This window comes from Lutra lutra, chromosome 18 (genome assembly GCF_902655055.1).
Source record: "Lutra lutra chromosome 18, mLutLut1.2, whole genome shotgun sequence".
NCBI classification, from domain to species: Eukaryota; Metazoa; Chordata; class Mammalia; order Carnivora; family Mustelidae; genus Lutra; species Lutra lutra.
The window spans coordinates 31772265-32337246 of record NC_062295.1 but is presented as its reverse complement, the minus strand read 5'-3'; the positions used below and the strand labels follow the sequence as shown (position 1 = coordinate 32337246).

Below are 564982 nucleotides of genomic sequence, written 5' to 3'. Positions count from 1 at the left end.
TTCAGAAGTCTTTCCTGGATGTGTGCACAGCTATGCCCGTATGTGTGGCCTTCTAGAGTCCCAGGGACGTGCTGGAGCCTTCAAAGCCCCCTGTGGACATCTCCAGTTTTTATTTAGTCTCTCTTTAACCCCAATGGATCCTGCCACTTCAGGCAGCTACAGTGTTAAACACTTGCACCTAATTATTTTTGGCAAATGCTCTGGAGCTAGAGCTGTTCGCACAGAGCAATCTTTAAGGCAGGTCGAATAAAGACAGTCCTGGGAATGGAGCTTTTCAGCGAATTGCCAGACAAGTCAATTAGTGACAATTCCCTGGGTATGGCTTTTTTTTTTTGGATGCTCCAAACCTGTTTACCTTCTAGTGGCTGCAGGGCTGCTGGCTGTTCTGGCCACCACAGTTATGAGACTATCATTTTTCAAGCGTACAGTGGAGGTGGGGAGAAGGAAATGGAAATAGGGCAAGCCAAAACGTCACAAAACTTGCTGTTCTCACTGTGATTCTGCCATGTTTTTTAAAAGGTACACACTCCCAGGGCATCTGGGTGGCACAGTTGGTTAAGCTGCTGACTCTTGGTTTCCGCTCAGGTCATGATCTCAGGGTCTTGGGATCAAGCCTGGTGTGCGGCTCTGCACTCAGGGTGGAGTCTGCTTGGGACCCTCTCTCCTTCTCCCTCTGCCACCCCCCTGCACCCACCCGCTCTCTCTCTCTAAAAATAAATAAATACATCTTTTTAAATAAATTGATTAAAAATAAACACTCACCATGTTTTTGCAAGCCTTTGGTTAATTTCCAAAGTCATGAAAAAGTTGATTCTGACAACTTTTGCCAGCATGCTCATTGCTTTTACAAAGGAGAATATTTTTGGAAGTCCTTACTCTGTCATTCTGGAAGTGCTTAGCCCCACCTGTTTGTGTACAGACAATTTTATTGGAACACAGCCATGCCCATTCATTTATATATTGTCTATAGCTGCTTTCATGCTACAATCGAAGAGCTGAGTAGTTGGAACAGAAACCATATGGTCTGCAAAGTCTAGAATAAGAACTATCTGGCCTTTACAGAAGAAGTTTGCCAACCTCTACAGTAAGGCAAGAAAATGATACAGAGATTGGAGGAAGTAAATTGCCATTATTCACAGATGAAATTATTTTGCATTTTGGGGCCCCTGGGTGGCTCAGTTGTTAAGCGTCTGCCTTCGGCTCAGTTCATGATCTCGGGGTCCTGGGATGGAGCCCTGCATCGGGCTCCCTACTCAGCGGGGAGTCTGCCTCTCTCCCTCCCTCCTCCCCTGCTTGTGTTTCCTCTCTCACTGTCTCTGTCAAATAAATAAACAAAATCTTAAAAAATAAAAAATTATTTTGCATTTAGACGTTTTTAAAATTTGTAAGCAACTTATTAGAATTAATGAGTGCTTAACAAGATCGCTCTACAGAACCCAACTTTTGGACTTTGGGAACCCACAAAGATAGTTTAAGGCACATTCCGTCCTACTTTCCCACTGATTACAACTAAAACACCTGGACACGATACCTAGAGCAACGATTGAGGACTCTGAGAAGTAAATCGGAGAAAGTGGATTGGGGAGGGAAATCAAAGAGTGAAATAACTGAGTTTCCTGGTTGGTTGGTCAGCTGGTTTTTCTCCATATTTCTCCATTAAACTCTAGCACATCTCAAATCCTGGCACCATGAAGGAGGTGAAAACAGAAGAAGCTCTAAGGAAAAAAACCCTGTCTTTCTGATCAGAGAATCAAGAATGTATTTTGCAGGACAGAGAACATAGCAGGAAAGCCCAATTTGTTTTCCCCTTTGTTCATGATGGCCTCTGCCATCCCACAGGCACCTAAACATTTCTCTCTGGCCAGAGAGTGACACCTGTCATTGAGGAGGGCAAGGAACCCCCATATTCCTCTTTTTTCTGTTGCCCCTTCTTGCCGAGATGGACCCATCTGTAGGGAGTGCCCGATATCACAGAGAGACTAAGACCCTGGCTTTCTAGTGAGAGAACCAGGAAAGTGGGGGGGGGGGGGGAAGGGTCTTGGAGATTTAGACAGTGGTTGTGGGGGGGTGTCATGGGGAGAACGGAGCTGGGAAAAAGGATTCTTTAAATGTGTGCACAAAGTCCCAAGGCTTGAGTTGTGTGTGCGTTGAACAGCCTAGCAAAGGCTTTGAGAATGGAAATCAGAATGGAGATCAGAATGGACCTTTCCTCTGTAAAGGGCCAGACAGTACACATTTCAGGCTTCGTGGGTAACATACGCTCTGTGTCACATACTCCAACTTTCCTTTCTTCCTTCTCTCTTCCTTCCTCTCTCTCTCTCCTACAAATATAAAAACCAGTTTTATCTCCTAGGGGATCACAAAAACAATCCACAGGCTGTAGTTTACCAGCCCCCAGTGCAGACCACGACTAAGATCCCAAACTGGCCTCTGGGTAGTGCGTACACATGGATCAAAACAGTACTGCAAAGGTTCTTAAAAAGGAACTTGTTTTAGAATCGTTGCTCAAAGGAGGCGGATTACAACTTCGGGTCTGAAACTAGCCACAGACCCAGAGTTTCATAACATAATACTCAGAATTCCAGGATAAAAATCCAAAGTTACTCAACATAGAAAGAATGAGGAAATTTTTAATATTTCTTAAGGGAAATGATAATCAATGGATGTTGTATTAGGGTTCTCCAGGGGAAAAGAGGCAGTAGGATACATAGATCTAGATCAGATACAGACATATGGATTAGTATAGACAGACATGAAGAGGAGATTTATTACAGGAATTGGCTTATGCAGCCATGAAGACCCAGGAGTCCCACAGTCTGTCATCTGCAAGCTGGAGACCCAGGCAGACTGGTGGTATGATTCAGTCCAAAGATCAACTGAGATGATCATGTGTGTTTTTTGTTTGTTTGTTTTTCATTTTGCTCATGTGAGATATTATACAGGTTAATGTTGCTATGTTGAAACATCTTTGCATCCCAGGAATAAATCCCCCTGGGTCATGGCTTATAATTCTCTAAACAGGCTGCTCAATTTGGTTGGCTAGTGTTTTGATGAAGATTTTTGCACTAATGCTCATAAGAGTTATGTAGATTTCAATACACCACTTGCAACCATGGAAGGAGCGCTGTGGATAGTTTTCCTGTAGTGCCTTTGTCGGGCTTTAGTATAGGGTAATTAATGCTGGCCTGATAGCACGAGTTAGGAAGTGTTTCCTCTTCTTCCCTCCTCTCCTCTTAAACTTTGAGAAGGACTGGTATTGATTCTTTGAATGTTTGGTAGAATTGACTGGTGATGCCATCGGGTCCAGACTTTTCTTTGTTGGGAGATTTTTAATTACTGATTTAATCTCCTCGGTAGTTACGGATCCACTGACATTTTCTATATCTCACATTTCAGTGCTGTTAGATTTTGTGTTTCCAGGAATTGCCCATTTTATCATTTTATTTAGGTTATTGTTGGGGAAGGTCATCCAGAAGACATGACCCCTGGTTGGCCCGTGGGCTGGACCCCAGCAATTGGAGACTCCTCAGCACCTCCCCTGTACTTGAATTATGGGTTCTACTTGCCTTCTCTGCTCCCAGTGGCTGCTCCAAGGACAGAGCCTTGAGATAATGATGTGGCTTTCAGACCGACAGATGTGACTGAATGCAGTTAAGGCTTCTATAGAAACTTGTAAAATGTGGGGGCGCCTGGGTGGCTCAGTGGTTTAAGCCGCTGCCTTCGGCTCAGGTCATGATCTCAGGGTCCTGGGATCGAGTCCCACATCGGGCTCTCTGCTCAGCAGGGAGCCTGCTTCCCTACCTCTCTCTGCCTACCTCTCTGTATACTTGTGATCTCTCTCTGTCAAATAAATAAAATCTTAAAAAAAAAAAAAAAGAAACTTGTAAAATGTGGCCGGTAGGTGTGGAGATCTACTCATCTCACAGTTGCCCAAGACAGTAAGTCCCCAGTAAGTATGTAAGTTCCCTGGCTTATTACACCTGTTACCTGTCAGACTGCAGTGGCCTCTTTCTCAGGCCTCTCCCTGCCCTCTGAAAATGGGGCCAATTTTAGAAACTTCCTAAGAGCTTGTGAACCAACAGTTTTTCAAGTTGTTGGTATATTCCTTGTTCATATTCAATTTGCTGTGCATAGCGGTCTCTTATGATCTTCCTGGAGAATGAGTAGAAATATCTCAACTTTCATTCCTGATTTTAGTAATTTACATCTTCGCTCTTTCTTTGTCACTCTAGCTAAATATTTGTCGATTTAGGTGACCTTTTCAAAGCGACTCGGTTTCATTGATTTTCTTGATTGTTCTTCTGTTCTCTTACTGATCTCTGCTCTAATCTTTATTATTTCTTTCCCTCTACGAGCGGTGGGTTGTTTGTTCTTTTTAGAATTCTGTAAGTTGTGAAGTTATGTTGTTGATTTGAGATTTTTTTTTTTTATGTAAGTGTTTATGACTATAAATATCCCCCTGGGTCCTGCTTTTGCTGTCTCCCGTAACGTTGGATATGTTGTGTTTTTGTTTTCATTTGTCTCTAAGTATTTTCTCATTTCCCTTGTGATTTCTTCTTTGATCCACTGGTTGCTTAAACGTCTGTTGTATAATTCCCACAATTTTGTGACTGTTCCAGTTTTCCTTCTGTTGTAGATTTCTAACTTCATCTCTCTGTGGTCAGAAAAGACATTTTGTAGGAGGTCCACCTTTTCAAATCCATGGAGACTGACTTTGTGGCCTAACCTCGAGTCTGTCCTGGAAAATGTCCCCTGTGCGCTTGAGAAGGATGTGTATTCTGGTTTGGGGTGGACCGTTCCATATGTGCCTGTTAGATCTAGTCTGTTTTATGTGTTGTTTCCTTATTTATATCTGTGTGGCTGCTCTGCCTGCCATTGCAAGTGGGGCATTGAAATCGGCAGCTAAGGTTGTGGAGATGTTTTCTCCTCGTAGTTCTGCCAGTTGTTGCTTCATATATTTCAGGGTCTGTCATTAGGTGCATAAGTGTTTATAATTTATATATTCTTGCTGCAGCAAGCCTTTTATTAACAGATCATGTCCTTCTTGGTCTTTCGTAAACTCTTTAAAAAGTTTTGTGTTGTTTTTTTTTTCCAATGGTGGCTATAATCAAAAGGACTTCTTAAATTATAAACACCTCTTTTTCTATTTAAAATCTATTTTGTCCAGTATAGCTACTCCTGGTCTCCTTCTGGTTCTATTTGCATGGAATACATTTATTCATCCTTTCACTTTCAAGCTATTTGTGCCTTTGGATTTGAAGCGAGTCTCTTACAGACTTGAGGATTCCCAGGAATTGATGAATCACTGTATTGTACCTCTGAAACTAACCTAAAACTGTATGTTACCTAGAATTTTTAAAGATTTTTTTTTTTTATTTGACAGAGAGAGATCACAAGTAGACAGAGAGGCAGGCAGAGAGAGAGAGAGGGAAGTAGGCTCTCCGCCGAGCAGAGAACCCGATGCGGGACTCGATCCCAGGACCCCGAGATCATGACCTGAGCCGAAGGCAGCGGCTTAACCCACTGAGCCACCCAGGCGCCCCTGTATGTTACCTAGAATTTAAATAAAACTTTAAAAAAAAAAGTGAGCCTCTTTTTTTTTTTTTTTAAGATTTTATCTATTTGCTTGACAGAGAGAGAGATCACAATTAGGCAGAGAGAAAGGGGGAAGCAGGCTCCCCGCCAAGCAGAGAGCCCGACTCGGGGCCTGATCCCAGGACCCTGGGATCATGACCTAAGCCAAAGGCAGAGTCTTAACCCACTGATCCACCCAGGTGCCCCAGAAAGTGAGCCTCCTACAGACAGTATATAGTTGGATTGTGTGTTTTTTATCAATTACACTTGTCTCTGTCTTTGGAGACTTTAATTCCTATACATTTAAAGTAATTACCAATGAGGAGAGACTTCTGTCATTTTGCTATTTGTTTTCTATATGCTTTTAAAAAATATTTTATTTATTTTTTTGACAGAGAAAGACACAGAGAGAGGGAACACAAGCAGGGGGGAGCAGGAGAGGGAGAAGCAGGCTTCCTACCGAGCAGGGAGCCCGATGTGGGCCTCAATCCCAGGACCCTGGGATCATGACCTGAGCCGAAGACAGCCGCTTAATGACTGAGCCACCCAGGTGCCCTGTTTTCTATATGCTTTATGGCTTTTTCTGTCCCTCGTTTCCCACATCACTGTCTTACTTTGGTGTTTAGATGAACTTTGTAGGGAAATGTAGAAATTTCTCATTTCTTTTTGTGTAAATTCTATAGCTGTCTTCTTTGTGGTTACTGTGGGGATTATGTGTAACATCCTAAAGTTATAACATTCAAATCTGAATTTATGCCAGTTTAATGTCAATAAAATGCAAAAACTCTCCTCCTTTACAGCTCTGTCCCCACCCCTTTCAGGTATTGGTGTCAGAAGATTACATCTTTATACTCTGTGTTGGAAAAAAACCCATAAACTTGTAGTTCCTTTAAATGCATTAGTCTCCTGCATTATGTAGAAAACAAGATTTGGAGTTATAAACCAAAGTTATCCTAGTTTTTACACTAATGTGTTTTTGGTAAATATATTAGTCTTTCTTTTTCTTAATTTCACTATAGTTAACACACAGTGTCGTATTAGTCTCAGGTACAATACAGCAACTCAACAATTCCATACTTTACACCAGAGTACTCATCATGTATTCTTTTTGAAAGACTTATTTATTTGAGAGAGAGTGAGAGAGCAGGCGGGGGGTGGGGACAGAGGGAGAAGGAAAGAGACTCTCAGGCAGACTCCCCACTGTGCATAGAGCCGGATACGTACTAGACTTTATCACTGCCAACATATCTACCTTTAATTATTGAAATCTTTATTTCTCCATACATCTGGAAGTTACTGTCTAGTGACCTTCGATTTCACCTTGCAGAACTCTCTTGAGCATTTCTTACAGAGTGGGTCTTATGGCCATGAACTCACTCAGCTTCTGTGCATCTGGGGATGTCTCCTCTTGTCCCTCACTTTTGAAGGACGGTTTTGCCAGACAAAGGGTTCTTAGTTAATAGTTTTATTCTTTTGGCTCTTTGAATATATTGGCCCATGGAATTCAAAGTCTCTGATGAGAAATCTGCTGATAATCTTACTGAGGAGTCCTCAAGGGTGAAGATTCACTTCTCTCTTGCTTCTTTCTAGGTTATCTTTGCCTCTGCCTTTTGAAATTTTGACTACGATGTGTCTCGGTGTGCGTGTTTTTTTGAGTTCATTTTACTTAAAGTTCATAGAACTTCTTGGAAATGTATATTCATGTCTTTCATCAAATTTGGGAGGTTTCTAGCTATTATTTCTTCAAATAGTCTCTGCCTCTTTTGCTCTCTTCTCCTTCTGGGATTCCCACGGTGTGTAGGTCGGTCCTTTTGATGGTGCCCTGTAGGTCTCTTGGCCTCTAGTTACTTCCGTTCAATCTGTTTTGTTTCTGTTCCTCCGCCTCAATCATTTCCATGGTCCTATCTTCAGGTTCACTCATTCTTTTCTCCTGCCTGCTCAAATCTGCCTTTTAATCCCTCGGTGAATTTTTCATTTCAGTTGTTGGGACTTTTTGGCTCCAGAATCTTTCTGGTTTCATCTCCTTGGGTTTTCTATCTCCTTAACAGCACTGCCATTTTGTTCACACATTGTTCTCTTGACTTCCTCCATACTGTCCTTTAGTTCTTTGCACATCATTAAGGCAGATGTTTTAAAGTCTTTGTCTGGTATATCTGCCTTAGGGCCATTTTCAGGGACAGTTTCTGGTGAATTATTTTTTCCCTCTGATTGGGCTGTATCTCCCTGTTACTTTGGTATGCCTTGAGATTTGCTGCTGTTGTTGGTAAGAACTGCACATCTGTGTCTAATTATGTGGTAAGTCTGGAAATCTATGCTCCCTCTTCTCAGAGATTTGCTGGGTTTTTAAAAATTATTATTGTTTATTGTCTTTGGTTTTTCTTTCTTTTTCTTTTTTTTTTTTTTTTTTTTTTTGATGGTTATAGGCTGTCTCTGTGCTGAAGATCAAGCTGAGGCGTAAACTTAAAGTCTTCTACAGATCTTTTCCGAGCCTTTCTTTGGGCACGCTGGTCTTTCTAAATTTCCCAATATGCAGTTGTTCTGAATGTCTGAGGGATTTTCCCCCCAACCCTGGCTCCCACCGTTTACGTACAGGCTGCTCCAGGAATATGTGCACAGCTGCCTGCCATGGATGGGGTGGGGATAGGTAGCTGCTACTGTGCTATGAGCTTAAAGTCACTGAAATTGACTGCAGTAACAACAATTTTTTAGAACTGCTTTACTGCCATATAATTCTCATGCCACACAATTCACCTGCCAAAAGTCTATTCTCGGCATTGTGCAACTATCAGGACAATTAACTTTAGAACTTCTTACGATCCCCCTCCTCAAAAACCATACCCTTTAGCCATCATCCTCAATCCCTCCATACCCTCTGGCTCCCCAGACTACTCATCTACTTTCTGGCTCTGGATTGGCCTGTTCTGGATTCTTCGCACAAATGGAATCACACACTCTGTGGCCTTTGTGTCTGGCTTCTCTCACTGGGCGTCACGTTCTCAAAGCTAATGCATGTTATGGCAGGTGTTGATGTTGCTTCTGTCCTATGGTTGAATCCTATTCCATTGTGTGGACGGACCACATTTGCCGTATCGTTCACCCCCCAGATCAACCGCAATTCACCATCTAAGCCTTCCCCTGCAAGCTGAAGCCTTCAATAGACTCCAGAGCCCCCCAAATACTTCTATCAGACAGATCCTGTCCAGTGTAACTGTTGTCTAGGTGGAGAGAGAGATTCCTGGTGCCTCTGACTCCACATCCTCCCAGAGTCCTGTATTCAATTTTTTAGAGATTATGCCTGTCTGCCACCTTGAAGACTCAGTGTCACAGTGGACTTCCTGTGGCTACAGATGGATCTGAATGTTGCAAGGGGTGGACTGCAGCAGATGCTTTTTGGTGTCCTCATGTCACCCCTCCTCAGCTTCCCTCTGATGGCACAGCAGCTGGGCGGACAGTTGTAGGCGAGCTCGGGCACATGGATAGTGTCCCATGTAAGCCTGTGACATGTGTCTTTTCCCACTCCAACTCAGGCTCCTCTCCAACAAGGGCCCGTTGATTCTGTGAGCAAACACTGCAGGCAGAATTATGGGAGAGAAAATACTCCCAAGGGAAACACTCAGCCACTGGGGCACAGGTGACAGTGGACGAATGTTCCATTCTCTTTCTTCCAGAAAGACAGTTCTGGAAGACATTCTGTACTCTTTGCAGGAGTCCCTATGGCTTCAAGCCCCCCCATTGCTGAGAGCAGTTATCTGCTGCTTTTCATCTTTTCCCCAAGATTCCCCTCGCTCCTTCTACTTATTTCCTGAGCTCTCAAATAAATTCCCAAGGCCTTGTCTTAGGCTCTGCTTTGTGGGCAATAAATTCAGACACCCCCTAATTGTGGGGTCCTGGGGGAGGGGCTAGGATGGCCAGGGCAGCAGGCAAGGCCCTTCCAGCATTTAGAGAGGCTGTCATTTACTGACACACGAGGAGGGCACAGGCCGTCAGGACACACCAGCAGAATACTGGCTCTCATTTTCAACTGTGACAAAGTTCCGAGCTTACCTACAGGCCTGAGCCCAAGCAAGTAAAGCCACTGACAATCAGTTCTTTCATGCATTTGTAAGGTTCCAAGAGAAAAAAATGATGGTTTAGGTGGTTATCTTGATTGGCTGAGCCTACCTCCCTGGTGTCCAATGTGTGCAAAGCAGGTAAGCGGTCATCCTTTTACTAAACGGGGCTTCCGCCAGAAATCTTATTTTGCTTGGTCTGATTGGTCAGGTTGTGCCAAACATGACATACGATGCTTAGAGTATCAACCACGACAGTAACAGAAAAATAACATCCGTTACCGAATGCCAGGCACTGTACTCAACACTTCACGTGCAGTATCTTGTTCGTTTAAATGCCCTCTGGGGTCACCATCAGCTTTAACTTCCATTTTCTGGATGAGGAAAACGAGGGGCTCAGAGAGGTTAAGTACCTTGCCCAGGGTCACTCAGCAGTCAGATGCCAGAGTGAGTATTCTCACCCTCCTTCTGCCCCTTAGTCGTCACTGTGAGTTCTTGTGGGGGTTTGAGGGCTGTAGGCAGGGCCCTGGGAGACGGGTTCATCTCTGCACACTGACTCCAGTGCAGGGCCCAGCTCCAAGCATCCACGGGCCTTTGTCCGCTTCTTGAACCTGTGCGTGCACAAGTGAGACCAGCCCCCAGCCTCCCTGGGTGACTCGCAACAGCCTTGAACTCCGCTCCAGATCAGGCGTTCTCAATGCAGATGAACTGCTGTTGATGTTCTCTGGACATAATTTCCAGCGAGACAGGATCATTTGGAAAGTCATAAATACACATTCAGATGCACGTGATGGATAATAAACTCGGCTCCAACGAGTCACTTGAGTCTCCATAAATCTTGGCTGCATTTTCTTCCCTGGTGCCTGTAAATCAGGCCCCTCTCCTCCTCCTTCTCTGTCTTCCTGGCCACCCCTACCTGCCATCCATTATGGCGCAGGTGGAGCATCTGACAGCCGGCCCCACATGCTGCTCTTATGCCCCGGTGCACATCCTGTCACCGTGCTGGGGGGCCCATGCGTCTCCCCACTTTAGGCCTCCTTTGTGCTTTCAGCCACATAGCATGGTTTACACCAGCCTGATGGGGTTTTAACAACATGCAATGTTTAAAAAGCAGGCTGTAGCTGTTCCTTGCCTCTCTCCCCTGGGCCTGGGCCGGCTCTTTCCAATATGCCAACTATGCAAAACGCAGGGAAAACCCCACGGGGGTGTGGAGCCAGACACGGTGGGCTGAAGGGGTTCTGATTTCAGCCCAGTCCCTTCTCTGGGCCTCAGTGCACTCATCTGCAGGATAGGGACAGTAAGCCCTACTGCCCAGGGCTGTTTTACTCTAGATAATTGTACTCGGGTAATCAAATCAGAGAAAACCTCAAAGCTCAGTTCCCTGGGGCGCCTGGGTGACTCAGCGCTGGGCGTCTGCCTTCCGCTCCGGGCATGATCCCTGGGTCCTGGGATCGAGCCCCGCACTGGGCTCCCTGCTCAGCAGGAAGCCTGCTTCTCCCACTCCCGCTCCCCTTGTCTGTTTCCCTCTCTCACTGTGTCTCTGTCAAATAAAGAAATAAAATTAGGGGCACCTGGGTTCCTCAGTGGTTAGGTGTCTGCCTTCAGCTGGGGTCGTGATTCTGGGGTCCTAGGATCGAGCCCCCAGAGGGGCTCTCTGGAGACGGGCGGAGAGCCCGCTTCTCCCTCTCCCACTCCCCCTGCTTGTGTGTCTCGCCGTGTCTCTGTCAAGTAAACAAAAAAATCTTAAAAATAAAAGCAATAAAATTAAAAAAAAAAAAAACCCTTCAGTTCCTTAACTGAACACAAAAGTTTAATTTTTTGACCTGCAGGGTCCCGCATGGAGTTTTTCCTCTACCTTAGAGCTTCATTATCTGGAACACGTGACCCTCCGCGACCGCGGCAGCGGGAGAGAGAGAGAAGAGCAGACAGCCTCAGCTCGGAACCGCCGCAAACCCGGAAGTGAGGGGGGCGGGTCCCCTTGCTCCCATCCTATTGGTCAGAACTAGTCACATGGTCCCGGGCAAATCACAAAGGATGCTGGGACATGGAGAAGCACATGGCTAATTGGGAAGCGTCTGCGTTTCTGCCGGAGAGTTTCAAATCACTGTATCAGAGAAGTTTCAGATCCCCTGTTGACCGCCTCCCCCGACCTGAACCCTAGGCGGCCCATGGATCCTTCCCAACCTTCTTAGTTTTCTTCTATGTAAATGGGACAAATCAGGGACACCCGGGTGGTTGTCGGTTAAGCATTTGCCTTCGTCTCAGGTTATGATCCCCGGGTCCTGGGATGGAGCCCCACAAAGGGGTCCCTGCTCAGTGGGGGCCTGCGTCTCCCCTTGCCTGCTCTGCCTGCTGCTCCCTTTCTCTCTGACAAAGAAACAAACAAAACAGACAAAAAAAGGAGGGGGGCAAATGAGGTCATTCTGAGAATTCCATGGTGGTTATAAAGGGTCCACAGCTGGGTCTCGAATAGGTACTCAGGAAGTGGGGTTCAGGGAGGCCACGCCATTTTCTGTCATGTAATGCACTCTCTGAAGGCCAAGCTCTCTCTCCTCCACACTCCCACCTCCCAGCGCTAGTTGGGGCTGGCACCTAATAGCATCCCTGGCCTTTCCATCCCCTGGGCCCTCTCAGCCTCTGTTTTGGGCTTCATTCAAGAGAAGGAGAGAAAGGCTCCTGCCCACAGGTGGCCCTGCCTGCAGGAAGCCCTCTGTGATTTCCCTGGCTCTCGTGAGTTTGGGGAGAGAGTAGGCTACTCTAGGTCCTCTGCACTGTGGATAGGGAGGAGGCAATCTGGCATAGGAGGATCTCCGTTGTCTGGGGCCTGCCCACTCCCTGAACAGCCTCCCACAGCTGAAACCCATGTGGTTTCAAGACTGGAACTCCTCATGCGTGGTCTACCCTCCTTGTTAAGCATAGAAGCAGTGGGGCATGGTAATGTTGCAAAGCTGGATACCTAAGAGGGCAGAGCCTGGTGTGGCTGGAGGAAACAGACTGATAGGATACCCTCTGATACCAGGGCAAACTATTGGAGACCCCTGGGGCCACCCCTCCCAGGGCTGGAGACAGCTGAGCTAAAATGAATCAGCCTAAACTGTAGGGACAGATGCCCTGAGTTCTAGTCTTTGCCTGGCTGCTAATTTAGCGTGTGGCCTTAAGCCAACCCTTTCATGCCTGGGCCTCAACTTGCACATCTGTAAAATGGGGATCATATTCATCCCGCCCACCTTACAAGGTTAGCTACAAAGCACTAGAGAAGGGGTTCTGTGTGGGGGTAGGAAGGTGGGGTGTGGGAGAGCCAGAGGGAACCCTCTGTTGGGATCTAAAATCCTTTCAGTGACCAGCTCTGGGCTGGGGTAGTAACTCTGGCTCCTCTGGAATCCAGACAGGGCCCAGAGGTCAGCAGTGGACAAGCGAGGGGCTGTTGTTTCTCTCTCTTTCCTCCCACCCCAAGGGTGAAGTCTGCTGCTTGTCACTAGTGGAACTCTCTTTTTCCATCTCCCATTCTCAAAAGCACCCGTAAAATGCCAAAAATAAACACTGTGCATGGCTTTCATTTGAGGAGGGTTTGTCTTTCCCCTTTTATTACTTCTTACCATGACATACCAGCCTTTCATCTTTACACACCCGGGTCAGTGACCCTGGGAGGCAGGCCAGAGGCAGTGTGTCTGGGCCCCTTCAGTCAAAGGAGGACTCACTTCTTGGAATGCGGGGGTAACCACAAGGGGCTGCCCGGGTGAGGCAGCAAATGCTGAACAGATGAGGGAACACTAGGCCTGGGTTTTGAAGGATGAGTAGAAGTTCATCAGGTGGAGAAAGTGACATGTGGAGAGCCCTCCCGCAGGTGGGGGCAGTGTGTGCAAAAGGGACAGACTGGCATTTTTCAGGACCAACAGGAAATTCAGCAAGGCTGGTTATCAGGGTGCCTGAGGTGGGGGGAGGGTGCCCAGAGAGGCCTAAAGGGCTGGCGTAGAGGCCTCGAATGCCAGGCTAAGGAGCCCAGACTTTATCCCGAGGACCATGGGGAGCCAAGGAGGAAGGGAAGTGAGGTGGGCACGACCACAGACACCTCCCCACCAGGGCCAGTCTTTGTCACATCGCTGTTTCTTCTTGTGTTGATGGGAAGTTGAAGGTGGCAGGGTGACCCATCTCCTCCCCAAACTTGAAGGTTTGAAAGAATCTAAAAGGAGCCTCCATATAAAATGACTCTTTAAAAAAAGTCAACATTTCCGTGATTTTGTAGAAATTAATCAGGAACACATGTGTTCTATTTTTCATAAATTGCATGAGATCAAAAGGGAAGGAAAAATCTCTTAGGGTAAAAGACAATGTGAGTCCCATCACCAGCTGAAAGGCCCTTCCTTTCACCCAGCATCCCCTGTGTCCCCCAGTGGATATGAGCCCCAGGCTGGGCGTGGGCCACAGAGGGGGCTCAGACACAGCCCATACCTGGGGTGCTCACAGGCAGGCGGGAGCACCAGCCATGAGGGGCGATGGCAGTCGTTGTGACCCGTGCTGGGAGGGAAAGCCCAGGGCTGGGGGAGGCCAGGGGAGCCCAGCCGAGTGAGGGAACAGGACAAGGGACAGTTGAAGACATGAGATGTGAGCTGGGAACAGACTAGGATTGCCTTGAATGCGCCGCTGAAGAATCTGGATTCCCAGGCACTTTCCCCCAGAGCGCTTGGAGGACCGGGGCTTAGGGCCAGAAGCTCCGGTCAACCTCCCTCTTCCTGTGAGGCTTCGCTCCAGCCTTGAACCTCAACAGGCCATCTGTAAAATGGGACGATAATGGAGCATACTTCCTCCAGGGGGGTGCTGTGAGGGGCTGGGAACAGGCGGGGACTTGCTTGGGCCTCCCTCACACGGCCTAATCTCTGCTGGCCTTGTCTGGCCTTGACCTCTGTGGGGGTCACAGCCAGGGCCAAGAGAGGGAAGAGAGCAGTCCCTCAGGCCTCCACCGTGCCGATGCCCAGCGCATCCAAAGGCCCGGGAATTCTGCAGCAAAGAAGAGAGGCCCGGGCCTCCCGGGATCCTGAGTCTCCTGCGTGGATCTGGGGTGGAGTGAGGTCAGGAGGCCTGCGCCAGATCCGGGGCTCTGGGGGCCCCTTTTAGGCTTCAGCCTCAGTGCACCAGATCCAGGGCTCCCTCCCTGCCTCCCAACCCCTACCTGCCCCCCCCCCACCCTGAGCTGCTCAGCACCCAGCCTGCCACCCCGCCCGCCCCCGAGGTGGGCGCGGAGCCAGCCCTGCGGGAGGCAGGGAAATGATCCGGCTAGACGGGCTGCCACCTTGGCACGTCCCGAGGCGCCCGGGGCCGCGGGGAGCTTCAAAAGGAAAATTAATGTCTCTTACCAGCAATTAGAGGAAATTATTTAGATAGAAATCTTGTTTTATATCTCCCCATTCTTGTTTTTCAATCCCCAGCCTTTGATTTCTTTCTTCGGCGGGGATTCTCAGAAAGACACCGAAGCCTGGGCCGCGCACCGGGGCCTAATGAGCGCCCGGGCGCACCTGGCGTGGCGGCCTCGCCCCTGGAGGCAGCTGCCGAGCTCCTAAACCCAGCCCTGGGGTCTTCCAGAGCGGCCAGCGGCAACTTTGGCAGCGAGGGCCCCGCTCCCGGGGTGGGCAGTCGTGGGTGGGCCTCTGCTCTGGCTGCCCGGCGTGTGGCCCTGGGGGTGGGGGGCGCCCCAGGTCGTGGAGTCTGGGGGCGGCGTGGTACCAAGGGCAGGCCTGAGGGCCAGGGGTCCAAGAGGCAGCCTGGCTAAGGGCCAGCACCCTTCTCCTGTCTGCAGGGGGACCCCCTCACAGCCCTGCCCTTCAGCATCTCCCCGCTGCGTCAGGTGAGGCCCAGAGCGCAGCAGATCCATCCCCCCCAGCTTCCCTGGCACAGCCCCGGCCCCGCCACCACTCACCCCAGCCCCGTTCAGCTGCCCACACTGCCTGGCTTGTCCCAGACCAGAGCTGCTGCTGTGGGCCTGGGTCCCATATGGCCTGGGCCTGAAATCAGCGGACTGATCTGCCTCTACCCAGCCACCTCCAGCCCCTCCTTCTGGGTCCGGCCCTGCCTCGCCTCCTCCGAACCCCTGAGTCACATCCTGTCCCCAGAAGAGTTGGTGCCGTCTGCACTTAGCCCAGGCCTCTGTCCCGATCCTGTCAAGCTGTTTATGGGCTCGGGAGCTCCTCAAAGCCGGGGAGATGATCTGCTGCATCTCTCAGTCCCCAGCCCTGGGTGGCCCCCCACAGGCTTCGGCAAGTGACAACGACTGCCTGAATAAATGAATGAATCAGGGGATGAATGGAGCTTATTGGGAAAGCCACCAGGAGTAGAGTGACAAGAGACTCATCTTGACATGTGTCTCAGTCACTTCCTCCCTGTGTGACACAGAGCAAGTCACTTTACTTTTCTGAGCCTCAATGTTCAATTCTGTAGAATGAGATCAGTGGTACTAGCTCTGCCTACACCACAGAGTTATGAGGATAAAGCAAAATAAAGAAGCTGAGATGCTTTATACAATTGTATTAAAACCATGCGCCATCCCTCCTTCCCTCCTTCCCACCCACCCGTCTGTCCACTGACCCACGCATTATCAATTCATCCGCCCGTCCATCCATCCATCCACCCGCCTATCCCATCACTCATCCATCCACCCATCCAACAACACTCATCTGTCCAACCGTCTGCCCATTCATCCATCCACACCGTCTGTCCATCCGTCTGTCCATCCATCCACACTCATCTGTCTAACCGTCTGTCCATCCATCCATCCATCCATCCACACCATCTGTCCATCCATCTGTCCATCCATCCATCCACACTCATCTGTCCAACCGTCTGTCCATCCATCCATCCACACTCATCTGTCCATCCATCCATCCACACTCATCTGTCCAACCGTCTGTCCGTCCATCCATCCATCCACACTCATCTGTCCAACCGTCTGTCCGTCCATCCATCCATCCACACTCATCTGTCCATCTGTCCATCCATCCACCCACACTCATCTGTCCAACCGTCTGTCCGTCCATCCATCCATCCACTCATCTGTCCATCTGTCCATCCATCCATCCATCTATCCATCCAGTTATCTGTCTATCCACCCATCCTTCCATCCATCCATCCACCCACACTCATCTGTCCATCTGTCCATCCCTCCATCCATTCCCATCCATCCATCCATCCACCCACACTCATCTGTCCATCTGTCCATCCATCCATCCATTCACGTATCCTTTCACATATTCACTTAACAACCACTCGCTGAGGCTTGTTATGTGCCAAGGCTATGTTAAGATCTGAGGGACCAAGGAGGCTCGGGAGTAAAGACCTGTCTCTGGGACCGCTTCCCAGGGAGAGGTGGGCAGCAGCAGAGAGGCGTAGGCAGGAGCTGAGGGAACGAGGGGGAGCGCGAGTCTTGGGATCCCAGCCCCAGGGCACCCCTGCTTCTTACCACCACTGATACACCTTCTGCTCTCAAACTCTGTGCTTTGGGAATCCTGGGACACAAGGAACCCTTCCACCAGGAGTGCACCTGGAGGGCATGGACATGGAGGTGGAGGCAGGGAGGCAGGACACCTAGGCACCGAGAGGCTAAGCCATGACTCCATGAGTAGGAAGCTGCTGAACGAGGATGTGGGCCCAGAGGCACATTCTTTTTTTTTTTTTTTTTTTAAGATTTTGTTTATTTATTTGACAGACAAAGATCACAAGTAGGCAGAGAGTCAGACAGAGGGAGGTGGGGAGCAGGTTCCCTGCTGAACGGAAAGCCCGATGTGGGGCTCGATCCCAGGACCCTGAGATCATGACCTGAGCCGAAGGCAAAGGCTTTAACCCACTGAGCCACCCAGGCGCCCCCAGAGGCACATTCTTAACTTCTGCCTTGTGCTGACTGGTCAACAGCCAGTCAACCTCAAGTCAAATGTCCAGAAAAGTGCCAGCCAGTGGCCGTTCAGCGCCTGCTTACATACTTGCCCTAACAGGAAACTCACTACCTTCCCAGGCAGCAAGGCTTCCTCCATGAACAACACGGACTGAGCTGCTCTTTCGTGGATGGACGTCTGTGTTGGCCCTGGTTCTGGCCCTGGACTCTGTATATCCCTGCTGTCCCAGAATGTCCCACAAGAACCCGAAGACAGAGGTGGTGTCACTGAGCCTTCTCTTCCCCTTCCTGCACAAAATCCTTGTCCATCCCTTTGCCCTCCCACTTTTTCTCTACCAGAAATCTACGTGGAGCTTTCGTCCCCCGCCACAAGCCTTCATTCATTCCCTTCTGCTCCCGAGGCTCTGCAGAAGTCCCTCTAAGAGCCCTCCCACCTGGTGTGTGGCTGAGGCCCACTTGTCTTTCTGCTCCCAGGGCTGGAAGCATCTTGAGGACAGGGATGGGGCCCCAGGGGAGGCATAGGAATCCCTGCACCCCTCGCTGAGTGTTTGGGTAACTGGAAACCCAAGGGTGCAGAGTGGGCCAATCATTGCACACTTCCATGCTAAGCGCCCCCCCCCCCACTTCCCCACACTCTGCTCCCCCATCCCGGGACCAGGGATGCAGAGAGATCAGGGCTTCCCGGACTGATGGGCGCATTCAGGGCCAAGCTGGAGCTGCCCCCACCTTTCCCCGGCCTCTGGCCGGGCAGGAGCGGCCAACAGAACCAGCTCCCATTACCAAGCAGGGTGCTGACAGCCGGATCCGGGAGAACAAGAGGCCCTTTCAGGGTACAGGGCCGGGCGGGCCTCACATTCAGGTGCATGATCTCACCTCGCAGAAAGCCAGCGGGCCTGCCAGAGGGCCTCATAAAGCCTTTGATGACCCAGCGTGGAGGACAAAAATCACAGGTCCCCAGGCCCCCCAGGCCTGGCCCACGCCCTGCTCCGTGGACAAAGGGTTGAGTCCTGAAAGCGGCGCAGACGGGTGGGACTGCAGGGTGCTCGGACAGACGCAGGGTGTCTACCCAGACCCTGCCAGCCGGGGCACCCTCTGCTCCCGCTGCCTGGGACATAGCAGCCCGCTGGCCCTGGCACCAACTGGGGCAGCAGCATCTCCATCTTGGATGGAATCTGCCAGAACTCCTTAGCCTGCCGCTCAGCCTGCTACTTTCTGTGATCTCGTAGGACATGGCCTGGAAGCCCGAAGTGACCCAGACGAAATGGAACTCAGATGAACCCAGAAGGGCTGCCCTCTGCCCTCTTGGCATGGCATCTTGGCTCTACCCGCGAAGAGGTGGGCAAATGTCTCTGGCTTCTCCGAGTCCTCCTGCAGCAGAAGGCCAGGACCAGGCGCACACCCCTCTCACTGTGCCCGGCCTCAACCTGTTCACCAGCGGCCTCTGCCATCACTCCGTGGCCAAAGCATGGGCCTTCGATCTGTTCCCCAGAGGAAGGCTATGCCACGGGGCGCATGTAGGTCCCCATTGAGAATGGCTTCTCCATGCCTTCGGGATAACGGCCCAGCTCTGGATGAAGGCCCAAGGCTCTGCCATCTGACCCCAAGGGCTCCTCCCAGCCTCAGGGCCTGCCTTCCCACCGCCAGCACTGTGCGGCCTCTGCTGCCTCCCAGAGCTTCTCCTGCTCAGGCCAGCCTGGCTCTTCCATGCTCAGGCTCCTCCCTCCACCCCCCTAAGGGAGAGCTCCTCTCTCTTCTAGGCCCCCGATTGCACAATGAACGTGCCAGGGACTTTGATGGCTTTGCCCACTGCTCTCCACACAAGTCTGGTTTTCGGAAGGCAGCCTGACCCACCCCAGGAGCAGAGAGATGGCAGACTTGGAGGACAAACGGCCCAGGACATCCTTGGCCTCAGTATCCTCATCTGTAGAATGGGGATCCTAGTACCCATTTTTTTTTCCTCCCAGGTGGTGACAGGCCTGAACCTCAGAACAGAGGTCCAAGGACTACTGAGTGTCACAGCCTACCTAGCAGGTGGCCCAGTCCCCTCAGCACCTGGTGACACAGAGCTCACCCCATCACCGGAAGGTTTGTGTAGAGATGAGATGGCTCCCATCCAGGACTGCCTCCTCGGATGGCAGTCCAGTGAGGGTCCTCAGCCCCCAGCCGGGGCTACTTGGGGCCCAGCTTGATCTGTGGTCTCATCCCAACGTTTCCCAAGCTGCATAGTGGGTTTCCGGGGGTGCCCACTTCCCTTTCCATTTTATTTGGGTGTGCACAAGCCGGCCCAGGCCTCCAGCTTTTACAGCAGGCTCCTGTCTGCCAGAAAAAACTTGACCGGGCTCGGGGGTGGGGCAGGAAGGAGAACCAGTAATTACCGAACTGATGAGGGCATTTCTGGGATGGGTACAGCACAGAGCGGGAGGCCCACGGGGAACGAGCCCAGGCTGGATCGGGATGGTTGTTCCCGGCTCCTGAGCATCGTGGCTCCATCCTTGGCCCTTCCACCCTCCAACCATACCCCTGGGAAGCTCGCTGCTATCGCTGGGGGGCCAGATGGCACAGGCAAGGCCCTCCCCACTGGAGGTGTCTGAAGGCCGAGAACAGTATCCTCGGCTAATCCAGCGCTCTGATGGGCACAGCAAGGGAGGCAAGGAAAGGGTGAGGGAGTTCTAGAGCCGGAAGTGGTGGGAGATACAAAGTAAGCCCATCTGCAGACCCAGAAACCGGGGATCACAGAGCAGATCACATGACGGATGGTGGCAAGCAGGAGGTAACCCCCGAAGAGATACCCCCCTAGACTTCTAGCTGAAGTCACCGGAGCTGCCCGCCTTGAGCCAAGGGTTTCAGCCCCTGACTGGGAGTCTTACCTGTGCCTGTCCAAGCTGCCTCTATCTGCTGCTTTATTGCCCTCGTGGTAAGAAGCAAAGACCGATGGAGGAAGACTGCCCGGTCCAAATCCCAGCTCTGCCACTTACTGGCTGTGCAGCCCGGGGGCAGTGTCTTGCCCTCTCTGGCCCCGGTTTTCTCATCTGTGAAGAGGATATAGTTGTAGGCTCTACTTCCCACGGTCATTGGGAGAGTTATACGTATGAGCGCCTAGAAAGTGTACCGTGTGGGGAACACGCACGCTCAGATTATGCTGCCGTCTTTAACAGGAAAGCAAGATTTGAAGAACTTAAAAAACTTGCCTTGCCCTTCATCCAGAAATCTGGCAGCCAGGACTCATACTCAGTCTTGTTTGCCTCCAGATTACATTTTTTAACCTTGTGCCCCTGGCCTGGGGGGAGCTGGAACGGGGCATGACTGCTCAGCTGTCGGTAGATGGCGCTGTGGAGCCATAAGGACCCACCTTCGAGCCTAGGGCGCACGTTGTTCCCTTATCAGTCCGGCGCGGCAGACTGGGGTCCTCTCAGCTGGGGTCCTCCCAGGCCCCAGGCCATACCCTAGACAAGGTGCTGCCCTAGAAGGGAGGTACCGCTCACCCTGTTTCTCTGATGAGGATTACAAGGACCCAGAGACATTAAGCCACTGGCCCGAGGTCACACAGCTATAAGGCACTCGGGATCCCACACCCCAAACGCACCCACTGAGATCTCCAGCCCCACCCTCACGGGCCCCGAGAGGCCACAGTTACTCTCTGGAGCTTGATGGGAACCAGGCATCCCCCTTCTGCCCCCACCATGGCTGGACATTCCAACAAAGCTGAAGCCGCCAGCTTTGAAGTCAGAGCTAAGCCCCAGATTAGGGTGGCTCCAGGCTGGCCTGTCCCTCCCAGCCCCGTCGCCAGGCCCACGCCCACGGTTCCCCCCAGTCCAGTGTCGTCTTGGCACAGAAAGATCTGGGGCCCAGAGAGGGAAAGAGTTGCTTAGCAAAACACAGCCCCTCTCCTGAAGCCCTCTCCTTGCTAAGGAGTCCCAGCCCCTCCCCCGACATGCCACAGGTCTCACAGCCCCCTACCAGCACCCAAAAGGTCTCGTGCTAACATGTTGTCCCCCTTCCCGGCCCCATGGACACACAGACATTAGCACCTATCACCCCAACAACGCATCTTGGACAGGAGAGTGATTCTGAATATATTCAGGGTTGTGGGGCAGACGGAAGGGGGATGACTGTAGACGGTCTGGAGCTGGGAAGGGCTACCCCTCTCTGGGTCTAGCTTCATCGTCTGTCCACGGGGCACTTTGCACCTCCGTGACCCTGGCGCATCCTTCCAGCTCAGCCTGTCACCAGCTCTGTGATTCTAGTTGGGTCATACCCCCACGGAAGCCAGGCAGGTGTGTCTGCGGGGCGGACACCCCCAGAATGCCAGACAACAGGCTAGGGGCTTTATGTACCCCTATCTTTCTGTCCTGAGGAGCGACTGGGCTTCTAAAAGCCAGCCAGCCCCATCCCTGTCGTGTGGTCGCCAATGGTCCCAACAGAACCACAACAGAAGACCTGATGTCCTATCAACTCCCCCTCACCGAACAGGCACAGGTTGAGCTGCGAGCATCGCTAAGCTGGGAGAGGCTGGGGCGGAGGGGGCAGGTAGGAGAGAGACAGATGCCAAGTGCCCCAGAACGCCATATCAGTGGGACCAAGCTGGCATCTGAATCACCCAGAGAGTCTGGCTTCAAGACTGTGAACTCGGAGCTTCTGTGCATGCCCAGCAACAAACTCCCATGTGGCTGAGCGCCCATCTGTCTGTCTGTCCACCAGCAAGCAGCCACACTCCCTTGGCCCCACCCTACTGGATGGAGCTTCTTCTGTTCAAGGGGATTTTGGACTCAAGACCGAAAGCTAATGTTTTTAGCACTGGGCTTCGAGAACACACGTTCCGGAGAGTTCGGGATTGTTTGCTTTCCAAAGAGTCTCTCACAGTCTCTCCTCTAGAATCCACCTCTTTCCCCCAAACCTCAGTGATTCCCACCCCCACATTTATTATTTCTGCTCTTAGGTATTGTCTGTCTTAGTTGTTTTCCTTAAATTGACTCACAGATATACATTCCTTCTGAAGAAAGTGCTTCTAAAAAACCTTGCTACCAAATGTGAAAAGCTAGTTCCACACGCCATCAACAGGAGATGACCACAGAAACAGAGAGGGTGTTGCTCGAGTCTAGCTGGGTGCTGGGTCTGAAGGAAGGCCCCTGGCCTAGGGTCTGCTTCCTGCTGGTTAAGAAGGGCAACGGGCTGGTCGGAGCCTCGCCAACATCCAACAGATCCTCTCTGCGTGATGTAATCAGGAGTGGACTTCTCCAGAAGACTCTCTTTTTCTATTTTCCACCTGGAAGCCTGTCATCATCCTCTTTGTCTGCATTCCCCAACTCATTCTTCAGGTTATCACCTCCTCCAGGAAGCCTTCCAGGCTGGATTGGGCTTCGTGCTTTCTCAGCTCCATGGGCCTTTTCTGACTTTGCCCTTGTCACCTTGGGTTATTAAATTACACTTGTGCTCATGTCATTCCCAATGACATGGAAGTGTCCCTACTCCTAGGACACAGCTTTACCAGGGCCTACACGGGTAGCCTACTGCCTCTCCACCTGCCCCTTGCCCATCTACCCCTCTATCACCTTGAGTCCTTCTTGTCTCATGATGTCATTACCGGCATCTGCCTTCCCCTGGACGTGGGCTCAGCAGGGGTCCAGATGAGATCTGTCTGTCCACCACTGGATCCCAAAACCTGGCCTGGATGAAGCAAGGAGCTATCCTGTGAGGTTAACACTGCCACGAGCTTCATTTTCTAAATAGGGAAACTGAGTCACAGCAAGGTTAATGACCTTGCCCAGAAGTGACAAAGTCGGAGGCAAACTCAGAGATCCAGGCTGTGTGGAGCCAGCCAAAGTCACGAAGACCTTCGCCCTGGGCAGGGTTCTTTGTCAGGTGAGACTTGAAGGTTTTATGTGTGAGACACACAGACGCTGACACTTAGGCGTCCCCAGAGGCCCAGCCTAACCCTCAGCCAGACTAAAGGACAGCCCGACTGAGCACATCGTGGGCTCTCCCCGCCCCCGCCCCCACCCCAGCCACTTCCTGGCTGTGAAAAAGGTCCAGAGTCACCCCCAGGGTTGCCACGAAGATGGCCAGCGGAGCCCAGCAGGGTCCCTCCAGCAGCCAGGGGCCAGCCGGAGGGGGCCCCCCCTCTCCCGTGGTCAGCTCCCGGGAGATTCCCCGCCCAGCCGGCTCCAAGCCCCTGGGGTCCGTCCTGGAAAGACCTTCAAAGGACTTGGCCATTCTTGAGCGAGCGCCAGGAGGGAATCTGCTCTCAGAGTCAACGGAGCCAGCCGCACGGGTGGAAGGAATTTGCCGTTTCTCTTAACAGCGACCCCCTCGTGATTTTACGGGGGCCACTGTCCGAAGGCCGAGGCTGACGGATCACAGTGGAAAATCAGATGCCAAGATCCAGGCGGCTCCCAGGGCTAATTACCCTCAATGAGACCCAGCTGGCTGGGGGAGCCAGAGTGGGGCCAGCATCCACCCCCCTGCCCCCTGCACCCAGCTCCCCGGGGACATGAAGCCTTACCACGCTGTGCTTGGGTTTGCTGCCTGTCACCTGCTGGGATCGGGTTGGGGCCACCAAGAATTCCCGGACAGCCAGTCTGGCCAGCTCTCGAGATGGGTCACCTTCTGTGCAACACAGTTAGGTGGACCCAGGGATGCCCACGGCCTTAGGGTTCTCTGCTGCCCTGGGGGCTAGAGTTCCTGAGACTCCACGGACCATGGGATCCCGTTCTGTCTGGGGGGGAGACTAAGTCGCAGACAGATAGGGCAGGCCCCATGCAGCCCTGGGGATGGATCTGGGGATGCTGTGGACCCTGGCTGTGACTTCTGGCCCATAGTGTCTTCTAGAAGGCCCAGAGCCCACAGCACTTACCACAGAAGCTGCCTCCAAAGGCCTCATGCAGTCTGGGTCAGCTCTCCAGGCCTGCTGGAGCTGGTTAAATGTTTCCCTAGAGTCTTTGCAGTGCCAGGCCCTGTGCAGGGTGCTAGGGGTACAGGAAGGGAGAGAATCCACCCTGATCCCAGACTTAAAGCCCTATGGGAAAGGAAAACCCCACTTATCCCCAGCAAAAGTGCTGGGTGCCATGATGAGGCGCTGGAGGGGGTGTGGCGCATTCCAGGCAACAGGAACTGGAGATGAGAGGTGGGACTGAGAAGAGAAAGCTGAGTGGGGCCAGTGGGCAGAGGAGGGGCTGGTACCAGGCAGGAGAGTGTGCCAGGCAGCAGGAGCAACATATGCAAAGGCCCTGTGGCAGGAAGAAGTATCTGGCACTCAAGGGGCCAAATGAGGCTGTGCAGCTTCAGCCCAGAGCCAAGAGGATGGAGGTACAGGGCGAGGTTAGGGAGGCCCCAAGGAGTTCTTGTACCTTAAAAAGCGATCCGAGATACAACTCAGGAGACATGATGAGTCCGTCAACACTCACGCACGCTGCTCCCAATTGCTCTCTGGCTTTCAGGAAACTCAACCCCCAACCCAGCTTCCTGGAGTAGGGGAAGATCCAGTGGGACCTATCTGGTGGTCCTGTGGGGTCATAACAAGTGTCCCTCAAGAACTGGGTGGAAAGTCAGAGAAACTAAAGGCCCCTGGTTGTGGGCTTGGGTCAGGGGCAGTCAAATCACCAATGAACCTCAGTGGAAGGAGAGGGGCCATGAGCCAGCTAAGCCGTGGAGACACCGAGAGAGGCAGAAGCCAGGGCCTTGGAGCCGCCACTGGCCCCCCACGCTGCCCCTGCCTTCTTCTCCCTAGGCCACCAGAGCCCATTCACTCCCATGCCTGTGGGGCCAGAGCCCACTGAGGACAGAGGTGGGTGTTCCTGGTGTTACCGATCCTCTCTGGGTTGTGGAACAGAGTGGGTGTAAGTGGTCAGATGTCTGAGGGAAGGAGGAGTGAATGGGCCCCCAGGGTCTTCTCCTGAGCTGCACGGAGCCCCTCTGGCCTTCCCAGCTGGCCGCCCCATGTCCTCGTGGGGCTGGGCCACTGCAGGGCGGGCAGAACTCGGTGTCATATGGAGCCAGCCCTCCCGGAGCTGTGAGGCGGGCCAGCAGGTGCCCATGGCGTCTGTTCCCTCCAGCTTGGCTCTGGCCTGGTTCCTCAGGGCGTAAACAGGTCTGACGAGTTCCTCAGCACCAGAGACCTTGATTTCCAGGAAAGCCAAAGTCTTAGAGAGCAGAAGGAGCAAGGCCTGGGCGGAGAGAGAGGGCTCTTTTGGAGTACTGCTCCTCCTCGGCCTTGGGCTGTCCCCAGCCCCTGCTCGCAGACTTTGCCCTTGTGCTGGGGAGCTCCGGGCTGATGGGCACACATCTCTCCCCACCTCCCCCAGAGGCAACAAGGAGCTTAGGAGGGTGAGGGACAAGGAAAGGAACCTTCTTGTTGTGGCCCTAAACTCTGATCCTAAACTCTGTCCCTACCCCCACACTATGCTGCATCAGCTGGTAGTGTGGGGTAGAGCTTATGGGGGCATAGCCGGGCTGCCTGGGTCCCCGTCCCAGCTCCACCAAGTGACCTTGGGCAAGCTCCGTGCTTCCCTTTCCTGTCCTGCATTCACAGGGCTGAGATGTCTAAGAGCATGTGCACACCTCAGCCTGGGGTCCGGCCCTTCAGATCCCACATTGTTGGCATTTTTTCCACCTGATCGTCTCCCCCAGGTCTTGCCTCCCAGCCTGCTGACTGCCCGTCTCTGCTTGGTCCTCCTCCTGCTCTAAGGGTTCAGGGTTACTCCGTGGTCTCTTCTGGTCCCACTGCTGGCGATCCCTTCACAGGCTAGGCCAGGCCCTGGCTCCCAGAGCCCTAGACATGGCATCCAAGGGCATAGTGCCATCAGTCGCCAAAGCCATGTCCCCACGGCTCCACCTGATGCCCATCATCTCCACCCTATCTCCTGACCATCCTGTCTTCTCTTTCCCTCCCCGCTCAACTTTTTCTCTTTCCTATTTCTCATTCCTTCTTTTCTTTCTCTTTCCTTTCTGTTGGGATAACATAAATATAGGAAAGGGCATTAACTGCTCAACTCTTAATGGTACCGTCTGATCACCTTTCATGTCTACGCCTGAGTACCGGCCACCAGATCAAGACATAGAGCATTTTCATCTCCCATAAGTCTCTCTCATGGCCCTTCCCCACCCCCAGAAATAGCCATTATCCTGCCTTCTGCCTCCATAAATTAGTTTCACTTGGTTCGGAACGCCGCGTAAGTGGAATCAAAAGGTATGCACTGAGACATGGAGGTGGATGGATTGGAAATGAGAGTCTACATATAAACCCACCACTCTGATCAGTTCATCCTTTCACAAGGGGGAACATAGTCTCACTCCTCCAAATTCTGGAAGAATGGATATCTATAGGCAAAAAAATGAAGCTGGATCCCTACCTCACACCATAGACAACAACAACTCCATAACCCTCAAGATGTCCTAATGTCCTAAATGCAGAAGCTGAAACTATGAAACTCTTGGAAGAAAGAATAAACATTAAACAACCCTATCAGGGGTGCCTGGGTGGCTCAGTGGGTTAAAGCCTCTGCCTTCGGCTCGGGTCATGATCCCGGGGTCCTGGGATCAAGCCCCACGTCAGGCTCTCTGCTCAGCGGGGGGGTCTGCTTCCTCCTCCTCTCTCTCTGCCTGCCTCTCTGCCTACTTGTGATCTCTATCTGTCAAATAAATAAATAAAATCTTAAAAAAAAAATAAACAACCCTGTCAAGGAAGTGAAAAGACAACCCACAGAACGGGAGAACATTTTTTTGAAAATCATGTATCTAAAGAGCCTAGTATCAAAATATATAAAGAACTCTTACAGCTCAGCAACAGAAAAGATAAATAACCCAATTTAAAAATGAGCCAAGAAGCTGAAAAGACATTTAAAAAAAAAAGAGATAAAAATGGTCAATAAGAACATGATAAGATGCTCAGCTTCATCAATTGTTAGAGAAATGTGAATCAAAAACAAAATGAGATGCAACTTTACATCCACTAAGAGGGCTATTTAAAAAATAAAAACAAAAACAGTGGGGCACCTGGCTGGCTCCGTTGGTGGAGCATGCCACTCTTGATCTTGGGTTGTGAGTTCAAGTCCCACATTGGATGTAGAGCTTACTTAAAAAAAAAAAATTAAAAATATAAAAAAGGGAAAAAACCAAAAATAACAGTGCTGGTGAGGATGTGAAGAAAGTAGAAGAACCTTGAACATTACCACTGGGCATATAAAATGGGGCTGTCCCTTTGAAAAAGTGCTTTGAAAAGCAGTTTAGCAATTCCCAGAAAAGTTAAATATAGAATTACTATATGAACCATCAATTTCATCTTTAGAAGAGAATAAAAAAAAATGTTCACACAAAAACTTGCACATGAATTTTCACAGCAGTGTTACTCATAATAGCCCCAAAGTGGGAACGTCCCTATTATCCATCAAGAGATGAGTGGATCAACAAAACATGGCCCAGCCACATACAACGAAATGTTATCCAGCTATAAAGAGGAAAAGTACCACAACACAGACGAACCATGGAAACGTTATTCGAAGAAGCCAGACACAAAAGGCCATATACTGTATGACTCCATTTATATAAAATGTATAGAATAGGCAGATTCGTAGAAAAATAAAGTAGATTGGTGGTTGCTGGGGATTGGGTACAGAAAGGGGTGAGGAGGGACTGCTAACAGATTTCTTTATTCCTTTTTTTAAGATTTTATTTATTTGTCAGAGAGAGACAGAGAGACAGAGAGAAAGCAGGCAGAGGCAGAGAGAGAAGCAGGCTCCCCACTGAGCAAGGAGCCCAATGTGGGACTCGATCTTAGGACCCTAGGATCATGACCCGAGCCGAAGGCAGCAGTTTAACCAACTAACAGGTTTCTTTTGAGGGGTGATGAAAATGTCCTGGATATAGACAGTGGAGATAGCCACCCAGACCTGGGAGGATACTAAAAGCCACTGAATTATATACTTTAAAAGGATGGATTTTATGGCATGTGAATTATATCTTAATAAAAAAGTTATTTTTGGGGCACCTGGGTGGCTCAGTGGGTTAAAGCCTCTGCTTTCGGCTCAGGTCATGATCCCAGGGTCTTGGGATCGAGCCCCACATCAGGTTCTTTGCTCGGCGGGGAGCCTGCTTCCTCCTCTCTCTCTGCCTGACTCTTTGCCTACTTGTATCTCTGTCAAGTAGATAAATAAAATATTAAAAAAAAGTTATTTTTAAGCATGCTATCATTTAAAAAAGTTACAGAAAGAAGTATGCTCTCTTTTGTGTATCTCTCTCTCTCTCTCTTTTTAAGATTTTATTTTTAAGGAATCTCTCCCCTCAGCGTGGGGCTGGAACTCACAAGCCTGAGATCAAGAGTCGCACGCTCTACTGACTGAGCCAGCCAGGCGCCCACTGTGCGTGTGTGTATGTGTGTGTGTGTGTGTGTATCCGTGATTGTTAACTTTCCATTAAGGATGGGTAGGATTTTTAAAAAATATTTCTCCATGAAGTTTTGTGGGTTTTTTTAAAGATTTTATTTATTTATTTTTGAGAGCGAGAGGGAGAGTGTGTGAACACCAGCAAGGGGAGGGACAGAGGGAGAGGCAGACTCCCCGCTGAGCAGGGAGCCCAACATGGGGCTCGATCCCAGGACCCTGGGACCATGACCCGAGCCGAAGGCAGAGGCTTAACCCACTGAGCCACCAAGGTGCCTCAGTATTTTATTTTATTTTTTAAATAAATAATAAATAAAAATAAATAAATAAATGATAATAAATAAATAAATAATAAATAATAAATGATGCAGGATTTTTTTAGAAGTATATTTGGGACATGAGATCTTTGTCAAAATCTATTCCCAATACTGGGCTTTGCCTTTTCATATTCTTCCAATATGTCTTCTGCTGGGGGCAAGTGTTTATTTACTTTTGGTGAAGTCCAACATATGCCCTTTCATTTTGTGGTTGGTGCTACACGGGTCCTGTTGAAGGAGTCCCCAACTGCTCCTTGATCGTCCCTTGGATCTGCCCCCTCGTCTCCACCTTCTTGCCCTCTGTCCAGCTCCCAGATGCCAGTCTCCTGGACACTGCTCTGACCACCCCCCACCCCCGTGCCCCCCACCCCACATCTTGTCCTGTTCACTGCATGACCTTACGGCCCAGGGACAGGGTTGGCTCCTCTGTGTGTCCCCCACCAGACCGGCACCGGGTTTGGCACGCCCCAGGTGCTCAGTAAAAGCTTCCTAAATGAAGGCATGTCCTGTGGCCCAGCTGGGGATCATTAAAACTGTCAATTAGTTCTAAACACCAGCTCATCAGGAACATTTGAGCAAAGCCGGGGAAGTAAAAAAAAAGTTTTGGAAAAACCAACAACACAGGAATGTTTCGCTTTCTTCCCAACCGGAGCATTAATCACGAAAACGCAGGCCTTGTTAGCATTCTTTATTCTTGCTTTGCCTCTGAGCTGGGGACAGGGGGATGTGGGGAGACATTCCTTTGCACACGTTGGCTGTAGGGGGCTCACCAGGGGTCGCCCCCAAAACACCATGGGCGTTTGCTACCTCCAAATGTTGGTGGGGGGGTCCCTGGCCTGCTAGTCCTTCTCCTCTCCATGCGTGATGACGTAACACAGGTTCTGGTAGTCCAGGTTACCGCACACATCTGGCGGGAAAGCCGCAAACATCTGCTTGACCTGGGGAAGGAGTAGGGAATCAGCCTGGACTCCGGTCGAAAGGGGAGTGGGGTGGGGGGCGGGGGGAGTCACCCGAGGGCGTCAGGCAGAATGGGGCTCCCCTCTATGCAGGTCGAGGTGGGGATGCCCAGGGGCCTGCAGCCAGCCCCACTCACCCTTGTCCTCCTCCGAGGAGTCAGGGGGGGAGTCATCAAGTCACCGTCTAAAGAAGAAGGGCCATCTCCCAGGAAGGGGGCTGCTGAGAAGGGCCTGGGCCGGCTGGGACCTTCCCCAGGAAGATTCTAGGCTGTGCCCTGGAAAGCCCGCACTCACCTCGTCCTCACTGAACCGGTCGGCCTGGGTCATGAGCTTCTCTTTGATGCTGCTCAGGGGAGAGGAAGGGTCAGATTGAGGGGAAGGGCGACCCCGGGCATGCACATGCGGATCCGGGCCAGATGTCTGTGTGGCCTCAGGTGGACCCTCGGTCTCTTCTGGGGGCTGTTAGTTTGGCCAGAGAGCGACTCGCGCTGACACTTCCCCCTGCCTCCGAGAACACAAGGGCTGGCCCTCTGCCATGGCAGGAGACAGCCTTGCCCAGGTCTCTTTTGCTCCTCATAGCCCTGGGAAGTGAGTGCTATGAGCCCCTTTTATAGAGGGAACAACCAAGGTGCCAAAAGGTCAGGACTAGCAGTGTCAGGATGGGGTCTGAGCGGCCCCAGGGCCTGGGGGAGCAGCAGGAGGTGAAGCCCCACAGGACTGATGCCCTGGGAGCTTGGAGGGCCCCCTCCGGGCCCCTTGGCAGGGCACAGCGGGCGGGGAAGGGATCAGAGGGGCTGAGCCAGGCCTGAGCGCCAAGTGTCCCGCGGCGCCGCAGGGGCCAGCCCGCTAAGGACCGACGCACATTTTCCATTATTTATGTTACTGTGGGACAGTCACAGTTTCCGACTCTCCGGGCTGGGGACTGTTCACAGACTCCCTTTCAGCCAGAGCCTCCTCTGTGGCCTGCCTGGCAGGCAGCCACGTCTTCCAGGTCCGATAGCCCTGGGGGTGGGGCTTTCGATTCCCAAACTGGGTCCCAGAAGTGTTCCTGGCCCAGCCCTGGTGGGAGTGAAGGTGCGTGCCGGGAGAGGGGTTGCCCTCAGTGCCTCGCGGGGGTCCCCAAGATGGGTGTGTGAACCGTGGATCCTGAGTGAGGGGCGAAGGAGAGGGCCCCAGCCCGCAGGAGCCCTGAACAACCCCTCTCTTAGCCCTGGGGAAAATGTGGCTCACAACTTTGGGGGGTGGAGGTGGTGAGAAGGTGTGAGGGACAAGAGGGAACTTTGCTGGTTTCCCCCCAGCTCCCCTTTCCTGCCCTCTCCTGCCCACCTCCCCCACCCCATATGGGATGATTCTAGTGGGCAGCAAATCTGGCCTCAAGGCCAAGGCCACAAGCATCACAGTAATCAGTCAGGAAGTCTGTGCCTGGGGAGGAAATTTTGCCTGCTCCAGGCCACCCACAGGCCTGGTGAGACCTCTGAAGCTCTGAAGGGACTTCCCTGGGGATAGTTCCATGTCCTAGCCACTGGGCAGGCTGCCCCTGCCACCACGCTCAGCTCTGCTCAGTGCTCTCACTGGGCTGAGGCAGAGCGGGCATTGGGGCCCCCACCTCCACATGCCAGCCCAGTGGCCCCCAGTGCAGACCTGCAGCCCAGGGCCTGTCGCAGGACCTACCCCACATAGACCCTCTCTGTGCTCAGCATCCCCCACCCGACCTCCAGCCGCCCCCTCACCAACCCCGCAAACGCCAAGCCCTGTTCCTTCACAGTTGTGTTGTGGCATCTAGAATGTTCCCTGCCCCAGCCTAAGTAGCCCTTTGTTTCCCTTCAAGGCCCACCTCTACCACTGGGAAAACCGCCCCTGGTGACCCCACACTCCCCATACACTTCCGCACAGAAATGGGGGACACCAGGTCCCAGAGAAGGGAAGGGACACCAAGTGATGGCTAAGCTGGGCAGGGCAGTGCCCTCCTGGCTCCTGGCCAGACACTGCCCGAGCTGGCTAAGCACTGGGAGGGGTAGGAGACTGGGCGGCAACCCGCCCTGACCTCACCCAGCTCACTGATCACCTGAACCTTTGGGGAGAGAAAAACCAAAACAAAGGGCAGAGGGGACTTACAAATCAGCCTTAACGAAACCTTTCCCTTCAGTGTCAAACACCTTGAAGGCATGGAGTATGGTCTCCTCGGGGTCCGTACCTAGAAACAGCACATACAGGCAGGAAGAAAGCCAGGGTGAAGAGGACAGGCCAGGGCTGGGGGTAGAGGGGGGCCTGTGGGGGCTTCCTCAGTTGGAGCAAGAGAAGGGAGATTTCTGAGAAACAAGGAATAGGAGTAATGACCAAGGGTGCTGCGTGTACTTATGAACAGCCTGTGCAACTGTACATGGAGACCCCACTGAGCACTTATTATGGTCTTAACCCTCCTGATGATTGGCCTGATTTTACAGAGGAAGAAACTAAAACTCAGAGGTCATGAGTAGTGAGGTGGGGTTGGCGTGGGGGCATCGCTGGGGCTCTCTCGTCACCCAAGATGTGCATGAGAACTGGCAGGCCAAAAAGACAGTGCTGTACTTGGGGGCTAAAGACTGGGCTCGGGCAGAGCCTGGAGATCAGAGGGCGGGCATCGGACCCATCGGTGTCGGTGGGGAGGAGCGTCACCTCCCAGGACAGCCCCTGCCCACGCTGGCCTCCTCCCTCTGTCCAGGGAAGCCTCGAGCCCAGGAAAACTCTACTAAGGGTCAGAGGGTAGCTCCCTAGGGCCCAGAGAGAAAGGGACAGAGCTGCCTGGACCGCTGCCCTGACCCCACACCCCCGGCCCGGGAGCTGCCGTGGTTAGAACCGGGAGTCATGGTTAGGGGTCTATCCCTGCTGAGCCCCTCCAGCTCCTGCTGAGCCCCTCGAGGTGGGAGGAGGGTCTTCACACAAATTGTCCCCTCCCAGCCCCGGATGCCCTCCTCCTACTCTGGCCTAGAGATGGAAACAGGGGTAGGGCCCAGGGGGCTGGCAGCTGGGGCTGCCCTATGTTCCCAGCGGTCTGCACATGGAGCCAGACTGCCCTCCCCACCCGGGCGACGTGGGCTTTCCCTCACCCTTCAGCTTCTCCCCAAACATGGTCAGGAAGACAGTGAAGTTGATGGGTCCAGGCGCCTCCTTCACCATGGCTTCCAGCTCCTCGTTCTTCACATTGATACGGCCTGGGGCGGGAGAGGGGGGACACCCAGGAGTACAGTGAGGGACAGAGGGGACCCTGCCCGCAGGCGGTCCAGGAGAACAGCGCTCAGCTCTATCCTCCCCCGCCTCAGCCCTCAGGCCCTGCCCACCTGCTGGGGGACCTTAAGAGGGGGACACATTTGGCCACAGCTCTGGGCTGCTCCTAGCCTCACTGCCCAACCCCCCCGCTAACACCTCAGCCTCCGTGGAAAAGAGAGCGAGTTGGTGATTATCTCCATTTCACGGATGAGGAAACTGAGGTCCAAAGAAGCTGAAATGGAGGTGCGTAGGGGCCAGAAGACCGGGAGCTCAGAGCTCATATGCCATAGGAGGAGGTCACCTGGGGGTGGGTGGACTCTGGGGTTCCTCATGGTCCCAAGGGACAATTGCATCTCCGGGAGCTCAAAGCGTAGTTCAGGCATGACTCGGTTATGCCCCCTTCCCGCGAGCTGAACCCCCCACCCCATTCATACCTTAAGGCCTCTCCCTGGGCAGCTTCCCCTGGTAGCTGAAACCTGGTTGCCTTGAACCCTGTGGATGTGTCCAGACACCTCCCCCAGCATCGCCCACTGCTTTCTTGGTCCCCTTCCCCACCCCGGGCCCCTAGGCCAGGCCATTCGTGCACCTGCTGTCTTCCCTGTGTCCTTGGCCCAGACCATACCTTCCAGGCACAGGCCACCCACGGCACCCAAGCCCCTCATATGGTCTCCTCGGGCCTGCCCTGGCTATCCTGCTGCCCTGGCCTGTCCCCAGGTACCCACTCCTTCCAGAAGGCCTGGGCTCAGTGCTGCCCCAAGCCCCGAGCCCCCCGCAGCTGCTGGTCACCCACCCAAGGCGGCAAACGTGTCCCTCAGGTCCTCCTTGTCGATGAAGCCGTCCCGGTTCTGGTCCATGATGGTGAAGGCCTGGTGGAGACAGGGGTACTGAGCAGCCACTGACCCACTCATCCAAGCCCATGCCCTCCCCCCTCCAATGGGCTGTCGTCCTCCGGCCAGCGGGTTTCCTGGCTCAGCATGGCACCTGCTCGAGAGTATTGGCGGACCCACTCCATTCCCACTGCACGCCAACACACAGCGGGGGCGCCATGCCCACCCCTCACGTCATGCTGCGGCAACCCCATTTTACAGAGAGGGAAACTGAGGCTCAGAGAGCAGAAGCCTGAGGTCATGCAGCAAGCAAAGGCTCAGGTAGAGAGGGGTGGGGGTTGCCCAAAGACAGCAGGTCACGTCTCCGGGCTCAGAGGCACAACGTGGTGGGCTTTAAGGATAGTGACGTCATTATCGCCCCCAGGGACCAAGGGCAACCTGGGTCTTGCCAGCCCCTTGGATGCTTTCCATGCATTGCGCTAACACTCCCGGTGGCCCAGAGGGCACACTGACCGACCTCTTTAAACTCCTGGATCTGGGACTGATCAAACATGGAGAAGACATTGGAGCTAGCACCACCTTCTGCTCTCTTGCGGGCTCTTCTGGGTGCCTGGGAAGTGCCAGGTGGGAGGCAGTGAGAGGGCCTTCCTCGGAGGTCAGCCGCGCATCCCACCTGCCACCCACCCCCCGTGCCGTGCTGCCCCTCCCAGCCTGTCCCAGTCCCGAGTGACAGGGCCGCCCTGGGCCGGGGGCACCGCAGACAGACAGGGCGCTAAGGAAACCTGGCGGATAAGCGGGGTTGTCCTGCCTGAGGCCAGAAGCCTGGGGACCCCCACCCCATGGGCCAGTCAGCAGCTTCTTGACCTGGTGGGGGGAACCCAGGGGGTATAGCAGAGAGGACCCAGTCCGGCCACATCTCCCTCTGTCCGTCCCACCTCGGGGCTCCCCAGCACCCACCCAGGGCCCAGCTCCGAGTGCGGATCCATCGGGAAACGGCTGGTCAGAGCCCGTCTCCACACGCGGAAGGTCTCTGGCCAGCCTTCCTGACTCCACGTGCTGCTCGCGGGATATCAGGGACCTGTGAGCACCCCCTTGAGCATTCCCTGAAAGCTCTGGATCCCCAAGACCCCCCCAGGGGATGTCGCCCCCAGCAGCTCTCTGTGGGCGAGGAGTCTCAGCCGTGGCTTGTGAGGCCACAAAGAACAGCCCAGTCTTCACAGAGCCGGAGAGGCAAGGGGTGTCCCCCCACACCCCCAGACCTCCTGCCTCCATGTCAGTGGTGCCAAGCCTCTGCCCACCCCTCCCCGGAGCGTGGGCTCCCCCTGCTTTCCCCACACTGCCCCGGCCCCTGTGTGGTCTCCCCTCCCCGAGCTCACTCCTGTCCCCCAGACCGCGCTCACCCCCATTTCCCCTCCGGCTCCTGGGCTCAGGAGCTGTACCGCCGGCTGACTTCTAATTAGCTTTTACTGGGTGCTTTGTCTCCACTAATCCTTTGAAAGGGGGCAGGCAGGACGCTATGTGCAGTAAAGCCTCTGTAATATTTATAAATCCCTTCAGACATCATAAAGAAAGGAACCTCCCTGCGGGGCTCATCTCACATAATTACATACACATTTCCCTCTGATTAATAAAAAACAATCACTTCCGTCTGTGGGATAGTCTGCCCTCTCTCTCCTCAGACCTGCCCTCGGCCTGGGTGTCCCCCACCCCGTCTCAGGCAGCCTTCTGTGTCCCTGTTGTGGGCCATTGCCCCACTGTGTGCCAGGCCCCCCCTGCCAGAGCTCCCTGAGGGAGGCCGGGATTGTTCTCGAAGGGCCTGGGCTGCCTCCCGCTCTCCCAGCTGGGACCGTTTCCAGCCCAGCCGTCTTGGAAATTTGCCTTTTACAATGTGCCCTCAAAAAAAAAAAAAAATCAAAATCTTCCGAAAGGAGCACCTCGGGGCAGAAGGGGGTCACCCAGACCTGAATTCTAATCCTGCCTTTGCGGCTCACAACCCTGTGATGCTGAGAACACCAGTTGCCTGCTCTGATCCTCAGCGTCCCCATTTATAAAACCAAGATGATGTCTACCTCAGAACATCGGGACACTGATTAGGTGCCTGCTGGGCTCCAGCCAGGCCCTGTGCCCAATCCCGGGGACCCAGCACTGAATCAGGCCCTGCCTTGTCCCCAGGGATCCCCCGGAGACAGAGGATCAGTGGGGAGTGATGGAAGGACAGACAGACACTAAGAGCACAGAGCAGCCCTTATGCTGTTGGGGCAATCAGGGCAGACCTCTCAGAGGAGGTGGCTTCTGAACTGAGACTTGATAGCCAGGTCAGAGTTCTCAGGCCAGGAGGGAAAGTGAAGGTGTGAGACAGAGACTTGAAAGGGCTGTGCCTTTGAGAGCCTGTAGGGACACCCAAGAGGCTGGGGACAGAGGCAAAGAGAGGGCAGCAGGGCAGGTCCCATGCCAGTCTGTGTAGGTCCCAGGCTATCCTGGAATATCAACCCTGGACCCCCAGGAACCATGTCCTCTCAATGGGACCAGGGTCCTGCTTCTGCTATGAAACCTCTAAGCATAGCCCACCCTGTCTACTTCTACCCCCTTCTTCTTTGTTCCTATCCCCCCCACCCCCCACCGCTTCACCTCAGCAGCCCCCACCGAGTCCAGGAAGCAGAGACGCAAATCGGGATGTACATGGATGGACTGACCACCCGTTAAGGACAGTCCAGGGTAAGCCAGGTGCAGGGGTAACATCAAGGGTGAAGAAAAAGGTCAGGACTAGGGACATCAGGTCAAGTTCAAGGATGTCAGAGGAGCAAGGTCAAGGTCAGGGTGAGTTCAGGCATGAGATGAAGGTCAGAATCACACAAGAAGTCAAGATCACAGGATGAGGTCAGAGTTGAGGAATGAGGTCAGGGTCAGGAGACAGGGCACCCCCAGCATACCATGGTCTGGAGAGCTCCCTCTCGTTGCAGCAGGGCTAGAGGTTCTCAGGGAGGGCTCTTTAAATAGCGCTCCGGGTCCAGACAATAGCTGGGAGGGTGACAAAGGACAGGATAGCGCCCTCCCTGCCAGGCACCTGTTTGGGGCCATTCAGAGTGGGTGGGGTCCAGATACCGTCCAAACCGCAGGATCTCCGCCCGTACTGGGCCAACCGGATCTCTGCACCCAAGGGACAAAGGCCCAGGAAGGGGCACTTGGCTGAGAACACACAGTATGTTGAGGCCTGGAACCCGCCAGGAGGACTTGGCCTTGGGCCATTTGAGGTCAGGAGAGCTTCCAAGGCAGGGCCACCCACCCTGGTGGGGAGCATTCAAGGCTGCAACATGGCCCGATCCCTTGAGCTCTGTGACTCTGAGTGGGCCACCGTCCTCCCGTGAGAAGTGCAAGCACATGTCACCCCCACTCAGCTCAGGGAGAGGGTTTCTGCACCAGCCTGACCCACAAGACCCCTCAGGCAATTCGACTACTGCCTTGTGGTTGGTTACTGGGGCGACCATGACCCCCTCCAGCCCTCGGGCCATTGACGATGTCTGAGGAGCTGAAAAGGCAAAGAGGCAGACCAAAGAAACATGAACATGACCCCAAAGAGGGAGAATTGGACAATCAGATCCCTTATTCCACGCTGGCTGCACGTACCCCTGGCTGGGGCCCGTCCCTACCAGGCCTGACACGGCCCAAGAATTCTCCAGGAGATGTGCCAAGCCAAGTCCGCACCTGCCCCTGGCAGGCCCCATGGGTCTGTCGCGGCCCCCCCAAGGCCGTCTGGTCAAATGGGCTCCCATGTGAGGCCCCCTATGTCTGATCAGCCGCCAGCGCCGGTAGCACAGGGCTCAGGCAGTAAGCCCACCCGTCTCTAGGCCCTGCATAGCTTAACTGTCCCTGGAGCTGGTCTCCAGGCCTCCGGGCCCCAGGACGGCTGATCCCAGCCTGGGGACAGGGAATGTGATGATGACGATAAGCGGAGTAGCTAACTTTCATACAACACAGAAGGTCAGGCCATGTTCTAAAACGTGTGACCTCACAGCGAATCCTCACCCCATTTTCCTGGGGATAAAACTGAGGCTCACATGGGTGACATCACTCATCCAAGGCTGATGAGTGCAGGTTCCAGGATGAGTCTTTCTAGTGATTCCAGAAGGGAGTTTCTGGAAGGTTCTGCCCATCCCGATGCTCACCTTCCTGACCTTGCTGGGACCTGTGATGGAACCTTCCACCCTGAGCAGGTGGCCACTGTCCACATTGGCTTCGGAGAGCCGCCTTTCCTGGCCTGGTCCATGAGCCTGGCCCTGGGGCCTCCTGGCTCCGGTCTTGCTGAATGGGGAGACATTTGCCATCTGGGGCTTTAACACCTGCTTCCTGCTGGCCGGAGGGCCCTCACGATCAGCTCTTGTCTCTGGGGATCACCACCAGGGCCTCTCACCCACGGAGGGGCTCCGGAGAGCTCAGGACAGTCCCAAATAAGCGGAGAGCCCCCCAGCCTGCCGGATGGAAGGAAATCCAAAAGTGAATGCTGGTGAGAGGCAGGGACCAAGTGCTTAGCCAACCAGTCCTGATGCTTTCGTTCCCTGGCCTCCTTCTACAAGCGGGGGAGAGCTACAGGAGCAGGGAGAGCTGATCCAAAAATTCAACAGAGACTGTGAAAACTCACAGGAGAGACGGAGAACATTTGTCCCTGGGGTGAACAGGGGTGAGGCAGGGGGAGCCTGCAGCTGACCCGAGTAGGGGAAGCGCCAGGAAAAGAAGGTGGCCTCTGAGGTCAAGGGCTTTGGAAGGCTGATCTGCCACACTGACAAAACTCGAAGCCCCCATCAGCCAGGTGCGGCTGGGGAGAGTCTGTTGTCATTACTGGGTCACACTGTTTGGCTCTGCGGACCATGGGGTGGCGGCCAGTTCCAGGGTCACAGAGAACCCTGATGGGTCTGTGCTCTCAGCCAGGGGCCTCCTGGGAATAAGTAGCTTCCCAGCTGGAATTCCAAGCTGGTCTGAGGAACTCAGAGGAGTACTAAGCCCCTTGTGGAGAGCACCCCATTTTCTAGAGGGCAATGTGAGCTCCCAGGGGTCACCAGACCTGGAAGAGAGCTTGAAAGACATCAGCTGCCTTTGGACATGGCTTTCCCCCTTGCAGGGTGACAGCTGTCACCCACACCACAAGAAGGCAAGGTTGTCCAGGTGACCTCACCTGTTCCTCCTCACCCCTAACTCTCCCTTCTAACTCTCCTCTGTCAGCAGGCTGTCCTCTGCCTCCCCGTCCCCCATCCCAGCCAGCCACCTCCTTGACCTTCACAATTTTCCCAGTGATTTGCAAAATCTCCTTCCTCCAAACCTTTGACCATGGAGCACGTTCCCCCACCCCAACCACGCCTCCATCCTCCCACTTTCTATCACCTCTCACCTGCTCCCAGAAGCCTTCCCTGGTTTCTCTAGCCTCTCTTCTCCCACTGGAATCTCTGCTTCTCTCTCACCTCCATTCTGTAGACCAGCTACTACCTGCCTTTCCCTTGGCCTTGGGGCCTTACCATCATTGCTGCTTGGCCTCTAGCCACCTGGCCACTAGGAGCAGAGGAGCCTCAGTAAATCAGGCCCCCAGGGGATTTTTCATAAATAACTTTCCATGCGGGGAATCACTGTCATAGACTTTCTGGCTAGAAGGATCTCAGAGCCCCAGCGGAATCCATTGGCCCCCTGAGTGCAGCCCACCTCGCCCTACTAGAGCCTGAGTGTCCTTTGCAGACTCCCTCAAGTGGTTCTTGCTTGCACACCACCTGTGATGGGGAGCTTACCACATCCCCCAAGCAAAGGCAACTCAAAATTGGCAAATGTTCATCCATTACCTACTGTGGCCCCACCCTGGTGTTCTGGGGGACTAAAAACTCATCCTTGACAAATCCCTGGGTTTGAATTATTTTAGTAACACAGTCAGACAAGGTAGGTTGGGTTTATTCACTCATTCATCAAATATTTATGGAATACTTATGAGTGCTGAGCATTGAGGGGAAAAAAAACAGGTATGGTTTCAAGAGCGAGGGGACAGAGCGCCATTACCCATTCAGAGAAGTCACGAGGGGCCGGAGTCCATTAAGCTGGGACTCGAGGATGGGGACAAAATGGAAGCTGTCACTGCTCTGTGCAAGGAGATGGCGGATGTATGGCACGTCCCAGAGCACACACAGAGCTGCCCGGATATGTGAGGGGCCAGGTTCAGGCAGGAGAGGGGAGCAGAGGGGCCAGGACGGCTCAAATGGTGGCTGAACCATCCAGAGGTGACCCAAGAAGGTCCAGGCAAAGAGTTCCCAGACCTGGCTTGGAGGCTCCCTCTTCTGGTTTAGGGTGTCTCCTGGCCCGCTAGGCAGAGGGATCCTAGCTCCTTTGTCCCTCTTCAACCATCATACACCACAGCTCTTTTTACAGCAGGATGCTGTGGCCACAGGCCCCTTGAACAGGACTCAGCATTCATGCTTCAGCAGAGCGAGCGTGTTTGCCAGCACCCCCCTCTCCCCTCTCCGCCTGGCTACAGCTATAAACCAGCAGGAGGCATTCCGGAGACATTCTTCCTCACTTTAAAGGTTTCCCTGTCTTTTCTAAGTGGCTCCAAATTAGAGAAAGGCTCCCAGCCTGGGGAGGAGGGGACACCAGGGAGTTTGGGAAAAGACAGACCTCCCCTTAATTGTCTTCAAAATCTCGGTCATCCCATCTGGTAATTAGGGAGTTGACAATGCAAAAGGCAATTTCCTTTGGGGTAAGAGAGGGGAAACAACTAATTGGCTCTAAGCCTGGGTTTTGCCTGCGATATTAACTACAGGGTGGTGGGCTGCTCTGGCTTGAGCCGGGCTCTGGCCCTGGTCACCCAGGGGTAGGGATGGGGAAGCCCATGGAACCCCGCTGCCTTGGACAGGCCAGAAGGGGCACGCAGTGGCCCCTTCCGGATTCTGAGTGGAGAGGATCAGCCTCCAGAAGCATGGGCTTCTCTGGTACTGGGGGCCCTGCCTCTTAGAGCTTATTCAGAGAGTCTCTGACGGTGGGGGTGGGAGAAGCACCCCTCTGCCCACTCTCTGATTTCATTACTGAGCATGTGATGGGGGTGTGGGGGATGGTGAGAAGCGAGTATCAGAACCCAGACCTCCTGACCCCCTGCTTGCAGAAGACTCTTCCCATGCACTCACAACTCCTTTCTCAGATGCAAGTGCCCCCCGAGGTGGACAGGGCTGGTATGGTGACCTTCTACAACGGAGAGAGCTCAGGATTCCAGCCATGGGACCATGGAGCTCTCAGTGCAGTATTACGTACCCAGAGAAGGATGGTGTTAACATCTTCCCAGCCAAAGTAGCCACAAGGCAGGTGGGATAGAGCACCCGCTTGGGCTGCATTGTTGCAGGGTCTCAACAGCCCAGGAGCAAGCTAGGGATTATGGTTCATAGTCAGCTCAACCAAGACATGTGGTTATAAAAGTGACCAATCCTTGGGCTGCATTAATAGAGGTCTAAGTCTTCAATCCAGGGAGGTGACTGTGCTACCTTCCACTGACTTCCACAAACAATAGAAGATCTACGCTTGTTCCTAGCCCTGTGCTTCAGGAAGGGTGCTTTTTGGAGGACAGCAGCATGTAGTCACGGGAATCACGGCTGAGGGGCTCGGGGCTCTCAGCTGGAGAGAAGCAGCCTTACTGGGGAGCATCGCTGTGGCAGCTTTGTCAGTTTACCAGCTGGGCCAAGGCCTCTACATGCACCAGGCCAGGACCAGCCCTCAGTTCTACAGCCTCCATCTTCCCTCCTCCCAGCGTCTGCAGTGAGGCTTACCGCCCTTCTCCAACCTTGGCCCATTGGGAAGAACTTTCCCTCTGTGACCCCACTTAAATCCCATCCTTGGGGCTATTAGTATGTAAAGAATCACCCCAAATTACAGTGGTGCATTCCCAGGTTCTGTGGGTCAGAAATTCGGGAAAGACATAGGGAGGATAGCTTATGACTGCTTCGTAACGTCTGAGGCCACAGCTGGGATGATGTCAAGGCTGGGGATGGCTGGCGGCTAGTGCCAGAACCATACAAGGCTTGACTGCTCATGTGTTTGGTGTCTGGGCTTGCCAAGACTCAGAGTCACAGCCATCAGATTTCTGCATGGTGGCTCAGGACGCCAGTGCCGCTGTTCCCACAAATAAGGTAGAAGTCCTTGGCTTCTAGCAATCTAAGCTTAGAAGTCCCAGAATGACACTTCTATGATACCCTCTTGGGCAAAGCAGTCACCAAAGCCCACCCAATGGCAAGGAGACCCACATAGGCCCTGCCTCTTGATGGAATGAGCCAAAGAATTTGTAGGCACAGTCTGTGACTGTCACTCCCAGCCAGCCCAGGCTTGGGGGAGCGCAGAACATGGCCCAAGGTCACTGAGCTGGTAGGTAGAGGAGCCGGAATTCAGAGCCAGTCTGGAGGGACTCTATCCCTCAGAAAGTATGTGAGCCCAGAAAGGCTTTCCAGAAAGTTCACCTGGGGCCATACAGTGTGGCAGGTGGTCACTCACTGTCTTTCCACAGCTCAGTGGCCTGAGTTTAGAAAGGGACCAGAGCAGGGATGAGAAGCCAGGCCCCCTGGTTCACAGAGAGGTGGGCAGCCCTTATTCCACTGGACAGATCAGGAAACTGAGGCCTGGAGCAGGGAAGGGCTGGGTCAGGGTGCCACTGTGAAGCTTACACCCCCTCCGCAGAGCAGGCGGATGTGAACAGACCCCCCACTGAGACATGGGGCATTCCGGCAGCCAATGGCGACTCCGACAGTCCTGGGGCTCTGGGCCCTCCCAGGGGCCCAGAGGCTGCCAAACAGGCCCAATTTGCTGTACTAATGTGTGCTTTCTGCTGCTTGGAGCTTCCTCACGCCCTCTCCTGTGAGCCGGGCCAGCGGCAACAGAGCAAACTGTAATTATGGCAAGCCACACCCTGCGGCCCTAGCTTAGCAATTAGCTGGGTTGCCTGGCATCCAGCAGCTTCCACCCCAGCCTGGCTCAGGGTGGGGTCAATCAGAAGCTGGGGGGCAGGGGTGGCCCGCTTTTTAAAGCCCCCACATGCCCTCTCCCAGATATGAACATGCAAACAGGCCTTCCTTCCCTAGCTGGCCGCCTATGGCTCCAGCCAGACCTCAGTCACCCTCTGAGGGAGATCACAAAGCCAGGAACCAATCCCCACCCCATACACACACACACACACACACACACACACACACAGGCCGGGCCCCCCACGGTGGACGGAACAGTGGAGAGCAGAGCCCTCCCTGGAAGACATCCCTCCCTGGTGGCCAGGCTTATGGGCTGATCTGTACAGGGACTGGCAGAACAGCCACAGTCTGACAATGACTTTGAAATCAGATAGACCTGGGGTCAAGTCCTGCCAGGTGCACCTGCTCTGTGACCTCACACGTCGCTCAAATTCCCCAGGGTCACTGTGTCTTCACCCAGAACACAGAGCGAGTGGTGTCCCCTTTGCAAGTTTGTCACGAGGCTTAAGAGCATTATGCCTGGAACGTGATTGGTGCTTATCCATTATGGCTACAGACCCTGGTCACTGGCAGAGGATGTCGCTGTCAGTGATGAGGTCCCTAACTCCCCCCAATTTTAAGACTGCGCCGCCCAACTCTCCCCTGTCCCAGTGGATAGGCAGATCATGGTCACTGAGCCTCCAGAAGGCAAATTCCTGGGGAACGCTGGGTCTGACTCACCCCAAGTGGGCCCCCCAGTCCTGCAAGGAGCCAGGTTCTTTATGCCTTATTCTCTGCCTCTCTCGCTGCCACTTTCAAAGGACATGGGGTGTTCGGCTTGTGCAGAGCTCCGGCTTCAGGGAGGAATGGCAGGAGGGGAGGCTGAGGGGATCATCAGAACCTTGTTTTAGCCAGGATTTAGCCCGTTGTCTCTCCCCTGTCTTTGCCCGAGCCCTGGGTTCCCCTCTTGGCCACTGTCTGATTCCATGCCTCAATTTGACCAATCCTTTTTGATCTAGAATCCCAGGTGTCCAGTGATTCTGAATGTTGCCTCTGCTGCAGGAGATCAAGGCTCCTCGGACATAGCCCACAGTGACCCTCGTGTTTCAGTCTTTAATCCCACATCACTAGACCCAGTCACTGAGGCAAGGACACCATGCACAGGTCCAGGGGGATACTCACATATATCGCATCTACCTAGAACCTAGACTACAATGGAAATGGTGACCTCTGCAGTTGAGCAGTGCACAACCCACATGGCCACCCCTCTCCAAGGTGCACATTCCCAACTCCTTCTCTCAACCATGTATGATACATGTTCTAGGGGCACAGGTCCAGCCATCCAACTGACCTCTCCTATGGGACTTCTATCCCAGCAGGATGATGTTCTCTGTGAAGCAGAGGAAAGACTCCCTCTTCACTCTCTTCTGGATTGGCGCTCTCCTAGAGTTCTGAATACAGTTCTGGCCTACTTTGTGGGAGAAACAGATACACTGAAGGAGAGATTGCTGGGACTTGGGAGATGGTAAGAACCCAGACTCACATTGTCCAGATCTGGCTAGGGCCATGAGTCAGCAGATGGCCCAGCAGAACCTCTCAGACCTCAGGTTTACAGAACTGGGATGATCATGATTGTTACTCATGGGATACCCTCATCATTGGCTTATGCTTGGCCTTTTCTTTTTCTTAATTGAACTGATTGATTGATTGATATAATGAATACCCATGAACCCACCATCTGACCCAGGAACTAGAACATCACCAAAAACTTATATCCTAGTCATCTGTCAAAAGCCATCCTGAATTTTGTGTTTATCACTCTCTTGCTTATTTTTGTTTTATTACATATTCATGTGTGCTTACTTAATATATTATTTAGCTTTGTTTGTATTTATTTTTATTTTTAATTTTTTAAAGAGGCTCCACACCCAATGTGGGGCTTGAACTCATAACCCTGAGATCAAGAGTCACACGCTCTACCGGCTGAGCCAGCCCGGCGCCCCTTGTTTTGCTTATTTTTAAACTTTAATGTACAAATACAGCAGAAGTCTTCTGGGATTTGCTTTTTCACTCAATGTTCTATTACTAAGTATGGAAAATTGAATGACTGGCTCCAGTCTTTCTCACCTCCCAGATCAGCACCGTGGGTAAACTATTTCTCTGCCCCAAGCCTTTAGGCTTGGCCATGTCATGCTGTAAGATCTAAAAATTCAAGTCCTGCCTTGACCTCTTTGAGCAAAATGGTGCTCACCAACCCACAGACCTTTGGCTGAGGCAGGGCTGCTGGCCAAGTTCAATCTAGATCAGCCGAGACCAATCAAGCCCCAGCCAAGCTAGAGATCCATGAGAATGAAGGATGACTTTCACCATTGGAGACTTGGGGCCATTTGTTACGCAGCATTATCGTGTCCATGGCTAACCATTACACCGAAGTTCATCTGTGTGGTCATAAGAAGCTATATGTGGCTTATTCTTATAAGCCATGGTCATGACCATAACACCAAGGTCACCCTTTTGCTGTCATGAACAACGCCACCTTGGACACTCTTACAAAGGTCTCTTGGTGCACGTGAGCAAGAGTTTCTCTCAGAAATATAGTGAGAAGTAGAAATGCACATTTTCAATTCACAAGGTAGTGTCACACTGTTTTTCAAAGTGGCTGTAAGGCTTTTCAGTCTCACTAGCTGGGTATGAGACTCTGGTGTATGAGCCCCATCCTCTCCAACACCTGTTGTCAGACTCATGAACTCTGGTCCATTCAAGGGGTCTACCTGGTGTCTCACAGCATATGGGAGGAATTGTGTTTCCCTGAATATCTGATATGTTAGGATTCTTCCCCCCCAGCACTCCACCCAACCAGACCTCAGATCATGGTCCTATGTGGCGGTAATCTTTATAGAAGTCATCATGTTAAAATGAGGTGATTAGAGCTGGCCTTGGTCCAACATGATGGTGTCCTTATACAAAAGGTCAGTCTGCTTACGGACACAGGCATAGAGGAAAGAGAGTGGGAAGACACAGGGAGAGAGCCATCTGCAAGCCAAGGAACACCTGAGGCTAGCCCAAGCCTAGATCAGATTCTCCCTCCCAGCCCTTAGGAAAAGCCACCCTGGCCTACACGGTGACCTTGGACTTCAAGCCTCCGGGGCTGAGAGACGATGACATTGTCTTGTTGAAGTCCCACAGTTTACAGCACTTGTTACAGCAGCTCCTGGAAGCTAATACTCACAGCAATCTTAATCGGCTCCTGCCTGATTACTTCTTGAGGTTGAAGCTATCCTCTTGTGTTTATTGGTCTTTTCTTAAACTCGTATATGAAATGCCTGTTCTGGTCATTTGGTGATTTTTCTATTGGGTCTTTTCCTTCCCGACTTACAGGAATTCCCTATTGATTCCTGATACCAGTCTCTGCTGGCATTTTCTCCATTTACGGATTGTGTTTTTACTTTCTTTAAAATTTCTTTTTATGGGGGTGCCCTGAGTGGCTCGGTTGGTCGAGAGTCTGGCTTTTGATCTCAGCTCAGGCCATGATCTCAGGGTCGAGGGATGGAGCCCCGCGTCAGGCTCTGTGCTCAGTGGGGAGTCTGCTTGTCCCTCTCCCTCTGCTCTTCCCCCCCACCCCCTCTCTCAAATAATAAAATAAAATCTAAAAACAATTAGCATGTCTTTTTATGAATAGAAGTTCTCCATTTTAATGTAACTAAATCTCCCCATCTTTTCTTTGGAGGCCGGTGTTTCCTGTGCCTTCTTTACTAGCAGCAGCTAACACCAACAATAGCTAGTACTACATTTTCTATAATGGGGATAATAAGTAAAAATAGCAAGTGACAAAATACCACACAGGATTCTATTTTGGTGTGTGGCCAGATGCACTGAAACCTGCCTATCTTTCAATAGGCCCGGGCTTGGAATAAAAAGCAAACGATTTGAGTTGGGTCCGTCCCTGCAGGGAGGAGAAGAGAGCCCTTTCCTGCTGGGGCAGGTTCATTGTGACCGATCCGGGCTCCCGCCAGCAGATCCACCCTTCCCAAGGCAGCAAGGCCAAAGCCGCACTGCCAAGGGAAGTACAGTGACCTTGATTTGAAATTGGCCTGTGTTCTTCTGAGAAAGAAATCATGAAAACAGTGCTCGCTTTGGCAAGATGTGCATCACTCTTGTCCTTCTGGGGACAACCGCATTGCTCCCTCCAGCAGGGTCCTGAGCCAGGCTGGGGTGCCCAGCTTCATCCCAAAGAAGGCCCCAGAATGGGGTGGGTTGGGGCAGATGGGGAGGGTCCCAAGGTCTCTATCAGAGAAGCTTAGTGGCAACATTCTGTTGGAAGGAAGGACTTGAATTAAAGTTGGTTGGCTCAGTTGGTTGAGCATGGGATTCTTGACCTCAGGGTCCTGAGTTCAAGCCCCACATTGAGCATGGAGTCTACTTTAAAAAAAAATTAAATTCATATAACGAACGCCCTGATTATCTACACTGTTTGTTTCAGGGAGTGGAGGCGGGCCCAGGGGGCCCTTGAGGGGACTGGTGGGAGAGCTAACAATCCCCTAAGCCATCACTTGTGCTTTGTCTGGTCTAGAACCAGAGGGTGGGAATTTCTTTCTCTAGAGGGGAGTGAAGGCATATCCAGGAGAGGAAGGCATGGTCCGGGATGGTCAGATGGAGGGATCGCATGGGGAGTGGGGAAGAGGGAGAGCGTGGAAGGAGGGCCCTCCCCTTAAGGAGGACGCCTCCCTACTGATGATGTCATGTCTTCCAACTTTTCTTCCTCCACACTGTCCTGCCATCCAGAATCCCAGCCTCGGGGAAAAGGGAGAACGCATTCTCCTCTGCCTGTCCCATCTCCCCATCCACTTACTTGGGGTAAGTAATTTACTGTGATAATTAATTTTATGTGTCATCTGGACTAAGTCATGGTGCCCAGATACTTCATGAAATATTATTCTGGATGTCTCTGTAAATGTATATTTTAGATAAGATCAGATTGGTGGACTTTGGGTAAATCAGATGTCCTCCATAATGTGGGTGGGCCTCATACAATCAGTTGAAGGCCTTAATAGAACAAAAACTTAGCAGGAAAGAATTCTGCCTTTGGAATCAGACTGTAACTTTCCCCTAGGTCTCCAGTTGCCAGCCTACTCCGCGGATTTGGGACTTAACAACATCCATAATTACATGGGTCCATTCCTTAAAATAAATCTCAGTCTCTCTGTCTCTGTCTCCCTCTCTGTAGGAGGAACAGCTGCAGGAATCCGGTGATCGTGGACTGGCTTGGGGCAGAGAGAGAAGTTAGGTTTTACCCCACCTAGGGAGAGATACAAGGTAGTGAACTCCCCCATTGCTTCCAGAATCAACCAGGGGAAGAAATGTCAAACCTGGCACATAGAGAGCTCTCAGTTAATATCATCAGAGGAAGGGTGAGTGCATGAAGGTTGTGGAGGGGTCCCCAGCCCTGGGGCATCAGAGCGGGGGTGCGTACAAGACTGAACTCTCAAAGAGAAGGGCCTTCCCTCTCTCCTAGCCCCACCTCAGACCCTGGCACAGGACTGGGCACACTGGGGTTTATATAGCCTCCCAAGGTCATGATCCTGCTCCCACCCAACCCTGGAGCACAGAGGTGCAACCAATGCTTTATGTTGACTTCGGGCTGCTCACACTGTGGGGAGCCTGCAAGGCGCCCCAAAGAACCAGGGACACTGTTTGAAGTCCCGGCACCTTCTAAGCATGAAGTTTAATAAGCTGGGTGCTACGGGCACCTGGATGAAAGACGCTATATAAAAACAGGAGATAATTACCAATTAAAGCCATTTTCTTAGAAACAGGAAGATCCCATGTGCCAAGAGTAAACAGTGGGGGCAGGCCCTGCCAGGGCAGAGGACCTGACGGCTGGGAGAGTCATTCTGGGTGGGCTCAGAAGCGGCTGTGAGTCAGAGCGTGGGGTCAATTGAGGCCAGAGCTCCCTCCCACTGAACCCCGCAGCTAAGAAGTCAGCAGAGAGGCAGCAGCAGGGGCCCCCAGGGCCCTGACCCCGCTGCCCTCCCCTGAGCCTGGCAAGAGTGAAGGAAGGATTGCACCAAGCCCAGATGGTGGGGCTACTTCCTCTCACTTGGGGGCACCCTGACATCCTCTGCAGGACATGACAGATGGGGGAAGCTGGCTCTGTGGCTCCCGTTTCACTCATGTCACAAATATCTTTTGAGCCTGTCCCATGTGATGCTAAGTGCTTGGGCTGTAGCAGTAGACAAGAGACGAATGTGCATGCCGTTCCAGGGCTAACCGTCCAGCAGCCAAGCCTCACGGGTGGTTATGATGGAGCAGGTGCTGTGTCCAGGACTTTAGTTGGGCTGGCTCATCTAACCTTCACCCCAACACTAGAAAGTTAGGGTCCCCATTTACAAAGGAGACTAAGTGATGTATGTAGGACACCTCACTATTAAACTAGATGCTCCAGGCTGGGAGCTTATAACCTGAGTTCCTGCCCTGCCTGCAGCTGGAGGTTTCTGCAGACCCCCAGCCTCCAGGTGGACCCGAACCCCTTCCCAGTCCACACTTCTCTCCCGGAAGCCCCTCAAAGCCAGATTGGGAAGCCAAGTTCTTCCTCCATAAGCCCAGACTGGCCATATCCCCATTACCGAGAACTATCCACTCCACCTCCCAGCTCCTGCCCCTCCCACTCCCTGCTTTCTGTGTTCCCTTCACACACAGAGGGTACAGGCTGTGTGTTTCTCTCTTTTCTTCAAATTTTTATTTAAATTCTAGTTAGTTACCATACACTGCAGTGTTGGTTTTAGGAGTGGAATTCGGTGATTCATCACTTACATTCAACACCCAGGGCTTATCGCAGCAAGTGCCCTCCTTCATCCCCATCCCTCATCCAGCCCACCTCACCTCCCCACCACTTCCCTCCATCAACCCTCAGTTTATTATCTAGCGTTAAGAGTCTCCTATGGCTTCCCCCCTCTCTCTTTATCCCCCTTCCCATATGTTCATCTGTTTTGTTCCTTAAATTTCACATATGAGTGAAATCATATGGTATTTATCTCTCTCTGGCTTATTTTGCTTAGCAAAATAAGCAAAATATTTGCTCCTTCCACAAAGAGCAAGATTTCATTCTTTTTGATGGCTGAGTAATATTCCATTATACATACATCTTCTTCAGAGGCTCTACATCTCAGAAGGGCCAGCTGGAACCTAGAGCCAGGACCTGCTGCCCAGAGCAGATCCAAGAAGAGCCTCAGCTCTGTTTACCACCTGCCATGGTGACCCAGTAACTCGCTTACCACTAGCTGCTGGTTAATTCCTGCTTCCCTGCCCAGTGGGTAAGTTCTTTGCAAACTATAAAGTCCCTAACAATGGACGTGGGTATTAAAACACTCAAGGCAGGGACGCCTGGGTGACAGTCCGGGAAGCATCTGCCTTCGGCTCAGGTCATGATCCCAGGGTCCTGGGATCGAGCTCAACATCAGGCTCCCCGCTCAGCTGCTTCTCCCTCTCCTTCTGCTGCTCCCCACTGCACACACGCACTCTCTCTCTCAAATAAATAAAATATTAAAAAGAAAACCCACACATGGGGGTCAAATGTACAGGCATAGTCCAGTTTCCTAAAATCACCTGGCTGCAGTCAACGTTTCACAAAGGAAGTGACCCTACTGCGTCTGGCGCCTTTTCATGTGCCGGCCACCATGCTGAGGTGACCTCAGCCCTTAGCTGGGATCATCCCCACCTTATGGGTGAGGGACTTGACCCTCGGGCAATGGGAGTGCTGCAGTGGTGAGAGACAGCTACATCAGAGATCAGCTCTTTCTTTGATGCCTCCCAAATTAGTTTTTCCATCACTGCATAAAACATAACCACAGATTTCATGACTTGGTACACACATTTGCCTGTGATGACGGTCTGGACAGCTGAGTTCCCTGCTCAGCGGCTCGCAGTCGAGCTATGGGCTGGGCTGCGCTCTCATCTGAAGGTTTGATTGGGGAAGAATCTGTTCCCGAGCTTACTAAGGTGTCTGCAGAATTCATCCCAGTTCTCTGTGACTGTGTGACCGAGGGCTTCCGCTGGCTGACTGCTGGGGTTGTATGTAACACATTATAATCATGGGAGTGGCATCTGAACCCTCTGGCCATATTTTCTTGCTTAGAAGCAAGTCGCAGGTCTGCCCACACTCAAAGGGTACGGATTACACAGAAGCATAAACAACACAAGGCAGAAGTTATTGGACGTCACCTTAGGGTCTGTGACTGATACGCCCCAGGAGGGGCGAAGGGCACATCCAAGACCAGTGGGGTCGCTACAGGCCAGGCTTCCAGAAGCAGACACTGAGGATGAGTTTGTAATGCAAGAAGCTTATTAAGGATCATGCTTATGAATGGTGGGGGGACAAAGCAGGATGGGGCGGGTCTGACAAATCCTCAGCCGTTCCGACAGGATGTGCTCTAACAAGGAGGAGGCCAGACTTTAGTCCCTTGCCTCGCTTGGTCTCCAGATGTGGATTGCCCCAGGAGACCGTGAGCTCCGGCGGGCAGAGCCTGATGGCAGCACATTCTCCCTGGTGCCGGGAGGCACCGCTCTAGCTGGGCCCCAGGAACCTTCCAGAAAGATTGTCTATCCGCTAAAGGCAGAGCTGCTTTTGCTTTTGGAGCTCATCTCTTACTAAGAAACGCTGCTCTTCTTGGAAAAGCACTAGGTAACATTCAGGCTCCTGGCTCTCACCCCAATATACACACACCCCCACCCCCAGCAACTTCTCCCAGTGAGACGATATTCGGATCTGGAGCTTTTAAAGAGGCAGAGAGGGTTAAATAGGGTCATAAGGGTGGGGCCCTGATCCAGTGGGACTGGTGTCCTTAAGAGAGGCACAGGCTCATGGCTCAGAGGAAGCTCCTCAGATAAGAATCCAAGAAAGTGAGAGCTTGTTGTCAGGCCTTGGGTGTGCACTGTGGTGGGAAGTGACCCGGGGGTGTGCACATTGGGCTGCGGGACGGGAACTTGGGCTCATCTCATGTGCCAATCTCAAGCTATATTCCAAAGCTGTAGTCATCAAAACGGGATGGTACGGCATAAAAACAGACACATAGACCCCTGGGACAGAATCGTGAGCCCCCAAAATAAATAATCAACAACATACAAAGACAACCTATGGAACAAAAAACAAAACTACTTGCAAATCATATCTCCGACAAGGGGTTAATATCCAAGATATATAAAGAACTCCTACCACTCAATTAAAAAAAAAAAAAGAAGACAAACGATCCGGTTAATAAGTGCGCACAGGACACAGACGGACAGACATATTTCCTAAGATCTCTAAAAGGCCAGTAGGTCCGTGAGAAGGCGCTTGGCAGCCCTAATCATCAGGAAACGCAAACCAAACCCACAAGGAGATCTCACCTCGCCCCTGTTGGAATGGCTAGCCTCCAAAAGACAAGGAATTAGAAGCGCCCGCCAGGAGGTGGGGGAAACAGGGCCTTGCTCGCTGCTGGTGGGAGTGTAAGTTGGTGCAGCCACTGTGGAAAACAGTACGGAAGTTCCTCCGAAAATTAAACATAGAAATACCATATGATCCAGCAATCCCACTTCTGGGAATATATCCGAAGGCAATGAAAACACGGTGCCAGAGAGATATCTGTGCCCATATGTTCGTAGCAACATTATTTATAATAACCAAGACACGGCAATGCCCGAAGTGTCCACCGACAGATGAGTTAAGAAAACGTGGCGTGTATAAATCCATAGGCGGTGGAATATTATTCAGCAACTTGAAAAAAAAAAAAAAGGAAAGAAAGAAGAAAAGGAAGGGATATCCTGCTGTTTGCGACCACATAGATGGACCCCGAGGGCATCACGTTAAGCGAAGTAAGTCAGACAGAGCAAGATATTTATTTATTTGACAGACAGAGATTACAGAGAGAGAAAGAGAGGAGGAAGCAGGCTCCCTGCTGAGCAGAGAGCCCGATGTGGGGCTCGATCCCAGGACCCTGGGATCATGACCTGAGCTGAAGGCAGAGGCTTAACTCACTGAGCTACCCAGACGCCCCCAGACAGAGCAAGATAAACACCGTATGATATCTCTTGTATCTAGAATTTGAAATAAAAACAAAATTCCCCCAAAACCAAACTCATATTAAAAGAGATCAGGAAAAAAAAAAAAGAAAAAAGAAAAAGAAACAGACACTTTGTTATAAGCCAGTTATAGGTCAATAAAGTTGGTTTGGAAAAAAAAAAAAATCCTGGGGGAGGGAAGGGTGGTCTCACCTGGGCTCTGGGTCCCGCCCCTCCTGCCCCACCCAGAGCCTGGGCCTAGAAGTTTTCTCCAGTAGCTGGCTTTTTCCGTTCCATTCTCTGGCTAGCATGTCTGCTTTCAGGAAACCGCTGTGGCCTCCCAGGGCTGCCAGGAAGGCAGCAGAAGGAAGCGTGAGGGGGGCCAGCAAGCAGCCTAGCTCTGCCAGACCAAGGGGTTTCCCAGGATGGGCTTAATGAGCTGGTGGCCCGTTGTGGCCGGTTGGGCTGGCTTATGGGTGTTGATGGCCAAGGTCCACAGGGTGGGCACAGGGAGGTCACAGGAGTTCCTGCCACAGCTAGAGGTGGGCACACTTTGGGGGGCGCCCCCCACAGGAAGTCTCCTAAACACTTCGAAGAAGCTCTCTCCCCTCCCTTTGCTGGAACCCTCTTCCTCCTCCTGTTCCCTGACAGGACCCGAGTCTTGGGAACACCAAAGGGACCCCACTGGGAAATGGCAGGGTTGGGAGTCCCGCCCAGGCAGTCTCACTCTGCAGGCACACTGGCAGGCCCTGCCCACCTTGCCTATCTGACCCGGACCACAACCAGGAAATAGACAGCATCATCAGTAACCCCCACAGTCACCTGCCACTCCTCTGGGGACCAGTGTTTGCCCTCAGAGCTGGGGACTCGAAGAACCCCACACGCCTCTTGGCTCAGGAAGCCCACTCCAATGGGCACCCAAGCCTCCCAGCCGCTGTGAGAGAGGCCAGGCCGGGGGCTTTGCAACAGCCTCAGCTTAGGGAGGGTGGGCCACGACCTGCCAGTGGGCTACCCCATGCCCATTCTGCTCTCCTTCTCTCCTGCAGAGCCCTGACTCCATGCCTAGCCAAGATGCCATGTTTCAGTCTCTCTTGAAGATAGAGATAATCATGTGACCAAATTCTTGCCCAAGACAGGTGAAAGGCATTGAGTGCTGTTTCTAGGAACGCACCTACAGAAGGAGGCACAGGTTCAGACGCACTCCCCCTTCCCTCTTTGTGCCACCGAGGATATAGACATGATGGCTGGAGCGGTAGCAGCTATCTCAAGGCCAGAAGGGGACACTCTTATAAAGGATGGTGAAAAGGACAGAGGGAAACTGGTACATTAAGAACATCATGGAGTTCCAGCACCAGCCATAAACGTCCCGTTCGTCACACACTAAACCCCTTGTGTAAGCCACATTTGGAGGACAGGATCTGTTATTCTCTTAGTGCAAACACGGTCCCTAACTGGTACAAAATGCTTCTTGCGAAAGGTAATGCCAGTGATTCATGTTGAAGGAAGCAGGTCAGGGACAGACTGAGCTCAGGTAACACCAGCACCTTTCCTGCCGCAAAACAGCTTTCGGCTGGTTGTCCCTGGACGTCCTTATGAGATCCCCTGAGTGGGAGACAGGGCTGGGCTTCCCATCCCTTCGTGGGCCTGAGGAACCCAGGCCTCCTGCCTCCACCCAGCTCTCCCGCCACCCCAAGACTCCAGGCCCAACCTCGCCCCAGCACCCCTGTCCCTGCCCTGCAGGGACCCATCAGCAGCTTCAAGCCAATGCCCGCTCTGAACCGGGAGTCGCCGGACCCTGCTTCCCGGCACGTGTGTTCCCACAGCCTGTTTACAGTTGCTGAACTACTTTCGTCAAATTAATTAAATACATGCTAAATCCCCTCCAATTTGTTGTGCGATAAATTAAAGATGCTGAGATTGTGAAATGCACAACAAAACCTGTTTATTCTGATAAGAGCCCACATGACAGCCCCAGTTAAACGTCAGACGGGCCGGAGGCTGCTTCTGCCGTGGCTTCATCGGAGAGGGGCTCCTCGGTGACCAGTGTCCCCTTAGCCCCTTGCGGCTATCTGAAATGGCGACTCGAGGCACAGAGGGAGGGGACAGGCCCCAGGTCACTGGAGAAGGTGATGCACAGTGGCCAGGACTGCAAAATATAGAGTCCTTCCCCAGCATCTCCTGCTCCCCAGGGGCCCACGCACGTGGGAATAGTGACAGCTCCCATCGGTGCCTCTATGCACACCTCTTCTAGCTCTAGCTTCCTGTCCCAAGGAACAGCTTTGGCAGAACCAGTCACCACAGGCCGGACCCACACCCAGAAACTCTCTGGGGTCCAGGACACACACCGCCACCCTACAACTAGAATTCTAGAGTCTGCCTCACTCTTTCCCTGCTCTGGGCCAAGTGTGCCCCGTGGGTCCATGTCAACATGGCAGGTCACCTGTGAGAGTCCTTTTCATCCATCCCCTTCCCTGTACCTGTCTGGGAGAAAGAGGGCAGGGGCATTCCGTCTGGAGAAACTGAGGCACAGAGGGTTCATGTCCATCAGCCGGTGGCCCAAACCCCCACTTTCCCAAGCACACGTGGGTCACTCAGCACACCCCCAGCTATGTTTTGTTATTCCCATTTTGTGGATGAGGAAACAGGCCAGGAGAAGAAAGGACACTTGCCCGGCTCCCAATGAGGAAAGACGGAGAGATAAGTTCAGACCCAGAAAAGCCTGAGCTCCTGGTGCCTAAAGCCCCGCTCCCTGTGCCAGTGCACCCTGGTCACCACCCTCACACAGCCCAACCCTGTGCTCTGGGCATCTTGGAGCTGCTGTCAGTGGGGAAGAAGATGAGGACACACTGGGTGAACTCCAGGCTGGCCCCTCCTGCCAGGGAGGGTGTTGCCAAGGGAACATGTGAGCAGAGGGGGCACTGAAGCTGAGGTTTTGAGGGATGAGTAGAAGTTTTCCAGACAGAGATGGGAGGCTGGTGGGGCGGAGTGGTGAGGGGGATTCAGATGGCCTGTTGGCAGGATACTCACTGCCTTTGCTTCTCATTTTTTCTAGAAAGATCCCTGGTGGAGGGGAGTGAGGAGAGCATGGCGGGGAAAGATCTAGTGTGATTGGTATAGGACCCAGGACAAGGAAATGGCAGGGACTTGTCTGTGAAGGTGGTGAGTGCCGGACCCCGCACCAGAGAAGGGTCTTGGTCCCTGTGCATGGCTGAGAGCCCCAGATGGGAAACCATCACTGGGTACAGCCGCAAGAGCTAGACCAGAGCTAGAAAACCAGAAGTCTCAGATAAAATCGTGCAGATAAGAGGTGAGAGAGGACCGGATGGGGTGAGCCTTAGTAGGAAGGGCATGACTGAGGGTCAGTAATGAGCTAGGGCCAACAGGATGTGGCCTGTGGCTGAGCAGAGGAGGGAGGGAGGCAGACAGGCATCGGGACACCCCCACTTGCTCTGATGTGGGTAACAGGGTGTCTACCGTTTGGGCTCAATCCGGGAAGCAGAACCACCGTGAGCTTTATAGCACAGGCATTATTGGCCTTAACACCCCTGGGGAGGGGCTGGGAAGTAAAGGTCCAAAGAGAGGAGTTTTATGGGGACTGGAGGGAACGTCTCCAGCCAGCCCTCTTGAGGCAGAGGTACAGGTGGGAAAACGCAGAGAAATCTAGAAGTCAGGCAAGTGGGGCTGTTGGAGTGGGAGCCCAGGGCGGGAGCGGACATTGACAGGAGTCTAGGGGAAGGCCTTCGTCACCTCCCTGCTGGGCGATCTTATCAAGCATCTGGTGGAAGTACTGGGTCCCCGTGAGTCAGTGGGGCCAGCAGTCTGGAGGAGAGCCGGCCGTGGATCAGGAAGAGGACACACAGAGGGAGCAGCGAGGACAGAGTAGCACATGCTGACACTTCCATGTCTGTGCCCGCCCCGCAGCACAGATTTGCTTTTTGGCTAATGTTAACTCAGACCCATCTAGGGGAGGGGATTCTAGGAAGGAAGTTTCCTGCCTGGCCACTTGGCTCAGCACAAACCACCAGGGAGGGGAGGTAGGGCCACTTGCTGAGACAGGACACCCAGGGCATGGCGGAGTGGGGGAGGGGGGCGGGGGAGGGGTGGGTCCAAGGTCATGGGGGTGGTTTGTGTATGTGCATGGCTCGGGTGCACTTGGCAAAGGCATTGGTGGGAGCCGCACCCCTGAACTGGGCAGGAAGCTGCTGCTACCCGGAGGAGGGGGCTCCACCCCGGAGGGCAGGGCGAGGCCAAGCCAGGGGTGCTGAAAAGCACAGACGCCAGCTTCCTGCTGGAGGCAGAGCTCCTTCCCAGAGCACAAGCTGCCGTGGGAGGTGAGGAGCTCCCGATGGCCAGAGAAGGGAGATCAGGGTTGGACGGATGCTTGGGGGGGTCTGGCCCAGGCGGTGTTATGAGCACTGGGCGGTCGTTCATCTACCTGCCCCCCCCTCCCGGGGCTCTGAGCCAACAAGAAGAGAGGGCCTCCGAGCAGGCAGCGGGGCTCCCCCCAGCGCCCCCCCCAACCCTTCTCCTTGCTCACTTCTTTTTGGAACCAGCTTGGGTATTTAGAAGATTAATTTCATGTTTGTGCAAAGCAGGGGATTAGGAGGGGAGGAGAGTGAAGTTCTCTGTAGGTTGTTAAGGAAACATCATCTAAAAAAAGATTCTGGCAAAATTACTGTGGATACCATTTAGAGTCGAGTGCGCTGCTCACCTCCAACAACCCAGGGCTTTTAGCGCTTAACTTGCTGCCATTGCCTGCAGCCTCAAAACCCTTGCATTCTGGGACATTTAAAGACAGAGGGTGGTGGGGGTGCCTCCTCCTCCAGAGCAAGAAGGTGGGGGGGGGACGCCCCACTACCACCCTGTCCAGCCAGGGTCCGGGCTCCAGACCTCACACAGAACTGGGTGCATGGGGATTCCTGGCTCGTCTCCTGCATTACTGTTCAGCACTCCTGGGGGGCTCAGAGAGGGCACAGGCTCACCCCAGCACACACAGCAAGCTGCTGATCCCAGTCCAAAGCTCAAGAGCTCCTCCTCTGAGCTACCACTTGCACAAGAGGTGGGCACAGCCCCTGCCACCTGCATCCAATGCTTTTTTTTTTTTCCCTGACAACAGCTTTTTTGAGATTTAATTCACACACCACACAACCCACCCGCTCCCAGCGTACAACTCAAGGGCTTTACGTACATTCACAGAGGTGTGCAGCCGTCACCACGTTCAACTGGAGGACATGTCCATGTCCCCAAAAGGAAACCGTGGACTTTGCAGTAGGCACCCCCAACCTCGCCTTCCCACGGCCCCCGGCAGTCGCGAACTGGCTGTCTCTGGGGATGCGCTTTTTCCGAGCACTCCATAAATGGGATCCTACGCTCTGGGCTGCTCTCAGCTGGCACGGCGTCTGGAGGTGCCTCCACGCAGCATGTGTCAGTCTGTCCCTCCTTTCTACGGCTGACTAATATCCCGTCATATGCATCTGCCATATTTTGTTTGTCCCTTCAGCCACAGTTGGACATTTGGGTTATTTTGCCTTTTTGACTACTGTGGAAAGTACTGTGGCAGACATAGGTATGCAAGGTTTTGAGTAGGCAATATGTTTCCACACCCCTCAGGGGCTTTTGAAGAGAAGAAATGAGCAGATGGCAAAGCGTTCGAAAGGAGACTGAGGCTGGGTGAGACGATGGGGCAGGAAAGATCACAAAGGGTAAGGTGGTCTTGGCAGACTTCCTGGAGGAGGCAGCTCTGCACTGGGGGCTTGAAGGGCAGATAGGAAGGGAAGAGACAGAGGGGCTGGGAGAAGCGTTCCTGGTGGGAGAAGCAGCCTGAACAGAAGCATGGCGGGGAGGCCATGGGGGCCCCATCCTGGCACCTTGGCGTCTTCTGAAACAGCCGTGGACCCAGAACTATGGGAAGTGGGAGGTGGGAGGCCCTCTCCGCTCTGTGGATCAGAGGCATCAGCACTTGGGACTTGTTAGAAATGCACGTTCTTGGGCACGGCCCCGATCTGCGGAATCAGAAGTGCTGGGGAATCAGCCACCCGTGTTTATGGAGCCCGGGGCGGTGGGGGAACAGGGGGACAGGGGGACAGGATGGATGCGCTCTCAGTGTGACAGTCATTGGCACTGCTGTAGATGCCCTGGGCTGAAGGCAGACACCAGTGGGAACAGCATGAAGGGAGAAGAGAAGGAGAAGCAAGAACCCAGCCCTCAGGCTCTGATTCTACCCTCCCCTATCCAAACAGCTCCCGAGCTTGGTGATCTCCATACAAGTAGGAACAGGGGAGGCTTCAGGCCGCTGTTCCACCTCCCCCCAGGGCCCCCAGCATCGCCAGCCCCCTTGCAGCCACCCCTCCCCTCCCTCCCTTTCCCTGCAATGCAGGGAGGAAGCTGGAGGGATGTGGCCAAAGGCAGGAGAGGCCAGTGCTTGGACTCGGGTGGTGACAGTAGATATCACAGAGACGGCTGGTGTTCACCAAAGCCACTCCCTTGTGTTCCAGGGCACACGACTAAGTTTCCCAGTGTTCCTTGCCATTAGGTGCCACCCTCTGATGGGAGTTCTGGCCAACCCATGTGACAGGTGGTCATGGGCACACTTCAAATCACCACCGTGCCATTCACTACGCTCTTTCTCTTTCTGTGGGCTGAAGGTCAACACCCAGGCTGACCTTGGGGGTGTCCAGCGGAAGATAGCGGAGCTGCCATGAACCCATGAATGAGGTGTTGGGAGAACCCGGGAATGTGGGGCTTTTCAGGGTTTGAAAAACCCACTATTTCTGTCTTTCGACTTTACATGTGTTATAGAAATGTACCCCAAAATGAAAGGTCTCCAAGAAGGCCTAATTCAGGGGTTAGAGGATCATCTTCACAAAGACTCCAATTAACAGCCCCAAGGGAGTTCAATAAGAAAACAAAAAAGAACTGTAGGAAACTTACAATGTGTTTGCTAGAATTTCAAAAATATAATGAAAGTTACTGATTAAAGTTGTGGGAGAAAGTAGGGGGAAACGAGAGAGAGATGAGAAAAGAAAAGATGAGATGATGGGGGTCAATGAAGGACAGTCCATGGTTTAATACTGGGAATTCCAGAAGGAGAACACAGAATACGGAGGGAATGAATTATCAAAGACCCCCCAGGAGAGAAGTTTCCAGAACAGAAAGGCCACAAGGCTTTAGCTCGGACGGGGCTGAGCGCCCAGTACAGTGAATGATTCTAAACCGAAGACACAGAGACACATCACAGTGACACCTCGGTAGGGACAACCCGTGGTCAACAGAGGGTCCTTAACATTTCTGATGGGCAGAGGCGGAAATGAATCTCATACAGAGAAACTATGAACCAACCAGCCATGGAACTCTCATTCACAGCACCGTCTACCATAAGACCTTAATGGAGCAACACCTTCCTTTCTGAAAGGAAATGATTTTTTTTTTTAAGATTTTTATTTTATTTTTATTTGACAGACAGAGATCACAAGTAGGCAGAGAGGCAGGCAGAGAGAGAGGAGGAAGCAGGCTCCCCGCTGAGCAGAAAGCCCGATGTGGGGCTTGAACCCAGGACCTGGGATCATGACCTGAGCCGAAGGCAGCGGCTTAATCCACTGAGCCACCCAGGCGCCCCATGAAAGGAAATGATTTTTACCCTAAAATTCTAGACCCAGTCAAACCAGCAATCAAACCAGAGGACCAGATCATTTTTTTACTGGACATGCGAAGTCTCAGCTAGCTTATCACTTATCCACTCTCCCTCCCCTCCCACTCCTCCCACCAAGAGGAAAAAAGCAAACCAAGAAAGAGGAAGAAATGGATTATAGGGCAACAGTGGTTCCAGCCCTAGGGGACAATGAATGAAAGTTCTAGAAGGACAGTGTCCTAGTCTGCAGAGAAGTTTACATAATCATAACAGTGGAAGTGCTTTATTTGTGGCATTCATAACTAGCCTTGAGACAAAGCAGAGAAGAATTAATTCGGGTTGAAGAGTGCAAATATTTTCAGCCACGAGTGTAGAAAGTGGAAATGGACACATGGGGGCTATAGGGAGGGGAGAGGGAGGAAGGGAGCGGGCACAAATGGGGGAGGGGTCCACAGCCTTATTGTGGGCAGCGGGTTGTCAGTGATTGAGGAAGCAAAGTCCTGAAGATAATTAATAATTATAAGTGGGATAAATAACTGGGAGGAGAGGTGGGGCTGAGGGGGGTAGACATAAGGTCTCAGATCTTGGAACAAGGAGTCATCTGATAGCTACAATTGATAAAGCAAGAAATCCCAGCATGGGAGACACCTGCCATCCTTACTGGCCGCTGGGCATCTGGGCTCCTCTTCCATGTTTGGGGAATCCTCCTCCCACCCAAAGAAACGGGGAAATGCCAAATCCTCTTTCCCAGCCTCCCTCAGGGTCAGGGTCAGGTTTGGCCCCGGCTGGGCTCAGCCAATCGGATGCACTCTGTCGAACTGTGATTCAAAAGCCAGGGATGGACAAGCAGATGCCTCGAAGGTTCTGTTCTGGGATGCTAGTTGTGGGGCGGGGGAGGGGGGCTCCCCTCAGCTTCTAGAAGTGGCAAGGAGCACAGAGCAGGGCCCAGCATTGGGGGTGCTGGATGCACAGGCTGCCGCCTCCGGGGTCCTGTGGGCGTCTTTACCAGGATAACGCTAAGGCGTGAACTGGGGGTCCCTCCACCCCCAGGGATCTCCAGCCTCCTATTGATTTGATGGACCTCCCAATATGTTTCTAATAAGCGCTCTTTCTACTTAAATTACCCAGGATTTGTTTCTAGTGCCTACAACTCAACATGCTGACGATACAAGTGGTTATGAGCTTGTACTCAGAGATGGGAAGGTAATCTCCAGGTGGAAGGAAGGACAAAGTAGTTGCAGGAGCAGGATAACTGAGGGGGGGGCGCCTGGGCGGGGAGTGGGGGAGGGACAGGGCTCCCCTGCTTTTCCTTTTCTAAGCCTTTCTTTGTGATTTTTTCTTTAACCCATATGCATTCATTAATATGATTTATACATATATATGTACATATATATATTTTTAATTTTACGGGTCAAGTTCTAGGTGCTGATAAGACTTAGGTTGTGACAGTGGGGGGAAGTGGCTGAAGGGTGCAGACAGGAAGCGCTGGCTAGGTGTAGCACAGGTGACTCACAGGCATGCAGGAGGTCAGCCTGGTGGCACCAGAGAAAGCCGAAGTGGGGGGGGGGTGCTGATGTCTTCACTGCCTGCCGGGTGATGGGGGTAGATAAACTGGGCCTCCAGGGGTCCTCAGAGCAGCTGCTGCTGCAGGCTGGGGAGACCCGGCTCTGAACTTGGTCCACTGCCCCAGCTCATCGCCCTGCCTACCTGCCGGTCTATCTCATCTCACGTCTACACCCACCCTAACTCTGACCGAAGCCCATAAGCAACACTCCCCTGGCCTCATAATGCCCCACACTGGTATGTGCTTAGGTGGGAGCGAGTTTGCTGTTCAGACAGGTCAGCAGCGATGGAGGGAATGAATGGAGAAACTAAATACATTTCCCCAGAAGGAGAAGACTTGGCATGGGAGGAGAGAGAGCAGGGCTGCTGCTGGTGACAAACAGCATATCCAAAGAAGAGAGGTAGACTGTCTGTGGTCAGGGACTCCCCGTGGCTGAGCCATCGGCAATGGGTGGATGCCAAAGGTGGTCGGACTTGGGATCAGCTAAGTCCACTTGGAGGAGTGAGTTCCCTGTCAAGGGAGGTGTGTAAGCAAGCAGAGACCACAGCTTCACCCAGGACTCCTGCATGGGATGAGCATCTCCCCCATTGCTGAAACTCTACGAGGACAAGCAGAAGAAGAGCAAGGGGAGGGAGGGGAGAGCAAAACGGGCCCCAAAGCAGGAGAGGAGATGGGACCACAGCAGCTCAAGATGGAAACATGCCTTTATTTGCGAGGAATCTGTTTCAGCAAATGAGAGACAGTGATGATGCTCAGACTGTCTCCTGAAATGAATACCATCTGTGAAAAAAAAAAAAAAAAAGTCCAAATTCAACAGGACCAAAAAAAATTTTTTTTTCCCACTAATGAACTAAGCCAAGTTTTGTGCCTGTCCTGATGGCATCTTTTCAGAAAGCAGCTCTTTATGGCCATGAGTTGGACCACCCTTCTGGAGGGATGAAGGAGAGGTTCCCCGATGGAGGCTCTTTGTAAAATGATGATTATGAAATACATTGTTCCAAATTTCAGGTTAATTACTCCCTTGCTTTTCCTTCAAGCCACCCACATTCGTATCCCTAAATGACACATTGTTTCCTCTGTTTGTCTGTGACCTTAAGATAAATGGACGCAAACTGCATACATTCCTCTGCGACTTTCTTCTTTTTGCTAAGTATCTTTTGGAGGTTCATTTACATTGATGAGTGTAGCTGTATTTAATTTGTTTTTATTCTCAGTGGTATTCTACCCAGTGAATATGGATATTTTTCGATTGACTTGGGGATTGAGAAGTTTTTCTGTTTAAATTTCCAAATGTAGACTGTCTTTTCAGTTATCGATTTACCATCGATTTCTAAATTAATTTCACTGTGATCCTAAAATACGGTCTTTGGATACACCTCCTTTGAAAGTTGCGGAGGCTAGCTTTATGAACGAGCGTGATCATTTTTCATAAATGTTTCTGGCCCTTGGAAAAAAAATAAATTTTTTCCTGTTGCTGAGTACAATGTTCTCTGTATATCTGCTTGATCAAGTTTGTGATATTTACTATTAAATCTTTTAAGTACTGTTTTATTTTTATCCACTTGATTTATAAGTTATTGTAATCCGTCCCATTCTAACATTGGACTTTCACATTTTCTTTTATATCTGTCAATTCTTGTTTTAAACGTTTTAGGCTGTGTGATTAATATATAAAAGATGCGAATTGTCTATCTTCCTGTTGAAGTAAATCTTTTTTATTTCTTCTTCGCTCTCTTAATCTCTGGTAATGCTTTTGGCCTGAATTGAAGCCTTTTTTTTCCCCCCTGACATTAATACAGCTATCCCATTTTTCTTTTTTTCATTTTCCTAGAACATATCATTCTATCCTTTGATTTTCAATCTTTCCGTGTCCTTATGTTTTTTTTTTCTGTATCCCTTATAAATAGCATATGGTTGGATTCTATTTTAATGTTCTTTGACACTCTTTGTTTTGTAACTAAAGAGTTTAAGTCCATTTATGTTTTAGTGATTGGTGATCAATTTGAAAGGTTGTTGTTTTTTGTTTTTGTTTTTGTTTTTTTAGGTTTTATTTGGGGCACCTGGGTGGCTCAATCATTAGGTGTCTGCCTTCAGCTGAAGTCATGATCCCAGGGTCCTGGCATCGAGCCCCGCATCAGGCTCCTGGCTCTACAGGAAGCCTGCTTCTCTCTCCCTGACTCTCCCTGCTTGTGTTTCCTCTCTGGCTGTTTCTCTCTCTGTCAAATAAATAAAATCTTTAAAAAAAAAAGATTTTATTTATTTGAGTATTTATTTGAGAGAGAGAGAGAGAGAGCATGAGCAGGGTGGGAGGGGCAGAAGGGGAAGGAGAAGCAGACTCCTGACTGAGCAGGGAGCCAAAGGCAGACGCTTAACTGACTGAGCCACCCAGGTGCCCCAGAAGGTTCTATTTTTTATTTTCAAAAAGATGAAGTGAGGGATGCCTGGGTGGTGTAGTCAGCTGGACGACCGACTCTTGGTTTCGGCTCAGGTTGTGATCTCAGGGTCGTGAGACTGAGCCCCACATGGGGCTCTGGGCTCAGCACAGAGTCTGCTTAAGACGCTCTCCTTCTCCTCTCCCACCACATAAACAAATTAATTTTTTTAAAAAAGGATGAAATTAAGTCCAGAAGTGTTCAGTGGCTTGCCTGGGGTTCCCCAGCTGGCAGGTGCCAGACTTGAGACTCAAACCCAAGCAATCAGTCCCAGGGCTGGAGCATGGGCTACCCTGCATGGCCCCCGAGGTCTCCAGTCCCCAGGGCTCTCAGGAAACAAGAAAGCAAACAAGGCCTTGCTCGACCTTTGCGGGGAACAGGTGCGCTGGGCAAATAAAATTTTCCACCACGGTGCAAATATCCACTGATGGCAGGGAAAGCACCATGAGCATGGGTTACAGATCCATTTCAGCGAGCTGAATTCATAAATATGGCATCCACAGATAAGGAAGCCTGACAGTATAGAATCTTCTTTTATTTTCTGCCACAAAATGGACTCAATCATTATTTGCCTGGTTCTTTAAGTGCCTATTGGGGAGTGACCGTGCTTGAGCAAAACGGTGTCCATCTCTGTGTTTCAGGATCTTCATCTAGAAGATAGAATAATGCGAATTCAAAGAACCACATGGGACCATGGACAAGTGCTCTGCAAACAAGGAAGGGGTTGCTGCTTCTTGCCTCCTTGTAACGGTCCTGAGCCCACAGGGCAGGGACAGCCTGGTTCCACGTGCCATTTCCAGTTACTCCCACAGAACAGAAGTTTGTGTCACCAGTCAATGTCCCAGGGACCGTGTGACCCCGTTCCACTTCTCTCGTTGGTCATTTCTTAAACTCCGACGGAACATTGATGATGAGTCCAACACAGAGGGGATGCCTGGCGGCAGGATGGTCAGAGCTGAGCTAAAGAGACAATCCAATGTAAGATCCAGACCTCCAAAGATTGTGCAAAGGTTAAGACTTGGCCACAGAAACGAAGGGAGTCATCTGTCCACCCCAGTTACCCAGGAGGAGCTCAAAGAATAGGCTGTCCACCCACACAGCACCGAGGCGCCCAGGGAGAGCCTGTCTGTGCTGCCCCATCGGGAGCCGCTGAGGAGGGTACAGGGTCCCGGGGGACAAGCAGAGAACGTGCTTCTAGGCAGAGAGAGGTCAGTTGTCACAAAAGCTGATGGGAAGACCAGATGATGCAGAGGGGGATGGCCCGTGAGATCTAGCACGTGTCGTCTCATCTCATCCCTCCGGAAGTGGGTTCAGAGGAGCAAGTGCCTTGCTGGAGGTCACGTGGTGGGAGGTGTCAGAGACAAGACTGAAATGCCAGTGGCTACCTCCAGCTGGGGGCTCCTCTCTGGGCCCACCAGCAGCCTCTGGCCAAGAGGTCTGTGTGTTCTGTGAAATGAGCCTGAGCGGGTCTGTCCTGGGCAGTCCCAGGACATTTCCTATCCAGTTACTACCAACAAGACCCGTTCTAAGGGCCTGGCCCATGTGAATTCTTGCTCCACACAGGAATTCCAGAACATTCCATACGGTGACATTGGGTAGGGGGTTGTTGCACTGCCTTTTGAAGAGAGTCCCAGAGTCCTGCCTCACACCCATTTCACAGCTGAGGAGACTGAGGCACACCAAGTATAACTTGCCCAACATTCCATGGTATGAATCCACCACAGAACTGGGTCTAGGCGGTCTGGCTCCAGAGCCCGCCCTCGTTATCCCAGGTATCAACCACAGAACTCTCTTCAGCCTGTCCTTCCTGCATCCAAATCTTCAGGAACTCAGCTCCTGCCTTGCCCAGTCCAGTCCCGAAGGCCTCAGATCACCCTCTGAACTGTCCGGGGGGTGCTAGAGAAGGGGAAGGTGCTGGAGACCGAGAAGAAATTGCATTTGTCTCTGGGGCCCTGGGTGGCTCAGTCAAGCAAGCGGCTGCCTTTGGCTCAGGTCATGATCCCAAGATCCCCTGATAGAGCCCCACATCCTGCTCCCTGCTCTGTGGGGGGTCTGCTTCTCCCTCTGCTCCTCCCCCCACTTGTGCACGCACACGCTCTTTTGAAAAATAAATTAAAAATTTAAAAAAAATTACATTTGTCTGAAGCAGCCCTAGAGACTGTTTGGGAAAGGGGGGGTTCAGACCCCCCCCCCCCAGCCCTGGCCTTGACAGAGCCCTCTGTTGGGTTCGTGTGCTTTCCTGGTAAGATTCCCTTTGAAACAAGGGTCGCTGAGGCAGGAAACGAACAAACCAAAAGCTTTGAAAACCAAAGGGCTCAAATTCACTGGTTTTGAAACTTGAATGTGCTGAGAATCTCCAGGTCTGCGTTAACTCTTATATGCACAGGACTTGGGTACGGGCTACATAGGAGGCCCCGGAGATGGTGGGGAGCTAGTCGCAGACCCAAGTGGGGAGAACAGTTTCCTTCTTAATAGACCTTGTGGCTGGTGGTCCCTGGATTCTGAGGGGCTCCCCATCCTGGCCCTCCCTGCAAATACCCCATCAGAGCCCATCATCTCCCCACACTCGGGTCTTGGAGCCCTGGGGCAGACACTATCCCCTAGGAGCTCTCCGTTGCCCCGTTGCCCGTTTCGATCAGCCCGGCTCTGAGCTCTCTGCAAATACTCCTCATTAACGACCAGAAAGCCTAGGGGTGGGGGGCGGCGGGGGGAGGCCCCACCAGTTCCCCAGGGCCTAGCAGGGGCCAAGAGAGTCTGTAACGGCAGCCAGCCCCAACTGCCTTCCAGCAATCCATCATTATCCCTTCCCTGGCCCGGTAATTCCATTGTTAATTAAAATCCTACAGCCTTTAATAACACAGCTCATAATTGCTGTTTTTACCAGTCCTGGATTGGCTGTGCAGGCTTTGGGGGGACCTGGGGCTGGGTTTCCCGGGCTTTGCCTTGATGAAGCTCATGGCTCTATATTCACGCACTTGCGCTCAGCCACGAGCCCCGCAGTGGGCTTCACAGTGGGGTGAAGGGGCCCAGCGTCCCCCAGCCTGGGGGCCACCCCCCGCACCCCTGCAACGTCTCCAAGGAAGGAGGCAGGCTCTCCACCCCCACCCCCCACAAAGGTGCAACCCTCGGCAACACAGGCTGGATGAATGAAGGAGGTCTGGCTCCTGCACACACCACTGGCTGGTGGAGGCCTCCTGCTGCCCTTGTCTGCAGGAGGCCATGCTCTTTTACACCCACATCTCCCCCGATGCTCCCCAGCGCCTGAGCCACCGCTGTGCAAGTGAGGAAGCTGGAGATCAGAGTGGGCGGAAGAGTTCCCAAGGCCACACAGCAGGCAGGCAGCAGAGCCAGCAAGAGAGCTCCCCCACTACCCAGGCCAGACCCCTTCCCGGGGCATAAGGGCTGAGTATGGGTCTCTGAAGGCTCAGCCCCCGCCCTGAGGTTGGTGGAGGTCTGGCTGTGAGGCCAGCTCTCCCTCTGACCCCCACTGCTGTCCTTCCCTCCCAGGTACTGATCCCAGGAGCATCCCGTCAACCATCCTGCACACAAGTCTCCATCCAGAGCCTGCTTTTTGGGGACCTGACCTTCTAGAGCCGCCCTGTCCTTTGGGATTCCGGCTCCTGCTCCCTTCACTCCCCATCCCCCCATCCACCCCAGAGACCCCAGATCCTCCCCACACTGCTACCCACACCCAAGCTCTTTAACCAGCCCGTGTGTCTGGTTCTCTCCTCCTTTGGAATGGACAATACAGTCCACTCCGGCTAAAAATAACCTCAGGTACCCCCAGCTGAACTCGGGAGGCCAAGGACTCCTTCAGTGTCCTTTTCGCCTCTGAGGCTGGCTGTGTCAAGCTCATTTCGAGGGCTCAGCTCATAGCTGCCTCGGCCAGCCTCCTAAAAGTACCCCCCACCCCCCACACTCGCGCAGGCTTTGTGAGAAAATCAGTCCCCGAAGTCTCTGGGCCTCGGTGATGCCTCACAGGGAGAATCATGTTCAGAGAAGCCACTCATGCCATCACTCACTCCCTCAACAAATGTGCTTTGAGGACCCTCCTTGTGCCAGGACTGTGTTTGGTGCCAGGGCCACCTCGATGAAGGAGATTCACCAAGTCCCTATCCTCACGGAACGAAAATGCTAGGGTGGGGAGGCACAAAATAGGCAAGATACAGAAGTAAAATAAATACGCAATAGGTTAGACGGCGGTAGGTGCTAAGCAGGGAAAAGGACATGAGGTGTCTGGGGTGGACGGGGGTGAACGTTGAGGCAGGATGATGGCCAGGGAAGGGCTCCCCTCCTCCCCAGGAAGGTGACGATGACAAACACGTGCAGGTCCCAGCCACGAACCCTAGGGCGGGGAAAGAGCTCTTGTCCTGGGCTCCTGGGCCCCACCCGCCCTGGGAGGTAGCCAAATCCATAAGAAAGATTCGGTGGGAGTCAGAAAGGAGCATTCTGCCCGGGGCTGGCGAGCAGCCGGGATGAGGTTAAGCAGTACTGGGCAGTGGTTACAAATTCACGAGGAAGAAAACGGCACACATGGGGCAGCAGGATCCCGTTCCAAGATCCCGAAGTCAGGCGGACGTGATCACCCCCTTTTTCCTCCATAAGGAAGGTGAAATTCAAGAAGTACATTGCCCAAGTGGCGCAGTGGGGGTTCAAACCTGCATCTTACCCACTCCCAAGGAGCATCTTCTGCCCAAGAGACAGCCCTGCCCTACCCTACCCCCCTCCCCGGGAGGTATGCACCTGACCCAGGGCTCCGCCAGGGGCCCAGCAAATCAACCTGCCTTGCCTGGTGCCAATGGGCGAGGGATCCGAAGACCCAAGCAGAATTTTGCTCAGAGTTATGGCCAGCAGGGTCCCTGGTCCCTCCCCGCTTTGTGTCTCTCTCACCGCGCCCTCCCCCCTCCCGCCCCCATACTGAGGCCACCAGGCGCCCGCGGGGGGCAGTGTGGAGCAGAGAGGAGCAAGGGCTCTGGAATGAGGCTGATCTGGGAAAGCCCTTAATACTGTGCCCTCTTGGGCAAGTTACCAAGTCTCTCTGAGCCCCACTGGATTGGTTTTCTATGGCTACTGTAACAAGTTACTACAATTGTGGTGGCTTCAAACAACACGTATCGATTATCTCTGGAATCAGAGACCTGACACGGGTCTCACTGCACTAAACTCAAGGAGTCAGTCAGCACGGCTGCGTTTCCCCTCCGGAGGCTTTAGGGGAGAATCTGGTCCACGTCCACTTACCTCTTCCTCCGTCTGTGACTTCCGCCTCCCTCCGTGGTCCTCCTCCATCTCCAAAGCCAGCCGGTAGCATCTTCTAATCAGTAACTCCGACCTCCTCTTCTGCCTTAAAGGCCCCTGTGACGACATTGGGTCCACCTGGAAAATGTCAGGTAATTCTTATCTTTACATCTGATCTGTGATCTTAATTTCCTCCGTGATCTCGAGTCTCTCTTGCCACGTTCGGTAACCTAGTCACCCGATATAGGGCTCTGAGAGTAGACAGCTTTGGGCGGGGGGTGTGCAGTTTGGGAGTGGAAGGGGCATTCTTCTGCCCTCCTTACTGACTGGTAACGGTTTAGAATAACAAGAGCCCCAAACATGTAGCTATCATAGACAGATGCTTCGTAAATGGTCCCGGTGAGTGTTTTTACGCTAATTGATTTAAATAAAATACACATGTAAAAATGTAACCCTCACCAAGGGATCCAAAGCCTTCAAGGAGCCAGGGGCAGGTCCTCCCTGCGGGTCCCCATGCCTGACAATGAGGGGATCCCTCCAGGAAGTGCTCCCTCCAGACCAAGACTTGGACCCTGGCTATTAGGGTATCCCCTGGGGAGATGGGCTGGCCTGAGCTCTGTCCCAGGATTTAATTAATTCTGACATAACCACACCTCCAAAGCCAGACTCCAGAGCTATACTGTGGATAACCAGGTACTGAAATGACCCACCCCAGACCTGGTATTTCCTCCCAAACGGCCCCCAGGGGCAACTAGCTAGCTCCTGGGTCTGGAAATGTTAGTACTTGGGGTCCACAGAGTTTTCTGACTCTTCCTCAGGTGTTTCAAAAAACCTTGGCCCAAGTGAATTTGCTACTTGAGGTCTTAGGCATTTAAGTGAAAATCAAGGCATTGATCCCAGAGCCTCATGTCACCAGCTTGTCTTACAAAAAGATATGCAAAGTCCTTGGATCCTTCAGCTCCTTTCCTTGTGAGACAGGAAGTCAAGTTTCTCTTGTAAGACAAGCCCCAAGCCTCCAAAGGTCTGGCTTCAAATAAAAACAGGTCAGGCTGCTCAAGCCTTTAGTATGAGGGCAAGCTTTCACTCTTATTTACCATGGACAGTTGTATACTCTGTACACTGCACAAATACAGCCAGCTGAGGTACCAGGGGAGTGAGCACGGGGCCTGAGAACCAGCCTCCACTGCACTTACCAAGGGCATGTATTTCCCTCAGGGTTGTGTCCTCACAAAGGGGATGCATGAGGGTACATACTCCACTTCTCAAGCTAGATGTCCATCATCGTATGTGGTCCCTCTGCACATGACTGGAATGCTGCTCAAGTCAAAGGTGACACACCGCACAAGTTGGCAAGTGTACTGTGTACCATCTAGTTCCCATTCAAAGAGACAAGTGCACAGATCAAAGCTTGGCTGTCATGACAATGTCAAAGTTTGATGCCAGTGTCTAGACTTGCTCTATTTTTGTGCTCATCTTGTACTGACCAGTTAGCTGTTCCCACAGCCCTGCTCCTTCCCATGGCAGGCCCCCCAGGGACACTATGGGGCCTCCTGGCCACACATTTTGGGTGATGGCCAGAAACCAAGGGCAGGGGTGAGGTATAAGCCTGATTCCAGGTGAGGGAGGGCTGTCCAGAGGGAAGGGTAGCGAGACTCTCCTTTTACAGGCCCTGGCTTTCCACCGTATCTGCATAAGCTCTCAGTGGAGGCTTCTTAGGTGGTGTGGGGGGCTCATTTCAGAGAAGGATCTTCTGACGTGGCCTTGGAAGTCACTCGTTCGTGTCCAGTACATTCTATTACAGGGCCAGCCCGTATTCAGGGGAGAGGGTTGTAGGAGGGCATGAACACCAGGAGGGGGCGCACTGTGGGGGCCGTCTTTGAAGACTAGCTACCATAGCGGGGTTTCCAATGACAGGGGCAGCATGGGAGAACCAGGCCAAAGGCAGAAAAGCCCAACAGTTCCCTGTGGCTCAGGCCGAGCTGGACTTTCTCAGAAATGTTATCCTTGATTGATTTCACGACTAGGCTCTGTTGCCTGCCCCAGTTATGACAGAGCGCCCGCCCTGCCCTCGGGGTGCCTAGAGTCACCCACTATCAGGAAAAAAGTGTCTTTTTCCTACAGGAAATTGTCCTTCCAGGTAGAGAAACAGTGTGAGATCTTCCTGGCCTCACTACTCAGTCCAATCACTGATTAAATATCTACAATGTATTAACTACAGCCCACTCCATGGTCCAACTGGTTGAGAAACTCCCTGGAATTTTTTTTTTTCCCTCAAGCACAGTCTCAAAATTATTTAACTTACTTGAGGATTTTCAACCAGAGCCAGGACGTACACAGCTCTATATTCATCTGCTGCGTGAGGCTGATCAAGCTTCTCCCCCTCCAAGTGTCAGTTTTCCCCGTGGAAGAAGAAGGGTAACGGGAGCGAGACGAGGCTGACCAGATGACTGGACTCCAAGAGTCACCATTGTGACCCATGGACTCCAATGGTCTCTGTGGCCTTGGGCAGATCCCTACTCTCGCCAGGCTCTTCATTGCCCACCTGAAACATGGGAAATCGGACGAGATGACTTTATGGGTCTTTCCAGCACCATCTACCCCACTTTAGCACATGCAAGAATGCATCCATTGCCTTAGGATTGGGATTCAAGCCCGGATGCTCAGTATATTGCTATTCCCAGATCCAAGGCCCACCCCTAGCATTTCAAACCATTGCAGACAGACATGCGCAGTCGCAGAAAGTGATCTGCAGTCCATCCACCGGCCCCCGAGCTGCCGCTGAGCTGTGAGCCCGGGCTGCAGCTTGCTATAAGTGGAAAAGATTGAGATAAGAAGTCGGCCAGGCTGGGTGAAAATCCAGGCTCCTTCTTGAGGATGGCATGGACCTTGAGAAAGCCCTTAACCTGGATGAGCCTCAGTTTCCCCACCTGTAAAATGAGGGCGAGAGGGCACACCTCCCAGCAGAGGCCCCAGGACTCAAGAGCATATCCAGATAAGCCAGATGTAGTATCTGTTATAATTCAAACCGCACGCTGGAAAGCAACGTCTGTTTCCAAGGCAGTGGCGCGGACTCTTGTCACCGGAGCGGAGCCTTCCCTGAGATAATTTAGGAGGTCTGGGCTCGGGAGCGCTCCGGGGCCAAGCTGCCACCTCCCCTGTCGGCCCCAGGATAGATAGGCCCCGCAGCCCCTCTGGAAGGGCCATCCACGCCCCCGCCCCCTGAAGATGTCCTGGGCTGTCGCGCTTTCTGGCACGCCATGCTAAAAAAAATGACTCCGAAGAAAAGTAAGCAGACACTCCAGGCCATAAATATTTCAGAGCCGTATGAACGTCCTCTCCCCAGCACCGACTTGCCATATATATTATTTATAAAACCATAACTTGCGTTGAAAGGTAGTCGTCGAAAGAATAGAGAGAGACTCACTCAGATTCACTTGGTGATTGGAAAAACAATCTAGAAAGGGAGAAAATAGTGTTGGCCAGATGAGGTCCCAGGAGGTCCTATGGTCCCCCGGCTCCAGCCCGGCCCCTCCGGAGCGTGGCCTGAGTGAGCGGAGGGCACATCTGGGGGAGGCCCCAGACACTGGCAGACTGCTGGGTCCGCACAGCCCAGGGCCTCGCTGGCTTTTCGGGAAGTTTCCATGACATGACAAAAGTCAACGTGTAAGACATCTTTCATTCCCCCTTTGTAATAGGGAGCAGGGCTTGTCATGAGAAAACAGGCCGAGGAGGAGGGTGGCCACAGGCCGTTGAGGAAACAGGAAGAGCCCCGGACCTGCAGGGAGACCCGCATTCCAGTTCTGTCCGGCTCATTCCTTAGGCCGCAGCCAGCAAGTCACGGGGCCTTCCTGGACTCAGTTTCCCCATCCATGAAATGGAGGAGTCAGGATTTCTGCCCCATAACAGATGCTTGCCGGTCCCTCCCTCTCTCTCCAGAAATGACGTGAACTGACAATACGACCTATTCACAGATATAATTTTGAAAATCGATATAACGATGTCGTCACCTGTGATATCAAAGAGAAATGAAAGGAACGTGATATATCATCAAACCACATTTTGCGTTAAATGTTTCGGCATGTGTTCCCTGGAGGTCCAAGCGAAGGTTTGGAACTGGGGATGGTGACCCCTGGTTATCTACTCACCATGAATGTGACATGTCCAAACACAGCCTAGCGCCAGGCCGCGACACCAGACCCTCAAATACCTCGAGCAGCCCTGCGTCTGGGGAAAGACGTTTCTGGAACCATGGACGCTCTTGGTAAGACTGAGATAGAACAAAAGACAGTCTCTCCTCACTGTTTGCTGGAGCTGCCCGCCTCGGAGATTCCGTTTTTGTTAAGACTGTGCCCCCCCCCCAAAAAAAAAAAAAATGCTGTTTATTAATATGTAAAACAGAGTGTAGTTCTGGGCTCAGACCATTTTAAAAAATTTTTTTAAATTTTGGGGTTATATTTTCTTTTTTGTTTTGTTTTATTTTATTTTGCGGAGGAGGCTCAGGCCATTTTAAACAAGTTTTTCACCCATAGGAACGTTTGGTGGGACATCGGCAGCGTGTGTGGGATGTGGGAACCGTTGCTCACAGAGCAGGGCTGTGGGACCTACGAGACGTTAGAGAGCTCCGGGCATCCCTGCCTGCCAAGTGCCGGTCCTCCCTCCCAGCACTGTGACCGCTGACAAGTGTCCCCCCACACACGTCTGAGACACCCCCAGGGAGCCCTCGGACAAGGTGCTCCCAAGGTCATTCTGCACTGCTTGGGCCATCGGATGCCACCCACAAATGGCTTGGTGACAAACAAGGCGAGACTGGCCCCCACAGCGGGCACCTCAGTTCCTCCCCCACTGTCGCACCCTGGTGACAGCAGCGGCCAGATTTCCAGACACACCCAACACTGCTTGAATGGAGCCTGGACCACAGCTTGCGGCAGGGATCCCCGCTCCTTCCCCTTCCCCAGTCCGCCTGCTCAGGAAGTTGGGGCACCTCCTGGGCACAGAGGGAGCCCAGCACCCCACCAAGCCACCCAAACAGCAGTGCCGTGAGCCCCCTTGGGACAGTGCGGGCTGTGAGGCCGTCTGCTGGGGCTGTGAATGCCCACACCGGCTGCCCCTCACTGCACCCCAGCTGTTGGCCTCCAGCACCCCGACAGAGAAGATCTAGGTCTCTATGGGCCACTTTGCAGCTGCCTGGCCTGTGTCATGGGACAAAAGGGTCCCAAAGATCTGAGTCTCGTGCCCAGCCCCAGGGCTCACAGCTGTATGAGGGGGTGGAGTCCCCCAGGAAGCCACCGAGGGACAAGGCACAGACGTGGGCTACCACAGGTGGTCTGTGTAGGGCCTCGGGGCGGCCTTGCTGCCCTGTAAGCCTCAGTTTGCTCAGCTTTACAATGGGCGTAGAAGCCGTACCCCACTGTAAGCTCATTGGGAGGACCGCTGAAATGCTGCACGCAGACAGCTCAAAGAACCCTTGGGGATCTTTTTTTTTTTTTTTAAGATTTTATTTATTTATTTGAGAGAGAGTGAGAGCGAGCAGGGGGAGCAGCAGAAGGCAGATGACTGAGCCCCCCCAGTGCCCCTCACCCTTGGGATTCTTATGTCCAGCGTTTCCTGGCCCTCCCCAGCTGGTTCCCTGCAGTAAGTCAATCTCCCTGACTCTCAAGCCTGCTAATCTAGGTCCTCCGTCTTCCTAATCTCTCCCAGAACCGGGAAGCACCCGGGAGCATCCCCTGGGAATCCCTGGCTTTCTCTGGTACTGATGGCCCCGCCACGATGCTTTCTCCAAGACCATGACCTGCACAAGAGCCCCTTCCTCGTGGCCAGAAAGTAGACCCCGCGTCCCAGGGCACCGCCATGCAGTCCCCAGCCAAGGCTGGGGCGGGGGGCTCCCCATTCTGAGCCGTGACTCTTTGTCACGCAGGCTCCAGGCAGAGGGACTCGTACTGCAAGATCCACGGCTCCTCTGGCCCGATGCCAGCCCTAGGTCTTGCCTGCGGCCACCTCCCCACAGACCAGACCCCAGGCCAAGGACCTGACTGGGCGCAGATGTCACCTTTACACCCTGCTCGGACTACCCACCCCACCCGACATCCCACGCATGCCGGGATGTTTTTCTGTGCCCACAGTGGACACCAATCTGGCGCTCGGGACAGCGTATCATGGTACTGGGCAATGGGAGGTGGGAAGCGGGGGGGGGGGGGAGTGTCCATGGGCTGGGAACAGTCCGGAAGCTCTGCGGAGACAGCAAGACCTAAGCTGGGAAGGCCTGGGCCAGGATGGGGGGCCCTTACGCTCCTCCAGTTGATGGGCCCAGAAAACGTGTCCGGGAAACATGCTCAGGGGTAGCAAAGTTCTTCCTCAAATAGGCATTTCCTCCCCCAGGAGCCGAGGCCGCGTCAGCCTCCAGGAGCAGCGGTCCCCGCGCCCCCCTGCTCGAGCTGGGACCCCACTTCTCTCGGAGTCTGCACTCAGCAGTGCCCGGGGCCTTGTCAGAGCAGCTGCTCGGCTCTGACCCTGGCCTCCGCCACCCCCTCTGTACCCACCCAACTGACACATTAAAAAAAAATAGAAATAAAAAACTGGACGAGTTAATTTGCTAAAATGGAACGGAGTGCAATAACTGATTACATTTTTCCCCAAAGGAAACTTGAGTTAATTTGGCTGGTGACTCACATGCCAGGCTGCCAGTTCCAACACACCACCCCAGACACAACTCCTCGCCGGGCCCAGCTGGCAGCCGCCCTCCCCGCTCGCTGCCGCTGGCCCCAGGGTCCCTCCTCGGAGAGGCGGGGCCGGGCGGCCATGGAGCCCGCCGTGTCCCAAGCTGCTGCTGGCCGTTCTGAACGTGCGGGGTGTGCGCGCACGTGTGTGTGCACAGAAACACGTGCCTCTGCGCTCACACCAGGCATGGACTAGTGTGCACACACACACACATACACACGCATGCCCACTTGGGACACCACAACGACACTCTGGCCTGGGCCATGCAGTAGATCATTCAATAGTAAGCTCTGCCAACCAATCCTGGGGAAAATCCAACTAGAGTACCTCATTCCTAAGACGTTCCTTTTTTTCCCAGCATCTTAAAGCTTCTGTGGAGCAGAGGAGGGACCGGTGGGGTGCTCATGTAAGCCCTGTGAGCTCTGGGTGGAAACTCCCAGCCCAGCATCCCATGGGTGGAGGCCCCAGATGGCCTTCTCCATCTCTTTGGGACCCCACTCTACGTCCAAGACTCCTCTCATGGTCACTGCCCTAATGATAAGTAGTAGCACCCACTTCAGGCATGGCCTTACAGTCAAAAGACCCACTTATACACTGTCTGACTTTGAGCAAGACACCCTCTCTGAGCCCCAATTTTTTTCCAGAAAATCCCTTCATCATCTGGTCGCACAGTAATATGAATGTACCTAGTAGCACTAAACTATACACTTCAAATGTTAAGATGGTAAATTTTATGAGTATTTTAACCCAATTTTAAATTTAAAAAAGAAGAGAAAATAAAGGTTTCAGCATTTCCCCTTCTTCTTTCCTCCTTGCCACACCGGCTGGGGGTGTAGAAATGATGGCAGGAGCTGTGGCAGCCTTTTTGGACTCAAAGATGGAAGTCACCCTTGAGCAAGGCAGTCCAGTGGGATGAAAGGACAACGTTCCTATGACACTGAAGAGCTTCCCGATAAGCCCTGGACTGCTTGTGTGCAAGAAGTAAACTTCTGTGTTGTTTTTAAAAATATATATGCTCACACTATTTGGAGGGGTTGATTGGGACAAGGAAGAGAGATATTTCCTAGGACCCCTCACCCAGTCATCCCCAGCAAGGGAAGGAACATGGCCCAGGGTTCTGGGTTCCTGCCCAACTCACCCGCCAACTTCTGTGCTACCTCAGGTAGATCAATTTCTTCCCTAAGCCTCAATCTCCCTACCTGTCTTTTGACAGTAATACTACTGGTCTCAGTTTTTCAAATCTGGTTAATGGGAGGCCCCAGCAAGAAATTCACTTGACCAAGGACTGGGAGCAGCAAGAATGGGGTTCAAGGGGGTCTGATGGAGAGCCAGAGCAGAGCGGGTGGAAGGAAGCTCCAGCACCCAGCACTCGTTCCTCTCTCTAAACCCGTCTTACTGGAGGGAAAGCTGAGAAAGAGCACGGAGGTCTGAGAGGCTGGCCAGAGCCCAGGGGCAGCCCAGAAGAACAGGAGGCCCAGGACAGGAGCTGTAGTCTCGCAGGCCAAGCCCCCACCACAAAGATACTGGTGGTCAGAGTTTTCTGGAGTTGGCGCCCTCCTCCCAGATAAGAAAGTAGAAGCAAAGTCCTCCCCTCTCCAACCAGTTCAGGACTCCGTGTGGCCTCTGTTAGGCCCGCACTGTGGGTCTCCCTGGGGCCCTGGGGGAGGAGCTAGCCAGTCTCTTAGGGGAAGACATCGAGGATCCTAGGAGCCAGTCCCAGCCTTTGGGGTGAGAAAGGAGGAGGAAGTTAGAGAGGGAATTGCTGGGAAGCAGGATGGCTGGGGGAAAAAAAAATTTGCTGATTTCCAGGGGGGCCTCTTGCCTCCCTGGGGGAAACTGGGAGCTGTAACCAGAGCAAAGGACAGAGATTCCTGTCCCTGGATAGGCTCCAAGAAAGTCTCTCCCTGTGGGCGGACACATCATGGCGGGTGGGAGAACTGGGCTCAGAGGGGCAAAACCCCACTTCCAGAATCCGGCCAAAACCAAGAGCCAAACGCCCAAGCACGAAATGGTTGTCCACACATGACACCACCGTCAGGGAGCAGCGGCCGGGTGCCTGGGCAGCAGACACCAGCTGGGGGCACTCTGAGGCACACCCAGGCCCCACCAGGCCCCACCATGCCCTTGATATCGGTTGGCCCTCCAGCTTTAGAATCTACTTGGCCCTGGGGTGGGTCAAGCCAGCTCGAATCCTCCCTCTGTCACTTAGAAGCAGGGGGACCTTGGGCAAGGAGTTTTCCTCCCCAAGGTTCAGTCCCTGCTTCTGTAAGGAGATACCCACACCGGGGGCTCAGCCAGTGGGAGCCCCACCCCCTCTGCCACGGACATCTGCGGCCTGATCACTCCTGGGAAGGGCATCGCATACAAAAGGACAAACGATGCTGGACTCATTCGTGGCCACCATCCTCCCGTTTCCTCCGCCACTCCCATTTCACATGCTGACGTGTCCCCTCCTCTCCAGCAAACAGAGACTCCCAGAGTGGAGTGCTCAGGGATCAACAGGTCCCCAGGCCTCCTCCTTCGGGGTCTGGAGCGTCAGGTTCTGGACTCTTCCAAGCCCCGGACACAGCAGAAGAAACACCCTCGTCCTTGTGCCCCTGGCTTTTTAAGGCACACACCAAACAGCTGCTGTATGGCTTCAGATTTTCTGCCTGAAGACCCTTAACCAGGGCTCTCAGACTGAGGCGGAAGCTGGGGGGCCCTGGGGTCCAGCTTTAAGGAGGGATTTCCCTCAGGGGCCACAAGCTGAGTCATGAGGACAGTGGAACTGTGGGCTGGGGCGGGGATGGGGACAGAAGGGGCCCCACCTGGGAGCAGTTTGCGGGGGACATAGGAGGGCTGGAGCTGCCCAAGGAAGGCGTGCAGGGGACGAAGGGCAGGCTCCTTCCCATACACACTCGCACAGATGCACAGATGCCACCACCACGCTAATGCCCCTAACATCATAGCGCAGGTGTGCACGGCCTTGCCTCCCACTGAGGTTCCAGGAGTAATGGGTTCCCGCGCAATCCTAGGCCCGTGGACCACGCCACAGACACCTCTGGCGTTTCTTCCTGCCTGCCTTATGGGCTTCTACCTTCTCTTGCTTCCTCCTTGGGCTGAGCTAGAGGCAAAGAGCAGGGACCAGCGTCAAGGTCAAAGCCGGCTTTGCTCTAGCCTCTGCCTCCACCCCTTCCGCCCCTTAAGTGTCACCGCCTGCTCCTCTGGGCGAGGTGGGGGTGGCTCCTCCCTTCTCTTCCCTGGGGACGCAGAGGAGGAACCAGAGGAACTTGGGACCCAACTTGCTGGCAGGGACGAGGTCGCGCTGCCGCTTCCCCCGAGAGCCGCTAGGTGGCACCACGCTAAAGAAGATACGGATGGCGCTGGGTGGAGGTGAGGCCGGACAGCCCAGGTGCCCAGCAGATCCCTCCCACGCGGATGCTCACACCCGCTCCCCATGTCCCCAGACCTCCGCCCACGCTCCCTGCCAGCCCCAGGCTCGGGCTAGGGCTCAGGACACAGCCCCTGGGCCCCCTCCACCCTGGCGCCGGACCCCTCTTGGCCCCTAGGCAGCTCCTTCCACCCTCCCCTGGCACAGACCCTACACCACCACCCTGCTCCCGGGGCCCAGAGCAGAGGTGGATACATTGAGAGCTTGGTGAGGGAGACGAGCCTGAGTCTGGTTGGGGCTTCCTCTCTCTGAGCCTCCGTTTCCTTATCTATAAAATGGGATTGCTCCCTGAGGTCAGAGTGAACAACTCAGTCACAGACTCTGCACTCGGCAAGGAATAGGCCTCAGTTTCCCTTTCACGTCTCCCTGGGATCACCTCACCGTTGCCTCTGGACCCTCCGTTGTCAAGTGTCTGTGTCCCTGGGCAACCTCAGAGCAGCACGCGCTACAGCTCAGAGCGTCCAACGGAGGACCACCAGCCTCCCTGCTGCAACCCCAAAACAGGAAGACCATGTCTCCTCCCTCGGCAGAATCGGCCCAATCCCTACCCCTTGTTAGCTCGATTCCTGTGAGGAAGACAGGACTCCAACAACACGTGGACCCCGCTCTAGGCCAGGCTCCGAGTAAGGGGCTTCTTTCCTGTATGCTCCCGAAGATTCTGCAAGGTTTCCAGACAACAAGGCAGTGTGGACTCATAGAGCCTGAGGTCACACATGGGGTCGATGGCAGCCAGGGCTGCCATGCTCCAGGGGGGGCCCCGGACCCTCGCTGTCTGGGATGAGCCCCTCTTTTCCTGCCTGAGACTAAGCCCCCAGGCGTGGATGACTGGGCCACTCTCGGACTTTGTGACTCTGCGCTCCACGCCGGTCCCTCTGACGCCAGCCTTTGCAGGAGCTGATCGTCCTGCCAGGAAAAATGTCTTTCCGAGGGTGCCTGGGTGGCTCAGTGGGTTAAAGCTTCTGCCTTCGGCTCAGGTCATGATCCCAGGGTCCTGGGATCGAGCCCGCGTTGGGCCCTCTGCTCAGCGGGGAGCCTGCTTCCTCCTCTCTCCTCTCTCTCTGCCTACTTGTGATCTGTCTGTCAAATAAATAAATAAAATAAAATAAAGTCTTTCCGGGCCTTGTCCCTGAGGGCCCACCCTGCATCACCTCCTGCAGGAAGCCTTCCATGATTCTTCCACCAGCGGAGGCTTCAGTGGGCCCTTCAGGGCAGGACATCCTTACCTGAGCCCCTCACTTGGCCCGTGGCTCAGACACACATGGACTCAGCCAGCTGTCAAGGACCAGGGCACCGGCAGGATGCTGTACAAGAGAGAACCCCCACCTCATGCTGAACCCAGTTTACAGAGAAGCTTTTAGAAGGGAAGTTGGGGGATGGCAGGGCCTGAACATGTCCCTCCAGCATCCCCAGTGTGGGGCTGGGGGGCGCTGAGAAGTGATTAGGTGCAGGAAAGGGCATGAAGGTGGGGCCCCCGCAGTGGAATCAGTGTCTTTAGGAGAAGAGGAAGAGAGACAGAGCACGTTCTCTGCTACGCGAAGACCCAGCTGGGAAGGGGCCGCCCACAAGCCCAGAGCAGCCTCCAGAACCGTGAGGAAGAGACTGCCTTGTGTTTAAGCTGCTTGGTCTGTGCTGTTGGGTCCAGCGGGCTGAGCTAAGACAGGGGAGAGGATAAGACCAGGCCGCAGAGGGGTCAGGCGACCAGCAGGGTCACAGGGCAAACCAGAACAGTGAAGAGACCTGAGCCAAGGTCTGTGGAGACACGCAGTGAGAGGAAACATATGTAAGGAGAGAGATGACCAAGAGGACCCCGAATTTAAGACACACGCACACTCGCTCAAGGGGCCGGGCACAGTGATAGCAGCTGGAGGGAGTGACTCACAGCCAGCAATGTCCCACGCTGGGCCCTGAGCTTTGTCACCCACCACGTGACATGTAGCCAGCTCTGCTTCTAGTCCCCAGGGCTGATGTCCAGGATCATCTGAGGGTATGCTGGGCGGGCTCAGGCCAGGCCAGCCCTGGCAGCCCCCAGGACCCCAGAAGCCCACTGGCACCCATCCTCTCTTTCTCTCGGGATCTCAGGCTGAGTCACTGGGCACCATGGACCATTCTGGAAAATGCCCCCAAGATGGCCTCCTGGAGCTGGGGGTGATGGTATTAGAAGTCTGGGCTCTGGCCCTGCTCTGGCCCTGCCCCTGGGTAGCTTTGGTCTCCTCTCTGGGCTTCATCAATACAAATATGGGCTCTGAGGAGCCTTGCGCCTGGGGCTGCTCGTACCGTTCTAGAGGGACTGTGGGCATCTCAGCCTTGGCAGGAGACTGTCCACCATGACAAGCAGCAAACACTGCTGCTTCCTCCTTCCTTTCTTCCCTTTTTCTCTTTCTCTGTCTCTTTTTAGAGCCAGCTGTCCACCATCTAGCCTCAGAGGCTGGGGGACAGCGTGGGGACAGGGCGGTGCAGGAAGCAAACTGGGACCTGCCGGCAGCTGACCTAACCCCGCTTCCCCACCCTGGTGACCCTGAGCCCCCCGGGCCACGCAGAGGAAGGCCACGACCTCTGTTCTTCCACATGCTTGCTTCCTTCTTTCCCTTAAACGAGCACCAAAATCTGTGCTGATTCTCTCCTCCCACCCCGCCCGTCCTCCCTGACAGGTGCTTCCAGCAAATCTGGCCTCAGAGTGTCCCTGCGGGAGACAATATTTGAAAAGTCACCTCTGGGCCCTCTGGGGACCATCGATAATGGGATGGGCTGGTTTCTGAGGTTCCATGCAGGGAGACGCAGTGGCAAACCCAAGCCACAGAGAATCCGTTCACATCGTCCCCGGTGATGGCAGAACTGTGACCCACCAGCAAGGTCGGGAAGGCAGGGCCCCTCCCGAATTCAGTCAGCACAAGCACGGAGCTGGCCTAATTGGGACAGGGGCTCAGCTAAAGGTGCCCTTTGAACACTCTAGGAAAAACAAAAAAGGTCTCGCGCAAGCTGTACCCAGCATCACAACAGAGATGCTTAACCTACTAAAGGAAGGTGATCCCCTTCGAACAGGTTCACTGCGTGCCTTCAGATGCACCAAAACCCATCCCCTGATCAGGGCTGGCCCTCTGTTGCTAGACACTGACCCCCTCCTTAGCCGTATGTAGAAGCTCAAATCGGTGCCCACGTTGAGCACTAATAAAACTCCCTTTTGAGAATAGCCAGCCAGTGAGCCAGCCAGCCAGCTTTCCTCTTTCGTTTAGAGATATTTGCTAAATGTGAAATGGGACCACAGCCTGCTGAGTCCACACACTCAGACACTGTCCATGTCCCATGGGCCCCGCTGCCCCCTTTGTGGGCTCTGACTGCAGAGGTCCTGGGAGGGGCAGGGCTGGGCCCCGGGTGCGGAGGCTGACTTCCCGCCAGAGCCTCGTGGTAGCTCAGTCACCGCGTGCTTGGAGAACGCTGACCGGTCCTGCGCACCACAAGCGAGTGTCTGGCAGGGTGGCCTCTGGGGGCAAGCCAGTAATCGCCCGCCCCAAACCAGATCAGTGGCTTTCCATGAGGCTCCAGCAGCCAAACCGGCTTCACCAGTGAAGTCACATGTGGAACCCCAGGACGCAAAGTGGAGGCGCACAGGGCGGTTCTGGCTGACGCGCGTCCCGCCGGCTCCTGGGCCCTCCCTGGACCTCCCGGCTCAGCCGGCTGTGGTTTCCACAGACGCTTGCTTCTCCCTGCACCTGCAAACCCGGCTTTAGAGGTCACTCCAGCCTGGGGAGTGTTAAAAAAAAAAAATACAAGAAACAAAACCAGAGGTTACAGAAATAATCCTAAAACATTGCTCCCTGGGCTCTAGCCTGTTCCCTCTGTGGATGCTCTGGCTTCCTGGAGCCTCCAGATGAAAAAACCTTCTCGTTCCTCACCTGCTGGGAGCCCTCTTCCCTCTACTGCTCCAGGTCGCTGTGGGGATGACATTTCTGGGGAAAGCCTTTCCCAGATCAGTGCCTGGAATGCTGAGGCCTACAGAAGAGCCCAGTGTCCCTGCCTGCAGCTGGGACAGACCAGGCCAGGGAGCCACATCCCGTGACCACACAACTGACAATACACCGTTCAGCCATTCAGCAACACCTATGTGCCAGGCCCTGTGCTGGGCACCAGGGACACAGTGTGGCCCGGACAAAGCTGCTGCCCTCACAGAATATGGCATAGGTACTGGAGAGGATACAGGGAGTTCTAGCCTGGAGCCATATGAGCACTTATGAGAGCAGAAGGTGGGGAGCTTCGGGGCACATGGAAGGAACCGGACTCAATCTGCGGATCAGGGAAGGCTTCCTAGAGGAAGTAACCTCTGAACTGATAACCTGAAACTGATAGCCAGAAAGAGAGGATGCAGGTGAAATGCATTTTGCCAACAGGAACAGCATGTGCAAAGGCCCGGGGCAGGCGAGAGTTGGAGAAACCGTGGGAGGAGCATGGGAGCTGGAGTCTGGTGTGTCTTGGAGTGAGAGGGCCAATCAAGGACCACGCCGGGGAAGCCTAGAGAGGGGCCGGCAGGAACATGCGCAGAGGCGCTGGGGAGGGTGGCAGCCAGCTTTCATAGGGAGCTAACCTTTTCAGTGAAGGTTGCACTGTGCGGAGCTCAAGACAGAGTGGCTGTGGGGAAGACAGTGGCTGCCCTGAGCCAGGTATGCCTTGAGGAAGGATAAAGAAAGAGTCACAAAACACCCTTTGTGTTTTGGTGCCTCAGAGCCCTTGGGAATCAGTTCTAAGTCTGTATCACCCTTCCCCTATGGCCCTCACCTGAGCCTTGGGCACTCCCGGGCTGGGCTTCCGGGCACCGCCAAACAACAGCCCCAGCCCACTTGCCCATAAACAAGGTCACTGTCTTGATTTCCCTCAATGCCCTGTGGATCAGATCCAGGGCCTGGGCCCTCCCAGAATGCCTTCTCCTGGGCTGCCTATGTGCCCCTGTGATGGGAAAGTGTGCAGAACGCTGCCTTCCACCTGCCCTGGTGCTGGCCTATGGGGATGTGCAGAAGGCCTTGCTCCAGGCCTCAGTCCCTGCAAAGAAAGTCTGTGCTCCTGTAGCTGCTTGGGTCCCTGGGCCACCGTGGATGTGATGGCTGATCAGTTTCCCTCTTTGCTTGGCCTACTAGGACCTTAGGGGTCCAATCATCAAGGCCAGCAAATAGCTCTCAGGCCGTGTAATAATCAGAGTGCCATTATCGATTATTTATTGACCAATCATTGGTCATGTTTTGAGCCTATCACTATGTTGCCTGCGTTCCAGGGTTCTTAGTCCATCCTTGGAACAACCCGAGGTTCCGTATTGCCCCATTTTAGAGATGAAGGAAGGAAGGTCAGAGGTTATGGCCCCGAGATCCCAACCAGACCTGCCACCAGCTTCCTTCCCCTCTGGGGGACTCTGTCCCTTCCCCTTTGGGTTCATTTTCTTTTTAGTTTTCATCCTCTTGCCTGCTTCCCTCCATACTTTGTGAACTTCCTTTCCAGACCAGGTTGATACACCTAACCAAACAACCAAATGTAAAATGAAAATGACCTCCCCACCCCCATCCCCAGCATTGAGCGGCTGTCCTCCACCCAAGATGTGGCTCTGAAGACCCCGGTGACTTTAGACTTTATTCCCAGGGAAGCTCAGTGCAGCTCCTATTAAAAAACAAAACAAAATAAAATAAAACAAAAAAACCACATGCCCCACACGGGGCAAGGCTTCAACCAAGCCGGAGTCTGGCCGCCCGCCACCTTCCATTCATTTGCTCGCTCGTTCATTCGTGCGGGGCACACGCACACAGCTGGTCCAAGTCTCCATCAGGACCCCCAGTCTCGCTCACACATGAGGGCAGGTGGGTCTTAGAGGTTGGGGGATGGGGCCAGTGGGGTGGGGACGACACAGCAGGTCCTGGAGGGGAGTTGCCCTGTGCCTCCATGGCTGGGATCTGTCCCCGGGCTGCACCCAGCAGCTGTTACCTGCCCCCGGGTCAGGTCCCAGCATCGCTACACATGCCCGGGGCAGGAGCTCCCTCACCTGCTCGGACAGACCCAGGCCTTCCTGCAGACAGCGCATCAGCTTCCTGAGCCCCACACTGAGGCTCCCTAAGGAGGACTGGCCACCCAGGCAGGCTTCCTCTCCAAGCCCCTTCCTCTCCAAGCTGCCCCAGGCCCACCCGGACCTGGGCTCAAGTCACCTGCATCTGGGAGAGGATTTGAGGAGACTCTGATTCCTCCCTCAGCCTGGCTGCCCCTCCCCAGGATGAGAGGCAGTAGCGGAAGGGAAGCCTCTGTTCCTCCTTTGTGCTGACAGACCAGCAGATGGACTGGCTTTTCAGCACTGCGGGGGCCCCCGGGCTGGCCAAGACTTTAACACGACAGGGTGGCGAGTTCCCACCATGGTGATGAGGGCAGGGAGTGGTCTCCAGAGGGGCAGCACAGAGGCAGGGCAAGTGGGCCACCTGTCCCCCTGCCCCCGGGGGCCACCCAGCCACTCCCCCACGGGACTCGTGAACTCTCCGTGGCTCCTGGAGAGCCCCTGCCCTCATCTTCCTGGAGGGCACCTCGCGGGCCGAGAGGTGGGGAAACAGCGGTGCATTATTGTGCACTTTTTCTTAAGTCTGTGATAAGCTCCTTCTATTAGACTATAGATCTCGTCACATAAAATAGATTTGTGGACTCACAGCCAGGAAGAGCCACGTTCCTGAGCCGTGGAAATGGCTCATTTTTCCCCTCTTCCTTGAGTAACTGATGGTCATGAATTTTTCACCCAAATGTCGCCACTAAAGATGTCACCAGCCTCCCTCCCCTGGAGATTTTATGATCTGGCTCTAATGGGGTAGAAGAGGTGGGGGGCTGTGGGCAGAAGGGGGCTGAGTCCCGGGCCCGGAAAGGGACCTGGGAGTGTAGTAGAACGGGGCCAAAGGCCGGAGGCTGACGACAGAGCCCGGCTTACTGAGCGGTGGCTGTGTGGCAGAGCCACTACGTTGTCTCAAGTTCCAACAGCCCGGGGAGGGAGGTGGCAGATGGGTTGGGATTCAGAGAGGCTGAGGAAATTGCCGAAGGTCACAAAGCTTGGGAAAGCCCCAGAACCACAGGCAGACCCAGCTCCAGAGGCCAGGCTGTTAATGGCTATGTTTGACTCACCGCCTCTGTCACAGACTCGGGCCCCTAGGCAGGGATCCCCTGCCCCATTCCGGCTAAGGACCTTGGCGAAGGAGCAGCAGGGCTGAGCGACAAGGCAGACACTTGCATTCCCGCCTGGATGGAGGCGTGAACTCTTTTGCAAGGGTCACAGTCAAAGTCACATCATAGAGAGAAATAGCCTTTTCTCCTGCAGGGCTCACGGTCTGAGAAATTGAGCTGCTCTTGGAGAAACAAGGTGTGTTTTCCTCTTGGGTGACATCCATAGCTGTTGTGGGAGAGGAGACAGATTTGGGGCCTGGAAGCCCCCACCGTCTCCCTCTTGCAGGTGGGGGCACAGGCAGAGCTCCCCACGCCAAGGCCCACAGACCAGGAGGGATGGGACAACAGTCCTCTGGGGAGGGCTGGGCTGCTGGATTGAGACAGAGGGGTCTGGGAAACAGAAGGAGGAGGGAGCCGAGTGTGGGGAGTGAGAATGTTCTAGGGTTACAGCCCCCCAGAAGTCAAGGTCAGTGGGGTCAGCCTCCCCTTTGATGGTGCAGGGTGAATAAAGGGGTCCGTTAAGGGTCCACTCCCCAGTCCTCCTCTGAGCCACAGGATCAGAGTTCAATGACAGTGGGGCCTTTGTCTCATCCCAGTGTCTGTCTGAACTCCAGAGACTGCTTCCCAGTGGGACAGACACGGGTAAGGGGTTTTACCTGGGGGAGCAGACAGGGGCCTCGCAGAGAAAGAGCTGGTTCCCCCTGTGTCTAAGCGGGTCCTTGCCCTCACTGGCCACGCTGAGCCAGGAGTGCCCTCAGACTGGCCGTGAGCACACGATGTGTCAGGCATCATGGGAGTACCTGGGTTCCCGGTCCCCAGCTCCGCTGTCCCCACCCCAGCTCTGCGCCGGCAGGAGGGGGCCCTGTGTGCCCAGAGGTGGGGAGCTGCTGAAGCCTGGGGTCAAGGAAAGAAGTCTCCTGCTCTTTTTCTTCTCTTTTTTTTTAAAGAGCTCAAGTCTGTTTTTTTGTGTGTACATGTCTGTTGATTTCTTCTCTTTCTCTTGGTTTATTTTATTTTTATCATTTGGTGAAATTGATTATTTTCTTATTAAAGTAGAGTTGACAGGCAATGTTGTGTTAGAAAGGAAATAAGTCTTCAAAGCAACCACCAGAGACTTTTCAGGCTAGAAAGGACAGAATAGCATCAAAAGCTTGCGTCTTTTTAGAGCCTCCCAGCCCGGGGATCCTCTAGCTATTGCTTTCACCCTACCAGTGACGGGGAACTCACCACCTCATAAGTTCAGTCCATCTGCTTATAGCTCTGACTGGAGAGTGAAATGGAATGGGCCAGCCCTGCTCCCCGGCTTCCTCACTGAGCCATTCTTCTGGGGACTCTTGGGAACCCTGCGGGGACCTGAAGACAACGCCACGTACCAGAGTCAGCTTCCTGGTTCCCAGAGCACCCTCCTTCCCACTGTCTACTCAACACAGCAGCCTTTGAAAGCAGGAAGAAGCCCAGGCCTGGGTTAGTGTCCCATCTTTCAGAAGAGGGTGTTGAGTCACACAGGAAGTGGTAGAAGATGCATCTAGAAGAGCAGGACTCTGTCCCCTGCACTGGGGGTTCTGTGCCCCATCCCTGCCCCCTTCTTCTGGCCCCAGCTTCATGGCCCTGGCTCAGAACTGGCTCTGGCTGGTCTCTGGCCCTGCTGTGGGGCCTGCCCCGCCCTGCTCTGAGCCCTCGGTCACACTCTGCCAGGACCCAGGGCACTGGCTGGTGAACCAGGGTCACCCGAGGAGACCCCATGGTGGGGATCCTTGCCAAAACCTCTCCATAGGTTACCCAGCCTGAGAAGCAGGGGGCCCTGGTTCTCGTCCCTTGTCTCTCCCACCCCACCTCAGCTTCCTCTGCTGGAAGATGAAGGAAGGGGCTTTTTCTCCAACAAGATGAGACCCCTCCCCATCCTTGTGGCTCAGCACTTGCCCATGAAAGTGCGGGGGGCCTGGTAGTGGGGGTGGGGACGTGCCAGCTGGGCCCATGGGAACCTAGGCAGGCCTGGTGAGCCATAGTGACGTGTCCAGGAAGACACGATGGCGGCCCTTCAGCTCTCCTGGACAAGGGTCCAGGACGAGTGGGGGTCTGGGCCCTCAGCCCTCAGCCTCCTCTCCCAAGGATGAGGATGGCCGGCAGGGAGCCTGCATGGAGGCCGCAGGAGGCAGCAGCAAGGCTGAGGGTCGGGGGCGATGGGAAGAGCCAAGAAATCCGGCACCGAGCCTCTAGAAGGAACTAGAAAATGCCCACAGACTGAATAACACTTTGCAAGAACCAAAGACTTTGCACGTGGCGCTCGGGCTGCAGCCAGATTATTGCCCTATAAATGAGTAAGGAACATGTTGACTGATTCATGACCAGGAGGACTTGAGCCTGAGACGAGTCAACAGGCGATCATAGATTATAGCGCTAATGGGCGCTGTGAGAGGAGGGCACTCAGGTGCAGACTGAGCAAGTTGCTAACTCTGCCCGGGGGCGAGGAGATAGCCAGGAAGACTTCCTGGAAGAGGCAACAGCTCGGCTTATAGCTATTAGCGGCGCTTAGACCGCAGTTCTCCTAATGGCGGAGAGTGGCTGACACCCTGAGTCAGGTCAGGGGTGTGTAGCAGAAAGCGGGTCCGTTGAAGAAGGAAGAGGGCTGGAGGCAAGCTCAGAATCACTTCGAAGCTTTCAAGGTTTATCTTGAAAATACATGCAAGTTTCGCATTCTGCTCCACAGTGTAGCCTTAGTGTTACAAGAAAAACACATGTTCAAATCACCACATTCACAAGGAGATAGGTCAAGGACACAGAAAGAAAGGCTAGAAATTCACCCTACCCCCTGAAACACTGGAAGTTCGTGAAGGATGAAGGTAAATTTCAGGGAGGTAGAGACGGGAGTTTCAATAAATGGTGTTGGCCCAACTGGGACCGATTGAGCTGGACCTATGCCTCACCAGAACACCACCAGGACAACCACCAAAGGGACCCAAGATTTAGAAGTAGAAATTAAATCCCTAAGAGGTGCCTGCATGGCTCAATGGGTTAAGTGTCTGACTTTAGCTCAGGTCATGATCCCAGGGTCCTGGGATCGAGCCCCACATGGGGCTCCCTGCTCAGTGGGGACTCTGCTTGTCCCTCTGCCTACTCTGCCTGTCGCTCTCGCTGCTCGTGCTCTTTCTCAAAAAAAAAAAAAAAAAAAAAAAAAAAAAATCTTTAAAAAAAATAAAAAGAAATTGAAACCCTAAGACAATCAGGCCGACTCCTCTATAACTGCGGCATGCGGAAACGCGTCCAACAGTGACTTGAAACGGAAAAGCCAGAAAATGTGATAAATTACATCAATAATAATAGGAAAAGAATTACAAGCAGCCCTTCAACCCAGGAGAAGATAGTCCACCTCATTCCTATGAAGAGAGATGTGAAGGAAGACTAACAAGGATACCATTTCTCACCAATCAGATAGGCAAAAATCCAAAAGTCTGACAACACAGCCGCTCGGGAAGGCTGTCGTGTTGGGAAACAGACACTCTCCCACGTCGCTGATGGGAATGCAAAATGATACAACCGCGACGAAAGATGATTTCGGCGTTCTTATCACAGTTACAGACGCGTGGACCCTGGTGACCTGACAATCCCGCTGCTGGGAAGTTACAGACACACGGGGGACACGTGAGAAAGGGAGCACGTGCACACGCACTCGCCCCAGCTGTGTGTGATGGCGAAAATCTGGCGACAACCAAGGGTCTGTGTGAGAGGGGTAGGGAATTGGAGCATGTTGGACCACACGGGGGTCCCCTGAGGAGCATGGGGACGAGGAGGATGGGGAGGGAGGAGGAGGAGAAGGCTCTCTATATGCCGAAGTCTCCTGTATACATTATTAAGCACAATGAGGCAATCAGGACATAGGTGTGCAAATACGTACCACGTTACGCATTTAGGTAAAGAAATACTGGAAGGACCCACAAGAAGCCTATGGTTTCTCTAGGAGGCAGGAGGTTGGGAGGCGGGGACATGGATGGAAATGCGACTTGCTTCTCCAGGGATCAATGACTTGCCAGATAAGTACACGTTGATGCTTATCAGGTATTTGTCTGGTGGGCTGTTAATCCCTAGATACCAAGCCCCAGAGCCACAGGACTCTGTCCCCCTCCATTTGGGGGGAAAGGGCTGTAGGCAGTGGGAGCCACTGCAGGTTCTAGGCAAGGAGGTGTTTGTGATTCAGAAAGCCTACAACCCTATGTCCGGGGTTGGGGGTCAACAGACCTACCTGTAGGGCTAGGGAACTCGTGGCCAGAGCCCTGGGGACTGCTCTAGATCAGGAAGGGACCTCTTCGGTGCCCGAACCCACAGAACCCCGTATGCCCGATGTCCCTGAAATCAGCTTCGCCCTGGCTCCAGCCTTCTGTGCGGTCTGCTTCCTGCTAAGGAGGAGGATTCTCTGATTCGGGGAGAGTGGCCACCTCGGTGAGCTCAAGCAAGCCCTTGGGAGCCAGTTTCCGAGCTTAGGGCCCATCAGCTGACAACGCTGGTTGGTGGCCAAGGCTCTGGTGCTCAGTGGGGACGGGGAGGGTGTCCCTTTCCTCCCTTTCAAAATGGCTTCCCTCAGGCACAGACAAGGCTTAGAAGGGGAAGAAGGGATTCCTAGATGGCTCTCCACACCCCACCTCCTTCAGGAAGCCTTCTTGGATTTGTCGAGATGGTGGGACACCCCTTCAGACATCCTCTGTTGGACCGCAACCTGTCCAGGGCTGGGACCCTTGATCCTGATGGACCCTGGGAGGGAATCAGCCCTGGCATGTTGGAGTCCTGACCCAGAGCACTCAGTCCCTCATGGTCAGGCCCCAGCATGGGTGCGGCTCTGTCCAGAAGGAGCACACCAGCTGGAGCAGTCTGTAAACTTTAAAGGGCTGTGCATCACCAGTGTCTCCCTGAGGGAGGGAGGCGGGGGGGTGGGGTGGGGGCGGTGGGGGCGTCTCCCTGTGCTCCCCCACCACAGGCCTAGGCTTTACTGCCCCACTAAATGCCGTGTTTGCTCGCACCCCACCCGGCGGCTTGTACACACCTGTACACGGAAGGCTGTAATTTCTCTCTGCATGATTCACAGGTAGGATCACACCCAAGTTACCGGCACTCCGCTCCTTAGGGCGGGCTGGCCAGCCAGTCGCCTTTGTCTTCCAATTATGCTGTGTTTTATTGCTCTTTTAACTGTAACAGAAACACCCAAAGAGGCAGGGTCTGGAGGGCAATAAATGACAACTGGATTGGGGACCCAAAAGAAGCTCTCTGTCTGGACACGGGGGTATAAGGAAGCTGTGCTGGGCAGTGGCTTGTGCCTGCGTTCAAATCTTGGCTCTGGTACCAACGAGCTGTGTGACCCCAGACAAGTAACTCCACCTCTCTGAGCCCACATTTCCTTTCCTACAGAATGATGCTGCTGGGAGTGGGGCGGATAACTGAGCTGACAGGAGACATTCCATCCATGCTGAGTCTTCCCAAGGCCCTCCTCCAGTTCAGGTTTACAGGCAGACTTCCTCTCCCTCCAATTTCCTGTCCATTTCTACAGTCCTTGGCACACTGCCGTGTACGCCGTAGATAAATAGGACTGCAGAATGAAAAATGGCTTCAGAGTCCATTTTACATCCATTCCATAAATGTTAACTGAATACCTTGATGTGCCGGGCGCTGGGGATCCCGAGACCCAGTCCCTGCCCTCGAGGGGCTCATGGTCCAACCAGAAAGAGGAGACCCAGAGCGGTAACTGGGGAGAAAAGGCAGGCAACGAGTGCCACTATCAAGGGAAGCCCAAGGGACACCATCGCTCCTGAGCAGGCCCCAGACAGGTATGAGGGTTCAGAAGGCATCTCTAGTGTGAGGCATACCTAACTCTGTGCCCTGGAGTAAGAGTCGGAGTGTACTAGGGAAGGAGTGGAGTGTCTCGGGCCGGAGAGCACGTGCAAAGGTCCTGGGGCAAAACACTGCTACAGCCTGAAAGGAAGGATGGGGAGAGACAAAACCTGAGGAAGCACCCGAGGTGACATCCAAAAGGGCCTTTTCACCCAGGCTAAGGAGTTTGATGTTTGAGCTCAAACTAGAGAGGAAACCTGTGAAGGATTCCAAGTATTCTGGTGCTCTAGAGTCAAGGGCGGGGACTAATGGGAATTACAAGGCCAAGGGTGGAGACAGGCTGTTCAGAGGCCACGGAAGTGATCCAGGCAAAAAGACAGATGGGGCTTGAATCTGGGGTAATTTTGATGCCCTCCTCAGCCACTTACCGGCTGTGAGAGCTCGGGTGAGTGATTCACAGACTCCTGACCACAGTTCCTTGTTCCTAAATCTCAGTGGTGACATCTAGTCCCCAAGGTGGCAAGATTTCACGGGGAGGAAGAGGGACTCATCCACACGGAGAAAAACAAGGGCATGGGGACAAAGGACAGCTCTTCTGCGCACTAGAATGCCAATTGTTACTGCAGAAGGAAAGAAGGAAACAGAAATTCGGCCCTCAAGCAAACAACTGGGTGATTATTGTTGCCAGGAGATGCCAAAATTAATGGACAACAGTTTGAAGAGAAACAGGAGTTGCCTCTTGTCGAAATATCACTCCCCAGATACTTACTCGCTAGTGACGGGAGAAGGACAGTAACTCTACAAGGAGACACAGGGCCCACACACGGCAGACAAGCGATTGAGGCTAACGTAACAAGACATCGAGCCACGATGCACCGAGGACAGGCCACTGTCTCTAAAATGCATAATGGGCAATTGTGCCCCAATCATGAGAAGACTCAGGACCCACCCAGACTGAGGGAGATTCAAAAAAATACCTGATAAGGACTCTTCCAAAGTGTCAAGTTTATAAAAGTGGCAGACCAAGGACCCGTTCACGAGTAGAGGAAAAATGACAGCTGAAGCCAAAGTGGGGTCACGGCTAGGGTCCTGGGCCCACAGCGGGGACGGTAGGGGACCATCAAATGACACTGGAGCAAGATCGGCCGTTGACTGCCTTAGGATTGTGCCAATGTTAATTTCCCGCTTTGGGGCTTTGCACCGTAGTTCTAGAAGATGCTAACTTTACAGGGGAAGCTGGGTGAGAGATACATAGGGATTCAGCAACCGTTTTTGCCAGTTTTCCCTGTGTCTGAAATTAGCTTAAAATAAACAGTTTTGTTGTTTTTTTGTGTTTTGTTTTGTTTGTTTTTCACAGGAGTACATCAGTGGTTCTTAAACTTGGAAACACATCTGATTTGCTTAGAGGACGCTCAGCTCCCTCTTCAGACCAGCTGCATCAGCGTCTCCAGGGGAGGAGCCCAGGCAGGAATAGTCTTCACAAGTCTCCAGGATGCCATTTACAGCCCGGGGTGGGGAGGGGTAGCCACTCGGCCCAGAGCAAGCCTTCAATAAATCATCCTCGGCTCACACTGATGTGTTAGCTCAACATTTGACACCTTTGTGCCTTCAACAACATTTTTGAATACCTACTGTGTGCAATACACAGCCAGGGTGCTGTGATGGGCAAGAGAGACAAGATCCTTATACTCTCATGGAAAAGACAATACATCAGGGAGATTATTACACCTGATAAGGACTCTAGAGGAAATAAATGGACACGAACAGAAAATAACTGGAGGGGTGGGAGCTCCATTAGATGGAGTTGTTCAGGAAGGCATCCCGGAGGAGGTGACATTTAATCTGGGATGATGGGAAGGATGGAGCCAGCAGAAGAGATGGCTGGATGGAGGATCACGTGGCTGCAAAAAGCACAGCAAGTGCCAAGGCCCTGAGGCAGCCTGAGGGAAGGAGGGGGCATTGGAGAGGGGTCATGATGAACAGCCTGGATTTCATTTTTGGCGCGATGGAAGGACTTCAGTAAGGGTTTGATCAGGGCCAATCAGGTGGGAGGATGATTTTCGATCTGGCTTAGGATTTTTAAAGATCTCTGCAAAGCAAAAAGATCACTCTGGCTGCCAGGCGGAGACTGACTTGTCAGGAGGCTCCTCACTCCATCTAGGAGTGAGATGATGGTGGCCTGGACCCAGAGAGGTGATGACAGAGGACATGAGATGCCAACCCATTGAAATAGGACTTTGTGTTGAGCTGAAGTTTGGGGTAAGCAGTCCCTTGGCCACCCCTATGCTGGGCAGCAGAACCACACCACCCTTCCACGTTCAGCCTCCTGTTTGAGCCCCATTGTCCCCCCAGCCACAGCCGTCCTGGCCACAAGGCCCCCTCTTGCAGAGGTACTACATGCCTTAACATATCACAACCCACACTGACCCCGGAAGTCACATGTTCTCTGCATCCCTAATACTGATGGGGAAACTGGAGCTCAGAGAGGGAAAGGCAATTGCTCAACATCACACAGCAAGTGACACCCAGGACCAGATGTCCCACTGCCCCAGGCTGGGTCCCTGATTGAGAGCCTACCACCTTCCTCTGAGCCAGGAGGATGAGGGGAGCCTTGGGCAGAAGGCTGCCCCAGTGCTCTTGAGGAACAGGGGCAGGACTGACAATCCAGGCTGGGCGGGGCCACACGGCCTGAAGATGGCAGCACTTTCATCTCTGGGGTGTGAGGCCAGGCTCCCAGGGAAGCCGTTCTCACTAAGGTGTGAATGACTGATAGTACGTGGAGACACGCAATGGGTCCCAGAAGCAAGAGAAACAGGAAGGCAAAAATGGGTCGCCCCTCCCCTTTGTACCCTCTTGGCAGCCGTAGCCCCTTTGGGGCTCCGTTATTAGCTGCAAACTCCTCCACTTAATTCCCCAAATCAGCAACAGATGTAGGAGCTCAGCCTCTCGTCCACCCCCACTAACGCTTTAGTCCCCTCCGCAGCCGCTGGCTGTCCCTCCCCGGGCTTGGATGTCGCCAGCGACAGGACCTTATGCTTAGCGAGGGATCTTAGGTCATCCAACAGAAAGGAGCAGAAAGTGCCTTCGTCTAGGTGTGCAACACGACGGTGTGTATAACGCAAACACAGGTAGATCCACTGGATGAAGACCCCGAGGCCCAGAGAGGCGGCGGGAATGGAGCCGGGATGCAAACCCACAGGGGAAGGCTGATTCTGGAAACTTCTCTAGCAGGTGATCAGCGGGTGCCAGGCCTGGCCAGCTGGCCCTGCCGTTAGTTCCCCCTCTGGCTAAAGTGCGGTCTCCCGAAGGCCACTGCAGGGCTGGGGGCGGGAGAGGTCACAGTGTGTGTGTGTGGGGGGGGGCACATGCCTGAGCCAGGAGGAGACTTCCTCTTCTTCTGGTGTGGGGCGGGGGTGGGGGTGGGTCGCGGGATGTCACTTCTGAGCTTGCCTCAGAGCAAAGTAGAGCCCATATGCCCGACTCCCCATGGGCCCCGACAGAGCCTCTCCCTCCCCAAACTGCCTCAGCAGGCGGAACATACGCAGGGCCACCCTGTGGCGATTCAGGGACCCTGGGACAGTGGAGGGCAGCCTCTCCTCCTCCTCCTCTTCCTCTAGCAGGAGCCCTCCCCCTCAACCTACCCTCTGCCCGTTCCCACATTCCTCCGAGGCTGAACCAGCCCCTGTCCCGCTGTCCCAGGACTCTAGGCCCCCAGCCCCGTCCTCCCCACCCAGGCCGCAGCCACCTCCCTCCCGGCCCCCTCCCTGCAAAAGGCTGCAAACGCTTCTGAGGGCTGGAACATCTGGCTAATGACGGAGAAAGTGCTGAGACGACAGGTTATTTCAACACTGCCATCATCCGTTGGGTATTTCAACACTCGGTGCTTGTGCAAGAGACATAATGGGACCTGTCATAAACTCGCACTGTCTCAAAGCTCAGGCACGTCGTGGCGGGGCTGATGGGGAGTTGTTGGGGTTTAGCAATCGGCGCTGTCTTGGGCCCCGCAGCCTCCTTAGGGTTATTTTGGCTCTGCCATGGAAGGCCCTGGAGAGAAATCTCAAGGTGTCAGAGAAAACCCAGAGCAATTACCTCTTGGGGTAATTAGATGGTGGCAGAGATAGCTAGCCCGCCTTCCTGCCTGCCAGGGAGAGGGAGGGGGAGAGGGGAGGACCAGGCTGCCCCATCCCCCTGGGCCGGCCCCCGCGGAGTCCAGCCCCCGTGCGGGAAGGAGGCCGCAGATGACCTCATGGAGGCAGCCGCGGTGACTCATGGCCCCGACCACGTTTCCACTTCCCTGGGGGTGGGCAAGCATGTGGGTTCTCAGAGGTGCAACTCAGCACCCATGGCTGGCCACCCTTCATCATGGCGGGGGAAGCTTTGGGAACCTGCCGGCCTCTCGTCGGTAGACCTAAGTTGGGACTTGGACTGGGATTCCTTGCTTCAGCTCAGCCCCGACCCAGGATTTTGCCGGAACCCCAATCACCCTGTTAGGAGGCTAAGTGGAGAGCTGGGAAGTGGAGTCCAATGGCGGAGGCAGCTGTCCACTCTCGTGGGGCCAGCCCGAGTCACTGCCCTGAGCTGGCGAAGCCGGAAGGATATGTGATCAGGGACCGCATCCCCCACCAAAGCCAACTAGAGCTTGGCCGAGCATGTCCAGGCTGAGAACCAGCCCCCACCTCCCCCCTGACCTCCCCTTCCCTCCATGCCCACCACCCCCAGCACACATCTGCAAAGTGTCCTGGGAGAGAGCGTTCTGGCCGGTGATCTGGCGAGAGCTCAGAGAGGAATGTGGGTCTGAGAGTAGGAGCCTATGGGGGGACAACACGACACAGGCCACATAGGAAACACACAGACCTGGTCAAGGTCGAGGCCTGAGGCAGGGGAGCCCCAGGAACATGGGCTCCCTTGAGTGGGCACTGGGGATCCATACAAGGTCTTTGTGGGAGTTCTAAGTGCACCACGGGCTTTGAGCCCTTTTTCTTGACTCCATCTAACAGCAAGAAGCGAGGAGAGTTGGGGGAGAGGGTACAGAAAGGCGGGAAGCCCTGAGTATACCAGGAAGCTGGCCAGGCAGCCAGAGGGGTCGATGGCCAGAAGGAGCGAGTGGAGGAAAAGGCAGAAGAGGTGTGGGCCCAGAGGACATTTGCGAGCAGACCCCAAAAGATTGGGTACCACGCTGGGAGAGCAGGAATGGGGAGCAGGCCCCTCTCGAAATGGGCCGCAGGTGTGAGGAGGGATTCGCAAAGACCTTGGGGTCTTTGTGGGAGTCAGCCCCTAAGGGGACCCCAGCTTGTCCCTCACCAGCAGAGACGCTAATCCTCCGCTCTGATCAGACCTTCTGGAGCCAGTCAGAGACTCTCTCGAGGGGATACATGAATCAAGAAAATGGTTTTGTGTGGTTCTTGGCCCCTGGTCCAGGACTCAAACTCCTTCCTGCCCAGAGAGGCTTCTCCCCGCGGATTCCACCTTCTGGCCTACCTCCTCTTTCTCCAGACTCACCCCCCCCCACCCTGCCCTGTGGCCTCTCGTGACCTTCATTGGGGTCCCCTGGAGGGTCACCACGGTGGCTGTTCCCAGCCCACCAGCCCCTTCAGCAGGCTCCCATGGAGCTCTCAACACAGCCCAGGCCTGTCCCTCCATTGTCCTGCCCAGGCTCACCCCCACTCCGGGCCCCACCTCCCTCCTGGGCTCCCGATGCAGGCTCCCTGCTCCCCCACCCACCGACCTCCGACCTGCTGGAACTGCAGGCAAGTCCCGTCCCCTTCCCTGCAGGCCCCAAGCCTCTGTCCCCACCCAGCTTCCCTGCAGGAAGACCACCCGTGGCCTCAGTCTGGTCTCCAGTGCCTGTCCAGAGACAGGGACCTGTCAGCAGGCCTGTCATATCCCCTCTGCCCGAGGCTGCTTTCCAAGTGCCACGTGTCACCACACTCAGACATACAGAGGCTGGGTGGAGGACAAGGATGGTTTCCTGTGATGGGCGCCTAGGTCTCAGTGGGTGCCCACACCTATCCCCATGGCACGCGGGTACCATCATCAACCCATTTTACAGAAGAGGGCAAACGCTGCTCCCATAGGGCAGGGCCAATGGCAGCCCTCCTCTGCCCCTGGCACGGACAGGAGCCACCCAGCCGCCGCCCTCCCCAGCAGCTCCCCAGGCTCCCTCCCAGGCACCTGCCTGCCCTCCCACATCCCAGACATCGTAACAGCTGTGAAGCCTTCAGGACCCCGGCCTTGGGCTTGGCCTGCACAGGGGCGGTCCCAGCTCTGCCCTTCACTTCACTCTGTCACCTTGGGGAGGTTTTTTTGGTGTTTGTTTTTTTTTTTTTAACCATCCCTGGGCTTCCGTTTCCACCCCTGCAAAAGGAAACAGTGGCCTCAGTTTCTCCAGATAAGAGACAGCCTCCTGGCACAATGGAGGACTGCCACTGAGGCAGGCAGGTCATCCCAGAAGCTTCTAGCTCGGGTGCCCTCATGGCTCTGGGCCATGTCTTCTCATCTGTAAGTGCGATGTAATTACATCGCGGTCACACACAGCCCGGGACAGGTGCAACAGGGGTCATGTGCGGTGATTTCAGTGTGACGGTCAAGGTTCCCTCTGGCTCTAGAACTCTCTACCATTCTTTGACAGACCATCTTCCCAGGGGACAGCTCTAAGGTTGGACCACCAATCCCTGGCCAAAAACAGGGCTGTGGTCTCAGTAAAGCCACAGGTGCCAACCCAGAAATGGGCCTATTCTCCAGAAGCCCTCGGGAGCTGTGGGAACCCAGCTGAGGGGTCTCTGTGGGGCTCCACACCCCCAAGGCACAAGCCCGTGTGCCCTGAGTGGAGGCAGACGGGCTGGAACACGCTTTCATACTCTCTCTCTCTCTCTCTCTCGCCCCATGGACAGACGCCTTGCCAGGGAGCCCTCTTGCCCTTGACCCATCCCTCCCGGGGTAAGGCCCACTTATGGGACCTGAGGCTGATTCACGACACAGGATAACCAACTCTGAAGCAAGCCGAGGTGCTGGGGACCCAAGATGGGGAGCAGAGAAGGGGAACCAGGCTCCACACGAGGGCTGGGGAACAGGGACCACAGTGCTCCCTCATGCGCGCTCCCTGCCAGGCCCATGCCAGGCCCGGGGCCCAGAGGCCCCTGCTCCCCTGACCCTGGGGGCTCCATCCAGCCTGAAGGGAGGCCCCGGCCCTGCCTGATGGGCCCCACTGGGAGCCTGAGCAGGGCGGCTGCGTGGGCACCTCCCGGCCTCCCGCCTCATGAGGGGCCGTGGGGACCGGGCCAGCCTCCCGCTGTCGCCTCCCCCACCGCTCTGCCGGATGGCACCGGCTCCTCGTGCATCTGCCTGTTTACATTCTCCCCAACGAAAAGCAGCTTTGTTTATGGAAAAGAGCTATTTCAGTCCCACGGTTTCTCTCAGCATCTCTGACTCGCCGGAATGGCTGCTGCTCTCTTGAGGAGCCGGGAGGAGGCCATCTCCACCTTACTGGGGGGGAGGCGACTCAGGGCTCCCACAGGTGGAGCGGGGCGCGGGGGGCCACCGCCTCTCGGACGGCTCTCAGGAAAGGAAGGTGCAAGGAGCAACATTCTTCACCAGCCTGGCAGGACTCGGCCAGGCGTGAGCCGGCGACTGGGGACACCGTTCCTCTCAGTGGACCCCACGCACCCCTGGGCTCATCACCCAGGCCCTTCTCCTCCCCCTGCCCCCAGTCAGGTGAGTGACAGCATTCCCATTATACAGACGAGAAACTGAGGCCCCAGAGGGGACGTGGTCTCTCCAAAGTCACACAGCCGGGGACACCCAGGGGTTTCACTGCGGATCCCAGGCCTGTCCGCCACCAGGCCACTGGAGGATGGAAGGGGCTACACGTGGCTACTGGGGGGTTTGGGGGGACGTCCGTGGTTATAGCTCTTTCTGTAAAAAGCATTGGTACACATTGCATTGCAGGCTCAAGAAACAATGAACAAAGTCGGAAAGGGAGAACGAACAAGTTCTACGATGTGGCAGCTTCTCCAGAGAGAAGCCACCATTTTCCAGACAGGCACCACCAAGCTTGGAAGGGATAGGAGGAGGAAACGAGTCATGGCAAAAGCCATGAGGGGGAAAAGCCAGAGGGGGGTTCCCGGGCCCTATGCACCTGCCTCGCCACCAAGTGGGAGAAGGCAGCGCACAGGACAGGCAGCAGAGGGCTCCCCCGGGAAGGCTCACAGTGGCTCTGGGTGGGGTGACCACACCCACCCCCAACCCTTCCCTCAGGACCCTGCGCACTTCCTCTGTGGGTCTGTGATTGCAGGTCAACCGCTGTCACCATGACAACAAAGAAAAAGAAAAAGGAACGCTGCTGGAGGTTGGACACCCCCTAGAGAGACGGCAAAACAACTTCAGGACTAATCCCCCTGCCCCGAGAAGGGGAGCATTCACAGGGGCGGGGACAGGGCCATGGGGGGGCCTCCCAGGCCGGGGCTGGCAATAAAGGCGTGTTTAGAGAAGACCATCAATGTTCCCCAGCAAGGAGGTAGACACGCTCAGAGCTTTGGGCACGGGTTCCCCTAGTCCTCTAGGACGCACAGCCCGCGGCCCCTGTGTCTGGAACCTCCCAGGTGGCCAGGGCAGGGATGCGGGCCTGGAGTCATCTGCTCTGGAGCAAAGCCATGGGCTCCAAGCCTTGGGGAGACCCAGCTTCCCTCGGGGGCCTTTTGCCCTACGGTCCTCCTGACCTGCCTTGCCCACCACCCCGTGCGCAAAGACACAGAGGAAAGTTCTGGACCCTTGGTGGGGGGACACACGGTACCAGGCGGCCTTGTTTCTTGGGCAGACAGTGTTAGTCCCTGGGGGGAGAGGGATCACAAAACAAGGTGACTCCACCCCCCCATCCCTCCCACTCATCTGCTCAGACAGAGGGAAAGCATGATGGGGAAGTGCTATGCTCATCTAAGGGGCAGGCAAGGGCTTTCCCGGATGGACCTCTCAAGGTCACGGTCACTAGTCAGTGCGCAGGCCCCTTCTCCCGCAGAGCCGTCCTCAAAAGAGGAAAATGTGGCCACTTGACCTAGTGACCTCCTGGCCTGGGGCATTCTCCCCAGCACTGATTTCTCCACATCTTGCTTGAACAAGGCCTCTCCTGCTCCCGTGGAAGGAGTAGGGACAGGTGATAAAATACAGTCTCAGTCTTGGCTGTCCCTGTCTCCCTCTTCAATGACCAGACTCGTGAGTTGGGGGGACCCTGTGACGGGGTCCAGCCATACCCCACGGGCCCAGGCCTGGAGCCCAAGAAGCCCTCCTAGTTGAGCACAGCCCTTCACAGTTTCCAGAGGGCTCTCCTTTGCCTCATCCCTACTCACCCTTCGAGGTGGGACCTCAAACACCTAGAAAACACAATGCCGGGACCCGGACCTCACTTTTTCCAGCTCAGCTCATAAGTGCTGCCCCAGAGCCCACTCTGTGCCCAGGGCTGGTGGTAGAGTCCTGAGGCGGGTGTAGCCTGGCCCTTCCATCCAGCCCTGAATGCAGTAAGGGGGATCCTGCTGACACCCACCGCCCCGACTCGTGCCCCCGGCCCACCCAGATCCTACAATTGCTCCCACCCCGTTGCCCGGATGGCCCAGGGGTTCCTCAGCCCCAGCTGGAGGCCCTCTGTGCCGTCTCCTATCCCATCCCGCTTCATCACTGCACGCTGTCTTTGCTTAGGCCAGAAAGACCCAACTCCTCCTTGATGAGAGCGGTGGACACGTGGCCAGCATGCCCTGTTTCCTGTCTGCCCCGACCGTCTCAAGCAGCCAGACTGGTCCCTGTACGCCCCATGTCTCCCTTCTAGACCCCAGGCCAGAGTTTCACATTCCTAAAGCCCACCAGCCAGCTACATCCAAGTCCATGGGTGCCTGCTGGAAATTCCACCCCCCACAGTCACCCCACAATAAAGGGGACTGACCACTCCCCGGAGGGCAGCCAATGCGGGTCACTCTGCCTGGCGTCCGAGGGGCAGGCCTCCTACCTTGGTCCCTCCCACCAGACGGTGAGCTCCCGGCCCCTGGGAGATGCCAGCTGGGGTTGGGGTGGGGGACAGGCAATGCCAGAAGTGACTCAGCCCAGGGGCCCTAATCCACAGCACAGCCCCCCCCCCAGAACATGAGAACTGTCATGGACCCCATGAATGAGCAAAAGGACAAATAAAATAAGAGGAAGTCAAGGCACCCATGGCCTGTCTTGGGGTGCCCTTAACAGCAGCGCTCAGTGGGCATGGCCCCCCCCACCAAGCATAGCCCTCCCCCTCGGCTTCAGAGAGCGCCCGCACACCATTCCTTGGCCTGCCCAGCGCCTCTGGACTGTCCTCCTCCCTCCGGGGAATTCCCCCCTTATGACCTAGCATCCTCCCTCTTCTCCCACGAAGCTGGCCGGGCCCCAGCAGCCTCCCTCACAGAAAAGGTTTCATCACGTGACCTGGGCTCCAATAGCTATACACCTGCTGGACTCGGGGTGGGCAGGGCTGGCCCAGGAGGCTACCCATTCTGGCTAGTGGGAGGCAGCTCTGTGACTGGGGTGGGAGCCTGAGTGTGCCCCCTGCGGTAGTTCTGCCGTGGGGTATGCCATGGGATTTGCCATGGGACTTGGGTCCCCACTCCTGGCTCTGGTGTGTTCTGGCTTTTCAGAGAGTCTGAGCAGAGGCTGCTTTGGATCCTGAGGTCAGCTCCATGGCTACGGGGCATGGCTATCCCCTCTGTGCCTCTGCCTATCCACATCCCCAACCACCTCTGTTAACTCTTTAGCATCCTTTCAGACTCAGCCTCTATGATCTTTTTCTGGAAGCTTCCAGCCCCACGGCCTCCGGGCTAGGTGTCTCCTCTGTGCTCCCAGAACCCCCAGGGCCACATCTGACAATGCCGTACCACGCTGTTCCATGTCTGTGTCCCTACTGGGTGGCGACCCCTGGAGGGCAGGAGTCACATCTGGTCCGCTCTGAGCGCTCAGTGCTCTGGGCATACAGGAGATTATCTGGGAATGTTTGCTGAGTGACTGAGTGCGGGGTGGGAAAGGCCAGAGGTCTCTGGGCTCTGTGAAAGCCGGGAGAGGGAAAAGCAGTTACAGCCTGGTCCTGGGGCATGGTGGGCACACCCACCCCTACCTGCACCCCCAAGACCAGCTCGCATCTGTGCAAGGGGAATAGGGAGGGCTGGTCAGGGGCTGCTGCTCCATCTACCGTGGGTTTCTTAGCAAATCCAATGGAAAACTACTTCCCAAGAAATAAATCTGGAGTTACCGACTGGCTTCAAGGCCTCTCTATCCCACACTGATTTGTATCCTGGAGATTTAATCCTCTCCCTTTGTTTGTCAGGGACGCATGCTGTGTGGATGTCCAGGCGTGTGGCAGCAAGAGGGGTTTCCTGAGGGGCACTGGGCAGAAATCAAGGGCATCCCTTTGGACACAGGACATTCCCGAGGAGCTGCTCAGAGGCCATGAGGCAACTCTACTGCACCACCCAGGCCACCACGGTCAGCATAAGCCTCAAAGGGCCAGGGGTCTCTGCCTCTCTGGGTCATGGTCAATGGAGACTCACATCCTAGTGTTACCAGCTGGTATCAGAATGATCCACAGCCTGCCCCAGCCTGTGGATGGTTGGAAAATAGGAACTCCTTCCTCAAGATACCTGCAGAATCTTGTGGCAGGGGCAAGACGGTTCACATCCCATGGTTGCCCATGACCCGGAGCCCTGCTTCTACTAAGGATCAGTTTGGATGGTCTAAGCTCCTCACTCAAAATTCCTCCAGCTACCCAGGTACAGAAGCCGTTTTCCCTAGTTTCCATCCCCAAACCCTCTCATACCAGGCATTTGTGTGGGTAGAAGGCTAACGGACATCTGGAGAGGCAGGAAGATCTGCTTTGCAATTATAGGAGCCTCATTAAAATCCTTCTCCCGAGATGTCTCTCTGCCGTCTCTGCCTTGGCCTCCCCCCTCTTTTCCCTCCTCCCCTTGTCTCTCAAATCCTGCCTACTGTCAAAGCAGAACAGTCCAGCCCCTGTCATCCCCTTTCCTCCCCTGGAGAGGCTGATAGATTTTCTTAAAAAAGGAGGATTTCCTTCTAAGGGGGAATTTGGTACCAGTTCTCAACACGATGGATTTTCAGCCCTTTGGACAGGCTCGCCTTCACACCCAACCCAGTTCCTGGTACCTCTTGCCTTCCAGAGACCCAGAACTGAATGTGGCACAGAAGCAGGGTCAGAGGGCAAGCCCTAAGGGTTCACCATGGCAGAACAGGTGGGGAGATACTGAGTGGAGGGGAGCACAACGCATATGGATGAGGATGGATGAAGGGCAGCTCCCTCCAGGTGGCAGAACCAGAGAAGGCTTCACCAAAGACATGATGGGAAAGATGGCCTTGGAGCAGTTCCATGATGGGGAGAGGCAGCTGGGGACCAGAGTCCTTATCAGCATGTCTCTAAGACGCCCTGCTCAGGCTTGTACTGTCATCATTGGTTGTTGGGTCTGCCTCCCCCACCAGACTGGGAGCTCTGGAAAGGGATCCCCCTTCCAGGGCCAAGCCAACCAACATCATCCCCGGGAGGAAGGAAGGGAGGAAGGTGAGTAGGGGTGGGAGCTATGGCGGCATCTAGAGTCCAGGGGTGCCCGAAGCCCAGGCCCCCTGATGCTGTAGCCAAGAGGAGAGGCAAGCCGGCCAGACCCGCCTCCAACATGCAGCAGAGCACGCTATCACATCACACTGAAAGTGGGCAGGCTGTGGGGCTGTGGGTCTTCGGGTCACTCCAAGAAGGGCCTTTTCCATCTAGTGCCATGACCCACCAACCGTGACCCTTGCAATGCCAAGGGCCATGAGCTCACGTGTGCCCAGCGATCTACAGCTAGGAAGTTGTCTGATAGCCCACGAGCTCGGTGCGATCAAGGTATGGGCCCCACACGTTAACCAGAAGCCCCGGAGGGTTGAGGGAGAAGACGGACCCCAAACACGTGGTAAGCCCGAGGCACAGTGCACCATGTGGGATTAGAGCGGGCTCTCCAGGCCCCTGGGTGGCCCTGTTCTAGGAGCTTCCAGAGCTCAGAGAGTGGGCAGCAGGGGGCATGGTGGTTAATTACAGACTACCTCGAATTGGTTCTCTGATTGCTGTTTCACTCCTTTCCTGCACTGGCTCCTCGAGCCCAGAGGATATATCCTCTGCATCTTCTCTGTGCCCACCGCCCCCTGGACCCCAGGTCCTCAGCACCCGTTCCAAAGCAGCAGGGGCAGGTGATTCCTCGACACACATTGGAATCACCCAGAAAGGTTGATAAACCGCTCATACCCGGACCCCACCGGCAAGGAGACTGATTTAACTGGAATGCGGCATCTGTACCTTATTAAACAAACACACGATTCAAGGGTGCCGGGAGGGCTGCGACCCTCGGCGGCAGCGTCTCGTGCAGCACAAGCCAGGGCTCACGGGAAGCGTGTACTCGCGAGGAAGACTGGCTCTCGGTCCTCAGTTTTGCTCGCCTGGCTTCGGTTCCCCACTGCGGCACACGACGCCCGGATCTCGGCATCCAGCCGGGAGAGGCTTTCGGCTCCAAAATACAAGCCCACGGGGACAGCTGCGCTCAGTACGGAGCTCCATCTGTCCTAGGACCCCACCGTCCCGCTGAACAGCTGGATCAGTCATATGCTTTAGACTATCAGCGACGGGCAGCCAACTTGAACGAGCCTAGTGTGTGGGAGGATTTGGGGGAATCATCTGTCGCCACCGAGCTTCACCAGTGGGTCCAGGGAGCAGTGGGCTCTAACACTCACAGGTCTCTCGGCACTGAAATCTCCCCGGAAGTGGGGGGGCCGGGGAAGACTCTGATTGGTCCGGTCAAGGGCCCACACTCCGCCCCTCGGCGGAAGCCGGAAGTACGGGCAGTGGCGCGTGCACGCGAGCTCAGAGACGCAGGAGCTTGGTGGGAGAAGGTGGAGCAGAGCCACGTCCCAACCATCCCTCTCCCCCCAGACACAGAGCATTTGTAGTGTTAAGAGGAATGACAGCGGCAGCGACAAACTCCCAAGAGGCATTATTAACTGAGGGTATTTGTAAGAAATAGATGTCGCACTCGAAGGGGTGATGGAAGAAACTGAACAAGGGGACTGGCTACAAGGGCGAGGGCTAAGAGGACCAAGGCGGGATCCGCTGCTAGTCTACCCCCCTCTCCAGACACGGAGGGCACCGGGAGGAAGCAGCATTGCACAGCGTTGCCCAGCCGATGCCTGCCTCCGTGGGATGGATCCAGCCACTGGCACACTTGGAAGAGTGGGCTTTGAGGGGAATACCCCAACCTCTCTCTCTGTCCTGTAATCTGCTGCTCTGCTCTCTCATTGGCTGAACATACCTGGAAGCCAGAGAGAGCCCGAGTGATGCAATCCAGCAGCAGTCAGCCTTCTAGGCACAAAGCAGGTGGAGAGCATGGAGAACACATTTGCAGGAATGAATATGAAACACTGGGTACCCTGGAGAGCTGCCCAGATGGAATCTACCCTCGGGCCTTACCTTTGCTTCCCCCATTGGATCCCCCCGCCCCCGTTCCCATCAGCAAGGCCTACCGAGGTCACCTCAGAAACGTCTCTGGAATCTGGTCTCTCTGTCTTCATTCTCTCTCCCCTGGACTTTGGCAAATTCTCTCCTTCCCTGGCTTCTCCGTGTCCAGTAGAATCCACCCACCAAGATGCCATTGACTTGACCCATGTCCCTTCCCCATTGGAAACCGTTCCAGGACACCGCCCCACCCCCACCTCTTGGCTGCCTTTGGGGTAACAGGCAGACCCACCGTGTGTTCCAGCTGGGTTGGAGTGAGACCAGCAAGGTTGGCGACAGTCTGGCTAAGAAACTGGAACTCTTCCTTCCGCCCTGAAGGAGTTCTGAAAACAAGATTTCGTTGTCCTTGTTGTTAACTTCTCATTTGAAATAATTTCATACTTTCCAAGAAGTTGCAAAAGTGGTACAAAGAATCCCCATCTACTCTATCCAGATCCACTAAATGTTGACACAGGCCACAGGCCAATGATAAAAATCAGAAAATACTAGTACCTGGTCAATAGACCTTATTTGCATTTCCTGGGTGGTTGCCCTAATGTCTTTTTTTCTGGTCCGGGATTCAACCTAGGGTCATCTTGCTTTCAGTCATCACAAGTGTCCTGTCTTCTCTCAGCCAGAACAGTCCTTCCCTTTGGCTTTCACGACCTTGACACTTTTGTGTCCGAGCTGGCCACTTTTTTCTAGAGCATCCCTCTATTTGGCTTTTCTGGATGTCTCCTCGCCATTCGATCCAGGGTATGCATTTGGGGTAAAAATGCCACAAAAGACAGGTTGTATCTTTCTGAGTGCTTTATATGAGGGGGCGCACAACATCAGCTCGCCCCAATATGGTTGATATTAACGTGGTCAGTTTGATGTAGATGCTGCCTGCCAAATTCCCCCATGTAAAGCTGTTATTGTCCCCTTACCAGTAAGTATCCTGTAGGGAGGGTACTTTAAAACTGGAAATGTCCCGTTTCTTATATACACTCTGCCCACCAATTTTAACACCTGCTTAGGATTCTCACCGGAAATTATCTCTACCCCGGCATTTGCCAAGTGGTGGTTCTCAAGCCAATCACTCCTTCCACATTTACTCATAGAATTCCGTTGTCAGGAAAAGAAAAGCAGGGTTCCACCCAACAGGGTCGCCAGGAATCACAGCAGCTCACCTGATATATTGCAAATCATATACTTGATAAGGAACTTCATCTGGAAAGAATATATATATGTGTGTGTTTTATATATAATATTATTATACATATATATGTATTATATGTGTATATATATATATATGTATAATACATAAAACCCTTACAACTCAATAATAAAAAGATGACCGAGCCGTAAAATACAAGGACAAGGGATCAGAATCAATGTTTCTCTAAAAGAAAGACTTACAAATGACCCATAAGCACACAAAAAGATGTTCCACATAATGACTAGGGGAACATAAATCAGAAGCCCTGTGAAATGTCACTTCACCCACTAGGATGGATGTATAATAAAGAAACAGACTTTTGGGGAGCCTAGGTGGCTCGGTCAGTTAAGTGTCTGCCTTCAGCTCAGGTTATGATCCCAGGGTCCTCGGATCAAGCCCTGCGTCTGGGCTCCCTGCTCAGCGGGGAGCCTGCTTCTCCCTCTCCCACTTCCCCCCTGCTTGTACTCACTCTTTCTTTCTCTCTCTGTCAAATAAATGGATAAAATCTTAAGGAAGGAAGGAGGGAAGGGGGGAGGGAGGAAGGGAGGGAGGAAGGAAGACAGAAAGGAAGAAAGAAAGAGACTCTAACGAGTGTTGGTGAGGCTGTGGACACCAGATCCCTCTCTTGACAATGGTAGGAATGGAAATTGGTGGAGCTGCTTTGGAAACCAGTCTGGCCTTTCCCAAAAAGGTAAATATAGAGTTACCATGGGACCTAGCTCTTCTCCAAGCAGGTGGATACCCCAAGAGAAAGGCAGTCTCCGTGCACATGAAAACTCGCACGCAAGCATCGTAGCAACATCATCCGTGCCCAGAAGTGGCCCAAATCCAGTGCCCAGCCAGTGACAAGTGCCTAAAAAGTGACGGAGCCACATGGTACGCTATTATCGGGGAACACAAAGGAATGATGTACGGATACACGTGACATCACTGGTGACCCTTGACAACACCATGCTAAGCAGAAGCAGCCTGACATGCTAGATGAAGAAGAACCACATGCTAGATGACCCCATCTACAAAATGTCCAGAATAAGCAAATTTACAGAGGCAGAAAGCAGACTAGTGGTTGCTACAGGGGAGGGGAGAGAATGTAGAAGGGACTGCTCATGGGCACAGGGTTTCTTTTGAGGGTGCTAAAAATGTCCTAAAATTGCGGTGATGACCACACGACCCCATGAATGTACTAAAAACCATTAAATTATACATCTCAAATGGGTGGATTTCATGGCATGTGAATGATATCTCAATAAAGCTGTTATCTCACACACACACACACACACACACACACACACACACACACACACACCAGCAATGACCTCCTCAGAGCTTCGTAGGAGTGGGAAGCCTCCACGTCCCCACCAAGCCCAGCGCCCTGCTTTCCTGCCCCCAGGGCTCTTTGTTTCTTTTTGTCATGGTTGTCGTTGTTGTTGTTGTTTTAAGATTTTATTTATTCATTTGAGACAGAGAGATACAGAGAGAGAGCATGAGCAGGGGGAGAGGAAGAAGGAAGGGAGAAGCAGACTCCCTACTGAACCGGGAGCCCAACGTGGACGTGGGCTGGATCCCAGGACCCAGAGATCACGACCTGAGCCGAAAACAGACCCTTAACCATCTGAGCCACCGGGTCCCCCCCTCAACCCCCGCACAGCTGCTCTTTGCAGGCAAAGGTGCTCCCACCCAAGGAGCCAGCAGAAAAACGACATTCTCTCTCGTGCCAGGCAAACCTGGCGCCCACTCGACAGGGTTTCCCGTGATTAAGACCCGGCAGGTTCTCAGCTGCATTTTGACCAGCTGTCTCTCTCTACTCCCCAGTGAACTATCCTGAGCCAGGCTGCGGTTTTGTGACTTGAGGCCCAAAGCCATGAATCAACGTGATCTACTTATCAAGACCAAAGGCTGCGGTCACTGTGCCCAGAGAAGAAACAACGTATATTTCTCGGTGCCTTTGAGCCAGAGGGCCGGGCCGCAGCCTGGTGCCCACTGGGGAGCCGTTCCCCGTGGGTCGCGCTGGACTCAGCACACCCCGCCCGGGGCATAACTTTCCAGCCACCATCACGGCTGTACCATTTGGAGCCTGACAGTCTGAGTCCCCACTTGTTGCTTTCTGTGACTTTGGTGGCTTTGGCAGGCCCGGCCAGGCCTAGGTTATGTCCCCTGTCTGTGGCTGTCTTGCTCTCCTTGACATTACGTTCTAAAACACAATCCTATGGCGGGGCGGAGGGGGGCGGGGAGTGGGACAAGGGGGTTAAAAGTAAAAGCTCCCAGCCGTAAAATAAATAAGTCCCCCATGTACAGCATGGGGCCTTTGGTTAACAATACCGTATTGTATATTTGAAAGACGCTAAGAGAGTAGAACTTATGAGAGAAAAACTTTTGTAACTATGCTTGCCAACTACACTGGCTCCGTTGCAACTTCTCCAAGTCCCCTTGTCCCCTCCAGCCTCCGGGCGCCTGGACAACCTTCCTGCTTGCTTTTCACACACCTACTTGGTTAGCTCACATCACCTTCTAGAACATCTTCCCTCGGTGCCCCAGGACGTTTGCGCCTTTCTTTCCAGCTCTGGTCGGCGTCGTCAAAGTTGGCATGATGGTTGGATTAATGCGTGTCTTCCCTCCGCAGCCCGGGCACCCCCTGAAGGCGGAGGCCTCTCTGGTTCACTCATGTTGACCCCCAACCCGGCCTCCTTCCCATGGCTGGCCTGGGGCCTGGCACGCGGCAGACATCCCAAAAGCCTTGTAGATGGAGAAAAAAAAAAAAAAAAGGAATGCTGTCCTGAAGACTCATTGGAACCCATTCCTGGGTTCGGCAGCCTGAATTATCCCATTCTCCCCAAATGTCAATCAGGTCACGGCCCTCCTCTGCCTAGAACCCTCCCGGAGCTTTCCACTGGGATTGTAACAAGATCTGAAGTCCCTGCCTCGGTCTACGAGGGCTTGCAGGGGCCTCCGAGCTTCAGCTTCTCTCTTCTATCATGAGGCCAAGCCCTGGAGGGTTCCAAGCAGAGAAGGGCTTTGCCTTCTAAACTGCCACTTTGACCTCTCTGGGACCCTTGACCCCTGCAAGCGCATTTCCGTCTCTGCATTGGAAGTGGGGGGGGGGGGCTGGGAGGGGTGCAGAAAGGAGGGCCAGCATTGGGCACAGAGCAAGAGCAGAAAGACCAGCTACAAGCCTCCTAGGGACTTGTGTCCTACCCCCCCCACCCCCCCACCCCATCCCAACCCCACCTCCCAGAGCTCAGCAAGAAGGGGAGGGGGCGCTGCCCTGCCCCGTGCGGAGAAGTATTCTATCACTGACCCCATGTCGCCCCAGCAGCACACAGTGATAATAGCGAGCCAAGCAAACTCTAGATCGATGTTATTATTGTTATGAAATCTACAGATGACGCATCCCCTTCCCGCCTGCAAGTGGGAAGGACCACAGACCACTTTCCGCCCTGCCCCCAGTCCTCCTTGGCACATCACTGTGCCTACCGTGGCATTCTATCCCGGTCAGGTGTAGGAAAAGGGAGGGCACAACCTCAAGTTCACACCTTAGGGGTTTCCTGATACAGGCGTGGGTTTTCTGTCCCTCCACATGGCCAGGCGGGTGCGGGGAGGAGAGGAGGAGCTTGGTCACCGGGTGGGTCATGCTGCAGGAATTTAGGCAGCTCTGACGCCACGGGCTTTCTGGATCGGAGCTCCGGGAGGGCAACGGCGTCCACTTCGGAGCTGCTGGCTTCCTCTGAGAGAAGCATGGGGATTCTAGATCCTTCCTTCGAGCCTGCATAGCGATGGGACTGCTGAGGGGGGGGTCCGCGGCCGTCACTGCTGCTGGTGGGGGCCGAGAGCAAAACAGGAAAGCCTCTGAATGTTCTTCCCAGTTCTTCCCTGTGCCGGCATTCCCCTTCCCTGATCCACACATATCTTACTCCCCTATCAGGGAGGCTGACTTCTCTGCATTTTTTGGATGAGTAAACCAGGGCAAAGTTACAGCCCCGGGGAGCCAGCTGGTCACACTCCAGTGGTGAGCACCCTTCTGTGCTTCTGTCCCCCCAGAAGCAGAGCGGAAATAAATGGGGAGAAGAGGCAGGATCGGGGCGCTGTTCTCAGAAAGGATCAGACAAGATCCTGCATCGTGATGGGTCAGGCAGTGGATTGTAAGGATTGTTGTGGATTGTAAAATTTCAGCAGCAGCACCAGGGAAGGAAACGCCGGCCAAGTGGGCAGAGGAACCCTAGCCAGGAAAACAGCCTTCTGTTCCAGGTTCTGCAGGGGGACTCAGACAGATTCGGCCGCTCAGATCCAGCCCTCATTAAGGGCCCGCCTCCCATCCCAGACTTGAGCACGCACACCATGATGCGTTCTGTCCTCGCCACCACTCTCGGGGGGAGCACTAAGGACACCCATTTCACAGAAGATGAAACGGAGTCTCCAAGCAAGGCAGGAACTTGTGTAAGAAAAACAGGAGCTCGGCCTTCTAGCCCAGGGCTGTTTTCAAGGAAATGGGAACCCTGATCTCCCCAGGCCACTCCCACCTCCCACCCTGCACAGGACCCCTGGGTCTTCCCCACTTCCCTGCTGGTGGCTGGTTCCTGCCAGAGGAGTCCCCGGACATTCCCCCTTCAACCTCGACCCTGAATATTTTGTAAGAGGGGAATGGTCTGCAACTTTGGGCCTAACATGAAGGACATTAGTAAGTGTTAGGAAAATAGTAGAGTGTATAATGAAGTCTTGGAATCTCCCGGGCCGGAGATCCTCATTTCACCCTCTGACATCCCCTAGCTAACAAATCAAAGAGGGTGGCCAGGGCTAGAAGGGCCAAGACAGAGCTGGGGCCACATGGAAATACCAATACTACAATGGCCCTTGGCCTCTCCTCTTTATCTCTGGCTTCCTGAACTTTCTGAGCGGGATAACTTGCTCTACCAGGCAGACCTAGAATCTGGGATAGCCCCAGGAGGGGAGAGTCAGGGTTCTGGATGGACAGATCAGTCTCGGGCTCTCCACCAGTGGATACACCCTCCCCTCAAAGCCTCCTCTCAAACCCTCATCGGCTCTGAACTATAGTCCCAGCTGACCGAACCTCGCCCTGTCCCTTTTCACCATAAGCCTGAGTCCTCGAGGCAGGGATTTGGGCCCAGAGAGCAGAAGAGACTTGTCTAGAAGCTCACCTTAAATTCTCTCTGTCTCCAAGCCCCAACATGTTTGGTCTGTGCCTCAAAGGTACACTTACAATCTGACTTCTCGTGTGGGCATATGAATTCCATCCCACTGGCCCACCCAGAATCCGAGCTCGGGGAAGGCCAGGCCTTTGGGCTGGGCCTAATTTTTGCATGCCAGAACACTAGCTCAGGGCCAGGCCACAGAAGGAAAGAAGAAAGTGGGGAGCAGAGGGGAGGTGGGAGATGAAACAAGGCAGGTGGCCTCATTCAGGCCCCGTGATCTTGACCTGATGGGGCCACCAGAACGATGGTAAGGGCCCACCAGCTGATGTTTATTTGAGCACCTCCCATAAGCTCCGCATGGTTATAGACACTGAAGTGACAGCAGAGAACAATGCAAAGTCCCCATTCTCATGGCGCTTACCTTCCAGAATATTCCAAGGCCACAGCAGGTGGGATTTGGGGATGCAAGTGACAGAACCCATATGGGACGAGCTTAACCAAAAACGGAAAACTTATCGATCAACTCCAGTGACCTAAGTGGAGGCCAAGCAGGGGAGGCGCTGGCCTCTCGGCCCTCCGGGGGCAGGGCCCAGCATGCCTCTGGCTCTGCTGCTTGTCCCTGCCTCCCTCTGCGGGCCAGCCCCGTTTGCTTTCACCGCGGACCTCTCTCTCCCCATGGCAGCTTCAGGCTCACTTCTGCAAACTCCAGCACCAGAACACAGAAGAAGTTTTGTTCTCCCCACTCTAGAGGGTAAAGCCCCAGGGAAGGGTTGTGATAGGCCTCATCTGTGTCCTGTGACTACCACTTGGCCCAGTCCTGATGGCCGGAGAATTAGGTCCATTAGAAGAAGCAAGGAAAACGGTGTAGGGCAGACAGACTGTCTAACACCCATAGATACAACTGAGTTTGTGGCTCACATGGGCTCTGCAGAGGAAGGTATCTTCGTCCATCCCGGCTGCTGCCACAAAAACACCAGAGACTAAAAGGCTGATACACCACAGAAACTCATTTCTCACAGTTCTGGAGGCTGGGAATGCCAAGGTCAAGGCTCCACCAGATTTGGTGTCCGGTGAGAGCTCTCTTCCTAGTTCATAGCCCCCGTCCTGATGACAGAAAGGGACAAGGGAGCTCCCTGGGGGCTCTTTTATGAGAACACTAGTCCCATTCAAAGGGCTTCCTGTTTGTGACCTAATCACCTCCCTAAGGCCCCACCTCCCAACACCATTATAAACCGGGCATTAGGATGTGACACACAAATTTAGGGGGGGACACAAACATTCAGATCACAGCAGAGGCCAAAAAGAAAGAGCAAGTACTAGGGAACCCCTCTTGCTCCCACTCGGATCAGTACCCCAGGGCTGTTCATGTTCACATAGGAAGGCTTAGAGGAATGGTATCATCCACCCAGATGGGTGCCCAAAGCACCCCTGAGAAGCTGGAAATAGGATAATCACAGTTCCTATTTACTGAGCGCTGGACATTCTCTAAATATCAGGGAGGAATTGCTTCCCCACCCCTGAAGTTTCCTTTGAGGGTGTGGGGTGCCCCCTATTGACTTCCTGCTCCCCATCCCACTTCTTCCCCGGGGAGGAGTGCCTGAATTGGTAGAGTTTGGAGAGGAAAGTGATCGTGCCCAGCTCTGTCCCTTCTGGGCATGTTCCTTTCCAATCGGCCACCCACAGAGAGGGTCCAACTCCAGCAAGAGTCGGTGTCAACTCAGTTCTGAACATGGGAGGAGAAGAGAATGTATTTATTGGCCTCCCCAGACCCCCAGTGACATGTTCATTGTCCTTACTCAACAATCCAGCAGGGTGAGTCTTATTACTGCTGTTCCCATGTTAAGGACAGGGACACAGAGACTAAGATACCCCTCCCACCCACCCACCAGTCAGGGACAGGGCCGGAGCTCAGAAGCTGGTGTCCCAGGCATATAGCCAATGTCTCGGGCCTCCCTAGAACTCAGGCTTGGTGACTCCAGGTCTAGTTCTCTCTCTGTGGCCCCAGGTCATCTCCGTTCACAGAACAGGCCTCAGAGAAGGCCCTCGGGGGTGTCACCACCTACTTCTGGAAGCTTGCAGTGAAAAACAGACAGATCGACGGAGCTCTCAGGAGAACGGACTGCAGGAGACGCCGTGTTCAGCCTTGTGTGAAAACGGGCTTCCGTTTTCATGACCCTCTGTACCTCCCAGGGTTAGTATGTGAGCCCCCCATGTGAAAGTTGACATAGAATGCTGAGAACCAGGCATGGAATGCAGAAAGTGCTCGATGACCGTCCGTGTGACCTTAGACCAGTCGCCTGCCCTGTGTGAGCCCCGGCTCCTTCACCTCTGTCACGGCCGCGGTGATGGCAAGCCAGTGCATGAGGCGGTCACACGAGGGTCTCTGGAGAAGGGCACGGAGAGCTTCTGCAATGTGTCCAGCTCGGGGCGACAGCAGAGGGCTGGGATTCTCTCTGCCACCCTCCAGGAGCGCCAGTGAGCGCTCCCCGATTCCTGACCCTAAGCCTGTACTGGCCTGACTCACGGAGGGCCAGATGGCCGCAGCCCGGCGTGAAAGGGTGATTCTGGAGGACAGAGCCCTGTGCCCTGGGCTTGGTACTTTGTGTCACCATTCCTCGGCCTGGGCACGCCAGCTCCCCACCCCACCCCACCCCTGTTTCCCCAAACCAGTGCAGGACATGGCGCAGGGGAGGGCCTGGGTGAACAGCTGTGGAGGGAGAGCACGAGCAAGCGTGTCAATGAGTTCGAACCACTAATATATACGGAGATCCCCCCCACCCAGGCGTTATGAATTGCGAAGGGAGTAGAAATTGTCCCCCTCCTGTCCTCATGGAGCCTCCCGTCCACAGAGACGCAGGACTGGTCATGAAGGCCCTGGGGGCCGTGGCACAGAGTTCGGGTTGTACCTTAAATGTCCCTGAAAGCTGTAAGGAGTTCTCTGCTGGGAGAGACGTAACCTGAAGGGCATTCCGGCTGCTCTGGCTGTGGCCTGGAGGGCGATGGAAGGCAGAGCCTACGCTGTGGCTGCTCCGGGTATCCAGATGCAGGGCTGTGGCAACTGAGACTGGGGTCATGGCTGTGCAGTTGAGGGGTGGGTGTGATGCTCCATCGGGGCCCGAAGGTGAGAAGAAGGAAGGCGTTTCTCCTGAGCAGTGGGGTGGATGGTGGCGGTGTTTCTGGAGAGGAGAAACAGGCAGAGCTGAGCAGGGGACATGGGGAGATGGGCTTCTCCTGGGGACGCACAGGCAGGGGTGTTGGGGGCAGTCCGGTACCCGGGTTGGTGCTCAGAGGTGAGTGCCGGAGGGAGAGGGAACAGAACGGGGGACAGATGGGGGAGTGGGTTGTTGCTACAGCTGCTTGGAAGCAGCTCTTTGGGGTTCCTAGGTGGTGGGACCCCACACCGGGAGACCCGGCTGGCCCCGCCCCCCACCTTCCTGCAGTTTGGGGGACCGAGGAAGCTTGGGCAGGAAGAGGGGATGGAGGCAGCGTGGGCCGACTCCAGAGAGGACAGAAGGAGATCAGAGAAGTGGGGGAGAGAGTGAGGCCTGGACGCCCCTTCCTCTGTCTGTTGTCATGGCTGCCCAGGCCGAACAGAGTCACTGGCCACCTCCACCTCCAGGGGAGGCCAACTTGCTGTCAGGGACAGATATGGAACTCGGTGACCAGGTCCTGGCCCCGGGGACCCTCCTCTCTGTCACCTTCCCTCCTACTGAATGCTCAGCCTTCCTCTGCTGTCCATGACCCCAAACAGCCTGTAATTTCCAGTCCCCCCCCCCACTAGACGGTGAGGAGTTGAGGACACACAGTGTCTAGGCAACTCCTCCATCTTTCAAGCTCTCGGCCATGCATACTGGGTGCTTAATCAACATACTAGGGGCATTGAATTAAAAGTGCTTGATTCAGGGGTGCCTGGGTGGCTCAGTTGGTTAAGCATCTCCCTTCCGCTCAGGTCATGATCCCAGGGTCCTAGGATCGAGCCCTCATCAGGCTCCCTGATCATTGGGAGGCCTGTTTCTCTCTCTCCTCTGCCCCTCCCCCTTGCTCGTGCTCCCTCTCTGGCAAATAAATAAAATCTTAAAAAAAAAAAAGTGCTTGATTCATATTTCTCAAGCTAGGATTGAGATCTCTCTGTCTCTGTCTCTGTGAGGAGATGCTCAGGGTAGAGGTAGGGGGGGTTTTCAGGAGACCTAACCCTGCTCTGGATGGGTGAGGGAGTGTTCTCTCCCCAGGTTCCAGACTGCAAAAGGCACCAGCCAGCCTGTCCCCAGCGGCCTCTCTCTGGATCAGTCAGCCACGGCTGGCAAGAACAGGGACCCTTCCCCGGGCACCCACGGTGTGGCCGGCACTGGGGGTGGGGCACGGGCGCGTCACCCGCATTAATCATGTCAGCCACTTCTCTCAGCATCCCCAGGACGTGGTTTGGGGGTACATCCAGAAGGTCTCAAGAAGGGCACTCAAGAGGGCCAAGTGATTTCCCAAGGACGTTCAGCAAGGTCAAGGTGGGCTTGCCTGCCCTCGGGGTCTCTGTTCCTGGTCACTGTGCCTCCAGGCTCTCAGAAGTGACTCTGCAGAGGAACCTTGGCAAAAGCCAGAGGCTCACAAGAGGAAGTGGCTTGACTCGGTGACTCTACTCCCTGGTACCCCCAGCCCTCACCCAGGTGCACAGAGCTCTCTCCTCTGTGATTCCCCACCGCCCCAGCCTGGGAGCCAAAGGCACAGGGTCTCTCGCCCAGAGACGGAGAGACACAACCCTCACAGCATTGCCAGTAACGGTTTACCCACTTGGCTTCCTGTTAGGTTTTTTTCTTCCTTCCCCGTAGGGGTGTCTCTTATCTTAAGCCTCTTAGAGGGGGCTGTGCTGGTCTGTTTACCATTTGGTGACAGTTGGTGCCAGAACCAGCCTCTTGGGGAAAATGAGGAGGGGGAAAAGCAAGCCCAGGAGGGCCCTGGGTCCAGACTGGACGGGACAAGCAGGCCCCATACAGTCAATGTCAAAGGTGTGTCCAGCTGTCCTGCCAGAGTCAGGCTCTATCTTCCAGACAGGGACAGTTGGGCAGGTGGAAGTGATTCGGTTCGCCCCAAGCTCCCTCCAGCTGTGGGGAAGAGGCTGGGGGGTTGCAAATAACCCCCCCAGATGGGTAACCGAGATGTGGTTGGGTCTGCTGGGCTGAGAGGTTTGCTTTGGCCCCTGAACTGGGAGCTCTGGGTTCTTCATGACAAATGCAAAGTAAGAGAATCCGTGACAGAAAATGACCCTTCCCCATTCTTTCACTTCCAGCAATCTTCCAGCAAAGAGGTCTTGATGCCCCTGGTGTGAGCTCTGTCTGACCTGGTGGTCCTGTTCTAAAGAGAATCTCGCATCCTCCTAGGGACCTCGAAGGTATAGCCCAGCCCTGGGCCTTGGGCCCCACACCACCCTGGGCCCCACCTTGCCCTTGTCAACCTGCCCAGAATGCTTGGCTGTCTGGGACCCTGTCCATACCTGCTCATCCCCACCCTGCCAGGCCCCAAAGCCCCAACCTCAGTTTCACCCAGGGTCCAGGTTCAAGGCTGACCCCAATCTGACTAATCCTGAACCTCTCTGTCGGTACCTCTCAACCTGTGCCATGTCTGGGCCACTTAAGGAACAGAGGCACAGAGTGAACAGAGAGGGAGAGCTCGCTTGGGTTCAATCGGGAGAAATGATCCTACAGCAGCCGGGCACAGAGGCATAGCCTGAGGCTGGACTGACCAAACTCTGACCGGTGATGGCAAAACAAACTCTCTTACCTGTTATCCAGAAACCGACTCCTACAGCCAGGTGAGGCTCAGAGAACCAGAGCCTTGGATCCCTGACTTAGAGTGAAGATGCCACAAAACACAGGCAAATGGTCTAAGTGGAATCCCACCCAGCCTACTCACCCACCAGACTGAGATATAGGAAGGAAGTCAGCGCTGAAGAGGGTCAAGCCATCTCTCAGACACTGCCTCCGGTCATGGTCACGTTAAAGGTCAGGTGTACAGGAAAAAGCAACACCTGAGGAGGAAGGAGAAATCGTGAGAACCCCAGCTGGCCGTCTTCATGGCCGTCCCCAGCGCCAGGCTGCCTCCCCTCCCCACAACCACGGTGGGCTGCACTGCCCCAAAGGTGCTCGAAGGAGGGCTGGGAAACCAGGGCAGGAAGGAGACAGCAGCAAGGGCAGGGAGATCACAGACCACCACGGTGAACACACATGGGGACCGCGTGTGTCCAGGGCTGTGGGTTACATGGAGACACCGAAGGGAAACTGACATGTGTGCAAGCCTCTGAAGTTATCCATTCCCCATTCATTCCTTCAACAAATATCTATCGAGCTGCTTCTAGGTATGTAGTCTAGGACAGAGATAAGAGTACAGACTCTTGGACCAAATGGCCCGAGTTCAGTCCCTGCTCTGTTTCTTTTTAAAATTGTTTTCTAATTGTGGTAAAACACACACAACACAGCACTTACCATCTTTACCGTGTTTAAGTGCACACTTGACCGTGATCTGTGCAGAGGGACTGTCTGAGCTTCTGGTTCCAACTAACAATATTTTTCCAGTGCTTTCTGTCTCCTTGTGGGCACAGGGACATAATGATATGGGCAGAAATCCTGGCCCTTGAGATTGTACCAGCTGTGTCTCTCCTGGGCAAAGTGAGGTCGTGTGTGTGTGTGTATAGGGGGTCCCCAGGGAAGAGAGTCCCTGCACTTCCCTCCTGTATCTTTCCCCTCAGTCTGCCTCCCTTTGAACATTGAGAAACTCAGGGACTCTTCGGGAAGCCTGAGTCAGCCTACAATGTGCTTTAACCCTGGAGTCAGGCGGGAATCCTGGGATGTGAGGGTGGGGAAGCTTGGGGGAGCCTCAAAGCGCCAGGGGCAGGGGGAGGCAGAGGGCTGGACCATTGGGGAAGGAAATCCCAGGGGAAAGGGGGACAGGTGGTGGGTATCGGGACAAAAGGGGCTCTACAGGGGATAGGAATGTTTGGGGCCTGTTTGGGGAGGGAGGGGCGTGTTGAAGACCCCAGAGATTAGAATGGCTGGGAAGGAGAAGGTTGCAGTGGGGGGGGCTCACCCCTAACCCTGAGGAGCAAAGGCCCCTTTCACTCCCCTGCCCCAGCCAAGCTGTGACTGCCCAGGAAAGTGGATCTGACCCAGCTCAGGAGACAAACGCTCACCCAGAAGACGTCATTGGCTCTGGAATGTAGAGACAGGGCTGGGAATGCAATGACAGCAGCCCAGGAACCCGCAGGACATCATGAGGGCTCCTCCTGTTCCCCACCCAGAGGCTGGTCCCTCTCCCTCCATCAGGGACGCACAGAGAACGACCAATGACAGGAAAAGACTCTTGGAATGTCCCCCCCCCCCCGGAAAAGCCCTGAAAATCCAGGCCCCTCGTTGTCCAGACTGGGAAACTGAGGCTCGGAGAGGGTGCCCCGCCCCCTCCCGTCCCCGCCCCCGCCCCGCGCTTGTCCCCGCTCCGCCCGCGCCGGGCAGGGGGCGCCCTTCCCCGCCGCCGAGCCCCGCGGCCGCCCGCGTCCGGCAGGTCCCCGAAGGAAAGCCCTCTTAAAGAGTTTTTCCTTTCGCGTGAACTCACCGCCTCCAACCAGCCGCGCGGTCTCAAAGGTGAACAGCACGTAAATGCGTTGCAGATGTGCTTCCTTCCATTTTTGGCTACCGCGGGGCGCCTGCTAGCGGCGGCGGCCGCCCCGGCGCGATCCAGGCCGCGTTTTCCGTCCCGCCCGCCAACTTTCTCAAGCTGTAGTTATTTGATAATGATTTTTTTTTTTCCCCAAACCTCTCCCAATAATTGTTATCCACCCCGCCCAGTGCAGTTCAGGTGATGGGCACAGACTGCAGACGCCTCCTCCTCCCGGTGCCCGGCGGGCGCCCAGGAGGGTGAGAAGGCACAGCCCAGGCACTTTCTGCAAAGCCAAGGTCAAGGGTCGGTGTCTAGGCTAGCCCAGCCTGGCAGGGAAGAACCCCCAGACGCCCCCATAACCCCCGGAGGCTTCCCTCCACTCCCACCCCATTACCAGGCCACCTCCCCAAAGCCCACTCTCCAGGGGTCCGGGCTGTCTGATGGATGACTGAACAGAGAGGGTATGCTGGGCGCAGAGCTCCACACTGCAAACATTTACTGGACACCTGCTGTATGCCCAGGCCCTGAGAAAAGCCCTGGTCTCAAGGACAAGCAGTAACAGCGCCTGCCTCCAGGGTTCCCAGTCCAGAGGAGACTGGGACCACACATCCCTTCCCTGGAAAGATGAGAAGGTTTCCAGGGCGGGATTCGGGGCGGAAGCTGCTCAGAGTGGCAGAGCTGGAAAGGTGGGCTTGGCACCCTCCCCCCCAACAAGGCCCCGAGGTAGAGGTTCCACACTCTCCTCCCTTAACCTTCCGTCACCACCAGTCTGGGTGGAGGTCTCTTCTAAGAAGCTATAGGGCTCAGAAAATCGGGTCACACAGGTCAGGGTAGACAGGCAGAGCCCCAGACCGTTAGGGGACTCTGAAGCCACCCAAGCAGATGGCTGAGAGGCAAGGCCAGGTGTCCCTTTGGGAGTTCAACCCCCAAGGGAGGAGCCAGGTGAGCTCTTGCTTCCCCATTTGAGGGCCACACGTGTTTCTGATGTTCAAGTACAGTGGTTTGATGGGGCCCTTTGCTGGGGGAAAGCCCAACATTCTTTGGTTAAACCTGAATGAACTTTGTTTTTACCTTGATACATTTGGGGTGGAATCCTGACAGCCAGCCGCGGGAGGGGCAGAAGGAAGAAGTGAAGGAAGGTGGAGAGGCAGCATTGGGGTGCTGAGAAGAAAGGGGTGCTGGCTTTAAGGCCAGAGGTCCGAGGGTTCTGCCCTTCCATTCCCCTCACTGCTGGCTCTTCCACAAGCCCTCTCCAGCCTCTGGAAACGTGGTGCCCAGCACGTCCCCTACCCGGTGGACGGGCTCAGAGGCACAATGTTCTCAAGGGTGACCGGTCAATCCCAGTGAATCCCAGGGTAGCTGAGGGGGGCAGCATGGGGGGCGTTGCACTTGCCTCTTTCACAGACCTGCCCCTCCCCCCACCAAGTGGTGGGACCCCCTCTTCGAACCCTGGAGAAATCCCCCTCTTCCTGTCTCCCTGGGTCCAGTGGGGGCCCTCACAGCCCTCCAGGAGGGGGGCTCCCAGAGCCACCTCCCCTCCCAGTCCAGCCTGGAGGAGCGGCGTCAGCTGCAGGGCCAGAGGCCCCCTGTCTGCAAAGAAGCAGGATTTATCTCAGGGTGGGGAGGTCCGGGGCCCCGGAGTCCTAGATCATCATTAGTTCCATCAAAGAGGCGGCTGTGATCTGAAGGGGCAAAGAGCCATGGCGTCCAAATTGGAAACAGGCTGGTGGGCTACGGGGCAGAGGCCGGGCTGAGAGAGGGCTCCGGCCTCCCCCGGGGAGCCCGGGACACCAGAGGAGTCCCACAGACAGTGCACAGGAAGAGGAGGAGGAGGGAAGAGAAAACATTCCACTCGGGCTCCAGGGAGGAGAGCAGAGTGAGATGGAACGGAGCCAAGTCTGCGAGTCAAGGCGACCTCCCTAAGGGGGCGGCCAGAGAAGGCGGCCAACCCCACGCGCGACCCGAGGGCCTGCTGTGGGTCTGGCCCCATGCCTCACGCCCGTGTGTGCATCCTGTCGAGCTGTCCACAGGAAGAGAAAGCGCTGCCTTTGCTTTACAGATGGGGAAACTGAGGCTAACAGGGGAGAGAACAGATGTGCCCAGGATCAGCCAGCCCAGGCGCCTTGCTCTCCCAGACCTCACACCTCCCAGAAAAGGCAGAGCAGAAGAGAGAGCGGCTCCCGAGGCTCCCCACCCTCCAGTCTCCCCGCCTGGGCCCAGCCTCGAGCAGCGGCCCAAGTTTAAACTCCAGGTGTAACACTAAGCTAGAGAAGACAGAAACAGCTGCTTCTTCTTCTTCTTCTTCTTCTTCTTCTTCTTCTTCTTCTTCTTCTTCTTTTTAAAGATTTATTTATTTATTTATTTGACAGATCACAAGTAAGCAGAGAGGCAGGCAGAGAGAGAGAGAGAAGAGGAAGCAGGCTCCCCACTGAGCAGAGAGCCTGATGCGGGGCTCGATCCCAGGACTCTGGGATCATGACCTGAGCCGAAGGCAGAGGCTTTAACCCACTGAGCCACCCAGGCGCCCCCAGAAACAGCTTCTAAATACTGGAAAGTGCTGATACACCAGACAGAAATGGAAAACAAATCGGAAAGATGTCTCCTCGATTCTAGGGCTCTTTGCTAATGAATACCTTCTTCCTAGAAGTACCCCCAGCCCCGATTCCAGAGCATGTCCTCTAAGCTCAGGCTTCCAGGGGCCTCCAGACCCCTGACCCCCATTCCTCCCACAAGCCCCTGTCCAGAGGATAGAGAGCACCTGGAGGTGCTCTCGGCTCTCGCAGGGCGCTGACCCCTGTGGGCCCCTGGATGGAGTTCCACCCGCCGTGGGCTCCAGGGCCCCACCTGGGAGTAAGGCCTCTGTCCCCAAAGGGGCCGCAAGACAGGAAGGACATCAAAATGCTATAAAGGGAGGGGCGCCTGGGTGGCTCAGTGGGTTAAAGCCTCTGCTTCAGGGTCCTGGGATCGAGCCTCATGTCGGGCTTTCTGCTCGGCGGGGAGTCTGCTTCCTTTCCTCTGTCTCTGCCTGCCTCTCTGCCTGCCTCTCTGCCTACGTGTGATCTCTGTCTGTCAAATAAATAAATAAAAATCTTTTTTTAAAAAATGCCATTAAGGGGAGCTAGAGCCAGAGAGTTGCTCAGGCTCCAAAGCCATCCCGAGGGAAGGGGGACAACAGATGAGCAACGAGACTTCAGCCCGCGGGCGTTCCAGAAATTGTACGGATAATGCTAAAAAAAAAAAATGGAACGTAGCCTAAACTTCCAAGAACAGGGAGCTAATTCTGTGTGACGGAATCCCCTGTCGCCGTTGCAAAAGACGCTCGTGGATGCAGTTCATCGACACAGGAGGTGCGTCACTATGACACGGGATTAAATGAGATAAGTCTGGGTAAGTGTCCGACCCACGAGAAATACAAACTCCTGACCGTGGGGGGTGTGTGATGAGAAGCAGGAAGGAAGTTATGTAGCTGGAATGTTCTCGATTCTGTAAGACAACGAAAGCACAGAAAAAGGAAGGGGGGGCATACAACGAAATACTGCCGAGTTGTGAGAGGAGAGATTTGTCTGTAATGAGCAGGGTTTTTATTTTTTTATTTTTTTTTAAAGATTTATTTATTTATTTATTTGACGGGGGGTGGGGGAGAGAGAGAGAGATCACAAGTAGGCAGAGAGGCAGGCAGAGAGAGAGGGGGATGCAGGCTCCCCGCTGAGCAGAGAGCCCGATATGGGGCTCGATCACAGGATCCTGAGATCATGACCCGAGCCGAAGGCAGTGGCTTAACCCACTGAGCCACCCAGGTGCCCCATGAGCAGGGTTTTTAAAATTCATTTTAATTTAATTATTCACAGCACTTTAATTTGAAAAACTTCAAACATACAGCAAAATCAATACCTCTTCCTAGGTTCTACATATATATGTATACATATATATATATATGTATATATATATGTAATTTTTTAAAGAGATTTTATGTGTTTACTTGAGAGAGAGAGCATGAGCAGTGGTGAGAGACAGAGAGGGGGGAAGCAGGTTTCCCACTGAACAGGGAGCCTGAAGCAGGGCTCCATTGCAGGACCCTGAGATCATGACCTGAGCCAAAGTCAGATGCCTAACCCACTGAGCCACCCAGATGCCCCCCACCACTAACTTTTTATTATGATTTATCATGTATCCATCTGCCTAATCTCTTCCTCTATCCATCCATAAATCGGTGTGTTTTTTTTTAACGCATTTTAAGTAAATTGCAGGCAACAGTACCTTCACCCTAAATACTTTAATAACGTGAATGTCAGGAGGAATGGTGTGTGAGAGCTACCGGGAGGATGGCGGCTGTCCTTGGCTCTCAGAGCAGGTTCGGGGTGAGGCCAGGCCCTACTGTCTTACTCTCTGCATGGCCTTGCATCCCTGGAGTCCTGTGGTTTCTCTCCACCTGAGGCAGGAATAATGAGATGGAAATAAATCTCTCTTCTGGTCCTCTAAGGGCATGGGGGAAGGTTACTTAAAATGGGGCCTGCCCTCACCTTGGGCTTTCTGCAGAGACAGAGATGTTGGATTTCACAAAGAAGCGCATCTGGTTAAATTTGAATTTCAGATAAACAACACATTTTTTCTCAAGATTTTATTTTTAAGTCATCTCTACACCCAACGTGGGGCTCAAACTTGCAACCCAAGAGATCAAGCGCTGTATGCTCTACTGATTGAGCCAGCCAAGTGCCCCACTCATTTTTTTTTTTCCTTTTAGTATAATGGTGTCCCAGGCAATGCTTAGGACATGCCTATATTAAGGAAGTATCTGGTCTATGTTTTTATCTGGCAGCTCTATGCAAGATGGGGAAACAGAACCCCGGGGAAGGAAGCATGTCAGGAGATGGGAACTGGGTTGGGATTCTCGATGCGGTGGAGTCTCATTGGTGCTATCCTTGGGAAGGTATTATTTTATTGCCATTTGAACTTGAAATTAAGGCTCGGTGAGTCCAGGGTCCTTACCCAGATGACAAGGTGCCCAGTTACAGGTTCAGCCTCAGTGTCTGGTCTGCAGGGGAGCCCTCCCCCGCCCAAGTTCATCTCTTGGAGGCCTCAGCAGATCACGTACATGGGCCCTGAAACCCACCAGTGGGGCTCTGGGATGGGATCTGCAAGCCCACAGCTCCAGTGGTCAGGGCCTGCCTCCCCTGTGGGGGTGACTTTTGTGGATCAGTTTAACCAGGAGATGGGGTGCCCAGATGTTTGGCTAAACTTCATTTCTGGGTGTGTCTGGGAGGGTGTTTCTAGATGAAATTAGTGTTTGAATCAGTAGGCTGAGTCAAGCCTGCGGAGCGCCCCAATATGGGTGGGTCCCGCCCAATCAGTTGATGGTGCGAACAGCTTCTCTGCCTGACTGTTGAGCTGGACCTAGGTCTTCTCCAGCATTGAGACTGGGATGTACATACAGCACTGGCTCTGCTAGTTCGCAGGCCTCCGGGCTTGCCCTAGAACTTCACCATCGGTTCTTTTCATTCTCAGGCTGAAACTCACCAGTTTTCCTGGGCTACCAGCTTGCCAAGGGCAGATCCTGGGACTTTGTTTGCAGACCCCCATAATCACAGGAGCTGATTTCTTTTTATCTATATGTATCCTGTCGGTGCTCTTTCTCCGGAGAATTCTGTTTCAGTATCCTCCCTCAGAGAAGTCACACAGATTGCCCTGGGGTGCTGGAAGGGATCATGTGAGTTAACGCCCTCCAGCAGAGGCCTTGACCAGTCACAAGTCACAGGCTGGGGCTGAGCCTCCCAGAGGTCATGGGGCAAGGTCCGTACAGCAGGACAGAGGGAGTGGGTGCCGCAGATGCAAAGTAGATACCCCCGAAACAGGAAACCCCGCCGAGTCCTCCTTCTGACTCCCCACACCTCCTTTCTCCCATAGCAGCCACCAGCTGGGGCCCAGGGCAGCATTCTGGAAGGAGGGGGACCCAAAATGGAAGTTTGCAGAAGGGACGCTGGGCCAGTCCAGCCCGGCCACCTCACTTTTCCTTCCAGGCTTCAGTTCATCTTTCGTCTGAACTCGATCCCAGTGTCTGACCATTGACTTGCTTGCACACGGCAATAACTGCCCCTTCCACCGGTGGACCTAAGACAAGTCTCCGATTAACTATTTTCCAAAAGGCTTATTTTTAAATCATCTGTGAGTGTTTTCACAAAGCAACGTGAGGATTGCTATTTTTGTCTTTCCCACAAGCACACCTCATTCCACAGAGACGGGGACAGCTAGTTTGGGGACCCATGATTTCAGGTTTCAAGGGAAAACTACGGAATCCGGGCCCACACACCTCAAAGGGCTTAGAAGATTCTCTGTCGCCCCATGGAGCATCTTCGTGCCCTTCATCTTGGTGCCAGGACCCGCCCAGCTGTTATCAGTGTCAGTCACCGGGACCAGCCCAGGGTCCAACACAAGCCTCCTCACTCGCCACAGGGCTTGGCGAAGCCAGGGCTGAGCAGAAAGCCCCGGTTTCCGCCCCACCAGTGATGGTGTGGAAGATCTGATCCACACCAGCCCTCACCGGGAGGCTGAGCCCCGGGCGACTCTGCAGACTCAAGCTCTAGGGTCTTTCCTACATCGGGTCTGCAAATGTATCCCATATGTCCGGCCATCGCTTCACTCACCGGTTCATTGCATTTCAACGGCTATTTAAAAACATAATTTGTTTTGCTGTGATTACGCACCGAAAAGTGTGCACGTAAGTTCAGTGATACAGTAACCAACATTTTGTGGGTCACCTGTTGTTCAAAGCTCTTCTGACAAAGGAGGGAAAAATTCACTCTGAATTTCCATGATCTCCGCCACCCCATCCCCCCCCAGCACGCTTGCGTGCACACACACACACACACACACACACACACACACACACTCTGCTCCATGCCAGAATTTTTCTTCTCTTTAGTAAAGGGTGGGTTGGCTCTTTTTTTTTTTTCTTTTTTTTTTTTTTTGGTTTTGTTTTGTTTTTACTTTGAACCCCCCGAGATTAGTTTTTGGCAAGTTTCCTTTGCTCTCTACCAAACGGTTTTGAAATAGTCATCATTTCTCTAAGATGATAAACAGTGAAAGATTGCTTTTACTTCTGAAGGCAACGAGAAAACATGTCTACGGTTTCACTTTGGAGCTCATCAGGAAAAGAAAAAAAAAGAACTATAACATTTAGCACGTGTAAAGGAATTCTCAATTCATCGGCCACCTGTGTGTCTGATAATCGTTTAATGCTGCCTCCAAAGTTTCAATAATCTTCTCGAGCGGCCCGATCACAGCAGATAAAGCCTGGCAACGTGTGGCCCCGTGTGACTCGAGCCAGCTATCTCGGTTCCCCCCCCCACACCCAGTGTGGCTTCGTCGCTCTGGTTACATGTGTTTTGGGTAATCGCCAGTTTTTTCACAGATGAATGGATGGCGTGGAACAGAGAACTGAACGCAGTGAACGCATGTCACTCTTTTTTTTTCTTTCATTTTTCTGCAAAGGCCTCGGCATTATAGGGTCCAACCGATGGGCGTGACAGGACTCTGGAATGGCTCAGGTTCTTAGTCCTCACGCCACGTGGAGGGGCCACCCAGCATCTCCCGAGCTGGTTGTTGTAGGTTTGATCACCCATGTTAGGAATCCCGCTTTGATGGTGCGCAGATGAGGTATAGGGCCCCACGTCAGTTGCCATGGGTCAGGTTTTTCAATACCTGCCACATCTATGCGTCTCTCTAATTGACATCGTGACTGAGATCTTTTCCTACCTGAGCCTCGTGTTGGTGGGGGGCTGGGGGGCTCTTTCTCCAACCGACCCATGATCTTGTCCCGTGTGTGGTATTGAATCAGGACACATTGATTTCATCTGCTGTGCCCTGTCATGTTTCAGGTTGTTTTGTTTGTTTGTTTGTTTTGTTTTGTTTTTGTTTTTTTTTTCCCCAGGCCATTTCCCTTTGAATTTGCTGACTTCTTTAGGCCTCGATGAATTCACGAGTTAGAAGCTGGCTTTCTCTCTCCTTCCAAATTGTCTTTACTCGTAGATGAAATACACTTGTCATGACTTCTTAACGGTAAACACTGTTTTCCACGGAATAAAATATGTTTAACTCTGAATTTCAGGTATGTTCTAGTTTCCTCAAGCTATTAGGAGTGAGCAGATAATAATTTGTTAGTGACAGTTTCACAGGGAAATCAATATTTGCTACCCCCACCCCTCGCCCCAACTGTAGTGATTTTCAGGTGCATTTTACATCCTCTGTGTTTTCAGATTTTTTCCAGAGATTTTTTTTTTCCTCCAAAACAGAAACCCCTTGTGCCATGAGAATGAGTCTTCTCTGCAGTTGTATTTTGTTGGCAAACCATGGGCACAGGTAATGAGGGGAATGTGTTTTATACACCTCCTTTCCCACCCTGTGCAAATCTGAGCTTTAGGAGTCTTCAGAATTTCCAGATTTGCCTTAAACTCCTCATATTATTTTTTTTAAGATTTTATTTATTTATTTGACAGAGAGAACGAGATCACAAGTAGGCAGAGAGACAGGCAGAGGGAGAAGGGGAAGCAGGCTCCCCGCTCAGCAGAGAGCCCAATGCAGGGCTCGATCCCAGGACCCTGAGATCACTACCTGAGCCGAAGGCAGAGGCTTAACCCACTGAGCCACCCAGATGCCCCTAAACTCCTCATATTATTAAAAAATAAATTTTAAGGGACACCTGGCTGGCTCAGTGGATAGAGCTTGCTTTGCTTGATCTCAGGGTTGTGAGTTCAAGCCCCACGCTGGGCATAGAGCCTACTAAAAAATTAAATAAGTAAGTAGGTAAATAAATATTTTAGCGTATCCGTCGCGCATCTCAAACTATGTGTGGCATCCTGACTTGAAACCATATTACTTTCTGTATCTATATCGGTGTCATCAGTATACAGTTTAATTATCGGCAATAAGGAACCACTTGAAGGGCTGGATTGCACCACGCTGAGTCCATTATTAAAGACTAAGAAATGGGGGCACCTGGGTGGCTCGGTTGGTTAAGCATCTGACTCTTGGTTTGGCTCAGGTCATGACCTCGATCTCATGAGATCAAGTCCCCTGTTGGAGTCTGGGCTGAATGTGGGGTCCGCTTGGGATTTTCCCTCTCCCTCTGTCCCTCCCCTGCTCTCTCTCATGCATGTGCATGCCCCCCTCCCGGGGTATTTCTAAACTTGGGGCCAGTACCCTCAGGGTCAGACTGTCCTACAGTCAAAATACTCATTGGAGCCCCATTTCGACTACCCACATGGTTTTTAGATTGGCTGAGCTAAACTCAGAAATATGAACACAGCCTCTGATTTTCACATCCTTTCCCAATAATCACACCCACCCAGAAAGAAACCATAGCTGACCATAAGCAGTATATCCAATAACTGGAGGAGAGCGAGACGTTTGTCTTCCCAGGGACATAAAGCTATGCGTTCGTCACCATGAACATGGGGCTTCCCCAGGTGAGCGGGCAGAGTGGCCGTCAAGAAAGAGGGCGTAGGGGTGCCTGGGTGGCTCAGTGGGTTAAAGCCTCTGCCTTTGGCTCAGGTGGTGATCCCAAAGTCCTGGGATCGGGCTCTCTGCTCAGCGGGGAGCCTGCTTCCCTCCCTCTCTTCACCTGCCTCTCTGCCTACTTGTGATCTCTGTCAAATAAATAAATAAAATCTTAAAAAGAAAGAAAGAAAGAGGGCGTAGCAGAAAGGTCCCACTCTTACACACGTGGTAGTGTCAGCTCTCAGTTTCTGTCGTGATGAGAAGACTATTATTACTTGTACTACTACAGCACAAACGCGAATGTGAACTGTGTTTCCTGCATTGGTAGCTCATTCCACAGCTTTTGAACTCTTCTCTGTCAGGTTTCCGGCATGTCCTTCTCCTTATCTCTTTGGGAGTTTGGGGTGCCTCCATTCATTCTCTGACCCCCTGGTCTTTCGCCAAGCCCTTCCATACCAGGCCTGCAGCTAGGCCCTGGGTGCACAGAGGAACCACCCAGCCCGTGTTCTAGCTGGGAAGCTCCTAGCTCGGAGGGTAGGACGGAGGTAGACCCTTCGAAACTGTTTTTGCCTACAACCCTCTGACACCAGTTGTGTAGGTTTCCTGCCCACACGCCAACCGATTCTCCAACTTTTTGGACACCAATGGGGTGTCCTACAATTCAAGTCAATTCTAACCCTAACTCCCTGGAGTTAGCACGGACCCCACTAACCCAGCTCAAGGGCTTGGTCCCACAGGACCCCCCCACCCCACTGCAGATGTCAGGCGTCAGGATATTGGGTGCCAGGGCACCCACACTTCCATCTAACTTGGCTACAAAGTCACGGGTTACTACGACCTCCTCCTTACACTTGGTGATGTGTTAGAATGCTCATAGGACTCGGGGAAACACTTTACTGATTGTTACCCCTTTACCCTAAAGAGTATTATAGGGTGCCTGGTGACTCAGGTGGTTAAGCGACTGCCTTCAGCTCAGGTCATGATCCTGGAGTCCTGGGATCGAGTCCCACATTGGGCTCCCAGCTCCATGGTGAGTCAGCTTCTCCTTCTGACCTTCTCCCCTTTCATGCTCTCTCTCAAATAAATAAATAAAATCTTTTTAAAAAAGAATATTATAAAGGTACGAATGAAGGTCCAAAAGAAGAGGTGCATCGAGCGAGAAGGCAGGGGTTAGGGGATGCACGGAGCCTCCCATCCCCTGCAGGTACAACCCCTCCCAGCACTGGTTACGGCCACCAAACGGGAAGATCTTGGAACACTCTGTGTAGGGATTATTTTTAAAAATTTTTATTTATTGGGGTGCCTGGGTGGCTCAGTGGGTTAAAGCCTTTGCCTTCGGCTCAGGTCGTGATCTCAGGGTCCCGGGATTGAGCCCCACATTGAGCTCTCTGCTCCGCAGGGAGCCTGCTTCCCTCTCTCTCTCTCTCTGCCTGCCTCCCTGCCTACTTGTGAACTCTGTCTGTCAAATAAATAAATAAAAATCTTTTTTAAAAATTTTATTTATTTATTTGACAGAGAGAGAATGTGCAAGCAGGGGTGCAGCAGGCAGAGGGAGAAGCAGACTCCCTGCGGAGCAAGGAGCCCGAAGCGGGACTCGATCCAGGGACGCTGGGATCATGACCTGAGCCGAAGGCAGATGCTTCACCAACTGAGCCCCCCAGGTGCCCCTGGAGATTCTTATTACAGAGGCACCATTGGGTAAGTCATCGGCCATTGGTGGTTAACTCAGTCTCCAGTCCCTCTCCCTTCCCAGGTCAGGGGGTGGGGAGGAGAGTTCCAACCCCCTAATCGAATAGCTGGCTCCCCTGGCAAGCAGCCATTCAGAAGCATCAAGGGGCACACCAAAGGTCATCTCGTGAGCAGAAGCTCAGGTTGTGGATGAAGGGGGCTTGTCACGAATAGCAGAAAATGTTCCTAACTCCCCTACCTCTCAGGAAGTTCCGAAGGTTTGAGGAGCCCTGTTACAGGAACTGGGGACAGGAGCCTAGTATCTACAGGTGCCCTTTGAACAACGCACGGGTTAGGGACACCCGGTCCCTGCAGTCAATTATCTGCATATAACTTTTGACTCCCCCAAAACATAACTAGCAGCCTCCTGTTGGATAAAAGGCTTACCTATAACATAACGGTCGATAGGCACATATTTTGTATTTATATGTATTCTGTCCTGTATTCTTACAATAAAGTAAGCGAGGGAAAAGGAAATGTTATCAAGAAAAATCATACGGAAGAGGGGCGCCTGGGGGGCTTGGTTGGTTGAGCAGCTGACTCTTGGTTTTGGCGCGGGGCATGATCTCAGTGTCGTGGGATCGAGCCCAAGTCCGGATCCCTGCTCGGTTTGGAGTCTGCTTGGGATTCCCAATCTCTCTCTGCCCCTCCCACCCACGCTCGCTCTCTCTCTGAAATTAATTAATTAATTAATTTTTTAAAAAGAAAGAAAAAAGAAAATCATATGGAAGAGAAAACACAGGTACAGTACTATCCTGATTTATCCCCCCAAAAATCCGCATGTAAGCGGACCCGAGCAGTTCAAACCCGTGTTGTTCAAAGGTCACCTGAACTCCTCGCCGCCTCACACGATACAAGGCGGTGCCTGCAAAAGACAGGTTTCTTCTGGCTCATCTCTTCTGGCTGCCACGAGGAAGGAAGAATGAGCCACAGCTTCCCAGAAATGACTGTGGCCACCCAAAATCTCCACCGACACCCTCAAAACCACACAACCCAAGTAGAAGCAATGTACAAACTCCGTTTCAGGGTAAGTTCCCAGTCCCTCCACCCAACCAGATTTTGGCATTCAAAGCTCTTCCAAAGAAAAGTGGGTCTGTGCAGCCGGTTGGGGGGGGCACTTTCTCAGGACCTCTGGCCATCTTTGGGGGGAGAGGCAGTCTCTCTGCCAGCACTGGGAGGCTCCTTCACATCCAAAGAGGCCCCCCCTTTCTGACCACCAGTCCCCAAGCCTGTTCTACCCATGATGGGTAACATGTCACGAACACGACTGGGGCCCCAGCTCAGAGGAGGGATAGCAGGCTCTCCGGGCAGGGGACCCAGGTGTCTGGACCTAGGTGAACTGCCTGATCACAGGTCCTACCTGCCCAAGTGTGACAAAAGGAGGGTGGCATTCCTGAGACGCCACATTCCCTGGACTGCCATTTAGGGTCGGTGAGGCTGACCTCGGTGAGGCAGGCAGCTGCCTGCTCCATTGTGACCTTGGGCCCTGCCCAGCGGCCTCGCCAGGGAGAGTGGGCCCTGTCAGGCCAGCCTGACCTCCACTTCAGTCACAGGGAGGGAGGAAAGCAGCCGTGTCTGGATCCTGCTGGTACCTCGCCCACTTCCTTATCCATCTACTGTGCTCCTAGCCTGGTCCTCCTCCCCGTCCCCCTCGACGCCGCTGGGGAGCAACCTCCCCATCCCTTCCTGGGCTCCTCTGCCTCGACCTTCTGGCCCTCGTCTTCCATACGCCAAGCGGCTGCCTGGGCAGTGGTCCATGACGCAAATTGCTCTCATTCCTCCCCTATCCAAATCCTTAAATGACCCCCATCCCCGTGGTCTATAGGGAGATGTCCAAACTCAGCAGCCCAGCATTTGGGGCCCTTTCAAATTTCTGAAAAGCTTCCCTTGTCTCTGAATAACCCCATTTCTCCCCCTACCCCCTACCTCCCGGACCCTCATCATGGCATGTTTTGGGCTTCACCCATGGAGGGTAGAAAAAGTGATTAGGAACTTGGCTCTGGAGTCCGGCTGCTCAGGTCTGGATGCTGGCAAGGCCAGGTCTAAGACTTTGGGCACGTGAATTTGAGCAAGTTGTTTAAATTCACTCTGCCTCAGCTCCCACAGCTGAAAAATGAGGATAATAAGGATCCTACCTTGCGGGGTTGCAGCGAGGATAAAGGATTGAGCCCGTACATTGAAAGCCCCTCGGAGTTTGCCTCGCACAAGGTGTGCATCGAACAAGAATTCACTATTTCTGTTGTGGTTTAGCTCACACTGGTCCTTCCACTCTCGTGCCCTTCCATACTTCTCATTGAACTCCTATTCATCCTTCAAAACAAAATGCAGCCTCGGAGTCCGGCTGGGACCCCTATGGGCTATCTACTCCCTCTTCTGTGTTTCCTCCACCTCTTGGGCACTCCTCTATCCCGTCAAATGTCCCGGTGAGCCCCGAGTCACTGTTTCTTTGCCTCCACAGTTAGACTGTGTCTTATCTACTCTTCCCCGAAGCCCATGGGGCCTGTTTGATGAGTGAATGCATAAAATTTCTGAAAGAGCGCCAGGAAGAGATTTCCACCAAGTATCATCTTTGAGAACAAACACAAGAGACCACAGTATATAAAGGAAAAACCTGTGTTCTATCTATGCAGTCTTTCTTAAAGCCATAGGAGACTGGAAATGTTCCACGCACTCCCCCAACCCACTGCAAAAAAAGAAAAAAGTGCGTTAACTAAAGAGAAGATAGGGAAGGTTATCTATCAGAGAGACAATAAAGGAGGGAAAAAAAGTTTTTTGTTTAATTAGTCATTATGATTAGGTATCTATGGAAACAGAAGGATTTTCACACTCAAGGTAGATGAACATCTATCCCTTTAGCAATGTATAAACGGATGTGGGAGTTGGAACCCAAAGCATCAATGTTGGTTCCTTCAACAAGTGTTTCGTGACCCTGAAGGAGATAATGAGAAAACAGGAGCCAGTCCCTGCCTTCAGAGGTGCCGCAGGCCAACAGGCAGCTCTAGCCCACCTTGTTCTGATAAGCAGGTACGTGGGGTCAAGGGAGGGCATGCCCGAGTGTGTTGGCACGCCAGTGGGGAAGACCTAGCAGCAAGGGAGATGGAGTGGACGAGATGGGAGAAGAATGTAGGAGCATAGCCCTTGAGAAGGTTGGCTGGGGATGGGGACTATCAACAGCCAAAGGGAACTTTGGAGGCTTGTGGAAAGTTCTAGAGTTCCATGGGTAAACGTTCTAGAATTTGATGGCTACATGAGTGTATCCAGTGATCAAAATGCACTTAAAAGGGATATATTGTATGGTATGGAACTTATACATGGTTTTTTTGTGTGTGTATTTTTTTTAAAGATTTTATTTATTTATTTGACAGACAGAGACCACATGTAGGCAGAGAGGCAGGCAGAGAGAGAGGGGGAAGCAGCCTCCCCGCTGAGCAGAGAGCCCGATGCGGGGCTCGATCTCAGGACTCTGGGAATCATGACCTGAGCCGAAGGCAGAGGCTTTAACCCACTGAGCCACCCAGGCGCCCCTGGAACTTAGACGTTTTTTAAAAAAGTCTTTGAGAAGAAGGGAATGATGGCGGTGCTTGTCAATGCTGTGGGGAATATAGGATTAGGGCAGGAGACGGTGTGGGAGGGGAGACACTGAACCCTGTCTTCCACACATGAAGGTTCAGGTATCTGTGGTTTCCTACTAAAAGGGAGGTCCCTACTCCTGTAGCGCATCACCCAGTGGCAAAGCTTCTCCCCTTGACCCAAGTTTACTCGCGCTCCCCTAAATCTTTTTCAGCGAGGCCCTCCCTTTTAGATTTCCATGCTTGTTTCAGCCTTGTCCAGTTTTAGCAAGAATCCTGCTAAGTCAGTTCAACCAGAATCCCCCATTCTCCATATCAGATCACCCTTGATGTCTGAGCAAATTCCACACCCTTTCTACCACCCCCCAGGGGATGCCGACGCGCCGGCCTGCTTTTGGCAAGAATCTTATTAGCTCGGTTTGGCCAGAATCCCCCTGACCCCTGGTGTTGCCTCCAACTAATTTTCTATCACTGAGCCCACCCTGCTCTCCTTGCCTCTGAGTCCCCACTTCTCGTCATTGGTCCTCGGAGCTGAGCCCAGTCTTCCCCAACTGCAAAACCCTAGGCTCTAGCATGACGGTCCCTACCATCTTTAACAAGTGTCATTGGATAATGTTTTCCTAAACCCTGGGAGCCTGTTAGAGACGCGGGATCTCTGGTGTCCCCCTCCCCCATTGCCGTACCTACTGAACCAGAGTACTCGTGTTAACGATATCCCCAAGTGAGTCATGCACACGTTAAGTCTGAAAAGCCCTGATTTACAGGGGATTTGGAGTAGCTCCTTAAGGTGAATGACACGGAACTGGGACAACTTAGGGCCACACGCAGGCAAAAGGGACATGCAGGGTGGCAGGACTCCATGGGACACCCCAGCCCTCAGGTGACAGGCTGGTCACAGGGAGAAGGCAGAGTAAGAGGTCCAGGGGCCCTGATTTGGGTCCTGGTCATTCTCCCAGTGTAAACCAACTTGGTCGTAAAGATCGTCACATTCACCAAGGATTTCCCACCCATAGGGTCGTCTCTGAGGCTGACCTAACCCTAGGAGAGCCTAGGGTTTTCCCAGCTTTATGGATGGGAAGCTTCAGCCCCGGGAGTAGGGGACTTAAAGGCCCAGTCCAGGTGACTTGGCTGCAAAAGGCCCCCTGGGTCAAGGTGAGAGGCTGGGCTCGGTGGTCTCCATGGGCAGGTACTAGAGCGCCCTGGGAGGAGGGGGCCAGCCCCGGCTTGGAGGGCCTCCCTAGAGTAGGTCCTAGCTTGCCCAGGCTCCTTGCTATAGGCTGGCTCATTTTCCAGGAATCCAGGCCAGCTCTCCATGACACCCACTCAGACCAAGAAGTCTTCCAGGTGTTGGAACTGCTCCAAGCAGAAGACACCACAAACAGCTGTGCCTGTCACCTGCACATGCGGAGGTGGAAGGGCACCACACAGGCCACCGGTGCCCACTGTGAGGCTTGTCCCTGCAGCCACTACCACCAGGCAGGGCGAGGGGGTTCGAGTGTAGGGGGCCACAGGGCATTTCTCTGCTGCCACCAAGCATCCTCCGTAAGGACCGTTTCCTGCCCTCTGCTCTACTCCACATCCCCACAGCACAGGCCCATTTTCTGGTCTCCAGATTTCAAGCTCACACATGTCAGAGCCCACCCTTGGAGCTCAGGCCAAGCCTTCCTTATGCAGAGAGAGACGGAGAGCCCAGAGAGGGAAAATGTGCTGTCTGTGTCACACAGTAGGCCGGGGGGTGGCCAGAGCTAGCTCAACATGGAAGCTTGCCCTTTTCAGGGTTTCGGTCTGCATGTGAGCCCCTAATCTGGGGCTAGCCAGAGCCATACTCAAAGGAGGCGTTTCATGGGCCATGGCTGTGATGACACTGCTGGCCCCGAATGCCTGCCCCAGGGCCCTTGCACCTGCTGTCCCTCTACCTAGGAGTCTCTTCCTCTCAACATCCTGTAAACAGGAACATTTCTGTTCCAGCAGAGGCCCTCTCCGCACAGCCCCTTGGTAAACCAGCACCTCTCACCCTGCTTTACTGCTCTTCAAAGCTCTGAACAGCCCCTGCTCTTATGCTATATGTTAATGGTTTTCTTTTGTTTAGTAGTCTTCCCCGCCAGAGCGGCAGTGACTTTGTTTTGTTAAATGCTGTATCCCCAGTGCCCAAACAGTACTTGGCATTTAAGAGGTGCCCACAAGGGGTGCCTGGGTGGCTCAGCTGGTTAAATGACTGACTCGGTCTCAGCTCAGGTCTTGATCTCAGGATCGTGAGTTCAAGCCCCGCACTGGGCCTCTATACTGGGCTTGGAGCCTACTTAAAGAAAAAAAAAAAGAGAGAGAGAGAAAGGGAGAGAGAGGTGCCCATGAAATATTTGTCAGATGAATGAACGAATTGAACCTGTAAACGCATTTTCCCTTTTTCCACCCTCCATCGCCTCCGTGGTTGGCCGATTCAGCTCCTTGCCCTTGGATGGCTAGTCTTTCCCCCTTTCCTCCTCCTCATGCTGCCCTGAGCCCCATCATTACCACTATCCCAAGTCCTTTTAATTACTCATCAGAGGATGGGCTCTCCCCCCTCCCAGGTGAAGTGGCAGACAGTCTGTAATCCCACCTCATTGCCTACTCAATCCTCATCCCCACCCAAGGAAGTGGACACCATTACCCCCAGAATCCAAGACTCAGAAAGGTTAAGCAATTTCCCTGAGGCCACATAGCGAGTGAAGGAACAGAGTGGAGACTCCAACCTGATAGCCCCGAGTCAGCCCTCTGTCTATCCTCCTCTGGGCCGGCTCCAGGGTCTGGCATGGAGGGAAGAATGCCGACACCGAATCGTCCCTCGGGGGTAGATGGAAAAGGCCTAGCAAGTAGTTGGCGCTCAGTGAGGACCTGAGAACCCAGACAGGGCTCTGCTCCTGGAGTCTGTTCTCTTGGAATGTTGTCTGACGGGTAAGGCAACCCTTCTCCTTCCTTTCTTTTAGAACACCCACCAGGAGCTTGCAGGATGCGGGGAAGCACCAGACAGGGGGGCTATGAGCTCCAATCTCAAGGATGCTGCGATCCTGGTTCTGTAGATGGTTCCAGGCAGCCGCAGCAGAGGGAGCTGGGTGGGTAACAGGGCAGCCCAGGCCAAGGGGTCCATGCTGCCATCCTGAGCAGCCTTTGTCCCTGGGTCCTGATGCCACAAAGAGCCGCTCCTGCCATACCTCTGTGACGAGCCTATCTTCCCTCGGCCTTGGTGGAGTGAACAGTGACAGGCAACTCAGTACCCCATCATGCTTCCCAACAGCTCTGGTGGGAATGAATGTTCTTCCCTACATTGAACTGAAATCCTGCTTCCCGGAAGCTCTGCCCATGGGCCCTTTGAGGCCTCCCACGACAATCTTTCCTTAGGGGAAGGAGAGTCTCTTGCCTCACCAAGTTTTCCCACGGTGACATGCTTGTGGGTTCCCTACCTGTTCCACACATGACAGAGCTCCTTCATCAGCCTGCTTCTTCTTTAAAAACACTTATTTCTAGAGAACAGACCAGTCACCTCCCTTTGCCTGGGATACTAGGCCTCTAGTAATGCAGCCCAAATTCACATTTGCTCTTCGGGCAGCCATCTCCTAAACCACGAAAGGTGTGAGCTGAGTTTGAAGAAAGACAGGATTGTCATCTAGTATCCAACACGGTGATGGGTAGTCGGCCTCAAAAGTATATAGAAAATGGTCAGACAAAATGGTATGGCCAAAGCCGTGAAGTCTAAACCAGTCATGGTTTATTTGGAGGAGAAGCAGGTCTGGCTGAGCCAAGGGTTCATGATGGGGAGTCCTGGGTTGAACAGGGGAGTTGGGACAGTTCATGCGAAGCCTTGAATGACAGGTTCAAGGGTTTGGACCCGTTGTAGGCCCACGGAAACGACTGAAGTTTTGTTGGCAAAGTGACATGGTGGTCCTTGATTCAGAAAGTTTGTGGGCTGGACTGCGGACAGGGAGGAGAGGAAGGGAGCCCACGTTAGGAGGCCACCATGCCCTCCAAGTGGGAGGTGAGAAATTATAGAATGTCACTGGGGAAGAATAATAAATGGCGATCTGCTTCTTCCTTCATGCATCAGTTAGAGAAATCAGGGCCCAGAGAGGGAAAGTGACTTGCCCACTGTCACATAGCTATCAAGGAACAGAGCCTGGACCAGACTTGATTTTGGTGTGTGTGTGTGTGTGTGTGTGTGTGTGTGTGTGTGTGTGTGTGTGTTTTAATTCCCAGCAAGATGTCTTTCTATTACATCAGGCCCTTGCAGGAGGAAACTCAGATCTTGGTAGCTAGCAGGAGTTCAAAAATAAATATGGGCTCGGTTTGATGTGCCACCTGGCCTGGGTTGGTGGTAACAAGGAGGCATTGCAGAATGTGTAGCAACAAGAAGAGGTCGGGACAGAGTTCCACTTGTCCCCTATAAGGGTAAGCTTGTTTCACGGATTCTCTTTCAAGGATCAAGCTCCTGGGAACCCCTGAGCTTATCCAAATAGACTCAGAGCCCTCCCTAGTCCCCAAGGCCAGAGTGTGGGCACACAAGAGACATCCACCTGACCTGCAGAGGGACCCCCGCCCCCCGCCCAGGATACCGGCAATCCTCCTGCCACCGTGGAGGTACCCACCCTGGGAGCACGGATGGACATCCTAGCCTCCTGCCAGCTGACCCAGTGGGCTCTCTGGGCCACCTTGAGCTAATCACTTACCCTCTTTGAGTCTTGGCTTTCTCATCTGTGAAATGGGGGTGATGATACTTACCTACCTCATCGCCAAGTTATGGGAATTAATTAATGTTTATAAAGGACTTGGAGATCCACAGATGAAAGGCGCTAGGGAACTACAAAGTATCATTACCATAATTACATTACACTATTATATCTCAGGCCAAGGGCTTTCTGCAGCTTCGCTTATTACTGAGAATGGGCGATGGGGTGCAGATAAAACCCAATCTCCCCCAACCATCGCTCCAAACTCCAACCAAACTCCATCCAGATCTAAATTCCGGGAGATTCCATCAGGCTTGGAAAACATGACAAGCGTCTCCAGCCCCAGAACTCCCCCAGGGGCAGGGAGACAATGAGAAAGACTGTCTTCTGAGTCTCCTTCTGGAAGCAACAGTTTTGCGGGGGGGGGGGGGGTGGATGGAGGTGGTCATAAGAGATCAAGGGCTCTTCTGAATTCATGCAGGCATGGCACCCCACGGCCCCGACCCTGGGGTCCTCGAGCCATGCTCTCTCTCTCTCTCTCGGGACACTTTTTGTGTTCAACTGGGACCACAGGGGCTCGTCCCACTATTTCCCTGGCCCCAAGTCAGAGCCTACTTCCAGACCAAAAAAAAAGGCGGCTGCCCACATGTATTGAACCTCCAGCGATTTCTGCGTTCACCCATCATCACCTATTTCTCAATTCTCCAGCCTGACCAGGTAGGCGAAAGCTGGATCAGAAAGAAATATAATTACCTTTTTACGAGCTTATGACATGGCTGCACCCTTCTCGGCTGCCAGCTCGTCCAGTCACTCACAAATGATGATATACATACTATAAATTATATCATTATCGACCTATAATTACAGGCAACATATATACGAATCCCCCTGAAGGAACTGGGGCTCCAAGATTATGTACCCTCGCCCCTCGATCCCCTGGGAAAAAAACCCCACTGCCAGGAGGGGAGTTAACCTATTTCCAAATCTCAGGGACGCACAGTTAAGACAACAGAGACACCCCCTGCCATGTTTATGCGCACACCCCCGGGCTTCCCCAGAACAGATCAGCTCTCCCCATAGAGGGCACAAAGCCTGAGATGTTGGCGTGGACAAATCTGGACATGTGAGGGCAAACTCTCAGGGGGAGACTGAGAGCAGAAACACCCTGGCACGGAGCTCCAGGGGGAAGGGCTGGCATCCAGACAGCGGGAGCAGACCCTAGGACACTCCAGCTGGGTGGCCAGGAGCCCTGAGGCTCCCCTCCGGCCTTGGAGGCCACCCTCAAGGACACCTCTGCCTCCCAGGACTAGCTGAGCACTGGTGCGCTCAGAGATGCCCTCACTACCCTGGGGTTATTCCCAGGACCTGGCACTGTTCTGCAGGGTGGGGGTGAGGCTAGGGGTAGAGGGCTGCACGTGCCCGATGGGGGCTGCGGACCCTCCCTGCCACTTGGCTGATGACAGAGCCCAGCTCAGTTCCTCCCGGGGACCTGTGGGCAGGAGGGAGGTGGTCGGCGGTGCCACACCCCAGTTCCACTCTGAGTCCCGGGGCCGGGCACCCGCTCCTCTCTTCCTCCCTTGCTTTCTTCTGTGGGCCTCCGGGGGCAGGACGTGGGGAGAGTCACAGCCATGTCCTGAGGGAGCAGCCCAAGGCCGAAGGAGCCCTACCCTGAGATACATGAGATAGCATCGCACGGGGACAGCACTCGGGGAGGGACAGGGAGGTGGGGCGGGACTGGTCAGGGAAAGCAGAAGCTGGAATTTAAGGGATCAGCAGAGACTTTCTAGGTGGCCAAGTGGGGGAAGGAGTTTGGAACAGAGACAGCACCCTGTAAAGGCACAGAGGGAAGGATGACAGGGGATGGTTCATCCGGGCAGAGAGCAGAGCCTTCTAGCAGGATGTCCAGGGCAAAGAGGGGCGTGTTGCCAGGCTGGGGGTGGGGCAGGATCCTCTGGCCAGGCCTGCCCCACGCCACCTAGTTCCCCTTGCTTTCTGCCCGTTGTTCCTCCTGCTGCCAACCACGCCTGGTGGCCCTAGCTCAGGGACCCCTGCCCCGTCCTCTGGGCCCCCCCAGCATGCCTGGTCACAAGGAGTCTGCGAGGCATGGATGGTTCTCTGCTCTGATTCCCAAATAGTCAGGTGCTGGTCAGCTCCAAGAACCGGCCAGCCCCCGGTGCCACCCACCCCCAGCGAGGAGCCGGGGACGGCAGGCTTCGCCCCGAGTCACAAGTGGCAGGCGCATAGCCTCCCAGAGCCTCCTCCATCTGGATGGCAGGCGACCCCAACTGTAGCTCGTCCTTGAATCACATCTTGTAAAAAATCATTTGCACATTTGAATTCAAAGCCCCTCAAAAGAGTATAAACACCACCATTCCGAGTACCATAAAAACCGCGTTGAGCATTTATGGAAACTAAAACATGTGTATTAACATATGGCAAAAATTTCACTTACTGCATCTTTTTAGCATTGGACTGATGCATGAGGCATCTGTGCTAAAAAGCGTTTGAATGGAGGCTTCAGAAAAGAGCAGAACGCAGAAAAGGCTGTCGCCAAGCCTGGGCTGTTGGCAGGGCTGCAGGGAAGCCCGAGGACCCGTTCCCCATCCCCCGGGGAGAGCTTCGGGCTCTGGCAGAGGGGCAGGGGGCCACCGGCCAGAAGGCAGGATGGGGGTGCCCACACGGCCCTGGCGCGCCCACCCCAGACGCAGCAGCGCAGGCTCCCTGGCTCCTGCCCTCTCGTCCCTCCTTCCCTCCCCTTGTTTTCCTCTCCCATCTCAGAGAGCAGATGGATCTCAGGGGAGAGGGTGGTCAGCGTTGGAAATAGGAGGGGAAAGCCCTCCCGGGTCTTTTCTCTTCCTTCGGTTCTAGGCAGGAGAGAGTTGAGCCCTTGGGCGCCCCAGGGCCCACAGTCCCAGCTCTTGACAGGGCTCCCGGAACAGGGGTTCCACCAGCTTTGACCTGGAGCGAGCTGTTCCTGGGGCTCTCCGTGGGTACCACGCCTCAAGGGCTGGTCAGGAACATTCCTCTTATTCTAGGGTTCTAGGCACCAGGGTTCCCGCTCCCCAGACTCAGGTCCAGATGCCAGCTTCTATTTCCAGCTGTGGGAGATGCCCAGGCCCTCACAAAACCCAGGCTGACTTAAGGCTTTGACGAGGCCGTTTTTTTACGTTTTTATATTTCTTTGACTTATTTTGCTACTGTGTGTTGCAGAAGAGCCCAGGTGGGCTTTCAAGGTCCCTAAGTGGGAGACCCATCCGGAAGGGGCACGCAGAGAGCCTGCCGGGCAGCTGTGGGACACATCTTTTGAGGGCTTTGCCACAGATTTGTGCTCCAGATTACGTGAAGGTCAAGCACAGAGGGATGGGAATCTTGACACCACAGCATCTTGCAGATTTAGGCCTGGGATGGCCTCTGCCATTTGATTGGAGGGAAGGGTGTAGAGTGACAAGCCACGTTCTCGGTAGCAAGCTGGAGCCCCATGACCATATCATGATCATGCTGACTGCCAAGCAAGGCCCTTGCAAGGTGGGTGCCAACGGGCCCTGGGGTTTTCTGTCCAGGGCTGAGCAAGTCTATCTCTCTTTCAGACAACAGGATGGCAGCCCAAGGTGGGCAGTATGGGGTAACCAAGCCTGCCTGGCACTGGGAGCCTCCGTTGATTTTCCCCCCTGTGGCCCCCCTGGTGATCTGTTCCACACTGGTGGCCAGTCTGTCAATTGATGGGATAGGTTGGGGGCTGCTGGCCAGATCCCCATACTGCCCGTCAGAACGCAGAGGTCCAGCCTTCCAGGTTAAGGAGGAAATTAATCGCCTGCCCTCCTCCCCACGAGGGAGCTCCTAGCTGCACCCAGACACGCCGTTTGCAAAGTGCCTTCAAACACACTGTCACAGTTGAGATACTGTGCCCAACCCTTGGCCCACGGGCTCCTCTCTCCCCCGATGACTCCCAGGCAGGAAAGCTTGACTCTCACCCTGGAAGCTCATCTCCAGAGAGCAGACCCCCCACCCTTTCTTGCTCAGTGGGTGCTAGCCGGGTGTTTGGTGACGCCTTACCAGAAAGTGGCCTCTCAGGGTCAAACTACTCACCTGGGGCTCCGTGTCTGTCACGATCAGAACCTGACATGGAGACACAATTATATCCCACGTTTCCTTCCTCACCTTGATAAAGATCAAAGCCCACGAGGTAATGTCAAAGATCACCAGCCCTTGCCCAGAGCCAGCATCCTGGGTTCAGAATTTATTCCTGCCTGACTTTCCCTTTCTCTCCGATTCAGAGAGGGTGAGAGTGAGAGCAAGAAGGAAAGCTCCCAACGCACAAACAAGCTAGAAGGAGATAAGATGATACCCTCTCGTGACCCCCCACCCCTGGTATTTTGACTTCCAGAGAAGGCAGACCAGTGTTTGCATTGGCAAAGAAAGTGGGGTAATTGATCTCCCTTACGACATCTCTGAGAATGCGCTCCTCCCTGCTTTCATTTCAGCCGCAAGGTGTGGAGAAGAAGGCTGCTCTCCGAAAAACAGGAAAAACACAATCCTCCCGTTAACCAGTGTGCAACATGGCTGCTGGCCTTTCTCACGCCTACAGCCCGAGCCACCACCATCCACCCCCCAGCCCCAGATGGTCCAGGGATCTGTCCCATCCCAGCTTCTTCCTTGCCGGATGACCTTCCAGAGTGTTCTGTCCTGAGTGGCCATGGGAAGCCATCCTGTGGCCTCTGGAATAAAGATCCTGAGACAATTGCAGGGAAAGGGAAAGGCGGTTATGACGTCTCTGGCATTCAATGTCCCCTCCTCCCCGTATGACAGGAGGATGAGGCCCCTCTCGATTTCTGAGGGGATCTTTGAGTGGCCAAGGGGGAAGGAGGCACGTGAGTGTCCAATGGGAGTTTGGCAAGAGAACTGTGTGAAACAGAGGCTGGGTCTGGGGGACAGAAAATGCTTCTTGGGACACTCCTGTTGGGAAGGGGACGCCGCATGACGACGGCTCGGAGGGCCCGAGGACCTACTGGGGGCGTTTAGCCCACACTGTCCCATTCCGCGGACACGAGCACGATAAAAACCTGACCCACTGCCTGGGGGAACTCATGCTGCCAATTCAGGGATCTGGCATCAGTGCCCATTGTGTAGTAAGAGGTGAAAACTGACCTTCCAGGGTCCCCAAAAGGCCCAAGGGTGGTGATGGGCATCCAGGAGACTCACGCACTGGAAAGCCCTCTTCAGAGGCCAGCAAGAAGGCAGGGTGTGTGGACGTGGGTCCAGGCTGGGGGACAATTCTGAGGTCCCCCTAAGAATTCACCACCATCAGCCTTCCTTTGGGAAGAGCCTGTCTTCGGACGGCCATGGAGACGTGGCCGGGAGTGGGTGCATTTCTCGTTTTCAGAGGAAGAAAAGGCATCGGCTGCCCTGGCTGGCTCACGGTGACACAGAATTTCTGGGTCCTTCCCAAGCAGGCAATGACATCTGGTAACCCCATTGTCTGCTATCTGCAGGGAAGAAAGTGTTAGACTCGAGGGGCAGATGGAGTTTGCCTAGCGTGTCTGTTCTCTTCTCTGCTGCCTTTTCAACTCTTCTTGGGAATGCGGCAAAATAGCAGCTGTTCATAATTTCATGAATAAAGAACTATGTAAATTTCAGCTATGAAAATGTGTTGCATCTCTTGTGGGCAAAGTGTGGTACAGGCTCCGGCTCAGTCTCTATTTCCATTTCATGTGCATCTTGGAGTTTATCTGAACGGTGTTCCGTCGGGCAAATGCTCAGTTTCGGCATCCGTCCCAGCTCACGGAGGACAAGGGTCATTGCTCCCCACCCCTATGGGCCAGAGCAAGAGGCTGGCGGGCCAGGTTCCCAGTTGCGGCCCCGGTAAGCGAGGTGCTAGTCTCCATGTGCTTTCTTTTATTGATCTGTAAAATGGGTACAGTGGTGTTTCTCTCTTTCGCAGAACACTTGCATGATAATTAGGTATTTGTGAACTAACTTCCAGCAGCCTTTGGATGAGGAGGCCAAGCCTGCTTACGGTTTTCTTCTAAATAACTGCACAAGGCCAGACTTGCCTGCGAAGGATTCTACCTTGACTGGGTCCAAGCAGGTACACGCAGCTCCGTCACTGCCTTCTGCCCCATTTCTTCTCCTCCTGGGAGCTTCCAGAAGGTGTGTTCACGTGGCTTCTGAGAAGCCTGTTGTACTCTTTACTCACAATCTTTACCAGCTCAGCTAAGTAGCAGGAGGGTCCGCCCTCTTTGATGGGTCTCATATGGGATACATCAAGCCTACTGTGAGGGGGTCCAAGGTGTGGAGCTAGAACCCGTGTGTGTTCAGCTCCTGAGACGGGGAAAACTTCTGGTGATGCCCCCAAGAGATGGACCAGGCTTACTCGGAAGGATGAGGGCAGAGGGCTGGTGGCCGATGGTCAGTGTCCTTTAAAGAGCCATCAGTCCCCTGGGGACCCTGTTAAAAGGCACATCTTGGTGTGCCTGTGTGGCTTAGTCAGTTGGGTGTCTGCCTTCGGCTTGGGTCATGGACTTGGGGTCCTGGGATCAAGCCCCACGTTGGGCTCTCTGCTCCTTGGGGAGGCTGCTTCTCCCTCTCCCTCTCCTTCTGTGAGATCTCTCGCTCATGCTCTCTCTCAAATAAAAATAAAATCTTTGAAAAATGCAGATCTTGACTCAGCCGGCCCAAGTAGGACCTGAGACCCTGCATTTCGACCCACCTTCCAGATGATGCCAATACTGCTGATCCCAGGACCACCCTTAAGTCTAGCCTCCCCTTGGCATGTGTTCCAGCACCATGAGCCTCACACTTCTGTGACCCTAGATCAGGTGAGTTAATTCCCCGGAGGTCCCGGTTGGCTTGGACCAGACAAGGCGGAAAAGGAGTCAGAGAGCCTCCCTCCACAGGGTGCCCCCCCAACACCTCCCCATCCCACTTGTTTCCTGATAGAACAGTGACTTTTGGTCTTGTGATGAACAGCGTGACACTGGTTGCTTCTGACCCTGTTCGCTGAGGCTGTTGGGGGCCTCTTGGAGTCGTGCTGCTTTGGAAAGCTCAGCCCCAAAAGGTTTCCATGGAGGCTGGGGCTAGTGTGATCAGTCGGCTTCAGAAAACACAGTGAAAGCTCCCTTCCACAGTCAAGGTGAACAAAAGAGAGCAAGTTACAGGAATGCTATTGTGCCCACAGGAAACTGGCTGGCCAGGGCCAAAGGAATTGTGAACAAGAACTTGTTTCTGCCCAGTTGTCCTTTGTTGCCTGAGGTTCCCTCCATTCTCCAAGCCCAGCACACTCCTGCACACTCCCCGTCACCATCTGAACTCCATCCACCGGGTCTACCTGCCATTTTCCAAAGGCTTCCCTTCTCTTGCCAGGTACCAGGTCTAATGCAGGGGAAACAGAGGTGGGCCAAGCACGGGGCCCTTCCCCATGTTGTACCACGAAGAGAAAGCAACCAGTACCCAGAGAGAAGGCTGAGGTAATCAGGGAGGGCTTCCTAGAGGAGGTGAGGTTTCAGGTGGGCCTTCAGGAAGATAAAGATGAAGATCATTGGAAATGGGTCAGCGGTGAGGATGGGAAGGAAGTAAAGAAAGCACGTCCCAGAAAGACCTGCACAGGAAATCCTATTCCAAAATCATGAGGGTTATAACGTTGGTAGCAATGTCCCAGGGTACGGCTGCTTTGGAAAAACAGTCTGCAGTTAATCAAAAAGTTAAACATGGAGTTAACCTATGACCCAGCAATCCCTCTCCTAGGTATGGACTCAAAAGAAGGGAAAGCGTGTGGTCCGACAGAAACGTGAACACGAACAGCAACATGACTGGCCACAGCCAGACAGCGGAAACAACCCACACGCCCGTCACTTAAGGAACAGAGAGACAAAACATGATGCGTCCACACACTGGGATATTATTTCAGCCCCAGAAAGGAAGGATACATGCTACAACAGTGCTGAGCCTTGAAAACACTACGCCGACCGAAGGGAGCCAGACGCAAAACACCACAGATCATAAGAGGCTATTTATAGGAAATGTCCAGAACAGGCAACTCTGTAGAGGTAGAAAGCAGTTAGAGCCGGGGCAGAGGACAGAAGGGTGGGAGAGGAATAGGGAGTGCTTGCTCATGGGCATAGGGTGGTGAGAATGTTCTAGAACATGGCTGTACAACTCAGCATACCACACACCATGCAAGGATACACTCTAAGTGGGTAGAGTGTGTGGTACATGAGTTTATCTCAATAAAGCTGTTAAGAAAGACAGAAGAAGTAGCATAAAGGTAGCTCTTGGCCCAAGAGTCATCCTCGTGATCTTAAAGCTTTACCCTTGAGAGGCAGCCCTGGAACCCTCAGCAGCCCGTTCCCCCTCCCTGCCCACGTTAGGTCAGGTTCTCCAGGAAGCAGGTTCTAGAGTAGGAACCAGGAAGCAGACTCATGGGTAGGAAGTCTACTGGGAATGGATCGATACTTCTGGATCCATATTTGTGAGGAAAGCAGGCTTCAGCAAGGGGAAGGGTTGACCGGAGATGCAGTCACAAAAAGGCCTCAGGCAGTCCTATGGCTGTGGGATGACCCATGAGAATTGTCACCCTTTGAGGCAAGGGCGCTGGCCTTCTTTAGTTGGGAACTGCCTCCCGGGGAGGGGTAAGACCTTGAGCAAGGAGGCTGTTTGGTGGGGTGGGGTGGGGTGGGGGGGACAGTCCTTGAGAAAGGAGTCAGCTGAGCACTGTGGGCCCTACGGCACTCCCAGAGGCAGGCAGCCTGACGGTGTCAGTCGTGGAGGGAGGGTCTGGGCAGTGGCCCCATCAGTTACCATGTTGCCCTCCCAAAAGGCTGGACATCCACTTTCCACCTGCTAAAAGCAAAGAGCTTTATCTTCAAGGAATGAGCCTGCCCTCCTGGCCTGCCAGAATGGATAAAACAGAAGGCAGACTGAAGGGGCCCCGGGCTGGCTCGGCTGGTAAAGCCGGCAACTCGTGAACTCAGAGTCATGAGTTCAAGCCCCACATTAGGGGTAGAGTTAATTAAAAAAGAAGGCAGACTTGTTTCCAAAGGACCATAATAGGGATAATCTTTAAAATAGCAACAACAGAGCACATTTCTGGCATAAGAAGGAGGAACCTGATCCCCGCTTTGTCTCCTGTTTTTTGCCCCTGTGGTGGTGGTGTTGTTTTTTAAGACAGTTTGAAAATGGAGATACGATCCACATAACATAAAATTGGTTCTTCCTTGCTTTTAAATATTTTTTTTCCTCCCCTTCCGTCATTGGAAGGCATTTGGGCACAAGGCTCACCCGTGAAGAAGCAGTGACTCTGACCGTGGAGAAATAAAGATCAGCGGGAGGATTTTAGGATGGAAATGGTAACAAGCGTCATTGGAGAATTGGCAAAGTCACTTTTTACTCCAAGAGATGGGAGGTCCCTTGTTGGTTATATCTGCCCCTGAAAAACTTGGATGTATATAGGATAGAAAGAGACTGGCTAACCCTTTAAATATTCTTTCATTGTAAAAGAAGGGAAATTGACTTTAGGGTGTTTGCTGAAGCTTTTTTTGGTGCGGGGGGGGGGCGGTCAGTGATACATGATGTCCTGTCCCACCAATGAAAGCAAATCGGATCATCGGATTTTCTGAGTCACCTGAGAAGCCACGATTTGAAGCCACCTTTTATTACTCAGAGTTCCTGTCTCCAAACCAAATTAAGCAGAAAAACAAGTTAAAAAAAAAAAAAAAGAACCACAAAAAAACCCTTAAATAATTATGGAAGTGGGCAGAAGTTTTTTTTTTTCTTTTTCTCTTTTTTTTTTTTGTGATCAAAATGGTTGATAACGCTTATCTAAGGAGTGAAAAACATCGCATATAAAAATTTAATCTGAGTGTTTTCGTTGTTAAAAATCTCCTGTGAATCATGAATTATGAAAAACATGACCGGGGAAGGCTGTGAACAAGTTGATTCAAGTATCTCAAACATCTGATGATCTCATGCCCCAGTCCAGCTTGGCTTCTGGAACTGTCAGGGTTTTATCAGGTTCAGAGCTCACTGATGGCCTCATGCAGGCTCCGGGCCTCGCCCGCCCGGCTCCTTTCACACCGGCGCCAGAATGCTTGGAAGGCACTTGGGACATCACGGAGAGCCGGCGCCCTGTGGGGGGCGGGAGGGGAGTGTCACTAGGGAATGGAGTGGCGGTGGCCGGTGTGGCTCCCCTGTTCTCAAACTCGAGGACAGACCCTAAAAAGGAGGAGCTTGGTGCGATTGACTTTGACCTCGTGATCTCTGACCTTGAACTCTTCCCTGAAGCACGAACCTGGAGCCTTCCTTCCTTCATTATGTGTTTACTAAGCACCTACTATGTGCCTGGCTTGTAGGTGACGGGAATGCAGAGAGTCCAGTGGCTGAAACTGAAAAAGTAACTGAAATAGTTTTTTTTTTTTTTTTTTAAGATTTTATTTATTTATTTGACAGACAGAGATCACACATAGGCAGAGAGACACAGGGAAGTAGGCTCCCTGCCAAGCAAAGAGCCCGATATGGGGCTCGATTCCAGAACTCTGGGAGTCATGACCCGAGCGGAAGGCAGAGGCTTTAACCCACTGAGCCACCCAGGTGCCCCAGTAACTGAAATAGGTTTAAACAAACAGATTGCAGGTGACTTTTCACTCTGGGTGGTAATCTGTCGTTGGGAATTCCAAAAGATGGCTTTGACCTTGAAAGTCGGGGGCGTCTGCCTGTCCCAGAGAATGGCTGGCTGAACTGTAGGCAAGAAAAATTGCCTGCCCCTTGCCTGGGGGGGTTAAGCTCTGGGCAAAGAAAGGAGTCAGTGGCAAAGCTGGTGTCCAGTGTTAGAAAATGTTAGCAAGCTAGTCCATCAGGATAGAAGGGCACTGACCTAGCAGAGTGGACGCTGGCCATGTCGGGGCTACACTCTGTGTGTGTGTGTGTGTGTGTGTGTGTGTGTGTGCATTGCCCAAGCAGGGAAGTGTCTGGAGCAGGACAAGAGGCTAAGAGTTTTAACTCAAGGGAAAACGAAGGAGAAACTAAAAAGTTAGCTGGAGACAGGCCAAGAAAGAGTATTTCCGGATGCTCGCCCAGGTGGCCCTGAGGACTGTGAGATGGGTGATTCAGTCCCTATGTCCTACACACTGGAGGAGACAGAAGCCAAGCTTAACGGCATGGAAGGGACATGAAAAACAGAGAGGTCTGGGCCCCTGTGCCCTGCTTCTGTTCTTTCTAAATGCAAAGCCAGCAACCAGCCACTTGATGTCCACTTCTAGTACGTCCTTGACAAGCAGGACCTAGGTCATGCAGACCTGATTGGGTTTTTTAAGATTTTATTTATTTATTAGACAGAGAGAGAGAGAGAGAACAGAAGCAGGGGGAGCAGCAGAAGGAGAGGGAGAAGCAGACTCCCCACTGACCAGGGAGCCCAACGTGGGGCTTGATCCCAGCACCCCAGGATCATGACCTGAGTTGAAGGCAGACGCTTAACTGACTGAACCACGCAGGCCTCCCCAGATCTGATTTCTTAATCACTTTCTCATCTCCTTTTTTCCAGTCCCACCTAAGACCCAGAGCAGCCCAGCCCAGCCATGCCCTCTCAGGGTGGGGGCCAGGGGGATGCTGCCTTCCCCAAGGCCTGTTCTGTCTCCTTTTAGCTTGGCCAGAGGGCTTGAGACGTCCCCATGAGCAGACTGAGAACGTCAAAGTGGAACCCCAGTGATGAGTCCGAGCTCCCAAGAATTTGAGCGTCTTCTATGTACCAGACACCATAGCCAGTAACTTACACATGTAATACCTCATGTATTCGCCATCACGCGTTTTCACTCCTCCTTGCTCCAAAGCACAGGGTCACCAAATACACTGTAGCATAGCTCTACGCCTCAAAATGGGTCCACAGTTGTGGGAGGAGCTCAGTGAGGATGCCGGACCAGCTGTTAGAGAACTCTCTGGCAGAATGACCCGCTCCCATGCCCTTGCCTGCTGGCTGCCTATGAACCTGCAAAATTAGCACCGATCACAGACCTTCAGGGTTGGGCTCAAGTCCTGGAACCTGCAAACGCTAAGCCTACTGTGGCCGAGGGTCTGTGGAATTATTGCCACTTTGCAGATCAGGAGCTCTCCACCTCCCCCTCTCCGCATTCAGTGTCTGTGACTGGCCCTCAGCTGTCTGGCAGGACAGTGGAGGGGACAGGTCTCACACCCAGACCTGCTCTGAAGTCTGTGTTGTATTCCCCTCCCTCCCCTGTCCTCTCGGTGATGACTGCTCCCAAGTGATCGTCACGTTCAGAACTTAAAATGTCAGAATTCTCACGGGAGCTGAGATGCTACTTTACCTTTGCCTCCAAGAGGGTCTGCTGGAGCTGGATCTGACCAAGTTCCTTCTGTGAACATAGCCTTATCTTCAAATCAGCCCTTCTGGGCTGAGTGTCATTACCCCCACTCTTTAGGTGGAGAAGGTGATTAGCCCAGTGGCCTCTGGGCTTCCTTCTCTCTGGCAGTCCCTGGTGGTAGGGGAAGGCCTTGCCTTCTGACCCAAGGACCTCAGCTACAGCCTTCCTGGGCAGAAATGCTTTTCTCCATCACCAGGCCGGCTTAGAAACCACAGGTGTCTCCGGGGAGCAGGGGGTGTCCTGTGCGACTTCCCAGCCATTTGCAAGAGAGTCTGTACTCCTTCACTGCCCTATTCTACGCCACGGGCTTCAGGGAACAGGGGTCCAAGCCCTTCTAGTAGCTTGCCTTAGTGCCTTCTCCCTTAATCCTCTGAGCTCAATGCCCTCAGATCAGAATGGCAAAGGACCACCGCCTCGGCCACAGCAAGAGATGGTCTTGATGAATAAAGATGGGTCGATGGCTTCATTCATTCAGCGTACCCTCACCGACAGAGCCAGGCCCTGGAGACAAAACAGCGACAGGGAGGACGACAGACAGGGTCCCAGCCTCGCTGCTGCTAAGGGTTAGCAGAAAAAAGACAAGCAAACCGGGGACACTTTAAAATCTTGGTATTCTGCATTCTGACAACAGAAAGAAAGAAATGAGCGAGACCCTAGCTGAATATCACTTGGCTGAGTGTAGATCATATTCCACGTCTGCCTTCTCGTTCATTTACATACAAGTTCAATACGTGTTTCCGAATTCCTGCCATATCGTTCAGGGACCTCCCAGAAAACAAGAATCAAACACAGATGATTCAAGAGACGTTAACCAGGGACTAGACACAAGGGGTGGACCAAATGGAAGGCTTCAACAAGAGGTGTTGGGCTCCCTGAGATTAGCAGCAGCGGGAAGCTGTTACTACCCCAGGCCGGGAGGGGCAGGAGGAGGGTTGTGATAGATGGAGTCAGGGCGGAGGGAGGGAGAGACGGATGGCCTGGTGAGGGGCTGGCCAGGTGGAGGCCACGGTTTTGGAAGACCCAGAGCAGCCCAGCCCAGCTGGGTTCCAGAGGCAAAGCAGGAGGGAGTTGGAAGCAAAGCCCCTGCTGAAATACATCGTTCCAGAGGCTCATTCTGCCGGGAAGCTATGGGAGAAGGAAGAGTGTTGGCACAGAAGAAAAAGTTAGGCTTGCTGGCTAAATCCGGGCTAGTTGGTTAATGGGAGAAATGGGAAAGCAGGTGCGGTGGTGGGGAAGGGTGGCTTCTGTCACCATCCTGTCCGTATCGATCAACTAAACCGATAACCACCAGCTGTCCCATTCCCTGCGCTGCGAATTCCCAGCCATAATGTGTGTGCATCTGGCCCTTAACAAGAGTTCACGGAGGCTGAGTAATGTTTGGACGGAGAAAAAAAAATGATTGCATTCAGCAATATGATCTTCAGAAATCGACAGCTGGTAATGGAGGAGCCTTCAATCTTTTATTTCGTCTTCAGCTGAGCAGCTAAGTCTGGTGTTTAACTGTCTGTTGTATTGATTTCCAAAACGACAAAGAAATTTCCCAAGCTGTCAAACAAACAGGAGGCGTTTATGAAATGAAGCTGCGTTTCCTTGCAATTTATGATTCCTCCCTCATCAATGATGGATATTTCATTAACGATTAGTCAGAAACTCGAAGCCAACTTTGGAGTTTGTCATTGAGAGCGTTCATATCCATTTCCGTAGAACTCAAGAAATAACATTCCTATAAATAAAACAAAAGCCTAGGTCCGTAGGCAGACAACGCATTGCAGAAAAATAAAACATAATTTCCAAACATAGGCAATTATGAAAAATAGAACAACAAAGCCGGCAATGTTTCGAATGAAATTCCTAAATGTACATTTCATTTAAGCTTAATAAAATATCACTTATATTGCAGTAATACCATTTAATTATTAAAAATCCTATCCAACCAGATTAATAACTATGTAAAAGATGCTTGTCTAAATTCTAAATTTTTCCTCCACTCAGCAGTCCCTCATTATGAAGACTATCCCTCATTTTAGAAAGGATTTTCTTCTGTCCTTCAAAGACCTGCTGTTAACTCATTTTTAACACTGTAAATTATTTACATCAAGAGCTTGGAAACAGCAAAGCAAAATAGAGGGGATATCACTGATGTATCATTTCATGTTTATTTTTCACCTACTCTGTCGTACTGGGCTCAGGCGAAATCTTAAAGAAACATCATTTGTAACGATCTACAACTGTTTTAAGGATGGAAACCAGACCGTGCTGGGACTTGAGCTAGGTAATTTCCCAGACACTGGACGTGTCTTATCCTAAATAATATCTGCAACAGGTCCCTGAGCTTGCCCCCATTTTGCAGACGGGCAAAGAGAGGCTCAAAGCAGCGATGGAGCCAGGAAGCAGCACGGCCTGATCTGACCCCACACGTCCCGCTTCACCATTTTGTGCTTTCTCCATTAAATCACGCTGCTAAGACAACTTGTGATAATTACCTCCTATAATTCCCAACCCCGCCGTTCACATCAAATGCCACTGCCTTATGATTTGGCTTCCGTTGGATCTTCGCAATCTTAACGCCTGATAACAGTAATGGTGCCAACCCTCTCCCATGACACACTGTGTGAATATATCTAAATTGATGGTTTTATTCATCGGTGACATGCCTTGAAAATTCAGTCTCACAGGGTAAGAGTTGGGGGACTTGGCAACCAGACAAGATATGCTGGGGGAAATTTCTGTCTGTATTTAAAATATGTTTGTGGCGTTTCTGCGTCCTTTCTGTGGTTGCTTTTAACTCCAGGGGCATTGTAATGTTGGCCTCAGGACACTAACCCATCAGACCTCAGTCCCTCAGTGGGATTTGTGTTGGGTAGGAAGCCTGTTTTTATTCCCTAAGATTTCACTGCCTTTTTTCACCGAGTTTGGGCCTTCGAGGTTTTGGACCAGAGAGAAGCCTCCGGGAGTCACTTGACCACCGAACCATGTCTTGGAAGTCAGTAGGAGGAAACCAGTAGCTCAAAAACCTGAAAGACAAGTCCATTACTGTGGTTACAGAAGAGCCCAGGACTCAGAAGGTAGGACGTGCCCGAGGGTTCCTCCTGCTCTGTGAACTCAGGACAAGGAGATAAAGGACTTCTGCTGACATCCCTGTCTCTTGCAGAACTTAGGAGACATTGAAGGGACTTAATCCTGAGACCTAAGAGAAAGCTTCCAGTCTGGTTCTCTACCTCCAGGGGCAGAGCTGGCTCACTGTAGGCCATTAGCACCGGAACTGCCGACCAGAAAAACAGTTGTTAATTTCAGGTCATCCATGGAGATCCCGATGCTGTCACTTCCTGGCTTCTGGTCATGATTCCTGGGTGTGTTAGGAAGGGGAAAATATACAACAGTAACTGCTTCACCTTTTTCTTTTTAAATTGAGCAGCTTTCGTTCTGAGAATAGTTTTAGATGCACAATGAAAGTGAGCAGATGGTATAGAGAATTTCCATATACCTCCCTCCCCTCCTCCACTCTCCCCCATCTTTAACATCCTGTGTCAGTATGGTACATTTGTTACAGCGAAGGACCCATCCCGATGCATTATTATGAACTGAAGTCCACAGTTTACATAAGGGTTCACTGATAGTCTATGAGTCTAGAGGTGTGCATAAGGTCATGTACGGACCATTGCAGTATTATACAGGGGAGATCTGCTGCCCCGAACCCCTGGTGCTATGGAGCCCTTCCCTGGGCAGTTTCATTATCCCGGAGTTAATCGAAAACCACACTCCAGGAATCAGAAAGTATGAACAAACATCACACTCCCGATGGGCTACGAACATTCTATGATGGATCTGGGCTGGTAGACAAAAATTGTAACAGCATAGAAAAGAATTATAGGCAGTGGAATGCGAAATAGGGTTGCTGTGGGAGAGTCCATCTTCACTGGGTGAGGTCCGAGCCCAAGTCTTAAAGAGGCTCTCTTTAATCCTGTAAGGTAGGTACCATAATTGTTCTATTTTACAGATGGGGAAGCGTAGGCACAGAGTTAGAGCATCTTGGGCCCAAGGACACAGAGAAAGAGCCTGCTACATCTAGGGTTTGAATCCAGGCTGCCAGGAATGAAGGAATGTTCTCTCAACTTCCATCACCAGGTGGGAGCTTGCTGCATCATTATTGCTCAGTTCACCACAGCCCTGTGGGTCCGGTTAGCTATGGTTCAGGTTACAGGGGAGGCCATGAATTCTCAGAGAGGTTAAGCCACCTGCTCAACGTCACCCAGCAGCCCCAGGGCCCCGAAGTCCTCTGAGAAGATGGGTGGGTGAGGATTTAGCTGGTCTCTCTGTTGGCCCAGTGGCCGTTCCAATTGTTCCCCGGGAAGCGCACGAGGCCGGCAGCTTTTAAGAGAAGCAGTGACAGGAAATTTGGTCTATTGTTTGAAACAAGAGGTGCAAACAAGTCTCCGCTTTGGAGCGCTGAATAGCCAATCCCGCCGGGAATGGAAAGGCGAGGAGCTACAAGATTCCTGAGCTGGTGTCAAAATGCACACAGGGCGGTGGCGGGAGGGCAGGAGGGGAAGAGGCGGCCCTCCGAGAAACTGGGGCAGGATTTGTTTGAAGAGAACGTGTCTTAAATAGATCAGGCTACAGAGGACAGCCCAAGGGCCACAGGGGTCATTTCTCTTTTTTTCTCCAGGGCAGCCTGTTTTTGAAGGAAAACACCACCATGTCCGAAGGGGAGGTGGGGGGTGGGTTGGGAGGCAAGTGGCTCAATGGCGAAATACAGAGAAGTTCCCAAAGAAAACCTCACCAAACCCTACCACCTGGTTTGCCTTGGTCGGTCATAAAATGCTATCGGATCAACGGAGCTTGTGTGAACTAATCCCACCTCCCACTCACAGGTCCGCGTTGCATTTAGGAATGAGAGAGGGTAGGATACGGGCTTGGAATGACTTGTCATCGCTTTTCGGAAGGGCTCGGCTTAGCCTCTGATAGCGAATGCGTGTCCCCACCCTCCCAGGCGCACTTGTAGCCAGAAGGGGATCTTTGATCAGATATTTGCCCCAGACAGTCCATTAGACCAGACTCCCCTAAGGTGAAGAAGTTAAGAACCCCATCAGCAAGGAGAGTCCCCGATGCTGGTTAGGAAAACACACCCCTCTCCCTTGCTGCTTGACTTGCCAAACACCCGGTCTTGGCTGTTGGACTGAAGGTGACTTTTGACTCTCCCGGTCGCCTCTCATTTGTAATCGATGTCTCATTCAAGACCAAGGTCAGGTTATCAATCTTTATTATAGATGCCCCAGACCAGGGTGTCTGGAGCCTTCACAGCAGCAGAGAAATGTCCGGAGACAAAAGCTCCACAGGGAAGGACTGCCGGCAAGCAGGTTGCTGTAAGGTAAGGTGGAAGGGATTCCCTCCTGGGCCAGCAATGCCCAGGACTTCCTGAAGGGGGGGGAAGAGAGAGGCCACCTGTCCCAAGTCCTAGGTGGGTTCCCTCCGACCAGGTTGGGGCCCCGGGGCTGGGTGGGCGGGTGACGGGGCAGCTGCAGGGAGGTCCAGGGCCAGACCATAAGACCAGACATTGGAGACGTCTCCTTACCTCTTTGATTCCCAGTTTTCTCATATATCAAATGCTCCGTGCCTCGCAAACCTGCTGCAAAGATCAGAGATAACATTGTGTATGTCCTGGGACCAACGGCAGGGGCTCCCTGGATAGTAATTGTTGTTATTTGGTGGTTTTATAGACAAAGGTGACTCTTCCAGGCTTGTGACTTTCAATCTGGCCTTTTCACCCTCAGGACACCCATAGATAACAGGATATCCTGCATGGCTCTATTCGTAACCTCTTCCAAGAGTTTCCATTAATCTGTTTTATATGGGGGTCCCCAAAGGGGGAAGAAGACCAAAGGAGGTGCATGGCTGAGAATGGGGCTGGGTGCCTTGGACCCTTGTGTCTCAAGAACAGGGTCTACCCTCTATGGCAATGGACCTGCATGCAGTCGGGGTTTCCTGGGGATCCCCCCCGCATCAGATATTATGTTCTCGTGCACATCAAATAATCTGTAGGACGAAACCAATGACATGTTTCCAGTGTCTTCTCAGCCAGATTCTCAACTCCCTCCAAGGGCAGAAGCTACTGGCTTTCATTTGGCTTTCTATACCCTCCCCCCTGCCTTGCCTTCCCGCCTGCCCCCAGTGCGCATGTCATACACACACACACACACACACACACACACACACGTACACTCCCCACCAGCCTGACCCAGTCTTCTGGAGCAGTCACAGAGCTGAGTGGACTCTAGCCCACATCCCACTTGGGAAAGCGGGAAACTTTGCCTCTCGGTCTGGTGTTGTGCTCTCAGCCCTGATTTCTGAAATAAAAGGTCTGGGGAGGGGGCGGTAAACAGAGATTGAGGCTGAATGTAAGAGTAGCCTTTGGCCAAGGTCGGACCTACCAAAGGTTTCATTCTGGTGATAAGCACTTACGTTGCCAAAGTAGAGAGGCTGAAGGGTTACAGTGCTCTGTGGCAGGAAGGGGGCATGTCAGGGAAGTCAAAGTCATTTACTGGTCAGTAATGATGTACGTGGGATGAGCAGGCCACGAGGGGAGGTTCTGTCTCCCTCTGCGATCTCTTCCCAGGGTGCTCAACCATCCTGCAGGGAAGGAGCAGAACACTCCCTCAGGCTTCAGATCTGGTACACAGGAGGCCCTTGATTAATATTTTTTGGAGGAATAAATCCATAACAGCCTCCGTAGCTTCAAAAAGGCATGTGGGAAGGGGCCGGCTGAGATCACGTCCTTAAAAGGTTGTCAGAAAATGGAGCAGGTGCTTGGCAACCTGGTTGAGAAATCCAGCCCCCTCCTCAAACAGCTTCCGGGTGCTCTGAACCTCAGTCTGCTTGTCTGTGAAATGGTATTCTAGGAGCGCAAAGGCGGAGAAGCGAAGTTAGGGTGGGTGGAAGTCATTGCCTTGAATGAAATTAAGCAGTGTTTCGCTTTCATGGGGTGTCCACTCCATACAGGTAAAACTCAAAGCATTTTATGGAAGTTTTCTGAGCTCTTCCTCACGGCACACCATGAGATGGGCACCTCTCTTGTGCACACCGAGGCCCCCTCAGAGATGCCACCAGCATTGGGTCATCCGGCAGCCTTTAAGATGCCAGCCTGCTCTCTACCTCCTGGGCTCCCAGCTGCACAGCCCTGCTCACTGTTTCCCATCTTTGCGTGGGTTTAGTCTATGTGACACTGTACGTGCTTTTCCTGGCCCCAGGCACCCTCCATCTTTCTTGCCACCTCTTCCCTCCCACCCTGTCCCACACCCCAGCCCAGTGCTTCTAAAGTCTTTGGCTCATTGAAACTGAGAAGGCATCTCAGTTCTTTGCTCTGATCAAAGCTAGTGCTATGGGGGCGCTTGGCTGACTCATTCCGTAGAGCGGGTGACTCTTGATCTTGGAGTTGTGAGTTCAAGCCCCACGTTGGGAATAGAACTTACTTAAAAAAAAATTTTTTTTTTTTAAAGTGAAACTTACAGCACATATTAGCGTTTTAGTTTGTTTCCTGGATATTGTTTGTCTTCTGGTTCAGTGGAATTGTTATTTTTTTTCCACATTGAAAAAAATGGTTATTTTTTTACTGTTATTATGGACCTGTTCCCAACAAAACTGTAAGCTTGGAAGGGCTGGGACCTTGTCCGCCGGGTCTGTGTTTCTTTCTAGTTTGGCTTAACAGATAGTGTTTGGTGATTAGACAGCGAATGTTCCAGCATTATTGGTGACATCCTTATCTGCCCCCAAAACAACTTTTGGAAAGAACACAAGGAGCCTACACGGCCACAGTTTGGCTCCTGGCACTGTATCCGTTGTGCCTTCCGCCACCGACCATAATGACTTCGGTTTTTCTCGAAGGCCTTTGTATTTTATATTCACTTCAATTAGTATTAATAGAACAACACTTTGTACCTTTATGGGATCTTTCGTTGGAGAGCTCAAAAGCATTTTACAAGAAAGTATTAATTATTCCTACTTTACAGGCAGGAAACCTGAGGCAAATTCAGTGACTCAGTGGCAAAATTAGGACATGATTTTCCCTCTGTTTTCAATTGTCTATTTTAATCACTAGGTCACGCTACCCCTTCTGGTTAGAGTTAAATTACTGTTTAAAAAAAAAAAAAATGCCCTATCAGCCTTTCTCGCTGTCCTTATTTTGAATAATATTCACTATTTTCCTGTGCTGTAAAGATAGCATAGGCTCATGTAGAAATTATACAAAACACAGGAATGTTAAGGAAGCTAACACTTACCCATCAAGTCCTTGTCCAGAGACCAGCACGGTTAACACTGAGGTGCTTTTTCTCACGGCATTTTGTATGAATACAGAATATGCTGTTCTTTGTAGCTGGGCTCACACTACGGCCTGTTTTCCTCTGAGAGAATAAACATTTTCTCATGTTGTTACCTATTTTACAAGCATAACTGTTAATGTTGCACATTATTTCAACCATTCTGGATGGACATTGGGCATTTTTTTTCTGTGTTGCAGGACACTTCGGTCCTTTCATTTTATTTTGTTTCTGTGTTTTTTGTTGTTGTTGGTGGTGGTGGTGGGTGGGTTTGCTTTGTCACCAGAAGTACTTCTGTGCTGAAAGTATTTTCATTTCATTCTTTTATTTGACATTTTTGCTTTTCAGATTAGATGTGTGTGTGCCTGAGAATATTTTAATTAGAAAAAATGGTTGCTAGATTAGAGACCCATTCTCCTGGCTTTTTTCTACCTCACACAAAAACAACATTTTGACATTCTATGAGATCCTGCTACCTGCTTAAACCTCTAAAGATATTATAATACAGAGTCTCAAAAACTGACATTAGATAAAATATTTAGCGTGAATGGAGCTTGAGGGAATGGGAAAAGTTTTTTACTCACTGCTAGAAATAGCAGCTTCCCTATTTTCCAGTGGAACAAGCTTTCAGGATCTTCCAAACCACAGTTACCCGGGGGGAAAAAAATAATATCCAATCCAACAGTGCTCACGACAAAAGAAAATCTAATTACCTTTCATGAAAACAAATCTTCATTCAACTCCAACGATATAACTGCAGAGACGTGTCATAAATGATCTGGTAGAGAACCAAAACAATACTTTGCTTCATGTTGCAGATGTGATTTTTTAAAAAAGCATGTCTCTACTCTATATGTCTTGGCACTGGGGACATAACTATATAGCTGTGTGTTTAAAATATTGGATAGCAAACTGATATCATACAAGCAATATTAATAATGAAAGGTCAGTATAAATATGATGCATATGGCTCATAGCTCCCAGGAGGAAAGAAAAAGAATTAATAAAAGGTCTTAGGGGCGCCTGGGTGGCTCAGTGGGTTAAGCTTCTGCCTTTGGCTCAGGCATGATCTCAGGGTCCTGGGACTGAGCCCCGCATCAGGCTCTCTGCTCATTGGGGAGCCTGCTTCCTCCTCTTTCTCTCTGCCTGCCTCTCCGCCTACTTGATCTCTGTCAAATAAATAAATAAAATCTTAAAAAAAAAAAGGTCTTAGCATAGCATGAACTTTACATTAAGCAAGGTAATAATAATATTTATACAGTACTTTACATATTTCAAGCCCTTTCAAACTACTGTCGATGTACACTATTAATTTCTAGTGATTCAGCAATGACATCAGTGAGACTCATACAGAAAGGTGTTTATTTCCATAGGGTACAGGAGATATGTAATATGTCATTAACACGAGCATCTCTCGATGAGGAAGAGGTAAAAAGGGGGGAAAAGAGATATGATATTCTAGTAAACTCAAAAGTTCAAGAAAATTTCTATTAGAATAGAAGTTTGGTGAAAAGAGACTCTGGCAGGAGAGGGGGTGTGGCTGGTGGGGTGGGGTTGGGGGAAATTGTTGGGTGATGAGAAGCCCCAGATTCCTCCTTGGGGCTTGGGAGTCCCCAAACAGCGAGCAGTTGAGTCCATGAAGCTAGATGTACTTTCCAAGTTTAAGGCTGAGCTCCGTCCGAAAGATCCAGCTACAAGTTTCTCCTGTACGAGCGAGGAGAGCAGAATGTAATCATTAGAGGTGCGGAAAGATACCTAGAGCTAGTGGTATCGACATATGCTGTCCAGAAGTGGAAGGCAAAGTTAAATGGTGGGGCTAGAAATTAAGTCTTTGAAGATTTCTAAAAGGGTCTTGGAGACTGAGAGATGCTGTCACCAGACAGAGGCTGATAGGGGTGGCGAAGAGGAGAGCCTACTGCTTAGAAATCATTACAGTTTTTTCTTACAAGTTTGGCAGGTTCTTGGTACAATTATATAACTACACATACATTTGGCGGATAGAGATGAATTATGTACTATGCATGTAATTACATGTAGCAAAATGTGTACTTTTATTTGGTGGGTATTTACATAGTAGAATGAATAGTGTACTTAGAAATAATTAACATAAAGTATTATTTAAAAAACAAAACAATTAAAAGTAGTTTGGTTTTCTTGAGCTCCCCCCCCTCCAAAAAAAAAAAGGATCTGGAATCTTCCTTTTATTTATTCCAGTAGTCCATGCCAAATTGTTCTGGAAGGCAGTGGCCAAAGACAAAAGGAAGACAAAGTAATTTCCTTCTGTTATTCATACTCTTTTGATTTAAGGAAAAGGCCTCTTCAAATTTAAAGTGTCTCGAAACTTCTGTCTGGCCTTAGATATTCCTAAATTTAAAACATTTACACATTCAGTCTACTTGAATGAATACCTTGATATAATTTTCAACTTCTATCTCTGTAAAACCGAGATTTTCTTATGACTTATGGTTCATTTTTGCCCACATACCACAAAGTAACCATGCGTTTATGTTTGTTTGTGAATAAATTATAATGTAAACATTTAGCATCATGTTTGTCCTCTGCTTATCTGAAATATTTCTTGTTGAACACCATTCAAAACCAGTTCTAATTTGGGTGCAAAATTATTCAGAAAGTGAATGAAAGTTTTGGAATGAATTTCTTTAGCTTTCATTTCACCTGGGATATCACACGGGATAGAGGATTTCTGAAAATTTTTCATTATTTGTGGAGTTTAGATCATTTTCTAATCTTTTCTGGAGATAAAGTTTCTAGGTGCAACTTTGTTTTGTGAGTCCATTATAAATAAGATCTTGGAACATGACTCTTTTGTGAGAGGTAAGAGTATGGTTCTGTTTTGTTTTGTTTTTTAATATAATACTCTATATTGTGAGACATTATTCACTTTGGAAGAATTTCTTGACAGTTAATTCCTTCAAAAAATTAGGTTAAGTGTATCAGAACAAGGACTAACCTAGAATCTTTAGAAAACAAGGCAATGTATTTTCCTTTCTTCGGGGCTGCGAACGAGGACGAGTTTAGTCATCATCAACCCATATGGTATTTTAGAGAATTTGCTGATTTTCACCTTAGCATTTAATCAGCTATGTGTAAATGACAGGAGATAGGAGGGTCCACTGATGCCAGGAGGGTAGGAGAATGTAAATTTCTGAAAGTACTTTACCATTTATTGTAATTTACATCCATCAGTATTATCACACCCCCAAGACGGCCACTGTATTTTTTTGAGGCAAAACAAAATGGGTCAGAAAAGAAATTTAGGAATTCTGGACTCAGAGCCTAGTTGTTAGTTGCCTTATTTGGTGCTAAGCTGTATTTCATTTAAAGGTGTCAAGAACAAACATAGTTTTGGTTACTCCCCGCCTCCTCTCCCCCCATCTGGTTACTTGGGGCTTGATTTTTTGAAAGCCGAGGATGGGGAATTAGTCACAAACTTGGGAACTGTGAGCTTTCTTTTCCTAAAGGGAGAGCCTGAACCTCAAAAAGTGAGCACAATGCCTCTGGATTATTTTCCTTGTGCTCCACTGTAAGAAAATGACTTTTAGTCAAGATGCTTCTCTGTGGTGGGCCAGTTATCTTGCTAACCAACCTTTGTTCTAAGGGGTTCTAGCCATCATCTTACTGTCTTTGTGGGTCCTAATGGAGGTCTAAGTCCTAAAGCCTTTCCATCTTCTGAATATTTTATACAGAATACAGTTTTGTAGATCCACTATGTTTGAATGTCAGCGAGTCCTAACCTACAGTGGTGAGATAAAGTCAAGCTGAAAAAAATAACAAAGAAAATAGTCTTTAGAAATAGCCATTATTTCTTCTGATCCTATGTCTACACTCAAGAATAAAATTGTACTTTCATAGATCCCTGCTGATTACTTCACTGTGCTAAGATAATTTTTGATCAGTGGTTTATTTTGAATATGCCATTTTAAAGTGGTAACATTTTGTGGTGCTGGCAAAGTCATTCCAACCCCTCCCTTCCCCCTCCCTCCCCCAAGAGAGCAAGACATCTAAATGTTATTTAGATAGAACTTGACCTCTGGGCCACTCAGTGTATTGTTTCTCCACTAAGTCAAGTTAGCATGCAAATAATATAAATATAACCAGAACTGTAACAAGGGTATCTAATACTCATCAAATTTATTTCTAAAATATTGCAGTGGATTCAGAACCCGGAATTCCAACCAGATGTACTTCTGGAGTATTACACAGGTCATATATATTTCAGGTTTTTTTTGGTTCAAACCCAGGGGATCGACACGATAATTAGATTGAGAACATCTGCACCAAATCCAAACCATTTCCCTGATCCTTCCTTGAGCCTTCCCCACGGGAGTTTTTTTTTTTTTTTTTTCTTTAAGCCCTTGCACATTTTATTTGTCTAGTCACCTTTAGGGCAATTCCAAGGTCTCGCCTGCCTGCCACCGCACAAATAGGAGGGGAACGCGGACGTACCCTCAAGAGTAGGGTACGGGGGTGGCGAGGGCATGGTTAGATGTAGCATCCCCTCAGGACAGGGGTCCGCAGAGGTGGCAGTGCAGTTTCCCGCCCAGGGCCTGGCTCCGGGACAGGGCGTGGCCAGGCGCTGGGCGCGCGGGTGGGCACGTGCGCGGGGACCCGAGGACGCGAGTGTCGGGGCGCCGCTGCCCTCTACCGGGCGGCGCGGTCGGAGCTGCAGCGCGGCCGCCTGCCGACTGCGCGCGCGGGATCGGGCGCCCCACACCGAGGCGGTCCTCGGCGTTCCCGAGGTCGCCACTGGCCTGCCCGGCGTCACAGCATCTGGGGCCGAGGCTCGCGGCGCCCCCGGCCCGCGCCCGCTCCCGCCCACCTGCTTGCTGCCGCTCCTGCTAGTCGAAGCCTAGACGGGGACGCCGAGGGAACCCCCCGGTGGACCTCGGGAGCTGCGCGTTGACGACACTGAGGCTCCTGGCCGGCCGCGCGAGACCTAGGGCACGTGTGTTCTCTAAATCTTGTGGCCTTTCATTTCCAAGCCCTTCGTTTAAAAACGCTGAATTCACCCCCATGGATCAGCGCTGAGCCCTCGAACTCTGTTGAAAGCAGTTCTATCCCACTTACATGTTGTATTTTTTTATTCCATACGAATTTTATTTACATGTAATTTTCAAGATCAAGGAATTTGGGGGTTTTAACTAATCACACGTCACATGAAGTGCGAGAGAGCGCGAGTACAGGAAAGTCCTGGAGAGTCAAACACGTGTGTATAATCAATTAAAGACGACGATCATAAAACGTGTGCTTTTGCCAGGTTTCTGCGAAAAAAAGAAATCAAAAGCGAATTGACTCTTGGGTTTAATTTTAGCATTTCTGTAAACCAGGGACCCGGCGCTCTGCTGTAAGTGCACCTACTCTTTCCAAGTTTCTGCACCAGAAGGAGTGAAAACCGAAGTGTCTGAACTACAGGAAGTTTCCAGGGCTGTTCCGCTGAGGCTTGCGGGGGGACACACAACGGTGCGCCAGGACTTTTCCTGTCCTGGCCTAAGCGGGAGCAGCTCGGGCGGGAGGGGGCCGCTCGGACCCCCGGCCGCGGGGATTGCGGCGCACCTCGGTGCGTCGCGGGGACCGCGCTGCCACCGTTCCGAGCGTTAACGTGTGCAGCGACAAGAGGGTCAGGGCTGGTTTCACCCCAACTCCACTCCCCCCAACTTGAAACGCCGCCACCGGCAGGCTCGGCCTGAATCCGGCCGGGGCCCAGGCTGGTGGGGGTGCGGCAGCCGCCGACCAGCGCGCCTCGCACACGCGCGGCCGCGGTGGGCCCAGCCCGTGCGGGGTCGGGGCTGGGGCAGGTGGTCGCGGCGGCTCCGCGCGCTCGGGGCCCGCAGGAGAGCGAGCTAAGTCGGCGCGGCTCCGGAGTCCGTCCGGACGCGGCCGAAAGCCCCCGACCGAGGGCCCGGGAGGGGCCGCGCTCGGCCGCCGCCGGGCCCTGCGACCCCCGGGGGCCCGAAGCACGCCCCAGGTGAGCCCGGCCCGGGGCCTCCCGCTGGGGCCCAGGCGCCCCTCCCGCCGCCCTCCAGCGCCCCCTCGGGGCCGGGCCGGCGGCCGCCGCCGCCCGCTGGGGCCGGGGGGCCCGGGAGGGGCGGGGGTCGCGGGCCGGACGCCGGGCGCCGGGGGAGGAGGGGGCAGGGGCCGCACGCGCCAGGCCCCGCGGCGGCCGCCGCGCCCTCGGGCTCCGACTCCGGCTCCGGCTCGGGCTCGCCATGGCTGCGGCGGCGCCGTGAGGAGGAGTCCGCGTCCTCCGTGGCGGCGGCAGCGGCCGGCTCCAGGCCGGGTTTTGGCGCCGCCCGCCTGCTGCCTCCTGGCGGCTCCTGAACTCCAGCCCCCTCTCTATCAGCCTCTCACTCCGTCTCAATATGTCTCAAGATGGCGGCCAATGTGGGATCGATGTTTCAATATTGGAAGCGCTTTGATTTACAGCAGCTGCAGGTCAGGCTTCTGCTCGCTCGGCCTCTCGCCCGGGGGTGGGGGCTGCGGGCGGTCGCGGCCTCCCCCGGGGCCCCGGGCTGCCCGTCCGCCGGGGGGCCGCGGCGGCGGGGAGGAGGGGGGTGCCGGGGAAAGCGGGGCCGAGTCGGGGACAAGTCCCTCTCGCTCCCCGGCCCCCATTGATAACTCGCTTGATCAGAAATTGATCCTCTTTGTTCAATTCATCGATCAGCCCAAGATGGCGCCGGGAGCCGCCGCCGCCACCGCTGCCCCCGGTGTCGGCCCCCACCCCGGGCGCCCCCCCGGCCCTGCGCCGCCGCCACCGCCGCCGCCGCCGCGGGACCGGGGAGGGGGCGGCCCCGGCGGCCCGCGGGGTGCGCGCGCGAGCGGGGAGCGGGCGGCGGCGGGCGGCGGCGGCGGCGGGCGCTGCGCCGGGAGGGGGCTGCGGCCCGGCGGCGGCGCCCGGCCGCGCGCCCCGCGCCCCCGGCCCGCCGTATTCCCGGGGAAAGTTTGTGGGGAGTTGCTGTGGGGGGTGAAGCGCCTGCCTCTCCAGGAGGAGCCGCCGCCGCCACTGCCGCCGGCGCGGCGGAGCTGGGGCTGGTGGCGCTGTGGTGCCGCCGGCTCGGGGGAGGGTCAGAGCGGCCACCGGCGGCGGCGCGGCCCGGCTCCGGCCAGGCGGGCGGGTGGCCGGCGGGGCGGGCGGCCGGGCGTCGCGCGCGTCCCGGTCCCGGCCGGCCGGCCGGCCCGGGCCCCGGCCGCCGCTCCGGGCTGTCAGCGGGCCGGGGCCGCGCCGCCGTTCCCGCACCCGGCGCTGGGCTCCCCGAGCGGACCCGGCGGTTTGTTTACGTCCGGGCGAGCGCCCCGGGGCCACCCGCAGCCGCCCCGCTCTTTTGTGTGCCTGCACGAGTGGTGCGGGCCGGCCCCTCCGCGGCCAGAGACCCGGGTAGGGGCGCTTAGGGGAAACTTGTGAGGGGCGCCGGCGCCTGGCGCGCGGAGACCGTGGGTCGGAGCGCCCCGCGGGAGCCGGTGCGGACCGAGGGCAGCAACTTTCCCCGAGCGCAGGCCCTGCGCTGCGCCCGGGCGCGCCATCTGCCCGGGTGGGGGACGCTTCCTTCGCGCCGCCTGTCCGGGCGGCTCTAGCTCCGAATCCAGAGGCTCCCGGGGGGCCCCCAGTGACCCGCCCGCTCCGCTCTGGCCCTCTCTTCGGGGGTCCTGCCCCCCTCACCCCCAGCAGGGTCCGCGGGCGCAATGGAGCGCGCTGCCGGTCCTCTCCGAAATGCCTTCTCTGGTCGGGTTCTCGAAAGCAAAGCCCCGGGGGCCCCCCTCGACTGTGGCGTGCCGGGCCATGGTCCGCGCGCCGAGCCCGGGGCGCCGTGGGGGGATCATGCGGGGGCTCCCCGTCCGGGGCCGGTGCCGCCGCGGTGCCCAGGGGGCGCGTTCCTGCCTGCCACCCCCCACCCGGAGGAGCGGCGCGCCCTCGGGGTTCGCCCCGAACCTGCCGGCTCCGCGCTCGCGGAGCTTGGACAGCCCCGGGACTCTGCCAGGTGGATGTTGTGCGTAGCCGGAGCCAAGTTGAAGGTGAGCGGCGTGTGGGCCAGAAGCCCGGGGAGCGCTGCCGGGGGCGAGGTGGGGGCTGACGGTGGAGGGGGGTAAAGGTTGGTCTGCGGCTCGCCGGGACCCTGGGCCATCCGGTGCTCCGGGGGTCGCCCAGCCTTCCTTAGGGACGGCCGCAGCGCCCAACTCTGAGGGGTGCGGGAAGGTAAACTTGACCGAACTTTCCTAACCCGGGGGACCGGTGATATTGACCTACGATACTTTTAGGAGGGAAGCAAATGAACTCCAGATGCAACCTCCTATGAAATGAAGCGGATTGGATTAAAACGTATATAAATGGAGTCTGACAACTTTCATTGTATGCGCTTTTCTCTTCCGGTCTACGTGAGAACGATAAAATAGACTCATAGTCGTTATGAAATTTCTTAAGATTTCTCGCTTAACTAGGATGAAGACTATGTGAAATATGTATTTCTGATAAGATTAAAACTTAAAGGAGTTTGAGTATTTATTGACTAAAATAGATTACTCCAAAGTGTCTATTGTGTAAATTAGATTCCTGAATGTAATGAACACAGCCGAATGGCATTTTTGATAAATTGGTCTACCCCGTTTTAGTAAAAATAGCTCCCTTTTACCATAATTTAATTCCTGTGCTTACTGTAAAACCCGTTGTGGAGTTTTGAAGAGAGAAACCTTAATTTTTTTTTCCTTGTCTTCCTAAATGGACATTTAGCTGAACCTCAGTGAGGTTTACTTTTTAAGCATCTTGGAAAACTCCATGGGAGATGGATTTGGTTTCCAGAGAGGTATTAGATTTTGTGAACCCTTTGACACCCTGAACCCGTGGCTGATTAGCTGCTTCAAGATAACATGAGGATGTTTAACTATGGGATTGGGTTGAAAGTTTCCTTGTCAGTTTCTGTGAATGAACTTTAAGGTGTTGATCTTGAAAAAGCAAATTATGGGAACGAGCATCACTATCGTTTTCTGTATGAAGCATCCATTGGCTTTGGGTGATAAAGATTTGGCCTTAGATGAGTGACTGTTGCTACTCCAACGAGGGTCTTAGAACCTGCGTTTGGCTATGGAATGCCAGAGTTCAAGTATAAGGCTAACCTGGTTCTTTCTCTGGGTCCTGAAGAGGCCTTTTGAGTTGGTGTCAAGTTTAACGTCATCTCTGTTCCCACAGACAGTAAGTGAGCCAATGAGACTGCAGTTTGAGAAGAGAATTCATTAGTTTCAGACTCTTCTCGTCTTTCCAGAGCCCCTGACCCAGAGATGGGGTGGCCCGTGCAGCCCAGTGCGGGCTATGGCCCTGCCACCAGAGGGTAAAGAGGCTGGGTCTCGACTAGACTCAGACCCAGGTTGGGGACAAGACAGTTGTGCCCCTCCCAGGCTTCTGCTACGTGGCAGGGCCCCGAGCCCTAGTTCTTGTCCCTCGGGTTGGTCTTAAAGCTGCTTTGGGGTGTGGACTGAGCGCCCAGGAAGAGAGCTTCTGAGATTGAGTTCTGTTTCGTTTCCTTTTGAGTCCCAAAGGCTTGTGGTATGGAAGAGTCAGTGCTTTGGTGCTGCTAAGACTAGTTGGACAAGTTTTTTATCCTACCCCAGACTTGTAAAAACCAGGCTTTTTTTTTTTTTTTTTTTTTGGTAACAAGAAAAACACCATTGTATAAATTTGCCTTTTAAATACATGTTTGAAAAGAGGACACTTTCTAAAATGAGCTCATGTAACTGTGTGTGTGAGCGAAGCTTTTGGGGACGGGGCCTGCCAGGGACTGGCTTCCCTTTGGGGAGTTATTCCGACCTGATGATTCGTGCTCCCCTTTAAGGAGTTTCTGCAAAAGTAACCTTGAAACATTTTCCTCTTTTTCAAAATCAGGAAATAATTCCAGTTTTGCCGAAAGTCCGTCTCTCTGATAGGTTTTATGTTGTGTTTTCCTGTTATGGCAGTATTCCCCAGAAGTATATTATTTTGATTACAATAAGTATCCCATTCAGTACCCTTTAGAAAATACTGAGGAAACAAATCAAGGAGTTCTACACAGCTGCTGTCTTTGTTTTCTTGGTTCTTTTAATATTGGTGTCTTTGAGATTGGGTGTGGGAGGGGGTCATTGTCAGTGGATTAAAGGTTTGTTGTTTTTTTTTTTTTCCCTTCTGTGTGAAACTATGTAGTTTTTCTTTCTTTCTTTCTTTTTTTTTTTTAAAGGTGCAAGGCAGTGAAGGGATGGGGTTATGCTAGAACTCCTGATACAGCTGGGTCTGTCGAGTCCCCCTCTGCCTCTTTCCCCCGTTTCACGTAGCTCTTGCCAGTAGTTAGCTACACGAGGAAGTTGGGAGAGCAGGGGGACAAATTGCCAATCCCCTCAGGAATTACTCTCTCCTAATTCACCGAGCTAACCTGAAAAATGCTGTCTGGGGAGCCGATGGAGCCCGAGACCTTTAGTGGTGTTTGAAAATGTCTCCAGCCCTAATTGTCTACAATTAAAACAGACCCCGCAAAAGGCACAGTAGTCAGTGCCTCTTGGCCAGCACCCCTCCGGGTCTGCCTGTAACAGTCAACAGTCACAACTGCTCCCGAGGCTGTGCTCCCTGAGGCTGTGCTCCCTGAGGCTGTGCTCCCGGTCCATCTTAGGACACAAAACTAGCCTCGAGGTAGAAGATCTGTATTGGTTTCAGCTCATTTCTGAAGCACAAGGAACATCCTCAGTGTAACGAAGGAAGAACAAATTTGTTAGAGGGAAGCGGGCACATTTTTAAAAAAGAGAAATTCGTCACGTGAAAAATCCCGACAGAGCTAGGCCAGATTCCTCCCGGTGCTCTTTGTTTTACACAGTTTGACAGGTTTATGCATTTGGTGTCATGTATATTTCGTGTACTTGAAAGACAGGTGTATCTGACGGCCAGCCCCACAAACCTGACCTTCAAATTACTTTACTGTATAGGATCTTGCCTTACTTTAGGAATTACTTAAAAACTGATATATAGTTCATTTAACATATAAGCATGTAGCTGTATAGTTGCTATTTCTGTGAAAGGTCTGATTTTTACAAGTTATTGTCAAAGATAAAGTGGTTATCTTGTTCTATTGTTTTGTCTGAAGCTCTGCATTATGGCTGCAGAGAGAGGGTTTTGGTTTCCACTAAAATTCCCCTGCCTCTGATTGTTTAAACCAGACCCTTAATCTTATTTTAACATACTTAAAACGTTCAAAAAACCCGGAAGAATTGTTTTGTATAAGTAGCAAGTGAATGTAGTTTAAACACTCAAGCAATTCTGGTATCTAATTGAAAACAGGTGGAATTCTTGGAATCCTGTGTTTGAATCTTATTATAGCAAAACACAGAGACACTTTTTACTTCTGGCCATTTGTTTTGTTGAAGCTATTTGAAGAGGGGCCCCGTGACCTCTCACTGTGCCCCACTACTGTTTACCTGGACGTTCCAGTCGTGCTGGGCATTTTAGGAACTAGATGACTGTGTCTGTCTGGACACCCAAGAGAATGGTACATGTGCCGATCATGGGGTGAAAAAGGAACCGTAATGTCATAATTAGAAGTGTGATTTAATATCTGTATTATATAGCGTTCATGACAAAGAAGTTGTGGATTCACCTGTGATTTCAGTTTTAATACACATTTATTGACATGAGCATTTGGATTAATTTTATTACACCCTGATAATGATTTAGAATTCAGAGAGAAATTACTTTTCCTAAAAACTCTACATTTAGGGATATAAACTCACATAGCCCACCCCCCCACCCCCCACCCCGCCCCGCAAAACAAAAACAAAAACCCAAACCAACCAACCACCAAACTGAGTTTCAACAGATGTCAGTGGTGGGACTCTCTGAGTTATCTCGGCCACCTTTCCTATTCTAGTTTTCAGAGCCGGCTAAACGGCCCTGGTTTTGCTGTAAGTTTAAGAAGCAGGCTTTGGTTGGTGTTTAGGTATTGATTTTATTGAAGAGGACGGCTAAGATCTGTATTGAGCTATTGTTCTGCCACAGTTTCGGATTTGCTGAGCTGTAATCAGTCCCCATTTCAGCTGTCTTCTGAGAAAGTGTGTAAAGGACAGTGGCCTTTGGTGTCCCTGCAGGAAGTTACCTGGGATTAATGGGTGGGGGGACCTTCATCGGCCCCATAGCAGAAACAGCTTTGAAGCACCTTTGGTTTTTAAAAAGTACACGTTCTACCTTATTCACATGATATGTCGCAGTTAAAAAAACATAATGAGGGCAAACAAGGGTTTTTGAAAGACATCTAATTTGTTGCAAAACCCATCAAGGACCTTTCCTTTGAAAAGTAAACAACTCTCTAATAAAAATAATTCTCATTCTTGCTGTAATTAAATTCTGAGAGGATGATGTTAGTGCACGAAATAAATCTTGTCATTTTCTTCATTTGAATCTGAAGGTTCTTCCTTGCTGCAGGATGCCAAGGGCAGTGGGCAGAGTTTTTGTGTTTATTTGTTTATTAGAGCCCTGGGCCATGGGCAGCCCAGGAAGTTCCTCAGTCGTGGTTGGTAGGATTCCCACCTAGAGAGGACCCCCCCCTCCCCCCGCCACCTCCCATCGGACAGGTGTCTGGAGAAGGAGGGAGGTTGGGAAGCGTTCATTCCTCCCAGCACCACAAAGCAACTGGGAAAAATAGCCAGGTAGGAAATTCACACGGAAATGAATAGATTCTCCTTCCTTTCACTGAACACTGTGAAAACGAGTTGGCCCACCCCTTTATAAAACCCAAGAGGCCACAGTGGGGCCCACTCAGCTGACAGTTGAAACCCTCAATGCTTCTGGCTGTGATTTATGAAGTTAATGTTGGAAGAAATTACCAGAACTTACTCGGAAGCTCCTTCTCTCTTAGCATTATCCTGAGCCTGCCAGCATGGGGCTTGTTTTCTTAACATCTTTGTGTTTGGCCGTGTTTATTCAATAAGTTAAATGAGTTAACGTTTTTTAAGAAGTTATGTATGGTTGCGAGGTGTTCCGAGTTTGGTGAAGGGAAAAACAAATTGACAAATGAACTCTTTCTTAAGTGAACATTGCGAAATTGCAAGAAACGGAATGCCATTCTGACTGTCATTAAGATTTTATTTGGGTGTTGACAGCTTTTTGCTAAAATGTAAGGCGTTCAGATCCCGTCCACTTAGCTGGAAAAAACAAAACAAAACAAAAAAAACCCCCACTAGCTTAAAAGCTTGTTCCCAGTTTCCTCCTAAAAGTCTCTCTTACCTTGGTTCTCTCCCCCCAGCACATTTTTAATATTTTATTTTCTCATATAGTTTTATGTTTTTAAGACCAAAAAGAATAGGAAGTCCTTTTAGGCATCTCGGTTCTGTTGATATTTTCGACCCGTGAGCGGGCGTCTCTGGTTGATCGCCAGCTTCCCTCCTGTTTTTCGGGGAGTGATCGCTGTTTAGGTCAGAATAGCTTGGCGAACGCTAATAAATGACGCCAAAGGTAAATCCTTGTCGTCAAGAGCCTGAAGCTGCGAGCGGGAGCCAGGCCCCTGGGCCGTGGGCCGTGGGGAGGGAAGGGCCTCAGAGGCGCCACTGCTCTCAGCCGGGGCGCCTGCTGTCACCGCTGCCTGCCATTTTTGCCCCCTCGTCTGAGCTCCGGCCCTGCCAAGCCTGTCCCCTCCTGTGTTGTGACAACTGTTGTTTTCGTATTTTTTTTTCTTTGTAAGTATTTGTGGAGCTCCATTATTTTGAGATTCTTGGAAGAAAGATACTATGTAAATGAAAATTAAAAATAAAATTCTTGCTGGAGGGAATTGTGCATTTAATTTTTCTGATTAGGTTTGGAAAAGACTTTTTTTTCCCTTACCCTGAAAATAGGAACATTCTGTTGCTCCTATCACCATTTTTGCTTCATTCTGAAAGGTGTGGCCGATAATGGTGAAACACGTCTTTTATTTTCTGTTTTTCACCATGGTAGTTGACCTAGAACTTGAACCCACGAGATTCTGTGTACAGTGAATTATTTCTGTTTCACATTGTTCTGCTCTGCCCTCGCTGAGCTTGTAGGTAGCAACTGCCCATAGAACACAGACCTTCTAAAGGGAGAAAGATTTTGAGTCTACGAACACCCAGAAGTTACGACTAAAATTATGGGTGACCCCGCGAATCAATTTCCAACTTCCCTTCTTATTCACAGGGCAGAGACGTTTTAAGTCGTATGATTTTGAAACAGAAAACTGCGACTTCAGGAGCATTCATGGAAGCGTTGATTCACTGGGATTGCTTCATTTCAGCTGTGCCTTGGTTCCCGGCTTACATAATAGCGTGTGCTGTCCCAGCATTAGCCGAGGTGGGGGGGCAAGGTCAGGTTTGGGGTCATGCTCCTGTTCCGTTGGCATGTTGGGGGGCCTGGGAGCCCGACAGGAAGCCCGGGCTGCTGCAAGGCGCCCATGCAGGAGACTTGGTCCTCTACGGACCCCACAGTGCCACGTGAGCTCAGGGGGCCAGTGAGCACCAAGGGCCTGGAGAGCAGTGCTAAGCGGTCAGAAAGGCGTCTCTCGGGAGCTGGTCACCTTGGCGGGATTGGGGTCGGGGCGGCGCTCCGTCGTCTCTCTTCTCCCCGCTCAAATTTGTCAGCGTTGACGTGGGATTGGGAGAGGAAGGGTATTGCCAGTTGTGGCTTAAATGTCACTGTCAGGGGAGCGAGAAGTGGTTTGCGATTGTTTTACTTTGCTCTGTGTTGGTATGTAATTATGCTGTCATTTTACAATGCACCAGTACTTTAATAAATCTTGTGTGTGTGTGTGTGTGTGTGTGTGTGTGTGTGTGTGTGCATGTGCAGTTGGTTCTGGGGGCTGCTTGTTGTATGCAAGAGCCAGATCTTTCTAGCACATGAGAGCTGAGCTGAGTGTGTAGCCTTTCCTTGTTTCAAAAGTGTCTTGGAAACAGGTCACAGTCCATTATAGACGTGGCTGCCGGATTAATCCTCCCACACCATTGATCCCATCACGCTGTTCTTTCTCCTTCAACTCCCATAGGGGCTCACTTGGGTGCCGAATGGAGACCACTTTCCTTAGGCGGGCACGCAGAGCTCCTGATGGCTGGCTCCACTTACCCAAACCTCTTGCTCCACTTAAAAGATCTAGGCTCGATGCTCACTTTGGGGAATGCTCTCACCCTCCCTGTGCACATCAGAATATCAAACCTCCTTTCACGCACCCCGTTCCTTCCATTCTGACCCAGTGCTGCGGGAGCCTCTGTGCACCAGACGTTGGTGATGCCAGGCAAGGTCGCAGCCCTCGCCACCTGGGGCAGCGGGCAGTGGGCGTTTGGTCTGTGACGGAGCCGTGTGCTGTGAGTCGTTGAGGGCTGCAGAAGAAGGGAGTCCTTGTTGGGGAAAGCCTCCCCGGGGCAGAGAGAAGGCCTCAGCTGAGATCTGTGCTCCTGGGGAAGGGTGGGAGAGAGGGCATCCCAGCAGAGCAGCTGGGGTGTGGCTGGTGGTCTCTGAGGTCTGGCTCCCCTCCCTGGACCCCATGTAGCATCCACCATGGCTTCCGGCTGTCCCTCACCATTCAGCGCTCCTGTTCTGTCTCTTATGTTGTCCTGTATCTGCTGTTTCATCCAACCCTGTACGGTAGTGCCCAGCGAGTCCCACAGCAGCAGCATCCCGGCCTTTAAGAGGGTTCAGTCCTGGATATTCTGGTTTCAGACTCATTCAGCTGGTTCACTTAACAGTGCAAACAGAGGGGCTCCTGGGTGGCTCAGTGGGTTAAGCCTCTGCCTTCGGCCCAGGTCATGATCTCAGGGTCCTGGGATCGAGCCCCGCATCGTACTCTCTGCTCAGCGGGGAGCCTGCTTCCCCCTCTCTCTCTGCCTGCCTCTCCGCCTACTTGTGGTCTCTCTCTCTCTGTCCAATAAAAGTAAATCTTTTAAAAAAAAAAAAAAGTGCAAACGGAATTCTCCTTAGGATTGTGCAAGGGAGATGACATATATGAAAATGGCTGTGTTTTGAAAGCTCTTGATAAGTGTATACGCCAAAGGAACCTGCATTTATTTATTTCCATTTATTAAATTCCATCTTTGTAAAGCGACCTGTACATTGGTTAAAATATATGTAATTGTATTTGTGGTACGTAAAACATGGGGGAAAAATCCACATTTTTAAAAATAGAATTAGGCAGAACAATTCTTTGACAAAGATTTATTCTCTGATTCTGCCCAGAGCCTGAATGGGAGGAAACTTCCCCCTAAGAACGGGGAAAGTGCATATTGTAATGATTAGAGCCCGACCAGTGCAAGGGAAAGCAGGCAGCAAGAGGCCTGACGGTCTGGGTGTCAGCCCTGGAGAAATGTCCCCTATGTGCTCAGCCCGCAGGAGCCGCCCCACGGGCCTGGCGTGCGAGGCAAAGGCCCTGGGCCAGGCCCTCTCCTGAGCTCTGGCCTTCATAGCCTGCATGCTTTCTCTGCTTCTTCATTTACAAAGAAAGTACCTAGGATATTTTTGTGGAGGTGACGTCACTGTCTGGCCGCATAAGCATTTGCATGGATTTGGGGAAGTGAGGGTTGCCAGGGGCAGCTGAGAGAGCCACAGACCCCAGGGGCGTGCCTGGGTGGCTGATAGGGGCAGGGTGGGGGGGCCCCCCCCGCCCCCCTGCATCCACAGGGACTGGAGGAGGGAGAGGAGCCAGGCTGGGGGAGAGGGTATGCTCCTGGTGGCATCTGTGGGATTTTGGGGGGAGGGGGTTTGGGTGGGAATTCAGGGGCTGAGCCCTGGAGAGAAGGAGAGGGGAGCTCAGCGGAGAGGTCAAGGTCGGTATTGAAGCGTAGATGAGAACTTGAATCCTGGGGGCAGGGGCCTGGGGAGAGCTTGTCTGCTTTGCGGTTGGTACACCAGAGGCCAGCATCATTTGTGCTGGGGAGGGCTGGAGAGCTGCTCTTAACCGGGGGACCCCTGCCTGAGTGTTCACTGCTCAGCATTGCTGTGCGTAGTGGACATATAATAACTGGGTTCACGCCCACTGGTGACAAGGCAGAGACTTCAACTTTCTTTTTTTTCTAAGTATACACTGACAGCTATCATTTCCCAAGTACTGACCAGGGGCAGGTGCATTTTGGGCCCTTGATTTCTCTCCTGTCATCCACACCACGGCCCCGGGGAGGAGAGAGGACTGGCCGGTTGGTGAGAAGCCGGAGAGCAGCATTGCTTTCCCGCTGATCCCTGCCATCCATGAGAGCGGCTTTGTAGAAGCCCTGGCGTCCTTGTGATGAGGCTGTGGGAGGCTTCAGGGGTGGACCCCGGTCCCGAAGTGAGCCCAGGGCCCGGGAGGTCACTTAATGTGAGCGGCTGGAGATGGAAGTGAAGCCTGGGGGGTGGGCGTGCACATACCTGGGTTGACCTCGGTGGGCGGACCCCTTCTGGCTGAGACCTTGCTGGATCTGAGAAATTTCCTAGAGCCTCCCCAGCCTTGCCACTTGAGAAGCCACTCATAGTGCTCCAGCTCCCCAGAGAAGGGAATCCGATCCTCCTTCGCCTGGCACCGAGCGTTCCCAGCAGCAAACGTTACCTGATAGTTGGGGCGCAGCGATCGCCTCGAACCCAAAGCAGGCCTCCTTTCTGTGCCCCCTGCTGGCCTCCATGTCTCATCTGTGCAGGCAGCAAATGTGTCGGAAGAGATTTGGGGAAATGGTAGTAGGCAGGAGACAGGCCTGATCATGGGACCTGGATCATGGGGAAGGAGGAAGGGAAGGAGGGACGGAGCTGGCAGGGGTGAGGCAGGCTGGGGAGCATGACTCTAACCTGGGCTGTTCTCTGAGACACGGGCCTGAAGCTGGGGCTAGGAGCAGTTTGCTTTAGAGCCTAATATTTACGTGTCCCCCTGTGCTGGCTAGGACACGATCCCCCCTCACTCAGTCCCCAGGAGTGCAGTTGATTTAAACGCTGCAGGGATGCTGGGTTCAAATCTGGGCAGCATCACCTGATACCACCAGGCACATGGGGTTCAGTCCTCAGGTGGACATCGGAGGCAGTGTCGGGGTGTGTTCAGTGAGAGACTGGCTTTGTAAGGCGTCTGTCCCAAGAGAAGAAGTATCCCCCTCCCCATCCACTCCTTAGGTCTCAGTCTAGGTTAGTCAGGGAATTATTGTGGGAAAATGGAGCTTTTAGGCTACTCTAAATTTGTATGACCTTTTTGCATGTCTTTTTTTTTTGGATGGTGCAGCTTTTTTGGTAATGAAGTGATAAATTTAAAAAATATATGCAGAAAGGTGCAGAGGTCTTAGAAATAAGGCAGCGTGTGTGAGTGAAGTTGTGGCAGTTTTGTTTGTTTGGGGGTGAGTCGCAGACTGGTGGGGCCATTCATTCGAGGGAGGCTGTCTCCGTGGTGCCCGATCACCCCTGGGGTGCCAGGAGGAGGAAGCCCCCGGCTCTGCTGGTCAGGGAACCAAAGGACACACAGGATCCCCAGGTGTCAGGTTATAAGGGCGGCGGTCTGGGAAGATGAGCCTCGGCCATTTCACTCTATTGACTTCACCACGGGGTCGTGCACTGTTCTAGCACAGGATTCTTTTTTTTTTTTTTTTTAAAGATTTTATTTATTTATTTGACAGAGGGAGATCACAAATAGACAGAGAGGCAGGCAGAAAGAGAGAGAGAGAGGGAAGCAGGCTCCCTGCTGAGCAGAGAGCCTGATGCGGGACTCGATCCCAGGACCCTGAGATCATGACCTGAGCCGAAGGCAGCGGCTTAACCCACTGAGCCACCCAGGCGCCCCTAGCACAGGATTCTAATGGCCAGAACAGTGGGGAAACCCCTGCCTTCAAGGAACTTACATTCTGGCAGGGGAGACAGAAAGTAAGCATAAGGGATATGTAAATTCCTTATTGCATGTGCCCCGGGCGTGGAGTAGACAGCAGGACCTCTGTGCCAAGAAAGCCCCACTGAGTCACATGACTCAGTCCCCAGCCAGAGTGAGGAGGGCGAGGTGGTAAAGACACGCAGGGGAGGGGTGCTTGGGTGGCCCAGTCGGTTGAGCGTCTGCCTTCGGCTTAGGTCCTGATCTCCAGGACTTGGAATTGAGCCCTGCCTTAGGCTGCCCGTCCAGCAGGAAGCCTGCTTCTCCCTCTCCCCCTGCTTGTGTTCCCTCTTTCTGTCAAATTAAAAAAAAAAAAAAAAAAAAGGGCAAGCAGTGGGGAGGAGACTCTGTGTGGAAGGCCTAGTCCTGGGGACAGATGGGGAGGGACAGGGGAAGAGATATCGGCCTGAGTAGGTGGGGTGAGGAAGAGGAAGGAACCTGGGCCCTGGTGTTTTGGGGCAGGGCCCCTGGGGTCGTGGGGGCTGTGGCTGAGAAGGGGCCGCCTGTGGGCGAGGTGTCAGCGGAGAACCTGAGTGTGGGAGCAGGGCAGGGAGGGAGGGGCCTTCTGGGTCCACTTGACCCTGAGCGTCGGGCAGGCCGGTGTCACCTGGCGCCTGGCGCTGGCCCTCGCACACTGCTGCGGGGCCGGGCCCCACGGGGTTATTAAAAGCAGGTGGGGTGACTGCCCTGTACTTGAGCGCTGGGCGTGACTCAGATGTGCAGGGAGCCAGCCTGGAGTTTCTTTCTTCTTCCCTGTTTGCTTTTTGTCGGTAATCCTTTGTAATTCCCCAGTTTCATGATGTAATTTTGATGGAATTAAACTTGAACACTTTGAAATTATGTAATTAATTGCGTTCAGCTTCAATTACAATGACTAATTATAGCATGGTACCTGGTGGCAAGTCGGGTAGGTAGGTATTGGTGGGGTCTCGTGCCTGCCAGCCATCAGGACAGCCACCTTCTGGGCAACACCCGAGCCACCTGCGCCCTGGGGACAGGGCGGCCGCCTTGTGGGTTGCCTGGGGTGCCTCTCAGTCCCACCTCTCCCAGAGCGGCTCCCTGGGACAAGCCGTGCGAGACGCGTGGGAAGTGCGGGGAGGGCGGGCGGTGGCGTGCGGGAGGGGGGTTTGGGGATGCCAAGGCTCGAACTTGTTTGCAGGTCGAAGAGGACTCACTTGTAAGTTTGGGGTGCCAGGAGGAAGCTGAGGGCCTTGTTGTGAGATCCTTCCCTTCTCCCGGGGGTGCGGGACGGAGGCTGCTTTCAGGGCCATGGGAAGTGTCAAAGAACGGCTCAGACGGTTTACGCAGAGAAGAAAAGGGGTGAGAACCACCTTGGGGTGAATAGCAAACGTGTGAGTGGGTTTAAAAAGGATCCTGTGTGGTGTTATTTCCAGGTGGCCGAAGTGCAGGGTTTCTGGAACCAGTAAACGGAGCCTGGGATGCCAGATCCGAGCTCTGTGTTTGCGGACTTCCCAGAAAGTCTCTCTCTACTTTGCGCGCGGTGGTGGTTTGACCTTGTGTTAGGAGGAGGGGCTGTCTAGCTGGAAACACTCACCCGAGTTGACCGCCGCCCCCTAAGGCACCCTCATGTCCTCCTGCTGTGGGACGAGCAGTTCCAGGATTGGGGGGGGGGTGCAGCGTTCCCACGGGGATGGAGTGGTCGGGCCCTTCTGCCCTGTGCCGCCACAGCTTCCCGCCTGCCCATCCTGACCCCAGACACACCTGTCGTCCAGCTGTTCCTCCACGGAGGCTTCTCGGAATGGGCTCGAAACACAGGCGCCTGCGTGTGGCATTGGGGACCAGTGTGCCGAGTCTGCGAGGTGCCTGCTGTTGGTTCTAGAGGCTTAGGGCGTTTTCCCAAAAGCTGATTCTTACATCTCAGAGAGGTTTTCACAATGCTGTCTCTAGGTTTTCCAGCATACTCCTTTCCCTACTGGGTGTGCGGAGGGGGCATCCCTGGCCAAGGAGCCCCCACTCTCAGAAGCTTGAGCAAAGGCTGTGATTTGGGTTAGGGCCATTAGGATGTCTGAAAAGCTTACAGACCTTTATTTTTTAAGGGACAGTGTGACCTGGAAACGTTTGAGTGTACAACTAGTTTTCCATTTTAGTGTGAGGGGGGTGATGGTGCAGAGTGCTCTTGAAAACATTTTTTTTTTTTTCTATTGAACATGCTTCAAAGAATGGCTGCCCGGACACAATGCCCAGTACCTCTGTTCTGTTACTTTCTACTTTTCTTTTCTTTCCTTTCCTTTTTTTTTTTTTTTTAATGTAAGCTCTACGCCCGACATGGGGCTTGAATTCCCGACCCCAAGATTAAGAGTTGCGTGCTGTACCGACTGAGCCCAGCCGGGAGCCCCTGTATCTCTATTTTTTAAGATAAAATTCATGTAAAATTCACCGCTTTAACCTCTTTAAACCCTGGACTTTGTTTTTCTGCACGTATTCATAACGTCCTGCAACTCTCACCGCAGTTCGGATTGTAGAACACTGCCAGCACTCCAGCAAGAAGCCCGTACCTGTTAGCCATGACCCCCACCTCTGCCCTGCCCCCTTCCCACCGCAGGTTCCCTGTACCCATTCCTCTACTTTGTCCCAATGGATTCGCCTGTTCTGGGGATTTCACATGTGAATGGGATCCTACAGTGTGTGGCCTTCTGTGTCTGGCTTCTTTTCGCTCAGCGTAATGTCTTCCAAGCCCGTCTGTGTTGTGGGTCAGAGCCATACTTCATTCCTTTTCAGGGCTAACTAATATCCCATGGTACGGACATGCAGCATCTGATTATCCTGTCCTAAATGATGGGCATTTGGATGGTTTCTGCTTTGGAGCTGTCGGGAATAAGGCTGCTGGGAACATCTATCCATGTGCAAGTTTTTGTGCAAAGTATGTTTTCAGGTTTCTTGGGTCCGTACCTGGGAGTGGAAGTGGTGGGTCAAATATGGGGGACTCTGTCCACAGTTTTGAGCTTGGCCTCTTGTGTGTAGCTCCTATTTGTTCCCCAGGGTTCTCATTTTAACATGAAGGCTGCTTCCATCTTACTCTGCCCTGCTCTCATCTTCCTCTGGCCTTCTCCTTGGGGCCTGGCGTGGCGGCGCTGCTCCCCTTTGCAGCCAGTGCAATAGACAGGGGCTGGGGAAAGTCTGTGTGTTTGGCCGAGAGCAGTCCCTGGTAGTCGCCTGCCCGGGGTGTCTCCCCTCCCCTGCGTGCCCACCTGCCTCCTTACTCTTTCCTGCTGTTCCGGGAAGAAACAAGAATTTTGGCTAAACTGTCCTGGCAGTGCCTTCCCCCAGCCACGCGTGGTGGGGATTTTACTTTCTTTTGGCCACGGAGACAGTGTCAGAGTTGCTCATGAGAAAGAGCTTCTTCTCTCATAAAAGGAGATGAGCCAGGACAAAGTCCCCCTGGAGCCTGGGGGTCAGCTGTCACCGATCTGAGCATTGTAGCCCTCCCTCGCCCCCTGCCCCAGAATGGGGCAGATGCAGGGGTGGCAGAGCAGGAAGACGGAAGGGGCCTGGCCTCTCCGTCCTGCGGTCACCCTGCCCCCAGCAGTGTGCAGCACGGATGAAGCAGGAATATTGCATTTACCATCCAGATGGTAGGAAGTTTCTCGTGGCTGCTCTGCTGGCGCGGACTTCCGGGTGATGCTTTTGAGATGCTCCAGTCCTGGGTGACCGTGGACTTGAGAGTGTGAGGAGGAACGTGTGCTCCAAGCTCGCTCTCCTAATAGCAGGCAGGATCCCATTTGCCAAGCCAGATGTCCCTCAATACTTCGGATAGAGCCAATAAAGCAGTAAGCAATTAGAATGGTTAATATTCAGTTAAGTATAATTAGAATCGGGTGTGAATTGTGAATGAAATTGACAGGTTCCATAAGTTACAGCAAAATACCAAATCTTTTAAGCTGGGTACATGTGTCTGCGCGGGTCTGTCTAGCCAGATAGGTGTGTCGGGCCCCTCCGGAGTAGAATCGCCACGAGGGGCCGTTACCAACTCAGTTCCCAGTCATTTTCAGAGTTTGGGGACCGCTTGCCAACTGTTTTTGTCATGTTAAAGATTGAAATCCTTAAGTCAAACTATAAGAGTTTTAACACTCATTTGTACACGAGGGGTAGGAAAATCCAGATTCCTGTTTTCTGCTTGCCTCCAGGGTGTGCGTGTGAGCGAGTGTGCGTGTGTCTCTCGCCCCACATCACTCCTCAGTTCACAGCAGACCTGATTCATTGTATTAAATTTTTCCTCTGACACCCCCCCCCCCCGTGCTAGTTATTCAGTTTGGCTTTCCTTGGCCATGTTCTTGTGAACTGTGTGGCCTGCTTCGGAGGGATAGGCGGCTTCATTCCTACCTGGCATCATGCTGGACGTCTTTCTCCCTCCTTTTTACTCATCACTGGTTTTGAGGTCCTGTCTGTGTTCCTCCCTACACATTTTGGTCGTCCTTCATGGTAGCAGCATTGGATTTCATCCGAAGATACAACAAAATATACTGTAGACGGGGTGGCTCCACAACACACATTTTATTTCTCACAGTTCTGGAGGCTGAAAGGCCAAGGTCAAGGTGCCTGCAGGTTGTATTCCTGGAGAGTGTCCTCTTCCCAGCTTGCAGACAGCCATCTTCTTGCTGTATCCTCCGCGCCGCAGAGGGGACTGAGAGAGAGTGAGGGAGCGTCCCCTCTCAGGGAGAGTGTCTCTTCTTATAAGGTCGCTAATCTCAGCATGGGGACCCCACCCTCATGACCTCATCTAAATCTGAGTACCTCCCAAAAGCCCACCTCCGGATGTCATCACATCAAGAGCTAGGGCTCCATCATATGAATTTGGGGGACACACAGTTAAGTCTGCAGCACCCCCCCTCAGCTCCTGTGTCCATTTCTGTGGGGGTGGCCCCGCACTGTGGCCTCTAACACCCTAATGCCTTGGGCATCCCAACATACCTTGCTCGATGGGTGGTCCAGGAGTGGATTGCTGAGTCCAGAGCGACAAGGGCTGTTAATCTCACTAAGCTCCTCCAGATTGCTTCCCAGAGCGGAGGCACCGCAGCGCTCTCCCCGTTCACATCAGCACTTCTTGGAGACTTTTTCCCATTCTGATGGTTTTAAAGTGGTACTTCAGGGTTGTGTGATTTTTCTCTGATCACTGGTAAGGTTCGTATTTGTTATTGACCTCTTTTACACTTGTTAGATTTTCAGATTTACCCTTCTGTAAATTGTCTAGTCATATAGTGCTGTTTTGTTTTAGTGGTTTACCATGTTTTTGTTGATTTGCAAGAGTTCTTTGTGTATATGCTAATCCCTTGTTATTTTTGCTTTGCAGATAATCTTTTCCCAGTCTCTCTGGTTGATTTGTAGTGTCCTTCAGTATGTAGAAAAACTTAATTCTGTTGAAGTCAAATCCATCACACTTTCACCCTCAGGTTAGGTGTGATCTCCATCTTAACATCTTTCCCCACTCGAAATCACAAGGATACTTGTATTTTTTTTTTTTTTTTAGTTTATTTATTTATGTAGTCTCTACATAATCTAATCTAATGTGGGGCTCAGACTCAGAGCCCTGAGTTGGAACTCTCACATTCTGCCGACTGAGCCAGCCAGGCGCCCCAGCCGTCCTTGTATTTTGCTACCCATACCTTGGTCTTCCACGTTTAGATCTCTAGGTCGGAGATGGGTTTTGTACAGAGAGGGAGTTAGTTTTTCCAGCACTACCCCCGATCGATCCTGTCTCCTACCCAGTGGTTTTGGGGAAGCTGCCTCTTCTATGTCCTGCCCTCATATATATGTGGGTATGTTTCTGGGGTCATTGTTTTCTTCCATGCCCCACCCCAGTCGGTTTCTTCTTGCACTAGTACCACACCATTTTATGGAGACTTGATATGCATTTTAATTTCTGGTCAGGTGAACTTACCCTCTTTGCTCTTCCTTTTCAACAAATCTTGGCATCCCAAGGTCCGTTGTTCTTTTGTGCACATTTCTGTCCCGTTCCCCCCACGTTCTGTTGGATGGAGTTTTTATTGCATCTGGATGAAATGTACAAGTTAATCTGGCCACGAGAGGGAGGGGGTGTGCAGAAGGAAGGACTTTTAAGTTGTCCCATCCTCGAACAAAGGTATTTCTCCATTTGTTGAGGTCTTCCTCCTCCAAAAAAGTTTCATGAATTCTTTATTAGAAGTAGCAGTAGTGTTGTGACCAGTGTCTTATCTAAAAAAACAAACAAACAAAAAAAAACACCTCTTTTTCCTAATTGATGATTGTGGCATGGAGGAAGACAACTGGTTTTGTTTACTGCTTGGGAAACTGGCAGGCTTGCTGAATCTCTTCCTAGTTTTCTGATTACCTTGACTCTTGCCTTTCTTTGGGGATAATATCATATGCAAAAAAAGTGACACTTTTGTTCGTCCCTTTCCTTCCACTCCTTGAGCCAGAGCGACTTTTTTGGCTGGCTGGAACATCAGGGGCTCATGTCTGGCAGCGGGTGATGGTGGCCTGCTCTTTCCTGGTCGCCAATGGCATGTGCCCAAAGGGGATTTTTGGTAGAAGCCTTGATCAGGCTGAGGAGGTACCTTGAGTCCCTTTCCCCTCTTTTTCCCTTTGGCTTGGTTTTGTTTTGTTTTAAATAATAAACAGGTGTTGACCTTTAGCAAATACTTTGTCAGGTCCATGTGATTTTGATCCCTCAGTCGGCGCTTGCGCGTGTGATAAATTACGTGACACTCATGGATACTTAGAGACCACATCCCGCATTGCATCTGCGGTAAACTCCTCCTTGTCTTGGGTTTTAAAATAGGTTGGATTTGTCACAGTTTTTTTACGTCTCTGTTAATCCAGTGAAACTGGCCTATGTTTTTCTTAGCCTTACCTATTTGGAATTGAAATTAGACGGGTCCTGTATAAAATGGGTGGAGGATGTTTTGGAATCCTTCCTCCAAGACGAGGGTGGTCTCTGTAGCTTCTCTGTGGCAGGGCTGACCTCTTCTACTGTGGCTGCTGAGACCAAGCGTGGCTGGCAGGCATTTGCCATATCACTTCCTTTATTAGTCTTCAGTCTTTTGTCAACCAGTTTGGGCATTTGATAACTTTCTAGAAACATATTTAACATTTCTTCTTCTTCTTTTTTTTTAAGATTTTTATTTATTTATCAGAGCGAGAGAGAGCACAAGCAGGGGGAACAGCAGGCAGAGGGAGAAGCAGACTTCCCACTGAGTGGGGAGCCAGACCTGGGGCTCCATCCCAGGACCCTGGGATCATGACGTGAGCTGACGGCGGACACCCAACCAACCGAGCCACCCAGGTGCCCGTTAACATTTCTTCCTGTAGGAGTGTTCACAGTACCTTCATGAGTTGTGCAAATCTGTTTTACATCAACTTTCTAGAATCTCTGTCTCTGAATTTATCTGCGACTTATTTTCAATCTCCTGTGGAGTTTCTGTTTGCCTTATTAATCCCTCCAGGAAACCCAGCTTTTGCCCTTCTGACTTTGCCTTTATTTTTACTTTTCGTTTGCCTTTACTTTTTGGTCATGTCACCGATTTCTCTGCTTCATTTCACTCCTGTCTTTTAGAGGCCACTCTCTTTTCCAGACTTCTTTTTTTGGAATGCTCAGCTTTTTGGTTTAAATTCTTTCTCATTTTCTGATCAAGGTATTCAAAGCCATAATACTTCTTCTAAGATTTGCTGCACAAACTTCGACACTTAGTGCTTTCATTTTTTTATTCACTTTGCAAAATTCTCTTCATTTTATAATTTCCCTTATCATTTCCTCTTTAACCCGAGGGTTAGTTAATAGATATTTTCTAGTTTTTTGACATTAAAAAAAAAAAAAAAAAAGCAAAACCGTCTTAGGCTGTTGATGTCTATTTTGACTGCATTTGGTTGGAGGACGTAACTCCGATGACGAATTTCTTGGGAATAAATATGCAAGAGACCTTTTGGGTGCATTTGCCCTTGGTGGATTTTTGTGAACCATATGTGCTCAGAAGTAATGTGCTTTTTGTTTGGGGATAAAATTTTCTCTGTATGTATTTTTTTGAGCTTATTCATGGTACTTAATTCTTCCATGTCTCTGCTAATTTTCTTCCTATGGCTTTGACAGCTTTTTTTTTTTTTTTTTTTTTTTTTACATTACGTTAAGGCTGTATTGTTAGCTACACGTAACAGGCATGGTCTTTTCATTTTCCCGATTAATGGTTTCTTCTCCCGGTATACGGAGACTCACTCTTCCCCTGTATGATGTTTGTCATCTTAAATTCTGTTTGTGTCGATGCTACAGGAATCCTGTTTATTCTTTCCTCCGTTTTTCGTTTTTCTGTGCCCAGTAAAGCTTTTTTCTCTAACATTATTTTCGGTCTTTCCATATCCTTTTGTTTTCAGTGTGTCTTAGATATAGGACGTGGGATCTTGTTTTTTAAACCCACGTGGAGAGTCTGTCTTTAGTGAATTTAAGTGGTGTCCACTTAGGGTCATTGTGGTTATATTAGGACTTCTGCAATGTTACCTTATGTTTTTCTTTTTACCATTATTTTTGGGTATCAGTTTATCTTTTCTTGTGATGTTTCATTGGGTTGATTTTTTTCCCCCTGCTGGATTTTAAAATTGTGCGTTGTGTTTTATTTTTCTGAAATTCAGAATCGGGATTATTCGTGAAGTTATTTATTTATTTATTTTTAACAATTTTATTTATTTATTTGACAGACAGAGATCACAAGTAGGCAGAGAGGCAGGCAGACTCCCTGCTGAGCAGAGAGTCCGATGCGGGGCTCGATCCCAGGACCCTGGGACCCCAACCTGAACCGAAGGCAGAGGCTTTAACCCACTGAGCCCCCCAAGGCGCCCCTATTCGTGAAGTTATTAAGATCCACTCATGTGTTTGTTTTTCTCTCTCCGTTTCTGAAGTCAGTTTCTCTGTCCTCTTTCCACCAGCTTCTCTCTCCTCTCGGCTGATTTTGACTATGTCCGTCGGAAGTTTTGGGTCGGTCAGGTCCACTAACTCTGCTTTCTCTGTGCCGGTTGTTGGGCTAGAGTTTGTTCTCCTGGCTGTTTTTCCCTGTCACCTGTGGTCCTCTCGGCCTAGGCCGCAGGTTATCAGCTGATCCCTTGTGGGAGAGAGGAAAGAGTTAGGCCTCGGCTTATCAACCTCAGGGTTTGGTGGAGAGGGACCTGCCTTAGGGTAGAGGGCTTGGGCAGGGGTGCAGTGAGGCCCCCGAGGCACTGTTGAGTCCTTACAGCAGTCACACCTGTTTTCCTAGGGTTCCCCGCCTCTGATGTTATCAGCCTGCAGATCCCCTGGGATGTGGGGTCACCTTTAGGGATTTTGATTCTGCTAGGCTGGAGTGGGAGTTGCTCCTTGTAATACATTTTTCGTAATAGGGGTAGGGTATGGGATGGGCTGGTCATTAATTCACAGTTGTTGAAGCTGAGGGACCAGATAGGTACTTAGGGATTCATTATCCTGTCCGTACACAGCTAAAATTCTGATTACTTCCCAGCTAACAGCCACAGGCCCTAGCCCATGGTATGGGGATAGAGGTGGGGGACAGAAGAGAGGAGGCCAGCTCACCAGACCTGGGGCTAGCTGCCAGAAAATTTAACATGACTTTGTGGCATATACTGTATTTCTGTTGGACAGCACTGGTCCACATCTAGACCCTTGCTACCCAAAGAGCCCCCAAACCTGCATTTGGGCACCCTGTGGAGCTTGTTACAAGTGCAGACTCTCAGGCCCCAGCCCAGACCTCCTGAGTCAGAATCCGCATTTTTATGAGATCCCCAGGTGATTCATATGCACAGTAAAATTTGAGAAGCACTGGTCTAGATCCTCTTAAAAGGGAGGGTTGGCTTTATTTAATTCGTATTTTAATAGAGTGACTCCTCCCTGATCTTCCCTGTAGAGCTTTCCAGAACACAGGGTAGCAGCAGGCAGAAGGCTGAGCTGCTTGCCCTGGGATGGTCCACAGTCAGGGCAGCTCTGCGCGGAAGCTCTCGGGCCCCCTCCCTAACCTCTCAACCCCAGCTCCTTCTGTACCCTCGCTTCTGATAATATCGATGGTCTGCTTTTCAAGGTCCTAACACATTAAAACAACACACTGGAGGAAGGCAGGGGAAGTTCTCGTGGTAGGGCAGCTGTCAGCTTGGAAGCAGAAGACCAGAAAGACCAAAGAATCGCAGGTCGGTGGTGTCGGGGCTGCTTCTACGCGTGCACTGTTGTGGAGGGTAGGGATTCAGGCCGCGCTTCAAACCCTGACCTTCACTGGGATGAGCCCGAGCCACTGAGAAGTGACTGAGTAACCTTCCGGCTAGATGCCTACACCGTCCACCCCGCGGGCAAGGCCCTACTTTCCCCTGTGCTGTCGCAGATGCTGGGGCAAGACTGAGGACACCTGCTTGGGAAATGAACTCTGGCGAGCCTCTCCACTGCTCGCTGTGCTGCTCGCCGTGTGAGCCCATGGGCTTTTCTAGACTGACGGCCTTTGCTTGTGCCCAGAGCCCGCTGCCAGCTGCCTGCCCTCCTGGCTGAGGGTCCACTGGCCTGTGGGGCAGTGACCCTTCTGACTCGGAACCTTTGCTTTTCCATCTCTTAGCTGTGTGACTTTGGGCCCTGAGCCTCTTCCTCTGTAAAAGGGTAGTGAGAAAACTCTGTACTTTATGGGGTTTTCCTTAAGTCTTAGCTCAGGTCAGTGCCTGATACACTATCCGAAGTTTTCATAGCCTGAAAAGTAAAGGAAAGTATTCTGGTGCTGGCAGATAGAGAGTCTCTCCGATAGAGAGACTGCCTTATATTAAAAGGCCGATAGTGGAGCATGTGGGTGACTTAGTCGGGTAAGCGTCTGACTCTTGATTTCGGCTCAGGTCATGATCTCAGGGTCGTGGGATCGAGCGCTTTGTGGGGCTCTGCACTCAGTGAGGAGTCTGCTTGGGATTCTCTCTCTCCCTCTCCCCCTGCTTTCTCTCTCTCTCTCTCAAATAAATAAATACATCTTAAAAACAAAAACAAAGGACAGTGGTACTAACCCAGGCTGAGACGTCCTGTGCCACTGTGTCAGCGCCGGCGCCTGGGCTGTCTGGGTCACTGAGTACACACGTTGCGTTCCTTGTGTTTTTCTTTTACACTTTTCCCCAGAGATTTTTTTCCGCCTTATAAGATTAAAAATATCTGCTTCCACATTAAACCCGACTCAGCTTGAATAATGTATTTTTCAGGCCAAAGCCTGCTCCTGGATGTGAGCGGTTTCCGCGGCAAGCGCTCAGTGGGCAAATGAAAAACGGGAGTCATGCGGTACTTGCCACCTTTGGCTTTTACCATTTGGTGGCAAACTTCTTGCAGAGAAGAGGAATTCCAAAGCGGAAGGTCCTTTCGGCTCCAGGCGGCAAAAGCATGGCTCAGCGTTGATGGGGACCGCCTAGGAATCGGTTTTTCTCCTCCTCTGTTCTCGGCGTGCTAGGCCTCCAGGGGGTGGGGAGGGCAGACCTGGTTCAGAATTCACCACTTCTGCGCAGTGAGGCTCTGGGTTCACAGATCGTGCTTAACGCGAAGGATGAGCATAATTCCCAGCAGCTTCTTAAATGCACGGCACATAGGAAACAGGGTGTGGGTCGATCAGCAGAACGCTGGCGAGGCCTCCTTGGAGGCCTGGAGAGCTTCGGCTTGCTCTCCTCCAGCGGTGGCTGATGGCGAGGAACAGGACACAGACGCCGCGCCATGTGACTTACATGTCGGGCTGAGTTCTGTTTTCTTGGCCGGGATCTTTTTTTTTTTTTTTTTTTTTTTTAAGATTTTATTTATTTATTTGACAGAGAGATCACAAGTAGACGGAGAGGCAGGCAGAGAGAGAGAGAGAGAGAGAGGGAAGCAGGCTCCCTGCCGAGCAGAGAGCCCGATGCGGGACTCGATCCCAGGACCCCGAGATCATGACCTGAGCCGAAGGCAGCGGCCTAACCCACTGAGCCACCCAGGTGCCCCTCTTGGCTGGGATTTTTTTTTTTTTTTTTTAAAGATTTTATTTATTATTTGACAGAGATACAGTGAGCGAGAGAGGGAACACAAGCCGGGGGAGTGGGAGAGGAGGAAGCAGGCTTCCCACTGAGCAGAGAGCCCGATGTGGGGCTTGATCTCAGGACCCTGGGATCATGACCTGAGCTGAAGGCAGATGCTTAACAAGTGAGCCACCCAGGTGCCCCTTGGCCGGGATCTTGACGCCTGTTTCCAAGTAGGTGTTTCTGCCTCGGTAGCAGATTCGGGTGGTTATGTAGTCAGCCCTTTCCTTTTCTCGAGGGGGGCTGCCTGGGGTACCAGAGAGGGTCAGAGCGGCTAATATTAGTGTCCCCCCCCCCAAAATCAGGTAATCTCGAACGGGATGGCACTGTTGCCAGAATTTTGAATGTAGGCAATTCACATAAAACGCACTTTGATCTGACTTGCAGGTATGTGACAGCAATACGAAATTTGGAGGAAATGGCGAAATCATTCTCTAGAACGCGTGTTAGCAGGGGTTTCAGAAGCCAAGTCAGAAAGTTTGTTGATGAGAACTCTTGGGTGATAAAGGAAAAAGAAGTCAGTGCTTGGGAAGGGCTGTTGGTTCCCCTGCAGATGCTTCTGGGTGCCCGGCTGGCCCCACAGCTGTAGGCGGCCTCTGGGGAAGTGGGAGGCAGGGGTCCTCCTCCACCTGACCTTCCCAGCCCAGGCTGGAGCCAAGCTCCTAGGTTCTGCCATTAGAAGACGGTCAGGGAGGGGCGCCTGGGTGGTGCAGTTGGTGAAGCCTCTGCACTCTTACTTTCTGCTCAGGTCATGACCTTGGAGTTGTGGGATCAAGCCCCATTTTGGGCTCTTTTTCTCTGCCTCTCCTTTCCCCCCTCATGAGCCCTCTCTCTCTCTCTCCCTCTCCCCCTCACTCAAATAAATAAATCTTTTTAAAAAGTGGTCAGGGAGGGCATCTCACTGGATCAGTTGGAAGAGCATGTGACTCTCGATCTTGGGGTCATGAGTTCAAGCCCGATGTTGGGTGTAGAGAGGACTTAAAAATAAATAAACTTTAAAAAAGAGGATGAGGGGCGCCTGGGTGGCTCAGTGGGTTAAAGCCTCTGCCTTCGGCTCAGGTCATGATCTCAGGGTCCTGGGATCGAGTCCCGCATCGGGCTCTCTGCTCCGCGGGGAGCCTGCTTCCTCCTCTCTCTCTGCCTGCCTCTCTGCCTCCTTGTGATTTCTGTCTGTCAAATAAATAAATAGATCTTAAAAAAAAAAAAAATTTAAAAAAAAAAAAAAATAAAAAAAAATAAAAAAGAGGATGATGAGAGATGAGAGAAGCTTGGGAGGAAAAACAGTTATTAAGGCAGAATAAACACTTCCATGGGATCCTTGCGGTTATCACAGTTTGGAATTGTCAAAGGAACCACAAAAAGGGTGGAAAAAAGGAAGTACATCTTGAACGTATTTAATTTTAAAATAAAAATTGTCTAAAGGTAGTCACTGGTTTTTTTGGCACGTTTCCTTTCATTCAAAGCACTTTATTTTCAGTTTTTAATCAAAACCTGCTCAGGGTCACAAAAGAGCCAGCCCCCCACCCGTGTCTCCCCTGGGGTGAGTGGCTGTGTCTCAGCACAGTCTCTGGTCTGGGACCTGGGGTTTCCGTGTGGGCATCTGTTAGCTGGGGTGGTGCCGTGAGATGCGCGGGAGCAGTGGAGGCCCCCAGGAGAGGGCCCCCTGCTCCTTGCCCCCCTGTGCAGGGTAGTCCCCTTTCTCTCTGGGGCTTGACTGAATCTTACGTACTCAGCGTTCCGGTGGCCACGACTCTGTAAATACTGGTTTCTCTGCACAAGGTCTGATTGCTCCCCAAACTCTCTTCCGGCAGCGCGTTTCTGACAACATGGGAACGGATCGGTAGGGCTGCCTTCTTGGTAGCACCCCTCCTGGTCCCTTGCCCTTCCGCTGCTCTACCGCTGGCTCTACCTGCTCCCCTTCCCCATCCTCTTGGGCCTCCCTTTCCCTCCTGCTTTGGCTCCCCGGTCTCCTGAATTCTGTGGTTTGGTCTTTCTTGGTTAATATCTCATTTTGAGGATCTCCTCCAGGAGCTTCCTGACAGAGGTCCAGCATAGACTCCCAGAGTGGAAAGCAGCGCCCCTTGGAATCCGAGAGACCAGGCAGCCGGGGCTCCCCTCCTTGGGGGTGGTCTGATTTCCCGCCCTTCGCCGGGTCCCTCTGCCGCTCTTAGAGACACGATCTTAGCCTTCCTCTTCTCGGAGATCATGAAAATGCTCCTCAGGGCGGGTCTTGTTTTCTCGCCTGTTCTCTGGCCTCCGGAACCCGTTATTCAGACATGCGGCCTCCTGGCCATATCTGGCCATTTTCCTTACCTTTTATTTTTCATGTCTTTGTCTTTTTTGATGTATCTGGGAGAACTGTTCAACTGTCTTTTTTGATGTATCTGGGAGAACTGTTCAACCGCCCAGTCTCTCTGAACTTTCATCTGTCATATTTGTAGCTTCTGAGTTTTCTTTCTTGTTCTCTGAATGTTCCATTCTTACGACCGAGGGTCCTCTTTGATCTCACTGGCTATATTCACCACGGTTTCTTTTTAAAGTTCTGTTGCTTACGTTGACTCCTCTTTATTTTTACTTAAAAAAATTCTTTTTTAATTAAGTAAATGCCACATCCAGTGTGGGGCTTGAACTCACCACCTTGAGATCAAGAGCCGACTAAGCCAGGAGGGCGCCCCCCCTTCATATTTACTTTTTAAAATCCTTAAGGAAAACTATTATTTAAATACTGTAAACAGCTGCATGTAACACATTTTGGTCACAAAGGTTAGTAACTAACCCCCAGCCATCTTCTCCCTCCTTCCACTTCACCACCTCCCAAGAACATCCCCAATAATTTGCATCAATCTATAAACTCCTCCTCTCCCATCTTTCCCATTTCCCTGCCTCCCTTCCCAGACAGGTCGCACCCCCCTGTCGCATCCTCCCAACCCCCCCCCAGTTCTGATTCTATTACATCATAGTCCTAAAATAGTGTTGTTTTATGACCAATGTATATGCGCTTAAATGCTGTGGTGTTTACCCGTGCTTGGGGTTGAGCTCTCTAAAAATGGTATTAATTCGGCATGCGGACTGCTGGCACTTGCTTTTTTGACTGTGTGTCACGGAGATTCATCTGTGATGTCGCAGGAAGTGTGGTCTCCGTTTTTGATGTTGGTACCCAGTTGCGTGACTAGACTGGTTTTATTTAGCCTTTCTCCCATTGCTGCGTCTTTTTCCATTTCTCTCTGTGTTTTGGTCCCAGTTAGAGGTTTCGTCAAATGCCTGGTGACATTTCCCTCATCTGTCCGTGCTTGAGAGCAGGGCGCCGGCATGCTTGTGCGAGTGGCGCTGTGCGTGCGTGTGTGCGGTTTGGGGACAGTCAGCTGTGGCCTTCGCTGTGAGAGATCAGCCCGGTGTTTTCCGGGGGGTGTCTCCGAAGGCTTGGTGTCTGTGGCCCTGCTCTCGAGCTGACCGTTTCTCCAGTGAGAGGCCCTCGGTTTCCCCGCAGGGAGGGCTGGTAGGGGGTTGTGCATTTGACCGTCTGTCTTCCGGTGACCGGGCTGGGGAAGGGGCCGGAACGTTCGCTCAGTCCCGCTGCACGTGGTGGAGAGAAACCGGTCTTCTGTTGACAGTGGCAGTGGGGGGTGGGGGTGTCCCAAGTCTGCATGTAGTGGGAAGGGTCTGCCTGCCCCTCGAAATGGCATTTTGCCCACCTCGCACCCCCACCTCCCAAAGCCCCCGCTGCTCCCTGTCCTCCGAGTTCTCCGAGGTCAAGGGTGTAATCTTCTTCTGATCTCTTGAGGCCGAAGTGGCGGGGTCAGCAGCTTTGTAGCCTCTGACATTTGGGAGGGGGGTGCTTCTCCTTTGCTGCCTCCTTTCTTCTCTTTGTCCCGTGAGCTCAGACTTACTGTTCTGTGCGAGGGCACGGAGATGAACCCGTGGGTCCATCTAGCCCACGAGCCTGGATCTCACATGTTTTCGAAAGGCCTAGAGTTTTGGTGGGGGTCGGGGCGGAAGGCTGCAGAGGACGACCCTGGTTTTATAGGAAACACCAGTTTTGTCTTTCACAGCAGTCTTTGGGAGCTGCTTCCAGCCAGGCTGCCAGGGAGGGACACGTGGCAAACACATGCTGGGCTGGTCTTCAGGCGGCTTCGCGAACCGCCGAGCACACCGGTCTCCCTGCCGTGGGGGGCCTCGGCCGCGCCGGGACGAAGGGAGCAGGCGGGCACTGGAAGCCGAGGCCTGGGTTCCGGTCCTGCTTTCGTCGTCAGCCGCTTGCTGGGCTGCCCTCCCTCATCTGTAAAAGGCGAGACCTTTTCGTCGGGGTTGTTACAAAGACGCGATGAGGGGGCAGATGCGAGGTGCCTGTGGGGTGCTGCTCTGTCGACAGGAGCTATTATTAACCCTCCCGTCCTTGCCGGACTAAGAAATGGCACCTCGTTCTCAGCCGTGAGCTCCCAGCCGTTTTTATTCTCTCTTCCTCTCTCTCTCTCTCTCTCACACGCACACACACTCCAAAGGACTAAAAACAGACTCGCGGGGATTGCAGTGATCTGCTGCAGGTTACATACCTCCCTCTCTGTGATTTCCCTGCTCCCCTCCTCTTTTTTATTACGTTTATTTTTATTGATCTAATCTCGAGGCCCAGTGTGGGGCTAGAACTCAGGACTCCCGAGATAACGAGTCACGTGCTTTTCTGACCGAGCCAGCCAGCCGCCCCTCTCCTTCCCCTCTTGTGTGTAATCTTCTGCACCTGGGGTGAGCCCCATCCCTTGGAGGCTCCCCTCCCCCGCCCAGCTCAGCTCTGCCTCGCTGCAGAAGCCCGCTGTCTTCCCAGCCTCAGGGGTGCCGTCTGTCGAACCCCAGTCGGCCTGGACCCCTCTGCTCCCCTTGCAGCGCTCCCAGAGTCCATTAATGCAGCCCCCAAGGCCTGGCCAGTCTGGGCGTCCCGGTGGGAGGAACCGTGCCTGGTGTGTGATGTCCTTGTTCTGTAGGGTCTGGTCATGCCTCCTCGATGGACAAAGAAATCGAGGCTCTTACAGGTGGCACTGCGGGTTCTGCAGGGACCCTACAATTCAAGACCCAGCGTTCAGTATGGCACCGTCTCCACATTCTCCGCCCCCCACCCCCCCTCTGCACTGGAAACAGCTTGGGTCAGCGCGATGTGTGCATGTGACTGGTGCACTGGAAATTGTCACGATACCAACGACCAGAATGTCATGCCACGGTTGGGGTTTGTTTACCTCATTAGAGTTGTGTGTCCGTCGATTCTCCTCCCTGGCCTTAATTGTTTATCCGAGCCTGTGTTTTCCATTCTCTAATTGAAGGCTCTAAAGATGGGCCCGTCCAGAAGCCTGGTGGATGTGGGAAATGCCGTGGCCTTCACAGAAGGACGGCACGAGCAGACGGTTTTTATTCCCTCTCGACGGAGAGCCTTCAGAGGGCTGTGGCTCTCGGAGCCAGGACAGACACAGCGATGCAATCTGTTTCCTGCAGGCCCAAGGGGAATGCTTCCTCCTTGTGGTTAGTGACTTCAAAAGTTGCCCCAGTTAGATGAAGTTCAACCGTTTCTCTAGTTTCGACGACTTGGGGCAGCTGGTCACGCCGCTGTGCCACCATTGCTGGGTTGTTTGAGGAAAAGCCTCTTCCTGACCCCCAGGAGGAGCTCCCAAAGCTTTCTTCTTCTCTCTGGTCCCTTCTTTGTTGTTAAACCGAAACTGCTTGCCTGAAGCCAGATTAATTCTGGGATCCCTCTTTGGGCCTCATCCTCCTTGACCTCTTTGTGTCCCCTCTGTGCCTCCTTGACTCCCACACGTGCTGGCCGTACCAGGCCCCTGGGCGTTCGAACCCGCCTTCCTTGTCATGCTGCCGAGCCTCACGCCACCGTGCCTTCCCCCAGGAGCACCCTCTCCCATCCTTCTCCCCCAGCCTCTGAAGCCCTGCCCCGCTCAAGTTCCTGTTTCTGTCTGAAAGGAGCCCTTCCGATGGCCCCCAACAGACAGAATCTGCCCTCTTCCGAAGCCCGGGGCCCACTGGGCCTGGCCTGTATTTCTGTCCTCACTGTGCCCGGAGTCAGTCACCCGGGTCCTTGAGTCGTGCAGCTGGCAGGCAGGCAGCTGATACCCGTGCGGGGGCCGCGCCAGGCTCTGGCACCCCTGCTCCTCCCGCGCTGCCTCGTGTATTATCGTCACAGCCTTCGATAAATGTCATATTTTTGAAATATCTGTAGAAATAAAAAGAAATGCTTTTTTTTTTCCCCAGGAGTCAAAATGCATGGCTTTCATCCACTTTCAGCACATAAAAGATGTTTTCAACACAGAAAGGCCTTTCAGTGCTCTTAGTTAATAGTCAGCTTTTGGAATGATGTGGACTAGAATGAAAAATGAGGATGAACACCTCTGGAATCAGCTGTTTTGAATTAAATAAAGCCCGGGGAGTGAGGCTGGAGTCAGGTGAACATGGACTTGAACCAGGGAGGATTACTGTGCCGGGCTCCTTTGAACTCTGAGGGACTGTCTTCTCAGAACCGAGCCTAAGGGATGGACAGCGGGGCAGGACGCCCCCCCCCCTTCCTGCCCCGCCCCCCCCACAGCTCCTGCCTTAACAAGGCTGTTCGCTGTTGCCCCCTTCCCTAGGCCTTGCTCAGACTGACTTAATCCTTCCTATGGCGTTTGCATAAGTGCAGGGAGGGGTCTTTGGTCTTTCCTTGTGGGGATTTTTTCCCCCCTCTTAGCTGTTTGTTCTTCCTGGTGCCTTTTGGAGACCCGCTTCCCCCAGCTGGCTTAGTAGCAAAGATCCGGAGTGTGGCAGCGAGTTGTCTGAACAGCCAGGTCACAGAAGCTGGCCTGGAGGCCCTCGCCGCTCTGCAGGCGTGTTGGGTGGGTGGCGTGTCCGTGTTCCCTACGCTCAGACGGCCCGCCTGCTCCTCCCAGAGTGTGATGGTCCGGCAGGCTCCCAGCTGCTGTGCAGTGACCAGCTTTGCCCAGAGACCATGGGAACGGGACTAAAGTAACAAAATGGGAAGCAGATCCTTCTGAGTCCTTACAAGACCCGCCGAACTGACCTCTGTCACCCAGCTGGGTTGGGGGGAGCAGTGGGAGTCTTGACTCTGACTCTGACTCTGAAGGTGGCAGCAATGGCTTTTTCCCTTGCCTGAGGCCAGTTGTTTAATGAGCGTCACCAACACATGAGGGAGTTCTCTGGTGGGGACAATAGATGGCCTTTGGCCAGCTGCTGGAACCAGCTCCCCAGAAATTCTTGGGGCCTCCAGGTCGGCCGGCTTCTCGTGAAGCGTGTGGACAGCAGCGCAGCTGAGTTTGTGTGTCCCCACGGGTGTCCTCGGGGCAGGCTTGTCCCCCCCGTGGGCAGGTGGCCTGCAGGTAGCTGAATGTTTGGAATGCCCCCCTTTACCAGGGAGCTTGAGGAGAAAAAGGATAGAAAAAAAGTCTGTATCTGGATTCCACAAGGTGATGAGAAAGCTAAAGCAGCTCGTAACCAAGCAAATGGACAAGAGTCTCACCAGAAACCTTTCACTTTCTGTTATTTTTTTGGGGGGGGGCGGCGGTGGTGTGTGTGAGTGGGGGGGGGTCCAAAGGCTGACCTTGGTTTGCCTCAGTTGGTTTTACTTCCTCCAGGTCCCAGCTCGGGTGTCCCCTTGCCACCCCGCAGAAGACCGCACCCCTCCCGGCCCCTCCCGCCCCTCTGCCAGACTTTGTCTTCTTCATTGACTTACTGTCACGTGAGCCACTATTTATAAAGGTTCTCCCCTCCCTCCCCTCCCCCTCCTCCCTTCCCCCCTCCCCCCATGTGAACCGGGGCAGCTTAATGAAGGTCCACTTCGGCCCCTAGCATGGGAAAGGCTTTTTCATCACAAGGACAGACGCCTTGCTATTTTTTTGTGGATCTTAGAAACCAGTACACTTCTCCTTTTTTTTTTTTTTCCCTTGAAGAAATCCAGTAACACTAGGCGTTCTAGATCCAAAGTAGGTCAGATGGCTAAGGATTGAAAATGGATTGGCGTCCAGCGTCTTTGGAAACATAAAGCTGGACTCGTGTTTATCTTCCTGTCGTGAAAGCGCCTCGAATGGCAGCTGACTTTGCAGTCGCTGTGAACCAGGGTTCAGCTGAGCCGGCGAGAGAGAGAGAGAGAGAGAGAGAGAGAGAGAGATAGAGATAGAGACAGACAGACAGAGAGTCGGAGAGACAGGCACCGACACTGACCCAGGGCTGGCCGCCCTCCCTCCCCACCTGAGCGGGGGGGGGGGGGGGGTCTATGATTAACTCACTGATGTCTTCAGTGCAATTGCTAGGGGCCAAAAACATTAACTTTAAAAAAATGATTTAAAATTACCAATTGACCATATCCGGGGCTGAACCTGCACGATTCCGCTCCTTTTAAAAATATCTTTTCTCAACAAATTGCTTCCTTAACATTTTAATTTGTTGATCATAAAGGAAGCTTGCCAGATATTAGCCGGCCTTTTCCATTTCCTGCAGCTTCGGGCTTCCCTTATTTGGCATATTTCAGTGGAGCTGTAAGGTCACTCCCTATTTCTCTTCCCAAATAACTATTTATTGCTGTCAAGTATTGGCGGGTTTGATCCAGCTGTCATCAGAACGTTTGGAAATACTGTTCTTTGCCAGAATGCTGATTTAATGATCTAATACTGACACGGCTTGTTTTCTCCACTGACTTGATAACTTACTTGTTCAATAAACTCCCCTCTTCGTGAGCCATGCTGTTCTTTTTCTTCCTTTTTTATTTTTTCTCCTTCTGTAAGCTTTATGGATAGTGTCTCTCTCTCTTCTTTTTAAAAGATTTATTTATTTATTTTTCTTTTAAAGATTTCATTCATCCATTTGTCAGAGAGAGAGAGAGAGAACAGCAGGCAGAGCGGGAGGCAGAGGCAGAGAGAGAAGCAGGCTCCCCGCTGTATAAGGATCCCAGTGCCAGACTCAATCCTAGGACTGGGATCGTGACCCGAGCCGAAGCAGCTTAACCGACTGATATGGTCCCAGGCGCCCCTTATTTATTTATTTTTGAGAGAGAGAGAGAGAACAGGAGGGGCAGAGGGAGAGAGAATCTCCAGGAGACTCCAGACTGCGCTAGGATCCCCAGGCGGGGCTCGATCTCACCACCCTGAGATCATCACCTGACCTGAAACCAAGATTTGGATGCCTGACTGACCGCACCATCCAGGCACCTTTATGGGCAGAGGCTCAAAGGCAACCATAGAAGGGGTTTTTACCCCCCTTTCTTTCTCTCTTTCCCTCCCTCTCTCCACCCTCCTTCAGAAAACTTTTCCTCAGGGAAAATTTCAAACGTATACCAAAGTCGAGAGGCAGCCAGAACGAATCCCCTGTGTTCCGCCAACCAGCTTGACCAGTTATGAGCTCATGGCCAGTCCAGTTTCATCTCTGCCCCAACGTACTTGCATTCCGGAAAAGGCCTCAGATTATTTATTCCATAAATATTTTCAGTATGTATCTCTAAAAGGCCATGTGTTTATCTATTTATTTTTTAACACCATATACCAATATCATACCTAAAAACAACAACAATGTGACAAAGGAATTTCTGTAGTGTGGCACCCTGGAGAATTGTTTCTGAGCGTCATGAGGGAGGGCGGTCCGCTTCACTCAGTCCTGCCCCAGGTCCTTTGCTGCTGTTGCTGCTGCTGCCACCGCCGCTGCCCACACCTGCTGCAGGGCGGGGGGGCTAGTTACTCTGGGCTCTCCAGCCTCATTTGCTTTGTGTAAACAACCAGGGAGTTGCGCTAGTTCCTCTGACTCAAAATCTTGAGTCTCTGGACGTCTGAGATGCTGATTTGCTTTGGAATGGGCTGCTTGGGCTCCCTGGAGGAGGAGGAGGGAGGCACGTGCTTTTTACTGACAGGTTCTGCTTCCGACAGGGCGAGTTCCGTCTCATTCCTGCCTCGTGGGAGTTTGCCTGTTTGCCTTGGGCTTCGTTGTCCACCTGCAGTTGAATGTGTGCTCCTGGTCATCTTTTTTATCCTGGGGGATCCCTTCCCTTCGTGGGCCCGGATTCTCCTTTTTTTTTTGGCTTGTGACTCTGTGAAGTAGTGGATCCTCTAAGTGGAAGGTCAGTTTCCACATTTCGTAGTTAGCTGTTCAAGGTCAGTTACCAGGTGTCCCATTTGCAACCCATTTTCACCCCAGTCTTTTGGAACTGAAACGTTTGGGTCATCTGAATTTAACAGACTGCCTGGCACTGCGCCAGAGGCTGGGGCTTCAGAGCTCATTCCAAGTGCTGGCTTTTTGTTTGGGAGCTCCTGTATGGAGAGGAGAAGGCACACGTCCCCTGCCCTGCCTGCCTCGGGATGAGCCAGGGGTGGGGCTGGGGGCTCAGTGCGAGGGGCTGTGGATGTAGGGTCCCCATATGGTGGTAATGGGACCGCTGGGCCTTGGGGCATGGCCGGGATCTGCATGTCTAGTCTGGTGGGCGGTGGTGGAACGTCACGTATCCATCACCCATCATCACACTCCCGGAGTCATAATCACCATTAACAATGTGATTGACTTCCTTTGGATCTTTCCCTACAAATATATGTATTTATGCGATCTATTCAAGTTCTCGGGAACTCCAGAAACATGCACAGAGCACCTGGCCGTGTGCCCAGACACGCTTCTTGGTCCTGGGGTTGGTGGGGAGAGATCAGGAGGGTTCTTGCCCTCAAAGAGCTTCCATTCTGGTAGGTTTATATAATAAATCCTATCAGAGAGGGGATGATGTGTGTGTTCTGTTAGTTCACTTTACAAATTACATCAGGCCATGCATGGAATTATTTGCCTGCCCTTCCAGCCGGCAATTGCCCTTCAGCTTGACAGAGAACAGCTGCCTATGAAATGTGACCCTCTCAACGCCAGCCCCCCTGACCCTGGCCCAGAAGGTGCTCAGGGACGGCTCCCAGCTGGGCGGGCTCAGGACCCGCCCCCTTTCCCACTGCGTTGCCTGTAAAGGATGGGTTTCTCTTCTTTTTGAGTAGTTATACTGACCTAATTGGCATTGAGGGACATATTTAAAATCCTGAGATAATTTGCAACCCAAGTATGCCCTTAAATCGTTTCACTCCCAGGGTGGGTGCGGGGGCAAGTGTTACGTTGGAATTCTTAGAATTTATAAGTGCTGGGTATGTGTTTGGAAACGTCGGACCTGAAGTTTAATGTGTAGAAAGGATGGATGTCCTATATCGTTCAGTGTATTTGGAGAATTTGGTCCAAATTCAGATACATACCCAAACAGAAGAGCATAATGAATTCTTTTGTACCCACTATCCAGCTTCCAGAATTATCTGCTCACAGCCAACCTTGTTTTAGGTGTACTTTCTCCTTGCCCACCCCAACTTAACTTTGAAACAAATCCCAGACAGCCGGTCGTATTTCGTCCATAAATATTTCAGTGGGTATCTTTAAAAGATAAAGACTTTTTTTTTTTTTTTAAAACACAACCACAATCCATTATCATATCCCCCCCACCCACAGATGGCAAAAAAAAAAACAAAAAACAAAAAAACCCCAAAACAAAAAAACAACCAAACCATTAATAACAAGTATTTAGTGAGTACTCAAAATTTCCATTTTCCCTTAAGTTTCGTAATTAAAGAAAATTTGTTTGAATCAGAAACCAAGATCCTTATATTGTGACTGGTTCATGCATCTTGGTGTTTTAATTCTCTTAATGACCTTCTCCCCCCATAATCTATTTCTGAATCTGAATTCGGATCAGATTTGGGTGTGGGTTTTTGTTTGTTTGTGTTTGTTTTGACTAGATTCCTTCCTAGGTGATGGTATGTCTTTCCATCAGGAGGTCAGGAGGCCCATGTAATATATATGTGATGGCAAGTCCCCCCTCATTTTTAAAATTGTAAAATACACATAGAATATACTATACGGACTGTTTTCAGCTGTGTGGTTCAGTGGTATCAAGCACACTGACATCACTGTGCAGCCATTCCCACCATCCATCTCTGTAATTCTTTTATCTTGTAAAACCGAAACTCTGTCCCCGCTAAACACTAACTCCCCACTCCCCCTCCCCCAGCCCCGGGCGGCCACCATTGTACTTTCTGTGTCTGCGCTTATGTAAGTGGACTCTTAACAGTGTCTGTCTGTGACTGGCTTATTTTCGCTCAGCCCGATGTCCTCAAGTTTCTTCCATGTTGTAGCACATGACAGAATGTTATTCTTTTTTAAGGCTGAATACTATTCCATCGTACAGCTAGACCACATTTTGCTCACCCTGTCCATCCCTGGACGGACACTTGGGTTTCTGCCACGTTTTAGCTGTCACGATAGCATGGCTGGGAACATGCACAAATGTACCAATAACCCTTAGAGACCCTGCTTTCAGTCCCTTCAAGTCTAGACCCAGAAGTGGAATTGCTGGATCATATATGGTGTTTTTAATATTTTTCAAAAACGGCCGTACCGTTTTCCACAGCGGCTGCACCACTGTGCGTTCCCACCTGCTGTGCAAAGGTGCTCTGGTTTCCCTATTTCACCAGTACTTATTTTCTGGGTGGTTTTTTTTGGTTTTTGATTTTTGGTTTTGTTTTTGTTATTGCTAGAAGCCGTCCTAATGGGCGTGAGGTGGTATTTCATTGTAGTTTTGATTTGTGTTTCCCTAGTGATGGCACTTACTTTTAATAACTCATTTAAACTTAATATTTCATCTGCGGGTCCTTCAAGATGGGGAATGTATTTAGGGAGCCACCTTAATTATTTTTTTTTTAAGATTTTATTGATTTATTTCAGAGAGAGAGCAGAAGCACAGAGAGCATCAGGCAGAACAGGGAGAGTAGGCAGAGGGAGAAGCAGGCTCCCCGCTGAGCAAGGAGCCCAGTGTGGGACTCGATCCCAGGACCCTGAGATCATGACCTGAGCCGAAGGCAGCGGCTTAAACCAGTGAGCCACCCAGGCGCCCCCCTTAATTATTTCTAAAAAAAATTTAAAAAATGCAAAATAGGGGCACCTGAGTGGCTCAGTGGGGTAAGCCGCTGCCATCGGCTTGGGTCATGGTCTCAGAGTCCTGGGATGGAGCCCCGCATCAGGCTCTCTGCTCAGCAGGGAGCCTGCTTCCCTCCCTCTCTTCGCCTGCCTCTCTGCCTACTTGTGATCTCTCTGTCAAATAAATAAAATCTTAAAAAAAATGTGAAATAACTCTTTCCTAGACAGTTTTCTTCTGTTTTGGTTTTGATTTTTGTTTTTCCAGTAGTCTCCATGCCTAGTGTGGAGCCCATCCTGGGGTTTGAACTCACAACCCTGAGATCAAGGCTGGAGCTGAGATCAAGAGTCAGATGGAGAAACCCAGCGCCCCCTTGGCAGTTTTCACGGTGTATATATCATCTGTTTGAAATGATCTGTAGAATCACCAAAATGAGACCAATCCTCTGTTTGTCGTGAAGAAGCTGGAAGCCAGAGGGGCTGAGGCTTCGCTCACGGCCTCAGCCCCGTGGGACAGAGGCGAAGGCTGGGGTCCAAGTTCCTGGGATCCGAGGTGCCCGTCTCCTGGCCGTGGCTGCTTTGTCCTTGCACCCCTGTTGCCACGGCCCGTCGCGGTCCTTGGGCGGTGAGGGTCAGGTGCACAAAGCCTTGATGTTTCCCGCACATGCCCCCCAGTGGTTGCTATCATTACAGAGCGGTTATTCTTATTTGTCAAGAAACCCAGAACAACTGTTTTTATTCTTCACAGCGGATGCTTATGCACATGACCTTTAGAGAACATATTTCTGGATGCCGCAGAGGCACCGACGTTCATGCTGAAGTCCAGTCTGTTTCTTTCTCCTGGAGTTGTCTCCCTGTTCCTTTAAGAATCTGTAGAGTCCGTGCATTTCTCGTGCCCCGAAATGTTTATTAGAAATCCTGTATAATTCAGTGTATTATTTTCAGATGACACACGAGTCCCTTGGCAGGGAGTGATGATAAAGGCCGATGTTGGTTAAACCGTCCCCTCCTCGTTGTGGTTGGTGTTGTCGAGTGTGGGGTGTTGAGCACACATGGGCAGGACGGGACAGAAGGGGCATCCGATGGTCCCCTGCGAGCAGCCACGGCGGGGGGCATGCCTTGCTGGGGGCCGCCGGCAAGTGTTTACACATTTGTGTGTAGCCTGTAAACATGGAAACAAGTGGAAGAAGCGGGTGCCGGGGCGCCTGGGTGGCTCAGTGGGTTAAGCCGCTGCCTTCGGCTCAGGTCATGATCTCAGGGTCCTGGGATCGAGTCCCACATCGGGTTCTCTGATCGGCAGAGATCCTGCTTCCCTCTCTCTCTCTCTCTCTGCCTGCCTCTCCATCTACTTGTGATCTCTCTCTGTCAAATAAATAAATAAAATCTTTAAAAAAAAAAAAAAAAGAAGCGGGTGCCCACACCTCCCGAGAGCAGAGATGCGTTGAGCGCTGTTTATGAAGGCGGTGGTGGAGGGTTTTAGGCCCCCGTTTGTTAAGCACATCTTCGTTGTTTGTTGTGTAAGAGGCAGCCATAGTGCTAGGGACTGGGGATTATGACCGCCCCTGCCCTCACGGGACTTTGATTTTGATGCTCTCAAAGGAAAACAACACTTGTTTTCGAGAGACCTTGGCAAAGCGAACGACCTTGAAATCTACCAAAGGAGGGCATTTGGAGCGCTCACTTGATAGTCTCCAGACAAAAGAATCCTATCAGACCCTTTATTGCAGACACGAACATTTATTTTAAGGGCTGAAATTAAACTAGCGTAGATAAACGAGCCTGGCGTCCTTATTTGCTGATCATTCATGGTCGCTATAACGAACAACTCAGTAAATTGCTGGTGGCAAATGGAGTCATGAGAATTTCAACCCTGAGACCCTCCAGACAACACAGGCCATGAAACGTTGAGGTAAAGGTGATTCTACTTTGTCCTCTCAGCGTTTGCTGACTTCAAAGCTTCTAAAGAAGGCACCACTGGGGCCTGTGGGCGAGATGGCCATATAAGAAGGTTCAGAAAGTTTCCTAAGAGTTAGATCTGAAGCCTCGGTGTGATTTGATTTTCCGTGGCGATAACGAATGTGCTCGGTGTTACCATAAGCGTTTTAGTGCTGTTTCCTTCCGAATGCTTAATTTCATGGAGCAGGAAAGAGCCAGCCTCGGTGGCTGACACAGTGTGGTTCCTTACACAGAGGTTCCTTGCACAGCGTGTGCGTTGGAGCCAGCTCTGGCAGCAGCATTCCGCTTCTCTGGGTGCCCCTTCAGAAGCTCTGTTTTACCAGCAGGCTCTTGACCACATCTGGCCGTTGAATGGCGAGTCCCACAGCCAGAGCCCCAGAGACGCCCCTGCACGTCCTGCGGGGCTGGCAGCGGTCAGGGTGAAATCACACCTGGCGGGCCCATGGGAGACTCCGCCTCCAGGGCAAAGGGGAGGGGGGGTGGGCGGTGAGTATGGGCACCTAGGGCTCTGGTGACATTGTGAGCAGCACGCTCCCTGAAACCCGGGCTGGGGGCCACATTGCAGAGGCCTGTGAGTGCGTCCGCTGGCCATCGTGTAACCCGCTCTTCTTTTCTGGACATTCATCTCTGGGCGTCTCCAGAAGCCCAGACTTCAGAGAGTTTGCTCTTCTCTTTGAAGCCAACTTCTTTGTAGACTCTCTCACTTGGTGGCCTTAACGTTTAACGTGGCCTCAGTGTCAAGGTCTTAGAAGTCTTGTCCTGCGGGCTTGGTTGTTTGGTGGCCGTGCTTCCCTTCGGTTGGGCTGAGACCAGCCGCACCCGTGCCAACCCCCCTTTGCAGAGCGGGCTTGTGCCCGTGGGAGCTTCTGTCCTCCTGCCTGCTGAGTCTTGGCCTTATTGTTTATTTATTTGACAGACAGAGATCACAGGTAGACAGAGAGGCTGGCAGAGAGAGAGGAGGAAGCAGGCTCCCTGCTGAGCAGAGAGCCCGACGTGGGGCTCGATCCAAGGACCCCGAGATCATGACCTGAGCCGAAGGTGGAGGGTTTAACCCACTGAGCCACCCAGACGCCCTCTTGGCCTTATTGTGCCTCGGCCCCTCTTCCGGCTGCTGGGGGTGGGGGTGGGGGTCTTGAATGGCCCCCCTCCTGTCTCTTCCCCTCCAGCCCCTCACCACTGCCCCGGCTGCAGGCAGACCTCCCCTGCTCCGTCTGTCTTGCCCTGTACACGTAAGAGCTATGGGCGTCCCGGTGTGGAGCACTCGCTGGGCCCACAGCCCTGCTATCCGTGATGACCGTGACCCTGTCCCCCTCTCAGGGGGCGCTCCCTCTACTGGGTGATGGGCTGTTTGTGGGAGAAGTCAGCCGTGTTACCTGCAGGAAATCTCATGAGCTTCCCAGAACTGCGAGGGGAACAGACAGCTTGTGCTTCAGGAGTTGACAGAAGGGCCGCCGTTGCACGTGTGCTCAGGAAGGGCTTCTGGGAGGGGCCCTGTCTGCAGTGGGAGGCGGAGGGTGAGGATCCAGAGGCTGGCAGGGAGGGGCGGGGTGGGAGAAGGGGCTCTGTACTTGAGGGGGCCATGGCTAGATCTGAGAGGAGCCAGGAAGCGTGGCAGCGGCGTGGAGTACAGAGCGGGTGAGCCCGGCACGGCGACGGGGACTGACTGGCCATTGGAGACTTGGCGCAGAAGGGCACCCTGGCTATGGCGATGGGCCAGGAGCACTCTGGCTTTGGACAGCCGAGTGGGGAGGGGGCCTGTGCTGGGTGTCAGAGGTGAGAAGGAGTAAGGGGGCACTCCGCCCAGGACCTAGTACCTGCTGTTGGGGGGCGCTCGGGAGGGAGGAGCCTGGGTGTGCCCTTGGGCCTGACTGGGATGTGAATCGAGTTCTTGATCCAACACCCAGAAGGCAGGAGGGGTGGCCATGTGTGGACTGAAGGGGGTTGAGGGGAAGTCAGAACGGGCCATGGGCCCTCTGGCCTGGCCGTGTTCTTAACTCCCTATAAGTGGATGAGTTCCCTGAGGGATGGAATTTAAAGGAAAAAGAGCCAAGGGCTGAGTGTAGGCGTGGGCAGCGCTCAGTTGGAGGCTCTGTGGAGGCAGAGAAGTCAGCAAAGGGGGCAGGAACGGAATGGCCGGTGGTGGGAGGGACATGGTTCGGCGCAAGGTCGACCAAGGTCAGGAGGCCCCTGTGAGCTGGTGGTTACTCTGGGCACACAGCCAGAGAGGGTGTAGGATAAGAAACCTCATTCAGGTTTCTGATGGCTTCCTACCCGTCCGAGTCCTTGCCCCACAGCCGCACTACCCACCGGGAAGTGGGGTCTTTGTCCCTCTGGTTTGGGCCCATCCTCCCCGAACCCGCTCTGAGCCTCCTGAGATGTCCTTGCTGGGGGAGAGCTGTGTCCCCACCCTCCTTCACTCCTCGGCCCACGGGAGCACCTTGTTGCTGTTGGATCCCTGCGTCCTCAGCCCCACGGGGCGCCCTTCGAGGTCACGGAGCCCAGAGCAGCTGCTCGGTCCAGTGTCTGGTTCTTGTAGGCGGGTCGCGTTGTTCGCTCACCTCTGGGTCCAGAGTGGCTGTTCCAGCAGACGGAAGGAGAGCGTGCTAGTTCAGTCACGGCTGGTTCTTCTCTGCCCTTTGCAGAACTCTTGTCTAAAAATTAATGGGTGACAGCACCTAGGGAATCTTGTCAGATGGTTTCTGGAGGAAACCTTGAGAATATGTACTAAAAGGGAAACATCACAGCTATATTGAGGCTGCAGGACAGCACCTTGAGAGGCAGAGCTGGTTTAGCCAGATTTTTTTCCTCTTTGTGGTAGTTTTCATTTTTCCCCTATTACAGTGGGTCGGATAAAGCTGTAAAGACAGTATAGGCGGTTTTGCTTTTTTTTTTTTTTTTAAGTTGGTACTTAGTAATTTTAGGATCGATGATTTTGAAGCCAATAAATAATAATTGAAAAAAAAAAAACCACCCTTGCCTAGTGCCTGCACGTATGAGCTCTGTCAATATTTATGTGCTGGACTCCCCTGTCTGCTTGGAGGGCTTGGCGTGTGTGTTGGGGGGGCGCTCAGAGCTGGTGGTCCCAGTGTCCCCCTCTGACATTTTCTTCTTGGATTCCTGCAGCACACAGGCTGTCTGAGCGCTTCTCCTTGGTCGATTTTAGTCTGTTGGGGGCCCCTGGCTCATCAGCAGAACACGGGCCTCGACTCCATGTGATCTGGTCCCACGGTGAGGACCAGGAGGGGATGTTCTCAGTTAGGTGATGTCTTTCCCAAGTAAAGCCCCTCCTCCCCCTTTTATACACTTATCACAGTGGCAACCTCTGAAGTCTGAATATCCCAAGGGCTCAGTGTGAACTCTGTCCTGTTGGTGGGTGTGCAGTCCAGAAGGACTGCCTTGGGGTGACTCATGGAGGGCTCCCTAGTACAACAGAGCCGTCTTAGCGATGTCTTGAGCACGCGTGCAGAAACCGTCGTGCCAGCACATGGGAGGAAACAGCTGGAAAGCACGTCGGGGTCCTGGGGGAGCATGGCCGTCATCCAGTGCTGGTCTGGAGGGCAGGCTGCACGCGGCTGGACCGCTCACACGCAGCGGAGAGCCCAGAAAGGCCGCTGATGGGTGTGTGCGGTACAGGCGTGTGTCTGTGGAGGTCAGCATGCAGAACCATACCTCGTGTTGTTGATGGGCTCGTGGAGAGCTAGAAAATACAGAGTGATTTCTTGAGGAAGGTAAGTGGCAAATTCTGGAAAGTGATTATTTGGGGGGGGGGGAAATGGGACTGAGTGGCGTAGAAGGAGCATATATTTTATTCCTTTAAAAATGGCAAAGATGGCAGAATGTTAGATTTGATGAAGCTGAGTGGTAGATACATAGGAATTTGTGCTTTTCTGTGTGATGGAAATATACTCTTACTTAAAAATAAAGCAATGTGTGAATGGTAATCTACTGTACTTAAGGCCTAAACCTCTCAACATTGGGGTGTTTTACGTATATTTCATCTCCTCGCTCACGGAATACTACAGTTATGGTGCCTTTAATTGTATCTGTTGAAGAACCTTGATGTTCTCTTATTTTATTTTCTCTTTCCTTATCTTAAACGTGGGAAGGTAGATGACACTTTCTAGGTTTGTCTCCATTTTAAGGAGACAGTTCTAAGGTGTGTCTTCTTTGGATGGTGCCTTTTGGTGAAAAAATAGGTCCTTGCCACCGTGTCTGTTCAATAATGGTGAATTTGCTACGGAAAAATGAGGGCAGGCGAACCGCTGGAGTGAATGCCTGCATTTCCTTGTGTAGTCCTCGCAATATCCCGGACGCCTCCGCAAAAGTACACTCTAAATTAAATTATATTTCGCTTCATCCAGGCCGTGGGTCTGGAATGGCTTCCCGTTGTCCCTGAAATCAGAGATGCTTCTCAGAATGCGATTTCTGGCTTAATTGAATTAGGATCATTGCCGTCAGGACGGGAGGGAAGTGGGTACCTTCCTTTCGCGCCCGTCGTGGGGGTTGACATTAAAGCAGGCCGTTGATGGAATAATATCCTGTTACTTACTCAGTGTCTCTTTCTGAGGAAATAAGAGCTTAATATGCCCCGTTCAGTTAATCCCGACAACATCCTTAGAGGTGAATGGAAGGCAGGTAGTGTTTTTTCCATCTTGCTTAAAAAGCTGCAGAAACACGAGGAGCCTGAGCTCCCCGGGAGCTGTCGGACTCTCGTCTAAGTACTAGTCAGCAGCTCGTTACCCCAGACAGCAGCGGAGAGGAACAAGACTCTCGGAGGAGGAAGGAAGTATTTATGACGTGTCACCTCCGTGCAGGGCTCTGTTGGGAACTCTCGGGATTCTGATCCCTTTTGATCCCGGGCGCCCGCCGCTGCGGAAGGCGGAGTCGTCCCGGACTCTCGCAGGGAAGTCCAGATGCTGGCCTGCGTCCCCGGGCTGGTCAATGACAGGCTGGGCTCTGCCCTGCCTGACAAAGGGCGACCTTCCCTCCAGGCCGTGTGTCCAGCCTGGTGCTGTGAAGGAGAAACCCGGGGCATCTCTCGCTGGGGAAGGCAGGTTCAGGGTCGTGGAAGCGAAATTGACAAATTGAGTTGCGGCAGACGTCACTTGCTAAGACCATTGAAATCAGTTTCAGCCTAATGAAATGATTTGGGATCACTGAGTAGAGTTCCAGGGCACCTGATCTCATAGTTCTTGACAATGGACGGGGCCTGCCTAGCCCAGAGCTTCCAGCATGAGTGTGTTGTTCATTAGTAGCCTCTGTTGATAGACTTTATTTGGCCACTTTGCCAGGGGCTCGACTATTCCAGTGTTTAACAGTTCTGGTTGGAAATCATTAGGAAAAGGTCAAGAAGGGGAAATAAGGCTAATTGGGACCTGTCGTCTTTGCTGCCATGTCCCCAGTGTCTTGCCCAGGGACTTATTAGCATCAGGGTCTCTCTGTTTCTCCAGTAAGGAAAGGGGTGGGGGGGGTATTGGAAAGATGAACTTGCCCAGGGCAACTGTTTCATTAAGTGGTAAAGGTAGGCCCCAAACCTAGGCCACTTTGATGACAAGTTCATGGTCTTTCAGATTCAGTAAGCTCTGTGTGCCATGCCTTTGGTGGGATGAGGTCTCTCCTTGTTTTTAAAAGTATTCCTAATCACTCACGAGAATCAGGATGAGGGCTTAGATTTCAGCCGCCTTGAATTAGACAATGATTTCTCTTATTATAAGCAGAGCCCTTTATTAACCGAAAACACTTGGCTGTTAGACATGGTGTTTAATTGCCGTTAGAATGTATTTTTGTCACACTGCCCTATAATAAGCCAAAGAACTGTTTGTGCCAAACATAGGAGGAAGGAGAAGGGAGGATGAAAACCCTTCTTTGCTCCTCCAGCTCCCCAGTCGAGCCCCTGGCGTTCTGTTTGCTGTTCTGGTTCCGGTTTCTGTTTACCACTTCTACCTCTTAACGGAAAGAACACCTGGCTGGGGCTGGTCAGGCCCCGTGAAAGGGAGACCCCCCCATCCCCCTCGTCCCCCTGTACGATCAGAGGAGCAGTGTCTCCGCTCTGGCGCAGTACTCTTCTTTCTCTGGTCTTCAGGGTTCCCTTCGTTAGTGTGTGGGCCTTAAGGTTTTTAAAAAAATATTTATTTACCTATTTTAGAGAGAGAGAGGGAGAGAGAGTATGCTGGGGGTGGGGCATGGGGCTGGGGAGGAGCAGAGGGAGAGGGACCGGCCGACTCCGAGCAGAGCACTGAGCTTGGAAGCAGGGCTCGATCCCACAACCCCGAGATCATGACCTGAGCTGACACCAAGAGTTGGAGGCTTAACCGGCTGAGCCACCTGGCGCCCGAACATTTTGCTTTCTAGGAAAAAAAAACAAAAGAACTATTTGGCCTTTTAAATTTTTCTTTGCAAAATGGAAATAACTGTATCTCTGAAATTAAAAAGTCAGAAATGCTAGTAAAAATGAAGCAGCTACAGGAGAGTAGAAAGACGGAAACCAGTCACCACTAACCCTATTACTGTTCCCGTTTGAATGGAGGTCCTTCCAGAAACCTAGTTCGTGTAAACAGAAAACTAGGTGAGCGGCATAACGCTTCGGATACAGTTGCGTAACGATCTTTCCCCACCCTGGCGTGCACTGTGACATTAAGATCTTTCTGTGTTAGTTAAAGGTAATTAGTATGCAGCTTGTTGAAGTTCTGTATCGTCCAGTGTTCCCCATACTGCATTAAATCGATGCTTTTCTCTTTCCGCTCTTTTTAGTACTTTGGACATTTGCTATATTTAGGCATGGGGATAAGCATCCTTCTCGTCTCTGTGTGTGTTTGACGATTGTTCTTGATGTCTGATGACTTCTGTAGGTTAAATTTCTAAAAGCAGTGCGGAATGAGTGGTGTGAGTATATTTTTAAGACTTGGGGTACATAGTCCCCGAACTTTCCAGAAAAGTTGGGCCAGTTTTATAGCAGCAGTTGCACTAAGTTCCTTGTATTACTTATTTCCAAGTAACACAATCTCACGGTTCCAAAACATAAGGCGTAAGGACAAGTCTCCTCTGTGCCCCCCCGCCCCCACTGTTGCTGATTTCTTTGAGTATCTTCTCAGAATCTCGTTATTTCCTCCCAGACTGTATGTTTCTATCCCCTGCGTACACATTGTCTAGTATGCTAAACACCATCTTCTGTACCTTTTTAATTTTTTAAAAATTAACTGTTTCTTAGACTTTCCAAATGAGACAGAAGCTTTTTACTATTCTGTCTTCTAGCCCTCCCTGTCTGTCTCTCTCTCTCTCTCTCAAAGTGACGGGATAGTCCATGCTGTAGACAGCCATATCTGATGTAACCAGGTCCCCACCGATATTTGGGTGGCTTCCAGTCTTTGCTCGTCCAGTGGCGCCCCCTTGAAGAACTCTGTACACACACTATTTGACACCGGACAGGTTTACCTGCAAGGAGAGTGGCGGGGTCCAGGGACAGGGGCATCTCTGAATTTGACAGGTGCTGCCGGCTTACTCCCACGTGCCCACGGAAGTTTCCTCCAGCATTGTTCCCCATGGCCCCACCTCAGAGCCCACCTGGATTCCTAGTTCTTTCATGATCATTCCAGTTGTGCAAATAGTATGCACATAAGGAATGCAGGAACCAGAGCAAAACAAACCTTTACCTTCTCCAGCGTGTGGAATCATGGACTCAGAGGAGAGAGTAGCATTGGTAACTGTGGGCAGATGTCCTCCCTGCCTCCTCCCCCCTCCCCTACCCCCTCCCTTTCTCCCCGCCCCTTTTTCTCCTCCCCTCCTTTCCAGCCTGAAACAGCACCACTTCCGTTTCTGAACCGGACAGTGGCTTTCAGTGTGTGAGATCAGAAGAGCAATGAGTCTTCGGGACTGACCTCACCACTAGCAAGCAACAGGTACTAGCAGTTAAGCGAAATGGTGTTTGAAGCAAACATTCTGATGGGGCAGAGCTCGAGGAACCCAAGTGGTGGCTGCTGAGGCTGACAAAATGTAGGTGGGTCCAATGGCGATAAGTGACCACAGCCTGTCATCTGGTCCTCTGCAGCCGGCAGGCCGTGCCCTGGGGGCTGGGGGTGTGTTGGGGGTGCCCCTCTAGCTGGGACCTGGCTGGACTTTATGCAGTTCTGTTCAAAACAGTGGTTGCCCATCCATGAAAACAAACGGATGCTTTTTAATAGAATTAATTTTTTTTAAAGATTTTATTTATTTATTTGACAGAGAGAGCAAGCACAAGGTAGGGGAGTAGGAGAGGGAGAAGCAGACTTCCCACTGAGCAGGGAGCCCGGTGTGGGGCTCGATCCCAGGACCCTGGGATCATGACCTGAGCCAAAGACAGACGCTTAACCCACTGAGCCACCCAGGCACCCCGCTTACAGGTTTTTAAAGAGAAGGAACCATTTTCTTCAAACTCCTGTGAGGGTGGGAGGTCTGTGCATTCTCATGGGGTGTCCTGGCCTTGTCCATTCTGTGTAAGTGACACAAACCTATGTGGTATTTCAGGGCCTTTTCAAACTCCTGGAAGGCACAGTGTCCCCCAGGGCTGACTTGTGCTGTCGAGCTGAGCCCAGGAGAGGTCGTGCGGGCTACTGGTGGGAACGCAGGGCACCACCTGGTAGCTGCGGGTGACCTTGACTCCCTCCTGCTCCCTCTTGTGTCCCTTCCTGATAGCTTTAACGTAGAAATGCCGCCCTATGCAAGGACACTGAAAATAGGATGGATCCCTCCCTCCCTTCTTCTTTTCTGCCTGGTTTCTGGCCCTTAGAAACACTGTAGCTTTCTGCTCTATCCTTCTAGCAAATTCTAACCATCGGCATTTCAAGGTTTCTTTATCAGGGGCTGTTAGCCTCTTCCTGGATGAGGGTAGGCTTACCTGGATGAGGCCGGGCTTACCTGATGGTGGTCTTACTGGGCGAGGCCGGGCTTACCTGACGAAGATGGGCTTACTGGGATGAACCTGGTCTTACGCCATGGTGGGCTTACCTGGACAAGGCCAGGCTTACCTGGATGAAACTGGTCTTACCATGGCTCCAGTGGGCTTCAGTGTTTCCTTGGGCTTGCTATCTCCCATTCCAGAGGCCCGATCCCTGAAGCCCAGCAGGCGGGCTCCTCAGGCAGTGGGACCCCCACCGCGATCCTCCGGCTCAGGGGAGAGACCCACCGAGATCCAGTGTAGTCTGCTGCTTCCATGGCTTCACCTCGTTGGAAGATGAAAGTGGGCCCCCTGGATGCTTCAGTGGGCTGCCTGTAGGGCCCCCAGTTCAGTTCCAGATGCAGGCATTGGTTTCCCTGTAGGGTCCGTCCTTGCCTAGAGGCATCACCACAGTGACCACAGAAGGCAGCCAGCTGGGTGAGCCGTAGTCACTTAGCACGGGCCAGGCCCCCTCTGCGTCAGGAGACGTGTGTGCACGTGTGGGACCATAGGATTAGGCTCTCACTTTCCCCCACTCGTGAACCTCGGTGGTGGGTGGTGATGAACAGGAGTCAACTCTGGCTGGAAGGGAAAGGTGACTTTCTGGGGCAGGGAGAAAGGGACGTGTTTTTGGCCTGTGGCGCATGCTGGTCTAGGATTGTATAAAAGCCTACAGGAAAAGGCTTGCTTTCAAAAAACAAGGGAAGGCACACAGGACCCAAAGCACAAGAATATCTAGAATGCATTATATAATGTGCTCCACTGGAAGGAACATTTTGAACAAACTTAGGACAAGGATTTTTAAAAATGGCTTTCATAAAAATACTGCTAGGGATGGGTCATAAGGTTTGGAGAACTTGCCTTCAGAAAGTTCTGTTTCAGCGTGTTGACTGGTGATTGAAGCCACTTGTGGGACTTTCCGAAGTCCGTATTCCCTAGAAACGACCAGCCCCGGAAGGACCGTGCTCAGCGAGTTCGGAGGCGGGTACACGGCCCCCGCAGGAGTGGGCTTTTGGGGGCCTTTCCTCCTTATCATGCGTCCCCCAGACCCCTCTCGCTGGCCTCGTAAAGAAACAGATGGTGCGCCAGGAATAGCTCAGAAGTCACGTTGGCTCCTGGCTGTATGAAGAGGGAGAACTGGGACCATAAAAATTTGAAATCTCCCAGGAAAGGAAATCACTCCCTCAATGAAATATCGATGTAAAGGGAGCATTTAAGAAGACAAAAATTATGAACCCGGGCTCAAGCTGAAACAGATACTGTACTCTAACCTTTTTGTGAATTGTTAATTTAAAGGCAAATAGAATGAAATATAGACGATAAAAGCAAATTAAATCATTTTTATGTCTTCCTGGGGTTTTGGCGTCCCGTGATTGGAAGAGCTAATGGGGAAGAGCCCGGTTTGGACCGAGGACTGGGGCTCCTGGCAGCTCAGGCACAGGCTGTGACCCTTCAGGGACGGGAGAGAAGCAGGCCGAGCAGGGCGGGGAGGGGGGGGGGCCCGCCCCGGGGAGCTCTGCAGATCCAGAACAGGCTCCAGAACAGAATCCTGGGTGATGAGCGTTTTCTCGAGCCAGGTTTGCCTGCCCCATGTCCCACCAGAGGGAGCAGATGTTTGAGAAGGGTGTCTTTGTCTGATTGATTTGGGGGTGCCCCCCAGCAGGCGATGCTTTATGTGGAGTAGGGGAAGCTAGGGCCGGCCGGCTTGTACCTACCTGCAGGAATAAACAATTCTTTTGAAACATCACTAGAGGGGGGAAAAAAAGGCAGCTTAAGATTTATCTGAAAAGGAAGTGGGAAGTTTAAGTTGCTGGAGATCTCATTACTGTCTGTCTCGCTAACCGTAATTAAAAAATGCCTGAATGATCTTAATAACACATGATTCAGCTGACAAGCACTAATTGCCCTGTATCAGGCCAAGAGAAGATGAATGTTGTCAAGAAAACCACAAGTCAGACAAGCTGATTCTCTCTTAGTCTGACACCGTGTTCCCATGTACAGACCAGTTTTTACTGGAGCTCTTCCAGCATCAAAAGAAGCTCTTTACCTTCCCATTAATTTTCATCGCTGGCAGGCCGGAGTTGTTTGTGACGGGCTGTTCTCATTACTCCTGCTCGCAGGCTCTCGAGCCTGGTCTGCAGACAAAATGTAAATATGTTTCTTGCTCTTATCTTGGTCCTTTTTTAAGAAAAGAAATCCGCTCCCATTCAGTCCTAATGCCCGGGTGGGCTTGTCAGTGAATTACATGGCATTTGGGAATTGATTTTCTGACTCTCCCGATTTGTCAAAAATTTCTTCTGCCTTTTCAGCAATTTGTCAGAACCTGTTGGGCCACCGAATCATGTGATCGGGGCTTCTGTCGGCAAAGAAAGGGGAACGAACAACTCCGTGTCCCTTGGGCGTCCAGAAACTTCCTTGAAGGGGGCGGGGGTGGGGGAAGGGGTGATCTGTGAAGATGGGAGGTGGCGGAGGGGTGATTGTGACGTTGGCTCCTTCCCGCACTTCCACAGGACGGCCGTGTCATTTTGTCACAATAGAACTGAATCACAGTCTGAGTCTAACATGGAAACTTATTTCCAAAAACGGGGGCTGCGTGCCCCTGTGCTCTGAGCAGCGCGCTGGTGGGAGAAGGGGCTGCAGCGACGATGACACCCTTGCTGGTCCTGACCGTCCACTGTGGCCCTTGGCACCAGGCCCTGAGCCCCAGGGGAGGCTCCCTACAATGGGGAGGACCATGGACGCCACACCTGGCCTTGCCTGGGCTGGGCGGACCTCTGCGGGAAAACACCGTGGCAGAACGTGCCGAGTCCTGACCAGCATCTGGGACAGCCTCGTCCCTGCCCCCTGGAGAGGCAGGCCACCTGGGAATGGAGAGTTTGGCTCAGAAACCTGACAGAGGTTTCTGTAGGCCCAGGGGTCTGGTTCTCGCCATCTCTGAGCCAGTGTCCTTGTCTGAGAAAGGGCCTAGGACCTAGGGTGGAGGTGGGGTGTCCATGGTGGGGGGAAGGCTCCTGGGGACAGTACTTATTAGCACGGTGCTTGGCAGGGAGGGGCCAGACCACGTCACTCCCCATGGTTACCTCGCAGGGTCGGGGGAAGAGAGCACAGGTTTCCCACTGCCCAGTGCAATACGGCCCACGTCGAGAGCCCAGTGAGATCCAGCACCAGGAGCTGCCCTCCCGAGTGGAGGAAGCCGATACGGCTAGTAAATAAGTAAGCGTAGCGTGGTAAGTCAGTCCACCAACTCAGTGAAGCGGCCGGGACTAGTCACCCAGAGTCCCTGCTGGAGGGTGGATGGCCAGCTGACGGGAACACCGAGGAGCCGCCCCCACACAGAGCTTTCTCTTTAGCCTACTTAGTGTAAGTGTCTCTTGTCAGAGACCTATTTTCCTGAAATTGGGGGGGGAAAAAAAGGGGAAATTTGCGGGGATCGTCAAATACCCATCAGCGTGACTTCATTGTAGAAAGAAGGAAATCGTAAAGGAAGTTGTGCATGGAAAGCAAGCCAGGGTGCCTGCCCTCCCTGGTCTCCCCTGCAGAACGTGAGTGGGGTGATCTCTGTCATCATGTTTTTACTTTGAAACCCGGGACCTCGTGCGGTGAGGCCTGTAGGTGCTTAGGACGGCAGCCGCCGATGGTGGCCGATGGCCGCACTGATGGTGCGGTGGGGAGTGGGTGCCAGGAGGACCCGGCCCAGGGGTGTGCGAGCGGTCGCTGCTCCCGGCCAGGCTCCGAGATCAGAATCATCCTTTCGTGATGACCTGGTGACCTCTGGAGGCTCAGACGCCCCCACCGCAAAGTTGTCCTGGGGTTTGAGACTCAGGAATAAAGCCTTCGCAGCTTCTGGAAGCGTATTCTAAGAAACAGCACCTCTGTGTGGTGGTACGTCCCCTTTGTCGAGGAATGTGTGCAGAGCCCTGAGTCACTGGAACCCAGGGACTAGAGAGTCCAGATCAGTGACAGATTCCCAACCTCAGCCTCACAGGCTCAGTTTTTAAAATCAGAGACACTGATGGGGATGGTTGTTCATTTAATCTTCGTATCTCACCGACTTTTGTGTGTGTAGGAGTGGTACTCATCACCCTGATTTTCTTTTTTTTAATCAAGTTATTAATATTACGGGGCAAGTCTGTCATACGGTCTGAATGCGGAATGTTGCCATCTTTTTAATCAGAACCCTGCCAGTAATTTCGCTTTACAATAGAGCTATTGAAATTATATTGGGATGAAACTAGCATAATATAGGAATTGTTGGCTTGCGCGAGATTTTTATAATATGTACGTGCAGGCAGAGTTGGCTTTAGTTCAGAAGGCTACTTCTGTTTATTGTTGTGCTTTTATTAGCTCATGTTAGAGAGGTCCCGCAGTGTGCCAGATGCTATTGAGAAATTTGGGGGAATGGAGTCCCTGGCCACAGACCTCGAGATCCCTCATCTTATCTGTAGTCAAAAGCGCCCTCCTGACAGATTCCCAGAAATAATCTGATTCCAGAACTCCTTGCTGTTCTTCTCCCACGGTTTGATACGTGCTTTTTTCTTTCTCCAGTAATTGCCACAGTGCAAGTTTGTAGACAGGGTGGGGAAGGCGTTGCGCTCCTGAGGGAGGGGTGCGGTGGGGAGTGGGTGCTCATCTCAGAGACCTGGTGCCGCTTCGGACAGGTGATTACTTAACCCCTGTAGCGCCATCCTCACTGTGTCCCGTGCGGAGTGCCCGGGAAAGCAGGCCTCCCGGAGAGAGCCGAAAGCGCTAATAGGTGGGGCTTTGAGACAGAAGTGCACGTGATTGTCAATTTCATGGATTACAGTTAATTCTGCTTAATGTCCTCCCCCCTCCCTTCTTTTTGCAAAGTCCTGTGCATTATAGAACATTGACTTTAGCATAGAAGTGCTTAATACTTGATTTGGCACTTTAATGGATATTTACATAGTGACACCACAGATGTTGGATAAACAGGGGATTTGTTCTAATGAGATCTTCAGTGCTTCGAAGCCGTTTTCCCCCTTGCCTTCTGGAATCCTGGGCTCTGCTTCTGCCTAGTTGTGGTGATGCCAGAGCCGCAGAATGCTCTTCTCTAAAGCGTTCCTCTCGCTCTGGTCCCCTCACTTCCTCACTGGCTTTCAGGAACTTTGAAGCACCAGCTTCTTCCGCTCTTGTCTGCGTGTGCCCTCTGCAGGGCCCGGGTCTGTGATTTGCCTGTAGCAGAAATATTGGTTGAACCGAATTTTTTTTACACATGAGCCTTTCATGTGGCCAACGTTTTGAGGTCTGTTTCCTTGGGCTGGGGGCAGGGAGGAATCTCCCAGTTCCCCGAGGAGCGTCGATAGCTTCAGGTACGGGGGTGCCTGCTCAGGGAGGGTTTCCGGTCAGGCGGGGGCAAGTGCCACATCGCCCCGGGCAGCGTTGGGGCAGAGACAAGAGTGACTTGTCAATGGGGACGGTCACTAGGGAGGTCTCGAGGCCTCTGGATGGACGCTGGGAGAGGCAGTTCCTCCGGTGGGCCAGAGGGGAAGAGGGAAGAGGGAAGGCATTGAAGACCGCAGAATTGTCTTGTCCTTCAAGACCCAGCTCAGTGCTGTCGAGATTTCCTCTTCATATCTTGTGAATTAGCCAGCAGGTAATCCCTGTCATCCAAGGATATTTTCCTGGCTCTTTCTGATGAGACCGTTGGCATCAAGGAATAATAATAGTGGCTCAGGCTTGTGGAATATTTCCTCTGCATGCTTGGGACTGTTCTAAGCTCTTCCTGTCTGCCAGCTTGGTCTGTCCTCACCAGGACGAAAGTGAGGCACAGGTGGCAGTTCTGGTCCGGGGTCCCTGTGCCCCCCTCCCCCCAGCCTCCCTAAAGACACTCTGCGAGTGGCAGGTGAAGTTTCCCAGGCCTCTTCTGTCTCCTGATTGACCCGAATGTCTGTGCCATTGTGAGCCCAGAGACCTTGTCACATGTCAGTCCCAGCCTTGGGTGCCTTCAGGGATCTCCCTTGAAAAGGGCACTGGCGTTTTGTGCTGACTTTTCTGTTTGCTCAGGCACACTCGGTCCGTGACCGTGGGGAGACCTGCCCACAGCCCCCCCCCCCCGCCCACTGAAAACAGTCCAGTGTGAGGCCCCCCACGGGTGGTATGTATTTGGAAAGTCCTGATCTTGTAAGTACCCACCCCAGCCCTGCTGAAGTTGGTTGGATTTTTGTCGCCGAGAATGTTGTGGCCAGGGTGGGGAGGTGTGGATGTCAGGCAGGCTCTGGCCTTTGTAGGAGGCCCCACATGGCCACTCCTGTCCCTTTCCTCCCACTGGCTCTGGGTCACCTTCACCTCATTGTGATTTGGACACAGCTCGGGAACATACAACGTTTTCCAGCCGGCCAGGGTTTAACGCTGCTCTCTGGTGACAGAAGGAGCCAAGACTCAGCCGCGGTGCAGCCCCTGTCCCGTCCCAAGCACAGATCCAGGAAAACAGTTGTACCCAAGAATAGATGTTCTTGTGAATGGGGTCCCTGCACTGCTGGGAGTCCCCTCTGACCTGGTGGATGCTGGAAGTGAGGCTTTGAAGGAGCTCCGTGAGCAGAAGATTCTGGAAGGTCAGGACCAGTGCCATTTCTCCTCTGCCCGTTCCCTTCTGAACTGTGTGTTGACAAAGAGCCACCCAGGACACCGGTACCAGCCCTGGGACCGCCTGCCTGAACTCCAGGCCACAGATGCCCCCTGGCGCTGAAGGGGGCCTTCAGGAGGAGCCAGTGGGCAGGACAGAACCCATAGCCACTGTGTGGTACAAGCCACTGAAACTGCGTCTTCCTCTAGGATCTGTTCTCCAACGGCATTCCTTACTCTTAGTATCCAGGGATTGGAAAACCAAAACTAAAGAGCATCTGGTGATGAAAATGACCTTGATTTTGCTTAGAAGCTTTCAATTCTTAGGTGTCCTTTGGTTTGCATGCAGCTCAGCGGGCATGGGAACCTCGGTAGGCTCACTCCAGGAGAACACGTCCCACACTAAGAAACTGTGATGTAGAAAGTTGAATTTGGGGACCTCCAGGCTAAAACTTGCTGAGGGGCATACACTGGACATTTTGAAGTGTTTCCCTTGTTGCCGGACGCTGAGTTTCATCTCATTTAATTCCATTGGCTCTTCAGCTACATTCCTGTTTGCTTTCAGATTTATGTACCTCTATATATTCGCGTTTACTTATAAATAAATGTGTTTAACCCCTAGTGGTTTACTGTCTTTCTCCCTGTCTGTATAGTCAGCCTGAGTCTCTTGTTCACTGTGGAGCTCAGACTTCCTAAACTGGAGGGACGGAGAAATGAGGCTCCGTCTTTCCTTTCTCCCCAGGGTCTGGCACGTAGGAGACAGTCCTTCAAGTTCGCTGAATCAAATCGGTTCTCCCCAAAACCCTACCTCACAGACCTTGGTATCACTCATGTTTTGCAGATTAGGAAATCGATGCTCAGAGAATCCCGCCCCCACCCCCATGCCCCCACCCCCCAGGATGGGGTATGGAAGAGTCAACCCCTTGCTCCAATCCAGTGCCTTGATCTCCGTACCACAACTTGGTTTCTGGGTACGTGTGAGCTTTTGGGTTGTTCCCTCCCCAACCTTTAGTTTTTGGGTTTTTAAAATTTTTTAAAATTTTTTTGATTTTTTTTTTTTTTAACTTTAAGCATTAAAGGTTTCATAAAATTGCCTTGAGAAGAGTATAGCACTTTTTCCTCTTCCTAAAACATCCAGTGCATGTGAAGTGCTCAGGAGATAATTTCTTGGAAGGAACCTTGCCATTGCAGACGTCATACTGCTGGTTGCCTGTGGGTTGCAGAAACTTGGTTTTAGTAAATAATGATGGGAGATGCTCTGTTTTCTGGAATTCCAAGCTTTCCTGCCCCTGCTTAGGGGATAGATGGGATACCAGGGTCTCTGTAGCAGAGGCACGGCTGCCCTGACAGTAAAACCATTTCTTCTGGTGTGTGGTGGGGCGTCCCAGGTGATTTGGGGAGAGGGAAAGCCAGGGGCAGGCAAGGACCGGAAGAAGAGAGTGCAAGGAAAAACCTGGGGTCACCGATGAACGGGTTGTAGCACCCGGGCGGCCTGATGTGGAATAGCAGACAGACACGAGGAGCCGTGAAGCTAGCAGAGACCTGAAGAGCTGGGGTGCCAGGGGGTCTGTGGGCTCAGAACAGGGACCCCCATGCTGGCAGCGGGGTAAGCGGGTACTGGTGAGAAAAAGGGCAGGGCATCAGTTCCAGAAATAACAAAATCCCAGACAGGGACTAAAATGGGGACGAGAGTTTGGGGGTCAGAGCAGACTGGCAGGAAAGCTTTTGGCTCCCATCCCCTCCCTCCCTCCTGCCTTGGGTCCAACCTGACTGGACAGCGGAGCCTGCTTTCTGTCCTGGTCAGGAGTCAGGGCTGGAGGGTACAGAGTGCCTGGCAGCGAGCCCTGCCCTAGATGGATTGGGATCAGAGTGAAACCCGTGCCTTAGGATTTCAAGTTGCCGCTTTTGTGGGTTTGTACAGGGCAAAATGGAGGACCCCCTTTATAAAACGTATATACGGTCTGGTTGGGAAAAGAGCAGCTTGAGTCTACTCTGTGTGGCTTCTCCCCCTGCTGGAACACAGATCTACTTGGCTATTTTCTGAATAGCATTTATTTGGGTTTTTAAATCCTTCTCTGCTTAATGAACTGGACAGGGTAACCTCAGACCTCTCTATGGCTGTGGTTACTGCTGTCTGCCTTTTCACTTGACCCGCTAGCATGAGGTCTTTTTTTATTTCTCGAGTGTGGTTTGACATTGCTTAAGCTGCCACTTGGTTCTTATTTTCGGCCTCTTTGTCACTTAAGTAGGATGCCTTAGTTCTTCATGTTCGATCGCTTAGCGGAATTCTTTTTTTTTTTTTTTTTTGCTTTTTTTAAAAAAAAATGTTTTTGCATCGCGTTTCCAACCCTTTCCTACGGAGGTATCTTTTAGAATTACCATAGGTCGTGTGATTCTGTTCGCAGAGATGTTTAGCTCTCAGATGGAGGAGACACCAAACGCACTTTGTTTGGTCATTTATTTAGAACTCCAAGCCAGGGAAGTCGGCTGTTGAGAATGAGCCCCACAGAGAGGGCAGTTTGGACCAAGAACCACTTAATGATGGGCGTAGACTTCTGACCTGTACTGGGCGCCGCAGGGTGCATAAGACAGCCCCGTCTCCTAGAGGTGTGTTCAGTAGGGCCTATAAGACCCACTCATAACTGAAAACCGCACAGAACGTGCTTGCTGTGTGGCCACAGAGGGTGTGCAGGGGAGAACAGGGAAGGATTCACGGAGCTAGAAGCATTTGAATCCCAAATTTGGGGCTATTGGATTCAAATATTAAATTTGGGGCAGCAGTCTTTTATTTTTATTTTTCCCCCGAAATTCAAAATAAATTGTGACATTTTGGGTTTTAAACCAGTTGATGTGGGTGTTGAATTTCTGTATGGAGAACATCTGCTCGTTTTTTTTTTTCTTAGTCTTCTCCATTGCGCAGTGTCCATAACCGTTAAAGCAAATTCCTTGTATGGCTTTGTTGTCGCTAATGCTGTTTATGAACCGGGTGGCCGTGTTTTGCTTCACATAGACTCTGGACTAGAAGCCCCATGTGGGCAGAGGGTGGTGCCCGTTTTAGCTCTTTGTCCCCGCAGAGGGACACAGCAGAGGCAGGGGACTCACTAGATCTTGAGTGACTCAGAGCCCCGGAGCGTCTCTTATATGAGTTCAAATGGTGAGGCTGCCCACGTCCTGTCCCTTTCCTTGCTCTGAGCTGACCGATGGCAAGTGGAGATGGCGCGCTTCTTGAGAAAATGACACCTAGAAGCAATGCGTTGGTCCGATTCTTTTCATTTTAGGTTCAGTATTGCTCCTTTTTCTTCCCATTTGGTGAAGTGGCGTAATGCTTTAGCACATTTTAAATAAGATTACACAAGCTGCTGTTAATCTGGAGAGAAAATGCTGCCTCCTTCATTTGCAAAGCACAATGTTTGTGGTACCATACTCTGCAGTGTCTTTGGGTTGTTCTGTTTTTCAAAACTTACTGTGGGCTTCTAATTACCCTCATTTAGACGACCAGGGCAGAAATTGCCACTTCAACAAGAAAATTTTGTAATGAGCCAGAGGAAATGGGCTCATCATTACTGCGTTATATGCAGCCTAAAAATCTATGTGGATTTTTATTCCATGAGAAAGTGACTGTTTAATTGAAAAATGCTGTTAAAGTGTACTTTCCCTTTCCATCAGTCGGTCGTTAATGCTTCTACATCCAAGCTGGAGTCAGTCGAAATCGGTGCCCCTTTGCCAAAATACTTCTTTTCTTCTCATTTCTTGTGCAGAATTCTGTGGTGCTAGATCTATTTGTGTTTAATTAGGCCCTGCAAGAATGTGATGGAGAGCTGTATTTAAATTTTTAGACCATTAAAGGGCCTAACACTCTCCTAGATGAAAGGCACAAAAAAAATTAACTTTAATATTTATTATACGGATAAAACCAATAGGGAGGATATTTCCAGAAAACCTTTTCTCTTGTTCCTTCTTCAGACGGCTGGCTAAGATTAATAGAGGGCCAGAAGGCAGGCATGTTTGCCACTTTTTCTTGTTCTGTTAGCAGAAAAGAACTCTAGGAGGGCATAGAAACTCTCAGTCTCCTTGCATTTTGTGGGGCAGGCTGTAAATTGTATAATTCACTGACACAGTAAAATGGTGGTTGATAACATGGTCACATTTTCCTCTCTGATGGGACAGTCCTCTAATTTCTACTTGGATTGGGATTCCTTTTAAAACGGTAACTTAGAAAACAAAACCACGTGCAAAATACTTGCCCGGCAAATAGAAAGTTTGTAGAACCGCGGGTCCCAGTGGCATTGGGCAGGTTAGCCACTGGCCCGGGAGAAGCTCGGTAGGAAGCGTGTCTGGGGCTCAGCCTGTGAATGTTCCTTCTGTCGTTGGGGCGGCCGCACCCCCCTGGGCTGTGGGTTAGCCCGAGACTTTTGTGGAAGAACAGACAAGACCCACTTGCATCAGGAGCCGACAATGGGCGGAAAGAAGGAAGGGGAGATCCCCGCCTGGCTCGAGCTCTCGTTGTCCCCCTGTCCGTTTGTGTCCCCAGAGTGGATGGGCTGTTGTGATGGAAAAGATTGTCAGCACTATGTAAATGAGAAAGAGGGATGAAAGTGCATCTCATGCAGATAATTTCTATGTAGATAATTTGCCATAAAAATTTATATTGCAGTCCTTAAAACCTTCGGAGATTTAGTCTGTCTAGGGAAAGGTGATTTATACGGTATTAAAACACTTTTTATGTTCCAGTCCTTTAGATTTAATGTTTATTGCCTATAAAAATGAAATCTTCTTGTGGATATTTAAAAGTTTTGGTACTGTGCAAAATATATATTCAAGTTAGGCCCGAAACGCTTTGGAGATGTTGTAAATAAACAGCACATTCTTCGCGCCGATGTCCGTGCTGCCATCGGGCCCCTGCGTGTGCTTTGCACGCTCGTGAGGTTGCATGGGGGCTCTGCTTCGTCACCGTGGTGAGGTTGCCAGGTAGGAAAATGTCTTATGGGGGGACTGTGTTGCGGCTTTCCCCCCGTTTTTAATTAGCTAACAAGTCTAGAGGTATCGTGATTCTCCAGAAAGTTAGGCAAGGTGTGACCAGCATTCCATTTGGAATTGTGGCCCAGGCTTTCACGGCTGGAAGCGCTTTGGTGATACAGAATCAAGTTGCAGAGCTGCTTTTGGACTTTCACAGGCCCTCGGATTCATAAGTAATGGCACGCTTTAGTGCTGGTCTTAAATAAAATCCTCATGGATCAATCATCCCGTGGGGTACGGTGCTGCTGGGGAGGGGAGCCATTTAAGCTCCTTAAGGGGGGCTCTTGGACTAAGAACCCTGAAGAGAGGAGGACCTGGTTTGACTGTTAAACTCAGATAAGCTCTGTAGCCCTAGAGTGCACCTCTCGGGGCTGTCCCCATCCGGACGCCGTCCGTGTGCAGAGCAGAGCTGGTCCCCAAAGGGCTGGGAGGGTGGCCTTGCTGAGCCCCGTTTGCCAAGCACCCATCCCTGGCTGAGCCGCGTCAGCTTTCCTGCTTCCTTAGATGCTGGACGTTTGAGAAATTACGTGAGAGATGCTCCTCTTGGAGATGTGCAGGAGGAGGTAGAGTGCGTCTGTGAGGCCAGCCCAGCGCAAAGCCATCAGAGCCCAGTCGCTGGGCTGAGCCTGGCTTGGGTACTGGCCGCCTTTGAGCACTGGAGTGCCAGGGAGGAGACACTGGGGCCGTCGGCTCTGAATTCTGTTTGGAAAAGAGGAACCTGAGACTTTGACGTCGCTGTGCGGGGCCTGTGCTCGTCAGTGGGCAGAGGTGTCGATAAGCCTCACCGGGTGACTCTCCGAGGCCTGGGCTGGGCTCAGCCTTGGAGTGGCAGGAGAACCTGCATTCTTACGATAGCAGCGGAGAAGGACCGAGGCCCCTAAAATTCTGAGCCCCTCACCGAGGGGCTCGAGTGGCCCCTGCAGTGATCTGTAGGTCGGAGCTCCCCTCTAAGAGATGTCACTGGGATTGAGTCTTTAGGCAGAATCGGTGCAGACGTGCTTACTGTTGCCTAATTGTGGTGGTGACGCTGGTGGCCCAGCGTGCGAGGAATTGGGCCACATTTGCTCGTGTCACTAATGAAATGAAGCAGGATACCTGTCTCAGGAGAGTAGAGCACAGGCGACAACCTCCTGAGTGGGCCCTAACCCACGCAGGCGGCCTTCCAGGTGAGCACAGCTGTCCGTGAGGGTGAAGTTCGCGAAAGAGGGTCAGCAGGTGGGCAGGTGTCACTGGTGTCACACACCAGTCACTGTGGGGATAGCCTTCCGCCCCGAGTAGGTGTGTAACCCATATGCATTTGGTGAAAGGCACTTGGGTGTGTGCGAGGATAGTCCCCACCCTGAGTGGGGAGGGGACGGAGGAATGCCACGGTCAGTTTTGTGTAAGAAGGGCGGGCGGACAGATGGCCAGCCTTGCTTCCCCAGCTCCGCGGGCTCCTCGGGAGGAGATGGAGCTCACCAGCTTTCAGACTCGGCGCTGTTGGCGTGAACCACACTCTCTGAGAGCATTGTGAACGCGCAGACTTCTCAATGACAGTGTGCGAAGCCGGCCGGTTACACAGCCACATCTACTAATATTTTTGGTATAAAGCAGTTGCTAAAATTAATTCCAGTCTGAAACTTGATGAATTCTCAGTCATGGAATTAACAGGTTTTAAATGAAAAAAAAAAAAAAAGCAACTCGATTAAAAATAAATGTTTATGCCGGGAATTTGGAGCCTGTGCCGAACAAACTACATCTGAAGTTTTTCCGCTTAAGAGCATTTGTTTGCCTTTTTGTTGTATTTGTGGGGAAGGACATATTCATACTAGAAATGTACAGACCCATAGCCCGTTTGCCATCCCAGTGTTCTCACCTGAGGAGTCCGTATTATTTATCCTTGATGCTCCAGAGAGGCAGCCTGGCCCCGGGAGGAGGCAGCCTGCCTCCACGGGGCCACCCGAGTGGACAGGGAGGGGCTGTACGTCGTGCACATGATACCAAGTGTGGAGTACTGAGTGCATGGAGGGGGGCAGTCAGCCTCCTTCCAGCCAGTACGCCCAGTGCGCCTCGCTCTGAGCTGATACCAAACCAACTATTTAGGACACCTGTGTCTGTTTCATTCTGTTTTTAATGAGGTTTCAACCTGCCTCCGTCCTCCGGGGCGACGGCACGGACTTTAACATCATTTGATGGGAGACGGCTGTGTGGTTTCCCACCCTTGGAAGCTTAGCCGCTCCAGCCTGTGCTTGGCCAACATGGTGAGAATGGAACAAGGGGCTCCTGATGGATTTGGAGATCAGCACTTAGTTTATTAGATGGTTTCCAACAGTGAACGGGTGAGGCCTGTGCCGTTTTTGCTGGTTTAAAGATCACACGTGGGTCATCGTGCACGGTTCAGTCTTTGGCTGCCCAGCTTCCGTGTTGAATGATCACCAGAAGGTGGCCTGACCAGCCCTATTATCATCGCCAGACCTCCAGAGGTTTAGCTGTAGGAGCTGAAAATTAAGTAACCCACTCCCGCTCCTGGTATATCCGTGTAGCTACAGTCATGCAAAAAAAAGCTGGATGTTACCAGTTTTTGTTTAAAAAAAAAAAAAAAAAAATCCTTACCCAGGTGTCCCTGCAGTGTGAGCGCTGGGAACTGAACCGTTGTCGTCCCCCTCCTCCAGCTGTGAGATCCAGTAGCACAGCCCGGGCTGGCCCGTCAGCCCTTCCTGGCACCTGGCCGGCTGAGGGATCCAGCGGGCTGAGGTCACCCCGGGAAGGGCAGACGTACTGGGAGGGGGAAGCCCATTCCCCTGCTTTTAAACCACAAATGTCTTTTGATAACTAGTAAAATTGGCAAGCGGAGTGATTGAAAACATGTGAGAAGTAACTGGATCTAAGTTTCAAGTAGTACATATTTGAAAAGTTTTCCCCAATGTAAAAGTTACTCTTTAAGAGCCTTAAACTAATAAAAACAAGGAAATTCCATGTTACGGCTGCCACTCGGCCTTTCCATTTTTATTCCAGCAGTCAGCTTTGACAGATCTGACACCGATTGGCTCCGGGACCCCCGTTGAGTATTTAAAGCCGGGTTGGGGGGTGTGTGGGGGGGTGGTGGGGGATGGTGGGGGCGGGAACGCGCACAAGCTGGCAGCAGCTGGGCTGGGGCCAGTCTCCGCGGTCGTCAATGCCAGGCTCCTAATTCCATTTTAGTATATCCTATTTTCTCTTCTCGGGGCTGCTTCCTGTATGTACTTTATCCACTGAAGCTGATTCGGGATTAATTTAGAGACAGTTCTTGTTTCTTTCCTTTTTCTTGATCTCCTCGCAGACATCGCTGGGCGGCTGCCCGCTCCGCAGGCGTTCGGGCTGGGCGTCTGGAGCCCTCGGCGACCCTGCCCCTTGTCCTGCAGCTCGTCTGCTGAATCGCTGGGCCCACTCTTAGCCTCCCCTCCCTCCAGTGCCTTCTCCCCGTCACTGCCAGAATGATCTTTCGGAAGAGCTGCCTTGATCACCGATAGGCTGGAGAAGCAGCGACACACTGACTCAGCACAGAGTCATTCGGGGCCCAGGACGGAGCCCCGGAGCTCTTGCCCTCTGTGCCCTCGGAGCCCGCCGTCCCCGTGCCAGCCCCAAGCCTATTGTGCTTTTTGAGAGTGTTTTGCTGGCGTGGAAGGAGCAGATTTAGGTGTAGAAAATATTGCCTTGAAACTCTCCCCGCATGGCAGCGTGTTCTTGGTCAGGTGACCTTTACCATCGTGTCCTCATTCACAGGCAAAGGGGCCATAATGACCGCGTCGCAGGATCCCCGTGGTGATTAAAACAACAAGGGATGTGATGATGCACGAGTCTGTGAACTCTAGAGGCAGCCGGTTTTATTACCTCTGCCCGCCCTAGGCCTTCTGGAATCCTCCTCCTCTCCCCGCTCCTGCCACACGATGTCTCCCCCAACCCTCACGGCCACCTCCGGTCCTGCCGCCAGGAAGTCTCCTCTCTCCCTCTCAGCTCCCAGGTCATCTGGGTACCTGTCCTGCAGCGATCTGCCTTACAGTACAGTCCGGTTGTTTTACTGAGTCGGAAGCTCTTTGCGCGTGAGTTCGGCGTGTTGGCCATTTAGCGCCCTGTCCTTCCCACGGGGAGCTTGGGAACTCCCCCGATGAGTGTGGGTAGTAAAATGACCACGCGCTGGGTGGGAGAGCGGCAGTTTCCTGGAGCGCTGATCCAGCTGTCTGTGAAGCTGGTCATAGCCTTTCTTCTGAGTCTTTTGGATACCGGTGGATTCTTCTCGTCGGACCCACTGGCTCTCCCCCTGGTCCAGGTGCTCCCACTGCCGCCACACGTGCCGGGCTTTCCTGCTCAGTGATCATGTCCAGTTTCTAAAGTAAACTACAGGTGCCCGGCAACCGAGTGGGACCCATTAAGCAGGCACTTAGAGAGACGGGTGCAGAGGCTGGAGTAAACTAGGAAACCCTCTTTCGTCTCAGCTCTTGTTGAAAATCTTGATAAATACGTTGCCGCGCTTTCCAGAATTCGTGGAGTATATGAAACATAATTGATGGTTTTTGTTCATGATCAGTGACGATCTTGATTATCGTTGTGGATCTGCGGCAATATTTCCTTTGTGTTTACATCAGCTTGGGAGAACCGAGTGTTTGCTGGCACGGAAGGACGCTGGCTGCTGCTGGTGCGTCACTGCCTGTGATGCAGGGCCACGCGCGGAGAAGTCGCTAGAGTGTCAGCGGGGCCACTCGGGCGGAGCTGCCTCCTGGGGCCGCACGGGTGACGTCTCGGTATCTCTGAGAGGGCCAGTGGGGTGAGATGGGACGTGTCCTTTTGTAGATCATGCTATACGGGGAGCTCCCATTTGCCCCCAAACTAGAACCCTCTCGTCCCCTGTGCCTCTCGAGATGTCACAGAGGTGCAGCCGTAGAGAACCAAGAATGTGGGGTACAGAGAAATGTCATTCCTGAGCTGAGACAAGTGGCGTCTGTGCAATTAAGAAAGGACACATGGAGTCAGGGGAAAACAGGTGCAGAGAACCTGAACTTGGAGCCGTCACGGGGAGAACAGAATGCTTTGTAACTGGCATTCGCTTCCCGTCCCAGGAGCCATTCCCAGGACGCCTGGTGGCTACAGTCAGTTAAGTGTCCGACTCTTGGTTTTGGCTCAGGTCATGATCTCGGGGTCCTGGAATCGGGCCCCACGACGGGCTCCCTGCTCAGTGGGAGTCTGCCTGGGATTCTCACTCCTTCTGCCCCTCCCCCCGCTTGCACCCTCTCTAAGATAAAAAAAAAAAATTTTTTTTTTTTTTTTTGGAAGATAAATAAATCTTAAAAAAAAAAAATTCCTTTGCAACCCATGTAGCCCTGTGGAGACCGGGGAGTCAACCCTGGGACGAAGAGGGGACTGTTCACACCGGCTCAGAGCTCGGAGGGCATTGGGGGCTGCCCCAGCTGAGGGTGAACCACACTGTGTAGTTAGACATAGTTTGTCGTGGGTGTACTTATCAGCTGTGTGTGTGAGATAGTTAGTGAAAGCTCTCTAGCTGGCTTTCTGAAGTCGGAGTTAAAGCATCTCTCCAGCTCTTTTCCAGAAAGTTCCCTGGACAGGATGGAGTGCAGCTGGTGACGGGAATTGTCACTCCAGTGCCCAGAGTGGGCAGACTGGTGGCAGCACGTGGCAGGGCAGCTCACGGAGCCCCCCTTTTTCTGCCCTGGGGATCTCATCCATCTAGCACAGCTTGAGGCGAGACTCTTGGAGGATTTAAACGGCCCCCTTTGAGTCCCGTTTCTGCTCTGGGCACCAGGAGCTCTCATGTCGTGTCACCTGTTGGTGCCCAGCACCCAGATTTCCTGACAGCGGCCCGCAGCACCGTGCCAGGAGAGAGTGAAGGAATCACAGGCGACGTTCGCGTTCTCTGCCATGCGTTCTGCCGGGCCATCTGGCGGGCAGCAGTTCTCAGCCAATGGCAGAATGCTGTAAACCTTGCTCGCTGAACACGGCACCCCAAATCTCGAAAATTAACTGCAGAAACAAGATCGAAGCTGGCTCCACGGTGGCATCTCTTGGCCTCACGTACGCAGCTCTAGTGCTGTGGACACACGGCGTGGGTTGATGCCCGTTACGGGTCTGCTTTTCCCCAGGAGCTGCTGGGGCGTCTTTTTAAAAAACTCTTCCCTCTAAACTGCAGGTTAAAAAAAAAAAAAAAATTTTTTTTTTTTTTTTTTTTTGAGAGCTTTTGCGGAGTTTTATTTGCTAATTAAAATGTGAGAAGGGAGCACAGCTACAGGTAGAGTTCTGGTGCAAGCCACAGCTGTGATTTTAAAAAAACCTAACCTGACAGTTTCAAAATGAAGTTATTAGCACTTCACCTATAACTGTGATAGCTTTTAACTTTCATGATCTGTCTCTTCAGCGCACCCCCCCCCCGCCCCCGTAGCGAGCAAAAAAGGCTTAAGTGAGGACGTTGAAGGGTACTTCACCCTTGCAGAAGAAAGTAAGAGCTACCATTTTTGGGGAGCCGTTTTGACTTCCCAGAGATTTTCTTACCCTTCATGCCACGTGGTTTTCCAGCAGCCCTGCGAGCCTGGGCCGGTGGTGTGTTTCACAGATGAGCAGACCGAGGCTCGGGGCGTCTCGGTGACCTGGCGATTCGTAGGCAGGATGGAGCCTGGCTGCCCAGAAATCATCCAGCTGCTTGCCTCCTAGACCTCATCCGTGCCGTAAAAGACGGGGCTGTGTGGAAAAATCACCCACAGTTGGGTGACAGGTCTTCTCCCACTCACAAAAATAATTACATGAAATGGGCGCTGGTTCTGATCATCAGAATCAGCTGATTGCCCACCAAGTCCAGTCGTATATTCCCACCGACCCTCAGAGCGGCTCTGTCCCAGCTGAGGCACTGGCTGGTTGGCTGGTTGCACGGCCTGTGTCTGTGCCAGCAGATGTTTGTGGCTGGGATAGCCCAAACAGAGAGAGAGCGAGAGCGAGAGAGAGAGCGAGAGCTGCAGGGTGGTGGATGGCTTTGCCGCCAAGCATTTTCCCAGAGAAGTGGAAGGGAACCGTTGCCAGAGTGGCTGGTGCCCTAACAAATTGATTCCTGCCAAACAATAGAAACAAATATTTTCAACAGACCGAAATTTTGGCTCCTAAAGCATTCCAATTAAAGGCTTTATTTTCTGAAACAAATACTTTAGGAAGAAAACGTTTACCAGCGTAGATGAGATCAGAGCTATTCCTCTGGCGGCGGCTTAATTATTTTTTGAGATTTGAGCACGTTTTTCCTGTCCCTGCTTCATTTTTAGCCCATGACCTTCCCTCCTGTTTGCTGGAGAAAGTCAGGTGCATTAAGCTGGGGCACAGGGAAGGGGTGGCGCCGGGTTTACCGCGGAGAACCTCAGCTTCCATGGAGATGGTCTTCCAGGTCCAGATCCAGCTCTCAGCTCCACCCCCTACCCCTATGTGGTTGGTGTATTTTGGGCGGATCCCACCGGCTACTCGTCAGTTTCACCCGTCTGTTAAATGTCAGTCGTGTAACAGCGAATAGCATCCCCCACCCCCCCGAAGCCCGGAGAGTCATTCTAGACCAGCAGAGTGCAGTGCATTGATGCAGTGGTGCTTACCTGTGTACCTTTGTCATCGTGTAGTTACCACTAACCCTTGAAACATGGCTATTGCAGTGGAGAAACGGAACCTCTAATTTATTTTCAGTGGATGTAGCCACACGTGGCTAGTGGCTGCTGGGGCTAGTGCAGTTCCCAGTCCTCCCCCTCCTTCAGTTAATTGGTCCTGGGGCCCAATTACTTGGTGTACAGGGCAGCCTCTCTGCATCCTGAATGCAGTGGTGGGTGTTCGAGGTGTCTTTTCTCTCTGACACCCACCCATCTCCTGTCCCGCAGCCAGAGCTAGACCGCAGACACCCCGGATCCAACTGTTGTGGGTGTTTTAAAATTGTGACAAGTTCTCATTTGGTTTTATTTATTTTTTTAAAGATTTTATTTATTTGACAGAAAGAAAGAGAGAAAGAGATGAGGGAACACAAGCAGAGGGAGTGGGAGAAGGAGAAGCAGGCTTCCTGCCGAACAGGGAGCCCGATGCAGGGCTGGATCCCAGGACTCTGGGATCACAACCTGAGCCAAAGGCAGATGGTTAACGACTGAGCCACCCAGGTTCCCCATCTCATTTGGTTTTAAAACACATGTCCTGATGTGTACTAAGTGTAAGAAGGATGATGGATGTCCCAAAGTCAAGGGAGCTATATTCCCTGGGTGTTTGTTAGCAAAGGCAAGTCACTTACCTGCCCAGCCTCAGTCTCCCCATCTGTGATGTGGGATGAGCAGAGCTCATGTGGCTGCTTCACTTTCAAGTGCATCCCGAGCCCCACAGGATGGAGGGCAGTGCCAATAGGTTGGACCTCAGCAGCGGTCCCCGGGTCCTGCAGGGGGACGGACGTGGAGGCTGTGGCCTGGGTAAACACAGAGGAGGCAGAAGACAAGGCATTTAGCCAAGGAGGCCCTCTCTGCAAACCGAGAATGACGCAGGGGAGAAAGCAGTAGCGAGCCCAAGCAAATGAGAGAACTGGACAGCAAGGACAGGTGGAGAGGCCAGGAGAGGAGGAAGGCAGGCACCTTGGGGCTCTCCGGAGAAGTCTAGGATGGCGGCGGGGGGAGCACTCCTGCTGTGTGGGGCCATGTGTGTCTATAAGGTGGGGGCTGGCGGGCAGATTTTAATTTTGTATAATAGAGCCAAAGAGAGCGGTAAAGAAGGCTACTTAGGAAACAGACAGTTTTATAGCCCAGAACTGGGTAGGTATCAGCAGTTTTCTCTGGCTTGGTCAGTACGTAAAGCAGACTCCCTCTCGTTCGGGTTAAAGGTGTCCTTCTGTCTCCCCACCGCAGCCCCCCGGCCACACAGGCCTCCTCTCTGCCGCACCGGTGCTTTGATCGTCTCCCTTTCATTATGCATCATCGAGACGCCGTCTCTCATGTCTCACTGTTTAAATGAGAGTCTGGCAAGTATTATATGTAGCGCAATGCTTGTTGGATACATCTGGCATTTTTGTCTTTGCATAGTGGGTTTGCAACGGGGTGAAAAACAACAAAAAACAAAATCTTGGTTCTCTGTTGAAATTTCTCCATCCCGAGGACTTCTCAAAAAGGGCTTGTGTGAGAACCTTGTACTCGTTAGTCTTTGTTTAGGCCAGGATATTTGTTTTTATTCACTTTTTATTTTCTGAGTCGGTAACGCATTCACTTGATTGAAAATTCTGTTTAAACATTGACCCCGAGGCACCTTGCCCGCACCACTGTTCGCCCCCCCCCCCCATCCCTGGCGGGGGTGTAGCCTTCAGACGGGGCGGTGGCAGGCAGTACGTCTGTGCTGGAGTAAATCGGGGTTTTTTTTGTGTTTTTTTTTTTTTTAAGATTCTATTGATTTATTTTGACAGACAGAGATCACAAATAGGCAGAGAAGCAGAGAGAGAGAGAGAGAGAGAGAGAGAGGAGGAAGCAGGCTCCCTGCCGAGCAGAGAGCCCGATGCGGGGCTCGATCCCAGGATCCTGGAATCATGACCCGAGCCGAAGGCAGAGGCTTTAACCCACTGAGCCACCCAGGTGGCCCTGGAGTAAATCGTTTTATTTGGATTTCCTAGATCAGGAATTAATAATATTAGGTAACGTCCCAGACTGATTAAGTCTGGTTAAGTTATGTATCAGACGACCCGTACCATCTTCAGAGTAAAAGGATCTTGAGGGAACAATCTTTTTTTTTTTTTTTAAAGATTTTATTTATTTATTTGACAGATGGAGATCACAAGTAGGCAGAGGGGCAGGCAGAGAGAGAGGGGGAAGCAGGCTCCCTGCTGAGCAGAGAGCCTGATGCGGGGCTTGATCCCGGACCTTGGGATCATGACCTGAGCCGAAGGCAGAGGCTAAACCCACTGAGCCACCCAGGCGCCCCTCGAGGGAACAGTCTTTACACGAGGCTGGATCCGCTTGAATAGGGAGAGAAGAGAACTGGCCGTAGTCCTCATAGTGGGCATTTTACCCTGTTTAATCCGTGTGGCAGCCCCGTGAGATGTGTATTAGTGTCCCCGCTTTAGGATAGAGAGCTCGGCCAGTCCGTGTGCACACTGTGCACAGAGATCCTGTCTTTCTTGAGGGATGTCGGGGAGCAGGACCCTCGCACCTCGTGGTGGGACACCCACACTGGGAGTACGGCCACTGGGGTGTGGGGATCCGGCCGGAAGGTTGTGTTCTGCTCTGGGACTCTGATCTCCAGGCTGGGAGAAGAGGAGCCGCGTTCATTGCATGGGGCTGCACGCTGTTTCTGACTCGGCTCCCCCACCCCGCCCCGAGCTAGAAACCTGAACTGGAGGCAGCCCCCTTGCTTGTCCACACACCCACCTCTCTGCTCCCTGAGTTGAAGAGTCACAGGGCAGGTGTGTGTTTCACCTCTCCTTGGCCAGTGTTTACTGAGCCCCTGCTAGGAGCTGGGCTCCACGGGGCTGCCCCCAGAGAGCACGCTCCCTGCCTTGGGAAGAGCACGCGCTCCCCAGGACCCCTCCTGGGCTCTCCTTCTGGGAACCCTACTCATAGGCAGCGGGAGAGTCGCAACAGTGAACCCCATGTCTGCTTTGCTGCTTCCTATTTTACCCCAAAGCACTGTCTTTGGGATGGACGTTTCCCACCCGTTTTCCCATTCCGCATTCTTCACACGGAGCGCTGATGAAAGTGGCTTCCTGGGCTGCTGCTAGGAGAGCTCCCCAGGATGGCTCCATCAGGAAGGAGTCCCTCTTGGGCAAGTGATCCTAATTCTTATAAAATGGTACCATTCTCGGGCTCGACCCAGGATCCTTGGAGGCTGAGCAAGAGGGGAGTGTGGGTCTCCTCCAGGACCCCCTGCCGCCTTCCCCATCCATCCTGCCTTTTAAGAAGCCGGCTCTGTCAGCCTGACCCCCTCCTCCTCCTCAGCCCCCAGTCTGCTGAACTGTTCCGGAACATTCTCTGCCATTCAGGGCCTCAGTGCTTGCAGCTGTGTCTCTCTCTGACTGGAGGCCTTGCAGTTGTTAAATTTGTCCCCTTTCTGGTACATTTTGCCTTCTTTTTTTTCCCCCCCTTTCTTCTTTTTTAAGCTTATTCTTTCATTTGGCAAATATTGACTGCCTGCCTGTGATGTACCCCAGCACCATGTAAAGTGCTGGGAATTCTGTAGCAAGCAAAAGGCAGGCCCTGCTGGAGCTTACAGCCCACGGGGAGACGCACCGACCTCGCACACTTGCACGCACACGCGGAATTGCAAACCAGAGTTGCTGCCACAAGGCACACATGGTCTGGGGAGCTGGGCTCACCCACCTTACAGTCTCTTCTGGGGTGGGGTGGAAGGGGATGGGGTTGGGAAAGTGGTATTCAGTTGGAGATCTGACAGTTTGATGGCAGGGAGCAGGGATAGGCCACCAAGCAGAGGGAACAGCTGGTGTTGAGGGTCCAAGGGAAAGGAGGGGGCCGGGCCCTCTGGGGACAGCAGAGAAAGACCCATGTGCCCTGCCAGTCTTATCTGAGGCCCCCTAGGAAGCCACTGGAGGCTCTGAGCAGGGAGTGACAAGCTCAGATCTGGGCAGTGTTCCTTCTCCTGGAGGGTGTGAGTGTGTCCTGCGCACACGTACAGCTCCCCCAGCTCTGTGGTCATCGGTGCCCCCGGGGAATGCTGAGCACCTAAGTCTTGGACCGCCCGTACGACTCCAGGATCCCTGCCTTCCTGCCTTTAGTTGTGCTGTTTTTCTCCGTTCAGTTCATCTGCTGCCCCTCCGTGGATAGGGTCCCCACTGAAGGCTGTGTCACTTCTGTGGCAAGTGCGGCTTCGTTGAGCGGGAGTGCTCACTGCTGGCCCCTCCGTGGCATCCCATCACAGAATACTGGAGCCAGGACTCAGACTTTGGTGGCATTCGCTTTGAATCAAAGATCGTGAGCGGGAAAGCGATGGATGAGGGCCAGATGTCTGCAGAGGGCACTTGGGAAACGGGTCAGACCTGGTCTTCTATCTAAACTTGAAATTAAGCAAAAGCTGTAGCATTTACTCTGGGTGTTCTGCAAGATTCTCCTTTAAATATCACCCTTGGTCAGTGCACACACCCACCAACAGAACAAAATGCACTTCCTGCAGCTCCGCGGGGAGCAGCGCTCTGGGAAGGGGGGGCATTCAGTTTTTCCTTATCCGTCCATCAGAGCCTGTATCCCATTACAGGGAAAAGTAGGGAGATTTGGAAAGATAAAGGTGTACTTTTTAGCAGACGTCATTACAGTTAGGTGCTCAGAATTCAAAAGGTACGAAGGGGAGAAGGTGAGAGGATCTCCCTGCTGGCCACTGGCCTGCTTGTCCATTCTCCTTCCAGGATAGAGGGTGGCACCCACATCTTGTACCTATAGAGCCTTCCAGAAGCATCTCGTGCATATGCGAGCACACGAAATGTGTACACACCTTCCTGTCCGCTCGCGGTGGGTGTCTTGGTCGCTCTTGGTGGACATGTTTGGGGAAATGGCCTTTACGTTTCTATCTGAACCCATGTATTTCCATGTTGGCCTGTTCCTCTTGGGTCTCTCCCCCCCCCCCCCCCCCACCCGGGGGATGGTGTTGCTGACCAGGCTCCTGGTTCCTCTGAGCCCCGTTCTTGGTCTCTGACAGCACCTACCCCATTGGCTGTGCCAGGGACTCGGTGAGCCCCGGGGGAAGAGAGAGAGGGGGAGAAAGAGGGTAATGGGGACCCAGCCCCTCTCACCCACAGGCCCCAGCCGAGATGGGCATCTTTCACGAAAACTTGGAATGGTTTCTTGGTGGAAGTTATGTTCTCCTCTTCCAAACCTCTGCTCTGTTTTGGTTCCTTCGGCCTGGTCCCTTCTGTCTTGTTGCTCTTCTGTGCCTTCCTGGTTCCTCGGCTGGACCGTGGGCACCTGGAGGTCGGAGTCGGCTTCTGATTCATCTGTACATCCCTGGAGCCCCCGTCCTGGGTGGCAGACTGAGTTCGGGCCACCCAGGTCAAGTGCGTGGTCAAGTGTGTGGCTCTGATAGTCCAGGATAGTACGTGCTCTTGATGGATCACGTCCCGTGCCACGAATTGAACATGTTTATCTTAATTTTTATCTCCAGAGAGGGAACCTCATTTGCCCAGAACCACACAGGTTACAGCAGGGATGGAGCCTGGATTCCAAACCAGGCTTCTCCGAGGCCAGTGTCTGAAGGGTCTTTGGATGTTCTGTGTTGAGGTCTGGGCAAGGGGGCGTGATGGAAGGAGGCTGTTCGGTGGGTGCTTGGGCTCCTTAGGGCCCTGTCTAGCCAGAGCAGCTTCATTGGTCCCCCTGACCCTGTTGCTGGAAAGGAAGCAGAAAAAGCTCCGGGGACTACCCCATGCAGAAACTGGGGTTGCCTTGTCCTTTTTGTTTGAGTCTTCGTGGTTTCACCAAGAAAGCCATTTTGAATTCATATTTAAGATTTGCTGTTTGATCGGCTTGCCAGGTGAGCCCGAAGGAAACACCAGATGAACTAATCCTTGGAATGAAAGTCAGAGATAAGAACCAGAGAATACTTTTCTTGCTCCAGCCCAGGGGTGCTGGGGGAGAAGCCCAGAGGGAGCAGGGGGCCAAGGCGGGCCTGGCCTGGGAGCATTAGGAGGGGAGCCTCAGAGAAGCACCGCGGGTACCCCGTCCCTGCCGGTTTAATATAGACAAACAGGGGATGTACATACTCCAAAGGTGAGCAGTTTCAGACTGATCAGTGACGTTAGGAAGACTCGTTTTCTTTGGGAAAATTTTCTTTTAAATAGGCAATTAGTGGCACTTTGTAATTTTTGTGGCGAATACATCTTTAACACTGGCTGAGAGGCTAGAGTTCTGGCAGAGAGAAAGTGAAAACGTTGGTTGGGAGCTTTGCCCTTGGAGGATTCATCCAAAAAAGAGGAAGAGCATCCCAGAAATTCTTAGCGGCGAGGCTGGCAGGATTGCAGGCATCCACAGCTCTGTGGCAGACGGACCCCCGTCTCCCAGCAAGGACTGTGCCTGCGCACACACAGCCTTGGCTCCAAAGCCACTGGTCTTGCTCTGGACCTCTTCACCTCCTGGCACTGGTCGCCACTCGGTGACTTGAAACAAAAATTGCAGTTTCTGCATCCAGGTGCCTGTCCATGTAAGACACTTTCCCAGGATCATTTCCACCTCTTTTGGCCTCGTTGGAAGTGCCTGTGTGCCCAGAGCCCACGGGTTTGCCGCCAGCCCTGCCACCTCCCCGTCCCTTTGGACCTGGGGCTGTCGGATGTTTAGAATCTTTCCAAATCTTTTTGAGGGGACGCCCTCCTCTGCCCTTCCCCAGGAAAGTCCTGGCCCGGGTGAGTGGTATTTTCTGCAACTGGCCACCTCCTCCTTGTTCCTAAGCCCCGAGACTGGCCAGTGTGCAGCGCGTTGTGCAAGAAACAGCTGTTGTTTTGACAAAGGACAGGCTGGCCTGCCTTTTTGAATTACCAGAGTGAGTCAAGAGGTCATTTATTCCAGGCCTCCGCTCCTGGGCAGGTGGACAAGGAGGGACCACGAACCTGCGTGTATGGGATGCACGATGTAAAATATATTTCTGTATGTAAATCTGTATTTTTTCAAATTAGCGGCATTTAAGAAATTAACATATAGTAAAGGTTTTCTAATTATGTAATACATGCACGCGGCTAAAATAGTCAAAAGATACAGTTGACCCTTGAACATTGAGGATTGGGGCGCCAACCCCCTGCATGGTCAGAAATCCACGTATAACTCTGGACGCCCCTGAAACTTAACTACTCAGAGCCTGCTGTTGAGTGGAAGCCTGAGCATAGCTTAAATAGTCGACTAACTCGTATTTTGTATGTCACATGTGTCATATGCTGTATTCCTGCAATAAAATAAGCGAAAGAAAAGAAAACGTTATTAAGGAAACGGTAAGGAAGAGAAAATACATTTACGGTGTCGCGTTATAACAAATCCACACCTACCTAAGAGGCCCCGTAAAGGTCAAACCCGTGTTCTTTGAGGGTCAGCCGTCTGGTGAAGGTCATGTCCATCTCTCCCCTCCCTCCCCCCACCCAAAGCCTTCTTAGAGCCAAGCAGTTACAAGTATCTTTTGTATATTTCTGGAGACAATCAGAGCTTATGCAAGGGTATGTATAGAGAGGCTTTCAAACAGTACAAGCATTGTTTTGTACTTTGCTCTTTTTGCTTAAATATGTCTTGAAGATCATCCCATCTCCTAGTGCGCATGGAGGTTTTTTTTTTTTTTTTTTTTTTTTTAACCATTGCCAAATGGTCCTTGAGTGGCTATGTGGATGCACTCTTGTTGGATGCCGCAGTTGGTTCCCAGTTTTTGTTCCCCCCCCCCCCCCGCCCTTTGTGAGGTTTTAGCGCTTTTCAGATGAGGGGACTCTCCATGCTTTTTTTTTTTTTTTTTTTTCTTAAGTGACTCAGGGACTGAGGATTCTGTATTTTAGGGCCCCACCGCCACCTCCCCTAAACCCATTAAATTCCCTTGTTAATGTGTCATTACATTTGACACTTTGAGAATAGGCAGGCCGGGTAGATAATAAAACAGTATTTGGCTTATGTTTAATAGCTGTCTCTTCTCTGTGTTGTCCCAACAGCCTTAGAAAGCCTCAGTGTCCTTCATAAGGACTCGGGGGAGGTTTTGCGAGGGACCCGGTCAAAGATTGTGAGCCCTAAGTCCTACCGGGCAAGCACAACCTCTCCTTGCTGTGCCAATCTGTTTCCACGGTGGCGGGTGGTGGCGTGGTATTAAATTTGGGGCCCCCCTGTTGGTTTCTCATGTGGACGTACATATGTCTGCACGCGTGGGGAAGGGAGTGTGGCGGGCCCGTGGTGGGTCTCCAGCTGCCAGCAGCAGGTCACTCCAGGCGCGCTGGCCCTGTGGCTCCACGACGAAGGTGGGTTTGCTGTCTTCTACCAAGCGACCTATCCCGGGCTCAGCCCTTCTGAGTCGGCCTTTCTGACAGATGTGCCCGTGAGGCTCCTTGGCACTGGGCTGGGCTGGACTCCAGGGAGAGGGACATGTGGGGACCCCAGGGCTCTTCCATGTCTCCTGCACACTGCCCCCACCGTCCCCACGCTGGTCCCCCTGGATAGGAAGGTGTTGGGAGCAGGGGTCAGGGCCGGGCTGCATGGTCACCTCTGTGTCCCCAGCGTCCAGTGGTTCCAGCAGACTGGGTGACACCACCTCCCAGGAAGGAGGGTCCTCCTTGAAAGCGGTCCCGAGCTCTTTGTTTTTCTCCACATTTTCTGCATCTGCGGGCAATGGGAACCAAACATCAACTCTACTTTTTCTGTCATATTTCAATATTGGCGTTGCTCCCCACTTCTTGAAGCCTCCTTTTATAACTTCTGCTACTGCCGCTTAAATATAGCCGCCGAAGTCCTCCTCCTAACCAGATTGTTTATATTTTTGAGAAGCCTTCTGCTTATCTGCGATTGCTCCCTCTTCTCCGTCTCCGTCCCCGCAGCGCCACATGGGTTTCGGTTGCTCTTTTTTTCCTGCCTTCACTCGACTGGGATGTGTTTCAAATGTGGTCTATCAAAATGTGCAGTGTTTCCCTCTTTTCTGCAGTAGCTTTGACATCTGTTCTTGAATCCTAGCCCATGTTATTCTTTTGGACTTGTTTGCCCAAGATTTGCTGTAATGCCAGAAACACGAAAGGGGAGAGCGTGGTGGTGGGGGGGTGTATGCACCCCCCCCCCCATAAAACTGTCTGCCATTCCCCAGTCGACAGCACGCTGGATGTTGGCTCCAGCGCCCTGTCGTCTCGTCTGGCAGTGGCCCACCCTGGCGGGTACAAGTGGAGTGCCCACCAGGAGGCCCTACAGACCTACTGGGGTTATTTCCGCCCAAAAGTGAAGCAGGCGGGACTTGGTGGGGTTGGTGGAGGGTGCGTGGAGCGGGAGAGGCACATGCTTCCTGGGCGTCTGCGGACGGATCTCTGTCTCTGATTGCCCTCGCCTTTCGGCCTGCCATTGGGTCCTTGCTCTGCCGGGCCTCGGGGGAGGGGCCGTACCATGGAGAAGCCACTTGGAGCAGCCGCACTGTATCCTAAGCAGAATATGCCGGTGTGTGTCTTTAGTCACGAAGGCCACTCAGTGAGAAAAGCAGCTTTTCGGTGGCTACGGCGGCGTGTCCTTGTGCCCCTGCTGTCAGCCAGGACACCACTCTGGGCCCATCTGCCACAGCCTTGTTTGAAACCGGTCCTGCTGACAGCTTCTCCCAGAATTCCCGAGGCCAGGGCACAGGTTGTCTCTGCTTTGAGTGTCATTTTGTCGTGTGGACAGAGGTCCCCTGAAGGGGACCTGCTCTTGGCAGCTCTCAGGGTGTCCGTGCGAGGAAAATAGTTGGAGGAAAACTGTCGTTTCCAAGTGCCTCATTTTCAGAGTTGACCACATCCTGCAAATCATGATTCTTGGAAATGGGCTCTTAAAGGTCCCCCTTAAAGCGAGTAGCAGGTTAATTCGGATAGGCTTGGACGTGGTGCGCCACCAAAGATCCCAGCCCACGCGGTTGAAGACAGACAGATTGCCCCACCGGGAAGCCCAGAGTAAAGCACAAGAGCCAGGGACCAGAGACAGGGCAAGAAAGAATGCTTGTTAGGAACAGAAATGAGCCACCCCCGGTGGGATGGCATCTGGGCATTGGCCTGACTCAGGGTTTAGCGGAGAAAAACGTTTCGGCGCGTTCTGTCCTGGAAGTAGGTGTTCGTGTGCATGGGAACAGGGCACACCGAGCTGAGCCAGTCGGGTTTTCTGGGACCAGTGCATGGACTGGAGGGGAACTGCCTCAGTATCCACTTCCTCCCCACCGCCGCCCCCAGCCCCCCTCCGCCCGGGAGCCGAGACTCCCCATAGCCACGGGAGGCCCCTCCTGGGTTCTGCCAAAGGCAGATGTGGTCTCCTCTGGTTCGCAGCGCAATGACGATCTTGTCCTCCCTTTTCGTGTCTCCGCAGAGGGAACTCGATGCCACCGCAACAGTACTGGCGAACCGGCAAGATGAAAGCGAGCAGTCCAGAAAGCGACTTATCGAGCAGAGCCGCGAGTTCAAGAAGAACACTCCAGAGGTGAGGCCGCAGTACCGTCCCCGTCTCGGCGCGGGGGTCTCCCTGTTCCCGTCCGTATTCGGGAGCCGCGGTGCAAGCATTGCGTCCCCAGCAGACCTCGTGCCCCTCCGCGGGTGGGGGCCTAGGGGTGTCTGGACAGGAGAAAGCACGAGCTCATTCCAGAGACAGACACTGACCCGGCTGGGTGTTGGCGGGCACGTGGCCAGCGGTGTGGCCCACCTGGGCGTCCAGCCCCCGCGCTCCTCGCCCATGTCTGTTAGCACGCCGCCCCGAGTCCTTGGGAGCATCGAGCACGAGGGCATAGTGGGATGGGGTGCGGGGTTCCTCAGATGGCCCCTTCCCCAGTGTGGTATCTGCAGGCCGCACGCATCTGAGAAGGCTGCGTGCTCATCCTTCCTGCAGACCAGACATTTAGTCGGGTAGGGCCTGTGAGACGCTTGTTTCCCGAAATACGCTTTAAAGGGCACTGCAGACGTGCTCCTCACGGGCTCCTTTTTTCTGTTCTCTCTTGTAAGTGCGTGTTGGAAAGGCAGTGTTTTGGGGGGTTCGGGCAGCGTCTTCCCAGTCTGTTACCCAGGCCCCTTGTTCCCTCGGTCCCTCTCAGAGGCTTTTTAAGACGTGAAAAGCAAGGAAAGTTTGAGAGACAGTTGAACAGACGTGGGAATTGCGTTCTGGGAGCTTCTGTCGGTCTGGCCCGCGGTGGTTCTCGCGCCGGGGCCTGGCGCTCCCTCTGCTCAGGTGAGAGCGGACCACAGCTGCCTGCGTGCCTCCGCGGGGGACATGGAGCAGGTCAGGAGGGAAGGCCACCTTGCAGAGGCATGCCACTGATGTGCCCAGTACTCCTGAGAAATCGAGGCACGATGGGAACTTCCAGAAGCAGACCTGTTTCTGGTGGGCCAGAGAAGCTCGCTGTTTGAGGGCGTGTTGTTGTGAATCATTTTGGGGAACAAGTAACTAACCCTCTATTTCAGAATAAATATGTGGGGGAGAAGGCAGGATGGCCCAGCGGGAAGCAAGGGGGCTCTCCAGGGGTAGGTCCATGTAAGGGATTTACATTTTAGACCTACTACCCCCCTCTCCTGCCCTTAAACGTGGCTCTGGCACGTGTTACCCAAGCAGAAGTGCGCATGGGGGCTGGGTCGCCGTTCCACGTGGGGTTGGGGGAGCCGCTGCGCTCCATGGTCTGCCTCATCTCGAGCGAAGACCGGAGCCCACGAGCAGCCAGTCAGCAGGATCCCCTTCCTCCAGGCGCTCTCCTCCTGTCAGGGCGTTTCAGAGCAGGCCTTCCTGGAGGGTGCAGCCTTGGGGTTTCCCGAGCTCTCCTCCTTGTCCTTGACCCCGTGTCCCCTGGCTGACCCGCTTCACCTCTGTCTCTCCAGCCACTCTTCACACTGTTCCAGTGACGAGCTGTCATCTGCTCTCCTGGGTTCTTACTCCCTTTCCCTTCCTGACCGTAAGTCCAGGGCTTTCCATAGAAAGTGTAAAGCAGAAGATCAAGGTCATCCTTCCCAGGCAGCAGACAATAAGTAAATGTGACCCGTCCTGTGGTCAGTGGTGGGAGGAGGAGGATCGGAGAATTGCGTTCCTGGATGTTCCTCCGGAGGCCCAGGCTCCTGTCAGGTCCCAGGGCTGGAGCCCACCAAGGGGGATGTGTTTTCCCTCCTGCCGCTGAGGGCCCAGCTGGTAAAATCTGGGGACAGCCCCTCCACTGACGTGGAAACAGGGGGCCGGCTCCCAGAGCTTGAGGAAGCCCCACCTGAAACGTGGCATTTTCTCTCCCGATCCTAGTATATAGGAGAGGCTCCTGGAAGAAGCAGCTTGGGTGGTAAATGCCATTTGGGGAGTTTCTTTGCTGGGCACATTTTTAGACACTGTCTTCCTTGGAGAAGCGGGCCCAGACACACCTGGGAGGGGACAGAAGGTTTCCGTCCTGCTTGCTCCTGGCCTTTGCCAGCGGGTCGAGGCTAGTGCTCGCTCAAGCTTCTCCTTCTGCGGGAGGAGAGTCCCGCTGCCACAGGAGTTCCCGGGGAGCTGGGGAGGCCGAAGCTGCTTGCAGGCCCCGCACCACCCCTTGCATTTTCCCATCCCGGGTCCGTCCTTGAAATCTGGGTGGGTCCCCGTGGGAACGCTGGGGCAAGAACAGGTGGAGAAGGCGGGTTCACTTATGCCACCAACCAGCCAGAATTCTCCGGAGCGGAAGCCACTGGAGGCCAGACTGGGGGGTGGGGCGAGGAGCTACAGTGGGGTCCTCTGGGTGTGGGGGGGCGGATCTGGTGAGTGTGGGGGTCTGCGATCCAGGGGGCTGTTCTGTTGTCTGTCTGGTCTCAGTGCGGGGGTCCGGGTGTTTCTCCAGCGTGGGTTATTTCTGTGGCTCTCCCGCTGGGCGGACCAATCCGCCCGGCCAAGGTGACGCAGACGAGGGAGCGCTTGTAGAGAATGGGTGCGTGAAAGTGAGGGCTGCTTAGAACTTTGTTCTCAGGGGTAAATAATAACAATAACAACAACAATAATAATAATAAAAATCGGCTTGTTGGCGGGAGAGGCATCTCCCCAGGATGGACACACACCAGGACCCTCACGCCTCCCAGAGCTGGGAAGAAGGAGCAGGCCCTTGTTCCGGGGCGGCCAGCGTGGCAGGGCCGGGGCTAGGGCTGTGCCGCCGGCTGACGAGAAAGCTGTGGTCCGTCTCTGGGGACGGACAGTGCTCTGGGGAAGCAGAAAGTGCGCTCCGAGTGTCTGTGAACAGCTAGTGGGGCCGGCGTGCAGGGTCAGGCACTGGAGAAGAGGCCGAGGTGATGTGAGTGGGGTTGTCTTCCGACAGGGAGGTTGTATTTTCCCGCCCGGCCCTGCCCCAAGGGCAGCTGGAAAAGCTCAAGTGCAGAGGGCAGGCTGGGCTCCGCAGGTGGGCTCCGCCCCCGGCCTCGTAGTCCTTCCAGGTGGGATGACACGGGAGCACCAAGGAGCGGGTGTCCCGCTGGCCAGAGCCTCGAAGGTTTCTCACGTGAAGGACTTTTTTTTAAAGTGTCCATCTTCGTCATTAGATGAATACATTTGCAATCGGTTGACGTTACTGTGACGTCTTTTTAACCCCCGGATTGTAAGTCAATGTGAAGAATGTTGCAGTTACTTCAAAAATAACGTTTTTTATATGTTGCTTTGATTCAGAAAAAGAGTCCCTTTCAAAGAAAAATGGTTTTTAATTTTAACCTTGCAACAAAGCATCCATTCCCTGTTGAATTAATAATTGAGAGTTGAACATAAAAGATGGGGGCATTTCTAGGTTCTGTCACTTTCCATACAGATTACCTCAGGTGACTTACCGCCTGGTGGCTCTGGCAGACTTCTGAGCCTCCCGAAGTCTCAGTTTTGCCACCTCTCCAAAGTGTGATGAGGGGGCCCAGCTCGCCAGGTTGCCCTGTGTGTGTGTGTGTGTGTGTGTGTGTGTGTGCGCGTGCGTGCGTGCGTGCATGTGTGTGTGTGGTGGTTGCATGTGTGTGGATTTGTATGTGAGTCGTGTGGATTTGTGTATGTGTCTATGTGCGTGAGCGTGTGGAGGGCTTCGCACAAGCCTGGGATCTGGAATCCAGGACTGTTTGTTGCTGCCATGAACTTGGAACATACCCTGTGGAGGTTTCTGCTCCTTAAAGCTAGCTCTGGAGACTTTAAAACAACACATCAAATGCAGGTGGTTTTAACCTGGAATATTTCCAGAGTTGTTTTGTGGTAATAGGTCATCATTTTACAGATATCTCTTGAACACCTTCCATGTGCCAGATGGTTCCCCCCCGAGTACACAGTCCTGCCCGTACTCTTGAACAGCTCCTTATCTTCCTCCCCAGCAAGCACAACATCCTGACGTGGCCTGAGAAGTGCTAGGAAAGGTACAGCTGGAACCTTCAGAGAGCACACTTGTCCCCCAGCACTCGGCCAAGCTGTGACTTGAGCCCCGGCTCTGTGGGCCCTGAGTTGGTGCCCTGACCCGCGGGGCACTGGGGTGGAGGGCAGTGCAGGCCCCTGTGGTGGGGTCCCGGGGCGCTCGCTGGGGACCACAGGCCCAGCGCACCGGCCACGCTGTTGGAACGGGATGGTCGGCTCGCAGAACGGTCCTCAGGGTCACATTTGCTTCCACAAAGAGCACGGGCTCTTGTTTGTTCTTTTCCAGCTCTTTTCAGTAGGGAAGAATCATCCTTTGCATGGGTGGGAAGGGCGGGAGAAGAGGGGAAGCAAAGACCCGGGGTGCACGGCCTTCGTCTGAAACCACACTCAGGGCTCGCCTGTGTCCTGTCCGTGTGTCCAGCTGCTGCCCCAGAGTCCCTCTTAGGCACGTGTCTGCCCAACTTGACTGGGTTCGATTTATGCTTCCTGTCAAAGGGGCCACATCATCTGAGCCACCGTTCAGGGGCTCTCGGGGGTCCTTTGTGCCCTGACGTCCTTGTGCCTCAACAGCTCTTGCTGCCCGGAGCGTTCCGTCATCACGACCCTGGCCCACCGCATTCGCATTCCCGGTCGTGTTTTCCGCATCCCTCTTGCCCATGTGCTGGGCCCGTCTTGCCCCGTTGTCCCGACAGAGCCTGGCACAGCCCTGACCATCATGGGCCCGGCCGCCTGGGGTCCTCGCCAGGACCTACCACCCCTTGCCCGCGTGCCACGGTCTACGCTGGAAGACGGCCCTGAGCCTGCTGCCGGCCCGCACACCCGGCTCCGTGACCGGGATGTTCTCTTTGCGGCTGACCTGACTGCCTGCTCGCCGGCATCCTTGTCCTGAGTGGCACGATCTTAGCTCGCCCCTGGTGTCCCAGGCTGGAGTGCTCTTCTGAATTTTACATTCTTGGGAAACTGTTGTACAAAGTCCAGGGTCATGTCGAGGTACGACTCGGAAAGAAACCTTCATGCCATCGTCGGATGGAGTTAGGCCTGTGGGTCCCTTCCTGCCTCTGCCAGGTGGGGCCCCAGGCTGGGGTGGGGGTGGGGGTAGGACCTTCTTCAGGAAAGCCAAGGTCATCTCTGTATTGATCAGGAGGTACTATGGGAATAAGAAAAGAGAACGTGGCGCTGATCACCATGGCTGTCCCATGCAGGACCCTGACGCCCCTGTTGCCAGTGAGCTGGGGGCGCTTGTGGGGGAGGGTGTAGGACGACACTGGCGGCTTCGGGAGTCCTTGTGCACTCCCTGTGAGAGCAGGAGTCGGCAGGGGGTGGGCAGTAATATATAGCCGTGGCCCAGGCCCAGATGCATTCGGTCACTGCCTCTAAGCCTTTATATAGCCACTGCAGGGAGTGACTCAGCCTGGAAAAAGAGAGTCACTTCAAGCTGCAGCTCGGATGGACACGTCCTGCACGGGCTGCCTTGAGCCTGTGTGGCTGGGGCTCTGTAGGAGGCTGGGGGCACCCGCAGGGGTCCCGGGCAAGGCCGGTGTTGCCACTGCAGCGTGGAGTCGGGATGGGGGGGGCGGTCCCTGGGCTCACCTGTGACTCCCTGTGCCTTTGTGACCGTCTCACTGTGCTTTGACGCTATTAGCAACGACCCGCAGTGTTTGCATTGCATTCTCCACCCTTGTTTTCCTACAAATGCACAGACTCCAGAGGCCGGCCGCACTCTTCAGTTGACCGCTGTTTCGTATTTTAATCAGCTTTTTGTTTTTTGGCTTCTGTCCTCCTAAGACTTGAAAAGCAATGCACACAAAAGATTGGAAACAGCAGCGTAAATTCCCGTATGTCTCGTAGGACATGGGAGAGCGTTCTTTGGAGACCCACGGTGCCACTGACACACTGTGACTTTCACAGAGGAGGGCGCACCAGACGTGCCCCTTGGGACTTGGGCCTTTCAGGGAGGGCTGTGATCGGGGAGGCGGCCTGCAAGTCTGGAAGACTGGGGGGTGCAGGCTGGACACCAGCTAGACACCCCCACCCCCAGCACAGAGCTCGTGTTGGGGGCCCGGGGACCAGCAGTGTTAGTACAGTTCCACTTCCGAAGGGCAAGGCCCCCCAAGTGTCCAGTTATGCACTTGGCGTTCCGTGGACACTTGACGACAATTGTAACATAAAAAATCCTACCATATTTATAACATTTATTTAGGAATCTTTCTTTACAAAATAGAATTTTAAAAATGCAAATTGCTCTGCAAGATTCATTTCTCAGACAGGCAGCTAACAACACTGTATTTGATGCTTCAATTTCATTTTTTTTGTGTGCAGAATTTTTTTTTTTTAAAGATTTTATTTATTTATTTGACAGAGAGAGATCACAAGTAGACGGAGAGGCAGGCGGAGAGAGAGAGAGAGAGAGGGAAGCAGGCTCCCCGCTGAGCAGAGAGCCCGATGCGGGACTCGATCCCAGGACCCTCAGATCATGACCTGAGCCGAAGGCAGCGGCTTAACCCACTGAGCCACCCAGGTGCCCCTATGTGCAGAATTTAAAAAAAAAAAAAATTTAAGAAACGCCTTCCCTTGGCGAATCTTCAAAATGTTAAACATAGGGACGCCTGGGTGGCTCAGTTGGTTAAGCAGCTGCCTTCGGCTCAGGTCATGATCCCAGCGTCCTGGGATCGAGTCCCACATCGGGCTCCTTGCTCATCAGGGAGCCTGCTTCTCCCTCTGCCTCTGCCTGCCATTCTGTCTGCCTGTGCTCGCTCTCTCTCCCTCTCTCTCTCTGACAAATAAATAAATAAAATCTTAAAAAAAAAAAAAATGTTAAACATAGTGTTACCCTGTGACCTGGCGTTTCCACCTCTAGGTATATATCCAAAAGAACTGAAAACAGGTCCACACAAAAACTTGCCCGTGAACATTGATAGCAGCACCATTCAAAATAGCCCAAGAGGAAAAGCACCCCGAGTGTCCATCAACAGGTGAACTCCTAAAGGAGATGTGGTCTGTCCGTACAAAGGAGTATTATTCAGCTATTAAAAGGAGGGAAGCACTGATGCCTTCTCTGGCGTGGATGAACTTTGAGAGCATTATGCTAAGTAGAAGGACCCAGATGGAAAATGCCACATGATTCCGTTTATACGAAATGTCAAGAACAGGCAGATCCATAGAGATGGAAAGTAGACAAGAGGCTGACGGGGGAGGGGGGCGAATCCTAATGCTTACAGGGTTTTGTTTCTGGTGTGGAGAGAATGTTCTGGAATTGGGTAGTGGTGATGGTTACACAACTCTGTGAATATGTCCGACACCACTGAACTGTGTACTTTAAAGGGTAAACTCTACGGCATGTGACTTTCCTCTCCAACGTTTTTGCTTAATACCTTTCTTTGTAGGGGTAGGAAATTATTCATTTGTCCTCTCTGATACCCTGGAGAAATGACCCCCAGAGAAGTATCTAGTGAATTTTCATTTTCGCAGCATGGACTTCATTTCTAAAAGGCCACTCCGGTACCTGGCCAAGTTATAAAGCTCAAATAATCAACTCGGATGTTTAATCATTCTAGAATCACCCACTGTTAAGTTACAATAAGACTTTAACTAGGAAAAGTTTAAAAATTAAAAGTGAACTTTTTTTTAACGGTTACCAATTAAACACTGTAAGCCAGTTTCTCTGCCCAAGAGGTTATTTCCTCTTTGGGGTCCCTTGGTGAGAAAACCTGCCTCGAGCATGAGGGGGTGATGGGTGCCTGTCACAGCGAAGTCAGCTCCAAGTCGGTCAGTGGCTGGTGGCTCTGTTGTCCGTCCCGTGTTCCCGGCAGAACTGGCAGCACGGCCTAAGGCACCAGGAGGCCCGTGGAGCAGGGGGATTGGCTTGGGTGCCAGCAGATTGGGCGGGAGTCCAGTGCTCACCCCTCCGTGGACAGGAATACCGCAGGGGGTCACGTGAGAAGCGTGTGAGATGCCTGGAGGCTAACTGTCCAGCTCCACGCCAGAAGTGGATGCAGTGGATGTTCGGGCCGGGGATCTTGACCAGGGTCACTAAGCATTCCAAAACCCAGACCCGTATATGTGTGCGGGACAGATCATGTCCCAGATCCTGGGCAGGTGAAAGGAATTCAGGCGGATGGAGCACATAGTAGGATCTCAGTCAACCTGTCTGCCCTTTGTTCTTTTCTCCCTCCCTCCCTCCCTTCTAAGGGTGGTTCTGAGCCCTTGCGGGGGTCTAGGGGCACTCTGAGGTTCAGGGAGATAGCAGGTACTGAAAGAAGGTTCTAGGTCTCATAGAAGGGCAGGCAGACAGTGACCAACGCGTGGTCCACAGGCAGGATGGTTCAGGTGGTGGTCAGAAGCGACACAGGACACGGGGGAGCGAGTGAGGATGGATGGGGTGAGGGCGCTTTGGGGGGTTAGGGCGGTTTTTTGAGTCAAAGATAGAAACCGCCCCCCAAAGAGTGAATTTGGTCAGGTTGTTTAGAAGTGGGGTCCCTAAAATTTCAGCTCAAAGCCTGATGATCTTCGTTTATCATTCAGCTACTTTCAGATGTCCTACTCAGTCCCTCTGCATTCTGAGACTGGGATGCTGTTGGGTTTGGATGCTAGGAAGTTCGGTCAGTTTGGGGGATACCTTCTTTCCTTCCAATGCCTTTGGCCCAGGAAAGTGAATTCTTAGGTCATCAGTGGAGGATTAATCTGTCAGTCTGCGCTGTCGGTGACACGGGATCCCCGTCCAAGGGGCAGCAGGGTGGTGTCTGAGAGCCCCCCCACACCCACCGCCAGCCCAGGCCACGCTTGCTTCCTGTGAACCCCATGGGGCCGTCTGTCCTGATCACTCCCTGAAACTTGGACAGGGCCGGCCTTCCCTTTCCTTCCTGAGCCTGTGTGTCGCTTCCTTCTGTGTCCTGCAGTCTTTAAAGGGCTATTTTGAGTATAAGAGACAAATTATCTGAGAGTTTAATAACTGTCAAAAGGAAGAGGCTGTAATTAGATGCATGTGGTGTGGAAGTCTGGTCGACACCACGCTGAGCTGTACGACCTCTCTGGGCCTCCGTGTTCTCGTCCAAACTCTGGAGTGATGACAACTATCCCGGAGTTGAGATGAGTCAGACGACTTATTGTAGACTATCCAGAGTAGCTTTGGCAGATAGTAGACGCTCAATAAATGGTGTGTTGTACGTACGTTATTAAAACCTGATCTTCTGAAAGGAGAATTTGTGTTTGCGAGTATATTGCAAGTCAGAGAGAGAGAGAGGGAGTGTGAGGGGGAAATGGTGCGGAGGGAGCCCGACACGGGGCTCGATCCCAGGCGCCCGGGACCCTGACCTGAACTGAAGGCAGACGCTTCACCGACCGAGCCACGCAGGCGCCCCTCCCGAGTGTATTTTAAGGCCATAAAGGAACACGAACATTTCAGGATCCTCTTCCAGCATAGATCGGCCTCTGGGCCTGTGCAGCTAGAGGCCTGGTTTCTGTTGTAGACTTGAGCAGATTAACCGAAATGAAGAATAGGCTCGCTCCCTATGTATAGAGTTGGTGGTCTCCCTCTCCCGTGGCGGAGCTCGGCCGTGCGTAGAGGGAAGTACACGGGCTGGGCTCGCTCGTCGGAAGCGGTTTTTGACACAAAGCCCCTAACACATCTTTCCGGCCACTGACCTCCCAGGAGATGCATTTTTGAATGGAGGTCGTTCGGGGAGGGTCTTCTCCGCAGACTCCTTTGTTGGGCTCCAGTTGTAAGGTGCGATGAGTAAATGTGAAGGCCGTTCAATTTGGTTGGAATTGTGGCAAACTGTTGATTAATATTTATTATTTCCCAAGAGCAAAGCATTATGTGAGCGCATTATAGACACCTCGAAGCCCCTTGCGGTCACCTTGGGTGGGGGGTGACAAGAGTGCCACTTTATGGCGTGTCAGCCACCTGCCTACCAGGCAGCAGGCCCCTGAGAACGAGGCTGTCACCACCGTGCGACCCTGTCTCCCTTTAGCTTCTAGAAGCTGACTTTCTGTCTTGCAATAATGTCAGTTGAGAAAGAGACAGTGGGATGGCAGGTCCACCCCTGACGGTTGTCGTCTCGAGTGTTTCTTTCCTCGCCAGGGGTAGGGGACTGCGGGCGGGGGTGGGCGTGACTGACCCCTGTACATTGATTAGGCACCAACATGTCAGCTCTCGGTTTGAACTTGCAAGCCTGGAGTTGCGTAAAAAGTTAAGTTTACAAGGAGCATTATGAGCCTGCTGTGCAGAGTAGAGTAATTTTCTCTGGAGCCGGGTGTTTTTACCAGAAGACCGAAGACCTTGGGATGTCGTCAGTAGAGTTCCAGGAGTGTTTTGTTGGGAATCTGGACCCTCGGATCCCGCTTCTGGCTCTGTCGAGGCCCGGATTGGAGAGCCAGGCCAGCCAGGTCTCCTCTGTGGTTTGATTGGAGAGAGGAGGCGATGGCATGCTGAGTGGCCGGGCTCCGGGCCTCTGGAGAGTGGGCCCTCCCCATAGGCCCCAGACTTAGTTGCTGCCCTTTCCTAGCTTGTTCTGTGTACTTGACCTCTTGGGGATTTCCGTTCAGAATTCGTTTTGCATCCAGCTAGGAGTCATGGTGATCCCACTGTGTGTGGAGTGGGTGTCCCAGGGTAACTCTTTTTTGAGGGCTCTGGTCACTGCAGGGACACAGCTTATCTCCAATGCAAAGAGAGGGAAACTGAGGCCCAGAGAGGAGGAGGAAGAAGCAGAGCTCATGAGCGGTGAAGCTGGCGGGAGATTTTCAGTCCAGGCCAACTGGCCGCCGGTCTTTTCTGGAGCAGGTCCTCGGGGAGCCTTTACGGAGGAATTCATGGAGCTGCCCTCCCCTGCCCCCGGGGCCCCAGCAGCTGGCCTCCCTAGGGCATGTAGTCGGGAGAACACAGGCCGGATGACTGCTCCCTGACGCACCTGCCAGCTGCCGGAGCCCCCTCCTGGTGGTTCCCTGCCTCACTCACTGTTCCAGCCCCAGAAGGCCAACCGGGCCCCCACGTGGACCCCCCCATTTATTCATCTCTTCACTGACTGCACCTGGGGTGCTTTAAAGAGACCGCCGTAGAGAGCCTCTGGGACAAGTATCCTGAAGTTGAACAGCTGGTGACAGCCCGACCCTTCCTGACCTCAGCCTGACACCTTCCCCGTCGCCTTCATGTTGGGCCATGCAGACCTTGCATTCGTAAGGAATGGGACACATTTCACCCCTAAAAAGGTTTTGCACCAAACAGACCCTAGCCCACGTTGCTTTCAAGAGCTAGCCTGAGGGGAAAGCCACTTAGGCAGAAAAATCCAGAAGGTAGGCACCCCCATGCCTCCCCTGAGCCCTACTCACAGGCCTCAGTGTAGGATTTTACCTGCAGTGACTTCGTTCTCTTGTACACCAGGCTGTGTAACTGGGTTTAAACATTTTTTTATGTGACATATTTCTAGCATGCTGAAAAGTATGGAAAACAAAACATTTTCCTGCCCTTCGTGAAGACCAGATAGATGTCAACATTCGCCTCCGATGCCTGGTTTTTCAGATAGAAATAACACCTTGCGCGCACAGCTTGAATCCCACTTCCATTCCTTCTCCTGCCTTCTTCCTCAGATGGAAACCCTGTCCGAAAACCGAGGTTTCCTTTCTGTACACTTCTTGGATTCGTGGCAATGTTTATGCGCTCATAGGCAGTGGGCGTTGTTGTGCGGATACACGCGTTTTACTGTTTATGCAAATGGTACCTTGCTGTGTACCTATGTATCCTTTACACTTGCCTTTTTCACAAATGATACCATTTATTTATTTATTTTAGAGATTTTTATCTGTTTATTTGAGAGAGAGAACATGAGCATGGGGGAGAGGGAGAAGCAGGCTCCCCGCTGAGCAGGGAGCCCACCACGGGGCTTGATCCCAGGACCCCAGGATCACGACCTGAGCCACAGGCAGATGCTTTACTGACGGAGCCCCCCACTGTGGGCGCCCCCGCCAGGCGTTGGCTTTTAGAGAGTTAGTCCTGGGCGCTGCCTGCACGCATCCAGTCTGTTCATTTGGGCTGAATGACACAGTGGTCTGCTGTCTGCGGGAACCACAGGGGATGTGTCTGTCCCCCTACTGAGATGGCAAGTGGAGTTTTGGTTGAGGCCGGACTGTTTCCTTGCGATGATACCCCTCCCCAGGCGTAGTGGCTTCAGGTGTTTCCTGCAGTGGACACCCGGGAGTGTGATCGCGGTCACAGCCTTGACCAGCTCCGTGTGGCCCGTACTTGCTCTGGTGGTTCGTGCTGTTACCCTCACTGGCGAGCTCCTGGCCATGTCCTCACTGATTTTTGTTGTATTTCCTTATTTCTGATGCGGGTGGACACCCTTTTGTATAATGACTTGCCTGGACAGTGTTGTCTTTTGTGTCTCAGCTGCTCGTGTCCTCTGTTTATTTCATCTACAAGACTTTTTTTCTTAACCGACTTGGCAGGCAGTTCCTGGGCCGTGGCCTGGCCTGTCTTTTCGCTATGTTTACAGTGTCCTTTTGTCGCCAGAAGATTTTAATTTTGGGGCACCTGGGTGGCTCAGTGGGCTAAGCCTCTGCCTTCCACTCAGGTCATGATCTCAGGGTCCTGGGATCGAGCCCCACATCGGACTCTTTGCTCAGTGGGGAGCCTGCTTCCCCCTCTCTCTCTGCCTGCCTCTCTGCCTACTTGTGATCTCTGTCTGCCAAATAAATAAATAAAATCTTAAAAAGGAAAAAAAAAAGATTTTAATTTAAATGCAGATGAACTTTTTCCAGTTTTAGAGGTAAAGCTTACATTTTCCCGGGTCTTATTTCAGAAATCCTCCCCGTGCTCATGTCGTAAAGGTGGCCTCCCGTGCTTTCTTTCAGTAGTTTTTTGGTTTTGCTTTTCACGTCAGGCCTATCATGTGTTTGTGGGGATGCTCGTGGGTGCAGCTCTGATTTCGCCCTGTCGGTTGAGAGCCCCTTGTCTCAGAACATTTTCGCTGGGGTCCCCCTCTCCCAGGCTCATGGCCAAGGCCGGGCATCCAGGCAGGGAAGGGGCTGTCCTCACGGCTCTTGAGAATGTTCTCGACTGTACTTCCACAGGACTTTTAGAACCATCTATCCACTTCCGCCTTTAAAATTCTGGTGGGCTTTGTATTGGAATTTCACTGAATTTGTAGATTAGCTCGGAGAGACCTTACAAAGCGTGGAGAGTTTTGATGGCATGGCTTTAATCCTGGGTGACTTTCATTCTTTGCGCGACTGCAGGGATCTGTGCGGGCTGTGCACTCTCAACTTGCCCTCGCTCATTGTGTGTGCGGAGGATAGTCACAACCAACGGATTGATCATCGTGGTCTGGAGCCAGGCACAAAATTAAACCCCGCTCTGTTATCGTAGGTGGCTGTGATTAAGATCAGGGGAAGGTCGGCCGTGGGCCTCCTAACACTGACAGTTTCGTTCAGAAGATTGAGTGGTTCTTCATTTTTGGCCGCGGCCATCAGTAGCTTAAAGCCATTACTGTCTATTGGCTGTTTGGTTTGTCTGAAATATGGGAGCTGGTCTCAGCCTATTTCCCTGGGGTCAGGTGTGTTCACATAATCAAAGTGCCAGGAGCCCATAGTGTGTGTGTGTGTGTGTGTGTGTGTGTGTACGCACACAGATCAGCCTTCTCGGGGGAGAAGTGTGCGGGGGCCCAGACAGAGATGCTCTTCTCGTGTTTGCGTTGAAAAATGTGCCCTCTTCCCTAACAGAGCGTTTTTCAGCTTATTTTTGAGATAGACTCGTGCAGCCAGTCACAGGCGCTTCCGGAAATGACCATTTGCAAAGCCATCGCCTGTTGGCCAAGTGAAGGAAAACGAGGACCCCTTTTGTGGGGACGTGTGTGACACCGGCATTTTCATCCGCCACTGTGGTTTCCACGACCTGTTCGGGGAAGGACCATAGCTTCTTGTTTCCTTTAATTAACAGTCCATGACGATGAGGAAATTTGTATTTACTCTGTTTGTATGTAAACAAGCCACGAAAAGCATTTCTTAGGTATCTAAATGATGGCTTTGCCACAGCAAAGAAAAAGTGCCAGCTCCCACAGGGGTATGAGCCACCCCTGCCAGGGACCCATGAACTAGGAAGGCAGGAAACAGTAGAAAAATTTGATCGGGACAGATTGGGCTAATACCGTGGAGCACAGAGCTCGTGGTTTGATTCCCTTTGCTCCTTGCAGATAAGGGAAGTATGTCTGTCTATCTTTTTTCTTTCAGATCTGTTTGTACTTCAAATTAGATAAAATGTTTGTATTCATTTTCTTAATTATAAGTGTGAGAAGCGAGTTCCATGGTAACCCTTTTTAAGTAACTGAACTGATATGCTAGAACTAGAAGAGCCGAGAGTCCTTTTTATTTTAAAATTCTTTTTGCATTAACACATCTGCAGCGTTGAGGAATATATGGAAAATTGAAATAGTGCTTCTATCCTGCCGTGTCTCCAGCACGTCAATAAATCACCTTTTTTTCCTTTTAAAATGTCTGGCCTTATAATTTATGTTTGCATAACCCATTACTAAATTCATAGTAGGTGTTTTAGTTGGCAGCATTATTCCGGGGTTTCTGAAGATCTTGAAAAAAAATACAGAGCCTTTGTTAGTATTTATATTTAAGTGGACATTTTCCTTTAAAAAAAAATAATGAATTAGTTTTTATAAAAAGAATTGGGAACCTAGCTATTTACCTTTTCCTTAACCAAACAATATTAAGTCTGTTTTCCCACATTATCAACTGTCAGGGGTTCTTTTTTTAAAGATTTTATTTATTTATTAGAGAGATGGAGAGAGAGCGTGCACGAAATGGGGGGGGGCAGAGGGAGAGGGAGAAGCAGGCTCCCCGCTGAGCAGGGAGCACGACCCAGGGCTCCATCCCAGGACCCTGCGCTCATGACCCGAGCCCACTGCAGACTCTTAATGGACTGAGCCCCCCAGGTGCCCCTGTCATGAATTTCTCAGTAGACATCCCCCCCCTCTTTCTTTCTTCTTTTGATTAAAACTGGCAGAAGAAAATGATTGTGATATTTAGATCATACTAATTTCTATATAATGTTCTGTAGGTTTCATGTTGCACAGAAAATCAGAATTTCTGGTTTAGTGATTTTTTTTTTTCCGTTTCCTAAATGCATTTGACTGTGTTCATTATAAAGCAAAGATGAATGTATTCATTCATTTATAACACTGCTTGGTGCTTGACCAGAAATAGAAATGTTCTGGGCTAGTTCACATACTTGTGGCTTACCTTTGAGACTTTCTAATTTTTAACCAGACATTTAAAAATAATCATTGTGTCTTTTAGCCCTAAGTTAGGAAAACTTCCAGAGCTTCACTCTGAAATGATGAAAAAAAAAAAAAGGAGTTCTTTCTGTTTTTTATTGTGGAAGTTTAAAAAGTGATTTTGACGGTAATGACAAAGCTGGAAGGGCCCTTTATGGTGTTCTGAAGAAGTTTGCTTTATCTGAAATTTCTAGCCTTCTCCTTTCCCTGCCTCTCATTAGCTGGTCAATAAAGTTTTCAGTATAAAATATGTCTCAGCCCATGGAAATGACTGTGGCCAATCAGAGGAGGGATTGTTTCTCCCCGAGGGAGCCTTAATATGTTTATCAGGAAGTCTGTAGCCTCCTCAGTCTCTTTGTGAGATGGATTGCAGGTCATTGTTCAAAGGAGAGTGGTGTGTTTAAAAATTCAGAATTTAACACGGTTCAAGCTATGATCTCAAAGCCCAGGGGTGCCGCGTAAGCTTGGAAAGCCCTGACTTCCTCCTCCCCGAGGATGGAAAGAAATGACAGTTTTCTTTGTTTTTGCTTATTTTAGAGGCCTAGCTCGTCAGACATTTTTGGACGTGCCTTCTTTTCTTCGGTGCGTTACTTCGGTCTTAGAGGTGTTTAATCTGGTTGTGTTTCTCTGGCCAGCCTGCTGCCCTGGAGGGAATAATTTCTGTTGGGTTCAGAAGGTGCCTTGTGCACCTCTGCGTTTACTTCTAGAAACTTGAGTGGGCATTACTCCGGCTCCCTGGGGCAGGGCAGGGTTTCGAGAGCCCGTCCAACTTTTAAAAACTCTGCTCTCAGTCCTAAGCCACTCGGGGCTCTTCCACGAACGACGAGAGGAGATTAGAGAAATGGTATTGCCGCTCGCGGTGGATGAGAAACACATTCTCTGGCTTCCTGCGGGGTGTGCTTCCCCCTTGCCCTCCACCTCCTGCCCCTGAACTCGGTGGCCCCATCAGCGTGAGCCTTGCGGTTTTGTCCCCGAAAGCGTTTCCACCCGGCGAGGGTGCCATGCCAGAAGCTGGAAGAAAGGAGAAAGGAGGTGTTTATCGTCCCAAAGACGCCTTCCAACTTTTATTATTAACTCCTTTCCAAAGTAAACTTTTGGGTTTGTTTCAAGTCCTTTTCGGCCAAAGTACAGTTGGGTTTGATGTGTCCTGGAGGAGTGGAGGCGAGAACAGCATCGCGCTGGCCCGGGACGAGGAGGGGGTCCGGAGGCCAGCTGTGGGGTGGTTTGGACTTGGGGAACCAGGGGCCTGAATGACTGAGGCCTGTTTCCGTTAGCCCGTTCTCCGTCCTGTGCCATGGGAAAAGTGCTGGGGGTCCCCAGAGCTCCCTGAGGCCGCCCCTCGATCAGCCAGAGATGGGTACGGAAATGGAGCATTTTGGTAAAGAGTAGTCATTGGCAAAATGGAGAGGGTGGGGCCCAGAGAAGGGGCTCCACGGGAGATGCAGGAGCCCTGAGCTGGCATGGGCTGGTGGCGGGGTTGTCATCAGGAGTGAACAGTCTGCGGAAAGGTGGGGTGGCCGGTGGCACAGGGCAGAGCCTCCAGAGCAAGGCTGAGGAGCCTGGACTCCCCCACAAGTGGCCCCAGGGCCAGGCTTACATGCTGGTGCTGCACGCCCTGGCGTAGCGTGTGGGTGTTCCAGAAGCAGAGGTAGAGCCAGAGTCGTTGCTGTCACGCACCCGGCAGGAAACCCCGCGCTCAGCGAGTGAGCCAGCAGCGGTCATTACTGTCTGCAGCCAGCAAACCCCTGTCGTGCACCTTCTTGGCGCCTGGTACTATTCCAGGCCCCGAGGACACCACAGCGAACGGAAGCCCCAAACCCTGCCCTCTCGATACTTACCTTTCAGCGGCGGTGACGACACGCCGAAACATAGGAAGGTGTTCCGGGAGGCGTGGGTGTGGAATCCTGACTGTGGACCTGGGGCACCAGAGACTGTGACCTTGGGAAATGCTTGGCTGAGAAGGGCAGGGAAGAGGCAGGCAGTGGCCAGAGAAGGACAAGGTTTAAGAGGGCAGTTTTCCCCATCCTGAAGGGGACCTGAGCTTGCATCGAGGTGGCCGTGGGTGGGGAGAGCGAAAGCTCGTGAGGGGCAGGGGTGTGATTCCGCGGGAAGGTCCAGCTCACAGAAGTGGGAAGAGGGGTCAGGGTCAGGCTCCCTGGCTAGAGGGCAAGAGTGAGTTTGGGTGGATAATAGGGTGTGGGCCAGAAGTGAAGGTAGCTTTTAGGTAGTGGCACCAACCCTCCTGGAGAAGTAGGAGAAGTAATTGTGCTTGCGAGGTGAGAGGGAGGGCCCGGCGCTGGGGCGGGAGGGGGAGCAGACAAGGTTTGCAGTGGCCTAGAAGGTGATGGCAGAGGGATTTGGCAAAGCCAACCAGAAGGATGGGGTGCTTGGCCAAGCCCTGCTATGGCTGGGTTTTCAGGTGTGTGGAAGGACACAGTGGGGGTCCTGTGGAGGATGGCCAAGGACTCTTGGGGATGACCAGCCCTGGTCCCACCGGCTTCCTTGCTTTCGGGTTCCCTAGTAGCGCTGGCCCTGAGGCTTTTGAAATCCTATAGCAGCGGCCAGCTATGAAGTCCTGTTTCTTGTCTCTCCTGGTTTTAATGGTGAAGAAATCAGCTTGGCTTCTTGTCATGCAGGAGCCACCACCCTGTGTCAGTATCTCTTCCTAACATGGCTAATTGTAAAAGTCTGCTGGCCGTGTGCTTGTTGAAAGTACTGTACTGGGGCCCCACCCGACACCTGGGGAGACACGATCTCCTGTGAAGGGCCTGGGGACCAGCATTTAGAACCAGCACTCACCCCTCCCCACCCCCGCCCCATTTCTTGCTTGGGGAATTTGTACCGGCTTGGGACACCCAGGCTCCCTTCGTCTCCTCAGTGCGGGTGGCTTCCTCCTCCATGAAGATGTGGAAAGCTCTCCCTGCGGGGCCACGAGGAAGCTCCTTCTACAGTTCTTCTCTGATGCCCCGCAGCGTTGTCGATGCTCAGGGAGTGTCTGTGGAGGGGCCACCTGAAACCCAGGGGTGGTCAGGGCAGGTGGGAAGGTCCGCCTCAGTCGTAAGTGTGCAAACAACCACCTGTGACATGTTAGGGCCGTCACTTCTGGAGGACAGCTGGGAACCCTCCCTTGCAGGGTTCGGGAAAGCCTGGTGGAAATGCATTTTGTCACGAATGTGAAGACCTAGAGGCATTTCCTGGGTTTTCCAGCCCAGCGCTTCGTGCCTGGTTAAGGCCTCGGCGCTGTACAGAGATGATGCCAGGATCCTGTAGAATTGTTGGGGACCAGAGATTGCCTAGGCTTTGGCTTAGGCCAGGGTTGTGGAGATGTCCCAGCCCCTGCTAATGGGGTGCGAGGGCTTCGTAAGAGCTGTCCTGGGTACAGCGGGAGCCACAGGCCGCTCTCCCCACCCACCGCCACCTCGATGCAAGCTCAGGTCCCCTGTCCTACCTCAGAGGGTTTCTGGTGGGATGTCCAGAGCGGGTGGAGGGCAGAAACCCAGAGTGGCATGGAATGGTGGTAGTCTCTGTGGTCTTTGTGGAAGGGACAAGCGTATGTACACACGTGTGTGCGCATGCGTGTGTTTGTTCTTTGGGTGAATTAAAGCCATGTTGCAAGCAGAAAGTATGACTGTAGCAGTAATCACAGGCACCAGCGCTCAGAGCTCACGTCTGAAACACTGGGTGCTTTGCTAACGCGCCTTGCACCTGCGCGCCGTGTGCTTGTCCCCGCAAACCCCTGAGGCAGGCTGTCCTCACCCCGCTGTGCCGTGGAGGGAGCCGAGGCTTCGCTGGCCTGAAATCGCCCGCTCGGGACGTGGCCAACCAGGGTCTGCGCCGGCCAGCCTGGCCCCGGAGCCACACCGCACCCCTGCTCTGCTAGCCCCGCTCTGCTAGCCCCGCTCTCCCACCCCCTGCGGCACAGAGCCCTGCATTGCTGGCCCGGAGGCCCCTCGAGTCTCCTGTTTTCCCATTACTGATGTTGGATAGTGGTTTTCCACTCAAGCACTTCCTCCTCCCCAGCACTTTCTAGCTGATTGGAGTCGAGCAGGCACCGAAGAGTTTTATAAATAACAAGAGACCATCTTAAGTTCAGAAAATTCTTTCTCTGTTCTACCCACACTTACCCACCCCCGGCTCCCCCATAAAAAGCCTGGAAAAGGGTGAATAAGTGAATTAATTATAGTAGTGAGTATCCTGGCCCTAGCTACTCACGGGGCTTGAATGTTACCAGTCGGTGAGAAAACCGTGACCTGTTTTTGGTGACACTCTAATTCCTTCTCTGGTAACAGCCCGGAGATACTAGTGTAAAATCAATTCTTCACTTGCAGAGAGATTTTTTTTTTTTAAGTCAGATTTACGCTCAGTGAAATATCACCCTTTTTAGGTGTTGGCTTCTGTGAATTTTGAGACGTGTACCATTATGAGCCCCCCAGTCCCAGCTTGGCCATCCCCCAGACCCTTCCATGCCTCTTCGTGATCAGCCTCTAACCCCATCCCCCACCCTTGATGACCCCGGGTCTCTTTTCTGTTCCCACGGTTTTACCTTGGCCAGAATGCCACGTAAATGGGCCACACAGCCTTGGAGTCTGGTTCCTTCCCTTCAGCTGTGCCGGTGGCAGTGTCAGTACCCTTCTTATAAGGGTGCCGGGTAGAATTTGCTTGTGTGCATGGACCACAGCAGGGAGAGACTGGTGAACTGGTCGGAGTGCCGCTAGCTCAGGATCCCCAATATCCAGTGCCCTGGGACGTTGAAAGCCGAGCGCAGCTGGGGCGCTTGGCCGGCCGTAGTGGGTAGAGCACATGACTCTTGGTTTTGGGATCATGAGTTCAAGCCCCAGGTTAAGTTTAGAGATTACTTAAAAATAAAATCTCAAAAAGGTGGGGGAGCGCCTGGGTGTCTCAGTGGGTTAAGCGTCTGCTGTGGGCTCAGGTCTTGATCTTGCCACCCTGGGATTGAGCCCTGCATCTGGCTCCCTGTTGAGGGGGGAGTCTGCTTCCCTCTTGCCCTTTGCTTCGTGCCCTCCCTGTGCTTATACTCACTCTCTCTCAAATAAATAAATAAAATTATTTAAAAAAAAAAAAAAAGGTGTGGATGGCCGCACACCTAACCCTGCCTGATACTCCTGATCGGCCTGACGGGGAGGTTGGAGGCTGGGCACGTGCACTTCTCCCCCCTCACAGAGGGTGACCACGGGCAGTGTTCTTCCATTCCTCCGCATTGCGCTGCTCACCCTCGTCCAAGTGCAAACAGTCTTCTCGAGGAAGGAGGGCTCGGTGTTGGTAAAGCTGGCCGATTTCTGCCCTTGTGTCCCAAGGGCGGGAAGGGTTTGAGTGCTGTTGTTGGAGGTAGCCTCGAGCAGAGATCCACCCTGTGAAGATGCCAGCCTCAGCGGCAGAGGCCCAGGGCGAGGCGAGCCTGCGCGGAGCGCACAGGGGTCGCAGGTGTGGCAGGAGGGATTGGGAGCTTGCGGTCTGGCCGTTACTCCGGAGCAGCCCCGCAGTGGAACAGGTGTCTGGCTCCCTCTGTGCTCTGAACCCGAGGTGTCCTTGCATCTCCTTGTGTTGTCGTTTCACTTCTCGGTCCTGGAACTCGCGTGATGTGCTTTTTCTCCAGCTTCGATGGAAGCTCTGGGAAGGTAAGAACAATCCCTCAGCACCTCCTTAATCCCTCGTGGATGTGTTCATTGGCCAGTTGGTTAAATGCTGTCATGCAGCTGCTCACCGAGGGGTCTGGACCCCTGCGGGACCCAAGGAAGCTGTCACAGCTGAGTGGGGTGGTGGTTGGGGGAGGAACCATCAGTAGCCCACCCTGTCCAGTTCTTGCAGAGAAAACTAAGGCCCAGAGAGGGACAGGGTCTGCTCACCACCCCCCCAGGTCAGCCACCCTGTACATCTCATCTCCAGGCTGGGGATTGGAAACGGCAGAAGGAAAAGGGCAGCGTGCCGGGCTTCCTTGAGGCAGGTGGCTCTTTTAAAGCTGGGGCCTGTTGCCAATCCGACTTTGTTTCCATGGAAGCAGCCAGTGGGCCAGCTTGTTCCTGTCAGCCTGAGGCCTGGTGGAGCCCCGACAGGCTGCCGGAGCTGGCCAGCTCGCTCAGAGGAGGGGGACCCAGGAGCCTTGAGCCCTGCTGGAGTCTCCTGCGTACTTTTTGGAGTTTGCTCGGAAGGAGAAGGCAGTGAATGGCTCGTCCCAGCCTCTGCTTCCCCGGGGACCTGCTCAGAGGTGGCTTCTGTCACTGTTCTGAGACTACCTCCCTCAGGGGCCCTGCTTCGTGGTGGGGTCCATCTGTAGACCATGTCCTTCCGCACCGTTCCCAGAGAACCTTTAAGATGGAAATGGAAGACGGACGAGGCAGCCTTGTTTTGTGTCCTAGGCAAGCTTTTCAAAAAACTAAGTGTCTCAGTGGAATCTGTTTCTTGAAATCAATTTCATGAAGCTACTGGAATTTCTTTCTTGCTGAGACTGCACTTTCCCAGTTGGAGGTTCGACCCCCCCCCCCCCCCCCCCCCCCCCCCGCTGAGACTGGATTTGCCTCCTCTCCTGTCCAGAGATTTTGATGTCTTGACATTCCTGAGCTTGGTCTGCTTCATTTCATGCTGGGATCACAGCTCAGTAACGAAGCCTTTATTATATTAACGAGTCAACAGATAACATTCTTTGAAGAATTCTGCGTTTTTAATTACCCCACTTAAGCCTTTTGGATGCCCTGGTTCTGAGGGGCATTTTTGCATTGCTGAATGCCAGAATTGATTGCAAACCTTAAAAGACTAGAAAATGCTGAGAGCAATTGGCTGCGTCATGAACCAGGACCCCGGCCCCTGCCCCCAGCCCCCGCCCCCACGGTCAGTCTTGCTGGCCGGGGGTAGTGTCAGGACAGGTTAACAGACGTGCCAGCGACGCACACCGTCTCCCAGGGCTGTTTGTACATTGGGCAGAAAACCACCCAACTTCTTTTCCAGTAGGTGGAGAGAGATAGTCAAATCCTGGAAGCCCTGCTCACCTACCTTTTTAGGGTATGGCAGGTTGAGCTCGAGGGCTGGAGGACTTCCAGAAAAGTATGACTAAGGGGGAGAAGGGCTACTCCCAAACAGGGCGGAGCATCGCGCCCGGGACGGGAACATTCCCGGGAGGACAGCAGGCCGTCCACCACAGACACATTGGCTCAGAGACTTGCTTTCACAGAATAAGTGAAACGGAACAAAAGTTTTTTGAGTTCCCATTCCAAAAGGCCCAGTTTCTGCAGGTGTGTCTTTTGGTCTCAACTTGCATTGGGTCCTATTTCAAAAAACTGTTCTCTTTCTTTCGGCAGTGTGCTCCAGAGAGCCGGCCACGGCGTCTCCCTGTCGCTCTGCCAACCACGTGTTGTAAGGCAGAAAGTGAGCAGCATCTCTTCCTAAAGACTCCGGCCGCAGGGTGTTCCTCCCCCTCCGTTTGCCCTTTGCCCGCCAGCAGCCAGCCATGAGCCCTGGCCTGCTGGAAGCCTCTGCGCGTGTGTGTCCGGCCTCAGAGCCGTGCAGACCTGGATCCCTGTCATGAGGCCACCGGCTTGCTGGGAGGCCCCTGAACTGCCCAGCACCGCCGCCATGCAGCTAGGGTGGGAGTCTTTAAGTCATCACAGCCACGTTCCTGCCCCTTGTAGCTCAGCACCTTGCGTGCAGGTGTCTGGCGATCGTCACTTTCCTCCAGCCTGGTGCACATGTACATACCGAACTGCGGGACAATGAATCATCCGTCCAGCTCTGAGTAAGGAGGTAGGTGCTTTCCTACCTGCATGTGTCTGGACTCAGCCGGGGCATCTTTTGGCCCCGCTCTAGTGCGTTCTTGCAGATCGGCTCCTTTCGGTGTGGTGTGTCATGGGCTGATGCCAAGCGAGGAGCCAGGCAGAGCGGTAGTAGGGGTGACACGAGGAGCAGTGTCCCTTCCCAGCGTGAATTTCTGTTTAAAAGAGAAAGGTCTGTGGGTACCCTCTGGCTTTTGGAGGGTCAGGCTGTAATTTCAGGGACCGCGTATGGGCCGCGCCGCACAGCGCCTGCCAGGGAGCCGTAACATAGAAATAGTGTGACATAAATGAGTAATTGATGGAAGCATTGTTAAGGCGCTTGTCTGATCGCAACTCTTTGTTGATTCTCTTTGTCGGTGAGGTAATCTCTGTGCTGTCCCACAGTGGTCTGTGACTTCAGCCTGTACAGAACCTACGCTTGCTCTTTCAAAATGGAAGAAAAATGATTGGGTTTTTGTTTTATTTTTTTCTTCTCATTATTAGGATAACACGGTTGTAAAACATTCAGTTAATGAAGAAACAGAAAGTCATCCCCACATCTGCCATCCCAACCAAGATAATGGCTGTGAACGTTTTGCAGACAGCGTCTCCCCATCTCTGTGTGTGCACATAGAGGCTCGGGGTTTCCGCACTAAGACTGGAAAGCACCTACTGTGTGCCAGGGGCTTTGTGGGCACGACACATACGTGCTCTTCTGTGAATAGTGGAGCAGGAGGGGGTCTGTCCAGTCTGTTCTGGCCTGGCCTGTGCTTTTCGTGGCTGCACAGGGACCCCATGCTGGGCTCACTGTGAGGTGTTCAGCCAGGGAATGCTCGATGACAGTTTGGGTTCCTTGTTATTTGAAGTGATCTCTGTCTAATCAAACAGTACGACAGCTTGAGCCACACACACAGGTTCCTGCCAAGCCCTGTGTCCCTGCCATGACTCCAGGAAGAACCCTTGGGCCATTCCAGGTGTGAGTGACACGGAGAGCAGGAGGTGGTGGTGGAGTCGGAGGCGAGGGTGGTGGGGGGTAGGGGAGAGGGACTGGCCTGGCCCCTCCCGATGGCTCTTCCTGGAACAGGGGGCGCTGTGGGCAGTGGGGGAGGGGCACTGTCTGAGAGCCTTACGCAGTAGAGTGGGGAGACCTGCCCTGGTCTGTAACTCTAGCTTTTCATCGTGCACGAATGAGACAAAACTGCTTTCCCCGAGGAGGATTGTGTAAGCGATGTGCCTGTGCTCTCACTGGTATGAATTGAGCCCACCTGCTGAGAGGGCAGTAACAGTGGTCCTGGCTCAGTCTTTGAAGGCCCCAGGGAGAGATGGCGGCCTGGGCACATGGACCCGTACGAACCGTGGAGAGTGACCGTCTGTCGCTGTTCAGCGCTCTCTCTTTGGGCCAGATTCACCTCTGCTTTCCAGTGGTGGCGGCCGAATCCCCACTTGGGACCCTCGATCTGGTTCCCCCGCCCACACAACAGGTGCTCACAGTCGTATATCATTGAGTCACCAACTTGTGTCTAGGAGCTGGGCCCTTGCTCTTTCCACCGGCCCTGCTCACTGGCCAGTGCTTCCACATTACCTCTGCTCCATCATCGTCATTGGCCACACCATCCCCCTCTGGGGGAGTCTGGTTTTGTTTTCAGAGAAACCCTTTGCTGTTTGGTGAGTGCTCTTCCTCCTTGCAGGCCCGTTTGGCCTCCAGCAGACACCTGGGCCTGAGCAGTGAGCAGGTGGCCGTGTCCGTGTCGCCCCTGGGAGAGCCGGAGCCCCTACAATGCCACCTTGGTGCCTTCTGTGCCCACACTCCTGTCTGCCAGGCGTGAGAAAGAGAGGGCAAGGGCCTGCGGTTTGGCCTGGGGAAGAGCACATGGGTCAAGGTCAGCCCCACTTCTTGCTTTACCCAGGGCTGAGACCAAATGCCGGAGAGTGAGACGAGGAGAGCGCACTGTACTTCTCCGAAGTACCGTCATCCCTACGCATCCCCCACCCCATGCCCACTTTGGCACTTCTGGTTCAGCTTAGTTGCCAGAGACTAAGGAGCCCGTGGGGCAGGTGCCAGGTGTGTGCAGGAGTGGGGTCAGCACGCCTGGCAGAGCCACCCGAGGCCTTGGACTGCAGCCCCCTCCAACCCCGGCTGGGCCCCGGCTTAGCTCCGGGATATATTTGCTTTCGACACATCCGCTATCATTTAGATACAACGTATAGCACGGTCGAAACCATTCAGTGGAATTAAGAGTTCATTGCCAGGAATATAAAACAAATCAAAACAGTCATTAATAATTTTATTTAAATTGGGAGTAAATTCCCTCTGTTGCATTTTTGTAGATTATATCTAAGAGGTAATTTATTGCTGTTGAGAATTGCACAGAGGCTGATGGAAGCCCTGTCCTCAGCGAGTGTCTGCTCTGTGCTGGGCACTGTGCGAGGGGCCATGGCGCTGACGTTCTGCACGGGATTGGAGTCCCTGGGGACACCCTGAGAGTTGGCTGTAGCCGAAGAGTGCACTGGGTTCAGAACCCAGGTCTGGGGGCCAGAGGGAGGAGCCGGAGGGTCTGGTCTGGGCCAGGCTCAGGGAGGTTAGCATGCCTCGTGTCTTCAACCCCAAAGCCAAGGTCTGTGCTGGGCCTGTTGCATGTGTCCCCCGTGGGCATCTGAGGTAGACCTTGCTGTCTTAACTTTACAGCTGAGGACAGACAAGAGCGTGTCCAGGGCCACTCAGCTTGTCTGTGTGCCCGGTTCCGCCAATTCCAGCATTGTTGCCCACCCCGTTCCACCGCTGGGCAGGGCTGGGGTAAGTATCAAGTGAGACCAAAGAGGCCAGTTTCTCCACAGAACTTGGCAGTGACCAGAAGAAGACAGAGAGCGAAGGGGAACCACAGAAAATGCCCGGATGGCCTGTCCCTGTTTCCAGCGGGTGGGGGAGGAGCGTGGAAGCAGGCTGAAGAGCAAGAAAGCAGCGACCTTTATTTTAAATGCTTTGGTGACAGATTTAAAACTTGACTAACTTCACGCCGAAATAACCTCACCAGCCCGGGAGTGACCCTGAACTTGAATATCGTCCCAGTAAATCCATAAGCTAATGCTGCACGCCTGTCCACGGGCAGCAAAAGGAGGGGAGCCTCTCAGTACGGGGCGCATCGATAGGCAGTGACTTAGGTGTGGGGGTGGCAAGAATTCGCCCTTACATTTTATGTTTTTACTTTTTATTTATTTTTATTTTATTTTTTAAAGATTTTACTTATTTGGAGAGAGAGGGAACACAAGCAGGGGGAGTGGCAGAGGGAGAAGCAGGCTCCCCACTGAGCAGGGAGCCCGATGCGGGATTCCATCCCAGGACCCTGCGATCAGGACCTGAGCCCAAGGCAGACCCTTAACGACTGAGCCACCCAGGCACACCCCCGCCCCTTAAATTTTAAAAGTATACAGCAAAATCTCTAAAATTAAAGAAAAGAAAGATTTTTTTAAAAGCCTCCAGTGAAATAATTGTCTCAGTCTGTGGCTAGAGCTAATTTGGGGAGAATCACATATTTTGATTTCTTTGGATTTTTTTTTTTTTTTAAGGAAACTTTTCGAGCAGTAAATTAAATATTTTTGGATGTAGACTGAGATGACTTACTTAGGCGTTACATCGGCAGTGTGGAAAGTGCGAAGACAAATTTGGGGTTAGCAAGGACACCTTCCAGAAGTTTGGCTCCTGTCGACCGTTGACCCCTTTGCCCTAAGGTGGCCGTATTCCCTCTGAGCCGTTACTTTCAGAAACTAACGGAGAATGATGTCTGTGGCACCAGATCCCTAGCTGAAACATTCACATTTTGCCTCATCTGCAGAGACCTGAGCTGAGTTTTATCTCTGCGTCTTTTTGCAAAGTGTTCCTGCTCTGTTAACAGAGCTATAATTAACTCACAGGACGCCAGGCAGCAGATTCGGCCACACGCCAAGAAATCAGCCCCAATTACTATATTCACATTGTCAGTAATGCCCACTTCACAGCCTCTGCTAATTTGAAATGGCAAGTTCCAACTTTCCATAGTAAAATTACCATTTTTGTACTATTCTATTACATGGTGATATTTGTCCATTATTTTGGCTATGTAAACTTGGTATTATAATGACAATTAGTTGTTGAGCATTTTCTGAAATGATTCGCAATTACATCTCTTAAATGGGAAACTCACGTCTGCCCCGATGGAGTGAGCAGTGCATTCCCTCTGTGCCCCAGATCGGCTTCTCGCTGGAGAATGAAATGCCTTGGGATTTTATGATCAGCGTGAGCGTTTACAGTAAGGGGCTGCCTTCCGATGCTGCCCATTTTGTAGATCTTCAGGGTTAGAGTTGTCTGATCTCCTTATCATAATGGAGGAGTGCTGTCTCTCCTCACCCACCCCGTCTCCCTGAGATGTCCCAGGGCTGGGGCTCCATTTTCATCGTGGGCCCGCTGGTCCCTGCCCCACTGTACAGTGCTAACCCACTGGTTGCACTGGGATCCGATCCGTGCCCCGGACGAGCGGTCACAGTGTCTCTTCCCTGACGGTGCCGTGGCAGCAGGTGGTTTTCCGCCTGGCGCGGTGAGGTTCCCAGTTTTCCCCTGTCCCTGGGGAGTCAGGGCTGCTGGCCTGATTTGCTTGTACATTTTGCTCTGTTTTCAGCAGAAACTTTAGGAGGCACGTTCTAGGCCAGTGTGCCACTCAAAGTGTGTCAGAGTGTGGCCCAAGGGCCGGTTAACTGGTCGTTAACTGGCCGGCAGCTAGAGAAGCCTAGACATTCAGAGCAGACATTTAAAAACGTTTATAGCATCTTGACATTACGGTGACATCCAAGTGGCATTTTTGCTGTATTTTATGAAAATACCAGTCCACGGCAGATTGGAAATTTAAAAATCCGTGGCTTGTCCTTCCCTACATAGACTGTTTGAGAGGCATCGGTCATCTCTTAACCCCCAATCCCCGATTGGATTTCACAGTAATAATTCATTTTGGATAAGGCTGAATAGCTTCTGCCAGGCAGTGGTCTGCGGGGCACGGTCACTGAGGGAGGGGCTTCTGAGAGGAGAAGGCAGGAGGCCCTTAGGGCAGACAGTGGCCCTTGGGAGAGACCGTTGACCCCCCAGTGGCTGGCAGCCTGCAGTGCGGGCCTCTCTTGGGGTGTTGGTGTCTCTCAAGCATCCCCCCAGGCCCTGACAGTCCCGTACAGGCTCCTTTCTTGAGCCCTGGACCTTTCCTTTCACATGCTGGCTGGTCGTCTGGGCTTTGCCTACTTGCCTGCCACCCTGGATTGCCTTCCATGATTCCCTCCCCCAGTTCCAGTCCGGTCCAGTCCTCCCCCCGCCAGTCACCAGTTCCTGGTTTGAGCTCCTGCCCAGCCAGCGAATCTCTTGGCTCCTCTCTATGCCGTTGTGTCATGTGGGGGTCGGCCACCCACACACAGCCCACCACCGTTTGCCTGCCCCACCAGCTCAGAATAATGGCATTTCCTCTTTTAAATGGTTAAAAGAAAACAAAAGAGGGCCATTTTATGATCTGCGTAAGTTACAAAATTCAGATGTCAGTGTCCATAAATTAAGTTTGTTGTTTTTTTTTTTTTTTTTTTTTTTTTTTTGAATTGCAGTAAGACATACCTAACATAAATGTGACCTCTTTAACCATTTTGAGTGGATAGTTCGGTGGCATTAAGGACATTCACATAGTCGTGCAACCGTCACCACCATCCATCACCCTGTACAAAACTCTGTAAATAAAGTTTTATTGGAACACAGCCATGCACGTTTGTTTACCAACTGTCTGTGCCTGCTTTTTCTATGATAGAACTGAGTAGTTGGGGGCGCCTGGGTGGCTCAGTGGGTTAAGCCGCTGCCTTCGGCTCAGGTCATGATCTCGGGGTCCTGGGATCGAGTCCCGCATAGGGCTCTCTGCTCGGCAGGGAGCCTGCTTCCCTCTCTCTCTCTCTCTCTGCCTGCCTCTCTGTCTACTTGTGATCTCTCTCTGTCAAATCAATAAATAAAATCTTTAAAAAAAAAAAAAAATAAAAATAAAAAAAAAAAAAAAAAAAAAAAAAGAACTGAGTAGTTGCAACAGAGACGTGTGGCCTGCAAAGCCCTTTCCAGAAGAAGTTTGCTGACCTCTGCCCCAGTGCATATTCTTATCGTAGCTTATGCGGTTACCATAGCAACCACCTGCCGGCTCTCTGTTACCTCCAGTTACGTTCCTGTGCAATCTCTCTGCCCCTGGAGTGCTCTTCCTAGGATACAATTCTGTCGGTGAGCCTCCTTGATTGGAATTCTTCAGGGGCATCCCATGCACTAGCGCTGTGGTCCAGGGAACACCAGTCCCAGAAAAGTAACTTGAGTCATTAAAGGCTCTGAAAAGCCCTGCAGAAAGGAATCCTGCTGAACATAGATTAATCCAGTATCTTTGCAAATTAATTGCCTGTAAAGCTATTATTATTTTTTATTTTTTTATTTTTTTCTAATCACCTATGAACATCCTCCAGCAGGGGTTAACAAACTTTCCCTGAAGGGCCAGGTGGTAAGAAAGCTGTGAGCTTTGCAGGCCAGATGGTCTCCTTTGCAGCTACTTGTGCGTGCTGGGAAGTAACTGTAGACAATATGTAGATGGTGGGCCTGTCCCAGTAAAATTTGATACAGAAGAATAAAGCTGGCCTCGGACCAGGTTTGGTGTCCTGACCTCTGTTCTGTAGAAGAGTCTTTCTCAAAGCATGGTCCCAGACCAGCAGCATCGCATCCCCGGGCTGCTGAATTTGGCAAGGCTGGGGTGGCTAAGGTGTGCAAACCCCTGTTCGAGAACCACAGAACAGCCTTCCGGAAGTGTCGACTTCCAGAATGAAGGCCCGCGTCAGCAGGGACAGGAGGCCCTTCGAGATCTGGTCTCTGAGAGGTCTCCCTCCTGCCTGAACCCTCCCCCCATAATCCCCTCGGCCTGTCCTTTTCCGACCTGGGCATTGGCACAGGTGTCCTTCTGGAGAGAATGGCTCTCTTCTCCAGCTTCTGTGGGTCTTAGATGACTTGGCTTGGGTGCTGTCTGTCTTGGAAATGTGTCTGGAGCTGCCCAGCCCCACTGCTGCCCCTGCCCGTTGGGTTTCCCCCCTCTGTAGCCTGTAGTTGCTGGTGTGGACTCCTCAGCTGGGGCCGTCGTGCTCCTCTCCGAGCGCCCAGCCCATGGGGCAGCCCGGAGAAGTTTGTCGAGCGGCTGAGTTCATGGGCAGAGGAACACTGTGCTTGGGGGCGTGGTGCCCGTTTCTGGTTGAGCTGCCTGGGCTCCACGTGTGAGGAGACAGGGAGTGAAGTCAGTGCCTGGGGGGTTCCTGGCTCTCTGCGGCCGGGAGGTGCGGGCGGGACTCCCTAGTCATTTCCTCTCTGTCCCCCCCCCCCCTCTCCCCCCCCCCCCCCCGCCGATTGATTGATGTTTGGAAATTGTGACTCATCTTGTTAGAGAAGGAAGAGGAAATTTTCTTTTCCTCGTTCCCCCTCCCTTTCAAATAAGCGATAAATAAAAAGCGGCTGGCATTCCACTGGGCACGACGAGAAGCTTTTAAATGCATTTCTGGTTTTCATAATTGGTAGCTTCTTGTCGAAAGGTGCTTATTAGACGAAAAAGCTTCCTTGTGTGTTTGTTGTCAACCTTCTCGTCCGCGGGCTCATAAACGAGCTGGTGCGGGAAGTGGCCCTCCCTCGCTTTCAAGGTGTTGGTGGCAGCTCACGTGTCGCTGGCGCGGGGCTAGGCTACTTCTCTTTTAGTAAGAAATGTGAGGTATACCCTCGCCGCCTTCGGAGTTTCAAAATGACTTCACTGGGGTGGTGAGTAATGGTGTGTTAAGCTGGTTTATTAAATGCGAAAGAATAAGATGTTCTAGGTTGACATCATGTACCAAATATAGATAAGGCCTGGGTCAGCTGGACACTCGGGCCACGGCTCACGCTGGTGCCAGACAGCTGAATCGGTGATGTCTGCTTTGTCTCACGACACCAGCGACCGAAGGGGTACACTGCCTCGGCTCCTCCTGGGAACCCCCCCCACCTCCAAAAAAAGATGTTGGTTCCCTGGTCGCCGTACTTCTAGGGGTGGGGCTTGGCACTGCACGTTTGCCTCTCTGCATGGTCAGCATGTCCTGAGCGTTTTAGGCTCTCGCTTCTGGAAAACTTAACCAGTGAGGTCAACACCCTTTCAAGTCAGAACTCTAAGTAAGGGCTATTATAATAATAATTTTATCCTCTGCCTCCTTATTATTTGCCGGGCATACTGCCTGGCCTGTTAGACACCTTTGTTTTTTTATTCTTATTTTCTCAAGTAGGCCCCACACCCATTGTGGAGCCCAGTATGGGGCTCGAACTCACAACCCCAAGATCAAGACCTGAACTGAGCTCCAGAGTCTGAGGCTGAACCGACTGAGCCAGCCAGGCGCCCCTTAGGTACCTTTGTGTACCGTCTCACTTATCGCCTGAATCAGCCTGACCATGCAGGCACCATGCTGTTCCCACTGTAGAGAGAGGACACTCCGGCTTCTAGGGACTTCCAGAATCACTTGCTTCCGGTCGCATGGCGTCTGCAAGCGAAGCCAGGGTACACTCCTGGGCCCATCCACTGTACTCACGGCTAGCACTCAGCTTTCCCTGGTGCTGGGGGCCAGTCTTTCCAAGTAAGAAGTACATCACACTTTGGTATTTTAGCAGGAAGCTGTTAAAATACAGGACTGGGGGGTCCACTGCGAGGGAAGGGGACTCACTTCTCAGCAACAATAGTAGCAAGCACTTGCAACTTGGCCTTCGCCATGCCGAGCACTTTACCTTTTCTCCCTTGCTGAAGGCCTAGAGCTGAGTGAGGCAGGCGTTAGAGCATCCCTGTTTTATAGAGGAGGGAGCTTGCCCAGGATGCCCCCCCGCCCCCCAGCTCCACAGCCTGATCTCCCAGGGGCCACGCAGCTGGGACCCCTTTCCCTCCAATAAGGACCCACGCTGGGTCCTTATTGCTGGCCTGGGCGCTGGACCGCTCTGGCCACTTCCCTGGGGAGAAGCCAAGGAGCTGTTCCCATTAGGGGGAAAAAATCACAAATGGGGAGTCTAGCAGAGGGCATGGGACCCACGGCTTGGACGCGGGCGTTTGTGGCTGCCCACACGAAGCTGATGTGTGCCAGAGCTGAGAGTCACGATTTGTCCTCTGCCCGGAAGTGTCGGTCCCTTCTCAAGCAATGACTCCAGAGTCGCGAGGAAAAGAGCAGCGTGGGAGGAGGGCGAGTCCCCACCGCTGCGTCCACACCTCTCACGGAGGGGACGGCACGCACGGGCCCCAGCCGACCTAAGAACCGCGGTGCCTCCCTCACAGCGTGCCCTTGACGATGCCAGGCTTAGGTCATCTCCATTTCTGAATTAGGAATGGCCTTTTGCAGAAACTGGTTATATTTATCACCAGCTAACTTACCGGCATATGATGCCAGCTCCTTGGTTTGTAACCTGACTCGGGAGAGGATAGATAGTCTGTGACTCAGTGGTAAGTAGATCAGTTCGAACCAATCAGGTGGATTATGGAATCAGCTTCTCCCTCAGAACACTTCCCGCGATGGTCTAACGGGATTGTCCGTTTGGATCTTTCTGGGGACAGTCGCCTTCAGAATGCGTACCCTCTATTGACCCACCAATCCCATTTTTGAGACTCTGTCCTCGGGGACAAAATTAGAAATGTGCTCCAAGCTCCACGAGCAAGAACGTTTGTTACGGTGTTATTTATAATACTAAAACGCTGGGAACAGCCTAATGTCCAATATAGGAGGTAGTTAAATTCCGTTAAATCCGCTCATTGAAGTGGACAGATCTGGTCGTGTTTTCCCAAGAATGCTTAATAATACGGAAAATGACCGTGCTGTAACCCAAAGCAAGAGTTACAGATGCTGTGTCACCTTAGTTTTAGGAGAGAAAAATACACAAAAATACAAACAGAATGCAAACACATGCAGATACCCGTTACATAAACACAAGGGCTGGTGCGCATAAGTCCGTAGAAAAAAGAAGGGAAGAAAATAAAGCCTTCACAGGGATTATTTCTGGATGGTGTGAGAGCGTTTGATTTCTAAAAAATTTCTTTGTGACGCCTTTCTATATTTTTCAAATTTTCGGTAGCAAGAATGCTATTATTCTCCAATTTGAAAACAGTAAGAAAAGGCTCAACTTTGCAAAGGAGAAAAGAGACTTTCTGGAAGGCTCTGGTATTTATGAAGCCATTTACCTGGCGTTTTATGTGGGAGACAGGTTGAGACCGGGATCCTAGCCCACCATTCATTCGTTCTTGTCCCCAGGATCATCACTGGACCTCTAAGCCTCAGTGTCCCTGGCTGTAAAATGGGAGATTTCTGGCACTTGTCACTTGGAGTTGGTTGGCGTGGTTTAAGTGGGACAGGGTGCGGGAGCCCCTGGCTGGAGCACGTGTATAGAACACCTGCTGTTCTTACTCACGATCGTTGTGGTTCAAGTCCCAGCCACATGCCAGACTCCGTGCGAAGGTCCAGGAGTGTGCGGTGCGGAAAGATAGCCCCACTCCCCCAGGAGCGCCCAACCTGGAGGTGGGAGGGGGGTGCACGAGGCCCGGACATGCCGGCTCTAGGGTCCGATGGGTGCGGGGGGAGGATGGAAGTGGGGGTGTGGTGTGGGCTGGGCCGGAGTGGACAGCCGAGGGCCCCAGCTAGGGCCAAAGTAAGGTGCGAGGGCACTGGAGAGGGGGCAGTATGTGGAGAACTGGGTGCAGGGGGAGGCGTGACCGAGGGGGAGTCTGGGGTGGCCCTGAGGTTTTCACTAGGGGCATCTGTCCAAGAGGGAGTTGTTTTTTCACATTGTGAGGGGAAGATGACTTTCCTCTAAGGAAAAACAGCCTCTTTCTCTGAGTTCCCCCCCCTTTGAGGGTGCGCCAGCGCGCGTGTGTGACGGGCGGGGGGTGCGTGGCTACAGTGGAGGGATTTGCCTGGCATCACCATTTCGGAGTTGCCCGTCCTTTTGTCACGCTAACCTGTCCCCTCGGGCTGCTGGACATCCCTTTTTAGCCCGTTCTGTCCAAGAAGAAGCTGATTCTCTTCTCCCAAGCGCCATGCCTTTCCGCCACTGCTTCAAGGGCACTCCCGGCCCGGCCCGGCTGCTTGGGCGTGGAGGCCGGGACTCCGGCATCTGTGGGGTCTCTGTTCTTTCCAGCAGGGTGAAGAAACCATGGGAGCCCAAGGGAGATCCCTAACTATTTCTGTCAACACGGCCCATACGGAGGGTGGGGTTCGCCACCTTTAATTTCTCTGTGTGCATGTCGTCTTTTACCCCCTCGCAAGAAGTACAGCCTTTTCTTTCCTGTTTATTCCTGCTCAACTTGGGGAGGCTGCTGTTTTCGTTGCCTAATTAATGGGGAAATGTTCTGCCGAGGATTTTATCATGTACGTGTTCTCTGTTGGAACATGGTACAACCTGCGGACCCTTTACAACCTAGTTACGTGCTCGACTCTTTATAGGGTAATAACTAGATGATTCTGCAGTGCCGTGGAGGATACCATTGTTCTCTTTCAAAGAATAGGTTTGCTGTTTTAATAAGACGCGAATGTCATCCAGACGCCTTAAATTGGCACACTTGCCCTGTAATAGCATGTCCCTTCAGGTGAATTGTAGGGAACGTACTACGGCTTCCTGGCTGCTCAGGGAGGCCCCAGTTAGATGCTGCTTCCACCCTTGACCACGGACACCACACGGACCCCCATGTTCTATCCACTTTGAGTTCACGATCTTTTTAGCTTGTGGCAAGGTTCACTGTGTTTGCCTCGCCCCGCTCCAGGTTTCACTAATGAGATTCATTTTGTAAACGGAGAATTGAAAATTAATTGGGTGATTAATTGTGAGATTCTTAGCAGGGAAAGCTATAGATGTCGTGGCTTCAGATAAAATCTGTAATGAGCCCTTGAAATACGTTTTTTTATTTGTTATTTTTTTGTTTAAAGATTTTGTTTATTTGACAGAGAGAGAGAGAATACAAGCAGGGGGAGCGGGAGAGGGAGAAGCAGGCTCCCTACTGAGTAGGGACCCCAATGTGGGGCTCCATCCCAGGGCCCCGGGATCACAACCCAAGCCGAAGGCAGACGTTTCACCAACTGAGCCTCCGAGGCTCCCTTTTTTTGTTATTTTTAAGAGCATGATCGCATAAAGAGAATTCGGTGAGATGGAAGATTTTTTTTTCTCTGTGCATTTGCCACAGCTTTAATTCTGTTTCAAGGCGGGCAGTGTGTTGTTGTAACCGAGCACAGTGCACAGAGCCAGAAGGTTCCCTCTACCCACCGTGTCTGCTGAAGGTCCCTTATTGGCCAGTCACTGTGCCCCGTGGAAAAAGGTGAGCTTAACCAAGGCCTTTCTGTGTAGTGGGGACTGTGCCTTGGGAATGGTTGGATGTAGGGGTGTGGGAGGAGGGAGCAGGAGAAGGGGGGAACTTTCCAGCTTGGGCTCTTGTGGGTGGCATCGTTAATGAGAATCCAAAAAGGACTGGTTTGGGGGTACAGTGAAGAATTAGATTGGTGTTCAGAGACTTTGAAATACGTGTGGGATGCTAGATATGGAGATGGAGGTAGAGGAACTGGTGAGAGCCTCCCAACATGCTCCCGGGGCACCTGGGTGGCTCAGTTGGTTAAGTGTCTGCCTTTGGCTTAGGTCCTAATCTCAGGGTCCTGGGATCAAGTCCCACATCAGGCTCCCTGCTCAAAGCGGGAGTCTGCTTCCCTCTCTTTCTCTGTCTCTCCCCCGCTGCTCACACACTCTCTCTTATAAATAAATAAACAAACAAGTAAAATCTTAAAAAAACAAAAACAAAAACAAAAAAACCCAACTCCTATATAGTGTTGCTGTGAGGATAGAACAAGCTTAAGGCACACGAAAATGCCTTGTAAATTCTTAAGCTAGCTATAAATATTGGTTATTACTGTCCTAATCATTCTTCTGTTACAATATAATTTGCACAGGCGGTTTGGGACGCCTCGCCACTGTAGCCCCACATGGAGATCTGCGGGGCGTGTTATTATCTGTTTGTTCGTTCCGTCACAATATTGATCAGTATTCCAACAACTAAAGCAGGATGTTTTAAAAAGCAACCACGAGCAGCCATTCTTTTTGTGTTCTGCAGCCATCAAAAATCATGTTTGCAGAGAGTTTGTAATGTCTGGGCGGGCTTCACCAAAACAAGCAGCTTAGGAAGTCCATACAGAGGATTATTACAATTATAAAGGAAATACACAGACAAGATGCGCCGCTCTACCCAGCATGGCAAGTGAGCACCTTGGGGGCTGGACGCCGAGCAATTTTTCTTGTTTATTGTATTTTTCTGTGCTGGCAGCCCACGTGACTGTGGCGTGTATGACTTCTGTAATCAGAAAATAAATTCATTAACCACAGCAGCCCCGTGCCTCCCCCCCCCACCCCCCTCAAAACCACAGGTGGGAATCCCATGTCTGAAGAACTGAGAGGACATACGTTGGTCTCATCGTTTTACTGTTTTCCCATATTCATCTTGCCTTAAAAAGCCTCTCTCCCACCCGCCAGGAACCCCTCTCGCGACTGCAGTTACTGCGGGAACAAAACCAAAATGTCCCTGAGCGGACTTTCGAGGTGCTCTGCCCTTTTGGGATCCCCTGTTTACGGGTTTGGATTAATGAGATTTGATCTTGATTTCGGCCAAAGCTTAGCGCGCATCAGTCTCGCATTTTCGTTCAGGGGCTGCTTTTAGCAGCCTGAGGAGACGGAAGATTACAAATTGTTGTCTCTCTCCTCCGCGGCCTCCCGCACATAGATTCCACTTCGCAGGCGTGTGTAAGTGGATACAGTCCTGCGGGCCCCCCCGTGCCTGCAGGGATGGCACCCGTGTGCGGAATATTTGTTTCTGGGAGAAGTGGACTTCTCCAGTGCCTTCCGATTTCTTGGCTTCCCCCTGTCGTCGTGAGGAGTCGTCGTCTTACCACATTCATCAATCTCCGAGTTCCGCTTTGGCCCGAAAACACTTACTCCTTCGGTGGAGCTGTAATCTGTGCCTCTCTCCTGTGTTTGTAGCACCCCATCCCCGTGTAGGACTCTTGTCCCCGCCTTGGCTGTGGTCTCCCGCGTCTTCTAGAAAAGCCTGCCAGCTTTTCCAAAGCCGTCCCCTCCTCTTGCCAGAGCATGGATAGCCAGTCTTCCTTTTAGCTGATATTTTGTTGCTAATGGGCGGGGGCGGGGGGGAGAGTTATGTTGGTGAATCACTCCTCCGTCCATGCGTTTGGGCACCTGCTCGGTGCCTGTCCGTGCTGGGGCTCTCGTGTCGGGAGCCAGCGTGGTCTTGGGGGATAAGACTTAAGCAGGTTCTGGCCCTTGTTAGACCTGGTAATTTATCCTTCAGTCAGGAAATTGGCTTTCGTTCCTTCTTCTTTCCTCTTTCTTAAGAGAGGGTATTGCCATTGCCTTGTGGGCGGGAAAGCAGGGGCGGAGGGCACTGCATGGGAGAAAGGGGAAGTGGGGGGTCGGGGGTGGGGCAGAACTGAGTCCTGTCCCACTTGAGTCACTAACTTGCCAGGCCCCCATTGACGGGGTAGTAGCTGTGGTAAGGCCACCGGCTACTTATTATCAATTCGCACAGGCCCTTCACCGATGTGATTTCCACCACCTTCTTGGCAACCCGGTGGTGTAGGTTGGCCATTTTCGTCCCAGTGTCATAGGCAAAGGACCTGAAGCTCAGGGACGTGCATGAAATGATAGAGGCAGGAATCTGGATTCGGGCTTGGTGACTCAGGCCGCCCCTTCTTTTCATTACACGAAACAGCAAATTGGCCCGAGGGATCATTTCCCAAAGTATGTTCCAGAGACCATCAGTGGCAGAAGGCCTTCGCGGGAGAAAGGGCTCAGGGACCAGTTCAGGCCCAGAAACCCCGCGCTCTGACGTTCCAGTCGACAGTAGTATTAGTCCTTTACCGAGTGCTTGTCCCTTTCCCTAGACACCCGGGAAGTAGTGCATGGTTGTGGCTAAAGGGGAGCGTCGGGGGAGCCGGGTCACCTGGGTGCGGATTCCGGCCCCACCCCTTACTGTGTGACCCCAGGCAGCCACGTTCCCTCTCTGTAGGAGAACTTGCCTCACTGGCTCCTTAGGAGAGGTGTGGAGTTCACACAAGTGCGGGACTCAGACCAAGACCCGGCCTGTGCTGGCGGTGTGTGTGTGTGTCCACGTCTCGGTGTCTGTGTGTTACTTCCGGTGTTGGCTCAGGGCATAGGACACTGTGGAAGACACATGCAGGGTCCAAGAAGTCAGAAGCCTAGCCCTGTTTGTCCAGTTTTGCGTTCTCTTTTGTGCTCATACCCTTCTGATCGTGACAATACCCACCTGTTGGCCGGAAACCAGAGCTCGGTGCGACCCACTTCGGAAACTCTAGTTGAGGCCGTTTTGCCGGCTTTGCACAGACTCGGGGTCCTGGGAGCAAACCCCAGGGCCCTCTGACGGGCTCCGGTCCGCAGAGGTGGTGTCAGGGCGGGGAGGGGCCACGGAGTCTGCCCGCCCACCTGCCTGGTCGCAAGTCCCATGTGGAGGGCAGGTGGATTTGGACCAGAGCAGAGGGCACGTGTCTCTCCGCCAGGCTGCTGGTGAAACAGAAGGGCTCCAGAAGCAAGCTTCTTGTCTGATCTCTGCCAGGTCACAGGGGCGGGATTCATTTTGAAGGAGGGGAGAGAGGGGGGCCTTTCCCTCCCAAACGTGCGCTTGCACGCTCGCGTGTATGTGGTTTAACGGTGTCACCGTGTTTGCCTCGAGTCTGGTCATGCGCGCGCAGGGTTTCCTGGTGATGGTGGATTCCGGCCGAGCGCTCATGCCTTTACCCTGACACCTTCTGTTCCGTGTCAAGCCTGACTCTGACATCAGCGAGTCTTTGGCTGAACAGAAGAGCCAGTCCCGCGTTTCTGCCGCGTTGCACCGTCCGAGATGGCAGGTCTGTGCGGGAGCAGTTTCACCTTCCTCAAATAGCAGCATGGGCTCCGGGTTGCTCTCCTGGCTCAGCTCTGTAGACCCCACCGAGAAAGATCGGCAGGAGCAGAGCTGTGACATGCGCCACACGTGCACGGTGGCCTGATATAAGCAGTCGGGGTTCCGAGTTCAGGGAAACAGACACGGGTGTCGCGTCCACAGTGATGACCCAGTGGGCCCCGATGAGCTATCCGTTATAAATGGAATCCGCAAAGAATACAACTTGAATGCCTCGCTGAGGTGACCTATCTAAAGCAGATCTGTTGGGACATATAAAAATTAGATATTTAATCATGTCGTAAGCTGTCTCGGGGTTGTGAGGTATTCGTGGTCTCACGCCTTGGGGCAGAAAATGCCTCTGCATTCCTTAAACAGTGAAGAGACAAGAGAGTTCTTCTAGTTTTTGACGTAGTTCCAAAATTAGCATCCTCCTTTTCAGAAGTGTCCTTTCAGGGCCGTGAACAAGGACCTGTCTGTGCCCTTGACCACGAGAGTCCAGGGGCGGAGGTGTGCAACACCTGGTTTTATTGGGATGTTCTGGGCATTGTCGAGGACACAGGCCCATCTCTGCGTGGGTGGGTAGTGTCACTGTGTCGCGACAGGAGGCGTCAGCTCGCCTCCCGCTGGGTTTGCGCTGGGCTCCTGTGCGTCGGCGCCCCCATCTGCAGAACGGGGGAGGGACTGGGACGTTGTCATGAGCTCTTAGCGGAGTCACGCGGGTGAAGCCTTTAGAACAGAGGCTGGCTGGGAGTAAGGGCAGGTACGCATCGGTTGCTAACGTGGTGGGGGTCCACGTAGCTTTTGCGTGACTCCCAGGCAACCAGAAACGGCTTGGAGGATACATGGGGAGATGCACCACTTGCCGTTGGGAGTTAGGGAGACAAATCCGTAGCCCAGGAAAGCACCTCTGTTTCTGGAACCACTCAAGCTAGTTCTTGCGGACATGCGTGACTGGCCATGCCAGAGAGCAGGTGCTCTGGGTCCGGGGCCAGTCCCCGCTTTGGGGCTGGGCAGGGGGCAGACCTGAAAATGGACGCGCTATTTTTAAAAGTAAAGTATATAGAAATATATGCCGTTATGACGTAATGGTGGCAGAGCGGTATTAAAAGCCCGAATGAGACACTCAGTGGAACTGGAGGGTCTGAGGATGGTCTGGACGGATGGGCAGGAGCTTCTCTGTAGAAGAACAAGGACACGGACCATTTCTTGAGCATCTACTCTGTGCTGGGCTCATGCCAGGATGTCCCCCACCCATCCAAGAGGGACTTCACAAGCCCATCCCAGCGCCGACACTCAGCCCCATGACTTGGGTCCCAGCTGCCTTTGGGAAGGGACTGTTGGAATCTTTTTCCATTTAACACATTTGCGACTTAGCTAAGTGTCTTTTTCAAAGACTAATAAAGCCTTAACAGCTTCTGAAACACCACAGTGGACCTGAGAGTAGTTGACAATTTGGATTCCATCTCCAGTGGGAAAGATTCAAAACTGCGGGTTTTAGAAGCTTTTAAAAGCTTCTTGTTTGTGTAATGTTCATTGAGCACAGTTCCTTTGCAAATAATGGTCTGCAAATGCTTTAAAGAAATAAACTCCACTTGCTTAGCTGGGGCATGTATCTGTCGCTGGTAAAACCGCAAACACACATTCTATTAGCTGAATTGTGTAATTAAACCACATCCTCGAAATGATCTGCGCCATACGAAGGGACAATACGAGCGGTGTGCTTTCTGAAAAGATATGTAAAGGGTCCCCAGAAACAAATAATCAGAATTTATCCTAGACAAGTCATTTCCTCTCTCCGGACCTGGTTCCTCATCTGTAAAATGAGGTAGTTGGGCTAGGACACCCCCAGAATCCTTGGGGTAATGTGGTTTGAAGAGTCTCTGTTACTTGGGGTAACTGTACGGATGGTCCCAACTTAACAGTGGTTCGACTTCGGATTTTTTGACTTTGTCAAAGTGATGACGCATTCAGCAGAAACTGTCCTCTGAATTCCGAATTTTGATTCTTTTCCCCCTGGACTGGCAATGCGTTGTGTGCCGTCTGCTGATGGCGGACAGTGGCAGCTAGCGACGTCCTGGCGACTGTCCTGTGCCCAGTCAGCCACTCCGTTTCTCACTTTCAGTACAGCGTTCAGCACCTCACACGGGACACTCAACACCCGATTGTCGACTGGGCCGCACGTTAGATGATCTTGCCCAGCGGCAGGCCAACGTAAGTGATCTGAGCACGTCTGCGGTCAGCTGGGCTAAGGTACGGTGCTTGGGAGGTTAGGTGTGTTACCTGCGTTTCCACTCAGGATGTTCTCAGCTTATAATCATATTAGGACATAACCCTATGGTAAGTGAAGAAAGTTTCGTAATGCCTTAGGATTTTCTCCATTTTCCCCTTCTATCTTCACATAAAAATTAAATGGTAGGGGATTTCCATATCGAATGAAGATTCAAACAGGAGAACCCAGAGACTAAGACTGTGGTTCATGTGGCTGGTGAGGCCACAGGAAGAGCATGTAGAATCTTCCAGCCCTTTCCCGGATGTCCCTACTGTCTGAGCGGGAGGCACAGTTGGGGAGGAGCAGATCCGGAGGCTGACCCCAGCTCTGAAGCTCATTGGCTGTGTGGCCTTGGCCCTCTCTCGCGGCCCCTTTCCCTCCTTGGTCAGGAGGGCTGGCCAGGCCGCCCGATGGGCCAGCCGCGAGGCTTCCCAGTGCCAGCGCCTGGTGTGACAGCGACCACTTGGCAGGTGGCAGGCCTCGTTCCCCTGAGGGCGGTGTGCTGCCTGCATTGAGTTAAATTGGCAGGCGCCCGGATTTCCTGAGCCTTACAGAGAGAAAGCTGGAGTTCAGATGGGGAAACGGGACTTCTGTTGGAAACATGAGAGACCAGGGGTGCCTTGGTGGCTCAGTCGGTTAAGCTTCTGCCTTTAGCTCAGGTCATGATCTCAGGGTCCTGGGATCGAGCCCCGCATCGGGCTCCCTGCTCAGCAGGGACCCTGCTTCTCCCTCTCCCACACCTCCTGCTTGTGTTCATGCTCTCACTATCTCTCTCTCTGTCTGATAAATAAATAAAACTTTTAAAAAAGAGAGGAAGGAAGGAAGGGTGACCAAATCCCACTTTCTGAAATTTCACCTCCATTTTTACACAAGTGGAATCCTCACAGTAAAGGCACATCTGATGCCAGGTTGGTCCTGGGTTCTCAGCCGAATTTCTTGAATTTTCAGCGCGATGGTTTATAGAATCATCCGCGTTCAGTGGCTGAAAGGAACTTAAGATGTACCAGCTATTTCAAAGTTGTGAAGCAGAGACTAAAATAGTTTGAAGCTGAATTTTAAGCCTCTTTTGGCCGGATCAAAGAAACCCAAACTTCTAAAAATACCAAATTAGCTTTTTAAGCATAGTTTCTATCTTTAGTTGGAAAATGTGTGCAGTGTGTGCTCCTGGCGGCTACTTTACTGTAGCCATTGGGATGAGCGTTTACCTTGAAAAATGAGGCATCTGGCCTGTGCTAATAATTAAGTCACTTTCTCTGCCCTCGACCTCGCTGCTCCCTGAGTCAGGGTTCCACGGAACCCACAGGGCCGCCTGCCTTTGCCTTTCTTAGCCCATCCCCGTTCTTCTCGCGGGAGTCAGTTAATGGTATCAGTTATACTTTTGAAAACCTGGGGGAGCAGACGTGGGCTAGAACTTTGCGTTTACATGCCATAAATTAAAATGGATGTTCCTGCTGGGGCATAAGCTGAAATATTGTATTTGGGTTTCAAATGGGGTACGTGCTGCTTTTAGCAGCAGATTGGCCTTTGTACTTACTGTGCTTGTTCAAATTCGAAATAGCCTTTATTTTCCCCCACAAAACTTGACCGACCGTTGCAGAAAATGGCCCAGAATCCTGCTGAGCGATGGGGGCCAGGTGGCTTGGAATAGACAACTGGGGGCAGAGCATTCACAGGGAAGTGGACTTGACTTGCAACACTTCTGTTAAAGACGCCTTAGAGACAAAGCTCTTAGCCATACCTCGTTGGCTGCAGCCGTGGCTTTCTGGGGAGGCGGCTTTCTGCCTCTGGTGACTGAGGGAAAAACTTGCTCAGATCTTCTCAGTTGGGGGACAGGGACATAATCCAGGGGCCACACTCCCAGGATTGCAGAGCCTAGTCGCCAAGAGTGGGACATGGTCTCCCTAAGCCCCCGCAGTATGTGTCGGACCTTCATGTTCTTGGTGGGGACTGGCCCTTGGGTCACCTGGTCTCCTTGGGGCTGTCGGGGGACGTTGTGTGGGCGGGCTGTCTTCCAGTTGTGCCTTGTAAAGGGGAGAGGGGATAAGGGAAGAGACCCAGCGGGGGGGGAAAAAAAATTGGACTTTTCTTAAGCACCTGTTTTGTGCTGGGCACTGAGCTGAGCACATGCCCACACGTCGGCTAATTAAATCCTCACGAAAACCCTGAAAAGATACTTTCAGGCTCAGAGAGGTCCCTGACCTCCCAGGGTGGTGCTGCTGGTAAGACTCCAGGCTTGTCTGACCCTAAAAACATTTTTCTTGCCACTATGCTCTTCTTGTGCTGGTCGTATTCTATTTTTCAAAAAAAGATTTCACAGGTATAACAAGCAAGGCAAGGAGGCTGGGAGCTCGTGGGGAGGGAAGAAGAAGTAAAGGGAGGGGGAGCACAATGACTAGATCCCAGCTGGGTAACCAGCCAGTTATATTTCCAGGCCTTGTATGCTTCATAGTGGTGAGAAGTGGTCTGCATTTGACTGTGAGCTTCCCGGCATCCAGCACAAAGAGGGCAACCAGATGGGTCAGGTGGCTCACATTGTCCATGAGCTAAAAACAAAGTATTTTTTAAGGAAAAGCACAGCTCCTCTGGTATTGGTAAAAATTTTTCCCCGGATCCTCATAAAAAGGACTCATGTTTTAAATTTTATTGCTGGTTACAAGTTTCTGGCAACCAAGTGCCATTGGCATGTGTCTTTTTAGTTTTCTTCTAAAGATTTATTTATTTATTTTAGAGAGAGAGAGAGACATCGAGCTCACACAAGCAGAGGGAGGGGCAGAAGGAGAGGGAGAGACTCTGAAGCAGGCTCCTGCCTCCCTGCACAGAGCAGAGCCCGACGCAGGGTTCCATCTCCCCACCCTGACACCATCATGACCTGAGCCAGAACCAGGAGTTGGCCGCTTAACTGACTGAGCCACCCAGGTGCCCCATGTCTTATAGGTTAATAGACATAGCATTACATTTATCTGAAGAAATTAAAGAGAATTAGAGGCCCGTAGTTTGGAGTATAACCCATTTCTGAAGGTAGAGGTCTGTTTCTGTTGGGATTTACGAGGTGTGCGAGACACATTTTGATTTCGGATACAGGGCAGATGTGGCATATAAAATATCAATCATTAGAAGCAGAGAGCACTCCGTGTCTTGAATCGCTGGTCTCCCTCTTCTTAAGTCCATATTGTTTTGGGACAAGGACTTGGCTTGTAAGAATTTTCTTGGCCACAGGTAACAGCATCTGATGCTGTCTGGGTTAAGATCAGGGTGGAGAGAGAAGCGTCTCACAGAGCCCACGCCACAGCCAGCCTGGAAGAAGTCCCGAGCCCTGTCAGGGAGCCCCCTGACTCCTGGCGCATTGGCGCAGTCCAGCTCCTCCTGACCAGCTCTGCCAGCAAGCTGGTCTGCTGAGTTGATGGGGTGGAATGTGCATTTGTGACCTTGGGTTCAGCCACTGAGAAAGGGAGAGGCCCCTTGCTCCTCACAGCCCTGAGATTAATTTCCAGAACTTCAGGCCAGGACCCTGGCCCAGCGCAGGGCCGACGGCTCCCTCAGACCGGTGTGCTGCGGCCCATGGGAAACATCATCAGGAGAGTTGACTCCCGGAGAAGAAGGCCTTGGTGTCACAGGAAACCCCCGCATGTTGTCTGCAGAGACGCCCCGGGGGCTGTCGGGAGCGCGTTCCCTTCCCCACGTTCAGAGATGTGGCCTCCTGCCTGCAGGGAGTCACGACTTCCTATCCCCACCTACCCGGACAGCGTTCTCATCAGTGACCTGAAGGTGAAAATCTCTGGATCTTACTGGCCAGCGCAGCCAGCCACTGCCTTCCCTGTCTGATGCAGAAAATGACAGTGGGCTTGAGAGGATTGCTTCTCGGGCAGCTGAAGTCCCTGCCTGTGCGCTCTGGGGTACGGAGGGACGTGGAAGGTTCCCCCACTTTGTCCCCGTCTAGGCCCTCAGACCCATCTGGGCTCTGAAAACCTAGATTTTGGGTTTCTGCGCAGCCGGGCCTGCTGTCTGAAGCAGAGGCTGGATACCTTCGGATCGCCCTTGTGGCCTGAAGTCACCTCGTGCCCTTCCCCGCTCAGCGGCCATGGCTCCCAGGTGACATCAGCTGCCGCCCCCTGGCTCTGCGGCCTGTGCAGGACTCCTCTCACGTTCACGACAACGCAGCCCCTGGAAGGCATTCGTTTCCTGGGAGGGACTTGCCTCAAGCCCGCCCCATCCGGCTGGTGCTAGATCTCGGTCGCTGACCCCGGAGCCTTGGTGGCCCCACGGAACCAAGACCCCCTTTTATTATGTTTGAATGAAGTTCGGTAGATGAACCTACAGAAGAACGCACTCTTCTTTCAGTGTACACCCGCTCAGTTTCCCCAAACCGAATGTGTGCTTGCGATCAACACCCAGAGCCAAGAGCATCACCAGCACCCTCAGAAGCCCCCGGAACTGAGAAAAGTTTTACAGGAAGGGGAGAAGGAAACCATCTTTGTGGATTTGCTCTCATAGGATGTGCCCTTGCCTACTTTTCACCCGTCCCAAATCCTCATTTTGAAGATTGGGAATCCGACCCGAAAAGGTTGAATGACTTGACCAAGGCCAAGGCCACAGAACCAAGTCCCCTCAGGTCTCTGTTCCATGCTGTCTCCTGGGAACAGCGCCGTTGAGCCTCACTCTTCTCTTTGTCTTTTGTAGACGGTGAGGAGATGAAATGCCATATTAATATTTTCAAAACTTCTTAAGAAATTTGAAGTGTTGTGTAATGATTAAGATAGAAACTAGGAAACGAGAGCTTTTAATCCCAGCTTACAGGAAATTCTAACTAGTAGGAAATCTAATTCAGGCCGTCCTGGGAAACATCACACGCTCTGAGATGAAAGTCAGCTAAATTGGGATCTAATTCTATAATCTAAATATAGATGTAGATATATTACAGGTTGGCCTTTTCAGCTCGGGAGAGGATCATTCACTTTAAAAAGTGCCTTTTGTGTTAGAGAGAGGAGCTGCTGGCCGCTGTGGCAGCTCAGATGAGCACGCTGGGGCTTTACTTTTTGATTGCTTATGCTTTCTTAAATTTTCCAGTAAGAATGCATTTGTACATTACGTGCGTAGGAAACACACGGGAGGGACAGGAGGGAAGATGGAGTGTTTTCACATCTTGGGTTCAGCCACCAGGAGGGAGCCTTCTGGGTGTGGACAGGGGGAGGTTTTCCAGGGGGTGTCTGTCTTTCCTTTGGTGGTGACCGTGCAGCTGCCGCCCCCAGTCCTCGGGACACAGGGACTCTCCTGGAGTCGACTAGCTGTTGGCCTCTGTGCGGTAAGGGCTCTTTTATTTAAAAAGCGTTCTATTACAAAATTAATGTGCTCATAAAAATGAAACTACTTACAGACATGTATTACATTAAAAAAAAGGTGAAGTGCCCTCTGTCCCCCATTCCAGAGGTCACTGCATTGTTCTTCCCTATCGGAATGCAAGGGCCAGGATCCCCTTCCCTTGCGTTCACTGGGGTAACTCAAGCACCAAGAAGAGTGTGTCGCATACAGTAAGCGGCGCATAAATGCCTGTGGCGTGAGTCCAGCAGCAGCATGTGTCTTTGTCCACGAGTCCTTGACCCCTGGACAGCTGTTACCTCCGGATGGATTTTTCAGTGTAAACTCGCGGAGCCACGGGACATGCCTGTGTTTTCCTTGTGCTGGTTCTGCCAACTTGGGCTCAACATGGCACCTTCAGTTGTCATGCCTCCCCAGGGCACAGAGAAGACAGCGGGACTGTCCTTTCCCTCACACCCTCACCAATACTGGATATTTGTCAGTTGTTAAATTCTCCACTAATTAAAAAAAATAGATTGCCTTAAGTTTGCATTTCCTCAGCCAACGGTGAGGTTGGCTGTCCTCTGGCGTGTCTGTTAGCCCCTGGTGTCTCAGGCGCAAATTCACCACCCGGTTTCCAGTGGGCTTCTTGGTTCTTCTTGGTCTGTAGAGAGTGTGGTATTAATTCTTTGTCCCTTCTGTCCTGCAGATGTTTCCCCCAAATCTATCATTTGCCTTGAAAATATAAACATTTTTAATATATGTATATATCCTCTTAGAGCAATGGAAGAGTTCTGGTTTTTCATTTTTTTTTTTCTTCTTTAAATCTGACGGCAGTTTCGTGTATAGGGTATGAAGTGTAGAGATCTATTTTTTTTTTTCCAAGTCGGATAGCTAATTTTCCCAGCACTGTATTCTTTTAAATACTCTGAATAAAAGAGGAAAAAAAGGTTTGTCTTTGAGAGATGGGGATCGTGAGCCAAAAATATGCATAGCGATTTTAATTTAAAAACCCAGACGGGAGCAGGAGTTTGAAATGAATTTTCCCTTAAAGCCAAAACACGGGAGAAGTGCTCGCCCGAGGGCTTTCCAGAGAGACGGAACCCCAGGTTCCTGCCGTCAGCTTTGCCTTTTCTTTCCCTTTTCCGAGCAGCCATCAGGGATCTGATGACCAGGGTGACTGGGGCCGCGTTTTGGCACTCAGGAGGCGCGGTGTAATGGCACAGACTGGAAAACTCTGAAATCCGCATCCGTCGGTCTGCCGCGTCTTGTCCCGCTGTCGGTGCACGAGTCCTGCGCGTCCCTCCGTGCTCCTGTCCTGCGCATCACAGTTCAGGGGAAACAGAAGTCACCATAACTCACATTACAGAGAATTGTTTAAATTAGACTTGGTTCCCTTGAGTGGATACTGAAACTAGAATTTGAATGTGCTTTTCCTTTCCGGCGTTTCGCTTCCCCTTAACCCACGCAGCTCGGATCCTGCAGGCGCCCCGCTCGCCCACCCCTGCTGCTGTCCCGTCCCACCGTCCCCAGGCTGTGGGGGCCCCAGGAGAGGGGCGCCCGTGCCCGCAGGCACCTGCCCCAGGCTGTGCCCCGGGCTCCCTTGCTTGTCCAGGAGTCCCCAGCACTCACGCCCGGGTCTGCAGTCCTTATCGAAGGACAGACACACATCATCTCGAGCTGTTTCTCCTTTTCTGCCTGTCTGCACAGGCTGGAACGTTCGTCCCAGCAGAGCAGGGACTGTTTGGGTCATTTCACGGCTGTGCCTCCAGCCCCCAGCGTGGAGCCTGGGACACAGTAGGTGCTCAGTAAACATCAGTCGATGAGCTGGCACGTCCTTGTGGGCGGAATCATGGCCAATGATTACAAGTTAGAGAGGGGCTGTCCGCCCTTTCCCATAAATCCGGGAGTGCCTGTTGAATTGGCAAGGATCTCGACTCCTGGACGAGCTATACAGAAGTCAGCTCTCAGAGGAGTAGTATTTTTACTACCCAGAGAATGTTCCAGGCGACAAGTGGGGAGACACTGGCGTGCCCTGGCCTGTGAGGCTGGGAAATTGGGTTCTGGGCTAGAGGAGCAGGCCGGGGCTGCATGGGACAGGCTGGTGGAGGGGCCCCTGGGCAGAAGAGGGGCTCTCACTCCGAGCAGGTCATCACGCACATGGGCAGAGCCAGGTTTGAATTTGGTAGTGCTGGAAAGTTTTGCTTTTGCTTGATGAAACAGCGTGAGAAATTGATGTTCCTGGATTTGGGATTGCAATTAGATAAGCCGTGCCGTTAGCCATCAGCACACTCTTCTAAATCAAGTATGGGGTTAAAAGGGTCCCTTCTAGGGTCTTATCCAGGTAACAGTAACTCAGGAAGAGCCCCAAATCCCAAATAAAAAGATTCCTGGGACTGACTCCCAGTGCTCCTTGATCAGCCTGTGTTTGGGCAAGATGGTCCGCCCTCACTGGGCTTGGGTTTCTTCTGTCCCGGTTCGGTTGTTCATTCCGGGGCTGCGTTTGAGCCCTTGCGGATGCCAGGCCCAGTGGGAGGTACTGGGAAGCAGCAGGCTAGGCCCTAAGTCCAGCCCGAAGCTCAGGGACCAGCAGGGTCGCCCCGGTGTTGTCATTAATATCATAATATCATAAGAAAGAGAGGGCTCCCTTCTTGCTGCCTCCCAACAAGACCATCTTACAGAGTAAGAACTTCCGCATCAACAGATTTGACCAGGTCTCTACCTGGCACTGGAGAGGAAAATGACAAGGCAGAGGAAGTGGTCGATTGGTCCCCGGGCAGGTGCTGAGACTTGGGCCTCTCCCCTCTTCTGACCCAAGGGACAGCTGGTGTATGTTGACAGCCAGCCAGTCCTCAGGGTGACCCCGTGACCCGGGAGGGCCCAGAAGCCTCCGCTCCCTGTGTGGTGTACCAGGCCTTCCCCCCAAGACGCGCGCGTGAACCCTTTCTCTCCTCTCCCGGGATCCAGCCTCTGTGTGCCATTTCCGAGGCACTTCACACCAGAGTTTCTGTTTTCAGTTTTTTAGCCACCAGGTTGCATGCTGCGTCTTGGAATTTTGAAAATGAAGGGGAAGTCAGTGCGTGATCATCGAGCTTGTCCCGGGGGCGCTGCTGACACCCCTCAACACCCCTGGCTTGCCGTGGGAGTGGAGCGGGGTCGATCTGTGACTTGAACACTCGCCTGCTTCTTTTCGCGAATCCTGACCCAGCGCCGTGCCCCCCCCGCCCCCACCACCATCCCCTTTACGTGGCTGTGTTTTCTCCGCTGCGTTCGGCTGCCTCCTGGCACGTTACCTGTCTGTTCGTCACCCATCTTTCCCCGTTAGGACCTGAGTTCCGTGAACACAGAAACCTGTTTCGTTTCCGTATCTGCCGTAGTGGCTGCCATGTGGTGGGCCCTGGAATATTCGTTGAACGAGTGATCAGTATCCAGTCAGAGCACGCAAAGTCGGTGTGGCCGGAGCTCCACAGAGCCGCCGCTCCATTAGTGGCCGAACGAGGGTGGTGAGCCGTTCCCAGGAGGGGCCCTCAGTCACTCTCTGCGACAGATACGTGTTTATTAAAATTACATCTAGAGGGTTCTCAGTGGCGTTTAAACTGGGAATGCAAACGTCAGGGCGTCTGAAGGCTCAGGCCCCGACTAAGGAAACTCGGGCTGTTTCTCGGGCTCACGTTCGCAGGAGGGAACGTCCGCCGTTGTTCCCTGTACTCACCAGAATGACCTGGAGTGAGAAGGTAGTAAAAGAAAGAAAACCAAACCCGGAGAGGTTAGGCAAGTATATCTCTGCAGGTATCTTCTTGCCTGCTGATCGCCGGATTTTCTCCTTACCTGCATTTCAGGCTAAAAGGCATGACTCAGCTGTGGCCAGTAACGCACCAGTAAAAAGTAGTTTGCCCTCAGAGCTCTCTCTTCTTCCAGAGTTGGCAGTGCTGACGGCGTCCACAGTAAGCAGGATGGGGCTGGGTCGGCTCTGCTCTGCGCTCTGGGGTGGAGGAGCCTATGCGCACTGGCTGCTGGCCTTGACCTCCCGTCTCCATCAGCAGCACCGCGGACACCGCGGTCCCTGAGACTGCTCCCAGCTCCTAGATGGCACGAGACAGGAGCAGCCCTGGAGTGCCCATCAGGAGAAGGGAGGGAAAGTCACAGGGTCTCTTGAGTTTCCTCATCTGCAAAACCGGGACAGTATGGAATTCGGTCCCCCGGTGGTGGTGACAGGGGACCCATGAAGGTACCCACCCGAGTGTGTGGTAGACGGCACTGTGCTCTGCCCTTGCAAGGTGCTTCCTTACCAGCTAGTCTACTCATTCGTGCAGCGTGTCCGCCCTAGTGACAGACAGCCCACCTCGACAGGAGGGAACGTTCCACAGCTGTCAAACCCCACACCGTGAGCCCTGCTAAGAAGTGTGGGCGCGTGTGTAGAGTGCTGGTGAGGCAGGGCTGCTGTGCTGGCAGGAGGTCAGACTGTGGCCAAGAGAAGAGAGCCCTCCTGGGCTTGCAGGATGGATAATAGGGATTCTGAACGCAAGCTCTTCCTCAAATGCTGTGCTGGGTGTTTTCCTTAAAATAACAATTCTGACGGTGGCAGCCTCCGTCTTAGAAATTAAACCTTGAAAAAAGAAAAACACTCAAGTATTTGTGTAAAACTCAGCCCTAGCGCAGCCCCTTGCCTCTTCCCCCGGGAAGCCCGCCCTACTGCCGCCACCCCCGCTGCCAAGCACCCCCAGGTTGCTGTCCCTCCCTCTGTGAGCTGAGGCGTTAAGTCTCTCTGTGCCCCTGATGCCCCGGCCTGCTGCTGATGGTCACACTCAGCGGTTCCTTCCGTGCCATATGGCCGGTAGACTGGAAGGTGCTGGGTATGGCCCCCATGTCTCATTTCTCTTTTTTTCCTTGTTGGTTAGTGCATGGCACTCCCAGGAGTAGGATGAGCGGGTGATTCACCTTTCTAAACCTGTCTCCTAATCTGGGAGATGTCCCCACCCTGCAAGATGGTTATGAGACAGAGGCACGTAAAGATCTCAGTATAGGTCCCAGGGTACAAAGGGCGCTCAGTAAATATTTTCTTCCATCGTCTGTGACGTTTCAAGTGTTTCTTGTGCTCAGATTGCTTGCTCTATAGAAACTTGCTGCCCTGCCCTCTCTGTTTTCACTGATCCACATGCGAGTGTCCCATGGGACTGGGTTTGGAAGGCCACGCACTCCGGGAGCCGCACTTCCAAAATGGTGCCTCACGTGGTGCAGGCCCCGAGGTGGGAGGCGGCCCCCGGCTTGGGAAAACTAGATGGCCGTGAAAAATGCCAGAGGTGGTCAGCAGCCACAGGACCGGGTCGTAAAACTCGCGTGTTCTCAGTACAAAACAAGCGCTGTTAAAAATAAAACGTGCAGGAAGAAGTCCATTCGAGACGAGGGCATTGCAAACAGTTTCGCAAGGTATTAAGATGGCATTAATCTTAATTTTATTATATATTAAAGTTTCTAACTTTTCAAATAATGCAGTTTTCGTTGTTTTAAAACGTCTGAGAATTATAGAGCTATTTGGTGTGGCTGTCAGGCAAGGACTCCTGCCATTTATTGGGGCCCTGCTTTTATTTAATAGCCAGATGAATGGAACAGTTAATAAAAGAAATATTGCTTTATTCCCTGACATTTATGTCCTTGGTTTCCAATAAAGAATTGAAATTATGAATAGTTGATGGTTTAAATTGATGTTTTATGTTGAACGCTAGCTATAATTTGCCCTCTGAGGATTGTAATACCGAGAAACAGATGGTTTTTCACAGTAACAAATTGCTATGTGTATACAGTCTACAGGCTTGGCTTTCAGATACTTTCACCTTCGGTTCCGAGCCGCCCTGCTGCTGGCAGGCCAGGGGAGACGGGGCGGTGCTGGGAAGGGCTTCCCACGCCAGGGGAGACCCGGCCAGGCCCCCTGGGGTTCAGCTGGTCGTCCCCGCCCGTTGGGCCCAGCCTGGGAGCCGGGCCAGGAGGAGCGGCCTGTCTTGGGAAGCCAGTCCTCCAAGGTCATGGCGGCAGCTCTGGGGCGGTGCCCGTGGCCCTGCTGCGTGGGGCACGTGGGCGCTGCAGACCTTGCAGCCAGGCAGTAGGCAGTGAACGAAATGCGGGGGGGGGCGGGGGGCGGCGAGTTGCTGCGTTTTGCCGACACCCCTGCAGTGCAGAGGCTGAGAGCCAGCGGCCCCGAGTCCCTGGCCTGAACCCCGCTGGCCGGCTGGGCGGGCGACTTTGGGGGACGTGCCCTGATCTCTCTTTCCTCGTCTGTAAAACGTGAATGACTGCAGGAGCCGCCTCCTTGTCATGGCAAGTAAATGCGATGGTCCCGTAAACCAGAGCCAGGGTACAGAGTACCGTGCCCGGTAAATACTGGGCTGGTGTTGCTGGGCTGGAGAAACAGAACTTACCAAGTGGAGTGAGGGAACATGGTTGTTAGCATGACAGAGCTTCCTCGTTCTTCGGGGCAAGTGCCCACACGGGTTCTTGAAACGGCAACGCAGGAGGCCTGCAGAAATGTACTTTCTAGAATGTTTTGAAGACACACGGCTTCCCTGGAGCGAGGCCCCTCAGCAGGAACGCCCCAAGCGTCTCTGCTGTGTCGGCCCCTGAGGCGCCCTCCCGGGAGGAGGACCTGGGCAGTCGCAGGCCTGATGGCTTCCAAGCTGGGGAATCTCCCTGAGAAGCTTGTTACAGTGTTGAAATGTGAGCCAGAGTCCCCGGTAGCACTTTCCGATAGAAAGTGGTGCCCGGCTGTATGTGCAGTTCCACACGAGTGAGAACAACGCTCGGTAATTGGCATTAATAGTGATGCACTCGGAGTTGGGTCTTAATATTTTTGTAACATTTCCTCCGCTGACAGTGGTGTTTCTCTCTCCTCCAAGAAGAATGTTGAATTTAGTGGTTTTCCTTGTTTAGTTTTGTTCCGAGAGCTTGTTTTCAGGGCATGTATTTGTTACTGAGAATGCAAAGCTCTTTTCCACGAAGAAAGAAAATGTAAAAGTGTTTGAGCTCCCGGTTGATTGAACAAAAAGACCTATTCGTCTCATGACTCATCTGAGGGAGAGCCAGCAGCACTTCCTGGATACCTCTTAGGGGCTGCACTTACCTTCGACTTGATCCTCCCAAGCAGGAGGAGAGCCAAGGCCCCATCGCCGTGCCAGTGCGTGACGGAACCTGGGTCCGAAATGGCCTCTGTCGCAGAGCCCTCGCTGTCACAGAGCCCCCACTGCCCCCCTGTCTCCATAAAGGATCCAGACCGACGAGTGGTTGTTAATCTCCAAGTTGGTATGAACTGGTGGTGGTTTGGAGGTGAGAAGTAGGGGGTCGACCTATGGAGAGCTCCCTCTGGACCCTACTGCTTAGAGCAGAGGTCTTTCAGGACCTCTGCCCCGGCAGGACCCTGGGGTTATTAGTCTCGGGTGGTTTTTTCTCTAGTGTGGAGCTGGGCCTCCTTTAGCTCCTTCGGCATCTCCCCGCTGCCTGCAGGACAAGGCCAGCGCCTTCCGACTCCAGGCCCAAGCCCGTCTCCAGCCTTGTGGACCTGTGTGCAGTCCCTAGTCTGTCCCCTCCCTGCCACTGCCCCCACTTGGCTTTATTCATCCCTGCGCTTTGCTCACGACTCAGCGCTGCCTCCTTCCCCCGCGCACGATGCCTCTAAGGAATGCCCGTGGCCTCGAGTGGGGCTGGGCAGGCTCCTTCCCGGGTAGCTCACCCCGTCCTGACACAGGGCCAGCACGTGGATGGGGGGAGCCGTGTGGCACACGCGAGGAGCTGCTTTTATCCCAGTCGTGAGATCCGAGAGGTGGGGACACTGTGCACACAGTCACGAGCGGCAGTAGTCACTCATAGATTGTCCCGTCCTCCAGCGGAAGAAACAACAGATGCCAGAGCCCTGCTTGTCGCCGGGTCTGTTGTTGAATAGTGTCGTGTTTCGGCGCCTTTGAAAATTTTTTTTATTAAAATGAGGTTTGTCTCATGAGGATGACGGGCCTTTATCCTGATTACTCCATGGGGCAGTGGAGCTCCTTGGGCTCCCCTAAGAGAACCAAGGACAAGGACAGCATTTTCCTCGGTCACCGCTGTGTCGTGGCCCAGAGCATGTGCCCGAGGGCACCTGGTGGCCGGAGGCTGATGAGGGACTCTGGTCAGTGACGGGTATGACAGAACACAGGAGAGTCACGCAATCGGTCTGGCGCCCTCTTATTCCTGACGCGGAGGATAAACAAATGCGTGGCGTATCGTACATTGGAAAGAAGCTCAAAACAGCTATTGACAAGAAAAGCCAAGGTCAGAAAAGACAGCCGTCTTGTTGGCACAGGCTATTCCCCGCGAGGCAGCCGTGGTGGCTCCCGGGTGTCCGGAGCTCATTCCTCACAGACTGTATCGTCCCAGTTGGGAGCTGGGGTCGGAGGTGTGAAACGCAGGCTGAAGCCCGGAGTTCTTGGGGAGCTGCGAGGGAAGCGTCACCCTCCCTGGCCGTGACAGCTCGAAGCTCTCTTGGTGGTGCCTGTGCCTCAGTGGGCCTCAGCTTGCCCGAAAACCCACCCCGTCCGCCGCCGCCCTCCCTGCCCGCTGAGTCAGCACCGGCTTCCCCTCCTGCACACCTCCTGCCTCTCACCTCTCCCCAGGTCTCCCGTCTGCATGGCGGGTTTTCCGTCACAGCTCCACGGCCCTGCTCACGCGTCCTCCCTCCCCTTCCCGGCCCTGTCATCATGCTCGTGATCTTCCCTGCCTCTCGGGGCATTTGGAACAAGGCCTGCACACCCTGACAGGTGCCCCGGGGCTCTTTGTGATGAGGGAGCACAGTAAGACAGACAGACTCAGCCTTTGCCCAGGGCGCCAGGCTCCCTGTGGGTAAGACACTGGGGTGCCTTCTGGAAGCGAGGTCTCCCACGTTCTGGGGCCTTTGGGCCTGCTCGTCCTTCTCTCTTCCTGTTGGTAGCCTGCCCCCCTTCCTAGGCCCAGCTTGGCCGCCTGCCCCTCTGACCTTCCCAGGCCCCCTCCCCTCCCGCTGTACCTTCCTCACTCTGTCCTGCCTCTGTGCGTCCCGAGGACCCACGCGGTACCCCTACTGGCACTTTGCCTGGGCTGTTGCCTGTGCCGAGCAGCGGTAGCAGAGTGGGAGTGGTTGCTGGCTTTCTGTTAGGCCCAGTGCTCCATGCTCCACGGCCACCATTTGATATAAGCTCACAGCATCATGGTAGGGGGCGGTGATTGTATCTTGATTTCACAGATGGGGAAACACAGGCTCAGAAGCATTAGGAAAGTTTCCAGGCTCTCCCCGAAGGTCACAGCGCTGCCAAGGGGGCAGAGCCCAAGCTCAAGGCCACACCAGAGCTTTCCACCGCAGGCCATGCTCGGCATGAAGTTTAGCTAGAGGTCCTGGTATTGAAGAGCTTGAAGGCCCTTCGAGGGAGATGAGGCCCAGTGCTGTTTGTTGCCTTCTGGAAGCTGAGCCTGGTGCCCAGTCGTCCGGGGCGCGCGCAGTGGTGGGGGCACAGCTGGCAGGTGGGCACTGTGTCCTGACCCCAGCCTGATTTCCTCCAGCTGTTCACATTCTCAGCCCCGCCACCACCCCCGCCCCCAGGGGCGTGGAAGGCAGGAAGGCAGCTGCATGGGTAGAGGGGGGAGGACCGTGACCGCTCCGTAGAAGACACACAGGGCGTCTCTCTGCACGTGCTTTCCCTGGGTCTGATTTGTGCGTGGGTTCCGGAGCTCTGGGAAGGAACCAGCAAAAGGATGGCCTCAGCCCAGTGGAGCCAAGGCAGGCTGGGGAGGGCTGAGAGGTGGAGGGCAGTTCCTACAGCCCCAGCCCTGCCGGGAAGAGCAGCAGGTGTGGAGTGCAGTTACTTAAGTGCCAGTCAGCATTCGTGCCTGCTAAGATCTGCCCCAGAACCTTCCAAGTACATGTCGTCGTGTCCCTCCCACAGATGAAGACCTGTCAGGCTTGGAGGGAGAGTCTGTTTGGCCTTGTTCTTCCCTTTAGATGGTTCTGGGGGCGTCTGGCTTGGACAGATGTTGGAGTAGAAGGTTCGGGGTTAGAATAGCATCTGCATGCAAATACGAGTCAGCGGGGCACACGGAGACAATGAACTTCAAAGGAGACGAGATAATAGAGTAACTGCTCCAAGCAGCAAGCAGCAGGACCCCCTGCGGTCGGGGAGAGCCGCAGCCTTATTTCCTCCCTTATCCTCCCCCAGCTCTTAGCCTTTGCACCCAGTCGTGCTGCTGACATTCATGGGGGGAACGCCGGGGAGAGGGTGGCCGGCCACCATCGCAGGATAAATGCCGCACGAGGATTTCGGAATCCCCTTGTGCAGCGTCCTGCCCCCACCCCCGCCCGGTGCAGATGGGCAGCTCGTCCGCAGCTGGCTCATGAGATCCAGCCCTTCCGGTTTCATATCATTAAAAAGAGCACGTAAGAAAACAAGCCGTGGAAACACAGCAGCACTTGAAACAAACCGTGGGTTCCCCCGGCCACCACAGGCAGGACAGTTGAAGTGCTCCACAGGGGCAGCCGAAAGGTTGGACCCAAGAGAAGCCAGGCACCCCCCAGGCCAAGTGGCCGTGGTCTGTGTCCCAGGTAGGCACGGACACAGTCACAGAGGGTCACAGGAGGAGGCCCCTCGGCTACTGTGGAGCTTTCCTTCTGTTGTAAAGTTGCTAGGGAGGTGGGGACGGGACGTGACCAGCCGGTTAGCTGGGTGCCAGTGGTCCCCTCAGCTCATACGCTGCCCGTGGCTGGTGGGGTCCCCAAGGCCCAGGCAGTGTCCTCCCCACATGCCTAGTGCCCAGCGGAGGGGGGGCCTCAGTACATGTTTCTAAACTGAAATAGACTTTTTCTAGTTGGCCACGTGGCCCATGGGGGGGCACTGATTTAGGTCTCTTAATTCAGCTGGGCTAGACCAGTAAACTCAGACACGAAGAAGCAAAATCTGATGGCCGTGGCTGCATCTGGAAGGTGGTGCATCAGATTCTTGACAGGTTAATGGGACTTCGCTCTTGTATCAGTTGAGGGGTTTCTTTACGTACAGAAGTTATACACTGTTAGAAAGTACTTTGGTTAGTCTCAGTGGAGAATAATACAATATGTGTAAACAGATAATAGCCCCAGTCTGCAGATCTGGGGAACCTCTGGCCACCCTAAGTTGGGCCGGCCATGCTGGGCCAACCCCAGCCAGCTTGGGGTTCCATCTGCCTGGGCTTCAGCTTGTCCCCCTATGAAAAGGAGGGCCGGCCCCATGTCCTTACCTTTCCTGACGTTCTCTGCCTTACATCCTGGGACAGCTGTTCTGCTCCAGACAGTACCACTGGCTGGTCCACTGCGGATGCAGAGGAATGCAGAAGACAGGGTCACGGGTCAGAGGCAGCAGCCCTCTGTCGGGAGATGGGGGCTGAGAGCTGCAGTGGCTCCGAGAGGGGGGAGTGTCCAGGGTGTTCTGGGGGTGGCTCCGGGGCCTCCCCAGGGAGCATTCACAGGTCCATTTCATGATGTGTCAGAGGCCTGCTGGTGTGAGGAGGAAGCTGATGGCCACTCCTTGAGACCACACTGTCGTTCCCTCACTCACATATCCACTCCCACTGCACACTGTGCAAAGGAGAGGGAGCAGCTCCTCCACTCCCCAGCGTGTGGCCTGCATGGGTTCTGAACCTGTCCCAGCAGTTTGCACGGGATTTCCTGGACATCTTCCTCCTCTCACCACCCACTGTGTCCCCAGCCTCGGCCCCTGTCCCTGGACCACGTCTCCAAGTGTAGAGGACGCATTCGGGCCTTGTCTTAGGCATCCCTCCCTTGGCTTCTATGACCACCCCTGCCTGGTCACCTGTGGTCCCCTCTCTGTCCCCCTGGTGCTCCTTGGGGTGTGTCCTGGCCTTTGACGCCTGCACCTCTCTTCAGGAGGCCAGGCCGTGCTGAGAGCGCCACTCACCCTGTGTCCGTCAGCTCCAAGTCCCACCGGCTCTGGTTCCATTTACCCAGTGCCCTCGTGCGTCAAACACGGCCTGTCCAAAGCCAGCGTAGTCCTCTCCGCTCACTCGGGCGCGCCCCCTCCCCCGTGGTGGCTGCACTGCCCACCGAGCTGCTCCAGCCTGCAGCCTACGAGCGACCGCAGGACTCTCCCCTCCCTAATCTCCCCTCCCTAATCAGCACCTTAGCAGGGCTCCCCAAGTTTATCCCCAGAGGGCCTTGGGCCCCTGCATTATTCTCACCACCCCTTAGGAGTCACCTTTATTTTATTTTTTAATTTTTTTAAGTTATTTATTTATTTATTTGACACAGAGAGAAAGAGAAATCACAAACAGGCAGAGAGAGATGGGGAGGCAGGCTCCCCGCTAAGCGGAGAGCCCGACGCAGGGCCCGATCCCAGGACCCCGAGATCACGACCCGAGCCAAAGGCAGAGGCCCAACCCACTGAGCCACCCAGGTGCCCCTATTTTTTAACTATTTTTAAATTTTATCCAGAGCTCTGCTGGTAGGAGCCTAGCAGCAGTCTCTCTGGGACAGCGTGGTCAGCCTGGCTTATCTTCAGCTGACTTTCTCCACCCAGATAGTTGCACTTGGACCTGGGCTGAAGGCCTCCGCCTTCTCTGTTGTGGACCTGTTGGTTTTCTGCCTCCCGGGGAAGGCACAGAGGGTCTTGGTTTAGGTTTGGGACGTCATCAAAGAACTCGTTCATCCAGAAGAGAAACAGTAGAAGCCCCAGTGACTTTGCTGCCTGCCTCAGACCCTAGTTGTTGGGAACTGTGAGGGATTGGGGTCTCCAGCGCCCCCTGCCCCTGGCTCCTGCCATTTTTCCTGGGTCGCTTGGGAAGCCACCTCTCATCCTCCTGAGAGGGAGCTGCCCTGGCTTAGTGACTGCCGCCACAGGAGTTCCAGAAACATTCTTCATCTAAACCGGAGAAACCATGCACGGTGACAGCACACTGCTTACCTCGTCAGGTCCTTCCTTTTCTTTCTGCTGTTCTTCTAGAAGATTAATGAGTCTGGATCTCTTCTTCCTCCAAGTCAACACCATCTGAACCTGCTTGGCTTAAATTAGGGCCTTCGGCCTCTCAACTGAATGACCCGAATCGAATCTCTCTGTGCTACGGGTCACTTGTGACAAAACGTCCTCAGAACTTCTAGTAACTCTTTGCTTGGGAAGGGATTTTGGTCACAAAATAGAAACCCCAGTGCAGAAAAGAACCCCGCAGACCGTTCTAAAATGGCTTTAGCCTGTAGTTGTCAGGGATTTCGATTTCCTTGTACAAAACTCTTGTTGATGTTTGGGAAGCACATTGGCCTGGCCCCGGTCCCGTCGGCAAGACGACACCCTGGTGAACGCGGAGCGACTTGTGTTTGTGGGGACTTAGCAGATTGGCGGGTCGTTTGCAGTCAGCTTGGCAGTGCGGATTCGTATTTATCCCCGAGCTGCGGGGCCATCTGCCTAGTTTACATTTTGGTAGAGACGTCTGACCTTCTCATGGAGGAGAAGTCCCGGGGAGGCCGTGCCCAGGAGGGTGGCCGGAAGGTGACTGGGCATGTCCCAGATCACTGTCCTCCACTCTGGGTCGGCACTGGGAGAAGAGGGCAGAGTGAAGGCTGCTCCACGGGGGGCCCTGTGCCCTCAAGCCCAGCCGACCCTGGAGGAGTCCCCACTCTGAGCCTGGGGGTGGGCGGCAGCCGGTCGCTCCAGCAGCCAGCCCCAGCTGCTCAGGCATATTCCAGCAAGTCTTTTTTTTTTTTTTTTTTCCTGGTTTGTCTCTGCCTCGCCTGGCATGACCAAGTCTGGAGGGGCCCCAGGCAGCTCTGGAGGTGGCAGGACCAAAGCAAACACACAAGGGGAGAAAATGAAACGACGATCCCCAAATGTACAGCTGTCATCGTGACTCCCTCCCTCCTTTCCCGGCATCCTTTTCTCCTTCTTTCTTTCTGTGGCTTGTCGAAACGGCCCCTTCTCCTCTTTCTCCTCTACTGTGGCCTTGTCCTTACCTTGCCATCCGATGTCCACACTCTTCCGTGTGCCAGTTCAAAGCAGCCTCCTCTAGAAACTTCTCTGACGGGCTCACCTAAACAGAGCCACCCCTCCCAGAATCACTCCTTGGCACTGCCCTGGGTTGTCCGTATCTAGGCGTTTTTCTTATTTCCTCCCCTTTCTGCGGACAAAAAGAACAGACTCGTGGTTAGGAAGCTCTTCAAAGCCACCCACCCCATGAGCAGAGGAAGCCAGCCAAGGGCAGCCGAGCGCCCTGGCTCCAGGGCAGGGTTCTGCTGACAGCCCTCGGCTTCTCCCTTCCCGGGACGGGGCTCTCAGGGAGGGATCGCTGTGGTCAGAGTGTCTGGTCGTCAGGCCGACCCCACCCAGTGCTGCTGGGCCCTGCTGGGCCCCACGGAGCGGTTCTCGGTGGCCTGGCCTCCAGCCCCAACCCGGGGATTCCCCGAGCCGCCTGAGAGTCAGCTACTCAGCTCCGTTACTGCTCTTAAACCAATGCCTTTCGCAGGACTCCGTCGTGGCCGTTCACCCTCCCACTCCCCAGCAACCCCACCCTGGGACAGGCACGCGGCCAGATCCTGGGCCGTGACCCTGAGTAGAAATGGCCCATTGCTCCCCCATGTTTCCTGGGCGTCCGGAGTCCCCACTGCAGAGCTGAGCCTGGGATGCAGGGATGAGGCAGCCACTTCCTGCCCCCCCCCCCACCGGTGGGGGTGTCCCAACAGAGGACATACCCACGGCCGAGTGTCCACCCAGGACTGTCTGGAAGGCACCCATCATCTTAATCGAGCCGTGCTTGCTGGGGGAGAAGCAGCTCTTGCTTGGGCCTGTAGGGTTTCAGGAAGGACAGAAACGGAGGGGTGGCTTTCCCAACTTCGGTCTTCCTGAGGGTGAACCGATCCCGGGGGGAACCTGGCTTTCCCCCAGGAGTGCAGGAGCGCAGCCCTGGCACGTGGTCCCCAGAGACCCTGGGTGGGGGCGGAGGGCCCGCTTCCCAGGGCGCCCCGCAGCACCTGCAGTTGGAGAGCCCTTCCTCATCGCCGCGTCTGCGTCTAGCTCTTTCTCCTTCCTTTTCTGAAGTCAAGAGCATGAGAGCTAAAGGCCTCTGAGCTCTCAGGTTCATGGCGGGGCTTCGAAGTGCCTTTCTTCTCAGCCCTTGGGCAGCAGCGTTTCCCTGCCCCTGCCCAGCCTACCCTAGGAGAGCCCCGGCCCCCCAGCTCCCTCCCGGTTCTGTACATTCGGGAAGGACATGTTGGCCTCTGTCAAGTCATCAAGTGCTACATCTTGGGGCATCTGCTATCCCCGGGCCAGCTTGAAGCGGGGGAGATCTGATTGTTGGGAAGGGGGATGGGGCCAGTCTCTAGGACGTCCCTCCATCCCTTAGTTGGGTGTGGGTCTGGAGAAGCAGCTCTCCCATACTCTCCGGCAGGCCTCCCCTCCCCCTGGCCTCGGCAGGAGCCTGCTGGCCACGCCTGCACGTGGTCCTTTGAACTTCCCAGACGACGAGTGTCAGAAGACTACTTTGAGATCTCAATTCTCCAGCAAACACACCAGCTTGGGAGCTGCATCCCTCTGATTTACAGACAGCAGGACTGCCACTGCTTTGAGAGAGAACCCCACAATTAAGAGTGTTCGAGTGTGGTTTCTGCTCCGCCGAGGCCCATGACAGATTACCCGAGAAGACCCCCTGACAGCGGGTGATGGGCTCGTCTCTAACAGTGCCACCTGTGGCCCAACTGCTTCCAAGATTACCCTTGGCCCAGCGGCCCGCGCTGCCCCAAGAGCGGTCCGGCCGCTCAGTTTAAGATTACTGACAAAGGCGCTGAATTGGATCGAGTTTAAAACTCTATCGCTTTTGAAGTTTTTCAGTTTGGTAAGAAAATGAAATCCTTTGTCCCAAGCCGGGGCCTGGTGGTTTTGTCCGTGTCGTGTGAGCGTGTTTTAAAGAGTCTCTATTTTGAGCCGTTTGGAAACGCAGCTGCCCTGACTTGAGACACATGTGTCTTAAGCTCCTTTCCCGATGTTCGCACCAAAATAGAAATCGGACTCTGTCTGCAGTATTTCTCGCAGGCGACTTGTCAGTGAAACTGCTTCCAAATGTTTTCCCAAGTAGGCCGGTTTGACCCAGCCTCTTTCTCATCCTCGTGTGGAGGCTGCCGCAGAGCGTGTCCCACCGCTTTCCACGCGCCCCGGTCCCCCCTTCAGCCAACTGTTTACTTGGTGGGGTGTGCTGATGGGTTCAGGGGAGTGTTTGGCAGTCGCTAGGGCAGGATATTTTTAAATGTTTTGCTTTCGACCGACGTCCTGCAGACTTCGCTTGGCAAATTCGTCGGATAGCTTGGGGTCCTCGAAAAATGGCTCTGCGCGCCTACCTGCTGGTCTGAGGCCGGAGTGGGACCAACTGGGGGCATTTGCCTGGGGCACTCCCAGTAGCTCCCGTTCACTGCTCCTCCCTGAACCAAATTGTTTGATTCTGGAGTTCCTTGTCTTCTAACGAAACATATCGCGTTTATTTAGCTGTGACTTGGGGTGTGGGTGGAAAGTGGAACTACTCTTTCTCCACCTTGAAAATCTTTAATAAACATTTGTATTAAATGCCTCTTACTTGTCAGGCTTGGTGCCAGGAATAGAAACATCCAGAAGTCATGGCCTAGGCCTCAGGGGGCTTTCTAGGGGTCTCAGACCTGTAAACAGGGTATCTTGGGTGTTGGGGACCCAGGGCCAGCGCCTGCCCACCTCTGGACTTGGGCACGTCTTGGACATACTCCTGACTTGCTCCAGGGCCTGCCTCACAAGTGCTGACTCCCGGATCAACCGCTTCTCTGGAATGTGCTCAAGTTAGAGACCTCGCTGTCCACTCGCTATTTCCGTTGACAGAAAAATGTGATTTTTTTTTTTTTTTTACAAGAAATTCGATTAAGGGATGGTCAGAACCGTGGGATGAGGTAAAAGGGTGTATGGTTGCGACTTGTGCGTGACACCTCGAGTCCTGGGCTGAGAGACACATTTGGCTTGGTCCCTTCCCTCTTGGTCAGTGGCTGTGGGATTGGGGTGGCTCTCTTTCTCCGTGGGATATCCACCTCATGTTTTCTTGCAGGTTTTCGCTCTCTGGGGGCTCCCAGGTCTCGTCTGAGTGCTCATGCTTCCTGGCATGGTTACAGTTCCAGGTGGTGGTGTCCCCAGCTGTCGTGGCCCAAGGACACCTTGCTGGTGGGCCACACGCTTCCCAGAGCTCAGTCCCCTCTTGGCTTCAGGATTATTCGAGGTCTGCTTTGGTGTTTGGCTGGGGCTCCCTGTTGTCAACCATCACTATCCAGGGGCCTCCGGGGAATGGAGCATGCTCTGTGGGTCAGCCAGCAGCTCTGGGCCTTCCTGACCATCCCCACCTGTCACATACGTATTACTAAAAAGTGTCCCCCTTGGGTGGAGTTCTTTTACTTCTTAGAAGGGAAATCTTAGCTGTTGCCACCCATGGAGGGACTCTAGAGAGAGTCCCTTGGTCGTTCAAGGGAAGGTCTCTGTCCCACCCCATCCGGCAGGCCCACCGACAGGCTAGGGGGACAGTGCCCCAGACAGAAGGGGCTGGCATGCATCCCCCTGCTGTTTTGGGTGCAGTTCGGTTTCAGGGGGCCGGTGGAATGTAATCATAATAAAGGAGGCTACTTTTCAGCCCTCCAGAAAGTGACCTGAGAGGGGCCACCCATCAGCCTTGTATTTGCAAGTGCCAGCGGCCTTATTGGAAGGGCTCGGGATTAGAGGGAGGGACTCCTGTGGACACAGTATTCGCCCGGGACCGTCTTCCCTGGGGGTCCGCGCCTGTCCCACCCCTCCGCCAGGCCGCCCTAGGCCTTCACATCACATCCTCTGCTTCCTTTGGAGCGGCGAGCTTGCCCGCCTCCCAGGCCGCTGCATTAAGTGCCCAGGACTTCCAAGCTAATAAGGTCACCACGATGTCACTTAAATTAAACTTAAGTGGCGACCCCAGTTTTAGAATGACCTCGAATGTGAAGTATCACCCTTCCCCTGCATTGCTCTGTGCTTTGTATTACAAGATGTGCAGACAGGCTGCGTTTCCTAAAAAATACGGCTTCATCCTTTGTCTCCTGGCACATAGGTCTGGACGCAGAGTCGGGGAGGTTTTCCAGATGGCGGAGCTCGGACTGGGTGAGCGTCTCCAGCACATGGGCTCCGGGAGGTTAGCCTGACCTGGGGATGAGATGGGATCGTGGGAGCCCGGGGTAGGCTGCTCAGGTCATCTGTCTGGCAGCTGAGCGGATCCTCGCACACGTTCTAGATCGGTGTGTGCTCGGAGAGTATGTCAGGCTTCAACGTTGACAAGAGACGAAAATAAAGTTTGGTGATAAATCAGCTGCTGCGAAAGCCCCAGTGACAAGCAGCGCGCATCCCTGGAGCCTCGCGAGCCCTTGAAGAGATTTGTCCCCCGCGTCTCATTTGATGTTTCCACCAAGCTTTTGGCTAGGCTCCTCCCCAGGTGCGGCAGCAGGCTCTTGGGCGCCGTGCGCCCAACTGCCCTGGCCTCCCAGCCCCTTCCACGTGGCCACACTCGTCCTCCTCGTGGGAGGGACTGGGGTGGCAAGTGAAAAGGAGAGAAACGGGGGAATCAATCAGGGGGCCCCAAACTTTCTCCTCAAGGCCCAGATACTAAAGATTTTAGACCCGGCTGGCCAAGAGGCAAAATAGGGCCATCATGTAGGGACTTACCCAACCATTTTAAATGTAACCATTCAAAAGTGTAAAAACCACTCCCAGCTCGCAGGCCACGAATATACTGGCAGCTGGTAGGAGTTGGACGGACAGGGGAGCTTGCCAACCCGCCCCCCAAACACACACACCGGAGTAGGTGGTCTGCTGCTTGTAGGGTTCTGTAGGTTGTGTCCCGACGCACCCCTCCTCAGCCTCCCGCGGAAGTCACTGCAGTCTCGGGGTTTCCCTGTGTCCTGGAGAACTCAGCCTTTGATAGAGGCAGATAGGAGCCACAGCGCACGCCTGAGGCCTCAGCGACCTCCCCGCTCTGCTCCTTACCGACGTTCCTGTCCCCATCATGTCCCTTGTGGTACCCGTTCCTACAGGCACAGGGGGAGCAGCTCCTCTGAGGCCCTTTCCCTGAAGAGCAGCTGCCCGGGCTCCCAGAGAGGAGAACAGTCAGGAACGAGGGGACACGGGATGGGTTTAGCCAACAGTCGGGTTCTGCAGGGGATGGGAGATGAGCTTGGAAAACGAGGCCACAGGAGCTTAAGCGTGCACGTTGCTGGGTGCCGGTGCTGACCTGGGGTTCTGGTGGGGGGGTGCAGCTGCTCAGAAAGAAAGCCACCTGCGTTCTGTGTCAGGGTCATTCCCTTTCTGCCTGGGAATGAAGAAGAAAACAGGTGGGCGTGTAGGTCCATCTCCTTGGGTGCGGACCAGCTTTGGGGGCTCCAGCTACTAACTTGATTTTTAAGGATGAGGCCGGTTGCCTGGTTACTTTTGGTGAAACAGGGAAGCCTTATCAGAATCTGGCGTGCCCGGCATCTACACCTTTCCTCAAAGGGGAGCCTTCAGGTACCTAGTAGAAGCCAGGGATGGTGGATTTTTTTCCTCAGGGAAGAGAAGAATGTTCTCGTGAATGAGTTTGGCCCATCATCTTCAGAAACTTACTAAATCTAGGACAGGGTATGGGTGGCGGGAGTGGACTAGAGCAGTTCCACACTCGTACTGAGTGTCATTGGTAGTTCCCAGGACAAGAAACCGCGGGTCCTACAAGGTCCTAGTATTCTAGAAGCGGTTTCCTTCCCATTGTCCCCACCTTCTGGGGCCTGGCCCCATCCTTTCTTCCCGAACCTGCCAACAGGGCCGCAACCCCTCATCCCAGCTTCAGTCTTCACGCAAAATCCATCTCCACCAGGCTTCCCTTCTTGGGTCACCACACTTGTCAGGTCCTGTCTTGTTCTAGAGAATGCCGTGTTGCTTCTTCTCCATTGCAACCACCCCATTTGTGGGTTTTGGAGTTTTTTGTGGGTTTTCTCCTGTTTGTTTTTTGGCTTTTGGTCTTTTCCCCATTTCTGGTTTTATCACCTTTGCCTGGATGTACTGTCCCATGGGTGTCCTCGGCTCCGTGCTTCCCTATCTGGCGGGTCCTCTAGTTTCTATAAATTTGGGCTTTCTCAGTTGGGTAAGAGCTTTAGAATTACTAAGATTCCTTTTGTATTGCATAATGTTCTTGCCATTTAAAAGATTAGCAGGCATAATTTCAGTGAGCCTTCATGAATGGCATGCCTCATTTAGCTTAATCTCTCTCTGGTACATGTTAAGACATAGAAAGAGAGCGTCTCTGGCCTACACGGGGGAGCCTGGGAAGGAAAGGTCGCTCGGATCCAACCTCTCACAACAGCTCAAGTCTTAGAAAAGACAAAAATTGAGGTGAGCGGCCTCCCTGGCCCGATACAGAAATGCCGAGCGTCCACGAGATGGGCACAGCAAGTCTTTGCCATGTCATCCGGGAGGAGGGGGCAGGGAGCCGAGTTTGGGGGTAACAGTGGAGGAAACCCGGGACATTCAATGGACCTTCCCAGGCCCAGACTAGCAGAGATCACCTTCGGAAATTTCTGTTCGGGGAAGGTCCTCGCAGCCCATCCCTGTAATGGGCACCGTGAGCGGCATTTGGCAGTGTTTCAGGGGTGGCATAGGGAGGTGCTCAAGTGACAGGGGTCGCTGAGACGGCCCTGGCTCCCCCAAAGTCAGCAGCGTGGCGTGAACGCCCAGGAAATGCCAGGCCCTTGATCCAGCGCCAGGGAGAAGGAACAGCCTGGCCATCAGTCAGGTTAGACTACCTAAAGGCCGACGGGCAACAAAGGAGCACTGTGCAGACCCGCAGGTGAAAGACGGGAGGGGTCCCGGGGCTCTGAGACGCACGTGCACAGCAAGGGCGTAATGTCACCATCGTCATCCCGGTGACCGCCACCTGGAGGACCCACCGGTTCATTCACTCAAAAATGCTGATTGCTTGCCTGCTGTGCGTCGGACGTCATTCGGACAAGGCCAGTGGCATCACTCCTGCCCGCCAGGGGGACATCTGCGGTTCAGAGAGGAATCTTAGTCAGCCACCGAGCCCACGCAGCCAGGACCCCGCAGAGCTGGAGCTCCAGCCCAGGCGGATTTGAGATTTTCCGTAAGGATGACTTGGCAGATGCGCTTACATAAGAGAGGTTGGTTCACGGAGCCACTGAACCACGCAGACAGGGCATTTCTCAAATCAAATCTGCATTCAGGGAATGCATGTGTCGGGCGGCTCGTCCGGCCACGCCCAGGGAAGCCAGCCTGGATGGGGAAGGAGCTACACGAGGAGACGGAGCCGTGCGCAGGTCTGCGTGATAGAGTGTCAGGTGACTTCTGTTGGAGCTCCGGTGAGGCTCCTGTGTGCGAGCACCGGTGACTTGCTAAGCTGAGGAATGTTCCAGAAGATGCCAGTCAGAATGTCAGTTTGCCTTGCTCGGCCCAAGGCTTGTATCATGTTTTATTCAACTTTATTTCTGTAACTTCTCATAAGGTTGTTTTGGGTAGAAGAACCCGTCTTTGGATCTATGGTATGCTTTCTAGCATACCCATGTGGCCGTCTGCTCTCCTAGCATTGCTGTCTGGTAGCGGGAATCCAGTAAGAGCTTTGGGGACAGAGTGAGACTCGTAAGAGGGTGACGTGTCCAAGCACTGACCAGCCCAGCGCTCAGCATGCAGGGGACATTCTGATTCTGCGATCCTCTGCCCAGCAGAGGCCACTCACTCCCCTCAACTCTCCCCAAGACAGCTAAAGCTTTGCTGCTCTCTTAGGATGCCGGTGGGATTTGGGAGACAAAGACGGCCTCTCCTGCATGTCTTTGTCGACCCCCTCTGTGGAACAGAGCTGCCGTGTGGAGTTGGTAGGAGGCTGGGGTGGGGGGCTGGTTAGTAATTTGCTGTGACACTTGAATTTAAGATAGATACTTGGTACAGATAATTTCGGGTGACAGTTAAAGGGTATTCCGAAATAATTTCACCAAAGGAACTTCAAAGCTCTGGTCACCATATTGTTGACTTGGCACTGTTTTTTTTTTTTTTTTTTTTTTTAAAGATTTTATTTATTTATTTGACAGACAGAGATCACAAGTAGGTAGAGAGGCAGGCAGAGAGAGAGGAAGGGAAGCAGGCTCCCTGCTGAGCAGAGAGCCCAATGCGGGACTCGATCCCAGGACCCTGAGATCATGACCTGAGCCGAAGGCAGTGGCTTAACCCACTGAGCCACCCAGGCGCCCCACTGTTTTCATAGAAACAGCCCTCCCAGGTCCTCCAAATACACAGACATTCCCAACAGACACCCTTTTGCATCCAAGACTCTCAAGGAGCTGCCCGATGGAATGACAGCTGAGTCCTCCCCACCTCGGGTCGGACAGCGGGACGTTTGAACCCCGGCCCGTGTGGCCAGTGTCCCTTATTGATCTCTTGTGGGCCTTTAAAAGCATCTTATAGAGGTTGTATCTGACGACTCTGCTCGTCACAAGGGTGAATATGAAAATAGAAGGAGAAGAGAGAGCCACGTCTGGCTGAACGTCCTTCAAGTCTAGCCTGGGCTCATGAGGAGGCCCAGTTCCTTCCCCCTGCCCGGAGGACCACCCGGCCTGTGCCATTCTCCCGGCAGGTGCACTAACCGCACGGTCCGCCCCCTCCCGCAGCCTCCCCTGCGCCCGCCCTCCTTCCCCTCTGTGACTACATCACCCTTTTTACCAAATGCACCCCCGCCTGCCCACAACGAAAGCCCTCTCTCTGGAAGCCAGAGCACTCTGTCGTCTCCTCCCCCTCGTGCCTTGTCCCCCCTCTGTTTCTTCAGGAGTGGGGCAGGTCTGGGGTTCATCTCTGTTTGCTTGACTCTCTGTCTGCCTTTATTGAGTGAGCGAGTGAATGCGTAAGGGTTCTCCAGAGCGCTCTTAAAACTGGCTTAGCCAGTCGTGGAAGCCTGAAAATATTTTTGATGCTTATCTCTTTAAGGAACATGTCAAAAAAAGAAAAGAAAAAGAAAAAGAAAAAAAGCCCCAACCACTATGTTTTCACTGATCCCTGAATGTGTGATAAGAAACACGATTCCTTGAGGGAGAAAACTCGTTCAGGTTAAATTCTTGTGGAAATCCTTACAGCCCCTTACTGTTCAGCAACGGTGTCGCAAGAATGTAAATAGCTAGGTATTTTGACCTGCCTCAAATATTCACCGATGTAAAACATTCTGTCCTCATACCAAAAAAAAAAAAAAAAAGAAAGAAAGAAAGAAAGAAAAAGAACAAACCAGCCCAGGGTTATGAATGTCAGTATTGTCGTGGGGTGAGCAGCTGAGTCGTAGAGCAAGAGACATTTTTAAGGAAGGCAGTAAGGTAGGGAAAACTAAAGCTCACGTTGATCAGAGATAAATAGATCTATATTTGCCATATAAGGTAATAAAAGAAAAGTCTGTGTGCAAATGCTCTCCACGTTTATGGACTTCTCTATGATTCATCTAGTGGGGCCCACGGCTCTGGCCAAGAGATATAGAATTTGTTAAGCTGCATCTCTTTCCTGAATTGTTGCACTATGAAGAAGCCATGCTGTGTGTTCGGAAGAAAATTCCAGAACCGTGTAGAAGTTAGTATTTGGTAACAGGCCTGGGGAGGATTGCTAGAGGAATTCCAGAAGTGTTTTTTAAAGCCATTGGTTTACTGGAAGCCTGGTAATTCTGTAAGCATTAGCAATTTTCTTCAGACCCAGGTCCAGACACCCTGTGTATGTTCTGTGGCTGGTCGCCCTCCCCACTGCACCAGGAACAGAGGGCTCTGCTTTTTCCACTGAGTTACTCACATACACACTCTTCCTTACGCTCAGGGGTTCCTGAGCTGAGTCTGGGTCTTGCCATCCAGGTCCCGGCACGCCCTGGCCAGTAGGCCTGGAGGAAACCGAATTGTATGGCTTTCACGGTGGATTGCTGTCTATAAGTGCCTTTAGGAGCTAGGTTCATGGCACCTCAAGGGAACACATCCCAAAAGGACACCCAGTTTGCCTTTTGCTCCTCCCACACGCCTCCCCCTTCCCCACCCAGGATTTCCTGTGAAATGGGCTAATTTTGAAATGGCACGCCTGCCTTGAACTGCAGTGTTGGGTAAAGACGTCCGTACTAAGCCGACTTCTTTTCAGAAATAGTCCTTGAGCTCTGCAGGCTACCAGAAGCTGAAAGTCAGTGAGCGAAGGAACTTTTGGACCTTGAGGCCTTAGCATAATAAATACAATGAATGACTTGCCTTTTCACCCTGCCCTTGCCTACATCGTACGCCTGATCCCTGACCTCTGGGGTCCCTGAGGGCTGGCACCTGCTGGATCAGGCTGCGAGAAACTAAGGAGTTGCTTCCTTGGTGCCTCAAAAGGACATCCTTCGGTGGCACGGGTTGGGCCCCCTTCCTGAAGCCAGGCATTGTCGTCCGCCACATGTCTGGGTTGCTGGGGCAGAGAGGGACAGGAAGTCTTTCTTTGCCCTGGAAACTTTTGTTTCTCTCTAACTGCTTGGTTGAGGTAATCCACTGGGAAGCCTCTGAGCGTCTTTAGACATACAATCTGATTCTGAAGGTTTAAATTCCCTCGTTGGCCGCTGACTCACATGTGTTTCTTAGACTTGGTTTCCAGCGGTATGATATAAATAATTCCATTTCGAAATTAAGAAATTATGGCCTGCGTTTCATCTGCCCGTGGCTCTGTAGTGTTTTCCGAAAAGAGAAATACAAGTCATAATCGTAAAGCCCCCGTTCCGATCCCACGTCTCAGGGGGCCTTCCGCTTGTGCCCTGAGTCACCCGAGTACCGTGTCCTGCCGCTAAGGAGCAGGAGGACCCTGCCAAGGAGGGCCCCTGCCTCTGTGGGCTTGTGTGTGTGTGAGCGAGGAAGTGTTTACAGCGAGCTCTGTGCCTGCGAGGAGATCCCCCTATCGTTTATTATTGATTAGTCCTCCGAGCGGCTCTGTGAAGCAAGTAAATATTAATAACAATATGCACTGATTATTAAGTTGAGAGGAAGGTCTTTTTCTGCGATGCTTTATTTCAGGTAAGCTAGTTGCACACAGATGCCGCAGGAATTTGAAGCAAGGCCTTCGGGTGGGGAAGCAAAACGGAGACCAGGACAGGGAAGAGGGGTGGATATGTTCGAGAGCTGGGTTTAAGTCTTCTCCGTCTCGGCGGTGGAGTCTGTCCCTATCTGGTGATTTGCCCACTGAGCCGCCAGCACCCCCTCCTGTCTGGGATCCGCCTGTGGGTTCTTGGGTCCTCCCTACCCCTCTGGTGTCGGTTTGCAACGATGTGGTGTTTGGTTTTTTGGGGTTTTTTTTTTTTTAGATTTTATTTATTTATTTGACAGGAGGAATCACAAGTAGGCAGAGAGGCAGGTAGAGAGAGAGAGGAGGAAGCAGGCTCCCCGCTGAGCAGAGAGCCCGACACAGGGCTCAATCCCAGGACCCTGAGATCATGACCTGAGCCGAAGGCAGAGGCTTAACCCACTGAGCCACCCAGGCGCCCCTGCAGTGATGTATTAAGTGTTCCCCGATACTGTGTGAGATCTGTGACTTCGTCTTCTGACTGTAAGAAGCACGAACGTTCGTTATAGAAATTTGCATAGAGCATGAAGATAATAATAAATCGCCTGTAATCCTAGATATAAACATTCGTGTATTGCTTTTAGATCTTTCCAGTCTCTTTTTTCTTCATAAATATTACATATTTTAAAACAATAAAGATCATGCTGTACATTTTTGTTTTGTAGCACGCTTGTCCCCAACCATAGTATTTTATATATATGAAAAAAATGAAATAGACCAGTAGGTTTTCTGCTAACCCTTACTGTGCTTATAAAATAATTTTTCCTTAGAGAAGTACGTGTAGTTGGGCTGTGCATTAGCAGATACAGTATTTATTTTCTCTAGGGCCGTGTGGACTGAAGTAACGCATAGACGTCACCATGGTGGTGGCGATTGTACCAGAGAGGAGGGCCAGAGGGCGACCCACTTGCTCTGCAAACCTTAGAAACCCCGCTTACTTTTTCAACTGTTACTTGATCCCCATTCCCATCCAGAAAAAAGAGTGTTTTTTGCTATGAAGAGGATGTGATTTATATTTAAAGGCAAAGAAATGAAAAATTAGGGGCGGCTGGGCGGCTCAGTTGGTTAAGCTGCTGACTCCGGCTCAGGTCATGATCCCAGCTTGTGGATTGAGGCCCACATCGGGCTCCTTGCTTGGCGGGGAGCCTGCTTCTCCCTCTCCCTCTGCCTGCCTGCTGCTCTCCCTGCTTGTGCGCTCTCTCTCTCTCTCTCTCTCTCTCATTATCCCTCTCTCTGTGTCAAATAAATAATAAAAATCTTTAAAAAAAAAAAGAAATGAAAAACCAGCTGGAACTCTCTTCGTTTACCCGTAACACCGATATAGGTCTTGCCTTTTTACCTCAAATACACATGTATGTACATTTATTCATTTTACCCACATGGGGGTCATACTGTAAGCCCATCTAGTATAGTAGTCTCTGGGGTCCATTTCCCTCTCGAGCCCCCCGCTGGTCCTACAGATCTGGGCTAGGTGCCCTTTCTCAGGAGCGCCCCCTGCTGGCCAGGGCCGGGTCTGCCCCGTAGATACCCCTGCGCCACAGGCTTCTCCTTTAGGGCATCAGCCACAGGCACGGTTTTTCAGGGGGTGCTCCCTGGACTAGCGTCTCTCACCCAGGTGATGCAGGCGCCCAGAGGTCTGGCTCACAACTGAAAGAGCTCTTGTAACAGGGTCCAGGGGCCTGTAATAAACCACCCAACAAATAATTTGGTAACTAACTGGCCGTGGTACCTTATTTCATGGTACTGACTATCCTTCAAAAAACACTTTTGCTGGACAACTGGGTGGCTCAGTTGGTGAAGCATCTGCCTTCAGCTCAGGTCTGGCTCCCAGTGTCCTGGGATCGAGCCCTGCATAGGGCTCCCTGTTCAGCAGGAGGTCAGCTTCCCTCTCTCCCTCTGCCATCTCCGCGACCCCGCCCCTGCTGCCCCAGGTGCCTGCACTCTCGTTCTCTCTCAAATAAATAAAGTCTTTTTTAAAAAATACTGTTACCGACTACCTAATATGCCACTGTGTTGCTTTACTCAGTTGACTAAGGAACCCCTACTGTTGGCATCTGCATCATTTCTGATTTTCCTCTTTTCTAAACAGGACATGCTAAGCATTCCTGTGCATAAATCTCTGCATGCGTCTCTGGTCATTCTTGTGGATGAATTCCCAGAAGTAGAAGCACGAAACGGGCGGATTAATCTACATTCTAACAAGTAGCCCATCTGTCTGAATGTCAGCAGGGCCTACGGTCTGGCGTCAGTTACAGTGGGCGTGTGTGCTGACGTCAGAGCCATGTTTCCGGGTTCCTTTCCGGGAGCGCCGGGCTAGGAAGGCACCCCTGGGGCAGGGCCCTTGTGCGGCACATGAATCCCCTTTGCAGCAATTCCCATAAAAGGTGGGTGCAGTGTTGAGTCTGAGAAGAGCATCTGCTTGTCCCCTCATTCAGGCCACAGGTACTAACTAAGGGTCTCCTCGGGGCCCCACACACCATCAGGGGCCCCAGGAGCGGGCTTGGGGTGTGTGCTGCCCCTCAGCCGCTTACTGGGAGTCTAGCCTTGGTTCAGCCTTCACAGCGGATATAAGCCCTGTGAGGGCAGGACTGGGACTTATAGCCCTTTCGTGACATGAGGTCAATGCTCAAATGGTTTTATAATGAATTAGGTGTCTGATGTGCAGGTTGTCTCTTCGACAAATTCAAACCCCAGCGATGTGTGGCTGCGTAATCAAGTCACAGCCATATTTTCAAAGTTTGGAAATAAAGGGTTTAGATGTGAGCCCTTATTCAGAAAGTGACCTAGCTGAGGTGCCTCCTTCCCTGGTCACCAAAAGTCCTGCTGGAAATCCCTGAGCCACCAGGCAGGGCTGATGCCAGCCCCAGCTGTGAGAGCCACACTTCCCAGCCCTCCGGCCTGCAGACACCAGCACAGGTGGGGAGAGGGGCCTCGGTGCCCCGGGGTGGCCAGCTGGCCCAGCTGCATCACGGGACGCCAGCAGGTCATCAGGCCACCTTGATATCCTCATGGCTGGGTACAGTTCTCTGCCCCAGGACCAGAAACCTTAGAGCTGCCATTTCTCCGGTGTCCTGGCCTCTTAACACTGAGGACTCCCGAGAGCTTTCGTGTGTGTGTGTGTGTGTGTGTGTGTGTGTGTGTGTGTGTATCCATAGTGATGTGTTAGGGGTTAAAACTGACACTTTTTAAAAGCACGAAACTACATCAGCACACGCGGCCTAACATCAGAGCGATGACATCATCACCCGTCCTAGAGCATCTGGAAAACTCCACGTGCCTTCACAAGACAATGAGGATAGAAAAGGCAAATAACAAAAATAGTGCGGACCTCGTGGACCCTTGGAAGGACCTCAGGGAGCCAGGAATCCCCAGGAGTCTCACTCTGACAACCGCGGGCTTGGCAACCTTTGGGCTCTCCCATCCTGCTAAGCTGCCACTGGCCGTTTCTGGTTCGTCCTTCAAACCGGGGCCTCTGTGTCTTGAATGTGGGTACCGTCCTCAGTCCTCATCACCCTAACTCCAAGTCCACGCATAGTGGCCCAGTGCACCTGCCACTTGTCATCATCAGACGAGTCTTCGGAAAGAAGGACACCACGTGCTCTTGCCCGGGGCACTCGGGGGTCCCCCCCCCTCCACCTTCAGGTGCCCGAAGCTGGCTGTCAGCTCTCACCACCAGGAGTCCTCTCCTGCAGCTCCGCAAAGCCAGGCCTTCCCATTAGACAGTTGGATCAGGCACCGTGCTAAAGGCGTATCCGTCAGCGTTAGAGACTCCCGGGCCAAGATACAGAACATGTTTTCAGTGGAGCAAAGAAATTTAAATGGGAAGAAATTATAGCATGAGCAAGTTTATCCCTTTCAAGATAATCTCATTTAATAACCAAAAAAACTCACAAAGATGTGCATTTTATCCAGCTCCAAAAAGGCAGCGTGGCAGGTTATGTATTGTAGTAATTACAGGTTTGGGGTTTCATTCCTTCCTTAAAGTAGATTTCTATTATTTCAGAAAATCAGCCATTGTAGAAAAGGACTCTTCCTGTACCGCGTTGCTGGGTGGCCCGAGCACTGCAGAAATAGGTCAACAATGGTAATCGAAATGGACTGCTGATAAATAATTAAAGCTAATGGAATTTTCTCGAATCTGTGAACTAAAATCTTCGAGAAATTGCCAGGACATACCGCCTGCTGTGGTATAGAAAGGTATTTTTTATTTAACACTTGAGCTTAAATGCCATTTAACATTACCTTTTTTTCTGTCCCAGAGACTGGAGGGAGTACGCGTCCGCCCATAAAAGTAACCAAAAATAGGGTGCTCCATTGATAGCCGCGTGATTTCTCTCCAGGCGATGAGACCAGAAGCGAAGGTTTCGGGATTGCGGCACAAAGAGAAACTTCCCTTCGCGCCAAACTGTATTTTTAAAAGTTGAGCTCACGGTCCACGCGTCGTACAGTCTGTGTTGTCCAGGTTTCAAGCCTCCACACCCGGGCTGTGCTCCGGCCTGCCCGATACGGGAGAGATTTCCTTGAATCCGATCGCCGTGCAGGGAAATCAGTACCGAGAGCAGTTTTTCTTTCCCAGATAATTAGGATTCTTTCCTCAGTGCCACCAGGACCGTAGAAAAACGCACTGGACAAAAACGCAGGGATGGTATTTGTAGCCCAGAGACGGCTTGTCCGTAAGAAAGCTGACTGTGACATCACCGTCTAGAAGGCCAGCCTGCGCTGGGGTGGGCCACCCCGGTTTTTCTTTGCTAATAAGGATGACTCAGACATCATCAGGATATTTTAGGACGGCCAAGACATCAGAATAGAGAATCAGGAGCTCGATGGTTTTGAACAGTATTCAGGCTTTTGGCTTTAAGCTGCAGAAAAGAGATCATTTTCTCATTTCAGTCTGATGAGTCTCTCAGTTGGGGAAAAAAAAAAAAAAATCACAATTTCTAATCATGTTTTGGCCAAGTGGTAGTTCGGTTAAACTACAGTCTTTATATCTAACCTAATGTTGTACTTGCTGTTTTAATGCGTTTATAAATGGCGGACTCTGTTGCTGAAATCAAATGCATTTGCATTTTTCTTTAAGAAAATACTCTAGAGAGGAATTTCTTGACTGGCGAAGGAAGGGACTCCGTCTGGGTTACCGCAGTTGGCGTCTGTGTGAACTCAGTGTCCAGCAGCCAGAACCGGACTGTCTGTAGACTCAGGAGGCGGGAGGCCCAGAGGGGCATTTGGTCCAGAGGGAAGACGTGGGGTGGAGAGGAGGGTCTGCGGGGCGAGGTGAGCGGGGTTTGCAAATCCTGGATGGGCCGAAGAGGGAGCTGAGCTAGAGCCGCTCGTGTTCCCAACTCCCGGGCAGACCCACAGGTCCGGGAGCTGCTGCTTTTGTCCCCTACTCAAGAAAACACATGGTAAAGCAAGTCAGCGAGTGGAATCCCCTCAAATCTGCTCTCAGAAAAACAGCGATTGTGACTTATTCATTAACGAGCTGCTGCTAGTAGTCACAGTCCTTATGCCCGCTCAGGACAGCTTTCCTCCCAAATGTTTGCCTTCGGTGGTGGCACCACAGCTGCCACATTGGAGAGCCCTGTCCCCACGCCGAGCCGCGTTCTCGCACCTCGAGTGTCCCAGCAGGGCTGGAGGGCCCTCGGGAGGGCAAGCCGCGTGGCCGGGACACCACGGAGAGCTCTTCTGCCTTGGGCAGGAGATTACACTAGATGACCCTTCCATCTCCAGGTTAACCTGATGAAGGTGACAGACGACAAGCTGATAGCTTATAATTTAAGAGATACAGCCCCTCCGCCCAACGTCTTAATTCTTTCTCTGCCCATTCCCTGTGATCAGTCAGCAGAAGGCTTTCGTGTGTTTCAGAGTGAAATCTAGTGTTTGAAAAATATTTTCTGTTTCAAACAGACACACGATAGGGTGCAGATTACAGCAAAGCCCCGCGTGTCGTGGTCCCTCTGTGACCGCCATCGGCCTGCCAACACACACCTCCCTTCTTCTCACTCGTCACCCCCTCCCTGTTTAATTATTTTGAAGCAAAACCCATGTTTTATCCGTAAACATTTTAGGACATATCTCTAAGAGACAGGGACCCTTTTGAAAAACATAGCCACCACACCCAAAATATAGGCCACTGTAGTTCCAAAACAAAAACCACTCAGGGGCTATTGTTTTAACGGCCGTGCGTTGGCAGCCGTATTTATCAATTATAATGCCTACACTGGACATGTCCTGCCATCTTCAGAAGCAGGGTGAGGAGGGAGGTCAGTGACACCCCAGGTTAAGAAGCAGTACTCTCTCCTTAATGTAGCCCAAAATAGGGGCACCTGGCTGCTTCCATCAGTGAAACACTCTTAATCTCAGAGTTGAGATTACTTTAAAAAAAAAAAATGTAGCATAAACTAGTGGTACATCTCACAGGTGACGATACCACATTTAATGAAATGCCATATTACACAGGGGCTGCCTTTGAATATAGACCGAAAACCTTTCCAAGTCAGAATCGTCTTACTTTGAGGCGTGAGTAGTGAGGGAGAAACAAGGGGTTAGTGAACTCATTTGGAGCTCCCCCTTTTTAGCCCTGGGTGGACCTGGAACGTGCAGTCACCCAACACATAAGCATTCTAGAGTTTTCCGTGCGAGCCAGACTCCTGTTTTTTAGCCTCGCCTCTGTCGAGGGTTAATACGCATCCCAGCCTTCACCACCAGAACACAGCGAGCAAAAAGTGAGCTGAGACATAGGAGAGGGAAGAGGAGGCTAGCCCTGATTGGAACCTGAAGGTCGCTGAAGGGGTGGCGCCGCTGTCATTGGCACTGGGCTGGGTCCCTGAGGTTTCCGCGCCCACCCCAGGGCCAGGGCTCTCGCAGCCCTGTGAGAGTCCTGATTGAGCCGCTCAGAGGTGACGTCAACCAGTCCCTCTACTGCCCTCCCACCCCTGTACCCCCTGCCCAGTGTTCCTGGAAAGGCCAGATTGTCCCCAGAGAAGACAGGACCCATCCCTGGGCTGCCACCAGAGGGGATGAGACACCTCTGAGTGATGCCGTCAGACAGTTGTGAGCCTTAAGTGTCATTTCACAGAAACGCATGTGACTTACCGTGGAGCAGAAGTGAAAGGAACATTATAAAATTTAGTAAAATAGCCTGAAAAGTCTAGAATAGAATATTTGGAAAACAGGAACCATTTTGTGATTGAAGATGTGGTCGTGATTCACAGCCTTCCTCTGTTGACACATGACAGACAAGCCATCTCCCTTCGCCTGCTGTCCTTCCAAGCCTAAGCAGCCGTGTCCTGGGCACCATTCTTTCCTGGACACGGACGTGGACCTCAGTGGCCACCAGTTCGATATCGGGGGCACGGGATTCTGTGATACGCCCAGCCTGCAGAATGGGAGAGATTCCCTGGTAGAGGGAACACCAGGCTCCAAGGTGGGGACAGAACCTTCCTGAGAGACCACCCACGTGCCCAGAATGGGCAGGAAGCCAGAGATGTGCGGGGCCAGGGGCTCTGTTTGGGGATGTTGGCCTCACGGGGGCATCTGAACACCACGTGGTGCTTCTGTTTTGTTTTGTTTTGGTGTTGGCTTCTAAATCAGCCCGATTTTCTCCAGGAATCATCATTACACAGAAAATTCCTCGGTTGCATTTTGCCATTCAATTTTCTGATCTCAGAAGTGAGTTGTGAATCAGTGGTTTGGAGAACAATGAAAATCCTTTTCACCTAGAAGCGCCTCTCTAGAAACACGGCTTGTTATTTGGGATGCACTCAAGGGAGAGAAGGTTGAAATGTACTCTTCTGGCTTCGCCAACAGGCATCGATATTAATAATCTCAAGGACATTACTTTCTTTGTGTTAAGGTGTTTGTTGTTTTCGCTCAATGAATGGTACAGAATCAAAGTGAATTTAAAACTGCGCTGCAAAACCTGTCAGTGTAATTAGTGGGTACCCCGAAATTGCTGAGGTTGGTTTTTTGGTGTTTTTTTTTTTTAAATCTTTGTGTTCAGTCCGTCATTAGCGGTTCATGCCAATATGATTTTCACTGGCCTAGCGCCCACTTTCTTCAGTTCACAGTTACAGAGAAGGGCACGCAGACGCATGTGGTGGCCAGCGTGGCACTGTCTGCCATTTGTGGTGCTGTGCGGACAGCAAATCATGTCACGGGCTCTCGAACGACGGTGGACGGCCCCGGGTCACAAGTGAGCACCCCGGCCCTGTCTCCTTAGTTTAGTACAAAAGCAGATGATATTCGCAGGTGGCAGAATCGGATAAGGAATTTCTCAAACGGCCAAAAATCAAATCGGAACGGGGGACTTCTAGCTGGTAACTTGAAGTACACACGTGCATACCGGCTTTGCGGGTCTGATTATGAATATTTACTCCGTTTTTACCTCTGAAGCCCTTCAAATACACGTGTGTGTGCGCACAAACACACACATCCAGCTTTAATCTCTAAGAGGTTATTTGAGGAGCACCTGGGTGGCTCAGACGTTGAGGTCTGCCTTCGGCTCAGGTCAGGATCCCAGGGTCCTGGGATGGAGTCCCGCGTCGGGCTCCCTGCTCAGTGGGGAGTCTGCTTCTCCCTCTGCCTCTGCTCCCCGGCCCCAGGGGCATGTGCTCTCGTTCTCTCTTTCTCAAATAAATCTTTTAAAAAAGAGTTTAGAAATGTCTATCTATGGGGCGCCTGGGTGGCTCAGTGGGTTAAAGCCTCTGCCTTCGGCTCAGGTCATGATCCCAGGGTCCTGGGATCGAGCCCCCGCATCGGGCTCTCTGCTCAGCAGGGAGCCTGCTTCCTCCTATCTCTCTGCCTGCTTCTCTGCCTGCTTGTGATCTCTGTCTGTCAAATAAATAAATAAAATCTAAAAGAAAAAAAAAAATGTCTATCTAAAAGGTTGTTTGAGCAAGCTTGTCATGAGATGTGACTACGTGCTAGGGAACAATTGTGTCCTAACCAGATACAGTGAGTTGGTCCAAACGGGGACAGTGGAGATGAGTTTCCTTAATTTACAGTCACGATGGGAGGCTCGGCTCTTCTGCCTTCCCGGAGTGCTGTGACAGAACACGGGAACACTTGTACCCTCTCTTCGACTTGTCCGAGCTGGTGTTCTCATGAGCTGGCTGGGCCCTGAGCCAGGCTGGCGGGCTGCGGGGTCATTGAGGGCAAGCCCAGCAGGAGGCAGTGTTTTGCCGGGTGACCTCCAGGGCCAGGCCTGCACCAGGCCCTCCCTGCGCCCTTGCCCTGCCCTCTCTTCTGTCACCCACGGGGTCCCAGATGCCTGGGCCCTGTCACCTTTCACATTCCGCAACCCTGTCCAGGTTCACCATTTCCCCTCTGAGTCTGAGCCCATGGTAAGACTCCTGAGTGATGCGTGTGTGCTCCACCCCTTGTCACTGTCCAGGTGGCCCCGGCTGTCATCCCGGTGCCCACACCTGGCCGAGGTGATCGATTCCTTTACAGAATCTCGCTGTGGCACAGGCCTCGAGAGCCGGGGTTATGTCCTCACTGCCGGCCATGCGACCTTGGACAAGTTTCCTTCCGCTTCTGAGCCTCACATCTCCTCGGCTGTAAAATGTGGGTGTCTGTCCCTTCTGTTGGCAGGGCTGCTGTGTGTCACTCAGTCACGAGAACTGGCGTTAACTCAGCCGGAGACCCTCTTCCCCGCCGTCCCCATCTCTCTCTCTGGAGCTCAGAGCGCCAGCGCCTAAGCCCCTCGCAGGTTGCTTCTCACCCCCAGTCCATTCGGGGCGCCCCGATGCCACCAGGAACTCCAACTGCTAAACCCAGCGGTTTTGTCGCGCCTCATGTCCGTGACGCATCCCTTCCCCTGGCTGTCCTCTTGCTTCTCCTCATTCTTGTTCTTCCATGTCTCCCTCTGATCGGCTGAGAGCGGGGGACTGGCCTGCCTCGACCCACTCTCCCAGGAGAGTCCCGATTCCTGACTGCCGTGTCTCTTAGCCCTGAGCTGCTCCCTGAGATGCTGGGGTGGCCGGGGGCCTGGGGGAGGCACCTGACACGTGGCCGGTCCAAAGCGAGATGTGCCGAGCTATAAAATGGCAGATTGCAGAGGCTTAACACCCGAAAAAGAAGTATCCTTCTTTGTCAGTTAAGTAGATAATAATAAGTTAAAATCATTTTTACATTGATTATATGGGAAATGAAAGGATTTTGGATGGATTCATTTCATCTGTTTCTTTTTGCTCTTTCCGTCTCGTCGTGGAAAATTTTAAGGCGCATCGGTGTTCGGTGCCTGGTTTTTGGTGGGCGCCACTGGCTTGGACCGTGGACACGGCTCTGACGCAGGCGCCGCCTCACCCGAGCAGGTCTGTGATGCACTCTGAGGGCTTGTTCAGCCGCTTCTCTTCCGCTCACACACTCACGCCCCCACGCCGTGTCTTCTGAGGTCCTGCTGTGTGCCAGGCTCCGTCTCAGACCCGCAGGAGACTGGGATCAGTGCTCCTGTAGAAACGGGCTGACGTCGCATTCAGTCTCCGGGGAGCGATCTCGTGGTGGGGCCGACCAGCCTGTGGGCCCCAGAGGGCACCTGGTGCCCCCGGGAGCCCCACACCTGCAGCCCTGCCCCCATACTGCATGGGGTGGGATCGACCCACCGGGGAAAGGAGTGGCGGACCCACACAAGGTTTAAATCCTCTCGTGCCTAGATTTCCGCAGCAAAATATTGTCCCCCCAGTGTTGGCTGCCAGCTTGGGGGCTCTGCGGGGGGACTAAAACCTACTCCCTGCCCTCGAGCAGCCCGCAGTCTGGAGAGGAGAGGAAGCACGTCCTGTGGCATTGGGCCTGGCTGCTTCCAGGTCCCAGTTTCCAGATCTGGACACGTGGAAAGCCTTAGGAGTCCCCTCTCCAGACCTCAAGGGCCATCAGGGAAGGGGACTCCTAAGGCTTTCCACCCAGCGAGGCGGGCCTGCAGATGACACGCGGGTGGGGCGGGGGGCTTAGCCTAGCTCCCTGGAAAGCAAGGGGCCCTCTCGAAGCCCAGGCCTGGGAGGGGCCACGTACCTACCGATGGGGTTCACCGATGTGGACAAGCATCACATCGAAGTTACTGTCCTCAAACTGTTCACATCTTATTTTTACATAGTAGATGAACATGGATTTGTGGCCTCTTTTTTTTTAAAGATTGATTTATTTGAGGGGCGCCTGGGTGGCTCTGTGCTCTGCCTTTGGCTCAGGTCATGATCTCGGGATCCTGGGATCGAGCCCCGCATCGGGCTCTCTGCTTGGCGGGGAGCCTGCTTCCTCCTCTCTCTCTACCTGCCTCTCTGCCTACTTGTGATCTCTCTCTCTGTCAAATAAATAAAATAAAATCTTTTTTTTTTTTAAAGATTTATTTATTTGAGAAAGTGAGAGAGAAAGCAGGGGGAGGGGCAGAGGGAGAGCCAGAAAGAATCCTCAAGCAGACTCCGTGCTGAGGGTAGAGCTCCACACGGGGCTCAGTCTCATGACCCTGAGACCGTGACCTGAGCCGAAATCAAGAGTCAGACACTTAACTGACTGAGCCACTCGGGCACCCCGGTTTGTGGCCTCCAGAGAGGACAATACTCGGCCCATCTGTGGAAGCCAGGCTTGCGGGCCACGGACTAGGCCAACACTGCTTCGTGAATGTTCCCCAGCTCCTCTTTACCCACTGGGATGTGCACCCGAGCACCAGGCTGCGTGGTGAGAACACTGGAGAATACAGCCGCGCCTCGTTCACCAGCCGCCATCCTCAACGTCAGCCTTTTCGGAAAACAAACAGCTAACCCCGTCCATCATCTTGGGTTTGCAGTTTGTGACGAGAGCAGTGCAGTGGGCTCATCCCACCTGTCTGTACTTGCCCCAGGGACCGAGGAGGAGGGCCGGGGACTAGGCTCTCTCTCCTGCCACCCCATCCTCCGTGTCACCCTGTCCCCAACCCACAGTGGGCTGTTCACATTAGACCTTCTGCGTCATTACCTGTGGTCCCGGGTTTCTGACAAAGGACCGTGGCTCATTCCTTGTGGTTACAACATGGGCTTTTACCATTGACCTTGGCTGGGATCCAAGGTGATTCCCCCCTTTTCATCCCGGGATCCTCATTTACCAGCTTTTGGTGTATATTGTATCTTCTCTCCTCCCGAGAGATGCAGGGCTAAGGGAGTGTCCTCGCCCTCCTCCCTGCCTCCTGCTCCCATGGGCCATCCAGGCGTGTCTCCCCAACCTCAGGGTCCCTGACTTCCTCCCATCTGCAGCGTCCCTAACCTCATAGACCCCCAGGTCCAGGGACGTGGGTGCCTTTGGGGGCTGTCTACCACAGATGGCCTTATTTATTCAGGAAGAGACTGATAATGAGTTTGACTGCTTTTTATGTTGTTGAACTTGGTGTAAGAACATAGAAAAGGATGTACCGGAGGAACAAACTTACTGCCGTCTCCAGGGAAGTGATGGTATCACCCTTAGGAATGCGACATACGGGAAAATGTGTAATTAAAAGGGAAATGTTAATGCTTCTTGATCAAGTACTTCTACGGGGTCACAATGCAAGGCAGCGTGGGTTAGCTCTGTTTGGCAGAGAGCTTAGCATGTAGCCCGTCTAAGAGCTCGCTCAGCAGTGATGGGGGACCCAGGCTCTTTGCTGCCTGGCATGGTAGCCGCCAGCCTCGTGGCTGCTGAGTATTTAAAATGTGGCTTCCACGATGGAAGGAACTGGATTTTTAAGTTCAGTTTAATTAAGTTACATTTAAATATAGGTGAAGTTACATTTAAGTGTAAGTAGCCGGTAGCTCCATATTTGGACAGCACGGGCTGGAATGAAGGGTCCTAACCTGGGCCATGTGGGTAGGCTTCAGGAAGGCCACAGCAAAATCATTTGCAGAGTCACAGCCTGGAGGAAATAGCTTCCCGAAGATTCTCAGAAGCCTTCATGACCCAAAATGGTTAAGGGCCCTGGTTCGGAGGAAAGCCACCAAAGACACAGGAGCAGGAAACACCAGGAGCCGCTGTTCTTCCTAACGACGCTCAGCTCGGTGAGGGTGGAAGCTGGTTTCTGAGCTTAGGATGGAAGAAGGGCCGGCGGGTTAGGTGCTCGGCGGAAGGAACACAGAATCCTGTTCATCCCTTAGCAGAAGATCGAGCGGGTGCCCACGTGCCGCTGTGCGCACAGAGCTGACGAGGATGGGTCACCTTGGGGGTCTGCTTAGAGAATCACAGCCTCCCGGAGCAGGAGAGGCCGAGGGGTTGTCCGCCACCCCTTTGGGGGCGGGGCAGGGGTTCCCTCGTCAACTGCCTTCAAGCAAAACTGGGAAATCCTGATTCCAGAGAAGGCTGTCTTCTGTGAGCTCAGACGGATTCGGGGTGACTCTAAATTTGCTAGAAGGCCTTTCCCTGAGTGGTGACTACTATTACTCGTAATAGTAAAGGTGGTTCATGTTATTAAGTACTTACTCCACGCCGGGAGCGGTGCTGTCCCCATTGCTTGTGTTTTGGGGAAGACACAGTTACCCTGGCGCACGTTGGAGTGGGGGGAGCTGAACTTCTAGACGTGGAGTGGCATCCTGCACTCCCAGAGTGAGTGGCCGGGCCCGAGTTAGGAATCAGGGCTCTGCCTGCCTCTTTCCATTGAACGGACTGAGTTCTGACCAAGGAGCTGTAGACAAGTCCAGACTCTGCATTTGCCCGGTAGCATCTGTGTATTTGACAGCCAGCTCGAGGCAGCACGCGCAGATGGGCATACTGAGAACCGGCCCGAGAAGGTCCTGCCCGCCTTCGCAGCCCAGATGCCACTTCCTCTGTGAAAGTCCTGCTCGCCTCCGCCATCTGGGTTTATTACCCTTCCTCTCTGCTCTCCCTGTGGCACCTGGGCTCTTATCCTGAAATAATACGTTACCTCCTTCCTGTGTTATGGGTTGATTGGCCCATGTCCAGCATTTACCAGCACTCATCAGTCGGCGTGTGCGTCAGCTCTGGGACCTGAAAATAGGTAGATGCCTGGCCTTGGGCCAGACTTACTAAAGCCACTTTGCTCCGTAGATCCCTCGTCTGCCCCCCCCCCCCCCCGATGAAGGAGAAGTTGCGTTGTTTGAGTATAATTCAGGGTCTTCAAAGCATATTCTCAATTATTTCATTTTTTTTTTCATGGAGCTACAGTTGCCACGCGATGTTGTGTAAGGTGGAGGGGAAGATGGGTCGGTTTGGTGCTTTTCCATATCGCGGTATTGCCGCCGGAGTAGTGTTAGCTAACACCTTTATCACACTACATAATTGTCATCCCTTTTTTGTGTTGAGAACAGTTAAGATCTCGTGTCTCTGCGGCTTTGAAGTCTACAATACAGTCTTATTGACTATAATCACTACGTGGTGCATCAGTCACTTCATTTGGAAGAAAATATTCTCGAGGAGATCATACAGACATTCCTCTGGGGTGTCCCATTGTCAGGAAAGGGATACTGGGGGCTTGGGATGAAATTGTCCACCGAGCGGATCAGACAGGATCCAAAACAGACATAAGCCCCAGTAACAGCGCTCAAAAGACAGCTAAAATGCAGGATGCTGGTCCCGGATCCTTTTCAGATACACACGAGTCAAATGTACGATCGAAAAGCTCAATTTTCTACTAAGCAGGTGGTCTGCGACGGACACCAGCCAACGCTCAAGTCCCTCACCCATTCAGAGCGAGGCTGGTAGAGCGGGGACTCGGGTAGAAGGGGACCCTAGTGGTCTCCTTCCCCAGGAAGTTCACTGACATTACGGAGCGCCAGCAGCGTGATTTATGTTGTCCGAGTGAAGGAAACGGGCAGGGGAGGGCACCAGGATGGCTTTGTCTGAGGGTGATTGTCGCTGAATTCAAAGCTGTTTCTAGGAAGCCTTAACGAATGTTTCCCTTCTCTTTCCTTCTGCCACGGCCGTTTGCTGACCCACCGCTCCTGCTCCAGGATTTGCGCAAGCACGTAGCGCCGCTGCTGAAGAGCTTCCAGGGCGAGGTAAGCGTCTCTGTTCACTTCACATCCTGAGCCACCCCTCCTAGCTCATTGCGCTTGCTTTTCATTCTCATTAAATAAATGCCATTGACAGAAGGTGCTCGCCCAGATGGAGCCTTCCCAGCTGCACTAACTCAATGTCATGTGGGTTTTGTGCCTCCTGGTGTGATGTTTCCGCCGGGTCCTCAGTTAAGGCCCGTGTGGAGAGCGGAGCCGTAGCTGAAGTGGGGGGGGGGGGGGGGGATGTGGGTGACTCGGGGCCAAGCGGCCTGCGTGCTTGTGCCTCACCCAGCGGACGGAGTGTGTCCACGCTGCAGGCTTCAGGAGCCCGCGGGCCTCCCCAGCCTCACAGGCCCGGGGCCGCTGCCACCGGGAGGCCCTCCCGTGCGGGAGGGAAGGAGAGGGGCGACCTGGTGCTTTCCCACCAAGCTGCCGGGGAAGGAGGGAGTTCACTGGCTCGAAGCTGGAAACAAAGAGCAACGGGCAGCCCCGAGGAGTGAGCCTGGGCTCCGTGGAAGGGAGACCTGTGCCCCCGGGGCCTTCCAGAGAAGGACCGCGCCGTCTGACGCGAGGTCGGGCAACCCCCGCAGATGGGGGCCCTTGCGGTGGGTGATGCTCCTGCTCCCCCTCTGCCTTCCATGGAGACTCGGGGAACTTCAGAAAACCAGCCATGTCGTTACTGTCGTGGAGGTGGCCGTCCCCGGCTCTCTGCTCCTGCCGTGGGAACGACGGCAGCAGTGATGAGAACAAGCCTTTCTCAGAGCCCTCTGGAGTACCCCCATCGGTAGCATCTTGAGAATTGCATTTTCGGAGCACGTGGGGAGGAGGCAGGGTTTGAGGGAGTGAGACGGCAGCTTCTAGAGGGCTTCTGGGGCACGCGGTGAGGACGCCAGCATCCTGGGCCCGGAGCTCCAGACGCAGGGGTCGGGGCTGCCGTCGGGCAAAGTCTCCAGGGAGCAGGTGACAGCAGAGGGCAAGGCCTGCTGTGCAGGAAGGAGCAGGGACCGTGGGCACCACCGCAGGTGTCGGGAGGGACACCACAGAAGGCCCTTCTGTTCACCGCCCCCTGCTGCAGGAGCCCTCCCGAGCTCAGACCCAGCAGGCTCGGGGGTATCACTGTCCCAGGGCTGGAAGGACATGAATTGCCTTTCCTCACAAATGCGTCTCCAAACCCTGGTTTTCCGAGGGACACTGTCACCTTACACCTGCCCGCATTGATCCGATCTCTTTTACCCGTTCAGCAGCTTTGTGAGGCCCGGTGGCTTTAGTGTTTCTGCCTCCGAGGTAGCCCAGTGTGCTGGTTTGGGTTTTTGCTTGTTTTTCATTCTGTTTGAAAAATTGCCAAGCTGCATAAAAGGAGAAAGAACTAGTCGAGTGAACATGCGTACCCCCTTTACCCCTACTCAGCCGCACACTAGCATTTCGCCACGTTTGCTCCCGCTGCCCTTTTGCTCAGCATTTGAAAGCGCGTGTGGATAGCCCGGCTCCGTACCCCTAAACACAGGCACACGTGCATCTCCAAAAAGTCAGGCTGTTCCCCACTATTACCATGTAAGCCCGAGTATCACACCTGGGAAAGCAGCACTCGTTCCGCGGTAGCTAAAATTCCATCCCAAATCCGTCTTCCCTAGTTACTCCCCAAATGTTCTTTATAACTGCCCTGCCCCTGAACTGGGGTTCAACCAAGTTCACGTGTTGTACTTCAGGCATGGGCGTATACAATTTATATACATCTATTCCCTCACCCTCCCACACACGTTCATATTATGTTATATTACATACACATTTTCCTCCAGTATAAAACACTGTCTTCACACCCTCTCACTCTTAAGAATGTAACCCGCTTCCATTATAGATTACCCTACATTCTGAATGGGGTAGTGGGTGTGCTTCCAGATATATTAAGTTCAAAATGCCCAGGAGACATCCAAATTTCTTAATTCCCCCTTTTTTTTTAAAAAAAGGTGATTTGAAAAAAAATATTTTTATAGCACTGCTAATATTTACCATTGCTAATTGCTCTGTTTATATTAAATAATTTGTGCTTTCTAGTAAGCTAATTTAAGTAGAAAGGGCCATCTCCGCCTTGTTTCTGAAGAAGGAACGTTCATTGCAGAGGGCGGCTGCAGACGGGGACCACGTGACAGGGTCGGTTTTCTGATGAGTAAGGCCAGAAGCCAGCATGTCTCGGTGCTTTGATGGGTCAGGATCCATTCAGCTCGTTTTTCTAAAACACTGCCTTCTCTAATCAGAGGATCACTCTTGTATCCTTGGTCAGTGCCTGCTGAATGCAATTGTATTTATTGGATATATTCTTTGAGTTTATCCCAAAGTGCTTGTGTTCCCCCAGAACAAGGTATGGTGTTGTGAAAATGTGTTCTTTGCCTTGGAATCTGTATAGACGACTTCACTATTTGAGATCCTGAAAAGAAAAAACAAAACAAAGAACAAGGTATCGTTTTCAGACAGCGAGAAATTCACATAGGATTTCAGAGTTCCTGCAAGAGGGTGTGTTTGCAGTGTGTTGTACCATCATGGGAATAAAGGATTGAACAGTGAGGGCCTCCAGAGGTAGCATTTTGGCTTCCCTCCTTTTCTTCAGGCTCATGAGGAGAAAGGGGCACCAAGCATATCTGCTCAGGAAATAGCTTTAAAAGGAAGTAGCGAATACCTGTATTTGTTGTTCTCGGTGGCATAGTAGGGAATATTCTTATCTCGTGGGTCACTCAGAGTCATTCTAGCAAAATCATCAAATTTAGCTCACCCTGAAATTTGACTGAGGAATTGACTGATTGGTTGCCATACCTAAGTTTGCCTGTTTCACAAGCCCGGTCAACTGATCGGTGGGGGAGAAGGGGCCACCTCAGCAGTCAATCCAATTTAAGACTTATTTTAGTCCAGTGATTCAGACAGTCCCTTCAGTGAAGTAACACACTCTGGGAAAGTGCTAACTCTTGGAAATTGTCTCTGCCTCTCCTTGCTTCTCTCCCCAACAAGGGTTCCTGGTATAAAAGGTGGGCGGGGGGGGGGGGGCTGGGATAAAACCTCTGCCTTTAGCTCAAGTGGTGATCCCAGTGTCCTGGGATCGAGCCCCGCATCAGGCTCTCTGCTCAGGAGGGAGCCTGCTTCCTCCTCTCTCTCTCTCTGCCTGCTTCTCTGCCTACTTGTGATCTCTCTCTGTCAAATAAATACATAAAATCTTTAAAAAAAAAAAAAAAAGGTTGAGGGGGGAAGGAGTTGGTTTGGGTTCTCCTCCTCTTGGCTGTAGGGGAGCTGGATGCTTAAGACAAGTGTTCTCAGAGAGGAAAATCCTCTTAAGAAATAACTTAGATGCTTATATCGGGGAGGAAATGAAAGACTGAAAACCTGTGAGCATCCAGCTTAAAAAGTTAGAGAATTACAACAGAATAAGCTCAAAGAGAACAGGAAGAAGGAAAGAATAAATACAAATAATAATAAAAATAAAAATATATAAGAATTAAAAATAAACAAGAAAAAAAAGACTCAAGAGAGAAATAGCTCAGAAATTGGTTCTTTGATGAGACTACCACATTGGTTCTTTGAAGAGACTTCCTAATCAGGAAAGAAAAGGTTAGTGATGGTAACAGGTTAGTGATGGTAACTTTACAGCCACAGCAGAGATTTAAAAAAACAGTAAGGGAATATTATGGTCAATTTCATGCCAAAAAATTTTAAGACCTAAACAGAACGGACACATTTCTGGAATACTAGAATGTTCCAAAGCTGATTAAAGAAGAAATGGAAACCCTGAGTAGCCTTGTAACTGTCGCGGAAACGTTTCCATCAGGTAGGGACGGTTTTTGGGAGAATCCTATCAATCATTCACGAAACAGAGAAGTTCTGCTCTTGTGCAGACTCCTTTAGGAAATAGAAAAAGAAAGAACACGTCTTAACCTCCTTTTGCAAAGTTAGTGTAACCTGGGTACCAAACCCAGACAAGGATAGCACAAGAAAAGAAAATTCAAAGTCCGTCGTATTTGTGAATAGATACGCAAAAGTCCCCAAAGGGGTGTTGGTAAGTGGAATCCGTCAAGTTCCGTGTATCCCAAGAATGCTGTTTGGTTTAACATTAGAAAAATTTACTAATGCACATTAATATCCTTAGCAGATTAAAGGGAGAAATTATCTTAATAGAGGAAAAGAATCTGATAAAATTCAGCATCCATTCATGATAAACAAAAACAAACAAAAAAACCGACCAGCCATATGATATAGAGGGGAACGTCTTTAACTAGGGGGAAAGTATTTACAAAAGACTTACAACAAATCATTATACTCAATAACATCAAAAATAATCCCTTAGAGACCAGGAGCAAGACAAGTAAGTGTATTATTGCTGCTTTTACTCGACATTGTACTAGAAGTTTCAACTACCACAGAAGACAAGAAAAAGATCAAGTATTATCACAGAAGAAACAAAACTATCATTTTTCAAACAAGCCTCAATTATTTAACGAGGTTGCTAGATACAAAATCAATATGCAGAAGTAATTACATACTTCTACACTGACAAAAACTGAAAAGGATATAGCTAGAGTTGGCGACAAAAAATAAAGGATACCTAGAAATAAATTAATAAAGCATAGGAACTCTTTCTGGAGAAAAGTAGATCATTTATACTGAAAGGTATTAAGGGGGACTTAAGTAGAGGGACAGAAGGTATGCAAGGATAGAAATTCTCACTATTATTAATAATAATCAATTACCTCCAAATTTGATTAGAGGGAGTCATTGGAATTCCAGTCCACATTCCAACAGAATTTTTCATAGAACTTTTGAAAAACTGATTCCAGAAGTATAAGCGAGAGCAGGTGGGGTCAGTAGTGGTGAAGGTAGCATAAAATAAGAACAAGGTGGGGGGTTTTCCCTGCCACATGATGGAAAGCTACCAATGATTTGGCTCAGGGATAGACAGATACCCTGATGGGGCAACATAAAGAAGTCAGGAACCGACACGTGCATATAGAGAAGACATGAGTGTTGCGAAAACAGGACTATAGATCAGTGAGGAAAGGACGGATTTTTCAGTAAATGGTCCTCTGACAATTGGTTATCCTTATGGAATTAGTGAGATTGGATCCATACCTCACACCGTATGCAAACACAAATTACAAATGAAGACTCAAGGCAAAACTTTAAACCTTGTAGAAGAAAATATAGCATATGATGACTTCGGGTTGCGTAGGATTTCTTGGAAACCATAAGGGAAGAAACTGTTACACTTTAACTACATTAAAAGTTTTAAGCAAAAGCTTTATTTACTTAATTACGAAAAGACAGCCTACAGAAGGTGGCAGAGTAAGCATGGGGCACTGCCTGCTCAGTTTTACCTTTGTGTATATTAGGAAAAGGCTCACCTTTCTCAAGACAGTTTATCTGTTGGAGAATCTAGACTCATCCGAATCTCTTTCATAATAAAGACCAAAAGTCTCTGATGCAAATGGTGCTCATAGGGCCAGCCCGACTGTAAACAGATCTCTTGTGGGGGATCCCTGGCCCTGTCACAAATCAGGAGGAGACAGTTGCCACACACATAGTTAACGAAGGATTAGTATTAAGGAAGTATTAAAAGCTTTTACCTGTTCATGAGAAAAAGTCAAATAACCCAATAGGAAACTGGGCAAAAGCCACGAACAGCATCCTCAGAGAAAATCAGAATGTGTCAATAAATACATGAGAAGATGCCCAACCTCATAATCAGGGAAATGCAAATTAAAATAAGTTAAACACAGCTTTCTCATAGCTTCCAGGTTGGCCAGAATCCAAAACCCAAGGCAGGAGTGGAAATTGTGTAACTGTTGTGAAAACCAGTCTGGCATCAGATCCTAGAGCTACGAAAGCGCGCACACCTTGACCCCACACTTCCACTCCTGAGTGTAAATTCTAACTAAGCTGAAACGTGGGCCCCAGGAAGCCAGGGCAGGAGTGTCTGAAACTCATGAACAGGCGGAAACAATGCGTTTTCATCAGCAGTAGAAAGACTAGGCAGAGAGCGTCCTGGCAAGGGAGAATGAATGACGAGAAAACTGGCACTACTGAGCTGACATTGTCTAGATGTGTATTTTTATTATGCAATAAAACCATAAAGAAAGGGTTAAGTGGGAAATTCAGAATACAGGTTATCTTAGCTAGGCCCAAGGAGGTTTCAAAGGTCATGACAGTATTCCTACTCACAGGTGCTCGGTTTTTTTGTTGTTGTTGTTTTTTACTTTATATACTCTTAAGTAAGCAGGAACGACCTTTTTCAAAAAGGAAGACGCAGGCTTATGAGGCAGTAGCTTCGGGATCGTATTTTGGCATTCTCCCCTCTCTTTGCATTTCATGTATGAAATAAAATAATTTTTTTTTTAAGATTTTATTTACTTATTTGACAGACAAGTAGTCAGAGAGGCAGGCAGAGACAGAGAGAGGAGGAAGCAGGCTCCCCGCAGAGCAGAGAGCCTGATGTGGGGCTCGATCCCAGGACCCTGGGATCATGACCTGCGCCGAAGGCAGGGGCTTTAACCCACTGAGCCACCCAGGCGCCCCTGAAATAAAATAAATTTTAATCTCCAGGTGAGTGGACGCTTCCAGTGAGGCCGTGCACGGGGCTGTGGCGGGGCGGGGGGCACATTTGTGTGAGTGTCCGAAATGGCATTTGTGTCACGTGAATCGAGTCCACGTGCTGTGCTGGGTGCTTTCCGAGCATAAGCTCACCCCGTCCTCACAACACTGGGAAGGCACTGCCCCTTCCTCTCTGGCTTTCTGAGGAACCGGAGCCCAGCAGGGACCCCCGTCCTGGGTCTTTGGTCTCTGCTCATCTGCATTTTGTAAGTGCTAGTATATTCCATCGTGACACAGAGTGAGTGGACAAGTGCCTGCCTTATCCCCCAGCCCTCTGGGCTGGGCTTCTCCCAAGAGCTGTCGCCACTCTTATGTGTCCCCTTGACTCTTCAGCCCACCTCGGTCTGGCGTCTGTCCCCTTACCCTTGACCCACGTCGTCCTTGGCTCTCTCAAGTCAGGGGCGTTCAGCCCGCCCGACAGCTCCTCTCAGTGTCGGTCCCTTCTTTCGACATCCCACAATAGTGTGCCCTCCTGGCTTTCCATCCACTTCTCTGGGTATTGATTTTCAGTCTTCCTGGGCGCCTCCTTGGCTCCCAGCCCTCTGAGTGACGGCGCTCTGTGCACTCACCTCCTGGGACCCGTCTCTGAAAACTCAGGTGTCTGGCTCCGACTGTCTCCTTTGCGTTCCAGACTCACGTGAGACTACCTTCTTGCATAGTACAGCTCAGGTGATCCGAGGGAGAGGACTCTGAGCCCTCGACCGTGCCATCTCCAGCTCCCATCCCTGCTGGGGTCCCTGCTGCCTCCCCTCCCTGCTCAGGAACGGCCCTGCAATCCGCCTGGCAGCCTCAGCTGGAAATCTAGGACGCCTTCTCCCTCCCGTCCGCCCCGCTCTCCTCCATCCTTCATCCCAGCGCCCTCATCTGCCAGCATCTTTCCATCCCTGCCACCCACAGCCTGTCCAAAGCTGTCATGGGCCACCGAGGCCACCGCAGTGAGTCGTTCCCGAACCGGTCTGCGTTCCAGCTCCTGCCCGCTCTGCCCGCACCTCCGCTCTGCGCGTCCGCCGGGAGCAGGAGCACTGCGCTTCCGTGGCTCCCGTGCCCTTGAGGCAGACACGGAACCCTGACCTCAGCCTTGAGGGTTCCTGGCCTGGCTGCAGCCCACCCCCTGCCCGGCCCCTCTTCTCCTCCCTTCTTGGCGCCCGCTGCAGCTGACCTGCCCTCCGGAGCCTCCTCTGCCTGCCCACACCGAGGGCCCTTCGTGCTCCTCTTATTGTACCGTCTCCTTTGGCCCGAGTGCTTTTGTCCTGGTCTTTGTGGGTTCGGTTGTGCCCACCCACTCTCTCTGGACTCTCTAGGTCTGCACGGCCTCTGTGTACCCACCCCTCGCCCTCGTGCGCATGCAGTAGGTGTCCACTGGATGGACTGAGGAGGAAACAGCATCCTTATTTCACAGACGAGGATGCTATGCCCGGAGAGGGAAGGAGCTACCCAGAGGCACCTGGGCGATCATGGCAGGACTGGGGCCCACGCCGGTGCCTCCAGTACTGTGCGGGGAACAGGGAAGTGATGCCCTCCGTCAGCGCCCCTCCCCGGTGTCGGATAAGGACAGTGGGTGTTCATCTTGTGCAGACAGCTTTGCACGTGTTCTGAGGCTCCCCTCCTCTTCCGACCAGCCCTTCCCATATGGATGCTGCCCTGCACGCCTTGTCCCCCGTGGGCACAAATCTCCGTAACAGTGGGCAGGCACACGTCACTACAGATTGATCTGTGCCCCCCGGAGGAGCGGGCTCCCCCCCCCCCCACCGCCAACTGCAGGCGGCTTCCTGCCTGAGTCCCCTGTCTGAGTCCCCTACCCCCTGGCCTGCACGAGGGACCAGATCGTCCCTTGGAACCTGCCTCAGTCCTGAAGGTCCACACGCCAGCAGGGCTCTGAGCCGACGCCAGGCCGCGTGAAACCCCACCTCGCCTCTGGTGCAGCGTTTTCCTCTCTGGTTCCTGTTCCCTTCTCTCATTCAGGGAAGCCCTCTGACCACACACCGCCCTGGGCCAAGCAGGGGCTGAGGCTCGAACCCTGGGCTCTGGCAGCCAAGCCCCTGCTTTCTTGAAGCCTATGTTGTCACGCAGGGAAGCGTAACAGAGACAGGGAATCTCGTCAGACGGGGACGTGTACTGTGAAGGAATTCAGACGGGCAGGCAGAGACTGGGTCCCTCCCAGGAGGTGGCTCGGGGAGTGAGCCCGGAGCGGCGAGAAGGACCAGACGGGCTCCGGGCTGGCGAAGGAGCGTCCAGCAGAGCCGGCTGAGCGGGGGCTGAGCGGGGGCAGCGCTCTGGGGGACCGGGTGCCGGAGGGAAGGCCTAGGAGTGAGGGAGGAAGGCAGGCCCGGGCAGACCGAGGCCCTGTGCCTACTTGCAGGGCCGTTTGACAGATTTTAATCAAGGAATAGATGAAGCGAATTCATGGTGGGTAAATGGTCTGTGACTTCGTTAAAAGTTGCCCAGAGTTGCGAGGACGTCCAGTAGCCATATCGGTAACGTACCTCAGCGCTCAGATCTAAAGGCCACGTCTAAATAAAGCCGGAGCGTCTGAGCGCTTTACTCCAGAGGATGTGTCACAGGAGTTGGAAGGACCTGGGAGTCAGCCCAGGAGCTTCCGCTCACTCCTGTGACCTCGGGCAGCTCCCGGGCCTCCTTCCCGTCTGACTTTGCTCTTCTGTGAAACGAGCTGGTGAGTGAGAGAGGCGGCAGGGAGCCCCGTAGCTCTGAGGAACAGTATGACTCAGTGGACAGATACTTGGGTTGACCGTCATCGGCAGAACAGAAGAGGACATTTATCAGCAGTTAGAGCCACTCCGAAACAGAGCGAGGGCTCATGTAAGGGAGTGAGTTTCCTGTCAGTGGGAGCATTCAAACAGGGGCACAGGACAACCTATCAGGGGTGTGGTCCCCTCTCACCCATTCTTCTGCAAGGCCCCGTCATGCCTGCGCTCAGCAAGTGCTGCGCGGAGTGTTGTGGACAGGCTGGTGTCACACAGGGTTAGGCCAGACTGCTGGTTCCCCGAGCCTGTCCTCCGAGGGACCGACGGGCTGTCTGAGAATCCCCCTCGTGTTCCCAGAAATTCCGTTCCCCGGCTCCTCCCGGTGAGATCCCGATTCAGCTGCCCGGGGCCCTGGTCGAGCAGCTGGAACTGGACAAAGTCCACACCGAGGCTCGTACGCAGCCACTGGTAGGAACCACGGGGCCGGCTTCCCTGCACGGGCACTTCCTCTCAAGGCCAAGTTCCGTGGCTCCGGCCACGCGAGCACCTCGCACGGGCAGGTGGGGTGCACCCTGATGGAGCTTTAAAGGTGTGTCCGGGCTTTCGGTCCTTGGCTTCTGCTTCCGCCAGACTGGTCTGTTTCCTGTCCGCAAACATGCCCTGTGATTTCCTGCCTCTGACCTTCTCCTAAAGCCATGGCCTCCGTCTTCAGAACCTTCTGCTCTCCCTCACCTGGAAGAACCATTTCCATCCTTGAAGACCCATCTCAGGCCGAGTCCTTCCCTTTTCCCTTTGAGGGCCAGCGTCTTCCCTTTGACTTCAGACCCTCTTCCTTGCCCTCCAGCACCGGCTCAGCACGCCCCCCTCTGCTCGACAGCTCACCCTCTCACGTCCTCCTCCATTAGTAAGTACTCAGCGGGGGCTCTGGGCGAGACCCCCCGCGAGGCTCCTGGGGACCCACGAGGACAGTCGAGGCTGCTTCTCCTTGCAGGGGCTCCGGGGCCATCTGTGAGTCGGGACCCAGCGTCCCCGACAGGCGGGTGTGGAGCAGACGGGGCTTCACGAGGACCCCAGCCTCACCTGCTCTCCTGACCCCTTTCTGGGAGGTGGTGGGGGGCGGGGAGGGGTCTTGCTTCTCAGCCCACGCAGCATCACAGCCACCTGCAGACGCTCAGAACTTTTCACGTGTGTGCTACTTGAGGGGACGCCAGTGGCATTTGCGGTGGCCGCGATGGTGACGGTGACCGTGCTTTAATTACCTCGCAGTGCTGTCCGAGGGCCCGGCGCCGTGCGGTGTCTTCCTGGAGGCTCCTTCCATGACGGCTCCATTAGGGCCGCGGCGGGGCTGCGGTTGCGCGTGCAGGCCAGCTTCCTAATTGAAAACACATTCTCCCCTCTGTAGCCGCAGCTAGTTTGGTTCTGCTCATGCAGAAAAGGATATAACCTTGCCTAACATAGGAAATGAACGGTTGAGAGAGAAGCCAAATTCAATTTCAGTCAGATATGTGGAGGCTAAGCCCGTGATCTATGGAAGCAGGGGAGCGAGCCGTGTGCGCGCAGAGAGGGGTGCACTCAGCGGCCCATTAATCACGGCCGCCCGCCCGGCGCGGCCGCCACCGCGTGTGCCACTGCGCCCGCGCCGCGCCTCCGCCGGGGGCTGGCCAGCAGCCAAGCACTCCAGAAGTTAACCTCTTAAAGACCCGGAGCTGCTTTCTGTTGAATAAATGTAATTTTGTGGTCAGAAATAAATGCTTGTGATGTAGCAGAGCTTTGGAAACAACAGCGAGCCGAAGCTATTACAAATTGCTCCGTGTTGTGGAAGTCAACAGCACACATCAAAATTCCGAGTGTCTGGCAAATTGATTTCGGCCCAGAGCTCTGCAGCTATTCAATAAAAGTCCTATTAAGCCATTGTATGTAATGAACAATCCAGAGCAAATCTAATATTTTCAGTGGATAATTATTTTTAACATCCTTTCGGTAACCATCGGCGGAGGCCTTGGAGGTTTATAGCACGGACCCACGTGCGGTGCCCCCACCCCAGCCCGGCTTTCATTTGCCTCTGCCAGAGGCCCTGAGACAGGCCACCCGAAGTCAGGGCTCTCGCAGGGTTCCCCAGCAGACCCTGCTCCCGAAGGAGGGCTCGGAGGGTTTTCCAGCACGCAGCGGGTCCCAGGGAAGCATTGGGTAAATTGAAATGGACTGAGTTGGAACTGAGAGGGGCAGTCAGATGGTTCTAGAATAAGTGAGCCAAACACTGTGTCGGCGGAGTTGGCTCAGCACCGGAGCCTCTAGAGACTGGAGGGTCACAGAAAAGGAATTCGAGGTCCTGCATGCTAAAGGAACTCGTGCAGGTGCCCGAAAGGAGCCCTAGTTCTTGCCCCCTGCATCTCCGCTCCACAATAACTCGGGAGCAGGCTCCGTGTCAGGGCACCCCTGTCCTGGAGCCACCAGAGTGGTCTTATCACCAGCTGAGCAGGGGTCACCTCGGCAGAGACCTCCCCCTTCGTTGCTCCACCACGCTGTTCAGGCCAGGAGATGATCCTGGTCCCACTGACTCAGGTCACACTCTCTAGGGCAGTCTCCCTTTCCAGAGTGTAAGCTTCTGGAGGACAGTGTTTACTCATTCATACTTTGATTCGATGGTATTTATTGAACAACTACTCTGTGCCGGGCTGGACCTGAACTAGACTGTGGTCTGTAGTTGCAGGTAATTAAGTCCCATGCTGCTTCCATGGCACTTAATAGTTGAGCAGGATCTGTGTCCTCATGTGGCACCGTGCTGGGCACACAGTAGGCCCTCAGTGAACTTTGGGTGGGTGGATGGGTGTATGGATGGGTGGGTGGGTGGATGAATGGTTGGATGGATGTGTGGGTGAATGGATGAATGGATGTGTGTGTGGGTGGGTGGGTGGGTGTGTGTGTGGATGGATGGATGGATGGTTGGATGGACAGATGGTTGGATGGATGAATGGATGATTGGATGGGTGGGTGAGTGTGTGGATGGATGGATGGATGGGTGGATGGGTGTGTGGATGGATGGGTAGGTTGGTGTGTGGATGGTTGGTTGGTGCGTGTATGTGTGGATGGATGGATGGTTGGATGGATGAATGAATGAATGATTGGATGGGTGGGTGGGTGGGTGGATGGATGGATGGGTGGGTGGATGGTTGGGTGGCTGGATGTGTGTGTGTGTGAATGGATGGGTGGATGGGTGGATGGGTGTGTGGATGAGCAAATGAATGGATGGATGGCAAGATGGAGGGTTAACACCCCCGGTGTATAAATCAAAAGCATTCTCTGGGGACCCCTGGGTGGCTCAGTTGGTTAAGCAGCTGCCTTCGGCTCAGGTCATGATCCCAGCGTCCTGGGATCGAGTCCCGCATCGGGCTCCTTGCTCAGCAGGAGCCTGCTTCTCCCTCTGCCTCTGCCTGCCATTCTGTCTGCCTGTGCTCGCTCTCTCTCCCTCTCTCTCTGACAAAAAAAAAAAAAAAAAAAAAAAAAAAGCATTCTCTGTCCATAAAAAAGGCCATATTCTATCTGCTCACAGTCCCAGAACATTGCAGGGAATCTTGTGAGACCAAGAGGCAGTTGTGGTATGAAGCTAAGGGCCCAGAGTTACAAGGCCTCGGTTTGAGGTCTGACTTACCAGTGACCTTGGCTTTCAACAAGTCCGTTGACCTCTCAGTGCCTCTTTCCCCTCATAGGATAAATGTGAAGGATTAAGGGGAATAGATTTGAATGGTGATGAGAAGTGGTATTTGTCTCCCAGTTTGTTGGTTTTTTTTTTCCTGGACTAGAATCAATCCAACTTGTAATAGTCATGTAGCATTTATTCGAATACAGTGGAATTTAAATTATTGGGCTATTTTATTTTCTGCAGATCTCTCTTCCCTTGGAAAAACTCAGTCTGGACGTTAATTAGGTTTTATTTATGTTCTATCAAGTTAATGCAGTAATTCCTTACGTGAAACTGACACCATGGAGCAGATGGTCAAAGGGGGGCCTGAGGACGTGTGCGCATGCCCATGGGAGGGAGCTCGGGGACACAGTTTGATCACAGCCCAGAGCTCAGCCAAGTTCGTTGCTCACATGTGGAGTAGCCCACATTCTGTCTCTCCCCCAGCCTATTTCAGACCGCTCCCCTACTCTCTGCTGGCAGTTACTTGCAAAGTGTTTTACATCTCGAAGTTCCCGTTTCCTTGATCTCTGATAGCCTTACCCACACTCTGTGCTAGTGATGTTAGTGATGTTATCGCTGGCCAGAGTGACCCAGTGGGCGGGTAGCTGTGAGCTTGAGGAGCAGGGCGGGTGCCCTGCCAGGAGGTGAGGTCTTGTGCTCCCCCCGCCACCTACCCCTCCACTCCATGTTCTTGACTCCTCCCCTGTCGCTGTCTCTCAGTCCCACCTGTCCTGGGATCTGTGGTTCCCTGGAGCCTCATTACACCTAGCCAAACACCGCCCTCTCGTCACTAAATACTCACCACTTCCAGCAGGTGCCACATATCCCAGACTACAGGAACCCACCCCTGCCATGACTTTGAGACACACGCTTGGTAGCCAGCCACCTGCACAGATGAGCCTCAAAGTCGCAAGTGGCATGAACAGGGTTGCAGGTTAGAATCCAGGTGTTTGGATGCGGTAGAAACTCATTCCACTCACTGCCACGGAAGAGGGCATGACCAGTGTTTCATCTAACTACAACTTCCAGAGCCTTCCGCATTGCCAGCCAGGAAGAGTCAACCTGGCCATGTGGGCCAGTGACCCCCCTCAGCTCCCCACCTCACCAGGGACCATCTCGTTCTGCCACTGCTTGGGTCTGTTCCCGGGCCCCATCCCCTGTCATCGTGAAGACCAAGAGGCAGAAGGGGGTAAGAGTCTGGTGGGACCCACGAGGGAGCTCCCACTGGCTGAGCCCTCTAGTGGGAAAGGAGACTAACCTGGAGAGCAGGTTCTGCTAAAACATGCCGACTCTGAGTGCTGCCCTTGGGGAGAGGAAGGAGAGGAAGGAAAACGTCTCCTCGGCTCCAGCTACGTGCTGGAAGCCTCCACATACATTATCTGACTTCGTCTGCATAACAGCGCAGCCCTGAGGGGTTTCTGACAATTTCCGTAGAGAGGAGGAAGTGAGCCCAGAGAAGTCAAGTAACTTGCTCGAAGCCATCTAGCTTGCCGGCCTTAGAGCTGAGACGTGCACGCCACTGTCTGGCTCTAAAGCTAGATGTGCTTATTCTAGAAGATTTTTGAAGGGTCTTGAAATTGCCTCCAGAGTAGGAGAAGATGGGGAGACCCGTGAGACTTCTGCTTTGCCTTCCAGAATAACAAGAGAGACACCTGGCGGCCTAAGGTCAGCGCGCATGAGGGAAAGGATTCTTTCCTGGGGCTGTCGAGGAAAGGACCTGGGACAGAGCCATGCTCCCCAGGACGCCCCTCCACCTCCAGGCTCAAGCCCCTGCCATCTTCAGGCCTGGAGTCCGGGGGCTTGGGAGGGCAAGTCCAACCCAGGGCCCCAGGGCCTGGCATCCTCCCAGGGCGAACCTTGGAACAGGTGTTTTCTTGAAATGTAGCAGACATGTGCCACCGCCATGGGAGCACGGGAGCGCGCTGCCGCGGGCACGTGGGGCCCAGAGGCCTGGCTGGGAGGACTCACGGGTGTTCACGCGGGACACCTGTGTCACGCCTTCCACCTCCACACTGCCTCCTGGCTTCTGTGGCGTTCCCTCCTACCCAGGCGTGCGGTGGCTCCTTCCTGGGGAGGAGGCCTAGAGTTGCAGAGAAAACCAAACCGATAAGCCATCGATTTCTGAATCAGATACATCTGGTTTTGACTTTCAACGTCATCGTTTACCAGTGTGACCTGGAATGGGTCCTTTCAGTTCATCTGTGTCTCACCTGTATCACGGAAAATCTGCCCCCCAGATGCGAGATCTAGTTCCCGATCATAGCGTTCTCCTGATCCTTCCGTCTCCTAAATACCACAGAGCCCCCGGGATTCAGCCACAGCCTTCTGGGGCCCTTACTCACACCCATCCCATCCCCTGGTTAACTCATCTGGCTTTTTAGGGCCTTGTGGCTCCAAACATCTAGGTCTTGGGCCTGGGTCTGTCTCCACATCAGCCTCCCGGGAGCTCCCCTGTGACTTCTCACAGACTTACTACCTCCACACAAATACCCAAACACACATCTCTCTGTATCTCCCACCTCAGGGGAGATGGCCAACCCTCAGCCACCCCGGACAGAACTCTGAGGGGACCCACAGCTGCCAGTGGGCCCCGGTAATTCTGCCTCCCTCACCTCACTTGCTATGGCTCCCACCTTCCCGACACACAGCTTCCTCCACCTCTTCTCCCCCGCACCCCACCCCCAGTTGCCTTCCCGTCCAGTGGGATCCTGATTGACACCCCCAACCTCTCAGCATGAAGCCGGGCCCCTGGCCTGACCCCCGTCCCCAACTCCACCCCCGGCTCTCTCTCCAAGCCCCTTGGGCTCCGGGCGCAGCAGGCCCCGCACAGCCCCGCACCGGTCTGAAAGGCAGCACGTGTTCTCTGAACACAGGCTCCCCTTCCCCACGCAGCTCCCACCCTCCCACTGGGAAGAAAGCTCTTTCTCCTCCTAAGTCTGCAAAACACAAGGGGCAGAGCTTTATTTGTCATACTCTTTCCTTTGCATTCATTCATTCATTTTGAGAGAGAGAGGGTTTGATCACAAGCGATGGGGCAGGAGGAGGAGAGAGAATCCCAAGCCAACTCCCCACTGAGCGTAGAGTCCGACGTGGGGCTCGATCCCACAACCCCAAGATCAGGACCCAAGCCAAAACCGAGAGTCCAGTGCCCAACCAACTGCGCCATGCCAGCGCCCCTCCTACCATTTGCATTTTTAAAAAAGGAAGACAGTCTGTATGTGCAGACGCCTATAAATGCATAACGTGTTTCTGGAAGGATGCACAAGAGAATCCTTGCCTGCCAGCCAGGCCGCAGGGGAAGGTGGACGTGGATGGGAGGGAGACCTACTTTTCACTGTGTTCTTATACTTTTTGCTGTTCCTATTTTCTTTTTACAATTAGGTGTTCGTTAGTATATTCGCAGAGTTGTGCCACCATCACCACTGTCTGTTTCCAGAACATTCTCATCACCTGGAAAAAAAAAAAAAAAGCCTGAGCTCATGTGTAGTCACTTCCCATTCTCCCTCCCACCCCCCACTCCCTCAACCACTGTCCTACAGGGTTGACCATTCTCAACATTTCATATCCATGAAATCGTACCCCGTGTGGTCTGTCATGGTTGGCTTCTTTCATCTGGCGTGTTTTCACAACATATCCGTGTCGCAGCATGTGTCAGCACTTTGTTCCTTTTTGTGGCAGAGTAATAACTCACTGTGTAGACATGCCACCTTCTGTTGGTCCATCGTCAGCAGACGGCCATTGAGCTTCCGCCACCTTTCGGCTGTTGTGAGTGATGCTGCTGTGAACGTTCGTACACAGGTTTTTGCACAGATCACACGTTCTCACTTTTCTTAGTTACGTACCTAGGAGTAGAATTGCTGGCTAATATGGGAACTCTGTTTAACATTTGGAGGAATTGCCAAGCTGTTTTCCAAAGTGCCTCATCTGATGCTTCCATCTCCAGTGCACAAGGTTCCAGTTTCTCTCCTTCCTCCCTAACACTTGCCACCGCAGCCTCGCGGATGTGAAGCGGTACCTCATTGTGGCTGTGATTTGCATCTCCCTAATGACTGCTGGTGTTGAACATCTTTTTCTGTGCTCATTGACCACCTGTATGTCTTCTTTGGAGAAATGTCTATTCGGATATTTTTTCTATTTTTTAATTCAGTTATTTGTCATTTTACTGTTGAGTTGTGAGTGATCTTTATATATTTTGTATACTAATCCCTCATCAGGTACATGATCTGCAAGAACGTTCTCGCATTCTGTGGGTTGTCTTTTCATCTTCTTGGCAGTATCCTCTGTAATGCAAAAGTTTTAAACTTGGTGAAATCCACTTTCCCTATTTTTCTCTTATTGTTTGTGCTTTTGGTGTTTCATCTTAGGTCAGAAAGATTTATAGTTGTGTCTCCGTTTAAGGGTTTTGTAGTTTTAGCTCTTACATTTTGGTCTCTGGTTCATTTTGAATTAACTTCTATATACAGTGTTGAGGTAGGGGTCCAGCCAAATGCTTTGGAACATGGGTATTCACTTGTCCTTGCTTTGTCTGTTAAAAGACAGTTCTTTACCCACTGAATTTGTCTTTTCACCCGTGTCAGAACTCAGTTGACCATAACGTGAGAGTTTATTTCTGGACTCTTAATTCTGTTCCACTGATCTAACCGCATGTCTGTCTGAATACCCGTGCCACACACATTCCTGATTAATGTAGCTTTGCAGTAAATTTTGAAATTGATAAGTGTGAGTCCCCTCCCTTTGTTTTTTCTTTTTTCAAGACTGTTTGGCTGTTTTGTATCCCTTGCATTTCAGTATGAGTCTTAGGGATCTCGCTAGTTTCTGTAACAGAGCCAGCCGAGATGTCGACAGGCAGCGCGCCGAATCTGGAGATTGATTTGGGACTTTTGCCATCTTAACAATATTAAGTCTCTCGATCCATGAACATTTCAAAGTCTCACTTTCAGATGGTTTATGGCTAGTGTATAGAAAGATAATTGATTTTTGTGTATTGATCTCATATTATGCAACCTTGCTGAACACTGTATGTTTTTATACCCTAAGATTTTTTTTTTTTTTTTTTTTTTTTTTTTTTTACTATATACATATATCATCTGTTCACAAAAACTGTGTTTCAGAAACCTCAGATAAGAAAACAAAAAGCAGGGACGCCTGGGTGGCTCAGTGGGTTAAAGCCTCTGCCTTCGGCTCAGGTCATGATCCCAGGGTCCTGGGATCGAGCCCCGCATCGGGCTCCCTGCTCAGCAGGGAGCCTGCTTCCTCCTCTCTCTCTGCCTGCCTCTCTGTCTACTTCTGATCTCTGTCAAATAAATAAAATCTTTAAGAAGGAAAAGAAAAAAGAAAAAGCGAAAAAACCTCAGGGAGACTTTTCTCCTGCTCTGCACCCCTACTGTTACTTTCCTGCTTTTGGAGGGGGCCAGGGTCGGTTCTGGCCTCGGAGGCTAGGACAGCGCACCTCCTGGCACATTTTAGCCAACCTTTAAATAATCCTGTGGACTGAGTGAATGAATGAACCAAGCAGGAAGCAGTTCAGGCGGCCCACATGGTCCGCCTCTGAAGTCCTATGTCGTTGGCAGAGGCTTTCCCACTGCGAAGCTGTGATCTGCCAGTAGCTTCTACCTAGTGGCTCTGGATTTGCACTCTGGGGAGAGACAGGATCGCTCATCCTTCCCCACGGCAGCCCCTCAGATCCTTGGTGACAGCCAGAACATCAGATGTACGTGGCCAGCGGTAAAGGCAGAGAGAGATGCTAGTTACTGTTTTCACGGTCTTTACAATATTTCTCCCGCTGTCCTCTGCCGCAGATCTCTTCTCCGTGGCCCCACATCTTTATTTACCCACTCACCCTTCACGGCACTGTCTTCTCTGGACTTCTCTCCAGTTTTCTTCTCTTACACACTTGGTCAAGGTAGGCGGGGGGAGGCGGGCAGGTAGTTAAGGAATATTCTTAATGGTTTATATAAGAAGCAGCTGTGCGTTGTGACCCCACGTCTATACTGCGTTGCCCTTACAACCAAGGGATCTGTTCATCCAGCTTCAAGCCGCGTAGAGAAATGCGGATAGTCTCGGTCTGCTCCCTGCGATGGGGAGTAGGGTGGGTGTGATTCCTCCCCACGGGACTCCATCTGCGAGTTGGAAGTTACAATGGAATGGGACCTTGAGAAAGAAAACTGGTGGTGGCAGCTGGGCTCCCACACCTGCTCCCAGTCTCTCCTCCCTCCCCATTGCTCCAAGGGCCACCAGGGTGCTGGAAAAGGGGGCTCCCTCCTCCCTGGGGTCCTCTCATGTCTCCCACGGAACTCACAGCAAACGTGCTCTCTGCCACTGTGGTCTCGCTCCAGAAAACATACACCTTCCTTTACGTGGCTGTGTTCAATGAAAGTTAGAGCTCCAGAGCTGACGCCCTGTATGTGCCTATCTAGGGTGGAATCTTGGTCATCGTCTGCTGACTTCGGGTGGGCCACGCGGCTCTTCTAATCTTGCTCTCTCGAAAGACCCCCGAGTGAGACAGATCCAGTCTCGTCCCTGAAGCTCTTGCTGGTCCCTGCTAGCCTGTAGTCCAGCAGAGCACATCGATTTGAAAATTCTGTTAATGGTCCGTGTTTATTTCTAAATCATTAGCTTGTACATTGCCGGGGTACAGGCTGATGGGTTGTTCACGAGCGGGCTGTTGCCGCCACGGTATCTTAGATGTGGTTTAAGTGTCTCTCTGTCCCCAAGACTTGAATCAGAGGAGGACACTGCGGGGCGCTGGGAAGAGAATGCTGCCTTTGGGTTTTTTCCTAGAAAAGTTACCGATGCTTTCTCTGATTCTGTACCCTCCGGGGTATACCGGCTGCTTGATAGGGGAGATTCTCAGTTCATTTCCACAATTCAGCGAGGAGGGAATGAGATGAAGAGACCGAGGGGTAAATAGTTTAAGGAACCAGCCTCCAGACCCTCCAGCAAACATGCCCTGGGGCTGGCTTCAGACCCAAGGCTCTGTTCCTTCCAAGCACACATTTTTTCCACTGACTGCGCGGCCCCAGGCATGGTGCTGGGGCGTCGTTGTAGCCTCGGTGGGGATCCCTAGGGGCGCGGCTCTGGGCCTGGTCAGTTTGCGCATCTGAGAAGGGGTGTTGCCAGTCCGGGGGCTCTGTCACCGTCCACAGCAGCCAAGGTTTTTTCTCCCTGCCTTGCAGACGAGGAAACGGAGGCACAGAGGTTAGTCGGTGGCCAAGGTAGTTCACCCGTGCTGGTGTTGGAGCCAGGACTCGACCCTGATCTTCGGGCACCACAGCCAGGCCCTTGGCCCCGTGTGGCACTGCAGCTGCTGTGGCACCCCGACCAAGGCCACCCTCGGGGAGGTTCGGGGGTCACTAGTACACAAGAAGGACATTCGTTGTCAAACGATAGCAGCGACGGAGTGTTCTCGGCCTCCCAGGTGCCCGGCCCAGTTAGAGGCACATTCCTTCGTAAAACTCACCAAAAGCCCTCGAAGAGTTCTTATCGTCTGCGTTTTGGAGACAACGTCACCCAGTCATTTCGCCTCTAGCCCCAACCCCCGCCCCCCACTGCCCCCTCCCTGGCGTTCTCTTGTTCTGACGAGGAAGTTTGCTCTTCCTTAAACTAGGCCCGAGCCGGGCTCTCATGCTTCGGACTTTTTAGAGCGGATGAAATGGGAGCTAGTGATCGCCTCCTTGAAGCTCTTAATTGTAGGAGGCTGCCTTCCCCGCGCCGATCCTGCGAAGTGCCAGAGGCTGCAGAGCTCAGCGGTGAGTTCCAGGGAGTCCCTGAGTCCGGGCGGCCGTCTCTGCCCGGAACCAAAGCTTCCCAGGCAGCCCCGTGTGTTAGTGAGGACCCAGATGCTGGGTACAGAGCAGGAGGTGCCACTGCGCCTGGCCTGGGATAGACCACGGGGTGGTGGAGAGAGGCTCGTGCACGTGGCTCATCATCACACCATGTGAGAAGTGGGCAGAGAGGGATTTACAAAGAGCCCAGGTGGCGTGAGGACCGAGTGACTAGTGGGGCCTAGGGAAATCAGGAGGACGCCACACAGGAGGTGTCACCTAGACTGACTCAAGAGGGAGGGCTGGGTTCCCCCATGCCTGGAGTGAAGGGCATTCCAGGCAGAAGACCTAGCCCAGAAAGACCCAGAGGCGTGAAGGGGCGTGGTGTGTTGGGGGGACCGAGGCTTGGTGTGGACAAGCGTGGTCCGTGGTGGGATTTGGTGGGAGATGAACTTAGCGTAAGTCAAGGGCTGCGTGGGGAAGTGTTCTAGGACCACAGCCTGGGGAGTGTGGATGGTAGTCTGGGAGTGAGGAGAAGCCATTAGGGCAGAGTGGCTCTGTGTTTTTTCCTGAGGGCCGGGACAGTGAGCCGGGGCCCCCGTGGAGGACATGTCCCGCTTGGTGGCAAGGGGAAGCTACAGTTATGGAGATCTGCTGGGCACTGGCCTGTAGTGTCCACGCTGGAATTGACAGGGAGATGTCACCTAAGGCGAAAGCATCAAAAGAAGGAAAGAGATCCTAATTCTGAAATCGATTTCTGAGGCCAAACGATCAGGACTTCTTGATTGATCGGTGGTCAAGGCTGGTGGTCAAGGCGGATTTATCCATCTGTAAATAACGCACCATTGTGTCCTTTCTTCTGTCCTGTGCAAAGCTTCTTCCGGTTCAAATTCAGGCTTCTTGTTCTCCCCACATTTCCTTCCTCTGCAGAAATCAGGAGAGCCCTACTGAAAAGTCAAGTACCAGCCCCCAAAGCTTCAAACCCATTAATGTTCTGAGTTACAGGCAGGTGAGGGACTCTCGCAGGGAATGTCCCCTTAAGACAGCAGCATGCTCCTCAAAAGTTGCAGTCCCCCACCACGGGTGCTGGTTATGGGACTGTTGGAAGGGGTTAATTCTTTTTGTTTTTAAAGCTTCTTTTTTCTTAAAGTTTTTATTTATTTGTCAGAGAGAACACAAGCAGGGGGAGTGAGTGGCAGGCAGAGGGAGTGAGAGGCAGGCAAGCTCCGCACTGAGTAAGGAGCCCGATGCAGGACTCGACCCCAGGACCCCGGGACCGTGACCTGAGCTGAAGGCAGACGCTTAACTGACTGAGCCACTCAGGCATCCCGGGGTTAATTCTTTTAAAAGTGATGTGGCAGTTTGTACAGAAACTAATGCCTTGAGTGTGTAGATTCTCTTCTAACTGACCCTCTGAAAATGACACATAATTTGGTTGTTGTTTGTGTGGTGTGTCATCTTCTAAATACATCATGGGTCGGGAATTGTCACCGACACTGAAAACTAGCCTGTGAACAGCTCTACGCAGTCAGATTTTCGTCCTATTCGATTTTCCAGGGCTCCTTCGGCAGACCTTCCGGTCGTTTCCTTCTCCTGGGCACAGGAAATAAAATTCAAAGAGGCAGAGGGTATGTAACTGGCTTAGCATTTCCAAATGTGCCACGGAGCCCTGTCATAAATGCGCTTTTCTGGTTTCAAGTCCTGTGCCCTGCCCTGCCTGTGGCCAAAAAATAGTTAAAAAAAAAAAAAAAAAGTCCTTTGGCCTGCATGATATTGGTCGTTTATTCCTTATTTTTACTTGGCGCTGGCTTAGCAGTGTGACCTCCCTCGGACTTGGACCAGACAGCTCACTAGATGAGGCCGCTGTAACAAGTGACCCCGGGTCTCAGTGGCCTGTAGCAACAAAAGACCACTTCTCGCCCATGTGACATATTAGCTGTGGGCGGCCGTGATGGCCATGGGACCATGTGTGGGCTTCGTTCGGAGAGTCCGGTAAGAGAAGCAGCCCCCATCGGGTCGCGCCGGCCCCACAGCAGAAGACAAGAGCACCGCGCGTGAACCATGTGATCGCTCTTAACTGAATCTCTGGCGTGGCACGTGGCACTGTCACTTACGTCGCATTGGCCAAAGCAGCCCAACGCACGCAGTCACACCTGCCATCAGTGGGGCGGGAGAGCACCCGCACGTGGAAGGTGCTGGTCCCCCACCAGTCACGTGGCAGTGACAGAGGTGTGCAGTCCGCCCCACGGGGCAGGTGGATGGTGACTGGCAGCGACAGCTCGAGATTGCACATGACTCCCAGGACCGCAGAGCGCGGTTCTGTCGGTGCCCACACAGCCGGGCACCTGCTCAACGCCTTCACGATCTCTGGGGTCTCACTGGTGACTTCGTGAACTCGTCTCCAGACCTGGATCTGAGTGTGTGTGCTACTGTGAGCACCTGTGGATTGTCACCAGTTTATAAAGCAGGGTTTTTGGTTTGGTTTGGGGATTTTTTTGTTGTTGTTTTTTTGGGGGGGTGGTTGTTGGTTGGGGTTTTTTTGGATTTTTTTGCTCATAAAGATTTTACTTTCAGGCCATCTCTGCACCCAGTGTGGGGCTTGAACTTAACAACCCCAAGATCAAGAATCACACAGTCCACCGACTAAGCCCCCAGGCACCCCAGTTGTTTCAGATTTAGAATAAACTACCTTTCTCTATCCATTTTGTTTAAGATTTTTTTTTTTTTTTTAATTTGACAGAGAGAGAGAGCATGAAAGGGGAGAAGGTCAGAGGGAGAAGCAGACTCCCCACTGAGCAGGGAGCCTGACGTGGGACTCTATCCCAGGACTCCGGGATCATGACCCAAGCCGAAGGCAGTAGCTTAACCAACTGAGCCACCCAGGCGCCCTCTCTCTCCATTTTAATTCTTAATGCAGAAAAGCCAAACTCAGCGTGGCAGAGATGGTGTTGCTGGGAGGGTCACTTTTGGGTCGGGGAGACTGGAGAGCAGCCACCTGGCTTCCTGCTTGGGTGGGGGGCACCCAGCTCGCTGCAGGGGGCGGCTGGAGAGCGTGGCGGGGCGCGTGCAGAGGGGAAAGATGCTTCCGGTGCGCTCGCTGCAGCCAAGGGGCTGTCATCACGTCGCCTCAGGAACAGTACCTCCCAAAGAACTCTTTACATGTTAAGCATTTTCATAAAGATTTAAAACTGGATCCCCTAACCATCGGCTCACTTCCGCAGGTAAAACCTGATGGATTGAGGCAAACTGTCCTGCCCGCATGAGAAAGTAGTAAGCGCCTCCTGCGTGCTGTTGGGGAGGAAAGGCGGTGGAGACGGAAAGCATAGCGTGGGCTTTCAGGGAGCCCCACCCGCAGTCCTAGAACCCCGGGACCATCCCGGGGGACGATGGGAGTGTCCCGCAGGCAGGCGGCGGGGAGACGGCTCAGCTGAGCCTCAAGGATGGGAGGAACATTCCAAGGAGGCGCCTTCCGGGCTGCAGGGAAATTGCTCTCCTCCTCCTCCGCAGGGAACAGGGAGTAACCGGGCGTGGCAGGACGTGAGGCTGGTCCCCGGAGCAGAACAGGTTTTCCCCAGGGCTGGAGCCAGGGAGCCAGCGTGCGCCCAGAGCTTCCCTCTGCCCCAGTGCCGCCACCTCTGCTCACCGTGGCTTTAAGTGCGTGGGGACGGGGGGCAGACTCTCTACCTCAGGCTGTCTTTGCACATGAAGTCGTCAGAGTGTCTAGCCCGGATTCTGCTTCAGACCATCTACGCCTTAAGGCCACTTCTCAGGGCCACCAGGTGGAGACCGGGCGCACCTGCCACAGACATTGAGGCGGAGGATGTGGTCGCAGACAGGATAGCCACGCCCCGTTCTCGGTGCTCTGACTGTGTGGACCCGCCCAGGAAAGCTGCTGAAGGTGACAAAGTCACTGTCAGGTAGCTAGCCCTTCCATGAGCGCCTTAGCTATATGACCTCCTCTACCTGCCCGGCCCTGGGAGGTGGGTGCCATTACCCCCCTGACAGATCAGGCCGGCCCCCCGAGCTCCAGGCTCCCCCTTCCTCCCACCAGGCTCAGAGAGCCCTGCCAGCCGAGGGACCTGGACACCCAAGTCCCCTTCGAGCGTGGGTAGGTCTTCCTCAGGGTAGTCAAGGAAGCAGGAGCACGAGATAGCAAGTCCCCAGCCGCAGCACGGGGAAGCCCACCACGGGAAGCACGGAGCTGGGACAAGGAAAGGATTGACCAGATCCTCTCTAGGGCCCGGTCTTGGCTGAGGGCTGCCGCCCGTAGGGGCGTCCGAAGAGTGTGTGAGAGTAGAAAGTCTCAGAATGCCCAGAATCCACAAATCCTGCCAGGTTTGGAAATCTTATAAGAGGCCTGGGTCGGGGACCTCATCGAGCAGAAACTCAGCCACACGTGGAGTACTCATCACCTCTTAAGAAACCTCATTGTCATCGGGGCACCTGGTGGCTCAGTTGCTAAGCGTCTGCCTTCGGCTCAGGTCATGACCCCGGGGCCTGGGATCGAGCCCCACATCGGGCTCCCTGCTCAGCGAGCCTGCTGCTCCCCCGATAGATAAATAAAATCTTAAAAAGAAAAGAATCCTCGTCATCCAGTGGCTTCATGAATTAATGAAGCTCGTTGGCCTGACCTTGTTCTCTCGGGACTGGCTTTGAATTATCCTGCATTTGTGGCAAGGGGACAGGCAGGAAGGGAACCCAGAATCATGGTCCCTGTGTTAGCCTGTCAGCTGCTGCGACCAAGTACCCCATACTGAGCCGTGTAAACAACACGCATTTATGTATTACGATTCTGGGGCCTCTTGAAGGCCAAGATCAAGGCGTGAGCAGTATCCGTTCCTTCTGAGGCTGTGAGGGAGAATCTGCCCCAGGCCTTTCTCCTGGCTTCTGGTGGTTTGCTGGTGTTCTTTAGTTTTTAGAAGTACTGCTCTAGTCTCTGCCTTCATGTTCACATGGGGTCCACCCTGGGGTTTGACTGTGTCTGGGTTCACTGTTCCCCTTTCAGTAAGGACAGGGTCATAATGGATCAGGACCCACACGAATAACGTCATCTTAAATTGCTTCCCTGCAGAGGCCTTATTTGTACATAAGGTCACATTGATAGGTGTGGGGGACCAGGACTTCAGCCTCTTTTCAGGGAGCACGGTTCAACCCATAAGTTGAACTGTCCTGTGTAACTCCTGCGCCCTCCCTGTCAACAACCCCAATGGGAGAGACGGGATCCTTCCGGATCCCATCCTTTGTCCACTACAGAGGAGGCCACTACGTTTGTACTCTTGGTCAGAACACCTGGAAAGCCAGGGACCCTCCTAGCACAGGTTCTGAGCTGAGCAGAGAAGCTTCTGTCAGTGTCTGGAGGCACAAAGAGCAGCCAAAGCATCCGACCTGTTTCCTGGGCAGAAGCTTCCCTCGCTGTGAGCCCATTGCTCTCCAGAGGGAACAGAAAGACCCAGAGCGCAGGGAATGTGCCAGACGTCCGCAGATGGAACTCCCAGTGCACTTTCACTCAAAGCATCTACACGCAGGGAGTTAAGATACAAATGAAATACTACTATTAAGACATTTTCCAAATTTTGCAGTAGATACTGGAGAAGATTCATACGTTACAATAGCACAGTCCAAAATTTTACATGTGCCTTCATTTGAGGTACACTCATTGCTAACAGCTTTATTGAGATGTAATTCATATACCGTCATTCACCCTTGCGAAGTCTGCAGCCCATTCTCAGTCTAGTCAGAAAGTTGTGTGACTGTTAGCGCAATCCACTGTAGGACGTCTCATCACCCCACAAAGCAACACAGCACCCCTAAGCTATCATCCTCCAAACCCCCATCTTCTCCAGCCCCAGACAACCGCTAACCTACTTCCTCTCGTAGTTTGCCTGTGTGACTACATTTCATTCAACTCTTCTATATTTTTTTAAACTTAAAAAAAAAAAAAAGTGAAGGGAGCTAGAAACGAGACAGAGGATGACTTCTACTAGAGAGTGACAATTCGAATTTTTATTTTCCTCTCTCTCTCTCTCTTTTTTTTTTAATATTTTTCTAATTATACAGCGAGCCCCTTTGCTAATACTCGGGGCGGGGGGGGGATACCATTTTATTGTAAAATAAAGCAAGAACTGTCTTGTCATTTTTAAGTCATCCTTGAGGATTGTTCGGAACACTTCCACGGCACCTAAAGAAAATCACTGTCTTATTTTATGGGAGGAAAACGTATCTCAGTTCCAAGCAACTGACTTCAAAGGGAATGTTGGAGCGCGGCTGGCTGGGACTGGAAATGCTGGTTATCTCTGCCCTGGGTTCCCTGAGACCCGAGTCCTGCTCCCCAGCGTCTTCCTATCCCTCATCAGGTGGCCTCTCTCAGCCCTGAACAAATTGTTGGTTGGCTCCCACGAGGGACCCTATAATTAAGTCACATCCTTTTGCCTCTTTAATAACATTGGAGGCAGAGCGTATAATTCTGCAAGGGGACAGAAGGAATATGTAATTTAGTGTCCTTTTCCTGAGCCAGTATGAACTCGGTACATGTAGCATCTTGAATGTTTCAGGTATAAAAAGTGATCGGATGTTTCAACAAGTATGTTACGTGAGCAGAATACGTACCGAGGTCATAGCAAGCAAGGGCTCTTTGGATGTGTGTCTGGCACACTTGAGAGTGTCACGTGTCCCCTTTCGTTGATGAAGAGACATTCCGCTGGCCCAGCTGGGTGGGTTCATCAATCCTGGTCACCGTCACGAGCCTGGTGCCTAAGCTAGAAACCTGGGGGCCGTCCTTGACTTGTCTGGTTCTTCTGTGCCTCCTATTAGCTCGGTTTGACCCCCTTTGAATGTCACCTCCTATGCGCACTGCGGGCCCTTCGTGGTCTGAGCCCTGCTCCCCTGCCCGGTCCCATCAGCCGAGTGTCCCCATTCGCATCCCAGCATACCCCCACATTCCATGGTGTCGGGGTGTGTTGTGACAGCCCCATCGTGGGTTCTCACCCTGGATCCCCTGGATGGAACACAAGAGGACCCGTGAGTATCCTAAGGAGAGTACATCACTCAACGTGTGTTTTTAGAAGCAGGGCCCTTGGCCTTCATAAGATCCTTAACCAGGACCTGTGAACCTCCAGACTGAAGGGTTTGGCTCTGGGTATTCGAACGTGCAATGTCTCTCCTTCCCACCTGGTGAACTCCTCCTGCAGTTTCTGCTCAGATGTCACCCACTTGCCTGCTTGGTGGCCCTTTCTCGGGGTCCCCATGGCTCTGCTCTTCCCGAGTGGGATTTAGCCCCTTGTTTGCATACCTCTTCCCCCTGCTGGACCACAGCTCCTTTGGCTCAGAGCAGGCGTATGGCCAACTCTTGGTAAACACTCACAGAGTGAGGACAGGGACCATTTTCTCAGCTGGGCTGTGGGACCAAGGGTCACACGTGGCTGCACAGCCCTGTTTCTGCCCTGCCACTCTCACCAGCTGGGCCCACGGGGATTGTTGCCCCTTCGTGTGTTTGCCACCATCTTCCCCGAGGGGAAGGCCTGGCTGCCCGACATTTTTGTGAAGAAACCAGACTTCTCTTTGCCCTGGAACTCTCTAGATGCATGATGATTTCTCAATGACCTCTTGACAAATTTTGAGCTCTTTGTTTTTCTTTTCCTTCTTTTGTTGCCTTTCAGATTGATGCACTGAGTAAAAGAAGCAAAGAAGCCGAGGCAGCCTTCTTGAATGTCTACAAAAGATTGATCGACGTTCCAGGTAAGCCCGCGCCCTTCCAGAAGCCGCCAGTGGGCGTTCTGTGTTGGTGCGTTGGTGGGTCTCGGGCTTATTCTTCTCAGCTTCCCTAAGGGAATTAGACCAGCAATGGCAGCTCCCCAGGAAGCTGGGAATTCTGGGAATATGGATTCTTGAAAACCCAGGCTTCGGATGGTTATGGAAATCAGATGCGCATCTGCTGAAGTTAACCGTATAACTTCCAGTTGATGCCTTTGTAAGTGCAGAAACTCCAACTTGTGGGGCTCCCTTTAGCCTCGGTATGCAGTGCTGTGCATTCACAGAGAAGAAACAGAACCAATGCCTGTGCCAGGCAGACATCGTGAACGTTGACGCTTCTGGACTGACCGATTCCACCTTTGGGAGTGGCCCTGATAGGGCCCCTGGAGCGTCTCCTCCCTCCCAGGTCACCCAGGGAATTCGCATCCTCTGGCCAAGTCTTTCACTTAAGTTATAGCCAAGGGCAAGAGGCAGCCTGTTTGGGACATAGATGGGTGGTTTCTTCTTGTAAAGGAACTAAAGAGTTAACGTTTTAATCATCCTTGCTGGACATTCAGAGAGGGAATGACTTTCCATTCCTTATTTTAGAAAAGTGAGGCAGAATTCAGAGCACCTTGACCCACTGGCCCCATTGGTCGTCTTTTCCCAGGCGTTCCACTCACCTAGAAACCATGGGGGAGGTGATGGACATGATCACATGGGTCCCAGCTCAGTCCTGGAAAGACTCAGATCAGAAAATCAGGAAAGTAGTGTGAACGTCCTCCTCTACAGACCAAGGAAGCCAAATTACCAGCACCCTCCCTTCCCCAGCCAGTTGGAAGCGCTCACTTACTCTCAGTAATCCTCTGAGCATTACCGACATTACTAGAGCTGCTTTTAACAAAGCAGAGCAGAAGTAGACCTCCTTGGTGTCTGTACTTGAATTCCAATTTGGGTTCACTAGGCTCGGCTGTCCCCTCTGGGAGTGGGAGTTAATGGAGGCCAAGCCAAGCGAGGGGTGGCGGAAAGCACTCTGGACACTCTGGACAGAGAGACAATCACTCCCATGTCAGAAATCACAACTTCTTCCAAATAAAGAATATGACCCATCTGCCATATTGAATTGACGGATTCTCCCGCCAGGGCCTGTTGTGAGGTCTTGGTTACATTCCTTTTCTTCTCTGGCCCTCAGCTTTCTCATCTGGAAAATGGAATAAGGTAGGGGAACACCCTAGTGATGAGAATGGTTTTCTTTCGTCTAACTTTTCACTGTCTTGGGAGCATCTCCAGCCCTTAGTTCCAAAGTGCAGCCTTTTGATTTTCTGCAAGAGTTTGTGTCTACCTAGGGGTTCCCCGACCACCCTGGGCAAGGCTTATGAGGAGGCTTCTTCAGGGTAACCGGATCATTTGGTGCCTGACATGCACCATTTCTCAGAAATGGGCAGCTTGGTGGGCCTGCTTGCATTTTCTTTTGCAAGTTTTGTGTGGGTGACTTAGTTGAAAGGGGACGGGCTTGTTTTGCCTTTGCCAGAGACCCAGAGAGCCTTCAGCTGCTGTTTTCTAAATAACCTATGCTCTCTTTTTTAAAAGTCCATTTGTCCCTGGGTCTTCCCTTAGTGAACTCTCTCAAGCCGGGCAATTCCTTTAACAAGTTGCTGGCTTTCTCGTTTTGCAGTTAGTCTCCATCTAAATTTCTCATAGAAAAAGAAGAGACAGTTTTTAAATCAACTCTCCTCTTTGCCTGAGCAGGCCTCATTTATAGACCTATAATTTTTATAGAATCTCGATTATAACGTGGGTAGCTGTTCTGTTTTTGTTGCTTAATGTCGTACCATCAGCATTTTTCCCGTATTGGTGATATTCTTCATAATTACATTTCTGGCTGGAGAAGTCAAGTTGGCAGTTTCGAGGTAAGGCCGTGGGAGCAAATGACGTTTGATGTTTTCTGTTAAGAGTAAAAGTAGATCAAAGTACATCCGCGTGCCCCGTAAGATCGCTTTCGTGCACCTCCTAGGTATTTCTTTCTTACAAGTGCTGGGGTCTGACACATCCAGCAAGTTCTTTGCAAAGCAGGAATGGAGCTTGGAGCCCTCCGCCTGGGTTTTGAAGTCTGCTTGTTGCTCAGATGAAGTAATCCTGTGGCTGAGCCTTACAGGAAGGGCCTGGGCAGCAGCCTCGCATTTACTGACAGGCGGGCAGGTGGGGGGAGTCGGGGTTTCACTGTCTGTGTGCTTTCGGCCGCAGTCCACCTGAACCCAGAAACATCGGGTGGGGGGGGGGGTGGAGAGAGTGTTAAATTCTGGTTGTAAGAAACAGCGACTTACGCGACATCGGAAGAGTCAGGGCAGCTGTCGGGAATAACGGGGTGGGTATTTCAGCTGTGTGTCCTGTGGCCGAGCTCCAGGAGCCCAGGAAGAGCCGACAGCTGGCTCCGGGGAGAGGCGGAGACAAAGCGCCAGCGACTAAGGAGGCTGGCCCAGAAATCCGACAGAACCAACCCCCCCACCCCCCATTTCCCATCCGAACATTTTTTTCTTTAAAGATTTTACTTATTTATTTGTGAAAGAGAGAGAGAGTGAGTTAGCAGGGGGAGGAGCAAAGGGGAAGAACAAATGTCTGGCAGGCTCCATGTTGAACGTGGAGCCTGACGGGGGACATGACCTTATGACCCTGAGATGATGACCTAAGCCGAAGCCAAGAGTCACTACCTCCACCGACTGAGCCACCCAGGCGCGCCCTCTCTCCCCACCCCCCCACCCCATGATGCAGAAATTTTATTTGTGTCTTTTCTTATTTTGTGCCTGCTGGTCCTTCTGAGGACAGCTTTGCGTTGTCACTCTGTGCCCAGGGCTTGGAGCAGGGCCTGGCGTACAGCAGGTGTGATATGTGGCGTGCCCCAAGGTGTGGTGTCATCCCAGAGCCACCCGGGAGTCCTCAGCAGCAGAACTCACCGAGGGGCACACTAGTGGCTCTTAGAGCTCCATCCCGGCTCAGTTCTGAGTCCTCCGAGTGTCTGCTTACGTAGCCGGTAGCTCCTGGGCATGCCCCCCGAATGACTGACGGGTGCCCCGAAACCACCCAGTGTGTCCGGAGGAAACCCGCTCCTTGCTCTGCGTCTCTCAGTGACCAGCACCACCTTCAAACCAGCTGCTCACGTGAGAGCACGGCGTCACCGCGTCCTGGCCATTCTGCCTCCAGAATGTTCTCAATTCCATCCACTTCTGTCCACCCCACTTCTGCTCTCCGCTTCATAGTTCCGGCCACCCCCTCGTGTCTACAGCCTCTCAAAGTGAGTCTCCAGGCTTGTAGGAATGGGTTATCCTTCACCCCACAGGCAGGCCAGGCCCCATCTCAACGGATACCTTATTCCTCCAGGTGAACCTGAGACCCTCCTACAGGACCTCCCAGGTCTGGCTTAGCCCTTCTCTCTCTCTCTCTCTCACACACGCGCACGCGCTCATCCCCAGCACCCTGCGTTTGCCCGATACAACTCATGGCACTCCACTGTTTTCTTTTCTGGCCCGGCAGGGAGACGGGGATGGGGTCTTGTCCCTCCTCATTTTCCTATTGTCTCCCCCAGTACCTGCCGTGTCGCGGAAACTCCATAAACATTGGTCGAATGAATCAGCGAAAGACACACTATTTCTTGCTAAGCCCGTGCAGGCCGTCGTTGTTCACACCGGACCACACTCCCGAGGCTGACACTGGCCCCTGGGGCCACGCTGAGGGGAGAAGAAACACTGGGCTGTGTAGCTCCTCCCTCTTTCATTTTCCACGTCCCAAATCCCAAGCGATGGCCCTTCTCTTCACCCAAGCACCTTCGTCTTAGAGACACTGAATAAACATTTAGATACATAATCGTCCTGATGAGTCCCCCAAACAGTTGAAATAGATAAGACTCCCCCCCCAAATTTACCATCTTTCTCGTTTGCCCCCAGACTGTTCTTCATTCCGTGGCCCATTTTGAGGGATGCTTTTTATTGGAAATACCCTGCTAACTTTGGCCAAAGCACGCCCTCTTTCCACACTGCTGCAACCCCTCCCTCCCTGGGGTGAGTTGGCGAGCACCTCGGAAGCTGTCCCTTCCCTGGGTCCCAGGAACCATGCTGAGCCCCAGGGATGGAGTCGCGAGCGAATCAGCCGAATGGCTTCTTGTTCTCATGGACTTCGGAGGGTGGGGGAATGTGGGCATTAAAAGCAACCACACACATAGTAATTAAAGTGTAGGTATGACAAGTATTTTGGAGGTAACGCCCATCGGGCATGGAGTGGAGATCAGAGAGGACTGGGCAGTGTCCCAGGCAGCCGCCCTGGGCAGTGACAGGAGGGGCCAAGGACGATGTCATCTAAACAGAAACACTGTCCCTGGTCAAGGGGCCGCTGCTAATAGGCCCCAGTAAGGGGCGCACGCCCTCGTGGTCACCTCACCGGGGAGGCAGGCAGGGGCCTGGTAGGGTAGGGGACAGATTCTGGGCTTCATCTCACAGGCAGAAACTGGGGACGGCTTGTGAGCAGGGAAATGACACTCTCCGATGGGCTTAATAAAAATGTTGTCCTGAGTGCAGTTGGGACAACAGATCAGAAAGGTGTCCCAAGGGGACGTGGGGAGGGAGAGATGAGGTCACTTGGTTTCAGGTGGCAGGAGTAAAATTAGAGGCAAATGCATGGATTTCGCCTGCATGAAGGAGGTAGGGGGGATGACTGAGGAAGGTGAGGGGGACGGCCCTCACCAGGACACGGTAGGATGTCAGGGCTTGCTTATACATGGTTTCGTCTGGCTTATTAATGAAAAGGAAGACCAGCAGGGGCGCCTGGGGGCTTAGTCGGTTAAGCGTCATCCAGCTCTGGATTTTGGCTCCAGTCATGATGTCAGGGTCGTGAGATCGTCATCGGGCTCTACGCTCAGAGGACAGTCTGCTCATGATTCTCTCTCTCCCTCTGTCCCCCTACCCGCTTTCTCTCTAAAATCAGTCAGTCTTAAAAGGAACACCAATAGACAGCTGGCAGGATTAGCCTCTCTTCCTGACTTCTAGTATCATCTCTAATCATTGTTGTAATTCTAAAGTGGCCTTTGCCTTTATTGTCAATGAGAGCATTTTTACCTTTCGATTCATAAATAAGTCAGGATTTTACTACGTTTGTCAAGATGGCTTCATCTGTCAGTTTCCTCACAGACGTGTTTTATATCATACCGTTCACAGTCAGCCTATCGGGGTAGCTTCAACTTGGACATATTTACGTTTTTTTCTTTTAATACACCTCTGATTGAGATTTGTATTTATTACTTGGTGCTGAGCTCATGAAGACGTCACAGCCATCCACCACCAACATGACTTGGTAAGGAGACCTGGGCGAGGCGCCCCCAGAGGGGGAGTCCCTCCACAGCCAGTTCGCTTAGGAGGCCAGCGTCCCCCTGCATGGGCATGTGTTTGTGGGTGAGATCCAAGTTCACTGAATATCCGTCAACAGCAGTGACCCTGAGTGGCGAGAGAAGGTTCGAGGCATGCTGTTTCTGAAGTCCTGGAAGACATTCCCTCGGCCAGCACTTCCGGGCGGTGCGTTTTGCGCCAGGCCCTAAAGCACGTAAGGCGCAAACGCGACGGAGCCTTGGCCTTCGCCTACCCCTGGCTGGTTCCTTTCTGCCTGGTGGGAGACTGCCCAGTCTTTGAGAAAATACTCCCACAATTAAACAGGCTAAAGGCAGCCTCCATCCCTGACTGCAGTGGAAGGAAAAATAAATGGTTCCGCTCTTAAAGTGTGATCCTCACCCATAGCTGGAAACATTCTAGAACGACCTCTCCAGAAGGCTCTTGCAGAGCTGGACTGGTACCATATCTTGAGCAGAGTTACGGTGTGCATAATCTGCCCAGAATTGACCTGGCGGGGGTGACTTGCTCTTGCTTCTTGGTACTTTTCACATTTTTTCCCCCCACAGTGAGCACGTATTTATCTGTATAGTCGGGGTGGGGGCAGCATAAATCAGAACGATCACATCTTCGTCTCTGAATTGCCCTTATTAATAGAAAACAGCTCAGAATTGAAGCACTAGTCGGTTGAGTGTTTGTGAGACACTTACCAATTTGTGTAAAATACAACTGTGACTTCTCCCGTCTCAGAAACATCTTGGCAACGGGGTCTTTTTGAAGTTTAGAAAACGGGGAGAAGAGACCAAGGGGTGGAGCTCCCGCCCGGACACGGGGGCCCAGAACCTTTCTGCCTTGGGGACTAGATTCACCATAAGAGCCTCTGTCTGCAAGTTCCCGTCACCTTCTTGCCTCTGTCCGCGCCGCCCCTCCCCAACCCCCAACAGAGAATCACCTGTCACTCCTTGCTAAGATGTGGTTTAGGCCCTACAGACACAAACCCTTCAAACACAAAGGCAGTGCCTGGAAGGGTTTATTTTAAGATTTAAATCTGAGGAAGCACATTACCAGCGATATAAAATATTCATTGGCTTATGAAACACTGCCAGAACTCCATGTTTCACGAGTGCCTGCCCTCCCTTGATTTCCGTGGAGTAACTGGCCTGCAGGTGTGAGCCGAGGTGTTGGTCTGCAGAAGTCTTGAAGGAGAGTGGGCGAAGAGAGGCCCCTCGGTTTTCAGAACTCGCTAGAAAATGCCGCTGCTCCCAGGTGCTCCTCTGGGAGGTTGTAATTTGCATTCGGGAAAACCTGCCCTGGTAAATATCCCCGGCCACCTAGCATTTGAGGATCCAGAAATAAAGTAGAACGTCGCCGTTTTTGAGAACTGCTTTTTAACGCGCCTCCGTAAGAAGACAATAGTCATCTGGGCCTTTGTGCCCAACACGCCAGGTTCGAGGGAGGACACACCATCATTTAAAATGGGAAAATACCGTGACATCCCTCCTTCCTCCTTCCCCGCCTGCCCCTGACCAAGGATCCCCATAGCAAGACTCTGGGAAAAAAAGAAACGATATCTGAGGATCTAGTTAGAAACAGCCCTTGCTTCTCATACCAGCGTTGAAAAGGACGCACTCCTTGGTGGCATTTTTTAAGACTGTAGGGATGTGGCCGCTCCTGCCTGATCCTGTAAGGCTGCTCCAGTCCGTGTTTTCCAGATCTCCTGCTGTTGGCAGCCAAGCCCGTGCCCAGGCCCCTCCAGAGAGAACTCTGTAACCTCGGGATCCCCTTTGCACATACTCAGTTTACCTTCCTAAAGCATTTTCATTCACACGCGAGAATCAAGCACCAGCCAGCACCCTGATGGGACGGAAGAGGAACCAGGACCAAGCCATGAAGGCTGCGGGTTGCAGATGTCCTCCTGTCTCTCCGCTGGCCCAGAGCTGGTCCTGAAGCAGCCTGGGGACTAGAGGCCAAGGGACAGTCACACTCTGCCCAGCCCTGGGGTCACCATAAACCAGACAGGGAGGTAGCTTCTCTACTGCCCTTGCCCAGCTTCACGCAGCTTTGCGGCCCGACCAGCGTCTCCGTTGTGCGCACCGGTTTGCTGGCCAAGGCATCGCTGCGTGTTAAAGAAAGGCAGACGTGACGACATGGGCTTCTGAGCGCCGACGGCCACATCCGCGTGCCACCTCTCTCCTCCTCTGGGCTCTCCCTGCCGATCGGCTTCCCGGCCCCTCGACACAGTGCAGGGACTCACCAGCAGGGCCTTGGGGATCCTGGGCTCGCTCGCGCGGGGAGGTGTGTCGCTTCTTCCCCCCTTTGCCGTAACCGGGGTGGTCCTGGCACACTTGATAGCTAGACAGCTTTTCATCAGTTGCTCATCAGCATGCTAATTGCTGTATGACTAATTATGCCCTGAATTCCAGTTGATTTTCTTAATGAGACAGCTGGGTTAATTATGTAATCGTATGATTACATTAGCCTAGAGTGCCCCGGCGCAAAGGAGCGTCTGCCGCGCTGTGATGTCATCGCCGGGATGGCACTCACAAGGGGCACATTCACCCCCCCGATGGCTGGGGACAGCCCCGCTGCCCGCAGCACTCTGCACAGGCGTGGGCTGGGTTTTGGCGAGGTGGTTCTTGAGAGGCAGCTCACCAGCAGGCTGTCCGCACCCTCCCCAGCGCACCAGGGCCCCCCGCGAATCAGAAGCCCTGTTTCCCAGCCTCGACCGTGCTCCATGAAGACCAGCAGCGTCCTCCTTCTAGAACGTACCCCCCCCCATATTGAGTTTTATCAGAGCCTGCCAGCACTCCCTTTATGGTGACGCAGAGAATCCAAAACAAGAAGACCAGAGGATGTCAGTTCACTTCAAGTTTAAAGAACACAGACTAGCCCCTCTTCCCCATCCGTGTTCTGTTTCATACCTTGTTTCCACCCTGATCTCCACACACCTCAGACCTCTTTGAGAAAGTATATGTGATCAGAGGAGGGTGACAGCTGCCAGCCACCGGCCAGCTCTCTACTCCCCATAATAGCAAAACTCCAGAGTCAGTTATGCCTGCTGACCTCCCCCCACCGACCGCCCCCCACCTGCTATACTCCTCCCCCGACACCACAACTACCTCTTCCTTGCTGGGCTCTGAATGTGGGCAGTTCCCAGACTCTGCCGAGCCTTTTTCTTTTCTGCATTTACATTCTCTCCCTAAGTAACTTCCTGTGTGTTATGCTCCCAGATGCCACCACCAACCTCATCCGGGCCACCATGCCCTCTCGCCCCACTGGGCTCTCCACCTTTCCTGTCCCGTCTCCCGGCCGTCCTTTGCATGGCAGCTGGGTGGGTCTAAGTCAGTGGTCTCCAAACTACTTTTGTTCACGTCCCCCAAATCTTGACATCATACCCCTTGCCTATGCTTATGCATTCACTTGCTTAAATGACAGACATTTATAATTAGAGGAATGTAGCAAATACATTATAAATCATAAGGTAAAAATGGAATTAAAAGGATGTGATGAAGAATGAAAACGACTTCAAATTTATATTTTCTCAGCAGTACAAAAAAACTTTGTGCTCTCCCCAAAATACCATATTTTAAAGTCAACTTGGTAGAGGCACGATTTGCAGACAATAAAACGCACCGATCTCAAGTGTACCAACTTGATAGCATGGCCACCCTCCCAGTCTAGATATGGAACCTTCCCATCACCTCCAAAGTTCCCTGCTGATCCCAGACCCCAGTAACCACCGATCTGCTTTCTGTCGGTTTCAATCAGCTTTACTATTTCTGGCATTCCACATAAGTGGAGACCCTGGCACGTTCTCGTCTGTGTCTGACTTCTTCGCCTCAACGTGCTGTGTTGGGGATTCATCTGTGCCGTCCATCTGTGTCGTCATAGTCCTCTCCTTTGCGGTGTGGAATGGTGTCCCACCGTGTGGGGTAATAACGTGCTTGTCCATCCACCTGCTGATGGACACCCATATTGTTTCCGGCGCGAGGGCTGCTGTGAGTAACTCGCAATAACCATTCATCAGCAGCTGTTGTGTGGGCATACTTTTTAAATACCTAAGACGTGGGGCGCCTTTGTGGTTCCTTCGCCTAAGCATCTGCCTTTGGCTCAAGTCGTGCTCCTGGGTTCTGGGATCGAGCCCCACATTGGGCTCCCTGCTCAGTGGGGAGTCTGGAGTCCACTCCCTCTTCCTCTGCCCCTCTCCCTGCTCATGCTCGCTCTGTCTCTCTCTCATAAATGATCAAAATCGTATAAATACATAAATACAAACACATATGTAACTACCTAGGACTGGAATTGCTGAGACATAGGGCAGGCATGCGGTTACAGGTGCAAGAAACTGCCAAGCTGTTCTTTCAAAGCAGTTGTATTATCTTATCCCCCAGCAAGAAACCAGTGGGCGTTCCGGGTCCTCCACGTCCTCCCCATCAATTGGTGTTGTCAGTCTTTTCACTGCTAGACATTCCACGGAGAGTATAGCCTATTTTGTTGTGATTTTAATTTGCATATTCCTGATGACTGATGATGCTATTTTTTCATGCGCCTTTTGGTCATTCTTAGATCTTCACTTATAAAGGGTTTAAAATCTTTTGCCCGTTAAAAAAATGGATCGTCATATTACCGAGTTGTAAATATTTTATATATTCTAGACACTGGTCCTTTGTCAAATATATGCGTTGCAAATATTTTCTCCCCATACGAGGATAAGGTTTTATTTTAATAAAGCCCAAGTTACTCTGATTATTATGGTCTGGGTTTTTTGGTTGTTGTTTTTTGTTTTTGTTTTTGTTTTTAATGTTCTAAGAAATTATTGACTAGGCTCTATTTTTTTTTCTTGTGGTTTTCAGTGAAGTTGTATAATTTTTATCTTTTACCTCTAGGCCAATAATACATTTTGAGTTAGTTTTTATGTGTGGTTTGAGATTAAGGTCAAGTTTCATTGAAAATTAATGGACATTATGTGTGTGAGATGTTGTCTAGATCCTCTTTTATATATATAATCTATATATATAGACAGACATATATGTATCTATCTATCCGTCTATATATATATATATATATATATATATATATATATATATATATAGTAAAGGACCATCTATTTTATTTCATTGTTTTGTGTGTCTGTCCTTATGTTAATGTCACCCTGTCTTGGTTACTAGAGCTTTACAGTCAGTGTTAATCAGGTAATATAAGTTCTTTATCTTTGGGCTTCTTAAAATTTTATTTATTTATTTATTTATTTATTGTCCGAGAGAGAGAGTGCACACATGCGGGCATGCGTGCCCGTAAGTAGGGGGAGTGGCAGGCAGAGGGAGAAACAGGCTCCCCACCGAGTAAGGGGCCTGATGTGGGACTCAATCCATGGACCCCGGGATCATGACCTGAGCCGAACGCAGAGGCCACCTAGGCATCCCTGGTCGTCTTTTTACACATGTGTGTCCTAGAATTTTAATCAAGGTTCTTCTATAGATAATCTGAGGAAAATTGACAATTTAAGACTATCAAATCTTTCCTTTCAAACATGGTGTTTTTATTTAAGTCTTTTGTGATTTCCCTCAGGAATATTTTATAGTTCTCAGCATACAAGCCTGCACATATTTCATCCAGCATAACCCCAAGTAGGTCATGTTTTTGGATGCCATAGCAAATAGTATTTGCTTTATAATTTTCTTTTCCATTTGTCACTTTTATATAGAAATGCACTTTTTATATAATGATACTGTATTTGTGGCCTTTTCACACTCACCTATTATTTCTGAAAGCCTTTTGGTAGATTCCTTGGGATCTTCTATCTGGCATATTCCTTGTGTGCTGGAAGAGATTGTGTACTTCTTAGATATTGGGTGGAATGTTCATAAATACCAGATCAAATTGTTTGGTAGTGTTATTGATGTGTTCTGTATTTTTTTCAATCTGTAATGTCAAATATTTCTTTTTCTTTTTCTTGCACTGGCTTGGACCTCAGGTATGACCATGAATAGAAGTAGAGAAAGCAGACATCTTGCATTGGTCCCACATTTAGGGAAAAGCATTCAGACTTTGACCATTAAGTATGATGTTAGCTGTGGGGTTTTTAATAGACACTCTTTATGGGGTTGAGAAAATGCCCTTCTATTCCTACTTTGCCAAGAGTTTTTGTCATGAATAGATACTGAATTCTGTCAGATTTTTTCTGCATCTCTTGAGGTGATCATACAATTTTTTACCTTTCTGCTCTTCATATGGTGAAGTTATGTGGTTGATGGTGTGATGTTAATCCAGCCTTGTCTTCCTGGGATAAATCTTAACTTGGTTATGATGTGTTGTGGCTTTTAGAATATGCTGGATTCGATTTGCTAGTATTTCATGAAGGGCTTTCACATTTACGTTCATCAGGAATATAGGACTGTGGTTTTACAAAATGAGTTGAAAAGTGCTGCCTCTTTCTCTATTTGCTGAAAGAGTTGGTGTAAGATATCTATCTGTGATGCCGGTATTATGTTACACCATCTCTGTTATGGTGTAAGATACCTATTGTTCTTCTCTAAAACTTCTCTAGTTCACCAGTGAAGGCATCTGGGCTTGAGGTTTTCTTTCGTACAAAATTTTTCATTATAAATTTAACTTCTTTAACATTTAAAAGACTATTAGGATGTTTTATTTCTTCTTGGGTCAGTTTTGGTAATTTTTCAGGGAACGATCCATTTCATGTAAATTATCCAGTTTACTGGTATAATGTTGTTCATAATATTTTGTTATCTTTCAAGCATCTGTAGGATGTGTAGTGATACTTTCTTTGTCATTCCCGATCTTAGAATTTGTGGATTCTCTCTTTTTTCTTCTTGATCATTCTGGCTAGAGGCTTGTCAATTTTAATGATTATTTTTTTTAAGAACTAACTTTTGCTTGCCTTACTTTTTCTCTTTTCCCCCTCTGATTTAAGTTTTATTACTCTTTGTTTTTACTGTTTACCAACTTCCACTTACTTTGGGTTTTATTCACTCTTCTTAGGGTGGGGAATTTACGTCATTGATTTATTCTGTTGTGGTTGCAGGAAATGCATCATACGATTTCTGTTAAGTTTATACAATGATTTTCTTTATCCCTAGTAATATTTCATGTCCTAAAGTATCCTTTGTCTGATTTGAACTTAGTCACTCAAGCTTTCTCTTGATTAATGCTTTCATGTTTGATCTTTTTTCTATGCTTTTACTATTAACCTGTTTTTTGTTACTATATTTAAGTTGCATTTCTTGTAAACAGCTATGCCTTCCTTTATTGTCCAATCTGACAATCTTCTTTTTAAGTGGAACGTTAGGTCTTTTACATTGAGTATAATTATGGATAAAGTTGGGTTTAAGTCTGCCAGCTTACTGTTTGTTTCTTACTTGTGTTACCTGGTTTGGGTTATTTTTTTCCTGTTTCATTTGATTATTTTTTATGATCTTATTTTACCTCCCCAATTGTCTTGTTATCTATAACTCTTTGTCTTATTTTTTCAGTGATTACTTAGGGTTTACAATCACCATCTTTAATTTATTACACTGTACCTTCAAATAATATTATACTACTTCTCATACAACGGAAGAATCTTCCAATACATTTATTTTCTCTCTCTAGTCCTTTGTGTATTGTTATTCATTTTATTCCTAGATACGTTCTAATGGTACAGTACATTGTTACTATTTTTGCTTTCTTCTTTCACCATAGAAAAATATGGAATGCCTCGCAAATTTGCGTGTCATCCTTGTGCACGGCCAAGCTAATCTTCCCCGTACTGTTCCAGTTTTAGTATACGCGCTGCCGAAGCGAGCGCTCCTATTTTTGCTTTGAAATAGTCAGTGATCTTCTTGGGAAATTAAAAATGAGAAAAATAGCATTTTATTTTTACATATTTACCATTTCTGGTGTTGTTTATTCTTTCATGCACATCCAGGTTTCTGTCCGGCACCATTTTCTTTCAGTCTGTATCATCTCCCTTAACATTTCTTAGGGACAGTGTGGGCACGCTGACCGTGAGCTGCACCAGCTTTCATTCATATGAGGGGAAAAAAAAACAAAACTCAACCTCGTTTTTTTGAAAGACATTTTTCTTGGGTATAAAACTGTACGTTGGCAATTTTGGGTTTGTTTGTTTCTCTCTCTCTCTCTCTCTGCCTCTCAGAACTGGCCTGCTTTATTTCTGACAGGAGGTCCCTAGTTAGTCTTATTTTTCTTCCCCTGCGCAGAACAAGCCTTCTTTTCTCTGGCTTTTAAGATTGCCTTTTTATTCTTCTTTTCAGCAATTTGTTGGGGTTTATTGGTGTTCTGTGTTTAGCCTATTTGTAGTTTGTTGAGTTTCTTGGAGTTTCATATTTATAACCTTTACCAAATTTGGAATATTCTCCCCTGTTTCTTCAGATCTACTCCTTGCCCCTCTCCAGGACCAGCATTAGACCGCCTGGTACCATTCCATAGGTTGCCGAGGTTTTAGTAACTTTTTCCCTGTTCAGACAGTTTCTGTGATTGTGTCTGTGAATTCACTGATCTTTATTCTTTTGCAGTGTCTAATCTGGTGTTAAGCCAGTTGAGGGAATTTTTTTTTTTCCATTTCGGACATTGTATTTCAAGCTCCAGAATTCCATTTGATTCTTCTTTGTAGCTTCCATTTCTCTCCTCATTGTGTCCATATTTTTCTTTAAATCTTTGAGCAGGCTTATAATAGCTGTTGATGTCTTCATCAACTAATCCCATTATCTCTTGTCATTTCTAGTCCTATTTTTATTAACTTATCTCCCCCCACCCAGCCCCCCGATTATCCTATTTCTTTGCATTTTTTGCAGTCATTTTTGTGGCTGAGACATTTTCGTAGAGGACGTTGTTTTTGCCTGTACGTTTAGATGATGATGGGAATGTTTCCAAATACCTACTTTTGAAATGCTATCACTATAGCATGAACTTCTTTCAAGAAGTTGTTTCTTTCCCAGTAAGTATTAAAACATCAACTAGATCATATATTTGTTTTTTCAAAAATGTCTGCAAGGCAGCATATTACTGATAGCCATCTGCCATCAGAGAACAGGGCGGCTAATGTGGAACATTTAACTTTTCAAAAGAAAATTGCGTAACTCATCTTTAAGCCTAAAACTCTTAAATACTTTGCCACTAAACCAACAAACATTTCTTTGGTCCTAAGTACTGCAGTTTTCTTCTTGTGGGCCAGAGGCTTACCTTGCCAGCGTCCTCTGCTGACAGGTTTTCCCATCTGGAGTAGAACTGAATACAAACTTGATTCAGACGTTGTCTTTTTAATGAGACTGATGCGCTACTTACCGCGTCAGTGGTATTTGATATTTTCAGATCCAGAATTCGATTTGATTCTTCTTTATGTCATCTCTTTCTCTCCTTAACTTTGTTTGTATTCTTCTTTAGCTCCCTAAACACAGGCCTCAGTCACTGATGATGTGTCCCTTGCAGTCCTTCTCTTCCTTTCACCACAGCCTTGCTGGCTTCTCTCTGTGCCTGGAATATGCCACATTCACATCCGCCTCCGGGCCTTTGCACTGCTCTTCTCTCTGCCAAGAGGCTTCAGAGTCTCTCATCTTTGGCACCCACATCTTAATCTCGGTGCCACCTCTTCCAGGAGGCCCTCCCTGTCCATCTGTCTCCAGGACCCATTCCCTGTTCCCACACCCTGTTTCCTCTCATGGTCCTGCTTGGCAGTGCTTGAAAGTATTTTGTTTTGTTTAGTTTTGCTTTTTGTCCATTTCCTTCATTTCAGTAGAATGTCGGGCCTTTGAGAGCAAGGGTTTTGTCTTCTGACCGCCATGCCCCCCACCCAGCACCTAGAACGGTCCTGACGTCATAAAACGTCCATGGGCGCCAGCAGTCGGACTGAAGAGTTCTCCTGGCCCTGCCTGGCACTTCCGTGCCCACTTGCTGCGTCTTCCACCAGGACTGATTGCCCCACAGTCTCCACGGATCTAAATCCTGTCACCTCTTTTTAAAAAAAAGAAAAAAAAAGTTTACCTTTGCCAGTTGTCTCCATCACGGAGTGGTCTCCAGCTCATCTCGTCAGTGTCGCCCTCTTTGCTTTCCCTTTGGTCATTTTGTGAACTTGCTGTGTCTCTCCCGTGAGGCTGGTCCCAGCTGATGCTGCCGCACGTCCATCCCAGCACCTCACCTGGGCCTTGCCCGGAGCAGAGAGATGCGCAGGAAATACTTGTTAAATTAATGCTTGAAGAGACAGTATAATTTAGTTGGCTGCTGGTTCAGGAAGCAGAAATCCTAATTAGAATTGTGCGTGCCTGTTTGCCTCCGACTTCTCTCCCCCCGCCGCCCGCCCGACCCAAGTCCCTGGGTGGGATGCCAGCGCCCCCTCCCCCGACCTCTGACTGTGACGGCTGGAATTAATGAGGTCATGTTACATGTACTTAGGAGAAGGTCCTGGGTAAATGCAGGTGATGGTATTGTTGTTGTTTGTTGTAATTATGTTCTGGGTCCTGTGTTGCATAATGAGCTCCATAATGCCTCAAAGAGCGTTTTAGGAATTAACTATCAGATGATTGTAAAACACTTTGCAAGTTTGTCACGTTGGGCGGATGGAACCGACGATCAAGCCCGTTGAACTGGAAGAGGCAAGGAGACGGGTTTGCAGGATTTGGTGTGTTCTGTGGTCTCCGCCAGACAATTCCCTAATTGAGCTGCCGAGGTCGGAGGCTTGTGACGTTCAGAATGAGACCCAACAATACTTGTGTGGGGTTTAATGGCCCCGGGAATCATTAACGAGACAAAAAGCCATGATTTCCCCTGGATTAACATACAGGTTGGGGTTCGGCACGCCGAGATTCATTGTTTTGGTCTCCAGCCCAAACATGCTAGAGTCATTATATTGTCATGTGGTAATTAGCTGTTCCTTTAATACAAGTAATAAAAATTAAGCCTAAGAGCGACTTCAGCAATGCCTTTTACATAATCCAAAACAATATTCAAATGCTGGAGGCGTCTAGTCATTCAACTGTACCGTAGTAAAGTTTGAAGTTTAATGCATAGAGATGTTTGAACATTGAGTTCATTCTTTATTCTGTGACCAGTTTTGCTACTTAGGCATTAACCTTTAATAGTGTTAAATTAAATATACATGCCTAATGAATAATTATGAGATTGCCAGAATTTTCATTTACAATGCAATGCTTTGAAATTTTGTCTAAAGGTCTAGTTCCCATTCACTTGATAATGTGCGTGTTATTTTTTATATGTCACTGAGTTCCTGGCTGAATCGAACGGGGGAAGCTATTTTTTATTCGAAGCAGACACAGTGGGTCCTGGCCTTTTAAAAGGAATGGACTAGAAAAGTTGTCGCCAGAAATTTTCGGGACGGAGAGGGCAGGACACTAGCTTAGCTCTTTAAAAATATAATTTGTACGGGCAGCTGTGCTGGAAAGCCTCCATGCGCGAATGTTAATAGAATTTTATCCGAGTGCAGCGGTTCTCCTTCTCAATCCTTCCCTGACCTCCGTGTCAAGTTCAGATGGGTGTTCTAGCTGAAGGGGGCCCTGGGCGGACTGTCTCTGTCCTTCAGGCCTTTTGACCTGCATGGGGCCACAGGGAGAAAGAAGGGTGAAAAAGGCCGGTGTTGGAGGTGGGGAGGTAGAAAAGTACCCTGGAGAAGCGTGAAATGAGAAAAAAAAAAAGGACAAAAAACACGGCACCTTGAATGTTCTGAGGAGTTCCGCCTCTGGGTTATCACTACCCCCTACTTATAAGGACCCGTCTCCCCAGAATAGCTTTTGAAATGTAATTTAATGTAAATATTTTAATGCTGATTAAAATAATAATGCAAAGCCACAAATGAGAAAGTGACATAGTCATAAACTGTGTAGACACCCGGGATAAATGCCCCCCTCCCGCCCCAGGGGTCGCATGACGGCCAGTGCTGTGTTAAAGCCCCGCGCACGGGTCCGCCACCGCACTGGACATTCCCCAGGGCCTGCCTCTTTGTAAACTCTGCGGAGACGCTGGCATCTCGCAGGGCTCCTGGCGGACTGGCCGACTCAGACATGGGAGATCTCCCCTCGCTTCCAGGAACCGAGGGTGGTCTGAAAAATTAATGACTCTGGTATTTGAAAATCAAGTGCGCTCTTGAATATATGCCCTTGTTGATGCTCGGGGCCCGGTGTTTAGCATTCCTACCGCAGAGACTAAATCTTCGCAGCCACCTCACAAGTGAGACTGGCGTCCATACCAGAAATATCTCCAGTAATCTCCTCTAAGCCCAGCGGACTGGGTTATTCCACGCGGACCGGCCGAGAATTCTAGGGGAGGCGCTCGCCCGGTGCCCAGCAGGTGGACCAGACGCACCTTTCTGGCCGCAGAGGAAAGAACGGAGAGCATCAGCCTCTCCCCACCGCACGCTGAAATAGCAATAGAGTCAAAGGCCAAGAGTCAGTATTGCAAGTTCCGTGTCTGCAGTCTGGAATTTGAGGGGAAAATCCAGTTTTGTGTAGGTCCGTCTGATCGCAGATCACACACCGAGTGGGCCCACGGGACCTCACGCAACCCGTGCAGGTGCGGTCTCCCGCATCCGCACTGTGACCCGGGGAGTCTTACCCCCGCAGCTGGCCAGCCCGCCACGGAGCCGGGAAACCCTGGCCAAGCCACTGTGCTCCCAGGAGCTTTAGTCCCACCTGCGAGACAGGAACACGACACACCATCACATCCCCTCCCTGGGATGGCAGGGAAGCTCCAGTGAGAAAACGTCCATCAGAGTGTCCGTGACGGCAAGACGCTGTCAGGGGATCAGTGGTACTTTCAGCCTCCCAAGCATTACAGGAGACTTGCGACTTCTGGTGCCTCCCCTTGCCTCCGCCACGTGTGTCCCCTTCCTGTCCATCAGCTCGAGGACCCAGAAATCCTTCAAGTGTCGCACCATGTCAGAGCCGTGGGCAGATCCCAGTGCACCCATGGCCACTGCCACACCACAACCACAAACTGTGGCCCTGGAGGCTGGGGCTGCGTACCCGTCCTTTGTAGGCTGCAGAAAAGCATCCCTGGCCTGTCACCTGGGGCTCTGCAGGGGGGCAGAGAAGCCTCGGGGGAGCCAGGGCAGGCTGACCTCCTGGGCCCCGCCGTTGGCCTGCTCCGGGCCATGTACGTGGCTGGTCTGTGCCCAGAGTGGGGTGACGTGCATTATCCTCTCCCGTAGATCCCGTGCCTGCCCTGGACCTCGGGCAGCAGCTCCAGCTCAAAGTGCAGCGTCTGCACGACATTGAAACGGAGAACCAAAAGCTTCGGGAAACTCTGGAAGAGTACAACAAGGAATTTGCCGAAGTGAAAAATCAAGGTTGGTGGCAGACGGTTCTGTGCTTTACTTTGTCTTGTCTTTGCCTTTTTTGTTGTTGTTCCCCTCTGCCTCTAATTGCCTCCGCACACTGTCGGGACGAGGTCTAACTGGATTCCGTGTCACAATGTCAGGGTGGGACCCAAATCAGAATCGTTAGAGAGAGTTGATAATAGTAATAACGCGCAGCCGTTTGGAAGCAAAACTTCTCCCAAGCACAGTGACGACGCCTGCTCTTACGGCCCTGTGACGGGGCTGCCCAGGAGTCTTTCTAGTCCTTCCCAGATCATCGTGGGATGGGATCAGCCTTTCAGAAGGCTGATGGGCGGCCTGCGGGCGACACCTGTCAGAGAGCCAGCTCGTGATCAAAGGGTCGGAGCCATAAGTCCTTTGGTAATGGCCGCTGCTCCATGTCCCCTAGTCCTTCCGAGTTTAATGAAAGAGAACCAGCCGGGCTGCCCAGCCAGCGACCCACCCAGGCTGGGAGGGCAGAGGTCGCCCGGCTCTTCCTTTTGGGGAAGAACAAAGGGGTCTCTGCAGCATCTTGAATCCAGATGTGGTCACCGTGTGCGGGAGCCTGCGGGCTTGCCTGTCGCGGGGACAGAGCGTGGCCCCATGTCGCAGCCGCTGCCAGTCGTTCTGCCAGCGCCACCTAAAACGTCACCCGTGTGTTCTGGTTTGGGCATGTGGGCGAGGGAGGAGCTGGGAGCCAGGGGCTGGCCTTTTGGGTGACATCGGGGGAGTGGCCCTTTCTCCAGTCTGTTCCATGCACTGGAGAACAATCACTTAGATCTTTAAAGTGTCCTTGGCTTTGAGACCATTGGAGACAGGCTTCAAGGAGCAGTCCTGAAGAACCCCTTTCCCCCGTATCGGGGGGAGTACACAGACCCCCAGGAGCCCCCACCTCACTCTGGCTCCACAGGGACCAGTAAGCCTTTGGGGTGCATCGGGACAGCTTTGTCCTGCTTCACAGTGAGGCACTGGACACAGCAGGCTGGGATCTAGGTTAGAGAAGGGGCCGCCTTCCCCCACACTCCAGGTGAGAGAGAACCCCGGGAATGCACGCATCCGGGTTCCTAGCAGCACTGCCCAGGAGGAGGGGCTGCCTTTCTTCCTCCCATGACCTCTGACGTCTCATTTTGACAGACCCGCTCTTCCTGTTTTTTTTATGGATGGATTTTTTGTTGTTGTTGGAGGAGGTGCAGGTGGGCCCTGGGCCCTGTGTGGTCTCCCTCGGCGACCAGGCTCGCTTGGCTCCCCCAGGGCCAGTTGCCCCACGAGGAACCGTAACCGGGTGTGGGATGTCCTCCCCAAAGGCCCCATCTGATGGGCTTTTTTCAGTGAGATACCCTAGTCCCCAGACTTCAGAACAAGGCTCCGGAGGCAGACAGACCTGCTTTGAGACCCTCCAGGGCCACTATTTAGCTCTGAGACCTTAAACAAGTGATCGAGAGACCTCACTTCGTGAAAATCCTCCCTTTCTTGGGTGGGAGGCCTCACATCGTAACCACTAAGGATCGGGATGGGCTTTCTTGAGATGCTGGGGGGCCCTTTAGCGCACTTTTCCTGGCACTCAGTAAATATCAGAGGATCTTACTGCCCACGGCTGTTTTTTCTAGAAATTCCCACCTTATTTATTAATATCTTTACAAAATGACAATTTCCTCTCCTTTCTTCCCAGTATATGATGGTTTTGACTTGGAAAGGTGGAGTGCACATGACGTGTGTTTACGTCACAGCCATAGTGTAGATGGATGCAAAGTTAGAGCGGAAAGGGCCTCTTTATCAAGTGCTAGAACTTTCCCCGCCATTTAAAGCTGAGCACACTGGCGCCCAGGCGCGCCTATAGAGCAGAGCACTGCGGTTCTCTCTGTGCGGCCAGTCTCCTCCCCCTTCACGGGCTCACAGGGAGGGGCTCCGCTGGGACCCCCCTGGGGAACGTCCTGGACCCGGGCCGGCTTGCCAGAGGAAGACCAGAGGCTCCAGGACGAGCCAGCCCCGGCTTAGTCTCGGCTGGCCAGCGAGCAGCCCGGGCAGGGTGGGGATGGCAAAGAGACGCCGTCAGACAGCCAGCTGGTGCCCCGGCCTCCCCTAGGGGGAGCATGGCTGTGTCACTCTGAGAAACCCCGCTGGAGTGAGCACTGAGGTCCACGGGCAACACAAATAACTCCCACCAGTTGTGAGAGGCAGAAATGCTCCACGGTGACACAGTCACATAGACCCGACTTACAGAGCGTGCGTGTGTTTTCAGAGCTGACCTGTCGTGGTGTCCACTTGGGTCCGTTCCTGCCCAGCTTTGTCCCTGTCACAGTGGCTCGACAGTGACGTGTGTGCTTAGCTGTAAGGCTCACACAGCATTTCTTCCAGGCCCCAAACAGCCAGCCCCAAAAGCAGAAAGACCCCCTTTCTCCTTTCAGATGCCCTGACGGGGTCATTGGTTTTAATTTCCTCTCTCTCTCTCTCTCTCTAAGGAGAACCCAAAGGTTTCCACTGAATGAAAGTGGAAGGTTCTAAGGAGAGCCCTTTGGGTCCACTTCATGGAAAGGACCCATTCCTTCTCTTCACGAAAGAGCCTTTGGCTTTTTTCCCCTAAGCCATGCGGGTACCAACCACCCGCTCGTGGGGTCCGGCCTTGCCCCGCACGTCTGTGCAGCTGGGGCTATAAAAGCCACATGTGGGTCACAGCCTGAAGGACCGAGGGCCCCAGAGCAAGTTCTTACTTGGGCAAAGACCTGGCAGTCAGTATCGTTGGGTGAGCCTGAAGCCCCCTTGTCACAAGCGCCATCCAGGCCTCCCCCAGTCAACCTGCCTAGGCTCCCCCATTCATTCGTGCCTTGGCCCTTTCTCGGCCTCGCCGTCTACGAGATGGATCATGCACAGCAGGTGCGGCTCCCCGAGAGCTCTGCTCTGCTCGGAGCTGGGGCCTCAGTGCCTGCCAGGGACGGTCCGGCACAGAGGGTGGGGTGGGGGAGTCTGTGGGAGGGAGCAGGCGGAACAGGCCTGCCCTCGAGCCACCCACGGGTCTGAGTCAGAGCGCTGCCCTGTCCATTACATCTGCTTTGGCGTTCCCATTGGGTTCATTAAAGCGAGGGCTAGAAGATGCATTCGGTGGTGGTGGGGCCCAGGCTTTCTGGGGCCAGCCCTGCCCCACGAGGGGCTCTGAGCACTGAGCCCCGCAGAGCTCCTCCGTCGCCCAGCCCTCTGCCCACACCCCTGGCACTCACTCTCCCGGAGATTTGGCTCTTCCAGGAGTCCCCTGCTCTGCGCACACAGCCCCCAGTTCGGGGTGCGTCCCTTAGATGTGCACCGTGCCCGCTTAGCACACCCCGTCCCCCACGGTACCCCATCACTTGTGAACCCGCAGGACCACAGCGCAGGGCTAGGCACGTCTCTAGACTCACCTGACTTTGGCCAGGACCCCTTCTTCCAGAACGCACACTCGGTTATGAACTGTTTTCTTTGTGAGAAAGTACTTAAAGTGCGCAAAAACACGATTCATCTTCCCTCAGTAGAGGACTAATTTAAAGCTTATCAATAAGATGATATTCTGTGTGACCACTGATCCTCCCCCCAACTTTTTTGTAAGTCGTATTGAAGAAACTGTAGCTCTTCTTCCCAGCAAAATCCATTGATCCTCCACAGCCTAAATGTTTAAAGTTCAATTTAACATTTAGAGAGTAAAAGGTCTCCGAAGGGACTCGTAACAATTGATTTTGTGTCAGGGTTGAGGAGCTAGAGTTTAGAACAGCGATCCTACCAGGTCGCAGAAGGCTTGTGTGTGTAGCCGCACAGAATCTACGCCTCTCACTCCCATCTTTCCGTTCTGCAGAGGTTACGATAAAAGCACTTAAAGAAAAAATCCGAGAATATGAACAGACTCTGAAGAACCAAGCGGAGACTATAGCTCTCGAAAAGGAACAGAAGTTACAAAATGATTTTGCGGAAAAGGAGAGGTGAGTGTCTGGTGGGGTCTGCACGCACTGACACGATGTTCTTAACTCTGAACTTGACTCTGCAAGGAGCGTTCGGAACAAGCTCGGGAGACCAGCCTGGATGGTGAACCACACTCTGTGGGGCTCTCGCCAAAATTTTGTTTAAAAACTAAAGGTGTCCCTTACTCTGTCATCTGGGAGATTACCTTGAGGGCCATGCATTGTTTACCCACAGGGGGTGGCGTCAAGTTGACAAGGGGACCAGAGTGTGTCCGTCAAGGCCACGCGGGTCCAAGGCTTGAGCACAAAGTGTGTGCACTTGGCATGCGCTGACGTGAGCGAAGATGACAGGGCGTGGCCTTGTGCCCTCTCTGGGGATGCCCTAGACACACATCGAAATCCTGCCACCTGGCGAAATGAATGTGGATATTTAACATCAGCCACAAATCTTGGGGTTCTTGTTTTTTGGGGGGCTTTTTTGGGTTTTTGGCCTCTTTTCTGTACCTCGCCACACTCCGTATATCAAGCAGCCGATGTCAGTAAAATTTGTTACGGATAGAGAAACAAGGCTTCAGATTCGGGACCTGCCCGTGCTCTCCCAGCCAGCCACCCAGAGGTTGGACCAGAGCCCAGCTCAGCACTCCAGCCTCAGCCTCCCCGGTGGTCTCACGTAGCCTCCCAGAGTCCTCGCTGCAGGACCAAAGCCAGTCCTATGCAGTGTGGGAGAGCGGGGCCGGGTACTGCCTCCAGGGGAAAAGGGAGCCCCACAGGGTCAGGGCTCCTAGTGCCCAAAGCAGTTTCTCACCATGTTACTGATAGTAGCTAGGGTGAGGGGTTGGGGAGGCAAGCCATCAGAATGCCGGCCAGAGAGGAATGCGTAGGTAAAGCTGGGCCATTCCCAGCTAGAACATGGCACAGCCATTAAAATAATAACAGTGTAGAATTTGAAGTGAGACCAGCGATGTATCCAGCATGATACGGAGTGGAAAATGCATGATAGACAATTACATCGTGATTACCGCTACACAGAGCAAAGTCATGCATCTGAAAATGGTGGGAGTAAATTCATCTGGGAATTTGATATTATTAAATTGGCTTTTCAAACTAGGTAGAAGAATTAATTATATTTAAAGATGCAAATACCAGACTGACCACTCGGGATAGAAGATAAAGCTAGATGATTTTTTTTTTAATGTCGTTCTTTACACCAAGAAATTGAAAGCAATCTAGGCTTTAAACATTAATAACTCAATTGTGTACATACCAGAAGAAAACTTGGGCAAGTATTCTGTTTTTAGTAATTTTGGAGTAGGTATTTCTTTCTGATCATAGTTGAAAACCGATTATTTAAACTGAGAAGACATTTTCCAACCACGTAAGGGCCCTCACAGATTAGTAGGAAAAAACGAGAGCTATGAAGTGGACGACGGAGATATGCAGACAGTTCGTACAAAGAGAAGCAAATGCTCAGCTTTACTCAGCAGGAAAATTCGGTTTAATTTTATCTAGTGTTGGCGCAGGAAAACAACACTCACATACTGTTGGCAAGAGTTTAAATTAGTGAGGTTTTTTTGATTGCTGGGAAGTTTCTCAATATCTATCAGAACAACAGTAATAAAAAAATCGCACGTACTCTTTGACCATTCTAATTCCTCTGCTAGAACTTCAACAGACTCACTGTCACAATTACGCAACAATGTCTACATAATGATCACTGCAGAATTGTCTAGTAGGAAGAGGCAGTAAACAATCCAACAGTCCGCAGAGGCTGGTTCATTAATTATTTAATAAGAATGAGGGGGAGCCACGTATGCTGGTGTAGGGTATGCTGGTGTAGAACGTTTCCAAAGTAAGGAAGTGAGTGGAAAAGCGGGCAAGTCACATGTGCTGTGATCCCTCTCACACTGAAAGGGACAGGGAATGTCTATTACACTGTTGTATATCACGTGTGAGTTTATAGGATACTTCTGTCGGTGGGTTTGTTTGTTTTTTTTTTAACTCAGAACCTGTAATAGTTTTATAATTGGAATATGTGAAAACGTGAGCAATCCCTTCTCCATAGGGATGGAAATTTGAGCAATTTTTTTAAACGACGTAATCTCTACTTTTCTGTATTCCCAGGTTTGTTAGTCTGAGAGCGTGTGTTCTCTTCGTATGATGTAAAAATAATAAACTTATTTTTAGACATTTTCTGCAGATGAGGAGGAAGGAATGCTATTTATTGACCAGGGAATTCATCTGGAGATCAGGGGAAATGTAAATCCGGGGACGCTGGGTTCAAACACTGACAATCGCACATTAGGTATTATGGTCACATTTACATTCCATTATAACAGACGTGGAGCAGCTGTCACATCTATTAGCACATCCTTTATTCCAACAAATTCCTTCATTGTGTCAGCAAAATGTAAATGTATCATTCTTCTTGGGGAACTTTGGAAAACAATGAGTGCGTGATGATGATTTTTATTTTTATTTTTTTAAATATCTGGCACGTGAAGAGCAAGTTACGTTTAAGATGCCCGGCTGTGGCCATCAGCCTGCATCAGGTCCCGTGGGATGCACGCTCCACCTTGTGTCCCATGTGGGTACAGAGTTGGGGCGCTGAAGATTGGGGAGCAGGCAGGTGACGCTCATGGCGCCCCCAGCGGTAGCCCCATCATGCACCCATGGCCAGTGGCATGGATTGCCACAGAGATTATTGGCCACCGAGCTCCAAAGCACACAGGATGTTCACATTGGGGAATAAGATGACCAAGTTGGCTTTATTCTCTTCCGTTCTAGAAAGCTGCAGGAGACGCAGATGTCCACCACCTCAAAGCTGGAGGAAGCGGAACACAAAGTTCAAAGTCTGCAGACAGGTGGGACGTTCTGTATCCTAGTCCAGTCCATTCGGGGAAGATGGAAGTGGGGGGCTTTGGGCTGTGCCCTTGTCCCCCTATTCGCCCTGCCATACCCCTATCCCTGTACCAGGCCCCCTGGAGGAGTGAAGGAGCCCACGCTCCTCAGAACCCCCCCCCCCCCAGCCTCTCGACCTTGACTTCATTCTCGCCCACCCTGAGTCCGTAAGGTCCAGGTGGGAGGGTCTGAATTCCTTTTTCCATCCCTTCCACACGCCATCCTTTCTTTCTGCTCTTTTTCCAACAAACACATCTAAATCACCAAACTGTCAAGGACTGACATCTCATTTGGAACCATGAGGGGGAAAAACAAAAAAAACACAACACTTCTTCCCATCTTAAGCACAGCACTAGTAGAACTTTAAAATTTAAGATGCTCGAAAAGGTTGTGCTGGGGTTTTTATCGTTTCTTTATGCTTTTTTTTTCTTCTCCTCCTTTCTCTTTCTCTTTCTTTTCTTCCCCTGAAAGGGAAACTGCGTCATATACTTAATTTGAACGTGGGGGGAGAAACATCAGAAGACCTCATAATCCGAGGGAGTACCTCATGCCGGAGTGTGAGAACATAACCACAGCACATTTCCAGACACGTGAATGAGACCCCTCAGGATCTCAAGATACCTTAAAAACTCACTAGGAAATCCGTACAAAGAGATAAACAGTCCAGTAGAATGAGGGGCCAGAGACGCAAACAGGTGGTCTGAGGGGGACATGCACGTGGCCAGTACATGCATGAAAAAACATTAACAATTCTTAACAGGCAAGAGGATGCTCATTAAATCAGGGGAAAGATTGTTTTGCCTGTCATACTGTCAAAAGAATTTTCTTTAATTGATAATATGCGGTGTTGGTGAGAGTATAAGAAAATAGTCACACTCCCGGTATTGCTGGGAACGTAAGTTGCCTCCTGGGAGAGCCAGCCAGCTGGCGTTTGTCCGGAGTGTCTCCGCTCCTGACTCCAGGACCTTGGCTTCTGTGGGTCCTCAGGTGCCCAGCGTTTGGCTGGCTTCGTGCGAGAGCTCACTGTTACTGCCTGTGTCCCGATACGGAGAGCTTTCCATGCAGTTCTGCTCACGGAAAAGAGCAAGTCTCAGAAAGTATTTGGATCATCCTATCTGTGCAGGGTCAGGAGGGGGAGAAAAAAAAAAAATATATATATATATATGTGCAATTATGTATGAAAGTATTTTTTTAAATAATAAAATATATGTAAAAGCAGGAAATGTACACACTGAACCAGTAACAGGAATTATCTCCCAGGAGGGGGCGTGGCTAAGAGGAGGCGGAAGTGAAAGGGGATTTTTTTGGCCCCTTCTGTGTACTTTTGTTATCTTGGACTCCTTGGATGCGTATATACTGCTTGTGTACTTTTTCTTTCTTTCTTTTTCTTTGGCTGGGGGAGGGGCAGAGGAAGAGAGAGAGACTCTCGAACAGGCTCCGCGCTCAGAGCCCAGCGCAGGGCTCGATCTCATGACCCTGAGATCATGACCTAAGCCGAAACCGAGTCAGATGCTTAACCGACTGAGCCACCCAGGCGCCCCTACTTTACCTTTTTTAATTTAATTTGAATAACTGGTATCTTATATTAAGGTTTTATGTCCTCTGCCTTTCAGCCCTGGAAAAAACTCGAACAGAATTATTTGACCTGAAAACCAAATACGATGAAGAAATTACTGCCAAGTAAGTCTCCGCCTGGCTTCCCCCGTCTGCATGCTTTCGGTCAGGTGTCCCCCAGCTTTGCTAATCCATGGAAGACACCCCCCACCCCGCTTTGCCCTCCTGTCTGTTGGCTTTCACAAAGCGGTACAGGATTTAGGAGGCACTCAGCCTCAGAGCTGCTGTGGGGACAACAGCATCACCCCCATGAGCTGCTCGCGTCAGTCTAATGACCATGGTGTGACAGTAAGCTCTGGAGCTCCTAGAACACTGGAACTTGTGTCCTTAATTATTGGAAAGCCTCATCAACATGTGCCTTTTTCTAAGAAAGTTTGGGAACAGGGCATCTTATAGAAGAGGGGACACATGGGACCCTTCGGGGAGCTAGGTCTGTGCAGATGACGTCCCCTTTTCCCTGTGTCTGCGTCCTTGGCTCCCACACAGACGTATTTACTCGCGTCACCCCTTAGAACACTTGGCATCCATGTACGGACACATCCATGTACGGACACACAGGGCGTGCATGTGTTGGGGGCAGGCATGTGTCACACGAGGCTCTTGCCAGAAGGAAATCCGTGATCTGGGCCAGCACGGATTCACTCCACCCACGTGCAGAACACCGGAAAAGAAGGAACAGTAGTGACAGAAATCAAGAGAGATGACAAAGAGCAGCGGTTGTCCCTGTCCCAGTCTCCCCTGTCAAAGTCCAGACAGGAAGGGCCACCAGACAAGAGGTTGAGCCACCTCCTATCCTGGGTGCCTCCCCCAGTGTCCCCCAGAAGCCCACGGCCCCCAGGCTGCCTGCGCCAGTAAGGAGGGTCCCCCGCTGTGCTCCCAGTGTGCCTGTGTAGGCATCACTGTCCGGGGTGGGGGGGCATTGGTATCTGGCCCCCTATTCTGCCAGCCCGCCACCCTTATTTTTCTATTATTTCTTCCTGGATTTTATTCTACTAAGAATAGTCATTGTCTTTCTTGGTAAATTCCTTCCCCCACCCCAGGTTCATTATTTTGTTTTTGCAACCTACATCTCTTTTTAGAAGACATAGATACGTCTTGCATTTCTATAATTAACCAAAGCTTGCTTCGTTGCTCACTTCAAAAGTTGTGCAGCCTGTCTCTGAGCCCTTCTAAGCCAGTGTTTCTCAAACTGGGTGTCACAGGGCAAAGTCAGTGTAGTGAGCAGCAGCCAGCCCGTTGAGCAATAAAAAAGAAAGGAAAACGAAACAACAGAGCGGAGTAGACAGCATCACGGCTCCCAGCACAGGGTAAAGTCGAGTATTGTTTTGTGACACTTTTGTGTTCATCGTGTGTAGAAATCTAAAAATACAAATGTACGGTTGTCGGGTTTTGCCGTGTAAAATGTGGCTCTTTCACGGGGTCCCAATCAGAAATCATTTTGAAAGCCGCTACTCTGAGAATGTTTTAAGAGGCTCAGCTTCCAGAAGCTGGCGTCTCCTGCCCTGTCCTCCCGGGGCGTGCCGGGGAGGTGCCGTTAGCCGCCGACGTGTACCTGCTTAGGGAAGAGAAGCAGCCTGGAGACGTACGGCCTCTACCGAAGCCATTCAGAAATGACAGCAGATAATGCCACTTGTCACTTGAGGGCTAAGTACTGGTCCCTGAGTTAAACTCATCATTTCTTTATTAGGCATCTAGAGAAGCCACAGAGAAAATTTGTGTCCATTGAATTGGTTTGTGTTAGGCGTTGGGGAAGCGACTTAGCCCAGAAGAGCCATCTAGAAAGTGCTGACACGCTCCCCGCCCCCAGGTTTCCATCCCCGCTGGGTGGGGAATCTGGCAGCTGGGAGCTGCTGGGAGACAGCCCAGAGGGTCAGGGTCTCTCATCCTCTGTCCCCACCCAATCTGACCTCACTAGAGGCCAGGCTGACGCTGGGGGATGACAGCGTAGCCACCTGTCAGGGCTCTGCTCCCAGGTGACCGCCTCTTAAGATGACAGGGATGATTTTTAGTCTTAAGTGTTTTTCTAGTTACTGTTTATAGACACACTGACTCCTGGGCTGGGCAGAGAAGCCGGCTCTGTCCTGTTACAGGTAAGAATTAAATCTTGGGTCCCCTGAGCCAGCAAGGTCACCAGGGGGGCCCCAGAGGCCCTAGCCCTCCCCTCAACTCCTACGACCCTATTGGCATCTGATGGGCAATGGCGGACACCGGTGTGGGCTCAGTGAGAAATATTTCCAGATTCTCATCATTTCAGTGTGTCCTAAGGCCAAAAAGATTTTTCCCCCCAAAATCCAATGAAATGAAAACCCCTGCATGACTTGCTCATGTTCACTAAACTCCAGTGAGTGGAAATAGAAGCAGAAAGTATGAGAGTTGCTTATTCTAACAGAATGTTCTGCTTCGGGACCGGCTGTCGTCACAGACTGCTTTCGGGGCCATGGGCGCTTGGGGCGTGTCACCTTCCAGGATCGGAGCAGAGAGTTGCTTGCCTTCCCCCGAGAGGAGCAGGGAGGCAGGGGTACGGCGTGCCTGCGTGTGCTCAGCGAGAACAAGCCTAACTCATGAGGGTCACGACTCAGAACAGAGCCACTGCTCAGCACAGCCGACATTTCTAGAGGGCTCCCTCTGAGCCTGGCCCTGTGCTCTGTCCTGAAAATCCCGAGGTGAAAGGTTCAGGGAGACAAGCCGTTGGAATCCACTGTGATCACTGCTGTGGTAGGGGGTCCGTCAGCTGGCACAGCGTGTGTGCTGCCAGGGTGTCCACAAGACCGCACATTCCAGCGAGGGGCTGGCAGGAGGGATGCCACAGAGGGAATGTGGCAGACTGGCCGGGATGTACCACACTGAGGCTTGCAAGGACCTGTGGCCTTTGGGACGAAGAGTGACCCCTGCCCTTACCCTCCCTGCTTCCCACTGCCAGAACTCCCGTGGCCGAACTCAGCGGCAGCCAGTGGGCAGCCTCTAGGCGAGGCTCAGCCAGCTGGAGCAAAAGGAAAGGGTAATCAGAGAAGACTTCCTGAAGGAGGTGACATGTGGTTTGTGGTTGAAAGATGAGTTCGGGTGAGGGGCTGTGGAGGCAAAGGAGTGCAGATGTGTGAGAACACGGAGTGGCCAGGCTTACCTGCCAGACGTGCCAGACATGGGGATGGGGCAGAGCGGGTGCCGTGTATGTTGGGAGCGGGGGAAAGACAGCGGACTTGGGCCTGCATAGGGGTTGGGCATTTCCCAAGTTGGAAATGGACTGACTGCTAACAAAAGGCAGCCTAGGGCCAAACTTACTGTACATGCTTCCCAGAGTAAGTAATCCACAAAAAATGTGGAGAATGGACTGAGTCAGTCCTCACTACTGTCTTGTAGCTTTGTGGGGAGTTCATCGGCCTGGGAGAGCGCCTGTGTGTGGAGGCTCCCCCCCTCGCATCCCTCTCCCCCCTTTATTTTATGGGGAAGCTTTGTCACTCTGCCATCTGCCTCAGGCCCACCATACGTGTCTCTTAGTAGACTAGATGTCTTCTCATTAATACGTACGAGTAGAAGCCCACCAGGGGCAAACCTTCTCACAAATGGTCTTAAAACATTTCTAAACCATTTCTTTTCTCTCTCTCCAAGAGTAGGGATTTCTTAAATCACAAAAGGGGGATGGGGTGGCAGGATCCAGCATAGGTTTCAGAGAAGGCTTCCCTGCTCACAGGGCAGAGGGTCTGGGCCTCTTCTGTGGCCATGGGGGCACTCGCTGACCACCACTCCCACTTTCCTTACCCAACGGCAGACACGCACAGCAGCGGTGGTGCAGAGTCGGGGAGGGGGTGCGGGTGGCCCTTAGCATGGCCGCTAGTGACCGTCCCCTCTTCTGTGATCAGCAGAGTGGGGCCTGGTATGTGCTTCTGAAATCAGCAGACCTTGGGGAAGGTGGGCTTTAATGCCATCATCTCTCCAGGGGCTTCCAAGAGCCCACGTTGCCCTCGCCTCTCTGTCCCTGGGAGATGTCCCCCGCACTTGGGAAAGCAGCCCTAAGGTCGAAGGCACCGAGGCCGGTCTAAGAGCCCGGTTTATTGTGAGCAGTCACCACCCCGCATCAGCTGGGACAGCGCGGGCCGACTTGCAGCAGGGAAGTTTTCCACGCGGAGGCTTGAAGCAAAATGTAATTAGCCTTTATGTGCAGAACAAGGACCCATTGATGAATACAGCTGGTCTTTGTTTTGTCCCGTCATTGAGAGTGGGAGGTAAAAGTGTTCTTCTTCATGTTTATTAATGCAAGATTCCTTAGACAAATGGCAAGCACAGTTTAATATTTGTTGGAACATAGGGGGGTTTGCCAAAACAGTTGTGTAAGAGGATTGCAGGGTTGCAGAGTAGGACCGTTTCTGGGTTAAATAAATGAATTATGTCTCTGCTTCCCCCCCCTTTCCTTTCTTTTTTCTTTTCTTCTTTTTTTTTTTTTTTCCTTTTGCCCTGAGAGGGGCACCCTGGGTCCCGGTCTTCCCACTTGTGTTAGCAGATGGAAAGTTAGCGACCCGATTGACTTCAACCTGCACAGGCCAGCCAAGCAGAGGGGTGTGGATTTTAGTAGGTAAACAGGTCCCAGGATGCCCGTGGAGGTGGACAGGCTGCTTCGGGGCACGTGGCACCTGGCCCCGGAGAGAGCCTGGCCCCCGCCTTCCGCAGCCGGCCGCCTGGGTCCGCAGCTGGGTCGGCACCGCACACTGCGGGAGGAGAGCGTTGCCCTCCCCGACTAGCATCCTGGGCGAAAGTGCAGGAATTTCTCCTCCCGTCCGCAGCCCCCTCTTTGCTGGGTCCCCGGAATCCTGGCACAGAAAGAGCTTCCGTTACAACACATACAGTCCACTCACTGCGTTCCTCTCGCTTGTGGCCTGTGTGTCTGAGCCTCCCGTGGAAGAAAATACTGAATTGCACTGAAATGCTCTGTGTTTTACAGCTAATGTGAGTCTTAGGAGAATTTGCACCTCCCAAGCCTTTCCTGCCAGAATTCATATTTCTTAAGGCTGCTCGTGTTCTAGTCCTTTCCTCTGTACTTCTGAAAAAGCCCTGCATTGTATACACGCCGACTTCCATCGTGTGTTACAAAAAGGGACATTTGTGAACACCTTCACTCTGGTTAATTTTAAAGTATTTAGAGCATGTAGGGAACCAGGGCCTTCTCACAGGACACCGTGTGCTCTGAGAAGTGAGCCTGGCTTAGGGCTCTGTGGGAATTGCCGGGGCGGGGGACCTGTATGTGCCCCACATCGTGGAGGGCAGAAATGCCCAGCGGTGGGGCGCGTGGGCCCCGAGAGGTGCTCCGACAAGGGGAGGGGACCGGCAGCTGGAGATACGATGTGTGGGTGGGGCCACATGCAGACCACCTGCGGGTGACGCGGGGGGGTGGGCACCCTCCGAGCGCGGGTCACTGGGGACTAGTCCCCGGAGGTTTCTGGCCTGGCCCCAAAATCCAGTGCCCTGCACACCCTGAGGTGGTGACGCGTAAAGCCCCATTATGACACCGCCTTGAAGAGAACGGTGTCACCTCTGGGAGGGCCAGCCAGGCCAGAGGTCGCCATGGAGCCCCTCAAGCCTTCGCTCTCCCTACAGCCCCCTCCTGTCAGCCCTGGCAGACTGGTTGCTCCTCTATTTATTTATTTATACACCTCCCTGTGAAAGATTTGGGGAAGGGGGCCCGGTAGAGCGCAGGCGGCAGAGCCCAAGAACCGCACAGCTATTCTGATGATCCCGCTGGACGCCTATGTATCCCCTACTTGAACTTGACAACACCGGCGCTGCTCTCCTGAAATGGAGTCTCTCGGCTGTACCTTTAAGAGCGGAACATTTTTCTATTTCCTGTCTTTTTGATGAGTCATCAATTTCCAGTATGAGTTGCTGTAATTATCCTGGTTAGATTAATTTCCCTAAAAATAGAGAGACAGCCACTTTGATGGTTTCAAGGGGCTGGGCTTGAATAAAGAACCTGCTGTCCCTTCAACCTAGATGCGGTCAGATGACGCTTGCGGGGAACAACTAAGGACTTTGGGGGGAGAGGAGGGGCTTTCCCCGCTCCGTGGCTTTAGCTCCCGAAGAGCGTAACCGTGCATTTTGTAGAATTCCTAGGATTTTCCATCCCTGTACCAGCATTTCACCTCACACCTAAAATCCAATGCCTGGGTGAGCTCCAGAGGGCTCTCCTCGGCCTCTCCAGCAACAGCAGCATCTCTAAGCAGCACAGCCCAGATCCAGGCTCTTCCCAGCCCAGGGCACTGTGCGGGAGGAAGGGGATGGCTTCGTCTTTCCAAGTCCACGTAGAATTTCCTCTGCGTGCCGAGGATCCTTCACCCGTGGACTCCAGATGTGTCTGGACATTTACCCAGCATTGGCAAGAGCCAGTGGTCTCTACGCCTCCCACCTTTCAGCTACGCTCACTAGAGGCCTGTGTTAAAATGTCAGGCCCTGTGTCAAGTGCGGGGACTGCAGAATGAAGGGGGCAGGGAGGTTCCAGATGCCATCTGTGCACGGGCTCGCGTGCCTTGCTCCGAACACTGAAACACCCACGTACCCGTGTGCCTACGCGATGCTGGGCCGGGTGTGTGTACAAACGAGCTTGTGGGTAGGGAGAGAGTAACCCTGCTCCTCCGGCATCCTTGGAGAGGGTATTAGAAAGAAAAGCATTATTCCTACTGTCACCGGGGTTTGGCATGCTTCTATAAAAATGTGTTTTTAGAGACCCTTGAGGTTTCCCTGATTTTGGGATCAAAGTAAAGCTTGGGAACCTCACAGTCTAAAGCTCAAAGAGACGGAGAAGGAGGCTGATGGTGAGCACAGCCGTCCCTATGCCTCTAACGACCTGTAGGACGGACATCGTGACCTGTGCCTGCCTACGTCCAGGACTGGGGATCAGTCACGTACTTCAAGTGTTCCTGCCACCGGCCCGGTAGTGACAGACAGCAGCGGAACTGCCTTCGAGGAGGGCTCGTCCTGTCCGTACACCGTGTGCATGTCCGCACCCTCGTGGGTGACCTCGTCAGTCAGCGTGAGCCTTCGCCTTGACGACAGCCAGGTGGGGTCTCTGTAGCGTGCGGCCTGGACCCTGACCGGTGACATTGTTTACTCCCTGGGAGACTCCCGAAGGAAGCTGATGACCTCTAAGAGGAAAGCAGGAGCCATCTGAACCTTTGAAGTGCTTTAGGCAGGAAGGCTTACAGAGGCCCTGCCTGGAACTGTGCACCGCCTTGGGCACCCCCCAGGGAATTCCTCCAAAAGCCATGCGTTTCTGCCTCTGCACAGGAGTCCCCAGCTACCACTGAGGCCCGGGACCACACTGGGTCACCAGGAGGCGGCCCATCTCCTCCCGTGCTTCCCAGGTGGCTGAGGGGAATGTGACCGGAGGCACACCGACCGGCCCAGGGCCCTTTGGAAGGGAGGCAGGAGGGCTGGCGGAAGTGAGACTGTCCTTCCTGCGGCACGACCCCCGATCAAGCGAAGAGAATCTCCTTTGTGGGATACTTAATATTTTTAATTACAGTAGTCCTCCGTGTGTGTTACACCCAATATAGAAAATTCTAAACAGTTTTAGGAAACAGGTCTTCGCTCATTACCGCACAGAGATAACCGTCGGTAACATCCTGGCCCAGTCCTTCCAGTCTTTTTTCTAGACGGTGCTTTGTTGCCGTTGTGTCTTGTAGACAGCGTCAGATTTCATTTCTCGGCTGTTGGTTTGGCTGGTTTGCTTGTTGGTGTTTGTCTTGTTTGACGTGTAACTGTTTCTTTCCTGTCGGTAACTACCTTTCGGAAACCTGATGGGTGCTGTCCAGCACCCCATCGGATAGGTGTACTGTGGGGTAAGTTACTCCTCAGTTTCCCTCTTGTTTGGGAGCCCAGCTCTACACTGCTGTCATTGCCTCACAGGTGAAAACTAGAAAACTCCCTTCGTGCTGTCTTTTCATGCCACTGTCCCGCTCCTGGCTGCGGGATTTTCAGGTGGCTTCCCTGTAGCGTCATCAGACCGGGAGAGCCTGGACCCCAGAATGCTTCAAGGGCCCCAGCATCCCTCGCCTCACTACCAGACTGCTGTTTTGTGATGGTGATAGACGTCACAGCCTCCTCTGGTCGCGGGACGGTGGAAGGCACTAGGCCTAGAGTCAGGAGATCCTGGGTCCGGCCCCAGCTCTGTCACAGCTGGGGCCTCACGAAGTCCCCTCCCTCAGCAGTAGCCGTGTCCTCGTTAGTAAAACGATGGGACCGGGCTGGACGGCTGTGGACAGCATCGAAGAGCCCACCCCCTTCTTGGCCTCTTAGCATTACCCCACAGCTGCTTCCCAGAAGCTGAATCTCCGATCCCGTCCTCCAGCAGGACCTGCACAGCCTCTCTGTGGATTGGCCTGCAGGGAAGCCACCGACCCAGACGTGGGGAACAGTGGGAGCATAAGGGCGAGAGCCCCGCTCTCAGGGTCACCATGAGGCTTGATTGCTGACCCAGTGAGAGGAGTAACCGTAGGCAGGGCACCCAGTTTCTGTCCTCAGGACTTGGTGTCCTCAACATCGAGATGGAGGAATGCCCCAAGCGGACCCTCAGCGAGTGGGCCCCAGCCACCCCTTACCCTCTCCCATGGTGACCTTGGGAAAGTCAGGATGTCTGTGCCACCAGGCCTCTTTGTCTGCGTCGGCCTGCTGCAGCTGGGGGAATCCTCATCCTGAGGGCTCGGAATTAGAAATCTTGACCACTTAGCACTTGGGTGCTGCTAAGGCGGGGGCAGAAAGCTCCAAGTGCCTAGCGCTGTGCACCTGTTAATGCCCTAACCTCAACCCTAACCACACCCGCAGGGCTACTCCGCTGGAGTCTCAGTGCCACATTGTGCAGGCCCAGCGCCTGCCATGCGAGCAAGTCGTCCTGCGCATGGTCCCCTCTGGCCGCACGTCGAGGCGACTCTCAGACTCCAGGAGAGGTCTCACCCCGTGTGGCCTGGAGAATTTGGGGCTGTCTGGGCTGTTGTAAAACACATTAAGAGAGCTGCCAAACATCTGGGCACCAGCAAGGATGTCTGCGGCTCTTGTTCTGGGATAGCGTTAAAAAAAAAAAAAAAAAAAACTTTTTGGAACCAGCCTTAAGAATGAAAAGTTTCCTCCAGGAAAGCGAGAGCGAGCTAGATAATTGAACTCATTGATTTCCTTCACGGCTTGTTTGGCCTTTCATTCCCTTCCTGAGGTGCTATTTGTTGAGGAATGTCTCCAATTGCCAGAAAGACAGTGGGGTGTCTCATATTTCCCTGCCCGCTCTCCCTTCAGCCAGAGCCGAGTTCCGAGGCGAGCCTGTGATATGAATTTTTAATGCAGAACTTTATAGCCTCACTCTGGCAGCCCGGCTGCATTGCTCTCCTGAGCTTTCAGATTTAATGCCCTGATGAACAAGCGAAGACTCGGGGCATCGGCCCCCGCCATGACCACACGTGCGCCCTCTCGTTTCCCTAAAAGTAAACCTAAAGGAGTCGGGAGGAAGAAAAGAAATTTTTTCAGTCCTGCAGTATTTGGGATGTTCTCCGCATAGCCTGGAGCACCAAAGCAGCATAGTCTCGAAATTTTATTGGACGGCATACATTTGTACCTTTTCATTTATCTTTTCGAAGACGGCCTGTTCCCACTTGGACGTGCTTCTGCGCCCTCTTCTAGCCAGAAGATGGCTGTACAGTTTTCAGGAGTTACCCAACAGAAAGGTCACCAGACACTCCCATGTTTTTCATGGGAAACCCGAGCATAATTAGAAATCCAGAGTTTGTCATCGGTCACGGAGAATCGACCACTTACGTCAAGTGGTCGATTCTGTGTGTAGGCCTGTGGTTGATTGTCTTTTTCTCTCTCTCTCTGTCTTTCCCTGCTGGTAGCTCTGTATATTAGTGAAGGTTTTTAAATTAAGGGGGGAAAAGTTGAGAAGAAGCTGTCTATAAAAACTACGTGAGTTTAAGTAAGTTAGAAGGATGGTGTTTCCAATAAGTGGTACCAGAATAATTGGCCATGGTGAAGATAAGAGAGAGCTGAGCCCCAGCAACACCAAGTCTCAATGTTTAAAATCCTTTAAATGTAAAAAACGAAAGCATGAAAACACAAGGAGAAATTTTCGGGGGCTCCTTCTTTGATGTGGGGGTGGGGAAGATCTCTCGAAGCATGAGGCCCACGGTGGGAAGCTCTGTATTTTCAGCTCCACCTCCTTTCTAGACAGTTCAGCCGTGGGCATCGCAAACTCAAGCAAAGTCACCATCCTCCTTGACTTCCCTCTTCCCCACGGACCGCTCCCTCGCGTGTCTTCCCCACCTCAGGCAAGCACGGTCTGCCTTTATCCCAGAGAACGGAGGATTCTTTCCAACTCTCACCTCCCCGCTGTCTAATCTGTATTAATTCCAGCTCCTCGAGACCTTCCGTATCCCTCACTTCTCACTGTAATAATTTGGCTCTTTTCATCTCTCGGCCCCGAAATTCATTGTCTTCCCGGCGGATCTCCCTGCCGCCAGTTTCTCCCTGGACTAATCCATCCTCCAAGTGTCTGTCTGCTCAAAGTATCTTCCCGAAATATAAATCTGATCCTGTTAAAATCCGTTCTCCTTAAAGTCTCTCTGTGGCTCTGTCTTGCCTCCACTGAAAAATCCTGACAGTCCCAACCCTGAGCCGCTTCATGAGGTGGTCCCCTCCCCCCCGACCTCACAGCCTCATTTCACACCAGCTCCCCACCTGCCTTCGGGGGGACGTGGGCCCTTCCAGGCTCACCAGGCTCTGACATCCCCACTCAGAGTTCCCAGCTTCCTTCCGCAGCAGCTCCAGCCGCGTGCCCGTGCCCTCGCGGACACGTGAGCAGAGGCTCTGGTCCCTCTCGTTCCATGGAGGGAATTCAGGGTGGGGCAGGGATCATGAATCTGGACCCAGAAAACATACATCTTTATTTTCCACTAACGTCTGACTGTGAGGTCACATGAAGTCACCGGACTGGAATAAGAATCCTGAGGCTTGGCTGCAAGTGGAAATCGTGGATCTTTTCCGTCACGTTAAAATGGTTGTAAACACCCCCAGATTCGTTATTCCTTGCACGGATAACGAAGAATGTTTGTTACTACATCATAAATTTGGGTGGTTTTTTTTAGGTACCGTAATAACTGCACATCAGAATGATTATTTCCCATAGCAAACTTGGATATTGAAAACCTTTTTCTAGAAAGCGGTCCATACTCTCCGCCAGACTGTGGACTGTGGCTCAAGGAAGGTTTAGCATCCGTCACAGACCAGCAGTGTCTCGAGGGCCCCAACTAGACCCTCCCCCTTTTTTACCCTAGGACTTCGCATAGTGCTGTCCCCCATTACGGGGGTTTTTAGTGATAGTCCATACGGCTTTCACGAAACCCCCATCTTCCAGGTGTGAAACAGTTGGGACTAGGGCAGGGGCGAGTAGCGTCCCAATTCCATAGATGTAGCAGTGCCAGCTGTGTGGATGGACCCTTCCTCTGGGGATGGAGGATGCTGTTTGCCCCTCAGGGTCTGCCCCCCACACGCCTAGACCCCCATGTGGAAGCAACGCGGAGATTCAGGCTGTCGGAGGGCCAAGCCTATAACGGTCCACAGCATATGCCATTGGCCTAACACGGGGCGCGAAGCTCCGTGAGCCACTGTAAAAGAACGGGCATCAGAAAATCTGCTGCTCATTTTCTTAACGAAGGGAAGGGGTGAATGCATTTTCTAAGCTAAGGGACATTTCTCCTTCCACAAAAAGGGAGGCAGTGCCCCCCCCCCCCCCCCCCCCCCGTGCCAGGGTTATTTTGAAGCTTCGTTCGTTCAGTCATTATCTGCTGAGTGCCTCCTGAGTGCTTGGCACTGGCACGGGCACGGGCCTCCAGACTCAGTCTTTGCACTTGATCGTCCTGGCCCTGAGAGGTTCACTGCCACCCCGCCCCCCATAACTTTAAATCCCATCTGCATCCTGATGGCTCCCACACTGATGCTTCTGGCCCTGACCCCGTCCTTAACGGACATCACAGGCATCACGCAGACAAAACCAAACTTCCGGTGGCCCCCATCAGACCTGGCGGAACAGCCCCCAGAGCAATCCTGTCGCTTTGTAAGCAGCCACATCGCTGCTCGCAGAGCCCGGAAAGGGCCCCCCGTTTCTCCAGGAATCAGGCAGGGTCCTCCCAGCTCACCGTGCAGGCCACCTTCTCCCGTCCCGGCAGGCTCTGCCCTCTCATCCCACTTTCCTCTCCTCCTTCTGACTCTCTCTCTGCTGATTGCTCTCTCCTCACTAGAATCCAGGTCCCTTTGCCACTGTGTCCCCAGTGCCCAGAACAGCGCCCGCTCAGCGCTCACAGATGTTCTTGAATGAATGGTCCCTGCTCTAGAGGCCACCACTAAGCAGAGAGCAGATGGCCATGTGATGAAAGTGTAGGTAGAGTCAGGTGTCATGTGCTACCAAGAAAATTAAAGCAAGGGAAGGAAGGGGGAAGGCGGGGGGAAGAGCCTCGCTGGCTTCCATGGATGGTCAGGGACAGCAGAATGACTTGGTCACAAATGAAATGCAAAAGCCCGGAGCACGGGCTCCACCCACGGGTGCTGACTCTGCTGTGGACACTTACTCGGAGATTACTTACACGGGGGTCCTTGGACCCAGCCCCTATACACGAAGTCTCGTGCTGAAATGAGCTCCCCTAATACATCCAGAGCAGAGAATACAGGGCAGTTGCACGTGTCTTCTAGAAGGGCGGGTCATTGCATGCAGAGCACGAGGCACATCCGTGCCTGCCGGCACTGTATTAAGTAGTTGACCTAGCTCTGCCCCAGTCTCGAAGCATAGGCGTTCAAGACACTGGGTCTCATCACCCAGGTCAGTGACTCCGGACCTTGACTAAGATTCCGCAGAGCCTTTTCAACAGGCAGGTCCCTGGGCTGCATCCCCTAGTGTCTGACTCAGTGGGTCTGGCATGGGACCCACAGCTCTGTAGCCTTCCACACTCGTGGGGTCTCGCGACCACACTTCGAAAAACTGATCTAGACGCTGTGGTTTCATTTGATTGATATTTGGTTTGAGGACAGAGTTGCCCAAATAAGGACAAGGGACAGGACTCCGGTGGCCCCTCTGGAGCCCCTCGTCTGCGTCCAGTGCTCAAGCGCATACCTCCACGGGGCCGCGTTGTGTCAGACTTGGTGTGTGACAGTCCCATCTATCGTACCAGCCCAGGAGCTCCTCAAGGGCTCACGCATGGGTTCCGAGAGTCTGTGACGGTGCCTGGCCGAGATGTCCGTCAGTGTTGGGATAATCCTCGAGCTAGTGCACGGGGGTGAGCAGACACCTCCCTGCATCATCTCGTGTCCTTGCCCTTGGGACTCTGACAGTCACTGTGTCTGCCCCTCACCAGAAGTTCTAATGAATAAGATCCTTGGGATATCAGCGTATCTCAAGAGCCCACTCAGGGGAGGGTGCGGGTGGGAGGCACGCGCGTGGGTGGGGGCTGCAGCTGGTGCTCCGACGGGCAGTCAGCCCCGGGAGGCTCTGCTCCGCAGTGTCTAGCGGCCCTTTGAACTTCGCCCCAGGGTGTCCCAATGCCAGGTGTAAAAGTACCGCATGAGGGGTTTTCTGATTCATAATTAGGACACGCAGCCAGGTTGCTGGGTCAAGCCAGGCAGAGTCCGCTTGGTGGCCTGTGAAAGCCCCAGGGTCCTAGTGGCACCAGAGTGGTGTGAGGGCTGCAAGGGGTGGGGCTGGTTCACGGCGACCTGAGCTCTTCTGCTTCTGGCCTTCTGGAGTTCTCGTGCGCTGTGATCGCTCAGCGAGTCTGCTGTGACTCAGTGGATGCAGAAGCTCCTTACGCGCTGCTGCGGAGAGATGTCGTCCGACGCGTGTACTTGAGCGGGAAGCACAGGACTCTGAACTTCGAGCGCTTAACGCGCGCCGTGTGTTGTCAATGCAAACACCGGCTCTCGGAGGGGATCTGGGGCAGGGACACGGGTGCCTTTTCACCGTCCCGCTTTCTGACTTTTGAATCTCCTGTTCAATGAGTACCTTTTCAATTAGTCCTTCTGGAGCCTTCACATCAGTGGATCCAGAGTGGCCTTGAAGCCATCAGGCACCTCCCTCCTTCCGCAGGCAGAGCCCGTGTTCAGCCCCATCTCTGTCCAGCTCAGAGTCCATCACTAGGACAGACGAAATAGCACTTTGGAACCATCTTCATGAATGTGTGTATCTTTAAAGCAGCCCGTACTTCTCTCCTCTAAGCTTAGTTAAGTGTACCCCGCAGACCCTATGGAGAGGAGGCCGAGTGCACAGGGGCCATATCTGGGGGCTCACCCGGTTCCACTTGCCGCAAACAGTGAGCCCTCGGGCAAGTCCAGTTAGGCTCCCCCTGGCCTGGGTTTCATGTTCTGTGACTGTGTCTGCCTTCTCGCGAGCTCCCAGGGGTTAATAGGCGTAAAGCATTCAGTGGTCGCATTGCCAGGGTCCAGGTGATGGGAGCTGCCGCCATCCCTGCAAACGTGTCTGACGCCCTGTGCTCCAGCTCCTGTTGCAAAGCTAGCCGCTACCGAGAAGGCTTCATGACCCTCCACCGGGCCTGGCTCCGTTGTTCACAGTTCAGTAATTAGCCATCTCAATAGGAAAAATGAGATCTGAGCCATGTTTTGTCTCTCCCTAGCCAGTTTCGAGAACAGACACGTCTACATATCTCAGATGCCCGTGGCAGTGGGTACACACGTCACGTAGCCGCATGCGCACGTTGGTGACACGGACGAGCTCAGGACTTTCTACTTTGTATATTGTCCTTTGTTCTTTTGTCTTGACATCACCTGTACGGTTCCTGTAACACCTGCTCATCTGCTGATTTGTCATTTTGGTGGCAAAATTGTATTTTCTTCTCTCGATGAATTAGGGTTTACGTAACCGTTCTTATCATTCTTGCCTGGCGAGCGCCTGGGTTATTTGGGTCGTTCGTGATGAATTTTTGTTCAGAAAAATAATCCTCAAAACATTTTTCAGAAAGAGAGATCATCAGGGCAAAAGAGAGGCTGTCTTAAGGCTTCTTAGCTTGTTGCTTTGCAGAGGGATGGACCGTTTCGCGAGAACAGCTCAGCTTTCTTCTCCCCTGACCCCAGCCCAAATTTCAGGGGTGTAAGCCCAGAACTCCAGTCTGGCCTGGAGAAGAAACACTGCTTGTCTCTGACCTTCCGTGGCAAATACAGAAGATAAGGGGCAGGCTGCAATGATTTTCACCATCTCTCTGCCATCGAGGTGGGACCTCACGTTAGCACAAAACTTGGTATTTTCCGGTCTCTGTACTCTGTGTGTTTCCTTATATCCCAAGAACATGGCTAGAGTGGAAACAGGGTAGTATTTCTACACATATTCTGGATTTTTAATTACTCACATTCTTAATTGATTTTCTTTTCATTTGCATTCTAGTGATTTCCTTGTCCAGAGGTATTATATCTAGTTTATAGGAGACAGATCCCATCAAACTTACCACAAGTCATTTTCAATGCAGTTTCAATAGTGGAAGATGGTCTTTCCTTCCCAATCCATTTTCTTAGTATTGTTTTATGATTTAACTTCAGCCTGTTTGGAATTACTTCTGGCATATGAGGTAGAGTACGTGTCTGTCTGTTATTCCTCGTGTGAATATCCAGTTCGTCCCACAGCGGCTGACGATCCCTTCCTCTGGTGTCGAACCCTGGAGACATCTGATATAAATATCTACATATACATCTGGATTCCTGTCCGGAATGCCGTTCTGCTGATCAGCTTTCTGTTCTAATAAGCACCACAATGTTTTGCTCATGTCTCTGTTTTCCATTTGGATATTTTGCACACCCACTTTGCTCTTGTTGGGATCTTTTTTGGTTTAAAAAAGCTTTCGGTGTGGGTGCCTGGTTGAGCATCTGACTCTTGGTTTCAGCTCAGGTCATGATCTCAGGGTCATGGGATCGAGCCCTGCATCCGGCTCCACGCTCATCGTGGGCTCTGCTTTTCCTCCCTCCAGCCCTCTCCACTTCTAAACAGATTGATCCATAGATCGGCAGAGAGATCGATCATTGGAAAAAAAAAAAAAAAAACCTTTGGTATTGTCATCCCCTAATTTTTTGGTGCACATCTTGTCATTTCACCAAGTTTTATAAATCAGCTTGGGAGAAGAATTTATAATTTACTTATCTTTAATGCAAGTGCAAGTAAGAAATGTCGTCATTAACTTCCTTTGCCACTAGCATTTTATAATTCGGTTTTCTAGAAATGGAATTTATACCGTGTTATTTTAATTCCCACGTGTTTAATATTTATATCCCTGTTGTAGGTAAGATAGATCTTCTCTTTTCTGGATATTTATTACTGGCACACGGGAGTTGTATCTTTTTTTTTTTTTCTTTTTTCTTTTTTTGTCCTTACCAAAAAACTTGAGGCTTTGCTGAACTCATGAGTTATCTCTGCTCATTTGCTCCAGTGAACCCCTTGGATTTGGTGAGCATATGACTGTATCACCCACAAACAATGCATTTGTGCCCTTTTGCAATAATCAGGACATCCGATCCTCTTCTTTTGTTCCTGTTCTTGAAAGGAGCATCTCTCTTATTTCTGTGCGGAGAATAAAGGAGCCTCTGGGTTCTGAGTGTCTGTCCTGTTCACGGCGGCCAATCTAGCGCTTCCCCCATTCAAGTTCAACCGTGATCTGCTTTTCCGATTCCATGTGCTAGAACCCCTTCCCTGTGTCCTGCTCTCCGAGCGCTGTAGTGGGTTTTATAATAGGATCATATCCTATGTATTGCATCTCTGTACGTTTTTATATTACCTGTTTTATAGATTTTCCTGCCTCAGGATTTAAGACCAGTTCAAGCTTGTTGTGCTTTATCATTCACTATGCCTTATGTCTGGAAAGTTCTTTTCTTTTCTTTTTTTTTTTTAAGGTTTTATTTATTTATTTGACAGACAGAGATCACAAGTAGGCAGAGAAGCAGAAGAGGATCCGATGCATTGTTTAACTTTTACTGATCGCAGAAATTGATCCCGTGGGTGTTCGGGGTCCTTCTCCTACTGGTTAAACCTGGGGAGCCCCTACCCTGTCGTTTGAAAAGCAACTGCATCCAGTTTCCGGTCCGGAATTAACTGTGATCGGTGATCACAGGTATAGCCGAGCTGTAAGGCCGCTGTGGGCTGTACGTTTTCCTCCTGAGGCAGGGCCTCGAGATGCCATTAGCTGTGGCTCTCCGGCCCTACGTGTGAAAGAGGGTTTGGCTCGTCCACTAGGAATCCCTTCCCAAATGAATTCTTTAATAAAACCGGGAAGGTTCTTTGTTTAATTTAAAATTGTCATCACCTCGACCTCCAAAAAAGTATTCGAAAGTGGCCTTAACACAAAACACAGAATCCCTGAGGCACTTAGAGTAGATGAGGGGAGTTCAAGGGCAGATCTGTGGGGAAGATACTTTTAGGGTTTGGATTTGAATTTAAAAAGCTCCATTGTGGGGGGCGTCTGAAACAAAGGACTCTGGGCTTCTGCTCGGGTCATGATCTCAGGGTCATGAGATCGAGCCCCGCGTGCGGCTCCATGCTCAGTGCTGAGTCTGCTTAAGACTCTCTCTCCCTCTGCCCCTCCCCCCGGTCTCTAAAATACAGAAATAAATCTTTAAAATTAAAAAAAGAAAAAGAAAAACTCATCTACGGTAGCCTGGAGTGACTAAGACATTCCATACGTAGGGTTTTTAAAGAGTTCCTTATCACTGGGACTGATGCACTGTTTGCTTGGCTACGAGAGAAAACTTTATGTGCAATTAACCTTTCTATTTTTCCCCCCCATGTCTAAGTATTGTGAACTTCCTTTGTGGTATTTTAGTGATTAGACAGGATGGAGGGTGTTCTTAAAGATTCATGGCCAAACCCGATGATGTCAGAACGAAGGGAAGGGACGGTCTTCGTGGGGCCAGCAAGTCTGGCCCCGTCTGGATTGTTTGTCTAACACTTCACAAGTAGAATAGGAACCGCTGAATTATTCATTTTCAAGTTGCCCTAAAAAAGGCACTTACACTGCCGAAATGCAGACTTCTGGTGCCAGCGAGAGGAAGAGGAAGGATGCTGTCTTTCCTGAGGGGTGCTGGGCCCCTCTGCCTTGTTCTCCAGTTTCACTTCCCAGCCCCGGGGGCGGAGGCCACCTTGGGCTGGCTCACGTGCAGGGCGCTCAAGGTGGGGGCCCGTGGCCTTGGCCGTGGGCTTGGAGGAGAGGAGGGAGGAGCAGCTGAGAGCAGTAGCTGGGATGCAACGAGAGCTGTTTTTATTCTTAGTTTTAGCTTCTCTGCCACCAAGCCTCCTCTTAACATCTCCTACCAAGTAGTACTTAGGGGAGAAGGGGGGTAATTAGGATTCCTTACGCTGGGGACTAGAAGGAGGGCTCCGATCTTGGGCCCGCTGCTCCCTGTGACCATGAGCCCCTTCCGTCACTACTCTGCCCCCGGGCCTCAGTTTCCCCACCTGTGAAATCTGAGCGGTTTCCTCCTGTAGGCCTGTGGCTCCCAGCGGCCAAGCGTGCCCTGCTCACCCCTGGGGCTGGCGAGCAGCAGGGGCAGGGCCCGGAATCAGAGGCATTCTCTCGAGCCGCGGGCCGGTAGCTGGGCCAGCACCTGTCAGCTGTAGGCAGGGCTGCAGGGTAAACAAACAGGGAAAGAGAAACAAAATCTGAAAGGGGGTTCTGGAAGAGCCAGGGCTCAGACTGGGGAAGCAGGGCTCCAGCCGCCGGAAGGATGTGCTGACAGAGCCTACACTGAATGCGTTTAGGAGACACTTAAATGCGTGCATGAAAAATGGCACGAACGGCGGCCCCTCCCTAACATTGCTTTAAAGACTAGAAGTGAGCAGTCTGGGTCTGGGTCCGCGGGCTGCCGGTGGAGATCTCTGCTGGAAGGTCCCTCGCCCTGGCCGTCAGGCTCCCTGGGGGCACGGATGCAACGCAAGCGGTGAGGGGGTACGCGGGACCCGGGTGTCCCGTCTGGAGTTCATTTTCCTCCCGTTCTCTGGTCGCAGCAGTCTTTCTCTGGATCAAAGAAAAATATCCACGTATGACTTTCCGTCCATGTTTTTCTTAGGGAGATGAGCTTTTCGTGTGCCTTTTTTTTTCTCCCCTTTGCTGAGCAAATGAATTGAGATTCTGGGGGGTTAATTGACTTCACACGAGTCCGCAAAGTGCAGAGTCCGGGCGGAGCTGGACTTCGGCACAGAGCCCCCCGCCCCACTGCTGGGGGTTCTGGGGCTCAACGGCAGCCGCCCGCCTGCTCTGCCCCTCATTCCTGCACAAACGGGGTGGCAGGGTCGACCTCCTACAGGCTTCATTAGTCCTGGTGTTGGAAAGATACAAAACTGCTGTGAGGGTGGTAGCTTTTCTTATTTATGCTTTTTTCAGTTTACTTTTTCTGCTAAATTTCCAACACACAGTAGATGATGGGACCTTGAGGTGCCTGGGTGCAGATCCAGCCCCCCCCCAATTAGGAGGCACCTGTCGTCCCCGTCCCCACCCCCACCCCATTTTATCCTGGGGCTCTTCAAGAATCCTTTCCCTTCACCTCTAAATGTTTTAGCATGTCAACCTCATGTAGAGACTCTCCTTCTATACAATACTTGCATCAGATCAAAAACTAATTGCATAATAACTTCAGTTCTTAAATTTCTGGTTACCCCCAGTCATAGATGGCTTAATATTTTTAGTTTGCTGGGCTCAGAATTCAGATAAAATCCAGACTTTGGAATTGGTTGATATGCCTCATTCATTTTCTGGACCGCCCCCCCCTCCCCGCTTCTTCTTCCTTTCCTGGCAGTTTGTTTGCGTAAGAAACTGGCTCGTTTGTCCTGAAGAGTTTCCCACAGTCCGTTTCGCTGACAGCATTCCCGGAAGTGGTTGAGCGCGTTCTCCTGTCCCCCGTAATTCCTGTAGGTTTGTCACTGAACCTAGAGGCTCGATCAGATTCCGACCGGAAATTCTGGGCAAAAGCCACCCTTTAGGTGGTGTTGAATATCTTTGTAACATTCTCGGGTATTGAAAATCAGCCCTGGGCAGAAGAGAAAGATCCTGGTTTTCACGCGCGACAGTAAGAACCGTCATGTGCGTGAGTCCTGGTCTGCAACGCCCTTTTCCACCCCAGCAATGCTCTTACTTTATCCTGTGCCAATTTCCTTGAGAAAGGCTGCATTATTCCTGCGGCGCAGATGGCTGTCGAGCTCACGAGTCAGCCCAAGGTCAAACATTTAAGGCAGTGGGGAAGAATTTGGGCCTCTTTGCTCCACAGGCCACGCTCGTTTGCTTCTCTAGACCACAGTCTCCCTAATTTCACCTCTAGGACCTCCATCCTCCCAGGGGCCCCCGGCACTTGGTTTAAGGAGAGAAATCTCCATCCAGCCTGCTCCCTGCTGCTTTGAGAACATCAGTGCTAGAACGCTAGAGAAATGGCCGGAAGCCCCCCAAACTTCCATCCAGACACTTGTCCCAAGAGGCTTTGGATGGTCTCAGTAGCCAAAGCAGAATGAATTATGCAATCTCATAATCTGATTGTCAGCCACAGCTGTCCCCTGTCCCTGCCCAGAGATGACTGAAGCCTGAGTGACAGTCACAGGCTGTTTGTGATCACATGGAGGGTCAGACCCTGGCGAGGGATGGGCTGCTTGGAGCTGTCCTGTTAGTTCAACCCAATGCTAAGCCTCGTGCAGGCCGGAGAAGACCATTTCACCGGTCAGCTAGCCACAGGTTAACCTAAACGAGGACGAAACCGAGTCAGCTAAACAGTGGGGCCAGAAGGGAGGTTTTCTTCCCATTGGGATTGACAAGCAGAGACGTAACTGCAATTGATTTTGTTACTTGTTGTATTATTTAAGCTGAAATAGAATGGTCAGAAAAATGAACCAATTGTGGTTAATTTCTGAGCAGGCAGAGGTGACGTTCTGGCCATTTCACTGTCTGAACACGATTTCATTTGCAATAAGAAGAAAACCCACGATTTCCGGAACGTTTGGCCTGGAGGTTAAGCACCGCAGTCCTCTCTCTGCTCGGGCCCTTGATTTGACGGGAGGGAGTGACCCGTTTGATCGGAGGCTTGGAAGGGAGTCAAGTGGTTGCACCCCTGCCCTCCACTCCTGCTAGGGCAGAGCTAGCTCAGCGCGGGTAGAACACGAGAGATAGGTCTGGTCATACGCAACAGGGTTGTCCAGAAGACCCTTCCCCACTTTCTGCCGAGTCCCGATTTGTGCCCAGCTCTGTGTCAGGCACGGGGAAACGCTGGGAGCCAGGCTGACTGGCCCCATCCCGGGGAGCTCACGGTCCAGTGGACAAAACAGAGCCTAACTCCAGATCTTGACATACGTTTTTCTCCAAGGAGATTGTTCTCCCCTTTTTCAAAGGCTATGAAAAGTGGCAAGAAACTTAAATCTGCAAAAGCAGTTGCAAAAGCAACTGAAAGGTCTCAATAATGGGTCCGTGATTAAAGGAGCGAGACTGATACAAAGCGAAGGTCAAGCAAAGCTTTATTTCGCGCCAAGCATCGAGAATCTCACTGAACGTTCGGGGCCGCGCCTCTTACAGAGAGGGTGACCTCTCTCTGCTTTACAGACTAGCATTTAAGGGCAAAGGCCATGTGGTTGGGCCTGGCCACGCACAGGTGGCCAATGAGATTGTAACACAGAGAAAGCTGCACAGCCCTGCTAGGTCACACATAAGTGACCAGTGTAATTCAGTGAATTACAATTTACCCTATAGTAGATCTTTAAACCAGCCTATCACCTTGGTCAGAACTGGCACCCAAAAGGCATCCAAAGGGCGGGGCCCACACTCCTTGGTAGCTAGGGAGACAGTATGCGCCCCCACTGATCGGATGTCTCCACCTGGCCTGACCCACCCTTGTATTTGGGCTTTGTTACCTGGGACTGGTTTCCGGGACTTGTTTTTAAGTAAGTCCCTGAGCGGGGGCAGGGTCAGTTTAAGTTTTACTGCGTGAACAAAAAAATCACTGTTTAACCCAAGATGGAATCCCTCTGGCTAAATAGGCCCTTACAGCAACTTACAGGCTCTTTCCTTAAAAGTCATGTGCGCAGTTTGGCAGAATACCCCTACACCCTCTGTTCTTTTTTTTTTTTTTTTTTTTTAAGATTTTATTTATTATTTATTTGAGAGAGAGACAGTGAGAGAGAGCATGAGCTAGGAGAAGGTCAGAGAGAGAAGCAGACTCCCCGTGGAGCTGGGAGCCCGATGCGGGACTCGATCCCGGGACTCCAGGATCATGACCTGAGCCGAAGGCAGTCGTCCAACCAACTGAGCCACCCAGGCGTCCCACACCCTCTGTTCTTTAAAATACCAGCCCATGCGCCTGGGTGGCTCTGTTGGTTGAACATCTGCCTTCTGCTGGAGTCATGATCTCAGGGTGTTGGGATCAAGCCCCGTGTCGGGCTCCCCGCTCAGCGGGGAGGCTGCTTCTCCCTCTGCCCTTCCCCCTATTCATGCACACACTCTCTCTCTCTCTCTCTCTCAAATAAATAAAATCTTTTTAAAAAAATAAAAGTAAAATAAACACCAGCCCACGAACGGTTGCCTGTCAGGTGCAGAGTGGACTTTCTGTAGCACGCAGATGTCGCGAATTTGCATATGTAGCCGGCCGATATCTAGCGTGCCCCTGCTGTGCTCTCTGAGATTACAGCAGTGAGCGAGTAAGTGATCAATATATGAATAAGATACTTGGAGACCAGAATAAGTGCAAAAATAAGTGGACAGAGCGGAGCAGGGCTGCTGGGAGGTTTTTCAGAAGACAGCCACCAGGGCTGAGCCGTGGACGGTGACTCGTGACGACAGCCACCTGTAGGGGCCCCAGCAGAGGGGACAGCCGTGTGGCCGAGCAGAGTTCCCAGGAACAGGACTGAAGGAGCCATGAGGGCATTAGCTGATTGAGCCGCAGGAGGACATTTACACGGGATGCCTGTTACTAACAGGTTTAAAAAACACCCGCCAGGAGCAGAGACCTCCCCAGCCCTGTGGCTCCAATGGGGAAGCGGCGCCTTTCTCAGGCTTGTTTGTTTGGAAGCCTTGATGGCCTGAAATCTGGAGAAGGAGCCAAGGTATTGTGGTTCTGTAATCTGCTGTTGAGCCTCTGCTCCCTGCAGGGCCTGGGCTCTCAAGGGTACGAGGGGTGTTTGGGCCTTCCTGGGAGGGAGCAAGCCCAAAAGAAGCTCCTGGAATCCATGGCTCCGAACATAGCGGACTGGTGGCCTGCAGACTGGATTTGACCACAAACCAGGGAATGCAGTGGCAGGAAGGGCTAGTCCGTGGCCTGACGGGGCCCTCCCAGAGAGGTGGTGGCCAGGCCAGTGCAGGCCGGGGGAGGGGGACAGCGGGTGTAGACACCTTAGGGCTCACATGCCCAGCAGCGGCGTACAGACTGCACAGAGGGAGTACGGGCTTGGGTATTCTAAGAGCAATGCCGTCGGAGCGCCTGGCTGGTTCAGTCAGTAGAACGCACAAGCCTTGATCTCAGGGTCATGAGTTCAAGCCCCATGTTGGGTATAGAGACTACTTGAAAATAAAACCTTAAAAAAAAAAAAAAGGCAGCATCATCAAATCTCTAATAGCTTGCTTTGTCTACAGAGAGAGGGAAACGCTTTCAGAGTATGTCATATGACTTCACCTGGCAAAGATAAGACAAAAGAACCTGAAAGCCAATCTCATATAAAAGTATTTACGAAAATAATTTCTTTTTTTTTTTAAGATTTTATTTATTTATTTGACAGACAGAGATCACAAGTAGGCAGAGAGGCAGGCAGAGAGAGAGAGGAGGAAGCAGGCTCCCCACTGAGCAGAGAGCCCGACGCAGGGCTCGATCCCAGGACCTCGGGATCATGACCTGAGCCGAAGGCAGAGGCTTTAACCCACTGAGCCACCCAGGCGCCCCCGAAAATAATTTCTAAATAAAATGTCAGCACACAGAATTCGGGAGCACACTAACCACAACCGAACGGGCAAATAACTGTTGGTGCAATTTGCCGATTTAGCGAGTCAGAGGAGAAAAACCTTTTAATTTGCTCCATAAATGCTTTTTTAAAAGGTACTTAATGAAATCAATATCCATCTTTTATTAAAAAGTCTTAATAAAATAGGAACAGTTGGATATTTCACTGACAAAACAAAGCACATCGATTTAAAGTCCGAAACGAGCAACATGACTGCATCGCCCTGGCGGTCAGGCGCCAGGCAGGGATCCCCACTGCCCCCTGCTTTCTTGTGTGCCTCTGGGAGTGCTGGTCACTGCCGTCGCCCAAGAGAAAGAACTGAGAGACAGGAAAAGGCAGGAGGACGCAGCCCCGTCATGGGCACGCAAGGGTACAGGACACTCCAAAGCCCAAGAGAACGACCGAGAAGCTGTTCCAAGCTCGAACAGGCACCTGCCGCGTTGTGATTCTTTCATCTGTCTGGAAGGTCCTTCCTCCCTCAGCCCCGCAAACTCCTCTCTGCCCTCTGGGATGTAGATCAGGTGTCCCCGAATCCGGGAGACTATGCCTCCTCCTGTCTGCAAAGGAGACATTGTCCATCTGTCCCTCGGAGGGCTGTCACTGTGCCAAACTGTACCAAAATCACTCGGGTCTCTTCCTCTCCTAGCACCCCCCACGGAGGAGACAGTGCCGGGGTCCCACTAGGAGCAGAGCGAGCTGGTGCCAGTGTTGGAGGAGGGCGCCGTGCCGCCTTTTCTGGGTCTAGTCTTGCCCTGACTCTCACAGGAGACTCTGCAGACCAGCCTTTCCTCTCGGTAACACTGCATTCCCAAGCAGGGGCAGGGAGCTACCTTTCCAGAGAAATCCTCCCCCCTCCCTCCTCCCCCACTCCCCATTTAGGGGATTCCAGACCATAGCCAAGAAATCTTCCTCAACATCTGGCCCCCTGGCCACCTCCTTTTCCTTTTCCTACCTTCTTTTTCTGAACCCAGTCCAGGGAGTCCTGCTTCTGTGTCACCTCTGCCCCCTGTGCTAAAAGAGCCAGGCCTGGGGTGTAAGATGTCAGGAAAGTAACCGCCTTCCTACCGCCTTCCTGATGGCAGAGACCCATCAAGGGCAGCCTCCGGGGTCAGCGGTGAGAGGGATGGGTTGGGGGAGGCGGGGAGTCACTTTATTAAACATCCTAGGGCTTTTTTAAAATTTTACTTTTTTTTTTAAAACATTTTCACTGTAATACTGAAAAAATATGCCATTATAAAATCCTCATATAGAATTAGTAAGTTTAAAGTGGGGAGAATTCATCTTTCGATGCTTCTTCTCTGGGTGCCCACGCACTTCACAATCCCATGTTGAGGCTCTTGGCTTTTGACTTGGGTCCAAGGAGACACACGGACCCGAAGGGCACCCGGAGGCTTTTCCAGCTGCCCTGTGGATGCCCTTTGTTTTCACAGCTCCAGACGGGGCTGTGATTCTTTGGAATTGAAATCCATGCCAGCCTTGCCCTACAGCTGTCCCTTAGCGTCGGGGGCCTAGCATGGAAGTCGTTTCCCTCCTGTCACTGATCGTGTCCTTCTAAGTTCCTCATGAAAATCATGTGCTAGGCCAGAGGACACCCAGAAATGATCTGTAGGGAACTGATTGAAGGAACTGCATGTTCCAGGCCAAGCAGAAATGCTCCGCCATTTGAAGCCAGAGCAGAGAATAATGTAGTGCGGGTTAATAGATCAGCGAAAGCTGTTTTGTCGGCTCATGAAAAGGTGAGGGAACCAAATTTTTATAATCGTTTCGCTGAGCAAACAATATGCGTAGTTATTACAGACTCTGGAAAAGAAACGATTTTAGGCTAATGTCAGGCTCTGGGTCCTGTTGCAGGCAGTTGAGCTCTCAGAATGAGCAGAATGAAAAGCCTCTGAACCCTTGTCGACATCTGTGCTATAAAAGGACACGCAGTGGCCTTCATGACTCCCTTCTAGGGGGATGCTTCCAGTGGTATTAACCTCTGGGCATTTTCGTATAACTAAGGGCAGTGTGTCTGGTAGGATTAATTTAGTGGGGAGGCTAAGGGCAGCACTTCGGAGGGGAGTGGACTTACAGTCTCGGTGGCAGGTGTGTCCTCAAGACGACGCCAGCACACGCTTTCCAGAGCTGCCATCTTGGTCCTCGTCTACACCGGCCAATGGCCACACCCCTGATCACACAGAAATAGCCGGCTGGTTGTATCTCCGTTGACCTTTGAAGAAGTGTGCCCCTTGGAAAAGCCAGTCATGAGCCTCCAGACTTTTAAAATAAGAATCTGAGCCTTTCCTCCCTCCCAGCATCCCTGGTTACTTCCATTGTCTCCTCCCATTGTCTCCTCCAGTGGCTTCTGGTCCATTCTGTGAATGGGAACCGCAGCCCTTCTGGGCCCTGTCTTTATCAGGATGCCTTGTATTGAATAGCTACCCCCCCACACTTCCTGAACCACAGAGCTCAGTGTTTTGATTATCATTTGAAAGCTTTGGAAATCTGAGAGTTGCTCCCGGAATGAAAAGGTAAGTGCACTCGTTGTTATCAGGTTCGATATTTTGGTCAGTTTACCGGTTGCTTAGTAACCGAAGTGAAACTGACCAGAAGATGGAAAAACTTGAAATTCGTTTCCAGGGATTGCCTCAGACTGCCAAGAAGGCACCTTCCTGTTTTAATGTGACTAATTTTTTTTTTTTTAATAAGTGCCTTGAAATCCTTTGGAAATGATGCACTGGTTTCTGGATGTTCGGTATATTAATGGATATCCACAACCATTTGCTGTCTGAGAAGAAATTCTGAGAGTCTGCCTTTGCGAGGAGGCTCTCGAGACCACCCACTTCCCCTAAACCAGGCAGCAGCCGGCTGCCACTCCCCAGCCTCCAGCGTGCCAGCCTGGCCCATCGCTGCCTCTAGATGAAGACAGGACCCTAGGAAACCCTCTGTTCTCTACGGCGTGTGTTGGACCCTGGACTGGCCCCCTGGTCACTGGCAGCAGCCAGGCAAGAAGTTAGGAATGGCTGCAAATAGGCAAGGGTGGGCCACTGGACCCCCCAGGAAGCCACAGGTCCACCCCTTATCTCTAAGCCCCCGGGACTGGGGAACTGTACCGAGGGAGTCCTGCCAGCTCCTCCTGCAGCCTCGCTCTGAGAACTAAAGCCCTGTCCAGAGTCTTCTCCGGATGAAGGGGAGTTACCACTGAGGACTCCAGGGGCCTGGAGTCCTCCCCATCCTCGTCGTCCCTACACGCAGCAAAATGCATTGAACACCTGCTGTGCTCCTTTCTTCTTCAATTCGTCTTGAGAGAGACAGAGCAGAACTTGCCTCTCTGTCCTCCTTCCACCTGCACTGCCAGGAGTAGCTGGTACTCGAGGGGGAAGTGAGCCCCAGAGGGGAACACCCCTCTGGAAGACAGACCCCAAACCCAACTGTGTCTGTGATCCGCAGCAAAACAGATGGACCGCAGGCACGGAAACGAGCGTGGGAACATACTCCAGCAAACGAGGAAGGTGTGAGCAAGGTAGGGCAGAAAGAAGGAGTAATTAAAAAACGAATGCAGTAGGAAGAACAGAATCACCAAACAAAGGAACCAAAGAAAGTTTACAGGGTGGGGTGCAGCTGCATCTATCCGGGTCAAACAGAAGAACAAGCCGGAAGGCAGCAGGAACAGCTAAAGAAACAGCAGGTGCAAAGCCAAGGTTGCGTGCTGGCAGAGGGACGGAAGGAGATGGGGGCCCACAGAGGACCCCGCAGGAGAATTAGCAGGACACCCTCCCTGCCACAGGCTCAGGATCCCGGCTCCTTCCACACAGGCCCCTGCCCTGCAGACAACTGAGCCCGTCAGGCTCCCTGGATCTGCCCAGGGGGAAATTGAGGCGTGGCGGCCTGCAGCTCTGGTTCCCGGCGCCCGCCCGGCTGCGATGCCTTCCCACCCTCTCCCACAAACACGGGGCAGGAGCCGTGCGACTACAGCCCGTCCTGTCCTGTAGTCCCCGACCAGGGCCAGGACACTGGCAGGTGCTGGGAAATGGTCATGGGATGACGGAGGGAGTAAGTGAGCTCTGCTGGGGGTGGCCGAGGAAGTCCGCCTCGTAGATCCGTAGATCCGGATTTTGTAAACACAGCGATGATTAACCCTCCGACCAAAGCTCAGAACTGTGCTTAATGCCATTTGCCTTGGGACAAGTCCATTAACGTTTTCTTTCACCTTGAGCCCAGCGAAGTTTGCACCTGGTTGGAAGCCTTCTCCCGGCGTCCTTTTCTGTCCCGTTTAAGACCTTCACCCTTCAATTGATTCTTTGCCCTTTAGGAGTCCACAGACTCCCTTCTGCAGTACCGAGGCTTTTCCAAGAGGTCTTAGAGGTTTGCCTGGTGAGGCGGTTCCTAATGTCGCTGCCCCCCGCCCCCCCAGCACTTCACAGCGGGGGCCCAGGCTGGGTCTTCTTTACAGAGTTCCCCTAAACACAGCTTCATTTCACAAGCCATTTGAGGAGTTGTTTCAGACTTTGTTCAGGCCCAGCTGGAAGCAGGATACTGTTTCAAATAGGTCTAATGAGCGTGGAACCTGATCACGGGGCCTCTGTTACCCAGTTCAGGCTGCCGGGACCTGAAACGGCCTCAGGGCTAGAGGGAGCGTAAAACCAGCCCGGCCAGGGCCCGAGTCCGGTTTAGCCAACTCTTGAGGTGAAGGCTGGGCACTGGTGAGAGCCACACAAGCAGGTTTCAGGGACAGAAGGAACCGCTCAGAGTTGGGCCTGTTCCGGGGGCCCCAAGCTGGCCCAGGGGGAGGACTACCCCACCGCTAGCAGGACACGCTGCTTCCCGGACCCCAGTCTCTAGCCAGAAGCCAAGCCCTGCACCAGCACAAATGAGGGTGCAGGAGACACGCAGCCCAGCCTTCAGAAAGTTCCCATTGTGTGGGGACCTCCGCTCTAACCTGTCAACTCAAGCCTGTGGCGGGAGGGGAGGGACTGGACTAGTTCCTGAGATGGAGCCATCAGGAGGCTCTGGGGAGTGCTGGGGATGGGGGCAGAAGTAGGAGATGCGGTTCCCCGAGTGGAGGGCAAGCCAGGGAGATCATGCAGTCCAAGGCTCTTTCTTTACAGCCCCACGGGTGGGAGCTGTCAGAGCACAGGGCCCTGGGGCTGAGGGGGGGGCTTAGGTGGATGGTGGGTAGAGCTTCATGGAAGGGCCTGGTGTAGAGCACCAGGGAGGGCACAGGGGCCTGTAGGTCTCCTTGGAGATGGACTGGGGGGCCCTTGAGTCCCAGCAAGGATCTGTGGCTGTGACATTGGGCTCTCTTTCTGCCATGACCCCGTTGAGTCTTCCTTGGGTGGCGGCTACTCTCAGCCTTGGCCTCCTGATGGGCCATGGGGAGCAGTCCCGTAGAAGATGGGGCCGTGACGGTAGCCCGTTCTACCCTTCTGCTAATAAAGAAATTAGGCCTTTATTAGAACTCAGTGTTCCTCTCTCTCTCATGATGTTATATGTTGGAATCATATATTTGCCTTCAGATGACTCAAAGGAGTACTTTCAAAACAGAAAAAGGGAGAAAAGACCCTAGCGGCTCCACGTGCACGAGCCAGCCAGGTGATGGCCGTGAACTTGGGTGGTTTACAGAGCCGACTACAGAGTCCCCCAGCCTCCATTTCCATCCTGCCACATCCTTCTCCACGTTCTTGTGGCTCGTCCCACCCTGGCAGACTTCTGTTCGTCTTTCAAAACCCAGTTCACACATCCCCTCCTTTGAAGCCTTCCCAGATTCCCTCCCCCAAGAATTTTCTGCCTCCTGTTTTTTTAGGGCACTCTGTTCAAACTCCCGGTAGGACACACTCTATTTCGTATTTCGGTGGCTCTGTCTCCCCAGTGAGATTGGACCCCCCAAGGGCAGGGTGGCCGTTCCCACAACACAAGCACACCTCCTCCAGGTGGGCAGCGGAGCCCCTCATAGGTCCAGGTGGCAGGTCATTGTGCTGAGCTGGGAACCGTGGTCACCCCGAGCCTGCCCACTGCCCACTAACGGCTCTGTCTCTCTCACCTTTCTAGGGCCGACGAAATTGAAATGATCATGACGGACCTTGAAAGAGCAAACCAGGTAGGATGTTTCACAGCCTCAGGCTTAAAAATCCCAACAACGTAGCCATTTATGTCGTCTCGCTAGATGCGTCTTAAGTTCGAAGGCCAGTTATTCTCGTATTTTTTACGTGTGATTGTCAATGTCGATGCTTTTCCCAATGTCATGGGAAGCGTGTGGAAGGTCCCTTGGCAGAGTGTTCGGTTGTGGTCCCAGCGTCCCAGACTCCCTCGGTGACTGCACAGTGGCTGTTGCTTTTCCTTGTCCTTAATCCATTTCTCAGGTGACCGACTCTGGTGCCACGGCAGCCGTTAGGCTCGAGTTTGTACCAGCGAGTCACAGGTTCCTTGGGGAACGTGCTTGGCACTGTGTCCGGCACAAAACGCTACACAGAACAGGGCAGCTCTACACTCAGCCGCCTGGGGGGCCTGGGGGGCTCAGTCGGTTAAGCGTCCCACCCTTGATCTCAGCTCAGGTCCTGAGCTCAGGGTCATGAGTTCAAGCCCCGCATCGGGCGCCACACGGGGCATGGGGCCTCCTCACATAAATAAATAAATACTCAGCTACTTGGAACATTGCCCCCCACACAAACACAGAACCCCTAACTTCTTCCCCGAGGACTCCGCCGAACAGGAAAACATTGCGCTTTAGCAAACGGTGCTGCTGCTTTGAAAAGAGTGAGTCTCCCCGTTTAGCTCCTCTGTTCGTGGGGAGAAAACAGCCAAAGCTGAGATCGCTCTCTCGGCCTCAGAAGGCTCCAGGCTGTGGCCACAGGCGCAGGAAAGCTTAGCGCTTTGCCTCGGGTGGAATCTTTATGTATTAGTGGCCCTGTCCATCGCAAGAAGGGCCGACGGCTCTCGAGTGACTTGTGCCTGGTTCTCCTCCGAGCGCATCCCAGGCACTGAGCCACTGAACCCTCCGTGCGGCCCACCCAGGTCGCCGCTCTTAAGACTCCCACTTTACAGACAGGGGAACTGAGGTCAGTGGCTGATCAGGTGCGGAGCCGGAATTGGAGCCCGCGCTCCTCACAGCCACCCTCAGAACCAGGGACGCAAAAAGAGGTCACTTTGCCTTTTCTTTAGACCCTCTCAGCTCCCAGACGCACCCGTGTCCGCACAGCTCCTCGCTGCCCAGCGCTGCTTCCCCTTCACCTCCCCAAAGTGCTTTAGCATTTGTTTACCTTCAGTTGCAAACAAATTGACTTGGCCCCTTCGCGCTGACTTGGCGTTGCTCAACTTTGCAAAGGCCTTAGCTCCGAAGGAGGCCCTAGAAAGGTTCACCCTCTCCCGTCAGCCCATTGCCCTTTGCGCATCCACGATTGTTCCTGGCCAGTCTCGAGCACGCCTCTCCTTTTGACGTTGCTTCGGGGTTTCAGCTCCGGGTTTGTGCAACAGACAGCCACAGGCTGGGAAGGTCGAGCAGACTGTCCCCGTACTGGCTCTGCGGCAGTCCCCAGGTACTGAAGAAGTTTGGCCAAGTTGGCGTGCCTCTCCAAGTGCTGAAGGCTGCTTGGCCGGATCTCAGTCCTGGGAGACACCAGGCGGGACTGCGGAGAAAGGGGCCACCCCTTGGTTCAGTTCCCAGCCCCGCGTGTGCTGGTTGTGTGGCCCGCTGGCAGTTCTTTAGAAAAGAAAAGGAAAAGAATGAACTTTGCGAACACGCTAAGGGAGAGAGGAGTCAAAGTCACAGAGAAGGTGGAATCCCGGTTGGCGGGGGTCGGGCGAGGGGGGCTGAGGCTTGTTCAGTGGGTACAGAGTTTCAGCTTTGCAGGATAAAAAACTTGGGGAGATCAGCTGAACGACAGTGTGGATGTCCTTAATTAACAGTGCTGGAGTGGACGCTAGAAAATTGGTTAAGATGGTGTATGTTCTGTGTATTTTGCCATAATTAAAATGTTTTAACTTTTTTAAAACATAAGAAAGGGAGGGGATGATAACTGGTACTTCCTTTGCACGACTGCTCAGAGGGTTAGAGGTTAAAATGCCCGAGTACGAAGTAGGAGCTTAGATAAATCTGTAGTTGCTGGAGAAGCGTGTATTTGGTGGGAGAATTGTACAGTCCCGTGCTGGGGAAATACCAGTGTGGTGGGCATGGGAGAAGCATCGGTGAGTTCTCACTGATAGCACAAGGGTGAGTTAGAGCCTGATGCGGCTGCCCAGAAAAATGAATGCAACCTCAGGCTGCATTCTTAGAAATAGAGTTTCTAGAATGAAGGAGGTGGAGTTCTGTACCTATCTGCAGCAATGAGTCCATGCCCGGGGAATTATAATATATTCTGGAAAGCACACTATGAGGACAACTGGGATGTGGAGTACCACTCGGGCTCCACCCCACAGCCAGGACCGGGAAGGGACCCTAACAACAAAAAAAATCAGGAGGTTTGGGGACATTCCTGATCTCTGGGGAACAAGGGAAAGAAGACAGAGGGGCTTGACACCAAACACCAGAGGAATAATTTCAGGAGCTTGGGATGTGACAGGGTCACAAAGGGGAAGGCCCTCGGGTGGGGACATCACGGATCCTGTCCCGTAGCTCTCCAGGCCTGGCCCAGGGAAGGAGTCAGGCTTTTTCATGGTCATGGACACACTTGGAGGCTGGTCTTAGTCTTGATTAGAGAAGCCTTCTGTCAGTCCTGGCTCTCCAGAGATGCCCAGACCTGTGTGCCCCCAGAGCTGTGAAGGGAGATGTGGCCCAGCCCTTGCTGAGGGTGTGAGGTCAGGATCAAACACAGAGGGAACAGGAGGAGGGATTGCACTTGATTCTGTGGTCATGAGGAAGACGGCAATGCAGGCAGGCACAGAAGGGCAAGGTGAGCCCTGAGCATTCTGGGCCATTCTATAAAGCCGAAATAAGGAGGTGCGGGGTGGGAGAGTGGGCCTACAGGTAGAGATCTAGATCCAGGTTTGGGGGAGGGCTTTGAACGTCAGACCTCTGCGTGGAAGGCCTCTTTCTGAGAATGGAGAAGAATCCTGGGCAGGAGTGAGACGTCAGAGTTGTGTTCTAGAAGGATCCCCCTGGCGGAACATCAGAGAACAGTCGGGAGTGGAACAACTGGAAGCCAGGAGAGCAGCTGTCATGCTACATCAGGGCAAGGATGACTCGGCGCCTGCAGCGAGGCGGTCCCAAGCAGAGAGGAGGCGGAGGTGACAGGGCAGGAGGAGGGGGACGAAGGAGCCGCGCGCCCTGTGCAGGCGCAGCCAGACATCTGGTTTAGCCGCCTTTCCCATCAAGGGAAATCCCCAGGAGGAGCAATTTACTAGTTCATTGGCATATAACATTATTTTTGCACTAGGTTTATAGTCAGAATGTTCTACTGAGACCTGAAGCTGTTTTGTGGCTACAGCACTTGTGTTTCTATTGTGCAAAAGTGGAAGAGCAGTCAGCGGCCGACAGCTCGGGGTCTCATTTGCACCTGTTCTTTAAACTTCAAGGCACTTGCCTTCATACTCACCGCCTTAATTGGTGGCCGTGATGATTCAGAGCTTTGAAGACCGCGTGGTAAATAAGAAGCCCCAGCTTTGCCCCTTGCGACCGTGGAAAGCCACCTGGGGGCTTCGGCCACTCTGGCACTCGGCCAGCTGTACCTTCACCCGCGCACCTTTCCGATCAGCTCTGATGGGAGCTGCTGGCAGCACAGAGCCCCGGCCGGGGGCAGGAGGAGGTCCTTTTTGTGAGTGGTCCTCCTCCTGCTAACCTGCCTGATCTGACGGAGGAGGCTGCCCTAATGGGGGGGACCATCAGCTTGAAGCACAGCTTCGCCCCCTCCCCCCCCCAGGAAAAGAGCCACAGGAACTCCCAGCAAGGCACGGCTCTTTCTTGGACCAAGGTTTCTGGCTTCCAGTGGAGAACAGCTGGGTTTGTATCCCAGATCTCCCACTTAAAGCCGTGTGGCCTGGAATGAACCCCTAGGCTCCTGGCGTATTTCCCCATCTACAGAGTGAGGGTAGTAGTTCACGCATCTGAGAGAACACTGCTGAAAAAAACAAATCCACTGCATAAATTTTGAAGCTCTTAATCGGCTTTATTCAACGATTCATGAATCGGGCAGCAGCCCATCCAGCGGACAGAAAGGAGCTCTGAGGACCTGTGGAAGTCTTCTGTAGGCAGAAAAGGGAAGGAGGAGGGGCGCCTGGGTGGCTCAGTGGGTTAAAGCCGCTGCCTTCGGCTCAGGTCATGATCTCAGGGTCCTGGGATCGAGCCCCGAGTCGAGCTCTCTGCTAAGCGGGGAGCCTGCTTCCCCCCTCTCTCTCTGCCTGCCTCTCTGCCTACTTGTGATCTCTGTCTGTGTCAAATAAATAAATAAAATATTAAAAAGAAAAGGGAAGGACGAGGAAAGAGCTGATTGTCTCAGGCGGGGTGCCCTTCGTACAGGGGCCGGGAGGGGTGTCTCGGACAGATGACCTCACTAGCGCTGACCAGGAAATTCCAGATCAACAGGTTAAGGGTCCCTTTCCCGGGAGAGGCTGACTCTGCAATTAGGTTAGGTCTTCCATCTTGGTTTGCTGACATGGGGTTTGGCACAAGTGACTCCATTTGGAGCCTGTTGTCTCTCTTTTAACAGTTCCTCCCTTTTGATCAGACTCTCAGACTAACTGAGAGACGTGGTCAAAATTGAAGGCGTTACTGCCATTCTCAGCCACCACGCTGTAGGTCTCTTACTGATCTTCTGTGTGATATGCCCAGATCCCGGTGTTTTTTGTGGAATTCCTGTGGTGGTCACGGGGTCACCACTTCAGGCTCGCCGTTTCTTAGCGGAGTCGTTCTTTTCATTCCTCTTTGACATTCCAGTCTTGAGATCACTCGCTTGACGGATCGTGGCCTCGAACCTGCATTTAAAGCTTTTGAGAGAAGACAGCACACCACGGAGGTTACAATGATTATTATAAGTGAGATAATTCCCAGTGTCCGGAGCGCACTTTGGAGCCATGGTCCCCAAGACCCAAATGATTCAAAATCAAATAAGTCAAAGAGCTATCCTGTTGGAAGAGTCCCCTTTGTAAGCCTGGAGGCCTGCCCAGTAGCTCTACGAACACGAGTTCCTGCTTTCTCAGAAGTGTCACTCCAGGTGCAGTAAAGGGGTGTTGATCCCAGCACAGACCCCACCTTGTTCAGCCAAGAGAAGCAAGGCCTCTCCCATCATCCCATCTCTGGCCAAAAACAACCTTGGCCAGAGACTATAAGGGTCTTTATTGAGTGGCCGTTGCTTTGGCAATGGATCCCCCAGTGCTTTCAAGAGTTAAGGAGAGGTCCCTGGTCATAACCTCATTGGCATTTACTGCTAACCCGGGAAGGAGGGCCTGGCCAGAGGAAGCCAGTCCTGAATCACCAATGCCTCCCAGTAGGTCCTTTCTGACTCGAAACTTTTGGAGGCTGACCAGTGAGCTGTCTACATCTGCACACAGTTAGGGGCACGTTGGATAACCCAAGAGCCATTGCCCAGGCATGCACCCGCCAGCCAGATTTGCATAGGCCCAGGGAGAATGATAACCACCGCAGGCAAAGATCAGCTCTGTCCGGGCACAGAGCGTTCCCACTAAGGTGGCGCTGTTAATGGACAGGTGGGAGTTCTTTACGGCAAATCCAGCAGTCTGAAAGGCAAAGGTTACCCACTCCTAGCAGTGGCCCGGGAGATATGGGTGTTGGTGTTGTCTTGCTAGGCTAACCCCAGAGTCAAGGAACAAAAGGGAAGAAGAAAAGGTATCATGTTCAGTTCAAGTGTGAGGTCTTCAGCATCTTGGGGAGAAGCAGCCCAAGTCGATGTTAGCTGCCTCTCTTCCTAGTCATTCCATGTGGAAGGTCTCAGCATTCAAACAAGACCAGCCGTCAGCTGGAGCCTCCTTGAGCTATGACATCTGTAGCCACTTCAGGTCCCTAGAGTCTGCCTGCCATCTGGGCAGTGAGGAGGACCTCGTCTCCTCCCTTCCAAGGAGATTCAATGAGAGTCTTTGTTCTTCGGGAACCCAAATCAGAAGGGTAGGAGAGGGGCGCCTGGGTGGCTCAGTGGGTTAAAGCCTCTGCCTTCAGCTCAGGTCATGATCTCAGGGTCCTGGGATCGAGCCCTGCATCGGGCTCTCTGCTCAGTGGGGAACCAGCTTCCTCCTCTCTCTCTGCCTGCCTCTCTGCCTACTTGTGATCTCTGTCTATTAAATAAATAAATAAAATCTTTAAAAAGAAGAAGAAGGGTGGGAGAAAACTGGAAGCATGAGTTTCCAGAGTCGTGGCCAGATATGAGGAAACTAGAAGAATTCAAGACCCAGTCCAGTTTATAGGTTTTATCATAAAACCTCAAAGACAGTTAGAGGATTTTCTTTCTGCAATCACCCCTATTCATTTTTTACTACAGATAATCACAGTAAGAGTAATTTTACATTGAGCTTGGCCTGATTATTTACATAAGTGCAGCAAGAACAGTGACTGATCATGTCAGCTCCTCCATGCTTTCAAAGCTGGCACCTTGTAAGCAAAGAACCAGGACTTATTCATTGACCCCAGAAAGTCAGCCTTAGTTCCTTAAAACTGTCTGGTCTATCCAAGTCTGCATTTCTCTCAAATAGGACCAGCAGGACAAACCCTTGGTAATATTCCCAATATTTCCAACTGTGTCCTGTCATAAGGAGAACACATTTCTCATTGAAGTTATGCAAAAACTGACTCTATTGCCGTGAAAAGAATAGTTTGTGAGTTCTGAAGAGATCAGGTTGGGAGAAAAAGTAAATGTTCCATTTTTGTTTAAGAAAGTAAAAATTGCCAAATCGCTGTTTGAAACATCAGTGTTTCAAACAAGAAGCCGTAAGAATTATAGTTACCCTCCTCCATTCATTCATTTACTTGTTACTAACCCTCATTCTGCTTGAACCCAGTTGGGTTTTTTGGTTTGCTTTTTTGTTTGTTTGTTTTTCCCATAAGTTCTGGGAATTCTTACCCAGCCCAGTTTAATGATCTTGGTTATCCAAAATTTGGACTTGTCACAGTCCTTTCCATGAAACCCCATGAAGACAAAGTACTTCTGTAGGGAAACTTTTGCAAAAGCATCTGAGTAAAACAATAACTCTGTAAATGACATAGACTTTTTTTTTTTAAGATTTTATTTATTTGTTTATTTATTTGACAAGAGAATACAAGCAAGGTGGAAGTGGCAGGGAGAAGGAAAAGCAGGCTCCGACCAAGCAGAGAGCCTGACGTGTGGCTCGATCCCGGGACCCTGGGATCACGACCTGAGCCGAAGGCGGACACTTAACTGACTGAGCCCCTCAGGTGCCCCAATGACAAGGACTTTAAAATGTGCGTTGTTAAAGATCTGCTGACAGTTCATTTGATAAGGAATTGTAGTCATTTCTGTGATGGATGACATTTTAAGATAATGACTGGAATCATAACATAATACCAGGACAAATCAGATTCCTAGGAATTTCACACAATTTCTAAAAACACTTACATACCTGGGGCGCCTGGATGGCTCAGTGGGTTAAGCCTCTGCCTTCGGCTCAGGTCATGATCCCAGGTCCTGGGTTCAAGCCCCACATCGGGCTTTCTGCTCAGCGGGGAGCCTGCTTCCTCCTCTCTCTCTGTCTGCCTCTCTGCCTACTTGTGATTTCTCTCTGTCAAATAAATAAATAAAAAATCTTTAAAAAAAAAAAAAACACTTATATACCTATACAAATACAGCATAAAGAAGACTCAGTATAAAGTTTCCCATGTGATTTAACAAACCAAAATAAGCCGAGTTTCTTTTAAAACCTCCCTTTTTATAAGGCGAGAGAACAAATCCTTTGAGATGTCCAAGGACCCCTTGGAAAAATCTCAAAGTTAGTTCAAAGTCAGAAAGACTTCATTTAGCACAGAAGTTTGTCAAAAAATATCAAAGGATTTTAGAACACTTGGTCAAGTAGGATCATAGGTCACTGTGACACAATACTTACTTCTCTGTTTAACCATAGTGACAACTGAAGACCTTGAAGGCAAATTCGGGAAGTTAAATACTTGTTTAAAAAAATATATATCCTTAGCTCTTTTAGTAGAGAAGACAGCTTTCTTAAGAGATCAAAGACCTGGGGTGCCTGGGTGGCTCAGTGTGTTAAGCCTCTGCCTTGGGCTCAGGTCATGATCCTAGGGTCCTGGGATCGAGCCCTGTGTCAGGCTCTCTGCTCAGCAGGGAGCCTATATCCTCCTCTCTCTCTCTGCCTGCCTCTCTGCCTACTTGTGATCTGTCAAATAAATAAATAAATAAATAAATCTTAAAAAAAAAAAAAAAAGAAGAAGAAATCATAGACCTGATAAAGACCTGGGAAATTATTTTGACAAGACAAAAAAAATCTTTGTTTTCCGGGCAGGTTCCCTAAAAGGTAAAGAAGACCTTTTACAGTCTTTTACCAAGAGCAAACCAGTAATTCCAGAAAACTCTGTCCTTCTCAAAGAGAAAACCAGGGCGCCTGGCTGGCTCAGGGTCAGTAGAGCACGTGACTGTGAATCTGAGCCCCATGTTGGGTATAGAGATTCCTTAAAAATAAAATATATTTTTTTAAAAAAAGAAAAGAAAACCAAACTCTAATGTTGCACCAGATCAATTTTGATGTTAAAAACCATTTAACATCAAAATATATTCCATGTATTCTAACTTTAGCTAGCTTGACCACACATGAAAGTTCTTTCCAAAGATCTCATTTCCACAAGTCTACAACTTTTCTTTTTCACCTTCAGGTTTTGCCCTGTTTTTCCTCTTACCCATTCGGAAGTAAATAGCCTCACTTTAAGACAAAATCATTTTCTTTTCCCTCAACGCACATGCCTCTCCCTTCCTCACACCTTCTTTGACTGAAGACATACATCTTACTTTCCTTGCATATGATGTTTCCTTTATTATTTCTAGTAGTTTCATTAACTATATTAGAATTTTTAGCCATTAGGAGCCTTTAATTTCTAGTGGAAACGAAGAAGTAAGTAAGCGTGAACTTTCACATCGGTGCCCTGTGGCTTGGCAAATGTATAGATATGTTGTATAATTTCTAGAAACGTGGTTTCTCATAGTAAGTTTTCAGTGTGGCATAAAAGGTGTCTTACTGGTTGACCCCAATATCTTTAGTTCCTCTGTAAAGGGAAGCCCGAAGTGGATAAACCTGTATTCACTGATTAATTAGCCTTTTGCAATGAATCTTGCAATGAAACTGTTCTGGAATTTTAAAGCATCTTGGAGACTTCTGCCTGCCAGTTAAACAGGTACCCCATTGGGTTTGTTTGATTTGGGAGCCCTTGCTTTCAAGTACACTGCTCAAGTGATCTTCTCTAACTGGAACATTCTTCCTGATGGCCATTGTAATTCTAGGTTGTTTTTTATAAGATTCTGCCATGTTTGTAGGTATTTAAAGGTTCTGAGACTCTAGTTCTTCGAAATAAAATAAGCAGATGTACCAGTAGGTGATGGGCCCAACTTTTGGGCATGTTGACGATGATGATGATATGATGATTACTGTTTTAGCTAAGCCTTTGGGTCTCGGGGAGCCAAACTAATATCTGAAAAGGGATAGGACGCTGGGTTGGGAGGTGTGTGATGTTTTAGGGTGTACCTGATTGCATGGAGATTTTCTTAAGGTTGGCAGGTGACCTAGTATCTCTCTAATGCGTCCTAATTTGCCCTAACTCGGGGGTCTTAGAGTTAGGTGGGTCTAAACAGGGACTCCGGTCACCAGCGCAGGGCCAGCTTGGGACACAGGGCAAAAGGGGCTCATCTCTGGCCTGTAGTAGGCCTTCCTGACCTCTCTTCTATAACATCACTGAAGCGGGGTCACCTCTGGGGTTCTGGCTGTTCTCTGGGGTCGTGTGTGGGTTTGGCTTTGGAAAGAGGACCATGAGGTAGGTGGCTATGTGCTTTCCAGAGCAACAGAGTCTGTCCCTTTGGAAGGCTCATTTGTTGGCCTCGCTAGCCTCCCCTCTCTTTTATCTCTCCTTCCAGAGTACAGGGCCTTGTGGAGAGCAGGCTGGGAGGTCATCCCCCAGGAGAGTGTGCCTTCTTGTCGAAATTGTCCAAATGTGGTGTTACTTGTACCTTGAGTATGGTAGCCAGAAAAATGGCCCCCAGAGATGCCACCTCCTAACCCCGGGACTTGCGAATACATTAGTGTCCCTGGCAGAGGTTAAGGCTCCTAACAGCTGACCTTGAGGTGGGGAGATGGCCCGGGAGCGTGTGAGTGGACCTCGTGTAACCACAGGGTCCTCAGACGCAGAAGAGCCTGCATCAGAGCAGTGAGCTGGCTTTGAAGGTGGACGAAGGGGCCACGCGCCAGGGAATGTGGGTGGCCTCCAGGAGCCGGAAATGGCAGGAAAACAGATTCTCCCCCAGAGCCTCAGAAGGGAGCGCAGCCCTGCCCACACCGCGATCCTAGCCTAGTGAGACCCACTGCAGACTCGACATCCAGAAGTATAAGATAATTAATGTGTTGTTAAAATCCACTAAACCTGTAGTCATTTGTTCCCACAGCTTTAGCAAAATCGTAGAAGGAGGGCTTGCCTGCTAATGGACTCGTGTTCCCAGCCAGTTCCCACCTCTGGGAAGCCCTGGTTTTACCTGGAGGCTCAGCCCATTGCCAACTCATGTGGCTGCTTGGTCCCTGGAGGGGCTCACTCATCGCTGGTGGCCTCCGGCCTGGGCTCTCATGGCCACACATACAGAAGGGGACAAGACACAAAGACCAGGGCCAAGCTGGGCAGAAGCCGGGATTAGATACCCACCCCCACCATTTAAAACCAGTGGGTAAACAGGGAAGAGCCTGGATTCCATCAGGTCTCAAGCCTGATTCTGGGGAGATGGAAAATACGCCTCCCTAGACAATGCCTGACCACAGACCCCTCCGTGGGCCCGGGCCCTGCGCCTCATGCCAGGCTGTGACTGGCCTCACCGGCCTTCCCCCGGGCCTTCGCCCGCCCCACCAGCTGCAGCTGCCCAAGGCTCGTGCCTTTGCCTGCGCTCTCTGGCCCACCCCGCCGTGCCTCCTCCATATTTTATGAATCAGATTTTTCAGACTTTAAGGTCTGGAAATAGCTGTCAGCGTCCTATGTCGGCCTTCTCATGTGTTCTCCTTCAGGGGCTGAGTTGAGGGAAAGATTCCTTCCTGCCCTTCCTGGAGCCCTTGGGGGGCCCTGAGGAGGCAGGTGGAGGCCGGGAGGTCCCCTTGGGCCTCGTTTTAAGATGAGGACACCCCCTCTGGACCCACGGTTCAGGCTCTCCTTCCCGAGATAACAAAACTGTGCCTTGGGCCAGCCAGTGTCACACGCGTGGGACTCAGCACTGCTTTTCGGAGCTTGACTGACGGAGGACTTCGTAGATCAAAGTGCTGCTGGCTGCTTCCCGCCCGCCCGCCAGCTTCTGGAGCCCAGCCATGGTCTCTGGTCATCTTTCCCGAAAAAGTCTTTCATCTTGACATGAGGAAGCAGCAATGACCACCCGAGGCAGTGCCTGGCAGGGGCCTTAATAGCCCAGATGACTGGACACCTTTCCCCATGTGGTGGGCGCTGTCAGGCCCTGGGCTCCTGTTACCTCCTTGGGCCTCAGTAGGCCCATGAGGCCTCACGTGGCAGCTGGGCTGCATCTGTGCTTCTGGTCAGGGCTCCCGCCAGAGGCAGGCAGTGTCCCCGCTCGTTGGGTGCCCTCCTGCTTCACTTTTCCCCGGGCTGCCAGCACCGACTCCGGCTTCCCAGGGAAGTACAGAAAGTCAGCAGCAGCCCTGGGGCAGCGCCAGCCGCCAGCCAGAGCCCTGGCCTCAGGCCTCCCAGGCTTGGCCTCAGCGAGGGGCAGGGAGGGGCGAGGGAGCCCACCCCGAGGAAACAAGGAGATGGCTGTCTCCTGGCATTCCTGGTCAGAAAACACCAGAGCCTCCCGCCTGCCGTCACTGATGCCTGTTCTTCGAAACACAACTCCGTCTGGTGGGACTGTGGTCCCCAGGAAGCCGGGAGGCCCTCTGCGCACGAGTGACAGCACGGGGCGGACTCAGCACAGCACCCCTTCTTTTTTTCCTGCCTCAGCTGCCAACGATGAGACTAAATTTGCAACCGTAGGAACTAATCCCCCCCCAGCTGCCTACCGGCGGCTGCTCCCGGCCCTTCAGCCCACTTTTAGTCTTGATCCTCTCTGTGCCTGTTCGGCCGCACAGATGACCTCAACTCCTTTTCTTTCGTGTGCTTTTATTTAATTTTTTTTAAAGATTTTATTTATTTATTTGACAGAGATCACAAGTAGGCAGAGAGGCAGGCAGGGGGCGGGAGAAGCAGGCTCCCCGCTGAGCAGAGAGCCCAGTTCGGGGCTCGATCCCAGGACCCCGAGATCACAACCCAAGCCAAAGGCAGAGACTTAACCCACTGAGCCCGCCAGGCGCCCCATCATGTGCTTTTATTTTTTATATCCTCGGGCATAAACCCTAAGCAAGTCGCACAGATCCTAACCAATCAAAAAGTTGTACCGAAGTCACCAGGTCAAGCCCAATGTGGTAGAAGGCCACGACCACCATGGATAGGCCGCAGAGTGACTCCCAACGTGAACTTGGAAACTGAGTCAAGTGCCGAAGTTCCAGAGAAGTCCTGCCAGCCGAGGAGAAAATCCTCAACAGCTGGATCCTGTGTCCCCTGAGCTGGGCGCCACACAGCAAAATGCCCGTATGAGAGTCTTGCCATGTAGCCCTTGCCTGGGCCTGCCCGCGCTCCGGTGTTTCTGGAACCGCGCCAAGCCAGCATCGCCAGGCAGGGCAGGGTGGCCGCATGGCCTCATTGGCTGCCGCTGAAACAGCTTCTCCACCAGGCTAAGAAATCTTCTTCCCCGTCCAAGAGGCGAGAAATATGTCAAATACACCTCATTCCTGGCAGAGCTCTGGAGGTTTTATGCCCAACGGCTTAGCCAACTAGAAAGAGAAGAGTAAACTTTTCAGTAATAATGACACGATTATCAGAAAACCTTGGAATGGGAATCACCCCTGCCCCCGTCGCCGCGCTGGTCGCCTTGCCACCTTGCCAGGGGGGCCGTTCCAGATTGGTTTTGGAGCGGAGGGTGGGAGGCAGCCATGTGAGCATGGACAGGCCTGGCCAGGCACCATGTGAATTAGACGGAGCGAAGTTCCAAGCGCCCCTGGGGAAGCAGGGTGGACGGCCACCAGCAGTGCCCAGGGCAGAAGTAACCGCTGTTAGAAATATCCTAATTTGGGCGCCTGGGTGGCTCAGTGGGTTAAGCCGCTGCCTTCGGCTCAGGTCATGATCTCAGGGTCCTGGGATCGAGTCCCGCATTGGGCTCTCTGCTCAGCAGGGAGCCTGCTTCCCTTCCTCTCTCTCTGCCTGCCTCTCTGCCTACTTGTGATCTCTGTCTGTCAAATAAATAAATAAAATCTTAAAAAAAAAAAAAAAAAGAAATATCCTAATTTACTGGCTTGCAGAGATAGACTCGCAGAACAGCCTTGCAGCCGAACCGCTGAAGGCTGCCAAACCCGTTCCTCAGCCAGCTAGATCGATCTAGAAGGACCTGTGTCGGCTCACTTCCAGTTTGTCCTCTCCGGTCCTTTATTAGCAATTAGCCCACACACACTGTCACAATGCGAAGTAAGACACACGGCACGGGGTGCCTAGTGGCTCAGTCAGTTGAGAGTCTGCTTTCGGCTCAGGTCATGATCTCAGGGTCCGGGGATCAAGCCCCGCATCAGGCTCCCTGCTCAGCAGGGAAATCTACCTCTCCCTCTCCCACTCCCCCTGCTTGTGCTCTCTCTGTCAAATAAAGAAAATCTTTAAAAAAAAAAAAAAAAAAAAAAAAAAGGAAGACACACGACCTAGCCCTGCTCAGCCAGGCCCTCCTCGTTCTTCTTTTCTCCGGAGCTGCACAGTGTGAGCCCAGTGGGTAGAGCAGCATGTGACTTCTGGTCCGCACACCCAGTGCTACCATCGCCCCCCGCCCCCGCCCCCGAGTTTCATCTCCGTCATAACTGTAAAAGCAGGACGAGCCTGGTCGTAAATAAGTCCTGTGCGCTCCCGTGGACCCTGATCACCGCGGGTCTCTGAGAAGCTGACCAAGTGACTGCATCCCCATTCCGGGGGGGGGGGGACGGAAGAAGCTTGATGGGCACAGGTCACTTGCCCCCGCTGCTCAGTCCACAGCACCACGATGCCCTCTCAGCCATGGGCACTGGCATGTCCCCGTCTCCCCGTCCTGTGGGAAATCCTGCACTGCCATCAATTGCATTGGTTTTCTCGTCTGGGAACAACAGTGCCGGTGGCGGAAGCTGCCCCCCTTTTCTCCTCGGCCCCCTTCCTGCGGTGGGCTCCGCACCCCCTCGCCCCCAGCGGGCCCGGCCACGCTCCCGGCTCAGGCCCCTAGGTCGGCCGGGCTGGCTACACATGCCCGCGTCCGCGTCGGAAAACGCTGTCTGGTGAAGGGTTAAACGTGCTGAACTAAGCCCAGCCCTCGCAGATGAGGCGGCCTTTCCACCCCATACGTTCATGGAAATACTTGCTGATGGGAAACAACCACAACATTGTGCGCGTCTTCAGGAAGAGAATGGCCAAAGTGTCTTTAATTCACTGTTTACCCGTGAGAATTACTCCCAGGAGTAATCCTGCAATAAAATCTTCTTGGTCTATGAGAATAGAAAGAAATTGAATCAAAAGACTCTATTTCCACTCGTATTTATTCAGTCTGGGAAATTCAGTGGGCCGGAGCATTAGTATCAGCAGGGGATTCCTTGCTCCTAGCGTTAAATTACTGTCATAATCGCTCAATTATTTCTTCCTTGTACTGTTTAAAATAAAAATCCATCACATTCTATGTTTTTTTCTCGCATTTATTAGGTTGAGTGTTTAGGAAAATCAATTACAGTCAGTCAGGCATGAATTGATGAATGTTCTTGTAATAATTGTCAGTTGTTAAACTGAATGTACTTTCTCTTCTCACACTTTTCATTTCCTTCAGAGGGCAGAGGTGGCCCAGAGAGAGGCGGAGACTTTGAGGGAGCAGCTCTCGTCGGCCAACCACTCTCTCCAGCTGGCCTCGCAGATCCAGAAGGCGCCGGACGTGGTGGGTAGCCCGGCCCCGCGGGGACTCTGGCCGCCGCGCCTCCACCCCTCTGGGTTCCAGCTGTTTGCTTGCTTCTCCCTGGGCCTTCTCAGGAAAATATTCTACCCAGCGCTGCTGTGTTGGACGGGAATGCTTTGGGCGTTCTGGGGATGGGATGCGTACGGGTCAGAGGAAGAGCTTTGCTGGTGGGGCTTCGAGCTCAGTGGTCAGCGTGTCACGCACCCGACATGAAGGCCAAGTTGGAGGCCGAGGCGAGGGATTCCCTCACCAAAGAGAGGGCCTTCCTGGCTAGGCCTGTTCGGAGACAGCCGCTGCCAGAGGCTGGGTGTGTGAGGCAGGGGCCTTGCCAGAATTACACCGGGAAATTGGGAGGTTGGGTCTCGCCCTTAGTGTGTCCTTCCGGCCTGAGAAAACAGTTGCAGACGAGCAGGGCAGGCCAGAGAGGGAATAAAGTGATCGTGGGCTCCAAGCGCACGTAGTAGCAGACTCCGTCCAAGTCCCAGCATTCGGAAGGAGTGAGGCACACATCTTATTCCCTTTCCTGAGATGAATACAAATTGCTCTTAGACGGAAACTTTCCAGCTCGAACGAGGCAGCCTTGACTCTCAGATTCCAGGCTCCTGCCTTGAGCGCCAAGCGGTGATAGGGAGCAGCGTGGTGTTAAGACCTGGATGTCAGAGCCAGGCCCCTGGGGTCAGACCCCAGCACTGCATGACTTGCGAGAAGTAGCCTGAGTTTCCCCAGGCCTGGGTTTCATCATGTGTGTTGTAAGAGTTTTGGAAATCCTTATAAGCAAAGCGCTTAGAGCAAGGCCTGACCTAAAATCGGAGTCATTCAGAACCTCAGCACTGACTCATTGCAGTTGGCCTCACCATCTCTGATCCAGGAACCCCGGGTTCAAAGCTCAGCTCATGCCCTGTTTGCTGACAGACCTCAGGTAGCCAAACTTGGGCGGCCTCGGTTTCCTGTGAACAGAACAGGAGTGAGTGGCTCCCAGGGCCCTCCTGCTCCGGAGGCCTGTGGTGGGTGAGTTGTGCTTGTGGGTGTCCTTTCCTTTAGGAGAGGCCTGCTGTGTGGACAGTGGAAGAGCAAGTGGGGGGGCAGGCCCTTCCAGAGAGGGCACAGTCTCACCGGGAGACCTGCTCACACATCGCTTAGACATCCACTCTTCCACATAACCCGTGAGGCAGGCATTTCCTTTCTTCACCTACATGACAAAGCGAAAGTTCCAGAATGTAAACCTGTGGGCCCAGAAGGCTCGGCCCCAGTGGCCAAGCCAGGACTCGAGCAGGACTTCTTAAAATGATTCCCCGGGAGTGAATCTGAAGCAGAGTTTTAGTGTGAGGACCCCTTTTTAAGAACAGATTTTTCATTTCCTTTCCTTAAGTTGACATTCCATTTTAAAAATAATTAGTCAATTAACATTCCAGAGAACATGATTTAAGGGGTTCAAGTACAGAGAAAAGATTTCCATTTAAGGAGCCATCACAACTTCGTGGACTCCGATATTCATTTTACCTGAAACGTCTCCTTGGCTCTGTCACTGCCCCTTCACCCACACGTGCCTGCACGGGACCCGGTACCATGGCCAGGGCAGGAGGAAACCCTCGAGGAAGGAGTTGGTCCGGCTGCTCTCCCGGCCTCTCTGGTCGCCTGGGCTTCCTGAGAGAAAGCCGTCCATCCTCGTGTGTCTGCTTGGGGCTCCCGAGCTAAATGTTTCTGATTGAAAGGATTTCTGGCACCATCCGAGACGGCAGCAACCAGAGCATCTCAGAAGGAAGTGAATGTTTTTACAGGTAGAGTAAGTTGTGGGTCCTCGAGGCGCTTAAACACTTCATCACGGGCTAAGTGCCGTGTTTACGTGGCTCGGGTTCAGTCGTCCGAGAGCGGCCCTGCCAGGCCTCCCCACGCCCCGACCGAGGCCTGCACTCCCAATAGCTCCAGCTCGAGCTCCAGCCAGCCGGGGAGCAAACACAGCAAACGAGGCCAGCGGGAAAATGTCTATTGGGCTTGGCTGGCAGGACACAGCAGGGAAACAGTGGAGGCCATAGATGGAGCAAAAGCCGAAGCCGATCCGTTGGGTGTCTGGACGGACTCACCGGTCGTGCAAGGCGAGCTGCCTCGCGGTGGGCTCTTGCTCTGCGGTGGGGCCACGCTGGGGCTTGATCTGGTTGTCTCATTTATGTCTTGAGACAACACGGTTGTTAGAGGTGGGCTTTGTTAGCCTCGTGTGACAAACAGGCTCAGAGAAGTTGAGTCATTTACCCGAGGTCACACCGCTCGACCATGATCAAGCTGGAGTTTGAGCCTAAGTTGTCCTCCATGACGCACTCCTCTCCCCCTCCGTCGAGCTGCTCGCCTTCGTGTGCGGTCAGTGAGACAGGACGTAAGCAGGTCCTTCGTCAGGTACTTATGGCAGGCCGCCCCTTCAACCGAAACAAACCAGAATATTAGGAAACACGCCTGGGTGTCCGGCAACTCTACCAGGTGAATCCTCCAGATGGAATCAGCCTGTCCGGCCACTTGGTGTTGGCAGAAACACAGAGGGTCAGTAAGAAAGTGAAAATGACGTCCCCATGCCCTCCCCTTTCCCCACCCGGGGTAAGTGTAAGTCAGGTGTTAGCCGAGAGCCGGGCATCTCTCTCTCTGAGTCTGGGGTCCTAGGCGCACCATCATGTCATGTTGGGTTTTTTTTCCCGTCTCAAGTAGGGCTCTTGTGTCTCATCCATATTTGATATGGAAATGGCTGCAGGGTAAAAGAGATCGTTATGTAGCTCATTTCGGCCCGGGCATGCCGGTCTCTGCTGGGGGGCTCAGACGCGCTCAGCTTGGGAGCGAGTCAGGTGAACAGGGCTCAGGGGGACAAAGTTCAGTGAAGTCCTACATCAGTAACTTCTGCTTTTACATTCATTTTTCCCTTTGGACTCTCATCATCTTAAGGCCTGCCTTTTCTTTTTACCATGTTTTCAGACTCCACAGACATTTTTCCCACATCCTCTCCTGGCCGCTGAGCCATCGCAGCCCCCACCCCCGAGACCTGGCACCCATGAAGCACATAGGACCCCCTACAGGCTGTGGAAGCCTGGAGCCATGGGGATATCCCTGCTGGGACAGACTCTGGGGACTTGGTTCTGGTGCCCACCGGGGGGAGTTAGTTCTGTTCCTTCCTTCAGAGGCTCATCCCAGCCAGAGTCCTGATGCTGAGCCTCAGGCTCCAGGGGAGAGCCCAGAACCCATGTATTTTCTAAAGCCCTGGGGTGCTTCAGGTACAGCTGAATTGAGGCCCAGAGAGACACACGGGAGCCCGCGGTCCTGACCCTCTTTGAATCGTGTACATTTCACTTCCTGGCAGTGATCACAAGAGCATCTCCAGTGCCTGACACTGACCTCCCCACAGTTGTGCAGGGCACCCCTCCTCTCAGCCCGTGTTCACTGCATCACACAACTTTCTTTCTAGCTTGTGCCCAGGGGCTGAGACCCACCTCCGCCCCCGCCACCCCCTACCCCTTCATCACCTCCTGGGCCCTTGTCTAGTTCTTATCTCCCGCGTGTCCTCGTGATGGGACAGCCAGGAAGTGAGCCCGTTTGGGCTTCGAGTAGAATGACCTTCTCTGTCTCATTTCCAAGGTCTTACTACTTTTGGGTGGATGATCTCATCTCTTGGAGCTTATGTAAGACACAAATGACTTTGGCTATGTTATGAATGAGGAATCCGGCCTAGATGCCTGAGACTCTGTTGACGTGCCCAAGGTCGCACGGGCAGAATGGGGCCAGGCCAGTTTTGGGCCCTGGAGTTGAGCAGATGGCCCTCTGGTTCCCGTCCTGACTCCAGGCTCAGCATTGCTGGCTGCTGTTTCTACACATACCATTCGAACCACTTACCCCTGGGATACTCAACTTGCACTTCCCCATTTAAACCCCCCAGATTTGGGGAGTTTGGGTGGCTCAGTGGCTAAGCCTCTGCCTTCGACTCAGGTCATGACCTGGGGTCCTGGGATTGAGCCCCATATCAGGCTCCCTGCTCTGGGAAGCCTGCTTCTCCCTCTCCCACTCCCCCTGCTTGTGTTCCGCTCTCACTGTGTCTCTGTCAAATAAATAAAATCTTTTAAAAAAAGATAAAAAAAAATTGGGCGCCTGGGTGGCTCAGTCAGCTAAGCGACTGCCTTCAGATCAGGTCATGATCTTGGAGTCTCAGGATCAAGTCCCGCATCGGGCTCCCTGCTCAGCGGGGAGTCTGCTTCTCCCTTTGACCCTCTCCCCCTCTCATGCTCTCACTTTCACACTCTCTCTCTCTCTCTGAAGTAAATAAATAAAATCTTTTAAAAATTAATTAATTAATTAATTAATTAAAACTAAGAAAATAAAGCCCCAGAGCCCCATTTGGGCTCGTGGTGCAGACTCTCCCGGAGAGCACTTGAAACCATCATCATGGCTGGCATCCCTCAGGTTGGAAAATTGATAAATAAGTTAAAATGAGACAATGAGGGTCAATCTTTGCACCCCATGAAACCAACCTCCCTGATATCCCTCCTCATTGCATCCCCTCCCTGCTCCCCCAGGCCCGCTGCCACAAGTGTGGGCACCCCGGCTGCTCTCCTCAACGGTCACCATCAGGTGGCGAGGGGCTCGCCCCTTTCCGAGCTGTCCTCAGCATGGGTGACGCCCCCTCCTGCCCGGTCCCTGCTCTTTGCAATCTCCGTGCCTCCATAGTGCTCCCACCCCGACATGGAGCCCCTCTTCTTTTAACAAAGTCCTCCAGCCTTTCTGCCCCCTTCCCTCCTCCTCACGGCTCGCTCGCTTCCACGTGCTTCTCTCACTGTCTTGGGCGCTAACCCCTGGCACAGGCAGGAGGACCAGTCTCAGGTCCCCATGGCTCCTGACCTGGGTCCCAGCCAATGTTGCGGGGGGCGGGGCTTCCCACACGCTCAGAGGTCAAGGGTGGGTTTGGTTTTGTTGTTAATTCCCCAGCTGTTGCACACTGGTCATTTTACAGAAGGCAGTCAGCGCATCACAGTAACGTTGAGTTGCTAGGGAAGTTTCTAAACACTCAGTTTCCCTTTCCGGGCTTGTCTCCCCGTGTACCGGCAGCATTTTCCTGGGTTGGTGCCAGCCCAGGGAGCACACTCTGAACAGAATTGATCAGGACAGCACGTGCCTTTTAAAGAAGCTGGCGGAAAGGTGCTCGCCGGGGCCATGTGCGTGTCTGCCAGGACTCGGGGGGAATGAAGGCCTTACTTTCCAAGAGAGTACAAACTAAAGGAACAGAAAGGGGCCATTCCTTTGCACACAGAGCTTTACATTCTTAAATGATTGGGTCCTTAATTTCCCGGCGGGGAGATGTGAAAAACTGCTTCCCTGACGACTGGCTGTCCCCCACCTTGATAACCCTGGGACAAGCACATCTTGCCTGGCGGGGCGGCGCCAAACCTGCCAGCATAGGCAAGAGCAAAACATGAACTGGGGCACTTCAGTGCGGGGGCACAACAGCGAGGATGACACCCCATGCTGTAGTCTGAGCTGCTCCCAGGTCCCTGCTGTCACAGAGACCAGTGTGTCCTGTCTTTCCATCCCTGTCCCCTGGCCATGCCCAGAAAAAGTACGGCCACCCACCAGGAAAGCTTCCAGACTTGAAAAAAGGACAGGTTTAGTCCTTGGGAAGTAGAATTGACTTTTTCTTCTGTTGCTTTTTTAATACCTTTTTCCTATTCTGTATAGTTTCCAAAATGAGCAAATTGGGGCGGGGGTCAGGGAGCGGTGGATGGCAGCAAGGTTTTAACAACGTCAGTTATCAGCGTTCCTAAGCAAAGAAATGCTAAATGCACCCTTCCACATCTTTCAGCTCTTCTTTAAAATGCTAACTAGAAATCAGTTGGTCAAATAGCACCCCAGCCTCTGGATAGCACAGTAGCGAGCCAAGAGGACACTGCATTACATCTTGGGGCAGAAAGGGGACCCCTCTCTACCAGGGGGCCCCCTCGGAGCCTGCCCTATTGGCACCCCCAGCACGCAGAAAGACCCTGTCACCTTCAGGTGGTGGCTCAGGTATCCCCATCTCAACAAGGACCCTCCCCACTGCCTCCCCCAAGTCTGTCCCCATGCCCCACCCCCGCTTCAGTTTCGGGGTGGCACAGTTGGGGCCCAACAGGCTTTGGCATCTCAGACACCCGGCCCCACGCACTGACAGGATGCCCTGGGACGATGGGGACTGTTCTCCCTGTGCTCACAGAGTGTCCCCGGTTCCTGGTGCGCACCCAGTAAATACTCGTCCGGTGACCAAATCCAGGCGCGTTCACCATGCAGACGGGAAGGTGGGCAGGGAGGGCGTTGGCACGTCCGTCCCAGCGGAGGCAGGAGGTAACATCTCACGGCAGGTGCGCCGTCCCTGTCACTCCACGCGCACTTTCTTGCCTCTGTCGCCATCGCTCCAAGCCCCGTTTGAAGCCAGGACAGTTTGGTCATTTCCTTTCTCCCCCGCAGGAGCAGGCCATAGAGGTGCTGACCCGCTCCAGCCTGGAAGTTGAGTTGGCGGCTAAAGAGCGGGAGATCGCGCAGCTGGTGGAGGACGTGCAGCGGCTCCAGGCCAGCCTCACGAAGCTGCGGGAGAACTCAGCCAGCCAGATCTCCCAGCTCGAGCAGCAGCTGAGCGCCAAGAACAGCACCCTCAAAGTAAGGGCGCCGTGCGGGCCAGGGCCGAGGGAGGGCCGGACGCACGCGCGCGCGCACACCCTGCCTCTTGCCTTCCTCCTCATGCGACCCCGGAGGGAGCCCAGGGCGAAGCGGCCCGGGGGGCCGATTCGGTCCTCACGGTCGGGGACACATGCTGGGTGTCTTTACTGCAGCAAGAGGCCTTCGTTCCAAGGCCACCTTGTCAGCCCCGCCTTGGCCGTTGCACAAGTATCTTTCACGTTAGTGGTCTGCCCCGGTCACGGTCAGAATCCGTCCTCACCTTAAAAGCAGGCGCGACGGCTCAGGGTTTGCCAGCCTGAGCTCCAACCATCGGCGAGAGTTTCTCCTTCCGGTAAGAGCATTGGGAACAGAAGGAGGCATGAGGTTCCCCTGAACACATCTCTCGGAGGCACAGGCACACGGGCTAGCAGAGCTCCCTTCCGGAGAGCATCTTGTCTGGAACTGACTGCAAGGAGGACAACCTTGAACCTCCGTGAGGGAGCTAGAAGCAGAGTCCGCAGCCCAAGGCAGGGAGAGTGAGTTTGAACCCTTCTACCGGCTCTTGCCAGGATGGCACTGCCCTTGACAGGCCGTCCCTCGCAGGCAGTGCTTGGTGGAAGGCCCCGTCCTCAGGGCCCACCCACAGTGCTGCTTTCCCACCTGGCCTCCCGAAGAAGGACATTTTGTGCACCTGCTTGTGTGGGATTGAATTCGTTGTCAAGGTCGCAGGCCGTCTGCACAGACATGCCTTTCGTCCAGCTCTGCCAGCCTTTCAGTATATTTTAAAAAATAATTATACTTGATTGGAGATATTTTCAACCTGTTACAGTTAGCACAATACGAGGAAAATCCTCGCACCCTAGACTTGTGGCGTGTCTGGGCCAGAAGGGCCTCCTCAGAGGTGTCCTATCTGATGATAAGTGACGGGGCCAGCAAGGGTGTGGGCCCGGCCCCCGGGCGACACAGGCCCCCACTCTGCCATCCCTCCCCAGCCTGCGCAGTGCCCGCCCAGCATCTGTTCGTGGAGTGCGAATGATGGCCAAGCACGGTCTTCATGTACTAAATACGGTGCATCAAGATCAGCTGTGAAAATGTCAGGAAAACTTTGTCTTATGTAAAGGAATTCCAGAGTGTAGTTAGGCCCGTTTTAATTTTTTTGAAAAACCGAGATTTCCCTTCCCAAGGCACAACCGTGTTTCTGACCTCAAGCCGAGCTACCAGCTGGTGGGCAGCTTGCCAGTCTGACCTCCCTGACCTGGGGCACCCACTGCTCTCCCTCCTGGTTTCCTCCTGGCCTCTTCGGGGTGCTTGTCGTCTGCCGTCCAAGAAGCTAGCTGCCAGGTGCCTGGGCCTCTCTGAGGAGCCACTCCTGCTGATGTGGGGAGAGGATTGACACATTCGTTATCGACCAAAGCATTTATTTCTTCCATGGTTCTTACTCTCCCATCAGCCTGCCCAATGAGTGCCAGCGTTCATTTTTTATTTCTAGATTAAATCTAATTTTCTAGTGTTACAGCCATTTCTGACCCCAGCCGTGACATTATTATTAGATAATTTGCCTTTCGCTGCTTTGTTATAGTTAAGGGGTATGACTCAAGATAACATCCTGCGTTTGACTAGGAGAAGGAGGCTATAGACCTTACATTTTTTATTACGGAGCAATTTCTTCTAAATCAGTTAAGGCTTTAATGTTTGCCTTCACACACACAAAAAATGAAACGCAGTTTCACAAATTAATGTTCTTTATCCATATCTTGGGGGAATTCTTTAATACGGTGCAGTTAATGAAACAATTTGGCAATACTTCTTCCAAAATTATCGCTCCCTTATCTTCATCTGATCTAATAATCAAAACATATCCTCTAGTAACAAGACTTCTCTGATTCTAATTATCTTAACCCCTTGTCACCAGGAATGAAGCTCTCCCCAATACCAAACCCTCGCACAAAAGGCATTAGCCTCCCCCAGACAAGCTCATCTACCTCCCTCACCCGAAGGAGGAAGGTTAATTGAATGAGATATCTTCCCGGGGCTTTTCCTTTTTTTTTTTTTCTAATGTGTGTAATTTATAGTCTCAAATCTAAACTAAACAGCAATACGGTTATTAGGAAAAATGTGTTCTGAACGAGGCCCACCAAATTGGCAACCTGATGCTTTTGCGACGGGAGAGGGGGTGAGGGGGTCTCTGGCCCGGCAGCCGGAGATGCTGGGACACATGGTGCGGGGCTCGAAGCGGGATTACTGGCTGGGGATGCTTCGGCTGACAGCCCCACTCCTCTTTAGGGCGTCAGGGGGCATGGTTTTGCCGTGAATGCCAATGGCGCTCGGGGGCTTGATCTCACAGGGCAGCGTCTCTGCTCTTGAGCTTGTCGGGGTTTTCTCGGTGGCATACACTGAAATGGAATATATTTGGGGACCCGTGGGTTTGCTTTCTCTAGCACCTCAAAAGTCTCCATCTCTTGCAACAACCGTTTCCTCATTCAGACGATCAATCGGTAATTCCGGGAGGGTGAATCAACAGTTGGATGTCTGCCCGTCTCTCTTTCTCCGTGTTCTGCTTTCTCAAGCCAAGTTCACCCTATACGCCTCGCTGTCCACGCACAGCGGTGCCCCACCCATCTTCACAGACGTGGAAACAGACTCGGAAGCAGGAGAGGTTTCTACCTGCCGAAACTGACAAGTCCTCGAGCACATCGCTGCTTGTGCGGGCTAATTCTGTGTTTGTGATTAAGGAAATATCCCGCTGCCATTACAGGACCGCTATTTTTGATGACTCTGTTCTGTGGTCTTCTGTTGGAGCAGCTCAGGACAGACACAGTCTAATTAGGCAGTCACCTGCATTTGACTCGCTAAAGCACAGAAGATCACGCTACCGATAGCTTTAGTGAAAAATGGCTATTTATAAGGAAAGCTAGTAGCTAAAAGAATGCCAATCTCCCCTTGGGAGAAACTATTTTCTAAAGATGAGTACTTCCCCATGGGGGTGGGGGGGGGTGTTAGAATCACCTGGGGTGGGGGGCTGTCTCCAGACCACATGCCTCCCCCACTCTCTGCCCCCCCATCTCCTGCAGTTCTGATTGAGCACCTGTTGAGCCCCGTGGAGCACGCGGTGTCCCTCCAAGTGCTGGGCCAGGGGAAGAACTGAAAACCACTTCTCTAGCTTGTCTCAGTTCTTTGTTTCTGGACGCTGGCTCTTCGATACACAGGCTCCCTAATCCGGCTGCGGGTTTCTCCGCAATGAGGCTACCTTCAGTCTCATTTCAGTGAGCGTCTCATCGACGTCTCAGGCTCGCCCCTCGAGCAGCCGTGATGGCGATCATGGTCTCGCGGAGGAGGACACTGAGGTCAGGGGAGGCCCGTGCGCGTCCCTCCACTGCGCCCATGCCCCAGCAGGAGAGACGTACCCTGGGTCGCACAGACGAGCCTGAACGTCAGAAGTCCTGGGAGCAGAGAGTCCGGGGCCGGGCCTCCCCCAGCCTTGAGCTGGCTGAGTCTCGAAGACCGTGTGAGCACAGATTCAGGGAGAGGAAGGAGTCAGGCTTCCGTGGGGAGGAGGAGGAGGGCAGAGGTGACCCCTGCACAGGAAGCAGAGGCGATCTGCCCAGCCACCGGGGTGAGGGCCCAGGGAAGAGCGCCCTGGAATCAATCTTGGAGAAACCGTGGGACTCCATCTGAGCTGTAGGCCTCGAGGTCCACGTAAGGTTGTGGGGGGAGCAGGAGGTCATAAGGGGGCCCCGCCAGGGCGGCTGTAGTAGACTAGGCAGCACTAGGAGGGCTTTCAGGAGCTGATTACTTGTGGACTTGTTCTCTCGGAAAGACACACGTGCCCCTGGTCACCTCGCATCGGACCTGGGTGTTTCCACCTGCAGGCAGTGTCCCGATGGCCTGAGCGTTGAGCCTGGACCCTCCTGGTCTATGATGGCAGCGTTCTGTGAGGAGGAGTCGGCTGCCAGGGTCACACCTGGATCACAGCACAGGGAAATTGGAAGTGACCTCCGACAGGGCTGCTTTCCTGGGGATCGCCCTTCCTCATCCGAGATCACACTGCTCCCGCCTGCAGCGAGCCCTCCAGGATAACCATCACTCCCCTGCCACAATCTGGCCCTGGGTACTAACCCAGTAGATCCTAAATTGACCTCTCACCAAGGAATCGTGGAGACCGGACGGGTTCCCTGTGCGAGGGAATGAAGGTGCACACAGCCTCAGCCAGGACTTCAGACGCGGCGCGTTAACCCAAGGGGTGGTGCATCTGACCCAACCCCCCACCCCCAGGACCAGGGAGCCTGGTCACACATCCCCATTCACTGCTGGTGGCCCCTCAGCCCAGGGATCCCCGTAAAGACACGGGGTCACTCACCACCTGCACACAGCCTCAGGCTCGCCTCCCTGGCCCACCGTGTTTGGGGGTAAAGAGGCATTACTGGCCTGCCCCCTGCCAGGCCACCCAGAAGAAAGGCCTTCCTGAAGGTGTCCACATCAGTCTTCCTGCCAGTGGTCCTGTGAGTTGGTATCCCCAGAGCATCTTAAGAACTGCATATGGATAATTATGCTAGCAACTCAAAATCTTCTCGTTGAGTGCCTGCTGAGCTCCCAGGACCATGAGTGTGCGCTGTGTCACTAAACGGATGGGACCGGATCCTGCGACAGTCCTGTCAGAGGGGCGCTGGCAGCCTGCACTTGTTCTGCAGGTCCCCACCACTGGCCCGTGAGAACCCATTTTCTTCCTGTCCCCACTGTCCAGAGGAATAGGATGAGGCCCTACAGGCTAAGCCTGTAAGGAAGTGAGAACTTCATAAACGGAGCCCTTATATTCAGAACCAGGGATCCCCTTCCAGAATCATACAGTCCTACTCAGTACCACCCCCAGGGATAAAGTCCTAATGATACCAGTAACAGTAACCGCCCCCCATCTCCAGGGTGCTTTGCTGCGTGCTATACTCCAGTGAGCCTTATCCTGTCCATCCTCACCAAAGCCCCCTTACCGTGGGTGCCATTATCCCCATTTTATAGACGAGTAAACTGAGGCTCAGAGAAGTTCAGTGTCTTATTCAAGGTCACCCTGCAACTGAGCGGCAGAGCCAGGCCTTGGCTGATCTATTGGGCTCCGGAGCCCCGGCCTCCAGAGAGCACCCGGCTTGGCCTCCCAGCATGAGCCTCATCAGTTCCTCCTGGAATCATGGGGACCCGTGGGTGGGGCCGGCCCGTGCCCGAGTGCGATCTGAGGGTGGGACTCGGGGGGTTGTTTTCTTTCTGTGGGCACACAGCCACCTCTACAGAAGCGTGGCAGTTAAGTGAGAGAGTATTAGGGGTGTAGAACCCAGCCCCGAATCTGGCCCCGCCAAGGAGCGCTCCCAGAATCTGGGAGGAGACTTCCCCCAGAGGACAACAGCCAGGTCCCCTGTTGCCCGGTCCAGATGGAAAGTTTTTTGAAACTAGGCTTTTCAGACACCCAGCGAGAAGTCACTGGTCAAAGACCCAAGCAGAGGACAGGGTGTGGCTCTGGGAAGTGCCACTCCCAGGAGACGTTGGTGAGGATGGGCTCCCGGTGCTCACAGGTCCGCACGTGCTTTGTTGGACAGCCCTGCCAGGCCTGAATCCTGTTGTCGGCCCCAAGAAATGAGCGTCAGAGGTTTACGGAAGCCAACTTGGGGTTCTTCTTGATTAAGCTGCCCCTGGGCAGGCAGCAGAAATTTCAACAGACGAGTCCGTCCTCAGTGAAAACTGTCACATCCGACCAAGTGACATGACTCCAGTTCTAAAACCTTCTAATTAGGGCCCCTCATAGGTCTGCAAAGCCGTGTTCCCTGGGAAGCTTGGCATTGGTGACAGCCCACATCAGAGGCCCCATAGTGCCACATCTGCACCAGGACCTGGCCCTGTGCTCCTTCCCTCAACCCTTTGAGGTCTTTGCTGCCCTTGCGTATTTCACAGATGAAACACTGATTATCGTGCCCCAAGGTGTCCCGCTCATAAGCGACAGACCTGATTCCAGGTTCGGAGCCTTGCTGGCTTCTAAAGAGTTCTGGATTGTCCCGTCTCGCTGCCCTTCCTACTGTAGTTCTCTGTGCGTTTCATATCCGGCATCTGAATTCCACAGCCTGAAAGGCGCTCTGCATCCCAGCGGCACCCAGCGGTCTCTTGTTCGGGAGGGCTGGCCCGCGACCAGAGAGAGAGAGAGAGAACACAGTCATCACTTCTTCGAGAGCACCTCCGGAGAATCTGTGGTCGGAAAATGAGTGCATGCTAACCGCCCCCCCCACCCCCGTTTGATATGACGAGAAACCATCATGATACATCAGGTTGGCAGGAGGTCATAAAAGGGAGCTAGGACAGAGAGCCCTTTTACACAATGGACATACAGACAAGAAGTGGCCAGCAAAGGCGATAGGAAAAGATGAGCTGGGTGAGTGGAGTTTCCAGGACACCTGAATTCTTCAGCGGTCATCAGGTTGAGATTCGCGTGAACAGCCAGCCTGCTGGGCCAGATGGGGATCTCCTCCCCAAACTCTAGAACATTCTCAGTCAGCCTTAAACTGTGGCCGTAGCCGTGGCTGGCTAAGCAGAACCTTAAAAGGCAACTGGGAGCGCTTTGGATTGGGGACGTGGAATTTGTTCACCCCAGGCCTGCAAACATGCTGAATTATCAGCCTTGCCCCGGCCGGGCTGGGTCTTTGTGTTTTACATGAGGCTGCCTCCTTCCCTTCCCCTTTGCGGGAGGTCGGAAGCCACTAGTCCGAGCACCGACGTGGAAGGAAGCTTCCTCTCTGACTACCCAAAGCCGAAGGCCCCTGAGCAAGAAAGGCCTGCAGAGACCAGCCCCACTGGTGCCCCACGAGCTCACAGAGCAGCAGCATAGCTGGGGTGCTTGTCGTCTCATCCCCCCTCTGAAGGGCATGCGAGGGCCGGAGAGTTGACTGTGCCCAGCCTTGGCCCCACCGGCCTGGTGCCCTGCCAGGGCCCTCCCACGGGACCCCGACAAAAAGACCACCCAGCTGAGCAGGCCTCCACTCCTGAAACGCCCACCTCAGGGGGCTGGGGGTGCGGATCTGAAGGTGCAGATGCTTTCTCCCCCCAATGCCTCTCCGATGCCAACACTCAGCGACCAAGGGCTTGTGCCCCTTGTTAGCAGGGTCCCGCCAGCAGTGTTGACAAGTGACTGCACGCGTCAGCTAGCCTAATGTAGCTCGCGGCAAGCCACACGCCGTGTGAATGTGCCGAGAACTTCTCTTTGTTCTGTTTGCCGTTTTGTACAAAATGGCCTTTTCTCATTCTGTTTTCCCCTTTTGGAAAGTTCCGTTCTACCCTGGTTGAGTCTGACATTACACCGTATATTCCCGTGTGTGTGCATGTTCACACTGGCTCGTATATACTCACGCTCGCACCAGACCGGAAGTGTGAAGGCCAGGAAAGTGACCCCGCACGTTGGCACCATTCACTTTGACAGGTTTGCATTCCCTCTCAGGGACAACTGGCCTTTCTCTGGGGACCGTAGTCTGTGCAGACTGCCCTGTCCATACAGACGGCCATTAGTAGGACATCAGGGGTGTTTTAAACAAAAAACACGTATTTCGCACAGTTCCGGAGGCTGGGAGGTCCCACCATCAGGGCCTTGGCCAATTCCGTGTCTGCTGAGGGCTCCCCGATTCACAGAGCGGCGTCTGCCTTCCCACCATGTCTGCACACACTGGGGTGAGGCCACTGATCTCATCCATGGGGTTCTCCTGCTGGTGACCCAGTCACCCCGAAAGTCCCCGCCTCCTGACACCGTCACCCTGGAGGGCTGGAATGCAACACACAGATTTGGGGGTGCGGGATGGAGGGACACAAACATGTGGTTCATATTGAAGCGACCTGTTGCAGACACGGCCACTAATAATATTCCTCTGTTTTCAGCAACTGGAAGAAAAACTCAAAGGACAGGCTGACTATGAAGAAGTGAAGAAAGAACTAAAGTAAGTGACGACTCCAGCACGGCCACCCCATAGCCAGAGCTCGCTGGCGACTTCTGCTAAGGAAACGCTACGCCAGAGACGGGGTGGCCACAGGCCGTCTTGCTCTGGGCCTTGGCGACTGCTCCATCCCTGGGCCGTGTCCCGGGTGGCCCGGAGCCACGGGCGTGTGCACTCAGGCCTGTGCCTGAGCTCTTGGGACTTTTTCTGAGAAGTTGTCATTTCAAGTATGCACAGAATCGGGGGAGACGGTGCCCTGATGGAAATTATGAAATACGAGCTTGTGTTCCAGCAGTGAGTTCCCAGACAGGAGCAGAGCAGGGGAATGTTTTGTCGGGGTTGCTTTTTTAAAAGATTTTATTTATTTGAGGAAGGGTGGGAAGGACAGAGGGAGAAGGAGAAGCAGACTCCCCACTGAGCAGGGAGCCCGATGCGGGGCTCGATCCCAGGACCCCGGCATCATGACCTGAGCCAAAGGCAGAGGCTCAACCCACTGAGCCACCCAGGTTCCCCCAGGGGAGTGTTTTCCAGTGGAAAGAGTACACATGGCCTCACACCGCCCTGACCACCTTCAGACACCAGGACTTTCCGCTCTCGGGTACAATTTCCCATTCGGGAGACAAAGCTGAAGGCCTGTCTAATGCAAATATTCCCAAGTAGAAGTTGCCCCCTCGTGCCTGGCCTCCCAGCCATGCCCTGTCGCCCCAAAATCCTTCACCCAGGGCCACCTCCAGCCCTCCTGGAGCTCACGGGCATCCCTACCTCCATGGCTGGGCTCCCAAACACGCCAGACGGCCACTGGGCCCTGCCGGCCTGTGTTCTGCACTGCTGCAGGAACGGCGTCCCTCTGCTCCCCCCTTTTGGGCCCCAACCCCACCAAAGACACCTCCTTGGCCTCCGACTCCCTGCTCTGGTTGGGCATCTCCCTCCCTTCTCTCCAGGCTGACCCCCCCACCACCCGCACCCCAGATCCCTTCCTACTACCCTGCTATCCCATCAGCCCCCCACCCCCGACACTTTTAATTTCTCCTTTTAAAATAAGCCTACACCCACTCGCCATGCTGTTCTTTGTACTCTGAATTCCATTCCCTCGGGTTTGCTTAAAAAAGCCCACCGGAAGGCCTCTTCAACCTTCTGCCCCCAGGGCCCGTCGCCCTCCCTCGGTCACGAACTCCCCCAGCCTCCCCTAGCCTCGCTGGTGACTTGCGTGCCAGTGGCTCCTCGCCCCGTGCTCCGCGGCGCAAAGTGTCTTTCCCTGGACAGTCCCGCCCCCTCGGGCCGCAGACAGCTTTGCAGCACCTCCTGGAACACCCCCTACACCTGACTACACCTGCCCACGTTCAGGTGCGGCCTCTTCCCTCTTCCTGCCTTGAGGTGGGCCCTGTTCACCTGTCCGACCTTCCCTATCTGCCTCTCCTGTCCCCGTCACCCTTCCTTCCTCTCTTCCTCCCACTCACAAGCAAACAACGTGTGCCTCCTAGTGCCGAGTCAAAGGAGCTCTGATGGGGAGGCCTTCGCCCTCCGCCCCCTCCCATCCCCGCAGCTCAGTCCTGCAGCTCCTCGTAGCTCGGCCCCGTCCCATGCGCAGCACGTTCAAGGTCCCTGCCCTCCCACGCGGCCGCTGCACGCTGGCCGGCGTCTTCCTCCCAGAGTGGCGCGCACATTCCCCGCAGCCCTTTCTGCCGCACGTACGCACCGCGACCCCTCCCCCAGCCCCGGGTCTGGCATCTGGAGGCCCCACTCAGGCGGCTTTTCTGCTAAAATACATTCCTGCCCTCCCGCTTCCTAGTGATCCGAGGGCCCTTCCACACACGCGCCCCTCCTGCTGTCCCATCCCTGCCCCAGGCCCTTCTCAGACACTGACTCCTCCGGAGACGGACCCCATCTCCACCCCGAGGAGATTCCTGCTTCCACGGGCACCCGGCAGGTGTTCTCCCTCGAGAGCTGCTGGGAGTTTGTCGTCGGCCTGTGACAGCCTGTGGAGTTTGCAAGGGCGAGGGGCAGAGCGCTTCCGGCCCTCCGAGTGCCCGGCACCAGCAGGTCATCGGTAAAGGTCCGGGGAACGCATGAGCAGACGCTGGTGTTTGGGGTGTAAGCTCATAGGCTCACTTCAGCCTTTTGTTACACAACTCTCCAGAAGATCTCAGACAAGAACATAGCGCAAACGTGACGGCCGTAAAAAAGGACAAGTTCCAGACTGCTCGTCACCTCTCTCCCGGCTGACGCAATGCGGCCCCGACTCCTTAGAATTTTCAATAGCTCCCTGTAAAATAAAATTAGGAGGTTTCCCACCTCCCCGCCCCCACCCAGCTGCTCTCTCATTCCTGTTCTGTTGGTCCATGTGACACAGGTCACTGCGAAGATAAAGCCACAAACAGCCATCAACTCCTGACTGACTGCCACGGTCACTGTAGCAGGGTGATCTCCTGGGCCCCTGGGCGTTTGTACACCCTGCTCCTTTTTTTTTTTTTTTTTTTTTTAAGATTTTATTCATTCATTTGACAGAGCACAAGCAGGCAGAGCGGCAGGGAAAGGGAGAAGCAGGCTCCCTGCTGAGCCCAGAGCCCAATGTAGGGCTCGATCCCAGAACTCTGGGATCACAACCTGAGCCAAAGGCAGACACTCAACCAACTGAGCCGCCCAGGCGCCCTTACACCGTGCTCTCTTGATGACACTTCTGCAGATCTTAAAGAGGGCAGAGGCCAAAGAACACTGGGAGAGCTCAGATGGCTGGGTGCCGGGGAACCACAGCCACTCTCGCTCACCTTCCCAAGCTCCTGGGGCCATGTGGGCCCACCGTCCTTCCCTCCCAGATAGACTCGGAGACAGGAAGCCACGTCCCTTTGAAAGGAACGCTGGAAACCGTGGTTCTGGGCACCCGAACTCGCTGGGCTCGCGGACTTGTGCAAACAGGCTGGGACCGAGGTGATTGCAGCAATAAGGAGAACAAAGGAGATCCAGTCCCACTCCCCTGCATCGCCGGGGGGCCCTGGAGCAGGGCTGTGGCCGGCCTTTGAGCCAACCACTCTGGGACCTCGCCTTTTGCCTATTTTCCCAGGTCCCCTCGTGCCCGCCACCAAGTGAGCGTCTGGCCCTGGGGCAGGTGGGAGGGATGAGGTTTCTCTCTCTGGCTTCCTGCTTACAACTTTCTCATTCCCTGTAAGCCTGACAAATACATTCCACTTGCAACAATGTTACGTCTGTGTTCAACTTTAAAATTATACTCTGAACAGCCCTGGTGTGATTCCATATGGAATGATTTACATGCCGGGCAGGAAACTTTCGCTGGCCAACTGCTAGTTGAATAGTTATTCTAGAGACGCTATCAGATGCTGCTGCTGCCAGAGAGGTTGTTAAAGCTGTCAGTGCGTCCGTTCCTGGAGTGCAGGAGAGCGCGATGTTCGTGCTCATTAGTGCGGCCATTGTCAAAGGTAGGAGCGGGGAATAACCGCTCTGTGTTGCTCTCCACAGCATTCTGAAGTCCATGGAGTTCGCACCGTCCGAGGGCGCTGGGACACAGGTACGTGCTCTCGCTTGCTATCAGTGTGCATGAGGGCCAGCTCCCATGGTCCCTGTCCGTCCCTGGGCTAGCCTCACGCTCTCGAAATTTCCATGAGACCTCCGGCCTACGGCTGACGAGTCATTTCCTGGGAACCTTAAGCAAGTTCAAGCACATTATCTTTCATCTAAAAGAGGCAAGAAGAGAAAAGTGAGTGTTTTCCAGACGGGTAGCTCAGTTCACATGACGTTGTGGTTCCACTCAGGCAGGCGCTAAGAACGTGGATAAGACCACTTTTAGACCCAAATGGACTGGCTTGGGCACGTTTATTTTTTTTTAAGATTTTGTTTATTTATTTGACAGAGATCACAAGTAGGCAGAGAGGCAGGTGCTGGGGGGTGGGGGGGAAGCAGGCTCCCCGCTGAGCAGAGAGCCCGGTGCGGAGCTTGATCCCAGGACCCTGAGATCATGACCCGAGCCGAAGTCAGAGGCTTAACCCACTGAGCCACTCAGGCACCCCAGGAACTTTTATCTGTTGCCTCGCGTGATAAAGAGGCAGGGCAAAATGACCCTGATGCCCAGGAGCCTGGGAGCCAGGTAGAATTTGAGGCATCAAATGGAATGCTGCTCCTGGTGCCCTGACGGCAGCTAACTCTCTGGGGCTGGCCCCAAGGAAAGGGTCACCTCTGCTGTGACCTGCAGACAGGTTTGTGGCCCGGCGGCCCATCCTCGTACCAGAGAAGGCACAGGCTTAGACTCCTCGAACCTGGGGACGGCACAGAGAACAGAGAGTTTTCTAGAAGCTGCACGGGGCTAAAAGAAGAATGGCCAGGACCGGAGCGCATCCTCTCGGAAAGGAACTCGAGTGCTCGCCCCGGGTGTGGGAGCATCTCCAGGGGAAGGCAGATTCCAGGAACACGCTGGCACCAGATAGCGGGGTGCATAGGCCATCAGAGCAGGGGTCGCGGGGTCCGGCGGCCCCAGGGAGCGGGAAGGCGGCCAGCCCCACGGTGAGCCCTGCTCTGCCCCATCTAGGACGCATCCAAGCCCCTGGAGGTGCTGCTGCTGGAGAAGAACCGCTCGCTGCAGTCCGAGAACGCCGCGCTGCGCATCTCCAACAGCGACCTGAGTGGTAGGTTGACAGGGTGTCACGGGGCCGCGCTCGGTCCCCGCCGGGGGCCGAGGAAGAGGAAGGTGAACCGTGAGTCGGGGGCCGATGCATGGCGGGAGCATCAGCGGTCGATGACAGCCTTGACTAATGAGCGCTTGGTCTCCGGGTCCTCCTCACGGCTCCCCCCCACCCCCCCGCCCCGCTTACCGAGGCTCGCGACGAGGCGCGTGGCCGCAGGTGCCTGCGGAGGTCAGTTAGGGCCGGTGTGGCCGGAGCGGCCGGGAGGGACCCTCGGAGGACGGCGGCCTCGCCGGTCCGCTCCCAGGCGTGCGGCCTCTGTCTCGTGGCGTCTCGGGGGCTGCTCCCAGCCTCAGCGGAGCTTTTCTTCCTTTGTCAGGTTTTCCTTGGGAGCGCGTCCCCCGTCCTTAGCCTTTCTTTGCTCGTCCCAAAATGGTGGCGTCACCGACTGCTTCTGGTTTTGGCAGCTGGTAAACCGTTTGACAGTGTCTCGGGCTCCGATGATATTTCGTTCTTAAAAATGTGCGTGCCTTCGATCGAGCGGACTCGGTGCAGTGCTTTCGCCTCAGAGCAAGTGGTGTGAGAGGACCCGTTGGTCCCCAAATGTCAGTGTTTGCTGCGCCTCAGGCGGGGCCCTTCCGGTAATAGCTCGAACGCTAGCGGCCGACCAGAGGCCCCGCGACCTGTCGACTCTTTACTGTGTGTGGTACCGGCCCCTTGCCACGTTAGGGGTTTGAATCCGTGTCGAGGGGACTCTCCAGGCTGCAACGTACAAGAAAGGTGCAAACATGAAATGCATGTTGCTTGTTTGGGGGGCCTCGTTTGGCTAACTGAAAAATTCAATCGAAAAACAAACCAACACACCTCATTGGCCCTTGGAAAAATCTGCACTTTTTTTTTTTCCCTTGTGCGGGGCAAACTTGGCATTTTGGTCTTGGTTTTTTTTCCCTTTTGAATCCCCCATAATGCATTATGTTTGCCCTTCCTTGTAGGGTCAGCCAGGAGAAAAGGGAAAGACCAGCCTGAGAGTCGGCGTCCTGGACCTTTGCCGGCCTCCCCTCCTCCTCAGTTGTCCCGCAACACGGGGGAGCAGGCTTCCAATACTAATGGTACACACCAGTTCACACCAGCGGGGTTAACGCAAGACTTTTTCAGCTCATCCCTGGCAAGCCCCAGCCTACCCCTGGCTTCTACGGGAAAATTTGCACTAAACTCTCTCCTCCAACGACAGCTCATGCAGTCCTTCTACTCCAAGGCCGTACAGGAAGCAGGAAGCACAAGCATGATTTTTTCAACAGGTCCATACAGCACAAACTCCATATCTTCCCAAAGTCCATTACAACAGAGCCCAGATGTAAATGGCATGGCCCCATCCCCCAGCCAGTCAGAGAGCGCTGGGAGCGTCTCCGAGGGCGAGGAGATAGACACGGCCGAAATCGCCCGGCAGGTGAAGGAACAGTTGATCAAGCACAATATCGGACAGCGTATCTTCGGACACTATGTCTTGGGACTGTCTCAAGGGTCCGTGAGCGAGATTCTGGCCCGGCCCAAGCCCTGGAATAAACTGACCGTTCGCGGCAAGGAGCCCTTTCACAAGATGAAGCAGTTCCTCTCGGACGAGCAGAACATCTTGGCTCTTCGCAGCATCCAAGGCAGACAAAGAGGTGAGAGGCTTTCGGGGGCCGGCGCCAGCATGGGAGCCCGGTCAGGGCTGTGTGTGTGAGTGTGCGTGTGCGCGCGCGACGAAACATTTGCGCATCACATCAGGTAAAGTTCTCTTGAGTTCTACCATCTCTAGGGGCCGAGGGTCGGCAGGCGTGAGCCAGAGCCCGTAGATTGGGGCGGGGGGGGGGGGCGAGGGGGGGGGTCTGGCCTCTGACACCCGCTGAGCACCTCGCATATAGGAGACCGAGAACCTCACCAAATCAGACAGAATCACACCCCGTACACACATCCCAACGGGTGTAATGTCCAGTGGTCCAATGGGCCGTGGGTGCCGGCCTCACGTGAGAGGAGCCCCCCGGTGGCATCCGGCCCTAGGGCCACAGCAGCAGCGGCCGGGGTCAGGCCTGGGGGGAGCGTATCAGCCACGTGTCCTCTCCTCTTCCCCGCACGCACAAGGGAGCGTGTCCTGTGGTCGGCTTCCCTCCCGGTGCTGGCCTCTGTTAGCAATTTGTGCAGCCCCATGACCCCAACACGCCTGCCTGGAGAAAGATGCGTGAAAGTTTTATTGAAACAGCCTTCCTGCCCCACACTCCCCCAAAAAAGCAGAAGTCCGTTCGCGTCCCTGATTGAAAGAATCCCGTCCCTCTTGAACGACGGGGATGGTTCTGCTAAACCAGCAGTGGTAGAGAGGGGTAGATCTTAGCAGAGGCGTTTGAAACACGACAGACGGAGGAGGGAGCCGTTCCAAACAGCGTCGATTTGCACAAAGCACGTCGAGCTCTCTCTGGCGATGTTTACTGAAATCGACTGTCTTTGGATGATTAATGTGAGCTTTGTTCCTGGGGCTGGTGGGCCACGCGTGTGGCGGCAGGCGGTGCTCCCTCCATTGGACCCTCATGGCGTCGGTGCCATGGGCCACTCTTTAGGTCTGTCTGATCTTCCGCAGCAGAGCCGTGGCCTCTGCAGGCCGGCTGGCCAGGGAAGGGCCTCTCAGAAGTTTCTGGTTAACTCCCGAGTCGCACAGGAAGCCCTGAGCCCTTTCTGTAGTGACAGGCGGCTCAGATGTCATGTTGCACAGCCCATATCGTCAACACCACCATCCCCCTGATTGTTTTGTTCTTACCACACTTGTTTTTCAACAGAGAACCCAGGCCAGAGCCTGAACAGACTATTTCAGGAAGTACCGAAACGAAGAAATGGGTCCGAAGGTATGTGGCAGGCAGGTGTTTTTCTTTGCAGTTAGTAACACCTGGGAAGCAGCATGTCCTTAGCTGTGCATTTGGGTTAAAAACTGTGCAGTGTGATTCTGGCCTGGAACCTGATGGAAAAACAGCTAGTAAGTATGAAACAGAGCACGGGCCCAAGGACGTACAGTCCCTTCCTCCTGAGCTGCCCACGCTCTGCCGGGTGTGGAAGAGGCCAGGAGAGAAAGCGCCCCTAAGAATCAGTGCCCCAGTGCCATCCCAGCCCCCATTCAGGTGCAAATTACACGCCCCCCCCCCCCTTTTCTCAGAAGCGGGCAAGAGCGTAACAGTCATCGCTCTGAGAAAAATCAGATGGCTGAGTCAGGTGACATGCTGCTGCTTCCTTGTACTTCCTTTAAACTCTGAACTGGGTTAAAGGTGCTACAGAATGAACAAATTCCAGCGAACTCCACACGTGGTCAGTTCTCCTCTGGGCCCCCCCTGCGCTCCTTGGTACTGCATCTTGAAAGGGGCTTGGCCCCCACGGTCTGCTTCTTTTGCAATGGTTTGGTGTGGCGGCGCATACTTAGAAGGCAGTGGAGAAGTCAGATATGCTCTGTGGAAGGCTTCCAGAAGGAGCCGGGGCCAGCCCCTGGGCCTCCGTAGCTTCCGTGCGTCCGTGCATGTGGCTACTCTGCAGGGCGCCACCCTGTGACCAAGAGACTGAGGTCTCGTCCTCGATGGAGCCCTGCAGGCTCCTCGCCTCATTCATAAATTTTTGAAAGACGGCATGTGATCCTAGAGCCGAAACAGGAAGCCTTCATCCTCTTCACCTTGTATGTGCCCTTGACCAGTAGGTCATCCGCCTCGACCCTCCGCCCGCCCCTCCCATCGTTGCTTTTTGCGGGGGGACACCAGTGTCCCAACAGACGTGCAGAGCCTCGAGCACGGTCCCAGGTCAAAGCAATTGTTGGGGTCCCTTTTAAACGACTCGCAAACACCACTGCCTTTTTCGGGCCTTCCTCTGGTTTCGCGCCGGAGTGGGTGGCCGGCTCTCCCTGGTCCCGCCCCGCGGGTGCCGTCCAGTTGGGGTCGCTGGGAGAGCTCGTCCCGCTGGCCACCAGGTAGATTCCGCAGGAAGCCCTTCCTGCCCGGGGCCGTGACGAGGCACGCTCCGCAGGTACGGCTCAGCGGGAGGCCACGCCTGCCTCCCTAACCTTCACCGGCCTCGGCTCGGCTCAGGAGCCGCTGATCAGAATGACCTCTTCGCACAGCACTGATATGTGTTTGGCTGTTTGCGTCACCGTCGGCAGCTCTGATGTCATGGGTGCGGCTTCTCCCTGCAGGTAACATCACGACCCGGATCCGAGCCTCCGATTCCGGATCCGACGAAGCAATCAAGTCCATCCTGGAACAAGCCAAAAGGGAGCTGCAGGTGCAGAAAACGGGTACGGAATCCGCTACTCTGACCACTGTCTTCCAGGCTTAATTAGAAGAATTGTCATGAGTGTTGTGCTTCGCGGTAATTAACTTTAAAAAAAAAAAAAAAACCCACGCAGTAGAAGGTGTGTTTTCCAGCTTTTAGGCAAGTGCAGAGGGGAGCAGGTCTGCGTGATCTCGATCCTCCTCGTAGTTACCCATCTTTTTATCAGGCCACGTCCTAGCATTGACTCAAGACGGGTACCCCTGGCCTGGACTGTCCCCGACTTACGTGGACAGGCAGTCTGTGTCTCATTTCCTTCTCTAGATGCCACACGGGCTTTGTTACTCAGATATGTCCTTGATTAGACCCTGAAAGAGAACAGGTGCAAAATCAGTCCCGAGCTGCTTTCCAGAATGAACGTGGCCGAGCGGGAGGTTGTAGTGGGCGGAGGTCCGGCTCTGCAGTCCGGTGGCCTCCCTGAGAGCTGCCTCGTCCGGCGGGGGAGAGCGCCCAGGCTCAGGGAGGCTGACTGTGAGGCACACCGGCTGTAGATTCGGCTCAGACCTGCTGCCCGAGAGGAGACCCGAGCGCCTGGGTTCTCGCTCTGGGGTGCGGCATGTGGGCACACACCGGCCCTGTACCCTTGAGGCCCCTGTCTGCACAGCTGCTCGCCCGTGGACCTGGGCGCAGGGATCCCTCCAGGCCACCACCCGGTCCCTCCCCTGGTTGCTGGGCCCTCCCCCAGGCCAGCCCACTCCCGCATGATTCATTCAGTGCGAGCCCGGAGCTCCCTTCTGGGGGCCAGGCCTGGGCTTGGCAGTTTTACCGACCTGTCCTATCTAGACTCGATCCTCCCCGTTGCCCTGAAAGACACATACTGTTCTCCCTACCGCTGATTCTCAGACTCGAGCTCCGAGTGAGAACGGTGTGCTCAGACTAGTTAAACGGCAGGTCCTGGGTGGCAAACCGGGTCTCTCAGCTCTTGTCCTGGCATCTGCCCCTCTGCCACCATCTACCTCCTCACAGGGACCCCAGGGCACCGGGTGGGAGACTGTCCTGTGAGACCTCAGGCCTGACACTGGGGGGGACCCTTCCATGTGGCATAGCTTGTCCTCCCCAGACCAGAGCTGACTTGCAAGCCAGGCCCTCCCCTGGGTGGCTGAACAAAGAAGCTTGGCCGGACACCCTGATGGGGTGGGAGGCAGCCCCAAGTCGAGAGCAGAAAGGCCCGGTTTCCCCTGCAGAGCAGTGGGGTTCCACCTGCGCCCCGAGGGTGCTGTGGGGATCATGTGGGTCCGAGAAGCAGGGCCTCTGGTCACCCAGTAAAACCAAGGCCTCGAGAGGCCTAAAAGGCTGTCCCTGTTGCTTGAAGGATTTTTCAAACTCATTCAAGGTGGATGAAAAGCTGGCTTGTGTGATTCCCTCCACCAGACACGAAGGTGTCTGCGCGCGGGAGCCTTCAGCCTGCGCGGCTCAGCCAGGGCCTCGCTCCTCGGTCTCCAGGGGCTGGGGCCTGGGCAGGGGCTGGGGCCTGGGCACATGCATTTTAACATGCCCAGCGGGTGATTCTGGGGCAGAGCCCTCATTAAGAGTCCTTGATCCAACCCATCACCCGTCCCAAGCTCACAGAGGGGAATCCTGAGGCCTAGCCATCCCCTGTGACTCCCCCAAGGTCGCAGCCCCGGCTTCCCGGGCCAAGGCCTGGCCACTGTTGCTGGCCATGCCACAGTCACCTGCCCGGGGAAGAAGAAACGTGAGCCAGCCCAGGCACACCCGTGTCTCACTGGAGACTCCGGTCTCACGCTGCAACCGTTAGCAGAAATTCTGTTCCTAAAGGTTGGCACAACCACTACAGTTTTGGATTTTAAATTAGCACAGGAGAATTTTGTTTAGAAATCCTCAGGGATGATGGTGTGTCCCCGGGTGTTTGCCTGTTGCCCTCTTCCCCCCACACTCGGGGATAATGAACCCTTTTAGATGGTGTGAGGTAAAGGCCAGTGGGTCTCAGAGAGGTGACTTACTCCATCTGGCCCTGCCCAGACAGGAAGCTCACGGGGTCCCCTGCCCAAGGAAACGTTGGCAGAGAAGGGCAGCTTGGTTCTCCCGGAGAATCCGCATTTTGTGGGAGGCCCGGTTAGAAGGAAGTGGAGGGAAAGCAGCGAGTTCCCAACCGCAGGGGGTGAGCCCGCCACCATCTCACATCTGTGTTTGCTCCGTGCAGCAGAGCCGGCCCAGCCTTCGTCCACGTCCAGCAGCGGGAGCTCCGACGACGCCATCCGCTCCATCCTGCAGCAGGCCCGCCGCGAAATGGAGGCCCAGCAGGCCGCCCTCGACCCCGCCTTAAAGCCCGCGCCATTGTCCCAGGCGGACCTCGCCATCCTGACCCCCAAGTTGATACCCTCCTCGCCCATGTCGTCCGTGTCCAGCTACCCTCCGCTCGCCCTCTCCTTGAAGAAGCCCCCCTCTGCCCCCGATGCCGGCGCCGCCGCTCTGCCCAACCCCCCGGCCCTCAAAAAGGAGTCCCAGGACGCGCCCGGGCTGGACCTCCAAGGAGCGGCCGAGTCCGCACAGGGGGTCCTGAGACACGTGAAGAGCGAGCTGGGCCGCGGCGGCGTGTGGAAGGACCACTGGTGGAGCCCCGTCCAGCCCGAGCGCAAGGGCGCCGCGCCCCCCGAGGACACCAAGTCGGAAGACGCCGGCGGCGTGAAGGAGAAAGGTGGCAGCAGCCAGCCACGGGCCGAGCGCAGCCAGCTCCAGGGACCCTCGTCGTCAGAGTACTGGAAGGAGTGGCCCAGCGCCGAGTCGCCGTACTCCCAGAGCTCGGAGCTGAGCCTCACCGGGGCCAGCCGCAGCGAGACGCCCCAGAACAGCCCCCTGCCCTCCTCCCCGATCGTGCCCATGTCCAAGCCCGCCAAGCCCTCGGTGCCTCCGCTGACCCCAGAGCAGTACGAGATCTACATGTACCAGGAGGTGGACACCATTGAGCTCACCCGGCAGGTGAAGGAGAAGCTGGCCAAGAACGGCATCTGTCAGAGGATCTTCGGGGAGAAGGTAAGGGGCTGGGTTCCGGGGCCTGGATTTGCCCGTCTCTCTGGAGGATGTGGCCGTCACCCCTGTGCTGAGCCGCGGAGCAGAAAGGCTCGTCCACCCCCAGACTTCCAGAGGGGCTGGCCGGCGAATGTTCCATCTGCCATGTCCCCGGCTGGGGCGAGACTCTGGGCTAGGCCCCACCACCCACCACGCCCCTTTCCGCTCCCGGTGACGCTGATGTCGCCACTCAACAGAAAATGGAAGTGAGGCTCAGGGAGGTCAACTGTAGCCCCCCAGGCGGCCGGTGGCTGAGTTCAAGTCCCACCTCTCTGCCAACTGGGGCCCAGACACACCTCCACCGGCTTTTTTTTGGCCAAAAAAGATCTGAGCCCGTAGGGAGCCCCCCAGTTTGCAGAGACGCAAAAGGCACAAGATAGGAAAAGCGTGTGTCATGTGATAGGCATAATCAGTCGTACCTTCTCATGATTCCGAAAAATCACAATAATAATCATAATCTGTTTGGCCACACCGGTGAAACGACCTGCCCAGAATCCATCGCTCGGGCGGCAGGGGCCGTGCCCACAGCTGGCCCCGGGAGCCCCCATTTACACGTCTTCCCTCCCTGGCTCCTAAAAGCACAACAGTTCGTGAATGAGCCCCCAGACCCTTTCTGGTTTTGGCACTTCCTGGTAACAGATTCAGAATAATGCGGATTTACCGGGCGTGTAAAACAGAAAATAAATGTAATACCTCAGCATCATTTCCAAGCATCATGAGAAGCCCTCCACTCCCCTAAAAGGCAGCCTCCCTGGGGGGGCACATGGCAGGGTCAGCAGTGGCCTCTGATGGGGCCCCACACGGGGTCTCCCTCCCTCCCCCCCGCCCCGTGTCCCCTCCAGCCCCGCACTGTCCTGCCTTCCCTTCAGCATTCGCAATGTCCCGAGCCTCGGAGCCTTACAATATCTCAGCGGTGACCTCTTTGTCCTGATTTTGCAAAAGGTGATGGGGCGGAGAGAAGTGAGATTGAGAATTTAAAGTCCCTTGAAATTTCTAGTTCAGTGTTGTAAAAATATCATGGGAGAACATTTAAATAGACATTTGTGCTCATGCCTTAAATTTAGCAGAGACTTAATAGCGTTGAACTTGTTTGGCCCGTGAGTGCAGTTTATTCTGGAACTTGAGAACTTTTCAAAAGAGTGATCGAATGCAGCCCCTAAATATCTCTGGGCTGCATCTGTGTCCTGTGGGGGGTGTTTGTGCCCATACATATGTATGGCCATATGTGAGCGTTCGAGAAAACTCGGGCATGTACGTGCAACTTGTCGGTTGTCTGCAGGGAGTCTCACTCCCAGGCTGGCGCCCCCATTGCCGCCGGCTAACCTCTGGGCCCCCACTGTAGAGCAGGGCATGGTCAGAAAGAGCGGACCTCTCCAAAGGCCAGCCTGGCCCGGCGCCCCAAGGACGACTGGCCTCCCGCATTCCGCCAGCATCCGCTGCTCTGGCCACCAAAGGGGTCCTTGGCCCCAGCACCTCTGCCTTTCTTGGCGCCCCCAGAGAGCAAGATGGCTTCAGTGCTGCCTCCTCAAGGGTGTCGGGATGAGAGCCCCGTGGCCTCGGCAGGATGGAGGCCCCTGGCGACATCCCGTCCCCTCTCCCCGGGAGCAGAAAGCTGGGACATTAATGCCCCCTGGTGACCTTGAAAAGCTTATCCCCCCACCCCAGGCTGAGGCCCTCCACCAGGCCCAGGGTTTGGGTGGGGGCGGGGGGAACGCGGTCTGTGCTCAGCCCCTAAAACGCGCACTGGGTGTCGCCCATCTCGGCCTCGTGGTACATCCCGTCCCTGATGCCGTGTCTTTGATTGCCACTCCAGGTCCTAGGCCTGTCCCAGGGCAGCGTCAGTGACATGCTGTCCCGGCCAAAGCCTTGGAGCAAGCTGACACAGAAAGGCCGCGAACCCTTCATCCGGATGCAGCTCTGGCTCAACGGCGAGCTGGGCCAGGGTGTCCTGCCCGTGCAGGGACAGCAGCAAGGGCCAGGTAAGGGCAGCCCTGGCCAGAGTGCCTACGGGTGGGGGGAGGGGAAATGTACCCAGGAGGCTGCCAGCTGAGCCCTCAGTGGTCGCCTGGTGCCCGGAGGCCGTGAACTGCCCCCTTCCTCCTCCACCTGTCGCCTTGGGACTGACGGCAGCTTTTAGGGGAGAGAAGATCATGCCTCGCTCATTTTATAAGCAGCGGAAAATGAGTTACTAATTAAGAAAATGCTGTTGATACATAAATACAAGTAAAAGTCAAGTAGCTAAATCAGGGAATCAGGAGAGAAAATCAGCCAAAGACACAGAGGTGAAAGCACAGACTCTGGCTTCCACCTGCCCCCACCTAGAGGTCCCAGCTCTCTCCCGGCAGAGCTGCGCCTGCCTGCACGGGCCCCAAGTTCGGGCCCCCCCGGAAGGAGTGGGACCTTCGGGGCCCTTACGGTGTCCCGCATTCCACCGGGCTGGGTGCATTAGGAAGCTCTGAGTGCTGCGGCTTGTGTCCTCATCTAATTGTCTTCCTGTGTCTCATTCAGTTCTCCATTCTGTGACGTCACTACAGGACCCCCTGCAGCAGGGCTGTGTGAGTTCAGGTAAGCAGCTGATTTCTGTTGTTTTGGTGTGAAATACTTGCGTCCCCTGTATGTATGTTTCCCTGTCCGCTGGTCTGGTGGATCCCTGGTGCTGGATCCAGCGGGGCTGAAAATGCTCTATCCCGTTGGCACGCTAGGTTCACGTGGTCCTACATTCTAATGGAGACGGGGAGAGTTGGCAGACGAGCAGGGGTTTCCGCCAGCATGTTCCTGCTCGCCACCAAAGTCTTTCACCCGTCTGTGGCTTCTGGTGCTCGGGTCTGGGGGCTGGGGTCCAAGTCAGAGACAGATTCTCTACCCAGAGGGCTTCTGGATGAATAGGAGGGGACAGGATCAGATGCGTGATGCTCCCACAGCAGAGTCATGGTGGGGAAAAGTTGAGTCCATCTGGAAGAACTTGGGGCCACCTTCAAGCAAGAAGGCTGGGGAAGAAGGACACGGCAGGCAGGGTCACATAAAGGAGCCAGCCGAGGGCCGCTGGGAACCGTTCGGGGTGTGACTGGATACAGAGGCACTGATGCCCGGGAGCTCAGGGCTGAGGATGTGAATCCAGCCTGGAGGCGGGGGTGGGTGGGGGGCCTAGAGCGCCGGCCGACTGGGACACTAGTGGCTGCTTACTGGCATCTGAAGCCCCAAGGTCTCGGAGGCGGCATTCCTGCCCTGCAGACCCCTCGCAGCGGCGCCGTGCTCCCCAACCCCCTTGCGTGTCCTCCGCACACTCCCGCTGGCGCAGAGCTCGGCTCGCCCGGCTTCCAGGCACAGCCGGCATCTTGAGCTTTTCCTCTTTTTTCCTTTACTCTTCTAAACATGTTGATTAGTCTCCATATCCCATTGATTCATTGAAAACACAAACAAAGCTAAGTGAGGAGCGCGAAGCCCGCCAGCCTGCTGCAAGTTTTACGAGGGAAAACATGTGTAGCGCAGGGAACAGCTGGCCAGCAGCGGCCGCTACCGCTGGGAGATGCCAAACCACGCACAGATGCAGCGGACCGGCCGCTGGCGGCACAGTGCCTGGCGGAGTCGCGCGTGGGGTGTCCCCGTGTGCTTTTGACCCAGGTGGGGGCGGGAGGCTGCCTTGTACCCGAATGGTCGGTCTCCTTGGCTGGGCATCTATCTGGAGCGGTTGTCCGCCCGCAGAAGGATCCCTTCTCGCGTCATTTCTGGGTCGGGCAGTGTCACTGGCAAGCCCCGGAGGACTTGCCCGGCCCCGGCTCCCCTTCCGGATGCGGCAGGGCAAGTGGTGCCCAGAGCTGTTTGCGCCCGAGCTTTGCAGACGCTTGCACGGAAAATCAGCCCTGCCTCTTGCTCCCACGAAGAGCTGGCCTACCACTGAGCCCTCCGAGAGCATTTCCCGCCCCACCGGAGTCAGGACCAAACATGGCAGGATGTGATCAAAATCACTTGCTCCTAAATAAAATGGAAAACCTGCAATTCCAGGTCCATTATGATCGATGCCCAAATCTTCTCCACGTGTGAACAAATCCTTAAAAAGAATGGCTTTCCGCTCTTTCTCATACGACAGGTTGTTGGTACCATGCTGGACTTCCGTTGTCCGTCGTCACGTTCCCAACGTAGGAAAACCACCGCGGGCTCCTCGGAGGGCCGTAAATGGTATTTGTAAGGTATAGAATAAGGTGATGCGTGGAACTCTTGGAAGGTCTGCAGATTGGCAGAGGCAGGGAGCCCCTGGGTAAAAGTGAGCACTGAAGAACTTTCCAGTGGTTTCTGTGAAGATGGGGCAGGCAGGCCTCTCCCCGTGTCACCTCAGCCAGACGAAGACAGACTGCAGACAGTTCCCCCACCATGCACGTTGTCAGTCAGCAATAGGGAAACTGTGGACATAAGTAGTCATGGTGATTGTGGAGAGAAATGGAAAAATGTTTCATATATTCTAGAAAAATATTTTTTTAAAGATTTATTTATTTTAGAGAGTGCATACACATGCATGGGGAGGGGAGGGGGCAGAGGAAGAAGGAGAATGCCCAGCAGACTCCCCACCCGGTGCGGAGCCCCATGTGAGGCTCGATCCCGGGACCCTACGATCATGACCTGAGCCCAGAGAGTTGGACACTCAACGGACCGAGCCACCCAGATGCCCCTAAATTCTTTTAATATCGTGATGGTAGCTAAGCCAAAATGTTTCTCCAGATCGGCAAAGACTAGAAAGTGCTTTTCGGAACGAGAAGGACGATTATCACGGTGGCAGGATTGTTTCTTCACTATCCGTGTTATCCTTTCAAGAGCGTTTCTAAAAATCAAAGTCGCTGAGCTTTTCAGTATGTGGAATTTAGATGTGAAGAACAGAATCATTTTATGATGGTGACTACTGGTAATTCACTGGGATGGGTGCCCAGAGGAGAGTCCAGAATCTTCCCTGACCGAGGAGAGAATCAGGATGTCTCTGAGGAAGGCTTCAGTGATGCTGCCCCAAAGGCATGGTCATGAAGGCCCTGGTTCTAGGGTTTCCCCAGGGTTCTGGCTCTCTGTCCTCATCATGGCTACCACGGAATCCTTCCAAGACGCCCCACGGACCTAGAAAGATGATGTCCTCGGTGGTGGCTCCGTGAGGGCTGGTGGCAGCAGGAAGATTACCCCAACCCCGGGTGGGCTGGTTCCTGAACACCGGTGAGAAACGCTCCGCATGTGAGCCTCCGGGCCTCCAAGCCGGCCTGGCGGTGAGGGGTGTCCCATGCGCGGAAGGCCTCTGGGACACTGGCCTGTCCGCAACCCTTCAGTGAGGGAGGTACGTCTCAGAGCGGAGAACGCGTGGGCCCAGCGCAAGGCTCTGTGCTCCGTTACCATGGCGATGAGGTGCCCACGAGTGGAGCACGGCCTCACTCATCCGAGCCGCAGGCTGCTGACGCGGGAATCCGTTTGCCTCACTACAGAATCCCCGTCTGCCTCTTCCTGCCCGGCGCTGTCGCCCCCAGGGTCTCTGTTTCCCTTAATGATCTGTATGTCAAGCTTGTTGGTGAGTGTCACAGCGAGAGAGAGACCGAACTTTGAATCCCATCACCAGTTCCTGTCGGTGACCCGAACCATTCCCGAATGTTCCTTTGATGAGCTGAGCGTTGGGGCGATGGCTTTGGGCCTTCAGGAAGCTTGATGCCCTTTACTGCCGACGACCTGTGCGTTTTCTTGGAAGCCGTGGGGGCCTCGATGAAGGGTCAGGAAAGCAGGGGGTTCCGTGCCACCCACATGAGTACCTTTAAAAAAGAAGGGGCTGTGGGGCTTAAAGGCCAGAACTTCAGATCGTACTAGTGAATGTGTTTCCAGGCAGCCCAGCCCTCCGCAAGCATTTCTGAGCTGGCTTCTTTCAAAGTCGCCAGTGTCTCGGGGAGGGGAGTCACCAGCTCCATCCAGGGTCGTCTTTGGTCGAATATGGCAGGCGTGCTTAAAGGTGGATTGGCGAGGAGGCCTTTGGGGATAGAGTCTCCGCGTCTTCCTTTTGTCTGTCTGCTGCCCCAGGTATGGCACATCAGCCGACCTCGCAGTGCCTAGCAGTCGCGGTGCTCTGGGGAAGCCAGGAAAGCGCTTACGGGGGTGGGACTGGGGGCTTTGCGGCTGGTCTTGGAGTGGGGCCTGCCGTCCAAGCTTACCGGGCAGCCGTTTTATTAAAGGGAAGAAAACCTTGAGCTTCGAGGAAGGGGGTTGCGTGCGTGCCCACGGATAGCTAGGTAGGTAGGTCCACGCCTAGATCACTGGGTAGCTACGCTCCAGGAAGCCACTGGATTTTTTTTTTTTCCATTTTCCTTCCCTGAAGCTCATTTCATATTCACAGATCCTTGGTGTGATTAATCTTTTTGCCCCAAGGGAAGGAAGGAGACAAGAGACAATCTAAAAGGGGCAGAAATAAAAGAGCCGGGGTGGGGGGGTTGGTACCCGATTGGTTGGTACCGATTTTCCTGGATGCGATGTTAGTCATTACATTACAGAGAACAGTGCGCTCCACTGTGTAACTTTTTTCTTTCTTTTTTTTTTTTAATTTTTTTTTAAGATTTTATTTACTTATTCGACAGACAGAGATCACAAGCAGGCAGAGAGGCAGGCAGAGAGAGGAGGAAGTAGGCTCCCTGCTGAGCAGAGAGCCCGATGCGGGGCTCGATCCCAGGACCCTGAGATCATGACCTGAGCCGAAGGCAGCGGCTTTAACCCACTGAGCCACCCAGGTGCCCCCACTGTGTAACTTTTTAACAGGAGAGCATCTGGTTATGGGATCTAACAGCTCCCGGCCCAGCCTCCTCAGATGAATTCTAGAACATCCAGCTTTTTTCCCAGTCTTATGTCAGTGGGGGACTGTGGGTTCCAAGTCTTCTCCCCGCCCCGCCCCACCCCGTGGAGAATCCCATGGCTCCGTGTCCCTGTTCTCAGCATGGCATCAGATGCCTCTGGAGGAGACAGCTGTGACAGCGTCTTGAACGTGGGTGGTCTTACATGTGCGCCCTCACTGACACGATGGCCACGGGCTGGGTGCCGTACATGGCCTAGTGCACCGCGGAGAGTCCCACGGCCGCAGTCCCTGGTGAGGGACAGGCTGACATTCCTTTGTGGTATGCATAATGACTCTCGTTTCATGCCCATGAGATGACTGGGAAAGTATGTGCAGGGTTAGTGCTTGGAACTCAGCAATCAGATTCTCATGCAGGCATTTGGGTAGCATGGTAATAGCAAGGGGAGGGACTGGGCGCCCCCCCCCCCAGAAGATTCCGTGGCATTGTCTGAAACTCTGGCACATTAGACCAGATTTGATTTGATATTTTTTTCCCTTTTTTTAAAATCTTATTTATTTACTTATTTATTTAAGAGAAAGAGAGAGAGAGAGAGAGCATGCTTGAACAGGGGGAAGGAGAAGAGAGAGAAGCAGGCTAAGCAGGGAGCCCATCTTGGGGCTTGATCCCAGAGGCAGACACTTAACTGACTGAGCCACCCAGGCTCTCCTTTTCCTTCTCATCAGAATAAATCAATGATAGTAACCGCTGGTTCTCTCCAGAAAGAGTTACTCTTTAACTCCTGAAAAGATTTGTATATAACTGACTTAGACCTAGTCACAGACAACAGAGAGACAAAAGAGAATTCTGGAAGGTCACAGGTAAACTAGTGCATGCCCTTCCCTGAGCCAGATTGCTGCCTCTCTTGGGATGTGGGGTTCAGCCTTGCACACCCACTCGTCGTCGCCAGGATGCGGTGACATGGTGGCCCGCAGAACTGAGCATTCGTTCGTTTCTTTTCTTGCTTGGTTGAAACCTGCATTAAGGTGCTTTCATTGTATCAAGAATGCCAAAATATAGAAATGACGGTCTTCTGTACGGTCAGAAAAGACAGGTTTCTGGATGCAGGCACAACCTCCCTTCCCGTTGTCTGTCGTCGGGCATGTGTGGATGCAGGCCCCGTGGCGCTAAGGGAGCCCCAAGGAGGAGCTGGGCTGGGAAGGGCCAAGGCGCCAGGAGGGAGAACATCACAGAGGGAGGTCTGTAAGCGCGAGGTTCGGAGCCGGGAAGAATGGGGCATCGGTGGAACCTTTGGAAAAGGTGAGAAGCCCCTCAGTCAGCTTTTTTATTTTCCTCTTAAAATGACAGTAGGGAGCGCCTGGCTGGCTCAGTTGCTGGAGCACATGATTCTTGATCTCGGGGTTGTGGGTTTGACCCCCACTTGGGGCATAGAGATTACTTAAAATATTTTTTTAAGTAGTAATAATAAAGTGACAGGAAGAAAGTGGGTTCTGGGAGAATTTTGTCTTTCCTGTGTGTAGCTGAAGTCGCTGTGCTGCCTGGAGGCTGTATAGGAGGGAGAAAAGCACAGACGCGGGAGGGACCGAGGTGCCTTGCTCTTTCTGGGTGACGTTGGCGATCTGTCCCCTGGCGGTGCTGGGCCTGAGAAGCCGGCCTGCTGCCTCTCGTCTCAGTGCTTCTTCCCCTGCCGGTGGCTCTTTCTGGAGAGAAGGTGAGCCTGAGGAGCGTGTGCTCCAGAACCAGCCAGACCTGAGACCCCCAGGCAAGGCACAACTCAGGGAACTTCCCACCAGGGCCTAGAAAGTTCCTTGCCCACCTTGGGTGCCGTACCATAACTTGCTCTTCCAAGAGCGAGGCATCTCCCCGTGTGTGCCAGGATGGTCCCGGAAGCTGCGCTCTGTGAGTTTCCTCCTGATTAATGTCTTTCAGAAATTGTCAGCCTTCTCTCAGCCGAGCCCGGGTGAGAAGGGATTTGGCTGTACTACAGCTAATCCTTCAAGAGCAACGAGATGCAGGCTGGGGCACAGCAAGTCCATGAGGGCCTCGGCGGGGGGGTCGGGGGAGGCTCTCCTGGCCCACACGCCACGGGATAGGAGCCTGCCCTCTGACAAATACCCTCGCAGTATGACTTGTTGGGACCACCTCCCCCTTGTGCTTGTGCCCACACTGCTTTTCAGCTCTCGTAGTCCCTGGGACTATCATAGGATTGGTTGCAGGGGACCGGCCACATGACCCTGAAGCAGCCCCAGTGCAACAGTAACACAGAAGGGCAGGGGAGAGTGGAGGCCCAGCCCCGCCTGCCCTCCCCTGGAGCACGCTGTGCCTGAAGGCCCTGCACAGGCCTCCCTGGGCGGCCAGCACTGAGCAGGTAGCCTGCTCGGGGTTTGCTCTCAGGCAGGAGATGTCAGCCTCACCATTCCTGAGAAAGTCTGCTCTGGCATAAAGTGGGATTTGCCACCATGCCTCTATTAAAAAAAAAAAAAAAAAAAAGGAGAGAATTAGAGTAACTCAAAGTAACAGATTTATTTGCCTTTTTTTTGTAAATGATGAGTTGTGGGTTTTCTTGAATAAATGAAATGGCACCATGATTATAAAAGGCAAGATTTCGAAGGGCTTACACACTTCTTTAAAAATAAGTCGCCCACCTTCCCTAATCCCCCAGCTTCCCAGCTGCCCTCCCCAGAGACGATTCTGCTCCCAGTTCCCCGTAGCCGATGCTGGATACTGTTCCGCACGCAGAGAAGGGAGCACGCAGGCCTCAAAGGGCTGTACCCTCTCTTCTCAACTAGCAATACACCGCAGACGCTTCCCAGGCCGGTACACAGAGAATCTCCTCGTCCTCTTTTTACAGCCGTAGGGAGTCCCGTGTCTGGATATATACCGTATTTCATTTAACTAGTCACTAGTGAGAGAGATGCAAATTACTTTTAACATCCTCTGGGAAGCTCAGTCAGTTAAAGTGTCTGCCTTCGGCTCAGGTCATGATCACAGGGTCCTGGGATCGAGCCCCGCATTGGGCTCTCTGCTTGGCGGGGCACCTGCTTCTCTCTCTGCCTCTGCCCCTCCCCACCACTGGCAGGCACTCGCTCTCGCTAATAAAATCTAAAAAATAAAATAACATTAAAATAACATATAAAATAAAATACTACTTTTAACAGCAAAACCTAAGAAACTCTCCCACAGTGAGCAGCCTTGAGCGCCCACGAGCACCGTGATGAGGCCGGCTCCACGGACTGCCATGGGTTCGTCCAGCCTCTGCCAATGAGCGATTGTGTGGCCTTGGGCAAGTGACTCGATCTCACCGAGTCTCAGTGTCGTCTGTAACGGGGAGAAGACGGTACCTGTCCTCTAGGCTCTCGGGAGGTTTAAACGACTTTGTGCACAGAAACCTCCACAGCAGGCTGGCCCAGTGCAAGCGCTGCTTGAACCTTTATTTCTGCCGACGCCACAACCAGTACCGTCCTGTGCCGCTTCGGTGTGCAGGGAGAGCTGCAGGGTCGTGCACGTGCACCCCCCAAATGTCAGGCCTCTGCCTTCAAAACGGGAAAGAAGTCGAGCCGCTCACTCCCTGGGTGGAGCTCGTCGAACGCAAATGATGCTGGGTGGCAGCCGGCACCGAGAGTCCCCGAAGGGATAATCTGCACATAGCTCTCTAGATCTCGGCTTCTCTGAATTGCCATCCATGTTTGGAAGCTGCCCGTCCAGCCACCGTTGTGTAAAGTCTACCCCAAATCCTGAGCTTCCAGAATAAGACTGCGGGTTACTGCTCATGCCGTCCGGGGCGCGAACCATCATGGAACCAGGCCATCTTGTCTGAATGCTGGGGTTGACCATCGGCACAGGCGAGGGACAGTACCACCCCCTCCGTGCCGACACCCCAGCTCCCCTTTCGGAGAAAGCCCTTGCAGGCCCTGGTCACGGGCCTCTGGACGTGTCTGCCTTCTGTCCCCGTTAGACTTCCTTTGGAAAACAGAATTTACAGTACACTGGGCATTCAGTGCAAGAAGCAAAAGTAGGTCATGGGGCAAACGAGGACTTGGGTTTTCAGTGGTTTGGTTCTCGGGAAGGCCAAAGAAAGCTTGAACGGCTGAACATGCTCAGGTAGTTTAAAAAATGTGGTAGGAATAAAATGAGGAAACTCACGTATTTGTGTGTCCGTGTGCCGGCCACACTGCTAATACCTTTAATCCCTCAGCAGTAAGAGGAAACGATTTCCCCCATCTTATGGACGGAGAAGACCAAGGCCCAGAAATAAGAGGTGATTTGGCCCCAGTCAGGAAGATGGAAACGGCAGGAAGACGGTCCTGAGACCAGCGGCCCAGCTTGGGTCCAGGGCAAGCTGTCATTTGCCCCTAAGGGCATAGTCCCCCCACCACGGGGGAAGGGTAGGTCCTTGGAACTACACTCAGAGAGAAGTGAAGGCCACATTTCAAACCAAGGAACAAAACTGGTTCAAATTACACATTTGGACAAATAACAAAAAAGCAGATCCAAGACACAAGACTGTAGAAAATCGGATACCTGTGTTACCCTGGGATGCATCCCTTATATTTCGGCCGGGAGAAGAGGAGAGAACCCAGCGACGGGACAGAGGCAGAGTCGGACCCAACTCTGTGAAGTTTTGCAATGAAATGTTTGTAATCCATCTGGCCCGTGAGACACGTCCACGCTGCTTTGAAACCCTTCCTGTCTACATCCAAGGAAAACACACACGGTGGCCCAGCGCCCTCTCCCGTGCTAAAGGACAGCCCTGCCTTTCGGCTGTCATGCTGTCTCCCTGCCGGCGGCCGTGAGGCAGCCCGGGACCCCGGCCCCCCAGGCCCCTGGCCCCACCACGCACGCTGGCCCTTGGGCCACACTCGGGGCCCTCGCGAGAAGGGAGGAAGGCGTCTCCGCTAGAGAGCCAGCCAGGAGCCTCCATCACCGGCTTCCTCCTGATTGTGTGTTTTGTTCTTCCCTTTGGAAGTAGAGTCCCTAAATACAGCCTGAGTCTGAATCGGCAGATGTGGGATCTGTCCTTTACAAGAGGACCAAAATTAGTCTGTCATTTGGCACCTAAATAAAGCAGCCAAACTGCCTTTGTACCAACTTTGCGACAAGGAGGGACTGAAGCTGTAGCGTTTTGTCTGATAAGGAAACTTTCTTGGAAGCTGTTCGCAGCACCTCCGAAGCCAAAAGCTGAGGGGGAGAGCGAGAGAGGGGGCGTGGAGTGCAGAGGGATGAGCCTTCCTCCTGGCTAGACCCGCTCGGCCCGAGCGTCACGGGCAGCTCGGTTCCACGTGGTTGAAATAGCTCCTGAGATCGGGAGAGAGAATCCATACTCCAGCGAAATAGTAGTCAGAGCAAACAGCCGTGCTTCCTCTGTTTTGGGGAGGAGGAGGACCGTCTGTCCAGAGTGCCTGGAGCCGGGTGAGCAGCGGGGCTCCCCAGGGGCAGCCGAAAGATGTTATAATCAATTACCACATCATAACACTGATGTATGATAATTGCGGAGCGTTTCTCCTGAGATAGTGCCGCGTTTGGCTGGGATATAGTTCTTTCATGGTCCACTGCCTGATTAATATGCAAATAATAGGCTGATTGCATGATGAATGCGGAAAATGAGTTCGCTGATAACGTGAGCACTGAAGCGGGGAGATGATAAATTACTTTTACTGACTGTCCTACATTAAGTACCCTTTCTCAACAATTTCATCACACATTAAGTAAAGCAGTGTGGAGAGATCAGGAGGAGGTGTAAAATAACGCACCTTAATAGCTTGCCTAGTCCCGTCCTCTGCCCCACGGGACCCGGTGCCCCAGGGAGGGGGCGTGTCAGCCCCCCCACCCGTGTCCTGCTGGAAAGCCGGGTCGCAGCCCCCCACACCGGCACGTCCAGCGGCTGCCGTCAGCCCCGGATCCTCTAAGGAACGTTCTGTCATAGCCCAAACATCATTACCCACACGCCAGACTGCCCGGCAGTGTCGTTGAGAGGGGACGGGCCGCTCCTGGGGGGGACGCTAGCACCTCCAGACAGACGGACACCGCAAAGCCTGTGGTTTCCCGGGGGCACCTGGGGAAAGGAGAGTCTCTGAGCTGCAGGCCTGGAAGGTTCAGGAATAAAACCATATTCAAAACCACCTCTTGCAAATCAGGGGAAATTAGTTCTGCTCTCGGAACAGCGAGTGTGACCTGTCCGCCGGGGAGCGTTGGCTGTTGGAAAAGGCCAGGCAGATCTGCCCAAAGCCAGGAGGGAACCTGGAGGAAGAGCGAGGACACGGGCGTGCGGGCGCACACACTCACACGCGCTCGCACGGTGATTAATCTTTGATTACAGCAAAGCAATTTAACTAGAGGGTTTGTTTTTTCCCATCTCAGTAATATATATTTAGACTGTTTGTATGACATACATTTTCTCTTAATGCACAGGGACGCATTGATAAGTGTTCATACACACAGCTGGTTCGGTAATAAGGTTATTGAAGGTAATTTGAAAGCATTATTTCTAAATCAGTATGGATCTGCAGAAAAGCTGGAAACCGGGGTAAGCACCGAGCTGCTGAAGCTGGGCCAAGTGTGTCACCCAGCGCTGCTTCTGCAACTTTGCCAGGCCGAGTTCACGACAAGAGATGAATGGTAATTTGAGCAGCGTTTTTAATTTTGAGCTGAGTTCAGTGAACGTCGAATTACCAAATTCTGCCTTTGATGTGCAGAGTGACTTCAGAGCTTATAAAACACACACCAGAAACACGAGGCCCCCCGAGAGAGGGCAGACAGACGCCCCAAATCGTCCGCCAAGCCCACCCCGACTCAGCCACCGCCACAGGAAGGCGCCACGTGGGTCAGCCCAGGGTTACGGAGAACGTCTCCCCATCTCTCCCCTGCACGCTTTCCCAGTTGGGGGAGAAAAGAGTGAAAAACCATCTCTTGCCCCCCGTGCTGTGCACCGGGCTGAGGTACCCAACCGAGGATGGTCCTGCCTCCTTCCTCCCTGCTCCCACGGCGGGCCCACTGCCACCACCAGACCCGGGAGCTCAACGCCCCCTCTGGTGAAGTCCACCCTACCTTGGACTCAGCCTTATCTCCCCAGAACTGCCCCCTTTGGTGAACAGCGTCCCACTCCCCACACCCCTGTCGTCTAAGCCCAAGTCGGGCAGCCCCTCTCCATCCTTCTCTCCTTCTCACGCACCCTCCCAAACACGCTCGTGTGCATGCTGACAGTTTCTATTCCCTAAGTGTGTCTCCGATTCTTTTTCTGCCCCTTCCTGCGGTCCCCACCCTGGCGCACGCCTCAGAGCCTTCCTTCCAGATGGCACAGCCAGCCGGGGCCCTCCCCTGCTACAGCCCCTTCCCCACCCAGGGCCCCACCTTCTTAGTGTGTTACCCGGCCCCCATCTTTTCCTCAGTCACTCCCGGCCCACCCAGCCTCAGCTTCCGTGTCACGGTGTCCCCCCACCCCACCCCCCGAAGTGTGCCCACCCTGCCCTCGTCTCAGAGTCTTTGTAACCATGACTTGCTTCATGAAGTCTGCCCAGCTCCCCACTGCGCCCCATCTCCTAGCACCCTGCCGGCACTTAGAGGGCCGCCTCGCTGAATGAAAGACACAGGCCCTTTCTTCAAGTGCTTAGAGGTCAAGTTTGGGGAGGTAAACTATTCATGGGTCAAGTTAAAAAACAACCTTCCTTTTATGGGGGTTTTTCTCTTTGTTAATAAGTGAAGTATTTTGGCTTTGACGTCACTATATGAGTTTCCTTGGACAGGCTTTTTAAAAAAATGTTTCGCTCACACAGAGAGCCCAGTACCTACCATGCACCAGAGCTCTAGCCTCATCTGCCTGCCTTCTGTGCTGGCTCGGGGCCGGAGACAGTGTTGCCAGCCGGGAGTGGAGCAGGCAAGGCTGGGGTGCGGGAACGAAATGCGCTGATGCTTGATGCCACCGCCTGTTTGGGAATGGTCCTTTCCTGCGGGCCGGGTGACCGCCGGGGACCCTTGGGAATGGGACCTGGTGAGGCCCCTGGCCTTCTTTTCCCCACGGCGTCAGACGCAGGCCCCGGCCCTCGGGAAGGAGGCTGTTCTGTAGCATGGACACACCTCTGTATGCTACTAGGTTCTTTCTGTTCCTTTCTCAGTAGAAAACATCCAGGGGTGTAGAAAGCTCTGACATGTATTAAAGTGTCCGTGTATTTTGTTTCAAGCCCATGCTAATCCATCAAAAGGCTGTTCAGCCTCAGAAACAAAACAGCTCCACATTTTTTCTTGGCCTGGAGAAGTTGGCGGTGGTCCTAAGGGGCCGCAGGTTGTCTGCTGTCAGACCCTGAGGCGGGGTTCGGGACGGGGGAGCCCATCTTCACGGCTGGGCTCCGCCACTGCTGGGTCTGGGTCTGGGTTTGGCACTGGGGACGTCGGTGAAGGGGTCTCACGTGACGGTGTGGGGCAGGCCTGGTCGATTTCTGACGGAAATCAGGAGGGCGAACGAGCGTCACCGTGCGCCTTCGAGGTGGAGAGGCTCGGACGCGGGGTCGGGGGGGTCTCTTAGAAGAAGGCAAGCAGGTCCCGACGCATCCGCTCGGATTCCGCGGCTGTGGCACGGAACCCACATCTGAACTCCACTGAGAAGCGTTGCAGACTGCCGGCCACACCGTGGTGGTGGCCTTTGAAGCTGTCAGCCCCGTCTCCCGGGAAGGCCCCGGGCAGGACAGGGTCCTTCCAGGCCACCAGGGCTCCCGCTGGACCCAGGATGCCTGCACTGGGCACCCCAGGACCTTTGGTCCACCCTGGCCCCACTGTGCAGCCACAGCCCACGAGCCTGCCGCCCCCCGCCCCCGGCTCCGTCTTCCACTATGCCTTTACCCCCGTACCCCCTTTTCCTCGTCTCCTCGATTTCGCCCCTTGCTCCCATTTCCATGTGCCGGGCCCTGGCCGTGCTGCTCCCCAGCTCTGTTTGGCAACCCCCCACCCCCCATCTTCTCCCTCCCCTCTCCCTTCTCCCCATACTTGTCTGTCTTTACAGTCACTTGGAATTTCCTGGCTTGGCAGGGGCTCAAAGCCTAAACTATGGACATAATGAAAAGTGGTGCATCAGACCAGCCACCAGTTAAATAATGTTTGGGTTCTTGTCAGAATGTCACAGAGTACCCTGTCATTTTGTTTCAGCAACTTGTCCTTCTGAATGCACAGTCTGCCTTATGGCATGCCAGCAGTAAAAATGTCACTTACAATAATTACTTTTTGGTGAAAATGCTTGCTGACTTCCTACCTTCAAGCTGTTTTTTACACAGTAGGGAGATAATAAGAAATGACTTTATCCTGACTGCTCAAATGAACACTAAATGGAATTTGGGTTATTATGACTGCAGATAGAGGGTCGGGTATGGAAATTTCAACCGTGGATCAGATAAACTACAGGGAGCTTGGTCTCTGGAAATTACCACGGGTGAGCATTTTCAACTGGCTGCTATTGAAAACTTAAGGCAGCTGTTGTTTGCCTGCTGTTTTTGGAATATAATATTTTTCATAATCCTTTTATAGTCCCTGAATGCCTCGTGCGTTTCAGAGGGCCTCAAGTCACTCTGTTCTCTGTATCTCACTAACCAAGCGACTCCCGCGCGAGATTCAAAGCTTTGCAAAAAAAAAAAAAAAAAAAAAATTTAATCCACACGTATCGCTTCTTAATGGAACACCTTACTATTGCTGTCAGTGTTGGATAGACAGGCTGTGTGGCTGGGCTTTTCTAATATGCAAATTGCCCGTTTTCAGTTGGCCCGGCCTTGCTGTCTGCAGGCGCCGCGGAAGCAAGATGGGTGTCTGATTTCTTTTATCGGCATCGGTGTCTGATTTCTCTCACCAAGATGGGGGTCTGCTTTCTCCTGTCCCCAGTGCCCGGCAGACTGCGTGACGCAGTAGGTGCTTTCAGGATGCTTGGGTGTGCGAGCGAGCGAATGAATGGACAACGGGCAGGCACGCGGATGCTCCGATGATGGCCAGACAAAGGGTGGGGGGAAACGCAGAGGCTTGCTCAGTCCGGTTCAGAGCCTTTTCTAGCCACGTGACCTGGACAAGTCACGTTGCCCGTCTGAGCCTCGGTTTCCCCGCCTGGAGTACGGAGTTTATATTCCCACCACGGGGCCCTTAGGGGAATCAGATGCAGCAGTGTCTAAACGCGCCCTCCGTTCACTGGCCTGTTTGCACTGGGTACGAGCACGTTCTGGTTCCCTTCCCTAATCCCAGGAGTGGGTTGGCCTTGGGGTGCGGGCCATCCCGATTCAGGCATGTTGACATCTGGACCGTAGAGCAGTCGTGTCGTGGAAGGCCGGCCCCATCATGCGGCCGTGAGTGGACACGCAGGTGCGGGCCCCGCCGTACAGGTGGGCTGTTTGGAATACAGCACATCTGACCGGTTCCTGGCTGCGTCACCGGACAGGACATCTTGAGTCTGTCAAAGGAGGGAGATGGATATGCCTGCCTCGCTCTGTGAGGTCCCCGTGAGGAGCGTGGGCGGACAGTCATTCTCCTGAGCCTTAGCCCAGCGCCTGGCACACAGGGAATGCACAGGAAATGACGTTCACCTACGTAGGAGCTGCTCTTACGAATGAGGATAAAATGAGGCTTTCTTATTTTATTTTATGTATTTATTTATTTATTTATTTATTTATTAGAGAGCGAGCACGAGCTGGGGGAGGAGCAGAGGGAGAGGGAGAAGCAGACTCCACACTGACTGTGGAGCCCAACGTGGGACTCGATCCCACGGCCCCAGGATCGTGACCCGGATTGAAATCAAGAGTCAGATCCTTAACCAACTGAGCCAGCCAGGTGCCCCAAAATAAGGCTCCTTAATATGGTCTCCCTCACCCCACCCCAAGATGCTCCTGCTGTCACATGCCCCCTCTGAATAGCACTCCGACATGTCCAGGCCCCTCCCACAGGAGGCGTCCCTGCTTCTCCCCCTTCTTCAGCCCCCTCCCCACATCCACCCGGCCACTAAGGCCTGTTGAAGCTATCCCCTACATCTGTTCTTAAACCTAGATAAAATCTCCCCACTGTATGTTGTGCCCCCTTACAGGCTATGACCCACTGTTCCCGGACCACAGGACTTCCTGGCCCCAGCCACCTTGCTGTCGGCAAGTTCATTCTCTTCCTGAAGCAACAGGGAACTGACCTGAGTTGTTTTTTGTTTTTTGTTTTATTTTTAATGTTAGGTCTGTAATATTTAAAATTACAGAAATACGTGTGAATATCCATATACCAACACCCAGCTTTACCCTGAACGTGGGGTCAGCGTGCAGTCCTATATTTGTAAAAGAAACAAAACATACGAGATGGAGTTGCACCCCCCTCCCTCATCCCAGTCCGCCTGGAAGGCGACCACTCTCTCTCCTGAACTTGCTGTTTATCGTTCCTGGGCATGATTTTAAATCTTCGCCTCTGCATAGCCGTGTAGCCACGCAAAACATGGAGGAGGTCCAGGCTCTCAGCACATATGAACGTTATGCTCTGTGTCATTCTGTCCTGGCTTCGTGGCCTCCCCTGGGACGCTCCGGGCGCTGGTACACATGGTCCCGGCCTTGACGTCCTCACCACGGTTCAGAGCACGCGGTACGTTGTGGGAACACGCCGCGATCAGGAGACCTGGTCTGCTGGTGACGGACACGGTTTCCGGTCTTTTGCTCTTCCAGAAAAGGCTTCAGTACACACTCTAGTGGCCACTTGGCGTCGCCAGAAGAGAAGCGTTGCTGGGATGAAGGGTAGGCCCGTCTTCTAAACCTGGCTCTCAAGTGCCCGTGCCCAACAGTTAAAGCAGACATTTTAGCCCATTCAAAGCCCTAGCCCCGTCCTGGGGGGTCTCTCTTTGCCCTATATCCTTGCTACCTCCATTTCATTCCTGCCTCAGCCCACCAGAGGACTGGCGCCATCTACCTTCTTCCTTCCTTGCCACTCCTGCCTCTCCCGACTCCGCTGGCTAACACTCCTGTTCACGCCAGAAATGTCACTCGGGGGGGGGGGGGGGGGGGGCTCTCTCCTCAGGCCACATCCGTGTCCCCACTCCCTGGCCCCCATCCCTCATCAGAACCCCTCATTGCCCCTTAGGGACTTGTGGTGAATGGCCGTCTCCCCCCTGTGAGCCCCAAAGGGGGCAGGGCCACCTCTGACCAGGCTACCGTCATACTGCCAGTGGCCCGACTCAGCAGATTATGGAACGAGTGAAAGAATGAACTGAGTAACATCTCTTCATTCTTTCCTGGCACTTTGTCCTGAATGAATTGGAGCTGAAGTGTAATTTACATACAGCAAACTTCACTCTTCACCCCTGGAAGTGTCCTGTGAGTTTAGGCAATCAAGACGCAGACTAGTTCGATCACCCCCCCCTCCCGAATTCTCTTCTGCCCCTTTGTAGTATAGCCCTGCCCCCGAGCCCCCAGCAGTCACAGATGTGCTTTATGTCCCTGTGGTCTTACCTTTCCTAGAATGTCATCTCATCTGTACCATGCCAGGAACTGTGGAAGAAACAGCAGTAAATCACAAGATTATACTGAACGTAGGGGACCTTCATATAAACAAATACATTTTTTTAATTTATTTATTTGAGAGAGAAAGTGCATGGGTGGGAAGGGGGAGAGGGAGAAACAGATTCCCACTGAGCAGGGAGCCCGACATGGGACTCAATCACAGGACCCCAGGATCATGACTTGAGCCAAAAGCAGATGCTTAACCCACTGAGCCACCCAGGCACCCCCTAAGCAAATACATTTCTTTTTTAAAGATTTTATTTTTATATATCTGTCAGAGAGAGATAGAGCACAAGCAGGGTGAGTAGCGGGCAGAGGGAGAAGCAGGCTCCACTGAGCAGGAAGCCTGATGCGGGGCTGGATCCCAAGACCCCAGGATCATGACCTGAGCCAAAGGCAGACGCTTAACTGAGCCACCCAGGCACCCTAACAAACACATTTCAATACAGTTTAACTTTTTATAAGAATAAAACAACAACAAAACCCATCAAATTCAAGTTGTGTTTCTCAGCACCAGGTACATGGGGGGTTTATTCCTTACTACAACGCTGTCTACATTTTCCAGGTGAGGAAACCAGGGTGTCCCAAGAAGTTGTGAATGTCGTTCATGTGGACACAGCCGGCTGGTAGAGGTCTCCCCATCCCTGAGTTCATATCTTAATGCCAAACCCAGGCCTCCTCCTTTTTTTTCTTTTCAAAATTACTTTGAGGGTGCCTGGGTGGCTCAGTGGGTTAAAGCCTCTGCCTTCGGCTCAGGTCATGATCCCAGAGTCCTGGGATTGAGCCCCGCATCGGGCTCTCTGCTCAGCGGGGAGCCTGCTTCCCCCTCTCTCTGTCTGCCTCTCTGCCTACTTGTGATCTCTGTCTGTCAAATAAATAAATAAAATCTTTTAAAAAAATTACTTTGAATTACATGGAGTGGAAGAAAGCCTTATTCCTTCAGAAATTGTCGCTTTAGACAAAAGCCTCTAGTTGCTGATATTTGGGGTAAAAAAACAGGAATGTTTCTTCTTTTCCATTGACAACGTCTTGTGTTCTGTCGTGATGGTCAAGGACGTGCAACCACGTGACCTTCCTGCGCGCAGGGGCTCTGGGGCTTCTTTTGGGCATGGCTTTGGTTACTGAGTTTGCTGGTTCAGGCACGCCGAAGCTGGGTGCTCACTGGAAACAGCTTTCTAAAGAAATTACTCTTTCCAGGCACCTGCATGGCTCAGTCGGTGAAGCATCTGCCTTCGGCTCAGGTCATGGTCCCAGGGTTCTGGGATCAAGCCGTGCGTCAGGCTCCCCGCTCCCAGCAAGAAGCCTGCTGATCCCTCTGCCGCCCTCTGTCTTTCATAAATAAATAAATAAAATCTTGAAAGAAAGAAGAAGGAAAGAGGGAGGGAGGAAGGAAGGAAAGGAATGAATGAATGACTCTTTCCAACGAGATGTTCTCAGCATAAGGACTCGCGGGGTCTCCCGAGGGGGCCGTGTCCTATTGCATCTGTCCGTGCCCATCCAAACACAGGGTCCGATCCTGCTTTCTGTGAGCTGAGCACACGGTGGCATCTGTGTCCATGTGTGTCTGTCTCTCAATAACGTCCCCCAGCACAAGCGCTCTGCTTCGAGTCTTTTACGGTTTAGACCCGGACTCGGAGCGGAGTCTGGGGCGCACCAGCCCGGCTGCACGCGCCCGGTACATTTCAAGCCCCCGGTGGAGTTTTCGATCTTAAGGGCTTTGGCTGTGCCTGCAGTCATGGTTGGGAGCACCGAGAGGTGCCAGGAGCGTGCGACCAGTACCTCTGTGTGGTTCTCTCAGGGCTTCTCGGTGGTTCTCGGTGGCAAAAACCCACGCGAGCCCTTGCTGGGAACGCCTGGGAGGAAGAAACGTCCCACCGGCCAGGGAGCCGGGAGCTGAGTCTCGGCCGGCGCGGCACGAAACGGGGAAAGCACCAGGGCAGGGGCCCGGTGCGGTCTGTTAGCCACCAGGCAGCCCTGCTTTTGACCTTGCTGTGGGTTACAGGACACAAACCTGAGACGGAATCTGTTTATCACGTGGGGATTCGCGCCATCCTTGACAGTCCGAGGTGAGCAAGATGGATGGTCTGCCAAATCACTCCCTCGCATGGGTGAATCAGGGCAAATTTACAGTACAATTTCTTTGCTGCTTCAGATACAAAAATAACATTTGCTGGGTTTTATATCCAGTTGTGTGATGACCTGGAGGTGAGCAGAGAGAAGAAATCCGATTTGTAGGATTCGTATTGCCTTAAAGATTTGTATGGATCGTTTCTGCTGTTTGCGCCTCTTTTACATCTTTCGCAAACCACCGGGTTCTGGTTTTTTGTTTTTTGTTTTTTTCTTTAAGCCACATTTTCGAGGCTGAGGACACAGGTTTATGAGACAGTGGAACTCTGTTCCTGCTTAGGACAATAAACGGGTTTATCGGTTGAATTGCAGTGTTTTATTTGGGATTTTCTCCTCCCGGGTATGTATGCGGAAGAGCCCTTGTATTCGGAAGACGTCTCCCACACTCTTGAGTTTAGGGTAGGCTTTTATCCTGGATGTGATATATCCAGGAAAGGACACCCCATGTCTGTGGCCATTTGAAACAGTCATTACTCAGCGTTAACATTTTTGTCTCGTCGTGTAGCGAGTGTTTGGGGGGGATGCCCATGTGTGCCAATGTTCCACGAGTGGGCTGCTTTCTGAGACGTATCATCTCTCTGGGGCCAGAGAACCCATGTGACGACACCTGGCCTGGCCCTTCACATGACGCTGTGCGGTCTTACCCTGTACCCTGCTTGATGGGGGGCAAGGGAGACCATACCAAACCCCAAGCCACTGGCAGATTTTACCTCATGGGTAGGGCCATGGTGCTAAATGATTCCGTGCTTTCCTCCCAGACACAGCCTTTCTCTCTCTGGTAATTAATTAGGAAATGGCCAAAGCCTTTCTTTATTCCAGACATCCCAGAACTAAAATGGATGCTGGGTTTCACGGGTGATGCTGACGAACCAGAAGCTCCCCAGCAGAGCTCAGGTGGCAGTCCCCGCTGGTCACCTGTGATGGGGCAGAGACCCTCCTTAAGAAGGCAGAGCATGGATCCACTCTGGTCCCATCTGTCCGGCGGTGGGGACAGCGTGGGTGGCATAGATAAACAGAGCTCGGCCTTCAAAAGCGCGCCCTGGGGTTTGACGGGAAACAGAGTGGGCGCTCCTCTTCGGTTGGTTCCCTCCAGGCTGGGTGCTGTGGGGCCCTCCCTCCGGGGTCACAGCAGAAACCCACATGGAGTCCCGGGACTCAGTCCTGGGCACCCCCCGGGGCCAGCCACCGAGGCCTTACATCTCCTCTTGGAGGGTCTTCCTCACCATGGTGGCCACCTGCCGTGGGCAGTCCTTTAAGAACCCACCCATTCATTTTGTTCTGGAAATTACGAACAAAATAAACTGGCAGATTATGATTCCGCCAAGGTTCTTTGGAATTCGGGAGTGCTGGGGTCCCATGGGATGGAATCGTGACTGCCAGAGCCCACGGTTCGTAGGCCAGCAGGTTCTCAGCAGGACGCCCTTGCACCGAGCCCACAGAAACCTTTCGTTTAACCCCCTGGCTAGGCTCCTGTGGCCGTTCCATTCTATTCTGTCGGAACGGGAGAGGTTTCTCCCCGCCGTAGTACCACACCTTGCCACGCCGTCCGCCCGCGCGGGTGTCGGACCAGTACCTCCTAGGTCAGGAAAGCAGACGTGCGCCGTGAAAGCCACCTCCTCTCAGGCCCAGACTGTCGTGTGCTTTAATTACAGAAAGCACTCCAAAGACCTCCGCCAGCTGCAGCCCTGCCCCCGAGTCACCGATGAGCTCCAGCGAGTCCGTGAAGAGTCTGACGGAGCTGGTCCAACAGCCCTGTCCCCCCATCGAAGCGAGTAAGGATGGCAAACCACCAGAGCCCAGCGACCCACCCGCCTCCGACTCCCAGCCCGCCACCCCGCTGCCTCTTTCCGGACACTCGGCCCTCAGCATCCAAGAGCTGGTGGCCATGTCTCCAGAGCTGGACACCTACGGCATCACCAAGAGGGTCAAGGAGGTGCTGACGGACAACAATCTCGGTAGGTTCCCTCCCCGGCTGCCAGGTCGGGGGCGACGGGTCGCTTCCTGTGGGTTTCTGGAAGGATGGGTGGAGGGCACCGAGGCTAAGCCTGCCAGCGGGCTTAAACGTTGATAGCTACCTCTAGGAACAGCTACTCTCGGAGCCTCCCCTGCAAATCTGGGACCATGGGGCCCTGGCTTGGGCTTGTGAGGGGCACCCCGCCCGGCGCCTGATAGTCCGGTATCGTCCCCACCTCCTCCCTGGTGCAGCCGCCTCCCTTCCCCACGCCCTCCACTGGGAGGCAGTAGGGAGCCCCTGTGGAACTGAGTTGGCCGCACCCCAGACCAAGGCCATCCGCCGTGTGCCTGCCCCAGCCAAGGGGCCCTGTGGCACACAGACACTAGCTGTGACTGTGGCAATAGCAGAGCATTTGGTCATTATAAACCTTTGTGCTCCCGTGGTGTAGTATTAACCACATGGGGTTCTCGTGGCTCAGGCACCCGGAACACGGAAACAGCCACTCCCCAGACACTTAATGCGGGCCTGAACTCACGACCCTGAGATGGAGACCTGAGCTAGGATCAGGAGTCAGACGCTTCACCGACTTAAGCCACCCAGGCGCCCCAAGTGCCCCAAACGATTCTGTCCTTACTTCCCAAGTGTCGGTGTCACTTAATGGGCACTGTTCTATGCGGCGCACGTTAAGACAACCCCGAAGAGCGGCTGGATTTTGCAGAGGGGCCTTGCGTGTCTGCTTTTCCCAGGGGATAGGAAAAGAAGGAAGTCGCAGGGAAGCTTGTGCGGTGACTGCACAGCCTGGGGGCTCAGCGGCCGGCTTGCCACCCCACCGCGTGTGCAAAACAGAACAAGAGAAAAAGTAACGTCCGCTGAGAATGCTTGTAATTAATTTAATTCGAAAAAGTGAAAATTTCAAAGAAATAAAAATGGCCACAATGTCCCCCATGTTCATCAATGATTGAAACGCACAGGGTCTCCTAGACACAGGACATGCCCTCCCTTACAGCCTTGTCACGTGTCCAAACCAGCAGGCCCGATAGAATACTGCTGCCCACTGCCCCACAGGAAGTGTCGTTTCTGTAATCACTGGCAAGCAGCTGAAGAAAACTTCTAAACCACTGAGAAGGGGCGCCTGGGTGGCCCAGTCGGCTGAGGGTCTGCCTTAGGCTCAGGTGACGGTCTCAGGGTCCCAGGATGGAGCCCCGCATCGGGCTCCCTGCTCAGCGGAGAGTCTGTGTCTCCTCTCACTTGACCTCTGTGCGCTCTTTCTCACTCTCTCTCTGAAATCAATAAATCTTTTTTTTTTTTAAATAAATAAACGAGCCACTGAGAAGTTGCGGGATCACAGCTGTGAGGTCGTGAACATTAAAATCTCATCCTTGGCCTTCCCATCCCCGTTTCCATCCTTGCGGGAGTTCTGGCTGGTGTCCATCATGTGCTGCCACAGTCGAGCCCCACTGGCCCGTGGAGCTCCCATCTTCAAGGGCCGGGAAGTGCAAATCCGGGGTGAACCTGCCCACACCGGAGAGAGGGGACTCCCTCCTCTCGGAGCAGGCAATTCCCCAAGAGCTCCTTCGCAGCGCCAGCGTGGAGCTGAGAAGCAGTCTCGCCGGTCACTCTAGCTGGTCTCAGCCGCCTCCCGTGCTGGGGTCTCTCAGTGGAGTAAAGGGCGCAGAGGGGGCCAAGTTAGAGCTGAATCATGCAGCTGGAAGGCCCAGGTGTCCTCTCGCCTCTCCAGGTGAGATCTTGAGGGGTTCCTGGGCCAGTCACTTGAAATCAGCAGCAGAGTGCGTGTGTGTGCACGTTTTATCAAGTAAGGGCCGGTAGCTTTCTTCAGGCTCTCAAGTAGGTCCGTGACCCAAAAACGACTGAGAGCTGCTGCTCTGAATCCTCTAGAAGCAATAAAAATGTCCAAGAATATTCATTTTGATCCCCCACCGCCCAACAAGGTGGGTCACGCAGATAACGAGCTGTTTATTACATCTATCACTTTGCTAAACACAGCAGCCTCCTTGGGAGGAGACAGGATTCCTTTGCCAGATGAGAATGAGAAGATTTTGTATGAAACAACCACAACAGAAACCTGGTAAGGGCTTAGGATGTTCATAGGGTAAACTAAGAATTTAAAATGTAGGGACACAGGTTTATGAAACCGGTAAACGTATCTATAAATTAAAATGATGCCCCAAAAAAAGATTCTCAAATCCAGAGTTTTCCATGCAGTAAATTTCAGCTTGAAGCCCGGCTTTTTACAAGGGGGTGCTCTGCCATTTCTCACACTTGCCCTGTGAGCACACGTGGCGGTGTTTCTGTCTCGAAGACGGGGGGCATGGACCTATCACCCACAGTCACCCTTCCATGGAGGGGCAGAGCTACTCTGGGCCCAGGAGTCACGTTTCCTACTCTGTGGCCCCAAACGCTGGCCTGTCTGATCCCAGTCTCCTTTTCCAGCTAGTAAGTCCTATTATTTGCGTTCTCCCATTCGGTCGCTCAGGCTGTCCCTGATTCTCATTTGCGCCTTCAAAAGTGCCGGCCCCTCTTAACCTGCAGCTGAATGGCTCTCAGAGAAGAGAAATTTTCTTTTCAAGCCTCTGGCGAACATGCCAGACCTGGGGCTGCTCAGCTCTCCAGAGCAGAATTCCCTCTGATCAGCCTGGGGAGCAGGCTGCCCACCACAGCCCCAGAGAAAAGGCATCGAGGAAGGGGTTTTGATCCCCTTTGAGCTCCAGTCAGCGGAGGCAGCTTAGACTGCGGGAATGGACTTTAGAATTGGAAATGGCCTGCTTTTCAGAAAAACAGAGCTGAGGGGCTCTTTCTCCTTCTCTTTCCTGCTGTGACCTTGGGTCAAGTGGCCTGTTTTCTCAGCAAGACCGGATAACCTCGCTAATCGTGAGAGGAGCCAGACAGCCCTGTGGTTTGAGGTTGTGTAAGAGTGGGCTCCCCGTGCGCCACTTAACCTCCCGGGCTCCGGCGAGGGATTAACCACCTCTGACAAGCGCAGCAGGTGTGTTATCCAGGCCTCAGTACATCCAAAGCTGGAGGCTTTTTTGAGAGAAACATCATCGTGTCCCGCAGAATGCTCGAGGAACACTGACTCCGTTACCGATGGAGCTTGTCATAAGTCTGGTTGAAGAGATGCTCCTTAATATAAAAGAGAGAGAGAGAGAGATTTTATTTATTAGAGAGAGAGCGAGCGCAAGCAGGAGAGAGAGTCCGAAGCAGACTCCGCACCGAGCGCAGAGCCCAACGCGGGGCTCGATCCCACGACCTCGCGATCACGACCTAAGCTGAAACCAAGAGTCCCCCCCTTAAGCTACTGAGCCATCCTGGTGCCCTTGAAGAAATGCTTCTAGAAAGTGCTTGCTCTGAGGCAGGACCCAGCTGACCAGACTCTGGGGCTTCACGCCCCGTGCCTGACTTTAACCTTGGCTCATACTTGTCCTTCCAGATGCTAGATCTCCGTCATGACATCTCTCTCGGTTCTGTTCCCAGGTCAGCGCTTATTTGGGGAGACCATCTTAGGGCTCACCCAGGGCTCCGTCTCAGACCTCCTCGCTCGCCCAAAGCCCTGGCATAAGCTCAGTCTGAAAGGACGGGAGCCCTTTGTCCGGATGCAGCTGTGGCTGAATGACCCCAACAATGTGGAGAAGCTGATGGACATGAAGCGCATGGAAAAGAAAGGTAAGCCCCACCGCCCGCTCTGGCCAGCTGCCTTCTTTTTTTTTTTTTTTTTTTTTTTTTTTAAGATTTTATTTATTTGTCAGAGAGAGAGAGGAGAGAGAGCGAGCACAGGCAGACAGAATGGCAGGCAGAGGCAGAGGGAGAAGCAGGCTCCCCGCCGAGCAAGGAGCCCGATGTGGGACTCGATCCCAGGACGCTGGGATCATGACCTGAGCCGAAGGCAGCTGCTTAACCAACTGAGCCACCCAGGCGTCCCGCCAGTTGCCTTCTTATCTGCAAATGTGCCATTTCTTGTGAGGCCTGTGCGCGGAGCTGGGGAGGGCCACTGATCTGTGGTCAGGCAGGGCAGAAAGGGGTTTTCAACGATCATCAACTGACGAGTACCTACAAAGACTGGAAAGATCTGTGACTTTTTCTCCCCAGCGGACTGAACCCAAATACATTTTAGCGTCAGGGAGGGGGCGCCGCGCGGTTCCTCATGGTCACCCTGGCAGTCACTGTACCCTGTTTCTTCTTTAAAGCCACCAAAAGGTGAGCAGCCCGGCGCTCAGTGGTGGCTCATTTGTTTCTTGTCTTTGCCTTGGCGGGTGCGTGGGGTAGTACGTGTCGTGCAGGTGTACCACGAGCCAGGGCCTTCCGTATCGTATCTTGTTGGTGAGATCATTCATAAACATGTTGGTAGACAGGGAAAACTCGGGTTCAGAGAAGCTGCGTACCTCCGTTAAGGTCACCCAGCCTGGAGCACGGAAGAGCGAATTCTCGCCAGAACAGGCCTCTCTGGCTGTTCCTTTATGGGCTGTGGGGCCGGGCGGGATTCAGCCCCCTTGAAGGCCAAGTGCAGCTCTTCTCTCCATGTACACTGGCAGCCTTCTCGAATGTTCATCAGCCTTCTTCTTGCCCTGGAGGCCCCAAAGCAGAAATCCCCCAGCGGGAGCACCTCAGTGGTACCAAGCAATGTCTGCTCCGTCTCCCGGGTTGCCCTCCCACCTGCTGCTCCTCATTTGTGGGTCCTGCCCTCAGAGGGCACAGCGCTGTAAGCTCATGGAGTGGCCAAATCGGAATCCCTTAGATGTGGAGACGAGGCACCACCCCCATGTGGCTGGGGCTCTCGTGACTGAGCCAGGGGCTGGGCACGGAGCCCAGGCTTACACCCTCTGAGTTCACCAAGAGAGTCTGCTGTTCATGGCCAGCCTGGTGGCACTGTTGTCACCCAGCCAAGGCAAGGGCCAGAGCTCCGGGAGGAAGGGAGCATCGCTGATGTCTCCTCCAAGAGCTCCATGGGGTTGGGCCTCCTGTTTGCCAGCGGCTGTGCTAAGGCCTCACGCAGCCCACCCAGTTTGGCCCAGTGTAGACGCGTTCTCTGGGAAAGCTGCGGCCCTGGTGTCTTGAGACTTGCCTGATGCTAACAGGCGGGAGCAGGACTCCAAAGTCACGGGCTCGCCGGCTCTGGAGCCGCTGCTCTCAGATGGGTGTCGCGCTTCCTTGTGCCCAGGGCCCGCCACCCTGGGACTGGTGGACTTGGGCCCGCCCTCCGGTGTGTAGACCAAGGCCCTGACATGGGCCACAGCCCTTTGGGCAGCCACAGGCGCCTGGTGCCACATCACCCCCAGAAGTTCTTTAACTTTCTACCTTGGGAAATTTGAAACAAAAAGGCAGAACAGTATCATGAACCCAGTACATCCATTACCAAGTTTCAACGATTTTCAGTGCCCACCTAAGCAATGTTAAGGCTTCTCGAACGCTGTCAAAAAGCAACGCCTGCCGCCTTGAGCTCGGTGTGGCAGCTGCTCCCAATGCCGGGGAGCCCGCTCCTGTGGTCAGCCCTCCGAGGCCACCCCCTGAGCAGCCCCCCACCCCCGTGACTGCAGGCATCAGGGGAGGGACAGCCCTGGTTCCATCACCCCCTGGTATGTTTCTCCTCGAAGGCCACTAGGGAAGAACCCTTTTCCCCACAAGTAGATCTCACGGGGCTTCCTAGTCCTGCACTCCTTCAGCACAGGCTCTGGGCGCCATCTTGTGTTACAGAAGAGTTACTGTTCGGCCAGGCCCAGGGCCCTCCTCACATCCCAAGGTCCCTAAAAGCAGCTGTGGACCCACCGTCTTCTCCCTCCCTCTAGCAGGGATGCTTCCCCAGACACACCAGTGGGTGAAACAGAGCATAGCACTGCTGTGATTTCCGCCTCTTACTGGTCATCCACCCCGATGGGGGCGACCTGCTGGGCACACCAGCCTGGGTTCTTTCTGGCCACTGACTTTTTTTATGTTTTTTGTTTTTTAAAGATTTTATTTATTTATTTATTTGACAGACAGAGATCACAAGTAGGCAGAGAGGCAGGCAGAGAGGGAGAAAGCAGGCTCCCTGTGGAGCAGAGAGCCTGATGCGGGGCTCGATCCCAAGACCCTGGGATCATGACCTGAGCCAGAGGCAGAGGCTTTAACCCACTGAGCCACCCAGGCGCCCCCCACTGATTGTTTCATATGCATTCCCTTTGGGGCAAGATTTGCCTCCTCAACTATGTTCCTAGATAGAATCCTAAAACAGCGGGCGCCTGGGTGGCTCAGTGGGTTGGGCCGCTGCCTTCAGCTCAGGTCATGATCTCAGGGTCCTGGGATCGAGTCCCGCATCGGGCTCTCTGCTCAGCAGGGAGCCTGCTTCCCTTCCTCTCTCTCTGCCTGCCTCTCTGCCTACTTGTGGTCTCTGTCTGTCAAATAAATAAATAAAATCTTTAAAAAAAAAAAAAAAAAGAATCCTAAAACAGCAAGTTAGTTCATGAGTTTCTGCCTCTGTAGAACGAGGCCTGTCATGCGGACTTCTCTAGGTTGTGAGCATCAGAAAGAACATGCCGAGCATAACCACCAGCACACGGAACCACTCAGCAAATGAGTTTTTTTTTTTTTTTAAAGATTTTATTTATTTATTTATTTGACAGACAGAGATCATAAGCAGGCAGAGAGGCAGGCAGAGAGAGAGGAGGAAGCAGGCTCCCTGCTGAGCAGAGAGCCCGATGCGGGGCTCGATCCCAGGACCCTGAGATCATGACCTGAGCCGAAGGCAGCGGCTTAACCCACTGAGCCACCCAGGGGCCCCAGCAAATGAGTTTTTAGAATAACTTGGGTCCCTTTAAAACAGACAAAAGCCTGTGGTGGCTCCCGGTCTAGACTGGATGAGAACTTAGACTCCGGGTGATCCCGCGTGCTCTCTGCTTCCTGCTCCTCCTGAACGAAAGCTTTGCTGCTTCTCCTGTTAGCTCCCGCGTCTTCTTGTTCTCCTTCCTTCTTCCTTCCTCTAAACGTCTCGTCTCGTCTCCACCGCGGTCCACCTTCTGCTTCCTGTTCCTCGCCGAGATGGCCCTTGAACCAGGCTGTTCGCGCGGTCTCCCGGACGCTCGTGCGCATGCGCACACCGCCTGGGTTAGCTCGTGGGCTCCTCTCCCCGGTGGCTGCGGATGAACCCCCACCACCCACAGTCCTCTCCTGTGACATTCATCTGTGACCCGGAGGTCAGGGCTGCCTGTCACGTACCGGCTCTGTGACCCGAGGCAGGTCATCTCACTCCCAGGCTTCTGTTTCCTCCTCTGTACACCATGACGGTCAAGGTCCCTCTCCTGGGGTGTAACTGGGAGGGTCGCTTGGCAGGTGTTGGCCGCTGCTGCTACAGCCGCTCCTCCTCCCCCCTCCTCCCTGCTGCTGCTTCAAGGAAATAATATTACGTCCCATTTTGCATCCGTCTTAAGTTGTAAGGAACTTTCTGACCATGTTCAAGCTAACCCACTAGAAAGCTCACTATGGAGGACTCGTTTGCTGGAGAAGTCTGCATGGCTTTTAACTTGAAGCGTAGTTGGGAACGGGCAATGCGTCAGGACAGAGGGGACGGGAAGCCCGACAGCACAGAGAGAACAGAGAGCTTGAACCTGGAGGAGTGTCCCCTTTCCTTGGCAGCTGCCCGCAGCCCCCTCCAGTCCTCCCCTGGTAAAAGGCCACGTCAAGGGCATGAGGACTCCGCTCCTTCCCAGCTCCTGGGCTGTGGGGCTGTTACCTGCTGCCCCTTCCAGGGCAGGTGTATGTTTCCTGAAGCACCCAGCCCCTCTCCCAGCCCCCTCCCCTGAACTCCAGGGCAGACCCCCGCCTCCTCGGCCCCTTCCAGCCACCGGGCTTCCAGTGCTCCCACTCTCCGTCACTCTAGACTTTTTCTCAAGGCTATGGCCCCCAGACTGCGGCCTTCCCCCATACCCGTGTCCTGCCCCATCCAGGGGGATTTTAAAACCCAACCCACCCCGTCTCGGGCCTCAAGTTCTCTGACCTCTTCAACCCTGGGCTTTTCTCCCCGAGTCTTGCCGTCACCCACAACTGCTCTACTTCCCAGACACCCTAATCGCTGACCACTTTCTGCTGTCCTTCCGTGTTTCCCTGGCTCGTTCGGCCTCCAGGCCCCCAATCTCCCATGCTTTGCCCCATCATTTTGCCTTCTGGTACCCTTACCTCCTTGTGCCAGCATCCCAGACTCCATGATCCATCATTCCAGGATGCTCTGGCCATCCAAGATGGCCTCCTCTCTCTCCACCTTCCCATTCCCCGTCCCCCAGCAAATCCCAGCCTCGGATTAGTGCGCCCTGCCGGCTCTCTCCACCCGCCCTCCTTAGCTTCCGGGACCGGGGCAACCCAGCTCTACATGGGTTGGTGCCGCCTTAGATTTGGGGGGAGCCCAGCTTAAGCGGGGGCCCTGCTCTTCTCCCCCACTCCCAGCCACCCCTTTCTTCCACTCTTCTCAAGACTCTGTCCCCATCACTTCAGGTCACCTCCGCTCCTGCCTCCCTCCTTCGGGAGAACGCGGGCCACCGGCTCTCCCACCCCAACCCCTGTCGGCTTGTCTGCACCTGCCGCCCCCGCCCGTCCTGCCTTCCGCAGCACCTGCAGGGATCCCCTCTCTCACCTGTACCCCCAGCTCTCTCCCCTCAGCTTTGGAAACACTGTCAGCTCGCTCTCATCTTTAAATCCGCCCTCAGCCCTGACTTGCCTTCTAGAAGCCATCCTGTCTCTCGCTGCTCTTTCTCATTTGAGCATCTTTAACGTCATAGCTCAGGCTCACTGCCTTCACCCGCTCACCTCCCGTGGAGTACTCCTCCTCCTGCCGCCTGGCTTCTGCTCCCACAGCGACACCGCGACGTTCACCACAGCCCCCAGTTCTGTCCTAACCGCTAAAGCTGCCCTCTGGGTCATCATCAGGCTCTCTGCAGCACTGATGTTATCGGTCACCTCTCCTCACTCACCCCTTCTCTCCCACCATTGTCCCCTCCTGTCTCGCTCCTGGCTGCTGCTTCCTGGTGGACCTCTGCCCGTGGGTGTCCCACAGGGTTCCATTCTCAGCCCCGGTCTTTCTCCTCGACGGCATAGATGGCAACCGCGGTTTCTGTTCCGGTGGTCTGAGAATCCCTCTCCCTAGCCCAGCTGTTCTTCTGAGCTGCATCCCTGCCTGTCCCATTGCCTACCGGACACCTCCCTGCGGGCGACTCAGAGACCCCCTCCAATTTCACTGTTTCCAGACGAATCACCGTCTTCTCCCTTCTTCCATGCTGCCCAGCCCAGAGAGCCAGCAGCCCCCTTCATCTCCCAGCCTGAGACCAGGGGGCTCCTCCGCTCTCCTCGGTCCATCAGGAGTCTGTCCACCAGTCCAGTCAGCTCTGGCCCTTACCACCTCTGCGTCCTCTGCTTTTCTCCAGCTCCTCCACCACCTCCCCGGTTCCAGTCTTTATCATTCTTATCTCCCAACTGAGGGCCTTCCTGCCAGCCCTCCCATCCGCCCCGTCCTCCAAACTTTCCAAAACATGTATAGTTGCTCATACCATTCCCCAAACTAAAACCTTTTCATTTCTTCCCACTGCATTTAAGGTCAAGTCCAAACGTCCTGCCTACCCAGACTCTGCCTGTCTCTCCAGCTCCTCCATCCCCCTCCACACCCCATGTGCGCACACACACACACACACACACAGACACGCACACTCTGGAACTGCCGTCTCGTGCCCCTGGGTCTTTGCACATGCTTGTCCCACTTTTTGGAATAGCCTCCTACCATCTTCTACCTCATCACCTATTTCTTTTGATTAATCAGTCCTTGGCCTTCAAGATTCTCCTGGGAAGCCTCCCTTGACCCCTCGCTGCACTCTGCAGGGGTCACCTGTACACTTCTCTGCATCCCCCATTAAGCCGTTAAGCAGGGACGGCCGGCGACCTCGCAGTACAGCAGAGCAGGTCCCTGATGAGTGTGTGTTGGGATTCCGAACAGTTCTAGTCCAAGTGTTTTGAGACGCTCTTTGGAAGGCAGGGCAGAACGGCCAGCTGGCATGATCTACACAGATGTCATTGTGAACCAACGGGGCACCGTGGTACTGTGGAGGGGGTTGGGTCCTTGGGCAGATCTCCCAGCGGGGCCTGCAGCTCAGTCCGCTTTCTCTCCCTCCCTCAGCGTACATGAAGCGGCGACACAGCTCAGTCAGCGACAGCCAGCCCTGTGAGCCCCCGTCCGCGGGCATCGACTACAGCCAGGGCGCCAGCCCCCAGCCCCAGCACCAGCTGAAGAAACCCCGAGTGGTGCTGGCTCCAGAGGAGAAAGAAGCTCTGAAACGAGCTTATCAGCAAAAGCCATACCCGTCCCCAAAAACCATCGAAGAACTCGCCACCCAGCTCAACTTGAAAACCAGCACCGTCATCAACTGGTTCCACAATTACAGGTACGGTCTGGCTCAGGCCGCTCTGGGCCCAGGGAATCAGGGCTCCGGGAGAGCGCGCCGTCCACCCTCGGGAAGCGGCTTGTCTGTCCCACAGACAGTGGCTGGGGACGGTGCGTAGGGATGACGCTCTGGGGACTTGGCCATGGCCGGCTGGGGGTTACTAAAAGCTTGGTGTTTGGTCGGTTAGTTGGCTTTTCAAAGTTTCATTAGAGTTTTTAACTCCCAAGATGTAGGATCACGTGGTCAGAGACCACGCACATCTGCTGTGGCCAGAAAAACAGTTATCACTCAGAAAGGACGTAGGCATCCATGGCTCCACAACAGCGAAAGTTTCTTCCTTTTTTTTTTTTTTTTTTTTAAGATTTGATTTATTTATATGAGAGAGAGAGAGAGCATGAGAGGGGTGAGGTCAGAGGGAGAAGCAGCCTCCCCACCGAGCAGGGAACCCGATGTGGGACTCAATCCCAGGACTCCAGGATCATGACCTGAGCCAAAGGCAACTCCTTAACCAGCTGAGCCTCCCAGGCGCCCCCCAGCAGAGGTTTCTTAGTGGAAACCTGGGGAGTCTTGTACAGCATTATCTTCCAAATAAATCTGAGTAGTTTTGTCATTAAATAAATTGAGTTAATGAAGATTTATTGAGCATCTACTAGATCTCCAGACACCGAGCCCAAGTGTTTTAAAGATTTATTTATTTATTTGACAGAGATCACAAGCAGGCAGAGAGGCAGGCAGAGAGAGAGGAAGGGAAGCAGGCTCCCCGCTGAGCAGAGAGCCCAACGCAGGGCTCAATCCCAGGACCCTGAGATCATGACCTGAGCTGAAGGCAGAGGCTTAACCCACTGAGCCACCCAGACACCCCCCAAATGTTTTAATCAGCACAGTCCCACCTGATCTTCACAGTCTTTTAAGGGACACATTTTTACCTGCACTTCATAGGTGGAAAACCTAAAACTCCGAGGGGTTAAGTAAAAGAGCGAGGCAGAAGTGCCTAGCGCTCTCCCATAGAACAAAGCAGACAAGGGTAAGATGTTTGGATGAGCTCATGAAAGTCCACGGACACACAGCCTTGTTGACCATAGCTATAATCCAGACTTCTCTGCCAGAAACCTCGACTTCCCAGTGCTGTGGTGGGAGTGAGCACCGAATGCCCTGGAGGTGACCGTCAGTTGCTGGTTGCCATCAAAATGTCCCTTTTCTCCAGGGCTCAACAAAACTGGGGCAGGCGCTCCTGGTTCTGCCCAAGTGACCAGTACACACACGTAGCCAGTGCAGGTAGCGCCCTCCAGGTTTCTCACCTCAGGCAGCAGCCAACAGCACACCCTAGACAGCGGGCCCCTGCCTTATCTGTTAGGCTCTGCTGCGGTTTCCCAAGTGGCCCGGCAACCCCACTCCCACCCCCAGGTGCTGAGCTAACTGGGAGGTTTTAAAATACTAGACGGGAGCCAAAATAATACCTTGACTGCTGATGAAAGCCAAGTGCGCATTCGTAGCTTAGCGTGAGAGCCTAATAGCCCTGCTGCCTGACCCCCTGGAACCAGGCAGATTTCTCCGTCATGACAGCACTTGTCGCCCGCAGGCCTCCCCGTGTGCGCGAGGCCTCCTGTGCGGGCAGAGCAAGCACACGAGCTGAGCACGGCCGGCTTATTCATCCTAAATTCACAGATGAGCTAAAATCAGAGGCAGAGCAAGGCTAGCAGGGGTGACGGGGGTGCTCCCTCTACAGGGAAGGAAGCTTCAAGAACAGTAGACAAGGGAAATGAAGGAGAATGAATGGGAACCTGGGCAGAGTTCCCCAGAGGCCTCCCCCGCCTTTGCCAGGTGTCGTGCAATCCCATTTTCACTTTCCAGACACAGAGGTGCATTTGAATATGTACTTCTGACCCTTCTGCACACTGTGCCCATTTTAGTGCAAGTGTGCTAACTCGAGAGGACCGAGTGAAGTTGCTTCCTGTTACACAGAGCATCTCCGGGAACCAATTCCCCCGGCCCCGCTGGGGTCACCTTCTTCCCCAGATCTCACCTACAGGCCTCAGCTGAATGGCGGTCCCTGCCTCCTGGCCAGGGCACGCGCTCTCCAGAATTCTCAGCTTCTGTCACTCATCTTGCTGACAGCTAAGGGACTGCCCACCCCATCACAGCTGGTCAGCCGCTCGGTGTGACGAGGCCCCGTGTGTGCACTGAACATGAGCAAGTTCAAGCATATGCAACACAAGAGAGAAGGGGGAGAGAGGAGAAAAGGAGCAGTAGAACTCAGAACTTAGCAAAAGAGCTCAGATCCAGATCTAGAATAGATGTTCAGTAAATGTTTCCTTTCAGAAATAACCGCAACAGGGGCACCTGGGTGGCTCCGTGGGTTAAAGCCTCTGCCTTCGGCTCCGATCATGATCTCAGGGTCCTGGGATCGAGCCCCACATCAGGCTCTCTGCTCAGCAGGGAGCCTGCTTCCCCCTCTCTCTCTGCCTGCCTCTCTGCCTGCTTGTGATCTCTATCTCTGTCAAATAAATAAATAAGATATTTTAAAAAAAAAAAAAAGAAGAATAAGAAAGAAAGAAAAAAAAGAACCACGACAGAGTGGGCCGGGCTAAGACAAATGGAAGAACCGGGCGGAGATTTGTTTCAGCTGCAGAGATCTGGAAAAATATCGTGGAAGAGGTGTGGGATGTGCAGGGTCTTGAAAAAAGAACTGAAAAGAATTTTTTTTTTTTTTAAGATTTTATTTATTTCAGAGAGAGCACAAGCAGGGAAGAGGGAGAAGCAGGCTACCCTGCTCCCCTGGTACGGGGCTTGATCCCAGGTCCCCCAGGATCATAACCTGAGCCGAAGGCAGACACTTGACCGACTGAGCCACCCAGGCGCCCCTGAAAAGAATCTTACAAGCCGCAAAATAGGTCATATGAGAAGTGAGCACTAGGTCATTCAGAATTTGCATAAAGCCCAAAGAACTGAAGTCACCCGGTCGCCCAGGAGGCAAAGTGCCGAGCAGAGAGTGAGTTCTCCCTCCATGGCAGTAGCTCTCCAACTAAACGCTTCGAACAGAAGCCAACTTAGCCTGGTGGACCCCCGAGAGCTTCGTATAAGGATTGGCACACATGCACCAAATTCCTCAGGGAGGAGAGCGTTTCTCACATTCTGCGGGAGTTAGACAGCAGAAGCTGATTTTCTTTTTTTCCCCTGCCCTACCGGACCCCACAGGGAAGAATAGGGAAGGGGGGATCAACTTTTAGTCACATCCAAAAAATACAAGTTTACTTCCTCTTATCCTTTCACTCTGAGGGCATTAGAAGTATCTTAAGGTGACCATTCACCCAGGAACAGGGCCGGGAAAGCCAGAACAGACTGCCTACCACAGGACACCTGGTCTCCTCCTAGAAGAATAGGTCAACCCAGGAGAAACTCTGCCGGGCCCTAAACACCACGGTGTCCTGCGAACCTTGTGCGACTTGTTTGAAAACCAGATCCACTCCCGGGACCTGGTCTGTCTAGATCAGAAGATGGTATTTTTCATGGACATGGAGAGAAATCTAGACTAAGAAGGATGAGGTCTCCGGTCGGTTGAGCATGTAGTAGTACACGCCAAGCAGTCAACCAGGAGCGTCTAATCAGATTCTCGGACAGCCGAGGGTGGCAGCCAGGATACCAGGCCCCAGGTGCAGCTGTCCCTTCCCTCCCCCCAGGCCTTTTAGCTCAGCCTTAGCACCTAACACCAGGGAATCTGTCACTCAAAAGGCAGGTGGAGGGTCTGAATAGTCCCCTTTTTTTCTGGGTCTACTTTGTGTCTCATATTATACGTTAATATTTTAGTCTTAATATCTCTGCAAGGAAGATGCTATTCTCCACATTTTTCAGATAAGAAATCTGAAGCTCAAAACAGCTTAGGACCTTTCTTTCAAGCTGTACAGCTAGTAAGTCTTACAAAGTCAGATTTCAAACCCAGGTTGGCCTGGTTCCATAAAGCCTGTGCTCTGTTCTGGGCCAGTCCACCCCCGGGGACTCAGAGTTAGTACCAGCAGACCTATGGCCTGCCCATCTAGCTCCCACCTCCCCAGCCCGGGTGGGACGGGATTAGGCTTTCACCCCAGCAGACATTCCTGGCTGTGGAGGGCCTTGAAAGGCAGCAGAACAGGCTTGCCCTCACAGCCCCGTGTCCAGGAGCCTATCAACAAGGGCTTGCATTTCACAGGCCCCCGTGGTAGCCCCTGAGAAGAAAGGAAGTCTTCACTTATGCCAGAGAACTTCCGGGTGGTGGGGGGCGGAGGGGGTTAGGTTTAGGACCTCACGCTGCAGCGCTCTCTCAGAAACCATCCTCGGGACAAGGGTCAGGGCTCAGGCTGTGCAGGGAGCAGATACCAACGTGAACACATCACCACCACCGAGGGTTTGGACACACCAGACTGAAAACGCTCTCCCTGGCTTCAACACTCCCTATGTCCAACACAAGGCCTGGCATATGGTGGGCTCGCCAAACATGTCACCTCTACTGGGGTCTGTGTGCTGCAGAAAATATTTTTATCGCGTGCCTAACCAAGGGCTGTCAGGAGGCCCAGTTTCTGCAGGACAGTGGGCTTCTGCCCGAGGACCTGAGGATGCTTTTCCAGTAACAGCTGGCACACTGATCAGAGGCTTTTCAGCTCTTTGGAATAACCATCTAGAGAGTTCGGATGGAGCCTAGTGCTGTGAGCAGATGGAAGGAGAAACTCTGGCACAGAAACAGACTTAAGAGTCCTTTCTTGATGTCACTCAGGGCCCCAAAACGGGGAAGGCCAGGGCCCATCTGTAGCTGCTCCTTCAGACCCAACAAAGTAAGGGAGCGCTGGGTCCCCGGTAGGGTCGGTCCTGCTTGACGGCAACATGCTTGGTGTGTTGGAGCGTGTATGTGGTCTCCTTCCTGCCTGATCGAAAGTGACCCTGCCCAGGGCCCTGGCCCCTGGCCCCTGGCCCTGACCTGTGGCTCAGAGCACCAGGCTCGAGCTTCTGGCCTTAGGCGCTGTGTATTCGTTGGTTGTCTCTCAAGTTAGCGTCCGTCCTGCATTTCCATCTGTTAGTCCCGTCCGCGGTCACCACCGTGTACCCCGCACCAGGCCGGGCAGGGGTGTGCAGAGTGCGACCGCGCAACCCACAACCTGCTGGGAGGTGGGGCGGGACGGGCATGTGAGGAGGGCGCCCTTGAACGAGGCACACACGGGCGCGCCGTCCTCGCGGGGACGAGGAGGCCGGCAGCCAGCCGAGGGACCACCCGGCAAAGGCTCAGGATCTGGGAACCAGCGGGTGACCCTCCCCAGCAGCCCCGCTCACGGCGCCCTCCCGCTTGTGTCTCGCAGGTCTCGGATCCGCAGAGAACTGTTCATTGAGGAGATTCAGGCGGGGAGCCAGGGCCAGGCCGGGGCCAGCGACTCCCCGTCGGCCCGAAGCAGCCGGGCGGCGCCCAGCTCGGAGGGCGACAGCTGCGACGGCGTGGAAGCCGCCGAGGGCCCGGGCGCCGTGGACGCCGAGGAGCCGGGCGGCCCCGCGGCCGCCGCCAAGTCTCAGGGAGGGCCGGCCGAGGCCCCGGAGGAGCGGGAGGAGGCGCCAAGGCCGGCGGAGAAGGCGCAGCCGCCGCCCTCGGGGGCCCCGGCCCCGGACGACGCCGACGACGAGGGCCGGCCCCGGGCGCCCCCGCCGCCCCCGCCCCCGCCGCCGCCGCCCCCGCCGCCGCCCCCGCCGCCCGAGGGCCCCGCCGACGGCCCGGGGTCCGTGCCAAACCCCGCCATCGCCACCGCCGCGCCCGCGGCCGGGGAGGACGCCGCTACCTCAGCCGCCCCGCCGGCGGAGGGCCCCTGCCGGGCCCGGGACGGCGCCGACAGGAGTTCCGCTTTGCCAAGCACCAGCGCGCCGGCGGCCGCCCGCAGGGCCAGCTCGTTGCAGAGCCTCTTCGGCCTCCCGGAGGCGGCGGGCGCCCGGGACTCGCGAGACAACCCCTTGAGGAAGAAGAAGGCCGCGAACTTGAACAGCATAATCCACCGCCTGGAGAAGGCCGCCAGCCGGGAGGAGCCCATCGAATGGGAGTTCTGAGAGGGCGCCGCCCGCCGAGCCGGGCCGGGCGGGGCCGAGTCTGGCCGAGCTGGGCCGAGCTGGGCCGGGCCGAGCCGAGTCGGGCCGAGCTGGGCCGAGCCGAGCCGCGTCTCGCCAAGCCGGGCCGAGTCTGGCCGAGTCTGGCCAAGTCGGGCCGAGTCTGGCCAAGCTGGGCCGAGCCGGGCAGAGCCGAGTCTGGCCGAGCTGGGCCGAACTGGGCCAAGCCGAGCCGAGCCTGGCCGAGCCGCGCCGGGCTGGGCTGGGCTGGGCCGCGCCGGGCCGGGTCGGGCCGCGCCGGGCCGGGCCGGGCAGAGGGGCGGGCGCCGACTCCGCGGCCTGGACCGTGTTGCGCACTTACCGCCCTGCGGGCCACAGGGCAAAATCGCCATAGGCCAAGGTGCATATAGAAAACAAAGGAGCATTAAGCCCAATCTATGTCGTGTTTTCAAGGAAGAAAACGGAAATGTGTAGTCGAGCTTTTTTGTACCCTGAAGTGTTTTTTTTATTGCCCTAAGTGATTTCCACAGGTTCTGGAATAACTCTTACAGCTTTGCCTTGCGCCCTCCTCTTTCGTGTGGGCTTTAAAAAAAAAAAAAAAATCAAACCCACATATTAAAAGGGGGCTTTTTATCTGCCATCTAATGGCTTCAGAGCGATAATACACTATTATCTTCTTAAACCAGGAAAAAAAGGGGGGGAGGGGGGATTTTTCAGAAAATTAAAAAAGAAAGTTTTTGTAGCTGTTCAGTTGCCACTAAGAGATTGCACAGTCAAACCGACTCTAAACACACTAGTTTGGATTCCTAAATATTTTCAAGTAAAGAATCTTCTCGTTTGAGACTTTGAATTAAGATAAAACACATTTACTCCACATATTTTTTAACAGAAAGAGAAGTCACATCAGGAAATGATCTGATTTTGTGGTAGCTGAGGTAGTGTTTTCTCGTACGTGCATAGAATCCTGACATGTAGTGCACAGTGATCCATAGCTTTAACTGACCTCTGGGCTTTTGCCGGCCAGGGTCTGTTTAATACACTCCATTCTAGGCCAAATCAGGACAAAAAGAAAAGATCCGAATCTAGGTATTTTATAATCTGCTTTTTAACCTCTAACCGCAGAGCACGCTGATCAGACCTCATATCTCGGAGGTTTAGGAGACAAGTTAGAACTGTAGCATGTCCCCGTTCATTCTGTTTAATTTATGGTGTCTACGTCTGTGTTAGCGCGTCGGCACGCGTGCGAGCGTGTAAAGCCCGGAGGAAAGAGTTGGGCCGCTGAGGCGGCGGCAGGCAGTCGGGGGCCGCAGGGGCCCGGCCGGCGTGGGCAACAGGCTTTCCTTGGCACAGAAGGCAGCGCACTGCACAGCACTCTCCCGGGCGCCTGATGGACTGAGCCCCACCAGGGGCCGCCGCTCCCGGGCCTGGGCAGGGCTCTCGCGCACGCGCACTCTCCTCCTCCCCCCCCCCCCCCCCCCCCCCCCGCTCTTCCCACCACAAGCACTGAGGACTGTTGACGTCGTGGGAAGCTTCCTTCCCTGCAGAAGAGAGAACGTGACAGTCTGGGCTCTGCTCCCACCCCTGTAGAGACGGCCCGCACTCACACCAAAACGTTGTCGCTCTTCACTTCCAGACCAGACCTTACATTGGCCCTCCCTTCACTCTGCCTCTTGGAACAGTTCTTTATGCACAGTCTAGGGCGGTCTAAGTACAAATCAGAAGTCTAACTTGTCTCGGATTCCTCCTGTTGTCTATGTGTATATGCGTGAGAATAGAGGCGGATGAGAGTGTGCGTGTGTGCGTGTGTGCAATTTTATACGTCTGTGTATTTTCTTAAGTACCTGTGCACACATAGAGTGCATTACTGCCACCTTTTTTCAATAAGCTGTTTTATCAGTTATGGCTTCTACAAGTTTGCTAATTTAGACTCCTTTATTGCCATATCTTTAAACTAACAATAGATGATTTCGGTATATATATATTTTTTTTTTGCTTATTTATAGGTGCTGTATTTTATTATCTGATTGTTAGGAAGGGATGAAAGGGGCAAATATTCTTAGAGGGATAGACTGCCGGCAGTATTGGGTATAATTTACAAGATGTAGTTGTCCTACTGTATATTACTGATTGAAAACTTTTTGACCGTATTGTGTATCATTGAAACCTTTGTCTTAGGTCAACATCTTTGGATGGCATTTTAATGGTGCATTCATTATTTCTTAAGTTTAATTAATATTACCTTTTTTGATTTGGGGGGGTGGGAGGGAGTTATAATTTTCAAGGTATGCTCCCACTATTACACCTGAGTGTGCTTGTATTAATTAACTTTGTAGGACTTTGACTGTAAGATGTGAAACCACATTTCTTGCATGATGTTTTAGGAATTATGTAGTTCATTTACAGTCTTTTAACCTGCAACCGCAGCACTTAGTTCAAGTTTTCACAAATTTAAGAGTCACTACACTAAAGACAATGCCTTTTCATGAATAAGAAGTTTTCAGAAGGCTCTAGGAGGCTGGGAGGCAGGCTGTTTGTCTTTCGATGGTCGTATCATCTCTGAACTTGATACCTGGTTCAGTGAGAAGAGAATTCAAAATGGAGGAGCTTAAGGGGAAGCAGATTTACCATCTGGCTCGATGCAGGTGCGTTAAGAAGAGCGAGTTTGCGTTAGTGACCCCCTAGGACAGTGAGTAGCAGAGCCCCTGACAGTACTGTGGTGTCCTCTCCACAAAAACCTCGAGGGAATTTTGTCATCGTGTGTGATCAATCTCTGAATATCTGATTTTTCATTAGAATGAAAACCAGGGAGTTAACCGAAATACTAGGGTAGTGTTTTAGTTTTAAAGGCATGACTGTTATTTACAAAGGTGTTCAACCCGAGGAAATTGAGAAAGTATAAATAAGTTTGTCCATTCTAGTGGCCAAATAGAAACAGTAAAACAGCCACTCGGGCTCTTCCAAGCGGTTTAGTCCTTTCTGTTGGGTTTTGTTGGTTGGTTTGTGTTTTGTTTCGTTTTGTTTTCTTAACTAGGTTTTCGTTGATTTCCACTCTACCTTTTTTGCCAGACTTACATCTGGGTGCTCGATACAATCAGTTGGTTAAAGTTTGCTTGCGGTTCTGTGTTTGTATTTTTTTTCCTCTATTTATTATTATTTTTTTTCAATTGTGACCCCAACCGTATGATCTTTTGTGTCAAGCTTTCACTGTCTGTAATACTTTTAAGAGCTGCCACTAAATAGCAGACACCTTTCAGGGGGTGGGGGGAGCATCCCCCCTCCTTGTCACACCTCTCAGTTCGAGTCTAAGGGTTGATCTTTCATCTTGATAAGCAATATTCAAGTGCCTTGAACAGCATCCTCTCCGGGGGGCTTACCTTCAGCTGGCTGGCATTCCATGCAGTAGCTCCCACAGGCAGCCGACCTCCTCCTCCTCTCTCTGCTCCATCAGTTTAAAAAGCTGATTTGTACCTCTCCCCTGGGGAAAACGGTTCCGTATAAAACACTAACATTTAATTACAAGCTCCATTATACCATTTTAAATGGCTCCTTTTTGTTAATTGGAGGCAGTGTTCATAACTTAAGGTTTTTGCCATTACTTAGCTGGCTAAGTGGAGGCCCGGTATAAAATCAGTGTTCACATCCAGCCTCTTGACCCTGGGCTCCCACCCACACTCCTCTGTGGGGTATCTGAGGTGGAAGGTGCGTGGGTTCTGTCCCAGACCTGGGCCCGCCCACTTCCACCGCCTGGCTCCCAGGTGACCGCCAACCTTGAACTTCGGGATCAGTCGGGATGTCTGTGATTTCTGTCCGCCAGCCAGGCCGCCCTTTAGAAAGGATTACCCCAGCCAGCTGGCTCAACTCGATTATTCTCAGAGCCGACCTGCGTGTAACAGCACCCCTACCTGAGGTAGCTCGTGAGCAGCAGACCGTCCCGGGACACAGGCTTCCAGAAGTCTCCAGGAAATACCAGGCTCTTGACTCATATGACTACTATTAAACCACAGCCACAATGTCTGTGTGAGGGACTGAGGCAAAAAGGTGACAGTTGTGGGCTCCCTGCCCCGTGTCCTTGCTTTCGGCATCTTTGTTTTCTCCCCATTTAAAAACCATCCTGTCCGATGCGGACGTTTAGGTCCGCTGACTGGTGGTCCAGACCCAGAGAGCTACAGGGTTGAGGGTTTCTCTCTGCTCTCTGTGGCTGTGAGAGACCCTCCCCGTGGACCCGCAGCCCCCCGCCCAGCTGGCCGGCTCTAGGAGGAAGGAAACCCCTGGTCTCCCTCCATGGCCCGAGCCATGTCAATCGTGGGGCTGTGAGGAAACCAAGCAGAAGGCAGGCTGTACTCTAATCGGAGGGAAAGCTGTGGCATGGGCTCGTGGCCCTAAGATCGTGCCCCAGCCACACACACACACACGCGCGGCTCAGTCCACAGGCGGGTACCTTCCCCGCAGGTGGACTGGGTTTCTTTGTTCCTGCAGAACTCCTGCCCCCTCTCGCAGCAGTGATCAATGAACTCTATTGACGTTCTATGCAATGTTTCTCCTCCCTCTCTCATCTTAGAAAAACAAACCTCACTGAAGATAACAGAGGACCCGGGGTGCGGGGAGTAGATCAGACCCTTCCGGGATGTGCACCGCGTGAAGCGGTGTTCATGACTTACTCCATCTTGACCTGGGGGACAACAGCCATTGCCTTAAATCCACTATGACAGGCGCCTCTCGACAGGCCTAAAAACAAGAGTCTGCCCTTAGCCATCGCAAGCCCCCTCTTTGGGGGGCCAGCAAGCCAGCCGCGCGGGGGGGATGGAGCAAGGCGAGGTTTGGGCCTGCGTGGCCCGCGGGGTGGGCTGTTTGCCACGTTCCTTCAGGCAGGCCGTGTCCTTCCTTCCCTAGAAGTCCTCCCTGTCAGCACACTCCTCTGTCCCCTTCTACCTCACTAACCTGTGCTCCCACTTGACATTACTCCCTTCAGAACCGCGAGGCACGGGGGGGGCTCTTGGCGGGGAGGGGAGAGCGTAGAGTGCTAGAATCGTGGCGTTCGTGAGCGTGTCTGGGCCTGGTGGGCAGGCCTCCTTCCCTCTTCTCTTTTGTGAGCACAACTCGGACAGACAGCTGTGCTCCTCGAGGCACATGGATTTTTCTCTTGACTTCACCTGTTCCTGACACATTGGCAGCCGTTTCCTTTGCAGGCAGGGGCGGTCTCAGGCCTCAGAGGGCCCCGCTCTGGCCGGCCTTCGCTTTCTGCCCATTCCCGCTCAGCTGTTAGGATCTGTCAGAGCCGTTCCCCTTGCCCTGGGCTGCCCCTGGCTGGCCATGTGAGGACACAGCCCCGGGGTTCCTACCTGGCATCGGGGAACTCTGTCTTTATTTGTCCCTGGCATAGGAAAGTTGTGACTTCAGCTCCACTGTGAGACGTCCTTTGGAAGCGTCTCGAGGACGGGAAAGGAAAGGGTGTTCTCCCATCTGCAAACCCAGTCTTCAATCACAAGACTTTTCCCAAAGGAGCATACCGATTTCTACGCAGTGCAGCAAAACCCAGCTCCCAGAGCCACTGCTTAGACGTGGGTCCACACACTCTGGTGGCCAGTGTGTCCTCCTGGTGGGAAAGACTTGGAAGCGAAAGCCTCAGGATCGGTGTCATCGTCAGGCACTTGGGCATTTGCCAGGAAAAGCCCACAGTTAGAAACCCCCACCCCAGTGCTTTTGTGGTTTCGTGTGGGCCTTGGTGGCAACAGGGGAGGCTTCATGACCCCTAAGGCAGAGCTCCCGCTCCAAGTGGCAAGATGGTGGCCTGGGCCTCCAGCAGAGTTCTGTTTCCGGGTGCACTGAATGTCGGTCCGGCCGGCACGCTCACTGAGACGGAGGTCCAGTTTGGCAACATTTATTTCCATTCCCACCGGTTTCTGCCTTTTTGTAGACAAAAACAACCAGGAAACAAGTTCCCAAGGAAAGTTCCAGAAAGATCCAGGCCGTGAACCCTTAGAGGTGTGCTGAAAGCAGAGGCCTGAACCCTCGGAATGAATGAGGAAGGCAGAGGAGGGGCATGGAGGGCAGAGAGCTGGGCAGGAAATGAGCCGCACCCGAGTTCCCTGCCCCGTCCTCGCCAGGGAAGGAGGAAATGCAGCTTCCCAGTCTCTCCCACTTGCGGGACCTGCCCGCACCTGCCCAGGGCTTGCCGGCATCCTTCCTCCACCTCCCCTCCAAAGATGCTGTGACCACACTGTCAGTGGTATCTCCATTCTAATTTTTGCATGAAGTGACATTTAGCTTTAACAAGACATTTCCAAAGCGCCTAGTCTCCTCCAGAATGCTAACTTTAAAAGTTGGGCATTGTAGGCGAAGAATCCTAAAAAAGGCTAGCAAGAGAAAGGCATTAGGCTATGCATAAATGTGCACTTCCCCATCCCCCTGTTATAAGCCTTTGAAAATAACTTTTGAGTTGCTTTCCATGGGTCTAGTTTCTCCAGTGACGTTAGGTATAGTCTGTGTTCCTGTCATTTCCTTAGTGTTTAGGCTTTAATTTCTACCACAAAATATGCTCTTATGCTATGTATCAAGCTTTCTGTGATCAGAAAGGAAAGGTGCCTTATATCCCAATGTCACGGCTACATCCCTATGGAAAATAATCAGAAGCACAGTGTAAGGAAGCGTTGGGACTTCCACTGGTGAAACCAGACACCATTCAGCTAGATGCATTGAAAAAGTGGCACGGGGCTGCTTTTGTTTGAAAGTTCCTCTCCTTTTTCATTTTTTCCATCTTTTTCTTTGCTTGCTTTCTTTGCTTTCCTTTGTGTGTGTGTGTGCGTGTGTATGTGTGTGTGTGTAGTTTGCTTTAAACAGAAAGCACTTAAGTAGATGACTATGTGTGTAAAAAGCTCTGTGCAATAGAAATCATTTTTCTTCATTTTTAAGAGATAATGTATTGCACACCAAATGAACTCAAAGTAAGCTTTAGACCAGGACGATTCAGGTTGTGGATGGGAACGTTCACTGTAGTTCCGTTTGTTCATGAACTGAAGGGAAAACAGGCCTCCCCAGCCCCCCTCCTCCCCTCTCTCAGCCTGCCTCTTGCTGACCCCCCCCCCCCAAGCTAGGTGTACAGGGCCCACAGGTCCCGGGGGAACCTGGCTGGGTGGCAGGGGAGGTGGGGGGGCGTGGTGGGGGGTGTGACTCAGCAGCTAAGAACCCTCCCGATTGTGAGACCACAGCCATCCCTTCCAGCACTTAACCTTTCCTTGAGATGAGTTGACTGCTACTGACCTGCCAGCGTGCGTGAGGATAATTATAAAAGGATGTTTCCTTGAGAAGAAGAAAAAAAAAATTTATTTCTATCCTCTTCTATTTATTGTTAGGGTTAATCATTTAAGTTCTTATCAGGAGTGTATTGTTTTGTGTTGTTGCTATAAATGCTTTTTGCTGTCACTCCGGTGGTTACTGTCTTCTGCCTCCTGCCCCCTCCCCCCGCCACACACACACACACACACACACACACACACACACACACACACAACACCCCCCCACCCTGCAAAAGAACCGAAGGGCCTGGGGATTTGACTGGGGGGCAGAGGGGGCTTCTCCAGCAGAATCAGACACCTGTCTCCAGGGTAGCCGCTCAAAAGCTGGTGGTCTCCCCGGGTCTGACTTTTTAAATGAGAGTTGAAAAACACTCGCCTGAGGGGCTACAGAGACTTAGAAAAGCGAAGTTCAGTTCCCCCCAAAGCCTCCTAGAGCCTCTGGTAAGCCTTCTGGGTTCATGAAGTTCCAGCGAGCCCTGGTCAGAGCAGGCGCGGCTGGCCTGGGCGAGACCGTGGCTTCCAAGGGAGAGAGGTTTCTCGCAAGGCTCGCACTGGTTTGCTCTGTTGTGTTGGCTTTTCTTGTCGTTCTTGTGGTGGCTTCCCTTGCGTACAAAGTTGGGTCAAAAACATCTTGTGAAACAGCAGTGTTTGCGAGTCCGGCAATGGCTTGAGGACCCTCACCGGGGAGGTCGTGGGGGAGCCCCTTTCTCCCCTTTAATGTGGTGAAGCGTGGAGGGGGGGAACACGATGCTTGCTAATCAGGTGTGATGGTGAGGAGGGGCTGGCCCAGGAGGACGGGGCTCCCCCAGAGGCCAAGGTCCTGGTGGGGCCACACAGCCAACCCCCGCCTCGCTTTCCGTGCCATGACTTCTCCCCTTTTCTGAAATCGTTGGGGGTCCTGATCTTGTTCTCCTCTCTTTGAAAGAAAGCCCTCCAATGAAATCATCGCCCCCATCCCTCCGCCCACCCCCCCCACCACCACCAAAGGGTTTTCATTTCTCTCGAATTAGTCTATGCATTTCTCTCTCTCTCTCTCTCTCTCTCGCCGTTTTCTGCCTCTTTCCTTGAGAAAACGGGCATCTCCCGTCCCACCGAGACCCCTCAGAAAAATGCTGTGCATTTTGGAGACGTGAGGATTCATGCAAAAATTCTTACAGCATTTGAGCATAATTCGTCGGAAAATAGAAGTGGGAGGGAAAAAAAAAAAAAGAGGAAAGGTGGGTTTCCCCGCGTCCCTTTCCGCTGAGTGAGACCTAGCTCTTTGCGATGTGCAATAACTACTTTGCCATGAGAGCGGGTAGCGCCACGCTCCTGCCCAGACTACTAACACAGCACAAGACGAGCTCGCTCGCAGAGTGGCGGACTCCTTCCGGGATACCTTTCATAAGCTCAGCGCCCCGCCCCCTGCCCCGCCCCCCCCCCCCCCCCCCCCCGTGTATTGTGGTGTCTTTACATTTTAGCAGTATTTTATATTTTCTGTAACGCACTAAGTCTTAGATGTTTTTAGAGCTCGTTTGTTAATACAATCACAGACTTTTTTTTTAATCCTCACAGAGACCCAACTGACCAAAAACAAAAACAAAAAAAACAAAAAAACAACAAAAAAAAAACCAACAAAAAAAAGGCGTCATTTTTGTACAAATAGCTTTGAGAAGCCTCTGTTGTGTTGCTGTGACCCATCTCTGGTAACATTTTTTTTTTCTTGCTATTTGTTTTCGACATTAAGAGTCAAAAGTTGATCCAGCTGGCGTGGGGGTGGGGGAGGCACCCGTCGGCCCCTGGCGTTGTCCCTTCTGTCCTTGGTTAGCCATACGATGTTTGTTCTCAGCACTGTACAACGGTCCCTATATGATATGGAGAAGCAATATCACTGTATGAAACTCACACCATGTATTATTACTCACTAGCACCCTAGGTGTGATAATTGAAGTAAATATCTTTTATACAAACACAAGAATGCGTGGGTTGTTTTTATTTAAAGTGCCCCGGCCTGAGGAGAAGCAGCAAACACTCTCATTCTGGGTCCAAAGGGTACCCCAGGAGTCGCCATGTCGAGACGCCTGCAGAGACCTGGCATGGGGCGGGATGCGCGGAGGGGTGGTCTGGGCAGCGCGCTGCACCGCGTCTCCATCTGGGCCTGCGTCCCTGCTCTGCTTGCTGTCGTGGGCCTTACTGTTTCAGTAGCTTTGAAATGCTGACCCTCCTGGCACCCGCTTCCTTGTCTGTGAAATGACACCATCGCTTGTCGCGCAGGCTCTGGAGGACTGGGGATGGTGGCCGATGGTGCTGGGCGAGGTTGCGTGGAGCTCGGGTGCCCTGGGGGGCTGCGGCCAGGTACCCCTGCAGGGGTGTGTGCACCCAGCCAGTGGCCTGGCCTAGCCTAATCTGTGTACGTGGGGTTGGGGGGGCGGGGGTTGTCTCTCACTTGGTCCCTGAATCCTGATGTCAAAGACAGTCCTGGGGTACCCCGTAACGCGAGCCAAGTGAGTGGAAAGAGAGAGGAGGAAATGGCGCTGGTGGGTTTCTGGAACGATCAGGCTCCTGAGAAGGGGGTCTCTGGCCAGCGCTCGGGGCTGGATGCAAGAGAGCTCTGCAGAGTTGGTGGCTAGGTGGTCCACGTGCTTGTGACTGAGGTGGTTTCTCCTCTTGAAATCTAGAAGTTTGGAAAATTATTGCCATCCTCACCGATGTGTGACGGGGCAGGGGAAATTGGTTTGTTGTGCAGTAATTTGTAGGTTTCAGAATGTGCATTAATTTGTCGGTTTCAGAATGTGACGCTCTCACATGTGGTACAGAAGCATGAGCCGTCCTCCCTCCAGTAGGAGAAGCCCCCGCAAACCCGGGGCAGTCTCCTGCCAATGCCAGGTGCTCTGGGCAGCCCTGAGTCTTATCTGTCAGACCTGAGCGTGGCTAGAGCTGTCCCCAGATGTCTGCCCCCACAGATGGGAGAAATGAGGATAAAACCGACCAAGCTCTGCCAGTCTGACTCCCCTAACATTCTGCTACTTCTCCGATGGCTAGTTAAGGCATGCCCCCCCTCTTTAAAGATCTGTTAACTAAATTAACAAATAACATGTAAAAAATATAAAAATAAAGAACACTTGGCACAAAGACTTCCAACCCAGAGAGTCTCCCCCGGTGCTTTTAAAGTAGGATTTAATTAAGCAAAACTATAGTTGCACATGGTTCCTTAGGCCTGGCTCTGTGTAAACGGCCAGCTCCCGAGACAGAGAAGGGAGCAAGGTTTCGTGCTCTGACTGCAACGGGGTGGTGCCCCCCGATCCAGGCAGAGTCTCAGCCTCCTTGTGTGTGGCCTCCCTCTCCCTGTGCTTAAGCGGGTCTGGATAAAATGATGTGCGTTGTTTGATGACTCGAGGAAATAGGCTAAGGCCACCCGAGGACATACAGTTGACCCTTGAAAAACACAAGAGTCAGAGGCACCAACCCCCGACGCCGCTGAAAACCCACGTGTAGCTTTTGACTCCCGCGAAACGTAACTGCTAACAGCCTACTGCTGACCTGAAGCCTTACCCAGAACATAGTCGCTGAACGCGTATTTTGTGTTTATACGTATAATATACTGTATACTTAGAATGAACTAAGCTAGAGGAACGAATGTTATTAAGAAAAGCACAAGGAAAACGCATTTACACTAGGGAAGTGTAAAAAAATATCCGCGTGTAAGTGGACCCGCGTGATTCAAACCCGTGTTGTCCAAGGGTCAGCAGTAATCATCGGTGTGTGAGGCATCCGCTGAGATCCTGTCTGCGTGTGTTTCTGAAAGGGCCTCTGAGCGGCTGCCTTGGGTTGGGGTACGTTACCGTCGCCTCCACAATGCCTAGCGTGCCGGCTTTGGGGGGCACAGAGCTTGTTGGTCTCTTGGGCATGGCATTGGTGCCTGGGCAGGGGTGCGGGGCTGAGCTGAGAACCCCGAGGGCTTTTGAGAGCTGTTTTGGTGTTGGTGCTGCCTGGGAGGGCTACTGGTCACCACACCCTTAATGTGCATCTGGCCCCCCGAGTGCGGGGGGAGCCACGTCGGAGGAAGTGGGAGGCGCAGCGTGTGCCCAGTGTGGGACGGGCATTCAGAAGCGACTGCCTCCTCCAGGAAGCTTGGGCTCTCAGAATGTCCAGAGGAAAGGCCATTTTTTTTCTTTTTTCAAGAACTTGGTCTGTGGACAGTTGAAAGGCTGCTCTGTTAGGGACAGTGGAGTGGGGGGCTCCGGGGAGTGAGGTTGGAGGACCCCAATCGCTTCACAGTGAGGTGCTGGGACCCTTCTGTGTGGTCGGGTGGCAGTGCACTCGAGTCCCACCGTCTTCTCTCCCTGGCTGGCGCGCAACCTTGGGCAAAACCTAGTCAACTCAGGAAACCCTTTCTGAGACAATGAATGAACTTATCTTCTTTGAGCTTCCATTTCTGTCTCTGCGGAGGGGATGGAATAATGCCAGACTCGCGGGGCTGCCAGGGTGGGATGGGGGGAGCGAGTGATGACCCCAGTGTCCATTACAGTGCCCGAGCCCACGGCAGGCACTCAGGACCTGTAAGCGCTGGCGGTTGGTGTGGGCGTTGTGTCATCGAATTTGGTGACTAGAGCAGCTCCCTCCGGTCAAAGTCGTTTCCACCTTGTGCTGGGGCCAGAGGAGCCCCTACATGGGAGTGCAGGCTACCAGAGCTCTGGTGGCTGCGGCCTGACCACCCCCCGTGGTGCGCAGTGGTGCCCGTGATGCCCGCAGTTTGAGCAGCCGAGTCCCCCATACCCAGCAGCTCTCTCTCTCTGGCCTCTGCTAAAAATTCAAGTCTCAGTTCCTGTGTGGCTGAAGCTGCCACACCGGGCTCGGCCACAGACAGGAAGGAAGTCCCCTCCCTGTGCCTCAGTCCTGGGGAGAGGGGGGCTGCGCCGTCCACAGAGCTGGTTTCCTCTTAGAGGCTCCGTCTGACTGAGACATCGGCTGAGGCTGCTCCCTGTCCCGGGACCCACCAAACCCAAGAGCCTCTCATGTTGGAGGAGAGCAGATTCTCTGGGATGGTGGTTCTCGACCAGGGGAGGGGGACGGACTTTGCCCCTTGGGGCATTGGGCAGCGTCTGGGGGCATTTGGGGCAGCGCCGATGGCACCTAGAGGGGAGAGGACAGAGATGCTGATAGAAGGCGTAGGGCAGCCTCCTGACCCCCCAACAAAGAATGACGTGGCTCCAAATGTCAGCAGTGCTGAGTCGAGGAGTCTGGGGCTCCTTGACGGCCGTAGTCAGCAGATAGTCACCGAGAACCGCCATGTGCCAGGGACGTGCTCCAGGCTGGGAGTCTGGCAGCCTCCAGCGGCTCCCAGCCCAGAGGGGAGACAGAGCAGTGCAGAACCACAACCCAGGCCTTAAAATGGGAAAAGGCATTTGCAGGACACGGGGGGGCACCCCAGAGTGAGGGGAAGCAGGGGCACAGAGTCTGCAATGTGGCAAGTCAGAGGGACAGCGAGCCCCCGTGCGCGGGCAGGGTGGACGGGTGGCGTGGGTCAGCCACACTGTTGGTGAGAACGAAACAGATTCTGGAGGTGGCGGCTCTCGGGTGAGGCTTGTTCTTTCCATCCAAGCGGATGTAGTGAAGTGGCTGCCGCTGTGCTCGGGGCACGGGGATCCTAGCCAGGAAGAAAGTGCCCCGCTCCGCCCCTCCAGCGAGCACGCACCCCTCTGCAAAGTGCAGGGTCTCCCTGGGGCTTGGCGGTAGTCGATCTGCAGTCCCGATTCAGGGCATGGCCCAGAGGGTTCTGAGTGAGGCTTGAGCAGTTATCGGCTGGCAGGACCAGCAGAGGCCAGCAGGCCAAGCAAGGCCCAGCCAGCTCGGACCCAGCCCAGGAGGCCGTGCCCCGGGAATCCCTTTGCAGCCTTCCACCTAAAGGAATGGGTGCTTCCCGACTGGGAGGAATGGACACAGCCCATCAGCTGATAGACATGGAGGGCTCACTGTGCCACTGATCCCCAGTGATAGTAGGGGACAAACAAGGAGCTTGCCTTTCAGAGGGGACGGACAGACAGTAGACTGAGTACAAGTGAATTACATAGTGCCTTAGACAGTGGTCAATGTTAGAGGAGATAAACAAGGTAAGGGGAACTGGAAAAGCAAGGTGAGGGGTGAAAGTTCTAAATCAGGTGGTTGGGGTAGGCCTCACTAAGAAGGTAACGTGAACAGAGTCTTGACAGAAGGGATGGGGTGAACCATGCCAATGCCTGAGGTAAGAACATTCCAGGCAGAGGGGAAACAGTGAGTGCAAAGGTCCCGTGGTACAAAGGTGCCCGGGAGCCAGAATAGCTGAAGCAAAGCCACCAAGGGCAAGAGTGGGGGGCAGCCAGGTCAGAGAGAGGAGGGAGAAGTAGGGCGGGAGATGGGGCCTTGTAGGCCATCGTAGAGTTTTGGGTCCATTGGAGGGTTTGGACCGAGTATGGTCTAATCTGACTGCTGAAAAGGCTCTCTTTGGCTGCTGCTTTGTGAGGCTCTTGCCATAAGAACCCGAGGCCATGATTTGCACCAGGTGACACAGTGGCCAAAAGTGATTGGATTCTGGATGTTTTTTGAGAGTGGAGCCAAAAACAGGACTGGAGACAGATTAGATGAAAGGAGCGGTAGAGAAGAGCCAAGGATGGGCTTTGGGCTGAGCCACTGAGCGGCGCCTGGCCTCTGCTCTGCCATCCCTGAGGACTCTACCTCCCCGGCTGTGCCAAGGGGGGCCTGCTGGGGCGAAGCAGGTTCCAGGAGCAGGGATCGGGCTTCAGTTCGGACCGGTCTGGACTCCATGCAATGAGCGTAGGGAGAGGAGTGGCCTGGAGGACATGCAAGGTGGTTGGAGTGAAGGACGGGAGAGTGGCATGTGGAGACGGCTCCCAGGTCCCGCAGCATTGGGAGCTTTGCAGGGAGACGTAGCAGCAGAGGAAAGACGGGGAGCGGCCAGCCAGGCAGGAGGCCCAAGAGGCCGCAGTGACCCGGAAGCCAGGAGTTGGCACGTCGGGAAGACGAGGGATGGGGACACGGCGATGCGTGAGGCCATCGGCCACCTTGGCAAGGACAGTCAGCGTAGCGGGCATCCAAGTCAGAAGCGAAAGGTTTAAGGATGTGGACACTTGAGAACAGGTTAACTTCCTCAGAGAGTTTTGCAGGAGGGGAAGTAGAGTCGAGAGGGGGTGTGTGTGTGTGTTTCAGAGGGCAGCCCAACACGCTCCTGTGGCCTGTGGAAAGGAGCACATTAGCCGATGTCGCAGGAGAGAGGGGGGACCCTGGCTGGGCCCCCCCCCCCCCCGCGCGTAGGAGCGAGGGGCTGTGCCTGCAGGAGTGCTCAGCACTGGTCTCCGGCCACCTGTGGGGACAGACAGGTGCAGAGATGGTGGGTGAGGAGCCGCTCCCGTGCTCCCACCTGGCGTGCAGGTGGCTGAATAAGGAGTGTCCCCCACTTGTGGGAAAGCCGTGAGCACGACGCTCCTGGGTCTGCCATTCGATTGTGATAAGTTTTTGCATTTAATCGATCCACAGTCAGAAATCGTGCCTTGGGCGCCTGGGTAGCCGGTCAGTTAAGCATCTGCCTTCGGCTCAGGTCATGATCCTAGGGTCCTGGGATCGAGTCTCGCATCGGCCTCCCTGCTCAGCGGGGACCCTGCTTCCCCCTCTGCCTGCTGTTACCCCTGCTTGCGGTCGCTCTCACTCTCACTCTCTCTTGCTCTTTCACAAACAAACAAAATCTTAAAAAAAAAAAAGAAGGAACTCGTGCCTTGACCTTAAGTCATAGCCAGGCCCCTTAAATCTTGACCTTGACTTTGCTTTGATTTCTTTCCCCCCTCTGTGAAATGCACCCCCGAGGCAGCCTTCCCAGATTCTTCCCAGAGGACGAGTTCCCATGAACGTTCCCAGGGGGAGGTGGTCTGGCCCGTCTCACATGGGCCACCTTGCAGAGGTGAGGGGTCTTCTCTATCCCCCTAGCGTTTGTCTGTCCGTCACTCCCGCCCACACACCTGCCCCCACCTGATGTCTCCCTCCCCTCATTCTGCTTGTGCCCTAGTCCCAAGCGCGCTGCCCCGCACCAGCCACTGCCCACCTGGCATCTGTCCAGAGTGGGCTCGTTCCCAAGTCCCTCCACACCCCTGCCTCCCCGTCCCACCACCACCTTGACCAGAGGCTACGCTCCATCTCCTTGCTTAGCCTTTCTGGAGACCCCAAGGACCCCTCCTTACTCACCGACTGTCCCTCTTCGACTTGGCACTTTGACACACTTTCTCCTGATTTCCCACTGCTTCCTGCCACCTCCTCTCAGGGGCTTTTCTGGGACACCCGTGAAAATGTCAGCGTTCCTGAAGGTTCTGGCCGTTCTCACTGCAGACTGTCTCTGGGCTTCCATGTTCACTACCCTGGGGGGTTTGGCCGGGGGGCATAGGGCGGTCCTGAGCTTTCCCCAACCTGCATCTCTGGCCTCGGGCCGTGGGTCCCACTCCCCCATCCACATGACCCCTTAGCCACTCCACTAGTACCTCCTACTCACCGAAGCCAAACCGTGCGGCTGCTCACCCCTTCCGCATTTGGGGAACCAGCTCCAGGCACGGGCCTCACCTCCTGGGTTCTGTATGACAAAGAGGTCACAACTGTCTCCAGCACCTTCTACTGCCTTGCCCCAGTTCTGGTGGAGTCCAGCTCAGGACCTCCCCTGACACCAAGTGGTCTCCCAAAAAGGTGCCCCCCAACTTCTTGGTCTGGCTGTTCCTTCCCCCAGCAGAGGAGACAGAGGAAAGCATAGGGGTAACAGCCAGGGGACCCTGACACAGCAGATTTAAGTGGCTCCGGGACAGGGTCTCTGAGCAGGGTCTGTAACTGAGGTCTCTTCTTTGGGGTAGATGCCCACACGTGCAGTTGCTTCCGGTCCCCCCAGTGTGGGGTGACAGCTCGCTGCTAGGGTCCAACTGGGCTCCTGGCCCTGCCTCTGCGGCCTCCACATCCCACCACACCGGGGGCCTCCGTTCAGCCTCACCGCATCACCTCTGCTGCCCTGCCTCTCCCAGCCTCTTCCCTGTGTCTCACGGGCAGCCAAGCTCCATGCCTTCTGGGAGTGCGGGCCGGCCAGCCCTCAGCTCCGCCCAGAGCCACCTCTTGAGGGGAATGGCCACTCCCGACACTCAGCTTTGCTCCCCACAGAGAGCCCCTCAACAGCTACCCCAGTATCTGGGGGCAGGTGCAGCAGCGTTTGGCAACGGCCTGGCACCCGCCAGCTGGGGCAGCCCAGAAGAGTGAGAGGGCATGGGCACAAGTGCACGGGAACCCCGGGCCGGGCACCCCTCGGACCCCAGGGGCCTGACCAAGACCGTGCCGGTTAAAACAGCAGCGCAAGCAATCATCTTGCTGGTGCCTTATCGGCCCCTCCGTCCCCTCGGCACCGCGCTACATGCACACTGCCGGCTGGACCTCGAGCTCCCCCAACTATACCCTGCCACCCCCACCCCGTTCTCCATGACCTGACCCTGGGCCCCTCAGGTCCAGCCTCTTCCCTGAACCCCATCTCTGGTCCCTCACTTCCACCAGCATCTGCCAGGCACCAATGCGTGAAGGCAGAAGTCCATTCAGGGCCGGAACCAGTGCAGACCCCGCTGTGGGGGAAGGGCTTGGACATAACCAGGAGGGGACACCCTTGGGTTTGGTCCTGGACCAAGAGGCCTCCATTCCTCATCTGTAAAATGGGGGTCACCTTTTTTGGACTGATTGGCTTGTCGCGAGATGTGTAAAGAGCTTGGCATGCAGCGGGCACTTAGGAGAGGGAGCAGGAAGGGCAGGGGGGGTGAGGTCAGCGGCCCCCCACCCTGGCTCAGGACGCTGAGTGCAGCCAAGACCGGGTTGGCGGGCAGGTCAGCTAGCCGCGTGGTGTTGGGCAAATCCCTGTGACAGAGCAGGTAGAGGGCCATCCTCCTGACTCTGTCCCTAGCCTGGAGCCTTTGTGCATTTCTGGTGCCACAGAGCCCCCTGGTGGCCAAGCAAGATCTATTGCCACCATTCAGAAATGAGGCCCCGGGCTGCCCCCCACCCCCACCCCCGGCACCCGGCACCAGCTGTCCTCCCTACTTCTGGCACCCACCCCTCCCTGGGGCCTGGACTGGGAGACTTTCCCAACACCTCTCACCCTCCAAAAGGACAGGAAGGTCTCCATACAGAATTATTTTGGGTTCGATTTTATCGCAAAGACAGCCACTGGCACTTCAGTGGGGGAGTTAGAGACCGTGTGGGTCAGGGTATTGTGGGGAGGGGGGCGCCCCATCCCCCTCACTGGGCTGGAGCCTGTTGGGGTTGAGGCCAAGCGAGTCTGGTGACAGCTCCAGAGGCGGGATCCACCTCTTGCTGGATCTACAGCAGGCCCGCCCACCCCCAACTGCCCCTCCTTTCTCCCCCACTCCTGCCTTTGGTCATTATCCCAAAGCATCAGCCCTGGCAGAAACTTGGGATGTGCTGGGTTCCATGTCCCTGCCTGGCTTGACAGAGGCAAAGTGAGGCCTCGAGAGGGCAAGGGGCCGGTCGGGCTGGCCAGGCTCCCGGCAGGTCACAGCAGAGCCAGGGAGAACCCTGGATCCCTACCCTGGGCTCCCTCGCCTGCCTGGAGAAGTTCAGGAGCATGTTGAGTTCTTAGGGCCAGGAGTGGCCCTGCTGGCTGGCCTCATGGTGAGCCCTCAGGCTGTGGGTCGGAGAGGCAGAGTGGGGAAGGCACCACGGGCCACACCAGGTTCCCTCTGATGGCCATGTCTTCCTTTGACACAGGGCGCTGCGCAGAGCTGCAGGTGCATGTCACCGAGGCCATGGCCACGGCAGCCGAGCAAAGGGAGCTGATCGCCCGCTTGGAGCAGGACCTTAGTACCATCCAGACCATCCAGCGGCCGGACGCCGAGGTGAGCTGCCCCCTCCGGCCCGCCCCCTCGCCACCCACCCCAGGCTTTGAGCTCTCACCCAGGAAAACTCACAGGTTAACCAGCCGGCTCCTCGGGCCCTGCCCCCACAAGACCCACGGGGCTGTCGCCCACAGCCCCGGTGTTGCCTGTGCACTTCATCACAGAGGCCCGGTTCAGGACGCCAGGCCACAGGGCACAGGGCCAGGCTGGGACCTCCACCCTGAGAGCTGTGGGCAGAAGCCAGGCAGGAAGACCGACCCATCCCACAGCTAGAGGACCCGAGGCCCAGGGATCGCGGAAGGCTGGAGCCCACGGGGTCCTGGGGGTCGCTCTGCACCCACCGCATTTTCTAGAAGAAATGGGGCTCGGAGAGAGCAGCAGGGCCGGCCCAGCAGGGCCCAGTGGTCCATGAAGGCACCACCACAGGGGTCCTGCCTCAGAGTCAACCCAATGCCCAGCCTTCCCTCTGGGAGCCCTTGTGGTCACCGGCCCAGTCCCGGCGCCAGACCGCCCACCTGGTCCTTGCCGCCCGTTTGCTTGGCACCCTGAAAGGGTACGTTGGGCGACACAGAGGGAACGGTCACGCCTGTTCCCCCCTGCAGGGCGCAGCTGAGCACGGCCTGGAGAAGATCCCGGAGCCCATCAAGGAGGCCACCGCCCTGTTCTATGGTAAGGAGGGGCTGGCCCGTCTCCGTCCCTGACACGGCAGTGGGCAGGGTGGAAGCAGGGAGAGGAGAACGGGCACAACAGTCTGAGCCGTGACCCCTAAAGAGCACCTCCCCCTCCAAGACGGTCAGGCCCCCTGTCCTAGCAATGCAGCAGCAACCAAAGAGGGGGGCTGGGTCCGCCCTTCAATGCCTTAGCGTGACACCCCGCCTAGGACCGGGGCCCCCTTTGCCCTGCCAGTGGCTTGTCGATGGCTGATGGGTCGTGGTAAGCTCCCCAGGGAGGCCTTGGCACGGCAAGAGAGACAGCCAGAGAGCTCCCAGCGCTGCTGGCGAGGTGGCCTCCTCCGGCGTCAGGATCAAGGAGGAACCTGGGGCTGCTGGGCCGGGACATTGGAGGGAGCCTCTCATGGCTTCCCAGTACCTCCAGTGTCCTTTTGCTTCCCCAGGCACGGGGCACCTCATCTGACAGATGCGAGGGTCTCAGATCCAAGTACTGGGAACGGGGGCCCTCCCCTGCTCGGATCCCTATTCCCCTGGATAGCCCTTCCTTTCCCCAGCCTCTCAGCTCCTGTGCTCAGACGCCTGTGCCTTGTACCGCATGGCCCTTGGCCAGAGCTCCCTCTGGGCTGGGGCTACTCGACCTGAGAACCCACCACTCCCCTCCACCTCCTAGGACCCTCAGCACCGGCCAGTGGCGCCCTCCCCGAAGGCCAGGTAGACTCGCTTCTCTCCATCATCTCCAGCCAGAGGGAACGCTTCCGTGCCCGGAACCAGGAGCTAGAGGCCGTGAGTTGCATTGTTCCCTCCCTTATGTCCCTTGGACCCACAGGCTTGGGAGCAGAGAGATGTGTCACAGACCATAAACCACAGAGGAGTTAGATTTGTTGTGTGCAGTCAGGGAGGGCTTCCTGGAGGAGGTTATGCCACACTGGGCTTTGAAAGAAGACTTAGATGCTCAAAGTAGAGGAGAGATAGGTGAGCAGAGACAGGGGGCCAACAAGCCCGAAAGCCTGTGACAGGGCTGCAGGAATAAGACACAGAGGGCCCTACTGCTGGGCTGAGGCATTACCCGAGGATTTAAGCAAGGGAGTGACACTGTCAGAATGGAGCGTAAGAAGGGTCACTCTGCAGCCAGTTCGGGATGGAACCTGGCCTGGGAAGACAACTGGAGAGAGGTCCTGGAAGGGGGAACAGGATACAAGAGAGGGAGTCAGGGAGGGAATGAAAGGAGAATGAGCAAGGGACGCAAGGGACAGTCAGGGTGATCAGGGTACAAAGGCCCAGGCCAGGGCATGCGCACAGAGGCAGTGCACGCCACACCCAGATTGCAGAGGGCCTGGGGACAGACCAGAAGTGTACCTGGAGGGGGCACTGTCCCAGCCTTGGGGACTCTGCAGACTCCCTATCCCCCAGAGCCCTCCTGGGTCATCCCTGAGCTCTCGCGGTGCAAACAGGAGGCCGGAAGCTTTCCATCCTTCTCAGAAGAGTCACTGCCTGAGCTGATGATGAAATTTCTAGACTCTTCCTCTCCAAACGCACAGTTGACCCCCTGGGGTTCCCAAGCTCAGCCAGGGAGAAGCCGACATTGACTGGGTGCCCACGGCAGGCAAGGCCTGCTGCTGGTCCAGTGGCAAGGCTGAGCCAGCCTCATCCAACCTCCTGTGATCTGCTTCAAAGGAGGGATGGTCGGCTCCGCCCCTCGCAGCAGGGCCTGGAAACATCCACACTCACTCCCCTCAGGGACTAGGGACAGCCACGCAATGGGCAGCCCTTAAAAGGAGGCCTTCAAAACAGATGAAGTAGAAGGAAAAGTGTCTTAGTGTTCTACCTTTTGCTTTAAAAATCTAGGTAGTTGTTTTTTTTTTAAGATTTTATTTATTTATTTGACAGAGATGACAAGTAGGCAGAGAGGCAGGCAGAGAGAGAGGAGGAAGCAGGCTCCCTGCTGAGCAGAGAGCCCAATGTGGGCCTCCATCCACTGAGCCACCCAGGCGCCCCCCAAAAATCTAGGTTTTTTTCAATCCGGTACTAACTTTTAAAAAGTTGTGGTAAGGGGCGCCTGGGTGGCTCAGTGGGTTGGGCCTCTGCCTTTGGCTCGGGTCATGATCTCAGAGTCCTGGGATCGAGCCCTGCACTGGGCTCTCTGTTCAGCAGGGAGCCTGCTCCCCCACGCCCCCCTGCCTGCCTCTCTGCCTACTTGTGATCTCTGTCTGTCAAATAAATAAATAAAATCTTTTAAAAAAAAAAAGTTGTGGTAAAACACACAACACATAAAATTTGCCGTCTTAACTGTTTTTAAGCATACGGTTCGGGGGCATTAAGTACATTCACGTTGTTGTACAAACAGCCCCATCATCCCTGTCCAGGAGCTTTTTTCGTCTTTCCACACTGAAACTCTGTCCCCGCTAAACACTAACTCCATTTCCCCCGCCCGCCCCCCATCCCCGGTTCACCACGCCTCTACTCGCTGTCTCTGTCCCTTGACCACACTAGGACCTCATGTAAGTACAGTCCTACGGTATTTGTCTTTTTGTGCTGGCGTATTTCGCTGAGCAGAATGTCCTCAAGGTTCATCCCTGTTATAGCAGGTGTCAGAAGGTCCTTCCTTTTTAAGGCTGAGCAGTATTCTGTTGTACTGTGTACCTAGTTTTATTTATCCGTTCATCTATCAAGGGGCCTTTGGTTTGCTCCCATCTTTTGGCTACTGTGAGCCATGCTGCCATGAACACGGGTGTCCGGGTAGCTGCCCAGAAGTGGAATTGCTGAATCACGTGATAATTCTAGGCTTCTTTTTTTTTTTTTAATTTTTTAAAAAAGATTTTATTTATTTATTTCACAGACAGAGATGACAAGTAGGCAGAGAGGCAGGCAGAGAGAGAGGTGGAAGCCGACTCCCTGCTGAGCAGAGAGCCCGATGCAGGGCTTGATCCCAGGACCCTGGGACCATGACCGGAGCCTAAGGCGGAGGCTCTAACCCACTGAGCCACTGAGGCGCCCCTAGGCTTCATTTTTTAAGGAATCGCCCTACTACTGTGTACCGTGTACTTTTCAGTCCCGTTTGAATGTTTTAAACAGTATGAAGAAAACACCTACTTATGCATTTGGATAAGCTGAAAACTGAGGTCCCCTTTCATTTGCTCCTGGATTGGCAAACATTAAAACCACGTAGCGTCTGACTCCATTTATATGAAATGTCCAGAAGAGGCAAATCGAAAGAGACAGAAAGATTAGTGGTGACCAGGGGGTAGGGGAAGAGGGAAGGAGTGATGGGTTGGGGGTTTCCTTTGGGCTCATAAACGTATTGTGGAATGAGATCATGGGGATGGTTCACCGTATTCACTGTGGATATACTAAATAAATAAATAAATAAATAAATAATCCTAAAGACAGTGATGTTCTTTAGTGAATTATATCTCGATAGTTCTTTCAAAGGTTGATGATACCATAAACAAACCCACACAAGAAATGAAGGAACCTGGCTCGAAATCTGTCTTCTGCTTGGGGTGGGGGTCACAGGAGGAGAAGGGGACTTGCCAGAGTCTAGAAGGTCAGGGAGATGGCCGCAGGCCAAGAAGGGGCTCCGGGTAGATGAGCAGGACCTGCGCCGGTCTGGCAGCCTCTCCCCCCCCACCCCTTCCACTGTGGGCCTTGCGTGCCTGCCCGCCCACCTGCCTCCCCCCGCCCCAGGAGAACCGCCTGGCCCAGCACACTATCCAGGCCCTGCAGAGCGAGCTGGACAGCCTACGTGCAGACAACATCAAGCTCTTCGAGAAGATCAAGTTCCTGCAGAGCTACCCAGGCCGTGTAAGTGCCCTCCCCGATTGCAGCCCCAGGCGTACCAGGCAAGGAGAGAGGCCAACCAGGCCCTCCAAGGTGAGAGAGTTGAGAGCAGTGACCTGCTGGGCAGCTCTGGGCCTCGGGGCCCCCAGAGGCCATCCAGCCCGCCCAGCCTGGCAGCTTTCTTCCCTGAGCTGGGGAGAGCCCCCACAGTGGACGCTTTGTGCAGGTTCATTCATCAGAACCAGCTAGGAAGCAGTGAGGGGCAGCAAGAGGTAGGGCTGGTGGACCCATGGGCCTGGCTGTCCCCTCTATGAAACGGGAGTGATCCACTAGTGGAGCCAGGATCCGGGGATCAAACCACAGGGCCGTTGAGCGGGCCGGAGAGGCCCTGGGGAATCCGTATGTCTTAAACTCACATTCTTAAAAAACAAAACAAACAAAAAACAAACAAATAAAAAAAACCCAGACTTTGGTCCAATATCCCCCAAACCAATCAAGAAAACAGAATAAAACCCCACTCACTCCATTCTGGGCATCTGAGGGCCCTCCCTGGCTTCTCTCAGCCCCCAGACTTCACAGGGGACCCCCTCGTGGGAGGAAACCCTTCTGTGACTGTGGGGTGACAGGGTGGCCCATAGAAGCGCAGGGAGCAGGGACCTTCGGGTGGGGGCCTCCCCAGGACCAGAGCTCCCCCCATCCCCCACTCCACCTGTTGGAGCTGCACTTGGGCCACCAGAGGGCGCCAGACTCTGTGCTAACTAGTACTTGGTACCCAGGGCCCTGCTGGCATCCGGGAGCCCGGCTCACGCCTCTGGTGCCTCCCTCTGCCCACAGCCACCCTGCATGCTCCCCGCAAACCCCTCCCAGACCCACTTGTCCCCACTGGCCCCCACTGACCCCCACTGGCCCGGCCCTGTCTGTGATGTACACTTTGGCCCCAGAGCTCTATGGGCTTCAGTTCCCTCTACCTGCCCCCAGTCATCCTGGCCCCGAGCCCGCGGGAAAGTGCCCGCGGGGAAGTCTCCGAACTCGGGCACGGCTCCTGGACGTGTGGCCCCGGCCACACTCATGCTGTCACCCAGCCTTCTCCCAGCTCTAGGGCGTGGTGCTGATGGGGAAACTGAGGCTCCCCTGTGCTCCTACCAGCCTCAGGATGCCTTACCCCGGCCTTGTTCCTGGTGGGCCCTGAATGACGGGGTCTCTCCTCCTCACACAGAGCGGTGGCAGTGACGACACGGAGCTGCGGTACTCCTCCCAGTACGAGGAACGCCTGGACCCCTTCTCCTCCTTCAGCAAGCGGGTGTGTGAGCCTGCAGGGGCTGCTCCCTGGCCAGGCGGTGGGCGGGCCGCGGGGAAGCGTGCAGGACGCACCCTCGCTGGGCGAGCCTGGGGTGTCACGCTGAGTGGAAGGGGACAGCAGGGAGGACCCCGGCAGCCCCCTGGGTTCCCCCTCTGCAGCAGGCTGGGGCTTCTGGGGCCCTTGGGGTCCTCCCCTCATCCTCCCTCCCCCTTCAGGAGCGGCAGCGGAAGTATCTGAGCCTGAGCCCTTGGGACAAGGCCACGCTCAGCATGGTGAGTTCCCTCCTCTGCGACACACCAGAAGCTCTGACTCTGGGGGCCTCCAAAGACCCCTGCATTCAGTGCCATCTGGAGAAGCCCCAGGGACCCCGCTCACCCCTCATAGGTCCTGCCGAGACTGGCCATGAGGCCTAGAACAGGGTCCCTCTCCCTCCCGGACAGCTGCTGTTCCTGGAAGGTTCTGGAATTGTGCCACAGGGGGCGCCATTCCCTAGAATTCCTGTGGCCCAAATTCCCAGGCTACACAGTGGGAGACCCCTGCCCTCTCTGCTGGAACCTGGGGCGGCCCTCCAGGGGTGGGTGACGCCTGCCCCACCCCCACGCCATACCTTGTTGCTCCCCAGGGGCGACTGGTTCTCTCCAACAAGATGGCGCGCACCATTGGCTTCTTCTACACACTCTTCCTGCACTGCTTGGTCTTCCTGGTGAGTATCCAGGCAGGCGGCCAGGGATGCCTTCACCACGCTTCCTGGACCACCAAGGTCAGCCTGGCTCCCTGGGACGAGCCCAGGCCACACTGTCTGCTCCTGGCCACTTCTCTCCTCTTCAGGGGGACGACAAGCCCACCCCTCAGGCTCTCTGCATGGGGCAGCAGTCCAGCCACTCTGGGGAAGTGGCCTGGCTGACTTCACCCATGGCTCCGCTCTGGAGGGTGTGTGGGAGGGCATGACCACTGTGGGGGCCCGAGGCAGGCGGGAAGGCAGGTGTGACTCACGTCACTAAGGAAAAGCTGGCTGGGCTGCGCAAGCAGGGACATCTTGAACTGAATCTCCCGCAGTGCAGAGTGACTGTCCTGGGGATGTCGGCAAGTCCACTGAGTCAGGGAATCGGAGAGGGCAAGGCGGGCCCGTGGAAGCCTCCAGCCCCGGAGGCTCCTGTCCCGAGTAAGGCCCCAGGGAGGGATGGCCCCTCCGTAGTTAGCCTGGGCTCCAACTCTGACCCCAGGAGCCAACAGGTCCCGGCCTGCCAGTGTCCCACACAGCAATGGCAAGGACAGTACTGCCACCTCGAGGCCTGTCTGACTGTGTGTGAAACAGGCGGCCACAGGGGCATCTCTAAGACCCTCCTGCCCTGGGACCTGGGCCAGGACAACAGTCATGCGCGCCCGGGAGGCCAGGCTCGGGGGGCTGGAGGCGGGCTGCAGGAGGGGCCGTGCTTCGGGACGGACAGCTCACTGTGTTTCTGCCTGGCCAGGTGCTCTACAAGCTGGCGTGGAGCGAGAGCATGGAGAGGGACTGTGCCACCTTCTGTGCTAAGAAGTGAGGACAGCCCCCGAGTCCCATGGCCCTGCACTATTCCCCCACCTGGCACCACCGAGCCCCTCCTGTGTCCCCCACCCCCAGCCTTCCACCACTGCTGCCCACTCTGGCCCACCCCTCCCCCCGCCCGGCTCCCCAGCACCTCCCCTGACATAGGGAGCACACCCCCTGGGGATCTCCGTTCCCCCTCCACACATGTGCGTGAGCGTGCATACAGGCATGCACACACACCCCTCTCCTTTTTACCCTTGTTCTCAGCAAAGGTTTCTATCCCCAACAGGTTCGCCGATCACCTGCACAAGTTCCATGAGAATGACAATGGGGCAGCAGCCGGTGACTTGTGGCAGTGATGTCCCCGGGCCTCCCCAGCACACTGATGGCTGTGCCCCCCACCCCTTGCTTGTTTGGCTGCTTCTAATGACTTAGACTTCCCCAGAGAATTCCCCACAGAAACAGCCCTTGCCCTCCACCCTCCGGAGCCAGAGGTCCCAGGTCCCCCTGGAAACTCTTACGAGAATGTCAACCACATCAGGATCCCTAGGTCCAAGAAGCCCCCAAGGCCCAGCCAGGCTGAGTCAAGGGGGCCCCTTCAGCCCCATCCTGGGCTGGTGACCTGGCTCGGGTCCCCATCCACAACTTTACCACCAACCAGCCCTGGTGGCCGTCCCCTCCCATCACCAGCCATGATGCTGATTGGGTCCTCGCTGATTCTGGCCACGCACAGTTCATCTGGGTGGGGTCCCCTGGGTCTCTCTGTGCCAGGTCTGTGCCAGGTCTGGGATCCCCTCGGGCTCCCCTACGATCTACCACCACCACTTCCCCTCAAGAGATAGAGGGCCCCTCCTCACAGGCCGGCAGGCTTTGTCACCAAGCCCACCCTACCCCAAGAAAAGGGGAAGCCCCGGAGGGCATAGGATAGTTTCTGTCACCTTCTCCCTGCCCCCAGACCCATTGTGATTTTTGCTTTCTTCTTTAGCAAGATATTTTAGCTTCTAGGCAAGGAGGGATCTCTGGTGAGCCCGTGTGCCCCAGGCTTTTCAGACCTAAGGACTGGTCTGAGGGGCCCAGGCGCTTCTCAGCCAAGACAGAACAGGCTGTGGACCACCCTAGCATGGCCACCTTGGGGCCACTGGCTGATCTCCCTAAGGTAGAATTACACTTGCACGTTCAGCTTTGCCCATTTCAAATAAACACGTAGTTGAGCTGTGCTGGTGGCCATGCTCTGTGACTCTGGGGGGACAGGCGGCCGGTGGGGGCCCACAGCGACACGCCTGGGACCTGGGGCTGGACCTTTCAGGTGCTCTGCTGATGTGAGGCATGACCTCCAACCATGGGAGCTCCCTTCCTTTTTCCATCCCCCAGGAATTCCGTGAGTGGGTCCAGACCTTTGCTAGAACCCAAACCCACAATGCCTGAGTTCCCTTGAGCCGCTAGGCTGCCCGATCAAAAAGAGAAATCTATTCCTTTAAAAAAAAAAGAAGAAGAAGACGACGACGACGACTATGAGGCTGCACTGGGACGTGTGATGTCAGCTCCTGGGGAACCTCTCCTCCCCTTTCTGGGTGTCATGGAGCTACGCACCTTATGCCCCTTTCCCTTGGGCCCCAGCTTGCCAAGCACTGCAGAGCCTGTGCCGACCAAGTCCCCTGAGTTCCAGCCGGGGACCCCCTGAGCCACCGGTCACCCTCAACCCAGCTCCACTCACCCACTCATGTGGGTCCCTTCCCACCCACACCGAGGGTCTCCCTCTTGATTTGTGGTGGTTGGCGCTACCCCACTGGCCAGGTGGCCCATGAGGCCGCACCACACCCAGCTCCCACCCCGCAGTGCACCAGGCCAGCGTTCCCTGAACACTCTAGAGCCCATACATCCAGGGGCACTCGTTGGGGTCCCATCCTCAGCACCCCTCACCGTCCGCCCCATCAGAACGTCCTCCGAGGCCCCAGAGGTGCTCCTGCCCTCAGGGACCCCAGCTGAACCTATCTTCCCTGACTCTCATTGCTGTCCCCATGACAGTGCTGGTCTTGGCCAATCCCGGACACCCTCCACCCTCCCGCCACTTCCACATCTCCCACCAGTTCCTCCTTGCGGGGGCCGGAGTCACAAACAGCTGGCTCCTGCTCACTTCCTCCTCCCTGGGGATCAGAGCTATTGTCTTGCCCAGGACCCTCCCTGGCCAATGACAGCCCACCGGCAGAGCTCAGCCCATTACTCAGAACCAGGTTAGTCTGTGGTTGGGGCGGGGGGGGGGAGAAGGGGGTAGGCTCTCCCATCTCCCAGAAGGGTGGGGTCCACAGCCAGGCCACCCTCACGCGCTCCCACAGCTCTCCTGGCTTCATTCATAGACCTTCTGGTTCCCAGCCAGCCACAGAGGCCTCTGGGAGGCTCTAACCGATAGCTGGTCCATGTCTGAGCTTTCATTGAGTGCCTGCTGGCCAGGTCCCGGTGAGAAGGCGGCTAGTCTGTGTGTGGAAGGGAAGAGACTAGGGACCAGGACCTTGGGTGAGACCTGCCTTGCTTCAGCAACCCCCAAGAGGGCAGCCCAGGGCTATGAGGGGAGGGCAGGAAGCCAGGGCTCCGGGCCAGCCTACACCTTCACAACCCACTGCTCCTCTCTAGGCCCACCCTTTCCATCTCCCAGATCGGGATAAAAACCCTTCTTTGCCTGCCCTGCTTCCTGGGAAATCAGAGGGGACAGGGCTTTGTGAAAGGTTAAAGGGCTCTCCACAAAGGTCAGAGATCAGTATGGGAGGAAGAGGACAACAGATGGAGGCCTTTGAGCTAGCGGGGAGACCACAGCCCCCCACAGAACTGCTGATGGTGCAGCTGCAGAAGGTTTGGTAAGGGCAGGGAGAACTGATCTGACCACCTGTCAGGGGTGAGGGCTTGGGGCAGGAGGCAAGGGAGAGGAGGAGAGAAGGAGCAAGAGCGCCCTCCCACCTCTCCCCACGAGCAAGCAATTGGTCTGATGTCTGAGCCATCCTCCCACTCCGCCCGACCCCTTTCTGGCCCCTGAACGCCCCCAGGTTGCCAGGGGTCAGTCCACAATTGCACCGCAGGGACCAGCAGGAGTCTTTGTTTTCTTAGCCAGAGCAGTGTCTGCCCTAACCTATGCCTTGGGTTTTGGGGCTGCAGAATCCAGCGGAGGTGAAGAAGCCCGGTCTGTGTCTGGTCCCCATCAGCCCCTTCTGAAGACCTCTCCGGGTGGCGTCAGTCTCCCCAGCATTGTGAAGGTGCGTAGATGGGGCAGTGCTGGGGGCTTCCCCGCCCTGCAGCCCTTGGGCTATTTCCGGTACGGGGAGCGGCGAAAGAAGAGGGCGTGGTGCTCGCCCTCGGGATTTATGAGAACCAGACGTCGACTTCCCCCGTTGCGACATCTGGGCCTCCTCGAGGTTCCCATTGTTCCCGCGGCGTGAGAGCCAAAGACTGCGGCGGCCTCAGCCGGGCGCCCATCCCCAGGGGCGCCGACGCCCCCATACACGCCACTATTCGGGCCACCCACCCGGCCCCCACCCACCCCGCTCCAGGGCACGCTTCCGTGCAGCGGGGTACTCTCGCTCCAAAAGGGGCGGCCGCAGGCCAGACCCTAACCCCCTGGGCCCCAGGGCTCCGCCGCCGCCGCCGCAGCCCCAACGAAGGTAGCACCAGCCGCGGGCGCGGTTCAGGCTCGGCGGAGGGCTGGGGGCGCGCCGGGGGCGGGGCCGGCGCGGCTCTAGGCGAGCGAGGGGGCGGGGCCCGCGCTGGGGGCGGGGCCGAGGAGGCGCGCGCCCCGCGGGCGGGGGGCACGAGGGGGAGCGGGCGGGGCGCGCGGGGCGCGCGCGGCGCGGGGCTGGGCTCGCAGCGCGCGGGGCTCGGCCGCCGGGACCGCCGAGCCGGGGCCGCGCAGGGCCCGCGAGGAGCGCACGAGCCTTCGAGGTTGCGGACGAGGGAAGGAGGAGCCCCAGCTAACGCCGGCGCCAGCCCGGAGGGAGCCCGAACCCGCCGCGGGCCATGAGCCGCCGGGCCCCAGGAGCCGGGCCGCGGTCGGGGCAGCGCTCCGCCGGCGCCCCGGCCCGCCCGGCCGCAGCTGAGCGCCTGTAGGTACGGTCTGCTTGTCCTCAGTTCCCTCGCCCATCTCCCCAGACCCGGGCCGTCCCTGAGGGTGTGCGTGTGTGTGCGCACGGCTGCCCCGGGAAGCGCGGCCGCACGCGCCCTGGTCCGCGCGTGTCGTCTTTGTGTGCGCGGGTGGGAGGGAGCGCGACGGAGGGGATGCGCCCCCGGCGCGGACCCCCTCGCCGAATCCCCCCCCCCCCAGCCGGGCGGGAGTGGCGGGAGGGGCCGAGCCGCCTCCGGAGCAGCTGCGCCCCCGCCCCCTCCTAGGGCCCAAGGCCCGCGGTGAGGCGAGCGCAGCGAGGCCCCTAGAGGAGGGGTCTCTGGCTGGGGAGCGGCGCGAGGGAGCCCGGGTCTCTTCCCTGGGCTGCGAGGGAGGGGGGCGGGCCAACCTAGAAGGAGGGTGCGAGCCCCGGGAAGACCCTATCCAGTCCACAGTCGCCCGGGCGGCACGCCCTCCATTCGGCCCTGGCGGTCTCTCTCACAGTCGCCAGTTCGGTCCGCCCACCCCGGGAGCTCTCCGACCGCCCTCGATAGTGGGGAGGACCGCTGTGGGTGCCCGAGAGGCCGGCGCCTTTAAGAAGGGGCGGGTTCATGCCCTCCATTCAGGCCCTCCGGCCTCAGCCATTGATGAACCTGCGGGGCCGCGCGGGGCCCGGAACCGCGCCAGCTCAGCGGGCCAAGGCCGAGCAGAGGCTGGGACCCGGTCCGGCACCCCCATCGGCCCACGAAGGGGGGTCTTTTAAGGGAGAAGTCCGCAGTGACTGGGGTCCCTTAGGATCCTCAGGGCGGATCGGCAGCCAGCCTCAAGAGTAACCGAACAGGAATAAGCCAGAATCAGTGTTCACACCGACTTGGTGCAGGGGAGAACCTCAGGGCTGGGAGGCAGACCGCGTTGAACCCTGCCTCTGCACTTCGAGCCTCCATTATGTACCTTGTAAAATGGAAATGGTGCTGCCTCCCTCCTAGCTGGGTGGCCAGCCAGAGTTGTCCACTCCAACGCAGGCCACTGATCATGGGGTGAGTGAGGACAGGAGGAGGGAAGTGAGTTTTCCCTAAGAGGCTTTGGTTGCCTCTATGGAGGATGTGACCTGAACCCCGCCCCCACAACTCTTGCCACTTTAAACAGATTTCCTCCTTCCTAGCTTCCCTGCTCCATCCAGGAGGCGACTGGTCAGGGGGCTGACCTAGAACCTTCCAGCTCTAGGAACTTTGGGAGAGGTCTGGTAGTAGGGGCAGTGCTCTTACGCTGACATGAGTCCGGGCGTTTATGGGGGTCTGGGAGGCAGAGTTCCCACCAACTGCTCTGCTCCCTTTACTCCGCTCTCCCTCTAGAGGGCATGCAGATGGTGGGTCAGAGATTTTGAAGCGGGTTAATCAAATGGTTCTAAGTAGTCAAGGGTTCATCATATATACATGCTTTTCCTCTTACCTGTTGTGGAAAATGTGTCGAGATTTTCTAAGCCCTTCCTCCCTCCTTAGTGGGTCTCCTAGGGAGAATACACATGCGCGTGCGTGCGCACAAACACACACACACACACACACATACACACAACCACAACGAAGAGTGGGCTTCCCCCAAGGCCAAGCTTTTGGTTTTGAGTTGATGTCCCAAGTCTCATATAATCTTCACACTAGCCCTGTGGCTTTGGTACTATTATTACCCCCATTTTACAGAGAAAGAAACAGGTTCAGGGAAGTGAAATCACTTGGGCCAGAGTCACTCAACCAACAAGCCAGGTCTCTAAGCCACTTGTCTCTGACCTGTCCTGCCCACTACTTCTTCCACTGTGTGCCCATCCTGGGTTGTGGGGAGTTGGAGTTCTAGGTGCTGTGGATCTCCTGGCTGCCATACCCACGGGGTTCTCAGAGCCTGCTTCGCTTCCTGCTTCTCATTGTTCACATGGGACCGAGGGAAGGTGGGAGCCGTGGAGCTTTGGGGAAGTTTCTCCTCCCCCCTCACCTGGTAAGGTCTGTTTCTTGGCCTCCCTCTATCTAGAGAAGGTTACAGCCTGCACCTTTTTGGGCAGAGCTAGGCAGGGTAGCAGTGTGTAGGGTTATATTATCTTTTGACTCTTGTGGATGATGCAGGGTTTGGACCCCATTCTCCAGATCCTTCAGACCCTCTGTGGATAGGGCCCCCCTGGGGGTGGGTATACAACACCTGCGGGGGGTCATGGTCTGGTGCTATTGTAGAGGGTGGAGGCGGGGACAGGACAAAGGGGGTGTTCCCAAGGCCTCCAGTGGCTCCGGGGCCTGGCAGCCGTTGGGGCAGAGGAGTTGGAGCAGAGGAGTTGGAGCAGGTGGGGCAATGCCGGGCTGGGTGCTGAGGGTCCCAGCAGAGAACAAGCAGGGGTTGGAGGAAGAGGACATAAAAGAACTCGGAAGTGGTGAGTGTGAGGTGCCTGGAGATTAGCCAGGCTGGGAGTTTAGTTGCTCAGAGAAAGACCCAAGGAAGCTTTATAAGAACCCATAGTATCCAGAGGTCTGGGATACTCAGATCTGAGTGTGGGGGGGGGGATATTGAGGTCTCGGGTAGGAGTCGCTGGTATGTGTGTCATGGAAAAGAAGGCAGACTGATGGGCTGCATAGCAGGAGCTGAGGGGGTGGGTGTCTTGCAGGTTTCAGGGGCTGGGCCAGGCAGGTCCGGAAAGGGTATGAATCTGGGCCTAGGTGAGATCCATGGCACTGGGAGAGAAGGAGAGACTTCGAGGTTGGGGAGGGGGTGCCTTTGCTCTGTACCCGGGGAGGGCAGGGATAGTGCAGCTGGAGCCATCCCAGCCTGCACTCCACCTACAGAGCCTGCCCAGGAACTGTCCAGCACCAGGTGCTCCTGAAGGAGGAGGGGCTTCCTGCCCAAGCCCCCAGACCCCAGCATAGCTCATTGTCCTGGGCCCCAGTGCCTGCTTGTCTGACTTCTGTTTCCTCCAGGGCCCACCTCAGGACTCGCCAGTTGTCCTTCCTGTCAGAGTGCCCCTTCTCAGGGTGGGCATCTCCCTTCTTTTTCCTGAGGCAGGGCCTGGGTCCCCCCCACCCTGAACCCCCTCAGAAGAGAGCTCCCCAGGGATAGGGCCTTGTTTCAAATAGCGTATGCTACAGAAAGGGACAGACCTGAATTTGACCTCACCCTCCCCTCTCGCCCATTCTATGACCCTGGACCCCCCAGCCTGTCTCCTGACACACAGTGGGAACCCAGTGAACAATAGGTCAGTCACCACGCTTGCCAGAGCCCCATTTCTTCATCTGTGCAGTGGGTGAATCCTCTCTTCCTGGCGGGGCACATATGAGGGAAGAAGGTTCTGAAACGGGCATAGCTCAATAGGGTGTGGGTTCTAGGAAAAGACCTTGGCCCCACTGTGGAGCCTGGATTTGTTGAGGTTTGGCAGGGACCATGGGAAACAGGGAGACCAGGGAGGAGGCCTCTGTAGCCATCTGCTCAGAGCAGTGAGAGGACAAGAGGGAATGGATGCAGAACATTTACAAAACGGAAGCAGAGGAGCTTTGATTTCTTAACCGATTACTTATGGAGCAGTCTCTACATCCAGCATGGGGCTCAAACTCACAACCCCGAGATCAAGAGTCACAGGCTCTTCCAACTGAACCAGCCCGGCCCCCCCAGATCTCAGGCTGTTAACCTTCTGCACTGTCCCATAGGTCAGATGACCAGGTGGGGAGGTGGGGAGATGCACAGGCAGTGGGGCCTCTGATGGGAGCACCTGGGGGCCCCCAAGGACTGGGGGGTCTGCAGGTCCCAGAGCCAGCAGGGCTTGTCCAGGTTGGGGGCATCAGTGAAAACCCAGGGGCTCACCAGAGGGCTTCCACCCTCCCCCAGGAGCAAAGGCTGGCAGCATGTGAAAGGTATGGAGGGTGGCACTGAGCACAGAGTGGCTCCAGCTCCCGGCAGCCGCCTCCTAATGGGGCTTGTCAGCATGGGCCTTGGACCACGAGGCAGCCTGCGTGGGAGAGCAGGGTGGTCCCCTTCCCAGCTAGAGACACTGATGCTCGGAAAAGCCAGGCCCACCTGAGCACCCTTCCCTCCAACCTCCAACCCACTGCCACCCAAACAGGGCAAGAGTCCCAGGGGCTCTGACTCTGCACCTGTCCCCGTCACTAGCCAGAGAACCCTCCTCCCACACCCAGTCGGAGCAAAGTCCCAGCAGGTTCAAGGTTGTTCAGACCAGAAGCGATGCCCACTTGTGCCTCTGCCGGGGTCACGGGGTGAGCACAGATACGTTGTGTGGGAGGCTTGGGGAATTCCAGCCACACCTCACTCTTGGGAGGCCTTGGTTCAGAGTCCTGCCCTGGGGGGATGCACTCTGGGGATAGGGCGGGCTGGGGACTAGCCTAGAGAGCCAACGCCCAACCGTGACACAGGGGAACGTGCCTTCCTTCCCCGGGGAAACTCAGGCAGCCAGCCTGTGGAGGAAGGGCTAGCCCAGACGTGGTCTGTGTCCTGTGGAGGAAAGGGGTGCAGAGTGGGGGCTGCAGGGGACCTCCCCCCAGAGGCCAGGAGGTCAGCTGGAAGAACGGCACGATAGAGGACAGAAGGAGCGTTCATGGTCAAGTGTGGGGTCGGGTTAGCCAGGCCCGGCCCGGCCTGAGAAGCCCAAAGGACAGGACATCAGTGGGCATGGCTGAGGCTGAGTGAGGCCTCATCTTGTGTTGGGGGGCCCCAGGTAGAGACCATAGTTTCCCCATAGTGTATGGTTCTTGGGGGGGCCACTGCCCACCCCAGCGCAGAACAGCACCCTCATTTCTGACCCCCAGCACCCCGTTGGCACTCGGCTGTCCGGGTGTTCCCCTGAGCATGGAGCTGAGCGAGGGGGAAGGAGGAGGGTCAAGGCCCTTGGTGATGGACGAGCTTGCCCAGGCCAGCTTTGCAGAGTGCTGGCTGGCTAGCTAGCTTGCTCTGCAGGGCCTCCTTCCCTTCCCCGGGGGTAGACCGTCTCCCGTGGAGGTAGAAACTGCTGCTGGGCTTCGCACACGAGGCCCCGAGGCCCCTGCAGGTTGCGGGTCAGGCTAGTGTCTCCCGCTCCCCAGGCCTCTGCCCACTGCGGGGTGGATCAATGCCCTGCCCGCCCATTAGCGGGGGTGGCTAGGCTGCCTCATCAATATTTTAAGGAATGACCTGGCCGTGGGGTCCGGAACTGCGTGTGACGGGGGCTGATGACTGGTCTTCTTTTTTGTACTGCAGCTGTGAACGCTATTTTTACCCCGGAAGGCCGGCCGCCCCCTCTCCCAGGCCTCTAACCGGTTAGGGGATGGGGTCTCTCATCTGGGTTCTCCGCGGTCCCTGGGGTTAGGAGAGCCCTTGCTTGGGTAGGTGACAGGCAAGGACTTGATTAGGCTTCCCCCGTCACGCTCCAGCCCTGGTGAAATGGGAACAAAAAGAAAGCAGGAGCCAGGCAGGTCAGCGGAGCCTCGAAACCCGCCGGGTGATGGATCAGGGGAGGGTGGTCTGTCCGGGTTGGTGCCCCTCGTTTCCAGCTCCAGTCCTTCCGGAAGAAGCCTGAAGATGAGAGACAACCCCTGCCTGTCCCTGGTCCCTGAGGGGTGACAATGGGACCCCAGTCCTCAGTGTCCAAGGGCCATGACAGCCCCAGGCCTTAGAGGCCACTGCCTAGCACCCCCATGTCACTGGTGGGGAGCCAAGGCCGGAGGAGACCCAGGGCCTGGGCTGAGATGCCGAGCCCCCTTTTGCCCAGTCCAGCGCCTTCCCCTACTGACTCAGCAGGTCTCTCCGGCTCCCTGGGGCCATAGGCAGAGGAACTGGGATCCTGCCCACAGAAGCAAGAGGGCCAAGGGCCACAGGGACCTCATGGGAGCTCGGGGAGGGAGGGCCAGTGTAGGGGGAAGGCTTTCTGGAAAACAAGTTTTACGCAGTCTAAATGCCAAGGAGAATTTCAATAGTCAGTAGAGCGAAGACGGCCATCCAGCAGGGGAGCGGCACAGGCAAACACCCAGGGGGGTCCCCAGGGAGCTGCTGGACGAGGGAGAGCCCAGGGCCAGCTGGATTCATCCACAAGCCTTCCAGGCCAGCCAGACAGAGGGGTCCAGACTGAACTTGCCCGTCTTGCTCCTGGTACCACGGGGATCCCCTTCCCCTGGCTCTGCTTTTCCCACATCTGGGTCTGGCCACCTGCAGAATGGGAGAGGGACCTGTCTACTGGCTGGTCCCTGGAGAAGGCTGGAAAGGCCTCCTGGCTCCATCATGCAGAGGTTAGGGGGCCCCCGGCTCTGCCCATGGCCACACGGACACCCTATGCTGTCCTTCCGGGAAGGGGTGGCTCTCACTTCCCATAAAGAGAGGAAGCAGGCTCAGAGGTGGGTGTTGTGATCAGCGTCCCTCACCCAGGGGGTAGTGGGGCCAGAAGGCCTGGCCCAGGACAGCCAAGTTCATTGCACTTGGTGTGATCCCCAGTTTGGGCTCCAAGGACCGTTGGGTTGGGGTTGAGCCCTCTTCTGTGGCTGCCACTTCTGGGCCTCCATCTCCCCATCGGTACCCAGTGCGGGGCTCCCTGCTGGCCGTGCTGCTTGTAACTTTGACCTCTGGAGGGCTCAATCCCTGTCCTTTCCGTGTAGCCCCCACTAGACCCAGGGGACGCTGAGGGCTGCTGGGCTGGGCTTCAGGCCTCCAGGCTCCTGGCCAGCCAGCAAGGGTGGGTAGGGGAGGTCAAGGCAGGCCTGACCTCCCAGTGCCTCCCAGGCCAGTCCCTACCCAGGACGTGACCGGGGCCACCATATCCATGGCAGGTTCTCCTCCAAGTCCCACCCCTACCTCCTGTGAGGACTAGCTGGGACCCATGCTGTGAGAGCCTCCCCCCAGGGCCCTGTCCCTCCGCTCTGCCCCTTCACCCAGCAGGAAGAACAGGGAGGACCAGGAATTGATGTGCAAAGATGCGCACTGGGACTGATTTCCTTCCTGCGCCCCCCCACCAGCCCCTGGTGGGGCAGACGGGTGTTCACACAGGCTGCTGTGTGACCCAGTGTGAGCCTCCTGGCGGTCCAGGGGGAGGAGCGGCCACTATAGGGAGCACGGCCCTGCTGGGTGAATGGATGGGCTTGGAGCACAGGAACAGGGCCTCACAGGCTTAGCTGCAGGGCTCACCCCCCAACTCCTCCCCCCACCAAATGTGCCGCCTCAGCAGGTCAGGACAGGGCCTTGGCTCTCAACCTTCCCTCGAGGCCTCAGTGGTGGTGGCAGGTGCGTTCCCACCTCTGCCATCATTTCTGGCATATGACTTGGGCCTGCCTTCTGCTCCCAAGGAGCGTCTATGCCAAATGGGGAGACAGACCTGGGAATGGACACCTGGAGCACCCCGTAACTGGCACCTGGCTAGAGGGGGTCCTGGGAGGGGACTGTTGAGCTTGGAGGAGACATTCCTGCCTCATGGTCGGGGGAGGCAGAGGGAAGGTCAGGGAAGGCTGGAGGAAGCGGCCCCTGGATTCATTATTGAAAGATGAGTAGGAGTTAGCCAGAGGAAGAAAGGAAGACCAGTGGGCCCCATTCTCCCCCAGTCCCTCCCACTATGTCCTGAAAGTCTGCCTCCCAGTTACCGTTCATCCCTGGAGAGGGGTCACTCTTCACTTCTCTCTTCACTGTCATAAGGACCAGCGCAGAGCGCCCCCCCCTCCTCCAGGATCCTGCCCAACTCCCTGCTCCCCTCCTCCCCAGTACCGGGCAGGAGTCTCTAAGCAGCCCCGCTGGCTCGGAAACCTGTCCTCTGTGCTAAGTGGCCTCATCAAGTGGCCTGTGTCCTCCCTGGGGCTGTCCTGTGGTTATTGACTGCAGATCGATGGCTGAGCTGAGCGGGAATTCCCACGGGGCTCTATGGGCCAGAGGCCCCATAGAGGATTGCACAGAAGCGGGACAGCTATCTTTATGAGGTGTTTAATTACAGAGTTTGGATCCCAGAGGAGAGATGAGATGGGTGCTCCCAGGAGCTCCGAGGGAAAGGCCACGCCAGGAAATGTGGGGATCCTGGGAGGACAGGTGAGGGCATGACCCTCTGTCTTAGTTTCCCTGAACCCCTCAGACAGGGGCTCCCCAAGGCAGGGTGGGACCACACCACCCCACCTACTCCCCACTGGTAATTTTCACCCTGGCCTGGGGGCAGGGGTAGGATATATAAACACAGTGGGCTGGAGCATTGCCCCAGGAGTGGTGGCTACCTTGGGGGACAAGGAGGTAAGGCCCCCGAATGCCTGGGCACAACCAGTAGTTTGGCGAGCCATTGTAATAAAGGCTGGACGGGCCTGGGAACCGGAGGACGCTGGCCGAGGAGCAGGCCGGAGTCCCTACATCAGGACCTCTGCAGGAAGGACGGGTTTGGATGGGAGCCCCGGAGGGAACAGGATTCCAAAAGGTGGGAAGAGTGGAGACACGGGGACGGAAAGCGGTCTAAAAGGGCAACGTGCCTTCAGTGCCAGTAGGAAAAGTGGGTCCTACTTGATCCACACTGGAGGGGTAAGCCCCGGGGTCCGGGACCCAGGGGGAGGATCCAGGCCCATCACTAACGAGCTGTGTGATCTCAGGCCCCGTGCGAGGGCTTAGGCAGTGACAGCTGTGATATGCCTGACACATCCATGTATGAACGTGTACCAGACACATTCATTTGTTCATTCAGTGTTTTTTTTTTTTTATTATTATTATTATTATTATTATTATTATTATTATTTTAGTCATCTCTGTATGCTTGAACTCCCGATCCTCAGATCGAGTCACATGCTTTACTGACTGAGCAAGCCAGGCGCCCCCATTCATTCAGTGTTTACCATGCCTACCATGAGCCCAGCACTGGGGACACAGCAGCTTAAAACTGCATTCTCAGGGGAAGGGTGTGGTGGGGAGCGGCGGGGGGTAGGGGTAGGACAACACAACCAGGCAAGGAAACAAATGGTGTGTCAGATGGGGATAAGCACCATGGAGAAAAGTAAGCAAGCGTAAGACTTGCAGAAGGCAGCGCTGAGTGGGGTGGGAACATTCCTTACTCTCAGTAGAGTGGGGTCAGGGAAGGCTACTGGGCAAGATGGTATAGAACCAGAAGCCTGAAGGAGTTGAGAGAGTGTAGGGGAGAGAACGTGCCAGGCAAGTGCAAGACAGAATTGCAGGTGCAAAGGCCCTGGGGTGGGACCCAGCAGCAGCCAGAGCAGAGTGGGTGGGGAGAGTGGCAGGAGATAAGCTCTGGGAGGTAAGTGGAGGCAGACCATGTGACACCATGGGGATTATGAGTGGGACTGCTACTTTTACTCTGAGTGGAATGGGAGGCAATCCAGGATTATGAGTAAAGGAGGGACCTGATCTGTCTTGTTTTAGGAGAGATGACTGTGTTCCTGGGTGGAGAACAGAGTGATGGCGGGGGTGGGGGGGGTGTGCCTAAGGGGTGAAGTTCCGGGGTACCAGTGAAGAGGCTGCTAAAGTAGGGCAGGGGAGAGAAGGGGTCATGTGGGGCCCCAGAGGGCAGCCCTGATGGAAAGTGGAAGAAAGGTTGAGTTCTTGGCATAATTTCAAAGGCAGAGCCAAGAGGAATGCACATGACTTCCTCCTGTCTACTTGTCTCTGGGGGCCCTCAGAAGAGGTCAGCTTGGAAGTAGGTAACAGGAGACTCTTGGGGACCTCAAATCTAGGCGCCAGGGACCCAACCTCCACTGGCCCCAGAAATGACCTTGAGAATGCTGTTTGGAGAGTGGCTGGGAAGAGGGAACCCCCTTCTGCAGACACTGCCTTTCACCTCCCTGGTTGTCCCTCTCTGCTCTGAACGGCTGCAGGATGTCATCCCCCGCCCCCAACACAGCCCCAGGGAGTCCCAGGGAGAGGGGCCCGGTGGGTGCTGAGGCCCCAGAGTCACTTCCCGCTCTTGTCGCCCACAGCCGCAGGGGGCTGCGATGGGACGGGAGCCATGAATGGTGCCGCCCCTGGCCCGGCCGCCGCCCCAGCCCCAGCCCCGGACTGGCGGCAGTTCTGCGAGCTGCACGCGCAGGCGGCCGCCGTGGACTTCGCGCACAAGTTCTGCCGCTTCCTGCGGGACAACCCAGCCTACGACACGCCCGACGCCGGGGCCTCCTTCTCCCGCCACTTCGCCACCAACTTCCTGGACGTCTTCGGGGAGGAGGTGCGCCGCGTGCTGGTGGCCGGGCCAGCGTCGCGGGGGGCGGCTGAGCCCCCCGACGCCATGGAGCCCGAGCCGGCGGGGGCCGCGGCGCTCAAGGCTGCCGCCTACGGCCACTCGCGGAGCTCGGAGGACGTGTCCACGCAGGCGGTGGCCAAGGCCCGCGTCCGCAAGGGCTTCTCGCTGCGCAACATGAGCCTCTGCGTGGTGGACGGCGTGCGCGACATGTGGCACCGGCGCGCCTCACCCGAGCCCGACGTGGGGGCCGCCCCGCGGGCCGCCGAGCCCCCCGCCGAGCCGCGGGACAAGTGGACGAGGCGTCTGCGGCTGTCGCGGACGCTGGCGGCCAAGGTGGAGCTGGTGGACATCCAGCGTGAGGGCGCGCTGCGCTTCATGGTGGCGGACGACGCAGCCGCGGGCTCTGGCGGCACCGCCCAGTGGCAGAAGTGCCGCCTGCTCCTGCGCAGGGCAGTGGCCGGGGAGCGCTTCCGGCTGGAGTTCTTCGTGCCACCCAAGGTGAGTGCCCAACCCCCGCCCAGGCAGCCGCTGAGGGTGCCAGGGCTGGCTTCCGGCCCGTTGCCTGATGACTCGCTGTCTCCTGGGACCTCCCAAACACCAGTGACAGTCGCACTTTCAGGGAGGGTGCCTTTAATGTGTCGTCCCCGCCCCCGCAGGCTGCAGCCCAGCCCCTGGTGAGTGGCCCTTCCCTGGCCCAGGTTCTGAAAGCTAAGCGTCTAGCTGTCTCCAGCACTGCTGACCCCATGAGAGCAGCCTGCCCTCTCCCCAACTTGGGGGCTGGCCATCAGAGCCCCGGGGGCAGCTGCAGGCCTCCTCCGGGATGGCAGACCGCCGTACTGGGAAAGTAGGAATCAGTGGAACAATAGTGCCTGTTCTCCGAGGACACCCGGCACACCAAGCCCTAAGTGTGGTGCCCAGTCTCATCCCCCAGAACCCCTGTAGGATGGGCATCACGGTCCCCAGGTCACAGAAGAAAGAACAAAGGAGTACTCTGAGAGGAGGTGTGGCCTGTCCAAAGTCCCAGAGCTGGTGGGTGGCAGAGCTGGGCTATTAATACCCACTACCCTGGTGGTCCCGAGAATGGAGGAGCGTGGACATGGGAGCTGCTTGTGTGCTGGGAAGTTCAGAAAGGGGGGAGGCTGTGCTGGCACAGCCACTGGCAGCACCCTAAGAACCAGCCAGCCCTCCCCCAACTCCTGGGCCCACTCTACTCCCTGGCACCTTTAATCACCCCGAGCCTCGCACCTCTTTCCATCTCCCAGGCTGTCAGGACTCTGGGTGCGCCTCCTTGCCTCTCCCCACTTGAGGGGCAGGGTGTGGGCTCCCCAAGGCTGGGCACCCACGAGCCACGTGGACTCTGGAGAAATGATTTCCCCGGGAAACCCACGTATTCCTTTGAGTTGTAGGACCCAGACATCCCAAGGGTTTTCTCCCTGCCAGGCCCCCACCATTAGGCCCCCGAGAGAATTCCTAGACCACTAAGTCCAGCTCCACCACTTGTGAGAGAGAGACTGAGGCCTGGTGAGTGGGGTAGGCGGGGTGGGGCTGGTCCAGAGTCACCCGGAGGGCAAGGGCAGAGGCCCAGGGCTCAATGCCTCTGGGCCTGAGTGGCAGTGACAGCTGCCCGGCTGTAAATAGTGTCTGCTGCCCTTGTGGGGGAGGGGTGCAGGGGCTGGGCCTCTTCCTGAGTCTGTCCTGTCCTACCATGCACCGCTGGCGGAGGGCAGGGCCCCTGCAGGAAGGCAGGCAGCTGGGTTCCTAACCCCTGATCTGGCCTTGGACCCTCCTTTTCCCAAGGAAGTACTTGTGAATTTAGGAGAGAGCCCCGTAGAAGGCAGGTGATACCCATGGTAAGGGCTTAGGTCAGGCTCCCCAACTGTGTTGGGCCCCAGGGTGAGTGAGCCCCCACGGGGCATCCCTCCTGATACCCCTTCCCAGTGCTTTTTAGTTCTGTGTACCCCGCCACGGTCCAGATCTCCTTCTGCCCCTAGAGGCCTGGCCGCACCCTCAGGGCCCAGGAGTGTGGGGTCTGCAGTTCAGGGACCTTTTCCCCGGGGTCCTCAGACTTCCCTCTCACATGACTCCATGAGTCAAGGCTCTGGACACCTGCACCCTCATCCTGCAGGAAGTCCTTTGCCAGGACAGCCCTGGGGAGCCGGGGAGCAGTGGGCCTGGCCCATGCCATCAGAAGCCATCAGGAAACCAGCATGTTTAGGACCGGATGGTAAACCTCGGGGGAGAGGGCAGTGGGACCTCTGGGGGCCCGAAGGAGGGGAAGCTTGGACTGTCTCAGTGTCCACTAGGAGCAGAGCCCCCAAGACCGGCCTCTCTGGAGGCATGAGCTGAGGGAGCAAAGGCTACAGGCGGGACACTGCCTGCTGGCTCTGGCCAGGGAATGGGAACGGTGAGGTGTGGCTAGAGCAGGGGCAGAGGCCACTCACTGAGCTAGGACGGCACATCTCAGAGGCCAGGCACGGGAATCAGCCCCTCCGGCCAGCTAAAGCCCAGCTAAAGCCCCCAGTCCGGGCCCGCACCGTCCCATCTGTGTCTGCTCTCCTGACTCTGGGACCATGACCCCCTGCCCCACTGGCTGGCAGGATGGCCTGCCCTGGTCCGCTGAGGCCCTCAGTCTCTGCTCCAAGCCCAGCCCTGTGCTCGCTCGCTGGCTGGCGGCCAGAGCTACCAGGAATTCCCATCAGCCTGCCCACCCAGTATGTGGCCCTTCCCTTTCCTACTGAGAAAGTCCCTGTTCGGGAGCCCAAGCCCTGCTGGGAAGCTGTCTCAAGCCATCCCTGGGGGATTTTAGGGTCGTGGCCATGAGTTCTGGAGCAAAGTGGGAAGGGCCAAGTGGCCCTCCATGGGAGCCCTGACAGCTCACCTTGGTTAAACCCCACACTGGTCCCTTTCCCTCCACCCGGGACACAGCCCTGCCCTGCTCCAGGAGCCCCGTTCTAAGTCAGGGACTCCAGAGCCATGCTCTGGGAAGTCTGGTCTAAAGCAGGGAGGGTAGCATTTTTTTTTCCGCAGGCGTACTAAAATGGACTTGAAATTATCTTACCCCGTTATACACAGGATAAACATTGTCTGGTGAGATGTTCATTCCAAAGACATTCTTACCTAAGTTCACATGTAGTGGGTCCCAATGTCAAATCTATTGCTTGGTATGGGTCAGGGTAAAAAATGTGAAAACCACAGATGTGGTGGGTGCCCAGGGCAGGAGGGCAGCCCGGGTGGAGTTTTCCCCTTGGCGCTCAGAGGTGGGAGATTCAGAATTCCGTTCCAGCTCTGTGACTTGCTGTGTGACTGTGTGGGGAGGCCCTTTTGTTTCCCAGAAGCTCCCTCAACTTACCCATCTGGGAACTGGAGCCAGGGCCGCCATGGTGCTCCCAGCTGAGGGCACCCCTGACCTCGGAGGGGTGGAAGGGTGCAGAGCATTTCAGAAGACCCTGGCTGACTCTCTCACTGCCCCTTTGGCCTCCCAGGCCTCCAGACCCAAGGTCAGCATCCCTCTCTCGGCCATCATCGAGGTCCGCACGACAATGCCCCTGGAGATGCCAGAGAAAGACAACACGTTTGTGCTCAAGGTGAGACCCACCCCGGGCCCCAGGAATCCCCCGGCCACCCCAGGCCATCGCTGCCTTGGGCGGCACAGCCTGAGGCTAGCATGGGAGAGAGGGTGAGGAGTTAGCCGAGAGGCCCAGGGAGGGAGCTCTGGTGGCAGGGCCCTGGAGTAGCCACAGTGTCTGGCACACAGCTAGGACTTGAATCCAGGTCTGGGCTATGGCGCTGTGGGCTCAGGGTGTCACACTGTCTGGGGCCCCCCGTTCCCATTTCCTCCTGGCCCAGTGCAGCTCCCCTGAGTTTCACTTCCTTGCCCCCCCTTCCCCAACTGGACCCAGCATATACCCACCCCATAGCCTGTGGCAGTTATGCAAATGCCCCCGGCTCTGGGCACCGGAGTGTGGGAACCGGCCTGGTCCCACAGAGGGCACAAAGGCACGGTGGGTGGGGAGGCACCCCGGTGGGTCTGGGGGCCACTCGTCCTTTTCCCAGGCTCCGCCTCGCCAGGGCGACCGGCTTGGGTTGCTGAGGACACAGCTCCCGGCTGCCAGGGCTGTGGCCCTGGACCTCCTCAAAGCACTGGGTGTTTGTCAAGCCAAGTCCCTAAGGAGGCCCAGAGTTAGCCACAGACTCCCTTATTCATTTACCAAACATGTGTCAACCCCATATCCTGAGTCACCCCAGGTCCCCGGAGCTGAGGACGTAGTTCCTCCCCGCCTGGCATGCTTGTCTGCTGGGTGAGACAGGCCCAGGGCCTCGCTCCCGACAGCCAGCTGGCCACCATGCTGCCACCCGCACCCAGGAGCCCTGACAAGGGGGCTCACCTGCCGGCCCCACGCTGGGCCTCAGTTTCCCCATCTATTCAGACTGGGGTGGAAGGTAGTCTCTGAGCCCCTCCCAGCTCCAAGGTGCTGGCAGGCAGCCGACTGCACTTTCACCAGGACACACACCGGAAGCTGAGAGCCTGGGGCCTTGGTATCACAGAGATCTGGGTTCGGGTTCCAGTGCTGCCACTGAGCGCATGTGCGAGCAAGTCACCTGCCCTCTCTGACCCTCAGTCCTCTCCTCCGTGAAATGGGGAAAACCTGCCGCCTCCCTTGCTGGGAGGAGGTCGTCACACATGGGCAGGATGACGCTCTGGGCGCTATCTCTCCCGCTCACGTGGCCCCAGAGATAGGGTTCCAGGCGCTAAGGCGTGGGAGGCCTTTAGCTCCACGTGCTAGGCCAGCCGGCCCTTCACGGGCCTGACGGCTGGGGTGCTGTTCTGCCCCGTCTCCGGGTTGCCAGGCCAGCATGGCTTCCTCAGAGGCTGCGGCTCCAGGACCCGAGGACCTGAGCTCAGGGGGGGCAGGACCTCAGCCCCAGCGATCCCCACTGCGGGGTCCTCGAGGGAGGGGCTGCTGAAGGTGCGGCCACAGCTCTGCCGCCGGCCCCCGACCTAGGCTTGAGGTGGTGCCTGATGGTGACCCCACTGTCGTCCCTGCTGCCCATGCCTGTGAGCCCCCATGGGGGAGGGGTGGGATGAACCGTTTGCCCCAGAGTCTGCAGCCCTGTGCTGAGGGCTGGACTCTGGGCCACTCTGTCCCCAGGTCGAGAATGGAGCCGAGTACATCCTGGAGACCATTGACTCGCTGCAGAAGCACTCGTGGGTAGCTGACATCCAGGGCTGCGCGGACCCTGGGTGAGTGCCCGGGCGGCCCCAGAATGGGTTTGAGGGTGCTGACCGAGTAGTGCCCTGTGGTGCCCCCATACAGGGTGGGGTCTTTGGTGAGGGCAGAACCTGAGTTTGGGAAGTAGGTTTTCTCGTGGCATTCCTGGCTGGGGTCGCCTGTACCCCCAGCCCCAACAAGCTCTTTGGGACCCGCTCCATAGGGCCAAGGCCTAGGGACCCAGAAGAAAGTTGGACTGAGACTTGTCCTTACAGTAGGGGAATCTGAGACCACTAGGACACGGGCAGTGACAGGGGGAGCCCAAAGGGCTAGGGGTGACGGAACAGAAGCAAGGCCCCGAATCCAGCCCTAGGGCTCAGAGGTGTACTGGTAGAAGTCCTCCCTTTCTCCAAGACTTAAAGGAAGAGCAGGCTTGAGCCAGGCAGAGGGGCATGAGGGCCTGGAGCTTAGAGGGGATGGCCGGGCCTTTCAGCAGCCAGACGTAGAGCTGATGCGGGGGGCCTTGATGAGAGCCTGGGAGGCTGGTAGGTGGGGGCAGTGAGCAGCCATGGCTAGGAGTGAGCAGAGGGCAGTTACGGTCCGCTGTGTGCGGATGCGAGGCTGGGAAGCTGGCCTCGTGATCCGAGAGAGATCCCGAGGCCAGGAGTAGGAGGGGTAGGCCGGCCAACAGCCAAGCATTTGGCAGGAGCTCTTCTGGCTAATGGGGTGAGCCAGGCCCGGGGGGAGGGGCCGCTGCTTTCTAATTAACAGCTTCATTTGAGGAAGCGCAATTAAAGGCTTGAGTGCCTTCCAGGCCGCCCCACCCCCTGCCCCAGCCCCCAAATGGCTATAATCCCTCCCCTGCCACCCTCCCAGCCATCTGCTCTGCACAGTCTTCCCCCAGCCCCTGTGAAGGTGAACCTCACTTTGCGGTCTTATGGAGCTGGCTGGGTCCCAGACAACTCATGTCACAGACAGGGAGACAAAGGCCAGGGCGGGGAAGGGAGCTGTCCTGCCATCATTTGAGGGACAGCCCCCGGGGTCCCAAGATGAGGCCAGCCCCTCGTGGGTCAGTGGGCAGGGTTCACGTGGCCTCGAGGAGGACTGCACTGACTCGGAGACCTCCCCATATGGCTCATTCATGTCCCCGGTGGCCACAGAGCAAGCTGATGGTATGGGACAGGGGGACATGAAGGTAGAGGGACCCAGATGAGCAGGATAGGGCTGCCGCTGGCCATGGGACCGTCAGCCATCGCTGGGGGCTCCACGAGCAGCCAGTGGTTGGGGTCTGAGTCCCGTGGTGGGACACAATTGTGCCTCCCACCTTCGCAGGGACAGCGAGGAAGATGCTGAGCTGTCCTGTGCCCGGGGAGGCTGCCTGGCCGGCCGAGTGGCCTCTTGCAGCTGTGAGCTGCTGACCGATGGTACGTGTGGGCGGAGCGGGCTGGGGGAGCGGAGGGCAGGGTCAGAGGGGGCGCTGGGGCCCGGATGGTTCAACAGATGATGTGCTTCCCACCTGCCACTTCTCCAGCAGGCGACCTGCCCCGGCCCCCAGAGACAACGGCAGCCGTGGTGACCGCTCCACACAGCCGAGCTCGAGATGGCGTTGGGGAGTCCCTGGCCCATGTCCCGCTGGAGACCTTCCTGGAGACCTTGGAGTCCCCAGGTGGTGGGAGCAGGGACAGCAGTAATACAGGTGTGTGCACAGTCTTCTGTCCCTGGGCCTCCTTCCTGCCCTCCCGCCCCCCGCCCCCTGCCCACACACCCCAGGCCACAGGGGCCCTCTGGCTCCCTCCGAGGCCCTTCTCGAGCCTCAGAAGCCATGACGTTCCATCCCACTGGGCATACTGCATGGCAACTCAGTAGTTCTGGCTTTTATGGGGAAGTCCGGGAAGGTGACCCTTCCCACAGGCCCTGGATTCCATAAAAGATGCTCAGAGGAAGGAGTGGAGGATAAAGGGTTGGGACCAGGGTCGGGAACAAGGAGACTTGACTTGTTCCCAGGTTTCCTGCTGACTTACGGACTGACTCTAGGATCGTCCGTCTCCCCCTGCCTCAGTTTACCTGATACGCTGAACTAGTGGATTGGGTTGGCTCCCTGACTCGTTCTAAGATCATTCCAACAGCATTTTGCATGCGAATACCCAAGAAGCCGTTGCGGGTCCTCTCTCACTGACTCCCCGCCTCGGCTCCCCCACGCCCCTCACACCATCGTCCTTCTCTAGGAGAAGAGGGAGCGGAGCCAGAGCCCGAGGCTGAGCCCCAGCTGGAGCTCTCCGACTACCCCTGGTTCCACGGGACGTTGTCAAGGGTCAGGGCAGCTCAGCTGGTGCTAGCAGGGGGGCCCCGGAGCCACGGCCTCTTCGTGATCCGCCAGAGTGAGACTCGGCCTGGGGAGTACGTGCTGACCTTCAACTTCCAGGGCAAAGCCAAGGCAAGTCAGCTGGGGATGGTCAGGGGGAAGGTGGGGTGCACAGGGCCAGTGTGGCCAGCCCTGAGGGAGGAGTACTGAGATGGTCCTGGGCCCGAGGTTGCGCCCGTGCCCCGGGAACAGGCCTGACTTCCCACAAGCGCACCGGTACCCCACCTGCGTCCTCCCACTCACCTCCCTGAGGGCTGCATTCAGCCCAGATGTGGCTTCTTAATTATCCAGATGGGGAAGTCACCCACTGGTGGCTGAGCCCACAGGAGGCCGGGCCCTTCTGAGGGTTTCAGTTTGACCCTGTGCACCGGGGATCGCTTACCACTAAGGCTTCTGAGGGTCTCTGCCCATAGCCACACTGGTGCAGGGCCAAGGTCAACCAAGGCCCTCCTGCCCCACCCACCTGCAGATAGCCCCTCTTCTTCCCAGCTTGGGTCAGTTCACCGATACCTCCTGGGCCCCAGCTCTGAGCCAGGCCTGTGGCAGCCCCAGGATCACAGAACCACACCCAGGCGGGCCCTCAAGAGCCGGGCAGGAGGGGAGGCCTCGTACTGGGCCACAGGGCTGCCGCACATTTACGGCGAGCGGTTCTCCCGACCCCAACACCCAGAGTAAAGGCTCAGTGACCTTGAGAATCCTCAAGGTGAAGAAGGGCGATCCAGACGGGGCACAGCAAGGGGGTAGCAGTGCGCCCGGATCGGGGGGCTCTCAAGGAAGGGCCCTGTGTGCTAATAATTATAAGGTACAAAGGAAACTATGACAGAAAAGTCAAATGATGTTGGGGCAGGTGGAGGGGGGGCGGGGCTTGTGGTTACAATGAGACCAGAATGGGCGGAAACCTCCACCCCGCTTCCCCGACCATCCCAAATTTCCGATAAAGAAAGAGACCTGGCCCCAGCTCCTCCCAGGACACGGTTCCCGTCTGTCCCTGCTGGAGGAGGGGGCACCCCAGGACTCTGCTCCAGGCCTGCCCTGGTGGTCAGTGTCCCAACCCCCAACTGGCCTGGCCCAGGCCCTCCCCTGGGCATCTCTCCTTGGCAGCGGTGGCCCTAGCATGGAAGAGGCAGCACTCCCCGCCGGGGACACTTCCTTGGAAAGCAGCTGCCCTTACCAGTTCCTCTGGCAACCGGGCGCTTAACACTGTCCCCAGCAGCCCAAAGTTTGCTTCTGGGCCAACACCGCCCCAGGCGGCCTCCCGGGAGCGCCTGGATCTGACTCATGCCCAAGCCAGAGGCTAGGATGCGGCCCAGCCCTCTGTGGGGTGTAGAGGGCGGTTGAAGCAGGGCGGGAGGCTCCTCTCCTTCCAGGGGCATGACCCGGACTTGAACTCGCCCCAGTGGCTGCCCTCTCAGAGCTGGGTGACTGGCCACGGTTTGACCAGTTGGTTGTGGGGTAGAGCAGGACCTCCAGTCCCCTGCGTGCACACCTCTTAGGCAGCTCCTTTCACCTTCAAATAAGAAACATTTGGAAGGTTTTCCCGAAAATTGAGATGCACCGGCCCCCTGAGGCCCAACTCTGCCTGGACCCATGCCCTTAAAGGCCGAACCCAGACTTGAGGCTGTGCCGGAACCCTCCCACTATGCTGTTCCTCTCCCGCTGAGCCCCTGCCCTGGGCTGCCAGGAATGCTCTGTGGGTTCCCCGCACTGTTCTGGCAATTACAGGCCCTGCTGAGTGGCAGAACTCATTCAGGAGGTGCCTTCATGCCTCCCACCCCCAGGGCTTCTCTGTCCTTTATGCAGGGGGCCAGGCCACCTTGCCCTCCTGGGCTTGGAGTCACATGCATAACCTAAAACCGTTCTATCTCTGACCCTTTCTCACCCCCCACGAGACAGCCGGTCTTCCTCCTGCGGGACACACATTGAGCAAAACAGGGCCGAAGCCAGAGACCTGTGGCTCACCACTAGAGACCACTCTGGCTTGTGGTTCATCCCCCAACGCACCTGTCACGTGTGGGCCCTGGAGACCCGCGGAGGAACCAGCCCTGTTCCTTGTGGTCCCGGTGCTCTCACTGCAACACCATTAAGAAGGACATGGGGTCACTCCTCCCCAGCTAGCCTCAGGGTTGTTTCTGCTTTCCCCCACCGCACCCCCCGACACCCCTCTCCCAGGCTTCAGCTCTGCAGGAACAGCAGCAGGCAGATTCCTAGCCTGCCGAGGTGGGAGAGTCACACAAATGAGTTTTCTTCCTAACTCCGTGACTGGGGTGGGGGAGGGAGTCCCTCCCTCCCTCCCTATGCCTCAGTTTCCCCATCGCTAACATGGGGGCTTTCATTTCTACCTTCTGGGACTGTTGGAGACTAGAGATGGGGGTGCAGAGGGCATGAGGCGTGTGCTCCTAGCATAGGGACCAAATTCATGGCTCGATTCCGTCCCAGCCTGGCTATTACCCTGCCCCCCGACTAGGGGAGTGACCCCCTGAGATGGGGCTCAATGTGTGAGGTGCCCCTGCTCTGACACAGCCCCGCATGGCCTCTGTGAGACTTGGTACTGGTAATGACCCCCAGAGGCGCTTGCAAAGCAGTTGGCTGGCCGGGGACCCCACCGCTGACCACACCCACCTGTGCCCACAGCACCTGCGCCTGTCCTTGAACAGCCACGGGCAGTGCCACGTACAGCACCTGTGGTTCCAGTCCGTTCTCGACATGCTGCGTCACTTCCACACCCACCCGATCCCACTGGAGTCCGGGGGCTCCGCAGATATCACCCTACGCAGCTACGTGCGGGCCCAGGGCCCCCCACCCGGTAAGACTTCCCCAGGTGGCCTATGTGATGGCTCTAGAAGACAGGTGCGCCTTAGGGAGAGGGAGGCACCCACAGGCTGCTATCCAGCCTCCGTGGGAAGAACACGGGGTCTTGGGCAGGTGTAAGCAGTCCGGGCCATCAGGACTGGAGGGAGAGTGGCGGCGCGGGCCCCGTCCAGGTCCTGAGTGACTGGGGGCAGGCGGAAGGAGGTGGCTCACAGGCAGCACGGAGGGATCCCCTGCAAAGTTGGGGCTCCCCGGAGCGGCTGAAGGAAGTGTTGGAGGGGCTGGGAAGGGTGTCCGGCATGCGCGTTTATGGGACATCTGGTATCCAGGGAGGGGAGCTGGAACCAGGAGAGCCAGGTCACACGGGGCAGGGGCTGGGGACAGCGGGGACGATGGTGGCCGCCTGGGCCCTGACGCGCCCTTGTTCTCCCGCCACAGCCCCGGGGCCCTCGGCCGGCGCCGCGCCCGCGCCCCCCGCCTGCTGGAGCGAGCCGGCCGGCCAGCACTACTTCTCCAGCCTGGCCGCCGCCGCCGCCTGCCCTGCCGCCGCCGCCTGCCCTCCCGCCTCGCCCTCCGAGGCGGGCGGAGCCTCGTCCTCGTCCGCCTCGTCGTCCTCCGCCGCGTCCGTGCCGGCCGCCCCGCGCCCCGCCGAGGTCCCGCTGAGCGCGCGCAGCCGCAGCAACAGCGCCGAGCGCCTCCTGGAGGCGGCGGGCGGAGGCGCCGACGAGCCCCCGGAGGCCGCGCCGGGCGAAGGAGCTCGGGGCCGCACGCGCGCCGTCGAGAACCAGTATTCTTTCTACTAGCCCGGCGCGGCGGCGCCAAGGCCCTGGGGCCACCCCGCCCCGCCGCCCGCCATGCGGTCACCCCCGTGCCCGTCCGCCCGTCCGGCCGGCCCCAGCCCGGCGCTGGGTGGGAAAAGCGAAGCTCTTCAGTGAAGACATAAATGTTATTAAAGAGCCTGTTTTAGGGACTGCACAAGGCTCTCCTGTCATCCTTTCTGATGCCCTGCTCTCGGACATCGCTCCTCTGGGACTGCGGGAAAGGACGGCGGGGGTGGGGCGGCGAACCACACATGGCACCTCCACCTCCTTCCTCCGCATGGAGCCCACAGTGGCCTGGGGCCTGCCCGGCCCCCACCCAGCTTTGTCTTTGAGGGAACCGAGCTCCCCGTCTGGCAGGGAGACATCCAGAGGGGAGACAACCAGCGGTACCTGAAGGAGGCACAGAGCTGACCCTCGAGGGAACTGCCCACGGGGTAGGGATGGGGGAGGGGGCTTTAGTGGAATTCCGGGTGAGCGGTGACCTGAGCGGACGCTTAGGGGACAGAATACAGGGCGGCAGAGGGAAAGAGGAGAAGGAAGAGGTCCCTGATGCAAGGACATGGTGAAGATGGGGGTCGGGGGCAAGTCATAGGGATCTTGAATGCCAAGATGAGGATCTGGTCCCCCACTGCTGGCTAAGAGAGAGTAAGGGTGTTCCCCTAGGGAACTGCAGGTCAGTGGGTGGTGGGCGGGTTTTCTCCACATTAGCCCTTTGGAGGACTGGGCTGTGGGGGAGGCTAATTGACTCAAACTTGGAAGAGGCCTGCGGGGCCTCTCACCCTCCCTCCCGCAGGGCCAGCCCATGTTGCCCTGCTGGCCGAGGTCCAGCAGCGGCTCCTGTGTCCCCAGGGGAACTGGGAACACAGGCTGCTCAAGGTCACGGCACCCAGCTCTCAGGCACTGCTCCCCCTGAGGACGATCTCCTTCCTGCTGAGCTAAAGAGCACTCCCTCCTCCAGTGCAAACACTTCTGGCCACAGACCCAAGGTTCCCCGACCCAGGAGTGCCGTTGCAGGGCGTGAGTCCATGACATGCATTTCAGACCCCCAACCCCCACCTTCCTGGGTCTGCAGCACCCACAGGCCCTTCCCCACCTGAGGGGCATTAGCTCCCCCACTGAGCTCCCAGGGCTTTGCTGCCGAGACTGCCCAGTCCCGATTCACAGAATGACCTGGGAGGGACTGAGCAGTGCTCCCGCCGCACCTCGGAGAGGGAGGAGTACAAGGCCATTGCTCTGGGGAGCGGCCTGCATCCCAGTATCTCCATCCAGGTGCCTGGAACCTCCTTGCCCCCGTGCCCTGGTGGTTTAGGGTTGTCCCACCCCAACAGAAGTACAGGGGGCCTGGGGTAAGGCTCACCCTGGGCAGAAGCCCAAGAGCTGGTGAGAACTCCGTTTGGCTGTTTTCTGCCTCTCAGTCATCTGGAGTCCTGGAACATTCCTCCCCTCTAGCAAGACGCTGAGCCGCAGACATCACCCCAAGCCTGGGGCTCCAACCTTACTCCCTCTGGATTGCCACTTGCAAGGGTTCAGAGTAGCCTCAGGGGAGAGGGTAAGACTTGAACATGAAGCATATCGACCTCAGGTCCTCCCCTCCCTCCCTGACATAGTTGGCCACTGCGGAGTGCCCCGGGGAGGAATCTGGGCATGGAGTTAGGGCAGAGGACACTAGAGCCTGTTGCCTTTGCTGAATTGGGTGCACATGAGAAAGTGGGAGAGGGTCTGCACCCACCCCAGGGATGGTCATCAGGCACTGTTCTTGAGGTGTTCCCAGGGTAAAGTGAATTTGGGGGAGAACAGCAGAGAATGGGGACCACCGTGGATTCTCTACGGCACACAAGGGCCCAGCAGCAGGAGGGCAAGTGGAAAGGAGGCTCTCTCCCCCAGGGTGAGACCCTCAGACTTACTACTCAAAGTGGTGCTTCCACAAAGCCCAGACTCCGTGGGACCCTGGGGAAACCACGGCTGTGGCCCAGTGGCAGCAGCAGCATCTCTGGGGGTGGGGGGAGCACTTCTGGTGCCCGCTACGTGCCAGGTCAGGCCCACAGTGTAGCAGGGGACAGCCCAGGAGGCCCAAGGCGGCGCGATGGGCAGCCACAGAGGGCTGGCCCATGCGCTGCAGTCACATGGCCCATGAGCCTAGGCTGCCAGCTGGGGTCTTGAGGGGGCTGGGGACCACAGGAGTGGTTACATGAGAGCAGCCAGGTTGAGAAGGCCTTGAATGCCAGCCAGAACTGAAGGACACTGGGGAGCCAGAGCCAGTTGGAGATGGGAGGGAAGGTGGTCCATTTTGCGTTTTAGACAGATCACCGTGGGGCCAGATGGTCGGGAGGAGGATGGATTCCTCCAATCCCACCTAGGAGAGAAGGAAGAAATCCTGCCTGCCTCCAGCAGGGGTCCCAGGGACAGTCTGTCTCTCTCTAGCCCGGACCTCACCATCCAACCGGTTCTGTGAGCTCTTTGGGCTCTCTCTTGAGGTAAGAGGTGGGTTTTCCCTTACTCAGCCACCCACCAGCCAGAGCACGAAGTGCGAAAATGCTCTCCGCCCTGCCTGCGGACGGGACGGGATGTTGAACTTGCCCCAAGGCAGCCATTCCCACGGGAATGGAGGTACGTGGGGAGGGCAGAGGGTCTGCACCTGCGCCGGCTCCGTCAACTCGCAAAGCCAGGCTTTTACGGCCCTGGTGGTGAAAGTACTTTCAGAAATAGAATCAGTGTGCCGGCAGTGATGCAAATGAACGGTCTTCTCAGGTAGGTGCTCCTCACCACCAAGTTTGGACCCTTTTGGAATAGAAGATAGAAAATTCCTGGGACCTAGGGGGCTTCTCCTAGCTCAGCATTAAGAGACAACAGAGTAGCCCTCGAATGCAAATTTTGAGTACTGAATCCTCATTCTCCCCAAATCCTTTAAAAGAGTAAAAAAAAGGGGGGGAGCACCTGGGTGGCTCAGTCAGTTAAGCGTGTGACTTGCTCAGGTCATGATCTCAGGGTCCTGGAATGGAGCAGGCTTCAGCTTCCGGTTCTGTGCTCAGCAGGGAGTCTGCTTCTCCCTCTGCCCCCCCTAACTCATGCTTTCTCTCCCTCTCAAAGAAATAAATGAAATTTTTTTTTTAATTTTAAAGATTTTAGTTATTTATTTGACAAAGAGAGAGACAGCGAAAGAGGGAACACAGGCAGGGGGATTAAGAGAGGGAGAAGCTGAGTGGGGAACCCCATGCGGGATTCGATCCCAGGACCCGGGGATCATGCCCCGAGCCAAAGGCAGATGCTTAATAACTAAGCCACCCAGGTGCCCCTCAAATCTTTTTTTTTTAAGTGAAAAAGGGAGCACCTGGGTGGCTTCGTCAGTTAAACGTCCAACACCTGATCTCTGTTCAGATCTTGATCCTGGGGTTGTGAGTTCAAGCCCCACCTAAGGCTTCAAGCTGGGCATAAAGCCTACTTAAAAAAAAAAAAAAAAAAAAAAAAGATTCATCTGGCCCAATTGCCATCCTGCAGGTAGGAAAGGACAAGGTCCTCAGTCTGTTTTCTGCCTCAGACCTTGTGGCAGTCTGATGAAGCCAAAGGACTCCTGCTCAGAATAATGTTTTAAAACCTGTGAAACAAATGTGTAGACTCACAAAGAAAACAAATTATACTGGAATTCAGCCCAAGTATGAACTGTAAGAAAAAAATAATTCAGGGGCGCCTGGGTGGCTCAGTGGTTAAAGCCTCTGCCTTCAGCTCAGGTCTGGATCTCAGGGTCCTGGGATCGAGCCCCACGTCAGGCTCTCTGCTCAGCGGGGACCCCCCCCCCACGCCTGCCTCTCTGCCTACTTGTGATCTCTGTGTGTCAAATGAATAAATAAAATCCTTTAAAAAAATAAATCAAGTAAAATTTTGGACTTGTGATACGGTAATATACGTGCTTCTTTATTAACACTTCAGATAGCAAACTCTAGCAGCGGCACTAATAACCACCGTAATTCCAAAGAGTGACTAGTGTAACTCACACTTCAAAGTTTCTGCAACCACCAAGATCTGATAGGAAAATATGCCTGACTTCTAGCCGTGGCGAAGCAGCGGGAGCCGCTAATACTGCTGTGGTCTCTCCTTAAATCAAAGAACTGTAGTTCTTAGAGGTTAGTTAAAGATGTAATTTTATCCGCGTTCAAGTTCATGGACTTACGGAATGATTTCTGCATGAGCTATCTCAGGCCTTCAGATGAACAACCCCGCTCTTGAAGAGTGAAGACAGGGGTGCCTCGCTGGCTCGGCCCGCAGGACATCCCACTCCTGAGCCCAGGATCATGGGTTCAAGCCCCACAATGAGTGTAGAGCTTACATTAAAAAAAAAAAAATGGAGTGAAGACAAATTACATGTATTTGAAAAAGAATGTCCAGAAGCGGCTGAGAAACAACAGCACAATAAGAAATCAAATGCCTTGGGGCACCTGGGTGGCTCAGTGGGTTAAACCTCTGCCTTCGGCTCAGGTCATGATCCTGAGGTCTTGGGGTCTAGCCCCGCATCAGGCTCTCTGCTCAGCAGGGAGCCTGCTTCCTCCTCTCTCTGCCTGCCTCTCTGCCTGCTTGTGATCTCTCTCTGTCAAATAAATAAACAAAATCTTAAAAAAAAGAATCAAATGCTTCCTGTCCAAAGAGCCCTCTGCTGGTCTCCCTGTCTGACCATCCACTTGTGGCATAAATTAACCTCCTGATTACTTGAACATGATCAAGACTTCTGATCTTGCAAAACAAACTGGACAAGGACCCAGACCTTAGAGGTGAAAGGGGTCTTTCTTGTGTGGTCTTGGAAAATGTTCTCTCACTGACCTTACTCTCCCTGTTTTAGACTAGCTGGAGAGAACTAATTAAAAGTAAAACCTTGACAGATTTTATGCCCATGTAGACTTATGCACTGTGACTTTCAGCATGAGGCGTTGTAAATTGGAAGACTTTTTTTTTTTTTTAAGTTGGCTCCATGCCCAGCCTGGAGCCCGACTCGGGGCTTGAACTCCCAACCCTGAGATCAAGAGCTAAGCTGAGATCAAGAGCTGCACAACTGACTGAGCCACTCAGGTGCTCCTGGAACTCTATTTTGTGACTTAATTGAGATTAAAATTTGGTGCTCAGAAGCTTTAAAAGATACCAGCAAATTCTTAGAGACAGAAAGTGGATTAAGGGTTACCGAGGACTTGTGGGAGAGAGAAAGTTATTGCTTAATGCATATGAAATTTCCATGTGGAGTGACAGAAAAGTTTTAGACATAGACATGGTAATAGTTGCACGACATTGTGAATATAATTAATGCCCCTAAATTGTACACTTAACATGGCTAAAATGAAAAAAAATATGGCTAAAATGGTAAATTGGATGTGATTTATATATTTCTCACTCCTTTTTTTTAGAAAGGGTTTATTTATTTGTCAGAGAGAAAGAGCAAGAGAGCATAAGCAAGGGAGGGGCAGAGAAAGGGAGAAGCAGACTCCCTGCTTAGCAGGGAGCCTGAGGCGGGGCTCAATCCCAGGACCCTGGGATAATGACCTGAGCCAAAAGCAGACACTTAACCGACTGAGCCATCTGGGCACATATGTATATACATATGTATATACATATACATGTATATACATATTTAATGAACTTTTAAAAAAATATGTTATTTATTTATTTGAGAGAGAGTGAGTGGTGGAGAAGGGCAGAGGGAGAGAGTAAAAGAGAGAAAAAGAGAGAGAGAGAGAAGCGGACTCCCTGCTGAGCAAGAAGCCGAATGCAGGATTAGATCCAGGATCTGAAGAGCATGACCTGAGCTGAAGGCACGTGCTTAACCAACTGAGCCACCCAGGTGCCCCATAAACTGACTTTTTTTTTTTTTTTAATTTGACAGACAGAGATCACAGGTAGGCAGCGAGGCAGGCAGAGAGAGAGAGGAGGAAGCAGGCTCCCCGCAGAGCAGAAAGCCCGATGTGGGGCTCGATCCCAGGACCCTGGGATCATGACCCGAGCTGAAGGCAGAGGCTTTAACCCACTGAGCCACCCAGGTGCCCCGACTAACTGACTTTTTAAAGATTTTATTTATTTATTCATTTAAGAGAGAGAGCGCGTGTGAGCAGGGGGAGGGGCAGAGGGAGAAGCAGAACCAGACTCTGCTGAGCACAGAGCCCGACATGAGGCTTGATCCTAGGACCCAGAGGTCGTAACCTGAACCAAAATCAGACACTTAACCAACTGAGCCACCCAGGCACCCCTAAACTAACTGATTTTTTAAAAAGATTTTATTTATTTATTTGACTGAGAGAGCACAGGCAGAGAGAGAGAGGGAAGCAGGCTCCCTGCCGAGCAGAGAGCCGGACGTGGGCCTCCATCCCAGGACCCTGGAATCATGACCTGAGCTGAAGGCAGAGACTTATCCCACTGAGCCACCCGGGCGCCCCACAATTAAACTTTTAAAAATTACTTATTCATTTATTTACTTATTTAGAGAGCATGAGTGGGGGGAGGGGTAATAGGAGAAGGAGAGAGAGAATCTCAAGCAGACTCTGCACTGAGCACGGCGCCCAACACGGGGCTCAATCTCATGACCCTGAGATCATGACCTGAGCCGAAGTCAAGAATCAGATGTTCAGCTGAGGGTGAGCCACCCAGGCGCTCCCACAATTCAGCTTTTTTAAAAAGGCACAAGTTTGATGATGAAGAGGAGACATTAAGTCCAGGGAGAGGGCATGTTTATATGCTGATGGACAGACTGAAAAGAACAGACGAACTGCCTCCTGGAGGGTCCCCGGAGATAGGACGCCGAGCCCAAGTGGCAGGCTTGACCTTGTCGAGGGTGGCAGGTACATCCCAGCCTGCATTAGCCGAATGCCACGTTCGATCTTAATTGGCCCTTAAAATCATCCCATGAGATAGCGTTATTATTCCCATTTTATAACTGTATTTTTTAAAAAGATTTTATTTATTTATTTGACAGACCAAGATCACGAGTAGGCAGAGAGTCAGGCAGAGAGAGAGAGAGAGGAGGAAGCAGGCTTCTCACCGAGCAGACAGCCCTGATGCGGGGCTCCATCCCAGGACCCCGGGACCATGACCTGATTCGAAGACAGAAGCTTTAACCCACTGAGCCACCCTGGTGCCCCTATTCCCATTTGAAAGGTCAGGGATTGAGGCTCAGAAAGATTGGTGACTGGGGCGCCTGGGTGGCTCAGTGGGTTAAAGCCTCTGCCTTCGGCTCGGGTCATAATCTCAGGGTCCTGGAATCGAGCCCCACGTCGGGCTCTCTGCTCAGCAGGGAATCTGTTTCCCTCCCTCTCTCTGCCTGCCTCTCTGCCTACTTGTGATCTCTCTGTCTGTCAAATAAATAAATAAAATCTTTAAGAAAAAAAAGAAAGAAAGAAAGATTGGTGACTCCCTGAGGGTCCGAAAACCTGCAAAGCGCAGAGCCTGGGTTGAAATCCAAGTTCCTAGGCTTCCAAAGCTTGTAGCAGTGAGACGGGTTGGAGGTGGCGAGGGTGGAGTTTCAGCCACTGGAAGGGAGTGAGGGGACGGCAGCTGCAGCCTTTGTGACTGCTGGCCTCTCTCCCTCATGAAGCTGGGTGGTAGCTGTTAAGGACAGGGTGCCGGCCCTGCGCATCCCACTGGGGCTGCCAGGGAGCTAAAGAGGAATGAGTCACGCCCCTGGTCCAAGATTATCCGGGCCAGCCAGTGAGACAGCAGTGTCCCCAGAAGGAAATTCAGCAGGAAGAATCATCAAGTGTGTCCCCCTCCCCCTCTGCAGCAGCTTCAACAGACCGGGGTGCAGGGTGCGAAGACAGGGAGTGTGAGCTGACCTGAGCTGCGTATGAGTCAGCAAAGGGTGGAAATCTTCCAAATAAAGCTCATGCAAATGCAGCTGCTGCAAAGAGCCCCAGGAAGGGGAGGCCTCCCAGGACATGGCAGGCTATCTGCCTGTCACTGTCCTCTGATCGCACTTGAACTTCTGTTCTCTGTGTGGTTGAGCGGTGGCCTGGTTCTGGACCAGTTGCACCATCCCTGGAGTGGCTTAGGACAGATGCTGGATGACCCGTCCTAGACAAGCCATCTTGTCTACCTGGTGTTGCCAGTCACCTTGGTCGCCTTCTGACTTCCGCAGCCTGTCCTGAGTTCATGGTTGGCTAACCCGAGCCCGTGTTTTCTTCTTTCAACCCTTCTAAAGCAGTTCTCAGAAAACAGGCAACAGCACAATTCTTACTTTCCATTGCTCCTAGGTCTTTCAAGGATCATCGGGGCATTTAGGCCAATGCAGTGCCTTCTACCTGAATCTCAACTCCAGCTGTCACAGGAGAAAGCATGAGTGATTACATTGTAATTGCCTGCTGGGGGCGATCACCACCCCACTGACCCCTAGCACGGGGATCCCAAATGCAGCCTGTCCAATGCCCGGTCCAATCCTATAATCCCATCCCAAGATGCTGCTTTCTTGAGTCACTTCTAGTGGCGACTGTCTTCGTCTGGGTTCCATTCAGAAGTGTGAGTCATTTATTTTGGGAAGCAATCCCAGGGTGACAGAACATAGAGGACAAGGAAGATAGAAACAGGGAAGGAAAAAAAAAAAAAAAAAAACCCAATCCAAGAGAGAAGGATTGAGCTGCTCCCTGCTGTGGGTGTTCCTGGGCTCAAGCCAACTTGGACCCTCTAAGAAGCCATATAGAGCACAGTTCAGAACTTTCCACCCAGGGAGTGGAAGGGAGAAGCATTTATCCAACTCCTGTCCCCATTGGTCAAGCATTCCACATGTAATGTTAACTCCCCCTCGCAAGGCCGGCTCTGGATCTGGGCGAGCACACAGAGGGGCCAAGACCTTGAAGCAAGAGCTGTGTCATGCCCTGGGGCGGGGGGGTGTAGGGGTGGGGGGGCAAGGCCCCAATTAAAAGTCTGGTTGGGAAGATTTAAAGTAAGGTACAAGAGCAGTGAGGAAGGATGATTTTTTTCAATAAGTGATTCTAGGGAAACCAGATATTGGTATGTGGAAAAAACGAAATTAGTTCTTGACTTTACATCTACCCCCAAAACAGTTTTAGGGAAATGGCAGATCCAAATGGGAAAGGCACGCCAAGAGAGCACTAATAGGTAACAGAGGGGAGTTTCTTCGTAACCTTGCGGTAAGAACGGATTTTTAAAAATAGGACACGGGGGCGCCTGGGTGGCTCAGTGGGTTAAGCCGCTGCCTTCGGCTCAGGTTATGATCTCAGGGTCCCGGGATCGAGTCCCGCATCGGGCTCTCTGCTCAGCAAGAAGCCTGCTTCCCTCTCTCTCTCTCTGCCTGCCTCTCCATCTACTTGTGATCTCTCTCTGTCAAATAAATAAATAAAATCTTTTAAAAAAATAAAAAAATAAAAAAAACATAGGACACGGAAAGCCCTAAACAGAGGAAATGTGGTAAATTTGACTGTATTTGAATGAATATAGTTTTTTTTTTGACAACTGATGCTCTTAAGTAAGAAAACAGGTGAGCACAGGGAGGAAGATGCCCTCGGACTTCTAGTATTTCTAGTAGGCAGACTGATTCCTAGTAGGCAGAGGTCCAGAAATAGGACCCACCGCATGAATTTTAGGGATGTAGGGTTCGGGTGTGAAAATATAAAGATATTAAGAAGAGGTGGAGCGCGATTACCATTCAAGCCAGGAGAGAATGGTGGGGTGGGGGGAGTCGTGATTGGGAGCCTCAGGAGTGGCCCGAGGTCCGTGTTCTAGACCTTGATGGGAATGGAGTCCCACGGGTGTTGGCTTGGTGTCTTGTTTTTCTACATTTTTTTCTGTGTGTGTGTTTCATTTCATGATTTAGAAGTTGAAAAAGAGTGTCTGTCTCAGAAGGGCTTTTTTTTTTTTTTTTAAGATTTTATTTATTTATGTGAGAGAAAGCACAAGCAGGGGGAGTGGCAGAGGGAGAGGGAGAAGCAGGCTTCCCGCTGAGCAGGGAACCCGAGGTGGGGCTGGATCCCAGGACCCTGGGATCATGACCTGAGCCGAAGGCAGATGCTTAACCGACTGAGCCACCCAGGGGCCCCTCAGAAGGTTTTTTTGGTGGCCTTTAAATGAGATAGTGCATTGGACCCCATCACAAAGAGCCTGGCATATGGGCAAGTATCCACCCACGGTGAATGACTGTAATTGTCATCAAATTGGGGGGAGTTCTGAATGTGACCTGCCCTTGCATGTGGAACTCAGCAGAAGATTTGCGGGTGCTCCATATATCCATGGGCAGCCGGCTAGGGAAGGTGCGTGGGGCACAAATGGGGCAGACTGTGTCAGGAGTTGAGGGCTCATGGGCTAGCCTCATCAGGGCAATGCAGCTCTCCTATTGGGTGACGTCCCTTAAACTGGGGGGCCAAGTTCAAGAATAGGAAGTCAGACTGGGAGGTCTGGAGAATGAGGTTGTGCCAGCAGCAGCTCCAAGCTCCTCCTACCATTGCTGGGCATGGCCTGGGTGAGAAGGTGCCCCAGCCTGTGGGTGCTGACCTGGTTTAGCCAGAGATGCCGGACCCTGTCCTGTGGATGCGTGGGGCCCAGGGACAGAAGCATGGGAGCTTCATCCACATTGGCCTCTGGGCTTCGGAAAGCCTAATTACTGCCACCCGGCCCCTAAGCCCCCCACTGGACAGGATAGAGCAGGACAGATTTAGAGGGTATGAGTCACCTCAGGTGGGCAAAGTGGGCTCAAAGGTGGTAGTGTTCCCCAAAGCCATCCAGACAAGAGGAGGTCGTCACCTAGGCAACCTGGCAAGGACACTTTTGTTTATCATGTCAAGCGTATTGAAGTATCATTATCCATGCAATTAAATTCACCCCTTCTTTTTTTTTTTAAATTATTTTTATTTATTTATTTGACAGACACAGTGAGAGAGGGAGCACAAGCAGGGGAGTGCGACAGGGAGAAGCAGGCTTCCTGCCGAGCAGGGAGCCCAACGCGGGGCTGGATCCCAGGACCCTGGGATCATGACCCAAGCCGAAGGCAGATGCCTAATGACTGAGCCACCCAGGTGACCCACATTCACCCCTTTTGAGCATAAACGTCCATGAGTCTGACCAATGTGTATGTTTGCATAACCACAACCCCAATCCAGACATACAACAAGTGCATCACCCCTAAAAGTCAGATGCCTCCTCCTGCCCTTGGCTCCTGGCATCTACTGAGCTGCGTTCTGTCCGTATCATTTTGGCTTTTCCAGAATGTCGAGCAATAGAATCATTCAAAAGGTTGTAGCCTTTTGAATCCGGCTTCATTCACCAAGCATAAAGCTTTTGAAATTCATCCATGTGGTTGCAAATATCAATAGTTCCTTCCTTTTTATTCCTCAGCAGTACATCCCCATGTGAATATATCACAGCCTGACGATTATTTCTCTGGAGTAATGCCTAGCAGTGAGATTGCTGGGTCGTATGGTACATGTACGCTTGTCTTTTTAAAAAGATCTATTTATTTATTTGATGGGGCGCCTGGGTGGCCCAGTGGGTTAAGCCTCTGCCTTTGGCTCAGGTCTATGATCTCAGGGTCCTGGGATGGAGCCCCGCATCGGGCTCTCTGCTCAGCGGGGAGCCTGCTTTCCCCTCTCTGCCTGCGGCTCTGCCTACTTGTGATCTCTCTCTCTGGCAAATAAAAAAAGATCTTTTAAAAAAAGATTGATGTATTTATTCGAGAGAGTGTGCACACACGAGCTGGGGAAGGGGCAGAGGGAGAGGGAGAGGGAGAGAGAGAATGAATCCTCAGGCAGACTCTTCATTTGCTGAGCGTGGAGCCTAATGTGGAGATCGATTCGTGACCCCAAGATCATGACCTGACCCGAAACCAAGAGTCAGACACTGAACTGAGTGAGCCACCCAGACGCCCCTGCATGTTTTTCTTTACAGGAAACTGACAAACTCCTTTTGCCAAGTGGGTATATCTTATCTCAGTTTTGAGTCCCCTTGGTGAAACCATTCTCTTGTCATCGACAGCAGGACCACAGTGGTAAGACCAGTGATTTGCTAATTCCATGAGAAACTTAAATTACAGAATAGTTGTCAACATTTTTGCTGTTTTATTTCTTTACATACCAACCACAACTGAAAGGATTAAAGGAGTGCCCACCCCTCTAGCGTGACTAGCTATTCCAGTTTGCCCAAGATTCTCCTCCTTTAAAAAAAAAATTCTTTTTATTTGACAGAGAGAGACAGCAAGAGAGGGAACACAAGCAGGGTGAGTGGGAGAGGGAGAAGCGGGCTTTCTGCCTAGCAGGGAGCCAGATGGGAGGGCTTGATCCCAGGACTCTGGGACCAGGACCTGAGCAGAAGGCAGACGCTTAACGACTGAGCCACCCAGGCGCCCCAGTTCTCCTTTTAACACTGAAAGTCCTGCATCCTGAGAAGCTGCTCAGTCCTGGCCCCAAACTGGGGTATGTGGTCACCCTACTGTTGAGTGTCAGGATGCTGAAAGTCCGTCACATCGTTTCATTCACAACCAAGTGACAAGGTGGATTTGTTACTTACTTGTGCATAAAGAAAGAAGCCTTCAAGAGGTTAAGTTGCTTCCCCAGCCCACACTCCGGAGTAGGTAGAGCCAGTCTTTGGCACTGGGTCTGCCAGACTGCAAAGCATCTTAGTCCTGGGCCTCCTGGGCACAGACCAGCAGGTGCACCTGGGTGGAGCTCTGCTGCCCTCTGGTGGCAGAGGAGGTGGTGCTCTGGGTCCGAGTCCACGCTTGTGGGGCAGCCAGTAGTGGGAGTCCTGGAACTGGACATCGAAACTGGCCTCGGTCCTAGAAGGGTGTCCCATGGAGGGACCCCACCAAGGCCTGCTGGGGGTCATGGTCTTTCCATTCTTAAGACTCATGATCCAGCAGGCCCTCACAGACCTGTGCCCAGAGTGCTGGGTTTGAGTTTGTGTGACCCTGAGCCAGTCCCCCACCCCTCTGGGCCTCAGTTCCTTACTTGTAACTCAGGAGGATAAACATGTAGACACACCTAGACTAGGCTTGGACACTGAGGTTGTTATCATGAACTCCAAGGCGCCCACATGCCCCCCCCCCCCACCCTGGTGCAGTCATTCATTTCATTCATTCATTTCACTTCCGTCCAGCAGCTTTCTGCCAAACACTGGCTCTGTGCCAGACCTGGAGCTGGGGGTGGGGGTGGGGTAGTGAAGGGGACATGGCTGCTCTCAGACTCTTCACTGTCTGCCCATCCACTATCTCACATGTTCATTCATTCATCTATTCCCTGGTTATGTCGTTTACACATTCATTCATTCTTTCTTTTTTTAAGGCAGTTGTGGACTCCCTTCTTTCCTCCTTCCCTAATTCCTCTGTTTTGCAAGCATTCTGGAAGCACCACTCTACTCGAGGCCAGGATTAGATGCTGGGATTCCAGCTCAACCCTCCTCCCAAACTTGTGGGTAGGCAGATGGTGAGGACATGCTGTGCTAACTACCATATGCCAGGCATCGGGACCCAGAGCAGGGAGAGCACCAAGAAGAGAGCAACTGACTGCCTGGAGAAGGGAATGGGGACAGGGCGGGGAGTTGGGAGGGAGAATAGGGTAATCAGAGAAGGCTTCGTGGAGGAGGTAGCATTTAAGCAAAGCTGAGAAGTGTTGTGGGAGTTCTCCAGGAAGGTAAAGACACTCCAGGTAAAGTCTTTTTGGGTATGTGGCACATTCAGGGGAAAGTGAGGTATCTGGTGGCTGGAGTGTATTTTACAGGGTCTTGTGTCCATGACCACACCCAAGCCAAGCCCTCCAGGGGTTCCAGTGACAGAACTGGGCCAGTCGAGGACTTCTCCTAATTCATCAGCCTTGGTCACTGGAAAATCACCTACTCTCAGGGGGCCAGGAATGGCCTTAGGGCACTAACACAATATCCTGTCACAAGGGTCACTGGCCGGCAGGGGACATTCAGTGGGAGAGCTGTCCTGGACAGAGCAGGCTGTGCAGGCAGCAGCAACAGTGGTTCCTGAGGTGCCTGGCCCCCCAAGATCCCACTGTCATCCAGCAAAACCTGAGTACTTTGTCATGAGCCAGGCCTTGCCCCAGACGTCGGAATACAGCAGTGAACGGAATATCCACCCTTTAGTGGGTGACTAATGAAATGAGAAAACCAGCAAGTGTGAAGACCACCGGAAACACAGCTGTAGTTGAAAAACAGTTTCTTCTGCCTCTTTCGAGCAGGAAGACTGCACTTGCTTCATTCAACGAGGGGGTATGAAAGAGGACTTATTACAGGATTTGGGCTTGTGTGAAGTGACTTGCGGAGGGTTCAAGCAAATGGGTTTAACTCTGGATTTGACACTGTCAGGAAGCGACACAATTCTGTGACTGGCTGTCTTCATAAATATTTAAAGTGAACCCAGGCTAATGCTTTAAAGAAGACAGCAGTTACTCG

At 53.4% G+C, this 564982-nt stretch overlaps 4 protein-coding genes, 1 long non-coding RNA gene and 1 other non-coding gene across 23 annotated transcripts; 2 read left to right on the top strand and 4 right to left on the bottom strand.

The window, feature by feature from the left end:
- Nucleotides 1-29864: 29864 nt before the first annotated feature.
- On the bottom strand, nt 29865-106951 carry MYL10 (myosin light chain 10). 6 transcript variants are annotated; one of them, XM_047714660.1, is made up of 11 exons: nt 106508-106951; nt 74195-74316; nt 72352-72591; nt 71243-71363; nt 70053-70187; nt 34732-34824; nt 34178-34253; nt 33228-33332; nt 32257-32335; nt 30436-30484; nt 29865-30123 (listed from the first exon to the last, which is right to left on the bottom strand). In XM_047714660.1, exons 4-11 carry the CDS (start codon nt 71249-71251, stop codon nt 30025-30027), a joined length of 645 nt encoding a protein of 214 aa, XP_047570616.1. In that variant the 5' UTR covers nt 71252-71363; nt 72352-72591; nt 74195-74316; nt 106508-106951; the 3' UTR covers nt 29865-30024. The 6 variants fall into 6 exon arrangements, with proteins under 6 accessions (XP_047570616.1, XP_047570615.1, XP_047570617.1 ...); XM_047714659.1 differs by lacking the exon at nt 74195-74316; XM_047714661.1 differs by lacking the exons at nt 71243-71363; nt 74195-74316.
- Nucleotides 106952-117138: 10187 nt separating this feature from the next.
- On the bottom strand, nt 117139-121733 carry LOC125090137 (uncharacterized). Its single transcript, XR_007124210.1, has 3 exons — nt 121634-121733; nt 119942-120056; nt 117139-117216 (listed from the first exon to the last, which is right to left on the bottom strand). It is a non-coding gene; the product is annotated as an uncharacterized LOC125090137 (long non-coding RNA).
- Nucleotides 121734-166999: 45266 nt separating this feature from the next.
- LOC125090447 (translation initiation factor IF-2-like) lies at nt 167000-168067 on the bottom strand. The gene is made up of 2 exons (XM_047713120.1): nt 167218-168067; nt 167000-167120 (listed from the first exon to the last, which is right to left on the bottom strand). The coding sequence occupies exons 1-2, from the start codon at nt 168065-168067 to the stop codon at nt 167080-167082; spliced, it is 891 nt and encodes a 296-aa protein (XP_047569076.1). The 3' UTR covers nt 167000-167079.
- On the top strand, nt 167989-526412 carry CUX1 (cut like homeobox 1). 10 transcript variants are annotated; one of them, XM_047712790.1, is made up of 24 exons: nt 167989-168291; nt 246054-246164; nt 332624-332671; nt 361095-361173; nt 379702-379839; nt 383666-383789; nt 386553-386629; nt 388280-388346; nt 418264-418312; nt 433221-433325; nt 439803-439991; nt 447885-447943; nt 451412-451460; nt 452475-452571; nt 453561-454232; nt 455376-455441; nt 456764-456865; nt 459062-459891; nt 461741-461906; nt 462436-462492; nt 482983-483285; nt 486777-486965; nt 493426-493690; nt 499012-508225. In XM_047712790.1, exons 1-24 carry the CDS (start codon nt 168229-168231, stop codon nt 499739-499741), a joined length of 4635 nt encoding a protein of 1544 aa, XP_047568746.1. In that variant the 5' UTR covers nt 167989-168228; the 3' UTR covers nt 499742-508225. The 10 variants fall into 10 exon arrangements, with proteins under 10 accessions (XP_047568746.1, XP_047568750.1, XP_047568749.1 ...); XM_047712787.1 differs by lacking the exon at nt 167989-168291 and adding an exon at nt 169239-169866 and having other exon boundaries at nt 439809-439991; XM_047712786.1 differs by lacking the exon at nt 167989-168291 and adding an exon at nt 169240-169866 and having other exon boundaries at nt 459065-459891.
- LOC125091211 (U6 spliceosomal RNA) lies at nt 374229-374334 on the bottom strand. Its single transcript, XR_007124612.1, has one exon. It is a non-coding gene; the product is annotated as a U6 spliceosomal RNA (small nuclear RNA).
- An 875-nt stretch (nt 526413-527287) lies between the features above and the next one.
- SH2B2 (SH2B adaptor protein 2) lies at nt 527288-550792 on the top strand. Of its 4 annotated transcripts, XM_047712796.1 has the most exons (10): nt 527288-527426; nt 528340-528437; nt 539164-539918; nt 542903-543004; nt 544571-544662; nt 545963-546054; nt 546162-546326; nt 546856-547064; nt 549624-549795; nt 550239-550792. In XM_047712796.1, exons 3-10 carry the CDS (start codon nt 539193-539195, stop codon nt 550601-550603), a joined length of 1923 nt encoding a protein of 640 aa, XP_047568752.1. In that variant the 5' UTR covers nt 527288-527426; nt 528340-528437; nt 539164-539192; the 3' UTR covers nt 550604-550792. The 4 variants fall into 4 exon arrangements, with proteins under 4 accessions (XP_047568752.1, XP_047568753.1, XP_047568751.1 ...); XM_047712797.1 differs by lacking the exons at nt 527288-527426; nt 528340-528437 and adding an exon at nt 529001-529284 and having other exon boundaries at nt 546165-546326; XM_047712795.1 differs by lacking the exons at nt 527288-527426; nt 528340-528437 and adding an exon at nt 529002-529284.
- The last annotated feature ends 14190 nt before the right edge of the window (nt 550793-564982 follow it).

Excerpts from the sequence above, each read along its gene's own strand:
- CUX1 (XM_047712785.1), top strand. The coding sequence starts at position 169,537 with ATGGAGCGCGCTGCCGGTCCTCTCCGAAATGCCTTCTCTGGTCGGGTT. Across the intron at positions 418,313-433,220 it reads ACCTTGAAAGAGCAAACCAG|AGGGCAGAGGTGGCCCAGAG; the intron begins GTAGGATGTTTC and ends CATTTCCTTCAG. Across the intron at positions 454,233-455,375 it reads CATCCAAGGCAGACAAAGAG|AGAACCCAGGCCAGAGCCTG; the intron begins GTGAGAGGCTTT and ends GTTTTTCAACAG.
- MYL10 (XM_047714660.1), bottom strand. Across the intron at positions 34,825-70,052 it reads AGTCACAGACGGAGGAAGAG|GCACCCAGAAGAGCCCGCAA; the intron begins GTAAGTGGACGT and ends GGCACTTCCCAG. Across the intron at positions 34,254-34,731 it reads AGATCCAGGAGTTTAAAGAG|GCCTTCACCATCATGGACCA; the intron begins GTCGGTCAGTGT and ends TGTCTCCACCAG.
- SH2B2 (XM_047712796.1), top strand. The coding sequence starts at position 539,193 with ATGAATGGTGCCGCCCCTGGCCCGGCCGCCGCCCCAGCCCCAGCCCCG. Across the intron at positions 539,919-542,902 it reads AGTTCTTCGTGCCACCCAAG|GCCTCCAGACCCAAGGTCAG; the intron begins GTGAGTGCCCAA and ends TTGGCCTCCCAG. Across the intron at positions 547,065-549,623 it reads ACTTCCAGGGCAAAGCCAAG|CACCTGCGCCTGTCCTTGAA; the intron begins GCAAGTCAGCTG and ends CTGTGCCCACAG.
- LOC125090447 (XM_047713120.1), bottom strand. The coding sequence starts at position 168,067 with ATGGCGAGCCCGAGCCGGAGCCGGAGTCGGAGCCCGAGGGCGCGGCGG. Across the intron at positions 167,121-167,217 it reads GGTGCAGAAACTTGGAAAGA|AAACCTGGCAAAAGCACACG; the intron begins GTAGGTGCACTT and ends TTTTTTTCGCAG.